The 451,422-nt window shown below is 48.5% G+C and overlaps 15 protein-coding genes, 1 long non-coding RNA gene and 1 other non-coding gene across 30 annotated transcripts; 11 read left to right on the forward strand and 6 right to left on the reverse strand.

Moving 5' to 3' along the window:
• Positions 1 to 5,148: 5,148 nt before the first annotated feature.
• On the forward strand, positions 5,149 to 5,235 carry TRNASTOP-UCA (transfer RNA opal suppressor (anticodon UCA)). The gene has a single exon. It is a non-coding gene; the product is annotated as a tRNA-Sec (tRNA).
• A 6,041-nt stretch (positions 5,236 to 11,276) lies between these two features.
• On the reverse strand, positions 11,277 to 17,872 carry TMED10 (transmembrane p24 trafficking protein 10). Its single transcript, XM_032965141.2, has 5 exons — positions 17,628 to 17,872; positions 15,352 to 15,472; positions 14,521 to 14,594; positions 13,837 to 13,963; positions 11,277 to 12,192 (listed from the first exon to the last, which is right to left on the reverse strand). The coding sequence occupies exons 1-5, from the start codon at positions 17,820 to 17,822 to the stop codon at positions 12,071 to 12,073; spliced, it is 639 nt and encodes a 212-aa protein (XP_032821032.1). The 5' UTR covers positions 17,823 to 17,872; the 3' UTR covers positions 11,277 to 12,070.
• Positions 17,873 to 18,619: 747 nt separating this feature from the next.
• On the forward strand, positions 18,620 to 23,498 carry MRPL33 (mitochondrial ribosomal protein L33). Its single transcript, XM_032965142.2, has 4 exons — positions 18,620 to 18,743; positions 19,727 to 19,745; positions 20,474 to 20,580; positions 22,429 to 23,498. The coding sequence occupies exons 1-4, from the start codon at positions 18,722 to 18,724 to the stop codon at positions 22,476 to 22,478; spliced, it is 198 nt and encodes a 65-aa protein (XP_032821033.1). The 5' UTR covers positions 18,620 to 18,721; the 3' UTR covers positions 22,479 to 23,498.
• LOC116948457 (uncharacterized) lies at positions 22,723 to 25,310 on the reverse strand. Its single transcript, XR_004403807.2, has 2 exons — positions 25,200 to 25,310; positions 22,723 to 24,722 (listed from the first exon to the last, which is right to left on the reverse strand). It is a non-coding gene; the product is annotated as an uncharacterized LOC116948457 (long non-coding RNA).
• Positions 25,311 to 64,023: 38,713 nt separating this feature from the next.
• LOC116948458 (uncharacterized) lies at positions 64,024 to 83,854 on the forward strand. The gene is made up of 4 exons (XM_032965143.2): positions 64,024 to 64,461; positions 71,520 to 71,822; positions 78,691 to 78,798; positions 82,072 to 83,854. The coding sequence occupies exons 1-4, from the start codon at positions 64,327 to 64,329 to the stop codon at positions 82,681 to 82,683; spliced, it is 1,158 nt and encodes a 385-aa protein (XP_032821034.2). The 5' UTR covers positions 64,024 to 64,326; the 3' UTR covers positions 82,684 to 83,854.
• A 144-nt stretch (positions 83,855 to 83,998) lies between these two features.
• On the forward strand, positions 83,999 to 95,386 carry LOC116948459 (jun dimerization protein 2-like). Its single transcript, XM_032965144.2, has 3 exons — positions 83,999 to 92,277; positions 92,984 to 93,091; positions 94,586 to 95,386. Exons 1-3 carry the CDS (start codon positions 92,200 to 92,202, stop codon positions 94,769 to 94,771), a joined length of 372 nt encoding a protein of 123 aa, XP_032821035.1. The 5' UTR covers positions 83,999 to 92,199; the 3' UTR covers positions 94,772 to 95,386.
• Positions 95,387 to 99,149: 3,763 nt separating this feature from the next.
• LOC116948258 (pecanex-like protein 1) lies at positions 99,150 to 159,570 on the reverse strand. Of its 3 annotated transcripts, none has more exons than XM_076071538.1 (38): positions 158,587 to 159,570; positions 156,747 to 157,045; positions 154,019 to 154,206; positions 143,309 to 143,613; positions 141,302 to 141,425; positions 141,056 to 141,098; positions 138,818 to 140,374; positions 137,579 to 137,971; positions 136,811 to 136,958; positions 135,850 to 136,139; positions 134,516 to 134,612; positions 133,592 to 133,730; positions 132,514 to 132,743; positions 131,604 to 131,757; positions 130,683 to 130,715; positions 128,773 to 128,947; positions 127,234 to 127,344; positions 126,650 to 126,741; positions 125,840 to 125,949; positions 124,582 to 124,687; positions 123,746 to 123,838; positions 123,077 to 123,227; positions 122,519 to 122,660; positions 121,499 to 121,676; positions 120,690 to 120,798; positions 118,857 to 118,986; positions 118,268 to 118,326; positions 117,067 to 117,282; positions 116,510 to 116,763; positions 115,820 to 116,050; positions 115,036 to 115,139; positions 114,671 to 114,818; positions 114,137 to 114,367; positions 113,258 to 113,532; positions 111,608 to 111,831; positions 110,762 to 111,426; positions 109,422 to 109,562; positions 99,150 to 108,084 (listed from the first exon to the last, which is right to left on the reverse strand). In XM_076071538.1, the coding sequence occupies exons 3-38, from the start codon at positions 154,169 to 154,171 to the stop codon at positions 107,944 to 107,946; spliced, it is 7,752 nt and encodes a 2,583-aa protein (XP_075927653.1). In that variant the 5' UTR covers positions 154,172 to 154,206; positions 156,747 to 157,045; positions 158,587 to 159,570; the 3' UTR covers positions 99,150 to 107,943. The 3 variants fall into 3 exon arrangements, with proteins under 3 accessions (XP_075927653.1, XP_075927651.1, XP_075927652.1); XM_076071536.1 differs by having other exon boundaries at positions 114,671 to 114,821; XM_076071537.1 differs by lacking the exon at positions 158,587 to 159,570 and having other exon boundaries at positions 114,671 to 114,821; positions 156,747 to 157,085.
• Positions 159,571 to 159,641: 71 nt separating this feature from the next.
• Positions 159,642 to 165,611, forward strand: LOC116948460 (small ribosomal subunit protein uS10m). 2 transcript variants are annotated; one of them, XM_032965145.2, is made up of 7 exons: positions 159,642 to 159,782; positions 160,668 to 160,717; positions 161,449 to 161,518; positions 161,747 to 161,886; positions 162,332 to 162,440; positions 163,182 to 163,271; positions 164,855 to 165,611. In XM_032965145.2, the coding sequence occupies exons 1-7, from the start codon at positions 159,663 to 159,665 to the stop codon at positions 164,945 to 164,947; spliced, it is 672 nt and encodes a 223-aa protein (XP_032821036.2). In that variant the 5' UTR covers positions 159,642 to 159,662; the 3' UTR covers positions 164,948 to 165,611. The 2 variants fall into 2 exon arrangements, with proteins under 2 accessions (XP_032821036.2, XP_032821037.2); XM_032965146.2 differs by having other exon boundaries at positions 159,654 to 159,782; positions 160,671 to 160,717.
• Positions 165,612 to 171,430: 5,819 nt separating this feature from the next.
• UTP25 (UTP25 small subunit processome component) lies at positions 171,431 to 186,252 on the forward strand. Of its 2 annotated transcripts, XR_012945898.1 has the most exons (14): positions 171,431 to 171,655; positions 174,828 to 174,867; positions 175,609 to 175,806; positions 176,359 to 176,803; positions 177,580 to 177,671; positions 178,667 to 178,811; positions 179,274 to 179,689; positions 180,683 to 180,914; positions 181,337 to 181,539; positions 182,176 to 182,358; positions 182,592 to 182,704; positions 182,851 to 183,096; positions 183,773 to 184,107; positions 185,397 to 186,252. XR_012945898.1 is itself a non-coding variant. In XM_032965147.2 (13 exons), exons 1-13 carry the CDS (start codon positions 171,549 to 171,551, stop codon positions 184,047 to 184,049), a joined length of 2,697 nt encoding a protein of 898 aa, XP_032821038.2. In that variant the 5' UTR covers positions 171,431 to 171,548; the 3' UTR covers positions 184,050 to 186,252. The 2 variants fall into 2 exon arrangements, 1 of the variants encoding a protein (XP_032821038.2); XM_032965147.2 differs by having other exon boundaries at positions 183,773 to 186,252.
• Positions 186,253 to 186,930: 678 nt separating this feature from the next.
• B3GAT3 (beta-1,3-glucuronyltransferase 3) lies at positions 186,931 to 198,394 on the reverse strand. Its single transcript, XM_032965148.2, has 5 exons — positions 198,116 to 198,394; positions 193,324 to 193,671; positions 192,058 to 192,266; positions 190,728 to 191,018; positions 186,931 to 189,117 (listed from the first exon to the last, which is right to left on the reverse strand). Exons 1-5 carry the CDS (start codon positions 198,198 to 198,200, stop codon positions 189,019 to 189,021), a joined length of 1,032 nt encoding a protein of 343 aa, XP_032821039.2. The 5' UTR covers positions 198,201 to 198,394; the 3' UTR covers positions 186,931 to 189,018.
• Positions 198,395 to 198,513: 119 nt separating this feature from the next.
• On the forward strand, positions 198,514 to 219,825 carry TMEM179B (transmembrane protein 179B). 2 transcript variants are annotated; one of them, XM_032965149.2, is made up of 6 exons: positions 198,514 to 199,274; positions 206,569 to 206,746; positions 210,529 to 210,719; positions 212,850 to 212,996; positions 213,140 to 213,218; positions 214,594 to 219,825. In XM_032965149.2, exons 2-6 carry the CDS (start codon positions 206,651 to 206,653, stop codon positions 214,759 to 214,761), a joined length of 681 nt encoding a protein of 226 aa, XP_032821040.1. In that variant the 5' UTR covers positions 198,514 to 199,274; positions 206,569 to 206,650; the 3' UTR covers positions 214,762 to 219,825. The 2 variants fall into 2 exon arrangements, with proteins under 2 accessions (XP_032821040.1, XP_032821042.1); XM_032965151.2 differs by lacking the exon at positions 198,514 to 199,274 and adding an exon at positions 205,110 to 205,459.
• A 3,648-nt stretch (positions 219,826 to 223,473) lies between these two features.
• CRIPT (CXXC repeat containing interactor of PDZ3 domain) lies at positions 223,474 to 228,703 on the reverse strand. Its single transcript, XM_032965152.2, has 5 exons — positions 228,511 to 228,703; positions 227,385 to 227,450; positions 225,920 to 225,974; positions 225,221 to 225,324; positions 223,474 to 224,278 (listed from the first exon to the last, which is right to left on the reverse strand). The coding sequence occupies exons 1-5, from the start codon at positions 228,524 to 228,526 to the stop codon at positions 224,214 to 224,216; spliced, it is 306 nt and encodes a 101-aa protein (XP_032821043.1). The 5' UTR covers positions 228,527 to 228,703; the 3' UTR covers positions 223,474 to 224,213.
• Positions 228,704 to 233,196: 4,493 nt separating this feature from the next.
• Positions 233,197 to 295,446, forward strand: LOC116948466 (polypeptide N-acetylgalactosaminyltransferase 16-like). 3 transcript variants are annotated; one of them, XM_032965153.2, is made up of 17 exons: positions 233,197 to 234,222; positions 246,635 to 246,910; positions 257,319 to 257,402; positions 261,782 to 261,945; positions 264,520 to 264,618; positions 266,600 to 266,667; positions 268,614 to 268,679; positions 269,377 to 269,498; positions 270,823 to 270,910; positions 276,463 to 276,547; positions 277,443 to 277,546; positions 279,062 to 279,188; positions 284,078 to 284,170; positions 286,114 to 286,197; positions 287,107 to 287,254; positions 289,266 to 289,391; positions 290,846 to 295,446. In XM_032965153.2, exons 2-17 carry the CDS (start codon positions 246,752 to 246,754, stop codon positions 290,984 to 290,986), a joined length of 1,758 nt encoding a protein of 585 aa, XP_032821044.2. In that variant the 5' UTR covers positions 233,197 to 234,222; positions 246,635 to 246,751; the 3' UTR covers positions 290,987 to 295,446. The 3 variants fall into 3 exon arrangements, with proteins under 3 accessions (XP_032821044.2, XP_032821045.2, XP_032821046.2); XM_032965154.2 differs by having other exon boundaries at positions 233,197 to 234,217; XM_032965155.2 differs by lacking the exon at positions 257,319 to 257,402.
• Positions 295,447 to 299,564: 4,118 nt separating this feature from the next.
• Positions 299,565 to 305,997, reverse strand: ERH (ERH mRNA splicing and mitosis factor). Of its 2 annotated transcripts, XM_032965161.2 has the most exons (5): positions 305,794 to 305,997; positions 303,293 to 303,349; positions 302,358 to 302,445; positions 300,796 to 300,916; positions 299,565 to 300,365 (listed from the first exon to the last, which is right to left on the reverse strand). In XM_032965161.2, exons 1-5 carry the CDS (start codon positions 305,980 to 305,982, stop codon positions 300,260 to 300,262), a joined length of 561 nt encoding a protein of 186 aa, XP_032821052.2. In that variant the 5' UTR covers positions 305,983 to 305,997; the 3' UTR covers positions 299,565 to 300,259. The 2 variants fall into 2 exon arrangements, with proteins under 2 accessions (XP_032821052.2, XP_032821053.2); XM_032965162.2 differs by lacking the exon at positions 303,293 to 303,349.
• Positions 305,998 to 306,149: 152 nt separating this feature from the next.
• Positions 306,150 to 327,158, forward strand: SLC39A9 (solute carrier family 39 member 9). 4 transcript variants are annotated; one of them, XM_076071541.1, is made up of 10 exons: positions 306,150 to 306,167; positions 306,217 to 306,269; positions 308,080 to 308,258; positions 311,333 to 311,481; positions 312,149 to 312,257; positions 313,082 to 313,330; positions 316,947 to 317,015; positions 318,312 to 318,397; positions 319,478 to 319,612; positions 320,768 to 327,158. In XM_076071541.1, the coding sequence occupies exons 4-10, from the start codon at positions 311,386 to 311,388 to the stop codon at positions 321,062 to 321,064; spliced, it is 1,041 nt and encodes a 346-aa protein (XP_075927656.1). In that variant the 5' UTR covers positions 306,150 to 306,167; positions 306,217 to 306,269; positions 308,080 to 308,258; positions 311,333 to 311,385; the 3' UTR covers positions 321,065 to 327,158. The 4 variants fall into 4 exon arrangements, with proteins under 4 accessions (XP_075927656.1, XP_032821048.2, XP_075927657.1 ...); XM_032965157.2 differs by having other exon boundaries at positions 306,167 to 306,269; XM_076071542.1 differs by lacking the exons at positions 306,150 to 306,167; positions 306,217 to 306,269 and adding an exon at positions 306,198 to 306,216.
• A 3,676-nt stretch (positions 327,159 to 330,834) lies between these two features.
• LOC116948469 (TNF receptor-associated factor 3-like) lies at positions 330,835 to 378,497 on the forward strand. 3 transcript variants are annotated; one of them, XM_032965163.2, is made up of 12 exons: positions 330,835 to 330,973; positions 367,077 to 367,204; positions 367,882 to 368,040; positions 369,104 to 369,155; positions 370,087 to 370,191; positions 371,198 to 371,362; positions 371,914 to 371,994; positions 373,655 to 373,729; positions 374,296 to 374,388; positions 375,322 to 375,462; positions 376,904 to 377,102; positions 377,860 to 378,497. In XM_032965163.2, the coding sequence occupies exons 2-12, from the start codon at positions 367,104 to 367,106 to the stop codon at positions 378,429 to 378,431; spliced, it is 1,743 nt and encodes a 580-aa protein (XP_032821054.1). In that variant the 5' UTR covers positions 330,835 to 330,973; positions 367,077 to 367,103; the 3' UTR covers positions 378,432 to 378,497. The 3 variants fall into 3 exon arrangements, with proteins under 3 accessions (XP_032821054.1, XP_032821055.1, XP_032821056.1); XM_032965164.2 differs by lacking the exon at positions 330,835 to 330,973 and adding an exon at positions 362,354 to 362,470; XM_032965165.2 differs by lacking the exon at positions 330,835 to 330,973 and adding an exon at positions 362,569 to 362,658.
• An 8,576-nt stretch (positions 378,498 to 387,073) lies between these two features.
• LOC116948470 (serine/threonine-protein phosphatase PP1-beta catalytic subunit-like) lies at positions 387,074 to 436,248 on the forward strand. Its single transcript, XM_032965166.2, has 8 exons — positions 387,074 to 388,266; positions 411,635 to 411,766; positions 412,170 to 412,400; positions 415,246 to 415,350; positions 417,492 to 417,563; positions 421,946 to 422,097; positions 428,309 to 428,443; positions 429,935 to 436,248. The coding sequence occupies exons 1-8, from the start codon at positions 388,215 to 388,217 to the stop codon at positions 430,037 to 430,039; spliced, it is 984 nt and encodes a 327-aa protein (XP_032821057.1). The 5' UTR covers positions 387,074 to 388,214; the 3' UTR covers positions 430,040 to 436,248.
• The last annotated feature ends 15,174 nt before the right edge of the window (positions 436,249 to 451,422 follow it).

Genomic DNA, 451,422 nt, shown 5'->3' on the forward strand with positions numbered 1-451,422 from the left:
CCTACAAGAGTCTCCAACACGTGGACCCGGACCCAAGCTCTGGTCTGGTCCGTTGTAGCGAGTTACGTTGTAATTAGTGGTTAACCTGGTGGTCACCACCATAGGTTGTAATTGTGTTGTCCCAGTGTTTGGTGTTAAATAAATGCGTTGTCTCCAAAGATTACGTCTGCGACTCAGTTGAACTCACTACATTTCCAATTAAACGGATTCAGTGGCGTTTCCCTGTTAACAGTGCCACCTCATGAGTGATTGCAATGCAATGCCCGGCGGTAGCTGTGGGAGATTTTCATATCTGCGCATGATCCGCCAACCCTTGTGCTCCAAAGGGTCAGGTCACAGGGCCTCATATCAGCCGCATCTGTCCGGGTGTCGATAAAAAATATATCTCCCAACTCGGCACACCATGTCGAGTAAGCCTCTCGTTGTGGATTTGGCTACTAGTCACGTGCTACCACTCCAGTCCTACAAGCGACTGGAAAAGTGAAAAAAATCCGCCATGGTATTATCGAAGTGGTTGTTAACGTAAAGTTAAGACTTTACCCCCGCCATGCAAATGTGGAATTTCCACGGCCACTACCGCCTGAAGTGAGATCCGCTCATATGAGATTACTTTTTTGGGGCACTCTCTGTTCCCGTGAACTTCCCCTCGATGATTTCGCCATTCATGTGGAGTACTCAGTCTACCACACTGCAGGTCACATTTCTCTTTTTGCCTCTTCTCTCGAACTGCTCAAAGCTCCTCCCATCACCGTCTCTTTTATCAGGTTCTTATAACCTTGCTCAATTCAATAAACGTCTTAACAGTTATTTATTCAAGCTTAAATAGTGTCGTGTGTTGCTGCTCGCTTCGAGTTGTTGGGCTTTTGGGCTCAGTATCCGTGATAAAAAAAACCCCACTGCGAATGATATATTTTTTTAAACATCAATGGGTGCTTCCTAAAACAGAGAGGATAACACCGTGACGCGCGTCCTGTCTAAATACAGCCCTCGCATCTGCGCATCGGAAATTTACGCGAACGTACGTCAGCCACGGAAGTATTTCACTTGAATTACATCCGAAATAGTTTTTTTTTGTGTGTTATTGTATGATTCGTCTTCCGCCTCCCTACCTCCCTAACTCTCTCCCCATGCATCCCGTTCTCCTCTCCCCGTCCATGTTTCTCTCTCCGTGTCGCTCCCTCCTCGCAATCTGCCCAGTGATGTCCGCTGCTACAACAGGCGCAATGTGTGAGATTGTGTGTGTGTGTGCAAGGGGGTATAGAGCTAGGCGGCGACACAAGTTCGATTCCCGCTCACGGCCAACACCAGTTACGATTATCTGAACCGGTCCTGAGCCTCCCCTAGGTCGACTCAGCCTCAAATGAGTACCTAGTGCGGTGTGTAAACATCGCCACTCGGGAGACAAAGGCGGTCGGGCGTGGTGTTCGCTAACATCACTTGTCCCAACAGTCTGTTAAGGCTATACGGGGGATCTTTGTGTATTTTTATAGAGCTGAATGGACTTGCCTATGACTGGCACCAGCGATGTCAAGATCGGCCTCTGTGGAGGAGGCTCGTGAAGGACGCTACTGGGCATTTGGAGGCAGTCACCCTCCAACAACAACGGAGGGCAGTGGAACGACGCTCACAACAACGAGCGCAGCGCCGGGCAGCTAAAACACAGCAGGCTGGCACAGTAGGGGGCACAGGGGGTGCATCTGCAGTCATCTCAGTCAGTCAACCCATGGCACCTGAGTCTGTCCCGTGACCTCCTTGCCAGCGAGCCTTCGACACCTCACGTGGCCTTAAAGTGCACCTAGCCTGGCACAAGCGCCGTGGTGACGTCGCCGTGTATGTCATTGGGTGTGACGTGGGTGCGAGATGGTGTTCGTGGGATTGCACAAACGGAGGCTTGTGAAGGACGCTGCTCCTGGGCAGTTGGAGGCAGTCGGCCTCCAACACCAACTGAGGGCAGATGAGCGACGCTCACAACAACGAGCCGAGCGCCGGGCGGATGAAATACAGCAAGTTGGCACAGTAGGGGGCACAGGTGGTGCATCTACCGGTCATCTCAGTCAGTCAACCCATGGCACCTGCTGGGTCTATCCCGAGACCTCCTGTCAGCGAGGCTTCGACACTTCACGTGGCCTCAAAGTGCACCTAGCCTGGCACAGGCGTCGAGGAGACGTCACCGTCACTTGGTGGCGAACGGCGGGTGTTGGTGTTGGTGAGATTGCATGTCCTGTATGTGGTGAGATCGAGTGGTTGTGAACATCTGTAGGACCGTAAATTGTAACGCATGGTCACCACAGCTCTGAAATTGACCATTGCACGGCGCTGAGGTCGACTCCCGTGCTATGGGTGGATAACGAATGTTGGAGAAACAGAGGGCGGACAATGAATGGGAGATGGAGGGGCGAGTTTAGCTCGCGGAGCTACGAGGAAAGTGGAATATGGTAATTTCAACTTGTAACGCGCACAGCATTTCGCTGGCTCGCCAAAACAGAGAGAGGGAAGAGGGAACGACTCATAGGCGCGAGGAAGAATCAATTAAGGAGTATTTACAAGTGGCCGGGGGTGGTGGTGGGGCGGGGGGGTACCAGAGCAACAACAACCGCGATTCGCCACTAAGTGGCGGTGACGTCACCACGACGCTTGTGCCAGGCCATGTGCAGCTTGAGGCCACGTGAAGTGTCGAACGCCCGCTGGCAGGAGGTCACGGGGCAGACCCAGGTGCCACGGGTCGACTGACTGAGATGACTGAGATGACTGGCTGATGCACCACCTGTGCCCCCTACTGTGCCAACCTGCTGTGCTTTAGCCACCCGGCGCCCCGCTCGTTGTTGTGAGCGTCGCTCCTCCGCCCTCCGTTGTTGTTGGAGGGCGACTGCCTCCAACTGCCCAGTAGCAGCGTCCTTCACGAGCCTCCTCCACAGAGGCCGATCTTGACACCGCTGGTACCGGTCATCGGCAAGTCCACTCAGCTCCACGTCCTCCTGCACCACATCACTCCAGAGCATCCCACAGCAAAACACGCGTGTGCGAGAGATCAAAAATAATTTCCTTTCCGGATTGAAGAGGTCCGTCGACATTTGACGAACCGCGTTACCCTGTCAAGTCAGGGCATGGTTTACTCCTCGACAGGGGCGGAGCCAGGATTTTGACTTTTTGGGGGGCTGACTTCAATATTCTGAGATATCCAGTGTATGTTTTCCAATGGGCGCCACAAATGAATAAAAAAAATATTGGATTTGAAAGCGGAGTTTATTAATAGGTCGGAGCCGCTGATGTGGCGAATAAGTTCGATAAGTTCGAAAGGCTGCCGCTCAAGCAGCCTGCAGGGCAGCACGATGTGGCAGCCTGCAGCATTTTGCAGCAGCCGGATATTCGGTGATCCCGATTACCGACTTTCCCAAAATTTCAGGGGGGGCTAAGCCCCCCCCAGCCCCCCCTGTGGCTCCGCCCCTGCTCCTCGACGCTCCACGGGGAGGGAGTTTCCACAGCAATTGTGTGATCCACCAATCCTCGCTGCCTTCACAGTTGCGGGATTACAGAGAGTGGGTAGAGAGACACCATCGCCTGCATTGCTCCATGGCGAAGTCCTGCTGGCCTTGGGATGATGAGCGGGGGAGGCTGCTGTTGCTCGTGCGCACGAGGGAATGTATCGATTACATCCCTGCTAACCCCTTATCAGTGCCTGCCTTATTACAGACCAGTTCAGAACGTATTGGTTACCCCGTGCCACTTATAAATCTCAACGTTCATCCGACAAAGTCCCATCACAAGGGAGAAACACAAACAAATAGACAATCACCATCACTGCACTCACCACTAGTACACTCACCACTAGTACACTCACTACTACATACCTGTCAACCCCTTATCAGGGTCTACCTTATTACAGAGCAATTCAGACCTCATTGGTTACCCCTTGCCCCTTATAAATCTCAACGTTCATCCAACAAAGTCCTATCACAAGGGAGAAACACAAATAAATAGACAAAAATTATGTTACTAAACGAAAACTGTTGTATGTATTAATGTAGATAATTGGTGTCAATGATGCTACTTATGCTGTCTGTGATTTTGCATTCTGATGCTGCTGCTTGCTTGATATGTGGATGGACACACTCACGTTGTAAATGTACAACAGTAAACACAGAAAATTACGAAGGGTTAAACAATACACTATTTTTCATTTGACCGTATGATTTTTTTTGCCCGTATTGAAACGGCTGTACGCCGTATGGGCCTGAAAACACAATTCCCCTGTACAAGAATACGGGTTAAACCGTATGGGTTGACAGATATGATCCGATGAATCCCATTGCTATCGATTCTGCATCGAATCGCACGTGTAAGAATCAATGGGGGTTTTTTTTCGAAAATAAAATACTAATAATCTGAATTCATGGAAAGGGGTAGCGAGCAGAATTGTACACATTAAACATTATACAATGCAAGAGATGGTTAAAACTAGACAACACGAAGCTATGCTTGAATCGAACAGTTGCATTCTGTTTTTGGAAGGGCGTACTGCATACATTTTCATCAGTCGTGTCGATTTTTGTCGTATAAAAAAAAGTGAATGAAAATATTGAATGACAGAACCCCTGTGAGAATAGGTTTTCCCCTTTTTTATGGCAACAAAACAGGTGTTAAGATGTTAAAACACCAAACTGAAACCTTTTACAAGGAATCGTTTGCATTCTGACCACAAGTATTGTGGATAATGCAGACATGATTCCTTGTTAAAGGTTTCAGTTTGGTGTTTTAACATCTTAACACCCGTTTTGTTGCCAGAAAAAAAGGGGAAATCCTATTCTCAGATTTTGGTACTGGCAAAGGGGTCCCATGATGAAAGAGAAACCCTGACAACAGAAGCGATCTGCAGTTCTCCCATTGGTCACACCCGCCCCATGACGCGCCACTGCAGAATATATTATGATAATTAATATTACGCTCGAATTCTTGCTCTTTGCTTAAAATGGACAAAGGCTGATATTCCCGGCATCAACTCTACTTAAAGGTCGCTCACAAATGTACGGCCTGTATGATCCCGAGCGTAAAACTAACACGCGAAACGCGACACGAAAGGCGAGTGCCCATCGCGTTAATGTTATGTCTCAGTGGGTGCTTTATAAGGCTATCGAGACGCTGTCGTCTGTTGCCCGGATGATCCTCGGTGGTCCGGGGTGCAGGCTTCAAACCTGTAGCTGTTTAGCGACAGAGTGGTTCAATTCCACCTTTCGGGCGAAAACTGCGTGGTGGAACAGCGAAGTTTATTGTTGTACGGCTCTCGTTATAAGCTATTGTGTAATTTTTTTTCCCCCTTTTAAGAAATTGTTATTCGTGAATGTGTTGAGTTGTCTTGTTAAGCGTGCAGCCACTATTCCGAATGCAGCAACTGGGCAAATGCGTTGATTCGTCCATCACCCTTTTCAATCCCAAATGGTCGTACCAAAAAAAAAAACCGCACGACGCTAAACGTTATTAAGAACATTTTGCCCGCTAAATGAACTAAAAATAACAATCGCCTCTTTAAGCCAAGCCAGTGGCTTCGCCGCAGCGACGTCATCCTTTAGGACCGACGGGAGGGTGCTGACGTCACGCTAGATTGAGGCGGATGTACTCTACGGTGAACTTCTTTCGCGCCGTACGTTGCCTACCGTGCTAATCCGGAGGTACAGGGGGAAAGGACAATAAGCTAAACAATTTATATAATAAAAAATATAAAACAATACAATTCTCACAACGTTTCGACTGCAACACAAGCAATCATCATCAGGTGTGAAAACCACAGCAAGAACATTTGAAAAACAGTGCCGGGTTTTTTTAAATGTTAGCACCACGGATAGCGACTTGACAGTTTGTTCAGATGGACGAGTCCATAAAGGCAATTCTGAGATTTAAAAAAAAAGCTGTTGAAATACATTTCTCTTTCATTCCTCCCTCCTTCAATCACTGAATCCTAATTAATTCTGTCGTACCTCAATCACGCATTGCTTCTCAGTCTTACCTCATTCAATCACTAAATCCTCTCATTCATTCTATTATAATTAAATCAATCATTCCCTCCAATATCACACCCAGGAGGCTCCCTGATCCTCTCCTATGAGACTTCCTGGCCCTGCCGTTGCTAGGGTCAAACTGTCAAATCGCTCTCCGTGGTGCTAACGTTAAAAAAACCCGACACTTTTCTCAAATTTTCTTGCTGTGGTTTTCACACCTGATGATGATTGCTTGTGTTGCAGTCGAAACGTCGTGAGAATTGTATTGTTTTATATTTTTAGTATTTTATTGTTTCCCTTCTACGTGACTTTACCGAAAGAACCGAGAATATGAATCCCTGCAATCACGAAAGCTTTAAATAAAAATTTAAACGATGTATGTTGAACTTCTTTTGCACCGTACGTAGACGGTAAAGCCACGTAGAAATAGATAAATTAAATAATAGAGTACGACGTTTCGATTGCAGCACAAGCAATCGTCATCAGGTAGAACTAAATTTGAGAGAGAGAAAACGCAGACACGGAGACACACAGACAGACACACAAGCAGAGAGAGACAACACAACATAGGGGCCATCCATAAATGACGTCACGCGATTTTGGACGATTTTTGACCCCCCCCTCCTTCGTCACACGGCGTCACAAAAAGTGAGACTCCCCCCCCTCAAATATGACGTCACAAAGCTCTGCCCCCCCCAAAAAAAACATGCTTCAAATCGCTCTAAACTATTGTCATTGTAGTGCGTATTTAATGTGGCGCTGCACTCTGATGTTGTAGGAGAAAACATCAAAAAGTCTAATAATAGGGTTTTTTTCCCTTTTTTCTGGCAACAAAACTGAAACCTTTTTTTACAAGTTTTCATGTTACTGCATTAACCACAATACCTGCAGTCAAAATGGTTAATGCAGACATGAATCCTTGTAAAAAGGTTTCAGTTTTGTTGCGAGAAAAAAGGGAGAAACCCCTATTATTACATTTTGGTACTGGCAAAGGAGGTCTAATGATGTAGATGCTCACCCCGAGCCCTCATTACTTTGATAGTGCAGTCAAAATGCAAACAAAAAACATACTATGCATTTTGATTTAAAGCTTTCGTGACTGCAGTAATTCATATTCTTAGTTTTTTCGGTAAAGTCACGTTGAAGAGAAACAACAAAATAATAAAATATATATAAAACAATAAAAAAATCTCACGACGTTTCGACCATAACTCAAACGGTCATCTTCAGGTGTGTTCAACGTGACTTTACCGAAAAAACTAAGAATATATACTATACATTGTCCTTGAAACTGATTGGTCCACACCAAGGGACGGCTTTCTTTTGAGCCTCGACCCAATTGGTGCTCGACCAGATGACGCCAAAAGGCGTCACACAGCTCAAAGACAATGCACTATCAAAGTAATGAGGGCTCGGGGTGAGCATCTACATCATTAGACCTCCTTTGCCAGTACCAAAATGTAATAATAGGGGTTTTCCGCTTTTTTCTCGCAACAAAACTGAAACCATTTTACAAGGATTCATGTCTGCATTAACCATTTTGACTGCAGGTATTGTGGTTAATGCAGACATTAATCCTTGTAAAAAAAAGGTTTCAGTTTTGTTGCCAGAAAAAAAACCCTATTATTACATTTTGGTACTGGCAAAGGAGGTCTAATGATGTAGATATTAAAAAGTCTATTTAATTAAGTAGAACGTGTTGTCTATTATTATTTAAAGTTGCGCATTTTGATTTGACGTCACATTTCTCAACCCCCCCCCCCATCGTCACAAATATCTGACCCCCCCTAGGTGCGTGACGTCATTTATGGACGGCCCCATAGACACACAGAGACCCAATGCCTCTGTGTCGTGGCCTTAAATAGAGAGATAGGGGAGGTGGCAGAGAGAGAGGTGTGAGTTTGCTGGAGCAGAGACATTAGCATGTCAATGAGAGGGCTGTGTGGAAATCCACCCCGCGGCGACAGGGGGAGAGAAAGACCCAGCAAGTCTGGTCAAGAATGGTACATTTAAGAAAGAGTTGTGTGGAAATCAAACTTAGCTCTACCTGATGACGATTGCTGGTGTTGCAATCGAAACGTCGTATTCTATTACTTAATTTATTTTCTTTCTCCGTGACTTTACCGAAAGAACCAAAGAGTAATTCCTGCAGTCACGAAAACTTGAAATCAAGTTTAAACAATGCATGTTGAATCTTGATTTGAAGATTTCGTGACTGTAGGAAAACTTTAAATCAAGTTTAAACAATGCATGTTGAATCTTGATTTGAAGCTTTCGTGACTGCGGGAATCCATACTCTTTGGTTCTTTCGGTAAAGTCACGTAGGTAGAAAATGAATGTTGCGGCATACTAAGCTCGTACATTATTGACATGCTAATCTCTCACAATACAATAGCCACTTCCACAGCCTCAGGGCAGACCATCTCTAGCCCCGCCCTCTTACCCTTGAGGCTGCACCCATCTCAGGCCTATATAAGACCTTGTTTCAGTAGTTTTCCTCTCTCTCACCTGAAGACGGTCGCTTGTGTTGCGATCGAAACGTCGTGATCTATTAAATTTCTATCTACGTGACTTTACCGAAAGAACCAAAGAGTTAATGCATTTTGAACTTCCGCGCCGTACATAGCCGGCCGTGCCAATCGGAGGTGCGGGGTGAAGAACAGCTAAACACAAACCAAATCAGTTCTAAGGAAATGCGTTTGTCAATCTAGACGACGTTTTAAAAGTGCATCGTTCCAGTGGCTTCCTGATCTCGGAAGGAAGAGCGTTCCAGACGGCCGCAGGAGCACATGTGAAAGCGCCGCGCGATGCTGTTGGTGAAAGGGGGGGTGACGTCACAAGGCGTACTGGCGGTTGATGACGTCACACCACACGTGTGAAGTGGACGACAGGCAGCGATGGACACCACGTGCATATTTTGCCATCCGTTTATCGCCGCGGGTTCCTGCTAGAGTACCTTTTTCGTAGAGTCAGAGGCCACGTGGGAGTGTTAATGCTAAATCTCTTGACACGTACTCTGCCCGATGAGAAACTCGCATGTCGATACCGGTACAGATGTTTGGTTGCAACGAATCAATGCAAAGGCGGCGTTCTTTCGTAAATTTTGAAAAAAACATATTGCAGGGACCTTGTGAATGCAGTGCTGAAAAGTCGTAACTTATAACCGGATCCATATTTGTTTTTGGGTTCGGCCACGTGGTAGCTTTATTTCAAAATTGTAATTTACCCTCCACCATCCGACAAGACCGTCACATTATCAAACATTTATAGGTGGTAATGCATTGATCAAATTGTGACCAATAAAGCTCTTCACCGGTGACTTGAGGACTGAATTCAACATCAGCATGCAACGACGTTTCGCCCAAACTGCTTTGAGCTTCATCAGGTATTAAACTCGAAAATCGAGTGCGCCGCTTCATCCGACTGTGCATGAGCATGGGTAATTCCTCTTCCTTTGCAATTTGGGCACTATTAAATAATTTGAAACTTCAACAAAGTCCACTCAATTCAATGGATTTATTCCGAGACAAGATCATTTCTGAGGCCGGTTTGCAGGACTTGCAAACCCGATAGAATGAATTAAGAGCCAGAAGCACTCTGGTAAGGATTTAAGGCAGCTGTAGTTTAGGCAGCAGCGTGAAATCCTCGATCCTAAAGAAAGGAGAATTAGCAGATACGTGCTCAAGCTTCAGAAGCCATAGACCTAGGGAAACGAAGCAGACGTTGCTCCGCGCGGACAATAGCGAAGTGCTGGGGAGGATCCAGGCAGAGTTGAAAGAGCACGGGGAAGGAAATCAGAGAAAATCTGTCCCAGCATAGGCCTTCTTCATTTGCAGAAGCAGAGATGGATGACTCAGGAAAAAAAGGGACGGCAAGACGTCATTCTCAATGGTCCATTGCTGATGTAGTGTCTTAAGTATACACGGCTTGAGCCGTTTTAAGATCGCAGTGAGGCAGAACACTTGAGGCACTGCTAAAGATATGACAGCAGGCTCAGATCTCACTCGGCACTCAAATCGGCCACAGATAAAGTACGCAATTCCAATTATGTACAGTTTAGCTCAACGCATGCGAAAGCAGCGTTGACGGGAAGATTTGAGTGGAGGGAAGCTCTGCAGAGGGGAGTTCAGCATCCGATCAGAGCTTGAATGAGCTTGGAGGTCGGCAGCTACGACCGGAGCATGTTTCTCCAACCTCCATAACACTCCCGAGGATTGCACCCACTCCTCTCGGCCCCAAACAACACACACCCGAATTGTGGAAACGCACCTCTACACAGAGCTACCACTTGCATTTGTGCAGAGGTTCCAGTTAGTGCAGAATGCAGCTGCCCGGATTATCCAGCGGGTTAGTCAATTTGCACACATTACGTCCATCACTTGCGCAGCTTGCACGGGCGACTGGTCTGCTTCCGCGTCCAATTCAAGGTTGCTCTCCTCACATGTAAAGCACCGACTGCATGGCTTGGCCGCTACATGCAAAACTGCATCTCCCTCCAATCCGCAGGCACGTACATTAAGCTGTATTCAAGATGATTGCTATTTCAAGATTAGCCATGCTAAGAGATACATAACGTGTGAAAGTGCGTAAGTCGGGCAATCGTATGTTGGGGTCTGCCTGTACTGAAAATGTTGACTTAACTGGCAATGCATCGAATTCATAATTGTAATTTTCCCATTTTGTAGCTACTTTACTTTGTTAAAAACGCCAGTTTCAGAGGACACAAATATAAACGCTTAAAACTATGGAATCTTTTTGCTAGTATGCAAAATTATTTTTAAATAGGTGTTTACCCTTTCTGGCAATGAAATAAGATGTTCAAACACCTTTTCCAAGGCATCAAGTCTGCATTAATCACACATACTTGTGGAAAACCATGCAAACATGCTCTGATAATAAATGCATTATCTTTGAAATTGATTGGCCTACACCAGACAGCCTTGTCTCACCAGTGTTCGAAGAGAAAACGCCTAAAGGCAAATTATACAAAGGCAATGCAAGTATCAGAACACTTATAGCTTGAATTGAGCCGTCAAATATATGCAACACCTTCCAAAGATTCGGTCAAACATTTGCAATGCCATTACATCTAAGCCGAAGTGCATGAGAGGGTGAACAATTATCAATACATGTTCACTTCTCATAACAGTAAAAGGCCTGAAATGAGCATCCAGGGTCATGCACATGGCATTATAAGTGTGCTGTAATTGGATGTGACTTGCAAGATGTGCACTATAAACACACCACTAATTCACACGAAACAAATAAAGACGCCAAACTACATGATCACTTGGAAGTATTTATCGTTTTCTCAAGTACATCTATCATTCACCCAGCCTGCATTGATGAAGCTACAAATGCAACTCTCATCCCCTTCATAGGAAAACATTCTTTTTTCCATGCAGCACTTTCAGAATGAAGATCACACCTGTGCCACAACTCTGGAAATAATCACTTATTTCTTATAAAATAACTCTGTACAAGCAACTTGTAAAAAGCTTAAACTTGTTATTTTTTTTGTTTCAGGGTTGCTTAATGAGATCTCAACCCAGCAGTCTAAAATGTATTCCATAAGCAACAAAATAGACGAGGGGTTCATTTAGAATTTTGGCTGCATTTTAATAATAAACATTTGCCTGGTGCAATCAAATTCCAATGAGTACAATTTTTGCACCGCTTTCCACAATTGTAGAACTTAAAATCTCGGAAGGAAAAAAAAACTTGGAAGGAAAAAAAACTGCTCTGTAGGCCCATAACCCTTGCACACGCAAAACAAAATGCAGTTCTAACACCAGACATGACAAAGTGGGCATACACTCGACGGGGTGTGCGCCACAATCTACCGCGGTACAAACACAAGCTGAAAGGTAAACAAGCTCAAACAAATACCCAGTGTTTTGCCAAATAAGCTAGGGAGACAAATCAAACCACCCATTTGAAAACCAAAAAGACGCATCTTCATCTGAGCACTTGCCCGAGTGAGACCACCGATATTACCCCCCTCCCGGTACAACTGGCACAAATAAATACAACAGGTGGCGGCGACGGGTGGTGGGACTTCGCCAAAACTGTCGGGGGCACTACTCGATGAGTTTCTTGGCCTTGAAGAAGCGGCGCAGGTAGAGCACTTGCCAAGTGGCGAGCCCCACCAAACAGCACATGGAGAAGAGGCTGAAGTACAGCACGCGAGAGTTGGTCGACTCTGCAGAGCAGAAAACCATACAACGCAAGACAGAAACCTTCATGCGAGACCCTCAACAACATAGCCACACATCCCTACCGCGTGGGTTGTTATGGTTGTGCTGTACAAGCCCTCCAATATGTTTTTTGGGTTGTCACAGCTTTCGGGTTGTTTGACACGGCGGCCAACTTTTAACTCCACGTGCAGGGATCACCATGCTGAACATGTGGTACTACCACGTGTCTGACAAAAAATAACTTTTACGTCACGATTACCACGTTTTATTCCTTTTTGTTTGACTTTTGGCAAAAATGTGACAAGCGTAACATCTGCGAAAGGGAATATATTAAAAGTATATTTTTTGGGGCTTTCATCAGAGTGTGAAGCAGATACTATATCTTCGTAACAAAACAGATCCATTTATCCAAAGTGGATGAAAGCATCCCGTATCCTGTGTTGTTTGAGCATACTTCAGCACACTGGTCATCGAATGGCCCAGGATCGGTTCTGATACAGGTGTTCCTTGATTTACGAAAGGGATGCGTTCTTCAAAAAACACATGTAAAACGAAATGTCGTAAATGTAAAAGGCTTTTCCCATTAATTTAAGTCTAAAAATGTAGGATAAGTTACGGACAGTCATTCGAACTCTCCCCCCCAACCTAAAACATACACCTGTATATCACTTTCCACAAGAAAACAAATTTATTAAGAGCATGAATATTAAAACAATCGAATAAAAATTAATTTTAAAAATAATTAACCTTTTGGAGGGAACGCACCCAAAGATCTGCATTTTGGAATGACTGGAAAGGTGATGTGGAGGCGTTACTGTTGCACTGTAGGGATACAATGGCACTGTAGGGATACAATGACACTGCAGGGATACAATGACACTGTAGGGATACAATGACACTGTAGGGATACAATGACACTGTAGGGATACAATGACACTGTAGGGATACAATGACACTGTAGGGATACAATGACACTGTCGTGGAAAGATGACGCAGCCTCCCGGGTGCTTCTTGTTTGATGATGTCGTGGCGCTTGCCATGCGAAATTTCGTGAATGCAGAAATTCGATTTCGCTCATTGAAAAGTGTCCAAAATGTGTTAATTGCGTTCATGCGAGATCTCATAAACCTGTATTACTCGCGAAATGATGTTGGCCATGGCCAGGAACTGAACCAAAGTACCTAAGATCGTCGCGCAGTGCCGCTAACCGCTACGTCACTGCTCTATTCCCCATCTCTGGAACAACTCTACATATGCTGTTTTATGTAAGTGTGCACATAAATCGAATAAGCATCTCTGAGACAAGTGGTAAACTTCAATCATCGCATCTACAATACCAGATTTATTAATCATATTCAAGTGTCTAATCTGTATACATGCATCTCTGTGCACAGAAATCAGACCATTCCACCAATTTCAGTGAACGAGTCATCATTTAAAAGCTTGTAACATGCAGTTTATGCAAATGAGTTAAACAAGATCTAGAACAATTAGTCGATGAACTAGTGGATTGTCATGCATATTTGCACAGACTATTTTTTGTCATCAAGTACTAGGTCCCCTTAAAAAGAGGCAGTCCGCCCAAACCATTGTTTGGGACGGGCATGATCTGGGAGACAAACCAGTGTACAGCAAAGATCTTCTCTCACCGTTTGTGTCCCTCATCTCCTCCTCACGAGCCTTCATGTAGGCAAAGTCGTTGACAATTGACTCGGACAGATCCTCTAGTCGCCGCAGCTCCACCTCCAGTGGTTTGAGCTTCTCCGCCTTGGCAATCTGAGCATAATCACCATCAGATAGCTCTTCAGGTCATTTACATCTCGAAGCCCATGCAAAATTGTTTTAGCAATTGAACCAAATGTCCAATATTAATAAACACATAATCCATTTACTGACCAAATGAACATTACATTTAATGAAATGAAAAAACGTTATTCACAATTCCACATCCAAGTGTCTACTCGTATATCGAAAGCATAAGAATTGTCTTTAATTGTTAAAATGGTGTAACCTACAAGACACTGCTGAGGAATAAAAGGGGAAACCACTTTAACGACCCTTGTCGAGTAAAGGTGCAAAGGCTTTAGAGTTAAGTGGGGTATTGTGATGTGGCTATGGGGGGGGGGGTGGAATGAGATGAAGGGAGCTTTAACCGCGGACCTGCCGTTGTGCAGAGAACTCGAGGTGCATTATTTTCTACCTAATATTGAACACATTTATGTTTAACTTCTTTTCGAACCGTACGTAGCCAACCGTGCTAATCGGGGGAAGGACAACGAACTAAACACAAAAAGCAGTTCTGAGCAGACGAGACAACTTTGGGGTGAACTTACATCCTCATAGTTCTTGGCCTCCACCCCATGTTTGGTGTTGAGTGTCACAAACTGATCAGGGACTCTTCCAATTCCTGGGAAACGTTAAGCGAAACACAAGATGTTATGACAGTGCAGTAGAGTTGTTCAGAGGCAACTGCAGAGATTAACATATCGATGCACTTGCTAGCTGCACTTCTTTTAGCCAGCGAGCTGGCCATTAAAGTTTTGACTCAAACACTAGCCATCAACACTTGGGTGAAGTGAGTTCAGCACCGACTCGTGTTCGATAAATATTAAACTCTTGGTTTTGACATTTATGGAGGTGGCTGGGTGACCCAAGAGGTCCAATTGTTGAGCTGGTTCTGTTGAGATTCTGAATTCAATTCCAGGTAACCTCCTGTCATTAAAGTGGACTTTCAAGTCTAATGAGTTGATGGTCTCAGCCTGGTCACCAATGAATGCGTAAAAAAAAACACACAGAATTTAGTTCTGCCCTTAATGTGTACATTTAAAAACATGAAAATTAAAAAAAATGTTCGTCATTAGATGAACAGTATTGCTTTTAACAAGGCTCGTGGGCAAGTCCTGCCCCCTACTTTGTGGGCCAGAGATCTCAATAGTAGCTCTGTGGTATCAATTTCTATGGGCCGTTCTCTACCAGGAAAGGTTGCGGTGCTCTGAGAGAGATAAAAAAACAAATACTGTGTTTCATGACATGGTGTCAATAGCACAATTGGCATAAAACTGGGGAAACATTACGAAAAACAAATATATAGTTTGCAGTTAATAGTAAACATATCCTACAAGAACAAAAAAGTTAATGTGGGACGAGACTTACAAATGTCTTACCCATTGGAAGCTTGCTCTCAAAGCAGATCTCAAACATGTCATAATCGTCAGTTGTAAAGGCAAACTTTCCCTTGGAAGCATCCTCTTTTGAGTAAAGAATGTGCCCTGAAGAGTCGGTGACCTGCCAATGGGAAAGTTAGAGACGTCACAATGAGCAGTAAATGAAAACAAAAGCATGTTTGTAACTCATCATGATGTAAGAACACTGTAGTGTACAAGACGTTTCTCAAACATCGGCCACTCTTAGCGCAACGTGAAATGGCCCCCAGGATTAACGATGTTGAAATGAATCTAAATTACAATCAATAACCATCCGGATAAGCAGTACCACTCGACTCGAGCGCTGGAGAATACACGTGTCGTTATTGACGCATGCTTCCCACCATTTCAGGGGCAAACCGCTCAACACTTTGCAACAATACACAGAGCAATTCCGCAAATGGACGAACTTGCGACATTTACAACATTAAAATCTTACGCATAGAATAAATAAACAAATTAACAAGGCGCATTAGGAAATGTTTCCCTAAACCTAACTCGTCAAACAACTTATCAACACCAGATGGGGGCACAGTGACATAATGGTCGGTAGTCAAGCCTCTGTTTCCTAAAACCACATTGTAGAGTTCCCATCTCTGACTGGAGTAACCTGTTCTTTACTTTGAAGGGCCGATCCCAAAAAAACGTGAGCTAATACACACGTTTAAACACCATTACAAAGGCAGTCTCTCGTGTGTCCTTCGGCACGTGTTACAGCCCTTCTGTCAATCCACTGCTGGATGATGACATCCACACGCAGGGTGGGTCATAGCGGTCATTTGACCATACTTCACCATGCTCGTCATTCCAAGTTCACGACTCCCACTGGTTCAAGCCCAGGCTTATGACTGCATCTGTATGGGCAATAATTTACTCCAATTTTTACGTATGTAAAGCATATTAATATGCGGTTGAACGCATTACAATTGTACTCGAACGCCAAGAACGTGAATCCATCACTTTTTGTAAACTATAAAGCGGATAAGCGGCGGGGCGCGCATCACAGCTTCCCATTGGTCAAAGCCGAGAGCGCATGATCTCTCCGGCCATTCACAGACGCTGGCGCGCGCCGCTGCGCTTATGCAGGCTGGGAAATCCAAAATGGGAGAGCCCCATCTCCATGTTTGACCTGACAAAGAGAGCAACACTCTTGTTTTGGGATCGCACCACACACGAAGGTGAATTTCATCATTTTAAACGTTTCAGAAAAAAGTTGGGCTTGGGATGGACACGTGGCGGCACTCAAGGAATGATGCCCGGTGGTCGAGATTAATGAACGACGGGGGAGTGGCAGCCGAGGAACGCGAAGTCCCAGAGACACGTCCAAAGCGGAGATTTGGGGATATGAAAGGAGCTCGTGTGCATGGTGTTATTATGTATTACATCGCAATATCGTACGTGACGGCTGCGGCTTGGAGGCGCATTAATCCAGCAGCGCATTTGACCATGGGGGCGGTGGCAGTGGATACTCCTAAAAACGTAATCCGAAGCAGACCTGGGACCAATGGCATCTGTAATGTTGCCACTCAATGAGTCACCATCGCAGTGTAAATGTAATGTTTGCTAATAACACTGCAACATAATAAGAATTGACTCCAGCTCTGATCAAGTGCACCACATGGAGGCTGCAATTGCCGCAATGTTACAATTACGGTCAAGTTAACTGTCCAGTTACTCCCGAAAACTCTTCAAATTCACGTCAAAAAAACTCTATTGAAGCCTACCTAGCTTCGTACTGTAAAATATTTCTATTCCATCAGTTAAGCTCAATCCAATCAATGCTGGATGAAGGCCTCCGCAAGCCGCCGCTGCCATGCGGTGATCCACCGAGCACCTGCACATTTCTTTCGCACCGTACGTAGCCAAGCTCGCCAATCGGTGGCGATTCCCACCGCTGCGTATTCTCTGTGGGGGGACTGCCCGTAATCTCGGGCGCGTTCCGTCTCTCCCTGGTCCCGATGGAGGCCTGTCCCTGGTCTCGATAGAGGCCTGTCCCTGGTCCCGATAGAGGCCTGTCCCTGGTCCCGATAGAGGCCTGTCCCTGGTTCCGATAGAGGTCTGTCCCTGGTCCCGATAGAGGCCTGTCCCTGGTCCCGATAGAGGCCTGTCCCTGGTCCCGATAGAGGCCTGCCCCTGGTCCCGATAAAGGCCTGTCCCTGGTCCCGATAGAGGCCTGCCCCCCCCCGCCCCAACCCACCCACCCACCTCCTCTCCAGCGCGCTCCTAACTCTCGTTACCTTCAAGTCGGCCTTGACGTTGGGCTGCTCCGAGACGTCATACTCGCCCGTGACGAGCACGTCCTTGTGGATCTCCTCCTTGAGGCACTTGCGCGAGTTGGCGGGCAGGTAGAATGAGATGGCGGCGACGTCCGCGAGCTCCACGCTCAGCACGAGCAGCAGCAGCAGCAGCGAGACCGCGCGCGGCGCCGCCATCGCTCGCCTCCTTCCCGAGCTGACGTGGCGCGCTCACGGCCCGCCGCTTCCTGCTACGTCACCCAATCGTTTTAACACAAACAATTTATATTTATTAAAAAAAATGTTTTTAATGTTTAAACGCGTGTAAGGGATGTGAGATTGGAGTCGTAGTTTTGTGAACAAACAAACAAAAAAAATCGACGTTTGTTAGATGTTAATTTTTTTTAAATGTGAAGTCGGTTTCACTTCCGGGGGAAGGGTGGGGTGGTCTTTAGGCCCCGCCCTGTCACCCCCAAACAGCCCCCCCCCACCACCCCGGGCAGCCACGTGCGGGGGGCGATTCAACCACCCCCACGATTCCATTTATTTGGTTCGATTTCCGCGCAAATAACGAAACTTAACAATTTACCTTTGGCTGTCTCCTTCGTATTGTCCGTCCAGTTTTGTTGTCGCATGCGTCCTTTCGCCCACGATGACAGAAAATACGCATATTCGTACTCGTCCAAAACGATAGTTTCACCCCCGCACGAATCGATTCACCGACTTCCACGGCCATTTGCATCGATTATTATTGAATCGACAGTGCGCGTGTGACCCTGCCGGAACGAGCCGCGGGGTTGTTCTCGTTCCCTCAATTAAGATTTGACTTTGGCCACTCAACCCATTGGCCGCTCAACCCTTTGGCCGCTCAACCCTTTGGCCACTCAACCCATTGGCCGCTCAACCCATTGGCCGCTCAACCCTTTGGCCACTCAACCCTTTGCTCACTCGACCCTTCATTCAGACTCAACGCGTCCGTAGACACCCCTTGCCCTTCGGCTGCGACTGTCGGCGGACCTCCCAAGTGTCTCGTCGCCTCGAGTTGTATAGAAGGAGGCGGTAGTAGTAGTAGAATAGCCCTCCCCCCGGCCAAGGACATGTTCATCACTACGGCCAACTGTGAGTTGTGGGTCGCGCTCCTCTCTCACGTGCTGCCCCGTGCGTTGTTCACTCCACTGCTGGATGAGGGCCTGGGGGTGGTCGTTGGGCCCCGTGCTTCACCGCGGCGGTCCGTGTGGCAGCGGTGAAGGAGGGCGGCATAGACGTGACGCTGGCAGAAAGAAGAATGTACAGGTTCAGTACAGTGTGTGTTAGCTTAACACGGAGCAAGGCTTTCGCGACCAATATGCACAATAGAAGGGTTTTTTGGGGGTTAAATCGCGTAAATATAAATGTGTCGTGTAACCCCGCCACCACCCGACACAGCCAATTATTAAGGTATGTCACGTAAACGGAACACGCCAATTCGTTACTAGTGCAGCACGCCGGTGTGTTGGAGAGTAAATCCACAATGTTTACAATTTGAGTCGGACGTTTCGCGAGTCCACCTCACTAATTGGCTGTCGGGTGGTGGCGGGTTTAGCGACACATTTATATTTTTACGCGATCTAAGCGCAAACACCTCTTATGGACAATGCATGTTGCTGCCCTGCCCTCCCGTGTCGCCCCGTGGTTCTCGCCCAACCGAAGGACTCCAAAGCGCAACCCTGGGGTCCTTCGATTCCCAGTTAGGAGGAAGAGGAGGAAGAGACAGGGTGACTTTGTAGCGGGCCCAGTTGAAATTCTTATGGATGGAAAGACAAGTACCTCACAATGGTGAAGGGGTCTCCGGCCGTTTGTTGTTGGGGGGCGGAATACCCCCGCGAGCTTGAACCAGCTACCCCACCGTGCCTCCCGCCGACGACCCGGACCACAATAGCCAGGACAATGGCAGATTTTACCTCTCTTAATTCTTACCCCTCTTAATTCTTACCCCTCTTAATTCTTACCCCTAAAACCGGTACTTTGGCAGGACCCCCTTGTTCACTCTTCAGGTTCGGTGCTCGCAGCGCTCGCCGCCCGCTAAATCTGCGCTGTGTTGTCTGTCTCTCTCTCTCTTGCAGTGGCGAAAGCAAAATCCAAGTGAGAGACGCCGCCTCTACCGTCACCAGCACCATCTCCGTGACCAACACCTCCGCCACTATATCCACCACCACTTCTATCTCCACCATCCCTACTGTGACCACCACCGCCACTGTAACCACGCCTACCGTCATTACCACCCCCGTGTCCAACACCTCCTCTGCCGCCGCCGCCGCCACCACCTTGTCCATCTCCAACGTGTCCACTACTTTCACCGTCTCCTTGCACGAACACCGCACACCATTGTCCGTTATCCGCTCACACTGAATGCACGCCACAGACATGTGGTACGAGCCTTATACATTGTGCACGTGGATAGACGAGGCTGGGGCTCGGCCCCAGTGGGTTCTTGTGGTGACATCAGATCTATACTGGACTGATCTGCCCACACTGGACATCTGTAAAAAGAGCTTCATAACTCGTCGGATTCCTCCAGTCTAAGTAAATATTCTGATTCAGACTTGATTATTCGAATGGGGCTCGCTTTGGAGTGTATGCCATGAGGGACCGCTAGGCAAGGGGGCTCAATTGGGGGCCATGCCAGGAGCAACCCGAGGGGTAAGTGCGAAGGGTGGATGCTACTACGTGCTGTCTAGGTGTGTGCTCCACACTTACGTTGATTGCAGTGTTCGTGAGCTCGATCGCAAGGCTGGGGGACAACCTGCTCATGGCCAGTGAGGAACTATTCGAGATTCAGTTGTATATGATTTAACCATGTGTGCTTGCAGGATGGTGCTGGTGCAGATGTTGAGCGCTGCCGGCACCGGCTACTGCTTCAATGCCAAGAGGAATCGTCTCTCTGAGAAGATGGTGATGCGCAAGAAAGACCCCGTCGGTAATTTCCGGCCCAGTTCACTCACACCGTGACTTAAACCCTGACCCATACCATGGCCCACACTGTGACTCACACCGTAACCCACACCATGACCCCCACCGTGACCCATATTGTGACCCATACTGCGACCCACACTGTGACTCACACCGCAACCCACACCACGACCCGCACCGTAACCCGCACCGTAACCCACACCATGACCCACACCATGATCCATACTGTGACCCGCATCACAACACCCACCATGACCCACACCTCCACTCACACCATAGCACACTTCCTCACAGGTTGACAAAGTTAAAGATCCCCCGTATAGCCTTGACAGACTGTAGGGGCAAGTGCTGTTAGCGAGCACCTATGAAGGCCGGAACGGTACACGAGGGGTGGGTGTCTCCCTAGTGGCAATGTTTACACACCGCACCAGGTACTCATTTGAGGCTGAGTCGACCTAGGGGAGGCCCGGGACCGGTTCAGATAATCTTCACCGGTGTTGGCTGTGAGCGGGAATCGAACCCGGGTCGCCAGGTTCATAGCGCAGCGCGCTAACCGCTACACTACCGCTCCCCATGTCACACACCGTGGTCTACACCACGACCCACAAGATGACCCACACCACCACACACAAGATGACATGTGACCCACAATACAACCTACATCATAACCCACACCACTTTCCCACTACATCCTACACTACAACCCACACTGTGACCAACACTATGACTCACCATGACCCACACCACAACCTGCACGACAACTCACACTTCCACATACACCGTGACCCACACTGAGAACCTCACTGTGACGCACTCTGTGACTCACACTGTAGCCCACACTGCGACCCACACCATGGCTCACATCGTGACCCACACTGTGATTTACTGGGCCAACAGCCTGGATAGAACCCTCCTAAAAAGCATATGGAGACTCTTTCAAGGCCTCCCAGCTAACTAACATACGGCTGTTAAAAAAACAATGGTATCCAAAGTGTCTGCTTCCTCTAACAAACCACAGGTAGTGATCATCCCAATTGGTGTCTCTGAGCCATTTGGTTAGAATACAACATTTCCATGGTGGGAGCCAGTTCATCCTAATCCCGACCGCTCTTCGCGGTAATTCGGGCCAAATGTGTTTATGTGGTGACCTCAAGACGCCCGTGTTGTGCAGTGATGCAGCGTTTGTGGCAGCGCTCTTTCGGCGCCCGGGGCTAATGCACCCCCAACCGTGCGGGCTTCCGTCGCCAATTCCGCGATTCCTCGAAAGTGCCTCCCCTCCCGCGCCCCCCCCCCCCCCCCCGGGTCGAGTGACCGCACACGCCGGGTTAACGCATTCGTAGCTATGCGCTCATTTACACCTCACCGCTAATGGGGCGGGACTTGGCCAATGGTTGTAATGTAATTAGCAGTCATTTGTGGCGAAGTCAACCGTGGTTGTCCTATGGAGAGACTCACCTCCGCCGTTGGAATGTACCATTTCTACCACTGGCTCAGGGCTGTAAGCAGAAGATGAGTGCCACCTCATTGCTTATTTTAAGTAACAAATCACTTTGAGGTTTTTCTTTTTATGTACGCACGCATTATATTAGAACGCACTCTCCGCTATTCTTTGACATACGGTTTTGTATTAGGCATCGGTCACACCGTTTGAGCGCATGATTGCTAATCTGGTTGTTGTTATTCTTAGAATGCCGAGCCTCCACCGGAGGTGGGGCTGAGTGGGGCTCGCTGAGTCACACTGCAGCTCACTTTACCTTGTAATTGCGTTGGGTGGACAGCGTTGATTTCTCTCCCCTTGCCCCCCCCCCCCACCTTTGCCCCCCCCCCCCCACGCCATCTCTCCACCCGCTTGAAGTCAATCAGCACGTCCTGTTTTTCGAGAAGAAGAAGATACGATCAATTTAGAAGAGGAGCGGAGTGGAGAATGTGACGGAAGCATTCAAATTCAAATGCACAGCCACCGTGCAAAACGTTACCCACCACAGAGATCACACACGTAACAACAGGCTGCAAGGCTACCCTTCTCATCCTTTTATACATTGAACGATAACATCGATCAGTTCACTGGTAGTATCCGTTCTTCTGTTAACGATACACGCGTTCAAACTTGATTATGTTGGTTCGTGTTTGGTGTATTTTTGGGTACCCATAAACCCTGCAGCCACGAGAGGACAGCACATTTACCACAACGGGGAGGAAGAAATAACATCGATGTGGCCTTTTGCCCAAGTTACGACGTGAATTTCCTTTAATCTACCCATGTACACATTCAACTGTTTCCCATTCCCACACCTCTCATTTACAATCGTCGCGGACATCTGCACAACCACCGAAATCAACGATGTGCTCCATTGATTTCATCATCATCATCAGCCATGATCGATTCACTGTTGGATGGATGTAGGCTTCCCCAATCCACCATCGCGTCTCATGGTCCAGGGAAGCATCTGCACACGAGTTGATTAGAACCCCTCCATCTGCTTGTAGGATGACCTGCATGGCTCGCACACCATCGTTAGTCTCAACCACCGACCAAAGATCACTTTGCATAAACGTGTCCTGTTCCAGCCGACGCCACCGCTCAATTCACAGTCAATATCACGTCTCTTGCGTTCTCTCGTGTATTTCTCTTGGTGTGTTAACAGTTAATCTTATCGTATCTGTGTTTATAACCGTGAGTTTTTGTGTCTTGTTTTAATGAGCCCAAGGTGGTGCAGCCCGAGTCAATGTACACCACACAGATCCGTTTATCAAGGAATATAGGCTTCACGTTATGAGGCTTGCACAGACCGAGTGGGAATTCAATATACCATTGTCTTAAGAGCTGTCATGACTCATAGGTAATGGGGTATAGCGACTTCCTGCCCACTGTACATAAACAGAGCTCACGCTTGTATATACAATAATAAACGTGACATTATTGCTGCTCGTGTTTTTTTTTTATATACGAGAATGTGATGCATGTACCGTATAGACGCGACTACAAGCACGCAGCAGCCGCTATTCACTAAGTGTCGGTGACCTCACCACTGCTTGTGCCAGGCTAGATGCACTTCCATGTCGCGTTAAGTGTCGACGTCTCGCTGTCGGAAGGGAACGGTAGACACCCAGGTGTTTTTCGGTTGACTGAGATGACAGACCCACCAGCTGTGCTCCACAATGTACCAACTTGCTGCGTCTTATCCGCCCGGCGCTCTGCTGTTGCTGGAGGGCGACTGCCTCAAACGTCCCAGTAGCGTGCGTCCTTTATGAACCTCCATCGAGGCCGATGTTGACATCGCTGGTTACCGGTCGTAGGCAAATGATGTATTTGCAAAGAAAATAAGATTAAGGATTAACAGTCCGAGCTGCCGGTCCAGCCCCAGTGCTCCTGACCAGATTTCTCCATATCTGACCTTATCCTCACCTTACCCCCTCATCATTCACCTGGCCCTTCCTCCCAGTGGGTGCGTCCTCTGGCGTCGTTGTGCCGGTGAGGCTGATGACCCGATCCCCCATCTCACCTGTTCGACGCTGTTCGATCAACATAACACATTGTTTAATCCCACGTCTTACTAGTCACATCCTGTACGCACCGAAGCCATTCAACAAACAGCGAGACCTCCCATCTTAATTCCCTTTCCCTCTCATCCGAAGTGTACGTTCCACTCCATCAGTCCTGCATCGCTAACAACTCTTTGACCATAGAGGCCACGTCATACCTGGCCCATGATGTTTAATTAAAACTACACACGTCGCGTGCACACACTAAACGGTACACAAACAATACAGCACACGCACTAAAAGCGCACAGAAGGACAAAGATCCCCCGTAAAGCACCACGCCCGGCCGCCCTTGTCTTTCTCGTGGCGATGCTTACAGATTTTGCCAGGTGCTCCTGTTGTGGCCTAGGAGAGGCCCAGGACAAACACATTACACACGCACGGCCGAGACGTTCTCGGGGAGAGACGTGTGTGTGTGTACGCACATAACCTTTTGCCGTGATGCGCTGAGAGGCGCTTGTCATCAGCAGGAAGCCGGCGAGCTGCGTGTTGTTATTACGCGAAAAATAATGCGGGGCTCTCTCCCGCTTTCACGTCTCTTATCCCCATCCTTGTTGCCTCTCCTCCCTTCTCGCTCGCCTCCATCTCTCTCGCCTCTCACAAGAATCTAGCATCACAAAGGCAGCAGTGAGGACACGCTTGGGCTCGTTTGGAGATACCGCATAGCCCAGGGGTGGGGAACCTTTTTTTTCTGCCAAGGGCCATTTGGATATTTATCAAATCATTCGCGGGCCATACAAAAGGATCAACTTAAAAATTAGCCTGTTATATTTGGTCAAACATTTAATTAACTCACCCCTAATGTTATGGCTGGAACTGCTTCTGTTTGGCGAGGCGTGTGATGATGTTAGCTGGTATTGATGTTGCTACTCGCAACTGCTTTTCCAGGTTTGCTCCTATATTTATTGAATTTCGAGTCTCGCCTGCTGTTGCCTTGGCAGGGCCACACCAAACGATTTCGCGGGCCTCATACGGCCCGCGGGCCGGACGTTCCCCACCCCCTGGTATAGAGGAACCAGACGTCAAATGGCTTCTGACAAACATCATCTTCGCAAGAGACAAAGGTTGCTTATTTGCATCGTACCTTTTTGTGTGACGTGGTGCCATGACCGAGCGGTAAGGCATTCTTCGCCACCGATTGCAGAGGTCCATCAGTGTGGTGAACGGGGAGGGTATTCTTCCTTGTACACACGGCGCTCCGTCTGCTGCACGTTAAAGACCCCCGTGATCGAAAAAAGATTGCATTGCGTGTCGTGGTCCAAATTGTCCACATTTAAAAAAAAGACTTGCAAATAACTTAATTGGGAAACAACCATCACCCCCGACTGTAAAAACGAGTTCAATACTGAGACTTGTTGATACTTACCTGGGCAAACAAGCGTAATGATGCTAAAATTATGTTGTCATTTATTTTCATTCAAATACAAATGAAGGTACACGCTTCACGCGCCTGATCATTTCTGAACACGACGCAACGCGGTGTCGTCACACGGGCGCCCCTGTGTATTGCAGATACACTTGGCAATGACATCGGCAGAGTACTGCTTCACTGACAATTATTGTTCAATCTGAGAGGACTACGTGCTGTAGTAGCCTGTGGCTCAAAAATATGGGTACTGACACAACATGGAACAAACGTTGAAAAACGCGTCAAGTGTCGTGGCAGGGACGCTTGCTTGGCAAATGCACTGAGCTAAAGAAAGAAACAGGTCAGACAAACGCAACTGAGAAACATCGTATTGATTCTTGATTTGAAGCTTTCGTGACTGCAGGAATCCATACCTTTTGGTTCTTTCGGGGCGCAACACAAGCGTCCGACGCTTGTGTTGCGCCCCGAAACGTCGTGATTTATTTTATTTTACACCTACGTGACTTTTGCCAAAAGAACCAAAGGAGTATCATATCGATTGTTTGGGTAGGGGGACCCTTCGCTTGGTTTAATGATGGCCTTGGCGGCCGAGACGACCGATGGAGTGGCAGCCGAAAGAGGTAACACGCCCAAGCAGGAGGTGCACCGCAGAGATGGAGTGATGGGTCGGTGCTGCAACCCTCAAAAACGCTAAGTTGCCACCTAGCAACATCAGCAAAGACGAACGTTTTGAATTATCTCAATTAAAAAAGAGGGATGATATTGTCGTTCTCTCAGCCGACAAAGGCAATGCCACTGTCATCATGGACAAAACAGAATATAACAACAAAATTCAAGAACTACTCAACGATGGCAGCTATACAAAAATAAAGAAAGAGATCCCACCAACAGCCTGGTCACCAAAACGAACAAAATTATCTCGGATTCAACAGCATTAATTGATGAGAACAAACAGTTCTTGTTGAAACCCTCTGCTGCCAGACCACCAAGATTATATGGCCTTCCAAAGATACACAAAGAAGATACACCCCTTCGTCCCATCGTCTCTACTATCAGCTCCCCCACCTACAAACTGGCACGTTTTCTGGCTGATATACTGCGACCTTTCACTGGAAAAACCACCTCTGCGGTACTAAATTCTACTCACCTGGTATCGACAATCAAAGACATTTCCCTGTCCCCAAACGACCTGCTTGTCAGTTTTGATGTGGTGTCCTTGTTCACCAAAGTCCCGGTACCTGACACCATCGCTATCATTGAAGACCTGGTTCATCAAGGACTGCATACTGATGTACCCCCCCTGGTGAGACATTGCTTAACCAACACATACTTCACCTGGAATGGAACTTTCTACAAACAAACTGAGGGCACCCCAATGGGCTCCCCCCTATCTCCGGTTGTAGCCAACGTATTCATGGAAAAATTTGAAACTGACGCCATCCAGACTGCCACTCTACGCCCGACCTTATGGAAGAGGTACGTTGATGACACCTTTGTCATCTGGCCACATGGCCAGCCTGCTCTAGACCAATTCCGCGACCACATCAATTCCATACACCCAGCCATCAGATTTACCATGGAGGTCGAAAAAGATGGCAAACTACCCTTTCTGGATGTCTTAATTAAAAGGAGACATGATGGTTCAATGAGCCACTCTGTCTACAGGAAAGCTACCCATACAGATGCTTACTTGAAACCGGATTCCCACCACCATCCATCCCAGAAGAACTGCCTCATCAAGACTCTATACCATAGAGCCCAATGCATTTCCGACCAGGAACACATTACCAGTGAACTCAAACACGTACACCAGGCTCTCAGGGCTAATGGCTACTCCGACTACACAATCCGCAAAGCCATCACTCCAGTCATGAAGAAGGATCCTCTTGTGGAGCCACTCAAAACCATCACCTTACCCTACATTGCAGGGGTCACTAAAAAGATCTCCAAAATCCTGAATAAACACAAGATCCAGGTCCGATTCAACACAGTACACAAAATCCGTGATTTAGTTCCATCTGTAAAAGATGCTCTTCCAGACATACAGTACCCGGGCGTTTACAAACTAAAGTGCCTCTGTGGTAGTAGCTACATTGGAGAAACCAAAAGACATATCTCGGATCGCATCCGCGAACATAAAGCAGACTTGAAACACGGTAAGACGAACTCCTCTGCCGTGGCAGATCACTGTTACAAATCAGTGGGCTCACATGACATTGACTTCTCCAAGACGGAGGTTCTTTGCAAACCAACTGGCTACCATGAGAGATTCGTTCATGAGGCCATTCACATATACAAGCACAGAGACAATTTCAACCGAGAAGATGGATTCAGGCTCAGTAACCACTGGAAAGATGTGTTAAATCATTTCTGTTCTTAATTAATTGTAATTTTACGATGACCTTCAGACCGCAGCTCTTTCGCCAGCATTGCCTCTTAATACCTCTCACACCACGGTTAATGGTATGGTTTACAACATGGAGTATACTAGGGCTTCGCAGCTGTCTCTCTCCCCCTCCTCTGTTCCGACCATGGACGAACTCGTCCGTCTGAATGGGGCCCGTAGCTATCCGTGGTACGGAAATTTGAGGGTAAGAATCCACCCATTTTTTCGCCATATAGCATTGTGATATATAACGACTTATGGTTGGTAGCTTAGCTGATTGGAGAATATAGAGTTTATTGATAACATGAAGGTAATTTATATTTTAGTTTTTATTGGTTCACTATATAGTACTGTGAATAGCTCAGATTTGTAGTCATTTCTGTGACCAGTCACTAGCAAATCACCCAGTTATTTCAATGCTAAATTCGCCTAGTTATTTCAATGCTAAATGCTCCTGTTTTGATTTGTACTAAGTGCCTCGGTGAATGTGTATGCTCTGACTTCAACGTAACTATTTCTGTAGCAGTTACAAGCGAATGCCTTAATTTAGCTATTTCAATGCTAAATTCTATGCTAATTCCTTTTAACAATGGGTGCCTCTGCGGATGTGTATGCTTTAACTTTTAACATAGCTATTTCTGTGACCAGTCACAAGCTAATCATTCAGCCTTTTCAATGCTAAATTTTATGCTAATTCCTTCGTCAAGGCTCTTTGTTCCTCTCACACAGCTTAAAAGCCGTGATCTGAACGTGGCTCTCTCACTCCAGCGCTGTCCTACCAGACAGTCTCGCTCCCTTCACCTGATGAAGGCCGCTTGTGTTGTGGCCGAAACGTCGTGAGAATATTATTGTGTTATTTTATTTTATCAATTTATTCTTTTATTCTCATTCTACGTGACTTTACCGAAAGAACCAAAGAAGATGAATCATTGCAGTCACGAAAGCTTTAAATCGAAATTTAACCGCCTCTACGGGGAGGGATTCCACACATCCTTAAGATCATTCAACAGACTTCGGGATAAGAAGGCTCAACTTATCGAGTCTCTCACCTTTCTGAAGAGATGCCGCGACTCTAAGGTAATACCAACCGCATTTACACTAACCTCTGCTGTTGCAACTTCTCTCAATGCAAAACGAATTCTAGCTAGAACTAGCTTCGCTCTTATCTCGGAAAAAATCAGACTTACACGCACCGAACTCGATCAGTTAGACAAGACACTCTACAAATCACACTTAAAATTGACAGCAACAATGTCTACATCGGATTGGGAACATGTAGACAATATGACTACCTCTTCGGCTGCCACTATGTCGAACAAATGTAGGGACAATTTGATTTCCAAATTCAATCACCTCTCCAGCAAAAAATCGGATCCACACACCGAAAAGATAGACGTCAACAAAGTCGTAATTAATCGCAGTAACAGTTCCATTTCTGATGGTCTGAAATCCGTTTTAGCTAAAGGTCTAAACTTTGCTGTCACACCGAGACACTTACCGGTTAATGATATCATTGCCCATGTCGACGTTGCACTCAAGGGCTTGAGTCACATCTCTGCAGACGTAGCAAGATCTGAAATCGCTGCAACCCTCAAAAACGCTAAGTTGCCACCTAGCAACATCAGCAAAGACGAACGTTTTGAATTATCTCAATTAAAAAAGAGGGATGATATTGTCGTTCTCTCAGCCGACAAAGGCAATGCCACTGTCATCATGGACAAAACAGAATATAACAACAAAATTCAAGAACTACTCAATGATGGCAGCTATACAAAAATAAAAAAAGAGATCCCACCAACAGCCTGGTCACCAAAACGAACAAAATTATCTCTGATTCAACAGCATTAATTGATGAGAACAAACAGTTCTTGTTGAAACCCTCTGCTGCCAGACCACCAAGATTATATGGCCTTCCAAAGATACACAAAGAAGATACACCCCTTCGTCCCATCGTCTCTACTATCAGCTCCCCCACCTACAAACTGGCACGTTTTCTGGCTGATATACTGCGACCTTTCACTGGAAAAACCACCTCTGCGGTACTAAATTCTACTCACCTGGTATCGACAATCAAAGACATTTCCCTGTCCCCAAACGACCTGCTTGTCAGTTTTGATGTGGTGTCCTTGTTCACCAAAGTCCCGGTACCTGACACCATCGCTATCATTGAAGACCTGGTTCATCAAGGACTGCATACTGATGTACCCCCCCTAGTGAGACATTGCTTAACCAACACATACTTCACCTGGAATGGAACTTTCTACAAACAAACTGAGGGCACCCCAATGGGCTCCCCCCTATCTCCGGTTGTAGCCAACGTATTCATGGAAAAATTTGAAACTGACGCCATCCAGACTGCCACTCTACGCCCGACCTTATGGAAGAGGTACGTTGATGACACCTTTGTCATCTGGCCACATGGCCAGCCTGCTCTAGACCAATTCCGCGACCACATCAATTCCATACACCCAGCCATCAGATTTACCATGGAGGTCGAAAAAGATGGCAAACTACCCTTTCTGGATGTCTTAATTAAAAGGAGACATGATGGTTCAATAAGCCACTCTGTCTACAGGAAAGCTACCCATACAGATGCTTACTTGAAACCGGATTCCCACCACCATCCATCCCAGAAGAACTGCCTCATCAAGACTCTATACCATAGAGCCCAATGCATTTCCGACCAGGAACACATTACCAGTGAACTCAAACACGTACACCAGGCTCTCAGGGCTAATGGCTACTCCGACTACACAATCCGCAAAGCCATCACTCCAGTCATGAAGAAGGATCCTCTTGTGGAGCCACTCAAAACCATCACCTTACCCTACATTGCAGGGGTCACTAAAAAGATCTCCAAAATCCTGAATAAACACAAGATCCAGGTCCGATTCAACACAGTACACAAAATCCGTGATTTAGTTCCATCTGTAAAAGATGCTCTTCCAGACATACAGTACCCGGGCGTTTACAAACTAAAGTGCCTCTGTGGTAGTAGCTACATTGGAGAAACCAAAAGACATATCTCGGATCGCATCCGCGAACATAAAGCAGACTTGAAACACGGTAAGACGAACTCCTCTGCCGTGGCAGATCACTGTTACAATTCAGTGGGCTCACATGACATTGACTTCTCCAAGACGGAGGTTCTTTGCAAACCAACTGACTACCATGAGAGATTCGTTCATGAGGCCATTCACATATACAAGCACAGAGACAATTTCAACCGAGAAGATGGATTCAGGCTCAGTAACCACTGGAAAGATGTGTTAAATCATTTCTGTTCTTAATTAATTGTAATTTTACGATGACCTTCAGACCGCAGCTCTTTCGCCAGCATTGCCTCTTAATACCTCTCACACCACGGTTAATGGTATGGTTTACAACATGGAGTATACTAGGGCTTCGCAGCTGTCTCTCTCCCCCTCCTCTGTTCCGACCATGGACGAACTCGTCCGTCTGAATGGGGCCCGTAGCTATCCGTGGTACGGAAATTTGAGGGTAAGAATCCACCCATTTTTTCGCCATATAGCATTGTGATATATAACGACTTATGGTTGGTAGCTTAGCTGATTGGAGAATATAGAGTTTATTGATAACATGAAGGTAATTTATATTTTAGTTTTTATTGGTTCACTATATAGTACTGTGAATAGCTCAGATTTGTAGTCATTTCTGTGACCAGTCACTAGCAAATCACCCAGTTATTTCAATGCTAAATTCGCCTAGTTATTTCAATGCTAAATGCTCCTGTTTTGATTTGTACTAAGTGCCTCGGTGAATGTGTATGCTCTGACTTCAACGTAACTATTTCTGTAGCAGTTACAAGCGAATGCCTTAATTTAGCTATTTCAATGCTAAATTCTATGCTAATTCCTTTTAACAATGGGTGCCTCTGCGGATGTGTATGCTTTAACTTTTAACATAGCTATTTCTGTGACCAGTCACAAGCTAATCATTCAGCCTTTTCAATGCTAAATTTTATGCTAATTCCTTCGTCAAGGCTCTTTGTTCCTCTCACACAGCTTAAAAGCCGTGATCTGAACGTGGCTCTCTCACTCCAGCGCTGTCCTACCAGACAGTCTCGCTCCCTTCACCTGATGAAGGCCGCTTGTGTTGTGGCCGAAACGTCGTGAGAATATTATTGTGTTATTTTATTTTATCAATTTATTCTTTTATTCTCATTCTACGTGACTTTACCGAAAGAACCAAAGAAGATGAATCATTGCAGTCACGAAAGCTTTAAATCGAAATTTAAGTGCCAGAAAGACTGTTGCGTCTCAGCAGCGTGAGAGATAGCGAAACTTGGGGAGACCTTTATTCAGCGGTGGATAGATCGTCGCTGATGGTGATGATGGTGACGATTCCTTTGCAGATCGAAAACACACGAGAAGATGCAGGATCAGACCCAGGCGAGGTTGCAAGTATTCCTCTTCTTTGGTTCTTTCGGTAAAGTCACGTAGAATGAGAATAAAATAATAAAATAAAACAATACAATTCTCACGACGTTTCGGCCACAACACAAGTGGCCTTCTTCAGGTGAAAAGAACAACCTGTCGGGACGACAGAGCAATGTGTTGTGGCCGACACGTCGTGAGAATTTTATTGTTTTATTTTATTCTCATTCTACGTGACTTTACCGAAACAACCAAAGAAGATGAATCCTTGCAGTCACGAAAGCTTTAAATCGAAAAATATTTCTCTGTTAAGTATTTCTCTGCTAACAGAGATAAATACTTGCATCCCACCCTCCCTCCCCCTCTGCTAGCAGATAAATACTTGGTCTTAAGATTCACCCCGATTTCAGAACTCTGCGCCGGAACTTGATAATCACTGTCGAATCAGCTGCCATGGGATGTCACGCGTATAGTGAGTTGGTGGTCTCACGTCGTTTAGCCCGGCTGGCTACGGGCGGCTGCGAAGAAAGGTTCAGCATGCATACATACAAAATGAGTGTGTCGGTGAATGCCTTCGGGCGCCTCGTGTGCCGCGCCGGCCTTCGTAGGTGCTCGCTAACGGCACTTTGCCCCAAAAGTCTGTTAGGGCTACACGGGGGACCTTTGTATTCTGTGTAAGTTGTTGGTACGCGTGAGAGTACGAGTCTGAATGAGTGGTGCCCGTGAGCGCGTGTGTTGAGTCACAGTGGCTATGACTCAACCGGTTCACGCACTGGAGGAAAGGGTGGGAGGACGAGTGGGAAGTCGAACGCGTTTGGGGCCGCTTCCCGGCTCTTCACGACAACAACAACGACAACAAAAACAACAAAAACAACAACAACAACCACCACCACGATGACAAAACAGCCGCTGTACTCGGAATTTCAAAGCGCGCTCGCCAGCGCTCGAAGTGCGCGCGCATGAATTGCAGGCGGCTGACGTCGCACGCAAGGAATCGCGCAATGCGGCTCGCGAGATTTTTTTTCTTTTTTAAACCACACAGCGACTAACGTTGCTGCCGCGTAAGGGGTCGTCCATAAATGACGTCACGCACCTAGGGGGGGTGGTGGGGTGGGGGTTGAGAAATGTGACGTCACATCAAAATGCGCAACTTGAAATGAATACAGACAACGCGTTCTTTATAATAATTATAAATAACGCGATCTAACCCAACAACCTTTATTATGAATAATATCGGTCGCGAAAAGCCTACGTGTTAAACTGACGACGCGTTCTACTGAATTAAATAGACTTTTTAACAAATGTTTTCTCCTGCAACATCAGAGTGCAGCGCCACATTAAATACGCACTACAATGACAATAGTTTAAAGCGATTTGAAGCAGGTTTTATATTTATTTTGGGGGGGGGGGGGGTGTGGAGGGGTAGGGGCAGAGCTTTGTGACCATCGATGGGAATGATTTTCTCTGGAGTCTTCGAGAGTATTTTCGGGAGAGCCGCTGCTGCTACGTCGCGGTGAATTCGCGTGCAGGTGGAAGAACCCAGAGAGCCCGGAGAACGCATGCACACGAGGGGATAACACGGAAAGCTCCCCACAGCAATCCATTGCTGTGCTGCCATCTGATGGTTACCTCACAGCGCATGTCTACACCACCCGGTCTCCTCAAGCAGTCTCCCATCCGAGTGGCAGCTTAGCGTCCAATAGCTGACGAGATCTGACGCATTCAGGGTGACTTGGTCATGATTCTCTGAATGTATTTGACCGCGGCTGATATCGTAAAGGCGTCTGACCTCTCGAACGTAGCAATGCGGCAGCCCTCTGTTTCCTTGACGGCCCTACGTCAGTGATGATTGAAATTCCACATTCCCATGTCTGGGGCCAGTTTTATGTATGTATGTATGTTGAACTTCGTTCGCAACGTATGTAGCCAACCGTGCTAATCGGAGGTGCAATGGGAAGGACAACAAACTAAACACAACAAGAAGTTCTTAAGAGATTTGTTTTCGACGTAGACGATTTAACAGTGCATAGCTCCAGTGGCTTTCTAATGTAGGAAGGAAGATAATTGCAATAATCGAGCCTTGTCTATGCTACACGCCACCGTGTTGGCTACGTCATGACTCAATAGTGGTCGAAATGTGCCGTAGAGCGCTGATAGGAAAATTGCACCTGACCATATTTTGCACGTGGTGATCAAACGACATATTATGGTCGAGTATGGTGGCCAGACTCTTTAGATGAGTAGAAAACTGACTCCTGGAGTCTGCGATCGCCACACCTGATCCCCCGATCCTCTCAAATGTTTTCGCCTGTGCCTCAGTGCCAATCAGCAGAACCTCCGATTGTCCTGGATTAAGCAGTATTTGCTTACGTGCAGACCAGAGGACTCCCTTTGGCTTCCTCTGGTCTAACACCGTTTGAGACGAGGCTCCAAAGAAAGCTGTCTCTGGTGTGGACCAATCAGTCTCAAAGTCCATGCAATATATTATCAGAGTATGTTTTTTGTTTGCATTCTGACCACAAGTATTGTGGTTAATGCAGACATGATTCTTTGTAAAAGGTTTCAGTTTGATGTTTTGACATCTTAACACCTGTTTCGTTGCCAGAAAAATAGGGAAAACCTATTCTCAGATTTCGACGGCGTCGACATTTCCACTGCTATACCAATACTGGCCACTGGGGGCGATCGTGCACTCACTTTTATTGCGCGGAGTACGGGCTGCGGGAGCATCTTCTCGATGCGAGTTTATTTAACTTGCAGAGAGCCCTCGAGAGGTGGCAAGGGACGAGTGTCACTTTGCAAGAGTGACCGGGGGGTTCACGTAAACGTCGAAAAACAGCAATAACGAAGTGCACTTTCCATGACCACAAACTCATACCGTGTCAACACACACAGTCAACCCCTGTTCTTGTGCAGGGAAATTTAGTTTTCCAGGTCTATACGGCGTACAGCCGTTTCAATCGGCGCAATAAATAAATACAATTGTGTCTGTTTAACATTCTGGCGAATTGCTTGATGATGCTGGATGTATTTACCAGCGAAACGTCGTACTCAAACTGTAAATGTGGATTAACTCTTCAACACACCGGTGGGCTGAAGTAGTGAATTATTTGTCTTTTGTCAACGTGACACTTTTTTGCTGATTGGCCGTGTCGGGTGGTGGAGGATTACGACACATTTATAAATAAACGCGATCTAACCCAAAAACCTTTATTATGAACAATTGTGTCTATTTGTTTGTGTTTCTCCCTTGTGATGGGACTTTGTAGGATGAAAGTTGACATTTATAAGGACACGGGGTGATCAATAAGGTCTGAATTGGTCTGTAATAAGGTAGGGCACTGATAAGGGGTTGACAGGTATCCAAACTTGTCACTGACTCAAGCTCAGTCCCGCTTAGCCTCCGGGATCCGACCAAATCGGACGCAATTCGAGTGGTTTGATCCGAGGCTGCTCGTGGTAAGACTGTACTACTGTGATGAAGTGTGATCCGGAACGAAAGCCTCGCTGAGTCTCAATACTCTTTTCCTGCTAACATTGAGATGCTTGGCAATGAACTCCAATGTGGGAGAAAGTCAGAGAACCCTGAGAAAATCCACGACGCTTTTCACGAGGGCCGTGACACTCATGCTTACGCACGCCTGCTTTCCCAAACCTATTTGCTTTACTGCCATCGCCATCTCCTGGCTGCCTCGCACCCCAGCACGTCTGGAAGTTTGACAAATCTCTTCGTAATCCACCAACCCTTGTTGAAGAGGCAGGGCTAGGACACCCGCCCCCACTCACCCCACCCCGCCATCCGTCTCCGCGAGGTTCAGAAAACATCGCTCACGTTCCACGCCAGATCGGATGACACATTTTGCATCCTGAATTTGCGTTGTGTAAGCCTTCTGTCATATCCAGTGGTAATGATACAGATCTACAGTACTTATATATCCCAGGGTTCTATACACGCGTGTTGGGCTTGGGGTTAGGGGTTAGTCATGGGGAAAAATTGTCATATTTAGCAAAATAAGGGAATGTTCGAGTTTAATGTAATTTCTGGAAAATGTCTTCAGTAAGACTAATTTGCTAGATATGTTTCTGAATGTCAATTTGAGAAAACATTCTGAATCTATTGAAAATACTGTATATCACTTACATGTGTTTGATTCAGATCCACCTTCAATAGTTGCCCTCGGTATACACATTCTGCTGTTTTGTATCTACCGTAGTTATATCTCGCCAATTGTTGTGTGAGTTTGGTTCAGTGACTGTCTTCTGAATGACGGCAGTTCTTCTGGTGTTTCAGAGTCCTCCATGCAGCAGTGCTTGAACAAGGTCAGTATGGAGTGCTTCAGTACAGCGGAACTTAATAATGTGCGATGAAGATGGGTCATTTCCCGAAACGTCGCTTATACTTATTTATTTTTAATTTTAAGGCCTTGTTATTGACGAATGTGTTGAGTTGTTTTTGTTACCACTGCCAACGCAGCATCACCAAATAATGTGATTAATCATCAAGGCAGCGTACTAATGTCAGTGATGAAGAGGATTTTCAATCAGTGCAGAAGCTGTCAGCCCTGACATAGTTCAGAAACAAGAATGGTTCACGAGACCCCTAGGCAGATGACCTTGAATTGGTGTATTACTTACTTACATGGTAAGACAAAAATAAGTTGTTGTTTAGTTACTTATTACATACTCTTTGGTTCTTTCGGTAAAGTCACGTAGGTAGAAATAAACTAAATCAAATCACGACGTTTCGATCGCAACACAAGCGATCTTCATCAGGTGGGACGACCACAGCAAGAAAACGCTGAAGTCGGCAGGAGAGCTGCCGTGGCAAGAGGTTAGAGAGGTCAGAGAGGGGGGAGGAGGCAAGGGGGGAGAGGGAGAGGGGGGAGTAGCAGTGATGTACAACCAATACTTATATTCTTAGTTCTTTCGGTAAAGTCACGTTGAAGGGAAACAACAAAATAATAATATATATATAAAAAACAATAAAAATTCTCACGACGTTTCGACCATAACACAAACGGTCGTCTTCAGGTGTGTTGGTTTGCATAAATTTATGGTCGAAACGTCGTGAGAATTTTGATTGTTTTATGTATATTTTATTATTTTGTTGTTTCCCTTCAACGTGACTTTACCGAAAGAACTAAGAATATGAATTACTGCAGTCACGAAAGCTTTAAATCAAAATTTAACCAATACTTAGTTTAGATTAATAGATGTACCCGCACTGACCAGCGTGGTGAACTGTGTTCAAGCAACCCCCCATGAACGAGACAGCGTGAGGCCTTCATCCAGCAGTGGATTGACAAAGGGATGGAAAATGCCGTTATTAGTCTATATTGGTATTGTTATCAGGAGTAGTAATAATAATTACATACGGTATATTTCCGTAATATGGCAAGGCATGACAAAGACCCTGCTTTCCCATGAATGCCTCACTGAGTCTCAGTACTCGCTCTCAAGAGGGTCAAGCCACGTGTTCGCAAATTACCAATTTGGCCTGTTCATTTGTCGCCATCGGGACGTTTGGCCAATACCAGTTACGTGGAATCGCTTGTTTTAGCGATGGGGGGAAACGGGAGCATCTGAAGAAACCCCACGCACGATGGGGGGGGGGGGGAACAGACAAACCTCCATACGGAAAAGCACCCGAGTCGGAAATCGAACCAAGAGTCGTCTTGCTGCGAGGCGAGAACATTGGCTCTGCGCTGCCACCATCCTGCCGCCCACTAATCTGTATATTTTACAGCTCTCTCATCTCTCTCTGCTTTATCTCTCTTTCGTCTGCGTGGGCCATATCTCCCCCCTCCCCCATACCACTCAAAGTGCCTTTCGCGGGTCACATCTGCGGGCTATTGTTGTTTGCTCGTGACGCTGGCTGTCACCGCGTGCTTCAACTCTGGCGGGTTTAACTGTAATGGTCACATGATTGTTCCTATGATTACTGTTGTTACATTGTTGTTGTTACATTGTTTTTTATAGCTTTATTTTGGTGATTCGAAAACATATGGTTAATCTAAATTGTCTTATGGTTGTTGTTGTTGGCTTGCACCACATTTGTGATTTTTGAACAAAGCGCTTTAATACGTTTTTTTTAATGTGTGTGGAATATTTGCTGGTTTATTCCAGGATGTTTCTGTTACGCGTTGTCGCTTTAAGATGTTCTCTGTGTTCAAATTGTGTTTGTTGCGGTTGCACCCGACTGAAGAGCCGCATGGCTCACAGGGCTCTACCTAATAAATGAAATGAAAACTTGAAACATGGGGGAGTCCATTGGTCAGGGCGCCGGAAACGTGAAGAAGCGGAGATAATATTGGCGGTTCCCAATTATTCACAGCGGCGCAAAATTCCACGCAGAAGCCGCGTTCCCATTATTGCAGTGGATGAAGATGTATTGATGTGATTTATATTTGTCTTTTTACAATTTTGATCGGTCATATTCGTCTCTTTTTGTTCTTTCTAAATTTGGAATGCAGCTGCACTGTGGGCAGCAAAGGGCAGAGCTGCCCAATCGTGTTCAGTTTCCCGCACAATTAGTCAGGAGAGCCAGGTCCTATTTTTAACCAAGTGAGACCGCGTTTACGCCCATTGGGCTTTTGGTTTGACAAAGAGGGGCCTGGGTGATTATCACTTGGGTTTAGTAACACTCACACAAGTGCGCTCACGCATTCTCCTTTCTTTGACGTGGTTTCTCATCACTTACCGGAGGCTTTGGATGTGAATGATTATCACTTTGTACAAGTGCAGCCCTTTGCGAATCCACCGCTGGATGAGGCCCTTCCCACGCCGTGTGGGTCGTGGGGGGTCATTTGACAGCGCCTCACCACTTTGGGCAGTGCGGGTTGGTGATGGTGGGGAGCATAGACGTGAGAGCATAGCACAGTACAATAATATAATTGTCTGCACTGTCATCTGCTGGCAACGTAGCTCCATGAACCCGGATGTGGTGGTGAGGGTTAGTGGATAACGAAGAGATCTTTGAAGCTCGCACACCCGTTGTGATGCAATGCAGCCAGTAGAGAGCAAGTGGGCCTGTGCATTCGTTTGTCTAGAGCTTTGATTGGCTATCCCCTCGTTATGCCTGCCGAGATTTATATGGGGAGGCTCAAATCCAAAGTGGATTGATGAAAGGGCTGTACATGTCCATACATGTACGACGTTTCGAGAAATGGCCCTTCCCCAGAGTAACGTAGCTGGTACACTCTAAGCCTCTAGAGCTTTGAGTGGCTATCCCCTCGTTATGCCTGCCGAGATTTATATGGGGAGGCTCAAATCCAAAAGTGTGTTGATGAAAGGGCCGTACATGTCCATACATGTACGACGTTTCGAGAAATGGCCCTTCCCCAGAGTAACGTAGCTGGTATACTCTAATGACATTTAGAGCACGGCGCAAGTCTCGCCCTGAGCATCATTTCAAGGCGCGAAAGTTTGTATCAACGTGCTGTGAAGGTTGAACGCGATCCTCTGTGTGTGTGTGTGCTGGTTTAAATTGTATAAATACTCTGTCTTACTTTGCACCCTGTGCCCCTCCAGCCTCCTTAGGGCACCAGTGGCTAATGTTTACGCATAGCCATGGTTTAATTGTTATCCTTTGTCACGCTGGGACAGAGAAACTTGTATGTCATGCGGCTGCTTTAGGGGATGGATTTAATTCTAGATTTGAAGCTTTCGTGATTGCAAGGATTCATTTTACGTAGGTAAAATCAAATAAAATCAAATAAAACAATTAAATCACGACGTTTCGGAGGCAACACAAGCTTCCGTTTTCAGGTGGAATAGTCACAGCAGAAAATCTGTGTTAAGTACCCAGCTCTGAGACGATCGGGTTTATATATAGGTTAAGGGGGGGGGGGGGGGAGGAGTCAGAAAGGGGCGTGGGTGGGTGGGTGGGAGGGCTGAGTCAAGCCGCCTTTTGTTAAGCTGCAGGGGGGTCGGGAAGAGGCTGTGTGTGCTGACGGGGGGTTGGGGAGGAGGCGATGGCGGGCGAGTAAGCCCCATTTTTGAAAACGAAAAGATCTAAAGTTTGGCATACCACCACTGAATATTGCTGTTCAATTAAAAGGCAGCTAACGTTTGACTTGATTTATAACATCTTTCCAATGGTTGCTTAATTTGAAACCATCCTCTCGGTTGAAGGTGTGTCTGTGTTTGTATATATGGATGGCCTCGTGGACAAATCTCTGATAATAACCGGTAGGTTTGCAGAGTACCTTGGTATCGGAGAAAACAATATCATGATAACCCACAGCGTTGTAACAGTGATCAGCCACGGCAGAAGAATTCGTTCTTCCGTGTTTCAAATTTGATTTGTGCTCGCGAATTCGGTCAGAGATATGTCGCTTCGTCTCCCCGATATAGCAGTCACCACAAGTACAACTCAATTTGTAAACACCGGGGTACAGTAAGTCAGGAATGACATCCTTTACGTATGGGATCAGATCACGGATTTTCTGTTCTGTGTTGAACCGGACCTGGATCTTGTGTTTGTTTAGAATTTTGGAAATATTTTTAGTAACGCCTGCTATGTATGGTAACGTGATGATTTTGATCGGAGTGTCAAGTGGTTGTTTCTGTATGGTGGGAGAAACAGCTTGGCGGATGGTACGGTCAGAGTAACCGTTCATCTTGAGGACCAGATGTACATGTTTTAATTCACTGGTCAGGTGGTGTTGGTCAGAAATGCAATGAGCCCTGTGGTATAACGTTTTGTTGAGAGAATTCTTCTGAGTCGGATGGTGGTGGGAATCAGGTTTCAAGTAGGAGTCTGTGTGGGTGGGCTTCCTGTAAACAGAATGTCCCAAAGAGCCATCAGACCTTCTCTCAAACAGAACATCCAAGAATGGCAGCTTGCCATCTTTCTCCACTTCCATGGTGAATTTGATGGAAGGGTGTCTGGAATTGATGTGGTCGAGGAAAAGGTTCAAAGCTGGGAGGCCATGTGGCCAAATGACGAAAGTGTCATCCACATATCTCTTCCACAGGGAAGGACTGAGGGTGGATGTCTGGATGGCGTCTGATTCAAATTTCTCCATGAAAACATTGGCTATCACTGGTGATAAAGGGGAACCCATAGGGGTACCCTCAATTTGTTTGAAGAAGGTGCCATTCCAAGTATGTATTAACTGGTATGTGTCTAGGTGTGACTGCAAAGTTTAGCCCTTTAGCTAAAACGGATTTCAGACCATCAGAAATAGAACTGTTACTGCGATTAATTACGACTTTGTTAACGTCTAGCTTTTTGGTGTGTGGGTCCGATTTCTTGTTGGAAAGGCGGTTGAATTTGGACACATACCAGTTAATGATATCATTGCCCATGTTGACGTGGCACTCAAAGGCCTGGATCACATCGCTGCAGACGTAACAAGATCTGAAATCGCTGCAACCCTCAAAAAGCTAAGATGCCACCTAGCTACATCAGCAAAGATGAGCGCTTTGAATTATCTCAATTAAAAAAGAGAGATGACATTTTCTTGGTTCTTTCGGTAAAGTCACGTAGAATGAGAATAAAACAAAACAAAATAAGACAATAAAATTCTCACGACGTTTCGGCCACAACACAAGTAGCCTTCTTCAGGTGAAGGAACAGAACTGTCGGGACGACAGCGCTTCCATTGAAGAAGGCTACTTGTGTTGTAGCCGAAACGTCGTGAGAATTTTATTTCATTATGTTTTATTTCTATTATTTTATTTCCATTCTACGTGACTTTACCGAAAGAACCAAGATGATGAATCCCTGCAGTCACGAAAGCTTTAAATCGAAATTTAAATACTCATTTTCATCACCTTTTAAACCATTGATGCACGGATAAAGGCGGCCGCCCCACGCCTTTCTAATTTGACCATACTTCCTCACGCTGTTCATTGCAGAATTGTGAAGGGAGTTGGGGAGTAGTGGGGGGGGGGGGGGGCAGCACCGGTCCCGTATGACTCGCTACTGATAGTTACTGGGGATCGAACTGAGGTCGCAGGTTCCACTGTGCCAACCCCCCTGCACTACCGCAATCATCATCAGGTGTGAAAACCACAGCAAGAACATTTGAAAAAAGTGGCGGGTTTTTTTTTTAAGTTAGCACCACGGAGAGCGATTTGAAAGTTTGTTCAGATGGACGAGTCCATCTATATTCGGAAAAGAGGAGGGGGGGGACGAAAATAATGGATGCGGTCTTCTTGTCCTTGTTTTTTCCTTAGCCAATCCCCATCCTTCCCCTCGAACGGATCCTCTCTGTTTTCAGCTTAATCCCGTTCAAATATTTTTCCTCCAATGCCTTTAAAAGTCTGCCTCCCGACCAATCACCGCAGAGGCCTCTTTCGACCAATCAGAGACTTTTGTTTATTTTAAAATAGCCGTTATTCTGAATATTGGCTTGGGGTCATTTTTAAGTCATTACATATACTGATATACATATATGGAAATTTGAAGACATAGTTGGTGCACGAGGAATTAAATAAAAGCTAAGGATGTAAAGTTATTTGCCATTTACAGAATCAATTACACGTGCGCAAAGAAGCAAAGAGTGGTGCGTGATTTAAATTATACCGTGCAACAGGTCAAGAAATGCACGTAACAACAGTGCATACGCAAGTTAGATACATCATATTGCCTACGAAGGAAGTTGGGCTTGAACGGGACGCACCATGGGGCAGGAGAGATGACAACCCATGGACTAGACTGACAATGGATTGGTCGCCAAATGAGAAAACGATCACGAGCCGGATGGGATCAGCTCATGTGCACGAGTCATTGTTGCATCCACCCATTGTGGCATCCCGACACCGTGAATAATTCTGATGGCGTGAAAATTCCTTCATCCAGCAGCGAGTAGACCATGGCACGTGATGAATAAAAATTGTGTGAAAGGGTGAATTCCCCGCTGTGAACGAGCCTTCTCACACTCAGCACACATGCCGGCGTGCCACACACGGCTCCCAAGGGGCTGAGTCACCATTAACTCCTCCGTCACCCCCCCTCCCCCGCCGGGCGTGATGAGTGGACGGACGTGAGTGAGATGGGTGTGAGGCGTCTCCCTCCCGCAACGTGTACTCGGTGTTCCACCTCGACTCGCTCTCGCAGACGCATAGCAGCACTCCCTCGTCAGCCATCACAACCGTAGACACCCACCCAGCCCCTCTGCCTAGAGACACCCACTCGTGGGACGTCACGGTGGCTAGATGTTAACTACCTCGCCTGGTTCGATCCCGACCTTGACGCCTGCTGTATATTAGGAGTTTGCGTCTCTCTCGTTATCATGGTGGCTAAGAGATGTTAACTACCTCGCTGAGTATACAGGAGGTTGTGGGTTCGATCCCGACCCTGACGCCTGCTGTATATTTGGAGTTTGCGTGTCTCTCTCTACCCGTGGTGGCGTGGATTTTTCTCTGGGTCCTCCACATTTAGAAACACGCGTTTAGAGTATTTCGCTGTAATACATTTCCACGCGATAAGCCACTTCGTCGAGGTATAATTTGTGGCCAGGTCGCTTCTGAAAAAGAGCTACACGGCTCAGTGGGCCCTACCTGGTAAAATAAAAAGTTTAAATAGTTTAATTCATACATTCATACACATGCAATCTCTCCTACCCATTCACCCACACGTATCCCATAGCCTCAACATGCCGAAACACTCGCCTACCCCGACATATCCACTCGTCCAGCCACTCAGAATCATAATGATAATCTTTATTTACCCTGGAGAAATCCGATGAGCTATGAAGCTCTTTTTCCTAGATGTACAGTATGGGTGGTTCAGAAAGTTACAACAACAAACGATATAAAAAAAAGGTTTAGGAAAGGTAAGCAAATGACGAAACACAAATACGTAAAATAAAGTACAGAATGTACAAATTGCAAAAGTATATCAATTCCTGCCGATTTTGCAACAATGCGTGCTTGGGAAAGTCAGCAACACAACAAAAAGCAGTCCCAGGCAACGCAACACACAGTCCCTCAAGAGATTGCACATTTAAAATAGAACTATGGATACGCGGGTAAAGATCAGAGTTACAAATCACATTCACAAATGTGACCGTATCCAGCGCTAATAATTTTGCTTGCGGGGTTTTTTTTTCAACAAAGTTCGGCAAAAGCTTTTACAGCCTCTTCCTCTCCTGCGCAGTCGTTCACCTTCTCACCCACACACGGACCAACACACCCACCCACAAAGACAAAGATCCCCCGTGTAGTCTTAACAGACTGTTGGGGCAAGTGCTGTTAGCGAGCACCTATGAAGGCCGAAACGGTACACGAGGGGGTGGGTGGCCAGCACCACGCCCGACCGCCTTTGTCTTTCCAATAGCGATGTTTACTACACACCGCACCAGGTACTCATGTGAGGCTGAGTCGACCTAGGGGAGGCCCAGGACCGGTTCAGATAATCGTCACCGGTGTTGGCCGTGAGCGGGAATCGAACTCGGGTCGCCAGGTTTGTAGCGCAGCGTAGCGCTAACCGCTACACCACCGCTCCTCACACAGACCCGAACATCCACCCACACACCAACCCACCCGCTCACCCACCCACTCACCCACTGACTCCAACACACTCTCCTACCCACTCACAAAAAAACCACGTGATTGAGCACTCATTTCTTTAGAACTGCTCTTTGTGTTGGGTTTGTTGGCCTCCCACCGCACCTCCGATTAGTACTGATTGCATTTTGACGATCCTAAGAGCAGGAATTGGAGTGGGTGGCAGGGCCTTTCCCGTTAGGGTGCTGACGCTTTTGAACGACCTTGTCGCCCCCATTAACATCTTCCCTCGTAAATATTCCGGGGCAAAAGATGGGTGCTGCATGTAGCCAAATGTGAATTTGTAAATTAGTTTCTTACCAATGTATCGATAGTTCAATTATAATGTACAATTTTATTGAGGGCCTCTGTGTTGTCTTGGCGTGGTTTGGGACTTTTTGCTGTTGTTTTGCTGCCGTTCTTGGGAATTGATGTGCTTGGTGCAATTTAAACTTGTATATTCGTGGTTCTTTCGGTAAAGTCACGGAGAAGGGAAATAATAAAATAATAAAAATTCTACAATAAAATTCTCACGACGTTTCGATTGCAACACAAGCAATCATCATCAGGTGTGAAAACCACAGCAAGAAAATTTCATTTTATTTTTTTAAGGGGGCGCCAAGGTGGTCTGATGTTATCTTCCTCGCCTGGTATGCAGGAGGTCGGGGGTTCGATCCGGACCTTGACGCCTGCTGTAAATTTGGAGTTTGCATGTGCCGTACTAGTAACGAATTGGCACGTTTTGTTTACGTGACAACTCTTACTAATTGGCTGTGTCGGGTGGTGGCGGGTTTAACGACACACATTTATATTTACGCGATATAACCCAATTATTTTTTTTTCATTATTAGGTCATATTGGTCGCGAAAGCCTCCTACGTCTTAAATTGAGTCAAAATGTAGTCCAATTGTAATTCTTCGAGAACGAATGGGAAGCGTTCGAACCGCGTGTAGTGTACGCAGTGGCGGGGCGGAGAGACATTCACGTAGCAGTGAATCGATCGTGGCTGGTGAAGATATAACAGTTTGATGATGGTGGTGGTGGTGGAGAAGGGGAGGAGGAGGGTGGAAGTGAATGTGGCGAGAAGTAATGAGTGCTTACGGTCAATAAAGGCGCGTGGCGGGCGCGGCGCGCGTGATTATAGATGGCGTTGCTATGGAGCGGAGGTGGATCATTTGTGTTGCTGTGTTTATGTGGTGGACACAAATGTCTCCTCGTTGCACTCGCTTCATCGGAACTGCCTTCTCTCGTCCATCTCAATTTGCAAATCAGAGCTCATCGGGCTGCTGAATGAAGGCTTTCCCGCTTAGAGTTATCTCGGTCGTCTGACTGTGCCTCACCAAGTTGGTCCGGGGCCTGTTGGGCCAAGGGGAAGACCTGATGGCCTGCTTTAGATATCACTCGCCACTGATGTTAGCCGACGCCGGGAATCAAAGTCAGGTGGTGCAGCGTGCTAACCGCTTCACCTCAGCCCTGGCATTGGTATATTTTGAGTCACTTCCAGGTTATTGCGACATTGGCATGAAAGCCACGCAATGGTAAAACCATGGGTCAAGACGGAAGCTTCTCCGGGTATAAATGCGCGTTCATTTATTCTGATTTGTAACAATTCACTATGAACCTGGACAACCGAGTTCAGTTCCCGGCTACGGCTCACCTCAGTGGCGAGTGATATCAGAACCGGTCTTTGCATGCTTCTCCCCCATTCACCAACCCGTATTGACCAGCGTGGTGAAGCATGGTCAAACAATTCCCATGTCTGACACAGCATGGGGAGAACTTCGTTCAGCGGTTGATTGAGGATTATTTTCGTTACGTTCGTTTCTCAGTCCGCTTGTCTTGGTGAGGGTTGCGGCGGCAGCAGCGTGTTGAGTAGTGGCGGTCCAGACCTCCCTTTCCCTGGCGAGAGACTCCAGCACTACATTACTATACACTACTATACATTACTATACACTACACTATGCACTACACTATACACGACACCACTATACACTACACTATACACGACTATACACGACTACACTATGCATTACACTATACACTACACTACTCTATACACTACCATACACTAATATACACTACACACTACTATACACTACACTACTATACACTACACTATACACTACACTATACACTATACACTACACTATACACTACACTATACACTACACTATACACTACACTATACACTACTACACTATACACTACACTATACACTACACTATACACTACACTATACACTACACTATACACTACTACACTACACTATACACTACACTATACACTACACTATACACTATACACTACACTATACACTACACTATACACTACACTATACACTACTACACTATACACTACACTATACACTACACTATACAGAGACTCTAGCTCTTCCTGAGGGATTCCCAGGCGTTCCCAGGCCAGCCGAGTGACGTCATCCTGCCAGCGTGACCTGGGCCGACCCCGGGATCTTCGCCCAGTGGGACGTCCTGCTGCAGCTGCTGCCCGGTAGAGTTCCAGGCGGAGTCTACCGGGGGGCATCCTTACCGGGTGCCTGAACCACCTCAACTGTGTGCAACAATGCGCGCCGTTACACCGAAACCTCACCACAACGCCAGGGGTCAGCTGATCGAGTTGAAAGGAGATGTGGAGATGGATTGATGGGGAGACAGGACGGAAAAAAAAACAGGCAGACAGGAAGACAGATGGAGAGAGAGAGAGAGAGATAAAGCCTTATCTGGGTTTATCCTGGGTACGCAGTCATCCTTAAATCTGAGCCTTAATATCGGGATTCGCCATATCTCACAACAGGTACCCACTAACCTCGTACCGCCTGTGACCAAATAATCCGGAATGCGCCCGATCTCATAAAATCTTGGAAAGCTGAGCAGAGTTTGAGCCTGGATAGTGCTTGGTTGGGCGACCGGCATGCACAACAGGTTGGTATAGGCTGCGAGGCTTTCTTGTGAGCAAAAGGACAGTGTGGGGGGGAAAATCCATTATTATAATATACTTGTGTAGTGAGTCACTTCTGAGACGCTAATAGTAGGAGGCAACACACGTTTATTCTACACCTTTGGACACTGTTCACACACGGGGTAACTATAACCGTGTCAGAACCGCCGGCACGCTGTCTGACCCACGACGCCGGAGGCGAAGACGTAGCACCTTGGGTTCCATTCCATCGACAGACAGCCCCTATCCAGCCTCGGGAGTTCCCTTTTATGCCCACCGGCGTGGCCTGGCTCCGCCCTCGGTCACGCCCCCTTCTGGAACCCACCAGAAAGTTCTGGGCCACCTTCCACGCATCCCCTGCCTGGCTCCGCCCTTGGCTACGCCCCCTCCTGGAACCCACCAGAAGGTTCTGGGCTATACCGCACGTGTCCCCTCGGTCACTTTTGCCCCACATCCTTTACCCCGACCTATCACGTGCTCCACCAGCCGACCGTGGTGCCACGTCCTCATATGCCCCCTTCTGCCAGCAGCCAGCGCCACGCACCCGAGTGACCCACTCCGCGGCAATGCTCTGCTGGCAGAACGGCTGCCACAGCCCGCTCTGCCGGCAGGTCGGCCGTCACGCCCACATTCCCTCTCTCTGTCAGTGACCAGCGCTGCGCGCCGTAGTGACCCATTCTATGTAACTACGCGTGTATGTTCTTTGGTTCTTTCGGTAAAGCGACGTAGAATGAGAATAAAATAATAAAATGAAATAAGACAATAAAATTCTCACGACGTGTCGGCCACAACACAAGTAGCCTTCTTCAGGTGAAAGAACAGAACTGTCGGGACGACAGTGCTCCAAGTCGTCCCGACACCTGATGAAGGCTACTTGTGTTGTGGCCGAAACGTCGTGATAATTTTGATGAATCCTTGCAGTCACGAAAGCTTTAAATCGAAATTTACGCGTGTATGCTCCAACGTCTGTTCTTCCTGCCTTTTCCAATCGGCAGTGACCAGCGTGGTGAAGTATGGTTAAATAATCATCACGACCCGCACGACATGGGGAAGACCTCACTGACAAAGGGCTGCACATGTACAACCCAACTCCGTCACTTTTCGCTCGAAGAGGTGTCGATTTGAAATGTTGAAATGGGATTTGGCATTTCTTGGGATTTAAAGCACGTGGACCCTCAGTGTCGTATCCACACGCGACACGGGCGGTTAGAGAGCAACCGTTTTAGACGGAAGCCATGCAGACCCAAGAGGGTAGTCATTGGCACAGGAAATTAATAAATGATAGCCGTGCACGATATTTCTACTCAACACATATGCATAAAACACACACACACACACGTACAGTCACAACAACAACAGCCACCATTAGCCACTAAGTGGTCTTAAGAGGTCATGGAGCGCGCCTTTGTCTGAAGCGGTTGCTTCCCCACGTTGCAGATTCAACCCGTTGCAGTCGACGTGCCCGAAGTACCACGGCCCTGAGACGGCTCGAACTAAAGATCACGGATGACCTCTGCAAGATCACGGATGACCTCTGCAAGATCACGGATGACCTCTGCAAGATCACCGATGACCTCTGCAAGATCACCGATGACCTCTGCAAGATCACGGATGACTTCTGCAAGATCACCGATGACCTCTGCAAAATCACGGACGACCTCTGCAAGATCACGGATGACCTCTGTAAGGTCACGGATGACCGGTGTGCCAGCGGCAAAGGTTGATCTCCATTTCCCAGCCACCTTCGACACCATCGACCATGAGATAGTCATCGGGCGACTACGGCCCAAGGTTGGGTGATTCCGGGGGGTACGGAACTGGAATGGAGATTGATTGAGTCATACCGACAATTCCCAGCGTTTAGCTTCCCCCCGCCCCCCGCCTCTATCCGGCCAAAGAGAAGCTGCTTGGGCATGCGGTGACTGCGCGCGCAGGCTCCGTGAGCCAGCCCAGCTCAGCCTGGCTCAGCCTAGCTCGCAGGAGAAGCTCACTGATGGAACGTGTCCAGTCAAAGTCACGGACGCGCCGTCTCATGCGCATTGCTCAAATACAGAGCCACACACGTACAAAAGCGACCACATAATAGACATACACTCGCGAACAAATATACAAAAGACAAAGATAACCCCGGAAAGCCTTTAACACACCGTGAGGGCAAGTGCTGTTAGCGAGCACCGACGAAGGCCAGCAACGCATTCGAGGGGGTGGGTGGCCAACACCATGCCCGGCCGCCTTTGTCTCCCCAGTGGCGATGTTTACACATCTCACCAGGTACTCATTTGAGGCTGAGTAGACCTAGGGGAAGCCCAGGAACGGTTCAGGTAATCGTCACCGGTGTTGGCCGTGAGCGGGAATCGAACCCGGCTTGCCAGGTTCATAGCGCAGCGTAGCGCTAACCTCTACACACGCGCGCGCACCTGTACACGTGCACTCACAGCATGCGCACTCTCAAATAGACACGAGCAAGCACGCGCACTCAACACTTAAACAGGCCGACGGGTTATTTAAAAAAAAACTCTGTAGCACCCTCGATAAGTGAGAAAAGAATGTGAATCACGCGCGGCCTTCGGACGCCCGCAGCGCCGATGCCTGGGGGCCGGCTTCCTAGGGTTAGCGCTGCGAAGGTGCGCGCCGCAAGGAATGAACCATCCCACATTCCTGAACGTCTCTCCTCCCCGTCGTCTTCCAACCCCCCCCCCCGCCCCCCCGACTTCGTCCTCAGCTTTAACAGAAAACCCATCGATGATCGTCACCCTCACACTCCTCCAGAACTCATCCGCCTGCGACCAAAACCACCTGGATCTCTTCAGATATCGCAAAGTTACGCAGCGTTGGAGTACTTGGATGGGAGACTGTCTGTGAATACCGGGGCCGTTGTATCCTTGAGGCTGCGAGGTCGTCGAGAGAAGGCGGTGGAGACAGTGTTTGCTTTGAATATATCTGTGCGGAGCTTTGAGTGTTGTCCTCTGTGGCATGCATGGTGGGGTTTCTCCCGGTAGTTTCCACCGACAAGGGAGCCCAATTATAAATGGCATTTGACCAAACATCCCAATGTGGCAGGAACCTCCTGAAAGACAACCTCGAGATGCAGTGAGGCTCTTCTCGATAAGGGCAATACAAATATAATCTCAAGGAGCTTACGCCTGGTTATAAGCAACATTTATATTTATTAAATATAGCAATCGTTATATCTACGGTACCTTTTGTTGCCAGTATCCAAAATGATAAAAAAATAAGAAGGCTAAATGGTAAAACCTATTCTTATTTTTCATAATTTTGGATACTGGAAAAAATGTGCCATAGCTATAACTGCTCGACCCAAGCTATCAATTGTTGTGATACGTGCATTGTCTTTGTACTGTTCGCCTTTTGGCGCTCTCTGGTCTAACATTGGTGTGACAAGGCCATCCACAAGGCTGTATGGTGGAGACCAATCGGATTGAAAGACAATGCTTATATATTATCAGAGCGTGTCTGCATGGTTTGCCACAAGTATGTGTGGTTAATGCAGACTTGATGAATTGCAAAAAGGTGTTTGAATTTGGTGTTTGAACATCTTAACACTTAAATTTTGATTTAAAGCTTTCGTGACTGCAGGGATTCATATTCTTGGTTATTTCGGTAAAGTCACGTAGAAGGGAAACAATAAAATAATACAAATATAAAAAACAATAAAATTCTCAGGACGTTTCGACTGCAACACAAGCAATCATCATCAGGTGTGAAAACCACAGCAAGAAAATTTGATGATGATTGCTTGTGTTGCAGTCGAAACGTCGTGAGAATTGTATTTTTTATATTTTTATTATTTTATTGTTTCCCTTCTACGTGACTTTACCGAAAGAACCAAGAATATCTTAACACTTGTTTAATTGCCAGAAAAGGTAAAAATTATTGTTATGTTTCATAATTGCCAGTCTTTAGAATATTTTATTTACATTGGAGGAATCCGATGAGCTGCAAAGTTATCTTTCACAGATGTCCGGTAGGGGCGGCTAGGAACGTTACAACAACAAACAGTACAATAAACAAACACGACAGCAGTGCAAAGTACAAGAAAGATCGCCCAAACACATACCAATTCAATGCGGAATCAAGATGTCAGCATCTCTCGTCGTCTCTAAATACAACCATCCACGTGGTTGTACGACACGGGCCGATGGAATGGCTCCATTGCCGTGGTAGACGTCCTTGCGGGCACGTTGCCTCCATCGGCTGCCTCTCCGCCGTGAACTTTCAACCACTTCTAGCCACGCGTTTTGCCCCCCCTCCCTCCTCACCTCCCCTTCACACGTTTTTCTGACTTGCCACAAGCATGCGTCTCTCCGTGAGAATTCGAAATATATTGCTTATCATATATCAGCATATAACATGGAATATTATGCTGTACAAAGGAAGACAATGCTTATGCAGAGTACGATGTATCTGCATCTTGTGTATAATGTTATATGACTGACTTGCGTCAGCACGCGCCTCTTAATGCTTATATATTGCTCATTATACACCAGCATATAACACGGATTATAATGCTGTATAAAGGAATAGAATGCTTATACATGTATTGCTCATTATACATCAGCATATAACACGGATTATAATGCTGTATAAAGGAATATAATGCTTATAAATATATTGCTCAATATACAGCAGCATATAACACGGATTATATTTTTGTGTATAGTATGATGTATTTGCATCTTAGATGTTATATTCCTATGTAAATGTACAGCTATTTTCATACCCACTGCTGAATGAGAGACTTCCCCATGCTGTGGGTTGTGGGGATTATTTGACCACACTTCACCACTTGGTTCAAATGTATTTATATATTTCGTTCAGCAATGTAAGCACATTCAACAGTGTAGTGTGCTCTTGAGGTCATTTCCCGCATGTTCTATACTTGTTACAAATGCCCAAAACCTCAAAAATAACAGATATCAGGGCTTTATCTATAAACATTCCAAACATCATCACTTTCTCTGCTGACACTTAACACACACACACACAAATAAAACGTGTAATTTCCCACCTGTGTCTTTTATTTCACGTACATACACATACATACGTGGCTTACATAACGGCGAACGCGCACTTTGTGTGTGTGTGTGTTTTTTGGGCTCTGCAAGGCGGACTTTCCTCTTCGGGTCGATTCATCCAGTTCCTGGAAATGGATCCCACACACCGCGACGCAGCACACCACCCCCCCCGCACCCCACAGGATTGCCGTGGGGTAAAACGCCGTGCGCTATTTCTGTTTTCCCTTTCTCGCTGCCGACGTTCGTTTTTGTAGCCCCCCCCCCCCACCCGCTCTCAAAATAGCGCCGCGCGGCTAAAGCCGCGGAGCGTGGAGGCGTCTCACGTGGAGCATTCCACGCCGCGAAATTACAAATCTCCCGAATAATTTTTTCTTTTTTCTCCCACCGAACGAACTCCGACTGGACTCGGAAAATTCCCCCTTCGAAAAACCGCGCCCTCTGCGCACACCCTCACACTCTCTCACTCTCTCTCTCTCGTCCGTCCGTCGCAGGTGATTCATGCTGCAGGCTACAACGCTTAAGTGTTGTCTGAACAGACGTTAACACTGTACACGCGTGCGGAGGGGCGTGAACACAAGTTGTCATCGCCACGTCTTACTTCTCCCACCGAACAATGCCGGGGTGGCTGGTAGACTGGAGCAGGGAGGTGGCACGCAACTAGTAGATGGCTGTCAACCCACGCGGGTGGCTCCGTGTTCTTGTACAGGCAGGGTTGAGTTTTTCAGGTCCATACGGCGTACAGCCGTTTCAATAGGGGCACAAAAAGACAATGCCTATTTGTTTGCCTTTCTCCCTTCCAGATGGGACTTTGCAGGATGAACGTTGACATTTATAAGGAGCACTGGGCTGACCAACAATTTGTCTGTAACGAGGTAGGCACTGATAAGGGGTTGACAGGCATGCTGGTGGCACCCACAGCCGCAGGGGGCTATACCTGGATGTGGTGCGCTTGACGCGTTTGGCCTAACAACCGAGCGGGAAGCCCCTTGATAGTTCAGCGGGCGCATCGCACGACCAGGAAGCCCATTCACCAGCATCGCCCAGCCCGGCCTGCGCCACAATGCCACCTATCCGTTGTATCGTTTCGACAGAGGGCACGATTGCAAACTAATCAGCGGATAAACGCGCCAACGTGACACTTGATATCAATGCAGAATAGCAATACAAAATGATTGCAGAAAACGTTAAAATATTACTTATTTTACAGTTAGTTACATTTTCAACTGCGGCGCAGAATATTATTCGATACAAATAACATCAATGCGCGCTAAGCAAAAACCAACAACAACCCATTTTGTTCCCATTTAAAACGGACTTGGAGGTACTCGTCTTTCAACACAATAAAGATATATTATCTGCTACTCCATGTACGAGGAGAATCGCGATCTCGAACTTTTTCCTCACCAAGCACTTACTTTAGAGACAGCATCGGAATGATACAACTGTCTCAAAATGAGCATTAACATCGCAATGTACAGAATGCGGGTATTACATTCTCGCGTAAGACAAAGATCTCCGTGTGGCCTACACATGCTATGAAAGATAAGAATAGGTTTTACCCTTTCCGGCAATAAAACAGGTGTTAGGATTTTTTTTATTTAAAGCTTTCGTGACTGCAGGGATTCATATTCTTGGTTCTTTCGGTAAAGTCACGTAGAAGGGAAACAATAAAATAATACAAATATAAAACAATACAATTCTCACGACGTTTCGACTGCAACACAAGCAATCATCATCAGGTGTGAAAACCACAGCAAGAAAATTTGAAAAAAGTGGCGGTTTTTTAACGTTAGCACCACGGAGAGCGATTTGACAGTTTGTTCAGATAGACGAGTCCATCTATGCTCGTGACTTTACCGAAAGAACCAATAATAGGTGTTAGGATGTTCAAACAACAAATATATACCTTCTGCAAGGAATCAAGTGCTCTTATACGTGCATTGGCTCTATACTGTTCACTGTTTGGCATTATCTGGTCTAAAACTGGCGAGGCAAGGCCATAAAGCAGGCTGTCTGGGTGCAGGCCAATCAGTTGCAAAGACAATGCATCACATATATAATCATCAGAGCATGTTTTGTTTGCATGTTCACCACAAGTATATACGCGTGGTTAATTCAGACTTGATTTCTTGCAAAATGATTCTATTTGGTGTTGGAACATATGAACGCCTCTTGTTTTATTTGCCAGAAAGGGTTACCCCTATTCATATTCTTCATACTTCTATACTGGCAAAAAGGTCCCATGATATCCTGCACATGCTGTTGGGGCAAGTGCTGTTGATGAACACCTATGAAGGCCGGTCACGGGTCACAAAGAGGTGGTGTATACTGCCCCACGTCATGCCGCCTTTGTCTCCCACAGTGCTGATATTTACGCGCAGCACTCGCTCATGTAGATTTTTTTTTTCTAAACCTGAGAATTTGTCTCGGTGGAATTCAGGAACGGGTCCTGACAAATCGCAACTGATGTTAGCCGTGGCCGGGTAATCGAACCCTGGCCGACGGGTTTCATCGATCGCAATGCACGCGCGAACCACCGCACAGAGCGCGCAGCGTCGGCGTTGACTCCGGGACGTCGACGGACAGGAGCGAGCACTGGGAGTGACGCGAGTCGCGGCCGTCGTCGACACGAGGTCTGGATACCGTAAACGAGGCTGCATTAATATTCAATGACTCGGCGCGCCGCTCTTAACGATCCGTCACGTTACCGAGACTCTCCCCCCCCCACGCCACCCCCCGCGCCCGTGCGAGTGCACCTCGTGAATAATTCACGCGAGACGTCGCGCGCGCGCGACACCCATCACCTGCGGGGCGACGAGAACGGCGCCGCGAACGGAGGACGCCGTGGATCGCAACGGAACGCAAAGAGGGTTCGGGTGGGGGGAGGGAGTGATGCCTGGGAGAGCGCCGTGGAAGTGTGGGTGTGAGGATTAGGGTCCAGTTAGCAGCGCGTGTTCAGTCCCTAAATACTCTCCCAGCACGTGGTGAGGAACGTCGAACATCGATGCCGAACAACCTGAAAACACACCGGACTGCCCCTGATGCGAACAAGATTCTTCTGACCGTGCGTTTGACGTTGCCATTTAGGAGCTGACTCGTATTGTGACCCATTCGGATTAACACAGATTGTATTAATCTGTATCTGTCAAAAATCCCGTGTTTTTAATAATTAACGTCCTTCATATCTATCGGACCAAATGTGGTATCAGACATGGATAATGGCAGAGAACTTTGAACGGAAGCTGAAGGGTGCACAGAGAGTTGTGTACGCTGGGAATTGCACTGAAAGGCAGTGCCACATCAACTAATAACACCCACACAATGTTACTTGTATTTTTGGGCATACAATCCAATATTGAACAATCACCTGCAAACATTGAGATTACACGTGGCAACAACATCGCCCTCTACCGCGAAAATGTGGCAGGACCCTCCTGGAAAAAAGTCTTGAGACACGGGGGGAAGGCGTTCCTGCGTTAACAAGCGTAATAATATAATAATCCAGTTGTAGCCAATGTTTTCATGGAAAAATTTGAGACAGCTGCCATCCAGGCATCCACTCTACGTCCGTCCTTGTGGCAGAGGTACATAGATGACACATCTATGTGTCACATGGCCGACCAGCTAAAAAACAATTCCTCAACCACAAATTCCATACACCCAGCCATCAAATTCACCATGGAGGTGGAAAAGGATGGCAAGTTACCATTCTTGGATGTTTTAATCGAAAAGAGACCAGATGGCTCAATGGGACACTGTCTACAGGAAAGCCACCCATACGGATGCTTACCTAAAACCTGACTCCCACCACCATCCATCCCAGAAGAATTCCCTCATCAAAACTCTACACCATAGAGCTCGATGTATTTCCGACCATCATCACCTAGCCAGTGAACTGGAACATGTACACCAAGCTCTCAAGATGAATGGATATTCAGACTACACGATTCGTAAAGCTGTCACCCCAACCGTTGGGAAAGAACAATCTGAGGACCCGATCAAAACCATCACCTTGCCATACATAGCAGGGGCCGCCAAAGATATTTCCAAAATCATGAACAAACACAAGATCCAGGTTCGATTTAACACAGTACATAAAATTCGTGATCTGATCCCATCTGTGAAGGATGTGATCCCTGACATGCAATACCCCGGCGTCTACAAACTAAGCTGTGTCTGCGACAGTAGTTACATTGGGGAAACTAAGCGACATGTCTCGGACCGTGTTCGTGAACATAAGGCAGATCTGAAACACGGTAGGACCAATACCTCGGCCGTGGCTGATCATTGTTTTAATGCGGTGGGCTCACACCGAATTGATTTCTCCAAGACGAAGGTACTTTGCAAACCCACTGGCTATCAACAAAGATTCGTTCATGAAGCCATCCATATTTATAGACAGAGACACAATTTCAACCGAGAAGATGGGTACAAACTGAGCAATCATTGGAAGGACGTTATTAACCAGTTTAAGTCATAACTGGCTGTGATGTTTCCATCCTACCTTCCGACGTTAGTTGTTATTTGCGGCTCCCTGATTTTACATGAACAGCTTAAATTTCTCAGCCACTTCGTGCGCCGGCATGGCTGTGGCTCTGGCTCTGCGATCTCACATTAACATGCTAATTTCTCTCACATTAACATAGCCACCTCTGTGCGCTCGTCGTGGAGGTCGTCCTCCGATCTTACATTAACATGCTAATTTCTCACATTAACATAACTAGCCCCGCCCACTGTGTTTATGGCCCGTGGGCTAAACCCGCTCCAAACCTTTAAAACCGTCTGCCTCAGAGGCTTTACTCTCTTTTTTACTCCTGATGACGACCGCTTGCATTGCGATCGAAACGTCATAGTTTTGTATTTTTTGTGATTTTCTTCGAACCTATCTACGTGACTTTAACGAAAGACCCAAAGATCGCGAATTCCTGCAGTCACGAAAGCTTTAAGCCGAGAAATAATACAAAGATGAACACGAATCAGGGAGGAAAATGCCAGAGAGGCACTGACATCGAGCTGAAAGCAAGTGGCCTTGGGCAGGAGGAAAGTGACGGCGATGAACGATGCCGGTGATGGGATTGGTGCAAGATGGACATGGAGAGAACGCGCCTGCGAGCACTGCCACTGCGGAGATGGAGCGATGATATCAGCCCATGTGCAGGAGCGGCATGGATGATGGACATTACCGGATCGTAAGGAATGGCGATGGTATAGAGAGGCCTTCATCCAACAGTGGAGAGACAAGAGTTGACAATGCAGTAAAACCCTGGATTGCGAGTAACTTGGTCCGCAAGGTCTTGCAATACGAGCAGTACGTATACGCTTTGTCTGCCGAGCGTCACGTGATCACAACTGATATACGAGTGCTTTGATATACGAGTGCTTTGGATTACAAACACGTTTCCGGAACGAATTATGCTCGCAATCCAAAGTTTTACTATAATTGAATGACGATTGATTGATAATCTTGAGGATCGGTAAAATGCTGAATATTGATGTAACTAGCTTTTTTGCCCGTCCAAGGACGGGTGTATATTGCAGTAAATCTGAAATATTCAATAGAAAAATTGTTCAGCTCGTGATGATTAATGAAGGGGAGTTGCCCCATGTGGAGTGACGTCACCCGCTAATGGTTATTGGGGAGGGGTGCGGCACGTGGAGTGACGTCACCCCCTCATGGTTATTGTGGAGGGGTGCGGCATGTGGAGTGACGTCACCCGCTCATGATTATTAATGAGGGGAGGGGTGCGACCTTCCTGTGCGTTAGTTTAAAAATCCACGCACTCATGAATATTAATGAGGGGGGGGGGGCTCATGTGGAGTGACGTCACGCGGGGGGGTGGAGCTCATGTGGAGTGACGTCACGCGCGGGACGGACAGACATTTCTGGGTGATTATAGTAGGTTATGAGTAGATTATGATGATGACGATGGTTGGGGATTGAGCGGTTTGACCATGATCACGATGGTCGATAGCTTGCTAATTTAACACATACTCTAATCCATAGGTTTCAGTTTCAGTTTCATTTATTTTGGTATAGCCCTGTGAGCCATTCGGCTCTTGAATCGGGTGCAACCGAACGAACAAAAACATGAACAAGAAAATATCTTAAAGTGACTATGCGCAAACAGAAAAAAAATCCAGGAGAAAACAGCAAAATCTTCCAGAAAAAGCGTCGTACACCAACGCTGTGTGCAAAAATCCCAGTGGGATGCAAGTCAAACAACAACAACAGCCACAAGACAACTTACAAACATGCCCAAACCAAAAAAAACGTTTTCGAGATCACCAAAATAAAGCCATAAAAGCAATGTAACAGCGATCATAGGAACTGTGACCGACATTTCACAATAAACGACATAAACAACACGTACCACCAAAACCCTGTAGCCGTAGCTGGCCGCATGAGTCACTCCACAACAGCAGGAGCATCAGTAGCAGTATCAAACATTTTCAATGCACCTTTAAAGATCGGCACACTAAATCACACTACGTACATACATCGACGCGTGAGAGCATACAGATGCTCGCAGTGCGGGCATCTATGCGCCCTCCTCAGTCATTCTATTAGCGGCGTTATCATTTTTACGCAACGCACGCACGCACGGTCGATCGCATCAGGACTCCTTGGCGTGCTGCATCCCGTGACGTCGACGCGCTCCGCATTATCTCCTGTTTGCGTTGTCAGCTTCGCTTCGGCGCTCATTCCTTCTCTCCTCTCCTTGAATAGCAATGAACCCGAACCCTAAGAAGCCCCATTGCTTCGAGTGGCACGAGTTGAATGGGCGGGTGACGCAATGTGACATGGTTGTTGTTGCTGCTGCTGATGCTGTTCCTCTCGCTTTTAATATCGTCAACAGCGCGGAGATGACAGACACTCGAGCAAGGAGGAGGGTGGTGTTGTTGTTGTTCTCGCCGTCTCTCTGTGACGGAGGCTGCGTACGCCCGCTGACGACGGTGACGACGACGACGATGCTGATGGTGGTGGCCGGCGATGGTGGCGCGTGCCGTGAGCCATGCGAGGTTGCATCAGAGGTGTGGAGGGGGGCCGTGCGCCCTTCCCCCAGCACCACCTCCACGCCCCCCTTTTAGCTGCTTCCTGCGAGAGCTCCGTGCCACGGGGCTCGTCGCGTCAAACAAAGGGACGGAGGTGCAGCCGCCACTGCTTGCGCAAGGGGTTATTCACTCGAGTAAACCACCGGAGGGGATTTGGTCTACTCTTCCACGCAGGCCAAAGAGATGGTTATTTACCCCACGTTTTAGCCCACGGCACGCGACCTGCCTGCCTGCCTATTGACCACATGCGGTGTGTAAGCCACGCTGTGTATTCGTTTATACTGCAGCGTGGACAAGAAGCAGGACACTCTCAGACGTCGTTGTGTCAACCGCCGCTTCGGAACATGGACTCGAACCGGCGACCTTTGGACCGTATGTATGTGCTGCCATGTTGAATTTCTTTCGCACCGTACGTAGCCCACCGTGCTTAACGGAGATGTGTGTGCGATGTATAGAACACCCACTTGTTTTGAACCACTGCTGGATGAAGCCCTCTCCACGACGCGTCGGGGGGGGGGGGGGGGGGGAGTATGCGTGGCCTCCACATTGATACACGTCCATAACAACACTAGAGACAACAATTACACGTGGCTATGGAAGCTCAATCGTGCAAGTATTGTACAGTATCGGTAAGCAACGAACAATGCAGCGCTTTTGTCAATCCACTGGCGGGTGAAGGCCTCCTCTCCGTTGTGTCGGCCATACTTCACCACGCTGGTCACTGGGGGTTGGTGAAGGGGAGCCCAATTGGTCACGAAGGTCTGCTGCGACTGGGAACCGACCCCTTACTGTGACGGATCAGAAACGTGGACATTGACAGATGACGTGGAAGAACATCCGAACGGTCCGCGAAGAAACACGAAGAGGTGGAATTGCACTGAGAGAGGAATACTTGAATTCGAGATCAAACCCACATATTGGCACATAATAACAACTGTAACACAACAACAACAACCGGCGTTTGTGCCACGCTGGGTGGACTTTGAGGCCACGTGAAGTGTCCAAGGCCCGCTAGGTAGGAGGTGGCGGACCCAGGTGCCATGGGTTGGACTGACTGAGATGCCTGGCAGATTCATCCGCTGTGCTCCCCACTGCGTCCACGCTCTGCGTTTCAGCCGCACCAAGTACTCATTTGAGGCTGAGTCGACCTAGGGGAGGCCCATGACCGGTTCAGATAATCGTCACTGGTTGCTGGGTTCATAGCGCAACGCGCTAAGCGCTTCACTACCGCTCCCCTGACTAACAAACCAAAGAAAGTTCCCCCGTGTAGCCTTAGACTGTAGGGGCAAGTGCTGTTAGCGAGCACCTACAAAGGCTGGCACGGCGCACGAAGGGGTGGGTGGCCAACACCACGCCCGACCGCCTTTGTTTCCCTCGTGGCGATATTTACACATCGCACCAGGTACTCATTTGAGGCTGAGTCGACACTGGGGAGGCCCAGGACCGATTCAGATATTCGTCACCGGCGTTGGCCGTGAGCGGGAATCGAACCCGGGTAGCGCGGCGCGCTGACCGCTACACTACCGCTCCCCACAACGAACACACACAACGCCGTATGACACACACATCCTGTGTAATACACGCACGTTCTCTCTGACCATCCCCACAAGCTCCACCCACCCCCCGCCTCTCTCTCCCTCCCCTGTCCCCTCCACGCCGCATTAGCACCCGACTCACACTCGCTTAACCGCACGACCCGCGCGAGCGAGCGCACGCACGCACGCACACATCGCGACGTGCAGCGCATGCGACGAACGGCGCTTTGCCATCCCTACCTAGGGGCTGTAAGAACCATGTGGACGTGACGTAGACGACGCATAAGAAGAAGGCTAAAAAACATATATACTCCCTTCGGCTTTGTAGGGCTGTTGGGGTAAGCGCTGTTTGCGAGCACGTGTTTCGGGTCGCGACCACGGACGACGGACGGGGAGCGGTGTGACCAACGCCACGCCCGGTCGTCGATTCTGTCGATTGCGGGATGTTCACACGCGGCATTTGAGGGCTGAGTGGACGCTAAGAGTTGCCCGGGACAGGTTGAGTTAAAACGTATCACTGGCGATATGTGGCCACAGCCGGGAATTGAACCCAGCAGGTTTGATTCGTGGCGCAGTGCGCTAACTACTGCGCCACCGCTCCGCCCGACACTGAACACTAAACACCATCAGCATATCATTAATCGGACAAAATGAGTCAACGACACGTGAGAATAATATGTATAAGCTATTTATGTATATCCAATACATCTAACTTGTAGCTTATATACTGTATTCATGGTGATGTGTTGGAGCAAAGGTGTAAGATGAGTATGATGACAGAACAGGACGAAGGGGAAGAACAATGATGACTGTGATGATGCTGACGGTCATTGAATCATAACGATAAAGACCGTAATGGTGATGGCGATAAAGAGGAGGATGAAGATGATGATGATGATGGTAGTGAAGTAAGAGGTCGGATCCTTGCGCTTGACAAGCAACACTCAAACTCCGGCGCGAGAGCCGCGCGTCTCTGCGAAGAACAACGCGGACCGGCGCACGCCGATCGACCAAACACGAAGCGTCCCTGTGTCCAGAGCAAAGACGCTCCCCCACCTCGCATCTCAGGAGTCGGTCGGCTCACGGAAGCGTCTCGCGGGCCCAGCCAACACGGCGAGCGACGGTTCAGTTCCAGACGCAAAGCCACGCGCACCCGCACGGAATATTTCAGATTTGTTCAGATTGTAGGCGCAGCGACGTAACGGGGATGGATGGGTGGAGGAGGAGGGGGGGGATGGCCCACTTGTATCCCTCGTGAAGAATCTGCGACGCGAAGAGGAACCGAGTGGCCGCCGCGGACACGACCGTCTTCTAAGGCGGGGAAGGGTGGCTTTGCGTCACGGCGAGGGAGAGGAGGAGAGCAGGGAGGATCCCAACAGCGCAGGGCTCCCACGGCACACGCGGTTTAGTTTCTCCCGCGCGAGAGTCGGAAAAGAGGGGCCGATTGAATTCGTTGGCGGATCTGACGCGGACCGAACTGTGGGGTCGCCGCTTGATGAAATTCGATGGATGAGACGAGCGGTGGTTTGTGTGGGTGTGCGTGTTCGTGTTTCGTGGTGTCAATGTCGATCGCATTAAAAGCGCACCGGGCATGAACAGCGCTCACTTTTTGGTTCTTTCGGTAAAGTCACGGAGAAAGAAAGTAAATTAAATAATAGAGTACGACGTTTCGATTGCAACACAAGCAACCGTCATCAGGTAGAACTAAATTTGAGAGAGAGAGACAAAACACAGACACGGAGGCACACAGACAGACACACGAGCAGAGAGAGACAACACAGACACACAGAGAGAGAGAGACACACAACAGAGACAGCACTCTTAATCTCGCCAACCCGCACCCACCGGCACGGTGAAGTATAGACAAACCCCCACTACACCGCGCGACGTAGGAAGGTCCTCGTGTAGCAGTGGAGGCTACACAAGTGCATGATGATTCCAGCAGACAGCTCTTCCCTAGTTTCCCGTTGTTTCACACTCAAATAACAACCCAGGTGATTTCAGGTGCGATCAAATTAAGGATAACGCTTCTCCAGCTTGTATTTGAATGAACATTTGGATAATTATTCAGGTCGCCATCAAAGCACCTTAATGTAACTTGGAATAATGAATGCATATTTTAGACACGAATAAGGAATGTATAATCTAGCCCTCAAATATTTAGCGCTGAAAACACACTTACCATAATTAGTGTAACAAAGGGTTATAAAAATACATATAACCAATCAAATACGCTTAAGAATAACACGAACTAGGGTGACATTGATTTCACGTTAAATTTGTTTCACCGCGAGAATTCCCCGTTTGTTTTTTTTAAATCAAGAATAACTGTCACCGTTCTTCGTCGCCGTAGACGGAAAGGGAATTCCACCATCTACGTCACCAAATCAAGGATATCCTCGTTTTTTTACGACGTGCACACTAATACCATGTATGGTCATAAGCCGACAACATCATAGGACTCAACCATTCGCGTAAGCGGTGGTCGCTCGTCGTCATGCACTCAAAATCCAAAAACGGCATCTGGACTCTTACGCACCAACAAAAATGCGCCAACACCACGATCACCGCATATGGCGGAATTTCAATTGCGACGGCACCTTTCTGGCCGCAGACATTGTCAAGATTCCCGTGGTCGTGCGGGCGACATGCGATTAGAAGGCACCGATGGGGCGACACCAACTCGCTCCGACACCCCCCGCGCGGAATTCCGGAACAGGGGGGTCACGCGCGTCACTCGGTAGGAATAGCGACTCGCCCCGCCTCGCCGCTCTATATATTTGTGCTCGCCACGTGTGACTCACCAACACCGGGACGAGAGTGAGGAGGCGCGGATAGAGAGGGTTTTTTTTGTATTAGAGAGGTGGTCGAGGCGTTCAGCCCAGCCACGCGAAGCCCGTCGGCCGCTCAGCTGATTGAGCCGGCCCGGCCAAATTCGGCCGGGCCAGCCATCCTCCAAGGGAAGACGGGACGTGCTGGACTATGTACCACGAGGAGGAGGAGGAGAGGGAGTCGGGCAGCAGCCAATCGTCAGCAACAGAAACGCCTATTCCTCCTCCTCTACCGACCTGGCTGGATCCCCTGTACCAGATGACAAGTTCTGCGAGCACTTGCCAGGTGAGTGAATTCATCTACCACGGGGTGTGAGGGTGGATTGATTGAGGATTGGACTCGCATGTAAGCGGAGTAATGCTGATGCTATTGGGTTTTCTCTCATATTATCACGGTTGGATACGTACGGTGCGAAAGAAGTCCAGCATATATACACATTAATATACATGTGTATATACACATATACGTTTAAACACACACCCAAATCAGCTTGGATATTACTTGTCACTGATAGATATGGTCGGAAATAGAATGAAAGGGGCTGGTATATATACCTATTCACACACGTTTATTCCATCACATAGGTACAACATACATATCTCCCAGGCTCATTCGTACGTACGGCAGACACACAGTTCCATTCATTCACACGTACAAAATACACACACGTGTTCATCATTCATACACACGTGTATACACATGCATGTACAAAGACAAAGATCCCCCGTATAGTTTTAACAGACTGTTGGGGCAAACTGTGTGAGCGAGTAGCACTTATGAAGGCCGGCACGATACACGAGGGGTGGGTGGCCAGAACGTCGCCCGACCGCCTTTATCTCCCCCACACACCGCACTAGGTTCACACACCGCACCAGGTACCCGGTACTTATTTGAGGCTGAGTCGACCGAAGGAAGATTCAGGACCGGTCCAAATGACCGTCACTGGTGTTGGTCGTGAACGGGAATCGAACTCGGGTGGCCAGGTTCGGAGCGCAGCGCGCTAACCGCTGCACTATCGCTCCCAAAAGACAATCTCACACACACACTCACGCACGTTACATTACACACGTTCGCATCCGCTGTGCATTCAAAGACATAATGTCTACGCACGCTCATTCATGCACGCACTCACACATTCATTAATGCCTACATCCATTTACGCACATGGTGTCTGGGCCTAACGTCCACTCACCGCACTCGGCACACACGCGTACCACGCGCATGGCTCTGGCTAAGGAACTCCCGGGGCAAGGCAGCGGAGACGCCTCGCAGCGGTCTCGCGACGCTGAGACTCCTCCATGTGGCCGCGTGCGCGCGCAAAGCGCGGCCGGGCCTGATTGATGAGTCAGTGGCCACGCTGTTGTGTTACTAAGAGTTGCGCTCTATGATTCATGCGTGACACACAGCGCCATCTCCTCGTCTCCCAGAGGAGCCGCTTATGGTGACTCGTGCAAGCGCGTGCATGTGTGTGTTGGTATATTACGCACGGAGACACAGAGGGGGACACCGAGAGGCACCGACTGAGCTACGCGGAGAAAGACACGGAGAGAGATACGGAGAACACAGAGAAAGGCAGACGGACGGAAAGACAGGGAGACACGACGAGGATTGAGACGACGGACGGAAGAGTGCGGCGAGCGACAATACGAGATGTTGACACCGCGAGACACAGAGTGGGCACGTAGATACGGGGGAGACTGAGAGACGGTGAGAGAGACACCCACACAAAGACAAAGGCACGTGGAGAGACTTAGATAATTGGTGGGGGTGGAGGGGGCGGCTAAAAATGTGGCGGTGTCGTGAATGTGCGCAGTGGTTGTTGCTCGCACTTGAAGGCAGCGCGAACACAATCCCGCTCGTAGCTAATGAATGCGATCTCGGGGTGCGAGAGGAGTGCGGATGTGTAAACATTGAGACGAACCGTCTCGTTTTAATTAGGGCCATTGCACGTGGAATCTTGCCGCGGGGTGTAAACATAGTGACCGCTGTGCACGCGTATGTGGAGCCGAAATAGCATAACTTAACGTTAATCAGGGTCACAAGGTCAACCCCATATTTGTATGCACAAGCACACGATCCGGGGGCCACAGTAATAGGTTGCAAGGTGTGGATGCAAGTGTGCACACGGAGGCAAAGAAGACGCTGGGTGTTCTCTGGGCTGGTGAATCGCGTCGAGATTCGTGAAACTGCCACGCTCGTAACCCCAAGATTATGTAAAAATACAAAGCTCCGCGTGCCGTCCGCTCTCCGACAAGCCAACCACATCGAGTACGCACCAGAAGATCACGCAAGGCACAACACCCGGCTCACGTGCGCGAGGGTGACCAAGGATAACAGTGGATGGATGACATCAAAGCACGGACGAGGCTCACGCTGGAACAGACAATGAGGATAGCAGAAGACAGAAGTCAGTGGGCCAAGGGTTGCCCGTGGTGCGACCAACGTTCGGATCGAGGACGGCTGAAGACGAGACATTCAATGCGTATTCAATTATTATCATTGACGATGATGACAATGATGACAATCGTCAATTCTTAGAAGCCGAGTAGGATGGTGCATGTTATCGATTACACAGGTGACCATTAAGGGCTCGCCAGGCACTGTAGGCTGCATTGGGGGTTGTGAGATGACCAGCAGATGGCAGCGCTTGTGAGTTCATTGTGAGGTTTACTCCGAGTTGCCTGGTTGCTTCCAAACGAAACTTTCTTTTTTATTTTACCATGTCAGATCAACTGAGCTATATCGCTCTTTTTCAAATGATAGCTCAACGAAGTGGCTTATGTGAAACTGTTAAAGAGGCCAACTATTCCAAACTCGTGATGTTGATTAAAAATGTGGAGGGGAAAACCGAAGGACCCGGAAATATATCCAGGCGACCACGAGGAGAGACACCGCAAACTCCAAATAAACAGCAGGCGTCGGGATCGAACCCACGGCCTCCTGTACACCAGGCGAGGTAGGTAACATCTCTTAGCCACCGTGATGATGATGAGAGAGAGAGAGACACCGCAAACTCCAAATACACAGCAGGCGTCGGGATCGAACCCACGACCTCCTGTACACCAGGCGAGGTAGGTAACATCTCTTAGCCACCATGATGATGATGAGAGAAAGAGAGAGACACCGCAAACTCCAAATACACAGCAGGCGTCGGGATCGAACCCACGACCTCCTGTACACCAGGCGAGGTAGGTAACATCTCTTAGCCACCGTGATGATGATGAGAGAGAGACACCGCAAACTCCAAATACACAGCAGGCGTCGAGATCGAACCCACGACCTTTTGTACACCAGGCGAGGTAGGTAACATCTCCTAGCCACCGTGATGATGATGAGAGAGAGAGACACCGCAAACTCCAAATACACAGCAGGCGTCGGAATCGAACCCACGACCTCCTGTACACCAGGCGAGGTAGGTAACATCTCCTAGCCACCGTTATGATGATGAGAGAGAGAGAGACACCGCAAACTCCAAATAAACAGCAGGCGTCGGAATCGAACCCACGACCTCCTGTACACCAGGCGAGGTAGGTAACATCTCCTAGCCACCGTTATGATGATGAGAGAGAGAGACACCGCAAACTCCAAATAAACAGCAGGCGTCGGAATCGAACCCACGACCTCCTGTACACCAGGCGAGGTAGGTAACATCTCCTAGCCACCGTTATGATGATGAGAGAGAGAGACACCGCAAACTCCAAATAAACAGCAGGCGTCGGAATCGAACCCACGACCTCCTGTACACCAGGCGAGGTAGGTAACATCTCCTAGCCATCGTGATGATGATGAGAGAGAAAGAGAGAGACACCGCAAACTCCAAACAAACAGCAGGCGTCGGGATCGAACCCACAACCTCCTGTACACCAGGCGAGGTAGTTAACATCTCCTAGCCACCGTGGCGCCTACAAACGAGAACCAACTCTTTGTTTCAAAACATGAGCTGGACAAACATCCTTCTTTGCGGGGCCGTCGTGATGACGTCTTACGAACTAGAGCGAGGCTTGGCTGTAAGTGCCGTGCTTGCAATTATCACCACTCTTTAGTGTGTTTAATAACAATGCACGGCCGATGTTGTCAACGCACTGATCACTGCATCAGCTCCCCCTCCCCCCCACACACCGTGTGGGCTATAGGGGGTGCCTAAGAACTTCACTGCTCAAGACAAGGCGGCCAAAAATCGAGGACCCCGTTCAAATGTTCGGTCGCCCAACCGAAATGAATTCCGTTACGGGTCGAACTGATCGGGGCCGGCTACACGGCGCGGTGCGCTAACCACCGCGCCACCGCTCCCTCCGCTCGTGATCACCTGTGCGGTCATATCGCGTGCGTTGCGAACCGACGTTGTGGCGCTGCGGTGCATTGGATGTGGTGGTGAAGTTGGTGGGTGGTGGTAGTGTTTGGTGGTGGTGGTTGATGCGAAAGACGAGCAGACACGGGGGGGTGGGTGGGGGGGAGTCGATCCCAGAGGAATCGATTCCCGCATTGCCGTGTCTCGGAACGGTTTGGAATCGATTCTGTTTTGATGGCGACACGGAGAGTCGACTCCATGCCCAACGCTTGATTCGAAATGTTGGGGATTTGAAATTTAAAAAGTCAACAAATTGTTGCTCAAAGAGATTGTTGTGCAGTAATCTGTAGTTGAGGTGGTTAGAACGTGAGTTATTTATTAGTTAGGTTTAAAAAGCATTGTTCTAGTTGTGGATTGCTATTATTCATTGATATGTTTTAAAGTTAATCTGTGTAAATTGTGATTATTTATTGCTGATTATGTGAATACTTATATTGTTATTTTTCAACATACTATTTACATGGTGGTATCCTAAAGTATAATAGACATTCAGCTATCACAAACTATTTAGATCCTTCAGTTAACGTTTATTCTGTTTCTGTATATATAGTATAGTAAAAACATTGTTTTAATTTAATCCCTGAACTCATTCGTGCTGTATTAATCCAGAAATAATTGCGTTGTAAAAAAAACAAATGAAAGGCTTTATAAGAACCAGTTTTTTGGGGGGGTGGGGGGAGGAGGGGGGTGGGGAATCTCCATCCGTAGATGACCCGGTGCACGGGCCGAACGGATGCACGTGAGATGTTTTTTTGTTGTTCAACGCCTCGGACGCAGAGTTGAGGTTCCGAATGGGAGCCAGTGGCTCAAAATATTCCGCCAGTCGCAGGAGCTTCAGAGGCACCGCTCCCTGGACATCCGTAGGGGGGGGTGGGTAGGGGCCGAGTTATCGAGGCCGGGAGGGCATTTAAGGTACTGAAGAAATCAGCGGCGGCGTCGGAGGCGCATATCTGGGAGCGGCCCAGACTAAGTGGCATTAGGTGGCCCCCAATGTGTGCGTAGGCTCAGGCTAAAGGAGGAGGAGGAGGGGGAATTTAAAAAAAAGCACGGGAAACAGAAAGCGTGGGGGGAAAGAAAAAAAGACGCGCGCCCAAACAGCACCGAGCGTTCGTGGACGCGGGGACGAAGATTACAGAGCCGGGGGACCAGCGAGGCTGGTCACGGCGGTGGGGCAGTGATGTTAAATGGAGCGGTCGAGAAGCGATGCAAGGTGTAAGCCGAGGGGGATATTAAAGAGTGAGCGGTTGATGGCTCTCGATTATTCCGCGTGCGCTTTAGCCGGGTTGCGGATTAACCGCGCACCTGAGATTTTTTTTTGACATAAATTAATAACTCGTGGATTTTCCCTTCATCTCAAAACAGTTGTACATTAGTCAGGAAATTTTCCTCTTCCTGATGACGAATGCTTGTGTCGCAGTTTTTTGTTTGTTTATTTTATTACTTTTGTAACCTATATACGTGACTTTACCGAAAGACACAAAGACTATAACTTCCTGCAGTCATGAAAGCTTTAAGTCAAGTTGTACATTGTAGATTTTTTACATTTGTATTACAAGTCACATGCTTCAACCGAACAAATATGTTGCTCCGCTTAATCCTAAATCCACGTGATCGTCTCTACAGTACAGTCGTTACCATATCTTTACAACGGCGGGCGGAGTTTGATGTTGATTGGCGTGGCTCTGCTATCCACTTAGTGGGTGGGAGGCTTCTGAACTTTTGTAATAAAACAAGATCAATACATTATTTACTACAATTTTAGTTTTGTTCATTAACAGACTCCATTTTCTTAGCTTGAACATACTTTATACCTATATGAGTGTTTTTTTGGCATAGAGATCTGCTGAAATTTTATATTTTTGGATTATCGGCGATTATGAATGATCCGTGGCAGTCCTGCCCGGCAATTGTGCGGATAATCGAGAGTCTACTGTATTGATATTATTAGAGAGTAGACACATTTACGGCGAATAATTTGTTCTGTGGAACACTGATACCGCCATTAGTCAATGCAGGATACTGTGATATTGACAACACTAGTTGTTGCACACACGTTATCACATGCATTTACATTCAAATAATATATTGGTTTTGATCTTCAGTTTTAGAGTCGTGAGATTGTCAATACGCTCAATGATAAAATAGGGAAATGCCTGAAGATCGTGTGCCCTGAATTGTGTCCGTGTTGTATTACAAATCACCAACGCTCAACTACGATATCCGCCTCTGAAAGGTGGATATCGTCCGTGCAGTGTGTGTACTGTTAGTATGTTGACCTTCTTTCGCACCATACGTAGCCAAGCGTGCTCATCAGAGGTGCATTGGCAAAACCTGGAGCGTGTAAAGTGGTGGCAGGTGAAACAATGCTTGAGCGACGGTGATCATGAAGGCGTGTGAAAAGCATAAACGTAAACTATTCAGAATATGGATTAATTAATCATACTTGATTTGGAGCTTTCGTGACTGCAGGAATTACTCTTTGGTTCTTTCGGTAAAGTCACGTAGAAAGAAAAATAAATAAATACATGTTAATGTTGCTGATCTTCCTTAGCAAGCAAATTGAGGAGTCACTTTATACAACCATAAGCAGCGACACCAGCATCATGAAAAAAATCCTCAACAGCATCTTCATGGCAGGTGACATGGGCCAGTGGTTTGTCACTCGTAATAGAGGTTAGAGATCCCTTGACTAGGCCATTGTGTGCTGATGTCATTGTCCACATTTACCACGTTTGATAAATTACTCAATTTGAGTTAAACATTACAAGTTACTCCCCCCCCCCCCCCCCCCCCGTTAGCAGCCCAGAACTTAGGCAATTGTGTCTTCCCAGACGAGGAAGATAGACCGAATGGCCTCTCCCCTCGTTCCTTTACTTCTTCTGATGATGAATAATCAATAATATTAATCACTCTAGCCATGTCATCGTGCTCCCACCCATGCTTCCCACCCTTCTCTCCCTCGCACCAATATAACATGGACATCCCTCCCATTCAGGGCTACAGCGTGGATGTGCCCAGCACAAGCCAGGGCTTGTTCGTCCCCACTGTGACGGCCATCACCACCAGCCAGGATCTCCAGTGGATGGTCCAGTCGACCGTGATCACCTCCTCTGCCTCATCGCACCAATACCCCGGCGTCCCACCTCCCGCTTATGTGGAACCGGATCCGGCCCCGCCTGGCCCCAGCTGGCAGGAGGAACAGGCCCAGCAGCCAGGCCCCAGCGGAATTCGACACCAGGGCCACCAGGTGGGGTTGGAGGCTCGCTCTCTGGGAGGACGGAGGCGCAGAGATGAAGACGTGAGTATTGTTTGCATGAGAGGGAGGACTGGACTGTTCTGTCGTCGAGTTGCGCGTTATCAATTCCGCTACAGCTGCCACGTTTCTCGGAGGTTCAAATTGGGCGCACGTCAAAGCTGGCAGGGCCATCCCTCCGTCAGACATCAATGAACGGCCCCGGCTTATTTAGATGTTAGCCTCGCCCACTTCCTTTAGGCTCCACCCACCCATCTGCTAGCCCCGCCCACTGTCCAGATAGCCCCGCCCACTGCCCAGTCCCTTGCTCGTATCATGAGCCAAGCTTGAGGTCAGAGGTGTTTTAAATCAAAGACAAAATCCTCATTTTCGAAACTGGGACTGTCCCGGTCAAACCTGCTCATTTGGTAGAATGCCGACCACTGAAAAGCACGCGGGCCCAGATTGAGATCCAGGAAAAGTGACTCAGCCCACTTGAAAACTGGGCTATGAGAGCTTCAACTGAGCTGCGCCATTCCACTTCAAGTGGTGCATGAGGCTCGCTTTTCACAAGGAGCTGCTCGCTCTTAGCCGGGCTGACCTTGTAAGATGTCGTAAGGTCAACACCATAATTGGCATCTCTCACTTATAACAACTTCAGGTCACGTATTTACTTCAAGTAACACAGATGGAGATTTAGAAAATGAATAGATTTTTTTTGATCATGGAATAGCATAGAGAACAATCATAAAGCTACGGGACTAGAAACGGTCTGTGCCAGGCCGCACTTATCTGACATCATTATTAATATGAACTGATTTAAAACTTTCTTCCTCGGCTGCACAGCTGTGCTTTTCATTCTCTCCAGTCCAGCGTCCAACCTGCGCGTGCATGCGTGTGCGTACGCACCGACTGTACGTGCGAGCGCGGTTACATTTCCATATCCGAGACAACTCTAAGCGCGACCACCAAAAATGCCAACCTGCGGCATGAGCTGCCGTGACTAATTTATGAGATGTAATGAATCGGCCACCGCATCCCACTCGACACCAGCGCGACCGCGACGTCCGTCGCGTCTCGCGACACCCAAACGCTTACTCGAGTTGAGTTACAGCTCAGCCACGAGACACAAAGCGGTGCCACCTCCACGCAAAATGAGACGGTTCGATTCTCGATTACCGCTGATCGGTACTTTTAGGTCCGTGTTTTTTTTTTGGGGGGGGAGTACGATGTCGTTACACAACAGCATTGAGAGATGTTTGTATGTTGACATACTTTTGCACTGTATGTAGCCAACTGCACTCATCGGAGGTGCAGTGGGAAGGACAACAAATTAAACATAAAAAGCAGTTCCAAACAATCGAGTTAGATTATTTAAAAGTGCACATAGCTCCAGTGGCTTCCTAATATCGGAAGGAAGAGCGTTCCAGACGGCTGCAGAGGCGCATCTGAAAGCGCCCCGCGATGCAGTGACCACCGTCTTTGTTCAATGGCTCGGCAAAGCCGCCGCTGCTGTTAGGATAACCGGAGATCGTGTGATGGTTTATTGCTCCTTGGCGACAGGGACGGAGCCAGGATTTTCAGCCCGGGGTGACATTCAACAAATGTTAATTTCAAGAATGATTAGAGAGTCAGGCTGTTGAACTAGACGCCGTCGGTTGGCGACACGCTCTGACAATGCAGTTGCACGGAGTCCGCCAGACCGAGTGTCGTACACTTATACGCAAGAATGTTTCAGATTTTCGATTTTTTATTTTTTTTCGGGGGTGACAATTGTCTACCCTGTCACCCCCGCCCCGCCCCTGGCTCCGCCCCTGCTTGGCGAGATCAGCGAGACATTGTGGATAATTTGTGGCAAGCACTTTGTGTGTAAAGAGTGTGACCTTAAAATGTATTTCGTTTGGTAACCAGTGCAGCTCGGCAAGTGCTGGACAGACATGATCGGAGCTTGCAGTACCCCGTCACGACACGTGCCAAAGAATTTAGTACATGCTGCAACTTGGTAATGGTTTCCTTTCTTCTTCCAGAAGTCCCGTAGAGCAGTGAGTTGCAATAATCGAGCCGCGTCAATGCGATGCTACGCGCCAACGTGTTGGCTACGTCATGACTCAGTTGTGGTCAAATGTGTCGTTGAACGCTGATAGGAAAATTGCAGGACCTGACTTTATCTTGCACGTGGTGATCAAACGACATAATCTGGTCGAGTATGACGCCGAGGCTCTTTAGATGAGTAGAATACTGACTCCTGGAGTCTGCGACCGCCACACCTGATCCCCCCATCCCCTCAAATGTTTTCACTTGAGCCTGAGTGCCAACCAGCAGAACCTCCGATTTTTCCTTTGGGATGTATTCATCCAGCAGTGGATCGATCATGGCTGATGATGGGGATGTGAAAAGGCAATACTCTGCCCAAGTCCGTAGCCCCAACAGCAAATGTAGAATAACCCCTACCCCCTCCAATGAAATTGCATGAACCATATTACGCGTAGCCCCGTAATCCCACAGCACATGTTATGCATGGTGGGTGCCCATACAAACATTAACCAGACTCGAACATGCTTCGCTCTCTAGATCTTTGTGAGATTGGGGCTCAATGCGGGGGAATGTTCTTGTCGGTCGGGGGTCGGCAGCCTGCGGCTCTTTAAAGGAACCGCTTCGTGACGTCAATTATTGAGGACCCCGCCGTTTCGAAATCACCACCACAGTGCATCGTGGCTCTTGAAACGCTGAGTTTCTTAAATGATTCGGAACAACAACAACAACAACAGAAAATTCCTCTTCTTGTTATTTCCGTTGCCCGCCGCTGCTGTAGGGCCCAGCAGGCGGGCACGCACGCCGTCGCCACGACTCGTGAGCACCGCCCCGCCAATTACCGAAAACAACAACAACAAAAATCCCCACGCCATTGGGCCTCATGCCCAGATGTAAGGAGGGACCCCCACCTGAAAAAAAAAATTGTCTTTCCTTCTCAGTTGCACTCATCCTGCTCAAATAAATGGCTATTATTGTGAATGCCGCTATTACACACAAAACGACGGCCCATTGCAGCACGAGTCACACAACTCACCCGATGATTTACCCGTCAGTGGTATTATATTAAACCGGCGGCCAAGATTACAACGCGGTGGTGGGGGGGCATGGGGGGGTGGGGGGCGAGCGGTGGAGGGCGACACGTGCGATCGAATGGGATGGGTGAGTCTCTCCATCGCGTCTCTCGGGACAGAGTCACGGCCCAGGAATGCACGCATCTCGTCCGATCGCCCGTCCGCAACGCTTTCATTCGGACGGCACGTTTCGGTGAGTGAGTGTGCGAGTGAGTCATCGTCACTTGAACCGCGGCGCTGGGCAGTAAGCAGCATCGTCAATGCACGGCCCCCGCGTGCTGCGGGAGGATGGTTCGTGATGGCCGGGGGCGGCGTCACTGAACGGGACGGGGTGGGGGGTGGTGGCGGCGGCGGCGGCGAGGGGGGCGTCTGGGTTCGGATCAGAGTTTTCGGCTGTGGTACGGTTGGAATTGTGGTGTTTGTGAGAAAAAAATAAGAGGAGGTTTTTAGCCTTCGTGGCAATAAAACAGGAGGTGTTAAGGTGTTCGAACGGCAAATAGAAAACTCTTTCGCAAGGAATCGAGTTACTGCACTAACCGCACACGGTGCTTTGTGGTGAACATGCAAACAAACACGCTCTGATAATATTTGATGCATCGTCTTTGAAACCGATTGGCCTACACCAGAGACAGCCTTCTCTAGGGCCAAGTCTCACCAGTGTCAGAACAGAGAACGCCAAAAGGCGAACAGTTTCAAAGACAATGCATCATTATCCGAACATGTTTTGTTTGCAACGTTCACCACAAGTACTGCGTGTGGTTAATGCAGACATGATTCCTTTGCAAAAGCTTGTTATTTCGTGTTTGAACATCTTAGCACCGACTTTATTGCCACAAAAGCTATTCCTACTTTTCATATTTTGACACCGGCAAAAAGGTCCCATGAATTGTAGTGTCGTGGGTTGGCGCACTGAGTCAGATATCAATTATGCCGAGTTCGATCCCGGCCCCGGCGAACAATAGTGATAACCGAACCGACCCTGCAGCTGTACCCCCTCCACCAACCTGGACCGGCTAGCGTGTGCAGGTGTAGCGAAGCCACTGTCGTGAAAGTCGCAGAGAGGACTTCATCTCGAAGTAGATTGACCGTCGGCATGCTGTGTGAAGCGCCCTGGCAAGGGCAACTATATAAATGCGAAACAGAATGGAACACAACCTGAGTGAGCAGTCGAGTCAATCGAGGTTCTCAAGGTGTAGAGAGATGGTCTCTGCAAGGTCATCAGCACAAATAATGGAAAAAAACACGTTCGTAATTTAGTTTTTATATACGCTTATAATTCGAGGCTCAACACATTTGGCAATCACCCTAAAAGTAATACACATGACAGGTACCGTTGTGGGGCTAGAAATAAGGGCTGGGAACCCAAGACGTTACACGATACGGGTGTTTTGTTTTGTATGCAAGCGACATCACCCGCTGAGATGAGACTGCGAGTGGCCGAAACTCTTCCACCAGGGCCACATGAACCACGGGCGGACCTGCGGGTGACGCCTGATCCACCTCCATACTACGGAGGAGCTTGGCTGCCGCAGTGAGAACCCCTTGCGAGTGCGGGGGCCATCTCGACCAAGGGCCCAGGACAACGTGAGCCGAGCGAAAGCAATCACGATGCAGGCTCGGAGTGGGGGAAGCTTGGCGGCTCCTGGACGCTGAGAGGCAGGGAGGCAAACCGAGTGGATTGGAGAACAAACAACAGTCTGAGTCAGTGCCGGATTTAATTATCCTAGTAGCGAAAGTAGCTGCATATGCAGCTACGGGCCCCGCACTTTCAAGGGCCCCACGCTAAATGCTTTCAAGCTATCAATTCCGGTTCAGTGATTCTGCACTTTCTCTATTACTGTAGTACTATACTGCCTTCAACTTTTACCAACGACTGGGTGTTTAAGGTTAGCGATTTGTCGTGTCATCTGGCTGTATAGCACAAGTAAAAAAATGGTGTTTTTAATATTTATGTGTTTTTTTACATTTAGGGCCCCCTTTATAACAGATGCTACAGGCCCCGCACTAGCTTAATCCGGCACTGGTTTGAGTCACCCTCTTAACTGTTAAGGAAAGTAAAGAAGCTTGGGATTGCGGACTCAGGCGCTGGCGGTGGCCGCTCAAGACCGACGACGGAGTGGCAACCCGTGACGATGGAAGACGCCCGACCGTGGCGATGGAGCAATGAAATTAGCTCGCGACCAGGAGCCAGATGGATTGTGGCATCGCGAGGTCACTATGAGATGCCAATGATTCGATAGGGGTTTAGGGGAGCGTATACAGCAGTGAATAATGATAAAGATATGATATCTCCTCCTTGATGTGGGCGGGGGGGGGGGGGGGCAAAGGAGACTAGATGACAGGGAAGGGTGGGAAATGGGGATAAAGGGGGGGGGGGGGGTGATCGGGTTTATTGTCTGGGCTGGGGGTGGGGCTGTGAGTTTAGACGCAGTCCCGGTTTAGCAGCGCTGTCTTCTGACTCATAGTTAATACAAATGGATCCCCCTCCTACGACACCGCTCTGCAATGCAGCATCACGGCATGCAAATTGCTCGGGACTGCAATAGCGCAATCGCGATCGTTCACGGCTTCTTTGTCTGTCAAAAGGGGCCTGCCTGGCCATACTTCACCACGATGGTCGGTCAGTGTGATTAGGCAACCTGTGGCTCATGCGCGGCACGCGGCTCTTTAAGGACTGCTTCGTGACGTTATTTGTTAAGCACCACCGTCTTGTATTCGCCACCACAGTGCATTGTGGCTCTTATAATATTGAGGGTTGTTTTTTTCTATATATATACCGAATTCATCAATGAAATTATCTTCTTGTTACTTTGGTTGGCGACCCCTGCCCGTGACCAACACAACAGGAGGCATTTATCCAACATTAACCTAAAATTGTAGCGACAACACACACCAGTGGCATCGCCTCAATGTGTTACATGCACTTTGTACTGATGATGATGATAATAATAATAATGCATTGCATCACGGCAAACCTAAGTCTCAACATTAACAGTAAGCACGGTTGGGGGGGGGGGCAGAGCTTTGTGACGTCATATTTCAGGGGGGGGGGTCTGACTTTTTGTGACGCCGTGTGACGAGAGGGAGGGGGGGGGTCAAAAATCGCGTGACGTCATTTATGGACGGCCCCTATGGTCCAGAATTTGTCAATTTCCTTGCGAGTTGACGAAATCCACAAGGCGCCATTGTTGCCCCTTCGTGTAAAGCTACTGCAGACGAGACCGGTCTGTGAAACGCAGGAATGGAGCGCGTGTATCGCATGTTGCGCTATAAGATTGGACGAAAACTAAACTAAATGTACCAGTTGTCGGATGCCATCCTCCCCCTCATTCCTGTGGGTTTCATGAATTGTCAACATCAGGTTACTATTCGATTCAATCATCGATATTTTATTGTTATCTTGTTTGTTCATTGGTCAAAACGAAATATTTGCATTTGATTTGCATAAACAACAATGAAGCGTTATCGCCAGTGTTTTAATCAAGAGATTGTGCCCAACTCCAAAGTCGCCATCACCACCTCAACATCACCACCACCCCAACATCACCATCACTGACACCCCAACATCACCATACCCCCAACATCACCATCACCATACCCCCAACATCACCTTCACCATCACCCCCCCCCCCCCCAACATCACCTCCACCTCAACACCACCATCACCACCACGCCAACATCACCAACATCACCACCACCCCAACATCACCATCACCACCACATTATCACCACATTCATGTTATCATCGCCACGCTCACATCGCCACCCCTTGGAAACTTTACCCGTCACCACCCCAACACGCTAACACATCACCGCCCCTTCTGTTGCAGCTCTCGCCGGAGGAGGCGGAAAGACGTCGAGTTCGCCGCGAGCGGAATAAACAGGCGGCCGCGCGCTGCCGAAACAGGCGGAGAGAATTGACGGAGAGACTACAGTCGGTGAGGAGACACAATCACGCCGACACACGCGCACACGAGCACGACAACCCACATTCGCCACCTGTGTAGCAGCGGTGTCACACCACAGTGCTTGTGCCAGGTTAGGTGCATCTTAAGCCCACGTGAAGTGTGGAAGGCTCGCTGACAGGAGGTCACGGGACAGACCCAGGTGCCATGGGTTTACTGACTGAGATGGCTGGCAGATGCATCAACTTTCTCTCATATTGTGCCATCGTTGTTGTGAGCATCGCTCCTCTGCCCTCCTCTGTTGTTGGAGAGCGACTGCTATCAACTGCCCAGTAGCTTCCTTCACAAGCCTCCTCCGCAGGGGCCGATCTTGACACCATTGGCAAGTCCACTCAGTTCCAGTGATTATCAGGAATTGTGTCCCTCCACTCTACACATCAGCGTTGGTGCCATCCTTCATATGCTTTCGGATTCTCAAGGCTTTCCGATTTCACTTAGTTTTCTCCCACGCCTCTGAGTGTCCTTAATAAGTTAAAATTGTGCATACATGTATTAGTGAATGTGTAACTGTGGCCGAGGAGAACCCGGAGCTTTTTTAACGGAGCGATAGGTAAGGCAGCTTCAACAGAAGATTGCACACCTGATGGAAAGGTAACGTCGCTCGTGTCTATGTACGTTTAGCTTCTTTCGCACCATACGTAGCCGTGCTTATCGGAGGTGCGGGGGGGGAAGGTCAACAAACCAAACACAAAAAGCAGTTCTAAGGAAATTCATTTTCAATTGAGATGCTTTAAAAGTGCACAGCTCCCAGCGGCTTCCTAATATCGGAAGGAAGAGAGCGTTCCAGACGGCCGCAGAAGCGCATCTGAAAGCGCCGCGCGGTGGCGGTGACCACCGTCTTTGTGTCGATTGCCAGCCACTCGACTGATTCGAAGTTAAACCTCCTGCCGCCACACCGGGAGATGGTCATTAGCACACCGTCCACGTATGAGAACTCCTCCACCCTTTCCATAACTGCCCTGTTTATCATGGAGAGCTGAGGGGGCGGAGTGTTTTGATGGCATGAAATACCCACGCATGAAACTGCATGACCAGGAGTCAGAGCCATTTCCTGTTCACCTCAAGCCAAGAGTGTTTGTTTAACCGAATAACAACACAAGAGACCATGATAACCCACACAACCGTATAAGTGACAGGGATGTCCTCTGACCCATGCACTGTTTAACATCTTTGACCACATTACAGGAACCTTTCCATGGCTGTACTAGAGAAATGCACATCTGGTACAAGTGTAGTGAAAGGCGATCCTCATGAAGACATTGCCTCGTGTGTACGGGAATTGAGAGGCGCTGTTGTGGCAAAGTGAATGCGGCACCACAACAGGGAAACTACAGACTACAGGGACTGCCGACTCGTGGCGCTGACTGTCACCACCGGCAGCACCCCCTGAGTGGATGCAGCCCCGGGCCTACAGCTCATGGGGTGTGACGCGGGGTGTGACGTGGAATGTGACGTGGGGTGTGACGTGGATTTATGACGTGGGGTGTGACATGGGGTGTGACGTTGATTTGTGACGTGGGGTGTAACGTAGGGTGTGACGTGGGTTGTGACGTGGATTTATGACGTGGGATGTGACGTGGGGTGTGACGTTGATTTGTGACGTGGGGTGTAATGTGGGGTGTGACGTGGATGTGACGTGAGGTGTCACGTGGGGTGTAACGTGCGGTGTGACGTGGGTGTGACGTGAGGTGTCACGTGGGGTGTGACGTGAGGTGTGACGTGGATGTGACGTGAGGTGTCACGTGGGGTGTGTGATGGGCGGACAACCGCGTGGCTGTCAGTTGAAGGGCGGCTCAAGGGAGTTGAAGGAAGTGAAGAGTGGGGTAAGCCTCGAGAAGAAGAGAGAGAGAGCGAGCGAGTGGCTGGGCTGTGGGAGCTCTACACAAAAGCTGTATTGTAATAATAATACTCGCCTTGTGTCCGTCCTAGGACGGAAGCTGTAATATTTACGTAAAGAGACGTCTGCGTAGAGTTATTTACTTTCGTAACTTTCAATAAAGAAACGTCAAATTTAAAACGAATTTGCGTTAAAAAAAATGTCTTGCTTATGATAGTAATGACGTCACGTACGGACGGATGTAAACACCGTGCTGCATAGATTTATTTTTTGCCCGTCACTTTCTGTAAATAAACGTCATATTTTGAAGCGACTTTGCGAAAAAAAATATCTTTCCACTCGACCTTCTTCCGCGTGAGTGTAAAAATCCACCCGCTCGTGATTATTTTATTATTAATGACGGGTGGGGGGGGGTGCGGCATGTGGAGTGACGTCACAAGCGTTACACACGTTTTTTGGGCTATTATAGTAGTAATAGGTGTCACAGTGACATCAGACACGCTACTCATTTAGACAAGTGTGGAATAGTATATTGTATTATTTTATCACGTCGTTTTACCCATCTGGGGTTCAAAAATACAATATCTTCTTCCCTTACTATTGACACAGTAAATTTCAGCGACGTTACACAGATACAATAAGAGGTTGATTTATACACGGATATCCCCCGTATAACATTAACGGACTGTTGGGGCAAGTGTTGTTAGCGAGCACCTATGAAGGCCGGCACGCCACACGAGGGGGTGAAGGGCCAGCACCACACCGGTCACCGTTTGTCTCCCCACTGCTAATGTTTACACATCGCAACCAGCTACTAATTATTTTAGGCTGAGCCGACCTCGGGGAAGCCCAGAACTTGTTCAGATAATCACCACTGGGGTAAGCTGTGGCCAGGGATAGAACCCAAGTGGCCGGTTTCGCAGCGCAGTGCGCTAACCACTGTGCCACCGCTCACCCAAACCCGCACACAATAACATCATAACACCCATCGTCTGATGGACGTCTTCCCCTCGATGTGCACTCTCTCTCTCTCCAGAGCCAATCTTGCTTCTCCTCTCCCTCCCCACCCCCAACCCCCCAAGTCTCCTCCTCCCTCCCTCCCTCCCATCTCAGAGCCGGTTTCAGTGGTGGCAATGATGACGACGATGACGATTATGAATGGCCACCTCTGCTGAACCTTCGCTGCGTGACGCTGCGGTGTCCATAACGATTGAATTCGCCGGCTCTTTCCCCCCCCACCAGCCCGATCATTATTGTCAGGGGCGGGTGGTCGGGGGGGACGGCGGGCGGGGGTCCCGGGAGGAGGGCGATGCAGGCTAACGCTGGAGCAGCAACGTTGCCTGCGCAGCGTTGCGCATCCCGTGCGTGCGCCCCGCCCGCGTCCATCAGCGTGCGTGCCCGGGTTGCAGGAGACGGACGAGCTGGAGGACCGGAGCACGGGTCTCCGTGCCGAGATCGAGACGCTCAGCAAGGAGAAGGAGCGACTGCAGCTCGTGCTGGCGGCGCACAAGGGCTCCTGCAAGATCGCCCACGAAGACGACGTGGAGGACTGTGCCCTCGCTGCGTCCGCGCACCTCGTGTGCGTGCCCCCGCCCTCCTCCTCCTCCTCCTCCAAGAGCGAGGGGGAACTCCAGCCTGGCTCGCAGCTGCAACAGCAGCAGCTGCAGCAGCAGCAGCAACAGCAGCTGCAGCAGCAGCAACAGCAGCAGCAGGAGTGCGCGGAGCCGTTGGCCGGAGCAAACATCTCAGGCAGCTACTACTTTGACTTCGAGCCCATCGCCGGGACCTCCTCGTCCGCGTCATCTGCCGCCACGGCCGCGGGCACCGCCACGTCCATGGGGGGTCCCTTCCCGTCCACGTCGGGGTACCATCCGTTCTTGCTACAGGGCGCGGGTTCGGGCCAGGGCGAGGGGAGCCAGGCGGGTGGCGCTGCGCCTCCGCCGCCGCAGCGCGCGCCCAGCAGCAGTAACGGGGAGCAGTCCTCGGATTCGCTCAGCTCGCCCACGCTTCTCGCCCTCTAGCGCTGGAGTTGGGGTGGAAGGGGCGCGCGCCGGGTTTGCCTTTGTTTTGCTCCTCGGTTACCCCGAGTCCCCGCAGCCGCGCTCCGACAAAAGCGATGACGACGACGACGATGGCGGTGATGGTGATGATGCCGGTGGTGGTGATGATGATGATGCGGTTTCGGAGAATGTTTATTTTTATCCGACCAATGCAACTCGCGGCAAAGCTTCGGCACGGGGTAATTTCTTTGCCAAATTTTTCGTAAAATTCCTTGGCAGCTCACGATCGAACGGACGTTTACGCTTCCTTCGTTGTGACGAGCATTGATCATTGCTTTATTACTATTTATTTTATATATACATGATTTTTAGATATACAAACAGTATATGTGTGCGCATTTGTAAATACAATGTGTGTGTAGTTGGCATTGGCCGCGCACACTCACACAGTCACTCCACTGCCTTAGAAATGCATGGGCATTTTGCTCGGCTATCTGCGGCCACTACGCCGTTGTGGTCATTAACGTCTTAGTATTTGTACTTAATATCGCACACACCTTGGGCATTAGCTACACACACACACACGCGCGCGCGCGGCGTTTTAATGCCTTTATGAATGAATGCACGAACCCCTGCGAGATTAGAGAGAGGAAGTCGCCTCTGCCAGAAATAATCTTGACGCGGCGAGGGTAAAGGTCGCAGGCTCGCAATTTCTCACTAGCACCACCGCTGACGGAGAGGGACTCCAACTAGGACCTCCAGTGTCGTTCGAGAGGGGGATTTTTTTTGTTTTTGCTCTACTCTTCCACATCGGACAGACGTCTTGGAAGCGGTGGGGCGTCACCCACACTTGACACACGATCAGCCTCTCGACTGTGACGTACACATTTCATGCCGTTGGGTGGACCCATAGGCAGGGGTCGTTGTTTTTTTTTGGTACGTCACGTCGCACTCGGGCATTCATTCATTCTGTCGGAGAGTTGTCGCAAAATTGGGGCCCTTTTGGATTTGAATACACGTGCAGGGATAGATATCTGGGATCTCTACGGATTTGAGCTAACTCGTGTGCGTACAGATTGCTCCGTGATGTGGCCTTTGGTGTTTTGGGAACAGATTCGCACAGACATCTCCATGAAACGACCGGAGTGCGTAGCCCTAAAGTTCGAACCATTTTTTCTGCCAATGGATATTTTTTTTTTTTAAATGTACCACGCTTTTGTCAATCTTCCGCAGGACGGAGGCCAAGCCACGCCACGCCGGTGTCAGGGGTTTGTACTCTACGATGGTGGCCGCTGCAGTGTCCGGTTCAGATATCGCTCGCAACTGATATGGCGAGCGATATCTGGAACCACGCCGTCGCTCCGGAGGTATTGGCGTGTTTTTCCGCACAAAATTGGGGCGGAAAAACGTTCAGAAAATGTGAATCATCCCTCTTTGTCTGCCTTTTTTTGCAAGACAATGAGCCCAATAGTTTATTAAACTGAACCAAAACGTAATTTACTGGTTTAAAACAGGCATTGCTTGACCAGCATTTCTTTCCTTATCGATGATCGTATTAAATTGTACGTGCGATGAAACGAGGTCAATTACGGCTGTCGTATTCCGTGCGATCCACGAACCCTGATTCCGAGTCTCAATGCACGGCAAGGGGCGTAATGATGAATCGATTATCACCCCCCCCCCCCACCCCCGCCGCCTCCTCCAGCAAATGACACACGCGTCGGGTAAGGGTGTTTTAACGAATAGATGTTTTAGATTCGTACACGGTGTAATCCCGTCACGTGACCCCGTCCAGCCGCCACGATTTCAGGGCGTCGAGGTGGCCGCGCGCATTCCACGCGCGTCAGTGACACGCGTGGGGTCACCCATGCGCCCGTCGGTTATTTAGGATCCATGCTTGAGACGTGCGAACGTTTCATTGGGACATAATACACGCGAATAGCATGATGATAGTCACAAGAAATATCAACTACAGCCAGGTCCTCGTTCAATGCGGTAGATGCGTTCCTGAAAAGCGCTGCGTCAAGCGAAAAACGAGTTAGGCGAAAACAATTTCCCCGTAAATAATTGCCACGATAAAGTTTGGCGACATGCGATGTGGACACACGATGTACGAACACACGGTGCGGAGATGGCTGTACAAATAACCGTTACTGTATCATTCCGCGTACTGTATCGTACCGCTCAGCCACGCAGCTCAAGAAAGGAGTTCGTCGTCGACAGCTCAGAAACAGCGCTATAACGGGGGTGCGTCCCACGTTATAACGGAGCGCGTTACGCGTTGCGCAAGAGGCATTCCCCAAATGGAAGAACCGCGCGTCACAGTGAGAACGCGGTTGCGTGCACACGCGTTGAGCGAGGACTTTGCCGCATTGAGTCGAGTAGCTTACGCTCATTCACGCACCTCCGGTTGGCACCGTTGGCTACGTACGGTGTTAAAGAAGTTCAACACGTAATGGTGATAAGTCGTCGAATGGCTGTAGTGAGGAGGTCCGGTTAATCGGAGTGCCCCTCATCCCCCCCACGCCTCCCCCCCCCCCCCCCCCCCACAACATATCAACTTAATCGCGTTTTGTCTATGCCGCGTTACAGGATTATTGAAAGTCTCGAAACATTCCTAAAACGGCACTGCCATTGCTGATGTTGTGACTACTGCTACACGCCGTATCGGCCGTGGGGTTCGTTTGAGCATACTTCACCACGCTGGATAATGCAGGTTGATGATTAAGTGACCGGTTCAGCCTTCACTCGCCACTGACGTTAGCCGTGACTGGGCATGGAGCTCTGGTCACCGGGTTCGTAGTCGAGCGGTTGTGCGGAACCAATGCTCCACCTTTCCCAACCTTTGTATTTGTTCTTGATCATGACTCGGACTTTATGCTGCGCGTATTGTGAACCCTTTTTTTATAATATATAAACACACAAATGTTATACCGGGACGCTGCCTACTCTGGAAATGTGCAAGCGATGTCGACGTTGACGACCCAGACGTCCATGCAGCTCTATGATCCCGATGAGATATGGAAGACATTTCATTGACGGTGTCTGCAAATTCACCGTCCTGTTTACATTCGGCACTCGAGTCGTCGCGGGTTTTATTTTTATTTTTCTGCATAACGAGGCCCGCTCGGTTGTTTATATGCAAAGGTGTCTTGTTTTTTTTTAAATGAAAAATCTATTTGTGAGGATAGCGATTCAATATTTATTGATCAACTGGCAACCGATGATATTCCCGTTGACGCGTGCGTCGATTTTTGAGGGCGAGTTTGTGGAAAGGCGAGCGCGTCGCGGTATTCCGGGGGGCGCCTTGTGAGGAGCCACAAACGTTGTTTTTGTATCTCCGTGACGAAATAAATGTTCACTGAAGCTCCGTCAGCCGATCAAGAAAAATGTAATCGTGTTGAACACGAAGGCTTTCGCGACCATAATACAGGTTTTTGTTGGGGGGGGGGGGGGGGGTTATATCGCGTATACTACATAAAGCTCGTGAATTATTGCTAAAAGAGGGAATGCAGCTTAGTAGAAGTGAACAAAGTGACATTTCTAAATCACCAATGTCCTTACACGTAAGAATGAGTAACAGTGTATCTACAGATTACTGGAATAGAATCGACACAATTACACAGCAATCGGCTGATAATGTATTTAACGAAGCTAACACTAACCGAATTTTTAAAAAAATTCCTAGGCTGACTAACAAACAACTCTCAACTAAAAAATGAAAATTTTAAAAAAATACGCGATCTAACCCAACAAAAACCTGTATCGTGATCAATAATATTGTGCGGGAAAGCTCACGAGGCCGCTGGTCAAACCTCTTTATTTTATCTGGTCTCCTTCTTGATCAGCGTCATTCAACATAAGTCGTCCAGAATGCCTCGAGGTCGACGGACTGGGGGTTCGCATTTGTTCCAGAGTAGACTCACGGACAAAAAGTGTTATTAATTAACGGTGTTATATGTTCGTGGAGAGAAACACTCGTCCAATAATTATTTGGTGATGCCACCCACAGTACGGCGTGATCCCCCCCCCACCCCCGGCTAAACTACAGTACATTGTTTCCATGGAGGAGGTAAACTCGACCAGAGTTGAAGGACAACTCGACATCTCAAGAAGGCGGTGGCGTTTGCACGATTCGCGGTGCTCTCGTTTCGCACGTGGTGGGATGGTGGCGGTGGGGGGGGTGGGGCAGGCCGTTTCCCAGCAATACGTCATTGCAAGTTAAGGCTTTTTCTCGTTAACGCCTGCGAAGTCAAATGTCAAGCTCTGGGTTGGCCGACAAAATTAAGTGGTCATTGTTTACACGAAAAGTGAAGTTGAGCGCGCCTGCCATCCCAACCAAGCCCGCAGTTTTGGGGGCCGCGTTCCACCTCGCTCGCCAGCCAGGGAATCCCAGGCCGGCACGCGGCGCCGCTGGGAAAGCGGCCCCCTCGGGAAATTCTGGCTGCGGGCCCACAGTGAGTGGGCAACTGAAGTTGGGAACAAAACAAAAATTAGTTACGGCGGAACCTCGAGTTCAAACTCGAGTTGCGCCTCGTGGGAACGCTTCCTGGAGAAGCAGCGGCCCCGTCCTACAGCCTTGTGCTGTTGGTCGTCTGAGTCTCTATACTCGTTGGTTCTTTCGGTAAAGTCACGTTGGTAGAAATTAAAATAAATCCCGACGCAAGCGTCCACCTGATGACGGACGCTTGTGTTGCGCCCGAAACGTCGCGATTTTTTTTTTATTTTTGTACCTACGTGACTTTACCGAAATAACCAAAGAGTGTGGATTCCTGCAGTCACGAAAGATTCGAATCAACGTCTGAATCTCATCGCTCCACTACGGAGTCCGTGAGAGTATGGGCATTGGTACGCGGGATGTATCGACTCGCTTAATGAATTTGACTTGACGTCTTTTTTTTTATTGGTTTGTGCTGGAGAATTCAGATTTTATATTAGCCGTTTGAGGATTAGTCGTTTGAGTAAAGATCGTATTTATTATAAACGTAGGGCAATCAATAATAAATGTTGTTCTGTGTGTCCAACGCACAGCCTTGCCTTCAGTGTTATCCTCCTGTCCAGGCAAGCAGCCTCTTTGTATGATAATTCTCGATGATGTCTTTGACGGTGGTTTACTGATCGTTACGTCAATCTGTTCGTGAGTACAACGCACCACGGATGTGTAAAGGTAGTGGAATTGCGCCACCTCGTGATTTTATTGCGCAATTGCAGGTCAAGTGCTGCTAGTCCCGGTAACATTCCCAGCTCAATAGACCCCCCCCCGCCCCCCCCCCATTGCCGAGTGGTGGAGAGCCTCTCAAAACACGTGCTGTGGGTTTTGGTGGGTGGGAGCTTTGACCTATAACTTCACGCTGGTCGCTGCGGGTTGATTAAGGCGGGAGGCATAGACGAAGAGGCATAGAAGTATAGCACAACTATGCATTTCGCTGCACTGCCTTTTATTTTGCCGACAATGAAGCAGCCTTTGACAACGCAGCAGTTTCGTACATGGTGTGCTGCAGGTCGAAAACCAACGATCACGATTTATCTCTCGTTTAAACAAAAAAAAAACCAGCAACAATAATCAGTGACTCAACTGAAGCGAGCATTCAAGCACGTGCCGACTTCACCCAACTCGTCAAGGCAATACCGTGAACCTCCACAACACGCTTTAAGTGCGTTTGCTCGCGCGTGTGAATTCCCGGTGAGATGTTCTTCGCACGCGTGCTGCCGATCAAATGTTCACGTCTCTCAACCGGGCAGCCTTCGGAGGTGGCTTCCGGCGCGATCGATTCCAGGTTCGGGGTGGGGTGGCGGTGAGCGTTTACTCAACCCGCGAACTCACAGCGCTGACGCCGCGTTGACAATTCGTCTAAGCCAGTGGCTTCTTAAGAAAGCACTGCTCTAAAGCCGTTCGCTGCTTCGCCCAGACCGATGCGAACGCGGCGGCGGCTGCAGCTGCACACACGTCCTCGAGCCGCAAAGTACTTTAACAAGAAGAGTAATAATTTAATAGAGAATAACGCACCAAACGAAGCGAGATATGTGAATATACGAACTACTGTGAGAGATTATATTTTGTGTACTTTTTTTTGTGGAAATAAATGAATTGATAAAGTGTCTTAGTGGGGTTTTTTTATTGTGACTTGCAACGTAATTATTGACTAGGGATGTTGCCATCCTTGCCATCGGGACCGACGTTGATTCACTTGGCCTCCTTCACAACCAAGGGATCGATCCACTCGCTGGATGCAGGCTTCCCCATAAAGTGTTGTCTTTTTATTCAATGCCATCCCAAGTTATTCCATTGGTGTCATGATATTAAGTATCAATTCGGAGCTCTCTGGAGCAGCGTAATCAACCCACCCCAACTCCCCCGTGTTGGAAAACTGTCCACGGAAGGGAATATCACAGAGCTACCTTTGAGATTCCGTCAAGTGATTTCTGGTTCGCGCAGCAGAGGGCAGCACTTCCCACCCACCACCGACCACGCTTCTGCGTTGCAGTAAAACAGATAAGTTACATTCTGAAAGCTGGAATCTAGCCAAAGTGAAGCACCAAGTTTAATATAATTGGCATTTGTAACGTTTCCATTCGTTTGTTTCCCAACCCACGCACCTCCGATTAGCACGGTTGAGTACGTACGGCGCGAAAGAAGTTCAACATACATACTTTCAGACCTTCCTTCAGCAAGCTTTAACCTCTGAGAATTCTGCCCAATGCACATATTTTACCTTCTTTTTTGGATTGCAATGTCCACGTCAAAGAAAATATAACTTTCTGAATTCAGAACGACAATTTAAACTATGAGAGAGAGGAAAAAACCTCACGTTACCAAGCCCAGCATCACCACTCAGCGATTAAATAAGTTCAATTGGGGAATCAACGAGTTTAACAACCTTAATGTTGGCTCGGGACACCCTAATGAACATCAGCCGTGATCAATCCATCGCTGCATGAAGGCCTCCGACGGTTGTTCGCCAGCTCTCGCGACCCCCCGACGAAATTATCCACAGGGCACTTACACACGAGCCAATCGCGTTGCTCCATCTCCACATCAGCGCACGTGCTCGCGACCGCTAACCATCCGCTGGCTGCCACTCCGTCATTACTCTTTGCCATGGGCCAAAGGCCATTCTCAAACGATCATTTGCTCAACGGTGAAAGGCCCCACGGGCATCCCAGTTCATCCAGGTAGGTGTCTACGAGTTAATCCAGGTAGGTGTCTACGAGTTAATCCAGGTAGGTGTCTACGAGTTAATCCAGGTAGTTGTCTACGAGTTAATCCAGGTAGGTGTCTACGAGTTAATCCAGGTAGGTGTCTACGAGTTAATTCAAGTAGGTGTCTACGAGTTAATTCAAGTAGGTGTCTACGAGTTAATCCAGGTAGGTGTCTACGAGTTAATCCAAGTAGGTGTCTACGAGTTAATCCAGATAGGCGTCTACGCACGCCGTGCTTCCTCGATGTTGATAGATGTCAATAAACCAATGCGGAACTTCCCTCTCGTGGTTCGCGAAGAAGTGAATCATAGCTCGGCAAGGGGACTTTCGGCTCAGGCAGGATACTCGGCAGCGGTGCGGGCTATAAATAGCCCACAACTCGTAACAACACGTACATGGCTAAGTTGTTGGGTTTTTTAATGTCAAATGACGTTAACGGTAAAATCGAAAACAAATTTTCAAGAGATTGGCCTTCACTAAAATTCTGCTCTACACGTGGCGAAATTTTGTGTTTTATAATTGTATTTTAGTTGTGGTTTCAGGCATTTTTTATAGTCCTTGCTTGAAAACCCGGCGACATAAGTTAGATTCCACCGGCCACGGCTAACATCAGTAGCATGTTATATTTTGAATGGGTCCTGGTCTCGCTTCACCATCCCGCGCCGACCAGTGTGGTGAAGTATGGCCAAACAATCACCCATTGCCGACGTGGCGTGGAGAGGGCTTTTATTATCAGCACAATGGGTTGACAAAGGGCTGTACAATGACGTATTTAGGTTCACGGACAATGCCGTTAATACCACCGCAGCTGGCCATTGCTTCAATGATATTCTGCCAGACTCTTTGTGTGCTCAACACCGGAACTTCAAGTTCGGCCGCAATTCTGCCCAATGCTATTGTCATATCTCAGTTGCCAAGTAGAACCCCCACCCCGCCCCCAGGGCAATGAATCGAACGACGCGACCAATAACCGAGTAGAGACGATCATGGCGCAGACCAAATGATGAGTTGCCTCTGTACTCTTTGGTTCTATTGGGTAAAGTCACGTAGGTAAAAAATAAAATCACAAAAATCACAAAAATATGGAACGCTTCAAGCAAATTTGTGAAGCGTTCCATATTTTTGTGATTTTTGTTATTTTATTTTTTACCTACGTGACTTTACCCAATACAACCAAAGAGTATGGATCCTAGCAGTCACGAAAGCTTTAAATCTAGAGTTGCCTCTGTCTTTCTCCGCGTCTCTCCCCGGGTCCAATGTGTCTCTCGATCCACGTCCCTCCGTCTCAGTCCCTGTTTCCGTCTCCGTGACTCTCTCGCTCTTCTCTGTATGAATTCATTGTTGCCCGTCCCTTACGCGACATCCCATTATAATATACTATATATTTTTGGGGGGGTAGATCGTTAAACCCGCCACCACCGACGCAGCCAATTAGCAATGGGGTTTGTCACGTGAACAGAACACGCCAGTTCGTTACGAGTACAGCACACCGCTGTGTTGGAGAGCAAAGTCACAACATTTGCAATCCGAGTACGACGTTTCGCCAGCAATTACAACCGGCACCATCAGGCGGACAGCCAAACACCACCCCCCCCTTCCCCCCACTAGAATTTCAACGAGTCGCAAAGTCGCGCCGCCCACGTATTTGATGCGACGGTCGTAATTGGCCCGCGCTCTTGCGACGATAGTTGACATCGCCGTTCGACGTCTCGTGCCCCTTCCAGAACGGCGTGCGCCCAACATCGCTGCGTTTGTCACGCGGAGCAGCCCGCCCATGACTCGCGTCGCCGCGCGAGCGCGCCGAGCGGCGAAGCGAGCGCGGAATCCGTGGGCAGGAGGAAGAGAGAGGGTGCCGATGGGGGAGAGGCGACGGGCAGGGAGGAGGTTGTAATTGTGGGAGATTGAAAGAAGAATGGATGGGGGGGGGGGGCAGAGAGAGAGGAAGAGAGAGGAAGGGAACGAGGAAAACGAGGGCAATTGAAAGAAATGCGGAGAGGCGAGAGGCAGGAACCTAGCGACTGAAAATGCTCCCTCAATCCCACAGTTTACGGTAAGAGGCACGGAAAAGACCTTTAAGCAACTCGACATTAAAACCAATCAGATATGGAGGCGATTGTGGCGGGAGGGCCGGAGGAAAAAAAACACGCGCGGTCGAACGTACCCGCGGGCATAACACTTCTACGTCAATGATATTTAGAAGGGGGTGGAGGGGAAAGTTAAGATCACGCGCAAAATAAGGGAGCGCATGGGGGACTACAAATGCGCGCGGGTTGTACCTCGCGGAATTTAATAAGGCTGGATCCCACGGCAGGCGAGTGACGGACGGCACCGACGACGATGATGATGATGATTGCTCCTCGTCACCTCGACCACAGCGGCTGTCAACGTTCCGCACCCGGGCGGGATGCGTCTGCGGTAAAGACGGACTAGCGAACGGACTCAAGGCGGACGGACGCGACAACAGACTTCGCGGATATGTTCAAAACGATAAGGGATTGCGTGACCTGGACGCCACGCCAAAGCGGAGTGGTAAACTAACTCGCGAGCGGACCGGACACGTGAACGGATGCGATCCGAGGGACAGATCCGACGGACGGACCCTCTGATGGACTGGCCCACGAACGGACCGACGTATGACGGAACTGCTAAGGTGACTGACAGGCGGACTGCTAAGGTGACAGGCGGCCTATAGCACCCGGCACCCGAGTGAAGACGGCTAATGTTGTCGTCATCACTTCTTCAAGCGTTATGGGTGCTTGGTCGTGCGAGGCCGCAACGTGGTCGTCCGTACTCTTCATGTAGTCTTTTCATAGTTCTGTATTATATGCCCGTGTATGGTCTCGTAAGGTGTGTTGTTTGCGGGGCGATGGCTCGAGGTGATGGTGCGTTGTTTTGGCCATGATGACATCTCGATCTTGAATGATTGGTAAGACGATGTGGCGAGCACAGGAATCTTGCACCGCGGTGGGACACGAGATGGCGGTGTCGGTGACCCAAACGCCAAGGATCAGAGGGAACAAATCCACCTCGCTCCTTCTGTTAAGCAAATTGAAATCTTGACACGAGGCGGATCGTGCCCTTTTCCTCTGCCCCATACCCCTGGATTTGCAACGATCAACAGAGCGCAGCGGAGGAGACGGAGCGGCGGAGGAGGCGCAGGGAGAGGAACAAAGTGGCCGCTGCCAAGTGTCGGAACAAGAAGAAAGAGCGGACAGAGTTCCTACTGCAGGTGAAGGAGACCCACGGCTCAAGTCTCATTCGTCATCGGCCATTCATCATCAGTTTCATCATCATCATAATAGGAATAATCACACCGTCACCATCCCTAGCATCAGCTACATCTATCATCATCATTAGCAGCAGCTCTCAATCAAAAACAATATCATTTACTCTTTGCTTAGTTCGGTAAAGTCACGTAGAAAATAAAATAATAATAGAAAACGACGTTTCGATTGCAACATAAGCAGCCGTCATCAGGTAATAATGAATGATAAAACACAGACACGGGAACAGCATAGGTAGACACACATGCAGAGAGAGAGAGAGAGACACACACAAAGACACACCGAGCGAGACACACACCAAGACAAATAGAAGGACAACGAATCTGTGCCGAGGCCTTAAATAGAGAGAGGGGGGGGGGGCTGAGAGAGAGGACTGTGGACAAACGAGGGGGCAAGGAGGGAGCGGTGTGGAATTCCGGACCACAGTGGCCGGACGAGAGACAATGGTTTAGAGCAAAGACAATCGAAAGTTTGAGAAAACAAATTTAGTAAAAAAAAATTAAGAAGAGTAATGCAATGCACACATAGAGGGTCGGTTAACACAGTTAACGCATAGCCTGGTTGATTAACGTTCTTCCAAAGATTGATCAATTTAGAAGTTCAGTGTGAGTTGTGAGTAAACCCTCCCCTGTAGAGGTGGTTCAAACTAGATTCGAAGCTTTCGTGACTGCAGGAATTAAACTTTGGTTCTTGCAGTCACGAAAGCTTCGAATGTAGTTTGAACCACCTCTACGGAGAGGTTTTACTCACAACTCACACTTAACTTCTAATTTACCAATCTTTGGGAGAACGGCAATCTACCAGGCTATGAGTTAACTGTGAGTTAGCCGACTCTCTGTGTTGCATTGCATTACACTTCTTAATTTTTACTAAATTTGTTGTCAAACTTCCAATTTCTCTCTATAAAGTTCTCCTTGCTCGTCTGTTCCACACTTAACTTCTAATTCCTGCAGTCACGAAAGCTTCGAATCTAATATTATTACTCCACGCGATAGCGGGAAAGCGGGCTGCAGGCAAGTGTCACATATATCAACACCTTATAACATCGATCAACGTAACCATCACTATTCTCCAAGGTAAGGATCCTTCTCCACCCCTCCGCCCCATCATCATAATCCCCACCACCATGAACAAAAGGCAAATTCCCCATCATCATCATCATCTTCACAAAGTTTGGCGACTTAGCAGCGTTGTTATGGTTGGCATGCGCACCTGGTGCAGGGAATGACATTTTGCCTCCTCTCCAATTCCCTTCCTCTTCTTAGCCCAGGCACCGTTAGCTGTGCAGTTGCACCGCCTGTACGCTTAAATAGCTATGCCACAAGGCTCGGCTCCCTCGCCCGCCCGCCGTGATCATCATTACTCGGCAAGACTCCTGATCCTCGTCTCTCTTCCCGTCTCACCACCTCACACCCCTCCCCTTGCCTCCCGCGCCGCAGGAGTCGGAGATCCTGGAGGTGCAGAACTCGCGACTGAAGTCGCTCATCGAGAAACTCCGCGGCGAGAGGCAGCGCCTGGAGCTGGCTCTGTCCCAGCACCGGAGCGCATGCAGGGCGCACGGAGACGCGGACGAGTCGGAGCAACAGCTCCTGCTCATGCAGCTCACGGAACAGCGAGGCCCTTGAGTCGCGGTCGGGTTAGAAGTGTGTGGGTCTGTCCCTCCTTCTTCACGGGGCCTCTCTCCACATCCATCGCTCTTCCCTCCCACCAATTACGCCTCCTCCCCACTCCCTTCCCCGACGTACAAGTACACAGCACCCACTCCTTAATTCCCCCACCCACCATCACCTCCCCCACCCACCATCGCCTCCCCCCCCCACCCCAGACAGGCAGTGAGCACCACCTGGGATGTTGTGATCAATGGCGAGGCGGGCAGGTGGTTAAATCATTCGTTAGAGAACAAAAGGAGAAGTCAAGTCAATGTATTCTTGGTGAGCGGGCGGGCTCTTTTCTATAAAAAAAATAAATTGTAAAAATAATTAGAAGCACGTGGTGGCTGTGAGTTAATTGTTGTATGCAAGCGTTTAGAGATGCGTCTTACAACCACCCTGCTTAATCTACCATAGCCCCAAGTGACTGTAACAAAACGCGAACCCTAACCCCACATCAGCCTCCCTATTCAAATCTACAAATCTTGCAATAAATGCAACACATTGGGGTGTGGGGTGTTTTGTAATTAGTGTATTGTAAGTCGTCCGTGTTAACCGTTGTAAATTAAAGTGTTGTATAAGCAAAGTGAACGTGCTTTTCAGTGAAATGTGCCTTACTCACGAGCTACAGAAGTGGGAGAAAATCACGAGGTGCACCATATTAATAAGACTTATTTAGATGTATAAGGTACCCTTAAACAATGGATGTTAGTGTGCCGTGCGTATAAAGGAGGAACTTTGGTGAGAGGTAACCGGGGGAGTTAAAGGCGAAAGAGACAAGATAGAGAAGTGGGGAGACAATGCCTCTTTGTAAGTAGGAAGGGGTTGTGGTTACGGTAAGGGTTTGGGGTTTGTCGAGTTGGTGTCGTGGTTAGCGCAACGCTACGCTACGAACCCGGCGACCCGGGTTTGATTCCCGATCACGGCCAACACCAGTGACGATTATCTGCTGGCCTGTATTCCATATACAAGTAGGGGTTAGGGTTTAAGGTTAGAATTTAGGGTTAGGGTATTAGGGTTAGGGTTTTAAGGTTATGTTTAGGGCTTTGGGATTTAGGGTTCGGCGTTAGGGCTTTAGGATTAAAGGTTAGGCTTTAAGGGTTAGGGTTGGGTTAGGCTTAGGGGTTAGGAGGTTAGTGGGTTAATGGTTAGGACTATTGGGTTGAGGTGGATATATGGGCACTACAGGATAGGGTTAGGTCTATAGGGTCACGGCTAAAGGGTTGAGATGGATTTGTGCACTATAGATTCGACACCAGGCACGTGATGCCCTCTTTTGAACAAACACACATCTACAGCTGCTGCATGGCAAGAGCCAACAGCCTCCACAAAGTCGCCTCTCCACATCATCAATGCAGGCGGTTCTATTTGTACCTATCCCTTCAGCCGCACAAGCCTCTGAGAGTACATCCCATCAGCAGCATTGATGCAAGACAAGCAACACCGTGGACAAGCTTCGTCGACACTTCAGCGTCTCATCAGCAGTCAGGCTCACTTGAACCAGCACTGGTGAAAACTGCCAGATGTTATTGGTAGGAACCACGTAGAAGGGAAACAATAAAATAATATTGTTTCCCTTCTACGTGACTTTACCGAAAGAACCAAGAATATAATATCTGCATTGTCTTTAGAACTATTTGCCTACACCAGAGACAGCGTTCTTTGTGGCCTTGTCTCACCACCGGTGTTAAGACCCAGAGAACGCCGGAAGGCTGTAGTTGTGTATTTGACCACAAGAGGGCATCACGTGACTGGTGTAGAATAAACCAAGGTCGTCTTAACGGTGGCTGACGTGCGGTTGTGTGTCGCGGTGAGTTCGTGAGACCACGCACAGAGCCGAGTTCTATAAGTGCTAGATTTTACTTGCCAATACAGGGGACGCCTCTACTTACGAACGAGTTATGTTCCGGAGGTCTGTTCGTAAGTCCAACTTGACTCCTGTCGATTTCAAACATGTTGTTACGGCATGTACACTAAACACGGGGGAATGGCTTTGCAAGTTGTATAATCTCCTGGAGATGTAGATGCCACTGGTTCTTCACGTTCTGCAGATGTAGATGCCACCACCGCCATCTGTTGCGCGGCCGTTGAACTTACGACTCTTGGTCTGAACAGGCAACTGGACATACGGACAGGTTTATTTGTATCTCTGAAAGTTTGGAATTCGAATGTTCGTAAGTAGAGGATTCCCTGTATCTAACACCAGCCACTCAAGTGCAGAGCATTGATAGCACAACCACTTGCCTCTATGCTGTAGAGATCCTCAATAGTATACACTTTTAAGTATTTGTCCCGTGAAGTTTTCTACTATGTGGCCAACTTCATTTTCTCCTGCTCAAGTTTTATATTAGCCTTCGTGTTTTTTTTTATTCCCTTCACTCTACTCTCTTATACCACAGGAACTTGAAGAGCTAGCCTTTGTAGCCCCAATACAGTCTACATAAACTCCTGGACTTCCTTGGCTTCCATGATGAGACACTCGATAGCCTCTCACAATTCTCTCATGGCACACAACCACATCCTTAATAAATGAAGTTAGTTCATCCTCTTAATCGGCATACGGGGCCGGGTGTAAGGCCGCAATGAGTTCCCTCCACTTCTTCCTGTCCTTGGAAACATGTTGAGCCTCGCCGCAAGAGAGGTTGTTCGCTGCCACCAGCTCGTCCTTCACAGTCTTGCACCACGTGGTCTTGGGTCCTCCCAGGTTTCCTTTTGCCCGGTGGCAATTTTTGGTATATGGTACTGGTCCATTCTGAGTACATGACCGAGCCATCTCAGTCGCCGTCTCTTGATGTCTCGTGTGATATTAGGACAACCAGTCTTCTTGTACAGTACGGTTAAGCAACGTCCTTGGTTAGCTTGGATTAATCCCCCACCTTGTCTGAAAACACTCAACTGATTCTCACCTCCCTGCTCCCCCACAGTTCACAAAACAAGGTCTGCACCGATCCCGGACGAGCCCCCGAGAAATGTTGTGCACAAATAAGCCAAGGTCGTATTATGGTGGCTGCTATGCAGCCTACGTGTCACGGTGAACTTGCAATGACATACACTGCCCAGAGACCCGAGTTCTATATGCCAACAGTAGCCACCACAAATATAGAACTCCGCCTAATGGCCGCAACTTAAGACTGTTGCCGCGAACCGCACCCAATGCGCACGAATTCCCAATGCCTTCCCGAGATTTAACACCGGAGAAAGTTTTGCACCTGTTGCCATCCCACCCAATCCTCTTGGTAAGTACTCGGGTCACGTGCAAACTGGCTCGCACGGACCATTTGCTCGTCCTGAGACTGACCACGCTCGCGTCACACATGATCACACCGTGCAGCACAAAGCATAACCGAGTTGGTGCTTGTGGTAAAACTGTCCTCGGCCAAGGGGTCACAATAAACGGACCAGAGACTTTGTGGACACTCCCCATGGTGCACTTCCACTCACGTCATAGCTCAGTTCATTCTTACGTAGGCCGTGTATTAATCCAAGACAATAATCCAAGTCTCGGGCAATGAAGACCGTGAAATCCTGGTACACCCGTAGCAGGATTTTGTGTAAAATACATCATTTAAATCGATGGTTAGGATAACGGTGATAGATCTTCACACAGGGGCTGTCAGTAGGGAATAGAACATTTAAAAGCATCGTTGACAATCGTGCATCTTAAACGTGTACCACCTAAGATGCCCTTAGCTTCGTGGAATGTGAAGCTCATGCAAGAGAAGTTGATGGGAGCCACCTTTCTCGTCATTTATGAAAGACCACTGTCTCGTATTCAGATGCATTGTGGCTCTTGGTTTTTTTTTGTTACTCACCGAATAAAAAAAAAAGTGGGTCTTCTTGTTATTTTGGTTTCCGACCTCTGCTCTAACCATTGCATTTTCTTTTTAGTGGCAATGAATATAATTAGCCGTCAGGGGTGTGCCAAAGCTCATCAGAAAAAAAGTAGAAATTACTGGGCGATACTGTGGTGGCAGTGGTGCAAATACAGAAGAAATAACCCAAGAGGCCTCATGGTTTCAAAGTGCAGCCTCCAACGAGTATTCACCATCTCTCTGGCAGATATGCTTATAAAGATGGGACATTTGCCCAAAACATAGCGGATTATACGTTTCATTTTAAGGCAGTGTCATTACCGAACATGTTGAGTTTTTCATAAGTACAATATTGCACTTTATCTACCCAACCATAAAAAATGTGCATTCAGAACCTTCTCATTGTGACCCAAGCACTGTGACCACAGCTTCAAGAGGTCAATAAAGACATCAGATAACGACTGCACAGGCAATCAAAGCGACAATTGTGTAATGTATGCGTGAATATGGGCGGTGTCTTCACTCAAACCCCACAAGGCAAATTGTTATAAATCTCTTTTTTATTGTCCTGCTTGTTTTGTTGCGTCAATCAATACACAATGTACGAGCATGGCATATAATGAACATTTTATAGCAACGTTTGCTTCACGTGTGCAGATTTCAGTTCCTCTTCTGTATTTAATTATACACCTACATTTGTATGTACACGGAGGTGGCTCTTGCGATCAAAGCGCACATTGCACGCACCGCTATCCGCGGCGCCTGGGGAACGTTACGGTGGACAATGGTCCACGTGTACGAATACAATGCAATGTGTATTCCTTAACGGTGCACCGAGCCTGGCGACAGCCACCGTGGCAAAATGACCGCCGTTTACTGGCAAAACAACAGCTATTGTAAATGATAGAATGGGTGACCACAGTCAGCACCACAGCATTGAGTTTTTAAATTACATGGCTAGAGTATGTTTGCTTTACAAACTTACCGAATGTATTCAATGTATGGCATACAGATGCGTGGGTGTGAAATTGGTTTGAGTTCCTGATTCTCATTCGTAAGGTTACAAAAGTTCACATCCCAATTTGAGGTTTAACTCAGCCCACCAATAATATAATCCCTTGGAACATTAAAATTAGCTACCACTCTTAAGCGGTACCTCTTTGGAAAGAGTCCTATATCCCCCAGCATAGAAAAGTGAAATTTCTACCATCGACTCGGAGCCACCAGCAGAGCGGCACCACATGCCCGTATGAGTGGGGAGTCTAATTTAGACTTTTACAATATTTGCATCTGGCTAAAAAAAAACATGCTTATGCATGCCTGTGAATCCCAGTTAGGTGTTAGGGAAGTTCGGCGAGAGTGGCCCACCAGAAAGAAACAACACATCGACAGCCAGCGAGATAAACACAAATAAGAGCATGGATATAAAAGTGTTCGCCCGTCACTTTTAAAGACCTCCTCGCTCAAACTCCACTACAATAGCTCAAGTTTCCACACCGACAGCTCAAGCCAGGCGAGCACACAGCCCCAAAATGGATCGTCACTCAGTAGCCAGGGAGTACGAGAACGGACATGAGTATTAGAGGCAGCCTGTGGTGAAAGATATATCCGCTGGATTCCCAATTCATATTTTCGTTTTTCATCGAGTGAAGGGGGGCGGGGGGGGGCCTCGGAAAACTGGCGACATTAAAACGTCCTTCCATCAATGTAAACCACACAAACGGGTAAGATGTGTTTACATATGCCAACTTAAAAAAAAACTCAACTCATCATAAATGAATGTGAAACAACAAAGGCGAATAAAGGAGACGTTTTATTCCTATACGTAGTCATTGCTCCTATTCGCGTTAGAAACGCAGTCGCCGCGAGGGTGGGGTGGGGTGGGGCCCACGGCATGTTCACGTTGAGGCCGGGCGCTCCGCGTTCCAACTCGACACGCGCGGCAGGCGTGGTGCTTAGCGCCGCCGTGTGCGCGATGGTTAGCAACAAAATAAAAACAGGCAGCGAAAAGTGAGCAAACGCATATAAACCATGGCTTGTGTCACACAGGCCAACCAACACTTCACCACCAGTCTGACATTAACACCACATAAACAGAAACATCATAGGCCAAACGTCCAGGGAATTACCCTTATTTCACAACAGCGGTGAACGTGGGCCGCTGACTTGACATTTTAGCCTGCTGTATATTTTTTTCTGAAACAAGGCACTGTTAATACGGTGGTGATGTGTTTAGGTCCGTGCTTGTAAATACACCACTGCCAATGAAGTCTTACGTTTTATTTTGCACTCATCACTTGTGGCTTACTCCGTGATGAAAGGAGGCATTGTGAAAGCCAACAGTAGCTGGAAGGTTGCTCCCCCACAGATATATTTGTGCTGTGTGGTGAACAGTAATAGCAATGATGCTACACCTAAGACCGGCAGAAAGTATACCCTAGTGTAGACGTGAGCTCTGCCAAGTCATTGAGGACATTAACAACATTGCCGTGTGAACACAGCAGTGGTTTACAAACCCCAGACATGGTTCCCTCTGCTCAGTAGTCCAACGATCTCTGTTTTCCACATCTGCCAATCTTCACGCACATTCGACCCGGCTGTCAAGTGATATGTGATTATGGTGTATATAGGTTCTATCTCTGGATAGGAAGACTGGGGGGGGGGGGGGGAGGGGGGAATGGGACGATTGAAAATGAAGACACCACCTGGAATGAGAATAACCGCATGATGCACATGCCAATACGTCTTGCTGATGAACGTGAGGCCATGACACACTGTATGCCATTTAATCCAATGAGCGCAGATTAAAGGTGGATTTATTTAAAAAGTGGTTTATCGCGTTCATTTGTTATAGAAATGTCAGCTAAATAATGCCGATTTATTTTGTATACACTCGGAACATTCTCTTGGTGTCCTTTAATAGAGGGGGGGGGGGGGGTGGAAATGTTGCTTCACTTAAAAAAAATAAGTCGCTTGTTTCATCAATAACGTTTAAACGCGACCTTTTCCCAATGCCATTTGTTTATGAACTAGGGGTAATTCAAACCCGTTCCATCGTCTCTGATTATCATCAGCAAGACATAGCCTCGAACGAATGCTACTGGGTGTCCTGATTTAAAGGGAACTGATGACCAACCACACAAGGGCCCAAGACTAAATGAAAGCTGTGGGGGAGAAATGCGAATATTTTTTTTGTTTTGTTATCGCTTTTGTGTTTTTTCTTTACTTTTTCACCCCTTGGCTAAATGAGAAGTACGCCAATGCATTTCTAACAATGCAATGTCACGTGCCCCAAAAAAGCCACGTCAATTTTAGCTGCCAACAGCGGCCTGAAATCAAACGATCTCAAATGTGCTGGGGCTCAGTAGTAACCCTGACAATAGGGCATTCGCCCCCAGGGCCTATCCAGCCACCATCATTTGGTGTCTTATTTCAGCAGGAGCCGAGCTACGAGAATGGGTGGCCGCGCTCGAGAAAAAAAAATCTTCGAATAAAACGGCACAATTTCCTGAACTGGTGTCTCCACGCGCGGGGAGGAGGAGGGCATATCAAAGCCTTTTTAACCGGTCACACAATCTGAAACATTGTCACTGCGTAGAAGGAACCCAGGTGCCGCGCATAAATAAATACGGAGAAAAAAAAACACATTCTACATTTTTACAACATTTCAAAGACCTGTCCCACAGGGTAAGAAAATAAAAAGAGTTAACAGACAACACCAAACATGGGAGGACGATCATTAACGAGATATGCACACAAGCCTCTGACCAATGCAAATGGAAAGGATAAGTGTGCTGTATCTCAAAGCGATGTATAAACTTTAACAGCGAACGCGACGGCAAAAATTAAACACGTTTTTTTTTAATTGGAACACGTTTTGATTGCAAATTGAATGTGAGCGTGAAATGCATGCACAGAGCACACACGTGTGTATGTACACACGTGTGTGCACAGGTGCACTTACACATGGGAACAAATGCAGATAAATAGGAACGCACACTCACATGTGTATGCAAACACATAAATCAAATATGCCTGCATGGAAACCACAGAAGGCATTACTGGTAAAACAATTATATACACACATAAAGAGGAACAAACCCATTACATTACGCATCTATTAACAAGCTTTCATTCAGCCAGTGCAGTAAGGCAGTTAAGTCTCAACTCATGCTCCAGACACTATGATCCAGTCCAGTTTTACATGCCAGCCAACCTCCTGTATGCTTTCATATGCTGGGCTACTTAAAATAGGTTGAGCGGAAACAGATTTGAAATCCGGGCCGGATAACAGTCCGTGAAGTCTCGAGTGCCAAGCGTTGTCTTTACACCGAAAATAACTCAAGACTCCCAGGACCAACATCCAGTCCCGTTTCTAATGGCAAGGTTCTCCATTGGCTGTATATACAATGTATACATATATACAATACATATATACTGTATATGTATACGCTACAGCGGTTGTTCTGATCAAAGGCGGTTGTTCGTAACAAATGCAACTACGCCAAGTAAACGTGATCTGTAAGCGCGGGCGCGTTTGTGCACAAATGTGCGTGCTCAGAACGAGGGGGAGATTTAGTTCCGAAAATGCAGCAAAAATCCGGTCCATTTCACTTAGACGAAGGGGGGTTAAACTCTTTGGAAAGGGATAGCTCGCTAGCCAATCAAAATTCTACATCAAATATTTACAAACATCCGCATGAACGAGCATGCCCCAGAGTGCGCGATTGGCGTGCACACTTAACTACGTAACCCGGTGCGGTTCGTATACTTGGAAGCGAAAAATGGACCGCAGTTTCGGCAGACGTCGTGCTATTCACAATACATCACAAACAGACCCAGGCACACACAGGAATCTCAAACGATAAGTGACCGAACAAGACTATGGTTAAGTAAACGTTTGGCTCATTGGCCTTCACTAAGTGAGGTATTTGTTTGTATGTGACGTAAGAGATTGAAGATCTCTTAAACCAATGACAGAACTTAAAGCTGGACTGGATTTAAAATTACTGGATTTAACACTACTGCAGATATAAATATATCGCAGCACGGTTACGTTTTCAAAGTTGCTTTTCCACCACGCTCTCATCATATATGCGCCATCGTATGCTATAGTCACGAACAGCATTCGTGTATGTTTTTACAGTATATAAGCTTGCGATAAATTGAATTTTTCACTTTTTAACCCTTACACAACACTCGGTCAAGATTATCCAAGTGACATATATACATGGAACAGGAGAGGAAACATAAATCTGAACGTTTCTTTTCATCAAAATTTTTTTAGCAACGCAAAAAGAACGGGTTATTAATTTAAATGTGTCCCCATTCACTCAGGCCCAATCACCCTTACTGGCCAACTTGCTGTGAGATAATTGGGCACAATATTTTTTTGAACGGTGGCACAGTGGTTAGTGCACTGCTCTCCGATCCTGGCGACCGAGTTGATGATGGCAAGTGATATCTGAACAGTGTCCTGGGCCTCCCTTTACCAGCGCACGCGGACCAGCGAGGTCAAGTATGGTCAAGCAACCTCCATGACCAAAAGTGTGGAGGGGCATTCCACCAGCGGTGCATTGACAAAGGGCTGAAAATGACTTATTACTTATTTTTGTACATCAAGATTAATATCAAGAGAAACAAAAGGGAATGCAAAACTATACAATATTAATTTCAGGATAAACAATTATGCAGCCAGCATAATGTAAAATATCATCTTGGCTTGTCGCTCACACACACACACACAGTTTGTACAATAAGCCAAGAGGGAAAACATGTTCCCAATGTACACATCAGCCAGAAACATATACCATGACATGACCTGTAACCGCTTGCAAAGGTTTCATTTAAATGCCCAGTTTAACCTGACTTTCTCACAAAAATCTGATACCCCCCCCCCCCTCGGAAATAAGTAATCAAGTGAAGCGGTCCACTTCAGGGCGGCGGGGGGTTTGTGTTCGGTGGTCGGTGGATGCATAGAAAGAACCCATCGCATCCTGACGACTCGCAGCGTTTCCACCAGAAAAAAATGGAAAGGGGGACACCACTCCTCCCGTCGGCCCATCATCTTCCCGGCTGCCATGTCTGCCAATCCGCTTGTGGTACAAAGGCAAACATTTTTATTCTCATCTATAAAAAAAAATAATGCCACAGGGAGGCCATTCCCCTTCTGTGTTACTGCTGCTGCCCTGGTGCCCGGAAAAGCACTTCCCCCGGCCCCGCTATAGCTGTCTGCACAACTCTCATCACCCACAAGGTTTTTTTGGGGTTAGATCACGTAAATGTGTAGTTAAACTCGCCGCCACCACCACCACCACCCGACACAGCCAATTAGTAAGATTTGTCAGGGAAAACAAAACGTGCCAATTCGTTGCTAGTTCAGCACACCGGTGTTGGAGAGTAAAACCCACAACATTTCAGGTACGACGTTCCGCCGGTAATTACAAGCAGCCTCATCAGACAAGAGCCCTTGTTCACAAACCAGGCGTGGGACTATTCTCCACCACGTTGCCCTCTGTCGTGTCATCATTCCAGCGTCGACTTCCCCCTCTGCCATCTCATACCATCCTATCCATAACTTCCCTCTCCAAAAAAGACCTCAACTAAAACAAATCTTATTTTCCTCGAATCATATGATGCGTGTGTTTTCCACGGACAGCCTCTTAGATGTGGACACATTTAGATGCTTTATAAACACATGCTCCATTTTACTGATGCGCTGGGAATGTCACGTATCCCCGTTTGGAAGCTCTACCCAGGAAAGTCTCATCGAGTCTCAAGAATACTTCAGGTAAGATCCAGTTTGAGATGGGCCAATCCATGAGTACAATATTTATTTAGCTTGCAGAGTGAAATTAAGACTACCCAAAGAATACTAATGCATATTATTGGTGTTGCACTCAAACCTCCGCAGCCTGGCCGAAACCTCACACAATACTGCTCCCTACAGGTACCACCTTGTTGCTTAGCAGACATGCGTCGAATATACACATTCATGGCGACAAGCTGCGAGATTAGGCGAGGCAGAACTCTCATGGCTGCGCGATCCACCTACCCATCTTGCAAGTAGCTTTTATACTTGTGCGTTATCGCCAAAACACTTCATCCAATGTCCTCTTGCCGAAATCGGGACTTAAGTTCACACTGCGGTAGAGGCGCGCGCTCCACCCCCGTCGCAGCCACCTGCCAGGCTCTTTCGGATCCACCCATAAGGGACATCTGTGAAAAAGAGCTTTACAGCTCATCGAATTCCTCCAGTCTAAATAAAGATTCCGCTGATTTCGAGCAAGCTCCTCTCAATCCCCCCCCCCGTCACCCCTTTCGCGCACGTCTCTTGCATTCACGACGCGAGACAAGCTCATCTGTGATCAGTCGAATCGGGTTGCGCCGTCAACCTCGCTGTCACCGAGTGAAAGTACCGGTAGAATTGTATTCGGAATAACACCTCGAATTGTGGATTTTTTTTGTCGTTGTTGACTCTCCAGTGACTAGATTCTACACGAGCACTGCCAACCGCTGTATGGATGCAGTAAGGTGCAGTAAGCATGGTGCACCTGGGGGCTCAAGGAGCTCAAGAGAAGCGTTTCGGCAAGTGACATTATTGCTTTTCCAAAGTGAAAACTGAAAATGAATATCCATTAACATGGTTTGAGGTTATTACATACCGAAGAAGCAAAGTTGCTTCATTGGCAGCTACCTGCCCAACCCAAGGGTAACACGGACAGGGTTACAGAAAGCTCACTGGCAGATCGCATGTTCGTGGATCTAAGTGAAGGAAGCCCGACTCTACCAAGTCCCCTGGCTGGCGTGGAAAAGCTGGCTCAACGAGCATTACATAAAGCCATTCACTTCTTATAACATTAACCCACCCACCCCCCCTTATTCCAGCCATCAAATGGATTTGTCCTTTTCAAAAATGATTCAACAAGCAGTTTCACAAAGTATTGGGAGATGCCGAGTTATAATGGTGTTAATTCCTTGGATGTATAATTCGCACATCTTAACACAAAAACCCCGATAGCTGACAAACGTGCCGTACATTTACATTAAATAAAAATCCCTTCCTTTGTTTTTGACCGGTAGATCTTTCATTCTCCAACTTAACCTTGCTTGGTACTGACTGTTGTCAAAACACTCAACTGAAGCCTGAAAACAAAAGTAGAGGTTACCCTCCTTCATAATATCTCACTTGAGGGTCCACCCGTCCCCGACAAAATGACTGAGAAATGAAATGTTTGGTCAAAATGCTGCAAGTGTCAAGTTCTCGCTTCACTGCAACGTCTCCTTAAACTATACCACAATTTCTCAGATATGCTTAAGGGCTGCAACAGATGTTATTTTGTGACCAACGGATATGTAAACAGCCTGCTGTAGGCCGACTTGTTGTTCATCATGCTTGTTTGAAAAACAGAAATAGCCCGGCCGATAATGCAGCAATGTTTTTTTTTAAGTTTTACATAAGCGTCGCGCTCAAGATATGAGGCCAGTGTGTAAACCCAGGGCTTAAAATGCCAAGCCCTGCCACCCTGGGGGCCACATTTTGCTGTCCCTAAAATATTTAAGGCTGCTTCGTAGTCATAACTTTTGAGACTGTGAACCAACAAGAAAAATAACCGATTTCTTCAAGCAAAAATACTCAAAATGTGAAGGTGCTGTGAAAATTCATATTCATAAACCCAGTTTCCTATTGAATCCCTCTTGGGTGCCTTATTTACAAATGCATTATTCATTTCTTTTTTTAATGGCGATTGGTACAGGAATTAAAAATATATATTAAACCTGTTTCTACACCGACATCTCAGGATGCAGCCAGTAGTTTGTAAAACATAAAAACGATTATATTGACAAATCACAAATCTGAAAGCACTGGGCGAGTATTTTTGAGACGCTGGACTGCGTCCAGAGCGCTGAGTCTCGGCGTCATTGTGGGAGGGGGTAGTGCTCACCAGGCGCCTGAAGTTCTGAGCTCTCAATGCCAACCACACCGCTCGATGATGATTCCAATCCGAAGGCAGGCAGCCCCACTCCCCCAGCGGAGATGACCGCAGCAGTCCGCGCACGGCTCGGCTTCCTCCCAACGATTCATCCCGCAAGTGGCTCAAAAGAGGTCTCAGCTGATAACCAAACACTTACCGAGGCTACCCATAATCCTCGACAGCCAGTGCATGGGTGGTGGCAAGCACGCAAGCGGTGGTGGGAGGGATGGGCCGGGGGGGGGAGGGGAGACAGTATTTCGCACAGAGCAGGGTGCGTCTCCCGAGGAGTTGATGGCGCGCTGATAGTGGCGGCGTAGCAGGGGGGAGAAGGACCGGTCGGAAGTCGGCATCCATCGTGGCGCTACGTGCTCTCGGCGAGCTCCGCGACCCCGCTCTCTAGGATGGGCACGTACTTATCGCTGATCTGCAGTAGCAGGATGGCGCGGTCCAGGTGCGAGCGACTCACGCGGTCGCGGCTGCACGGCACCCAGCGATGGATCACCTGCCCGTCGGAACGCAGCGCGCGGTGGCGGATGCAGGCAGGCAGCGAGGGAGGGAGAGGCGCGGGGAAGGGGCTCAGATTGCAGCGATTCGGGGAGGCGATGGCGGAAGTTTGGGGGGGGGGAGGGGAGGCGATGGGGCAGGATGGGCGACCACCAGCCGAGGGGAAAAGGGCAGGGTGCGGAGAGGTGGCGGATGAGGTCGTACGAAAGCGAGCAGCGCGATGGATGGGTGCAGCAAATTAAACAATGGAGTAGAGGAAGTGGTGAGGTGGCGTGTAGGCAGTCATTAAAGGTCAGTGTTGGACAGAAGTGTGTGGCCGTGAGCAAAGAGTTGAGAAAATTTCAGACGGGGCCAGGCAACGTGTTTATAAACATGTTAAAAGAAAAAATAATCAATCGGCGGTCGTGCAAAAGAAAGAGGCAGGTGTGATTTTTAAGGAAAAGCAGAGCGAGCAATCAAGCATGCACAGCAAAGCAGAGTGAAACAACACAGAAGTTCCCATTAGAAACAAACACAGGACAGATCCAAAGCCAGCCTATGAACCAAACCATGTCATTGTGTCGTTTAGTGGGATATCTCCCTCGTGTTGTCTCAATACATTGCTCGGGAAGGCAAACTATATTAGACAGCACATTATGAACAGAGGTTACGTGGACAATTAAGAGGGTTAGTGTCAGAACGTTAGGGAAGAGGTGAACTTTGGGTAAACCATTGGGTTAAGGGCACGGCTGCCATGAGGTAGTGTGGGAAGGAGTATTAGGGGTGCCAGAAATACGTTCGGTGGGGTAATACGAATAACTGTTTATGGTCCCTAAGAGTATTAAAAACAAACAGCTAACACTGCAGAGATCATGGGTTAGAATCTGGGTTTAACCACCCACGCTTATACCACGTTCTCTAAAGTACATACTGCACGAATACAAATAAAGGTTTTGGTTTTTCACGTAAATTTGGCTTATCACAGCTTTTACAACCAAAACAAAAATGAAAGTCCGATTGCCAAACAACAAACACTCCTTTACCCACACGTAAAAAGGGGTGAGACCACCAAGTATGGATTAGAGGGCAATGGAAGCGACGCTACACTTTTTAACGCCACCTCCGGAGGCCACTCTCTGACAATGTGACATCGGTGATCGCCGCGAGAGTTCCAAACAGAAACGACTTTTGCCAAATTTCCACCATGTCAATACCAGCCGGATCGGCACGCAATAACTGGGCATGAAAGGCGAGAGGGGGAGGGGGCTAGGGGGTGTCTCCCTCGCCCGCGTGGCGGGGAGGCTGCCGCGGCCTTGGTGGCGGTGGCGGCTGTGGTAGCAGCAGTGGCTGACGTACAGTGCCCTCCATGCCATCCTGGGGGCTCCAGTCGCGCCAAGCAGCCCGGCCAGCGCGCGCCCGCACCGAGTCGTCCGGCCACTGAAGCTCACGGCGCTTGGAGGCATGCACCGAGTCCAGCACCTGGCTCACATCCACAATCTGATGCACAGAGACAAAGAAACACCCCCCCCAACCCCACCATGGTCAATGTCGTGCCCATAGTTGCTATACGAGTTACGTGAACTTACTACAGTGAGGGAAAAAAAAAGCATTTGATCCCCTGCTGATTTTGTACGTTTTCCCACTGACAAAGAAATGATCAGTCTATAATTTTAATGGTAGGTTTATTTGAACAGTGAGAGACAGAATAACAACAACAAAAAATCCAGAAAAACGCATGTCAAAAATGTTATGAATTGATTTGCATTTTAATGAGGAAATTAAGTATTTGACTCCTCTGCAAAACATGACCTAGTACTTGGTGGCAAAACCCTCGTTGGCAATCACAGAGGTCAGACGTTTCTTGTAGTTGGCCACCAGGTCTGCACACATCTCAGGAGGGATTTTGTCCTACTCCTCTTTGCAGATCTTCTCGAAGTCATTAAGGTTTCGAGGCTGACGTTTAGCAACTCGAACTCCCTCCACAGATTTCCTATGGGATTAAGGTCTGGAGACTGGCTAGGCCACTCCAGGTCCTTAACGTGCTTCTTATGAGCCACTCCTTTGTTGCCTTGGCCGTGTGTTTTGGGTCATTGTCATGCTGGAATACCCAGCATGACAATGACCTCATTAAAATGCAAATCAATTTATAACATTTTTGACATGCGTTTTTCTGGATTTTTTTGTTGTTATTCTGTCTCTCACTGTTCAAATAAACCTACCATTAAAATTATAGACTGAGCATTTCTTTGTCAGTGGGAAAACGTACAAAATCAGCAGGGGATCAAATACTTTTTCCCTCACTGTACATGCAATATTTAAGAACGAAAAACCACTGTTTCTCACAAAGACAAATATTCCCCCGAATAGCCGTAACAGACTGTTGGGGCAAATGCTGTTCGCGAGCACCTATGAAGCCTGGCACGGCACAAGAGGGGACGTTGGATGGCCAGCACTACACCCGGCCGCCTTTGTCTCCCAACATCTCACCAGGTACTAATGTGAAGCTGGGTCGACCTAAAGGAGGCCCAGGACCGGTTCAGATAATCGTCACTGGTGATGGCCGTGAGTGGGAATCGAACTCCGGTCGCCAGATTCGTAGCGCGGCACGCTAACGAATGGGACACCTACCCCCCTTAGAAAACAACTGTTTCTCACGTGCACACACATAATTACCAAACCACCTTCTGTTCATTCACCTGAACTCTGGCACCAACGGTTTCCCTCCTAGGCGGTGTTCCGCCAAAACTCGCCAAGGCCAAACCTGCCGATCCGCCAGTCCCACCGCCACCACCAATACCACTGACCGCAGCCGCCGCAGACAAGGGCAGCCCCCCACACCCGCTGCCCGAGCCTGCGCTGGAGCCCGTGCCCGTGCTCGCGTTGGACTGCGAGTCGGCGTTGCTGCCGGCGTTGCCCGCGAGGCTAGCGCTGGCCTCGGGAGCCAGCAACCCCGCCGCGATGGTGGCCAGCGTGGACGTGCTGCGCTTGCCGAGCGGCAGGATCACGCTGCTGAGCGTCGAGCTGCTCGAAGACGCCAGGCTCGACCGGTTGGCTCCGCCGCCGCCGCCGCCTCCTCCGCCTCCTCCTCCTCCGCCGCCGCCGCCGCCGCCCACCATCTCGGGCGTGCACAGCGACGCGAGGCCGGCGCCCTCGGAGGCGTTGCGGAACGACGAGTGGCACCAGGAGCCCGGGACGACGCCCGAACGGAGCGACGAGGGCTGCCGGCCGCCGCCGCCAGCGCTGCCTGCTCCTCCGCCGGCGCCGTACCACAGCACGGACGTCTGGCTGCCCTGCGACACGCCCGCGCCTCGCTGGGGAGACGCGCGTACCAGCCCAGCCTGCAGGGATTGCCCCAGGGAACCTGCGCAGCACAGGCGGGTGACGGCAGTGGGTGAACACTCGGCAGCCGCGGCCGACGGGAGCCAGAGAAAAATCACGCGCGCGCGCGCGCACCCAAGAACAAAGAGCATGAGAATATTTTACCGAGGGTTCATTTTTGTGTGTGCAGTCATTAAAACGGATCACCAGCCCCTTACACACACCTGGCACGGGCTGCCCTATGACGGGCTGCATGGCGGCGTGGCTGCCGGTTGGAGGGGCGTTGACGCCAGCGTGCCCCCCCGCGTTCCCCTGGGAGGGGTTCCCCCCAGGATTTGGGCCCACGGCGCCGCCACCTCCCCCAATGGACGAGAGCCCCCCGACGCAGCAATCCGAGTCGTCCACGTTTCCGCCACTGTTGCACCCGGCGCCGCACCCCTTCCGCATCCTGCGCGCGGCACGAGCCGCGTAAAAAAAAACTTTACACCGAACCAAGAAGCAATCGGGTCGATGGCAGAATTGTCAAGGCTCTCTAAAATATGCAACAAAATCAATGCAACGGGCTTCCGATATACCGTTTGTGGTAACATCGACACGGTGTTTGGGGCAGGCTAGGTGCACTGAATCTAGGTGTACTGATGTGGCCTCGCTGGATGAGGTCATGCATGAGACCAGGATATTATGGGTAAGCACATAAGCGATAATGATAGATGTGCAAATATGTGCTTCCTACTCTGTAAATTCACTGTAATACGGAGTTAAGACTGATGGCCTTAATCTAAGTTGTCTTGTGGTTGTTGTTGTTGTTGTTTGACTTTGCATCCCACTGGGATTTTTGCACACAGCGTTGGTGTACGGTGCTTTTTCAGGAATATTTTGCTGTTTATTCCTGGATTTTCTGTTTGCACAGTTACATAGTCACTATAAGATGTTTTCTTGTTCATGTTTTTGTTTTTTGTTTGTTGCAGTTGCACCCGATTCAAGAGCCGAATGCCTCTCAGGGCTATTCCAAATAAATGAAACTGAAAACTGAAAATCACTGGTACCAATGTAAATAGTGATGTCATCACGGTGTTTGTGCCAGGCAATTATACGACACATGGGAGGAGGAATACTTGCTAAAGGTTCAAAAGACACCGATGGTTATAGGTTATCACACACACGCATTGATACATACTTCACATAGACACACACATAGCAAGACATTATTCTCTATTACAACCTATATAGTCTGTTGGGGCAAGTGCTTTTACTGTGCACTTATTAAGTGGGATAGTGTGGCCTCCACCATTCCTGGCTGTGTTTGCATCCCAAGTGCTGATGTTCGCACAATGAACAAAGTACTCAATCAAGACCAAGTCAACCCAGGATTATTTCGGATACCACTCGGCACAGATGTTGGCTGTGGTTGGGAATCAAACTCAGGTCATCAGGTTCAGAGTGCAGTGAGCTAACCACTGCGGCACAAATCCCCACGCGCAAACACGAATCTACGTGTACACACACACACACACGCGGGTATTCATTCACACTCTCACACCGCACACAAGACAAAGACCACCCGTATAGCCTCAACAGATTTTTGGGGCAAGTGTTGTTAGCAACACCTATGAAGGTTGGCACGGCCCACGAGGGGGTGGGTGGCCAGCATCACGCCTAGCCGCCTTTGTCTCCCCAGTGGTCATGTTTACACACGGCACTAGATAATGATTTGAGGTTCAGTCGACCTAGGGGAGGCCCAGGAACGGTTCAAATAATCGTCACTGGTGTTGGTGGCCGTGAGCGGGAATGGAACCCGGCTCGCCGAGTTCGTAGCGCAGCGCGCTCACCGCTACACTACATCTCCCCACGCACACAATCACACAATCACACACCTGTGCCAGGTGGCAGCCAAGAAGTGTCCGATGCTGCCGACGGTGATGGCACCTCCGGCGACGGAGCGGAGCTGCTGGTGCGTGCCGGCGTACGAGGTGGTGAGCGGGGACACGTAGATGGGGTATCCAATGGGCTGGTCGCACGACGAGTTGATCATGTTGCGCAGCGCTTGCTTGGCGTTCTGGATGCTGCCGCGCTCCGGGTTGCGGTTACGCAGGAACACGAGCTCCTGGAGCTGGCCGGCCCACAGGCCCCGCACGCACTCGCGGTTCACCTGCCGGGAATCGACGTCGCGAGCGCAGCGATTCAGAGATTTTGAAGAGTGATTCCTTACGCTCGTGAACAGCGGCGCAGTGTAGGTTGGCGTCACAGAAAAAATGCAGACCCCCCACCCTGTTCCGTCTGTATGGGATAAAGTGTTTCCCCCTCGCACACGTGGGTTTTCTCCGGGTGCTCTTGTTTCCCTCCACATGTAAACATTCATTAATTGGCCAACAAAACTTTAATATATAGAGGACTGCAGAGCTTAGGCGACTGTTGGCAACGGCTTCCTGCTTGTGTGTGGTTCCTCAAGTCTCATTCTCTCTACACGAGAGCGAGCAATTACTGTGCACGTTAAAATATAATTATCATTATTATAGGAATTGATGCGAGGTATTAAATTGGGTTCCATGCCCAATTTCCTCCCCCTTCATAGCCCAATGATCGGGTGCCCTCCAACCCATGTGCCACCAGTGCACTTGCACCACCTGCTTACGCGATAGCTATGTGCCACTGCTCTTGATAAATTCATGGGTTTCACGCGCGGTTATTTATGCCACCCGGTCCCACCTCAGACGGGCCCCCACCCCGCCAACCGCCCCCCGCCGCCGCCCCACCTTGATGACGCGGAAGCTCAGGTAGCGGCGATTGAGCATGATGACCTTGTAGTCGTCCGAGCCGTCGTCCAGCACGTGGCGCAGCGCCAGCAGCGAAGGGCGGTTGGAGAGCACGGCGTTCCGCCACGCGGGGTCGCCCTCGTGCGAGATGACGAGCTCGCGTTCGTGGTTCCAGATGGCGTCATACAGAACTGCCGGGTCCTCGTATTCGTCCGGGGACGTGAAGTGGTCCTGGCGAAGGAGAAAGCGTGGCGATCTAGCAACAGGGGGACGCGTGCCGTGACCAGGTGATCTCATGAGCGAGATGAGGAATCTTTTGAGGCTGGCGATTAAAAAGCCTTGGAACACATATTGACCAGGGATTCAAAAGAGGGGGGGGGCGCCTAGGTAGAAAAATTTGTTTCATTAAGGTGAGGTCAACCATTATACTTCCTGTCAGGCCACACACTTTTCAATCACCCCCAGTGAGAGTTTAACCAAGAAGCAGGTTCAAAGAATGGGGTTAGACCAGGAGACAGGCCTCGGTCTGCTGACCTGGTGTAACTTGAGTGACATGCGCACGCCCGGGGCCACCACTTTGCGCAAGAGTTCCATGTCGGCGAAGATCCACTCGTCCTTGGGCGACGTGATGCGGAAGTCGCCCTTGAAGAGGGCATGGAGCCCGTACAGGAAGGGCTCCAGGCTGCTGCACCCGCCCACACGCACTGCGGCATCAGTGCTGGGACACAAGCACTCGTGACAGTTGCAACCATCGCGTTGTAAAATGCAACGGCACTTATGCGAGTCTGGTCTACCGGTCTATTGTCTCAGAGGCCCCGTCAGTGCCCGGTCTGTCAGTCTATTGTCTAGACATCCCTCGTGGGACCAGTCAGTCAGTCGATTGTCCAGATAACCTTCACCTGGAGGACATGTGGTGGGAGGCGGTGCCCAAGGCTCGGCGTCCCAGCACGCAGAGGCCGAAGCAGAGAGTCACGAGGTTCGAGTCCTTGGCACTATCCACCGCCTGCTCTCCAGCCCACACAGCAACATTCATTCATTCACTCACTTACCCATTGATTTATTCATTCGTGTGTTTATAATTATTGGTTTTTATCAGAAGTCCCACAATCTTTTGGATGTAATGACTCATCCTCCATGCCAGGCTCAATAGATCGCCACGTGACAAGGATTTAGTGGTTACACTGAGCCTGGTTTCCATTGGTGGCCATCGACACGCTCCAGTCTATACCCTCGTTCATATTCTCCAGAATGCGAGAACGGTGCCTTCGGGGAGCACAAGTTTAGTTTTGAAGATTTCTGGCAGCGACAGGAACATGGAATTCGAGAGTGTAGGGAATTGAGTGGAGCTTGTGAACAGCCTCCATAACGAAATTGGGATCACCATTCATTTGTGAGCAGGACCTTTTTTTTTATCTCACATGCCATCTCCTGTATACTATAAGTCTCGTTTTGTACTATATTGTGTGTTGTCTAATTCACTGCACGTGAAAATTCTACATTCCTGTGATGGGACCAATATCCGCAGGGGACAAGTAGTATTGACCATGGAGGGCTGATGGGAAAAATTTAATCGAGATCGGGATTACATTTTTCAAGGCTTTTCCATTGATTAAATAAGTACTCCATCAGATCAGCACGGATGGTGAAAACGTCAACAAATGGGTGCACAGGTTGCAATCTCGCCTGCTCGCGCCGGCTAGCACAGTGCTGGATCCACTCGAGGTAGACGTTGCAGAAGCTCTGGCGCGAGACGCCCGACAGCAGATGGTCGTAGTCCTCGTCGATGTTGGGGTTGAAGGTCGGGTCGACGTCGGCGTAGCCACGCTCGCAGCACGGGCGGAGCCCCTCGCGCACCACCTCGCTCTCCAGCCACTCCTCCAGCCGCAGCGAGCTCACCACGTAGTAGATTATGCTCTGCACGCGGGACGCGGGTGACCCGTGCTTAGGAGGGGAGGGGGCAGCGGCCAATGGCGATCGCTTACAGAGAAACCATCTGTCAACACTTTCCAAGACGTCTGCAAATTGCAGGGGGGGTGGGGGTCGCGTTCACCTCCGAATCTCGGAACGCGCGACCAGTTCGCGTCAATTCTATTCGGAGACGCATAGCGCCGTTGTTTTTAAATAAGTGTCTTCACCACAGAGAATTGTAGCGGCACAACCGCACTCCACGGCAGCTGGCACCAAACTGTGCCACACTCCCTCGAGCATGGCCCCCTTTACTTCTGGAAAGGATTAACGCTTCCACAGCCACGCGGTTTTATTTGAGTGTTGCGCCCTCCTTGAAACCCACGAACCCCCCCCCCCCCCCCGGCAGGTACGCCACACACCTGTGCCCCCCCCCCACCCGCACCCGCTGCCCATTCGACGGCTCACCTTGACGTAGTACGTGAGCAGGATCTTCCGCAGGTCGAACACCTGCAGCATGGTGGCGGCGCTGTTGTCCGTGATGCTGTACCCCTCGAGGACGTACTTCACCACGGACACCTCCCAGGCGAGCCAGCGCTGCCCGAACGCGGCGTTGAAGGACAGAGCGTGCGGCAGGTGGCCGGGCTCACAGCAACAGCAGCCCTCGTCCTCCTCCACGCCCTCCGTGATCGCCTCTACCTCCCGCTGCTGACAATAGGTGCCTGAGGAAGCGCACGGTCCACTCCTCCGTTATGCGATCACAAGTTCGACGCCGCAAATCAAGACGCTTCGCAAAGCTTATGTAACATTTAAATGAGCGGTTGAAGACCGAGAGAGTTTCTACATTTATTCTATGTTCATAAAATCATCAACTAAACCTATTATCCAGGGAAATTTGGGAACTTCGACTCGCAACATTGGCGTCGTGAATCTTCGAATATTGCGAGCGCTTCTTTATCGCAAGCACACACGGTACACGTACGCGGACTTACGCGCGCACAGCACACGCAGCACGCACAACCGACCTCTGAACTCCAGGCCGCGCAGCTGAAAGGTGACGAGCCCATTGCCGATCTCGATGAGGTGGATGAAGGCGTTGAGGTAGTCTGACGCCAGGATGAAACAGTCGCCCGTCGTGTAGTTTCCCCAGCGGCCGAGGGTCAGGTCGCCACACAAGCTGTGCTGCAGTGAGCGCGTTAGGTGCTCGTAGAAGATGGAGTTGAGGTTGTTATCGTCCGCACCTGCGGTTTTATTTAAATGCGTAAATCGTCAGGATGTGGCACAGCGGGTGACAGATGGGTAGATATCAAATGATTGCCCCCCCCCCCTCCAAACCCCCAAGATCAATGAATAGTCTAGATTTGGTCACAATTCATGTTCGCATCTCCGATAAGCATGCTTGGCTAAGTACGGTGCGCAAAAGATGTTCAACATACATACTTTGATTGCACTGTCTGTTTCAAATGCTATACCTTGGTTGTTCTATCTCCTTCGGCCCAATAGCCAAAAGGTTGAATTTGCACTTACCTGACATTGACTGAAATAAAAAGCTATGCTATACACACACACACAAACATTTTGATGCATGCATCGTGACTGTGAAAATACATTTCAACCAATGAATTGCTACAATTGTTCCATATATTTACACCAACAAATGAAAGGGGGAGCATCACAACTATTGTGTGCGATACACCAACTCGCCCCTCGAGTGCTCGATTACAGGCGTGCGCACCGCCACCGATCAGCGCGGCTAAAATGCATGCAGTCACGGATGAACATCGATTGTGAGGGCCGTTTAAAACTGGTAGGCCTCGTGTGGCCGCGGGTCGTGTGAAATTAATTTGTGGACTGTATCCACCAGAGGTGGACCTACGAACTTCACAGGGCAGGGCGGTCCAGAAATTTCCAACTGTTATGATGTTCGCATTATATATGTTGAACTTCTTTCGCACTGTACTTAGACAATCGGAGGTTCGCGGGAAGGACAACAAACTAAACACAAAAAGCAGTACTAAAGAAATTAGTTTTCAAGTTATATTTAAAAGTGCATAGCTCCAGTGGCTTCCTAATAACGGAACTAAAAAAAACATGTGTTTCGTCTGGCAATTATCAATTTACACTCATTTTAGGATAACCAGGGGCAGGCGATCACCACCCCGCACGTGCGTGTGCCAGTGACAGGAAACGGCGGGGGCGGGGAGAATGGGCGGCTGTGCTGCTCACCGGGACTGCGGTCAAGCTGCGTGGCAAGCCGAGTGTTGGAGTGATCGACCCGCTTGGTGCTGTGGACAACAGACGGGGGGGGGGAAAGAGGGAGCTGCTCATAAGCCGATGTCGTGTCACAGGTCGTTAACATTACCAAGTCATTGCCAAAGGTTCCATTAACTACAGCGATTCAAGAAGCATGGATAGATTAACCCACGATGCACGTAAACGCGGTACTCACCCGATCGCGATTGCACAATCGCCGTATGGTAGTGTGCAATTACAATCTTAATTCAGTGGAACAGGGGGCAGGGCTGGTGCTGCCAATGACTTAGGGTAATGTTGGTGGTGGTGGTGGTGCTGGTGATGGTGCGATAGCGGTGGTGCTCGCGATGGTATTTGGCGGTCATGATAGCGGTGATGGTGTTGGCGGCGTTGACCATGGCGGGAGCGGTGGTATTTTGAGTATTGGCCGTGACGATGGTCTTCGTGGTGACGTTGGTGCTGGTGCTGGTTTGGTGGTAGAATTGACGCGAACTGCCCAAGTACCACACCGGACACGCTCCTGTGAAAGGGACAACTCAGGAGGCAGCGGGCAGTCGCTCACTTGTAGTCTCGCTCCCAGAAGCGCACGGGCCGCACGTATGACGTGAGGAAAATGGCACTGCCCAGGAACGGGTTCAATGGTGTTGAGAAGACAGCCGAGATGACGGCCTGCACAAACAGCATGGCCGAGTCTGCGGGCGCACGTTAAGGTTAAACAAAAAGAAACTCTCTTGAAACGTCAGCATCTCTCGCACGCCTCTTGGTGACAGGATTCCTCAACTCTGCGTTTATTGTGTATTTCGCAAGGTGGCTAAATATGTAACCTCACGTCAAGATCAAGAGGTCCCACCACAGTCGATATCGTTGGGACCACCATACCGAGATATTGCTTCCTTACTTCTGCTAGACCTCTCAAGATGTTGACGCCGGACCTCCGAAATCTAATTGGTCAACGACCTCTGGGTGTCGCTCCAAATGCCCATCTAGGTAACCTGTCCTCCCCTCCATCCCGCCATGTGCAATCACACATACTCACCCCCTTTTCCCAACTACAACATCTACCAGCTGTCAACTTCCAAGTTGCTTTATCCTATGTATATCTCATTAAGTGATAGTGTGGTGCCAGGGCCTCAGAGCACTCTGCAAGCGCCGTGACTCCCCCCTGGGCCCCACAATGAGCACACACACGCAGCGCACACACTTAGCAGTGTCCTGGCGGGGGATTGCCTGGTACAACGGGTCTTAATCCGAAAGGTCCCTAGGAGGAAAGTCCCACGGTTTCCCGGTGCCAGGAGATTGGCCGACCCTCGCAGGACAGGTCACATTGCGGTGCCCCCGAGTTGACTTAAAATTGTGTGGGCCCAAAAAGGTTCACCGGGCCAGCCGCAATGAGTCATGCACGACATTGGGGGGGAGGAGGGGGGCTGGGGTGGAACATTAAGCAAGCAGAGCAGACCATGAGGTCAGACCGAATACACGCTAGCAGGGTGTGTATTCTTCACCAGCCGGACGTCCTTCCGGATTAAACAGGATGAGCAAGACATTAATTAGTACGGGTGGATAGACAATAGGTCGCAGAAGTAACCGTCGCAGCGCTCCATGCAAGGAAAGGAAACCGAGCGAGAGTCACAGGTAGGCGCACGATTGGCCGCGCAGGATAACGTAACCCTGGATTTTTTAACGATAGCTGCGGTGTGCACGGGCGCTCGTTGAGGTAATCGCTTGCAGATGTGCGCGCGAGTGTGCCGCTGTACGCTGCGTTAGCGTTAGCTGTGGTGTACGCGGGTGTGTGGGTTAACGCCGTGCGGCTGTGCGCCAGCAGCACGAGTATGTCCCTCAGAGAGGGCGCTAGCGCGGGGGGCCCGATCACTCGGTCGGCGGGGGCCTGGCGGGAGCTGACGGACGCGGTGGAGGGAGCGGAAGGGGCGGACGTCACGCCCCACCTGCCTAGCGAGGGCGGTGGGGTGGACGTCGGCCCCCACAATAGTAATACAGAATTTCCCCCATGCATGTGCATGACAGGTAATCAGTTCCACAGGCACACTTTCATTTCTCGGGGACGTGAATTACATTCACAGCCCAGACAAGCAATAAGTTGACCTGAACACTACGATCATATTGAGTAATGCATTATAATTTTGCATCGATCTTGGATCTTAGGGATAGGTCCTTACCATTCATGTATGGCAGTTCACCAGCATTGATTCAAAATCTGAGTAATTTAGACTGGAGGAATCCGATGAGCCATGAAGCTCTTTTTCACAAATGTCCAGAATTTTCAAAGATGCCCGGTGTATTCTCACAGATGTCCACAGCATTGATTCAAGTGAGCCTGACTCTGAAGACGAAATTAGCCCAGAGGTTGAACGAACAGGCGAGAGGCCAGGAAGGATACGCGGCACGGCGAAGGGCTGGGCAAAGGCGTGGAAGGCGGAACCCCACGTGATCTGCCACGGCGCGATGTACGTGAACACGAAGCGCAGCTTGTGCCACAGGTCCCAGAGCTGGGGGCAGATAAACATTCGCCATCAGCTGCCACTCCGGAAAACCATAAACTCTCCTCCATCAACAATATCTCAAGTCATTCGCACATTCATTCAGATAAGGATGTTTGCCATGATGTAATGATTATGACACTGGACTTGCAATCCGGAGGTTGCTGGTTCAAACATTTTGGTTTGCACGCCACAGAGAAAGATCTTCCATATAGCCTGGACAGATTGTTGGGTCGAGTGCTGTTAGCGAGCACCTATGAAGGCCGGCATGGCACACGAGGGGGACACGGGTGGGGTTCGCAACGATCGCGTGAGGGCCAAACAAACTCTGCCCCTCCTCCCCTCCACGACCCCCCACTCCCCTCCCCACCCCCCGCTTCACAAAAACAACCAGTCCTAAGTATAAAAAAATGAATGTAGGAATTCGCTTTTTAAAAAGTTATTATACATTTGCGGGATGTAATGAGATTGGGGCTCCCGAGATCTCCCCAGACTGGGTGCATTGCCAGTGATTCAGTCATGGGCACGAAATTCAAAACAAGTCTAATAACAATACGGTGGAATCATCTTCTTGGTTCCTTCGGTAAAGTCACGTAGAATGGAAATAAAATAATAAAAATAAAATAATTCAATTCTCGAAATTTAATACGGTGGAACTCCGCTTGTACGCACGTCACTAGCGCGCCCACGCAACCGGACACTCACTCACCTTGCTGAACACGATGGAGAAGAAAAAGAAGTCAAGCAGGAAGGTCTCCGAGTACGCCGGGTAGTCGAAGCGGAAGAAGAGCACGGTGAAGATGAGCGTCACGTACTGGTAGGTGGGGCTGCTGAAGGAGAAGCGTAGCAGCTTCATGCCGGCCACCACCACCGCCAGCGCCCCCACACTGCGGTGGCGGGACGCAGGACGGACGGGGAAGCGGCACACACAGAGAGGAGCGAATGGGATTAACGGTTGGGCCGAGCTGGGTCGCAATGAATTGTCAGGGTGAGTGGCGTGACAATTCAATGCTGAATGGGGCGAGTGAAGTTTGGTTATTCACATGCTGGAGCGGGGCTGTGCCGCTGCCCTCGTAGGTCTAAAAGCACCTTATATAAGTGGGATAATAAGGTTTATGCTTATACTCTTTGGTTCTTTCGGTAAAGTCACGTAGGTGAAAAAATAAATACATATTAAATAATTATAGAAATAAATAAATCACGACGTTTCGATTGCAACACAAGCAACCATCATCAGGTGTGATAACCACGGCAAGGATTTTTTTTTTTACTGAAGTGGGAGAGAGACCAGGGTTATAGGGCAGTTAAATAGAATGAAGGTTTATGCTTTCCCAGAAACACAGCCGTAAGCTGAAAGTGTGGGTGAACAGCTGAAAGCCTGAGTGAAGATAGAGCTCTTGCATTGCTTCCGAAAGCCCAGTTTGGATTTGAACTGGTAGAAAATAATAAAGCAAAAGCAAAGTTCACTCGCTTCACGCAACCGACCACCGGACAGTAAAGCTCAGATTTGTCCATTTGTATTAATCCAAGCTGGACGTGGCTTCAATTAAAATCAGAGCAGCGGCAGTTGGCCAAAATTATAATGACGCCGTGTTTGTAATTCCTTCTCGGTGACACAATTACAATCGCAATCACGGCAAGGGTAAGAGTGTGACGTTCCACCGCACTTGCTGCAAATGTAAAAAGTGCCGTCGCAGGTTGAGCGGCGTTGTCTGTGAGGTTCACGCACTAAGGGCCCAGGCGGTCGGGGCTGGCGATCGTCTTCGCGTCGTTGGTCATGGCGCTCAGCACCACGGCCGGGTACAGGAAGTTCTTCTCCAGGAACTGCAGCCACACCTGTGACTTCTCAAACCACATGAGCTGCGCTGGTTCTGCAAACACAGAGTGCGGGGACACGGGTGGGGTTGGCGACGATCACGAGAGCGACAAACTAACGCTGACGCCCGCGCTTTACACAACCAGTGCTCGGTATTAAAAAAAAAATCGATGCAGGATGTGTTATTTATTTATTATTGTTGTCGTTATTATATATTTGAGGGATGTGATGAGATTGGACTTGCAAGATCTGATGAGACTGGGTGCATTCCCAATGATTCGGTCATAGGTGACAATTCACAACAAAAACGAATACACCAAATGCTCCCCTTATTATTCGCTGACGAGAGGCATTTCGGCAGATCGAAATATCCACGCATATGAACATTACCGGCGCTGAGCACGTTACCAAAAAGTCCGGCCGGGATCTGGGGAGGTGTAAACAAGACACTCCGAGCTACAGCCATCTTACCTCTGACTTCGAACTGGCTGTACTCGCGCGTCTTGAGCAGCGGGTGAGCGAAGCAGTACCAGGGCAGCTGCTTGCGCAGCTGGGGCAACACGTAGTGCACCAGGATGCCCACGCCGCCCGTCAACCCGTACAGCACCAGGCTCAGCACCGGCTGTCCGTACAGCACCGGGAAAAATCGCGCATACGCATGGATTGTGAAACGCTTTCCTACATGCGGGGGGTGGGTAGTTGGTTTGTCTTCAGAAAATTTGTATTACCAAGTACGGAAGCGGACGGGGGCACAAAGGGCGCATTTGCACATTCGTTAATAGTCATTAACAGTACTTCTTTGCTCTGCTTTCAGGCAACACTCTTTAGATCAAGTTGGTCAGTTTTTAAGAGCACAATATTCAACACTTTCATATATACAGATAACACTGTGTGTGGCTTCAAAGTAAAAATATATAATAGGAAACATTTCGGGTAATAGCTCTTCTTCACAGGACATATATGTGCCAGGACACACATATATATATCTCCTTATAAGACTATCATTCACGAATGTGATGTCCTTCACGCTCGCGCGCCACCACCGCCGACACAGAATCGATCGAATTGCTTGTTCAATTTTTTGCAAGAAGTTGACAAAGTCCCCTTGCCGGCAACGCAAATCAGTCCCGAAAAACGAACCTGAAGCGCCACGAAGACGGTGCTCACGTGCACGGCAAACGCCAGCACAGCCATGACGACGCACACGATGACATCCGACTGGAGGCGCTCGCTCTGCTCACGAGGGACACGCGTGGCCGGAGGGTAAGAGAAGCGGAGGAGGCAACGCGGCGGCACCAGGCGAGACAAACGGCAAACAGTCAACAACACAAGGGGACAACAAGGGGCAACAAAAGAGGCACGGGCTCCAACAAACGACGGACAATGTCTGAGAGACGCGTACAGCCGCATAGGATATAGAGCGGAGACACACGGCCAGCGGTGAGACACAGCACAGCATACAGCGGAGACAACACAGGCAGTGGTGAGACACAACACAGGATACAGCGGAGACAACACAGGCAGTGGTGAGACACAACACAGGATACAGCGGAGACAACACAGTCAGTGGTGAGACACAGCACAGGATACAGCGGAGACAACACAATCAGTGGGTGAGACACAGCACAGGATACAGCGGAGACAACACAGGCAGTGGTGAGACACAACACAGGATACAGCGGAGACAACACAGGCAGTAGTGAGACACAGCAGAGACCTGGGAACAGATGAGGGATGCTACAGGAGATACAGAATCAGAATATTTTAGATTGGAGGAATCCGATGAGCTATGAAGCTCTTTTTCACAAGTAACCCAGTAGGTTTCACAGGTGTCCAAACACATGCGCAGAAATTGATGAGCGACAACACAGGGCAAGGATGGGCAGTGGCAATGCCAGACTGTCAACTATGCACAATCACTGATGATCAATAGGATGATGATGATGTTAATGATGAAGTTGACGATGCAAACGCACCACAGACTGCTTGAGTTTGTCCGGAAGGGGGTCCTTCATCTCCTGCAGTGGTTCCTCGGGGTTGTCTGCTGGCTCTTCGGGCAAAAGCTTCGACTGAATGAGTGACCTGTGTGTGACGCCGCACGGCAACAAAACACTTGATTCATAACACGGTGAGAGCTTTAGAACTGGACAGACTAAACTAAACAAAAAACTGAACCAAACTATCCTTATTTCAATCTTGACTTGAATGCTTTCGTGACTGCAGGAATCCATACTCTTTGGTTCTTTCGGTAAAGTCACGAAGGTAGAAATAAAACAAAATAAATCAAGACGTTTCGTACGCAACACAAGTCATCGTCTTCCAGGTGATAATCGCGATAGCCGCGATGCCTGCTGCGAGCCGCACGATGTCCGCTGCCTTGTGAAGAGAAGCTGTTACCAGCAAGAGTTTATACACGTTTTGAGAACAAAGGTAGCCGAAGTAGTGTCAATGGGGTATTATAGTGTAAAGGTAATAAATAGGGTGGCATGTTAAAGGAAATTAACTTAGATTAGCATGTTGGATTATAGTGCAAAGTTAATGGTCGCAGCAGACATCGCGACTATCGAGATTGTCACCTGAAGACGGGCGCTTGTGTTGCGTCCGAAACGTCGTGATTTATTTTGTTTTATTTCTACCTACGTGACTTTACCGAAAGAACCAACGAGTATTCTTATTTTACCAGGTGAGGCCTACTGAGCTCTTTTTCAGAAGCGACCTGTCCACAAATGATAGCTCAACAAAGTGGCTTGTCATGTGGAAATGTATAGCAACCGAATACTCTAAACACACGTTTCTAAATGTGGAGGGAAGACCTGGAGAAAAAAGCTACACAACCATGGGCAGAACATGCAAACTCCAAAAATACACGTGTCAGGGTCAGGATCGAACTCACGACCTCCGGTATACCGGGCGAGGTAGTTAACATCTCCCCATCGCGGCGCCCAATAGCCGTGGGCATCATCGTAGAAGCAGGGTCAATGGTGAAAACAAAAGTAGCGGACGTGAGAACTGAATGCTTAAAGCGAAGTGAAACGCATCATTCGGCAGAACGATTTACTAGAACGTCTCTCGCACACGTTTATGTAGTACAACTCCCCTTATTGAAAACGCTGACACAAATTCGCTCAAAGTTGTGAACTGGGCTACCCTACCATTTGTGTCTGGCAGGTCCAGCATTAAACCTGCGACTTACGGACTGATGTCATGGAATGTCCAGGGCACTGGCATACGCACCAGAGGACAGTGGGGTCGCTGTTCTGCCGGCTCAGGTGGTATGAAAGGGCCACAAGAAGCCCGCAGAACACGGAGAACAGCACGGGGATGTGCTGCGAGTCCCACGTTTGCTGCAGGAAGCGCGCAGCACATGCAAAACACATCAACACCCACGCACACAACCCGTTATCCTACAGCACCTGCTGGGGGGAAAGTTGTCGGCGAACACCAACCAAGGCCGGCACAGACCGCAAGGTGGAGTGGCCAGCGCCACATTCAGCCGTGTTTGGGTCCTCTCGTGGCGTTGCTGTGTTCACAATATTCAATCGTTACGACGACTTGCTTGACTGCAACTGTAATGTGTATTTGCTAATTAACAAAGATACGGGCATATGGCGAGCAGCCCGAGAAACAGCCTTGGTAAAATATCTATGAAAAAAGCTGCTTATTTTTTTGTATGCGGAATTATTTTTCATTGTTGTGGAGCATTATGGATTCTAAATAATTTAAATGGCCTTTTGCTTAGTTTTTTAGCTGTATCTTCCTTTACCGGTGGCGAGATTTTAACTCTGGGTCCTTCGGTTTTTCCCTCCACATTTAGAAATAGGCGTTTAGAGAATTTGGCTGCTATACATTTCCAAATGATAAGCCACTTTGTTGAGCTATCATTTGTGATATCCAGGTCAGTTCTCGAAAAAAAAGCGCTATATAAACTCAGTGAATCTTTCTGGGTAAAATAAAAAAAAACAGCTTAGTAGTTTAGTTTATAGTTTAACGTATCGGTCCGTTCATTCACTTGCCACTCAGCCGACGCTGCGCGTGAGAGCTCACCGTCAGTGCCCCGTAGCAGAAGCCGTAGAGCAGCGCCACGCACAGCACGCTGCGCACGAAGCCGTAGACAGAGGCCAGCACACTGGTGGCAGCTGAAACAAAGATGGCGAGAAAAAGGTGGCGTTCGGTCGAACCGCACAGCCCCCCAAGGCAAAGTATAATGTGGATTTGTGTAGAAGAGCTTAAAAGCAACCAAAACTCAAGACGTGGTGCAAAAACAGTGGGCATATTTATTTCAGACCGGCAGTCACTCATACGCACACAAGAAGGTCTTGTGCATAGATTTGAACAGGGGCAGAGAATCGACTGCAGCAGAGAAAAATGAACACCCTCCCAATGAGTGAATTTTAACTGGGATCTTCTTGAAAGCCAAATGTTCTATAATTGTATTGGGTTGGCGGCTTGGATTGTTTTTTTTTTCCACGTGCTTCTGTTCTCTGCCTCTTCTCTCGTCACATCCACTGCCCTAATACCCCGGTGCGTTTTCTCCGCTTTCACGCCGCACCATGCCGAATTGCCCACGAAGAAACGGCACACCTCTCTTCGCCATGCTGCACCGTCCACAATGGCAACGCAAAACTCACCGTTGCCCCCGAACACGTGCATGTCCAGCTGCTCCAGCACGTACATGAGGAAGGTGTTGATCTGCGGCAGTAGGCCGAAGACGAACACCACGGGGAAGCACAGAGTGAACACTGCACGTTGGGCAGACACGCGAGGGAATAGAGGGGAGTGGGGAGGACACAAAGCAGTGAGGACTGGGAACCAGTCGACTACATTCAGCACAGTCACCCCAGCAGTGACGAAACAGCCAACACACAGGAGTAATTTTTAAGGCTGGCACTGCCGAGATCACATTTTACAAACAAGCTACTTCACTCTGGTAAACTAAGAGTTAAGTGTGAATAAAAGAATGCGAGTGGTATAAGCTGAAAATAAACAATAACCTTACAAACTATACCAAGATCCAATTACCACTTGTCTGTACGTACGTAAGTATGATCTTCTTTTGCACTGTACATAGGCAACCGCACTAAACAGAGACGTAGTTAAGACCAGGATCATCGTGCCTCTGGACGTCTAATTATGTCCTTCACAGTCTCACTTGCGATGATTCTTGTGTAAGATTACCAGAATTTGAACTTGTACCCTTCCCGCTTTGAGTCGGGCACTCTAACCACTGTATCTTACCCCCGGATGACGGACACACTACGCTACTATTATACTTAAGTCAGTGTGGGAGCTTGGTGGCTCAAGGGGCTCATACCATAACTTTTACATTCAATCCTGGGGTTGGAATTTGGATTTCAATCACCCATGATTAAACTGGGGTTTCAGATGTAGAGTATATTTCTTATCCCAATCAATCAAGAATAATAATAAGAATACAACCCATCATATAAAATTTAGATTTTCCATTAAGTTGGATTATTCCAGTTATCAAGATTAAATTAAGATTAAAAGTGCATTTATTCGCCAAGTCACAAACACTATTTTCAGAACATATGAAGAGGAACACTATCTAGTTTGGCTAATAAAGCTACTGAAGCAGCTTAAGTGCTTCTGTAATGTCATCTTCCTATAAACATCACTGTAAGAGGTTACAATGAAAATGCCTTCACGCTAATCATGTCAATAAAAGCACCACGACAACAAAAACAAGACAAGTCATGCATTTGTGTACATTCTGTAACACATTCCAACATGCGTTTGTTCTCAGCAGCACAGGATTATTTATCGATAACATTACCCTCCGAGTGGCAAAAGGAGAAGACTTGCGTGACAAGTGCCGCTGCAAGACGATGTCACGCATGATGACGTCACGCATGATGACGAGCACGACGTGTGACGTCATCACACTGGCCGAAAAGGATTACCCATTATCTTAGGTTTAGACAGCCCACATTTTCAATAACCCTTTCAATCAATTAGCAACACAACTTTAAACAAAAATTGCATGTACATTACGTAATCTTTACTGGATTGAACATGACCCCCCCCATGTTACAGTGAGATCGACCGACTGACAATCGGACGTAGAGACGGACAGATCGGATGCATCAACGCGTTGAACCTTCGTTGGAAAGCGCAAGCAAATGGACATCGCTTGCTCGGCTCCTCACCCATGATGAGGTCACGGGCAAAAATGAGCAAGCGGGGCACAGTGCAGGGCACGCCGTACAGCGTGAACGCCACGCGCAGGCTCAAGCTCTGGCTGCCCAGGTCCAGCAGCCACATGAGGCCACAGCAAAGACAGAAGTATGCCGGCCGGCTGTAGGCGATCACCCGGTTATGACCCTGCACGCACACACACACAAAGCGCAACAGCTAGATGTGTGCGGATGACCGGCTTTGGTAGCTGTAGTCCGTGCCGGAGACGAAGAAAGATAAGACTCAAAAGCGATGGTGGTGGCAAATAGCAGCGGCGATTGCCGTTGTAGTTTTAACCACAAAGCACACGATGGAACCGGAAACTGGGACTTGAATGTCCACAATGATTACCAGTTGAATGGCAACTGAATCTGGCCTGCAAATGTCACATAATTAAAAGATGCACTCCAAAAATCAAACAGCTCTTGCAGATGTGTTTTCAGACAAGTTTCAGATTTTCATTTTTTGTACGAATGTAATACGTCTCCGTGGTAAGTGATGCCAGGCGTTCCAGCGTGTGGCACCGTTTTTGGGTAAGTCACTTCTGGTTTTTGGGGAAATCAGAAACACACATTATTTTTGGACAATCCAAAATGTAATGTCTAGGCCTGATTTTTTTATATTTGGGGGATTCCGAATATTAGGGAGCACATACATAATATGTAACCAGGCTATTTGTCCAAGGTTGTATGACACTGGGGTATACCTCGATATACAGAACAGATGGGTTACTGAAAAGTTGCCAAATTCCGTATATTGAACCCTATATTCCCATTGACTTACATTGGAAATTGTAGATGCTTTCCTACAGAAAAAAATTGGCCCAAAGATGCAATAAAATCACACTTAAGATTGTAGCAAACTTTTTAAAGCACATTTAATGTAAATGTATAATTTTATAAAATTCGAATCCTCAAAATAAGCCCGTCAAATAAAAGTAGTGTACAGGACTTACATTCAAGGTAATTTATTTTCTCTTTTTGGACTTCTGCTAAAATACTTGCACTTACTGGCCTCTTTTCTAGACATCTTGACTTACTTTTATTGAAGTGAGAGCATTGAACGAAAGGTGAAATCCTGTGTAGTCCGGCGCCAGGAGTGATCAACACAAAGGACGGAACCAAAACGAGCCCAACTTGGATGGCACGGAGAGTGCGGAAAAACCAGCACAGTGTGAAAAGCGTGCCTCGCAAAGCACCTGGAGCAGCATGGAATACACGCTAGGACAATCCACAAACCGTGCATCGTTCGATTTACCCCACAAAAGCAATTGGAATTCAGAGATTCAAAAACTCCGTAAACGCAAATTTTACGTAACGTTTATCGAATTCGTTCCCTAATTTCCCAAGTTACCATCTTTTTGGTTCTTTCGGTAAAGTCACTCCATTCTACGTGACTTTACCGAAAGAACCAAGATGATTCCCTGCAGTCACGAAAGCTTTAAATCGAAATTTCCCAAGTTACGTTATAGCGATATTCGGTAGATTGAGTTGCCGTATAACGAGGGATGACTGTGGTTTGAAACGTAATTAGCGGAAAAAATACTTTAAAATCACGGTTAAGCATGCCTCCGTAGCACTCCGATTATGTGATTATTGCACTTAAAATAGATGCAATAAAAATGTACGATAGTGAAATAGTGAATTCACTAGACAGAGGGGAGGGAGAGGAAGACACAAATGGCTGTCAAAGACAACCAGCGTTTAAGTAGTCACAATCTTCAACCCGTGAAAGAGCCACCCTGAGGTTAGTAACTGTGGAATGTTTAGCATGCAAGGGACCACTGCTAACAGGACCAACCAAGATCCATAACCTTTCAAGGCGGCACACGTCAAATGATAATGTTTAACGAAAGTAAGGGGAGAGGACCACATTTACGTACGTGCATTGGTGATGCAGCGTCTGGTTGTACACTCTGTAATGCAAGAGAACAGGAATTAAAAAGGGGGAAAATAAACAGGCACCTATTAAAGGTTTATAATACATTTTCTACACAAATTATACATCGAACATTTGGATTTACGTTCAATTTACAGATTTACAATTTATCATTAACGTTTCTCAACGTTAAAAACACAAATTAATATTACCCAGAGCAATGCTGACCCAACTCCCCTGCTATGTCCTTTGCTGTGCGCACACTTGCCTCAACAGACAAAATAAACATTATCACAAAATACAAATCTGACGTTCGTGAGGAATGAGATCAAGCCTAGCGTACAGCCAGAACCTCGCCCGACCCCCTATGTCTCCCCAGTGTTGATGTCTGCACACCACACCAGGCGTTCATCCAACACCAAGGAGGCCCAAAATCAGTTCAAATATTGGTCACTTATGTTGGCCGCTATTGGGAATCAAACTTGGGTCCGCTGGGTTCGTAGCACATTGCACTGACCCACTACACCACCACTCCCTGCACACACAAACACACAGGTGCACAGAGACTATATACTATTTAAACTTTTTTTTCACAAGGTAAGGCCCACTGAGCTATGTAGCTCTTTTTCAGAAGCGACCTCGCCACAAATGATAGCTCAATAAAGTGGCTGATCATGTGGAAATTTATAGCAGCCAAATATTCAAAACGCATGTTGATTCTAAACGTGGAGGGGGAAAACCCACAAGACCCTGAGAAAAATCCACACGACCACGGGTAGAGAGAACATTCAAACTCCCAAATATGAAGGTGTCAGGGCCGGGATCGAGCCCACAACCTCCTCAATACCAGGCGAGGTAGTTAACGTCTCGCCAGCGAGACGAAGGGGGCAACGCAAGCGCACGCACGTTCTCAGGCGAGCGTCACCTTTATGAGCGAGTACTGGCAGCTGGCGATCACCAGGCAGAACTGCAGCACCCAGATGTCGTGGAAGAAGCCGGTCTTGAGCAGCACGAAGCCAAGGAACGCGACGAGCACGGCCAGCACCACGGCCAGGATGTTCTCACCCAACTGCCGGTTTCTGCGAGCGTGCGAACATACACACGTGCCACCAACGATCGGTCTCGTGAGCTACCTACACTAAGGTGCACCGATATTGGGTGAGAATAGAGAAGAGGGCATGGAGCACAATGGTTCTGCTTCAGTGATTTGTTTTTGAACAGTGTTTGAAGCTATCTAAGAGGTCAATGACGAATCAGTCATTCGTAAAATGTGTTTGGGTTAGCTGGGGAACTTTCTCCGTAACTTAAACTTTACGTGCAATGCTTTGAGGCCCCATGCAAATTGTGCTTGATAAAACGTAGCTCATCAAAACAATTATTATTTTGAAAACATTCATCCTGAATAACATTTGTTTAAATTAGCGTGAGCACTTTACTACACCACATACAGTTTTTGTCATAGCGGGCAATGTAACTAAATAATAAAATCCACTGTTGTACTGTACCGCTAAACCCAGCGGTCAGCAACCTGCGGCTCTTTAAGGACTGGTTCGTGATGTTATTCACGTGCACTGTGACTCTTGAAATAGTCTTTTACCGAATTCGAAAAAAGGTCCCTTCTTGTTATTGTGGTTGCTGACCCCCGTCTATGCCCGTGTGTTTTTGTCCCCCACCTTAACCAATATAGCACAAACTAGAGTGGCACAGGATAGTCGAAATTTCCCTTGTCCAGCAGCGGATTGACAACGGTGCCGTACGTGGCACAAGATCTCCCGGAGACGTTGCGCTGTTCTCTCGCAAGCGAGGCCTGGCCTCCATAGGCAGAAGAAACCCACCGATCGAGCAAGGCCAGCAGCGCCAGGCGGTCGTAGCGGATGGCCAGCCACGCTCCGGGGAAGAACTGCAGCTTGTACCGCTGCTTAACTCGCTTCTCCCCGGGCCGATCGCTGTCCGCCAGCGTCCCCGCGCCGATCCCGCCCCCGATGCCGCCGCGCCCGTCGTGCACCTCTGGCAAAGGCAGCTCCAACGCCGGACCCCGGAATCGCTGCTGCGCCCGGAACAAACGCTGCCGGGGCAGAGCAAGATCGGTGGAAGGAAGCAGGGAGAATGGGTTTAGGTGTCGTAGCGTAGTGACATTGGGAGGCGAGTGAAGGCAGACGAGTGGAGGGTGAGAATTTTATTTAGTCCCGGGGTCAGAGCAATTAATTTGGTTCCGCCTGAAGAAACATTTTCTGTTTTATGGCCAATAAATTCTGAAGGGATCGCCAATGCACACTGACCAGCATGAAGCATGATCAAATAACCCACACACCCCCACATGTTGTAGGGAAGGCCTTCATCCAGCAGCGAAATGACAAATGACTAGAAATGCACATGTAAACTACTAGAGTTGAGCATTTTTCTATCTTTAAGATGGTAATTAAACTAAAAACAAAACTATCTTATTTTACACAGCGTGCTGTGCATGGCACTGCTCTACGGCTTCTGTTACAGGGCACTGATAATGAGCACTCACGCGCAGCGTCGGCTGAGTGGCAAGCAAACGAATGGACCAATCCGATAAACTATAAACTAAACTACTAAACTACTTTTTATTTCACCAGATAAGGCCCACTGAGCTATCTAGCTCTTTTTCGAAAGCAACCCAGGCACAAATGATAGCTCATCGTAGTGGCTTAACACGTGGAAATTTATAGCAGCCAAATAGTCTAAATGCATGTTTCTAAATGTGAAGGGAAAAACTGGAGGACCCGGAGAAAAAACCACCACCACGGGGAGAGAGATAAGCAAACTCCAAATATACAGCAGGTTTCAGGGTCGGGATCAAACCCACGGCCTCCAGTATACCAGGCGAGGTAGTTAACATCTCGCCACCATACACTTCCATCGACACCCCCACCTCTTCGCTCGCACCTGCTCCAAGAAGACGGATTCACGGGGACGAGGCACCTCGATGGTCTCGTAGGGGTTGAGATCGCGGTCGCGAGATGCCGCTTCCTCCGTCTTGTCAAGGAAGCCGACCGAGGGCGCGTCAAAGTATGAGTGGCTATCCCTGTGCGAGAACGCGCAAATGTTGGCACAGTGGGGAGCAGTAGCAGTGGGTGCATGTCAGTCATCTCGGTGAGTTAATCCAAAACAGACCTGGTACTCTCCCGTAATCTATTACATTATTACGAGAGGGCAGCATCAACCGCAAGGTGATAGTCAAAACTTTCAGAGGTTTAAAGTCACTCACATGCAATACAGCGTTAATTCATTGGTCAATTTGGATAAGCATGAAAGTGACTGGGTGGTACAGGGCGAAGCCTAATGAAGATTCAGGTGACTCATGCAATGGCATTTCATCAAGGCTGCAGTTTAAAAATTAACCGCCATACATAAAATGGACTGGTAATGGCTTGCGAACCAAGACCCGATTACCCCTTTTCCACTGGCATATTCAAGCCAAGCCAGCACGGGACTAATTGTTGTGCCGAGCCAGAACCAAACCGCGATACGCTGACCTCACAAAACATCTGAATCCGACTGCGTGTGACGTCAGTCAGTACTCTGTGAGGACAATCCAGCGCATCTCTGATTAGCACGGTTGGCTACGTACGGTGCAAAAAAGTTCAACATACATAAAACACCGCGTCAAAAACACGCATCTCAGCAATTTCACTGCGTGTGATGTCAGCAGCACGGCTCAGCTCAGCTTCTGCAGTGGAAGAACAACCTGTATCCTTGTGATCTATGCCAGTCTAGCAAGACAGTCCTGGGCACGGCTCGGTTGTACAGTGGAAAAAAATCAGTCTTCGTGGTTACACGTGACACGTTGGGCGATGGAGAGGGCCTCACCAGCTCGAGTGCTTGGGGTTGATGGTGGCGTCCATGTTGGAGAGAAGCGTGGCACAGCCATCGCTCTGCTCCCCGAAGGTGTACGTCATCAGGTTCCCTGAGGCACGGACACAACGAAGCCGCCAGCAGGTTCAGCCTGCATTTCTCACTTCTCTATATGTAGAACTTCTTTCGAACCGTACGGAGCCAACTGTCTTAATCGGTTGGCTACGTTGCCTTCTGTGGTCTCCTAATAGTAATTCTCTCAGTATTCTACCAGTATGCTGACCTGCTAATACAGCATGATCGATGTATAGATATCTCACAGATTACCCTCTTACCTTATCCTAAACCAACTCCATATTTTACAGAGGAGAGTGTTAAAATAACCTAATTAAGTTTTGAATAATCCCTTGTTCAACGCGGTGCGTGCGTTCCTGAAAACTTCCGCGTTAAGCCACAACCGCTTTTGGCGAGGAATTACTTTAAAATCAGCCTGCAACCATTCCATGGTGGGATAAAGACATAAGATGAGGGTACACCACCACGTACTCTATCAGAAGCTCACCATGCACTACAAAATGTGAAAATAACTTCAAACTAAAGGCACCTTTACTATTTAAAATAAACCTGTGAGATTAAATACATTCAATCCAATTCAAATATTAACATTGAAAGTTCTCCTCTCCTGTCTTTCAAAGCTGAGCAAGTGAACAAGCAAAAAGTAAGAGCAAATGAGTAGGTTTGTACCCTGATACAAAGCTTTACGATGTGATGATAACTGTGATAACAATTCCCAAAAACTTTTAAATTATATTCCGCATTTCCAATTGAATGGTTGTGCTGTCGTACTTCCGGTACGAATAAAGACTACTGACAAGTTCTTCAACATAAGCCTGCTACGAGTCTTATAATAATTGCATATTTACAATGTGAACCATTTATAATGCACACCATGCAGTCATAGAAGCACAATGGTTAAATTGACTAAGAAAATGATGGTATATAATAGCCACCATCAACTACGCTACAAAACATTTTGAAAAGCACCAATTTCGTGAGTAACAGATATTTATTTATAACTTTTCATTATTGTGGTGGTTAGTTTCGTAAATATTTGGTCAGGAAATAATATATTTAATAACGTAAAACGAGCAACGGCAATGCGGACATTACGAGATTTTGCAAAACGGACGTCACGGTTACCACTAACTTTATCTCCGTACGAAATATCGCAGTGCCACCACATTTCGGGAACCTTTAAAATAACAGAGAAGCTGTGGGGGACGAGCAGCAGAACAATCGGCGGAACGAGCGGCAGAACGAGCGACGCTGTCTCTCTCCCTCTCTCTCACCATCCTCATCCTCGAAGCAGTGCACGGCGCCGGACGTGGTGTCATCGTGCGACGTGGCCACGTGCAGCGGCGGAGCGCCCGGAAGCTGGGCCTGCACGCACGACGAGGTGCTCGCTCCGCCGCTCCCCCCGGGGCCTCCGCCGCAGCTTCCGCCGGCGCCACCACCGCCGGCGCCGCCGCCCGAACCGCAGGGGCCACCGCTGCCCGGCACGGACGGCCCCAGGGAGAGCGGCAGGCTCTGCACGGGCTTGAACAGCGATGACGTGCGGCAGCGGGGACCGTCCGGCAGGCTGCGAGACGCAGTGCAGAGGGCAAAGGTGAGAGTGGCGCGAGGGCCAGGAACAGATGGGAGGAGTTCAAAGTAATACGCCAGCAAAGGCAAGTCGTGGAAATATCGCGCATATGCATGTGTAAGGCTTTCGAACAGGATTTTGTTTTCAGAAGTATTTGATTAAAAAAATCAAAGTCAACCGGTAGCTCTTTGGGCAAAACGTGGTATTATATATTTTTTTTGCATCCCACATCCCTTATGCAAATGTTTCAATCGACTCAACTACAATTGTTACGACTCAGATACGATTCTATTTAAAAACAAAATTGTGTCGTTTGCTCTTCTTTCATTTGTACTGTTTGTATCAAATTCTGTTTTGTTATTTTGTTTGTAGCAGCTGTTGCATTCGCATGTAGGTCACATTTTAAAGTGCATAAATCCCAAATAATCCATGCTTGGCAAGCACGATTTAACGCATACATCTATTTTAATCACGAACCACTGCAAGTACAAATTTTTTACCGCTGCTACGGTAAGATATTTGTCACGTATGTCCCCGGTCTCCTTTCCAAGATAGACGTGGGTTATCGGCGGCGCCCTCGCAAGGTTACAGAGTTCACGCTCTGCACACGCGACTTCGGGAAACTACGTTTGCAGGCGATGGCGCCTGGGGATCTCTCTCTCTCTCACCTGAGCGGCGAGCCCAGGATGGAGGGCGGCGGCGTGGGGTTGCTGCCGGCGTGGTGGCGCCGCCGCACGGTCTGCCTCCGCACCGCGCCGCGCGTCATGCTGCTGTGCCGCCGTGGCTTGCCTCCTTCCTCGCTCACCGATGACGGAACTGCCCAAACACCGCGCCGTTAAAGAGACTGCTCGGGGGAGGGGGGGGGGGATGCTTCTGGGTCTGGGATGGGGAGAGGCTGCACACCGCAATAGCGGTGGCTCCATCATCGGCGGTTTCCTCCACCGGATTGGGCACGTGCAGTCTCGTGCAGCATACCAGATGAACTGGTCTCATGCGGTGCCAAGCTGTGGTAAATCATCATGCCATGCTGCCTGCACATGATATCAAAGAATCCACCTGCACGAGTCCCTTGAGACTGGAAAGTCTGAGGTACCACTTGCAACCTCCATGTAGTAGAACCATGAGTGACCACTGCAACATGTCATATGGCCCATAGCCACTTGAAAATGGCCTTCAAACAGCATTAATCCATTACTCCAAGCTTTTAATGTAAATATACATATATATTCGAACTGGCAACACTGTTTTTAATTTTAGCACCCTCAATTCCCTTTTGTGCTTCAAGTAGCTCCGAGTCCGAGCGTGAGCAGTAACCAATAAAGTAATACACTCGCATACATACACACACAACAACCACACGCATGCCACTGATTGCACAAATGAAAACAAATCAAGGCACGCACACAGACACACACAAAATAGACACACACTCTCACCCCCACCAGCCGCCCCCTGCTCCTCGAGCTCCAGCCAATCCGAGTGGCTTCGCGTGACCAGGTCCCTCCACTCGGACGGCCCCGACGAGGTGGCGATCTGGCTCCTCGTCACCAGCTCGCGCCACTCCGCCTGGCTCCCGCTCCCTCCACCGCCGGAGCCGCCGCCGCCGCCGCCGCCCGTGTGCCCACGCGACATGAGCTCGAGCAGGCGGGCGCGTCCCAGCAGCGAGCGCTCGTCCAGCGCCTCTCCCTCCTTCTTCTCCAGCTCCGACTTGGACGAAGTGAGGGGACGCGACGACGACGAGGGGTCCTCGACCGCCGGGCCGGCAGTCGCCCCCGCGGCCGCAGAGTCTCCTGCCGAGACGTCCGCTGGGCCGCCACCAGCTGCGGCGCCTGTGCGTACCGATATAAGGATCGAGTTTTTACGATTCATCGATGACTATGGAACGCCTCGCACAACACACTGGTGTTTGAGACTGCTCTTTGGCTACGTCATCTGCAGAGGGCGGTGCGGGAATTTCCATTATTGCTCCAACCAACACGTCTACGCTCCCCACCTCCACCAACGCGCACCAATTCGGGAAGGTCAAATAACCCCCGAACGATCTGCACGGTGTGGGGAGGCCCCAACCTAGCCGTGCATTGAATTCTCGACTCTTAGTTATTAATAATTATTGGTGCGAGCGGCATGCACGTCCCCCCTCCCCAATGCTATGGCATCAGATAATCGGTGAACTTTTTATATTCAAAAATATCAAATTGCCATGTTCGCACTTCCCCGGGGCACTAAATTGTCCGATTCTGCACCATCAATCAAATTAGTTAATTTCGTTGTTGGTCGTGTACTAATAGTCACCGTCGAGTTTGATGAGTGTTGTTCACTCAGCCGGCCGAGGTGGCACCTTGGCAGGCTGGGGCTGGGCTGCTACCCCTGACCCCCCCTCCCGCCCCAGCCACAATCTCCCCCGCCGCTCTGCAGTAATATCTACGGCCTATAGTGGTAGCATCTAGCGACTGCATCGTAGTAATGGCTGCACGCAACGGGGTCGGGGGGACATCACACAGTGAAGAATTAACGTCAGCGCTTAGTGTATTTTTATAGCATTTGTAACGCTTAAGAAAATGTCCCCCTCGCTCCCACCGAAGGTGCTTGAGTGAGGGGGGGCATTTTATCGACTGCTTCAATAAAATTTAAATTTGCGGAAGAATGTTCTCGTTGCTAATTTCGCTGCCGCTCACCTCTCCCTCCGCCCGCCGCCCCGGCCCCCCCGGCATCCATGCTGAGCACGCGCGCGTGCGTCTTGGCGCTCGCCATGCTGGGCGTACGCCGGGGTGGGTGCGACACAGAGTGCGACGGCGGCCGCCTCAGCGGGGGCCTTGGCGTGCCGGTGCCGGCAGGCGGGGCCGCTCCGCTGCCGCCGCCGCCGCCGCCGCCGCCGCCGCTCCCCCCCGCCACTCCGCACACGCCGCGTTTCCCCCGCCCGTGCTTGTGTGAGGCGGCCGCCGCGGCCGCCGCCGCCGCCGCCGCCACCGCCTCGAGGAAAAGCCCCGAATCGGAGTCCGGCGATGGGCTGGAGTGCGTCGAGCTACTGTTGAAGCTGCTCTCTCGGAAGAAGCTGTTGGTCGAAGACGGCGAACTCAGCTCGCTCGAGTCGTCGTCGTCGTCGTCGTCGTCCCCGTTGTTTTTGTCGCGCACGCCGAACGGCGTGGGCACCGTCACGTACTCGCCGCCGCTGCCGTGAGCCCGGCTCGGAGCTGAGCCCGCGCTCGGGCGGTCCAGCTCAAAGCTACCGCTGCGTTTCCGCCTCGTCTTCCGCTTGCGACTTGCGCGCCGCAGGAAGCTCGACGACTTGGGCCGCACCGCCGGGTCCGCGCCCTCCCCCGCCGTTGCTACCCGTGCGCTCTCCGGCACGGGCCTGCCGCCCCTGCTTGCCGGGGACTCCACGAGGCTCGGTGCGACACTCTCCGCCGAGCTCGGGCACCCGTCCAGGTTCTCGGCGCCGGTCCTGCCACCCCGAGTCCGACCGCCGTTGCCCTCCTTGACGTCGGCCGCCTTCTGCGCCGCCAGCGCGTCTGCCGCTATGAGGTTGGAGTGCGGGTTCGCATTAGTTTCGCCGCCGTACGAAGGGAGCCGCTCCTTCTGCTTAGTCCTCGCGTCCGCCCTGGCGGACGACTTCTCGTCAGCCCTCGGATCGGGCGGCTGGCTCCGCGCGGACTTGCCGCGATCGTCCTCGGAAGCAGCGGCACACCGTGAGCCGCGAGGGTCATCGGCGGCCTCCACAAAGCGCAGGCGGCCCGAGCCGACCGAGCTGAGGCTGCGCAGGCTGTTCCGCGACTCCTCCTGCCGCAGGCGGGCTCCGTCCGGCAGCCGAGGACCGTCAACGCCACCGCTTCCCCCGCCGTCTTCGTCGTCGTCGTCAGGCGCGTTACCGGGCGAGTCGTCGACGGACACCGAGGCGGCGTCGCCGCGAGGGCTCCCGGGCTCGCGGCCGTCGGGCGACTCGAAGGCCCGCAGCGCCGGCATGTCGAGGAACTCGCTGAGCGACGCGCGAGGCGCCTGGCCGTCACGTCGGCGCGCGGGGGCCTCGCTCGCCTCGCTCGACCACGTCGGACGGCCGCCGTCGACGGCGGAGGACGCGGTCGCCGGCGCGTCGCCGCTCGCCACGCGTGGGCGCTTGCCCACGGACGCCAGCAGCGTCTGCGTCTCCGAGTCGAGGGAGCCCGAGCCGTGGCTCGAGGCGGGGGAGTCGCACGAGAGTAGCGGCGGCAAAGGCGGCTTCTCCCTCCCGAGCGCATCTGTGGGGGTTTTCATACCGCGAGCGGAGACGGTGAGACGCGCGCGCACGTCGCGGCGAGTGGGGCGGCGGTGCTTCAGCTAAGCAGGGAAATAATCAGCCGGCAAGGATTCACTGTTCCGACGTGCACACTGAACGATCACACGACGCAGCAAAAACATTTATTTTTAATACCACAAAAAAGTGTTCGAACGCTGATGTTCATGACAGTCCCTGCCATAGGAATATGCAATTTCCATTACTAGCTCAGGGGATGTAAGCAGAACGTTGCCATTGTCTCATGTTCATCTGTGTAAAATAACTCTTCAGCCCTTGTTTTCACTGTTAGAATGATTCAAGTTTTTGTGAATAAAACATGAGAAGCAATTCTAAAACTAGGGAGCTCTGAAAACCAGCTCCTGGCATTTCTCCCGTTACTCTCAAATGTCGTAGTTTCCTCTAGTGTAGCTCTTTTGAGTTTTGTGCATTTTTACAGAACCCTAAAGAGTCCTACATAAGCATTACTAACTTAAGCAGCTTGTGATAACACAGTTACTGATGACACCAGCCATAAAATCCTGAATTTTTTTACTTTAAACAATTAGTATTCATATCCTCGAAACTTGACACCAAGAGGCTATGTAGCTACTGTGCAGAGGAAATAGCAGATGCGGAAGATGTTGCGTCACGTCAGTGAACAAACCTTTGGCACTGCCAGTGGACTCGGGGACTGGGAGAATCTCAACCTGGTAAAAAAAAAAAGAGCGGGAACTTAATCAGTGGAACACATTACAGTAATTGCCGTGAACACATTCAAATAAAAATAAGCTGGCCTTTTAATAAACATACCAATGAGCCCGCTTATACATGCTATAGGTGCTGACGGGTGGCCACGTGACAAGACCAATTATTGCAAAGCAGCAGCGACGAGTCCTTTCGTTGAGCTCACCCGATGCAGGTCTCCCGCGCAGGAGTTGCGCGAGCTGCACGCTAGAGGCGGCGTTCCCTCCCTGTGTAGCTCCACCACCTCCACTTTGCCGCCACTGCCACTTGTGCTGCCCCCGCCAGGGTCACTGCCGACACGAACACGATCATTATTTAACTTCCTGTCAAGTCATTGGACACGATAAAGCTGACAAAACAATTATCTCTGATGCAGCAACCAGTGCACATTTCCACATGTGTTCCCCACCCATGACAACATCCTCTTCCCAAGAATAGTGCTTTCCACCCACATTCTCGTCCGAACTTCAAAGTGGCTCACCCATATCCTGCCATGTGTATGCCCACTCATGCATCTTTATATGTTTGGGTATACTGCTTTTATTTTGATTTAAAGCTTTCGTGACTGCAGTGATTCATATTCTTGGTTCTTTCGGTAAAGTCACGTAGAAGGGAAACAATAAAATAATACAAATATAAAACAAGAAAATTCTCACGACGTTTCGACTGCAACACAAGCAATCATCAACAGGTGTGAAAACCACAACAAGAAAATTTGAAAAAAGTGGCGGTTTTTTAACGTTAGCACCACGGATAGCGATTTGACAGTTTGTTCAGAGGGAAATACCCTTGATTGTCGATACCAAGTGAGTAGAATTTTGTACCGCAGAGGTGGTTTTTCCAGTGAAAGGCCGCAGGATTTCAGACAGAAAACGAGCCAGTTTGTAGGTACACCAAGCTCTTAAGGCTAATGGTTATTCCGACTACACAATCCGCAAAGCTATCACTCAAACCATGAATAGGACCCTCTTGAGGAGCCTTTCAAAACCATCACTTTACCCTACATTGCGGGGATCACAAAAAAATATCTCCAAAATCTTGAATAAACACGAGATCCAGGTCCAATTCAACACATTACATAAAATCCGTGATCTGGTTCTGTCTGTAAAAGATGTGATTCCGGACATACAGTACCCTAGCGTCTACAAACTAAGTTGCCTCTGTGGTAGTAGTTACATTGGAGAAACCAAACGACATGTCTCGGACCGCATTCGTGAACACAAAGCAGACCTGAAACACGGTAGGACCAACACCTCGGCCGTGGCAGATCACTGTTATAATTCAGTAGGTTCACATGACATTGACTTCTCAAAGACAGAGGTTCTTTGCAAGCTATCTGGCTACCATGAGAGATTCGTTCATGAGGGTATCCACATATACAAACACAGAGACAATTTCAACCGAGAAGATGGATTCTGGCTTAACAATCATTGGAAGGATTTGATAAACCATTTCGGGTCTTGATTGATCACGCTTAAGGTGGCTTTCAGACCGCATCCATTCTTTTTCGTCTCCCCCCTCCTCTTTTCCGAACATAGATGGACTCGTCCATCTGAACAAACTGTCAAATCGCTATCTGTGGTGCTAACGTTAAAAAACCGCCACTTTTTTCAAATTTTCTTGTTGTAGATTTCACACCTGATGATGATTGCTTGTGTTGCAGTCGAAACGTCGTGAGAATTTTATTGTTTTATATTTGTATTATTTTATTGTTTCCCTTCTACGTGACTTTACCGAAAGAACCAAGAATATATAGGTATACTGCTTATCACAACATTGAGAGACAGAAAAAGAAACACAAAGATCGGAAATAAATTATAAGAAAAGTGGGCTTGGGCAAGCCACGTCGCGAGAAGGGATGATGACCCATGATCAAGAATAATGATGGCAAGGCAGCCCAAGGATGGAAGAGTACGCATAACAGGGAGACAACAGCATGTGCAGGTGCACCGTGAATTATTACATCGCAGGACGTGATAAATGCCCACGGCATGGAAGAGACCTCCATCCAGCAGTGGAATGATCATGGTTGATGATGCTCATGACGACCATGATGCATAACGGTGATGCAGCATGCCGACCGCCCCTTGGCTACGGCATTGTGGTGCTACAGGGGAAATATGGGAGGGATGGAGGGAGGGATGGAGGGGGAGGGAGTGGGGTGTGCCTTCACCCGGGCCCTCCGCTGTACTCCTGCCTGGCACCGCTGCTTGGGCCGGGTCCCGCCGGCGTCTCGTCATCGTCGTGCAGCGCGCCGGGAGGCCGCGAGCGTAGGTCCAGCATCTCAATGCCTCCTCCTCCTCCTCCGACGCCGCCGCTGCCGCCAACGCCGCCGCCACCGCTGCAGCCGCTACGCTCCACCAACTCGCCACGGTCAAACATCATGTGCAGCCGGTAGTTGACGGACTTCAGCGAGGTGAAGAAGATGGCGATGACTCCGCAGTAGATCCCCACCGACACCATGTTTGGAGGCAGCACCTGGACAAAACAGCCAGCAGAAGTACAGCCAACTCTCGATTAACCAGGGTAATGGGATGAGGGAGGTGGGGGCGGGTGGACAATCTATATATATAAAAAAGTAAAAAATTGTCTGTTTGTGGGTTTGTGGGTTTGTGTGGTGTTCGCATGCTTGCAAACAATTTGCCTCTCCAACGGTGGGGTTTACGAAAAATAAAAATAGCCAGGTACCACGCCGTAAGCCCCGCGGTGAGCAAGCACTATTCCTTTTTCACATCCATCAACTTTAAATTCGTTTAATTAGCGATTTAATGCGATTTTTGTGTGCTTGCCGTTTATTTATTTCGCGTGCACGACCTTATCAACTCAAGCACCTTCGGTGGGAGTGAGGGGGACAATTTCTTAAGCGTTAAAACTGCTATAAAAATACACTAAACGCTGACGTTAATTCTTCACTGTGTGATGTCCCCCCGACCCCGATACGTGCAGCTATTACTACGATACAGTCGCTAGATGCTACCACTATAGGCTGTAGATATTACTGCAGAGCGGCGGGGGAGATCGTGGCTGGGGGGGGGGGGGTCAGGGGTAGCAGCCCAGCCCCAGCCTGCCAAGGTGCCACCTCGGCCAGCTGGACAATCTAGGTGAGGCCGGAGGCTCTGCACGGGACTAGGCCTCACCACGCCACTCTGTCAGGTGAGTACTTTGTGCTATACAGTAGATAAATAATGCTATAGTCAGCATGTACTACTGTAGTGATAGCAGGTACCACCACAGTCGGTATGCACTGCTGTAATCATAGCAGGTACCACCAGTCAGTATCCACTGCTGTAATCATGGCAGGTACCACCACAGTATGCACTGCTGTAATCATAGCAGGTACCACCACAGTATGCACTGCTGCAGTGAAAGCAGGTTCCACCACAGTATGCACTGCTGTAATCATAGCAGGTACCACCACAGTATGCACTGCTCTTATGATAGCAGATACCACCACAGTATGCACTGCTGTTAGATTTTTAAGAGTAGTTTTGAAATATTTTTAAGACCCGGGCAAAGCCGGGTACTTCCCGCTAGTCTGATATAAAACAAGAACACTGAAAATACGAAACATATCCACGTAAATATATGAAACATATCTATTGTTTACAGATGTAGAACGGATGTGAAGACGTGCAATGTGACATGTGTTTATATTGTTTCCTATGGTAATCAAGAATAATGGAGTGGCAACCAAGGAATGGAATGCAACCAAGAAGACGTCCACCGGGACAGCTGAAGCAATGTAATTTGGCCGTGCATAGGTGCAAGGTGGATTATTAAATCACAGAATGACGACGACTTGGGAAGACCTTCACCCAGCAGTACATTGACCATGGCAGGTAATGGTGATTAAAGTCATCAGTTTACTTGACCGCACGGTCACAACTGAGGAGCAGCGAGTCGTTAAACCAGGACAAGAGTGCGAACACGTTATTTATGTTTTCACAAGCACAATCAATCCGCAACCTGGATATAATGGGAGTCACCGGTGGTTGTTATTTCCAAGGCAACCACTAAGCATGTAAAAATTCAAACTCACTTGTCTGCTTCCATTAAATATTACAAATAGCTCTTTCCAACTGCACAACTGAGTTTCGCCAGGCTGACTTTAGCACAGCCCTGGTGCGGCTCAGTTTCACTCAAAAGGGGCCAGGTTGTTTTCCACTTCAGATGCTGTTTGAGTTGTACTGGCTGATGTCAAACAATGAATCTGTCATTAAGCCCTGATACTGGTCCTGCTTGGCCCCATGCCTGATTTCAGACGTTGTGTGTGGATTGTGTATTTTGGTTTAGATCCTGCACGGTACGGCAAATAGCCTGTGATAAACCACCCACACTGTGAGGGCTCTGCAATGGCTCAGCTTCGCATTTGGCAGTGGAAAAGGAGCATAACTGGGGCACATGAGAAGGTTTAAGAACACATTCATTTCATTTCTTGGTTGTTTTGTCTGGTTTGTTTGTAAATTTGGCTCATTTGTGCAGTCTATGCCATTTGTATCATCTGTACCATGCCATTTGCACTGTCTAGAGTATGAGGTTGTACCATCTCATTTGTACTGGATTCCCAATTTTCACTCTCTATAATGTAACGTTGTCTTGTTCTTCTTATTCGGGAATCCTCAGCTCCTCAGCTGAGGAACACCTGCGACAGACTCCTCACTGCCAGTTTGGCGTCTGTCAGCCACAATTGTAAATCCTCGATTGCCTGTGGTGCGAGGATCGATTTCATAGCATGTGGTCTCAAATAATGTAACAACGTCCACTGCAACGGTGACATTCGTAGTTAAGTAAACCCCACCTCCAGGGTTTCCGCCGTGAAGCCTAACACCACCAGTACCTTTTGGGCTGCAGGTATTACTGAGGCACCGGCAATACCAGGGGCCGGCAATCAAAATAACAAGACCTGCTATTTTTTGGGAAATTGGTAAAAAAAAATAACTCGATATTACAAGAGCCGCAAATGCCTCGTGAATACGAGACGCTCCATCATAAATAACGTCACGAAGCAGTGCTTCAAGAGCCGCAAGTTTCTGACCCCTGGGCGATACGATTAACAGGTAATGGCACAAGTCCAGCCTAGGTCCAAGAGTCCTCCATTTATACCTGATCGGCTGCCAAAACCGAGGTGAAATTGAGACAATTCTGTGCACGAGGCATCAGCAATATATGCCAATGCGACTTGCTGACGTTTTCAAATATTCTATATATAAATCGAGATGCAGGAATCGTAGTTTAAAAGCTCTCTGATCACCAATGCAGAGGATAAAAGTGAGCCTGCTCGAGCCCCATGCACTACTGTAGGTGTAGATAAGAGTGATAGGATGGGAGGGGGAGATTGAACAATGCCTTGCTGATCGAGGTCAAGAAGCATAAACCATCGTGCAAACTCTGGTCATCCACGCAGTCGCTTTTGGCTATTCGCACGCTTTCAGATGCGCTTCTGTGGCCGTCTGGAACATTCTGCCTTCCGATATTAGGAAGCCACTGGAGCTTTGCACTTTTAAATTATCTCGATTGAAAATTTATTTCTTTAGAACTGCTTGTTGTGTTTGTTATCCTTACCCCGCGCCTCCGATGAGCACGGTTGGCTAAGTATGGTCCGCAAATTCAACATACATACCAAGACTTCTCGTTACAGCCTAGTCAACACCCAGGAAAGTTGCCAACGGCATTAATGGCTGTGGAGGCTGCCAGGCTGTACAGAATTGATCGAATACCCACGTGTGCACAAAAGTGCAAGTCTGGACAAGGCAAAGAGAGGAAGGAGATTGCTCGTCATTCAGGACTAGCCAAGTTGCTCAGCAGCAGAGCGAGTGCATCGCCAACTGGAAGTTTGCAAGTTCAAATCCTAGTTTAGGGGTTAATTCAACCCATCTGGGGTTGATAAAATAAGTAACAACGTTGTGGGGAAGTCAACAGTGGTTGTCCTATGGATAGACTTGTAACCCCCATAACAAAATGCGATTTCTAACACTGCCTCCGGGCTATAAACAGGAGATGCGCACTGCCTAATTTGAGTAGGAAAACATTTTCCAGTGTGGAGAATGGATGATAACTGCAGATATGGCCACAGTAGATGCACATTGCCAAATTTCCATCGAAGATTGTGAACAAGAAAAGCACTACTGGATTTTGTTGTTGGATTGCATCTTCCTTTAAAGCAGGGGGTGGCAACCTGCGGATCTTTAAATACTGCAGTGCAGCTCTTGAAATTTGAAAAAAATGGCTATCTTGTTGTTTCGGTTGCCGACTCCTGACCATGGAAGTCCACTTCACCATGGAAGTTCAGATTGCCATGGAAGCCCAGTTCACCATGGGCAGGGGTTGGCAACCTGCGGCTGAGGAGTTGCATGCGGCTCATGAGGGACTGTTTCGTGATGTTATTTATTGAGAACCAACTTGTATTCACATGCATTGCGGCATTTGAAATATTTTAGTTTTTACTTTATTTTCCGAATTTGAAAAAATGGTTCTTCTTATTATTTTGGTTGCCAACCCCTGCTTTAGAGTATGGCTTCACTACTCTGGTCTGTATAACCGTGACAACCACATGTGCCCATTTACACCTAAATGATGGAGCGAACCTTTGAAACACGAGCAGTCTTCTCGGCGCTGCTCCCACGAGTATACGATCAAACAATGGGTATCGCGGGTAAATTAGCCACCCACACGTCCCACTGCAGCAGACACATTCAGTGCGGGTGGCAAGTAATACCTGTCTTTTTTTAAACAGATATGCAAAATCACAGCCTCCTCCTTTATTGCCGGCGGCACGCTCTGTATTTGCAGAGTACGTTCAATGTATATAAGTGCGCGCAGCACCGAGGGACTACAGGAGTTAAAGTCCAAGGATTAAATTTTACATCTTGGAAAAAATGTCCGAGAAACATCACCCTGACAATATTGCACATTGTTTGCGATGAGAGATGTTGGAACTTTTTTCACACGAAAGAATATAATGAAAAGGAACATTCGGCAACGTGTCCATTTGGCAAATTAGAATCTACCAATGGTTACTCTGGGACAGTGGTGAAAACTCCATGTTACCATGGCAGAGGTCACTAACTCCACAGGATGACTAATATACAAACCCAACCAGGAATTAAACTCACAACCTTTGTGACTGTGAGGCAAAGTGATCTAACCAAGGCCGGTGTGAAACACAGTGACATTAACAAGAGTGTATAAGGCCTTTAACAAGGAAGTAGGCTAACGAGCTGATAACTTACTTGATAAATTAATCATGTTACACGAGGCCACCAGTTTTAATTGTCGTACTAAACAATAAAACAGTGACATGATGACCTTGTTAAATCGCTAACAACTGCCCAATAATTAAGACACAAGCGGAGAGTTGAATAGAGAAACCCACAAATATTAATGAGAATCGAATGGCCAGTATCACTCATTGTCGACATTCCCATCACATTTAAGCGTCCAGTTTTTCACTTTCAATACTTATGAGTGGCCCACTAAGCCACTGCTGGCTGGCAGTGCGTGCCTGTAAGGATCGGTGTTTAAAACAGCTGCTAAGAGACAATACCTACTTGTCGATAATAAAAAGAACAGCCAATGGCTCTATTCCAATGGTGGCAGCATTGAATTGCAAACCAAGTCTAGATGGTCATACCCCCCGCCCCCTTAATGCTTTTTTTAAGGACTACAAAAACCTGCTAAATGCAAAGTCGCAATGATCACCACATCCCTGGGAATTGATTATACTAAAGTGTATATGTGCTGGCAGCTTTAATGCTGCAATGTAGAATATGGCGACACCAATGCATTACAAAACTGCACGTTTTGGCCTTATCATTGACACGCTGTCTGGTGACTAGCACAGACAGTTAGTGTGCGACCCTGAAATAGAAGGTTGCTAGTTCACAACTTAGTCAAAGGGCAATGCAACCTGTCATCCTTTTGGTATCGATGAAATGAGTGGTACTTGGTAGGAAGTCAACTGTAGGTGCCCTATGGATTGACTCACTCCTGCCATACAAGGAATTTCCGCCTTTACCTAATGGTTGTAAGTAGGAGATGAAGCATAACCTTGTGCACAACCTTGTGCTCATTTATGTATACATACAGTGCTCTTTACAATCCACAGATGGATGCAATTCTCTTCACACCATGCGGGTTGTTAGGTTTTTTTTACACCTCACCATGCTGGTCAATGTGAGTTGGTAAAGGCTGGTAGCGTAGACAAGACAGCACATAAATACGGTACAACAGATTTCTCTCCAGTGCCATCTATCGCCCATCGCAAAGCCTTCACTGTCGGCCAGTCAAGACCACTGCGATCACTGGCGAGATCACCAGAACTACCACAGCGATCACTCCCAGGATCATCGGAAACAAAAGCGCCAAAACCAGAATACCGGGACCACTACTCGAACCCACTATTGGGCCGACTGGGATTACCACCGAGACCGCAGAGATCACTAGGATCACTGCAGGGAACATCAGAACTACGACTAGAACCACTACTTGGATCACTGCGAGAATCACAGCGACCACCACTACCAAATGTATGTGTCCTAGTGTGGGGTTGTAATGACCATGCATTGTTATTATGGACACATGAGGCCCTTTGCAATTGGTTCTTCAAAGGGCAACACTTCCAGGTTATTCCTCATATACATGGCTGAGTGCAGATATTTGCACGGGTTATAGGAAGCCCTGCAGATTGATTCAGGGTGCGATTAATAGGAAGAGCGGACAATAGCAGACTGGCCAAACTGAGTTTACTTTTCAACCAGACTTTCTCACAGGAGGGTACTGCATTGGGGTGTTTGGGCAGTTACATTAATGAGATGTAAGGAAAGTGGAATACCCAGAAAACACTCATCCATGCGGGGATATGATTTATAAAGGTCCACACAGATTCATAAAATGAATTGCTGAAGTGCCATCGCCAGGCCACCTCACAATCCAAGCCTATAACAACTGCTATTCCCAGACAGTCTCCCATAAACACACTATCCAAGCTTACCCCTGCTTAAACTAGGTGCACATTACGACCTATCCTCAAGATTACCCCCGACCTGACAAAACTGTGTCAGGAAATAGCTCCCATCCTGGATAGCAGACCCAACAGGGCGAGCAATTGTGCCACGATTCCCCACGACTTTCTCTGAGACAGTTTTACATCGGGGTTGACTCAGAAAACATTGTCGCCAACAGAAAATCCAGTAATGCACGCTTAGTTTTTTTCTTCCAAGGTCATTCAGGATATGGTCAAAATTACCACCAAAATTACCACAATGGAAACACAAAGGTCAATATGCCGCGCATACAAAACAGTACGTAAACTGCAAAAAACACACGCGTGTGCATGCACTGTATCGCATGGCACACACACAGACCCTACACATGCTCCACCAAACGCGCAAATGCCCTATTCGCAAATCTTGCCACAAAGAGACCATCTCTTGCCATGCATCTCAGCACGTGTCGACAAAAGCCGCTGCACTGTGCAAAACCTGTCACCCCTCCAGAGAGCTTTATTTTGAGGAGCGGTGGGGGGGGAGATGAACAGGTGGTATTCTGGAAGATGCGGCTAATGTTCTGAAACTCCAATCAGATGTAATCCTTGCCACATCACAAAACCTGTAACAGATCCCCGACAGTAAACAATGCACACATCATATAATGGCAGGCGTACGCCAGATGCTACTCTGCAGATGAACTTAAATTTATACAACACCAGGATTTGAGTGAATATACTTGAGGCTCAACAAGCAACATTCCAATTATACGAGCATTCGACTCAGCTGGTTGCTCACCAAGTTCTGGTGAGCAACCAGCTAAGCTCATCATCCCTTTGGGGTTGATGAAATGAGCACCTCTTTCTGAGAAGTCAACAGTGCTTGTTCTGTGGTGAGATTGGTCTCTACCATGAGCAATGTGGAATTTTCACAACTGGCTCAGAAAATTATCAACACCCCAGATTCATTTGGAGTGTGAAGAAGCTGAGTCATTCGTTTGCAAAAATGAACTATAAAACCAAAATAGGTGATATTTAAAAATGTCATGAAGCTGCATATAAACGACGGCACCAACACAACACGAATGCTTATTTAACACGGTGCCACTGTGTTTGTGGTAAACTCCTCCACACTCAAATAGCATAAGCCACTCAAGCAGGAAAGCATTTGCATTAATAAAAATGGATCAACTGTGCTCACTTCAACACACGCACACCACGTACACAAAGGCAGCCCCACGAGCACCAAGCTGGCACCACAAACAAATGTGGGGATCACTGGGGAGGAAAAGGGTTCTCGATGCAACACTATTCCCAACCAATGCCCCACAGGGAGGCGCCTTTGAGTGACATTTACTCGCACTTAATGCCCAGCAGATTTGCCAAAGTTATTGAACCATCTGCAGACAATGCCATGGGGAGCCAATGTGGTGAGGATGGATACAGATGGGTGGTGGGGGGTTTAATTCCAATGTTCCCAGGATTGTGGATGGCATATGCAAAATAAAGCGGAAGATATTTTTTTCAAAACATTGTGGTCTTTATGCATCAGTAAAACAGGGCTTGCAGCTGTTTTAACCGAATTGATTCAATACACACCCATTAGAATGAGTTCTCAGTTCCAAGTGTTATGGTTTGTAGAACAAGATATTTTACAGTGATCTAACAAGTCTGCACCGTTCCCTTAACTTTATCCGTGGCGCCAGCACCAAGTGATCCAATCTTGCCAACAATGTCATGGGATCCTGTAAGTCCATACTGATCACCGGGGCTGCACATTTATTTTGAAAGTCACGTAGATTAAGCTTATTATCTCGTTGCTGAGGTTGGATTTTAACCAGTGAAGTTTGTATCAAGCAGCCAGCTAGCTATGTCACTAATGCACCCAACGACCCACTTAGTAACCACAAACACCATCAGTGAAATCATAATTAGCGGGAATGAGAAATATTCCCAATGTATTATTCCAAAAAGGTCCACTGTGTGCGAGTGATTTAAAGAGCAAAAAAAAAGCACTCTCATTTGCTAAATAGAATATGATGGTCATTTTCATTGCCAAAGAGATATCCATGTGCTGGGCAGGGATGAATCAAAGCAGAAAACTACAGCAAAGGTTTTACGGTGTTCAGGATTATATTATTCCCAATATTATGAGTGGCAATTTCAATGCCATTCACTCAATCTGGCTACACTTGGGAACCTGGCTTAAATTCTGTAATAAAAGTATTGATCAATGCTCTCTAGTGTTGAGTAAAAAGGCCAAATGAAGTGACACCAGAAGTAGCCCTGTGGTGTAATTTTCTATGATCATTTTCTGGAACCACGTCACAGTCCGCCAACTCAGAATATGTATTCACATTGACACGCATTAATCCTACTTTTAATTTATCCATAAAGCATTCCTGACTTTAAATACCCTTTTTTAAGATCTTGCTTGGCCATTTTCTGCTTGGATATATTTGCAAATATAAGGAACCACGTGACCAGAGGTACGCATGCTTGAGGAAATAACACTTAAAATAACTGTACGAATAATTTGATAACCTATTTGCTGTATAGACATTTATTTGATAGATAATATGACATGATTCCAATTTAATTAATAACAAATAATAATTTACAGCACTTTGTCAACCGACTGCTGGGTCAAGGGTTCCCCATACATTTTGGTCATGTGAGTTGTTTGACCAGGACCAGGGCTGGCTCAAACATCATTTGCTACTGATGCTAGCAGTGACCAGGAGTAACACTCAGGTGGACAGGTTAATGGTCAAGTGAGCTAACGAATGTGTCACCCTTTCCCCGCTCCATGACACAACTATGATGTCATAAGGGATTTTGAAAAAAATGCCTTAATGGTTATTTAAATCCCAGTCGTAGCAACTCCATAAAGACATGACCATTATGAGCCTTAGGCACTAGGCCATGAATAACAAGGCAACACTGCGACTTTGATCCAACAATTTAAAAACAACAATACAATTAAATTTTGATTTAAAGCTTTCGTGACTGCAGTGATTCATATTCTTGGTTCTTTCGGTAAAGTCACGTTGAAGGGAAACAATAAAATAATAAAATATATATAAAACAATAAAATTCTCACGTTTCGACTGCAACACAAGCAGTCATCATCAGGTGTGAAAACCAACAGCAATAACCTGATGATGACTGCTTGTGTTGCAGTCGAAACGTCGTGAGAATTTTATTTTTTATATATATTTTATTATTTTATTGTTCCTCTTCAACGTGACTTTACCGAAAGAACCAAGAATAACAGTACAATTGTAGTGGCATAAATGATGTCACTATAGTGTAGCGACAGTACCGAGTGAGTGGTACCGTATGTGCGGAACCTCTCTCTAGCACCAGAGGGAGTACACCATGGAAGAGGTTGGGTGAGGACATAACAGTCTGGGTGAACCCGAGGGGGCACGTGACCGGATGAGGTCGTAACGAGGACCAGAGAGGATGTGAGAGGGACACGTTATGTGGGCCCTGAATCGTCAAGAAAGATCTGGAAAAGGGGCGTGGTCAAGGGCGGGGCCTGGCCACGCCACAGCGGATAAAAGCCGAGTCCCGGCGGTGATCGTGGTGGTTCATCTCTGGGAAAAAATCCTCCGTCCTCGTGGGTCCTCGGTCTCCGGTCTTCGCGCATGTGGACCAGGCAGCGTGTTGGTTGTCCTGGTCCGATTTAGTAGTTATCCCATCCAGTATGTATATAGTTACTCGTGGTCACCACCCTTAGTCGTTATCCAGTTAAGTAGAGAGTTACCTGTTGGAACTAGTGAATAAACGTGTTGCCTGCAAGATCAAGTGTGCGCCTCAACTGAACCCACTACACAATTACAAGACCATGCATCCCAATGGATATGCTGTGAGCAGGCAATGCAGAGAACTCACCAGGTAGAGCGTGAAGGGGAAGCAGAGCAGGAAGAGCCACACGTAGAGGTGGAAAGCATTTGAGAATTTGCTCTGATGCGGGTCAAAGCACCAGCCCCCAGTCAGGGATGCCCAGAGGCCCTGGCGGAGAAACTGCAGCGCCTGGGAGCCCATGTCTTGTTCTTCTCTTCTTCAATCTCCTCTCAAATCTGATAGGAATATGGACAGTGTCACCATCACTTTCACTGCACATTTACTTTCATAACTTTAGTAAAACTATAAACTATTTTTTTATTTTACCAGGTAAAAGTGACCTGACCACAATTTACAGCTCAACAAAGTGGCTTATCGTGTGGACATTTATAGCAGCCAAATACTCTAACTACGTGTTTCTAAATGGGAAGGGAAAAATCTGAAAACATAAAAATCCACACGACCACGGGGAGAACATGCAAACTCCAAATATAGAGGCGTCAGGGTCAGGATCGAACCCACGACCTCCTTTATACCAGGCGAGGAAGTTAACATCTCTCCACCATATACAAACACATTGGCCACAATTTGACTCTTCAGTTTGGTGGCCTAAAAAAAGGCTGCCTATATCATAAATGCAGTATGGTGATGTGACATGACATGCAAGACATTAAGGGAGGATCGATCTTATGGTTACAATCACACCTCTTTAGATGACCTAGCGTGTATATTATTACCCTGATACAAACCTTTGCTCATTTTATTATGCGACAATCCACCAAGATGGTGCAATAATACATTTTGTGGACTGTTGCTATCCTGAGATGATCGAGCCCATGGTGGTGTTGTTTAAGGATGGCTCTTGACCATCACAGCAGGCAACCGAGCAGCGTTTGTTCAACATTCCACAATCAGTTCATGAGCCTCACGAAATAGAAGGCAATCCAGAGTTTCACAGTTTTAACAAATTTTGCTGGAATATACTGGTCCAGTGGTGCTTCGATGTTATTTTTTTAAGTTTGGGGTGGAAGTGTCTTGTTTACCAATTTTATATCACTTTTCTGATGTTGCGAGCCTCTATTAACTCTGCCATTTAAGATTTTGTTGTGTATTTCCCTATCTGTGCTTTAACTTAATCAGCGGTGTTTTCCTGCTTGCATCGATTAACGTGCTGTCATTTGAGGGTCATAAAAAGCTTCAGCACCTGTGCCACTGTCCTCTTTTTGCAATCACCTCTATATTTACAATCCACTGCCAGATGAGGACCCTTCCACACCATGCATGGCAAAAAGGAATGTGATCATACTTCACCACGCTGGTCAGTGCGGGCAGAATGAACGTCGAGGGGGGATTTGAATGACAATAGATTTCGCTACGTTGCCCTCTATTGTCCAAAACGCCTATTACGCCTGTATCTTGACCAGTAGCCACCAATCCAAACACTATCCAAGCAAGCTCAATCCTACTTAGCTTCCGAGATCTGACAAGATCGGACGCATTGCGGGTGATCTGGTCATAGGCAAGCACCTGTTAATGTGCTGTAATTTAAGGATGATGTCGAGTAGAACTACGATTCCAAAACTGTCTACTCTCTTAACCACTTCTCACTGTGGTGCAACGACCTATTATTGTACAGAACGCCAAGGCGACTTCTATGCCACTCCCTTATACCCCCAATTATTTTACAATCTGCGATCACCTATTACAGTACAGTGCTGTCCACTCTAGGTATTTTAATAATTGGTTTGACCCTTAATGGCAATAAAAAATGTGTTAAAATGTTAAAACACCAAACAGAAACCTTTTTTGCAAGGAATCAAGTCTGCATTAGCCACACGTGCTTGTGATGAACATGCTCTGATAATATATGCATTGTCTTTGAAACTGTTCGCCTTTTGGTATGATCTGGTCTGAGACTTGGCCCTAAAGAAGGCCGTCTATGGTGTAGGCCAATCGGTTTCAAAGACAATGCATCAAATATTATCAGAGCGTGTTTGTTTTCATGTTCACCACAAGCACCGTGTGTGGTTAACGCAGACTCGAATCATCGCAAAAGGGATCTATTTGGACACTGAACATCTTAATACCTGGTTGTTGTTTTTTTGCCAGCGAGGGTAAAACCAATTATCATATTTTGATGCTGGCAAGAAAGGTCCCATGGTCCAGGTATTTTGTTGCGAGGTCCCACTCGCCACATTCTTTCAACCTTCCACGGCTGCATGCAATCACTCCGGTATCGCCGTAATTCAAGACGCGGGTATTACGTTTCTCCGCATACACCCTCCGATGTACACGTATTTTGCGAGCACATACTAACGTACAGTGCCGTCGATAAGAGTTCGTCCGGTAGACCGCACGGCGATGTCAGTGTCTGGGCCGACTGGGGATTAATTTGTCTGCTGTGATGAAGACAGTGAGACGATGATAATCACGATGGTGACAGTGACTACGGTGGTGGTGGTAATGGTGACTATGGTCGTATCAACGACAATTCATAAAAGGCGGAGAGTAATGACGGTGATGATGGTGATAAACTCACGATGACAATTATGACGATGGCACCGATAGCCATCATCACGATCGTGATGATGATGATGGTGGTGACGATGATGTTAACCGAGATGATAAAACCCACGACGCGAACGCACGAACCAAACCACGCGTCCGCCAAACCCCACCACGGAAGCTCAACGCATTGTTGTTGTTGTCGTTCTCAGTTTGAGGCGACCTTAGAAGATGTTCCCAAGTCCCCTGTCTGCGAGCGAGAGACACTCACCCAAGCGACCGCCGAGGAGTGGTGGGGGGAGGGAGGAGGTTTACACCAACACACCTCCTGGGCCCTGAAGAAACCCACTCTCACTTGGCTGCCAATGCGGCCGCTGCCTGGCGGGTGCGACTCTCAAGCAGGGCGCGAGACGACGAATAGGAGGAGGAGAAGAAGGAAAGAGGAGAAGGAGGAGGAAGCGGAGCCCCCGAGTTAGAGGCGGGCTCCCGTTTCTTTGGCTCCTCCGGCCGCTATCGCCGCCGCCGCCGCCGCCATGGAGCAGAGCGATCGCCTCCCGTTCGCTTGTGGTGCTGGCGACGTCACGACGGTGGCCGGAGGGGGACAGAGCGGGGGGACGGGGGCGGGGGGAAGACGAGACTATGACGTACAACCGGGTTATACAAACGCGAACGGCCATGATGGTTAGTTCAAAGGGCCCCGTGCAATTGTTTGTGCTGTGGAGCCGCGGTTGAACTTAATGTGCGTCACTCGAAAGGGACGATTCCCGAAACGTCAGCTATTGTTTATGAGTTCCTCCCCCCCGCCACGGTTTTCCTGTGCTATGGACGAATGTGTTGATTTTTTTTTGTTATTTCATACCTTATTATTACCTTATTACAGACCAATTGAGACCTTATTGGTCACCCCGTGCCCTTATAAATCTAAAAGTTCATCCTACACAGTTCCATCACAAGAGAGAAACACAAACAAATCGACTAAAACAATGTTTTGCCCGTATTGAAGCGGCTGTACGCCGTATGGACTTAAAAACTCAATTTCCATGTATAAGAATACGGGTAACCCCTATGGGTTTACAGGTATGTTATTTGTGTTTGTGCCCCACTGCTAACGCAGCATAACCACCACCAAACATTGTGTGTGTGTGTTGTTTAGTTCAACTTGCTCATCGTATATGGGGCCGTCCATAAATGACGTCACGCGATTTTGAACGATTTTTGACCTCCCCCTTCGTCACACGGCCTCACAAAAAGTCAGACCCCCCCCCCCCTCAAATATGACGTCACAAAGCTCCCCCCCCCCCAAAAAACATGCTTCAAATCGCTTTAAACTATTGTCATTGCAGTACGTATTTAATGTGGCGCTGCACTCTGATGTTGTAGGAGAAAACATTTATTAAAAAGTCTATTTAATTAAGTAGAACGTGTTGTCTATATTTATTTAAAGTTGCGCATTTTGATGTGACGTCACATTTCTCGACCCCCCCCCCCTCGTCACACATCGTCACAAATGTCTGACCCCCCCCCCCAGGTGCGTGACGTCATTTATGGACGGCCCCTATGAGCCAAGGCCTTTGTTGAACGCGCAGTCCCGTTGGGGGATCGCCTGACACCATGGGTTTTCATCCGAAGGGCCCCTAGCGGGGATGTCCAACGGTTTCCCGGTGCCAGGAGATTGGCCGACCCCCCCCCCCCAGGCCAAATTACATTGCGGCCCCCCTAAAATTGGCTTAACATTGTATGGGCACGCAGAAGCTCACCGGGCTAACCGCAATTAGACGTTCACAGCACGGGGGAGGGTCCGGGAGCAGGGGGGGGGTGGAATATTATGAAACCAAAGAGTGTGGATTCCTGCAGTCACGAAAGCTTCAAATCAAGATTGAACGGCCTCTACGGGGAGGGGGTTTCCACACAACAGTTAGATCTTTTAACACAACTGCGAGATCAAGAAGGCTCACTTGATCGTGCCTCTCACCTTTCTGAAGAGATGCCGCGACACCAATTTCCGACAGCCTAAAATCGGTATTAGCTAAAGGGTTGAATTTCTTATGAACTCTTATTGCAGCAGCTCTTTCTCCTACGTCAGAATTTCTCCTGCTGTGTTTGTTTCTCACCTGATGACGGTTGCTTGTGTTGCGATCGAAACGTCGTGATCTATTAATTTTCTACCCACGTGACTTTACCGAAAGAACCAAAGAGTATGGATTCCTGCAGTCACGAAAGCTTCAAATCAAGACCAAATAGACACTTAACACAAGGCATCATGTCTGCATTAACCACACATACTTGTGATGGAACATTCAAAGATATGCGTTGATAATTATCAAATGTACGGTATTATAATAGAGTACAGTCTATGCATTGTCCTTATAACCGATTGGCCCACAAATTATATTATTAAAGCATATCTGTTCGCATGTTTTACCACAGGAATGTGTGGTTAATGCAGACTTGATGCCGTGCAATAGGCATCTCAGAATCAGAATATTTATCCTGGAGAAATCCGATGAGCTATGAAGCTCTTTTTTTACAGATGTCCAGTCGGGCGGGTCAGAACGTTATTTATATTTCCATTATTTTTCTGCTATAAATGTTCACATCATAAGCCACTTTGTTGAGCTATAATTTGTGGCCAGGTTGCTTCTGAAAAAACTAAGTTTTTTTTATACCTCAGTGGGCTTTGTCTGGTAGGACGGGTATGGTTTAGTTTAGTTTGCATCTTTTTAGGTCATGTGTTTGCCTTTCCTGTATGTTGCACTACTGTCGTGGGTTTTTTTTACTGTTTGTTGTTGTAACGATCTTACCCGCCCCTACTGGACATCTGTGAAAAAAGAGCTTTATAACTCATCGGATTCCTCCAGAATAAATACAGATTCTGATAACAAAGTACGCATAGGAAAGGTAATGTGTTTAAACATCTTAACCACCTGCCGTATTATTGCCGGAAACAATAAATCGTGTTTATTTACTGATCCTATCGTAAATGATAATTACTCTAACACGAGAGATTTTAAACGGACCCCGGCGCGTGTCGTTCGATTATTTAAAAAAAAAACGTGCTGGCGTTTTAGCGCATCTTCCTATTCCGGCAGACGCTCCCGCTCCCCGCTTTTATTCGACCTTCTACCTCTTCCGGAAGACGACCTGCCGTCGTCGCCGCCTCCCTCTGTGGAATCTGTCGACCACGCGCATGCGCAGCGCGCGCCGCGTGTCAGCTGGTGGTGGTGGTCGGTGGTGGTGTTGTTGGAGGTGGTTCGTAATGTCGAGCGCGGCGCTAGGTCGTGGAGTCGTGGCGCTGAGCCGGCTGCAGGTGAGGGATTGTCCGGTAGATGCTCCGTGACACGCGTCGGAGCCGGTCCACGTGCAAGCGATGCCTCAGAGGTCGTGACCCCGCACTGTACTGCCGCGTGTGTGTATACAGTACGTACACAGTACGTACTGTATACACACATGGGGGCGGGTGGCTCTGTCGATCCACAGCTGTGGATGAGGACCTCCTGACGCCGCGCGGGTCGTGGCAAGTGCCATAAACTTCTGTGAGGATAATTTGTCAGAAGGTTGCAGCTGAGCAAACTTTTAGTTGTACTATGCTCGCCGCCTTCCAAACAACGATGACGAACTTGGTGAAGTATGGTCACGTAACCCCCCACGGCCCGCAAGGCGTGGGAAGGCCCTCAAACAGTGGCTGGACCCCAAAACAAAAAAACGCCGTGCATGTGTTTATTGTGTATCGCATTGCTGTGCTGTGCGGGACATTGCCAATGCGATGTTCAGCTGACCCAATGTGCCCTGTTGGTGGTAGCCGTGGCTCGAGTTCACGGCGATGCAAATGCGCTGTTGATCCATAGTGTTTAACGGCGTCTCCATCCATCATCTCTCTGTCTCTCTGTGGTGCATAAAATGAGTAGTTCCGAGCCTCTGACGCGCCTCGTCGATTAGACGCACAAATTATGAACGCGTTATAAATATGTCTTATGATTAGTGTCACTTGGTGAGAATCCAACAATGGTTTTCTTACGGAATGGTTGCCTTACGGGATGTGACATTTCTGGATTAGGGCCATCAGAATAAATGTCTCACGCGTGCTTGAGTGGAGACCCTTTGACCTTTCAGCACGGCGTCATGCTGCGTCCAATTGTTCACTGTCTGCAAAGCTGATCGGCCGTGTGTGCGCGTGTGTCCTCCACGTGTGCAGCAGGTGGTGCGGACATGTGTGGCTCACACGGCGCTGTCTCCTGCACCTACGTGAGTTTCCCTAGGGAACCTACCTGTGGCCTTTCCTACTTCACGGGGGGTGGGTAGGGGGGGAGTGTTGTGCGTGCTCTCAACCACCCACTCATCCAAATAACCACTTGGCAGTGGGTGGGTGAGAGCCTGAGTAGGGAAGTAATTTGGTATCTGGGTGACTGGTTGAATAGTTGAGAGACTAAAATGGTCGGTGGGTTGGTGGTGGTTGGGTAGATGGTTTGGTGACATGTTGAGTTGGTGAGTAAACTGAGCAATTGATTTTGAAGGTGGGAATTTGAGTTGGTGACCAAGTAGTTAGTAGGACTGTGGCTCAGTGGTTGATTGGGGAAGCAGTTACGGAGTGAGTTAATGATTGGGTGGATGAGTGGGAGAATGGATAAGTAAGTCTAAGAGGAAATGAGTAAGTGGATGCTATTCTGATTAAATGGATACATTGCTAAGTACACATGTGAATGGATAGGTAGTTTTGTGAGTGATTTTAGTGATAAGGGTGAGTCAGCTGGTAAACGATTGAATATTTTGAGTGTGTGGTTTAGTAAGTGATTGAGTGAATGTAGTAGTCATTGAGCAGTTAAGTGGTTGAGTGAATGAGAGTGATTGAATGGTTGTGTGGTTGAGCAATGGAGTGACTGAATGCATAGGTGAGCGGTTGACTGAGGGAGTGGTTCAGTGGATCGGTGATCGGTTGGGTATTTGAGCGAGCAAGTTCTTTGTTTTCTTGTCTCTAGCTCCCAGGTATCGGCACCGCTGGGGTTCTCGTTGGGAGCAGCCCGCACTCTGTCTAGTGCAACATCCCTGGTAAGCCATACCATACACATCCACATGCATTTCTCGTCACATATACACACGCCTACCTACCAAAAAAATCCCCCGAATAGCAAATATAGCTGTTGGGGGCAAGTGCTATTAACGAGCACCTATTAAGACCCGCACACCACACGGGGAGATGGTGTGGCCAGCACCAGACCTAATTTATAATTAATGCATTGTTTTGGACGCATAATAAGTACGGTATCATTCTCGTAGGTGCACGTATCGGAGGAGCCGGACGTGCTGTACAAGCGGCTCATCGTGCGGGTCAAGGCTCACGAGCGCCCGCTGCTCGACAGCTACGAGTTCTTCATCACGCGCACGGCACAGTTCCTCAATATTCCGATCCACAGTGTGTACGTGGGGGCGGGGACACACTGACTGGACGCACTCACCATGCACTCTTCCACATCACCGCTTAACCCTGCACTCATCCACATCACCTATTATGCCTACTTAACTAACCTAAGCAAACACTAATTCCGTAACTTTTTGTCGTATAACCCCCTACTCACCTTTATGACATTCTCAACGACCAATTAATTCACTCATCCACTCTTCTACTAAAACACGAATGAAATAACTTATCCACTAATAACCGCTTACTCCCCCAATGTGCTAACACGGTCATTGATTAATTTGATCGCTCATCTGTTATTTCACTTAAATATTCAACCACTAGTCTACAACTCAAGTAGTGCGAATTACTGACTCAGTACTTAGTGTTGAATGCTGCTTTGATGTGCCTTGCTGCCACGGGCTGCAGCCGTTGACTGTTGCTACTGTTGCCGTGCACCACAGCTATGAGCCGCGCCGCAAGATCGAGCGCCTCACCGTACTCAAGTCCGTTCACATCTATAAGAAGCACCGCGTGCAGTACGAGATGCGCACGCATTTCCGCGTCATAGAGGTATGCAGGGCTCACAGCCGCGTGGCACAAGGGCAGAACATGGCGCTACACTACAGTGCTGTGTGTCCTCAAAATACCGGACAAATCACCAGTGGTGTGCCCCAATATATATCCTATTACTCCACAAACTTCATTCTTTCAACGAATAATGTCATTCTTAATTGGTGTTTTGGGATAGATCATGTCGGTATAATATAAATTAGAGCTACGCATTCTTCCACCACCCAACACATTCAAACAAATTGAACAGTGACTTGGACAAACGTGCCAATCGAGTTTGTTTTTCATCGTAACCGGTGGGAGGGTAAGCGCACGGGACTACGACGACGTGATATGGTTTTCAACAGCTCTGGGACGGGCACCGCATACGTATCGAGCAGGGAACCACCGGACTTGTCCAATGGAATGTCAGCAGCCATGATGTGACCACAGTCCATTACAGATGGAACAACTGTGCGGGCAAGCCGGCTCTTGTCCTTCCAGGATCGGAAATGTACAAATAATTGATATTCTCCAAATGAGTGAAAGCTGAAAACCTGTTTTCTTCCGCTGATGAAAGGATTCTCTTTGAATTTCATTGTTTTGGTGTTGACGCTGGTGGAAATTAAAATGATGGTGACATTGGTGATGATGGGAATACTGCTGATGTTAGGAATTGTAATGATGGTGATGATTGAATTGGTCTGTTGCTGGCGTAGTGATGGTTGCGTTATTTTAACCACACATTTCTTTTTTTTTCAGCTGAAGTACCTGACTGGTAGCACGGCTAATGTGTACCTGGAGTACATCCAGAGGAACCTGCCAGAGGGAGTGGCCATGGAGGTCACACGGGTCAGTCAGTGGACAACTCGCACACATGGTTAACCTCAGGAGAGAATTTATAGCCCCTGTGTTTGCAGGGAATGTAGACTCATGGGCTGAAAATACTGTCATATATACAAAAGCCTTAGGGAATCTCAAAATAACATCCTAGCAGGAACATCCTGAAAAATTATGAGACTTGGTAAGGTTGTTCTTCGCTCTGGGAGAAGTGAAATCTGTTACTATTATTATTAGTAGCATCACTGCGTTATAATTGTATACAATCTAAGCTAATGTTTTTGGCACTGGCCCTTTCGGATAAACGGGCATAATGTTGATTTATATAGTTGACAGCAGCATTTAAAAATGTGATGACTCACAACTATATTCATATTCTTAGTTTTTTCGGTAAAGTCACGTTGAAGAGAAACAACAAAATAACAAAATATATATAAAACAATAAAAAATTCTCACGACGTTTCGACCATAACTCAAACGGTCATCATCAGGTGTGTCGGTTTGCATAAATTTATTTTGAAAACGGCATATTTATTTATTTATATATATTAAAAAATATAACGTTTGCGTCATGCGCAACGATTGGCAGTTATGGTCGAAACGTCGTGAGAATTTTTTATTGTTTTATATATATATTTTGTTATTTTGTTGTTTCTCTTCAACGTGACTTTACCGAAAAAACTAAGAATATGAATTACTGCAGTCACGAAAGCTTTAAATCAAAATTTGACTCACAACTACTTAAATTTGTAAACACGGTTGCTTCATAAATTGTATTACATTTGTGGGAATTAAAAATCTTATGTGTTGGTGGAGGGATATTTAAACCTGGTGGATCACTGTTTTTATTTGCTCTGCCAAGGTGGGCAAATCTACGAGGCTAAGCTGGCCTGCCACCAACAAATGAACTTCATTTTAAAAAATGCATACCGAGTCGATGGTTAAATCCTGCTATACAAACGTCAAAGTACCTATGCTCAAACGAGCAGTGGGACAGCACGTGTCTCCTTTGGCAGCTATAAGCCAACTGTTGAAATTACAAATTACATTTCTTTTATTTCCGTGACAATAGTCATTCTCTCCACAGCACTACCGCTGTTGACTTCCAAAAGTGGTGCTCATTTTATCAATTGCAGAGAGATGATGGGCCAAGTCGACCTACTACCAAGATTTGTAATCGCGACCTTCTGATTACCATTTGAACGCTCTAACCGCTGAGCTACAGCCGTAAATGAAAATTAGTGCTATTCCATATCCCTGCTCTTACAACTCAAATTGTCTCCTTTGGCAGCTATAAGCCAACTGTTGAAATTACAAATTACATTTATTTTATTTCCGTGACAATAGTCATTCTCTCCACAGCACTACCGCTGTTGACTTCCAAAAGTGGTGCTCATTTTATCAATTGCAGAGAGATGATGGGCCAAGTCGACCTACTACCAAGATTTGTAATCGCGACCTTCTGATTACCATTTGAACGCTCTAACCGCTGAGCTACAGCCGTAAATGAAAATTAGTGCTATTCCATATCCCTGCTCTTACAACTCAAATTATTATAAAGTCCTCCTTTCTCGTTGTGTCACGTGTTTGTGCAGCACACGATTGAGCAGATCCCGGAACACATCGCCAACCCCGAGTGGAAAAAAGAAGCGCAGCAAGAGGGCGCCAAACCTGAACTCCCGTCGTGAAAACCCCCGACCCAGCAAAGTTCTCTCCCACCTCATCCCTCCTGCACACGAGAGGGGTCTTTTTACAAGAATCACTGACTGCTCAGTTTGCTAAAGCATGAGCCATTCACGCAGCGATTATATTATTGCGGAGAGATACGGGAAAACCAAGTACAGACTCTGCACACTATTTGATGTACTGAGAGTAAAATGTAATGCGTTACTTGTTACTGTTGTTGGATTACCACAGGTAGCAGTCATCCAACATTGTTACTTTGTGGTTAACACAAACCAAAAGTTGTATTCATATACTGGGTCAGAATTGCCTCTACCACCATTCCCCTGAGGTCAGTAAATACCCTTTTTGTGGGAATTATTGGTTGCCCTCCATACGGACTGGCTCCTACAATGGGAATGTGAAATTTCCCAATTTATCACCCACCTTAATCGCCCATAAAAACCCAATTTATCTGGCTGGTCATGTACAAAGCGCACACGCGGGTGGTTGGATGGCTACGGGGGTGCTCATAAAGTGGCCGTTGGAGAATTTGAAGTCCGCAATGTTGAAACTTCTATTAAAATCCCTGGCACATCCACCTTATGTTGTGGGTTCTGTGATGTAAAACTCAGTCGCACCTCTAAATATGCATTGTTTTCAGAAATACATTTATATTCAAAACTGCAATTTGACCTCGTACAGAGTGTTTCTTTAACTCGGAATAGACATGTTTAAAAAAAAACTTTCTAATGAGATTTTAGGTTTTTATTAATTATTGTTATTTTTAATGCACTAATGCAACGCATACATAATTGACTTTTCCAGAAGTATTTTATTGAAAGTAAAAAAACGGGAAGGTACAGCATATGGTCAGACGGAGTGGGATGGGGAACAGGAGGGGTAAAGTATAATGGAGTATATATGTTGAACTTCCTTCACACCGTACGTAGCCAACTGCTAATCGGAGGTACGGGAGTAAACTAGAGGTGTTTATGACCCTTGGAAATGCATTTCTTTGTGAGCTGCAGCTAACATGACAAGGATAAGAAACGAAGACGCTAAAACAAAATGAAATGTTCATAAAGAAAATTACACGAACGTGTGGATCAGTTAATTAAAACAAACTGTTAAATGGCTAAATGTAAAAATGGTATCAGGTGTAACACTTCTGACAGCTGTTTTTTGGGTAAAAATTAATGGTCCGCTGGCAAGAACTATGATAACATTTATAAGAACACCCAACAATTCGGTCATCAAATATTGAATTACTGGACCATTACGAGCGACTTATCCGTGGGAGTGGTGGGGTCCACAATCGTCCCTTTCCTGCCTTAGTGGTTTTCCTTGCAGATAAGTGGAGTCAAGTCGCCAATATTAGCATAACACCACGGATAGTAGGATTCTTGATATTGTTCCAGAACATGACCACGGTTAAGAGGAGTTTTGTATACAGGCAGTCCTCGACATGGGAACACCAGAGTTACGAGCAACCGCACTTCCATGAAATATATTTTTAACATCAGCTTTCAATCGCAAACTCGCACGTGCGAACTACACCGTGGACTCTTATGTTCAGAGGAGCGAACCTCTGCGAGATGTAATGAGTCGCAGCCTCCCGCTGGGCTTGAGTGGTTTTGTGCTTGCGTGCGCGTGCTTGCCCCCACTCACGACCTACACCAGTGACGATTATCTGCACCGGTCCTGGGCCACCCCTAAGTCGACTCAGCCGCAAATGAGTACCTGGTGTGGTGTGTCAATATTACCAAGGGGGAGACCCGCACGGCCAAACGTGGTATTGGCCACCCACCCCCTCGTGTACGGTGCCGGCCTTAATAGGCGCTGATCGCTAACAGCTATACGGGGGATATTTATCTTTGTGGAGACTCATTACGCCCATTGTTACAAGCAAGCCTGAATCAGTATTAAGTATCGCGTGCAAAAATACAATATTAATTATGGGTTTAACAATGCTTGTGTTTTGGGTTATTACGTGGGCTTTTGTTGAACGTGGACCCATATCTAATAGAGGGGTCCTTGCTTATAAACATCTGGCAGTTCACAATCATTGCTTCAAGCAAGCCTGACTAATGATGAGACACTTAATGTGGAAACGGTGCAAAGTTTTGGTTGTGTTGAACCAATGCTGTTGAAAATATGCACTCCCATGAGGCCGTGTGGTTGATGGAACGTGTAAGCTAAATGTGTTTAAGGGAATATTGTCTACGCTGACGCCAATGATTGTGTTATCGTCAGCTGTCTTTAGTCTTGAAATAATCTGATGAGCTATGAAGCTCTTTTTCACATGTCCAGTTGTAATGTTTCGTGTGGGCGAATCCACGTTACTCGACTACACGGAGTCACCAGCTGCTTCCTTGGGATTGAGAAATCCTTGTGACCTGGGTTCGAGTCAGTGTTGAACCACTGGCGTGCTATCTGCTGCCTTTTTATTTGAGAGGCGCGAGACGGCCGTGAGGTGTGAGTACATGGGATAGGTAAATTAAGGGTGAGACAAGTTTTTGGAGTGGGGTGAGAGAGGTGAGGGGTTAGAGGTGAGAGGGGAGAGACAGGTGAGGGGTTAGAGGTGAGAGGGGTGAGACAGGTGATGGGCTAGAGGGGTGAGACAGGTGAGGGAGAGGGGTGAGACAGGTGAGGAGTGAGACAGGTGAGGGAGAGGGGTTAGAGGGGAGAGACAGGTGAGGGGTTAGAGGTCAGAGGGAAGACAGGTGAGGGAGAGGGGAGAGACAGGTGAGGGGGTAGAGGTGAGAGGGGAGAGACAGGTGAGGGGTTAGAGGTGAGAGGGGTGAGACAGGTGCGGGAGAGGGGTTAGAGGGGTGAGACAGGTGAGGGAGAGGGGTTAGTGGGGAGAGACAGGTGAGGGGTTAGAGGTGAGAGGGGTGAGACAGGTGAGGGGCTAGAGGGATGAGACAGGTGAGGGAGAGGGGTTAGAGGGGTGAGACAGGTGAGGAGTGAGACAGGTGAGGGAGAGGGGTTAGAGGGGAGAGACAGGTGAGGAGTGAGACAGGTGAGGGAGAGGGGTTAGAGGGGAGAGACAGGTGAGGAGTGAGACAGGTGAGGGAGAGGGGTTAGGGGGGAGAGACAGGTGAGGGAGAGGGGAGAGACAGATGAGGGGTTAGAGGTGAGAGGGGAGAGACAGGTGAGGGAGAGGGGAGAGACAGGTGAGGAGTGAGACATGGTGAGGGAGAGGGGTTAGGGGGGAGAGACAGGTGAGGGAGAGGGGAGAGACAGGTGAGGGAGAGGGAAGAGACAGGTGAGGGAGAGAGGAGAGACAGGTGAAGGAGAGGGGTGAGACAGGTGAGGAGTGAGACAGGTGAGGGAGAGGGGTTAGAGGGGAGAGACAGGTGAGGGGTTAGAGGTGAGAGACAGGTGAGGAGTGAGACATGGTGAGGGAGAGGGCTTAGATGGGAGAGACAGGTGAGGGGGTGAGAGACATGAGCCAGGTTTTGAGGCTGGCGTGAGACAAGAGGCGGAGCAGGAGGATTCCTGTCGGAGTGCGGAAGACGTCGGGATGTGAACTCTAGTCCACCCTAAACCGCATCCTCTTCACAAACCACGGCAGATGTTGATCCCTGATGCCCAAATGGAAAATAGAAAATTTCCAGTCGTGTGCGACTGTGGTCATCCGGAAGAGACCATACAGCATATAACGATGCAATGCCCGATCCGTAACTACGAAGGAGACATCACAGGGATACAGCCTCATTACTCCGGTGGTGCCGCTATCTGGCTAAGACCACATGAATGTGAAACTGTAGTCGTTGCGCCTGCATCTACGTCACCCGTCCGAAGAAGAAGAAGAAGTAGTACATTAATTTATAGATTTTGCCACTCAAAATGTATTGCTACAGAAGGATACTGCATCGAAGACGGACCCAAAGAGTGACCAACGTAAAAGTCAGACGAAGTTTGCGCTAAGAAGAAGAAGATCTGATCGAGGCAGTGATGAGAATGAAACTGACACGATTTGGACACACGCGCAGGATGGAGGACAACAGGAAAATGAAAAGTGTGTACAATTTTAAGGAAGAGGAAAGGGAGGAAAGACCTGAACAGTGAATGACTTTGCGACTAAAGAGATTGGTGCCAGAAAAACGTGGCGCTAATCGAGCACATTGGCACAAGACTAGAGGGGGAAAGTGGAAACGAATGGCGGAATGTGCAGTGAGACACGTACGGGCCGATTTGCCCACAATGGATCGTGATGATGATATTGTTGTTGTTGCGTACCTGTGGACCCCTTATCGATGTCTAACTTATTACAGACCAATTCAGACGTTATTGATAACCTCGTGCCTCTATAAATCTCAAATATTCATCCAACACAGTCCCCATCACAAGGGAGAAACACAAAACAGACAAAAACACTTTTTTGCCCGAATTGAAACGGCGAGACGCCGTTTAGACACGAAAAATCAATTTGCCCGTACAAGAGTACAGGGTAAACAGGTATGAATTGACGGCTTATGCTGTTGTGACGACGCGAATTGATGATGATGCCGCTCAGTCTCCTATATGCAGGGTGGCCCGTAAGTCTGGAATCGTAAGGGAAATAAAGAATTCATATTTTTTTTGGTTTGTTTCTGCAGGCCCAAGATGTCTCTGAGTAAGGAAGAACGAGTCCAGATAATTCTACTCATCGGAGTCAGAGGGAGGTCTCAGTTGACTTTAACAGACTACATTCAGACCACGAGCATCCAAATTCAGTGTTTAACTACTTGCGGCAGCGCAATTATTTTCGCCAATTAAACCGCGTGCTCGTTGGAGTTGTATATCAGGAACAATGCTCTTGACACGTTGAGCACGTTCTGTGAATAAAAGCGTTGCTATTGCCTTTTATTGTATTATTTTCTCTATGATTCCAGACTTATGGGAGGGACAACCCTGCATATTAAACTAATATATATAAAATAAATCACGACGTTTCGGGCGCAACACAATAAAATAAAATGTTTCGCTCTGGATGACCGCTGCAAAGTATTATCTGTATTTTGATTTAGTGTGCTGACCTTAAAGGTGCATTGAAAAATTTGATACTCCGACTGATGCTCCTGTTGTTGTGGAGTAACTCATGCAGCAAGCTATGGCTCTAGGGTTTGGTGTTACATGTTATTTATGTAGTTTATACTGGTAGGAACCAAGTTATAAACTGAGTGTACCAGCCTGCAATAGATTAATGTGTCCGTCCGTCCGTCCCCTTTCAATACTTTAACGAAGTGAAATCTCGTGCTGTTGGGGTGTAAAAATAAAATTGCGCAAAATTCCAATGTTCCTACCAGCCCACCCTGCAGGGACCTGTTTGTTAAAAATTTGGTCACAGTCCCTATGATCACTGTTACATTGCATTTATGGCTTTATTTTGGTGCTTTCGAAAAGTTTTTTGGTTTGGCCATGTTTTTGTTTATTGTAGTACCGAGTTAGACTGATGGCCTTAATACTGGTAGGAACGAAGTTGTAAACTGAGTGTACCAGCCTGCAATAGATTAATGTGTCCGTCCGTCCGTCCCCTTTCAATACTTTAACGAAGTGAAATCTCGTGCTGTTGGGTGTAAAATCAGCAATAGACAGCGCAGAGACTTGTCCTACCAGCCCACCCTGCAGGGACCTGTTCTAAGTTGTCGTGTGGTTGATGTTGTTTGACTTTGCATCCCACTGGGATTTTTGCACACAGCGTTGGTGTACGGTGCTTTTTCAGGAATATTATGATGTTTTTCCTGGATTTTCTGTTTGCACAGTCACATAGTCACTTTAAGATGTTTTCTTGTTCGTGTTTTTGTTTTTTGTTTGTTGCGGTTGCACCCGATTCAAGAGCCGAATGGCTCACAGGGCTATACCTAATAAATGAAAAAAATGAACTATGGAGCGTCCATCATCAGGTGGGAAAGCGACGATGGACGCTTGTGTTGCGCCCGAAACGTGATTTATTTTATTTTATAACAACGTCACTTTACCGAAAGAACCAAAGAGTATGGATTCCTGCAGTCACGAAAGCTTCAAATCAAGATTATTATTATATATAAGCCTGCAATAGCAGTCCTGATAATTGTTTTTTTACCCTTTTATCTGGCAACAAAACTGACACCTTTTTACAAGGAGTTATTTTTGCATTGACCACAATACCTGCGGTCGGAACGCAAACAAAAAACAACTCTGATAATGTATGTGGCACTGTCCTTGAAATTGATTGGTCCACACCTGAGACAGCTTTCTTTAGAGCCTCGTCTCACATGGTGTTGGACCAGAAGACGCCAAAAGGCGCACAACTCAAAGACAATGCACCATCAGAGTATGAGAGCCCGGGGTAAAGCATTTACACCATTGGAAACCTCATTTGCCAGTAACAAAATATTATATTTGTTTTTTTTTACCCTTTTATCTGGCAACAAAACTGGGTAAAAAAAAACAATTATCATATTTTGTTACCGGCAAATGAGGTTTCCAATGGTGCAATAGCAGTCCTGTCCGACAGTTTTTTAAGAGGGGGCGCCCGACTCAAGGCGCGTTCACCACCACCACCACCACGTGTGCGACACGCGGCGCCGCACGTGTTTGTGTGTGTGTAGGGGGCGGGTGGTGTTTCATTCGTTCTCCCGGGGTTTTTCGTTCACCATGAAGCGCCGCCGTGGAATGAAGACGGCGGACATCGTCAAGTCGCTGTCCAAGCGGCAGCGCAAGCACCTCAAGCAGTTCGGCGAGGATCACCCGGTCACCGAGGGGTCAGTCGATCGAGCCGCTTCGGCGAGGCCGGCGGTGAAGCACCGACCTCGCCTAGCGCCTCCGGGCCGGGCTGCGGTGCGTCGAGTTGGGCGGCGTGGCCGTACCCTAGCACCCCCCCCCTCCTACCTCCTGTCCACACACTAACAGATACCAATTTAGTACAGCGCTCTAAAACTAAATATGTTTTTGTATGTTACCAGGTAACAGCCCACTGAGCTATATAGCTGTTTTTCAGAAGCGACCTTGCTATATCACAAGCGATCTCTCTCTCACTCTCCAGCGTCGTGTACGTGTAAATCACACGTCCCAAGTATTTGTTTAAGTCCGCAATGTGGACACATTGCGTTGGCTGGAGGAGTCGCGGGAATTGTTTACTGCTCAGTACGCTCCGGGCAGTAGGATGCATTGGTTCGCAACGTGGTGGTGGTGGTCCATTGTCTTGCTTCTTGGTGGCCGCAGTCACGCCGCGTGGGGTTGTCTTTAATTCTCCTCTTGTGGAGGAGATTAACGCCGTGCATAGCAATCGTGTGGTGGTGGTGGGGGGCGGGGGGGCGGTCGTCGTTTGTTGAGGTTTTTATTTGGAACGAGCTGTATTACCCGTCCTAGGACCGGTGAATGTTGCGGTACATCTGAAATATTCAATGGAAAAAAAGTTTTCAGCTCATTAATGAGGGGACGGGGTGGTTGTCCCACGTGGTGTGACGTCACCCGCTAATGGTTGTTGGGGAGGGGTGCGGCGTGTGGAGTGACGTCACCCGCTAATGGTTGTTGGGAAGGGGTGCGGCATGTGGGGTGACGTCACCCGCTAATGGTTATTGTGGAGGGCTGCGGCATGTGGAGTGACGTCACCCGCTCATGATTATTAATGAGGGGAGGGGTGCGGCAGGTGGAGTTCGCGACCTTCTTGTGCGTTCGTGTAAATTTCCACGTGGACATGAATATTAATGAAGGGGGGGGGGCTCTTTTGCAGTGACGTCACACACGGATGTAGCACTGTGCTGTGTAGATTTATTTTTTACTGTCACTTTCTGTAAAGAAACGTCGTCATATTTGAAGCGACTTTGCGTAATCAATTATTTAATTTGGCTCGACCTTCCTCTGCGGTCGTGTAAAAATTCACCCGGCCATGAATATTCATGAGGGGGGGGGCTCATGTGGAGTGACGTCACGCATGGGACGGACAGACACTTCTGTGTGATTCTAGTAGCTAATATCACAAGTGGTAAGCTCGACGAAGGGGGCTTAAATCGTCACGTGGAAATGTATTAGCAGCGCGATGTTGATTACAAATGTGGTGGAGAGGAAAAACCGGAGGACCACCGAGAAAAATCCACGGGGAGAGAGAGACAGACAGAGGGACACGCAAACTCCAAATATACGGCAGGCGTCATGGTCGGGATCGAACCCACGACCTCCTGTATACGAGGCGAGGGAGTTAACATCTCCTAGCCACCGTGGTTGCCCCTTAATTGTCGAGTCTCACGCATCTCGTACGCCGTCAGATTTAAGTGTTTTCTTTTACTCATAGCCTCAAGTGGAATTATATACGACCAGAGTTAAATATATTCTTGGTTCTTTCGGTAAAGTAACATAGAAGGGAAACAATAAAATAATAAAAATATAAAACAATAAAATTATCACGACGTTCCGACTGCAACACAAGCAATCATCATCAGGTGTGAAAACCACAGCAAGAAAATTTGTGACTTTACCGAATGAACCAAGAATATGAATCCCTGCGGTCACGAAAGCTTTAAATCAGAGTCAAATAGTTGATTTGAAGCTTTCGTGACTGCAAGAATCCATACTCTTTAGTTCTTTCGGTAAAGTCACGTAGGAAGAAAAAATAAAAGATCACAACGTTTCGATCGCAACACAAGCGACAAGGCGGTCGCATGTGTTGCGATGGAATACGTCTTGATATTTTATTTTTTCTACCTCCGTGACTTTACCGAAAGTACCAAAGAGTACCGTCAAGTAATTGGCTGCTATAGATTTGCACGTGATGAGCCACTTTACTGAGCTGTCATTTGTGGCCAGGTCGCTTCTGAAAAAGAGATCACACAGCTCAGTAGGCCTTACCTGGTAAAATAAAAATAGTACCGTATACTTTTAATGTCTGGGAAGCTAAGCAGGTTTGTATAGATAGAGGCTTGGATGGGTGACCAGCATATCTAACGTGTATTGTAGGCTATGGTAGCTGCGTACAGCGGAACGAGTAATTAAAATGCAGTACAAGTTGCGGGAAGACAAAGTACAGGTCCGCACCATTCTTGAGATTTACGAGCATGAAGCGAGTGTGTGTGTCGTGTAGTACAACAGCCCCGCTTTATAACGCCAGGGAAGGACAACAGACTAGGCACTACACTGTTCTGACGACGATTTGGGCAGTGGACCTTCGTAGCAAAGCGAGAGCTCATTTCTCATTGGTCCTGAGAGGTTATTTCTTAGGCTTCTGGGAGATTATTTTTTTAGATTCCTCAAGAAGGGACATTGCCGAAACGTTACCTTTCATAATTTCCTCCTCTTCGGGCAGTATTACTCACAAATGAACCTTATGGCGGGACCCCAGGGTCCCATAAGTCCCCAGCTCTCGCATAAACTGCGTTGCGACGTCATTTTATGGCTGTTGAAGGCGAACGATAGGGCAATCTATTCCTCTCGACGAGCTCTACACGATGCGCTAATCAAAGTTTAAAAGCTTTGTTTCTACTGCGCATTCGTCCCTGCTGCGCTCGGACGACATGACAGCAGAATGATCCGCGGCAGGTGGGTCGCGGCGTTTATGTGCGTGGTGGGATGGAGTCGCCAAAAATACTTTAATTATTTGTGATTTTGACTTCCGTTTATTCGGGAGCCCAGGGTCCCGACATAAGGTTCAAATGTGTAATTTTGGGGATTTTTTTGTTTCTAAGCATAACTGACAACACTGTACTGCACAACTAAAATGTGTTCACTTGGGTCAAATGTCTTTCATAGTGAATGATTGGCCCCGCCATAACAATGTGGAATTTCCACTACTCCAGTACTACTACGCAGGGTAGCCAACGGAGAATGATATGAGCACCACTCCTTTACTCGTGTGAACAGGAAGACCCCCGGATATGCCCAAACGAATGATTTCTCTGGTAAAGAATAACGTTTAACATCTGCTGTTTTTCTTCCCACAAGGGCTTCCAAGCGAGCGTTTTCTGATCCTGCCCCTAAAGTGGTGAGTAAGCTAGTCGGGGTTTATAAAATCCCCTTGCATGCGCCCGAATGCTGCTGGGTTTATAGGAAATGTGGAGCAGTGAGGATGTGATGAGAATCACGGCCATACACATGAGTGAATGGAGGGGTGGCATTGTCAGGCATGGATGCATGCAGCTTGCAGCTGGGTGTGTGTGTGTATTGGTATGAGTGTATGGCGGATAGGTTGACCGGGCCTTAAATCAGTACCTGGTGCAATGTGTAAACATTGCCACGAAGAAGACCATGTCGGCCGGGCATGGTGCTGGTCACCCACCCCTTCGTATGCTGTGTCGGCCTTCATAGGTGCTCGCTAACAGCACTTGCCCTAACAGTCTGTTGAGGTTATACGGGGATCTTTTTTTTGTATTGGCGGATCGGGTGGAGCGGTGGTGCAGTGGTTGGCAGATTGCGCTATAAGCCCGGTGACCTGAGTTCGATTCCCGCTCACGACCAATAATGGCAAATACCTAAACCGTTCCTGGGCCTTCCCTAGGTTGACTCAACCTTAAATGAGTACCTGGTGCGGTGTGTAAACATCATCACTCGGGATATAAAGGCAGCCAGGTGTGTTTCTGGCCACACCAACCCCTCGTGAGCCATGTTGGTCTTCATCGGTGTTCACATAGAACACCTGCCTCAGGCTACACGGGGGATCTTTGTTTCTGCTAACTCATGCCCTTGTAACCCCCCGTCCCCGATTAACCCGCGTGTCCGAATGAAGGAGACGCTTTTGGATGAGGGCGAGTCGAGCGCTTCGGACGAGGTGGACGAGGAGTTGGAGGCAGAAGCGGCGCCCTCGCACTACCAGCAGCTAGTCGGCTTGCTGGGTGGCAACGAAGCCGAGACCAGCGACGAGGAGGAGGAAGAAGAGGAGGAGGAGGAAGAAGAAGAGGAGGAGGAGAAGGGAGAGGGGGCAGTGGTGAGTGGTGATGAGGAGAGGCTCCAGGAGTTCATCATTCATTTGTCTTAGTATTTCTTATGGTGGGAAGCCACTAATTTCAGGGCTGGAAATATATATAGCGACAAATGTTTCTTTATCCCTGTCTCCTTCACAGTTATTCAATTGTTACTGCAACAATTATTATCACGATCGTATGGCTCAACTGTACCTGATCATAGCAATGTGAAATTTTCACCACTGCATGGGGTGGGAGTCTCCAACTGGAATCAACACCACCTCATACTTGTTTGACCAGGGAGACCCTTTAAGGTGGGATGTTATTTTGATTCATACATCCCTCCTCCACCTGACACAGACAACTAATAAAGTTGTGACGTGAATGAACGTGCCACATTTTTCCTGCTTCAGCAGCACCACCAGTAGTATGTTTCAGAACAGTCCACACACGTTTAACTATTGGGTACGGACGTTTTGATGTTTGTTAAAACGAGCATCATCAGGCAGTTTCCATAACTGTGCGAACGTCCTCCAGTTTTTCACCGTAAACAGTCACGCACACTGTCTCTGCAGGTCGACGATTCCGCTGAGGAGGAGGAAGATGAAGGGGAAGATGAAGAGGAGGACGATGTTCTCAGCACTGATGCAGAAGAGGGCAGCACGATTGCCAGCGGAGGCGACGGTAAAGGAAAAGGGGGCAGCACAGACTCGGACGCTAGCAGCACCGATGCAGAGGATGAAACCGTCGAGGCTAAACGGGGCAGCACGAAAACCAAAAATGGCGTCGCCAACTCAAAGGGGGGCGGCCGCAGCTTGAAGGCAGCGCAGCAGAAGGGGAAGAAGGTGGCACCGGGCGAGGAGCCGCCGGAGGCGGGGGCGGGCGACTTGGCGGGCTTCGAGGGCCAGTTTGTGGATCGCGTGCACGCCAAGGCCTTCAGCCTGGACACCGTCGTCCCAGTCCAGAGTGGCACGGAGGAGGAGAAGGTGGAAGGAGACGTGATGCAGGTGTCTTCAGATGGTGAGCGGAGGAGGCCGTTGCTTTAAACCGTGCGTGGGGGGGGGCTGGTGGGGGGCGGGGAAGGGGGCTCGGTGGAGAGGGGGTATGGCGCACATTGATAATTATTAAAGTGGCTTGATAAAGATGCTGGTATGCACAGAAAAACCATGCTACGTAACTATACTGCAAAAGGTATCCAAATGCTTGTATTGTACAAGACGCTTGATATGTTACATTATTTATTCTAGTGCATATAATCTACATCATATACTACATCATGGTATCCAGATGCTTTAAAATGTGCGTTAAACATAGTGATCACCTTACAGGTGTCCTGGTGTTACACCTCAATTTTTTGCTACGTACTTTCACATGCTCAGCACCTGGATAGTTTTTTTCTGCTGATATGTCATAGCGTTAGTTTTATTTCTCACAGCCCTAAGCCATTGAAGGAAATTGCACATTCCTATGACAAGGCAAAGAGATACTCTCCATAGGACTACTGCTGTCAGCTCCCGCAAAGTGGTAGTTATTTTATCGACCCCAGAGGAAAAACGGTGTTGGGCCGGGTTAATCCCTCAGCTGGTATTGGAAGCCGTAAACTTCCGATTGTCAGTTGAGCGCTGTAACCACGACTTGGACACACAGCAAGGTGGGGCCAGTAAGTTGATTTGCGGCAGCGAGTGTGCGGAGCCTGACGCTGTGCCGTGCTGTGCCACGCTGTGCCGTGCTGTGCCACGCTGTGCCGTGCTGTGCCACGCTGTGCCGTGCTGTGCCACGCTGTGCCGTGGCTTCAGATCCGTTCGTGCAGCACCTGGCGTACGAGCTGGAGCCGGGGGAGGTGAAGACGCTGCTCGACCGGAGCAACCGGAGTACGGAGATCGTGAAGGTTTGTGCAGCGACTGCGCTTGAAACGGACCGTCGTTTATTTGCACAAGTTGGGTGGAGCCTGTCAAGGGGTCGTGACATTGTTGGTGCTCGTGGCCCGGGAAATGGCATGGGTTGCTGCGGTGTTAGCACAGTGCGCGAAACCCGGAGCTACCGATCCGAACAGCGTGCTTCAACCACAACCACCACTGCGGTCATCACAGCCACCACCAACACTTTCCATTGCCGCCACTCTTTTCACCACTGCTATCACCACCACCACCTCCAACATATCAACCACCACAGTCAGTGGTGGTTCTCTGGATTCCTCCTGGGTTAGAGGCCAGGAATTACCCAGAGAAAGAAGTTGAGTCAACAGGAAGTGTGATGCATTCACAGGGAATCGCCCGAGTTTATTATTAAGGCGCAAGCATCTGATCGCAAATTAAAAATTCGGATAAATAAATAAGCAGACAATGCACATCCTTCGCATATCTGTCTCTTGGCGTGAAGTAATTTTACACCTCCCGTAACACGGCCTGGGATCCCATAATTTCAGCAGCATTGGTTCTACACAAGCAAACTGGACCAGGTTTAACGTTCAGTGTCTGGTCAGCAAAGTCAGGCTGGCTTGAACCAATGCTGAGTAACTGCTTATAGGGAAGGACCTCCTCTCAGTTGTTATGGGTCAAAGTTTGACGCAAAACTAAAACAAGATAGAAAATCAACGTGGAGGGGCAGATATGTGATGGGGGGTTATTTATTTATGTGTTACTTATATACTCCACCACTATGCTCATGATTATTGTGTTATGTATTATAAATATTGTGTTATGTATTATAAATATTATTGTTTTATGTATTATAAATATTATTGTGTTATGTATTAGAAATATTATTGTGTTATGTATTAGAAATATTATTGTGTTATGTATTAGAAATATTATTGTGTTATGTATTATAAATAGGGGATGAGTGGGTGTGTGTGTGTGTGTGCGCGTACGTGTGTTTCATCAGTGGCCATGCCTGGGGCAGCTGCACTGCTCGTGGAGCTTGGAGAAGCAGGCCGGGGCCCCCCCCCGCTTAGGAACGGCGGCTGCGCCACTCGCCCTGCACCCCCCCCTGGAGCGCACGTGGAGACACGTGAACGCGCAGGCACACGGTACGTGCGCAAGACAAATGTTCCCCCGTGTAGCCTTCAGCAGACTGTTAGGGTGGCAAGTGCTGTTGGCGAGCACCTATTACGGCCGGCACGGCACACAAAGGGGTGGGTGGCCAGCATCACGCCCGGGCCCGCCTTCGTCTCCCCGGTGGCGATGTTTACACACGCCACACAGGTGCTCGTTCGAGGCCGAGTCGACCAAGCGGCGGTCCAGGACCGGTACAGATCGTCGTCACTGGCGTTGATGGCTGTGAGCGGGAATCGAACTCGGGTCATCGAGCTTGTAGCGCAGTGCGCTAACCAACTACGCCTTGCGTACATTTGCGTACCAACACTAGAATTATCACGCACACACGGGCACTCGAGCGCTGCCACGTGCAGATAAGGGGCAGAATAGGAGGGCCAAAGATCCGCGATGGCAAATAACTCGGTCTCATTCTTCATCTGTTCTCTCCCCGGTAGGCGACGGAAAGCCGGTGAAGCCGGACTCTCCTGCGCCCTTCTTCACGCCGCTGCAGCAGGAGCTGTGGTCGCTGTTCACATCGTACCGCGACGTCTTCTACCCCGAGCGCTCGCCGCTGGGCTCCGGCGAGGACGTGCGCCGCCTCTACTGCCTGCACGTGCTCAACCACGTGCTCAAGGCCAACGGCCGCGTGCTAGCCAACAACGGCGTGCTGCAGCGGCGTGCCGAGCGGCGCCGCGACGCCGAGAGCAGCAGACGAGGCCGCGGGGGGCGCAAGCGGAGAGGCGGCGGAGCCAGAAGGGAAGTCACCGGAGAGGACGGTGGCGGACAAGTTCAGGATAAAGCGGAAGACACAAACGACGTCGATGATGATGATGATGATGAGTTCCGGGACCAGGGCCTCACCCGTCCGAAGGTGAAAGTGAACCCATGTTTCTTAAGGTTGAGAGCGTTTATGCATTAGCTCTGTCCCATCCTTCTGTCCGTAGTAAGGGCATAAGTCTCGTGAAGATGATCCAATTACGTACCAAACTTAAATGTGAAGTTTCGTCGCTATGTGGGACTTGCCCAACTGAAAAGCTGCCAAATTTATCAAAGGGTTGATATTCAAATGAGAAACATTTTCCAATGACCTCTTAGTGCCCACTGAACTTTCTAATGTATCCTGTTCTAGAAAAGTGGTCAAAGCTACATGTACAATTCTCAAGCTGACGTGAGGCCATATTAATTGAAAACCCAAAAATATTATGACCGTCAACTCGCTGCACTAGAAAACCCGGCTTATTCATGGGTGGTTGAAACCAGGACACTCAGGTCCTGACCTTTCACCTTGTGCATGACTCCATTCACCTTTACGGCCACATTGAACGTTCCATTTCTAAGTGACCACCATGTGTATGCGTGTCCGTGCCTATCCATGTGTGTACTTGTGTCTGTGTATATATATGTGTCTGCGAGTGTGTTTATGTATATTGGCATGCACACATGTCTGTGTATCCTTGTTTTTTGCGTGTATGTGTGCTTGTATGTGTGTGTGTGTGTTGGGGAGCGGTAGTGTAGCGGTTAGTGTACTGCGCTATGAACCTGGCGACCCGAGTTCGATTCCCATTCACGGCCAACACCAGTGAAAAATATCTGAACCGCTCATGGGGCCTCCCCTAGGTCGACTCAGCCTCAAATTAGTACCTGGTGTGGTGTGTAAACATCATCACTGGGGAGACAAAGGCGACCTGGCATGGTGTCGGCCACCCACCCCCTCGTGTGACGTGCCGGCCTTCATAGGTGCTCGCTATAACAGCACTTGCCCGAACAGTCTGTTGAGGATATATGGGTGAAATTTTAATCTTTGTCTTTGCTTTTCCGTCCTGTGTGTTTTTCCCGCACGCGTCCGAACCCCCGTCGCTTGCAGGTGCTGGTGGTGGTGCCGACGCGCGATGCGGCGTGGCGTGTGGTGACCACACTGGCGGCGCTGCTGGGTGGGGACGGCCGCGAGGGAGCGCCGCGCGTCGAGGTCAGCCACCGCGCTCGCTTCAACCGTGAGTTCGGCCGCGACCCCGGCGAGGAGCAGCCGCACAATCTGCGGCGGCCCGACGACTACCTCGCCATCTTCTCCGGCAACAACGACGACCACTTCCGGTTCGGTGCGTGGCCTCCGATGCTCGCGGCGATAAAATTATCGCGTCATACAAGCAAACAAATGCGCATCGCCATTTGAAGCGGAAAAAATTAACTATTTTTTTTTATTCTAGCAGATAAGGCCCACTAAGCTATATAGTTATTTTTCAGAAGCGACCAGGCCACAAATGATAGCTCAACGAAGTGGCTTACGTGGAAATTTATAGCAGCTAAATAAATGCGGAGGGAAAAACCGGAGGACACGGAGAAAAGTCCACGTGACCGCGGGGAGAGAGAACACGTAAACTCCAAATATGCAGCAGCAGGCGTCCGGGTCAGGATCGTACCCACCTCTTCCTGTATACCAGGTGAGGTAGTTAACAACTCGCTATCGTGGCAACCACAAATGTCCAAGTGACCAATGATCGTTTCACGCGCGCGCGCACAGGGATGGCTCTGCTGAAGCGAGGCGTGCGTCTCTACGCGCCGTTCTACGCGTCGGACGTGGTGGTGGCATCGCCCCTGGGCCTGCGCACGGTGCTGGGGGCGCCGGGGGAGGCGACGCGAGACTTCGACTTCCTCTCGTCCATCGAGCTGCTCGTGCTGGACCAAACCGACGTCTACCTCATGCAGAACTGGGAGCACGTCATGGTTGCGCACGCACCTATGCACGCACCCAAAAATGCACGTTAATCATTATTTAGTACAATTGGCATGAGCGTCATTCTTAGCTATCGTGAAGGTGCTGTGTTTCACAGACAGTCTGCAGTCATTTTACTTATCGGGGGCGATATTGCAATGTGTAATCCCATTTGAGTGGTTTGTGGGTAATTCAACGATTATGGAGGAGGCACGAAAACATGGCACAGAAATGTGGAATTGCCATCGCTGACTGAGAAGCTGCCTGAAGCCTCTGAATCACGGCTCGGCATTAATTTTATTTCGAGAGAGACATAGCGCCATTGTTTTCAATTGCATTGTACTCGGCGCAGAGAACCGTAGTGACATGAGGGCAACTCTACGATAGCTGGCGCCAAACTGTGCCACGCGCCCTCCTGCATTGCCCTGTGGGAGCCTCGGTACCAATGAAGTTATTTTAGCTTCGTTGCGATGATCTACACGTACGTCATCAGAATGGGAATCGGAAGAAAGACTGACGTACACGTACGTACGTCATCGGAACGGGAAAGGGTTAACTGCAACAGCGCGCGTACAGAACGGGGATAATGCGGCACCTCTTGCCTCCGCCGTGACCGTCGCCGTGCCCCCCACCCTCCACTGCGGCAGCACTTGGCGACGCACGTGAACCTGCAGCCGCTGGAGCCGCACGGCGTGGACTTCTCGCGCGTGCGGCCCTGGAGCCTCGACGGGCACTCGCGCCACTACCGCCAGACGCTGCTGCTGAGCGCGCTGCCCCACCCGCTGCTGCACGCTCTCGTGTCGCGGCACGCCAGCAACTACCGCGGCCAGGTGACACGGGCGCGCGGGCGCACGTGGACTCTTGGGGAAATGCGCACGAACACTCGGGGGTGTGCGGGGGGGGCGGCGGGGAGGGGGGGAGCATAACGATACATGGAGACACACACGAAACATGGACACGCTGGGGCATAGACGTGGTCACACGGGTAGATACATGCAGATACGAGCACGCAGACAATAGGAACTCGCACGTGACCACGCAGTCTATGTGTATGTGTGTGCAGGTGCAAGTGAGGAACGCTCCACTGCTGGGCTCCATCAGCCAGGTCGTGGTGCAGCTCCCGCACGTGTTTCAGCGAGTCGAGGCCGACAGCGCCACTGAGATTGCCAACGCCAGGCACGACACGCACATTTACACTTATCACACAGGTTTATTCACACGCACGCACGCACGCACGCGTACACACGTACATGGGTACGTGTGTACGCATTCGTCGAATCGCTGTGGCGCGGAGCAGAATTGTCACGTGCTACTATCCGCAGGTTCGCTTACTTCGTGGACCACGTGCTGCCCCAGTACCGCGACGCCGTCATGGCGCACACCATGGTGTTCGTGCCGTCGTACTTCGACTACGTGCGTCTGCGAAACCACCTGGCGCGCGAGGGCGTCCGCGCGGCACACGTGTGCGAGTACACGCCGCCCGTGCGCGTCGTGCGCGCCCGCAAGAGCTTCCTGCGCGGCGTGCGGCCCTTCCTGCTCTACACGGAGCGCTTCCACTTCTACAAGCGGTGGGGCGAAGCAACCGCACCCGCCCGCCACGCTCGGCGCGCAGAAAGCACCACGCCACACGTCAATTTACCCGTGCCTACCGCGACCAAACCGCCCGCAGTGAGCCCCGAGACTTTGTCGCATCTCGGAAGCTGAACACGCGTTTCAAACCAGGATGGTACTTGGATGGGCGACTCGACCATGCAATTCAATAGGCTTTAATAGGCCCGCTGGGGCTATGCTGTGACCAGCAGTGTGGCAATATATATTGTAGTATTCTACTATACACCCATGTCTGTGCTTCCTGCCTTCACCATTCCGCACTGACCGACGTGGTGACACGGTCAAATAACCCCCAAGACCTGCACAGGGTGACCCTCATCTAGCAGTGGACTGACGAAGGGCTGTGCGTGTGCACGTACACAATCTGCTGCGCTGCAATACCACTCGCATACCAGTGCACTGCACTGAACTACACTACGCAGCCACACGTATCTCTCCATCCATCTCTATGCACCAACATCCATGCACCTGTGTGTTAACGTCCGTCTTTTCATCCGCCCAATTGCCTTTCCACCAACGTGAGAATCCCTCGTCCATCCATTCGTGGGAACATCCATTCCGTCCGACAGTCCGACCGTCCACGCTAACGCGCGACGTCTCCCCCACCCCCACCCCACCCCCAAATCCCTGCAGCTACTCGATCCGTGGCGTGCGCCACCTCATCTTCTACGAGCTGCCCACGTACCCGCACTTCTACAGCGAGGTGTGCAACATGCTGCGCACGGCGTCGGCGGTCGCGGCCGACGCCGCGTGGACCTGCACGGTGCTCTACTCGCGCTACGAGGCGACGCGCCTGGCCGCCGTCGTCGGCACCACCCGCGCCGCTCACATGCTCGCCTCCTCCAAGAAGACGCACCTCTTCGTGACCGGCGACGATTCCTCCGCCGGTGTTGCCGCTGGGCAGGCCTGATGTGACGGCTTCCACGTTCAATATAAACGAAGAGCTTTTTATTTTACGAGATGAGGCCCTCTGAGCTTACGTAAGCTGAGAGGGGCCTGGCTGTCACAATTGATAGCTCAACAAAATGGCTTCTCCGCCACACGGAAATTTATAGCGGCCAAATGCTCATGCGTGCTTGTAAATGCGGAGGGAGAAACCGGCCAAGAGAGAGATGTCCCTTTCTGGACGTGGTCGGGAGGCTCGGCGTCTGTCACTGCTACGAAGATCTTGGGTTCAAGTCTAGGTTGAGGCTACCCATGATTTCAACCAGGTTTTCAAATTCACGGAAGCTCATGGTTTCATCCTGGTCACCATTTATTTTTTAATCCCATCGCGGTCAATGTGGTTTGCATTCAGTGTTCCAGATTCCAGCTCTGAGAATAGAATATTTCGATTTGATATTCATGCCCACAAGTGCCTCTTTAGCAGGACATGAGAAGGTCCACCTCTTATGAGGCGATTTGACGAGACTTAATTCAGAAAGCAGTTCCGTGATCCAATTTGCCATGGTCCGCATGCGTTAATTATACGATGGCGCTTGCAGCAAGAAATTCCAAATGTCATCAAATGACAATCATTAATTATTAAAATGATAACGCTCGTGGGTTGAACTTTAAAAGGACATTAAGAGGCGTGGGAGAATAGCGAAGTCTTCGGATTCCGACAGAAGGACAACACCAACGCTGATGTGTGGTCGAGTGAGGAATAGATCTAATTCCAGGTGACGAGCTGCGACAGAGAAACGACGTTCGCCTCGTCCGGTTCGAGAGACGGGGCGTCACATGGAGGCCACTCGGGGCAGATCGGAGGTAGCGAGATGGAACGTACGATGAGAAAGCGGAAGCTGAACCGTCCCATTGATATCGATGTCACAGTTGTCATAGTTAAAAAAAGAACAATGTTTTTAAAATTAAAATAATTCCAGATGGTCAACAATGTGTCAGGCTGGTTAAGCTGTACAAACTGTCAGTTACATCTATGCTGTCATTTCACTATGATCCATCCACTGCTACATAAAGGTCTCCCTTATGTTTTCACCGTTAAAAGCTGGCTGTGGGGTGAGAGATGCACAATGTATGACTGGTATTGGACGCAAACGTTTTTGAGGCCAAAACCGCGTTTTATTGGGAACGTCCTTAAGGCAGTGGGCAGAGAACACAAAATGGCTTGGGGTACCTTGGCTAAAGAGAAACGCACCCTCCTTAAAGTAGTGAGAAATTTCCGCTCGCAGCGTAAAGAGAATTCGCGCGCGCTCAGTGCAGAGAGGACTCGTGTTGTCTCACACCGGCACAGCCTTGGGCCTGAAAGACGCCCTGCCTCTGGGATAGACGCAGTGTCTCGTTCCGGACACGGTCTCTCCTCGGCGACCTCTCGGCTCCTCGACTCCTTGGCTGCCTCAAAATTTTGCTGCTTGACTCCGGTTGTTGGCTGTGCGCATTCTCCCAGCTTTGAGCGGCCACAGCACAATTAGTCTTTGTTAGCGGCAGTTATCCACCGTTCTTTAACAAAGACTGAACAAAATGTTGGGGCAAGTGCTGTTCGCGAGCACCTATGAAGGCCGGCATGGCTTACGAGGAGGTGGGTTGCCAACACCACGCTAGGCCGCCTTTGCCTCCCCATTTTAGGCCGAGTCGACCTAGGGGAGGCATATGACCAGTTGAGATAATTGTCACTGGTGTTGGCTATGAGCGGGAATTGAGCTCGGGTCGCCGAGTTGTAGCGCAGCGCGCTAACCGCTACACTACCGCTCCCACCTTTAACCACAACACATCTCAGTTCACAACCTTCTCAAGGTCAAAGTTGTTAATTATACAGCGGCTCCTAAAGTAGGCTTTGGAAAATGTTTTTATGTTGCATTATGCTCCTGCATCACACAATGCTGCGGAAACAGGAGTTGCATGCAAAAAGAGGTTTTCAGAAATCACCTAGTGTCTTGCGTGAAGTGGAGCGAGGTCCTCTGAACTGCAGACCAAAGCCTCACTTTTATATGGTTCTAGCCATGATTAATTTAGGAGCATCTGAAATCTATTATTCCTAGAATCATAACTGGAGATGGGCACTAACAATGCCAATTGTTTAATTGCCTTCAAATCCCCTATCCGTCCCCAAAAATCTTGTCAATGCACCGTTGTGGTCACAGCTCAATAAAATCGGTTTGTAATTTCCAGTTAAAGGTAGTTTCTTCTGTCGGTCTACTTTGTAAGAGCTTTTGTTTTTCATCCTGTCCCGGAACGGTCTCCACAGGCGAACCAGTGTCTGTCACGGTCCCACAATGCCACTGCTAGGCTGGGCTGCAACACACAGTGGCAACGCAAGTCGGCCCTGGACACAAAATGAACGGCCAAATAAATCAAAACTCGACGTAAAATGTAATGCGTATAAATCATATGAAAATCTATTTCAAAGTTAACCGGAAACCCTTAAAAGGAATAACATTAAGCGCTTTGATGAGACGTAACTTTTGAGAATAGAATCGGAAAACACTGGGAACATTGCTTTTTAGCTGATATTCATTCTGAGTGTCGCTGGCGATACATCAAGTTGGACGAATGTGTAATTGGTGGTGGGGGGGGTGTATATGATTGTTACTTGTGTTCGGAATGGTCTTCAGAGCTGAGATGTAAAAACAAATTGAGCAACGTGTTCTGATGCCTTGCAGATTAATCCCCCAATAACGATGCTTTGACAGTCCAAGAGAGAGAGATATGTGGCATTGATTCTGTTCAAGTATCCGAGGTAGTGCTCTCATGTCAATAAAAGAGACGGCCACTTTACAGATTATGAGCTCTGCCCAATGTTCATATAAATACCGGGACGTTGGCTCCAAAACGAACTGAATTGACAAAGCCACTCAACAATTAATTTATTCCTTAAATTAAAATTACAGCACGGTGCAGTATTTACAAATTGCAATCAGACCAGTACCACGGCCACGACACATACCTTTTGAATGGTATTCGTGACCCGACAGTGCAAACTGTTTAAACAACAAACTCGCCACCTTTGGGGGAAAGCATCAACGGCAACGCCTCTCGCGGTGCCGTCTTTAAAATTCCGCGTGGCTCGTCTCTACGTGAAAACTTCCACGGCTTGTCGGAAGACGAGTGTGAAAACTCTTGTTACAGAACGGTAGCCGTAAGGGAGCTGAGCAATTGGGCTCTCGTAGCCAAGTCCAAAGTGTCTCCCCTGTTCAAATGAGCGGCCCTGACACAGTGATGGAAGTTCCACATTCCCACTGCGAAGACCAATCGCCCTACAGGATAACCACCATTTTATTGATCCTGGAGCGACACTGGGTTGAGTTAATTCCCAGGAGTTAAACTTATAACCTGGTTCACGAGTGTTTTGACCATGGAAAATCCAACTGGGAGAAAGTCGGTGTTCAACTGGTGGGTTAATGCCCAGGTGGGGTTAAACTCAGCCCATCATCTCTCTGGGGTCATCACAATAAGTACGATGTGGAAAGTCTACCGTGGTTTTGTGGAGGAAGCGGTCCCTGGCATAGGATTGTGAAATTGTCATCAATGGCTCGAGGTCAACGACAGTAGCGCACTGCATCGTGTTAGCAGGTCTCACTGTTGGCTTTGATGGTCCCTCTTCATTTTGATCCCACCGAAACTCGCATAAGAGTGCAGTGTGAAGACGAACTAAACTAAACTTTATTATTTGACCAGGTAAGGCTCGCTGAGCTTTATAGCTCTTTTTTCAGAAGCGACCTGGCCGCAAGTGATAGCCCAACGAAGTGGCTTATCACGTGCAAATTTATAGTAGCAGCCAAATACTCTAAAACGCATGTTTCTAAATGTGGAAGGAAAAACCGGAGGACCCAGAGAATAATTCACGCAACCACGGGGAGAACATGCAAATTACAAATATACAGGCGTCAGGGTCAGGATCGAACCCACGACCTCCTGTGTACCAGGCAAGGAAGCCGTCGGCGCCAGAAGAACTGGCTGCGCATGAGACATCTTGTACACCGAGTGCAAACTTAAAGCATGTATCTCTTAATTCAGCATGGCCTGTATCTTAAACAAAAATTCAATAAGGTTTCTGCGAGTAATGTTGCATGCAGGAGGAAACCGCAGCGCTCGGTAAACAATCCACATTTACAAGAGAACAATACTCTGGTAAGTCGGAAGCCCACTTTCTGTACTGCCTCCTGGAGGCGCCACCTCATGGTCCTGCACTTCATGTCTCGCATGATCTTTGCATGGTCCACCAATCCCACCTCCAGGCATGTCACCACCCAGACCCACATACAAGGCATGAACGCAGGATGTGAACAATGCATTCTCGATGTCTGAAATACTGGCATCTGTTCCGCGCCACCCCTGTTGGTCATATATTTTGACAACTGTGGTCAACAGACAGGATTTCTGCTTTGTCTCGTACAGACAAGTGCAAGTGCTGAGGCTGACGCGGCAAATGGCAAAAAGGTGGTGGGGCCAACACCATGTCGTCACCCTCGTTTCGTCTGTTGACAGGTTACGGACTTCTTTAGATACAAATTTACAGCTGAGTTGACCTAGAGGAGTGTCAGTACAGGCTCCTGGCCATGTTGCACCAGTTGTGCAACATGGCCAGGAATCCACCAAGGTTGTCAGGATCATAGCGCGGTGTGCTAAACACTGTATAGCCTTTAACAGGCTGCTGAGGCAAGTGCTGTTAGCGAGCAGCTATAAGTATGGCACACGAGGGGCTGAGTGGTCAGCACTCGGCCACCTTTGTATCCCCAATGCTGACGTTTACACACCGCACCAGGTGCTTATTTAATCCTGAGCCAACCTCAGGGAGGCCCAGGACCAGTTTATATATGTCGGTGATCTTGGCCTTGAGCGGGAATCAAACTCGGCTCGCCGGGTTTGGAGCGCGGCGCGATACCCACCGCACCGCTGCTCCACGCACAGCCTATCTAGTCCGCAACAGCCCCCTGCGGACCTCACACTTCTATGGCTGGGTTGGACCCCTTGCCCTGTTTTGCCAACAGCTCCTCCTGCTTCATCTTGGGTCGCTCCGTGCGTGTGTGCCACACCAGCACCTGCCCACACACAAGACGCACAGACACCGCGTTGCTCCTGCGCGACCCCCTGACTGCTGCAACGGAGTGCGTGCATGTGCACGCACCCCCCCCCCATCTTGTAAGTGCACTTTTCTGCGTTGTAATACGTATACTTGTGCGAGTCCGAACACCTTTACACGGACGCGTTATGAAGCATCCCTGTTGGTGCGTACATTTCTTTAGAACTGCTTTTTGTGCTGAGTTTGTTCTCCTAACTTTATACCTCCGATTTAGCAGTTGGCTACGTACGGTGGTGCGAAAGAAGTTCAACATACATACACCAACACGCAGCATTTTTGTGTGCCTTTGTGAGTGCGGGGTTATGCCTGTATTAGTTTGTGCGTGTGTCAGTGCAAGGGTTGCGTATGTGTGTGTGCATGTGTCAGCGACAGTGCGTTGTGAGTGAGGGGTGTGTGACGGCGAGTGTGGCGTGTCTGTGTAGAAATGACTTGTACGATTGAGTTGCTTTATGCCTATGCAAGCATGTTGCTAATGCCTGTGTGACCTCGTGCTATTCCTCCCTGTCATCTCGTGTTATTATCCATGTGATCTGATGTGATTATACCCATGTGACCTGGTAGGAATATGCTTATGTAAGTGAAATATGCGCCATCAAGCGAGTGAGTGTGCGTGCCTGTACATGTGTGTGGATTGTGCCTGCCCAACCTTTGATGGTCATGCAATAGGGATCTGGTGGTTGTATCCCTGTGAGTGGCTGCCCATGTGGGTGTGTTGTCTGTGACCCTGTGAGTGTGTTGTCTGTGACCCTGTGAGTGTGTTGTCTGTGACCCTGTGAGTGGCTGCCCATGTCGGAGTGTTGTCTGTGACCCTGTGTGTTGTCTGTGACCCTGTGAGTGTGTTGTCTGTGACCCTGTGAGTGTGTTGTCTGTGACCCTGTGTGTTGTCTGTGACCCTGTGAGTGTGTTGTCTGTGACCCTGTGTGTTGTCTGTGACCCTGTGATTGTGTTGTCTGTGACCCTGTGAGTGTGTTGTCTGTGACCATGTGAGTGTGTTGTCTGTGCCCCTGTGAGTGTGTTGTCTGTGACCCTGTGAGTGGCTGCCCCTGTGAGTGTGTTGTCTGTGACCTTGTGAGTGTGTTGTCCGTGACCCTGTGAGTGTGTTGTCCGTGACCCTGTGAGTGTGTTGTCTGTGACCCTGTGAGTGGCTGCCCCTGTGAGTGTGTTGTCTGTGACCCTGTGAGTGTGTTGTCTGTGACCCTGTGAGTGGCTGCCCATGTGAGTGTGTTGTCTGTAACCCTGTGAGCGGCTGCCCATGTGAGTGTGTTGTCTGTGCCCCTGAGTGTCCTGCCCATGTGAATGTGTTGTCTGTAACCCTGTGAGCGGCTGCCCATGTGAGTGTGTTGTCTGTGACCCTGTGAGTGGCTGCCCATGTGAGTGTGTTGTCTGTGACCCTGTGAGTGTCCTGCCCATGTGAATGTGTTGTCTGTAACCCTGTGAGCGGCTGCCCATGTGAGTGTGTTGCCTGTGACCCTGTGAGTGGCTGCCCATGTGAGTGTCCTGCCCGTGTGGGTGTGTTGTCTGCACGATCTGGTTTTGCCGGTCTCTCCAGGTGGGCGCTGCGTCCTGCACCTCGGTGCAGTTTCTCGCGCGCGGCTCGAGCTGCTCGGCGGACGTGAGCGACACGAGCAGGCTCGACTCCAGGTCCCCGCGCGCCGCGTCCGGGTCGAAGGCGGCTTGCGGGTGCGACACGAGGAGGCTCAGGCTCACGGCGAACCCGGCCATGTCGATGGGGAACGGCCGCTCGGGCCGCCACGCCGTGTGGAACGACACGACGCGGCCCTCCACCACCACGGGGCCCTCGAAGCGCAGGCCGCCCACTAACCCGACCGGCCACACCGACACGCCGCGCGTCCAGCGCATCTGAGGGTGGTGTGGCGGAGGGGAGGAGCGAGCGGTGGTGTGGTGGTTAGCACGCCGCACTACAAACCCGACAACCCGAGTTTCGATTTAAATCTTTCGTGACTGCAGTAATTCATATTCTTAGCTCTTACGGTAAAGTCACGTTGAAGGGAAACAATAAAATAAGAAAATATATATAAAACAATATTGTTTTATATATATTTTATTGTTTCCCTTCAACGTGACTTTAAAACAATATTGTTTTATATATATTTTATTGTTTCCCTTCAACGTGACTTTACCGAAAGAGCTAAGAATATGAACCCGAGTTTCAATACCGCCCCTTGGCCTCCCCAAGGTTGTTTCAGTCTTAAATGAGTACCTGGTAGAGTTGTGTAAACATCAGCATTACCACTCATGGCTAACAGTGAATACCTGAACCTGTGCTTTGGGCCTCCCCGAAGTCAATTCGGCCTAAAATGGGTACCAGGTGCGGTTGTGTAAACATAAGCACCGAGCAGACAAAGGGAACCAGGCATGGTGATGGTCACACCACCCCCTCGTACACCAATTACAGGTGCTCGCTAACAACAGGAGACCCAACAGCCTAAGTAGACTATACGAGGGATCTTTGTGGAAGTGGGGAGCACAGTGATCTCACTGGGTCCGTTCTGTAACCAGCTTTCGAGCGTTCAACACTTCACGTGACCTCAAAGTACACCTAAGTTGGCACAAGTATGGTGGTGATGTCACCGCCACTTTAGTGCAAATGGCAGCTGGTGGATTGAAGGCTCGTTAGTGAAAGATCACGGGAACCCAGTCGTTATGCGTTAAGTAACCGAGATGACAGATACACCACCTGTCTTTCCCATTGTGCCACCTTGCTGCGTTTTAGTTGCATGGATCTCTGCTCGTTGTCCGTCTCGCTCCTCCTTTTTGATGTTACAAGGCAGCCGCCTCCGCTGCCTAGTAGCGTCCCGAACGAGCCTCCTCCACAGAGACCTACCTTGATACCACTGGCATGACGTGTGGACGCGCACAAATACACACACACACACACCTCCTCGAAGAGCTCCAGGCTATACGTATTGTCATCGTCGGCAAAGTAGACGACGGCACCGGTGTCGGCGGCGCGGTGCTCGCGAAGCCAACCGATGCCGCGATTGCGCTGCAGGATCCCCCGTGGCTTCAGCCAGCGCGGGTCCGAGTCCGCGAGCTTCATCCGCGAAGGAGTCACTGCGTGCAGCTGCGTGTGCTCGACTCCCGAGCCTGGTCGGGGTGGCGGAGGTGGGAGAAGACGACAAAAAACAAGAGCCATGGTGTCTTAAAAAAGCATCGCGCTATAATGTGCGTGCGTGCGTGCGTGCGTGCAAATCTGTGGTTGTTGTATCTTTGGGGTGGCGGGAGTGTCGTGGTTAGCGCGCTGCACTAAGAACATGGTGGCCCCGGGTTCAATTCAGTTCCCGTTAATATTTGTGATTGATTTATGAAGATGTGATGAAAGGCCAATTGCCTGTGATTATTCAAGTAAATTTCGTCTACTTTACGAGGCAGAGGAAGTTATTTGAGGGACCATAATTGGGGTATTTAATTTCTGTACGAAAAAATATAGTAAATAGGTCTGCTAATTTTATAATTTGACCAGTTGGAATCATACAACTGCGTAGGATTCTGTTGTTGGAGCTGTGTAGTTCTGCGATGTATTTTGAGTTGAACCGCGTGTTGTTCCACACGATGTCTGAAATTTTGCTCTCCGTGCCAGGAAGCTTCTTCAGGAACTGAAGCTGGAATAATATTTCATCCTGCACCAGACAGAACTGCAGATTTGAGAAAGAAAGTTGGACCGACTGCCAAAACTAAATTAGCCGACGCACTTCTCAAAACTATTTTTTATTTCACCAGGTAAAGCCCACTGAGCTATATAGCTCTTTTTCAGAGCGACCTGGCCCACAAATGATAGCGCAAGTGGCTTATCATGTGGACATTTTTGGCAGCCAAATACTCTAAATGCACGTATCTAAATGTGGAGGAAATAACCGGAGGACCCGGAAAAAATTCCACGCGACCACAGGAAGAACATGCAAACTCCAAATATACAGGCATCAGGGTTGGGATCGAACCCTCGATCTCCTGTATACCAGGCAAGGGAGTTAACATCTCGTCACCGTAATGCCCATCTCGCGACCATGCCTGCAACACAACTGGAGTCATCTGACAAAATTTTCGCCAAACTGCAATTGGCGGTGGCGTCTGCAGCAGCAGCAGCAGCAGCAGCGGTGTTTCGTCCCAGCAGTGGCGCTTCTCGCTGCAGCGCCCGCCGTCGTACCCTCCAGCAGACGCCGCACCAACGCCGACGGCTCCTCCGCATCCTCCACCAGTACCCAGTGGAGCGCGGGCACGAGCGCCAGCGTGTGCGCCAGGCGAGTCAGCTCAGCCTTCTGCACGAGGCGGGCGTACGTGGGGGTCACCACGTAGATCGTAGGCAGCGGCCGCTCGTCATCGTCGCCGCCGTCGTCGCCGCCGCCGCCGCCGCCGCCGCCGTCATCATCACGGCGCCCGGCGCCGATGCGGTCGCGAGCGCGCGCTGCCCTCCGCACGCGTCGCAGCTCGGAGAGGAGCTCCGACTCGCGCTGTTCGGCCGCCACCAGGTGCGTGCGGCAGTCGCACGATTGGCCTGCAAGAGAGAGCGGCGGGGGTGGGGGGGATGCGAGCGCGCGCGAGGGGCGCATAACGATTCGGCACCGGACGGCGAGACGAAATATCGTCCCTGCGTTCAGTCGCAATTTTTGAAATGCGCTCGGGAACGCTCCGCCCCGTTCGACGTTTTGCCTTCGTTGGCTACAGTGACATAATTTGCAGGGCGAACGTCAATTCGATCTTGGAGCAACTAAACCATTCAGCCTATCGATTCGTCTTAAATTCCAGCTAATTCAACCTGTCATTGTGACATCCTAGTCTGGTTTTTGCTCATTCTCAGCAGGAGAAATATACGTTTTAGCATATAGAATTTCCCTACGTGACTTTCTCTGGACTTTTGCCCTGCAGCAAATATGGTTTGATGCTTCCAGTTCAAACCCTTGCCACCTAAGACACATCTCGAGGATGCAGCGAGTGCACTGCCGTGAAGGCAAATAACTGTTTTGGGCAACCCTCGCTTTCCTTTAATGCACCATATTCTAGGAACTTAATTGATTCCAAATTGTTTGGAAGTTCTCCCTTCAGTTTCCGAATTTGAATTAATTTTAAGCTTTTTCAGGTAACCTCGGCACAATTTGTCTGGAACCCCTCCACAGACCTGTCCGCCAAGGGAGTCCCTACCAGGAGTACAAGACTCCAGGCAACATAGCTCTGAGGGACATTGGAACACACAAATCCCACCACCACGTTAAGGTTACGATTCCTTCGGTGGGGAATGTTATTTATTCAATATTTGGTTTCATTTCTTATATGGTTCTGATCGAAAATGTTCATTTTGTAATGACAATGCTTACTCGTAATTGGCTATTGGACATTTTTTAAATCCTATTGCTACTTACTCTTGCCTAAAGTCTCTTGTCAAATGGATATAATTATTGCCTACGGGCTCTTGCCTATAACAATATCAACTTATATAACGACTTTCATAAAACCTCAAGGCGCTTTACATCAATGACATCGGGGGTGGTGTTGGGTGAGAAGTGGCTCTGAATTGAAACAGACAATGCCTTCAGAAATGTCTTTTGGATCGAGGCGACGGCACGGAGATCACCGCCCATGGACCTGAGCTTCGTTCTGGGGATGCAGAGGCAATCCAAGCCCATCAATCTCGAACTTCTTGTTGGAACGTGGTGCGGTCTCAGTAGCAACTCCCCAATATGGAGGTGCCAGGCCACTCAAGGGCCTTGAATGTGAGGAGGGCCTTAGATTGTGAACGGAATTTAAGCAGCAAACAGTGAGTGAAGCGATGCAAGCATGAGGGGTTGGTATGTTCTGCATGAAGAGTTTGGGCAAGGACCCAAACAGCTGCATTCTGAACGGAGAGGAGTCGATAAAGTATCTTACTGGATGTTCCAGATAGAAAGGCGTTGCAGTAGTCTTTGGCTTTTACTATTTCCTATCACAGTGTTCTACATTGCAAGGCCCGCGGGCCAATGGCGGCCCCTGGTGGCCTTTCGTGCAGCCTCCAACAATACCCAAAGAGGGAAAACACCGCCCCATCATCATCATGCTGCTGTCAACCCCCCAATGGTTTAAAATGTGTAGCAGCCCTCACACTGATGATATCTTATCGGCAAAAGTGGCCCCCATCTGAAAATTAAGAACACTGGACTTTTTCGCTATGGCAATTGTCTATCGGCTTTCGTTCTTGCCTTACGACAATTGGCTATGATTATCGCAAAATGGTTATGCTCACTTGCTAAAAATATTGCGTATCGGCGACTGTCTACGGTAATTGCCGGCTGCCCATTGCTTATTGGCTATCTACCCATTGGACAACAACAGAAACATCAAAAAGCTTGTTGTTTGGAAAAATTAAACGATCCGGAGAGGGAGGAAGACCTAACAGAGAGAATCAATGGGCTTGACGACGATATAAGAGATTGGTGCAAGAAAGACGTGAGCACTACTTGAGAATATTGCATAGCTATCAACCCATACGGTTTAACTCCGTATTCTTTAACAGGGAAATTGAGTTTTCAGGTCCATACGGCATACAGACGTTTCAATACTGGCAAACATTTTTTTGTCTTTCACCCTTGTGATGGGACCGACTGTCGAGATGAACGTTGGAATTCATAAGGGGCACGGGATGAGCAATAAGGTCTGAATTGCTCTGCAATAGGGTAGGGCACTGATAAGGGGTTGACAGGTATGATTTTGGCACTACAAGGCAAGAGGAGGAAAGTGGAAACAGATGATGAAATGCGCAGTAGACACCTCCAGGGAAACCTAGCTGCCCACGTGCATTGTGATGCCCTTTTGACCCAGCGAGATCACTGGCAGATCCAACCGTCTGTGCTCTCCACTGCCACGACGATCCCTCGTTCAGTCTACAGAGGCTGTTGGGTCTCCTGCTGTTAGCAAGCACCTGATGATGACCCTTTTGACACACTGAGCTACTGTGATTGCCTATGACTTTATTGAGAGCGTATTGCCTATGGGGGGGGGGGGGGGGCTGCTATTTGCCTTCTTGGGGCTTTGCTGCTGCCGCTGCTGATGCCGGAGGAGGCTCGTGAAGGACGCTGCTGCTACTGGGCAATTGGAAGCAGTCGCTCTCCAGCAACGACGAAGGGTAGAGGAGCGACCCTCACAACAACGAGCGGAGCGCCAGGCGGGGGGTACAGCTGGTGGTGGTGCATCTACCGGTCATCTCAGCCAACCCCATGGCACCTGCAGGGTCTGTCCCGAGACCTCCTGCACCTAGCCTGGCACAGTAGGGGGGTACAGCTGGTGGTGGTACATCTACCGGTCATCTCAGTCAGCTAACCCCATGGCACCTGCAGGGTCTGTCCCGAGACCTCCTGCACCTAGCCTGGCACAGTAGGGGTACAGCTGGTGCATCTACCGGTCATCTCAGTCAGCTAACCCCATGGCACCTGCAGGGTCTGTCCCGAGACCTCCTGCACCTAGCCTGGCACAGTAGGGGTACAGCTGGTGGTGGTGCATCTACCGGTCATCTCAGCCGACCCATGGCACCTGCAGAGACTTCCTGCACCTAGCCTGGCACAGTAGGGGTACAGCTGGTGGTGGTGCATCTACCGGTCATCTCAGTCAGCTAACCCCATGGCACCTGCAGGGTCTGTCCCGAGACCTCCTGCACCTAGCCTGGCACAGTAGGGGTACAGCTGGTGGTGGTACATCTACCGGTCATCTCAAGTCAGCTAACCCCATGGCACCTGCAGGGTCTGTCCCGAGACCTCCTGCACCTAGCCTGGCACAGTAGGGGTACAGCTGGTGGTGGTGCATCTACCGGTCATCTCAGCCGACCCATGGCACCTGCAGAGACTTCCTGCACCTAGCCTGGCACAGTAGGGGTACAGCTGGTGGTGGTGCATCTACCACTCATCTCAGTCAGCTAACCCCATGGCACCTGCACCTAGCCTGGCACAGTAGGGGTACAGCTGGTGGTGGTGCATCTACCGGTCATCTCAGCCGACCCATGGCACCTGCAGAGACTTCCTGCACCTAGCCTGGCACAGTAGGGGTACAGCTGGTGGTGGTGCATCTACCACTCATCTCAGTCAGCTAACCCCATGGCACCTGCACCTAGCCTGGCACAGTAGGGGTACAGCTGGTGGTGGTGCATCTACCACTCATCTCAGTCAGCTAACCCCATGGCACCTGCACCTAGCCTGGCACAGTAGGGGTACAGCTGGTGGTGGTGCATCTACCACTCATCTCAGTCAACCCATGGCACCTGCAGGGTCCGTCCAGAGACCTCCTGCACCTAGCCTGGCACAGTAGGGGTACAGCTGGTAGTGGTGCATCTACCGGTCATCTCAGCCGACCCATGGCACCTGCAGAGACTTCCTGCACCTAGCCTGGCACAGTAGGGGTACAGCTGGTGGTGGTGCATCTACCGGTCATCTCAGTCAGCTAACCTCATGGCACCTGCAAAGTCTGTCCCGAGACCTCCTGCACCTAGCCTGGCACAGTAGGGGTTCAGCTGGTGGTGGTACATCTACCGGTCATCTCAGCCGACCCATGGCACCTGCAGGGTCTGTCCCGAGACCTCCTGCACCTAGCCTGGCACAGTAGGGGTTCAGCTGGTGGTAGTGCATCTACCGGTCATCTCAGTCAGCTAACCCCATGGCACCTGCTGGTTCTGTCCCGAGACCTCCTGCACCTAGCCTGGCACAGTAGGGGGTACAGCTGGTGGTGGTGCATCTACCACTCATCTCAGTCAGCTAACCCCATGGCACCTGCACCTAGCCTGGCACAGTAGGGGTACAGCTGGTGGTGATGCATCTACCGGTCATCTCAGTCAGCTAACCCCATGGCACCTGCAGGGTCTGTCCCGAGACCTCCTTGCCAGCGAGCCTTGGACACTTCGCGTGGCGGCCTCAAAGCGCACCTAGCCTGGCACGGGCGCCGTCACTTCGTGGCGAATGGCGTGGGGTGCATTCGGTGTCCGTTACCGAGCTGCGAGAGGGCGTAGAGTAGTCCGCCGCACGACGCCACGAAGTAGAGGAGGAAGAGGCTCTTGAAGCGGAGACGCGCCATTTGGGTTGCCCGCGACGTGAGGGGGGAGAAGGGGGGAGAGGGTGGGGGGGCACGCGGGTGGGGGGCACGCAGGTGGGGGGCACGCGGGCGAGGGGGGGCAGGCGTAGGGGCACGTTGGGGGGGAGTGCACGCGCGCGGGCCGCGATTTACCAATCGCGAAACGGCGGCGTGGCGGCACACGCGGCTACCCGTAGCGCGCCGATGTCGATTGCCTCCCTGTCTCCACGCGGCTCGATTCGAGGATCGATGCCTCGATTGGTGGCGTTTGTATTTTTGTCAATACGCAGGGGAGGGAGGGGGAGTGTCTGCGTGAGTTAATACAACAGTCGTGCGTCAGTGTAGTTGTGCGTGTGTACATTTGAGTGCTGCGGCCGTTGATGCATGTGAATAAGGCGAGTATTAGGAATCGTTGCTTTTAACGAATCGAGTATTGAATCGACGTGCTGATGTGTGGGCCGACTAGGCCACGCGTTGCGGCACTTCGCTGCATCGCAAACTTGGGGGCATTCAGAATATTGATTCAAATACTGCGCCAGGAATCCGATGAGCTGTAAAGCTCTTTTTCACAGATGTCCAGTAGTTTGTCCACCCGGCAGGCCCGTAAACAATTCCACTCATTCAATTAAAAAACCCGCAATTTGCTCATAATAATAATAAAAACCAACTCCTGACTCCCATTGATAAATTCGTCCTGGACGTCTACATTGACGTCGGGTCTTACGGTGGCCGCGACGGGACGCGACGCCCGCGGCGCGTGACGGTTTTTTTTATAAAATAAAAAAACACAAAACGCGTTTTATAAATACACCCCCACGAGTCACGCGCCGCGGTTGGAGGCCTTCCAAAGAGAATCGGAAACCCTCGCCCGTCCCAAACGCGTTCATTGCTCGGCCTCCGAGTTTCCCTGCAACCACGCGAATTGCCATCGCGATTATTTAAAACAAACGAACAAACAACAACAGCAGCAGCCGCGCTTCGTAACGACTCCAGCAGCAGCAGCAACAGATGTTGGACGGCGCTGCACTGTTTGCCTACGCCGTGTTGCTTCGTGTTGGTGGCGGTGGTGGTGGCTAGGTAAGGCGACGACGAGTTTGTACAAAGTCTTTTAAGTTGCAACATTCACCCCGTCGTAAATCAACAAACACGATGGTTGTGGTTGTGGGGGGGGGTGGCACGCACGACACGCCGAAACGATCGGTAACTTATATTCTTAGCTCTTTCGGTAAAGTCACGTTGAAGGGAAACAATACAATCATAAAATATATATCTATATATAAAACAATACAAAATTCTCACGACGTTTCGACCATAACGCAAACGGTCGTCATCTGGTGTTATGGTCGAAAGGTGAGAATTTTTTTTATTGTTTTGTATATTTTATTGTTTCCCTTCAACGTGACTTTACCGAAAGAGCTAAGAATATGAATTACTGCGATCGGTAACTTGTTTCGAGAGCACCGTTTAGGGGGTCGACAATTAAATAATGATTAATTGGTGTTGGGGGGGCAGAAGGGAACGCGTTTCGAGATGTAATCCGAGCCCCGTGTGCGCGGATCGGTCGCTTGGGGGGTGGCGTGAGGAGAGGCCTTCATCTAGCAGTGGATTGGCGAGGTTCTGGTGAGGAGAGAGGCCTTCATCTAGCAGTGGATTGGCGAAGTTCTGGTGAGGAGAGAGGCCTTCATCTAGCAGTGGATTGGCGAGGTTCTGGTGAGGAGAGAGGCCTTCATCTAGCAGTGGATTGGCGAAGTTCTGGTGAGGAGAGAGGCCTTCATCTAGCAGTGGATTGGCGAGGTTCTGGTGAGGAGAGAGGCCTTCATCTAGCAGTGGATTGGCGAAGTTCTGGTGAGGAGAGAGGCCTTCATCTAGCAGTGGATTGGCGAGGTTCTGGTGAGGAGAGAGGCCTTCATCTAGCAGTGGATTGGCGAAGTTCTGGTGAGGAGAGAGGCCTTCATCCAGCAGTGGATTGGCGAAGTTCTGGTGAGGAGAGAGGCCTTCATCTAGCAGTGGATTGGCGAAGTTCTGGTGAGAGAGGCCTTCATCTAGCAGTGGATTGGCGAGGTTCTGGTGAGGAGAGAGGCCTTAATCTAGCAGTGGATTGGCGAGGTTCTGGTGAGGAGAGAGGCCTTCATCTAGCAGTGGATTGGCGAAGTTCTGGTGAGGAGAGAGGCCTTCATCTAGCAGTGGATTGGCGAGGTTCTGGTGAGGAGAGAGGCCTTCATCTAGCAGTGGATTGGCGAAGTTCTGGTGAGGAGAGAGGCCTTCATCTAGCAGTGGATTGGCGAGGTTCTGGTGAGGAGAGAGGCCTTCATCTAGCAGTGGATTGGCGAAGTTCTGGTGAGGAGAGAGGCCTTCATCCGGCAGTGGATTGGCGAAGTTCTGGTGAGGAGAGAGGCCTTCATCTGGCAGTGGATTGGCGAAGTTCTGGTGAGGAGAGAGGCCTTCATCTAGCAGTGGATTGGCGAGGTTCTGGTGAGGAGAGAGGCCTTCATCTAGCAGTGGATTGGCGAGGTTCTGGTGAGGAGAGAGGCCTTCATCTAGCAGTGGATTGGCGAGGTTCTGGTGAGGAGAGAGGCCTTCATCTAGCAGTGGATTGGCGAGGTTCTGGTGAGGAGAGAGGCCTTCATCTAGCAGTGGATTGGCGAAGTTCTGGTGAGGAGAGAGGCCTTCATCTAGCAGTGGATTGGCGAAGTTCTGGTGAGGAGAGAGGCCTTCATCTAGCAGTGGATTGGCGAAGTTCTGGTGAGGAGAGAGGCCTTCATCTAGCAGTGGATTGGCGAAGTTCTGGTGAGGAGAGAGGCCTTCATCTAGCAGTGGATTGGCGAAGTTCTGGTGAGGAGAGAGGCCTTCATCTAGCAGTGGATTGGCGAAGTTCTGGTGAGGAGAGAGGCCTTCATCTAGCAGTGGATTGGCGAAGTTCTGGTGAGGAGAGAGGCCTTCATCTAGCAGTGGATTGGCGAAGTTCTGGTGAGGAGAGAGGCCTTCATCTAGCAGTGGATTGGCGAGGTTCTGGTGAGGAGAGAGGCCTTCATCTAGCAGTGGATTGGCGAAGTTCTGGTGAGGAGAGAGGCCTTCATCCAGCAGTGGATTGGCGAAGTTCTGGTGAGGAGAGAGGCCTTCATCTAGCAGTGGATTGGCGAAGTTCTGGTGAGAGAGGCCTTCATCTAGCAGTGGATTGGCGAGGTTCTGGTGAGGAGAGAGGCCTTCATCTAGCAGTGGATTGGCGAAGTTCTGGTGAGGAGAGAGGCCTTCATCTAGCAGTGGATTGGCGAGGTTCTGGTGAGGAGAGAGGCCTTCATCTAGCAGTGGATTGGCGAAGTTCTGGTGAGGAGAGAGGCCTTCATCTAGCAGTGGATTGGCGAGGTTCTGGTGAGGAGAGAGGCCTTCATCTAGCAGTGGATTGGCGAAGTTCTGGTGAGGAGAGAGGCCTTCATCCGGCAGTGGATTGGCGAAGTTCTGGTGAGGAGAGAGGCCTTCATCTGGCAGTGGATTGGCGAAGTTCTAGTGAGGAGAGAGGCCTTCATCTAGCAGTGGATTGACGAGGTTCTGGTGAGGAGAGAGGCCTTCATCTAGCAGTGGATTGGCGAGGTTCTGGTGAGGAGAGAGGCCTTCATCTAGCAGTGGATTGGCGAGGTTCTGGTGAGGAGAGAGGCCTTCATCTAGCAGTGGATTGGCGAGGTTCTGGTGAGGAGAGAGGCCTTCATCTAGCAGTGGATTGGCGAAGTTCTGGTGAGGAGAGAGGCCTTCATCTAGCAGTGGATTGGCGAGGTTCTGGTGAGGAGAGAGGCCTTCATCTAGCAGTGGATTGGCGAAGTTCTGGTGAGGAGAGAGGCCTTCATCTAGCAGTGGATTGGCGAGGTTCTGGTGAGGAGAGAGGCCTTCATCTAGCAGTGGATTGGCGAGGTTCTGGTGAGGAGAGAGGCATTCATCTAGCAGTGGATTGGCGAAGTTCTGGTGAGGAGAGAGGCCTTCATCTAGCAGTGGATTGGCGAAGTTCTGGCGAGGAGAGAGGCCTTCATCCAGCAGTGGATTGGCGAAGTTCTGGTGAGGAGAGAGGCCTTCATCCAGCAGTGGATTGGCGAAGTTCTGGTGAGGAGAGAGGCCTTCATCCAGCAGTGGATTGGCGAAGTTCTGGTGAGGAGAGAGGCATTCATCTAGCAGTGGATTGGCGAAGTTCTGGTGAGGAGAGAGGCCTTCATCTAGCAGTGAATTGGCGAAGTTCTGGTGAGGAGAGAGGCCTTCATCCAGCAGTGGATTGGCGAAGTTCTGGTGAGGAGAGAGGCCTTCATCTAGCAGTGGATTGGCGAAGTTCTGGTGAGGAGAGAGGCCTTCATCCAGCAGTGGATTGGCGAAGTTCTGGTGAGGAGAGAGGCCTTCATCCAGCAGTGGATTGGCGAAGTTCTGGTGAGAGAGGCCTTCATCCAGCAGTGGATTGGCGAAGTTCTGGTGAGGAGAGAGGCATTCATCTAGCAGTGGATTGGCGAAGTTCTGGTGAGGAGAGAGGCCTTCATCTAGCAGTGGATTGGCGAAGTTCTGGTGAGGAGAGAGGCCTTCATCTAGCAGTGGATTGGCGAAGTTCTGGTGAGGAGAGAGGTCTTCATCTAGCAGTGGATTGGCGAAGTTCTGGTGAGGAGAGAGGCATTCATCCAGCAGTGGATTGGCGAAGTTCTGGTGAGGAGAGAGGCCTTCATCCAGCAGTGGATTGGCGAAGTTCTGGTGAGGAGAGAGGCCTTCATCTAGCAGTGGATTGGCGAAGTTCTGGTGAGGAGAGAGGCCTTCATCCAGCAGTGGATTGGCGAAGTTCTGGTGAGGAGTAGGGGGAGAGGCCTTCATCCAGCAGTGGATTGGCGAAGTTCTGGTGAGGAGGAGGAGGGGGAGAGGCCTTCATCCAGCAGTGGATTGGCGAAGTTCTGGTGAGGAGAGAGGCCTTCATCCAGCAGTGGATTGGCGAAGTTCTGGTGAGGAGTAGGGGGAGAGGCCTTCATCCAGCAGTGGATTGGCGAAGTTCTGGTGAGGAGGAGGAGAGGCCTTCATCCAGCAGTGGATTGGCGAAGTTCTGGTGAGGAGGAGGGGGGGGAGAGGCCTTCATCCAGCAGTGGATTGGCGGCGCCCGACGACGAAGACAACCTACAACACACTGTGTGTGGAGGGTTATCGCAACAGCGTGGTGCGGAAGCGGCAGCGGTAGCTGCGGTAGTGGACACGGGTTGTTTGATTGTGCTAGAGGGAAATCGACGATGGGCCAAGAGGAGGAAGGAGGAGGAGGAAGGAGGAAGGGCTTCTTGAGCGTGGGCAGGGAGTCCGACGTGCCCTGTGTGGCTGCGGGGGGTATGGGAGGGAGGTCCCACACCTCGATGCAGCAGCATAGAAGTGTTACAGTCAACAGTATCAAAGTATGAAAAAAAATAAGAATGTTTTACTCTTTTGATTTAAAGCTTTCGTGACTGCAGGGATTCATATTCTTGGTTCTTTCGGTAAAGTCACGTAGAAGGGAAACAAAAAATAATAGAAATATAAAACAATTAAATTCTCACGACGTTTCGACAACACGTTCTACTTTATTAAATAGAGTTCTTAATAAATGTTTTCTCCTACAGCATCAGAGTGCGGCGCCACGTTAAATACGCACTAAAATGACAATAGTTTAAAGCGATTTGAAGCATGTTTTATTTTTAAAATGGAAATATATTTGAGGGGGGGGGGGGAATCAAAAATCGTCCAAAATCGCGTGACGTCATTTATGGACTTGCCCCCAACCACAAAACCACTCATGCAAGGTTTGCCGACATTGCATACGTACGTCTATGTAGACCGCTCTTTTGTTATTTATGATCCGCTTGTTGCGTATATGGCTACGAGGCATCGGACAACCTGCTGCTGACTCCGGAGCCTCATGTGGTCATTTTAAGGACCATGCCATCTCGAAACTCGCATGCCCGTTGCGACAACAAACATCTGGTCCAACACCAGTGGAGACTAGGCTCTAAGAAAAGCCGTCTCGGGTGTGGACCAATCAAATTCAAGGACAGTGCATATTATTATCAGAGTTTCTTTTTGTTTGCATTTTTGACTGCTTGTGTTGTGGTTATTGCAAACATAATCCCTTGGATAAAAGTGTCAGTTTTTGTGCCAGCTAAAAGGGTAAAAACCTATTACTATGTATATATATTCTTGGTTCTTTCGGTAAAGTCACGTAGAAGGGAACCAATGAAATAATAAAAATATAAACAATATGTATATATATTGGTGTGCGAAAAGTTGTTCAGGGGTTTGACGGGTGGCCTCAAGGTCCTGAGAGTTTGAGAAAAAAACCCTGAGGTGAAGGTTGATGCCACCCAAAGAGTTGAGATATGATCGCCGCAGCTGCACCAGCCAGTACCGGGGTTCTGTGCTCTGACAGATGAGTTAGAACAGGGGTCGGAAACCTGCGGGCTTTGTTAAGGGGACCACATTGCGGCTCTTGAAATATTGAGGGTTTTTTCTTTACCGAATTCGAAAGAAGTCTTCTCTTGTTATTTTGGTTGCCTATCCCTGACCGTAGGAGTCCCGTTTACCATGGGGGTCCCGTTTACCATGGGGGTCCTGTTTACCATGGGAGTCCAGTTTACCATGGGGGTCCCGTTTACCATGGGGGTCCCGTTTACCATGGGGGTCCCGTTTACCATGGGGGTCCCGTTTACCATGGGGGTCCCGTTTACCATGGGAGTCCAGTTTACCATGGGAGTCCTGTTTACCATGGGAGTCCAGTTTACCATGGGGGTCCCGTTTACCATGGGAGTCCAGTTTACCATGGGGGTCCCGTTTACCATGGGGGTCCCGTTTACCATGGTCCCGTTAACCATGGGGGTCCCGTTAACCATGGGAGTCCAGTTTACCATGGGGGTCCCGTTAACCATGGGAGTCCCGTTTACCATGGGAGTCCGGTTTACCTTTGGCAGGAGTCGGCAACCCGCAGCTCCGAAGCCGCATGCGGCTCTTTAAGGACTACTTCTTGACGTTTATAAAAGACCACCGTCTCGTATTTACCGCACAGTGCATTTTAGCTGTTGGCATTGTGAGTATTTTATTGTTTGTTATTTTGGTTGCTGACCCCTGAGTTAGAAGCTTCCTTAATCAAGAGAACATTTATTTAAAGTAGCGATCATTCTAGTGATATTACTGCGCTGACCGTATTACACGTATTTTTTTCTCTCAAGATATTTCAGCTGAAAAATCCCTCGAGATCGATGGACACATGCAATCGCAAAGACACATGGCAACACGTGTGTACACACATTCACACGCAAGTTATTTTCGTTGGGCGTCACAGTAAAATATTTTTGTTTGACAAATTAATCAAGGCATAGCTTGGGTATGTAGCTGAAAGAAATGCATTTGTTGTTGAGGGTATGAAAAGAGGAACCAGTGGTATCTTACGTTGCTTAAAAGCTTTAGTGATTGTTTTTTTTATTCCCTTGTAACAGCTTTAAATTACGAAAGAAGAGACATTGCTTGTGTGTTTTATGCTGCTGGCCACTGGTCTGATCTGGTTGGGTTGTGGGGTTATGTAGGAAAGGAATGCCTTTGGTTGGGTTGGGGAGGTTTACTTGCGATATCTTAACTTCCTCGCCTAGTATACAGGAGGTCGTGGGTTCGATCCCGACCCTGACGCCTGTATATTTGTAATTTGCGCGTTCTCCCCGTGGTCGCGTGGATTATTCTCTGGGTCCCTCCGGGTTTTCCCTCCACATTTAGAAACATGCGTTTTAGAGTATTTGGCTGCTACTAAAAATGGCCACTTCGTTCATCTATAATTTGTAATAAAGGGCGCTTATTAAAAAGCGCTGCTGTATATAGCTCAGTGGGCTTTACCTGGTAAAATAAAAATAGTAATATTTTGAGTGCGTGGTCCGGTCAGGTGACGTAAGATGGAGAAAGAAGACCTGGTCAGGTATTTGAGGACCCTTTCAGGTATGGCCAAGTCAAGTAAGATCAGGTTTCATTGAGTAATGGAGGACATAGAGTATTCGGTGCGGTGGTTGCGGTTTGGAGAATTTTAATTCACATTGTTAGAATCCATAATATTTACACTAGAAGAATCTGATGAGCTATAAAGCTGATTTTCATGGATGTCCAGTAGGGGCGGGTCAGAACGTTACAAAAACATACAATACAGAAACACGATAGGAGTGCAAAGTGTAGGAAAGGTCAACAAATTGCTTACAATTATACAAATAAAAATAGACAATTTTGTTTTATCTTACCAGGTAAAGCCCACTGAGGTGTTAACTTATTTTTCAGAAGCGACCTGGCCACAAATACTAGCTCAACAAAGTGGCTCATCATGTGGAAATGTATAGCAGCAACATAATCTTAATGCATGTTTCTGAAGGTGGACAGGTGCGGTTGGGCAGGAAAGTCCAGGACAAGCTCTGCTCTCCTTGGGAGAGAAGAGGAGAAGGAGGAACTGAGGGATGACGAACAACCTCTTCCTCGTGTTGGAGAACACTCTCTATGCCGCCGCCTTCCTCTCCGGCCTCATCGTGGCTACGGCCATGGCGATAACGAAGGTACGTGTGCACATGTCTGCGTGCGTATGCGTGTTTGCTGGTCACCCACCCCCTCGTGTGCCGTTCCGGCCTTCATAGGTGCTCCCTAACAGCACTTGCCCCAACAGTCTGTTAAAGCTACATGGGGGATATTTGTGGTAGTAGTGAGGAGCGGTAGTGTAGAGGTTAGCACGCTGTGCTACAAACCCGAATTTGATTCCTGCTCACAGCCAACATAGGTAACGATTATCTGAATCGGTCCTGGGCCTCTCCTAGGTTGACTCAAATGAGTACCTCGTGCGGTGTGTAAACATCTCCACTAGGGAGACAAAGGCTGCCAGGTGGCGTGGTGTTGACCACCCACCTCCCTTCGTGTGCCATTCCGACCTTCATCAGGACTCGCTAACAGTACTTGCCCCGACGGTCTGTTAAAGGCTATATGGGGTCTTTGTGGTAGTAGCGTCGTAGTTAGCGCACTGCACTATAAACCCGGCCCACTTCAGTTTGATTTACAGTCATAACTGATAATAGTGGTGATTATCTACAATGGAGGTAGCCACCTGGCATCTCCTGAGCCGCATGAGGCTCTTTAATCCACCACATGCGGCTCTATCGAAGTGGCATAATGTAGAAAATACTATCACAGTAGCAAAGAATAATGAATGTCTCCCGTGCTGTGCCGAAAACTGTCAATATACATACACTTATGGGTACTTTTTGGCTCTTGGTCTGTTACGGCTTTGCCAGCCCTGACCTACAACCAGTTCTGGCCCTTCCTTAGATTGAATCTACCTTAAACGAGTACCCGGTGCAGTGCAAACAAAATCGGCATTGGCAGAGACATAGGTGGTATGGTGGCGTTTTTGGCCATATTAAATCCCATGGCTTGAAAATCATCACCTGATAGACACATTTTAAGGTATGCATGATGCTGGCCACACATGTGTTCTGCTGACCTTAATAGGTACTCTCGAACAGGACTTTCCCTAGCAGTGTGAATTGCTCAGTGAGGAAACTGTGACTTGTTGCGCTTGTGTAACACAAAGCATCATAAATAGCTGTTTCCAGAATTTGGTATTTGAAGGCGTATTCAGTTTGACTGTGAATAAACCACCCAGAATGTGATTGATCTCGCCACCTCTCAGAAGCTAAGCAGAGTTGAACCTTGGTGCTTCTTGAATTGACGACCGCGATGCATAGAACAGGCATTGAACGCTGTTGCATTGTAATCCAAGGCAGTGCAGAAACATCCATTGTTGTGCTGAACTATGCTTGCAACGTCTTTGCTCCCCACCTCATCAACCCAGGGTAGGGAGCGCTTCATCCAACAGTGGATGAACACTCAAGGCTCCGCAGCAATGTATTAACAACCCTCCACTTGCCCTACTGCTCTCTCCTCTTCCCTTTTATTTCCCCTTCGATTGGTAGTCTTCCAACACATTCTAATCTCTGCACAATCCATCAAGCTCTGGATAACTGGCTTGCGCCAAGACCATATCTGATAGTTGAGATTTCGTTACCTTTTCCTTAAACTAAAACTTTTTCACAACCTGGTTTGGTTGTCATATTGTGGTACTTGCAACGGAGCAGTGGCACAATGGATAGTGCAGTGCACCATCTTCCCGGCGACCTGAATTTGAATTACAGTGACGGCTAACATCATTGGCGAGTGATATCTGAATCAATCCTCGGCCCCACTTTCTACCTGCATTGTTGCAATGTAGTGAACTATTGTCGAAAAACCTCCTTAACCCACATGACATGGTGAGGGCCGCATCCAGCATTAGTAAGGGCGCCCCGATGGCAAGATGTTAACTACCACACCTGGTTTACAGGAGGTCGTGGGTTCGATCCCGACCCTGACGCCTGTATAATTGGTGTTTGCATGTCTCTCGTGGTCGCATGGATTTTCCTCTGGGTTTTCCCTCCAGATTTAGAATCAACATGCGTTTATAGAGTACAGTAAAACCTTGGATTGTGAGCATAATTCGTTCTGGAAACGTGTTTGTAATCCAAAGCACTCGAATATCAAAGCACTCGTATATCAGTCGTGATCACGTGACGCTCGGCAGACAAAGCGCATACGTACTGCTTGTATTGCAAGACCTCGCTCGTTTATCAAATTAATATTTATTTTAAAAATGTGCTCGTCTTGCAAAACACTCGCAGACCAAGTTACTCGCAATCCAAGGTTTTACTGTATTTGGCTAATATACATTTCCGGACGATAAGCCACTTCGTTGGGCTATCATGTGTGGTCAACTCACTTCCTAAAAAGGGCTATATAGCTCAGTGGGCCTTACCTGGTAAAATAACAAAAATGTGTTTAGATTAACAAAGGGCTGAACATTATTTGCATTGTGGTACTAACCTAGCCGAGTGGCCCTATGGTACTCGATTCAAGTGGAAGGTGGTGAGTTCGGAAACCAGCCATGAATCGATATGAGCCCATTACCCCCCCCCCCCCCCACCAGGGGATTGAAAATGGTTACCACTTTGTGGGTACTGCACAGCATCGTATACATTTACCAAGGAATTGTGGAATTCCACCACTGGCGGCGGAGATGAGTACCACCGCAGCACCCGTTTCACCAGGGAGACATTTTGAAGTTGACTTGGTGACAGCAGTTTCCAGCTTTGTTACATTCAGCTGAGTTTTAAAATTAATAACACTTTCACAGGCCATTTGCACCCACATCCCCAAGCCGAACAGAGTCCCCATACACAGCAGCTGCAATGTGACCGACTGAGGCGGCCCTGTTTCAGGACAAGAGCTGTTTTGTGTTCACATGCACACAGCCTTGGCTCACATCACATATTTTTCAAGCCTGCGGCATGTAAGGTTTTTGGCGTAGTCGTTCTTCTCTGATGAATTTACTCTGCGTTAAAAATAAAAGTTGAGTCAACTCGGCTATGGCCGCGCAAAATCGGAAACTTGTGCACGTCCTGCACTTTTGGTAGAATTCGGAGCTCGCCACGAAAAGTCTTTGTTTTTGACCAAGCCATTCATCCTTCTGGGGTAGGTAAAAAAAGTATCCGTCAATATATTATAGACTGGACACTACCAAAAAAATAAAGTCGCTGAGGTGTGTTAATGCCTGTCTCACCAAAGGTACTTAGTCTCTATTTGGCCCTCTAAGGGAACTCCAGTCATCCTCGCAGCAGCTTTTGCTAGCCACTGCATCGTGCGCTTTCACATGTGCTTCCGCGACCGTCTGGAACGCTCTTCCGATATTAGAAAGCCACTGGAGCTATGTGCACTTTTAAACATAGATTTAAAACTCATTTCTTTAGAACTGCTTTTTGTGTTTAGTTTGTTGGTCTTCCCCCGCACCTCCCGATTGTCACGGTTGGATACGTAAGGTGCGAAAGAAGTTCAACATACGTACAACACTTCTGTGCTCGGCCCGGTCGACATCCAGGGAAGATGCATATGGCATTAATGGCCGGATGCTGTCAGGCTGTACAGAATTGAACAAATAGCCAAGATTGCCAAAAAGTGCAAGTCTCGACAAGCCAAAGTGAGGAAGGAGATTACTTGTCATTCATAGCCGGCCAGGTGGCTCAGCGGCAGAGCGAATGCATCGCAGTTGAAAGGTTGCGAGTTCAAATCCCCTCCTTTTACCCCCCCCCCATATACGGCTCAGTTGCATCCGGACGGTTCTCCGCGATCGTCGATTCCCGGATTTGCAAGCTGTCCGCCTGCAAATGAGGCTCGCCTTTGGTTAAAATAAAAGCAAACGAATTCCAAATCTTCAACATACGTATAAGGTTCCCCACCTGTGGCGCGCGCGCGCGTGCAGGGGGCGTTTTCTGGCGGGTGCGTGCTCTACGGGGAGGCGGAGGTGAAGGCGGGAGGCGTGGCGAGCGTCGCGCACTTTGGGCACGTGTCGGCCTGCACCTTCCCGCTGGCGGCGGGTGTCATGGGCGCCGTCTACGCCTTCTGCAGCATCCTCTACTGGCTGCACGCCGCCTGCACGGAGGACGCCCGCAGGTGCAGCCGCCTCACGCCGCCACCCTGCTGCTTACAGACCGCTGCGGCGAGCTGGCCTCACCGTCTCTTGTGTTGAACGCAAAGTGTCTTTTACCCCGGTTTATTTCCCAATCTCAAAATCGGTGTCTTATCACGAGAGAAAGTATACATTTGGAACTCTGCAGAGGAGTACATTTTGTTGAAGGTGATCCTGTGGAAGTTAATATCACAGAACTACTTCTGAGATTGAATTATCCACTAGTGGCACTGAAAATTTCCACGTATCATGCGATATCAATGTTTTGACGCATTGGAAGTCAAATTAATATTGTCGGAGTGAAGTGAAAAACCGAATTTAAGCGAAATATTTTTTCGTGTATGCAGTCATTGATGATTGCAAATAAACCTGGTTTCATTGCAGGCCGCCGCTTAAAGATGGATTCAAACATTAGTAGTGGTGCTAAACCAAGTGCTCCGACCCTTAAGCCACCCTGTGATCTCACACAGTGCATGTGTTACACTGCATACCTGCAGATGCTGCCACATTACAGTACTCGCTCTCTTGCGAGCGCAGCAGTACAGCGTACTCTGACATAATACCAACACGGGTAAATGTTTACAGGGCTTACACTGGGGGAGGGAGCGGTGTCTGATGTACTGCTGCAATTGTAGTAGCCAACGTAATGTGGCGGTGTCTGTTCGTATAACGATATGCAGGGGTGATAAGTGCCCCTCACACACTTTTTTAAGAGCAATTAAGTGACCTTTAATTATAACCTTTCCAGTGGTCCATTTTGACTAAACGCCTCTTTGACAATGGGTTTGCTACTTTGGTAGTGCCATTTATTTACGTATCTAGGATATACTAACTGAGATTCAAGACTAATTTCAGACGGTCGTTACAATGGGTATGATGTTCGGTCAGAACCTCCTGAATAACAATATATAATGATATATATTTAAACTTCATCTTCATTAGACCTCCTTTGCCAGTACCAACATGTAATAATAGGGGTTTTCCCCTTTTTTCTGGCAACAAAACTGAAACCTTTTTCACAAGGATTCATGTCTGCATTAACCACAATACCTGCAGTCAAAATGCAAACAAAAAACATACTATGATAATATATGCATTGTCCTTGAAACTGATTGGTCCACACCAAAGGACGGCTTTCTTTTGAGCCTCGACCCAATTGGTGCTCGACCAGATGACGCCAAAAGGCGTACAGCTCAAAGACAATGCACTATCAAAGTATTATTATATTTAAACTTATTGAAAAAAATCTTCTTGATAATGTTATGCTTGTGGGAGAAACTGGAGTGGTCGGACAAAAATCCCACGCATATGAGCAGATAATGCGTAGGATCGGGAACCCTCTTGCTGTACTTCCACCTCGTGGCTACCTCGTAGCCCTGCAGGTAGAGAGTCTCGCAGCGTGCAGTGATCTCCAATTGATCCTCCCTCCGACTCCGGGCTGGGTTACATGCATGCACCACGACGCCGGGACAAAGGCTGATTGTGTTTTGCGTTTCTTCTTCATGGTATGTTTAATCATAATCTTTATTAATCCTGGAGAAATATGATGAGCACGAAGCTATTTTTCCACAGATGTCCAGTGATCTGGGCAAACTGCACAGTTTATCATTGGCTAGATTCCAACTGGGAGAGTCGATGAAAGCTCATTCGCTGGCTCATGTATCAATGTGCCACTTGATAAATAGCCGGCCAGTAGCACTGTGGTCAGAGCGTTGAGCTCAGAATTCAGAGGTCGCGAGTTAAAATCCTAGTTAGAGGCGTTGGCGTGTCTAGGTTTATGTTGTTGTCATGCGTGCGTGTGCGTAGGCTGGCATGGGGAGCGGTAGTGTAGCAGTTTGCACATTGTGCTACGAACCCAGCGACCCGAGTTTGATTCCCGCTCACAGCCAACACCAGTGACGATTATCTGAACCGGTCCTAGGCTTCTTCTAGGTCGATTCAGCCTCAAATGAGTACCTGATGTGGTGTGTAAACATCGCCACTGGGGAGAAAAAGGCATCCGGGCGTGGTGTTGGCCACCCACCCCCTCGTGTGCCGGCCTTCATAGGTGCTCGATAACAGCACTTGCCCTTAAGTTGCATTAAAGGCTATATGGGAATTTTTTGTCTTTGTAGGCCGGCGTGGTGGGGTGGTGTGGCGAGCGTGGTGGCGGGGGTGTTGGCGCTGCTGTTGCTGGTGAGCGGCTGTGTGCTGCGTGTGGGGCTGGGCCGCTGGTGCGAGTCTCTCATCACCGCCTCCGCCAAGGTGCACCCGCTGCACAGGTAACGGCACCAGCACACACACACACACGCGCATGTGCGCACACATAACACGCACAACAAAGGCAAAACTCCCTGCAACTCCCCCCCCCCCCCACTCCATAGACTTTAACAGCCTGTTGGTACATGCACGTGTGTCCACACAGCTGCAGGGACGCACAGGCGTTGAACTGGACCGACAGCCACAATGGAGCACGGTTCTACGATAACGTCATCTCTGGGGAGGTGAGCTGGCTTGGCAGCTGTGAGTGTGTGTCTGTGCGCTGCGGTGACGCCACTTAGTACCGAATGGTGGCTGTTGTTTGTGTGACTGTACGTGTGTACGTATGCGGGCCTGACCTGTGACCTGCCAGTGAATCCTTTGACACCTCACGTGACCTCAAAGCACATCTAACTTGGCACAAGTGCCTTGGTGACGTCACCACCGCTTAGTGGCGAATGGCGGTGGTGGTGGTGTTGCGCACGAGTGCGTGTACCTGCTGTACACACAGGTGTTGTCTGTAATTCTGACGGTGCCTTTAGCTCGAGCTATACTGTTTGGTTATATACAAGTAACTAATGACACGACTGATAATTATCGGATCGATTCCTCGACGAATCCGTTAACAGGAAAATAATTGTGGGCAAAAGAGTCACCTCTGTACCCGCGTGTACCGCTGACCGTGAAGTGTTTTGCAAGGCTTGGCGATGTCATCGGCATCATCAGTTTTATTACGCTGGGCGTGGCTAGTAAGGGGGTTGATTACAATTTTCAGTCCATTTTTTGGCTTCACTAACTGTCCCAACTCGCGATACAATGTACACGCTAATAATAGGGTTTTTCCCCTTTTTTTCTGGCAACAAAACTGAAACCTTTTTACAATGATTCATGTCTGCATTAACCACAATACCTGCAGTCAAAATGCAAACAAAAAAACATACTATGATAATATATGATGCATTGTCCTTGAAACTGATTGGTCCACACCAAGGGACGGCTTTCTTTTGAGCCTCGACCCAATTGGTGCTCGACCAGATGACGCCAAAAGGCATATATTATCATAGTATGTTTTTTTTGCATTTTGGCTGCAGGTATTGTGGTTAATGCAGACATAAATCCTCGTAAAAAAAGGTTTCAGTTTTGTTGCCAGAAAAAAAAGGGGAAAAACCCCTATTATTACATTTTGGTACTGGCAAAGGAGGTCTAATGATGTACACGCTGTTTTTGCATGTGTGGACCTGCTGGTTTAATTGACATATGAGGTGTGGTGTGTACTTATATGGATGTATGTTGAACTTCTTTTGCACCGTACGTAGCCAACTGTCCTAATCGGAGTGTGCGTGGCATATTGTGTAACGTGCACACTTCACATCGGTGTGCATGGCTATGCTCACGTAACGTGAACAGAAGTGTGTTGTGTCTGCCCCATACAGCTATATTTGTTGGATCTGCTTCTTTGTGTGAGTGATGTGTATGTGCATGCCGTATGGTGCTGTCTCTCGGACGGCGGTATGCGTGGACCTGCCGGTTATCACGGTTGGATGAGTACGGTGTGAAAGAAGTTCTACATACATACATACATAAATGAACCCACAAGTGTCTTGTATTCGTCTCTAATAGACTGCGGTGTGGGTGGACCTGCTGGTGTGGGTGGGGTGCGTGGTGCTTCTGGCCGTGCGGGGCCGCGTGCACGGGGAGCCACCCTTCTCCTCACTGCCCGCGCCAGCGTCATGGAACGACAGCTCCGTCGGGGAGCACACCCCCATCCTCAACCCCACCGTCACGTGATCCCCACCGCCCACTGCCAACCGACCACCGTCAAGCCAGCAAAGCCAGTTGCTGCCCTAACCCCATTGCATTGGGAGGGCACAGCAAAATACCATAAGTGAAATGCAAACAAAATTAAAAGGGGGAGGGGGGGGGGGCTGATTGCAGTGGTGGCCCAGGGGGGGGGGGGGCGGACATAAATATGAAAAAAACCCAACATAAAATGTATTTTCTCTGGTAAATATCAATGAAATACCACACAACTGTCAGGCTCGCAAGGGGGGGGGGGGTGTGCTCCCCACTAGCTGGTTGAAGCGTCAGAGGTGGGGCTGGGGTTTGAGTTATGGGTCAGGGATTGGGTAGAGGCTTTTTTTTCCCGTGAGGGATAGGGTTTGCTGGGCGAAGTGGCACACGCCTCTAATGCACTGCTTTCGGAGATAAGCGGTCGGTGGATCATATGGATTATGTGAAACTTGCAAACCAGAGGAGTCGCAAGGTGACCACAAAATTGCAGGACAGCAAAAGGAGTTCTGAGTCCATCTGTGTGGACGTTTGATTGATTGCTGTTCTCTCATTAATTGTGGCTTTTCTCATCAGTCCTCTGGGTTCCTACCACATGCAAAGCTCTTGATGAGATTGACCAACCATTCCAGGCAGAATCCCACTGGAAAAAGAGCCTTAAGATTCGGTTGGTTTTGTGATTATTCAAACTAGCATCTGCACTTGCTACACCACGAAGGATGTTCGCTAGATGTACCATTTGGATGAAGTAAAATGGATGATGAAACTTATTGTAATTATCGCAGGCATCATATTACGCGTATCTTCTCTTATGCAACAAATTGTTAGAAATCAAGATATTCATTGCATCGCGGTGAAGTGGTGGTGCAGTGGTTTGCGCCACAGTGCTACAAACCCGGCCATCTGATTTTGGTTCCCAGCCCGCGGCTGTCATCAATGGAGAGTGATATTCAAACCGGTCCCTGCCTTCCCCATCCCGCACTGCCCTTCGTGGTGAGGTATTGCCAACCTCCATAACCGACGTAGCGTGGGCAAACCCTAATCGGGCAGTGGATTCACAAAAAGGGCCGAATATATATTATGTTGCGTAACAATGTACATATGATATTACGTCATCGCATCGGAATATTATATTAATACAGCCTGCCTTGGCGTGTCGACGCCGTTTCACGAGCCACTACCACCGCCGTACTGCCCCAGAGGTGGGAGCCGCGTTCTGGAGGAGTTGCTTCCTAAATAGGTCGCTTAGGTTGTCGTGGTGTTGCACGCTTTGCGCGGCTCAGCCTGCTTGGATGCTCGTGGGCAGTATTCACATGCCTAATGAGGCTCTCCTGGACACATGCAGTCCGTCGCGCTAACGGGTTAGGACTTGGATCTGGTTGGCGAGTGTGGTTAGGTTTAGGGATAGTGCTCGGAAATAGATGGCTAGTTAGTGCTTTGGGTCGAGTGCTGTCTGGTTGGCTACAGAGTGGTCAGGTTAGTGTTTGGGTAGTTTGTTAGAATTTTAGGGTTATGATAAGAGAGAGTGCATAGTGCGAATAAGGTTAGGGCTAGTGTCTTGGAGAGTCCGTTAGGATTCACGTTTAAGTTTATTTTGTTTCATCAGGTGAGATCTCAATAGACCAGATCGGTCTCAATTGCAATTAGATCGATTAGGGGTAGAGACTGTGCTTGGTTGGATAGTGAACTCCACCTCTTCACGTGGTTGTTCATCTAGCCCCCTTTCCAAACACGGCCTTGATAGTGTTTATTCTCTTTTTGCTGGTGTTCACAGTACTGGCAAGTGAACGTTTTCAAAACCACTGCATTGTGCCCACCGCCCGCTCATTCACTTTCAGTCAGACTAAATCCGAAGCAATCGGCCAGCCGACTTTATATATCAGTGCCCAGACATGGAAACAATCACTTTCTCTTTGCTGCTGCAGCTGGTGGCACTGTGCTCACGGCACTGGAAGATTGAAGGTTCACATCGGGGTCAAATCTTCATAATCGCTGTTGGGCCGGTTAAAACAAGTCACGTCTTTTTTGGGAGTTTGACAGCACTCGTCCTATTCAGAGCTGGTCCCCTGCCAAGTTAACATGGAATTTCCACCTTGGCGCAGGGCCGTCAACAGACCAGTATCACCCCGTGGCTTGTCTAAGTAGGGAGAAACTTTCACTTTTGCCTGACTTTGATGTCATTATAGAATCAACATTTGGAACACTCCATACCACTCCTGCGTAGTTTTTAATTTTTCGACAATTTAAGGTCGACAAGCCCACTGCGATTGTTCCGCGACTTCTTTTGTGAATGCCGTTTTGGCTCCAGTGAGGTCGCATGGTTGGCCACCACTCTAGTGGGTCACAGTGAGCGTTCACTTCGATTCACTTTTGGAGAAGCAGTTGGTGCGGAGGTTTAACGCCACTTTTCTTACGGCACCGCCTTGGCATTGCTGTGCCTCGTTCTTTCTCCGCTTTGCTGGTTGGCCCCTCCACGCGGCTCGCTCGCTCAGTCGCTTTGTGCGTTGCATCGATGCTTTCTTGCTTCGGGGGACTTGTCTTTTTTGGCGGGTGCCATGTTTTTCTCAAGATGGCACCCGCCACATCTACCTGCTGATCCTCGTACACATAACGGCCCATCACTTGCTAACACCTCACCTGACCTGTACGCTTTATTAACACGCTACATGCACATTACACCTTCTGCCCACGAAACAGATGATCCGCAGTTCTTACCAACGTCACACGTACTCCTTACACATTGCACGCGCTCCTTACACACTGCGACGACAACAACAGTAACAACCGTTTCAAATTATATAGCGTCTAAATGCAACCGCATCTGAAGACGCTCTACAAAGTCACAAAGCTACGTAAAGGGTAGAGTGAGGTGGTGGGGGTGATGGGTGGATAGACGGTTAGGGGCAGCCGGGGAAGCACTGATGAGTCACAGGACATCCTCTACTGGGTCGGGCCCATCCACAAACGAACCCCAGGGTATCTATGGGGGGGCCAGGGCCCATGACGTGCAACCCCTCGTCAATATGGATGCCACGGTGGCGATATGTTAACTCCCTCACCTGGTATGCAGGAAGTCGTGGGTTCGATCCCGACCCTGACGCCTGCTGTATATTTGGAGTTTGCGTGTCTCTCTCTGCCTGTGGTCGTGTGGATTTTTTTTGTCCGGGTCCTTCGGGTTTTTCCCTCCTACATTGGAAACATGCTTTTAGAGTATTTGGCTGCTATAAATTTCCACGTGAAAAAAACACTTTTAGATATCATCTGAAAAAGAGTTGTATAGCTCAGTGGGCCTTATCTGGTAAAATAACAAATATTTTAGTTTATATTCATTTCTAACATTACCTGCACAGATTGCCAACACATCGCATGTACTTCCCACCAGTATACTACATTTTTCCATACCAATATCTTCATTTTTAATGTTGGGTAACTTGCCTTGGTTAATATTTAATAATAATAATAGTAATATAGTGATAACTATACAGTGACTTATGCAAAAATCTAATTTCAACGCACTTTATTTTATTTCTAAATGCGGTGTAGCACTTACGTGATTTGTAATTGGTAATATTTGACAGCCATTATGTAATAATTATATGAACAAACGTGGTCATAATTAAATATCTAGAAATATCAAACCTCTCAACCACATGGTTTTCCTTGGACTCAGCAGTGCACGTGTATGTGCTGCAGAAATGTATGGCTGCTGGCACATGTAGCGAGTTGTGAGCCTTACCTTGTTTTACAGAAGTTCTCTGGTCTGTCTTATTGGGCAGTGTAATAAAATGTAAGCTACTTGGAAGTTCTGATAGAGTGTATCAAGAGAGCATTGTAGAAGTGGCAGGAGAAGGAGGTTCTGGTAAGTCGGACGTGTATGCAGGACGCATGAGGACTGGTTACCGAGGCAATGGTTGGTCAGCAAAGGAGAAAAAAAACCCAAAAACCAGATGGTGTTGTTGATGGCACTCTTCAGAGCAAACCTTGGACATCAGGTGTTCAACCGTGTAACAGTTAAGGGTTCTCGCTGATGGAAAGAAGTGATACGATGCGGTGTCGCCAACATCATTGCCCGTCACTTTCTAACACCTTTTAAGATGATGCCTTGGGCCCACGCCTCTCACCGCACCATATTGAGTATAAGCTGTTCAAATTCAATTTAGGGTATTGACCCTTAGCCTTTTACATAAATATGCCATAACCTCTTGCACTCTTTGAGTACTGCAATAATTAATAAAACGGTGATGTCCAATTGTTTACTATTATAGTTCTCGGCTGCAAAGGAATCAACATTTGCTATAATTCAGAATTGAAATTGTTTTTGTAGTAGATGCTAATTTCACTGATTCATATTTAATTGCATGAAAGATCCCTTACTATCCTTCGTAAAACCTACTTATTTCGCAAATTTCAATGCAATGGAAATTTGCAGGATTTGAACGCAAGATTGGCCAGTGTTGCAGAGCAATGGGAGCGACAACTGGACTTTTGTAAGCCCATGAATCTCCCCATACAAGTAAGGTCAGAATCAGTGCCAACCACAATGCAAGAGGTAAATAATAGGCGAACATGCGTGCCGGAATTTATTAGTAATTTACTACGTTACTAACCAATTGAATGTAACGCCACATTTTCAAAGCAATGTCATTCGATTACATGATCGCTGCTGACCTTAAAAAACAGGTTGCTGAAACCTCAGAAACAGTACGATGCTCTGATCGTAGCTTGTGTGGGGTGACCATTAGCTGCTACCGTTCTCATATTAATCAAATCTGCTCACACCATAATTTCAGTGGTTCGAAATGTATATACCAATTGTAAACAAAGTGATAAATCAGTTCATGCGGAGGAGTAATCTGATGACATCCTGAAAATGTAGTTAAACAGGATCGCAGCATTACTCTGATCTTACAATACTGCTTTACTGTCCAATCCTGTTCACGCATCTCGATAGTTTTGAATCTGCAAGTACAAATTTAAATTACTATTGTTATTATTTATGTGCACACATTGCTTACCTGGCAGAGTACGCGGTTGATGAAAATTAAAGGCGAGAACGAATGTAAAGTTGCTTGGGGTTTTATTTTTTAAATCACTTTTGCACACAGGCATTGGTGGATACATAATGGTGCCCAGGTTTTACACGGCACGTTCATGCATTTCTTCGCTTTCATCCACTGACCAACGATACGTAAATATTTGTTTTGGTGTAGTTTTTTTTTCTGAAGTCTCGCTACATGGGCAGCTGAGGGAAATCCATTGTTGTGATGTCTCTCTGCTCCCAAGTCTTGTGCCCCCCCCCCCCACCTTTGGCCAGTACTCTGACCAGCGTAAAGTACTATATGGTCAAATAACCCCGCGTGACTCTCGCGGATTACGGAGGCCCTAATCCACCAGTGGATAGACCAAGTGATGTGCATGATGAAATCCAGCCCCAGGTAGCACTGTGGTTACAGATTTAGGTGCACAATTGAGAGGACTGCATTTTCAAATCACAGAGGTCAACTCTGTGATTGACTCGTTTAAATGAAAGCCCACTTTGTCGGAAATAGCGGTGGTCAGCACGTGGGGAAATTTGACCTGGAGAGTCCGGGAATTGGCATCTGCGTTTGGGAGGCAGGAGTTAATTTGAACCGAGATCTGGTGGCATCATATTGAACTTCAACACATTCCTGCGGAGGGAGCTGGTAGGAACGTTGGGTTGCTCGGTCAATGGCCAGGGTCAACGGCGGCGTGGTGTATTCTGCAAATATGCCCGACTGTGAGGGCGGGCACAAGCTGGCGTGAGTAGGTTAATTAAACGTTGAGTATATAAGGGCACCACGGGGTGACCAGCCCCTCCCCACCCAGCCCCACCCCCCACCCAGCCCCTCCCCACAGCCCCTCCCCACCCTCCCCTCTCCACCCAGCCCCACCCCTCCCATTTTTGGATGCACGACGGACGGACGGACACAATAATCCCCTGTGGGCTGGTGGTGTAACCAGGAGGTTCCTACCAGTATAACACTTTACTGCACATTTAATGATAGACCGAGGGCTGACTCAGAAACAAAACCGGATTCAGTCGTGTGGTAAAGGTGGTGGCGACCCTGGTGTTACCTTGGTGCTTGTTCTTAACCCCTGGAGGCCCAGACCCACAAATCCTCAACACTATCATGAGCGTCGTCCATACGTTTCCTTGTTTTCAGTAAGGATGATCCTGAAAAAGACTCGAGGCTTCAATTACCGTATACCTCGGCACAACCAACAGTAGTGGTGGTCGTATTTCGATTGGAGAAACTGGAGCGGACTGTGAGCGATGGATGTTTTCGTTGACCACAGAATCTGCCACTGGGCTTTAGTCCACATTCCCGAGCGAGTGCGGGCTTGAGGAGGGCTTTAAACACACCACCAATAACTTGTCAGCCACACATTATCCCGCAAAGGACCATGTCACTCACCCAGAAGCTCTCTATTGTTTTAGGTCTTGCAGTATCGTAGTCCTGCCAGGTGGCTGTGGCTGAAGACAATCGGAAGGTCTCGATGTAAAGATGTAAAATGCAAGGTAGTGGTGAACTTGGCTCATGATGATTGTTTTCTCACTGGGGCTACAGTGGTTGTCCTACGGAGAGCCTGACCCCTGCCATAGGAATGTGGAATTGTATACACTGCATCAAGGCCACAAAGAGAGATGGGCATCTCTCCATTTACTCGTTTGAGCAACCAGGAGTGCAGACTACAACAAACTTGATTTGAAGCTTTCGTGACTGCAGGAATCCATACTCTTTGGTTCTTTCGGTAAAGCCACGTAGGTAGAAAAATTCAATGAAAATTTTTATTTTATTTTTCTACCTACGGGACTTTACCGAAAGAACCAAAGAGTACAGACTACAACAATTTACTCTCTTTTATGCTTTTGTTAATGAAGAATACTTGAAATGGATTCTACAATACAACTCAGGCTGACATTAAAAGTGACATGCGGTGAACCATCTGAACATGCAGGAGGGAGTGCGGTTTTGTGTTGGGTAAAAGAAGCCTCTTGAAGTGACACCTTTTGAAGTACTCTTACGGTGTCATCTTCTGGGTCCTATGTCTGGCATGAGGCTCCACGTGTCTTGTAGATCAATACATTGTCTGCACTTCTCCTGCCGGGTAATGTGTTACAAGTGGGATATTAAACAATAAAGTCATTAAGAGCACTCGACTCGCAATGGGAAGGTCACATTCAAATTCCAAGTCGGTGGTTGACCTTGCTCGAACCCATTCAGGGTCGATCATCATGAGTAGCACGCGCAACTGTGAAATGTCAATACAGTAGTTTCAGTTGAATACGTTTAACCAGGTGAAAACTCCAAAAGACAATGGTGGCCTCACGTACAGAAGTGATATGTGCTTCTATTGGTTGACTGAACCCGACCGAGTGAATATTGACATTTCACCAGTGGCTCGGGACTGCCAATGCAAATGAGCACTAACTCCAATGCCTATGAGACACGAGTAGGGTAATGCTTGAATATCTAACCAATAGTTTAAAAAAGCATTTTATAGAATTACACCTTGGTCTTGGAAAGTTGAGTACAAAAGTATACAGGGTTCCCTTGCTTTGTGCGGTAGTAGATGCTTTACAAAAAAGGGCGCGACAAAGCAAAACCGCACAAGAGCCAGCTGCCTGCCCAGTAACGCGCACACAGCACACCACACGCACAGCACGCACACAGCCCGCACACAGCACACACAGAGCACACACAGCGCACACACAACGCACACACACAGCACACACATAGCGCACACACAGCACACACACAGCACGCACACAGCACACACAGAGCACACACAACGCACACACACAGCGCACACACAGCACACACACAGCGCACACACAGCACACACAATGTTGTCCCACGTCCGACCGCATCGCGAGTGAATTCAAACCGCATATATCGCATTGTGTAGAAAAAAGGTGAGCCGCATATATATACTCGAAATCGCGGAAAAACTGGATCCGTATAAAGCGAGGTTAAACCTGTACTGCTTTCTTTTAATCTGCTAGGAGGGCATGCAATGTTTCTGTGGCCCAGCCTCCCAAGTTCCTGCTCTGGGTGCGAATTATGGGATGGGTATTAACTTGCGGCCCTCTACCACAAGATACCGCCACGTAGCACTCACCGCTCATGAATCTTGTAAAAAAAATTGTATCCCAGTAGCCTTCGGGGCTCAGAGCTCAGACCCTTTGTTAGATTGTAGGGTCATACAGGGTTAGTGCGCTCAGAAATGAGCACATTTGCAGTCGTCGAAGTCTTATTAATGTAATAATTGTTTATACATCCAAGTGGCACTGATGAGTACTCGACTGTTCCTGGGAGTATGCATAGGAAAATAACCCCCTCAAAAATGGCAAAGCTGCTAGGTTTGGGGGGAAAAAGTTACAACGTAGTATATCTTTTATACTCTTGGATGACCAGGGAATACACGGTTATTGACTGGTCTTCAGGAGCCAAATGTCACACTGATTTGACCACTCGTGTAATACATGTGATGTAATTGATGTCCTAGAATGTTTAGAGATCAAAAAATTGGGCCCCGTAAATTATAATCCAGAGGTTTGTTGATTTCACTCATAAGACAGGGTCAGCCAAAAGCAATGTTGCACTTGAGATGATTAAATTAGCAACCAAAAATCCTTCAAACATCCACGTGGGCAACGATGAGTGGATAAAGCAGTCATGCGTACTGTACATTCAAAATGTTTAATCACAAAGTATAATACAATGTGGTTAGTCTAAGACTGGACGTTGGGTTTCATGTGCACGTAAAAAGACATCGCTAGATCTTGAAATTTAATGTCAGAGCTTGGATGGATGCCTCTGTTGGAATTTAACAAAAAAGAAAAACACAGCAACAGTTGTATACAGGTATTACTATTATATCGCTGTCTCCCATAACAAGACAACACAGTCTAATCTTGAACCAAACCAAGAAAATTAATTGGAGCATTGGGATGGTGAACCCTGTCTAAAAACTGTGCAATTCTATACAATGCAAGGTTGTTATGGTTATCTTGCAAGTAGCAATATGTAATGTTAGGAAAGTGATGGTAGTGTTATGTGTGTGGCATGTTGCGTGTGATAGTTATTCATGGTGTTCAGTGTGTGCTGCTGCGTGATATTTAATCGACGTATGTCGATTAAACATGTTTGGTGGTACAAGATTTTTTTGGTGCTGATGGTGTTTGATGAGTAACTAAACTAATTCCTAATTATGAACAGCAAAATCTACAGCCTAAGTCTTACAGATATACACAAGGCAAGGCAATCTTACATGTAATGCACCATGTCAACAAAAAAGGCATGATGAACCTTGATATGGCAAGTGTCATTGTGGTGGTATTGGTGCTTTAGTGTGGTTGTGTTGGTGCATCAGTGGTGGTATTGGTGTATCTGCTGATCTGGTGGGAGCCCATTGAGACACAAGCTTCACACTGACGACTGCTTGTAGTTGGTGGTGTCCAAGATCTTTTTGCCGCACATGGCACAGATTCCTAAAACCAGAAAGAAAGAAAGAAAAAACACATTGAGACGATTCATGTAACCATCTCATGAAATAAGGAGAGAGGGACTTTACTGGTCTGGTGGTGCAAGGGCCTCAATGGCCATGTCAGAGACGAGCTTCCACCGCCGAGACCCAAGGTCCAATCTGGGCTATAGCTACCTGTGATTAAACCAGGATGCCAAGTCTAACAGGATCATAGTCTCAGTGTGGTCACTAAAGAATGCCTCAAAACATCCATGTTTGGTTTGTAACGTAAATTGCCTCTATGCAGCTATGATGGGCACCAGATGCTAGTGGCCTCTACAATGGGATTAAGGCTGTCGGTGAAGATTTGGCACCACCCAATCAATGCTTATTTCAGCTGACAGAAGCTTAGACTTCACTTGATGTCCAAGGCTGCATCGAGAGGGGGCAAAGTCCATTTGAAAAATTGTAACAATGCAAGTTGTAACAATGCAAGTTGTTACAATTTTTACAAAGGTAAACAGACACAACAATGCACATAGGCAAATGTACTTAGGCAAATGTACTTACACACAGGCTCAAACACAGGTACAGAAACACCGTTGTGTATACAACCAAAACAACCACCATTCGCCACTAAGTGACGCTGACGTCACCACGGAGCTTATGCCAGGCTGTGCATTTTAAGACCACTTGAGGTGTCGAACGCCCACTGGCAGGAAGTCATGGGACAGACCCAGTTGCCATGGATTAACTAAGATGACTGGCCGATGCACCATCTGTGGCCCGATAGTGCCAACTTGCTGTATTTTATCACCCGGCGCTCCGCTCGCGTTTTCTAAAATAAAAAGCACACACGTACACACGTGTGACCACACACACATACAAGCTGGTGCACATATACGCACACAGACAAGTTCTTTAAAACACACACACGGATATGCACATACACACCGCACACACTCACCTTTCTTGTAGGCACAGCCCTGGCAGTAGTTGGAGCCCACTTGGTGTACGGAGCTCTTGCAAATGCGGCAGTTGCTGAAGCGGTTTTTGCCGTAGGGACTGAAGCTGAAGAAGGGGAGGGGGCAGTTCAAAGGGTTTTAGTGAGTGGATACCCGAGTCGCAGCCAAGCATTCCACCGACAATAAACACAACCACATATACACTGATACATCATGTATACACACAAAGACCCCCCCCCCGCCCCGCCGCCGTATAGCCTTGGGGAAAGTCCAGTTAGCCAAAAGCTATGAAGATCGCCATGACACACAAGGGTATGGTATTTCCAGCATTATTCAAGGTCGCCTTTGTCTCCCCGGTGTTGAAGTAAATAGATCACACCAGGTACTCGAATCTAAGTCAACTTAGTGGAGGCCAACGGCAGGTTCAGATGCCTCTTTGTCACTGATGTTAATGTGCATCACGGCCGGGAATTGAACCTGGGGTGGCTGGTATCTTAGTGCAGTCAGTGAATCCACATTATTACCACTACTCCCAACACGCACAGACACACAGACCAAACCAAAGGGACGGACGTACACACAAGTACACAATAACACACAGGTACACAATAACACACAGGTACACAATAACACACAGGTACACAATAACACACAGGTACACAATAACACACAGGTACACAATAACACACAGCCACACTCACCGTGCCCGCTTGGATGTCAGTGCCTTATTCTCGTTGAGTTGCCGGCCACCACCCTCTGTGGTGAATAAGTGATGGGAGTTGGTAAACATGACAGGCATATAAGTTAACATTATACTGCAACAGTAGTGCTCTGACTACACAGCCACCCCACTGAGGATTTCAGTTCAAATCCTGGTCAAGGGCCTGTTCGGCCTGCTGTCATTAACCTTCTGGGGTCGATAAAATGACACCGTTGAGTAGAGTGGGTCGGTGGTGGCTATGCACGTGGCCTGTAATCCAGGACTGTGGAAGCAGCGACGGTTGGAGGATCGCATTACACTGGCATGTCCAGAGAAGGCATGACAGCAAGTGGACTAATCACCATCTGTTTCCATCTGTGCGGGGATAAAGTGTTGCCCCCCCTCGCATGCACGTGGATTTTCTCCAGGTGCTCCGGTTTCCTCCCACTTGTAAAAGCACTCAGTAATTGTCTGAAGACATGGCAAAAATAACCCAATACAGGATCCTCCTGAAAAAGAGTCAAATTACTCAATGTGGCTTTCCGGGATAAGTGATATTAACGCACAAACATTTTTTACCAGGTAAGGCGCACAGAGCTATGTAGCTCTATTTTCAGAAGCGACCTGACCACAAATGATAGCTCAACGAAGTAGCTTATCACGTGGAAATATGTAACAGCCAAATACTCTAAACGCATGTTGATTCTAAATGTGGAGGGGAAAACCGGAGGACCCGGAGAAAAATCCGCACGACCACGGGGAGAGAGACACGCAAACTCTAAGAAATACAGGAGTCAGTTTCAGGCGTCGGGGACGACCTCTTGTATACCTGGTGAAGGTGATAACATCTTGCCACCGTGTAATCATACATGGAACATGTGAATTATAGACAGAAAAATCCACAACAGTGACCATAGAATTGGTTCTCACAACATCCTTGGATGTCGCATGACACCACCATACTACTGTGTAACGCACACAGCCTTGTTTTAGACCGCCAACTCAAGACAAGATTGTGGCCATTGAATTTCGACAGCAGCAATCCTTATGATCGGGGGCGGCGGGGGAGATCATCGGGAGAGTATCGCCACCATTGCCTACTGCTGTCTTATACCTCAGAGGGCTTCATGAGCACAGCTGGCTACGTGCAGTGCGAAAGAAGTTCAACGTACATACACGAGGAGAATCCCTGGACCCTGATAACCCTGTGGACAGTTTGGCGACAATAAACCAATTCTAATTATTTCTGCAAATGATGGTTTATGGTGTAATGTGCAATATCTATTTGCGTATTATTCTTCTGCACCGTCTATTCCCATGTGGATCTTTCCTGTGTGCAATGTATGGAATCCCTTTTGGTGTGAATTGTGTGTAGTTGTGTACTGGCTATTCCAATTTGTGTATCGTCCCAATACCACCGTATTCCCGTGTGTTTTGTGAATTCCCATTGTACTCGGACGTCTCACCCGTCGTATTTCGTGCTCCATCCTTCCACGTGTCTGGGCAGATCACTTTTCCGAGCTTCTTCTCACCTGTGGAGGCAACACTCATGAACAACATACCCACACGTGTCAAGCATGCACACACACACAGTACAAACATAACTACACAACACATGAACGTGAACAACATACCCACACGTGTCAAGCACACGCACAGTACAAACATAACGACACAAAACATGAACGTGAACAACATACCCACACGTGTCAAGCATGCACACATACACAGTACAAACATAACTACACAACACACGAACATGAACAACATACCCACACGTGTCAAGCATGCACACATACACAGTACAAACATAACAACACAACACACGAACGTGAACAACATACCCACACGTGTCAAACACACACACACAGTACAAACATAACTACACAACACACGTACATGAACAACATACCCACACGTGTCAAGCATGCACACACACACACGTATACCGTACAAATACAACTATACACGCGACACGTACACACAATACACGAACCTATACAACACACATAGAACATACAGTATCTACATACACCACGCTGCGTACACACACACACAGACATATATACAACGTACAACGTGAATTGAAAGTGCAGACAAAACACATACACAGTACAAGCATGCGTAGATACACTAGTATATATATTTTTAAAGTACTATACACAAATACCTGTACCAAAAACAGCATCACGACACGTGTACACAGCACACCGTCCACGCACGGACGGTCCGAAACGCACAGGCCCGCAGAACTGGCACAACAATCGCCGTGGTCGCCACTACCTCACCCGGCGCCCGTGCCAGGCTAGGTGCACCTTCAACCCAGCAACACGCACGCGCTCCCCTACGACACGTTGCAGATGACACTGCGCGCAGCTTATACAACGGGGCTTCGGCAAGCTTACTGACCGAAGGAGGTTATTATTCACGCGAGTTGTGGCGTAGCTTTAAGCATCCTAATGTGTGTGGCCCCTTAAAAGCGAGCCGCCCGAAGTGTAAGCGCTGTGGTGCTCGAAGGCATCACTAGGCCGCGACCCGGGGGCCTAGTGATGCCCGAGATAGGAAACAGATAATAAAATAAAACACACTTACACGTCTTACAAACCATCCCCGCGAGCACACGCCGCGGGCAGGAGATCGGCAGCTTACACAAAGACAACAACAACAACGCCTCAAGAGTAAACGTCTTATTGTTTCACGAGAATAAACAGCGAGGCGAGCGAGCGAGAAAATTTACTACGAGGCCCCGTTTCCGTAAACGCGACGTCACGTGACACTAGGCCCCCTTGTCCCCCCCTCCCCCTTTCCTCGCCCCTCCCTCCCTCCTCCACCCCTTCTCCCCCCTCCCTCCCCCTTCTCCCCCCTCCCCCTTCTCCCCCCTCCCTCCCCCTTCTCCCCCCTGCCTCCCTCCCCTTTCTCCCCCCTCCCTCCCCCTTCTCCCCCCGCCTCCTCCACCCCTTCTCCCTCCCCCTTTCCCCCCCTCCCTCCCCCTTCTCCCCCCGCCTCCTCCACCCCTTCTCCCCCCTCCCTCCCCCTTCTCCCCCCTCCCCCTTCTCCCCCCTCCCTCCCTCCCCCTTCTCCCCCCTCCCTCCCCCTTCTCCCCCTCCCCCTGCCTCCTCCACCCCTTCTCCCCCCTCCCTCCCCCTTCTCCCCCCTCCATCCCTCCCCCTTCTCCCCCCTCCTCCACCCTTTCTCCCCCCTCCCTCCCCCTTCTCCCCCCTCCTCCACCCCTTCTCCCCCCTCCCTCCCCCTTCTCCTCCCTCCCCATTAAAACCCTCCACCACCCGACACAGCCAACTAGTAAGGGTTGTCACGTTAACAGAACGTGGCCAATTCGTCACTAGTACAGCACTAGTGTGTAGTGTATAGTGTAGTGTATAGTGTAGTATACTAGTACAGCACTAACCGGTGTGTTGGAGAGCCAAGCCACAACATTTACAATCTGAATACGACGTTTCGCCAGTAATTACAACTAGCTTCATCAGGCGACAGCCAGATTTGTGGAGAAGTCTTCCTGTTTCATTCCTTATATAGAGTTGTAGATGTGGTGACCACGCTTCTGTGCTCTTGCACAATGATGGGGGGGAGATGACTGAGTCTGCGTACATGATGCATGTGCATTATGCGAGCCCTTTGAACTTGTCCTTCCTGTCTAATGTGTTTATTAAAATAGCCCCACCAACGGTAATCCCTATTGAAGTACGCTGCCCTTTGTAGGCATTCATTTAAATAATTTATTATTTGATGATTCGCCTCCACGCAGCACTAAGGCGGTAGCTATCCGAACGGTTAAAGTCTATTTGATTTATTTCAATTTCGATAGATTATCTCATTAGTCTTGGCCAGTAGTAGCTGGTTTTGTACAAAACTTCAACATGATCAAAATCAATTGAGTGTCCTCTCATGGACATTATCAAAATCAATTGAGTGTCCTCTCTGTGAATGATATTGATCGCGAAAGCCTACGTGTTAAACAGATGTACTGCTGTTCACATACAGTACTGCTCTTTGTCAGTCCACTGCTGGATGAGGGCCTTCACCACGCTGTGCGGGTCGTGGGGGTTATGCGACCATACTTCACCGCACTGGTCAATGCGGGTTGGTGAAGGCGGCGGGCGTCAACGCGGACACATGGCGGCACAGTACAACGATGTAACCATTCTACTGAACTGCCCTCTGCTTTCCACAAAGGTAGCTCCCGCAGCAGCCTATGACACCTGTTGTGCATGGTGGTCACCCATTCTGGCGCTTATCCTGCAAGCTCACACCTGCCTCGATTCCGAGATCCGATCAGATCGGGCACATTCTGGGTGATTTGGATTTTCAAATCACTGCGCCCTAGAATTCGGTTTAATCTCTGGTTGATTTCGAAAACGTATTTTTTTGGGTTTGGCCATGACTTTTTTTTTGTTGTAGTACGGAGTTAGAATGATGGCTTTAATCTAAGTTGTCTTGTGGTTGTTGTTGTTTGACTTGCATCCCACTGGGATTTTTGCACACAGCGTTGGTGTACGGTGCTTTTTATGGAAGATTTTTGCTGTTTTTTTTCCTGGATTTTCTGTTTGCGCATAGTCACTTTAAGATATTTTCTTGTTCATGTTTTTGTTTTTTGTTTGTTGCGGTTGCACCCGATTCAAGAGCCGAATGGCACACAGGGCTGTACCAAATAAATTAAATGAAAATGAAATGAAATTGTTGAAACCAGATTAAAACCCAGGTTTTCAGCAGGCTGATTCAATGCTCTGACACAACTATGATGTAATAATAATACTTTCATTTTGGATATCGTCATTCATGCCAACAGCATCGCGCAACGCTATACATTAATTTACGACTATAATGAGCCAAGAATGTCTGTGTCTCGCGCGTGACGTCACTCCACGTCGGCCAGCCCCCCTCATTAATATTCATGAACAGGTAACGTCCTCCAAATGGACCCCCCCCCCGCCCCTCATTAATAATCCTGAGCGGGTGACGTTACTCCTCATGTAGCACCCCCCTATTTTAATAATCATGAAGAGGTGACGTATTCCAAATGGACACCACACCATTAATGTTAATTAGCGGGTGACGTCACTCCACATGGGGGGGGGGGGGCCTCCTCCCCCCTTGTCAGCGTCAACTCACAACCCTCACTACAAAGGTAGAACCCCCACGTCACGTGATCTCCGTCACGCTGTTGAGACATCGAAGTAAAAAGGACGCCACGATGAACAAGGGATGATCATTTTTAAAGGAAATAAGTCTGTGTCACCACGCACTTACAAATTGCACGCGAATTGGTGCAATGAATATCACGTCGCGGTCTGCTTTTCGCCTGCAAGTTTCAGATTTACTGAAATACATCCGTCCATTGGACGGGCAAATGGCTAATTATATACATAAGGACCAAATCCCATATACGTGGTTGGCTATCCACGGTGCGAAAGAAGTCCAACACACACACATTACCAAACAAACGAGAACCCGACTACCAAGCAAAATAAAACAAATGAATATACGAATTAGGAAATCACGTACAACAAAAAAATGAAGTTATCACAACAAAGAAATTCGTCCTTAAGGTCTACAACTGCAACATCCCAGACCACAACCCCAACTCCCCAACCAAGCCAGGATACCTTCACAGGAGGGGCAGTCGTGGAGTGCCAACATGTTACTCCTCATTTGTATCAATCGGTCCAGAGACAGACATTACGAACGTTATTGAAACAGAGAGGCACCACTACTGACTGGGATGGAATCCATAATTTCAGCCTTTCTGGCCCAATGCCTCAGATGTGGGCCATTATGGTGGCGAATTTAATCGCGTCGTATTAGTCGGTGTAACTGGGGGGGGGGGTTAGTTATTGTGGCATCATCAAACACAATCAACTTAAGTCATCACCTTTTAATGGAAGCATTTCACTGGAGAATTGTGGGAATCATGGCACCGGAAGGCATGCACATTTTCACGACAGTTTTGGGCTCATTTTGCCTGTTTAACATTCAACAAGCACGAGTTCAAGGTCAAAACTGAACTCAATATCAATAATCTGACGATAATTAACAAAAAACATCCACGGTGGCGAGATGTTAACTACCTCGCCTGGTATACAGGAGATCGTGGATTCAATCCCGACCCTGACACCTGTATATTTAGAGTTTGCATGCCGCTCTCTCTCCCCGTGGTCGCGTGGACATTCCCAAGGTCCTCTGGGTTTTCCCTCCACATTTAGAATCAACATCCGTTAAGAGTATTTGGCTGCAATACATTTCCACGTGATAAGCCACTTCGTTAAGCTATCATTTGTGATAGCCAGGTCGCTTCTGGCAAAGAGCTACATAGCTCAGTGGGCCTTATATAAAAAACAATGTAGATCACTAAGGATGTATTAAAGAATTGATTTCATATATTGTGATTCATTGATATGTTAAATAAGCTTATTATTATTAAAAATGTTGTCGACAATGAAACGTACAGCCCTATATAAAATCAAACAAATAGCATGCCATACGTGGATGTGTGAATGTGTCTATGGTTAGCAGTGGCTACAGTGGTTGGAATCTGCCTTGAGTTGGATTTCCAACTCACGGCTCACATCAGTGGCGAGTGATATCTGAACCGGTCCTGAGCCTCCCTGTAGGTCCACTCAGCCTTAAGTGAGTACCTGGTGCGGTGCGTAGTAAACATCGCCAACGGGGGAGACAAAGGTGGCCGGGCATGGTGTTGGCCACCCACCCTCTCGTGTGACGTGACAGCCTTCAAGAGGCGCTCGCTATCGCACCTGCCTCTACAATCTATGAAGGCTATACGGGGGATCTTCGTCTTTTTTTGTAAATGTGTGTGTGTGCATATGTACTGTATGTAATTGTTTATGCACGTATGTGTTGTATACTTACGTGTGTATTACAGTATTGGGTAGGTATACGTGTTAGTGTGGGTATGCATGTGAATGCATGTGTATCGATATATAGGGGGTGCGGTGGAGCAGTGGTTAGCGCACTGCGCTCCAAACCCCGCCGAACCCAGCAACGTCAATGAACCGGTCCTGGGTCTGCGCTAGGTAGACTCAGCCTTAAACGTGTGTAAAAAAAACACCACCAGCACCCGGGGGGGGGAGACAAAGGCGGCCGGGCGTTGCGTTGGCCAACCCACCCCTTCCGTGTGCCATACAGCACGTGCCCCCCACCCACCCCACCAGCCTGTTAGGATTACACGGGGGATCCTCGTCTTGTGTGTGTGCACATATGTATGGTTATGTGCGCGTGCGTGGGTATGCGCGTGCGTGCGTGCGCGTGCGTGCGCGTGCGCAGACCAAGCAGCAAAGCGGGGGAGAGAGACAGAGCGGGCACGCGCGCGCACTAAGCCCAACAAGAGACCGTCATTATTGAGCGAGCCGAGTTAAGAGAAGCGGGGAGAGATCATCATTCATTCATTCATAGCCACATATTCAAACAGGAGGGGACACAGCGACCAGAGTGAAAGTGGGGGAGACAGCACAGACAGAGAGAGAGAGAGCTTGAACCCTACGGCAAGGGAGAGAGAGAGAACGTCAGCGAGCAAGGGGGAATCGCATGTTTATCCAGGCAGGAAAGAGAGGGCATTAAAGCACGCAGAGCAGAGAGAAGAGGGGGGGGGTGAGGCGTAGGCACAGAGGCTGGGGGAGAGAAGCAGAGAGACAGAGAGCGGGAGCTTTTTATGTTCTGGTAGTGGGGGGGCATCCCGAGATTATTAACGCACGGGGTGGGGGGGGGGACATTCGCGTACAGATAGAGAGAGACGGCAGAGTCGGATGATAGAGAGAGAGAGAGCACATTCCATATTACAGGGCAGTCGGGGTGAGTGGAGACTGCAGAGGCAGCGGGTGGGAGGGTTGGGTAGAGAGAGAGAGCCTTGAGTTTAAATCCGGCGGATAGACAACATTGAAGTGGAGGAGAGAGAGAGAGAGACAGGAGAGACATTAACGGGGAGATTGATCGTTAATTTTGCCGTGTCTAGCTAGGGCAGCGGCGGTGAATCGGACAGTGAATGAATATTAAGGGTATGTGGGAGGCGAGAAGAGAGAGCGATCGATACGCACGGACCGCTGGTCACACAGAGGAGGGGTGGAGAGAGTGAATAGCGGGGTAAAGAGAGCAGATGAGAGAGGAGAGGAGGGCAAGGGTGGCTACTACATATGCGGAGGTGAAGAGGAGTCGTTGACGTTCGAGGAGGAGGGAGATCGAGCCAGGTGAGAGGCGTCTGGCGCTGTGAGCGACTCCACGAGGAGCCGCCGACCTCGTCCGAGCGGGGTGCGAGTCCGGGATAGCGCTCACGGTGAGGTGTGTAACGTGTGTTTGTGTGTGTAACGTGTGTGTGTGTGTAACGTGTGTGTGTGTGTGACGTGTGTGTAACGTGTGTGTGTGTAACGTGCGTGTAACGTGTGTGTGTGTGTGTAACGTGTGTGTGTGTAACGTGTGTGTGTAACGTGTGTGTGTAACGTGTGTGTGTAACGTGTTTGTGTGTGTGTAACGTGTGTGTAACGTGTGTGTGTGTAACGTGTGTGTGTAACGTGTGTGTGTGTAACGTACGTGTGTGTGTATATATAACGTGTGTGTATCGTGTGTGTATATAACGTGTGTGTGTGTATATATAACGTGTGTGTGTATATATAACGTGTGTGTGTATATATAACGTGTGTGTATAACGTGTGTGTTTGTAACGTTAGTGTGTGTGTAACGTGTGTGTGTGTAACGTGTGTGTGTGTTTACCGTGTGTGTGTGTGTAACGTGTGTGTGTGTTTACCGTGTGTGTGTGTGTAACGTACGTGTGTGTGTGTATATAACGTGTGTATATAACGTGTGTGTATATAACGTGTGTGTATATAACGTGTGTGTGTATAACGTGTGTGTATATAACGTGTGTGTGTAACGTGAGTGTGTTTGTAACGTGTGTGTGTAACGTGTGTGTTTAACGTGTGTGTGTGTACATAACGTGTGTGTGTGTATATATAACGTGTGTGTGTGTATATAACGTGTGTGTGTGTGTAACGTGGGTATGTGTGTAACGTGTGTGTGTGTAACGTACGTGTGTGTGTAACGTATGTGTGTGTATAACGTGTGTGTGTGTGTGTAACGTGTATGTGTGTAACGTGTGTGTATAACGTGTGTGTGACGTGTATGTGTGTGTAACGTGTGTGTGTAACGTGTGTGTGTATATATAACGTGTATATAACGTGTGTGTGTGTAACGTGTGTGTGTGTATAACGTGTGTGTAACGTGTGTGTGTGTGTAACGTGTGTATAACGTGTGTGTGTAACGTGTGTGTGTGTGTAACGTGTGTGTGTATATAACGTGTGTGTGTAACGTGTGTATGTGTAACGTGTGTGTGTGTAACGTGTGTGTGTGACGTGTGTGTGTAACGTGTGTGTGTGACGTGTGTGTAACGTGTGTGTGTAACGTGTGTGTGTGTGTAACGTGTGTGTGTGACGTGTGTGTGTGTAACGTGTGTGTGTAACGTGTGTGTGTAACGTGTGTGTATGTGTAACGTGTGTGTTTGTAACGTGTGTGTAACGTGTGTGTGTTTGTAACGTGTGTGTGTAACGTGTGTGTGTGTGTAACGTGTGTGTGTGACGTGGGTGTGTGTAACGTGTGTGTGTGTGTAACGTGTGTGTGTGTAACGTGTGTGTGTGTGACGTGTGTGTGTAACGTGTGTGTGTGTGTAACGTGTGTGTTTGTAACGTGTGTGTTTGTAACGTGTGTGTTTGTAACGTGTGTGTGTATAACGTGTGTGTGTAACGTGTGTGTGTGTAACGTTGTGTGTGTGTAACGTGTGTGTGTAACGTGTGTGTGACGTGTGTGTGTGACGTGTGTGTGTGTAACGTGTGTGTGTATATATAACGTGTGTGTGTGTGTAACGTGTGTGTGTAACGTGTGTGTGTAACGTGTGTGTGTGTGACGTGTGTGTGTAACGTGTGTGTGTGTGTAACGTGTGTGTGTGTGTGTAACGTGTGTGTGTGTGTAACGTGTGTGTGTAACGTGTGTGTGTGACGTGTGTGTGTGTAACGTGTGTGTGTGTAACGTGTGTGTGTGTGTGTATAACGTGTGTGTGTGTAACGTGTGTGTGTTTGTAACGTGTGTGTGTAACGTGTGTGTGTGTAACGTGTGTGTGTAACGCATGTGTGTGTATATATAACGTGTGTGTGTAACGCATGTGTGTAACGTGTGTGTGTGTGACGTGTATGTGTGTGTAACGTGTGTGTGTAACGTGTGTATGTGTGTAACGTGTGTGTGTAACGTGTGTGTGTAACGTGTGTGTAACGTGTGTGTGTAACGTGTGTGTTTAACGTATGTGTGTACATAACGTGTGTGTATATAACGTGTGTGTGTATATAACGTGTGCGTGTAACGTGTGTGTGTAACGTGTGTGTGTAACGTGTGTGTGTGTTTAACGTGTGTGTGTTTAACGTGTGTGTGTGTAACGTGTGTGTGTGTAACGTGTGTGTGTATAACGTGTGTGTGTGACGTGTATGTGTGTGTAACGTGTGTGTGTAACGTGTGTGTGTATATAACGTGTGTGTGTAACGTGTGTGTGTATAACGTGTGTGTGTGACGTGTATGTGTGTGTAACGTGTGTGTGTAACGTGTGTGTGTATATATAACGTGTGTGTGTGACGTGTGTGTGTAACGTGTGTGTATAACGTGTGTGTGTATAACGTGTGTGTGTAACGTGTGTGTGTAACGTGTGTATAACGTGTGTGTGTGTAACGTGTGTGTGTATATATAACGTGTGTGTGTGTAACGTGTGTGTATGTGTAACGTGTGTGTGTGTAACGTGTGTGTGTAACGTGTGTGTGACGTGTGTGTAACGTGTGTGTGTGTAACGTGTGTGTGTGTGACGTGTGTGTGTAACGTGTGTGTGTGACGTGTGTGTGTAACGTGTGTGTGTGTAACGTGTGTGTATGTGTAACGTGTGTGTTTGTAACGTGTGTGTAACGTGTGTGTTTGTAACGTGTGTGTTTGTAACGTGTGTGTGTAACGTGTGTGTGTGTAACGTGTGTGTGTGTGTAACGTGTGTGTGTAACGTGTGTGTGTGTGACGTGTGTGTGTAACATGTGTGTGTAACGTGTGTATGTTTGTAACGTGTGTGTGTGTGTAACGTGTGTGTATAACGTGTGTGTGTAACGTGTGTGTGCGTAACGTTGTGTGTGTGTAACGTGTGTGTGTGTAACGTGTGTGTGACGTGTGTGTGTAACGTGTGTGACGTGTGTGTAACGTGTGTGTGTAACGTGTGTGTGTGTGTGACGTGTGTGTGTGTGACGTGTGTGTGTGTAACGTGTGTGTGTGTAACGTGTGTGTGTAACGTGTGTGTGTGTGTAACGTGTGTGTGTGTAACGTGCGTTTGTAACGTGTGTGTTTGTAACGTGTGTGTGTAACGTGTGTGTGTAACGTGTGTGTGTGTAACGTGTGTGTGTAACGTGTGTGTAATGTGTGTGTATATATAACGTGTGTGTGTGTATATATAACGTGTGTGTGTAACGTGTGTGTGTATAACGTGTGTATAACGTGTGTGTAACGTGTGTGTGTAACGTGTGTATAACGTGTGTGTGTGTAACGTGTGTATAACGTGTGTGTAACGTGTGTGTGTATATAACGTGTGTGTGTGTAACGTGTGTGTGTAACGTGTGTGTGTGTGTAACGTGTGTGTGTAACGTGTGTGTGTAACGTGTGTGTGTGTGTGACGTGTGTGTGTGTGACGTGTGTGTGTGTAACGTGTGTGTGTGTAACGTGTGTGTGTAACGTGTGTGTGTGTGTAACGTGTGTGTGTGTAACGTGCGTTTGTAACGTGTGTGTAACGTGTGTGTTTGTAACGTGTGTGTGTAACGTGTGTGTGTAACGTGTGTGTGTGTAACGTGTGTGTGTAACGTGTGTGTAATGTGTGTGTATATATAACGTGTGTGTGTGTATATATAACGTGTGTGTGTAACGTGTGTGTGTATAACGTGTGTATAACGTGTGTGTAACGTGTGTGTGTAACGTGTGTATAACGTGTGTGTGTGTAACGTGTGTATAACGTGTGTGTAACGTGTGTGTGTATATAACGTGTGTGTGTGTAACGTGTGTGTGTAACGTGTGTGTGTGTGTAACGTGTGTGTGTAACGTGTGTGTGTAACGTGTGTGTGTGTGTAACGTGTGTATATAACGTGTGTGTGTGTAACGTGTGTGTGTAACGTGTGTGTGACGTGTGTAATTGTGTGACGTGTGTGTGTAACGTGTGTGTGTGACGTGTGTGTGTGTGTGTAACGTGTGTGTAACGTGCGTAACGTGTGTGTGACGTGTGTGTATAACGTGTGTGTTTAACGTGTGTGTAACGTGTGTGTGACGTGTGTATGTGTGTGTAACGTGTGTGTATCGCACACACACAGACACACATTACACACACAGACACACACACACGTTACACACACACACTAACGTGTAGATGTACCACCACCAACTAACGTGTGTGTGTGTATGTGTAACGTGTGTGTGTGTGAACGTGTGTGTTTGACGTGTGTGCGTCTGTGTGTGTGTAACGTGTGTGTCTGTGTACGTGTGTTTGTGCGGTTGGGGGGGGCGCTTATTTCGGTGTTTCCACCGTGGCACAGGAGGGGGGGGGGGGTACAGCTGGTGGTGGTGCATCTACCGGTCATCTCAGCCAACCGCATGGCACCTGCAGGGTCTGTCCCGAGACCTCCTGCACCTAGCCTGGCACAGTAGGGGGGTACAGCTGGTGGTGGTGCATCTACCGGTCATCTCAGTCAGCCAACCCCATGGCACCTGCAGGGTCTGTCCCGAGACCTCCTGCACCTAGCCTGGCACAGTAGGGGGGTACAGCTGGTGGTGGTGCATCTACCGGTCATCTCAGTCAGCCAACCGCATGGCACCTGCAGGGTCTGTCCCGTGACCTCCTGTCAGCGAGCCTTCGACACTTCGCGTGGCCTCAAAGTGCACCTAGCCTGGCACAGGCATCGTGGAGACGTCACCGTTACTTGGTGGCGAATGGCGGGTGTTGGTGATGGGGGGGGGGGAGCGGTGGTGTCGTGGTTAGCGCTACGAACCTGGCGGTCCGAGTTCGATTACCGCTCAGGGCCAACACCAGTGTGACGATTATCTGAACCGGTTCTGGGCCCTCGCCTAGGTCGACTCGGCCTCAAATGACTACCCGGTGCGGTGTGTAGTAAAACATCGCCACCGGGGAGACAAAGGCGGTCGGGCGTGGTGCCGTTCCGGCCTTCATAGGTGCTGCTCGCTAACAGCACTTTCTGGTTCTATTGGGTAAAGTCACGTAGGTAAAAAATAAAATAACAAAAAATCACGACGTTTCGGCCACAACACAAGCGGCCTTCATCAGGTGAAGGGACGAGACTGTCTGGAGGACAGCGCTGGAGTGAAAAAAGCCACGCTCAGATCACGACCTTTAAGCTGTGTGAGAAGAAACAAAGCGCCTTGACATTTATTTTATTTTTTACCTACGTGACTTTACCCAATAGAACCAAAGAGTATGGATCCTAGCCGTCACGAAAGCTTTCAATCTAGAACAGCACTTTCCCCAACAGTCTGTTGAGGCTACACGGGGGACCTTTGCCTAACAGGGTCACGTGGAACACACGTGTCCGTGAAAGTGTGCCCGTCCCTGGCATGGCCCTGCGCCTCGGGCACCCTCCGTCGAGTCTTGAGAACGCTAAAGGTGCATCAATGAGTCTGGCTCTGTGAGTCCCAGTCGCTCGTCTGTGTGTGTTACGTGTGTTACGTCCTCTGTCTAATGTCTGTATTCCGTCTGTCTGTCGTACGTAATGATGATGATCATTAGCAGCAGCAGCAGTAGCCATGGTCAGTCTATACATGCGTGCAAGTGCACGTGTGTGTGTGTGCGATGTTGTTGGGCGAACACGATGTGGGGAGCGGTGGCGCAGCGGTTAGCGCACTGCGCTGCGAACCCCGGCGTCCCCGAGTTCGAATCCCCGGCGACGGACAACATCAGTGGCGAGTGATATCTGGGGAGACAAAGGCGGCCGGCCATATCGCCCACCCCCTCGTGTACCGTTCCAGCCTTCATAGGTGCTCGCTAACACCACTTGCCCCAACAGTCTGTTAAGGCTATACGGGGTGGATCTTTGTATAGATATATACACTGCGCGTGTGCATTCATGTATATAATATACACGTGCGTCTCTTCAATGGTATACGTGTGGGGATGTACTCTGCGTGTATGTGTGGATGAGTGTACGCATTGATGTTGCGTATTGTGGGGAGCGGTGGTGCAGCGGTTAGCGCTATGCTGCGCTACGAACCCGGCGACCCGAGTTCGATTCCCGCTCACGGCCAACACCGCTGGCGATTATCTGAACCGGTCCTGGGCCTCCAACGAGGTCTGCTCAGCCTTAATTAAGTAGCCCAGCGCGGTGTGTAAAACGAATATTTCCACAAAGGAAGACAAAGGCGGCCGGGCGTGGTGCTGACACACCGGACTTACATGGGCGCTACACGCTAACAGCACCTGCCCCAAAAATCTTCCGGTGCGTATCTTTGTTTCGTCGTTGTATATTTTAACGCAGTGAACGAAGCGCACGTGGCAAGTCGTTAATGTTGCCATCGTGTGTCTGTAGAAACCTCGGCGATCAATTCCGAACGCTCACGATCCTCCTCCCCTTATGGTGTGCCTTACACCATAAGGTGTGCTTAAGGCACACGACCCCACGTAAATTTACTACCGCCAAGGACTTGACAATAGCGCGCATGCGTTCATATGCACACGTACAGCATTGCATGCGTATACGTTGGGGGGCTTTTATTGGTTTGTTATGAGCGTACTGTTGGATGTGCGTACTATTTGAATGGATAGTGATGATTTATTACGTTACGAATGCTTGGCGACTAGCTGCGTGGCAGGCGCAAGGATTTGATTGTCGGCACTTTAAGCAACAGTGACCAGGGCTGGGTGGTTTTATTTGCGTCCCACAGAGCGTGAAGGAGAAACGTGGAATGTCGATTAAATTTGGTAACTGACGGCCGCGAGTGATGCAAAAACCACAACCGACCGAATTTGAGGAAATTTGGCCCGCCAGCACCCGACACAGCCAAACTAGTAAGGGTTGTCACGTAAAGAGAACGTGGCCAATTCGTCACTAGTACAGCACTGACCGGTGTGTAACGACACATTAATTTATTTACGCGATGTAACCCAAACACATTCTCCTGCGGAGGGAGCTGGTAGGAACGTTGGGTTGCTCGGTCAATGGCCAGGGTCAACGGCGGCACCACGTGGTGTGTTCCGCAAATATGCCCGACTGTGAGGGCGGGCACAAGCCGGCGTGAGTAAGTTAAACGTTGAGTTTTATAAGGGCACCACGGGGTGACCAGCCCCTCCCCACCCAGCCCCACCCCCCACCCAGCCCCACCCTCCCCACCCAGCCCCGCCCCACCAGCCCCACCCAGCCCCTCCCCACCCTCCCCACCCTCCCCTCCCCACCCAGCCCCTCCCTCCCCACTCCCCACCCAGCCACTTCCCACCCTCCCCACCCAGCCCCTCCCCATCCTCCCCACACTCCCCACCCTCCGCACCCTCCCACCCTCCCCTCCCCACCCAGCCCCGCCCTCCCCACCCAGCCACTCCCCACCCAGCCCCTCCCCACCCTCCCCTCCCCACCCAGCCCCACCCCTCCCATTTTTGGATGCACGACGGACGGACACAATAATCCCCTGTGTGCTGGTGGTGTAACCAGGAGGTTCCTACCAGTAAAACCTCTATTACGGATGATATTGGTCGCGAAAGCCTACGTGTTGAACAGTAGTAATGTCATTGACTCTTTCAGAAACAAAAAATCTCGCTCCGAACAAGTAACTGTGATAACACCGGCTGTGGCGACTCACCCCGTAATCCGGTGCTTTTTCGGTCACGCAGCAGTGTGTGTAGCTACTGAGTGTACAGGCGGTGCAACTTCACCGGCACCCAGGCGCCCAGGCTATGAAGAGAGGAGTGGACATTGGGACAGGGGGCCCACATTACATTGCTTGGACAAGGGCCCATGCCACGCTACGCCAGTACACCAGTGTCACGCAGATTTGTGAAACTTGCGAACCTGTTGGGTTTGCGAGGTAGCCACGAGGTAGCAGTGCAGTCTGTTCTCCAATAACGCTGCGTGTTGTTTTCATGGCGCGAATTGGATAGAAAGCGATTGAGCGAACAGAACTCCGTCGCACGAGAAGGACTAAGCAGTCGTACGGCTGCCTCGGCGTAGCATCACACAAAGCGGGATGCTGCTGGATGCTTCTATAGATGCTACCCGCATGCCTCGGTCTTTTTTCGGTCTGCGTACACATCCAATGTATCGTCGCCGAGTGTGCTTTAGCCTATTTTATATGTTACTAGCGGTAAGTACCCAGCGTTGCCCGGGCGAATAAGACAGACACACATCGACTTACACACAGACATCGACCCACACACATAGAAACACATCGACTTACACACACACACATATGGACTCACACACAGACATCGACTTTAGACACACAGACATGGAATTACACACACACATCGACTCACACACATAGACTTACATGCACATATCCACTCACACACACACATACATAGATTCACACACAAATTGACCTAGATTTAAAGCTTTCGTGACTGCTAGGACCCATACTCTTTGGTTCTATTGGGTAAAGTCACGTAGGTGAAAATAAAATAACAAAAAATCACGACGTTTCGGCCACAACACAAGCGGCCTTCATGAAGGCCTTCACACACACATATCGACGCACACACACACACATGGGCTCTCACACACATAAACACATTACCGTACACACATGGACTGACACACATAGACTCACACACAAGCACACACATCGACTCATACACGCACATGGAGCCACACACACATGGACTGACACACACACATGGACTTACGCACACACACACATATACGTACACACACACATGCACTCACACGCACACATGGACATACACACACGCAAATAAATGGACTTACACTGACTGACATGGAGCCACGCACACACAGCGACTAACACACACACGCATTGACTGACACACACATATCGACTCACACACACAAACGCATCGACTCTCACACAGACACATCTACTCACACGCACATTGACTCACACACACAGACACATCGACTTACACACACACATCACCGCAGACATGCACATCGACTCACACGCACACATGGACGTAGACACACGCATTATTATTGTTAAAATAAGTAACTTAATTTTCAATTAGTAGTTGTCTACACACACACACCACGCACACACATTGACTAACACACACATCGACTTACGCACATACACATCGACGGTATGCACTGCGATCACTACAGCAGTGCATACCGACTGTGGTGGTGCCTGCTTTCACTACAGCAGTGCATGCCGACTGTGGTGGTACCTGCTATGATAACAGCAGTGCATGCTGTGGTGGTACCTGCTTTTACTACAGCAGTGCAAACCGACTGTGGTGGTTCCTGGTATCACTACAGCGGTGCCTACTGACTGTGGTGTAACCTGCTATGACTACAGCAGTGCATACTGACTGTGGTGGTGCCTGGTATCACTACAGCAGTGCATGCTGTGGTGGTACCTGCTTTAACTACAGCAGTGCAAACCGACTGTGGTGGTTCCTGGTATCACTACAGCAGTGCCTACTGACTGTGGTGTACCCTGCTATGACTACAGCAGTGCATACTGACTGTGGTGGTGCCTGGTATCACTACAGCAGTGCATGCTGTGGTGGTACCTGCTTTTACTACAGCAGTGCATACCAACGTTGGTGGTACCTGCTTTCACTACAGCTGTGCATACTGACTGTGGTGGTACCTGCTATGATAACAGCAGTGCATGCTGTGGGGGTACCTGCTTTCGCTACAGCAGTGCGTACTAAATGTGGTGGTACCTGCTATTATTACAGCAGTGCATATTGTGGTGGTACTTGCTATCACTACAGCAGTGCATACTGACTGTGGTGGTACCTGCTATCACTACAGCAGTGCATGCCGACTGTGGTGGTACCTGCTATCACCACAGCAGTGCATGCCGACTGTGGTGGTACGTGCTTTCACTACAGCTGTGCATACTGACTGTGGTGGTAACTGCTATGATAACAGCAGTGCATGCTGTGGTGGTACCTGCTTTCGAAACAGCAGTGCACACTTACTGTGGTGGTACTTGCTATGGTTACAGCAGTGCATAGCGACAGTGGTGGTACCTACTATGATTACAGCAGTGCATACTGACTGTGGTGGTATGTGCTATCACAACAGTTAGTACATGCTGACTCTATAGCAGTATATATCGACTCTATAGCACAAACCACGAACCTGACAGTGGCGTGGTGAGGCCTAGTCTCGTGCAGAGCCCCCGGCCTTGCCTAGATTGCCCAGCCAGCAGGCTGGGGGCTGGGCCGCGACCCCCCCTTTTATAGTATGGAATACTATATAAGCACTATATTAATATGTACGGACTCTATAGTAGTAAATGTACGCATCGGGGTGGGGGGGGGAGAAGAGGACATCACACAGTGAAGAATGTATCTCAGCGTTGTGTGTGTTTTTGTAGCATTTTTTACGCGAAATATAATTTCACCCTCACCCCCACGAACGCGTGTGACTTGGCATGGTCCGTCCCCCCCACCAAAAATGTGTGAGTTGGTGTGGTCGAGCGTGCATATAAAATAATGAAATAAAGAAAAATCGCACTAAATCGCTAATTTAACTAATTTAAAGGTGATGGGACGTGAAAAAGGATTAGCGCTTGCCAACCGCGGGTCTTACGGCGTGGTACCTGGCTAATTTTTTTTTTACGTAAACCCCACGGTTTGAGAGCAAAATTCCTCGCAAGCGCGTGAACACAAACAGATAGACAGACGTAGAATTACGTTTAAAGGTAAGATTTATTATTACAACCAGATTTTTCCAAACCGCGGTGTTCTTCAGGAACACGAAACTACCGCATTATAGAAAAGACTTTACTGAAAGTGGAAATGTACATCCATCTGTGTGGACCTTTGTGAGCCATCCCAATGTACGCATGCAATCTAGCGCTGGAGGCGTGAGGGGTTGGTGGATCTCACAAATTCTGTGAAACTCCCTTCCTGTGGGCGTCACGATGCCATGCCCTGGCTCGCCAGAAGAAGGCAGTACAGCAAGTGAAAATCATCGCCATCTGTTTCCATCCGCACGGGGATTCGGTGTTGCCCCTCTCACGCGCGTAAACTTTCTCCGCGAGCTCCCAGTTTCCTCCCACGTGAGTATTGAGCACTGAATAATTAATTGGCTGAAAACAGCTTACAATGGAAGCCCAATGCAGGACCCTCCTCCGGAAAAAGAGTCACATGGCTCAGGATGGGCTCTCCTGGATAAATAACTCAAATAAGTAAATTTTATCCACGAACTGCCGGGTTCTTCCACCGTACAACATGCTCCTTTCAAAGGGAATTGACCAAACCGAAGGCACTGTAATGCAGTGCCTTCCTGAAAATTTTGCAGAAACTCAGCAAAGCTTTTCATGGATTTATTTGTAAAATGTACGTCACGAGGTTTGTGTTTCCAGCTGTTGGATTCATTTTCTCTTTGAGGAGTTTTTTTTTAAGGTGGCTGGGTGGCTCGAGGGGGGTGGGCAATAGCAGTTGGGTTGGCACCTTGGAGATGATTGATTATAATCTAGGCACCCACCGATGGTTAAACCACTTTTCCTCATGAAGCGAGTTCATGGAATTAGACCAGTAACCAATATACAAAATAAGTAATGATATTTTAAAATACTTTTTTTTAAAACACGCTTTAATGAAATGTACCGTACTAGTAATGGCAGAACTCCACGACTCCAGGAAGTGGCCCCAAAGCTTGCCACAACGTAAGGGGACCGTGGGCAATTACAGCCAACGTGAGTTGAGCGTGGACAATTAGACCCTAGCCGAAACATAACATATACAAAAATAATGTTTAAAAAATATATTTACATTTTTTAATGATAGAATAAAGTATTGTCATCAGTACGACATACGTATACCAAGTTTGGAGTCGATTGGACATTGTGAAGTGGGTTAAAATTGAGTTTACAAGATTTGCGGATACAACAGACAGAGTGAGTTAAATAAAAGCGTGTAAAAACATGTTACGATTAGATTTAAGCATTTAATTCGATTCGCATATAATGAACACTTTGTACGGCATGCAAAACGTGTGCTTGCGGTGTCCATAAAGAAGTTCATGGAAGTGACTTCAGGAGTAGTTTACGTGATGTCCTAATCCAGGGAACTTCCCTTTCTCTGCAAGAATTCCAAATTAAAATGTCGTATCAAGACACGATGGTGATAGCGCAATTGTAATACGATGTGCTGTGTTAGCTTTGGGTTTGGGCTAAGTTGGCTTGCAGCGAGGTCAGGTTAAAGCCGGGTTGGGTTAAGGCCAAGACTTTGGTTTAACCATTTGGGTAAGACGAGGAGCATGCGTGTATGCTGAACTTCTTTTTACACCGCAACGCAGCCAACGGTGCTGATCGGAGGTGCATGCAACCACAAGCATCTGGAGCAGCAGGGAGAGTGAGGAAGTCGCGAGCGCTTAGAATTTTGGGAAAGCAACTTTTAAAAAAGGAGCTTTTTTTGCGTCGCGTAATTATTACTTTCGTCAAAAAAATCGACGTGAAACCGTTGCGTGGACTTGGCCTAGCTGCCGTGTTGTTTTATTTGCAGGTGCCACAATGCCCATCCTGGCCGGCTGAGGAAGGGCTTGGGGGCGGGGGGGTCACCTCTGTGACGTGGGCAGGGGGTTGGCGGTGAGGGGAGGCTCGAGGCTGCGTGAGTGGAGTGATGGGTGCCATGAGACGTGCACGCTGCTGGCGGGCCCTTGTAGCCGGCCTCATCGTGTCGGCCTGCCTGGGCGCCCTCCTCTACTCTCTGCGGGGCGCACGACCTCCCTGGATGCTCCCGGCACAGCTGCGGTGGCTGACGACCCCAGCACACGAGCAGGTATTGACGGCACTTTACAGGTCGGTGGGGGGGTGGCTGCAGGGGGCTAACCTATCCTGTGATAAGGGAGGGTTGTGTACGGAGCAGGAGCGGGGGGGGGGGGGCGCCGGGCGGCTTTTGGAGGGGGGCTGTGGACTGGAGCCGAGATGATGCCGCACCTCCGATTAGCACGGTTGGCTACGTACGGTGAGAAAGACGTTCAACATACATTTAGGCTGTACGCCTTTTGGCGTCCTCTGGTCTAACACCGTTTGAGACGGGGCTCATAGGCTCAGAAGAAAGCTGTCTCTGGTGTGGACCAATCAGTTTCAAGGACAATGCCACAGATATTATCAGAGTACGTTTTTTGTTTGCATTCTGACCACAAGTATTGTGGTTAATGAGGACGTGATTCCTTGTAAAAGGTTTCAGTTTGGTGTTTTAACATCTTAACACCTGTTTTGTTGCCAAAAAAAAAACCTAGGGAAAAACCCTATTATCATATTTTGGTACTGGCAAAGGAGATCCCATGATAGACATTGTTTCCTTTGTTTTCCTTCCCCTGCACTTCCGATTACCACGGTTGGCTCTGTACGGTGCAAAAGACGTTCAACGTAGGTGTTAAGTAGGGAACGATAAGCACGTTCATCTCCATGGAGGCGCCGTAGCCGAGGGGGTCATGACCCCAGAACGCTTCGTTTAACACGTCGGGGATCTGCGATTGAATTACTTCAGTAATCTGTGATAGATTGCATTTTGAATGCGCTGTAGGTTTTATTTTGGCTGTGAATGGTATGTATTCGTCATCAATCATAATCAATTCACCACGCTATTGCTATCTCTCCCGGTCTTGCCAGATTGGGTTTAGGCTAGATCGGGTTAATACTAGGGGAAGTTTAAGCCTGGTTGGGTTTAGACTAGCTCAGGTTAATACTAGGGGAAGTTTAAGCCTGGTTGGGTTTAGACTAGCTCAGGTTTATACTAGGGGAGGTTTAAGCTCCATTGGGTTTTGCCTATATCAGGTTTATAAGGGAAAGGTTTAAGCTCCATTGGGTTTAGGCTAAATGGGGTTTTCAGCATCTGGGTGGAGTGAGAAGATCCAGGATGTCACGTGTGGGTGGTGACGAGCACGACAGCTCATATTGGCGACCCACAAATGTCCGGCGTGTGGCTGCCGTGCAGATGGAGAGCGGTCCCCTGGTGAGCCGTACCGTTCTTCGCGTGTGTGCGCTTCATCATGTCCGTAGTAACTACATTTGTTTTTGTTTTACCAGGTAAGGCCCACTGAGCCACACAGTTCTTGTTCAGAAGTGACCTGGTCACAAATGATAGCCCAGCGTAGTGGCTTATCACGTGGAAATGTTCCGCGGCCGAATGCTCTAAACACGTGACTCTAAATGTGGAGGGGAAACCTGGAGGACCCGGAGCAAAGTCCACGTGACCACGGAGCGAGAGACACGCAAACTCCAATATACAGCAGGCGTCAGGGTCGGAATCGAACCCACGACCTTCTGCATACCAGGCGAGGTAGTTAACATCTTGCCACCGTGGCACCCAGAACATGGGAGCAAGCAGGAGTTGCCTCTGTCTAGGCACACAAAAGCTTATGTTGCTAGTTGTAACCACAAGCGGGTTTAATCTTAGCAACAAAATACATTCCTAAAATAACTGTTCATCGTTAGTTCTTCATTTGGCTAGATGGCGCACTGCTTAGACCATCATAAGGTTGTAACGATCATCACGACATGGTCGATAGTTGAGTACCGATGTCTGAGAAGTCATATGGACAGACTAGCCCCCACCATCACAATGGATAACATCCACCACGAACTTCAGAACCGCCAACAGATTGTCAACACCTTAAGTGGACACCTGCTCAACCACATTATACCGACTTCGGACGCTTGTATAATTCCCTAGCCTGTTTGTATGTATGTATGTTGAACTTCTTTCACACCGTACGTAGTTTTACTGATATCAATAAACGATGACCCATTCCCACTTCAACAGCTCCACCTTTGAGACAAATCACTCCCCCAGTGCTAACATGCATTAAAATCCCACTGGCCAAATAGACGCAGACAAAGCGCAGCTATTATTACGCATATGGAGAAGCAATAACGGCGAGTGAGGCTGAGACTGCAAAGGCTGTAGCCGCGATGCATGGGCAGGGAATGTGCTGAGAGGTGGAGAATGAGAGGGGCAGATGCATGCCCGGCGCTGCAGGGTTCAGAAATTAACCACACGTGTACACACGAAAGGCGGGTCACAGGCAAGGCTCAACCCGACAGCACCGCACAGGAAATTGACACCACCCCACACATGCACGGGCAGTCTGCATACCAGGCAGACGGACAGATGACTTGCCACACGCGCACCACACACATACACAAGGCAAAGATCCCCTGTATAGCCTTAACAGGCTTTTTGGGGCAAGTGCTGTTGGCGAGCACATATTAAGGGCGGCACAACACACCAGGGGGTGGGTGACCAGCACCACACCCGGCTGCCTTTGTCTGCCAAGTGGTAATGTTTACACACTGCACCAGGTACTCAGTTGAGATTGAGTCGACCTAAGGAACGCTCAGGACCGGTTCAGATAATTAGGTCGATAATCACCGGTGTTGACCGTGAGCAGGAATCGAACTCGGGTCGCCGGGTTCGTAGCGCAGCGCGCTAACCGGTGCGCCACCGCACCCCACATATACACACACGTACGCTCATGTGCAAGACAAAGATCCCTCATTTTTGCTTATAGGCCACAGGGGCAAGTGTTGTTAGTGAGCACCTACTCTGGGGTGGGGTGGCCCGCTACCAAACGCAGCTGGCTTTGTATCCCCATTACTGATGTTTAGACAGTGCACCAGTTCCTAATTTAATTCTGAATCGAACTAGGGGGCGTCCCAGGACAGGCCCCGATACCGCTCGCCGCCGATATTATCCGTTACCGGTAATTGAATTCCAGTCGCCGGGATCTTGAGCATTACGCCAAGCCACTGCACCACTGCTCCTCACACACATGCATGCGCTAAGCGGCGGCGATGTCACAGGTCTTGTCCTAGGCTGGTGTACCCATAGACCACGTGACGTGTCGAATGCTTGCTGGCAGGAGGTCACGGGACAGACTCAGGCGTTATGTACTTTGTTTTTTTTCGGTAAAGTCACGTTGGTAAAATAGAATAAATGAAAACAACTAAATTAAATCACGACGTTTCGGAGGCAACACCAAGCTTCCGTCTTCAGGTGGAAACCGTCACAGCAAAATTGCTGTGTCAAGTGAAGAGCTCTGAGAGACCCGAGATTATATACAGGTTAAAGGGGGGGCGAGGAGCCAGGAAGGACCGGGGGGGGGGGTGGCTAAGTTAAGCCGCCTTTTGTTATGCTGCAGGGGGTTAGGGGGACGGAGAAGGGGATGGCGAGCAGTTGTCGAAAATGAGAGAAACCAACTGGAAGAAATGGAAATGGCTGTACAATTATAAGGTAGCTAAAGTTTGACTTGGTTGATGACATCTTTCCAATGATTGCTTCATTTAAAACCATCCGCTCGGCTGAAGTTGTGCCTATGTTTGTATATCTGGATGGCTTCATGGACAAATCTTTGGTACTACCAAAGATTTGTCCATGAAGTTGTGTCTATGTTTGTATATCTGGATGGCTTCATGGAAAAATCTTTGGTACTACTTTGGTACTACCAGAGATTTGTCCATGAAGCCATCCAGATATACAAACATAGACACAACTTCAACCGAGAGGATGGTTTTAAATTAAGCAATCATTGGAAAGATGTCATCAACCAAGTCAAACTTTAGCTACCTTATAATTGTACAGCCATTTCCATTTCTTCCAGTTGGTTTCTCTCATTTTCGACAACCGCTCGCCATCGCCTCTCCATCCCCCTAACCCCCTGCAGCATAACAAAAGGCGGCTTAACTTAGCCCCCCCCCCACGGCCCTTCCTGGCTCCTCCCCCCACCCCCCCTTAACCTATATATAATCTCGGGTGTCTCAGAGCTCTTCACTTGATACAGCTATTTTGCTGTGACTGTTCCACCTGAAGACGGAAGCTTGTGTTGCCTCCGAAACGTCGTGATTTAATTTAGTAGCTTTCATTTATTTTATTTTACCTACGTGACTTTACTGACAAAAAAAAACCAAAGAGTATGAATCCTTGCGGTCACGACAGCTTCAAATCTAGAATCAGGTGTTATGTGTTTACTGAGATAGCTGACAGAAGCACCTCACTGTCTTTTAGCTCGCCAGAGCTCTGCTTGCTGTTGTTGAGCCGAGCCCCTACGCCTTGCCCCCATCTGCCCATGAGCCTCCGCTACAGATGCCAGTTTTGTCACCGCTGGATTTAGTGGTCGGCAAATCCAATCCGCTCAACATTTTTCAGCACCACACTAACCCGTCTCTTTTTGAGCTCGTACCGCACCCATTTAACACCTTTTATCTGATCAAACAGCAACTACTTTGGGCATGCAATGGCTGGGCATGCAGGCACATGCACTTACACATTAAAGACAAAGATATACACGTATGTTGAACTTCTTTCGCACCGTACGTAGTACGTAGCCAACCGTGCTAATCGGAGGTGCGGGGGGGGAAGGACAACAAACTGAACACAAAAAGCAGTTCCAAAGAAATTCGTTTTTTTTTTTAAGATCTCCTGTACCACTGTATAACCATGAAGGGGATGAGTGTCTGTCGGTGGGGCTGGTGTGGCACCTGTCGGGGGGGGGGGGGGGTGAGTGTAAACCACCGTACCGTGCCCCACCACTTTATTTTTCTCATCGATGATGTTTACACGGCACACCAGGCACTCGTTTAATAAGTCAATCCAGGGGGAGGAGGCCAACGGGAAGTTCAGGTGCCAATTTGTCAATCGATGTGCGTGGCCAGGAGTCGAGCAGAGATTGCAAGCGCAGTACACAACCTGCTGCACTGTCAGCCCGTACAGGCACGCACACAGCACACACGGTGGCTAAGGCCCACTGAGCTATACAGCTCTTATTCAGAAGCGACCTGGCTATCACAAATGATCGCTCAACAAAGTGGCTTATCACGTGGACATTTACAGCAGCCAAATACTCTTAAACACGCACGTTGATGCCAAATGTGGAGGGGAATAGCGGAGGACACTACCTCCGCCCCACTGCACGCTCATCAGCGGTACTCGGTTGTGCCGCCCTTCGCTACGAGTCGCCCCACGGCATCACGATCGGAAAGGTCGCACGTGCAAATCCACCCGTGAGGGCTGTAAGCAGCGTATCAATTTCATCATCATCTTCATCGTCGTTTCTGAAGCTTCAAGAAACTTGCGTGACACATGATTAGGAGCGAGTCCACCATGCTCGTCTCGTGGATTTGCTTGCCCTCGCCACGGGAATGTGGAGTTTGCACCAAAGTGCTCGGTCGCCTCCGATGGAGGTGAGCGTCGCCCCCCTCTCTGTTTGAGCAAAAGGTGGCAGCACTGTGACTTGGTGAGGAATTTGCCAAAAATTCTCAACGCAGGAACCCCTCCTGAAAAATAGAGTCTTGAGACTCGGTGAGGTTTTTTTTTCTTCCCCCCCCCCCCCCCCCCCCAGATATCAAACCTCTCGAGAACCTCACAGGGGTAATGACCACAATACGCAACGACCCGACACCATTTTACCAGTGGCAGTACCTATTTTATTGACCGAGGTGACGACGATGATGATGTTGATTGGCTTAAGACGACCGCTGACCAAGGTTACGATTTCGTAACGTTACGATTCTGAGCCGGGTTCTCTGACCGTACACAGCGGCACCCTGCCAGGTAATGGTATCTAATTAACACTAACACTCGGGAGCAACGTTCCCTCTCTTTATAAATAAGAAAACCCAGCGAGGGTTCGTGTTGTGTTTCGCTGCCGAGAGGTTGCTAATAATTTATAAAGCGGCTTGCATTACCCAGTGCTGACTAAAGCGATATCCAGTTTCCTTTACGAAGGGAGTGTGACGCGATACTCGGAACAGTCAGGTGAGACGGGGACAGTCTGGAGGAACAGGCATATATAGGCCATTGTGGGTATATTGAACAAAGTTTTTTTTTATTATTCTTACATTTACAGGCAGGCATCAGCGAGAGAGATATATATTAGGCGTTGATGAAAAAATTGGGTTTTTTGTAAACAGATATGACATTCGTTAAATAGATAACCAGGCAATGCGTGTCCTTCATGTGTCTGTTTGTGCACATAAACAAACTAATTATTTATATTCTTGGTTCTTTCGGTAAAGTCACGTAGAAGGGAAACAATAAAATAATAAAAATGTAAAACAATACAATTCTCACGACGTTTCGACTGCAACACAAGCAATCATCATCAGGTGTGAAAACCACAACAAGAAAATTTGAAAAAAGTGTCGTTTTTTTACGTTAGCACCACGGAGAGCGATTTGACGAGAATTTTATTGTTTTATATTTTTTATTATTGTATTGTTTCCCTTCTACGTGGTGACTTTACCGAAAGAACCAAGAATATGAATCCCTGCAGTCACGAAAGCTTTAAATCAAAACTAATTATTTATCACACCACCCATCAGCCGCATGGCCTCCTGGGACTTCATTATTTCAGCAGCAGCATCTCTGGACAAGCGCGCTCTAGGCCGGTTTTGACGTGCATTGGTAGCGATATGATCCTAGATCAATCACAGGAAATGCTGGTGAAGCTAGCACCATCGCTTTCTGGGACCACTATCCACCAGCTGTTGCGACAATTAACAACTTGACCTTCAAAGATCGCTCTTTCTTTCAGTCTCGTTGCCACAGTCTGGCTTCAGGCCATCCGCCTTGTTGCTGACCTGCAGGTGCCACACTCCCAGTGCCGGGTTTGGGAACCAGCCCTCCTCCACCCTGCACACCGTGTCCCAACCCCATCGCAGCCTCCTCCACGATTACTTCGACAACACTTTGCTACTACATTTGCTCCGCATTTCCGAAGTTTGCATAATTTCACCATTGAAATCAAAGGCCTGAAGCTTCAATCGTAGCAAAATATGGTTGAAGATACATTTTACAGTATCGACAAAGGTAAAAATGATAACGCTTAGGCCGATAAGCCAATTGACATTTTGGACCAATCTTTCCCACGGAATGTGTGCGAAGCAGACAAAGAACCGTGGGACTGTTTTCATTTTCTCTGTCACTTCAGCTGGGCCCAGGAAACAATTGAATGCCTGTGTGTCACTCGGCAAGATCTCTGAATGAATACCGTGAAGCCGTTCGGGCACATTGAAACGAGGGGAAATTCAGTGCATTGACAGTGGAGGAAAACTCAGGCACACAGGAATAGGGTGATGTGTAACGGAGGGGAACAGAGCGGACGCAGAGTGACACTGAGAAAATGGGTTCGATTTTGGAAATTGAAGGCGCATTGATAAAGTAAGTGAATAGTTTTGTGAACTTTCACATGAGAGACATGGTGCTTCAGCAGACGAGAGTGATGAGCCATTGAGGCAGAAGCGAGACAATGAAACGAGGAAGACATTAGCACAGCAAAGAATGCACCGTGAGGATTGAGAAGAGAAATGCAACACGGTGGCGCATTGACATGATACATTAGGCATACACAGAGAGGGAGACATTAAGAGGAAGATTGCCCTGTAATAACGAGTGAGGTGATGCATTGGCGAGATAGGCGGGCGAGTCAGGTGAACTTTTGAAAAGGAAGCAAAGAGAGAGACGGCATTGAGAATCAAATTGAGAGATAACGTTGTGCATGTTGAGGGGAGAGAGACACATGAGGGACTGTAGTCAGTGTTGGGTGAAACCCATTTCAAGTAATTTGTTGTATCAACAAATTACAAAGTAAATTACAAGTAATTTGTTCCTGCAAGTGTCGGGTTCGGGGTTCATCGCCGCCCAAAAGGCGAAACTGAAGAAACAGAGAGGGGCAGTGAAGGGAGGGAACCAAGTTGTAATGGATGAGCGACAAGCGGATTCCAGAAACGTGGAGGAGCAAGGCGGAAAGACTTTTTTTACCAAAAGAGAGTTTGAGCAAATGGAGCTTTTGTAGGAATAAGGAGGCAGTTCTGAGGCCATGGCCGGGGGTTAGAGGAACTAAGTGGGTCTTTACATAATTGGCAAATTTGTTTTAAGAGGACTTTTAATATGAGTACAGCCCCTGGGGGGTAGCTGGAGAGACCAAGAAATGCTCGACTAAACATTGCATCGCGAGGTAAATGGTAGTCATCTAAACATTATATAGGAATAGGTTTTACCCTTTTAACTGGCACAAAAACTGACACCTTTATTCAAGGCATCATGTTTGCAATAACCACAACACAAGCAGTCAAAATGCAAACAAAAAAGGACAGTGCATATTATTATCAGAGTTGTCTTTTTTGGTTGCATTTTGACTGCTTGTGTTGTGGTTATTGCAAACATGATGCCTTGAATAAAGGTGTCAGTTTTTGTGCCAGTTAAAAGGGTAAAACCTATTCCTATATCTTGTTACTGGCAAAGGAGGTCTCATAATGTAAATGCTCACCCCGAGCCCTCAATACTCTGATAGTGTGCTGTTTTTGAGTTGTACGCCTTTTGGCGTCTTCTGGTCCAACACCAGTGGAGACTAGGCTCTAAGAAAAGCCGTCTCGGGTGTGAACCAATCAAATTCAAGGACAGTGCATATTATTATCAGAGTTGTCTTTTTGTTTGCATTTTGACTGCTTGTGTTGTGGTTATTGCAAACATGATGCCTTGAATAAAGGTGTCAGTTTTTGTGCCAGTTAAAAGGGTAAAACCTATTCCTATATCTTGTTACTGGCAAAGGAGGTCTCATAATGTACAAGTCTAAACATTGTTTAACACGTAGGCTTTCGCGACCAATATCCATAAAAAAGGTTTGTTGGGTTAAAAGATCGAGCAAATATAAATGTGTCGATAAACCCGCTAACCGCCCGACACAGCAAATTCATAAAGTTTGTCACGTAAACGAAACGTACCAATAAGTTACTACTTCAGCACGTGGATTTACTCGCCATATTTACGCAATCGAACCCACAACAAAAACACCTTTATTATGAAAATTGTATCACCAAGTCAGGGGCCTTCCATAAATGACGTCACGCACCTAGGGAGGGGGGGTCAGACATTTGTGACGATGTGTGACGAGGGGGGGGGGGTTTGAGAAATGTGATGTCACATCGAAATGCGCAACTTTAAATAAATATAGACAACACGTTCTACTTAATTAAATAGACTTTTTAATAAATGTTTTCTCCTACAACATCAGAGTGCAGCGCCACATTAAATACGCACTACAGTGACAATAGTTGAAAGCGATTTGAAGCAGGTTTTAATAGTTTAAAGCGATTTGAAGCAGGTTTTATACTTTTTAGAGGGGGGGGGGCAGAGCTTTGTGACGTCATATTTGAGGGGGGTCTCACTTTTTGTGACGCCGTGTGACGAGGGGGGGGGGCGGTGTAAAAAAATCGTCCAAAATCGCGTGACGTCATTTATGGACGGCCCCTAAACATAAAGAAGCTAAAGCACTATCACCGTTTAGGTGATCACTAATGTACAACGCTTTTTACCCTTTTAAACTCCGGGGCTAGGGCACCAGTGTCAAACCGGGGTGGTTTTCAACTATACTCGACACGGTAGCGCTCGTTGGGGAGGCGAGGCGAAGGCACTCCCGGTGTGTAGCCAGGCAAGTGGGAGGCTGACCACGAGGCATAAGGCCTCACAGCAGGGGTGGAGGGGGGGGGGTTCACCCAGTTCCACAGTTTCCCCACCCAGGCAGTCACTCCTGGATTATCCCAAAAACGTTCCGGGTTCCATTTCAGACATTCTTTGGCGAGGCTGGGAGCTCCCAGTTCACTCCCAGCCTTTATTTGACACTTGCCAACCTCCTCCCGCCCACGATGGCCTCTCTCCACCTCCGAAGGTTGCAGACAACCCATGGCCCCTTCCAGAAAATCGCTTCGGCCACCAGGAGACAGCAAATGGCTTCTGCCATCAGAGGCGCCACGGTGGCTAGGAGATGTTAACTACCTCGCCTGGTACGCAGGAGGTCGTGGGTTTGATTCCATCCCTGACGACGCCTGCCGCTGTATATTTGGAGTTTGCGTTGTCTCTCTCCCCCGTGGTCGCGTGGATTCTTCTCCGGGTCCTCAGGTTTTTCCCTCCACTTTGAGAAACACGCATTTACAGCATGTGGCTGCTATAAATGTCCACGTGAAAAGCCACTGCATTGACCTTTTATTTGTAGCCAACGTCGCATCTGAAAAAAATAGATATATATAGCTCAGTGGGCCCTACCTGGTCAAATAAACCGAGTTGATTTCAGTTTAGACTCGACCAAAGGGATCCTACTTCTGGATGCTACGGATCGACACCGATATTTGTTGACATTTTCTACGTCCTTCGTTCATTCAAAAACAAAAATCTCTGCCGACTCTTCCAGGAGAGTCCCCACACCTCCGACGGTCTTGACCATGGGGCCGGAGGATGCGGGGACTGGACAGGCAGGGCGCCGCATTGTATCCAGGTAACACTTATCTCCACGTTTGTTGCACAATTTTAGACGTACTGCTAGATATTAAAAGGTACGAACTGATCGTTTTAGCGTCGCTGTTAAATTTTAAATATTTTGTGGAAATTATTCCAGGGGTTCTTCCATAAATTGCGTCACGCACCTTGGAGGGGGGGGTCAGACATTTGTGACGATGTGTGACGAGGGGGGCGGGGGTTGAGAAATGTGATGTCACATCAAAATGAGCAAATTTAAATAAATATAGGCAACACGTTCTACTTAATTAAATAGACTTTTTAATAAATGTTTTCTCCTACAACATCAGAGTGCAGCGCCACATTAAATACGCACTACAATGACAATAGTTTAAAGCGATTTGAAGCATGTTTTATATTTTTTTGGGGGGGGGGCAGAGCTTTGTGACGTCATATTTGAGGGGGGGGGGTCTGACTTTTTGTGACGCCGTGTGACGAGGGGGGATCAAAAATTGTCCAAAATCTCGTGACGTCATATATGGACGCCCCCCCTCCCCCAACAAAGAAATTGCGAGTGGGTGATTGTCGGAGGAAAGTGTCGAGTCCAGCAGCTTGGTTTGCGAGTGATGACAGCAAACAGAATGGCACAGTGGTGAACACTCATGCCTGACGATAAGAAGGACCTGGGTTCGATTCCCCAGCTCTGGTGCCTGTCCTTCCCTACTGGCCCACATCACCCCCTCGTGTACTGTGTTGACCCTAATATGCACTCTATGCACTTAGCATGTACTCCTTATTAAGCAGCACTTGCCCCAACACTCCGTGTGGAAAAACAGAGGGCCTTCGTCTTTGAGTGTTTGCGTGTCTCTGTGTATGTGTGCACATGTATAGGTGCTCGCTAACAGCACTTGTTCCTAAAGTCTGTTAAGGCCATACGGGGGAAATCTTTGTCAGTTGTGCACATGCATTCCGTGCGTACACGTGCTCCACATGTGGAGGGAGCGGTTAGTCCAGTGATTGGCGCAGTGCCATTAGTTCAATGCCTGCTCATGACAAGCATCTGAACTGTTCCTGGGGCTCCCGTAGGTTAACTTGGCACCACGGTGACTAGGAGATGTTAACATCCTCGCCTGCCACACAGGAGGTCGTCAGTTCGATCCCGGCCCTGACGCCTGCTGCTGTATAATTTGGAGTTTGCGGTGTCTCTCTCCGCGTGGAATTTATTCCGGGCACTCCAGTTTTCCCCTCCACGTGTATAATCACGCGCGTAGAGTACTTGGCTGCTAGACATTTCTTCGTGAGACGCCACACAGTTGAGCAGTCATTTGTCGCCAGGTCACTCGGGTTTTTCCCCTCCAAATTTATAATGAACATGCGTTTTAGAGTATTTGGCTGCTGTACATTTCCACATGATAAGCCACTTTGTTGAGCTATCATTTGTGGGCAGGTCACATCTGAAAAAGAGCTATTTAGCTCAGTGGGCCTTACCTGGTAAAATAGTTCAAGTTCGTTTTAAATAAGTGCGTCGGGTAAATGTCAATACTGGGGAGACGAAGGCAGCCGGGCGTGGTGCCGACCACCCCACCCTCTGCCATGCCAGCCTTCGTAGATGCTCGCGAGCAGCACTTGTCCCCACAGCCTGTGTGTGCCGCACGGGTGATCTTTATCTTAGCGTCCAAATATGTGTTTCTCCATATCATCTCAAGTTTCCCACCGAACGAATGTGCAGCTGCTTGCGCCTCCGCGTTGTGCACAAATGTGGCGGCCGGGAGTGTGAACGCTCACGAATAGTCTCTGCACCTTTGGAAGTCTGTGGATCCCTTGACTGCAGTCTGAACGTCTCGTCAATTAAAATATAGGCCGTGTGTGTGAGCCAACTAGTTCTCACGAGTGCCTGACCGTTGTATGTTTTTTTTCTTATGGCAAAGGGATGAGATCCGTGCTGTGCAGGCCACGTGAGGGGGGGAGCTATCAAAGGGGTTTGTGGGAAGAATTCCTGCAGTTAAGAGACAGGGTGACAGTTGATGTCCAGTTTTCTGTCTCCGTGGCTCTTACGCTTTTAATGTGGAGGGCGCGTGAACGCGGCTCTGCCAGCCTTGGCCGGTTTACGAGGGGGCAATCGATATTGTCTGCAGCCTGGTAGAAGAAGTGGTGCTACAGCAGAGAGGGCAAGTGTACAGTTGTAAGGATATGGCTCTTGAGATACCACATTTAACATCTTAATAGATATGATCGATAGATTATATATCAGCAATATTTGCAGAGCGATGTAATTGTCGAGTTTGCTTGGAGTTAATGGGGGAATCTAAAATAAAACCTCCTGAGAAATCGGGACAAGCCTCTTACTCACCAGACCTGGCTTCCAGTGCCTTCCACATGTCTCCTCAGTTAAAGACTCTACTTTCCCAGAAAGATATCTTCCAGTGACAATGAAGCAATGTGTGCTGTGAGCGAGTGTTTTTTTTTACGAGAGAGACCGAGAATTCATCTGGATAGAGATTAAAGCCTTGGGACATCAATGGACTGAAGTGGATTTTAAAGCAAGTGAACCGTGTATCACGTGTATGAGAACAACTCCCCGGGATCTACGAGCGGAGGTTGTGATGAGCCTTCTCATTCTCAGGCATGGGGATATTGTGGACGAAGTGAATGCGCCCGCCTCTTTCCGTCACTGGCATTGAACACCGCCTCCTTCACGGTTTCCGGGGAGGTGTGGACTCGGTATCGGTCCATAATAGCAGCTCCGTAAAGCAGTCATTAAATTGATCCCATTTACCCTTGGCGTCAGGGGAAGGGAGGAGTGCAGGGGGTGATGTCAACCCCAGCTGGAAGCGATGATCATATTCTCACTCATAAAATGAACATCTCGCTGAAGGTTGGCTGTTGCGGGTTTGAATGCGTTCCAACGTGGGTGTCTGTATCCACAATGGAAGGACAGCAATGGAGTTCACCGATGACAAGCTCCAGATCCGCCCCACAGTAGAATCCGGCGTCAAGGACATTGCCTCATATTTGCCGCCCCACCACTACGTAGACCAGCAAGATGTTCGGACTTGGATCTGGCAAAGTGTGTAGATTCAACGATGTTGATGACAAGCCCATGCGTGGACCGTGCAAAACTGTAGCCACCCCCTTATTGTTCAGCCGATCCTGGCCCATGCCTTCCCATCCTTCGTAAGTGCTCGTGTCGTGACCCACTCAGACATTAAAGTCGCCATAATTTAAATGACTCTCTCTCTCGAGGGCCCACTTTAGTCAATGCCTGGGAGAGGTCATAGAAGGCATCTGGCTCATCAGCCTTGCCGGCGTCCCTGCACCGATATAAGTGACAACCTATTAAAATTCATACAAACGTACGCTTACGCGCATGCAATTACACACATACATACACGCGCAAAGACAAAGATCTCCCGTGTAGCCTTAACAGACTGTTGGGGCAAGTGCTGTAAAGGCCGGCAAGGGACACGAGGGGTGGGTGACCAGCACCGTGCCTGGCCGCCTTTGTCTCCCCAGTGGCGCTGTTTACACACCGCACCAGGTACTAATTTTATGCTGAGTCGCCCTAGCGGAGGCCCAGGACTGATTCAGATTCTGGTGTCAGCGGCCACGAGCGGGAATTTAACTTGGGTGGCCGGGTTCACAGCGCAACGCTGAACTACCGCTCCCCATTGCGTACACACACGCACGCGCACACACGCACGCACGCAGCTTGTCCTGTGAGAGTGCCGAGTCAGCGCTCCGTTGCGATGGCACTGGGGAGGTGTTTGTGGTGGGGGGAGCAGGCGGGGTGCTTTCTGAGAGGCTCCGCAAGGCGATGGCTGTGGGGCCCCACTCCGCTAAGAGCCCTCCACGCTCTTTTATAACGAGTCGCCGAGGGCCGTTGGGGGTGCCGCCCGAGGTCTCCCCGTATTCATTAATGGGCTTCACCTGCCACGTGGAAGAGAGCCCTTTTTTTTGAGCCCGAGGAACACTTTGGTAGCTTTGCGTGGGGCAAAGCTACCAAAGCAGCGCAGTGGCGCACCGCTCTTGCATCTGCAGGCACAACGCAACGCGCGGGTGCCATTGGTCTGCAACAAAAAAAAATGACCAAATGTATAAACACCCCTACGACGTAGGTATACGGACCGCACGATAAACCCGGCGATCTGAGTTCGATTCCAGGACACGGCTGGCCAACGGTGGAGAATATCTAAACCGGTCCTGTGCCTCCCTAGATCAACTCGGCCTTAAAAAGGCTGCCTGGTGCGGTGTGAACATCGGCACTGGAGAGACAAAGGCGGCCGGGCGCGGTGCTAGCCACTGCATTACCTTCGTGCGCCGTGCTGGCCTTTACAGGCGCTCGCTTACGATGCTTGCCCAAAGAATCTGTTAAAGCTATGGGGGGGGGGGGGGGGGCATCTTTGTGCATGTGAATGCCAGGAGCCCCCAGGTGTCGATGGCTTTGACGAGCAGGCGTACCTGGACGGGGGACGCTGGCGGGAGGGCGTGGATGGGGACGACCCCTACCGCAGGTTCGCCTTCAACCAGCGCGCCAGCGACGGCCTGTCCAGCACCCGCGCCCTGCGCGACGCACGCCACTACCGGTAGGACGCCCACCAGCCATACAACACGCATACAACACGCATACAACACGCATACAACACCCATACAACATGCATACAACACGCATACAACACTCATACAACACCTGTACAACACGCATACAACACCTGTACAACACCCATACAACACCCATACATCATGCATACAACACCCATACAACATGCATACAACACCCATACAACACCCATACAACACGCATACAACACGCATACAACATGCATACAACACGCATACAACACGCATACAACACGCAATCAACACGCATACAACACCCATACAACACGCATACAACACGCAATCAACACGCATACAACATCCACACAACACGCAATCAACACGCATACAACACGCATACAACACGCATACAACACGCATACAACACCCATACAACACGCATACAACACGCATACAACATGCATACAACATCCACACAACATGCACACAACACCCATACAACACGCATACAACACCCATACAACACGCATACAACACACATACAACACGCATACAACACGCATACAACACCCATACAACACGCATACAACACGCGTACAACACGCGTACAACACGCATACAACACGCGTACAACACGCGTACAACACCCATACAACACGCGTACAACACGCGTACAACACGCGTACAACACGCATACAACACTCATGCAACACGCATACAACACCCATACAACACTCATACAACACCCATACAACACCCATACAACACGCATACAACACGCATACAACACGCATACAACACCCGTACAACACGCGTACAACACCCATACAACACGCATACAACACCCGTACAACACGCGTACAACACGCGTACAACACGCGTACAACACCCATACAACACGCATACAACACCCATACAACACGCATACAACACACATACAACACCCATACAACACCCATACAACACGCATACAACACCCATACAACACTCATACAACACGCATACAACACCCATACAGCACGCATACAACACCCATACAACACGCATACAACACCCATACAACACCCATACAACACGCATACAACACGCATACAACACCCGTACAACACCCATACAACACCCATACAACACCCATACAACACGCATACAACACGCATACAACACCCATAAAACACGCATACAACACCCATACAACACCCATACAACACCCATACAACACGCATACAACATGCATACAACACCTGTACAACACCCATACAACACCCGTACAACATGCATACAACACGCATACAACACGCGTACAACACGCATACAACACCCATACAACACGCATACAACACCCATACAACACCCATACAACACGCGTACAACACCTGTACAACATGCATGCAACACCCATACAACACTCATACAACACCCGTACAACACCCATACAACACCCATACAACACCCATACAACACCTGTACAACACCCATACAACACGCATACAACACCCATACAACACGCATACAACACCCATACAACACGCGTACAACACCTGTACAACACCCGTACAACACCCATACAACACCCATACAACACCCATACAAACATGCATACAACACCCATACAACACACGTACAACACACATACAACACGCGTACAACACGCATACAACACCATTACAACACGCATTCAACACGCATACAACACGCGTACAACACGCATACAACACGCCTACAACACCTGTACAACACCTGTACAACACCCATACAACACGCGTACAACACCTGTACAACACCCATACAACATGCATACAACACGCATACAACACGCATACAACACCCAAACCCATACAACACCCAAACCTATACAACACCCATAACCATATAACACCCAAACCTATACAACACTTATACTCATACAACACCCATACAACAACAGCAACCTTATAACATCATTATCCATATGTCTATACCCATACAACACCATACCCATATAACCGCCACAACGATACAACAACCATAACCATACAACACCCAAACCAATACAACAACTAATTTAGGCCATTTCCAGGAGCGACAATTGCTATGGAATAATCTGCACCACTCTGCTGCACCTATAGAATCGCTCGCAGCACATACTGTCTACAGGTAGCACAACCAACAACAATCCACCACCACAACTCCTGCCAACCCCATACAGCACCCATGCAACAATAACTGTACAACCATAGAACACACACACACACGTGTCGCTTGCATGTAATCTCTGCGTGTGGGTTTTTGTGCGTGTTCATGCATGCGGTCGAGTGGTGGCAAAACGATTAGCACAAACCCAGTGAACCGAGTTCCTTTCCCAGCCACGGCTTATGTCGGCAGCGATTATCCGAACCGGTGCTGGGCCTCCCCTAGGGTCGACCCATCCTTGCACAGCATGATGCCAGGCGCGGTTTGTAAACGTCAACGCTGGGGAGACAAAGGCTGCAGGGTGTGATGCTGACCACCCACCTGCCTCCCATGCTCGCCACACTCGCCTTCATAGGTCGTTTGCCGTAACAGCACTCTCCCCACCAATCTGTGCAGCCTACGTGGAGGGATCTTTGTCTTTGTGCGTGTAGATGCTCAACCATCCACTATGACCAGGACCTCCCCTCCACCAGCATCATCATCACGTTCCACAACGAAGCACGCTCAGCTCTGCTCCGGACCCTGCGCAGGTAAAGTAAAATAAAACCCTGGTTCCCCAAGTTGCTCCGCAGTCAATTTCTTAATAAGCTATAGAAACCAATTTTTTTTTATTTTATTTTACCAGGTAAGGCCCACTGAGCTGTGTATCTCTTTTCAGAAGCGACCTGGCTATCGCAAATGATAGCTCACTGAGGGTGGCTTATCATCGTGTGGAAATTTCTAAGCAGCCCATTAAATATAAACGCATGTTGATTCTAAATGTGTGGGGGAAACAACCGGAGTACCTGGATCCAAATTAACGCGACCACGGGGAGAACATGCAAACTCCAAATATACATGTGCCGGGATCGAACCCACGACCTCCCATATACTGGGCGAGGTAGTTAACATCTCACCACCATGGCAACATGTTAATCCACTGCAGAGAGCATATTACTTTAGTCAGGTCCAATCTCTAATTTCAGGTCATCGCTAGATTACAGTTGCTGAGACAATTACTTAGACAGCAGCAGAGAATACGCCCGGTTGGGGTTACTTTTTAGGCCAATTGCTTTCTGAACGTGAGTACGTTTTTTTTCTCTCGAAGAGAATTTAGAGCGACGGGAATCATGGAGTCAGCAGCTTGGCAACGAGAACAGTCCAGACGGTGGAGGGCAGCCAATGAGAGACAGACCCACTCCCCCACCGAGTGAACGCTGACGCGGTCGTGTCAACCAAGGCCTCGGTTACTTTTCATGGGGGGGGGGGGTGCAGAGAGAGAGATGAGAGGGGGGGCGGGGTAGGCTGGGGCGAGTCCGTGGAGCACTTTAAAGACGGCAGGTGATGTTGAAGCCTGCTTGAGATGCTGAGCGCTTAGGCAATTTCCCCCCCTCGCAGCTCACCACCTCCCGACGATTCCCTGAATTGTCACGATTCGCGGTCACGATTAGATTTACGTGAATGGAGGTTGAACTTCTTTTGCACCCTACGTGGCCAACCGTGCTAAACGGAGGTGCGAAATATGTATGATTGTGTTTACTGTCTCGTGTGCATTGTTGATCCTTGTTATAGTGTGCCATCGGTCTAAAGGCACAAGAGCGATGAGAGTTGCGCGTGAGGATCCTTGATCACTTACAACTCTGATTTCATGGTGGCAGCCAGGGAGGATGTATAATTTGTATAGGTAGATTTTTTTTATTTTTTAATGTAAACAATTTCGATTTAAAGCTTTCGTGACTGCAATTGATAAAATAAAATAACACAATAATGAGAATATTGTGTTATTTTATTTGATCAATTTATTATTTTATTCTCATTCTACGTGACTTTACCGAAAGAACCAAAGAAGATGAATTGACGTGCAATTCGTCGCACGCATGCGTGAGCGCAACGGCCGGGGGATTAGTGGGGATGGAGCGTTGCAAGCCCCATAGAATGTGTGAAGCCAGTAGGGTCTGGGAATCGGAGCTCTGAATCAATATTTGCCAATCAAATGTCGATTCGATATTAAATATTGATTAGATGTGTTTTTGATCGGCTACCAATCAAATATCGAATTGATTACAAGGTCCTGCTATTGACCTACAAGACTGTCAATGGGTTAGCACCCACATTACTTCCAGGAACTGATACACTTCAATACACCACCAGCAAGAACCTTGAGATTTCTGATCTCCTTCGTATTCCGAGGTCAAGGCTCCGTTCCCGGGGTGATCAGGCTTTTGCCAGTGCAGCTCCGCAGTCTACGGAACGCGTTGGCCTCTGATAATTAGAAGGCAAACATAATATTTACTGCTTTTTAAATATGCCCTGAAAACTCACTTCTTTAAAATAGCCTTTTTCCCCCATGCAGTTTTGGCCATTTACGCTGCTGGCTCCGTCTTATTACCCTACTTTCCATACACGGCGTATTGGGATCCACGGGTGAAATGCACCTTTCAAATGTAAATTACTGTCATTATCGCAGCCTGCGAGCCATTGTCCCCGAGTGACGCCGCGCCTCTGATTTCTTTGCCCTGACCGTGTTGCCAGCGTTCTGGGACGCACGCCGCTCGACCTCATCCAGGAGATCATCCTCGTGGACGACTTTAGTGACGATCGTGAGTCACTCCTCTCCGCCCTCTCCCCCCCCCCCAAACACGCGCATGTGTGTAAGCGTGCGTTTGTGTGGGTGGGGAGCGGTAGTGTAGAGGTTAGCGCGCTGCACTACAAACCCGGTGACCCAAGTTCGATTCCCGCTCACGGCCAAAACCAGTGACGATTATCTGAACCGGTCCTGGGCCTCCCCTAGGTCGACTCAGCCTCAAATGAGTACCTGGTGCGTTGTGTAAACATCGTCACTAGCGAGACAAAGGCGGCCAGGTGTGGTGTTGGCGACCCGCCCCCTCGTGTGCTGTTCCGGCCTTCATAGGTGCTCGCTAACAGCACTTACCCCACCAGACTGTTCAGGCTATACGGGGGGGGGGGTCTTTGTCTTTTGTGCAATACGGCAGCAGCACCACCACCACATTGTTTCACTCTCAGTCCCTCCCTATTCACCGCATCACCGATTAGCACGGTTGGTTACGTATGGTGCAAAATAAGTTCAACATACAAACATTCAATCATGCGGGGCCCCCGTCTCTCACCAACCACCGCTGCCATCCACCAACTACCGGGCCGCATGTCTCCCTACTCCAAACACGTGTCGGGGCAGTGCTCATCTCTGTTGGTGGCCCTGAGCCAAGTGTAGATATTCCACATTCCAATGACAAGGTTAGTCTCCAATATAGGATGAACGCGGACGGCCTCCGACAAAGTAGGCTTCATTTTATTGTCGGCTCCGGCGAGAGTCGATAATAAACGCTGCTAAACTCTGGAACGCTGCATATTGTAATGCTATTTCATTACAATATGCAGCTCTGTTAAATTCAATGTCAACCACCTACTGCTCGTCGACCGCTTATCACATCCGAGACGTCGCATTTCGCGTAAACGAGCTCGAACTTTTCCGCTGGCCGCTCGATCGCTCCAAACGCGACCGGCAAGATGGGGAACGCATCCTTCGTCAGCGTCGTTCAATAAGACGCACTCGCCCATGCCGCCGCGTCGACAGACTTACGGGAACATCGCTAAATCGTCTGTCGTGGAAAAAGCCACCGCGTGTGACGTAAGTGTAGTGGATTCAACTGAGTCGCGAGTCGTACTCTTTGGAGGCAACACATCTTTATCAACACCAACACATGAACGCAAAGGGGTTACTGCCCCTTTGCCAGATAACCTGTGGTGGTGGACCACCAGGCTAACTACGCTAGTTACTGGGAGTAGCTACAACGGACAGGACCCTGGCTTGGGTCCTCGTCCACATGTTGGTGACTTCTTCTTGGACCTAGAACGTAGATCGTAGATCTTCAGATGACACCAGCAACGCCGAGAGCCCCGGTCCCTGTGGGGACCCGGTTTATATACCCCCGGGTCGTGGCTGGCCCCGCCCTTGGCCACGACCACCTTCGAGAAACCTCTTGTCGTTTCTCGACGCTTCCCATAGGATCTCACCCTGACACGTAACCACCCCCAAGCCCCCACCTGGGGCCCCTGTGTAGATCTTACTCGTCACGTGCCTTCCAGGGTCAACCAGAGTGCCATGGCCTGGGGTAACTTCATCCCATGGCTGACACTCTCACACACCCTCCTGTAGGAGTCAGCACTGCACGCTACGTGTGGTGCCACTGAGCGCTATGACCCAGCGCTCACTGAGCCCCCTCTAGGGCTGGTACTACACCCACCCACGGGGTGTCCGCAATGACAATGCATCGCACGCCATGCCTCGCTAGGGCCGGCACCACACAGTGACATCCGTGATGTCACTACATAAGTAATGGATAGTAATGTAAAGTAATGTAATGTCCCACCATTTACTATCACCATCTTCTGATAACCACAACCACCCCCTCTATACCACCACCACCCTCCGCACTCGACTGCTTGCTATTGCCACAAAGTTTACTTTTACCTCTTTGAAGGATGTGTGCCGTGCTTGTCTCTTTTCCTATGTGCCGACCGGAAGCCGCGGACTGTGAGCTGCTGAGTTCGCTGCCCAAGGTGGTGTGTCTACGGAACTCGCAGAGGGAGGGTACGTGTACACGCGTTTGCGCGCGCGTGTGCGCGCGAATGTGCACGTGTGGAGCGATGGCCCGTATGCATGTATGTTGAACTTCTTGCTCACCGTTCTTAACCAACCGGGCTAATCGGAGGCCCAGTAGTTATCACACTGCCCTACGATCCCGACCGCCCAAAGTTCGATTTCCGCTCACGGCCAACAACAGTGATGAATATCTGAACCAGTTCCCGGCCACCACTAGGTCGACTCACCCTTAAATTAATACCTGGAGCACAAATGAGCACAGATGTAAACACCCCCACGTGCGCCGTGACGGCCTTCCTAGGTTGTTCGCTCACGGCACTTTTCCCCAACAGCCGGCGAAGGCTGCATGAAGGAATCTTTGTATTTGTCTGTGCGTGTTCGCGTACAGGGGAGCGATAGTGTAGCGGTTAGCGCGCTATGCTATGAACCCGGCGACCCGAGTTCGATTCCTGTTCACAGCCAACATCGGTGACGATTATCTGAATCGGTACCTGGGCTTCCTTTCAAATGAGTACCTGGTGCGGTGTGTAAAGATCTCCACTAGGGAGACAAAGGTGGCCAGACGTGGTGCTGGCCACCCACCCCCATCGTGCGCTGTGCCGGCCTTCATAGGTGCTCGCTAACAGCACTCGCCCCGACAGTCTGTTCAAGCCATTACAGGGGATCTTTGTCTTTATGCTTACAGGGTTGATCCGGTCTCGTGTGCGAGGTGCGGACGCTGCTCACGCGCCCGTGCTCACGTTTCTCGACAGCCACTGCGAGGCCAACACGGCCTGGCTGCAGCCTCTCCTGCAGCGCCTTCACAGAGTAGGCATTCGTACACACACGCACTTATTTTCGCACTTTAACCTAGCCAACCGTGCTAATCGGAGGTGCGGTTCAAGCGCAAAAAAACATTCCCCGACATCGTGTCCCCTGTATAGCAACCTCGACTGTTGAGCCAAATGCTGTTAGCTGCTAGCGAGTGCCAATGAAGGCCCGTATGGTATGCACACACGCACACTATCTCATTTTATATTTATGGAGCTCCTTAGCTTAAGGCGCTTTCCATAGTTTAAAAAGCGGTCACAACAACAGAGTGATTTAGATGGCAGGGGGTAAGGGCCGAGTGACCGTTAACAGAGGGCACGCAGGGGGTCACGAAAGGGCTTACAGGGGAGGGACGGGAAGGGGTGGAGGGGCGAGGGGAGGGAAGAGGAAGGGAATGGGCAATGGAGAAGATGTGATCTCCGTGTCATTAGGATTACACATTGCAATTATCGTCCCATACAGACAACACTTGACAACACCCGTCTGAAAAAGTTACGAGGATTTTACTGGGTAAACAAGTGTAATAAAATAGAAGTAATACACGCATTACAACACACGCAATGTCAAAGATTTCTCCTCTAGCCTTCTCTAACAGACTGTTGGGGCAAGTGCTGATAGCGAGTACCTATGAAGGCCAACACGGCACACTACGACGGGGTGGGTGGCCAGCACCATGCCTGGCCACCTTTGTCTCCCCAGTGACGATGTTTGCATATCGCATTAGGTACTCATTTACGGCTTAGTTGATCTAGGGGAGGCCCAGGACCAGTTTAAATATTCGCCACTGTTAGTGATCTTGAGCTGGAATTGACCTCGAGTCACTGGGTTAGTAGCGCAGTGCACTCACCAGAATGCTACTCACCACACATATATAGCCACATTATTGCATAAACACATTTATGTATGTACATTGAACTTCTTTCGCAAGGTACGCAGCCTACTGTGCTAATCGGAGGTGTGGGAGAAGGACAACAAACTTAACACAGAAGGCAGTTCTAAAGAAATGAGTTTTCAATCTAGACGATTTAAAAGTGCATAGCTGCAGTGGCTTCCTCATATCAAAAGGAAGAGCATTCCAGACAGCCGCAGAAGTGCATCTGAAATCACGCGATGCACTGACCGTTTTTATAACGACATACGCTCAAAACATGTGCAAAGTCAAACAGACATATACACAAGTGTGTGACACGTGTGGTACTTATGGTGTCCTGACACGGCCATTATGACCCCTCCCACCTCCACCAAGGCCTTCATGCACTGTGGTTGTGTGAAGCGAAAGCGCGTGGCCTGGCTGTGACGCTCTGGCCCCTCTTGTTCCCAGGAACCCACCAGGGTGGTGAGCCCCATCATAGACGTCATCAGCATGGACACCTTCAACTATGTCCCAGCCTCATCCGACCTGCGTGGCGGTGAGGGGGCTCTGATTGTTGGTATTGGTGGTGAGGGGGTTCTGATTGTTGGTATTGGTGGTGGTGAGGGGGCTCTGTTTGTTGGTATTGGTGGTGGTGAGGGGGCTCTGATTGTTGGTATTGGTGGTGGTGAGGGGGCTCTGTTTGTTGGTATTGGTGGTGGTGAGAGGGCTCTGTTTGTTGGTATTGGTGGTGAGGGGGTTCTGATTGTTGGTATTGATGGTGGTGAGGGGGCTCTGTTTGTTGGTATTGGTGGTGGTGAGGGGGCTCTGATTGTTGGTATTGGTGGTGGTGAGGGGTCTCTGTTTGTTGGTATTGGTGGTGGTGAGGGGGCACTATATGATGGTATTGGTGGTGGGGCTCTGATTGTTGGTATTGGTGGTGGTGAGGGTGCTCTGTTTGTTGGTATTGGTGGTGGTGGGGGGTCTCTGATTGTTGGTATTGGTGGTGGTGAGGGGGCTCTGTTTGTTGGTATTGGTGGTGGTGAGGGGGTTCTGATTGTTGGTATTGGTGGTGGTGAGGGGTCTCTGTTTGTTGGTATTGGTGGTGGTGAGGGGGCACTATATGATGGTATTGGTGGTGGGGCTCTGATTGTTGGTATTGGTGGTGGTGAGGGGTCTCTGTTTGTTGGTATTGGTGGTGAGGGGGTTCTGATTGTTGGTATTGGTGGTGGTGAGGGGGCTCTGTTTGTTGGTATTGGTGGTGGTGAGGGGGTTCTGATTGTTGGTATTGGTGGTGGTGAGGGGGCTGTGTTTGTTGGTATTGATGGTGGTGAGGGGTCTCTGTTTGTTGGTATTGGTGGTGGTGAGAGGGCTCTGATTGTTGGTATTGGTGGTGGTGAGGGGGCTGTGTTTGTTGGTATTGGTGGTGAGGGGGCTGTGTTTGTTGGTATTGGTGGTGGTGAGGGGGCTCTGTTTGTTGGTATTGGTGGTGGTGAGGGGTCTCTGATTGTTGGTATTGGTGGTGAGGGGTCTCTGATTGTTGGTATTGGTGGTGGTGAGGGGGCTCTGATTGTTGGTATTGGTGGTGGTGAGGGGGCTCTGATTGTTGGTATTGGTGGTGGTGAGGGGGCTCTGATTGTTGGTATTGGTGGTGGTGAGGGGGCTCTGATTGTTGGTATTGGTGGTGGTGAGGGGGCTGTGTTTGTTGGTATTGGTGGTGAGGGGGCTGTGTTTGTTGGTATTGGTGGTGGTGAGGGGGCTCTGTTTGTTGGTATTGGTGGTGGTGAGGGGTCTCTGATTGTTGGTATTGGTGGTGGTGAGGGGGCTCTGATTGTTGGTATTGGTGGTGGTGAGGGGGCTCTGATTGTTGGTATTGGTGGTGGTGAGGGGACTCTGATTGTTGGTATTGGTGGTGGTGGGGGGTCTCTGATTGTTGGTATTGGTGGTGGTGAGGGGGCTGTGTTTGTTGGTATTGGTGGTGGTGAGGGGGCTGTGTTTGTTGGTATTGGTGGTGGTGAGGGGGCTGTGTTTGTTGGTATTGGTGGTGGTGAGGGGTCTCTGATTGTTGGTATTGGTGGTGGTGAGGGGGCTCTGATTGTTGGTATTGGTGGTGGTGAGGGTGCTCTGTTTGTTGGTATTGGTGGTGGTGAGGGGGCTGTGTTTGTTGGTATTGGTGGTGGTGAGGGGGTTCTGATTGTTGGTATTGGTGGTGGTGAGGGGGCTCTGATTGTTGGTATTGGTGGTGGTGAGGGGGCTGTGTTTGTTGGTATTGATGGTGGTGAGGGGTCTCTGTTTGTTGGTATTGGTGGTGGTGAGAGGGCTCTGATTGTTGGTATTGGTGGTGGTGAGGGGGCTGTGTTTGTTGGTATTGGTGGTGAGGGGGCTGTGTTTGTTGGTATTGGTGGTGGTGAGGGGGCTCTGTTTGTTGGTATTGGTGGTGGTGAGGGGTCTCTGATTGTTGGTATTGGTGGTGAGGGGTCTCTGATTGTTGGTATTGGTGGTGGTGAGGGGGCTCTGATTGTTGGTATTGGTGGTGGTGAGGGGGCTCTGATTGTTGGTATTGGTGGTGGTGAGGGGGCTCTGATTGTTGGTATTGGTGGTGGTGAGGGGGCTCTGATTGTTGGTATTGGTGGTGGTGAGGGGGCTGTGTTTGTTGGTATTGGTGGTGAGGGGGCTGTGTTTGTTGGTATTGGTGGTGGTGAGGGGGCTCTGTTTGTTGGTATTGGTGGTGGTGAGGGGTCTCTGATTGTTGGTATTGGTGGTGGTGAGGGGGCTCTGATTGTTGGTATTGGTGGTGGTGAGGGGGCTCTGATTGTTGGTATTGGTGGTGGTGAGGGGACTCTGATTGTTGGTATTGGTGGTGGTGGGGGGTCTCTGATTGTTGGTATTGGTGGTGGTGAGGGGGCTGTGTTTGTTGGTATTGGTGGTGGTGAGGGGGCTGTGTTTGTTGGTATTGGTGGTGGTGAGGGGGCTGTGTTTGTTGGTATTGGTGGTGGTGAGGGGTCTCTGATTGTTGGTATTGGTGGTGGTGAGGGGGCTCTGATTGTTGGTATTGGTGGTGGTGAGGGTGCTCTGTTTGTTGGTATTGGTGGTGGTGAGGGGGCTGTGTTTGTTGGTATTGGTGGTGGTGAGGGGGCTCTGTTGGTATTGGTGGTGGTGAGGGGGTTCTGATTGTTGGTATTGGTGGTGGTGAGGGGGCTCTGATTGTTGGTATTGGTGGCGGTGAGGGGGCTCTGATTGTTGGTATTGGTGGTGGTGAGGGGGCTCTGTTTGTTGGTATTGGTGGTGGTGAGAGGGCTCTGTTTGTTGGTATTGGTGGTGGTGAGAGGGCTCTGTTTGTTGGTATTGGTGGTGGTGAGGGGTCTCTGATTGTTGGTATTGGTGGTGGTGAGGGGTCTGTGATTGTTGGTATTGGTGGTGGTGAGGGGGCTCTGTTTGTTGGTATTGGTGGTGGTGAGAGGGCTCTGTTTGTTGGTATTGGTGGTGGTGAGAGGGCTCTGTTTGTTGGTATTGGTGGTGGTGAGGGGGCTCTGATTGTTGGTATTGGTGGTGGTGAGGGGCTCTGATTGTTGGTATTGGTGGTGGTGAGGGGGCTCTGATTGTTGGTATTGGTGGTGGTGAGGGGGCTCTGATTGTTGGTATTGGTGGTGGTGAGGGGGCTCTGATTGTTGGTATTGGTGGTGAGGGGGCTCTGATTGTTGGTATTGGTGGTGGTGAGGGGGCTCTGATTGTTGGTATTGGTGGTGGTGAGGGGTCTCTGATTGTTGGTATTGGTGGTGGTGAGGGGTTCTGTTTGTTGGTATTGGTGGTGGTGAGGGGGCTCTGATTGTTGGTATTGGTGGTGAGGGGGCTCTGATTGTTGGTATTGGTGGTGGTGAGGGGGCTCTGTTTGTTGGTATTGGTGGTGGTGAGGGGGCTCTGTTTGTTGGTATTGGTGGTGGTGAGGGGGCTGTGTTTGTTGGTATTGGTGGTGGTGAGGGGTCTCTGATTGTTGGTATTGGTGGTGGTGAGGGGGCTCTGATTGTTGGTATTGGTGGTGAGGGGTCTCTGATTGTTGGTATTGGTGGTGGTGAGGGGGCTCTGTTGGTATTGGTGGTGGTGAGAGGGCTCTGTTTGTTGGTATTGGTGGTGGTGAGAGGGCTGTGTTTGTTGGTATTGGTGGTGAGGGGGTTCTGATTGTTGGTATTGGTGGTGGTGAGGGGGCTCTGATTGTTGGTATTGGTGGTGGTGAGGGGGCTCTGTTTGTTGGTATTGGTGGTGAGGGGGCTCTGATTGTTGGTATTGGTGGTGGTGAGGGGCTCTGTTTGTTGGTATTGGTGGTGGTGAGGGGGCACTGATTGTTGGTATTGGTGGTGAGGGGGCTCTGTTTGTTGGTATTGATGGTGGTGAGGGGGCTCTGTTTGTTGGTATTGGTGGTGAGGGGTCTCTGTTTGTTGGTATTGGTGGTGGTGAGGGGGCTCTGTTGGTATTGGTGGTGGTGAGGTGGCTCTGTTTGTTGGTATTGGTGGTGGTGAGGGGGCTCTGATTGTTGGTATTGGTGGTGAGGGGGCTCTGTTTGTTGGTATTGATGGTGGTGAGGGGGCTCTGTTTGTTGGTATTGGTGGTGAGGGGTCTCTGTTTGTTGGTATTGGTGGTGGTGAGGGGGCTCTGTTGGTATTGGTGGTGGTGAGGTGGCTCTGTTTGTTGGTATTGGTGGTGGTGAGGGGGCTCTGATTGTTGGTATTGGTGGTGGTGAGGGGGCTCTGATTGTTGGTATTGGTGGCGGTGAGGGTGCTCTGATTGTTGGTATTGGTGGTGGTGAGGTGGCTCTGTTTGTTGGTATTGGTGGTGGTGAGGGGGCTCTGATTGTTGGTATTGGTGGTGGTGAGGGGGCTCTGATTGTTGGTATTGGTGGTGGTGAGGGTGCTCTGTTTGATCGTATTGGTGGCGGTGAAGATGCGCGGTATAAACAAAACAAAAAGCGAAATATTTCGCAATAATTATTCATTTTGACCGCTATTCGCAAACCCCGGTCGGACAATCTTGCGGGTTGGTGCGGTCAAAATCAGTTCTCGTGATGTCGAAGCAGTCGGAAGACGAACGTTCACACGAGCGGCTGAACACAAAGAAGCCGCACAGTCTGTTGCCGTACAGCAGCACCCGGCCTGATGACGATTGGCTGCTCCGTGTTGGTCGGACGGTCCCTCTGTTCATTTCCGGAATCGTTTCTTGGTGGACGGTGGCATCAACAGATAACGACTCGTGGTGTCACCACCGACACGTTCGAATGGCAAAGCAGCTGCTGAATCTAAGGGCAACTTCTGATGGAGAGTCCTGCAGCTCGCTCAAGGGCAACACAGCGACATCGTCAGACTGCAGCACAACAATACACAGTGGTGTTGCGTGTCATGCTGCACCGGTGTGCCGCCAACACGTCAATTTAACATTGGGGCTTTTACCATTCGTGGGTTCAATTACGTTCTGTACCCTCGCAATGCACACCGAGTCATGCACAGAGCGAAGGATGTGTTTGCGATGTACGCAAAATATATACGGTAACTGAGCTGCCGTGGTATACGTACGTATGTACGTTGAACTTCTTTCGCACCCTACATCCCCAACCGTGCTGATACGGAGGTGTGGGAAATTCTCAAATCGCCCTGCTTCTCATCTATCCAGCTAACCCCATGGCTGGTGGATCCAGAGTTTCTTGGGATTTGTGGCCGTAGTTTAAGATTGTCATCCATTGTGGGAGAAGGTGCGGGGCGGGGGGGGGGGTGTGCTGTTTGACCATACTTCACCACGATGGTCAACGTCTCATTAATTAAAACAAAAATGTGTATAAACAAGCAGACACTGTACCACCTTCAAATATCTGCCCCTCTACATAAAAAACAAGTAAATATTATTTTCAGTGTGCATGATTTCAGTCGCATTGGTTCAACAAACGCAAAATCTGGACCGGTTTTGACTTCTCATCGTCTCATCGGCAGAGGAAGGCTTGGTTGAACCACCAGATGCCTATGAGCAAGCACCCTTTCTGTTAGATATGGGTCCTAGTTCAACACAAAACCGTGTAATACATAATAATGATTGTGTATTGTTACGTTTGTGTATGCTTCGCGTGTTCAGGGTTCGACTGGAGCCTGCACTTTAAATGGGAGCACCTTTCTCCAGAGCAGTCTGCCAAGAGGGAGGACCCCACACAGCCCATACGGTCCGTGTGTGTCCGTGTGTCTGTGTGCGTGTGTCCATGTGTATGCACATGTGTGTGCATATACCTGTTCATGTGCGTTTTCACATACATGTGCGTTTTCACATACGTGTGCACACATGTCCACACCAATGTGCACATGTGTGTGTGCGCGCGTACACGGAGCAGTGTAGTTGCGCCTTTTGGCGTCATCTGGTCGAACACCGTATGAGACTAGGCTCTAAGAAAAGCTGTCTCTGGTGTGGACCAATCACTTTCAAGGACAATGCATAAATTATCGGAGTATTGTTTTTTGTTTGCATTTGACTGCAAGTATTGTGGTTTATGTTAACATGATTCCTCGCAAAAGGTGTCAGTTTTGTTGCCAGAAAAAAGGGGAAAAAACCCTGTTAGTATATTTTGGTACTGGCGAAGGAGGCCTCATGGTGTAGTGGTTATCGTCCTGCACTACGAACCTGGCGACCCGACTTCAGTTCCCACTCATGACCAATATTAGCGGTGCATATTTGAACCGGTCCTGGGGCTCCCCTAGGTCGACTCAGTCTTTATTAAGCACATGGTGAGGTGTGCAAATGTCAGCCCTGGAGAAAGGTGGCCAGGCGAGGCCGCTGGCCACACCACCCCCTCCGTGTGCCATGGCGGCCTGAATAGGTGCTCGCTAACAGCACTGACACCGACAGCCTGTTAAAAGCTATACTGGGGGATCTTTGTCTTTGTACATGTCGGTTGGTGGTTGTTGTTGTTGTTGTTTTTGTTGTGTGCCTCTTTGTCGGTGTCAAAGAGCACCTAGCAAGCGCCGTGGTGACATCGCCGCCACTTAGTGGCGAACGGCGGTTATTATTGTCGTGTCCGATGGCTGTTGTTTATTGTGTTATGCGTCTGCGCGCGTGTGTTTCAGGACGCCTGTGATTGCCGGGGGGTTGTTCGCCATCCACCGCTCCTGGTTTGAGGAACTGGGAAAATACGACACAGCCATGGACATCTGGGGTGGAGAGAACCTGGGTAGGGGTTCACGCGTACATGTGCGTGTAGGTGTATCCGGGCGTGCGTACGTGCGTGAGCTTGCAGGCTCCTGCGACTGCAGGCGTTCGTTTCGGCCGTATGTACACCCGTCGCTCTGGTTGTGGCTACCAGTCCTGTGCCACGTACTCCAGGCTACCACAGACCCAGATAATATCTGGGGAGAAGTTAAGTTAATCCCCGTGTGTGTTGCAAATGTGTACGTGTTTATGTTTGTGACTGTCCGTGCGTGCGTGTACATGTGTGTGCGTGTGCGATAGTGCGGTGGTTAGGGCACTGCGCTACAAACCCGGTGACCCGAGTTCCATTCCCGCTCACGGCCAACACCAATGATGATTATCTGAACTGGTCCTGAACCTTCCCTAGGTCGGCTCAGCCTCAAATGAGTACCTGGTCCAGTGTGTAATCATCGCCACTGGGGAGACAAAGACGGCCGGGCGTGGTGCTGGCCACCTACCCCCCTCATGTGCCGTGCCGGCCTTCATAGGTGCTCGCTAACAGCATTTTCCCCAACAGTCTGTTGAGACTTTACGGGGGACCTTTGCCTTTTGTGTGCGTGCACACATCTCTCACATGCGTGTGGATCAGCGGTCAGCGCGCCGCGCTACGAACCCGGCGACCAGAGTTCGATTCCCGCTCACGGCCAACACCGGTGACGAATATGTGAACAGGTCTGTGGCTTCCCAGCGGTCCACTCAGCCTGCAAAGAGTACCTGGTGCGATGTGTAAAACATCAACATTGGGGAGACAAAGACTGACGGTCACGGGTGCTGACCACCCACCCCCTCGTGTGCTGTGCCGGCCTTCACTTGCCCTAACAGTCTGCTAAGGCTTTACATACGTAATAGATTTTTGGGTTCGGCTAAAAAACCCTCCTCCAGCAGTACAGCCAAACAAATTAAATGATCACGTGCACAGACATTTGTCATTTTTTTTGGTACAGCTCACCAGTAAATTGTAGAACAATTCCCCACATCCAAATATGGCAAATGGATGGGACATTTCGCTTGGAACTGCGTCAAGCGTCTCGAGCTGGAGACCAGGAAGTGGCGACGACTGTGGATATCGGGAGGGTTTTCACGAGAAAGATATTGCCCCAGACCATTCCAGTGGCCTCATCCAAAAATGTTAATGGCGCATCACGACACCGCACCGTGCGCGCGTGTGTCTTCACCGCGCGCGTGTCTTCACCGCGCTCGTGTCTTCACCGCGCGCGTGTCTTCACCGCTCGTGTCTTCACCGCTCGTGTCTTCACCGCGCGTGTCTTCACCGCTCGTGTCTTCACCGCTCGTGTCTTCACCGCGCTCGTGTCTTCACCGCGCTCGTGTCTTCACCGCTCGTGTCTTCACCGCTCGTGTCTTCACCGCTCGTGTCTTCACCGCGCGCGTGTCTTCACCGCTCGTGTCTTCACCGCTCGTGTCTTCACCGCTCGTGTCTTCACCGCGCGCGTGTCTTCACCGCTCGTGTCTTCACCGCTCGTGTCTTCACCGCGCGCAGAGATCTCCTTCCGCGTGTGGCAGTGCGGCGGGTCGCTGGAGATCATCCCGTGCAGCCGCGTGGGCCACGTCTTCCGCAAGCGCCACCCCTACACGTTCCCCGAGGGCAACGCCAACACCTACATCAAGTGAGCGGGCGGGCGAGCGGCCACGTAGCCTGGCGCCTCTCGGAGCGCTCGCCTACCCGAGCCCCTCGTTCAACTCGCGAAGCGAAGGGTTCGATTCCCCAGCCCCTGCTTCTGGAGTCGCTTGACTAGGCCTCTCGCCAAGACCCTGGGTACGGTGGTGGTGGTGGTGGCAGTAGCGGCGGTGGCGCGCGACTGCGATCCGGCGCTTTGAAGGCAAGGGTACGCAGGCATCTCCACTGCTGCCCCCACAGCTTGGGATTCCCTCCCACCCGGTTGATTCCTGCCACTCTCTTCCAGTCCAGATTTAAGTCCCGTGCCACCGATTTAACTACTTCCGCACGATGTCACGCTTCCACCTCCGTTCCAATAATCACCCGATTTATGCCCACATCACTTTGCACAATTAATTACCATGAAATATTGTGCAGCTTTAGTTTCCTTCAATCTTCTTGTAGAGATGACGGAGGCAAATGAGATCTCCTCTGCCTGTTTCCAAATCTCGTGCCAGCTTCACGGCTGCCGTTTCTCGTCGCCGCCCTGTGCTGGAGATCGTCCTTCACAGCGTCAATCTTGCGGATCATTGCTCTTCCTCCTGTTGCTTGTTCTGTGTGCTTGGGTATGCGGCACCGTGGTGGCGATACGTTAACAACCTCGCCTGGTATACAGGAAGGTCGTGGGTTCGATCATGACCCTGACGCCTGCTGTAGATTTGGAGTTTGCGTGTATCTCTGTCCCCGTGGTTCGGTGAATTTTTGCGTGGGTCCTTCGGTTTTTCCCTCCACATTTAGAATAAATTTTACGAGTTTAGAGTACAGTGAAACCTTAGATTGCGAGCATCATTCGTTCCGGAAACGTGCTCGTGATCCAAAGCGAATTTCCCCATAAGAAATAATGGAAACTCGGATGATTCGTTCCACAACCCAAAAATACTGTATTCATATAAAAATGATTAATACAAAATACCTTTTTATATTTGTATTATTTAAATTTAATATAAAGTAATTAAATTTATTAATTACATTTAATCGTGGCTGGTGTGAGGGAGACGAGAGAGAGGAGGAGGGTTATTGTGTAGGACGACCTTCACTTGCAGTACAGTTACTAAAAAACAGTCACTACACTTGGACACAAAATAAAAAAAATGCTTTACGCACACACACGTGGTCACAACACTATACTTTAGTAAACAGTATACACGTGGTCACAACACTATAGTACTGTAGTAAACAGTATACACGTGGTCACAACACTATACTTTAGTAAACAGTATACACGTGGTCACAACACTATAGTACTGTAGTAAACAGTATACACGTGGTCACAACACTATAGTACTATAGTAAACAGTATACACGTGGTCACAACACTATAGTACTGTAGTAAACAGTACACACGTGGTCACAACACTATAGTACTGTAGTAAACAGTATACACGTGGTAACAACACTATAGTACTGTAGTAAACAGTATACACGTGGTCACAACACAATAGTACTATAGTAAACAGTACACACGTGGTCACAACACTATAGTACTGTAGTAAACAGAACACACGTGGTCACAACACTATAGTACTGTAGTAAACAGTATACACGTGGTCACAACACTATAGTAAATAGTATACACGTGGTCACAACACTATAGTACTAGAGTAAACAGTACACACGTGGTCACAACACTATAATACTATAGTAAACAGTATACACGTGGTCACAACACTATACTTTAGTAAACAGTATACACGTGGTCACAACACTATAGTACTGTAGTAAACAGTATACACGTGGTCACAACACTATAGTACTATAGTAAACAGTATACACGTGGTCACAACACTATAGTACTGTAGTAAACAGTATACACGTGGTCACAACACTATAGTACTGTAGTAAACAGTATACACGTGGTAACAACACTATAGTACTGTAGTAAGCAGTATACACGTGGTCACAACACTATAGTACTGTAGTAAACAGTATAGACGTGGTCACAACACTATAGTACTGTAGTAAACAGTATACACGTGGTCACAACACTATAGTACTGTAGTAAACAGTATACACGTGGTCACAACACTATAGTACTGTAGTAAACAGTACACACGTGGTCACAACACTATACTGTAGTAAACAGTATACACGTGGTCACAACACTATAGTACCATAGTAAACAGTATACACGTGGTCACAACACTATAGTACTGTAGTAAACAGTATACACGTGGTCACAACACTATAGTACTGTAGTAAACAGTATACACGTGGTCACAACACTATACTGTAGTAAACAGTATACACGTGGTCACAACACTATAGTACTATAGTAAACAGTACACACGTAGTCACAACACTATAGTACCATAATAAACAGTACACACGTGGTCACAACACTATAGTACTGTAGTAAACAGTATACACGTGGTCACAACACTATAGTACTGTAGTAAACAGTATACACGTCGTCACAACACTATAGTACTGTAGTAAACAGTATACACGTGGTCACAACACTATAGAAAACAGTATACACGTGGTCCCAACACTATAGTACTGTAGTAAACAGTATACACGTGGTCACAACACTATAGTACTGTAGTAAACAGTATATACACGTGGTCACAACACTATAGTACTATAGTAAACAGTAAACACGTGGTCACAACACTATAGTACTGTAGTAAACAGTATACACGTGGTCACAACACTATAGTACTATAGTAAACAGTATACACGTGGTCACAAGACTATAGTACTATAGTAAACAGTATACACGTGGTCACAACACTATAGTACTATAGTAAACAGTATACACGTGGTCACAACACTATAGTACTATAGTAAACAGTATACACGTGGTCACAACACTATAGTACTATAGTAAACAGTATACACGTGGTCACAACACTATAGTACTATAGTAAACAGTATACACGTGGTCACAACACTATAGTACTGTAGTAAACAGTATACACGTGGTCACAACACTATAGTACTGTAGTAAACAGTACACACGTGGTCACAACACTATAGTACTGTAGTAAACAGTATACACGTGGTCACAACACTATAGTACTGTAGTAAACAGTATACACGTGGTCATAACACTATAGTACTGTAGTAAACAGTATACACGTGGTCACAACACTATAGTACTATAGTAAACAGTATACACGTGGTCACAACACTATAGTACTTTAGTAAACAGTATACACGTGGTCACAACACTATAGTAAACAGTATACACGTGGTCACAACACTATAGTACTATAGTAAACAGTATACACGTGGTCACAACACTATAGTACTATAGTAAACAGTATACACGTGGTCACAACACTATAGTACTGTAGTAAACAGTATACACGTGGTCACAACACTATAGTACTATAGTAAACAGTATACACGTGGTCACAACACTATAGTAAACAGTATACACGTGGTCACAACACTATAGTACTGTAGTAAACAGTACACACGTGGTCACAACACTATAGTACTGTAGTAAAGAGTATACACGTGGTCACAAGACTATACTGTAGTAAACAGTACACACGTGGTCACAATACTATAGTACTATAGTAAACAGTATACACGTGGTCACAACACTATAGTACTGTAGTAAACAGTATACACGTGGTCACAACACTATAGTACTGTAGTAAACAGTATACACGTGGTCACAACACTATAGTACTGTAGTAAACAGTATACACGTGGTCACAACACTATAGTACTGTAGTAAACAGTAAACACGTGGTCACAACACTATAGTACTGTAGTAAACAGTATACACGTGGTCACAACACTATAGTACTGTAGTAAACAGTACACACGTGGTCACAACACTATAGTACTATAGTAAACAGTATACACGTGGTCACAACACTATAGTACTGTAGTGAACAGTATACGCTCGCACGGATGTTGACTATACGAGTGAGGCACGCCGACTGAGACCGAGCATGGGAGATGATTACCCACAATCCCGCAGCGAGAGAGAGAAGAACCATTGGCTCAGTTGTGATCACGTGACACTCGGCAGACAAAGCGATTACCCACAATCCCCCAGCGAGAGAGAAGAACCATTGGCTCAGTTATGATCATGTGACGCTCGGCAGACAAAGCGTATTACTGTACACGTGCTGCTCGTATTGCAAGACGTCGCTCGTTTATCAAATTAATATTTATTTAAAAATTTTAGCTCGTCTTGCAAAACACTCGCAGACCAAGTTACTCGCAATCCAAGGTTTCACTGTACTTGGCTGCTATACAATTCCATGTGTTAAGGCACTTCGTTGAGCAATCATTTGTGATAAGCTAGGTTGCTTCTGAAAAAAATAGCGATACACTATAGCTCAGTGGGCCTTACCTGGGTGATCTCTAGCAGTCGCCTCACCTCTCGTCACAGTCGTTCTCCTCTTTGCCTCTGGTCCAGCTACATTTGTGTTTGTTCATCATCTTGACACCATTAGACAACTTGGTACATGCACAACACCAGTGTGGGAGTTTTGGGAAGGCCAAACGGCTTGCGTTGCGGTGTGTCATACTACCACCAACACCACCGCTGCCACTCTATCTGCCCGACTACGTGCTCTCTTAGTCTATTTGTAATGTTTGTTCACCTGTGTTCATCTCTCCGTTATGCTGGTTTGCTGTGACCGTCGGCTGGAGACGCAAAACTCCGCTTAGCACAGTTTTGCGAAGCTCCGAAATGCGCGGTTTTCCCGGACAATGTCTGCAGGCGCAGCAGTGGATCCATAGTGACCCAGCCAGTTTCGAACCACGGGAGTAATAATTATTATTTGCAATTTAGTTTTTATTATTGTCATGGTGGGCTCTCTCCACCCCCCTCTCCCCCATACGTGCGCATCCCCCTGCCGCCTTCCACAGGAACACGCGGCGCACGGCCGAGGTGTGGATGGACGAGTTCAAGAAGTTCTACTACGAGGCTCGCCCCGCCGCAAAGTACAAGCCGTACGGCGAGTAAGTATGCCACGCCACAGCCCGTCGCACCGTAGGGCCGTCCGCTCTGCTGCCCACACCCCCCGACACCCCCTCGTCACTGCTTGCGCCGGGGTCACCCGCAAGCAGGGAGAGCCGCCAACGTTGCTCGCGGCTCTCCCTGCTTGCTGTGTTGAGCACGGCAGCAGCGGCGGTGGTGGTGGTGTCCCCTGGTGGTGGTGTCCCCTGGTGGTGGTGTCCCCTGGTGGTGGTGTCCCCTGGTGGTGGTGTCCCCTGGTGGTGGTGTCCCCTGGTGGTGGTGTCAGCCGTCGGAGAAAGCGCCGCTTTCACGTGGTGGTGGTGGGGAGGATCTCTTTTCAGATCTCAGAAGCCAAGCGGGAATTCAGCCTGATCAGTGGTGGGTGACCACCTCGTGTTACGTGGCTGTTGTAGGCTGCTGCTGTTGCGGCTGTGTTATCAGCAGAGGGCGGTGCAGCCGACATTCATTGTTGTGCTGTACTATTTCACTCCGATGTCTACGTGGCCCTCTGCCTTTTTGACAACCTCGCACTGACGAACGCGGCGACGAAGGGTCAAGTTAGCCCACACGCATCCACGCGGTAGTCACCTGACAGTGGGTTGGCACGAATGCCTGGACAGACACTTGCACGTGACGGGGTGGTATTTCCCATTGATGTGTTGGGTTCGAATCCGGGATTCAGTCGCCTGTGATTGAATTTCGGCTCTCAAGTGTAGCGAGTTCACGGTCCAATACTTAACACAGATGGCAGAATCGCCTAACTTCACCACACGCCTTGTAGGAGCGAGCCTTTGAGTGGCAGTGAACCGATGATTATGCCGATTAGATGTAATAATGTCTGATATGGCTGTTGTTCACGATCTCCCTGATTCACCGAGCCTGGGGCAGTGCTCATGTCGGGTTGGCCATCCCTGAACCAGCGGTGGGAAATGTCCTCATTCCCACGACGGGGGGGAGGGGGGGAAAGTCTTATCCATAAGACCACCACTGTTGACTTCCCACAAAGCGTGGAGCTCATTCTGTCGGAGAGACGATTGAGCCAGCGCTCTCCTCCCTCAAAAACCTGGGAAGCTTTCTCGCTTCCCCATCCCCCTGTGAATGGGAACGGCCGCACCAGCCGTGCGCTCCAACGCGAGATCCTGCGCAGCCTCCATCGTCCGTTAAAGAGAGTTAAACTGTATACATACAGAAACTTCTTTTACCAGGTAACGCCCCACTGAGCTTTGTAGCTCTTTTTCAGAAGCGGCCTGGCTATCACAAATTATTATAGCTCAAGGAAGTGGCCTATCGTGGCGGGGAAATTTATTATCGCAGCCAAATACTCGAAACACATGATGTTGATTCTAAATGTGGAGGGGAAAAACTGGAGGACCCGGAGAAAAGTCCACACAACCACAGGGAGAGAGACACCGCAAACTCCAAATATACAGCAGGTGTCTGGGTGCGTGGCAGTTAATATCCCACCACAGTGACGCCCAGTTACAGACGTGCATTTAAATCCTAGTCCAGTCAGAGTTTCACTCGGCTCATCATTCCTCTGGGCGAGGTCCATAAAATACGTACCACTTTGTGGGAAAACAACAGTTGGACGCCTTATGTGTAGAGATCCATCCCTGCCATAGGAGTATGGAATGTCTACCATTGGCCAAGGGCTATATAGAGCAGCCGTAAACACTGCCCTGGGCCATTCAAGCACCTCCCGATTACCACGGTTGGCAACGTACAGTGCGAAAGTAGTTCAACGTACATTAAGCAGAAACCACTTCGACTTGCTTCCACTAATTAACAAAGTGAACGTGGCCAGTAACATTGATTTGATCTCGTCGTAACTTCGCTTTGGCTGCACCCTCCACTCTCGCTCTCCGTGTCTCTCTCCCTCCCGCCGCTGATGCTGCCGCTGCGTTGGCATCTCCGTTGTGAACCGCCGCCAACCGCCGGGCCACAGCATCCAGGGCCGTGTGGACCTGCGCACGCGTCTGCAGTGCAAGCCCTTCCGCTGGTACCTGGACAATGTTTATCCAGAGCTCAAGTAAGCACCGTCCCCCCCCCCCCCCGCTCATATAAACTTTCACCCGCCCCCCGCTGTCGTAGAGTCCCAACTAAGCTGGGGCAGTGGGCCCAATACTCTCTCCCCTAAGTACGTATATTGAACTTCTTTCGCACCGTACGTAGCCAACTGTGCTAAACGGAGGTGTGGGTGAAGGACATCAAACTAAACACAAAAATCAGCTTTAAAGAAATTAGGTTTCAACCTAGATGACTTGAAAGTGCATAGCTCCAGTGGCTAGGTGCATGCTAGGTCCACTTTGATGCCGCGTGAAGTGCCAAAGGCTCGCTGGCAGAAATATTTCAGAATCGTTGTTTATTCTGGAGAAATCCGACGAGCTGTGAAGCTTTTTTTCACAGATGTCCAGTCACGTCGAGAAGATCACGGAACAGACCCAGGTGACATGGGTTGACTGGCTGAGATAACCGGCAGATGTACCAATACGCACGCCTCACGTACTCGCACACGAACGCCGCACATACGCGACGGCCCGTGACCAGATCACCCAAAATGCTTCTGGTCTCGTACATGTCTGGCCGCTAAGCAGGTAATGAGCCTGGAATGTGTTTGGATGGGTGACCGCCACACACAAACAGGTCCCCGTAGGGCTTTGCGGGGCGATGTGATGGGCAGCAGAGAAGGCAGTGCTGCAAAAATCCAGCGTTGTGCTGTAATTGTTTCCTCTGTAATTACAGATTACTGCGTTAATAATGAAAGGGTGGTACAGGAGGCCATCATCAAGCAGTGAATTGATTAAAGAGCTCTTCTGATACAAGGCGCTGCTCACCACATGAGCCCCTCTCGTGCCATACCCACGTTAATTGGTGCTCGCGAACAGCACGTTCCCCAACAGTCTGTAATGTGAAGTGCACGTGGCGTCTCCACCTCCAGGACTCCCGTGGAGGTGCAGGCGGTGACCGGGGTGCTACGTCAGGGTGACCGTTGCCTGGAAACCGTCGCCACGACGATGGCAGAGAGACAGCCTGCCGTGGCAATGGGCCACTGCATCGGGCAGAAGGACGTCTCGGCTGTCACACAGGTTCCTCCACGCTTCATTGGATCGTGGGCAATTGGCCCGTCGTCTGAAAAAAAAACCTGCACTTGTCTGCCCCGTTCACCTCGACCTGTTTAAAATGCGACCCACATGCCTGCACACAAACTGACCCTCTTTGCCCAACTCTGTACCGGCCCACATGCCAAACTGCCTACATAGCTAACTGCCTGTCTTCCTGGCTATCTGCCTACATACACGGTGGCGAGATGTTAGCTACCTGGCCTGGTACACAGGTCGTGGGTTTCATCCCAACCCTGACGCGTGTATATTTGGAGTCTGCATGTTCTCCCCGTGGTCGTGTGGATTTTTTTCTCTGGGTCCTCCGGTTTATGCCCTCCACACGTAGAAACACGCGTTTTAGAGTATTTGGCTGCAATAAATTTCCATCTGATAAGCCGCTTCGTTGAGCTATCATTTGTGGCCAGGTCACTTCTGAAATAGAGCTCTACAGCTCAATGGGCCTTACCTGGTCAAATGTAATGTTTTGTATAGTGTACATCTAACTGCTTGCTTGGCTAACTGCCTGCAAGCCCACCAGGCATCCCTATGCTCTCTTGTGCAATGGTTCCAAACCTGTGGTCAGCCGTGGGAATTTGTCTGTGGAACTGCTGCAGATTCTGCGGACATTTTTGTTTTTAAATATTTTAATAAAACAAAAAATATCGCTGCACAGCGGTCCCCAAATATCGACCGCAGGTCCAAGAATGTTGGGAACCGCCATTGCGGCGCATCGACACATCTCAGCACACGAGCCACCTGTTCTCGTGTATGTGTGCATACGTGTTCTCGTATGCCTGGACGTCGCCGTGTGTGCATGTTTCGTGTACTGTGCGTGGTGTGCACGCTTGTGTGCACGTGCATACCCGTATTTGTGTGCCATTGTGCGTGCCTGCACGTGCGCACGTTGGTGTGCATGTTGGGTGAGCGGCGGCACAGCGGTGAGCGCACTTGCGCTACGAACCTCGAACCTAGCCGTCTGAGTTTGATTCCCTGACACAGAACGTCAGTGGCGAGTGACATCAGAACCGGTCCTCGGCCTCCCCTCGTTCGACTCAGCCATAAATGAGCACCCGGTGTGGTATTGCAGTGTACTAATTCAGAGACACGAGTAGGAGGCACTCTCTCTTGTGTATTCCGGCCTTCACAGCCATAGGGGATAACTACATACGGGGTCGGGACAGCCAACATGCTGCCAGACCCACAGCTCGAAGAGGCGAAGATCACAACGACGACGGCAGCACGACGAGTTCCACTCCAGATGGCGGCAGCCCCGACTGTGAGTCGGAGCTCGCCTTTTATCCTCCCCAGCGTGGCCAGGCTCCGCCCTCGGCCACGCACCCTTCTGGATCCCCCAGAAGGCTCCGGGCTTCGCCCAAGGGTCCAACTGGTAGAACGGGCTGCTACCCCCAATCCCATTGTCTACCAGTCCCCAGCGCTACGCGCTCCAGTGACTCATTCTACGTCACTACACGTGTCTGTAACACTTCAGCACTGGGCAAAGGTGGCTGGGCATGGTGCTGGCCCAACCCCCGACCTTGCCCCAACTATACGTGGAATGTTTGTGTTTGTCTGTGTGCTTGTATGTTTGTTTACAGTGTTATGCACGTTTATGTTTTTGCATGTGTCTTTGCATATTTACACGTGACTGCGTGCGCTTGCGTGTGCGATGGGGAGTGGTGGTGCAGTGGTTAGCGCAATGCGCGATGAACCCGGCGACCCGAATTCGATTACTGCTAACGGCCAACACCAGTGACGATTTTCTGAACCGGTCCTGGTCCTCCCCTAGATCGACTCAGCCTCAAATGAGTGCCTGGTGCGGTGCGTAAGCATCGCTACTGGGGGGCAAAGGCGGTCGGGCGTAGTGCTGGCCATCCACGCCTTCGTGTACCTTTCCGGCCTTCGTAGGCGCTCGCTAACAGCACTTGCCCCAACAGTCTGTTTAAAGGCTGCACGTGGGAACTTTGTCTTTGTGCTGTCGTCTCCTCCTCCTCCCCAGGAGTGGACCCTGACCCCATCGCACCTGGTCCGCCAGCAGCAGCGCTGCTTGGCGCTCGTGTCTCCAGCCCCGGGTGGCCCCGTCTCTCTCACCCTCCTGCCCTGCAACCGTGGCGATGGCAAGCAGGTAGGCAAGGGGAGGACACGGGACGGACGCACACACAGAGAGAGAGAGACACGGGGATACGCGGGGACACACGGGGAGACACAGAACTGCTTTTTGCGTTGAGTTTGTTGTCCATCCCCCGCACCACTGATCAGCACATATGTGGGCAAGCACGTGGGAAGGCACACATGGGGACACATGAGGAGGTATTGGGAGACGCGGGGAGACACGGGGGTCACGAGAGAGCAATGGGACAACCAGGGACATGTGGGAATGCTTCGGCAGACACTTGGAATGTCCAGGGATATTTGGGAACACGTGGAGACACAGATGGATACGTGCGAATGCGCATCGGCATGCGAGGTTACACCGGAAGGTACGCAGGGGGACACACGGGGATGCAAAAGGAGGCAGGTAGGGATGCCCAGGAACACTGTTTTGAAATCTATTTAATTTGATATCGACCTCGGTTTGTGCAGTTTCGATAGATTTTTTTTGGCTTTTGCTGTAATATTCATTTACTTGTTTTTCCTCTGAATTATATTTGCTTTTTAGTCATCTGAGACACTTGCAAATGAGACTCTCTCTCTCTTGAGCTCTCACCCTTTGTTAAACAAAATTAAATTAAGACAATACTTGAAACTAAACTCTTCTTTGGTTCTTTTGGTAAAGTCACGTAGAATGAGAATAAAATAATAAAATAACACAATAAAATTCTTACTTTAACATCTATTTCTGTGACCAGTCACAAGCGAATCCCTTAGCTATTTCAATGCTAAATTACTAGTTGCCTCTGTGGATGTGTAGGTTTTGACTTTAACATAGCCATTTCCGTGACCAGTCACAAGCTAATCCCTCAGCTATTGATATGTAAACCCCTTTGTCAAGGTGCCTCACTTCTCCCAACCTGCTTAAAAGTCGCTACGAATCTTAACATCGTTCATTGAAGCTCTGTCGTCCCGACAGTTCTGTACCTTTCACCTGAAGACGGCCGCTTGCGTTGTGGCCGAAACGTCGTGAGAATTTTATTGTGTTATTTTATTATTTTATTCTCATTCTACGTGACTTTACCGAAAGAACCAAAGAAGATGAATCCTTGCAGTCACGAAAGCTTCAAATCGAAAACTAAACTGTTTATTTTACCAGGTAAGGCCCACTGAGCTATATAGCTCTTTTTCAGATGTGACCTGCCCACAAATGATAGCTCAACAAAGTGGCTTATCATGTGGAAATGTACAACAGCCAAATACTCTAAAACGCATGTTCATTATAAATTTGGAGGGGAAAAACCCGAGGACTCGGAGAAAAATCCACGTGACCACGGGGTGGGAGACACACCAACTCCAAATATACACGCATCGTCAGGGTCAGGATTGAACCCACAACCTCTTGTATACCAGGCGAGGTAGTTAACATCTCGCCACCGTGGCGCCCCTGTTTGGCTGACGAAGGATCCGTTGTCTTGTTGTGCTCAGCGCTGGCATCGCCGGGGACGGCTGATTCGTCACATGGCCTCCCGCCTCTGCCTGGACGCCACGGGGACGGACGTCTCCGTGGCCACGTGCCAGCACGACTCCTCTGCTCAGCAGTGGGAGCTGCAGCCCAGCGAGCGATAGAGGCGGCCTGGCCTACAGGATGGCCACTGCTCCTACAGGCTGCTTCCTTCAACACCTCTGGCTCTTCACTCTGACTCCCCCCTGCCCCCTGAACTCTGACCGTTCGATACCTCAATCCTTGACCTGTTAATCTCACCGCTCACCTCTCGTGTCAGCCCCGAATCCTCACCTCCTGACACCTCACACCCAGACCTCCCACCTCTCGACTCCATACCCCTACAGCTCTCCTTCCTTGGTGTCCGATCTCTAGATGCCTCACTCCTTGCCTGTCACCTCTTGATACTTCATTCCCTGACCTGTCACTTCTTTACTCCTCACTCGCTGACCTCGCACCCGCTAACCTTCTGAACCTTTAATCTTGTAAATTTTTCTATGACCCCTCTCACCCTGGATAATTGACCTCTGACCTTTATTCTGGAATCCTCCTCCATCTAACCCCCCCCACCCCCGAGTTTCTCTCCGACGATTGTTCCTTTCACCGTTCCCCTGCTCATTTCACCGATTTCCAGCGACAACCCCGAATCACCACCCCCCCCCCCCCCACTTTTACCCTGACCCCTCACCTCCGATTCCTCACATTGCATCATCACCCCCCCCCTCCCCGAGACCCAGAACATTTTATAAATAACTTTTTAGTATTATTGTTTACTTGTTCGCAATAGCGGTCGAGCCGTTTCGTCGTCCGTCGGTGGCTCCCGTCAGGAGACGCGGCCAAGCGCCCGGTGCGTGGTGGCGTCCGGCGTATTTCAGCCGCTTGGGGGGGGGGACACGGAGCTTTGGCCGATTTTTAGCGAGACGCCGGTTTTTACGTTTCCGCGTTCTTACTCGGCCTCCAAACTCGGACGAGACTGACCGAGCGAGAGGCACGTTACCCCCGCTCAAGTCGACTCGGAAGCCGAGTCGCTGCAACTCTCTCTCTGGCCAGGCGAGCGCGGGATGAGACCCGTCACCATGGTGGGGGGAGGGGGGGGGCCCAAAGCGAATGGCGACGGTTTCCGCGTTCCCGTCGCGGGAGCCAGTTTATTGTCACGACCACCACTGCGTTGATGGCCCACAAACAGCAAGTACTCACATTGTATTGTGGGTTGGCGTAACATTACGGGATTATCGGTACTGTCTTCTGTAACCTGATTGCGAAAGCGGGTTATTCTCGAACATCGTGTACAGGTAGTCCTCTACTTACGATGCAGATGCATTACGACGACCCCATCGTAAGTCAAAAATATCGTAAGATGAAGATGGCCTTAGCTTACCCAGGAGTCTTAAAGAATGGTGATAATTTATCAAAACAGAGCAATTTACAGTACCGTACTGTATAAACTGTTTTTATTAATTACAATACTGTATTGCACAGTAAAATGTAAAGTAAAAAAAACAAGGTAAATTCTTCACTAAAATTGGGCTTTGAAACACAAAAAACACAGAAAAAAATACATGCGCTAACACCGAGACAACTTAACTCCGTCGACCGCTGGTGAGAGTGAGGCATCACCACACAAGGCGGGAGACGCGTACATCCCGGCAGCGTCCCAACGTACAGGGATCGTACCTCGTACGCTGCTGCGTTTGCCTGCCGCGCAAAATTTTAAATATTTTACAATTTTGTCGTATCGCTATCGCCATCGTGAGATCGAAATATCGTAAGTCGGACACTATCTGTATAATGACATTGGGTGGTTAGCGTGTTTGTGAAGAGGGTATTGGGACAGTGTTTGGTCCGCATTCCTTGGCTGCTAAAACCTGTACTGGAAACATCTCGGGCACAGAATAAATCTGCTAATTCTGATGCTTATAGTAAAAATGCACCTTATGAGGGTACCCTGTAAGAGCTGGCAACTTCCAGAGGTTGTTCCTGAACGAGATGATGCAACAGCGAAGCCAAAGTGGTAACCCTGCTCATACAAGCACCGGGGCCGGTGTTCGTCTCAACCGGTGGACCTAAAGCAGTGGTGGACGATCCACATTCATACGGCAGACGGTCAGAACATTCGTAAAACAAACCTACTGATTCTGCCACAGCGGCGCTTCCCTTGGAGGCGCTGCAGAGGTCGTGGCTGGGACGACTTACAAACCAGGATTTGAACGCGTGAGCTTCTGACCGCGAAGTTGGGCACTCCAGCGCCGTTCGGCCGGACGACGCCGTCTGTCTGTGAATGTGAAATGTACGAGGGTTTACCCCCCCTTTGCATCCGGAGTAAAAATCCACTCTGGTGCGTATCTCTTCTCCAGCCAGTCCTGGTGAAATAACAAAAGGATTTGCTCCGTGCCCAGACACAAAGAGCACAACGGGGCTGAAATCGGTGGTTTCAATGAAATAATCTTTATACCGTCAGTATATTATGGTACGACCGTCGGTGTATCATGCTGCTTCTGCTCGCCAACTATTGCTGTGTCCAATGGAAGAATAGACGAGACGCGATTCCTTCCGTGGCGAGTTGGTTTCACGCCAACGAAAAACGTGCGGTGGCGTGTTGCGCCCGTTATCACTTTTGTTTTCCGTTTTGTCAAGTTGCGCGTGACAAAGAAAAAAAAACTGGAAGAATTAAATGTGACGTCCCGCGGCAAAATTGCTCGCGATTTTTCAGATGTCGCGCTGTACATAGATGGTAGCGTACGTTGAAGTTCGCGTGCGGGTTTTCAAAGACGATAAGAACGGAAACTTTACTCGTAGGCTCATTTTACGACACTCCAATTTTACCGACGCCAGTGATGGGAAAGGAAGAAAACCCTCCTCCAGTTTTATACCAACAGCACAATTTTATACAGACACCAGTTTCGTGGCATTGCAATAGAATTGCGATGTGATGACGATGTTGATGACGTCGTCGCCAACACTTTAATAATAGCGGGCGCAAGAAAAATGAGGGACATTCCCTCGAACAGGTGGTGGCTTCGTGGCACCGAGGAATCGCAATAACTTTTGGCAAAGCGCTGAGCCAGCTGATGCAGTTCTCGGGTTCAAATGCGTCTAATTCCGCCCCCGTGATTAAATTGAGCTCTTAAGTGTAACGAGTTTAACACGCAAGCTTTTCGCGACCAATAATACCCATAAGAGGTTTTTGGGTTATAAAGTGTGAATGTAAATGCGTCGTTAAAGCCGCCACCACCACCAGGACTCTATTGTGGAAGTAATTGGCTGTGTCGGGTGGTGGCGGGTTGAACGACACATATGTACGCGTTCTAACCCAAAAACCTCTATTGGGGGAGTTGGTAGTCTCGCCAATGCCTGCGCAAAAACGCCATCGGGCAGAATACGTTTGATTCGTCGATTGGCTCAGCACACTTCTGACGGCTGATATTTATTTGCGAGATGACGATTGACAGGCTCTGAACCGCTCTGTGCACAGAGCGTTAGCGGTTGAGAGGCTTCACCGAAGCGACTCCCAAGCGTAGTTTCCATGGTGTCGCTATTTGTCCCCGTGTGCACAATTTGGCCATAATTGTCGTACACCAATCGCCAAACTTCGGGCCATCACCTTGGACATCATTGTTTACATAGCAGAGCCCAGTCACCGTTGACTTAGCTTCATAATACCCACGGCTCATTGAGGGGAGTGGCTCTCTCGCGTGCACGTGCTCGTGCTGGAGACGGGACAGACGGACGGACGCATCCCGACTGCTCAGCTCAGTCCGTGAGCATGCCGATGCTGGTACGACGACTACGTACAGCCCCAGATTCCCGTCAGCATTACCCACCCCCCCCCCAGGCTACTGAGTGATCCGAGTGCAGGGGGGGGGGGGGGGCTCCCCACCCATTCTACGCGGCCGTTTGGGAACAAAAAACTGTCGAGACGAATTTGGTGCAAAATGACTTCAAACGGCATTTTGGTAAATGCATTTTTGTGTTCAATGAAATCACGGATGAATCGGGAGGCCAGTGTTTCGCGAACCGAGAGGGCAGAGCCTCTCCTGAACCCGGGGTCAATTGGTCCAATTCACGTGCAAGTGAATGGTCCCCCTTTTTCCTTCCAATTTTTCGCAGAGTTAAGTCTCCAATTGGAAAGGTGGAGCAAAAATCACCCGAGGATTTTGTTGTTTTTTTTCCCTTTCGTGAAGATGAGATTTTTGCTCCCATCTTTACTGAACCCACAGCAGAACCGTCTCTACCGCAGTAGAATGGAGGGTTGTCCACCCCGACTGACATGGCCGCAGTGGAGAGCAGTCGGCCTCTACTTCACCGACAACATAAGCAGCTCTCGCGTGTCTGCTGCTATGTGAAGCGATTTGAACTCCTCATTAGCAATCCCAAAGGCTTTTTGTTACACAGGTTGTAAAGGTTGAAATAGAATCCACCAAAGTTATCCAGTGGCATACGCAGACTTGTGTGCGCGTGCAGACACCAGCTACGAGGCATTCGTCACGTGGTCGGATGTACAAGGGCTGTGATGATCGTGGGTAATGTTGCGCCGCGGCGTGTGACGAAGATTAAACGACCTCTTGATTGTGGTGTACGTGACGAAGCTTTGGCAAGAATCTGGGTTTTTTTTTCGTGTTACGGATGGCCGTGCTTGCGGGGGTACCGTCACAGGTCACGTGTTCGTCACAGCCATCGCCGCCATCCAGTAATTTTCTCCCAATTTCCATTCACACACTTTTGCAATTGTTGCACATTGTTCCGTGCATTCTTTTAATTGGCATTTTCATTAGTTTTTGTTCAATCGATTTTTTTTCAGGTTAATGTTAAGATTGTAAAAATGTTTGCGTTTGTTACCTTCCACCCACCTAACAAATCCTAATTTGAGTCTCCTAAAGTAAAAAAAAATATATACTAAAATCTTTCTACCTCCAAAAATTATTCACATTCTAGAATTCTGAAATCCTGGATCTGCACAAATATCTCGTCTCATCTTTAAAAAAAAATGGTAGCTGGCGCAGAATTACCGACCCACTTGCTTGACCTATATTCACCGTACAAAATATATTGGATCGCATCATCCGTTGCCACGTCAGAGCTGCTCCATTGTGGAATCATCTCCCAGACTCGAGAATGTCTCTAGTCTGAGATTAAAGTTCATTAAAAGCGTTGCAACGCCACCAACAACCCACACTTCGCCTTCCATGCTATTCCACCGCCGTGGTGAGATGTTAACTACCTCGCGCGTCTCTCTCTCTCTTCCCCGTGGTCGTGTGGATTTTTGTCCGGGTCCTCCGGTTTTTCCCTCCACATTTAGAATCAACGTCACGCATTTAGAGTATGTGGCTGATATAAATTTCCCCACGATAAGCCACTTCGTTATCGTTTGTGGGCAGGTCGCTTCTGAAAAAGAGCTAGATAGCTCAATGGGCCTTGCCTGGTAAAATAGCTTAGTTTATTCCCCATTGCTATCCCCCGCCTCCCCTCATTACCCTTCCGACTGCCAGGAGCGACTCTTAACGGGTTTGCGTGCAAACTCCGGGGATCCTCGCAGTGGCTTTTGGCTAATAATCGAATAAAGGCAGTCACTGCATCGCGCGCTTTCAGAAGCACCTCTGCGACCGTCTGGACTGCTCTTCCTTCCGATATCAGGAAGCCACCAGAGCTCACTTTTAAATCTAAATTGAAAACGCATTTCTTGAGAGCAGATTTTTGTCTTTAGTTTGTTGGCCTTCCCCTCCCCCTCACCTCTTGATAAGCGCGGTTGACCACGTACGGTGCAAATTAACTTCTACAGTACATAGTGCGGGCAGATGTTCATTACACCGCACCAGGTGCTTGATTAAGGCTTCGTAAACCTAGGACAAACTCAAAGCCAGACCAAGCAAAGCATAGTGTAGGATTAAGGTTGAGGTCAAACAGATTTCTTGATGTTATCTTTTCTGAAATTTAACCAATTATCCAGGTCATCAGATAACTTCACTGAGCTGCCCTTGAAAGAGCTTCGCTCAATGGGCTTTACTTGGGAAATACATTTCTAATTCTATTGCTGGAATGATCAGTGGATAATCTTCATAGGTTTGATGTTGGAGAGAAAAAAACGATTGTACATTTGACTTGACACCGAGTGGACTATACAAACATGGGATTAGCAGTATTGACTTGGCACAGATAAGCAATTCTTGAAGACCTCGACATCACCCATCATGAAAGAGCTGTTACTCATCTGGCGAGAGCTACCAAAGCCGCTTGGTGTTCTTTTCCCTGCCAAAGCCTCCCAACTTGGAACAATTGTTACTGCTGCCATGCAAAACAGAAACTCTGGAACAATATGGGGAGGAGCACCCTCCAATTAGCACGGTTAGCTACGTACGGTACGAAAGAAGTTCAACCATACATTCCCCACCTTGCTGTGCTCGTTACAATCGAAGAGCGAAGCAGTCCGGGTGACTGAAGATACACCAATGCACTCCCGTAAAACTTAATATGCTCAAAGAATGCATAATTTTCATAAAATCTGCTTTATTATGAAGGGGGTTTCAAACTTTCCATTTTAATTAAATTTTTGCCAGCAACACATTTGTTGTTGGGCTCATTTGGGTGGACAGCCTTCACCGGTGCCCTCAACAATTTGTATTTCACAAAAAGACAGAATTTAAGCCAAGACTTTGACAGTAACCGCAGAAACTATGCGGCTTAGAATTTAAACAAAAGTTTGATGCGTCGCACCGTTCTTCCTGCAACACGTGTGGCTGAGAAAAACAAAGTTAAAACAATGGGCCACTCTTAAAACGGTAGAGTAGTAATTAAAAATAAACTTGGGAAAAACCATTAACACTAATTGCAGGCTTGCGTGCTCCCACGTGAACCATCGTCTCACCCCCCCACCTCTCATGTATTCGACAAGGTGGTGGTGCTTACAAGATTGCTGCTTAACCACTGCCTCAACACAATAGGTGGGGTAACAAACATGAGACCACCCCCCTCCCCAAATAATAAACCGGAAAGCAATCACTCCTGTTGTTCCTAACATTATCCACCACAAACCCCAGTGACGGATGAACACGCCTGTCCAAAAACGCAAAGCGATCTTAAGAGCGTGGTGGCTTTATTTAACGCTGTAAATCCCAACCGTCACACCACTCTCACGACCGTGCCGGATCTAACAGGAGGGTCCTGGATTCAAGAGCAACGTTTTAACACAACTTGCCGACATTCCACCAAAACCGAGATCGAAAACCAATTTCAATGAATGTGTCAAGTGGACATCCTCAAGGTCCATCTGCCCCCCCCACCCCCGGACAATGGCCATCGGACCTATGGGTTGCAAGAGAAGAATACACGAGATGCAGCGAGAGAACCCAAGTGTGGGTGGGGTGTAACGCAACTCGGTGTTAAACCCAAATTGTGTGCACTCCAATCGGATGCCAGTGACACACCGTGAACAGAATCGCCATACTGCAATGTCAGGCTTAGATCGGTGAAAGCCAATTCCGTGTAAAAAAAAAATCCTCACTGGAATCTGACCGGATGTTAAAATCAAGTCCAGTTGCAAGTTGATAGTAAGTACGGCCTTATGGGACCTGTATATTAAAGACAAACCTGAGGATTCGACTCCGGGACAGGTGCCGCATGAACTTTGTGTAAAAACCGTAGACGCTTTGCAAGGCCAAACTGCCACGTATTTTTCCAGTTGCAAGTTGATAGTAAGTACGGCCTTATGGGACCTGTATATTAAAGACAAACCTGAGGATTCGACTCCGGGACAGGTGCCGCATGAACTTTGTGTAAAAACCGTAGACGCTTTGCAAGGCCAAACTGCCACGTATTTTTGTATTAACACTTCGTTTGCTTGAAAGCGACAGCTCAATGGAAATGGCTTTGGTGCCAGATATACGCTGCACGCAACTCCTGCCAATGCCTATAACCTTTCTAGAAAGGAACCCACACAAAAAGTCGCCACCCCTACTAGGTGAGTATGAAAGCATCCCCCCCCTAAGGGCCCAGTGGTAACCCCCCCATCCCATATATACAGAGCTACACTACACCCCATTAGTCAAAAGGATGTCTACGCAACAGTGTCAAGAGTTTGCACGCACATCCGGTTTTGTGTGCGTGCGCATGTACGTGTTACTTACGTGTTATTTACGTGTTATTTACGTGTTATTTACGTGTTATTTACGTGCGTGTTTAAGTGGGGTTAAGAACTCATTTACGGCACTTGTGCCGTGATGCAAACCTACGCCGGACGCCCAGTGGAGGTTGGCAAGCCTTTTAGGGAAAAAAAAACCATGGCGATGAAATCGGCGCGCAAGTTGAACGCCCGCGAGCGGAAGCCAATTGTAAACAAGCTCTTCTCCCTATGCCACGTGACATAACAACCGAGACACGTGGAATATAGTTGGTACCAACAAGCCAGACCCATTCAATCACAATACATGCTGAACCACCCAGTGGGTGGAACCGCAAGTTAAAATGCCGAGCCCAGTTAAATCAGATTGCATGTTAAACCTACATCTATGTAATCTGACTGCATATTCTGACAGCCTTTGCCGAACATTATTTTTGAATACATTCAAGTACTCAAAATGTCATGTTAGTCGTTTTGCATTTTTTAAAAGCCAAATTTGTGCGAGCATGTTAATATTGTACATCACAAACAAGCACACCCACTCGCATACACAGCAAAGTAATCACCCATTCAGCCATGTAGGCTGTTGGAAGTCATGTTAGCGAACGTTTATTAAGGTGGGCAGAGTGTAAGAGAGTCGATGGTGTGACCAGCACCCTTACCCAACAGTTTCCTCCACAGTGTGAATGTCCACACACGACACTAGGTAGGAGCTTAAGGCTGCGTTGATCTAGGGGAGGTGCACAAAGGGATCCGATACGACTCGCCACTGATGTAATCCGTGGTCTGGAATCAAACTTCAATCACTGGGATCATTGCACAAGAAGTAAAACTCCTGCCCCATTGCTCTCTGCACACAAACTTGCATGCACTCAAGATTACAAATCATAACATCGTTTGAAACCAGATTTCATCAGCTGTATATTAATAGCACCTCTGAATGTACTTTATAAGTAAAAATTGTAATATAAAGAGTGACATCCAGTGCTTTTAACACATTTACCTAATAGCTGCATGGGTATTTACACACAACCAGATTCCACAGACCTTAGCTTAACATAAAGATTTCATTGAGCCTGACGGTAACCGGCTTTACTATCGATCGTTATTCCACACACGCAGCCTTCACTAGAATCTCAGTTGCATGGCGCCACGCTGATGACACGAGATTGCATTTTTTTCTGGGTCATGTGCCGTCTGTTTGCACCACAGTGCTGGCCCTGCTAAGACCAACTGCTCCCCATCCAACCCCCCCCCCCCCAAATTCCCCCCTTTCCCACAAAGCCCTTCACTTGGCGGACGCCTGCTGTGCCTGTCTTCGCAGCAGAATGTAGATCTTCTCCTTGATCCAGTCCTTGTTGTACGGCTGGTAAGTCTGTGTGTCGGCACGATAGCTGTCCACAGAAAGTGCATACATTCATGCTCGCGCAGACACATAAGACGCAAAGATCTCCCCACAACTTTATAGACTGTTTTGGGCAAGGGCTGTCGGCGAGTGTCGACTCGGACTGTGTAAGGGCGCACGGAGGTGGGTGGCCAACACCACGCTCGAACACCTTTGTCTCCCCCACTACTCATATTTACACAAAACACCAGGTACTCATTTCAGGCTGAGTCAACCTACGCTCCCCACATGCAACAAGACAAAGATCACCCATATATCCACAAGAGATTGTTGTGGCAAGTGCTGTCAGTGAGCACCTAAGAAAGGCCGGAACAGCACACATACACAGACACATAATCACACTCAACATGTCCACACACGGAGGGGGGGGAGAAGCATGCTCGGGAGAGGGAGGGGGTAGGCAGATATGAAAGACTCACACGAGGCAGCTCAGGTCAGCCAGGTCATCTATGAAGTCAAACAGTTGGCTGATGTCGTAGGTGATGGAGGGGCTGTTGGGGTTCATGCGCTTCAGGTGCTCCTCGTAGATCTTGCACACTCCTGTATGGCACACCCCACAAACCCCAACATGTTACACGCGGACGTGCCTGTGTATAACGTGCCACTGTACGACACGATAAGCAAAGCTGAATCGGTTGGCGCGCCACGGTGGCGAGATGTCAACTACCTCGCCTGGTGTACAGGAGATCGTGGGTTCGATCCCGACCCTGATGCCTGTATACTTGGAGTTTGCGCGTTCATCCCGTGATCGCGTGGCGTTTTCTCTGGGTCCTTCGGTTTTTCACAACCACATTTAGAAACATGTGTTTAGAGTATTTGGCTGCTATAAATTTCCACATAAGCAACTTCGTTGGGCTATGATTTGTGGCCAGGTAGCTTCTGAAAATGGAGCTACATAGCTCAGTTGGCCTTACCTTATAAAATATAGTTTAGTTTGAGTTTCTTAGCTAGTGCCGCTTAATTCCACAACTACAAAAGTACTTGTTGCACACTTGCAAATGGTGATTCAGTAGGTATTCAATAAATGTCCACCCCTGTCTACCATCACCAATCACCTCTACCTCTTGCTCCTTCTCTTAAGCTCAGCACCAAACGCTTTGTCCTAGACACGTAAGCATTCATTCGAAGCGATTCGTAGCCTCGCAATACACGAAATGAACTGTACGCATAACAATTACTTTTGATTTGTGCTAATATTATTCTACATTTGCCTTCAGGATAATGGTCAGAATGAGATGGAGCAGACAGACAATACAGCACGAAGTAAACCGTACAAACGAAGTAAACCGTACAAACGAGAGCAGATACAAAGGATGCAGTACCAATAAGTGAGTGTAATAATAAGGCAGAACAAGGGGTACATGTCGGCAGAATTCGATAAGACAGGGAGGGGGACAGTGGAAACAAGGCAAGTATTGTAAATAAGGCATGCATCATCTTGGACTGTATACAAGATGATAACAATGCAGATGAAGCGTAATCAAGAATATAAGAGTAAAATCACACAGTACAAAACAGATGGACATTAAGACAAGAGAGAATAGACGTTATAAACAAGGCAGACATTCCAAAAGGAAACATAAAACACACTGGGCAATATATATTCTTGGTTCTTTCGGTAAAGTCACGTAGAAGGGAAACAATAAAATAATAATAAAAATATAAAACAATAAAATGATCTCCATATCTCACGATAATTATGACCCTGAATTGCGTAAACTCGTCAAATCACACGCTTTTCCGCGGCCGTCTAGAACGCTCTTCCTTCCGATACTATGCAGCCACTGGAGCTATGCACTTGCAAATAAACTGGATTGAAAAACCAATTTCTTCAGAACTGCGTTTTTGTATGCAGTTTGTTGTCCTTCGCCCGCACCTCCGATTAGCACGGTTGGCTACGTACGGTGCCAAAGAAGTTCAACGTACACACAAATCAAAAGCTCGAACCCGTTAAGGGCCTCCCGGGCCCCACCCGCCGCACCTTCCATGCACTCGTTGACCGACTCATAGTCCGCGTAGGTGCGCCCCTCCGGTCGCTTCGTCGGCTGCACCAGCAGAATTGTGTGAGACTGTGGAGGGTCGGGGGTGGGAGGGGAAAGAACGCAATTAAAGGATGCAGTCCAAAAAAACAATTGTCGCAGTGAGTGGTAAACACCCGTTGGTCTCACAATTAAGACCTGGGTTCGATTCCTGACTCAGGCATTTTTCTGTGCGGAGTTTGTGCGAGTTTCCTCCAGGTTCTCTAGTTTTCCTCCCATAGGTAGCACAAATGTAACCGGTGTCAGCCAAAGATCACAATGTCGAAAAATCTAACCTGCAAATTACCAAATCGAAATTGCACTTAGGAACATTGCACCCTGCTGCAAGAAAATTGCAGGATCCTCCGGAAAAAGTCTGGAGAAAGTGAGGGTTTCCTGAGTAAATAAAGATATAAGGTTAAATATTACACGATGCAATAATGAGATCCATGGGAATGCAGCGGTTGAAAATTGCTTTGATAAATGTAAACATTTTTAGATTTGCCTCTTGAACCCTGGCTCCTCCTGACTACGGTAAAACGTGCCACCATTATCGTGAACTCGCGAGAAGTGGCTCTGGGCATGCACCGCGGGCGGCATCGTGAAGTGGCCGAGATCGGCCTCGTTGCCGCATATCAACTCCGGCGGGGCTGCGATTTTTACGAGAATGCGTTCAGCCCCGAGAGTCACGGTAACTTTTAATTTATTTTTGATATATGCATCTAAAATTGTATTGAGCGGCCCATGAGACAAGCTTAATTTTGTATATACAAAATAGAAGCCGCTTTTTATTCTGAATTTCAGTTGTCTGGGGGAGGCTCAGAGGAGCTCAACATTGCTCCACACATTGTGACCCAACACCACCTGAGACCTAGCTTCCAATCCGGGTGTCAGTTACCTGTCCATAAACTGGGTTTTCACGTGCAGTTGATGGTCTCAGCGCAGTCACCGAAGACTGCACAAGAAAACCATCATGTTAAATTTGGTGTGTCACTTTAATCGGCTTTCCCACCCCCCCCCCCACCCCGAAACCACACGCGTTACATCCCGAAAACAACATCACAGCCGTACAGCACATACTTCCGTAGTAGTAAGTAGGATAAACCGGCACATGTGGTGGTGGTGCGCATTACTCTAGAAGTGTGGTAAGGCATTATCAAGTCCTCGGAGACACCTTTATCTGCGGAGCTTCGTGGTGCGTATTACATGGCAGTAGAACAAATCGTTTCCTGAATGTCTTCCTCACACATAGGGTTTTCCAGCTACAGTAGTCCGGTACTGTAGGTCTGCAACAATCGATGTCAAAACGCCTACACTGTTATAGACGCGATTTGGTGGTTGTTTGCTATTGCACAGCAAACAGCACCTGTTCATACATCAACTGTCTCCAATTTCCAATTGCTTTTAAGACAAACTTTCAAATACACAATGAGACTCACTTTGCTGCAGAAGGGCAACTGCCCAAAATTTTTGCTCTATATTACATTTTTATTTAAAGCTTTCGTGACTGCAGGGATTCATATTCTTGGTTCCTTCGGTAAAGTCACCACGTAGAAGAAAAACAACAAAATAATAAAAATATAAAACAAAAAAATTCTCACAACGTTTCGACTGCAACACAAGCAATCATCATCAGGTGTGAAAACCACAGCAAGAAAATTTGAAAAAAAGTGGCGTTTTTTGTTTAACGTTAGCGCCACACACATTACGTGTGTCAGGACCTTCCAAACAAAAAAACAGTCTTGAGACAGGGTTAAGGACTTCCCAGCCCAAGTGAAAGTGTCTCCTATGTGGGCCTAAGCCAGGGGTGGGCACATTTTTTGACTCGCGGGCCACAATGGGTTCTAAAATTTGACAGAGGGGCCGGGCCAGGAACAGATGGATGGAGTGTTTGTGTGAACTAATATAAATGACATGTAAAAAAATCATTACATGAAAGGATTTGGCCTTTAACAGGTAGCAAAGCATTTCTTTGCAAGGCAATTTAACAAATTGCACGAACATGAACAATACAAAACATGTCGAAACTCCCGGTCAAAGTGCGCCATCTAATGGGGAAATGGGGGCATTACAGGAGAAAGGTAACATTTTATTTAATATTTGGACAAGTTCGGCGGGCCGGATTAAAAAGCGCAACGGGCCGTGTACGGCCCGGGGGCCGTACTTTGCCCATGTCTGGCCTAAGCCAGGGGTGGAAATTCCTCATTCTTACGGCCATGGGGATGACCGTCGATGCGAATTACAAGCCGGGGGAGGGGGGGGGGGTGCAATACAACAATACTGAGATATCCAATTTCATTCTTGGCCTCCAAATCAACGGAAAGTTTCCCACAACTCTCCGTATGGACGAGTCCAGGTCGACGCTGACTCCCCCCCCCAGTAACGAAGGCAGCGAATGGGCAGGGTGCCAACATTCGAACGGCACGGCGGCCTGAGCGAAGTGGTTACACATTTGCCGCCCTCTCGTTTACCAGTAAAAAAAATATGCAAGTTTAAACAAAGGTAAGTGCGCAACCCTTGCAACTGCTCGCTGGAGCAGTCGAAAGAGCCTCCGCGAGAGGATGCGGAGGGGGGGAGGGTTCTCTAAGAGGGTAATTTGGTCTACTCTTCCAAGCTTACCCAGACGTGTTGGAAGCGGGTGTGAAACCCGCGCGTTTAAATCGTTTGCTGCCGATCGAATGTAACTTGCTGGGTGGATAGAGGCCGGCAGATGTACCTCTTTACTAAACGCGTCCGCTACTTAACCTGCCGTGTCGCGAGATTCATCTCTCGATTTCGCGAGCCCGGTGCGTCAACCGTTTCACCAATGTGGCAGCAGCCCTTCATTTCTCGTTTAAAACGGAAACTTATTTCCGTTCGACGCTAGCCAGGTCTATACGCGTGGCAAATCGGTTACCGGTAACGCTACAAAAAAATACCAACGCCTCAAATATCAATAAAAAATATATTAATCGGTGGCGCGAGTAGTTCGCGTAACCCGAGCTACGAACCCAGCCGGGTTCGATTCCCGACCCGCGACATCGGCCTTCACTGCTCCCCCAGCCCACAACGCTCATGACGGTGAAGCAAGTCCAAACACAACCCCCCACGGGCGACACGGCAAGACCCCCTTCATACAGCAGTGGACTGACTGTTCAATTAAAACCCTTATCCTTTAACCCACAGACGTCGAAGCGCGTTCAATCTCCCTCCCTCCCTTCCCTCCTCAACAAAAACAGCGGCCATGTTCACGCGGGTCGCCACCACGACCACCGCCGGGGCCTCGAAGACAAAACCCCGCCACTTTGTACCCCACACAAAACCTCCCTTGATCGGCGAGCGCGTGGGACCGAGACGCGGGGTGGGCGTGGGCACTTTGCTGCCCTGGAGGGAGAGGCGAGCAGAGGGAGAGCGGCTCACCATGACGAGGTGAGCGAGGCGGGGTGGCCTTGTGCGGTTGCGAGGAGAGGAGGAAATTTTTTTCTCTCTCTCTTCCCAACTTCTAGAAATGGAGGCGCGACCCTGGAAGACGAAGCGCGTGGGGACCGGAAGCACGAGGGGGGGAGGGGAGGTAACCCGGAAGTTATCGCGTGTGGGGACCGGAAACATGTTGCGGAGGGGTAAGGGGGGTGGGAGTAAGGGGGTGGAGGGAGGGGTGGGGAAGGGGGCGGGGGGCAACCCGGAAGTTATCGCGCGTGGGAACCGGAAGCACAGGGGGGAGGGTGGAAAAGGCGGTTAAGAGCGGGGGGGGGGGCAACCCGGAAGTTATCGCGCGTGGAGACCGGAAGCACAGGGTGAAGGAGGCAACCCGGAAGTTATCGCGTGTGGAGACCGGAAGCACAGGTGAAGGAGGGAGGCAACCCGGAAGTTATCCTCTTGGGTACCGGAAGCACGTGGTAGGGCGCTTTGTGTGGGTACACGTGGGCGAAACCCAACACATTCAGCCTGTCACAGTGTAAAGCTCGGGTTGTCTCACGTCTTACTGTTTCGTTCCTTATATAGAGGCGTAGATGTCAGTTTAACACGTATGCTTTCGCGACCAATATCATCCATAGAGGCTTTTGGGTTAGATCGCGTAAATAGGTGTAGATGTCTACACATCTACGCCTATATATAAGAAACAGTAAGACTCCACAAATCTGGTTGTCGCCTGATGAAGCTAGTTGTAATTACTGGCGAAACGTCGTACTCAGATTGTAAATATTGTGGCTTGGCTCTCCAATACACCGGTGTGCTGTACTAGTGACGAACTGACCACGTTCTGTTTACGTGACAACCCTTACTAGTTGGCTGTGTCGGATGGTGGTTTTAACGACACATTTACGCGATCTAACCAAAAACCTATATTATGGATATTGTTCGCGAAACCCTACAGTTTAAACAGTCGTTTAAACTGTAGGCTTTCGCAAACTTTACATTTCAAATACACACGGCTTGCTGATTATTTGAGATGACTACGCAAATACGCATTCACATGTGTGCCATTCCACATACAAAATCAAAATACAGTATATACATTTGCCAAATGGCGCTCTGGGCGTGCATAAATTCAATAGCATTGAATCAAAACGAGAAAACTGGACCGGTTTCGACAGTCACAATCTCATTCGTACTTCGGCCTGTTTGAATTAATGTTGGTGAACTGCCATGTTTATGTTGTACCTATTATTTTAGATGTGGGTCTTGGATGCACAACTATATGCATTAATACACAACGGTAATCATTTGTGGATAATATTGGTTATTTTGTGCTATCCAGTCCGGTTCCTGGTAAGATAAGTTTTATTTGGATATTTTAAAATTTGCCTTTCCTGTACTTTGCACTCCTGTCGTGTTTTTGTATTGTAACTTGTCCCGCCCCGACTGGAACATCTGTGAAAAAGAGCTTTATAGCTAATCGGATTTCTCCAGTTCAGTATATAAATACATATTCTGACATTCCACGTACAGTTTAACACGTAGGCTTTCGCGACCAATATCCATAATAGTTTTTTTTGGGTGAAATCACGTAAATATGTGTCGTTAAAACCCGCCACCACCCAACACAGCCAACTAGTAAGGGTTGTCACGTAAACAGAACATGCCAATTCGTCACTAGTACAGCACTAACCGGTGTGTTGGAGAGCCAAGCCACAACATTTACAATCTGAGTACGACGTTTCGCCAGTAATTACAACTAGCTTCATCAGGCGACAGCCAGATTTGTGACGTACAGTACAGTCATATTCTTGGTTCTTTCGGTAAAGTCACGTAGAAGGGAAACAATAAAAATATAAAACAATAAACCACGTGCCTTTACCGAAAGAACCAATAATATGAATCCCTGCAGTCACGAAAGCTTTAAATCAAAATTTACAGTACAGTCGTTTCGCGGATGACGTCGCACGTTACGGGGACGTCATCGCACCGCGTGTGCCAAAAAAGTCTGTGATCGAAGGTTGCGATGACGTCACGGAAAACCGCGACGTGTCCTCGGCCATCTTGGTGAAGGCGTAGCCGACGGAGCCTGGCTATGGATGACGTCATCCAACAGTGGCGACACGCAGAGGGGCGATGCCGGGGGGTGGGGGTTGCGTTTCCTTCACCAAGATGGCCGCCGCGAGCATCACGTGAGCCACGTACGAGGGGTGAAGGGGGTGGGGTTGCTCAGCGGTTGCCGTGATGATGATGAAGGAGGAGGTGGTGGTGGTGACTGTGGACGTGTAGTGTTGACCCGGGATCCAACCGTGACTTGGTTGCTGCTGAAGAACGACGGCGACGACGAGGAGGAGGAGGAACAACAACAACAAGGGAGTGGCAAGGATTGATAAAGGCGCAAGGGGGAGTGCAGCAGGCATGGCGAGCAGCGAGTGAAGACGGAGCCGGGTTCGTGGGCGACGCGGATTGTGAGTTCCCCGTGCGTTGGTGTGAGTGTGTCCTTGCGATGTTGGCACGGTGTGTGGTGGGGGGGTTACAGGTGGCGGTGCATCTACCGATCATCTCAGTCGGCCAACCCATTTTGCACCTGCTGGGTCTGTCCCGTGATCTCTTGTAATCGAGCCCTCGAACCACTTCGCGCGGGCAGCCTCAAAGTGGTGCACCTAGCCTGGCACAGGCGCCGTCGCCGTAAGTTAGTGGCGAATGGCGGGTGTTGCTATTGACGCGATATGTGGTGTGGTCGCAAGCCGTCCGACCGCCGAATCACGCATCGGCGCTACGGAGGCGAGGGTTGGTGGATCACACACGGACGTTTTGCGAAATTCCCTTCCCGTGGGCATTGAGGAGTGTGTGTGGGGGGGAGCCACACATTTTCCCCTGGCTCGCCAGCAGAATGCAGCAACAGCGGAAGGTGGACTGACATCAGCTGCCCCTTCTGATATGGGATAGAGCGTTGTCCCTTCGCGTGCGTAGGGGTTTCTCCGGGTGCTCAGGTTTCCTCCAACGTGAAGACATCCGAGTACTTCGACAACTTCAGAGCAATTATTATTGACGCCCGCTCGCCGCCTGGCGGTCTTCCAGCTTGCCTGCGTGTTCCGCAGCGATCGTGAGATGCAGTTTGCATGAACGACGCTAGACCAAACTAACCTTTAAATAAATATATATTTTTTTAGATTTTGTTTGTGTAGTACGGTGGTGATGTTGCGGTAACATTGGCGTGGGTTGTGTTTTCGTGTGGTTTACGTTGGTGCGGTTGGATTGAGTGTTTCACGAGTGTGGTTGTGGTTCGTGTGGTTGGGTTTCGTGTGGTTGTGTTGGTGTGGTTGGGTTTCGTGTGGTTGTGTTGGTGGGGTTGTGTTGGTGTGGTTGTGTTGGTGCGGTTGTGTGGTTGTGTTGGTGCGGTTGGGTTTCGTGTGGTTGTATTGGTGCGGTTGTGGTTGTGTGGTTGTTAGTGCGGTTGTGCTTCGTGTGGTTGTGTTGGTACGGTTAGTTTCGTGTGGTTGTATTGGTGTGGTTGGGTTTCGTGTGGTTGTATTGGTGTGGTTGTGTTTCGTGTGGTTGTATTGGTGTGGTTGGGTTTCGTGTGGTTGTATTGGTGTGGTTGTGTTTCGTGTGGTTGTATTGGTGTGGTTGGGTTTCGTGTGGTTGTATTGGTGCGGTTGTGGTTGTGTGGTTGTTAGTGCGGTTGTGCTTCGTGTGGTTGTGTTGGTGCGGTTAGTTTCGTGTGGTTGTATTGGTGCGGTTGTTGTTTGTGTGGTTGTGTTGGTGTGGTTGGGTTTCGTGTGGTTGTGTTGGTGCGGTTGTGGTTGTGTTGGTGTGGTTGTGTTGGTGCGGTTGTGGTTTGTGTGGTTGTATTAGTGTGGTTGTGGTTTGTGTGGTTGTGTTGGTGCGGTTGTGGTTTGTGTGGTTGTGTTGGTGCGGTTGGGCTTCGTGTGGTTGTATTGGTATGGTTGGGTTTCGTGTGGTTGTGTTGGTGTGGTTGTGTTTCGTGTGGTTGTATTGGTGCGGTTGTGTTTCGTGTGGTTGTATTGGTGTGGTTGGGTTTCGTGTGGTTGTTGGTCCGGTTGTGGTTTGTGTGGTTGTATTGGTGCGGTTGTGGTTGTGTTGGTGTGGTTGAATTTCGTGTGGTTGTGTTGGTGCGGTTGGGTTTCGTGTGGTTGTATTGGTGTGGTTGGGTTTCGTGTGGTTGTATTGGTGTGGTTGTGGTTTGTGTGGTTGTGTTGGTGCGGTTGTGGTTTGTGTGGTTGTGTTGGTGCGGTTGGGTTTCGTGTGGTTGTGTTGGAGCGGTTGTGGTTGTATTGGTGTGGTTGTGTTTCGTGTGGTTGGTGCGGTTGGGTTTCGTGTGGTTGTGTTGGAGCGGTTGTGGTTCGTGTGGTTGTGTTGGTGCTTCTCACAGTGCGCTTTGATCAGCACGTATTTGTCCGAGAGTGCGTGGTTCCGATGGGTTTGGTGCGGTTCGCTTCGGTTCCTGTCGGTCGGCTTCATTCTTGTCGTGGCCGCCTTGCCGGGAATGGTTCGGTGCGGTTAGGATCACTCTGCTGAGATTGTGTTCAGGGTCTCTTTCCCGACGTGGTGTGAGGCTCAGAGAGGGCTGAGACTTCTTAGGTAACACTACTGCCTCTGGCACCTGACCCCTAATCTTTTAACCCCTCATCCCCAAACCATGAACTATAACACAACCATAAACCTAACGCCTAACTGCTAAATTCTAACCCTTGCCCCTTAACTCTAAATCCTAAGACCTAACCCCTAACAGTAAACCCTAACTCAAAACTCTTAATCCTTACCCCAAAACTCCAAACTATAAACCCCTGACCCTAAACCCCCTCGTTTTAAACCGTAACCGCTAAACTTAACAGCAAACCCCTTAAACCTTACAGTACATTCTAACCCATAACCCTACACCGTAATCCTAGATTATAACCCTTAAATTCTAAACCCCAACTATAAAGAGGCCGAGAGAGGTTAGTGCTTTATCGTGGTAGGGAAGTATGTCCTTTGGCGCTTTAGCTTGTATACTGTGGGAGTGGTTCTGAGTAGTAGAATGGTGTGTGCGTATGCTCCATTGAGTAATGTGACGTGTGATATAGTAGTATACTGTGTGTGTGCTATAGTGGAGTGTACTTGTTATTGTGGAGTGCGGTATGGAGTCCACTCCATTAATGTAGTGCGGTGCGTGCTGGAGTAATGTGGTCTGTGCTTGTAATTGGGGAGTTTGGTGCAGTGCTCTCTGTGCTTGAATACAATGTTGTGTCCTTGTGTAGGATGGAGTGGCAGAGTGGTTTTGTTGAGGTATGTGCTTCATCCACGCGTGGAGTATCCTTGTTGCAGTGCAGTGTGTGTCATTAACGTGACTATTATGCTGTACATGCTTGTGCAGTACACAGTGATGCAGTGGGTGGTGTGGCGTTTGTGAATGTGCAGGTTAGCATAGTGTGATTATAGAGTTCCTTGCGCCGTCCAGTGCAGCATGATGTTGTTTGGTGTGTAATATGCTTGACTGCAGTGCGGCTTGTGCTGTGCGGTGTGGTGTGGTGGGTAGAGCAGTAAGGTGTGCAGTGCGTAGACGTGGTGCTGCTGCTGCTGTGAGTCATCATGGATGAGCTGGCGGGTGTCTCCCTACTGTCCCTGGCCATGCTGGTTGGGTGCTACGTGGCTGGGAGCATTCCCCTCGCTATCAGCCTGTCTGAGGTGTGTCTCGCACGCATACATTTACAGTCATAAATAATACACAACAATTTTATCATCATCAGCCATGATCAGTTCGCTGCAGGATGATAGCCTCAGCAAACCGTCACCATCTGTCACAATCCTGCATTATAATCCACAGAGCACCTGCACACAAGCTTATTGAATTGCTCCATCTCTGCTGTGCACGTCCTAGCAGGCGCGTTTCCTTCTTTGGCTGCCGCTCTATAATTGTTTTTTTCCAGCGAGGGGTCCTGTTTAAGCCTCCTTTTTTAATATTGTATCTTATTTGTTCACTGATCCATTTGTTCCACTTTTAATGTCTGTCAATGTAAATTCATATAGGTGTAAAAGAGTTGATGCTGGGAAGCATAACAATCTTGGTGGCAACTAAGATAGGGAAAGTTGCAGATGTGGGAGATGTTGCGAAGATGGTAATAGGAGATCATGCCGAGCTAAAACCATCAACGGCAATCCTAAATACTTGCTCCCACCAAAGGAATGTGGAATTTCCACCATTGGCTCGGTGCCACCAATGGAGAGAATTACATTTTCATATTTATTTCAGCAGAAATATATTTTCACTCGACCCTTATCCAAAAGCTACTTTTTAGTCGGTGCTCACTAAGCATGGCTGAACGTGCGGTGTCTGCAATGTATTCGCCCGCAGGAGAAACTGAAGCTGGTGACACTGTTGGGAGCAGGTCTTCTGTGCGGCACGGCGCTCGCCGTCATCATTCCCGAAGGCGTGCATGCTTTGTACGAGGATGCGCTACACGGTATCTACCAACACGATGGGCCCGTTAAGTGGTCCACACCGTCTGGGCAAGGGCTAAAGTGCCGTTAGCAGGGGCTGTGTTTTCTCATGGAATGTTTTCCGGATTGCTGGTAAACTAGAGTAGTTCTGGAGGTTGGGGTGTAGAGGAGAAACTAGGCCTCTTAATTAGTTGGTGTTGACTGGTGTGGAATATTTTTGTTCGAGTCGCTAACCCAACTGAAATTAAGCCCCGGGTGATGGTGAACACCTCGCAGGACTGGGGCAGGCACACAACATGGTGGTGTGAACAGAGCCATGCCTGCCGAGCTGCTTTTGTCTCCCCATTCGCTAATCATTGACCCAGATCGCCAAGGTTGTAGTGCAGTGCACAAACCACTCCACCAATACCTGCCATTTGCCACTCGGTGACGGTGAAGTCACCACGGCGCCTATGCCAAGCCAGGTGCACATTGAGGCCACGTGAACCATACCGCACCACCACTCGTGATGCACAAATACAGATACCGTTAACGCTATGCTAACGCACTCGCACGTGCGTGGCACGCCTGTCGAGCGCGCTTGCCTGCGCGTAGCACTCCCGCCTATCACACTCGCGGGTGTGTAACACACCTGCCAAGCGGACTCGCAGGTGCGCAGCGTACCTGTCTAACGCACTTGCCTGCGCGTAGCACTCCCGCCTAACACACTCGCGGGTGTGTAACACACCTGTCAAGCGGACTCGCAGGTGCGCAGCCTACCTGTCTCGCGCACCCGCAGTTCTTGGACTCACCACCAGTGTCTTTTTATCCCCATTGCGCCCCCCGTCCCCCCCTCTCGCGCTACGAGACGCCCACTCACACGTCACGCAGGCTGCCAAGGAGCGCTCGCACGAGGCCGCGGCGGGAGCCGCGGGACCTGCGGCGGCGGCGGCGGCGGCGGCGGCGGCGGCCGAGGCGCACGCGGAGGGGCACGCGGAGGGGCACGCGGATGGACACGCGGAGCTGCACGCCTACATCGGCGTGTCCCTCGTTCTCGGCTTCGTCTTCATGCTGCTCATCGATCAGATCGGCAGCTCGCACATGCACACGCAGGACGGTACGTGTACGCGCGCACCGCATCCTCAAATAACACCGGCGACGGGGTGCCAAAGGGTTAAAAGTCCATGATGAATCGACCGACAATTGTCATGGACCGATTAGTTTCGCGGTCGATTTACTTGGTGCCTTTTTAAAAATGGTGACCTCGGTTCAACGCTGGCTGAAATTTCATGAAATGCTGTCAATAAAGATGTGAAATTAAACCCGCCCTCCCCCCCCTCCACCTACCCCTTTTACCCTTTACATTTGATCTTCATCTCTTTCCTTCCCTTCCCACTTGCAGTTCCTACTACGTGAGTGGGGCAGTGAGTCCAATTTTCTACCCTTCCCAGAACCCAGGAGCACTGAGTTTGGACTTCGTTCCTCAGAAATTTTGTACCCCTCTCCCTCCCCCCACTCCCTTATTACAGTTTGTGCCTTTTACCGGGCTCTGGTCATGTAAATATGAAAACAAAAAAATTAATTGCGACCGGTACCCCCCCCCCTCCCCCTGCGAGCTACGGCCATGATGCCGAAGTCCTGCCCATCGCCTCCCCTACGATGCAAAAATGTCAAAACGCCGTCAACACTTAAACTACATGTAATATCCCTTTAAAAAGTAATATCAAGCTGGAATATGAATACAAATCGGTCGCGTACACTTTCCTCCACAACCCAAGCAACTAATCCAACCACCAAAAACCAAACACAAGAGCATGGGGTTGAGGAGATCTTATTCATTTGCAGCGCCACACCTCTGGAATAATCTCCCCGGAGCAATATGCACACTCAGTTTCATCACTACGGTCAAGTCCACAACTTAAAACTCTTTGCGATTGTATACAAATCACAAAGACAACTTGCTTTTATTTTTTTTATTTTTTTTAAACAACTGTAGACTTCAATCCATGACTCACGTTCCTCGTATAATTCCCTACTATAAAATTACACTTTGGCCCTGGAGGCTTCTCGCGAATCATACTTTCTTTCCCTAATTTCCTCCCTATCTCCACACCCTGCTCTACTCTTCAACACCATCAACTCTCTGCTCCATCCGTCTTCGACTGCACCTGCGACTTCCTCTTCCGCCCCCACTCCTGTCGTCCTCTTCAACTACTTCATGACCAAGATCGCCCGCATCCGCTCCTCCATGATCACTGCGAAACCTCCTGATATCCTTGCACCAATTGACCCCTCCACGCTCTAACATACTACATATTTTGATTTAAAGCTTTCGTGACTGCAGGGATTCATATTCTTGGTTCCTTCGGTAAAGTCATGTAGAAGGGAAACAAAATAATAAAAATATAAAACAATAAAATTCTCACGACGTTTCGACTGCAACACAAGCAGTCATCATCAGGTGTGAAAACCACAGCAAGAAAATTTGAAAAAAGTGGTTTTCACACCTGATGATTGTTTATGTTGCAGTCGAAACGTCGTGAGAATTTTGTTTTATATTTTTATTATTTTGTTTCCCTGCTACGTGACTTTACCGAAAGAACCAAGAATATGCTACATATTCCTTAGATGCGTTCCTCGCCGTTTCCGTTCTGGAGCTGTCTACCATCATCTCCAAAACCCGCCTCACCTTTTCCTCCCTCGACCCCCTTTCGTCCATTCTCCCCACGATTATTCCATTTCTCCTGGCTCTCTCTAACTCTTCCCTCTCCTTCGGCATCTTCCCCAACTCTTATAAAAGCGCCATCGTTGTACAAAAAAACCTTCTCTCGATCCTCTGTCCCTGCAACACTATCACCCTATTTCCTTGCTTTCTTATTTCTCCAAACTCCTTGAACGCTTAGTGCACAACCCGCCTCTCATCCTACATCTCTTCCCACTCGCTGTATCTCCTCCACCAGTCTCAGTTCCACCCTCTCCATTCCACTGAAATCGCCCTCCTTCACACCCACAACCACCTGGCCAACTCGGGTGACTCCTGTCTATCCTCCGTCCTTATCTCTCTCGATCTGTCTTATGCCTTCGACACCCTCGACCACTCTCCAAACTCGGCATCTCTGACACCCCCCTTTCTTGGATCCGTTCCTACCTGACTTCCCGTTCATCGACAGTCTCTTTCAACCGCTGCTCTTCCTCCACCACCCCTCTCACGGTTAGTGTTCCCCAGGGCTCGGTACTTGATCCCCTTCTGTTCGCCGAATACACATCTCCCCTAGAGTCTATTATTTCTTCCTTCGATATCTGCTATCACCTCTGCCAATGACACTAATAAAAATTTCTCCTTCAAAACATTCACCCCCCGACCTTTCCCTCCACATCTCATCCTGCCTGACAGCCAAACTCTACCGCCCTAACTCTCGGATTTACCTGCGATTCCACTCTCTCCTTCACTTCCCACATTGCCAGCACCACTTGCACATGCCGTTAACATCTGTACAACATTAGGAAAATCCGCCTGCTCATCACTACCACTGCTGCCAAACTCCTTGTATGCTCCCCTTGTCTTCACTCGTCTGTGTTACTGCAACTCACTCCTGGTCGCTTTCTGTGCTTATGCCTTTATCCCTCTCCAACACATCCAAAACGCAGCTGCATGCGCTGTACTCAACCTTCCATGCACATCTCACTGCTCTCCTCTCCTTCAACAACTCCACTGGCATCCTGTCTATCACCGCTGTCTTTTTAAATTCCTCACGCTAGTATTCAAAGCTTTGCACGGTCTTGCCTATCTTCTCTCATTTCTTTATGTCCCTTCACGCCCCCTTCGATCTCAATATTCCCGTTTTCTCACTGTTCCATCACCAGTCTCGCTTTCGTTCTTTCTCTCTTCTTGCCCCGTTGTGCTGGAACAAACTCCCACTCCACATCAGACTCTCACACTCGCTTTCCATCTTTCGCTCGGCCCTCGGCTCCTTTCTCTTCTCTATTGATGTTTCCCTTCCACTGCCTCCACCGCTATCGTTTCCTTCGCCCACCTCTAACCTACTCCCAGCCCGCCGGTCATTTTCTTCCGACGACCCTAATTCCTGACCCGGTTCCGACGTCTCGCTTCCCATGTGCACCGAACCACATCTCTCCCCCAGCCCTACACTGTGCTCCTCCATCAGCTCAACTATCCGGTGGCCACCTCTGCCCCTACCACCCTTCACCTACCCTCATTCATGCCCATTTCACCACTTCACGCACGTGCCCCATAACCCACTGCCTCTAATCCACGTTTCACCCAGCAGACACGCTCAGTCACCATCACATTCCAACTGATTCTTGCGTGTGTATGCCCCGCGTGTTTGTGCGTGTATGCATGGTTGTGTTTGGTCTGTCTGAGGGGGAGCGGTCGTGCAGCGGTTAGCGCGTTGTGCTACGAACCAGACCACCCGAGTTCGATTCCTGCTCACAGCCAACACCAGTGATGATTATCTGAACGGGTCATGGGCCTCCCCTAGGTCGACTTAGCCTCAAATGAGTACCTGGTGTGGTGTGTAAACATCACCGCTGAGAAGACAAAGGCGGCCGGGCGTGGTCTTCTCCACCCACCCCCTCATGTGCCGTGCCAGCCTTCATAGGTGTTCGCTCATAGCATTTGCCCCAACAGTCTGTTCAGGCTATACAGGGGATCTTTGTTTGTGTGGTCCGTGTACGTAACGTGTATGTGCTATGTGTGTGTATGCGTGCAGACACAGAAGCGGGCCGAGCTGCAAACTCTAAGATGACGACGACACTGGGCTTGGTGGTTCATGCTGCAGGTAGGAAGATCAGAGCCTCTGTCTCTACATCTCTCTCTTGGTCCACGTGTTCACCTGCCTGTCCTTTCTGTCTGTGACTGTCCATTGTTTGTGTCTGTCTATCTGTGCGTCCTGTGCTGCCCAGCCACCGCATGCCCAAACAGCTTTGTTTGGCCAGATAGAGGGTTATAAACGGGCATGGCACAGGCTAGAGAAGAGATGGAGTGATGTGTTATGAGAGGATATGGAGCTGAGTGGACTTGCTAATAACTTGTACGACGGTGTCAAGATCGACCTCTGTGGAGGAGGCTCGTGAAGGACGCTACTGTGCAGTTGGAGGCAGACGCCCTCCAGCAACAATGGAGGGCAGAGCAGCGACGCTCGCAACAACGAGCGGAGCGTCGGCCGGTTAAAACACAGCATGTTGGCACAGTAGGGGGCACAGGTGGTGCATCGGCCAGTTATCTCGGTCAGTCAACCCATGGCACCTGGGTCTGTCCCGTGACCTCCTGCCAGCGGGAGTTCAACACTTCACATGGCCTTAAAGTGCAAATAGCCTGCGACAAGCGCCGTGGTGACATCACTGCCACTTCGTGGCAAATGGGGATTGTTGTTGTCCTGTCTCTATACCTGTTCATATGTTATCTCGTCTGTCCTTCTGTCCTGTCTGCCTATGTCTTTCTGCCCTTTCTTTCCTTCTGTATTTCCATTTATCCTTCACTTTGTTTGTGTGTCTACCTATTAATTTGTTCTTTCCTCTGTTTGTCCTTCTGTCTCCCCGCCTTTCAGTCTGTCATTGGCTTTGTAAGTGTCTGCGGCTATGCATGTGCTCACATTAAAAACAAAGCCATTGTTGAACACAGGTCACCTTCATTAAAGAGTCTCGCTGTCCCAAACTCTCAGTGGACTCCGACCTGGCTTAGAGGAACTGCTTCATGTCGACGAACACGCCCAATAGCCTGCATTAATACACACTCTCAGTGATGTATTGTCAAACAACTCCGACAACACGTGTGGTTGGGGGAGGCCCTCATCCGATAACACCTTAATATATATCGAGGACCGCAGATCTTGGGCAGTTGCTGGCGCCGGCTCATCGCGTGGCTTCCTTCCTGTTTGTCTGTGGTTCCTCCTCGTCCCACCGAGTCGTTCTCTCTCTCTCCATACGAGAGCAAGCGAAGACTGTGCAGCCGGAGCGTTCCAAGTTGAAATTCATCCAGTAGCGGATTGAACAAAGGCCGGCACACGTGCCGCACCCGTACGAGACTGTGAACGGTGTTTGCGCGTCTCTCCATCTCCCTGCGTCCCCCACGCCAGCGGACGGGGTTGCATTGGGTGCCGCTGCCTCCACGTCCCGCACGGCCATTCAGCTCATTGTGTTCGTGGCCATCATGTTGCACAAGGTGAGTTCTCCCTAGCAATGAAACTATCCTTGCCACCTGAGTTATCACCTGGTTAAACAAACGTTAATTTTATTGGCTAGGCCATAACAGTGAGTGTTTAATGGATTGGGGAGGAATGCAGCTGTTCTGGCCTCACGAACTCCTCGTGTGCCAGGCTAGCCTTTCCCCAGCGGTCTCTGTGTAAGGATACACAGGGGACCTTGGTCTTTCTACATCATGTATACTTTTGATTTAAAGCTTTCGTGACTGCAGGGATTCATAGTCTTGGTTCTTTCGGTAAAGTCACGTAGAAGGGAAACAATAAAATCATAAAAATATATTTTTTTTATTATTGTATTGTTTCCCTTCTACATGACTTCATTTATACTTGTTTTATTATTTGACTACGAGGCTTTTTTCTCAAAGGATACATGGGGCGTATAAGAGCACGTACAAAAATAAAATCCAAAAATTTCACGAGAAGAAAATTTAGCGGAGCTTCGTAAATAAAGCACAAAGCAAAGTAACAACGCATTAGCGGACGTTAAAAATGTGATGGTGGATCTATGAAGATGGCGGTAGAGTTAAGGTGGCGATGATGATGATGTATTAACGAAGAGAAGTGCTGGTGACGATCCACCGCTGAAGATGGGCGTAATGAGCTCGGATTGCGTGCAGGAGTGAGATCGGTCGCAGTGCTCGTGAGCGATGGCGACGGCATTGGGGAAACCTTCATCCAGCAATGGATAAAACAAGACTGCGTGTGTGTGTGTGTGTTGTGGGGAGTGGTAGTGTAACTTTTAGTGTGCTGCGCTACGAACCCGGCGACGCGAGTTGGATTCCTGCTCACGGCCAACACCAGTGGCGATTACCTTAACCGGTCCTAGGCCTCCCCTAGATCGACTCGGCCTCCTAATGAGTACCCGGTACGGTGTGTAACATCGCGACACAGAAGATAAAGGCAGCTGGGCGTGGTCCCGGCCACCCACCCCCTTGTGTGTCATTCCTGGCCTTCATAGGCGTTACTCGCTAAGGGTACTTGCCCCAACGGTCTGTTAAAGGCTATACGGGGGATCTTTGTCTTTGTGCGTGTGTCTGGAGGCGCCGGCCGCGTTCGGCCTCGTCTCGTTCCTGATGCACGCGGGACTGGAGCGGAACCGCATCCGGCGCCACCTACTCGTCTTCTCACTCGCCGCCCCTATCCTCGCCATCGTCACCTTCCTCGTCCTCAGCCAGGTCCGGTTCACGGCCTGCCGTTTCCACGCGGCAGTGCCCAGACGTGGGAGACTCTAGACTGCGGCTCCCGCGCGATGACACGCGACGCATTGTTGGAAGGTTGCACATTTGTTCAAATCGGGCTCCCCCATGGCACGTTGAGGAAATTGAAAGCAATCATAATTTTTATCACGTCGGCTTTCGCGACCAATATCATCAATAATAGAGGTTGTTTGGGTTAGATCGCGTAAATGTATAAATGTGTCGTTAAAACCCGCCACCACCCGACACGGCCAACTAGTAAGGGTTGTCACGTAAACAGAACGTGGCCAATTCGTCACTCGTACAGCACTAACCGGTGTGTTGGAGAGCCAAGCCACAACATTTTAATGACACATTTATATATTTACGCCATCTAACCCAAAAACCTCTAATGGATGATATTGGTCACGAAAAGCCTACGTGTTCAACTGACTGTACTCAGATTGTAAATGGTGTGGCTTAGCTCTCCAACACACCGGTGTGCTGTACTAGTGACGAGTTTGCGGCTGAGTTCAATTCCCAGCGATGGCTAACATAAGTGGCGAGCGATATCCGAAACGGTTGGCAACCAAAATAACAAGAAGAGCCATTTTTTAGAATTCGGTAAACAAAAAATCTGAAATCTTAAAGAGTCGCCAATGCACGTGATCACAAGACGGTCCTCAAATAACGTCACGAAAGCAGTCTATTATACTATCTTTATGTTACCAGGTAAGGTCCACTGAGCTATATAGCTCTTTTCAGACATGACCTGGCCACAAATGATAGCTCAACGAAGTGGCTTGTCATGTGGACACTTATAACAGCCGAATACTCTAAACGCACGTTGATTATAAATGTGGAGGGAAAAACCGCAGGACACGGAGAAAACTCCACTCCACCATGGGGTAGCTTAGGAGAACATGCAAACTCCAAATATACATCAGGCGTCGTCAGGGTCGGGATCGAACCCACGACCTCCTGCATAAATCTCGCCACCATGGTGCATGCGGCTCCGTAGCCACAGGTTTGCTGACCTCTGTCCGAGGTCAACTGAGCCCTAAATAAGTACCTAGTGGGGGGCAGGGGTGGCTTGTTGTGTTGTTGGGCTTGGCGAGGGTGGAGGTGAAACCGCCACCCTTCTTTCGCACACAGAGCGGCAAGGAGTCCGCGTCCACCGTGGATGCCACGGGGGTGGCCATGCTCTTCTCGGCGGGAACGTTCCTCTACGTGGCCACGGTGCACGTTCTGCCGGAGGTGGGCGGCGCCGGCCACAGCCACCGCTCGGACGGGGGGGGGTCGGCTCCCGGGGGGGGCCCGGGGGCGGCGGGAGCGACCGGGGGAGCGGGAGGGGGCCCCGCGGCCGGGCCGGCGCTGAGCAAGGTGGAGCTGGCGGTGCTGGTGAGCGGCTGCCTCCTGCCGCTCGTTCTGTCGCTGGGACATCAGCACTGAGCAACGACGGGTCGTGCGTGTGCGTGTGCGTGGGTGTGTGCGTGTATGCAGTAAGTGTGTGGGTATGTAAGTGTGTGGATATGCACGTGTGTCTGTTTTAGTACGTGTTTCGATGTGTGTGTGTGTGTTTGTCTTTGTTGTTGTACTACTACATGTGTATGTGTGTGTTTAGGCATGTTTGTGTGTGTGGGGAGTGGTAACGTAACGGTTAGCGTGTTGCGCTACGAATCCGGCGACTCGAGTTTGATTCCGGCCAACACCAGTGACGATTATCTGAACTGGTACTGGGCGTCCCCGAAGGTCTACTCAACCTCAAATGAGTACCTGATGTGTAAACATCACCACTTGGGAGACAAAGGTGGCTAGGCATGGTGCTCGCCACACAACCCACTCATGTGCTGTGCCCACCTTCATAGGTGCTCGCTAACAGTACTTGTCTCAATAGCATGTGTAGGCTTCATGAGGCATCTTTAAATAACTTTGTTTATTACATGTATGTGTGCAGGTGTGTGCGGTACCCATTTGTACATGTACGCAGCACGTGTATGCGTGTTAAATACATGTGTCTGTATGTACTTTGTATGCGTGTGTGTATCCGATATTTGTGTGTGCGCCACGTGTATGCGTGTGTGTGAAATGCATGTGTAATATGCACTGCACGTGTGTGTGGGTGCACGTGTACTATGTACATATGTATACTGCATGCGCGTGTACGTGTCTATATCCTAGCGTGCGTGCATGTGTGTGATCTACGTTCTCATGTGTGCATGCACGCACTTGTGCACTTGCGCACAAGTGCGTGCGTTCGTACACGTGCGCTCGCGTACATACATGCATTCTTGCGTGCGTACGTACATAACGTGTGTGTACATACAACCGTTACACGAGTAGGAACTTGCGCATTTCTATTTAAAAAAAAATCGGCACTCCCCTTTGGCCCCACAAATTAATCCGGGAGTTTATCCACAGCGTCCCGAGTGTTTTAAGTGAAACGAAACACGAAATGATGGGGATATTTTTTTTTTTAGATGCCAACTTTATTATTGTTGTCATATTTAATTGTTGTTATTACGTCAGCTGGAAATGATAAACCCTAGCCTTAACCAATAACTAACGAGGAACATCAAGTATCCAGTATGACCGCCACACACGGGTTTTTCTGTCATTATGAATCATCAGTTAGGTAGAGCCATAGGGATGTACTTGTGCAATTTTCGGAAGACGCCGTTGTGATAAGCCACCGCTTAACACGAGCATTTAGGTGGCACTGATCTCCGTCTGTGATTCCGAGCCAGCAGTGGTAATTCCACGTTTCCACCGCAAGGGGCAAAGTCTCGCCATGGGATGACTTCTCGTTTTATCTACCCATAGTGGATGATGATGGACTGTGTCGACATGCGACCCTGATTTGAACTCGCGTGCTTGAGCATCGCGTCACGCCGAGTGGCTTCCAAGACCTCAGGATTTGACACGGAACAAGCTTATGGGGAATAATTTTTTTGCACTGCTATTCATCAACCTTCATTGTGAATGGAATGCGATGAGCGTGATGCCGTGGATTAATTCGTTACAATTTCCTTTTTTTTACGTCCTTTACCCCGGTTTTAGTTAACAGGGTTCTGTGAAGACTTATAACCGGCCAGTTTTACAAGAAGAAAAATATACATTATTAGAAGTGTTTTCGTCAAAAAAAAAAATTAAATAATTTCTAGTGGTTGGTTATTTTTGTTTTGCAGAAATAATTATTAAGGAAGCCACAACGCAATGACAGAACAGCTCTTATCTTGTACGTATATGCAAATATGCTGTGTCGCGGGCTGTCTGACGCAATCAAGAGGCTAAATGACAAAATAAAGATTTTGGAGTTATGGACAAGCGCGTCATCACATCACTTGTCACCTCCAGTACACCATCGCACGCAGTGAAGTGTGGACATTAACAACATTTCACATCGTTGTTGGACATCCCAGACCATGAGCCCGGCGCAATGTTGATCTTCTTAAGCACCGTACGTAGCCAACCGTGCTAATCGGATGTGCAGGGAAAGGACGACAAAAATGCCGGTATTTGCGATGCGGATTTCGCCGCACTCGCCGAATAATCCTCCCTACGTTTTCAAAGCCTTTGTTTTTGACTCATCCCAGCAAACGCTTTGCCGTGAGCATTGGCTGTCTGGTGCAGGCTTCCACGTAACCCGCATTCGCACTGGAATGGAGAGAGAGGGAAAAAAAAACTGGCGGCACGAATATATTTGAAGTTGGATGAACCCTCGATAGTACTAGACTTGGGGTTTTAGGGAGCTCATGTAAGGGCTGTTTTTGTGGCTAGAGGTAGAATTATTGGTACGTTTATACATATGGTTAGTGTGAGTGCATAGGGCGATTCTGGTTAAAGGTAGGATTAGGGTTGGGGGATAGGGAAAGTGTGTGGGATTAGCTGCACGATATTATTAGTGCCATTATTAGAGAGGGTGAGGATAGAGCTTTTGACAAGGTTAGGGATAGGGTCATTTTAAAGATGGTATTAGGGGTAGGGCTATCGTTAGAGTAAGAGTAGGCTTAATTGGAGGATTCATCTGTGATGGTTAGGAATATGGTCAGTTTTTAGAAATAAAGTTTGATCTGTTGGGTAAGCGTTGATTTGATAATAAGGATAAGAGTTGGGACAGGGTTGAAGGTGTGTTGTGTTAAGCTCGATCTAAGAAGGCTAACAACGTTTCACACTACTAATGTGTGAGTGTGTTATGTTACCGTGTGTACGTGGTTTTGTTCGTGTGTGTGTGTATGTATGTGGTTTTGTTCGTGTGTGTGCGTGTTATGTTACCGTGTGTATGTATGTATGTACATGGTTTTGTGTCCGTGTGTATGCACATTGGTTTTTGTCCACGTGGTGGTCGGTTTGCTCAGAGAATTCATTGGCTTCTTACAGGACCACCGGTCTAAACGAAACGAGGCGGTCTTCATGACGTGTCAAGATGCCTAACACTTGGGTGTCTCCATCTCTTGGCCACGCTCCATCCGCGCGGTTGAAACGGTTCGCGGGGGACATTAAGTTTGGTGTGCGCCGACACAAGCAGTGTGGTCTTGGTGATGTCCCAACGGCGATGTGGAGAAGTGCAACTTGGCGTACGACGCCTCGTTGCCCACATCCACAACTTCCCCTGCCAGCCGCCACCTGTGCCAGCCGCTCGCGTGAGCTTGGGAACGGTGGGGTTTTGGTAGTTAATTGCCCAGCGGAGTAATTTTGTATATAGAGTTACTATATAAAATGTACGTTTTATACTTTTTTGTTTTAATGTACAGCCTTGTTGGTACAAGGTGTGTGTCATGGTTATCGTTTTGGCGGGTGATTGTGGGAATTGTGATATGGCGGAGCTTCCGCGGGGGTTTTATTTTTAGTGCTGGTGTCGGTTGTGCAGAGTGTTTTAATGTTGGGGAGGCATGTGTAAGAAGCAGGCGTAAGTAATCCCATGCATTCGGATGTCATTACTTAGCAGAATCACCAGATTTACTTTTGTGTTTGTAAATTCGGAGGTTATTGCGTGTGAGCAGTTTGGCATAACGTGAGGGCAGGTCATGTGACCCCTGCATCTCAGATGTAGGGACTTGTTGTAAATCCTGGTTCGCGATGCGATTCATTAAGCGGTGCTATGATTGTGGGGGAATGTAGCGGCTTCTAGCACCCGCAGGGGTTACATGAACCCATTGCATACAACGGATGAAATGCATTTCTCACACAATTCATGTATCGTGAGCTAAATGATTTGTATTAATTGACGCATCGTTACGTCTACACAGATCATGCGACACAGATTTACATTGTTTATGGATATTCTGTGCTTAAATCGGGCTGTTGTGTTAATTTTAAAAGCAATCATGCCATTAATCAGATTAAAATAAATTGAAAGTACCAAGCAGTGAATTACTTTGTTACTTCTCGAAACAAAGTGCTCTCATTTGTAACCGGAGACTTGTGTCATCTTCAGAAGTTACCCAACCAGCGCTGGCTATGCTCATGGAAGGGGTGGCCTGGTCCAAACGTCTCCGAGTCCTTGTGTCTAGTGCACATCTCGCCGCAGTGGCTAGGAGATGTTAACTACCTCGCCTGGTATACAGGAGGTTGTGGGTTCGATCCAGACCTCGACGCCTGCTGTATATTTGGAGTTTGCATGTTCTCCCCGTGGTCACGTGGATTTTTCTCCGGGGCATCCAGTTTTTCCCCTCCACATCAACATCACGCGTTTAAGAGTATTTGGCTGCTATAAATTCCCGCATGATAAGCCACTTCGTTGAGCTATCAATTTTGGCAAGGTCGCTTCTGAATAAGCGCTATATAGCTCAGTGGGCCTTACCGGGTAAAATATAAAAAAAATTGTTTAGTTTTTTTGTTTTGTGTGTTATGTCTAACATGGCCTCATGCAGGCTCGCTCCACCAGGTGGCGCCCAGGTTAGGGCCTTTGACTCGCAATCGGAGGGACACAACTTCAAATCGCAGTCAGGAATCAACTTGGCCGATCCTCATTGAGCTGTCATGGTTGTTTTTATTTTAAAGGTGCTATCTAATGTTGGGAAGTCCACAGCGGTTGTCCCATGGTTAGACCGGCCTCCACCATCGGAATGAGGAATCTCCGCTCCTGGCTCAGGGCTGCCATTGGAGATGAGCGCCGGCCCCACGCTCATTTGAGCAGATACTCGGTGTCATTTTAAAAAATCCATTCCCAACACACTGAGGTTGGTGGATCGCACAGAGATGGAGCTGCCATGGTGTGCACGTGAAAATCTGGCTATTGTCAGATGTTTGCACGTGGTTGAGTCCACGTGAGAACACCTGCTTAAAACACAACAGCTTTGTGGATCGTACAACAGCAGGGAAATACGTCATTGAGGAATCGTTTTGGTGTCTTAAATCGGATTTTATCGGTTATTGTAAATTCATTGCGTTGGCGTTAATCCTTCCGACCGCTGCTTTAAAAAAACATTTTACGTTCGCTTTGGATGGATGCCTTGGTGTGGCTGTTTAACCCCCCCCCCCACCTCCCTTTGTCCATGCCTCATCATCACATTCTGTAGTTTGTGTCCTAATCATGTTGCGGCCGTGCCCTCCGCGCCTCTCGTGGCAGGCCAGTGAGACATCGCACCATCGGTAGGGGGGACGCCCCCAGAAGATGATGTTATTACTATAGCACTCTTTCTTTCGTATGGCCTTTGAAGAGTGGCTGGCCAAACATAATAACTGTACGTTTAGTCTGAGAATATATTCGATGGCATCGGGAGTCGCTTGATGTACGGCCTGCGTCGGTGTGTAATGGGGCGAGTGGTCGGTTATGTGATGAACAATTTTGCGTTTCACCACATGCACAATACTGCTGAGGCCTCTTCAGTGGTGTCTTAGCCACACGTGGAGGAGTAATCTTCAGTTATCTGCAAAGAATGTTGTTTGCTTATCAAACTGGGATTGATTTGATTAACAATACAGCCACAATTGAAGTCCATCTCTCCTCGCCATCGCTATAGGAATGTGGAATTTCCACCACTCTTGGCTGTCAACAGAGATGCGTGCCACCCAACAATTGTATGAGCAGGTGAACACATTTAATCAGTGTCCAAACAGTTTAACATATACCACTTGTTTTTTCGTTACGATCTTTATCGTTATTAAGAGTATTTAAATTTATCAAGGGGGGGGGGATTTAGTTGTTAAATATAAAATGTTACTTTCCACACAGTGGAGGTTATGTCTGCTCTAATGAATACCTAGATGGTGCTCATCTCTGTTGGTGGCCCTGAGCCAGCGTTATGAATCCCACATTTATATGGGAAGAGGCACTTTCATCCCTCTGGACCACCACTGTTGGCTTCCCCACAAAACAGTCGCGTCTTTCTTTACCCGACTCGAGAGACGATGGGCTTTGTTCACCCCTGTCTGGAATTTGAGCTTCTGACCATTCAGTCACCCGATTGAACACGCCAAAAAGCGTTCCTTTAAATCTCTCAATAAGCTGTTGATGACGGGCCAGCGCCTTGTACATTTGGTAAGGTCTTGGTGTATTAATTATAATACAAATGAATAAAAATAGACTTTGGACAATTGTAAATGTTTTCATGTTTGTGTATCAGAATTCGGTGTATCGTCACTATCGTTTCGACACGAGTCCCGTCATTAGGAGAAGAAATATCCTGGAATTTCCAGTCAACATGCCAACAATTCCGTGATGTTGCTTCTACGGAGAACTAACTGCCCTGGAAGAAGACGTGAAATGTTTTCTTTCAGCAGGCGTGGCTATGATATGATTCACTCACACCACACTAGAGGGCATCTCATTGATGCCCATGGAGTGCAGTACTTGCAAGTGTGATGTCGCTATGTTCAAACAACATCATTGGGAGTCTGTTTGCTTGGACAGCTGGAGTACAAATTAATTCTGATACTGCCCGAGTTTTTTTTTTTTCTCCATTCTATTTCATCTCATTCTCCGAGTTCGGTTCTTAACCATAATGCACTAGTGGCAACTGGTATCTAAACCTAGCTTATGCATCTTTTCCTAGGTCTACTCAGCCTACACTGAGTTGTACCCTGACGTGGCATGGTGGCAGTATTGGCACCGTGGGGAGACCAAGGTGGGTGTATGTGGCATTGACCACAACCCCTCTTCATGTGGCCTTAATACGACTTCGGTGCACACTAACAGCACTTTCACAACAGTCTCTGTGGCAAAGCAGGTGATCTTTGCCTGTGTTAATGAGTTATTTTAATTAAAAGCGTCATTGAGTCTCAAGCTTCCTTTCCAGGAGTGTCCAGCATTGTCAGGTTTTGGCCGATTCTTTATTGAGTGTTTCGTATGCGAGGGAAATCCACCAGAGTAATCGGATACAATCCACACGATAATGAATGCACGTCATGTACATTCCTTAGATTTACTAAGCAGTATATAATACGCACCCCCATTGGTTATAAATAGCGATTTGCTTGGATGTTTACAGATTAATTTTTTTTTCTAGCACAGTCTGTGGGAAATCCCTGAGTCTTGCAACGCGGCTTTTAGACGTGCATTTCCTGTTTTTGAAAAAAAAAGGAAAGACATTTTATCTTCTCGTTGCCAAACCGCCCTGCACAGGTGAACATGCTCACCTGTCAACTACATGTTGCGTAAGAAACAAACAAAACAAGAACTTAGGGCAACAAGGTGTTGTTGCAACCTCATGGCTCTCGATGTGAACAAGTCCCGGCCCCCCCCCCCAAAAAAAGTGGCTTCTCCAAAGCCATAAGAAGGGCGTCGCAACTCCTCACACGCAAAAGCGCTTGTCCACGCATGAACCACACACAACCACCTCGCTGATCCTCGTGAAAGGGAGCATAAACCTCCACGGGAACTCCGGCCATCATCGCATTAGAAGCAGAAGCAGCGGCGGCTGGGGCTTGACCGTCGGAGCAAAGACGGCGGTCACAGCGTCGCGCGTTTTCACATGCTCTTTCGCGGCCGTCTGGAACGCCCTTGCTTCCGACGTCAGATTGCGAAACTTTAGAACTGCCTTTTGTGTTTGGATTGTTGTCCCACCCTCCGCCGCACTTCCGATTAGCGCGGTTGGCTACGTATGGTGCGAAAGAAGTTCATGCATACACGCATAACCTCCATCAACCACACTGAATTTACGCGTTCATCGTCAGACATGGTCAATCCACTGCCAGATGAAGGCCCCTCCCCAAGCTTTTTGCCATCTCCGATAGTCCTGCGATGTAGAAATCCACCCAGCAGCTACGCACGAGCTGATTCCATCGTTCCATCTCCGTGTTGGACGTACTCTCTCTGGGCGGGTTTCCACCTCCTTTGGCTTCAACTCCATGCCCTTGGTGGCAATTACACGAGTGGTGGAAATCTCACATTCCCAAATGCGACCACTGCTCACTTCCCACAAAGTGATTGTCATTCGTTGTGTCTGTTTTGGAGGGATTTTTCAGTTTCATTTCATTTTCATTTATTTGGTACAGCCCTGTCAGCCATTCGGCTCTTGAATCGGGTGCAACCGCAACAAACAAAAAACAAAAACATGAACAAGAAAACATCTTAAAGTGACTATGTGACTGTGCAAACAGAAAATCCAGGAAAATACAGCAAAATATTCCAGGAAAAGCACCGTACACCAACGCTGTGTGCAAAAATCCTAGTGGGATGCAAGTCAAACAACAACAATCACAAGACAACTTAGATTAAGGCCATCAGTCTAACTCCGTACTACAACAAACAAACATGGCCAAACCAAAATTTTTTTTTTAGAAACCAAAATATGATGATCATTGTAGGAGGGTGCAAACAATAGCACAACAATCAGCGTTCCTGTCGATAATATAAGTAAGAACATAGCGAGGTTGACACTATATTCTTAGTTCTTTCGGTAAAATAAAATATATATTATTATTATTTTATTGTTTCCCTTCAACGTGACTTTACCGAAAGAACTAAGAATATGAATTACTGCAGTCACGAAAGCTTTAAATCAAAATTTAGGTTGACACTGTCTCATTCACATCTGTCTCTCCAAGTATTCTTGACACAACTCATCGGCTCACGGCCTTCTGGAGAGTAGTGCATAGTTTTCAACAACATTGATTCAATAGAAGCAAGCTGTGGACCGGTTTTGACAAACAGGGTCTCATCAGCAGCCGGGCTCTATGATGCAGAGACACACTGTGTTGGTCTATCGCAGCGTTCTTCATTGCAAGGCCCGCGGGCCACTGGTGGCCCCTGGTGGCCTTCAGTGCGGCCCCTGACTACGCAAAGAATTAAAACACCGCCCCATCATCATCATCATAGTCATCGTGCTGGTGTCAACGCCTCCACTGGTGTCAAATGTGTGGCGGCCTTCACAGTGATGTCTCATCGGCGAATTGTCCCTACCTCCCTCTGGAAATTAGTGAAGAACACTGATTGGTACTCTATCATGGTTGGTACTAGTTGGTACACTGATTGGTTGGTACTCTATCATGAGACACTCGTTGCAGAGGTTCACGGTTCGATTCCAGCGACCGCCCTGAATAATACCGCAGGTGTTTAACTAGAACATTACTACCGCAGTCTGCTTCACAGTGAATGTTGGGGGGGGGGGGGGGGGTAGGAATAACCCCGTGATGTCATTCGCAAGAGTCGAGCATTGTGTGTCGGATTCAGGGGTCCAAACCTGCCACGTCAAAAAAAATGTAAACCCCACATTACTTAATTGGGCCTTTACACGGTCGTTTTCATGCCAGGTGCGGTCGCATTGTGCCCTCAACAACAGCTGCCACCCGGGGGTGGGGTCGTGACCTTTCAAACGTCTGAGTCGAGAACATCGAGAGACGATCAATTCCCCCGGTGGGCGGGGTCACGAAGTGAGCGAGTGACGTTACAGAGGGGGAGTGGGCGGGGATACCTTAGGGGTGGGCGGGGGTGGGTTACAACAATCGTGGACGGAGTTACCAATGAGTGGGCGGGGCTACAAGAAGAGCGGGCGGGGTTACAATAAATGGGCGGGGTTACAAAAAATGGGCGGGCTTCTATAGTAATACACGGGGGGGTGGTTACACGGGGAGTGGGCGGGGTTAAGAGTTCAATGAGCGAGGGTCACGTGGGGGAGGGCGAGGGTCGAGTTTGGGGTTTTCCCGCCCACGCGAACCGTTGGGAATTCCCAGGGACCCGCGTCACGAGCCAGCGGGCCAATGACGCCGCGCCGCGGGCGTCACGTGGGCTCCTCGCGTGACGTTCAAACTGGGGCGAGAGAAGAGCGGCGCTCCTCCATGGTTGTCGTTATCGTTCATTATCGCCGCTATCGCCGTCGTTCTCCGTTACCGCGAAGTGGTTTTACGTGGCTCGCGAGCGGAGCCGGCGACCGCGCGCATTCGATGTCGAGAAACTGCGTTAATTCGGGGAGCGAACGGGTGAGTACAGTGAGAGGCCGGGGTACAGTGCAACGAGTACAGTGCAGCGGGCACAGTTCGCGATTAAACCGGGCGCGGGTACAATGGGGGCGCGCGCAGTGTGTACAGTGCGCGGTTTTACAGTGCGCGTGCACGGTGTGTACAGTGCGGTTTGCACAGTGTGCACGCGCTGTTTACAGTACGCGGTGTGCAGTGCGCGGTGTTTACAGTGTGTACAGTGCGCGGTGTTTACAGTGCGCGGTGTTTACAGTGCGCGTGCACGGTGTGTACAGTGCGGTTTGCACAGTGTGCACGCGCTGTTTACAGTACGCGGTGTGCAGTGCGCGGTGTTTACAGTGTGTACAGTGCGCGGTGTTTACAGCGCGCGCGGTATGTACAGTGCGCGCGGTGTGTACAGTGTGCGCGGTGTGTACAGTGTGCGCGGTGTTTACAGTGTGCGCGGTGTTTACAGTGTGCGCGGTTTGCACAGTGCGCGGTTTGCACAGTGCGCGCGCACTGTTTACAGTGCGACCGGGATGCGGGTACCGGTGGAGTTGTAGACCTGTGGGGCGCATCTCGAGTGGAGTGTTGTTATTGTAGCGTGCGGTCGATAAGTGTGGATACAGTCGGCGAGCGTCTGGCGGGCGTGGTGTGTACAGTGCGTGTACAGTGGTTTCCAGCGTGGCGCGTATAGTGCATTGCGCGTGAACAGCTGACGGTGCGCGATGGATGGGGCGCGCATTCGCTGCGCGATGTGCGGACGGCTGGGTGATGTGCGACCGCGCTGCGTTCAGTATGCGCGGTGCGAGTGGTGCAGTGTGTAACGGTGTTCATCTGCAGGGTGCAGTGTGTATTGGTGTTAATCTGCAGGGTGCAGTGTGTAACGGTGTTCATCTGCAGGGTGCAGTGTGTATTGGTGTTAATCTGCAGGGTGCAGTGTGTAACGGTGTTCATCTGCAGGGTGCAGTGTGTATTGGTGTTAATCTGCAGGGTGCAGTGTGTAACAATGTTCATCTGCAGGGTGCAGTGTGTAACGGTGTTCATCTGCAGGGTGCAGTGTGTATTGGTGTTAATCTGCAGGGTGCAGTGTGTAACGGTGTTCATGTGCAGGGTGCAGTGTGTATTGGTGTTAATCTGCAGGGTGCAGTGGGCGCGGTGAGCAGAGCGGCGTCGCATGCCCCTGTGGGGTTACTCGCCGGTCACGCGCGGTGCCCTTTGTTATTGTGGTCATTTGTCGTCGGACTCGATAATTTAATTCGGTTACCGACGCTTGTGTTTGGATGACTTATTTATTCTGGGACGTTCTGTACCTGCTGCTGATGAGCGAACGGACATCCCTGAGCTGTGTGTGGTTAAGCTCTAATTGCACTTTTTTTTTACATATGAACCTTATGGCGGGAGCCCCGGGGTCCCATCGGCCCCCGGCTCTCGCACGAACTGCGTTGCGACGTAATTTTGTCTGTCGAAGGCGAACGATACCGGCAATCTGTTCCTCTCGACGAGCTCTCCACGATGCGTGAATCAAAGTTGTGTTTATTCTGCGCATTCGTCCTCACTGCTGCGCTTGGACACGACATGATAACAGAATGATCCGCGCCAGGTGGGTCGCGGCTTTTGTGGGCCAATTCTTTTTTTTTACAATTTTGACTTCCGTTTATTCGGGACCCCGGGTTCCCGCCATGAGGTTTTTTATTCATAAAAAAAACTAATTTTAGCAGGTATGGCTCACTGAGCTATAACGTTATTTTTCAGAAGCGACCTGGCCACAAATGATAGCGCCGCGAAGTGGCTTATCGTGTGGAACTTAAAAGCAGCCAAATACTCTCAATGCGTGTTTATGGTAAATGTGGAGGGAAAAATTGGTGTCCCCGGAGAAAGAATCCACTCAACCACGGCGAGGGAGAACACGCAAACGCCAAATATACAGCAGGCGTGAGGGTCTGGATCTAACCTACGGCCCCCTGTATATCAAGCGAAGTAGTTAAAATATCACCCCAGCAAAAGACTTCCGGTTTCAATGGGCTCCTACTTGGCCATGATGGTGTATTACATCAGTTATATCCTTGTTGTGCTCTAATAACATGTGTTAGCTCCATTTGTGCCAGAGGAACAATTTAAATATCTGGGAATGTTCACCGGATGTTCGATTACAATCTCCTGTCCCCGACTACAACTTCTCTTATTTGGAACTGGGTGAGCCATTAACGATCCGCTGACGTAATTGGCGGAGAAATAACGCCTTGTACCGATGCTATATGGCTGTTACATTTCCCAAATGTGTAAACGGGAAGTGAGTGACGCCCGCGTTTGTATGGAAATTCTTTGGTGACGGATTTTAACAAAACCCCGAGTCAAAATGAAAGTACTGTATATTGCATTCTTGGTTCTTTCAGTAAAGTTACGTAGAAGGGAAACAATAAAATAACAAACTCCGGGATAAGAAGGCTCAGCTGATCGAGTCTCTCATCTTTATGAAGAGATGCCGTGACTGGGGTAATACCAATCACATTTACACTGACCTCTGCTGCTGTAACTTCTTCTAATTCGAAACGAATTCTTTCCAGAACTAGCTTAGCTCTTATCTCAGAGAAAATCAGACTTATACGCACCGAACTAGATCAGTTAGACAAGACACTCTACAAATCACACTTATCACTGACGGCAACAATGTCCACATCGGATTGGGAACATGTAGACAATATGACTGCCTCTTCAGCTGCCACTATGTCGACCAAATGTAAGGACAACCTGATTTCCAAATTTAACCTCCTCTCCAACAAAAGACCAGACCCACACACCAAAAAGCTAGACGTTAACAAAGTCATAAATAATCGCAGTAACAGTTCTATTTCCGATGGTATGAAATCCGTTTTAGCTAAAGGGCTAAAATTTGCAGTCACACCTAACCACATACCAGTTAATTATATCATTGCCCAAGTAGACGTGGCTCTCACATCGCTGCAGACGTAGCAAGATCTGAAATCGCTGCAACCCTCAAAAACGCTAAGATGCCAGCTAGCAACCTCAGCAAAGATGAGCGTTTTGAATTATTTAAATTAAAAAAGAGGGATGACATTGTCATCCTCTCAGCCGACAAGGGCAATGCCACTATCATCATGGATAAAATAGAATATAACAACAACATTCAAGAATTACTCAACGATGGCAGCTATACAAAAATAAAAAGAAATCCCACCAACAGCCTTGTCATACAAACCAACAAAATCATTTCTGATTCAACCGCATTAATTAATCAAACCAAACAGTTCTCTTTGAAACCTTCTGCTGCCAGGCCACCAAGATTATACGGCTTACCAAAAATACATAAGATACACCCCTTCGTCCCATCGTCTCTACTATCAACTCCCCCACCTACAAACTGGCTCGTTTTCTGTCAGAAATCTTGTGGCCTTTCACTGGAAAAACTACCTCTGCGATACAGAATTCTACTCGCCTGGTATCGACAATCACGGGTATTTCCCTTGTCCCCAGACGACCTGCTTGTCAGTTTTTATGTAGTTTCCTTATTCACCAAAGTTCCTGTACCTGACACCATCACAATCATTGAAGGCTTGGTTCATCAAGGACTAAACACCGAGGTACCCCCCCTGGTGAGACACTGCTTAACCAATACATACTTCACTTGGAATGTAACTTTCTACAAATAAACTGAGGGCACCCCAATGGGCTCCCCCCTATCTCCGGTTGTAGCCAACATTTTCATGGAGAAATTTGAGACTGACGCCATCCAGACTGCCACTCTGCGCCCAACCTTATGGAAGAGGTACGTGGATGACACTTTTGTCATCCGGCCATATGGCTGGCCTGCTCTAGACCAATTCCTCGACCACATCAATTCCATACACCCAGCCATCAGATTTACCATGGTAGTCGAAAAAGATGTAAAGCTACCTTTTTTGGATGGCCTAATAAAAAAGAGACCTGATGGTTCAATGAGCCACTCTGTCTACAGGAAAGCTACCCATACGGATGCTTACCTGAATCCGGATTCCCACCACCATTCATCCCAGAAGAATTCCCTCATCAAAACTCTGCACCATAGAGCCCAGTGCATATCCGACAAGGAACACATAGCCAGTGAACTCAAGCACGTACACCAAGCACTTAAGGCTAATGGTTACTGCGACTACACAATCCGCAAAGCTATCACTCCAACCATGAAGAAGGACCCTCTTGAGGAGCCTTTCAAAACCATCACTTTACCCTACATTGCAGGGATCACAAAAAAATATCTCCAAAATCTTGAATCGGATCCAGGTCCGATTCAACACATTACATAAAATCCGTGATCTGGTCAGCCCAGTCATGAATGGTTCCAATGGGGCCTCTGTTTCCCCAAAAAGTAGAAAACGCTCCACGTCACATTTTTCGATTTAAAGCTTTCGTGACTGCAAGGATTCATCTTCTTTGGTTCTTTCGGTAAAGTCACGTAGAATGAGAATGAAGGCCGCTTGTGTTGTGGCCGAAACGTCGTGAGAATATTATTGTGTTATTTTATTTTATCAATTCATTATTTTATTCTCATTCTACGTGACTTACCGAAAGAACCAAAGAAGATGGCTCCACGTCACGTTCTACTAAGAGCGGTTCTTCTATGTGTCATTCACTTGCACAATTAAAGCCACTTGAGCTGGGATAGGCAAAGTGAAGTGAAAATAACAAAGGTGTACACACTTTGAAGACCATTACTTGAGAATCCGGTAAAACATCAATTGAGGTTGGCTGAAACGCAGATTTTGACCCCTGGTTCTCAGCCGTGCCCGCTCAAGGTCTCAGACAAAGCCATTCTGAGCTTTGTAATCCACCCAGCTCCCTCATTACTGCAACATACTGGAGAGGCGACCTCATTGGCTACTCACAAATTAAACCATTGTGTTTTCACAGTGCATGAGTGTGTGCTATGTGTTGAGAGGTATACACACTTTACACTCTTAAACAGAGTTGTAACAATGGACCGGTTTGCAAACTAATACATTTTCATATGTTCAGATACACGACCAATCGCGTATGTCAGTCAACGCTTTTTTTATTCGTTTATGTTGTGTGCCATGAGTTCATGTGGACCCAGCAAGTCACTCGTGGCCACTCCTTTTCCCACAGAGTTACGTAACGAATCAAATCTCGCACCGTCTTCGTAACCCTGAGTCGTGACAATTTTCTTGATGTTTGCGAGTGGGTTTCTCTGTCATGGCTATATGGGTGTTTCCTGTGACCCACTGGTGTTTTATATATATATGCCCAATCTCGCCTATTCTCACGCACAGCGAGCAATGTCGAACTTGGTTGTCACGTGGATGGGCAGTTGCCGTGAATAACAAGTGTTATAGGCAGCGAGGCTACATGATGGACAGCAGAGGGCAGTTGGAGCAGAAAAACCTTTTCGATGCCAACTGTCTTCACCGGTTTAACATGTATGTTTTCGCGACCAATATCCAAAATACAGGGGTTTTTTTTGGGTTAGGTCGCGTAAATATATAAATGCTTCAGGCACCTGATGAAGCTAGTTGTAATAACTGGTGAAACGTCTTACTCAGATTGTAAATGTCGTGGCTTGGCTCTCCAACACACCGGTGTGCTGTACGAGTGACGAATTGGCATGTCTTCACCGACTGACATTATGTAATGAGCTTGCAATGACCCCTGTATCCGTTATTCGCCACTACATTTACCACAGGGTTGAAGAATTTACCCTTGCACCACATTGTGACCATGAATGTTGAAGATTAGTCATACCCCTGTAAAGGACGTGAATCGTAATAACACTAACATTAACAGTGTCATGCACCCGTTCGTGTTTGCATAATGCGTAATGAAAAGTTATATAAAACATGTTAAACAAACTCTTTTATGTGTTTGGTTAACTACCTATTCTGTACAACCTTAGCATGTCAATATGGCAGCTTGTGTACAGATTAATTTATCAGCGGTACATGACGTGCCTTTTGACTGTTCAGATAAAGGGGCATCTGTTATCTCTAAACGACACGCAGTATTTCAGATAGGTCACATTTGCCTCTATTCAAATCTGGCATGAGTGAGCAAGCTTAGTGGAAGAATGCCTTGAAAGATTTTTTGTTATTATTTTAAGCCATGTTTTAACACAAGTTGGTTTCAGCCTAGTCACCAATGACTGTTTAACTGTCATGTGACAAACATTACTTCCTCTGGCAGGGTAGGTAAGAAAGGACTGCCCTCTATTATGCGGACCAGAGGTCATGTGAAAGGATCTCAGAGGAGGCTCTGATATCTACTTCTGTGGGCTGCTATCTAACACAAAGAATTGCACTGCTCAGCGAGCGGTGCAAATGGATGCTTCTTCACGTGACGCTGACGCCACAATGTGGATACAATTTTAGTAAAAGATAAATATATTTCTTAAAATGTGAAGTCACCGTCAGATGTCGATTGCTTAGTACTGTACTGGAATCACATTGCGTACAAAGTGGACTTATTTTCGAGGAAGTTCGCTACACTTCACCTGACCGAAATATCTAAGTGGGTAATTTTTAGTTTTCTTCTTACGCCAGCAGATTCTTACACCACACTCCCAAACAGTCAAGGTTCTACTGGCCGAGACGTAAGTCACTACTCGGAACAACCGGGCAGCTCTGTCGTTCGAGAACTTGACTCGCACGCGGAGGAGGTTTGCGAGGTGACATCTCACTTGGGAGTTGGCTCACTCGAGTCTCATCAACTCTCTGGGGTCCCTAGCAGATAGTCTTATCTTGTGAGATGTGTTATGGCCACTGCAAAGGGAATGTCGTTCACGGTGGCGAATTGTAAACTACCTCTCCTGCTATGCAGAAGTTTGTGGGTTCGGTCCCGACCCTGACGCCTGTATATTTGGAGTCTGCGTCTCTCTCCCCGTGGTCGTGTGTATATTTCTCCGGGTCCTTTGTTTTTCCCCTGCACATTAAGAATCAACATGCGTTTAGAGTATTTGGCTGCTATAAATTTCCGTGTGATATGCCACTTAGTTGAGCTATAATTTGTGATAGCCAGGTCACTTCTGAAAAAAGAGCTATATAGCTCAGTGGGCCTTACCTGGTAAAATAAAACTAGTTTAGTTCCATGTTAGAATGTTGAATGTTCATCCAATGGCTCAGGAGGACTGCCAGTAGAGAGGTTAGTACTGCCCCTTGCTCAGTTTAGCGGGGAGACGTTTTCTAACAATTGTGATACAGTGCTTGTGATTGTTAAGAAAAGCCTGAGCAAATCCCCAGACGTGTACAGAAGGGTCCTACATTGAGATGTGTAATAAAAAAAAGTGTTCTAGAGTTTCTTGGAATAAAATTGATGTTTAAAAAAAAATTTGTGTTTAGTTTGTCCTTCCCCCACAACTCCACATAGCAAGGTTGGCTACGTACGGTGCGAAAGAAGTACAGCGTACCTGCATACATGTGTGACCATCTCCCTGTTTAAAACCACCTTTGGGGTGTGAGGAGATAACACTCAGCAGGTCCACCCAAGCCTGTGTCTCTGAACCTACTCATTCTCTATGCTGCCGTTTCTCGGCTACCTCACGGGGCCCAGCGGGTTCATGGAGTTTTACGAACCCTGAGTGAGCAACCAGCTCTCGACTTCCAACGTGCCGGGATCTCGGACGCAAGCCAATACCATTTTTATTCCTGGCTCCAGCTGGCAGTGACATATTTGTCAATCTTTGTAGTTTATGGCTTGTGCGTGTTTTGAGAGTCTCCCACCGAACCTGCTTTAGAATCCCGACGCTTGAATTAAGTCCCCGTTTGGTAAAATTTCAGAGTGCGCGCGTCAGTTAACGTGTGCCGTAGGTGTTGCGCCATTACCCCGCATTTTGTTAAGGAGCAACGCCTCGCCACCGCCACGATTGAGAAATTCCTCAATTGTGGCATTGGCAGGGGGGGCGGGGCGGGGCGGCAGCTTGAGTTTGCCGGGACTTTGAACGCCAAGTTCATTGAGATCAGATAATCCAGCCTTCAAAACGGGTCACGTAGGCATACGGGTTGAGAGCTAGGCTCTCTTATTTGTCGAGTAATCGATTTCTCCACCGATTTATCGGATCGATAACTCGACTCATCGTATAACACAAAACGAGTTTGGGGCGTGGGGGGGAAGGTCTCGCCTTTGTTCCCACGTGTGTGCCGCTGGACGGGAGGTGATGGGTAAGGGGGCTTGGTAATATCGGAATCGTCAGCTGGATGTGATTTAGTAGGCGGTTGACCACCTTCAGCAGGAAGGATTTGAGGGGGCCGGTCACAATTTTATAAAGTGGGCCTGAGTGATCGACCACGATATTTTTTTTGTCGGAGTGTTTTGGAGTTGATTAATTGGCTGTCCCTCATCCCTACGTGTAAATGATTCCTCCCCGCTGTGATCAGGTGAATTTCGTGATTTAGCTTATGGTTACAGCTAAAGAGTTGTACGTTCCTGTGCCCCCATTCACCAACACGTACACACACTGACCAGAGTGGTGAAGTATGTTCACACAACCCCTATGACTGACACGATGTGGGGAGGAAATTCATCCAGCAGTGGAGTGACAAAGGGCTTTAAACAGTTGATTTCAATGTATTATCCCATTTACATTGTCTTTCATATGTTATTGTCCGTCTCATTTCGTTTTGTCATCATTGTGTATCTCGTCTGTGCTGTTTGTCTCATCTTTACTGTTGGCAGTCTGAAATTTGTACCGTCTGCTTTTCCCTACCGTCTTGTTTGGGCACCGCAGTGGGGAGATGTTAACGACCTCGTCTGGTATACAGGAGGTCATGGGTTCGATCCCGATGCCTGTATTTGGAGTTTGCATGTGTCCCCCTGTGGTTGTGTGGATTTTTCTCCGAGTCCTCCGGTTTTTCCCTCCACATTTAGAATCAACGTCACGCGTTAAGAGTATTTGGCTGATATAAATGTCCACATGGTAAGCCACTTCGTTGAGCTATCATTTGCGCCCAGGTCGCTGCTAAAAAAAAGAGCTATACAATATAGCTCAGTGGGCCTTACCTGGTGATGTATATTTTAGTTAAAAAAATAGATACATAATATTTATGTATCGTTTCTCCCATTTCATATTGTCTGTACACTCCCTGTACCGTCAGTCTCTATTTGTTTTCTTTCATTCTCATTCCAGCCAACAGCATCGAGCATAAAAAAAAAGTTCAAAGTACCATCGGAAAAAACCCACGAGAAGCAAATGAGGCGTACGTGTACGTGTAAACGATCAACGTCAATCTGTAACCTGTTACTTGGCACCTCGTCAAAAGCCTGCTGAGACGTTCGGGCTTGGGTACAGAAGCAGCTTCAGCTGGGTTCAGCACGTTCCTACTTGCCATGAAAAGAGCTCGGGTCGCGTTTGGGAATATATGTCACCCTGCCCTCCTCGGCCACGTGTAGCGATAATGGAAAATACGTGCCGGTGTAATTCCCCTTCGGAAAGACTTGCCGACTCTCAGAAGCATCTTTTGGAAGTCTTGCATTGGAATGTTTGCCCAGTTCCTTTGCAAGGAGTGTTTTGTGTGCGTTTGGAGCTGGCGATGCAGTGCCTAGTGAACCGTGCGATGAACCAGGCGGAAACGAATTCAATTATACTCACGGCTAACATCAGTGGTGAGTCACATCCAAATCGGTCTTGCCGACACCCTCCAGCCTGTAATGATCAGAGTGGTGAAGTATTGTGAACCAACCCCCAGACTAAAACTGTGAGGACAGGCTATCGTCCAGCAGTGGATTGACAGCTTTTGCCCTTTAGGACACTAAAACAAAATATAATTTGCATATGCAAGGAAACCCGAGTAAGGTACGTGGGTTCACGAACCCACGTACCTTACTGTGTACCTCCTGGCAGGTTGTGGATTTTCACTTTTTTTTGCTTATGATCCAAAAAATGCACATTTTGGCCCAGAGCCTCGGTCTGTGTTTGTTGGATTAAAGGCCACCACAAAATTCTGCCTCATTTGCATGAGAGTTGCCCGCTGCCTGTTAATGAAGCAATATGCTTAATGACTCACGAATCATCATGAGTGTGTTCCTTGGGGGTTGTTATTTTTTTTCAAATTGTGCACATGGTGTGGTTCCTCCTAAGACGGTGGTCTTCGTATTCCCCATCACAGCAGCAGCAATGGGGGGGGGGGGGGGGCGGGGGGGGGGCGGTAGCGCTTCTGCGTTTATGGCCTTGAGCAAGCGGTGGAATTTCCACATTTCTTCATAGGTCAAGCTGCAGAGGTATAATTGGGCTAAATTGACCTCTGACTTGCATTTTAATTTATGATCCTCGCGACTGTGAGTTGCTAGTTGCGTCATATAAGCTCATTACATCTGCCCCCAGTCGTGGTTAGCCTATGGAGAGACTTGATTCCAGCCGTAAAAGTGTGGATTTTCTCCGTGTAACTTTAATATAATCCCAATGAAGCCCAAAGCACAATTCCAGTTAATTATAAACTCTCTTCGTTTTGTTATAGATATCTTGCAACGTGCTTGTATATACATGCACGCACGCATTAATACACGTATGGATCCAATTCCAACAACAGCCACCGTTCGTCATTAAGTGGCGGCGACATCACCAAGGTGCTTGTGCCAGACTAGGTGCACTTAAAGGCCACGTGAAATGTTGAAGCCACGCTGGTCGATCATGGGATAGACCCAGGTGATATAGGTTCAATGAGATGACTGGCAGATACACTTCATGTGCTCCCTGCTGTGCCATTTGTTGCGTGTTTTATCCAACTGTGGCTCTGCTTGTTATTGTAAATATTTCCACTGTCTCCTTTTTCTCTGTCATATTTCCCCTTCCACTTCAATCCCTTGTGACCTTTAGAGGCGCCACGGTGGCGAGATGTTAACTACCTCGCCTGGTATACAGGAGGTCATGGGTTCGATCCTGACACTTGACGCCTACTGGAGTTTGCGTGTCTTTCTCCCCATAGTCGCGTGGATTTTTCTCAAGGTCCTCCGTTTTTTTGCTCCACATTTATAAACATGCGTTGAGAGTATTTGGCTGCTATAAATTTCCACATGATGAACCACTTCGTTGAGCTATCACTTGTGATAACCAGGTCACTGCTGAAAAAGAGCTACATAGCACAGTGGGCCTTACTTGGTAAAATAAACCCTCCTCTCCTCTAAGTCAGCCTTGAGACGCTTCACGATTCCCAAGTTGTATGATCCCGATTGAGTAATTTGTGGTTTATTTTGGAATTTGGCTTATTTGTTCCCTGACGTTAGCACACAACGGCACGACATCTTGCAAACGACGTCACGGGATATTTTAACGTCCACCGTGAAGCAGATGGCATGCAGTAGGATTGTCACGGTTAGAACACTCGCAGTATTAACCAGGGCAGCCGCTGGATTCAAACCACGAACCACTGTAACAAACGGCGAATGCGCTACCACTGTGCCGTGTCGCCGCCCCAAAGGGTGGTTTGCAGAATCCCTCTTAACAGCTACGGTCAAGCAGGGAAACGGACTCCTTCATTCTGCGTGCTCGGGGCAGGCGGAGGGTTAGGGTAGGAACGTGCCGAGTTTATCATCGCATGTCGTCGAATCATCGTTGGTGACAGCGGTTGCCAACAAAACCTAATGCTGCGACAAGGCGCAAAGTCCTTCCTGCATCATCACTCCTTTGCCGGCGCCTATGCTGATGGGAATTTCCCCCATCTACAACTACTGTACCAACAAACAAGGCAGCCTGTGCAGGCCGATGTGTAACAGCTTTTCCTCTAATCTCACCTTATTTGACTCGATTATGTGTAATGATTCCAGCTGAAAATGGAAAATTCTAAGTAAATTGTGAGTACGCGTTTAATCGCGTCCCTTCAACTCGGTGAAAAAAAGGATCGTTTTGGATCTTTTATGCCGTTGGTCCAGATGGAATGTTATAATTTAACAGAGTCCTGTTTATGTTTCGTGACCTATGAGTGTAGCGCTGCGGTCAGAGCGATCGACTCGCATTTGAATCGTCACATGTTTTGAGCCTCGTTTAGGATCAACACACCAACCTGTCTTCATCAGAACTCATGAGGGGTTTAATCGTTAAATACCTCTTGGTGGTAGGTAAACAGTGGTCGCACTTTGGAGAGACTGGCCCCTCACCATTGGAATATGGAATGTTTACCGCTGGCATAAACCATCACACGAACTCTGGTCATCCTCGCAGCGGCTTTTTGCTAGCTATGAAACAAAGACGGGTCCGCTGCATCGCGTGCTTTCAAATTATCTTTTGTGGCTGTCTGGAACGCTCTTCTTTTCGATATTAGGAAGCCATTGGAGCTATGCACTTTTAAATAATCTAGATTGACAAACTCATTTCTTGAACTGCTTTTTGGATTTAGTTTAACATGTAGGTTTTCGTGACCAATATCATCTATAATAGAGGTTTTTGGGTTAGATCGTGTAAATATATAAATGTGTCGTTCTAACCCACCACCACCCAACACAATTCGTCACTAGTACAACACACACTAGTGACGAATTGGCATGTTCTGTCTATGTGACAACCCTTACTAAGTTGGCTGTGTCGGGTGGTGGCGGGTTTTAACAACACATTTTTTATTTTTGTATTTAGTTTGTTGTCCTTCCCCTGCACCTCCGATGACCACGGTTGGCTACGTACGGTGCGAAAGAAGTTCGACATACAGTACACAAAACGGACGTAAATGTTATCCCTCGCTTGTTTCAATATGGAGGTGCTTCGGCTTTTTGAGTTTTACTGGCACCTCGCAAAAGACCTGGCAATAAATGGCGCGTTGCGTTTGTGAGATGTTAACTAAATCGCCTGCTCTTCAGGAAGTCATGGGTTTTATCCTGACCCTGATGCCTGTATATTTGGAGTTTGCACGTTCCATCCCCCCCCCCCCCCCAGTCCTCCGGTTTATCCCTCCACATTTAGAATTAACATGTATTTAAGAGTATTTGACTGTTGTAAATTTCCACATGACAAGCCACTTCGTTGAGCATATAACGTGGGTGGCACATGGCCTACGAGCCGGTCTGGGGCCAGCCTAGCTCGACCTAGCCTTAAATGGGCACGAAGCGAGCCATGTTAACATCAGCACTGGTGAGACGAAGGCAGCCAGGAGTGGTGCTAGCCATGCCTGCTCGCCCATAGAACGTTTTGCGGGTGCCGCGGTGCCAGGTTAACTCCCTCGCCCGGTATACAAGAGGTTGTGGGTTAAATCTCGACCCTGACGCCTGTGTATTCGGAGTTTGCATGTTCTCGCCGTGGTCGCGTGGATTTTTTGTATGCGGGTCCTCCGGCTTTCCCCTCCACGTTAATAATCGACGTGCGTTTAGATTACTGTATTTGGCTGCTTTGAATTTCCACGTGATAAGCCACTTCCTTGGGTTATCAGATGTGGCCAGGTCGCATCTGAAAAAAAGCTGTGTGGCTGAGTAGGCCTCTTACCTGGTGAAATAAAAATAGTTTCGTTTCGTTTTTAACAAGTGTAAAAACCTCAATCGGATGTCCACCCACTTGTCCCACAAGGACAATTAATGACACTCGCGGTTTGCGTGTCAACATTGTTCATAGATTGTCACGAGCCTTGGGGGCTGTTGCTCATCTGCAGTGGGTGGTGGCCTCATGGCCACTGGTTGAAATTTCATATTCTAAAATCTGCAAATACAATGGTGACAGTCATTATATCCGTCCAGGCGGCGCTCAAGGGCGTGACGCTCAGAATGACGATTTAAAATCACAGTCGGAGTTTGACTCGCCCCAGCATCTTCTTCACTCCCATGTTACCTTTTCCTTCATCGCTTATTGACAGCTTCTTGGAAAAATCGAGTGATTTATTTTATTTTATTTTGATATAAAGCTTTCGCGACTGCAGGGATTCATATTCTTGGTTCTTTCGGTAAAGTCACCACATAGAAGGGAAACAATAAAATAATAAAAATATAAAACAATAATAAAAAATATTAAACAATATATTTCTATTATTTTGTTTCCCTTCTACGTGACTTTACCGAAAGAACCAAGAATATGATTTTTTGTTTGTTTTCTCACGTCTACGGGGGATGGAGGGGAGGTACTTGTATGGGCGCCACGTTGGCGATATGTTAACTACCTCCCCTAGTATCCAATCGGTCGTGGGTTTGATCTTGACCCTGACACCTGCTGTATATTTGGACTTTGCGTGTCTCTCTTTCCCCGTGGTTGCGTGGATTTTCAACGGGGTCCTCCGGTTTTTTCCCCTTCACATTTAGAATGAATGTGCTTTGAGAGTACTGTGTTTGGCTACTGCTACGGATTCCCACGTGGTAAGCCACTTAGTTGAATGATCATTTGTGGCCAGGTCGCTTCTGAAAAAGAGCTCCGTAGCTCAGTCGACCTTACCTGGTAAAATTAAAAATTGTTTAGTTTAATAGCTTAGTTTAGTGTGCGAGCCCTAGGACTCATGTACTACGATCCCAGTGGTCTGGGTTAGATTAGCTCGGCGGCGATAGATTAGCTCGGCGGCGGATCATGTCTGAACCTGTTTTGAGCCTCGCATAGGTTGACTCAGATTTAAGTAAGTATCTGGTGCCGTTCGTAATCAACAGAACTTGTGGTAGCAAAGGCGACTGACTGGGAGTGGTGCATGTCACACCACCCACTCATGTATCAGGATGGACTTCTTTGAGGCTCGCTAACAGCTACTACCGTTTGTATGGCTCCACGCAGGGGATTTTTCTCCTGTTCATGTGTGTGCACGGGGAAAAAAAGCCATGATCCACCCTACAGCCTTTAACAAACTTGTTGGGGCAAGTGCTGTTAGCGAGCGCCTATGAAGGCCGGCACGGCACACGAGAGTGTGGGGTGGCCACCACAACGCCCGGCCGCCTTTGTCTCCCCAGTGCTAATGTTTGCATACCGTACCAGATATTCGATTGAGGCCAAATATTCTTCACTGATATTGGCTGTCGTGAGCAGGAATCGAACTCGGGCCGTCGGATTTTTGTAGCCCAATGGGTTAACCGCGACACACACTCCCACTCCTCTGTGTGCATAGGCACACACATATGAACACCGCCACTTAGTGGAGCGTGCGGCTGTTGTTGTTTGTAAGCGTGTGTATTTGGAGACTCCCACTTGCCTCCTTTGTTCCGTCTAATCTCTCTTCCTCCTACCGTCCACCCTGGGGCAAGGGATTTCCTTGCATTTGCCTAAGTAAACCCTACAGGCTCTTCTGCCGAAAGACTGATTACCTTTTGACTCCAGGCACCCTTCTCTTCCTCCAACCAGAAAGGAATTCCCCAACAAAAAAGTACTATAATTGATGTTTCATTATATATATTTTTTAACCCATGACACCCACACTGGGTCCAAAATACTCTTTAAGAAGGATCCTGCCACACTGGCGTTGTCTTGCCAAAACCAGTTACACGGCATATTTTATTTATGGTTGCTGCAGTGGCGTGATGTTAACTACTTCGTCTGCTATACAGGATCCTGACCCTGATGCCTCTATATTTGGAGTTTTTCACTCTCGAGTTTTGCCTCCACTTTTAGAAACACGCGTTTAGAGTTTTTGGCTGCTGTACATTTCCACGTGATAAGCCACTTTGTTGAGCTATCATTTGTGATATCCGTGTAACTTCTGGGCCTTACCTGGTTAAAAAAATAGTTAAATCGTCAAAAGTAAACCGGAGCACCCAGAGAAAGCCATGCAGAAACAGATGGAGATCGTACAAACTCGACGCGGAAAGGGCGCCAGAGGAATCGGTCTCGGGCCTATCGTTTTACTTGAAGTTTAATAAGTAATGTGAACTTATTTTGAGCCGGACGTGGTGACCCATCATTTTTTAAAGTGAGGGGTCGGTGGGTTGCGGGGAGTTTTTTTTGTGAAAATCCCAAAACCCGCTGAGCTTACCCAGCTGGTTAAAGAAGTGTGTCAGTACGGCGAAGCTGCGTCTCTGCGTGAACCCCGTCGGTGCCATCTGCGCGGGCCTTTGCGTGTAAGACAGCTCGTTCCAAAGGGACTGCCGAACATTGCAATTCAGGGACCCCTCCTGACGATTAGAATTCTGCCTTTCATAAACTTTATAAGTAATGAAATGTGACGACCGCATTCGCGATAGTAATTATTATGATTGTGAAGGAAAGCCTCGGAGAGCGAGTCCCGAGTTTGGGCAGAAGGGTCCTCCTGCATTTGGATGTGTAAAAAGCTAAAAGTATTTTAGAGTTTCTTGGACTTAAATGGATGTTTTTTTTATTGTGTTTAGTTTGTACATTGCAAAGGAAGTTGAAGATACATAGCTATTCTGATGTGAGCCGTGAACTGGAATCTAATTTCGCTGGGTTTGTAACAAAATGTGCAACCCAAAGTTCCCATCCATCGGGCTGGTTTGGGCTGACAGATGACAACGCTGTGCTATTACTAGGCTGCAGCTGCTTTAGCTGATCCTATGTTGACCCAGACTAATTGCATCGCCATTTCCACCCTTTTCATTATGTGCGTGAAAACACTTTGAAATTTTAATTTTGGGGTAAAGAGCCATGCCTATTCAGTCCATACTCTTTGGTTGTTTCGGTAAAGTCACGTAGATAGAAAATAAATTAAATAGAATACGACGTTTCGATTGCAACACAAGCAGTCGTCATCAGGTAGAACAAAATTTGAGAGAGAGACAAAACACAGACATGGAGACACACAGACAGACACACAAGCAGAGAGAGACAACACAGAGAGACACAACACAGACCCAATGCCTCTGTGTCGTGGCTTTAAATAGAGAGATAGGGGAGGTGGCAGAGAGAGAGGTGTGGGTCTGCTGGAGCAGAGACATTAGCATGTCAATGAGAGAGCTGTGTGGAAATCCACCCCGCGGTGGCAGGGGGAGAGAAAGACCCAGCAAGTCTGGTATTGAGAGAACAAACTTAGCAAATTTTTGGAAATGCAATGCAATGCAGAGAGTCGGCTAACACACACTTAACGCATAGCCTGTTTGATTACGTTCTCCAAAGATTGCTAAATTAGAGCTGTGTGGAAATCCACCCTGCGGCGGCAGTGGGAGAGAAAGACCCAGCAAGACTGGTAAATATTTAGAGAGAGTTGTGTGGAAATCCACCCCGAAGCTGCCGGGGGAGAGAAAGAGCGAATGGACCTATGAGAGCCTGGTAAATTTTGAGAGAGAGAGAAATAGGCAGTTTGAGAGAACAAACTTGGCACGTATCGGTGGTTGGGACGCCAACGGGAGGCGGTCGGGGCAGAAAGCGTTTGCACATTTACGAGTTGCCCTTCTTGTACTGGGTTGGGGTGCCTAAGTGAGAATCTTTATTTCGACTGCAGGGGGAATGCGATGAGCCGTGGAGCTCTTTTTTGACGGATGTCCAGTAGGGGCGCGTTCCAGGATTTTAACTTTAGTTGCAAAGTGTAACGTTTTAATATAACCATAAATAGTAGATCAACCGGTCCCTATTCAGAAACCGTAATCTTGATAATCCTACTTCGTTTATTTAGAACTGCTTTTTGTGTTTAGTTTGTTGTCCTTCCCCCGCACCTCCGATTATCGCGGTTGGCTACGTACACTGCGAAATAAGTTCAACATACATCCTTGATTTCAGTAATCGAATTACGCTCAGCTATTGACCATCCATATACGGTACCCAGAGAACGCACTGCGAGTGCAGATACTTCTTTCGGAGTCCCAGGAGGAGCCCTGCATTGGCATGCTTAAACGTGCATACACGTGAGCCACCTACTTGCTGCACTGTCGCGTCTCCTGGCCAACTCGCAGCCGGCTTGGCACCCGATCGCGTGAAGAGCACTTGCCCCAACAGTCTGTTAAGGCTACACGGGGGGTCTTTGTCTTTGTGTGCGTGCTTATGCGGGGAGCGGTGGTGTAGCGGTCAGCGCGCCGCGCTACGAACCCGGCGACCCGAGTTCGATTCCCGCTCACGGCCAACACCGGTGACGGTTATCTGAACTGGTACCTGGGCCTCCCCTAGGTCGACTCGGCTTCAAATGAGTACCTCGTGCTGTGTGTAAACATCGCCACTGGGAGAGACAAAGGCGGCCGGGCGTGGTGCTGGCCCACCCCCTCGTGTGCCGTGCCAGCTTTCATAAGTGCTGCTCGCTAACAGCACTTGCCCTAACAGTCTGTTAAGGCTACACGGGGGATCTTTGTCTTTGTGTGCGCCACCACACCCGGCCTACACATGGGGGTTGCTTAATCGCTGCCCTTTAGTTTCGTATCCCCAAGGTGTGGGTACAGCCCAGGTTATGGGAACGTGACCGGTTAGAATGTTTTTGTGAATGGAAACTCTCGTCAAAGTCATACGTACATCTGTGTGTGTGGAGGGGGGAGTGGTGACGCTTGCGCTACGAACCCGGCCACCGAGTTCGATTCCAGCTCACGGCCACCAACACCAGTGACGATTATCTGAACCGGTTTTGGGCCTTCCGTAGGTCGATTCGGCCTCAAATGAGTACCTGTTGCGATGCGTAAATGTCACCATTGGTGGAGACAGGCGGCCGGGCGTGGTGCTGGCCATCCACCCCCTCGTGTGCCCTGACGGCCTTTACAGGCGCTCGCTAACAACACTTGCCCCAACAGTCTGTTTAGGCTGCACGGGGGATCTTTGTTGTGTCATGCGCCAGTGTCCGTCTGTCCGTCACGCTCCGCATCAAAATGCTTCCCTGGCAGAGGACATTAACGTAAAATTTCCGCCCTTCCCAATGAACAACAACAACATCTTGTCCCGAAGAATAAGAAGAAAAGTGTTCCTTTCCAATCCAGTGGGGAGCTGAAATATTCTGGTCGTGTGACCCCGGTTTTATTGAGTTCACCTGGACCCCCCTCCCCCTATTGATTTACATTTAAAGCCGATGTTTAGGCATGACGTCATCGTTTCCTTAGCCTCTGTGTCTATGTTGTGTCTCTCTGTGTCTCTGTGTTGTCTCTCTCTGCTTGTGTGTCTCCGTGTCTGTGTTTTGTCTCTCTCACAAATTTAGTTCTACCTCATGACGACTGCTTGTGTTGCAATCGAAACGTCGTATTCTATTATTTAATTTATTTTCTTTCCACGTGACTTTACCGAAAGAACCAAAGAGCCACGCTCGTGGATTTCGACGTAGTGACGTCACTTCGTAGGGCTGAACGGCGACGTAGTGACGTCACTTTGTAGGGCTGAACGGCGACGTGGTGGCCTCACTTTATAGAGCTGGACGGCGACGTGGTGATGTCACTATAGGGCTTAACGGCCACGTGGTGACGTCACTTTTGTCGAACTGAACGGCGCAACGTGATGTCACTTTCTAGGTTTGAACGGCGACGTGGTGACGTCACTTTTTACGGATGAACGCCGACGAGGTGACATCACTTTGTAAGGATGGACCGCGACGCGGTGACGTCGCTTCGTAGAGCTGAAGGGCGACGCGTTGACGTCATCCCCGTTGTAATGCCGACTCCGGCAATGCGTACTGGTGGCAAGGTCACGGCGCACGTCTGCTCTGAGCTGCTTTTGGCGTTCGTTCTCTGGTGCGACACTGGCGGTGAGACGAGGCCTTGAACAAGGCTGCTGTCTCTGGTGCAGGCCAATCAGTTTCAAAGACAATGCATGATATTTGATCCGAGCACGGTTTTCTTTGCATGTTCACCAAAAGTACCATGTGGTTAATGCAGACTTGATTCCTTGTGAGAAGGTTTTGCTACTTTGGTGTTTGAACGCCTTAATAATCGGTTTTTATTGCCAGAAAGGGTAAAAGCTATTCTTATATTTTCACGCTCTGAGCTGTTTGCTAATGAGAAGTCGGAAAGGTGCAGTCGGCCCAGAATTAGCCTGTTTCAATAAATGTCGCTGGGTAAGGATGATACAAAAGGCACATTTGATCGATGGATTAAAATAAAATGTTTTTGTCTATGTGGAGAGACGTACTCTTGGCCATTCATTTATCAACATACGGGGGAGAGATCCGTGTGTAGAAACCTCATGGAAATAATAGGGAGATATTATAGAGCAAACTTTTCAATTCAAAGCTTAAGCATTGTCTTAAAAATGGAAGTATGTAAGTTGAATTTTTTTCACACCGTACGTAGCCAACCGTGCTAATCCGAGGTACGGGAAGATCTAACAGAGAATGGCTTAACGACAAAGATTGGTGCCAGAAAGATGTGGCACTCCTCGAGCATATTGGCACAAGGCGGAGGAAAGTGGAGACAAATGACGTGGGGAGTGGACACCTACCGCCTATCTGCCCATGGCTCGTGATGATGATGGTGATGCATCGTCTCCCACCAATCTAAATACAGTCATTCAATCGTTTTGCGCCCTTTCGTTTCGAGCCGGAAGTTTTCACAGGATTCAATCACCTGTCGGGAAAGAATGGGGTGATACGGGTGGGACATTTGCAAAGGATCAGCTTCTACCGTCCACTCGCGATCGCTCCGGATAATCTCAAGTGGCGATCAACCGTGGTGGAATCTGGCGAGGAAACGAAGAGCCGCGTGGCGATGCGATGTCAGCGTGTGAGAGGTGGTGGTGGGGTTACACTGTCAAGTGTCCGATGCGAGTTATTATAACGCCCGCACGGAGGATACTTGACAGGGTTTTTCTCCGCGGCCCACGCACACTCTCACTGGGGGAGGCATCCCTAGGCTCGCGGCCACATTTAAACGTCGCTGCAGGCAGGAGGGGAGGAGAGGCTCCTGTTTAATCGCTGCTGTGACCATCGCATTTCCGCCCCCCCGGCACTCCACCTCAGGTCATGGTGGTCCCTCGCACGTACAAAGACAAGCATCTCCCCGTATTGCCTTAGCAGACTGTTGGGGCAAGTGCTGTTAGCGAGCAGCAGCGCCTGTGAAGGCCAGCACGGCATACAAGGGGCTTGGTTGGTCAGCACGGCCGCCTTTGTCTCCCCGGTGGCGATGTTTACACACTGCACCAGGTACTCATTTGACGCCGAGTCGACCTACAGGAGGCCCTGAACCGGTTCAGATTATCGTCACCGGTATTAGCTGTGAGCGGAATTCGAACTGGGGTCGCCGGGTTCATCGCGCAATGCGATAGGTTTCCGCCTACACCCAGCCACCGACGGAAAAGTTCATGGAAACTTTGCCGGGCGTGTACCTATGGTATATGAACCCGCAGTTTTGCACAGTATACTATCGGCATAACTTTAGTGTTGTATACCTATAGCATACCTATTGCATACAACACTGTTGGTATGTCGGGAGTCATCCCGAGGGTTCGGTGAATCGGGGCGATTGCCCCGGGCCCCGCGCTTTGGGGGCCCCGCGTTTCAGCGTCATGGTGTCAGATGCAATATTTTTTTTCAGAAGCGACGAGGCCATAAAATGATAGCTCAGCGAAATGGCTTATCAAGTGGAAATTTAAAGCAGCAGCCAAATACGCTTAAACGCATGTGTCTAAATGTGGAGGGGAAAATACCGGATGACCCGGAGAAAAATCCACGCGACCACGGGGAGAGAAACACGCAAACTCCAAATATACAACAGGCGTCAGGGTCGAGATCGAACCCACAACATTCTGTATACACGGCGAGGTAGTTAACATCTCCTAGCCACCATGATAACGAGAGAGAGACACGCAAACTCCAAATATACAGCAGGTGTCAGGGTCGGGATCGAACCCATGACCTGTATACCCTCCTAGCCACCGGGACGTTGGGAGGCCCACAGTGTGATTTGCCCCATTCCCCGCACCTCCCTATCGACGGCTGTGGTTTTATACCTCGAGTACACCACTAACCCCAGTGTGGTATGTTATGGTTATCGCTATACGATAGATTAGTCATATACTATAGCTATACCTATCATTGTATACTCAACTATGTGTTGTATACTATTGGTAGTTATATGATAGATATACTATACTTATCATTGTCTACTCAACTATGTGTTGTATACTATTGGTAGTTATATGATAGATATACTATACTTATCATTGTATACTATAGATATCCCTGTACAATATATAGGAATACTGTGACTATGTAGAATCAGAATATTTATTTATCTTGGAGAAATCCGATGAACTATGAAGCTCTTTCACATATCTCCAGTCGGGGGGGGGGGGGGGGGGGCTGGTCAGCAAGTTAAAATTCCAACGAACCACCATATGCCACTAAGTGGCGGGGACATCACCATGGCGTCTGTGCCAGGGTAGGTGCACTTTAAGGCCACGTGAAGTGTCGAAACGCCCGCTGGCAGGAGGTCGCGGCACAGACTGCAACGTCGGACCGTCCTTTTGCGAGGGGAATTATAATACAATGCAATTTGGCCTTCATGTAATAATCACGCATTTACAACGCTTGCTTACCCGTGCCCTGCCGAGGTCTTGCGGTAGGGGGATATTGATTTGCTGCGTGTAATAAAGTTGGAGTAATTAGCAGCGTCATTTTTCAACTTTGACGTAAAAAAAATGTGGAATCTGACGCCACCACGGCACACATTGTCCGAGCTCTTGCAAAATTATGTAATGGGGGATCGGCGGTGGCCACCAGGGGCGGAGCCAGGATTTTGACTTGGGGGGGGGGCTGCCTTCAATATTCTGAGATATCCAGTGTGTTTATGTTTCCCAATGGGCGCCACAAGTGTATAAAACAAATTTTATTGAATTTGAACGCGGAGTTTATAAATAGGTCGGAGCCGCTGATGTGGCTGATAAGTTCGATGAGTTCGAAAGGCTGCCGCTCAAGCAGCCTGCAGGGCAGCACAAGGTGGCAGCCTGCAGGGCAGCACAAGGTGGCAGCCTGCAGGGCAGCACAAGGTGGCAGCCTGCAGGGCAGCACCTGTGGCAGCCTGCAGGGCAGCAGCACGAGGTGGCAGCCTGCAGGGCAGCAGCACGAGGTGGCAGCCTGCAGCATTTTGCAACAGCCGGTTATCCCGATTACTTTCCCAAAATTTCAGGGGGGGCTAAGCCCCCCCAGCCCCCTCCCCAGCCCCCCCTGTGGCTCCGCCCCTGGTGGCCACGGTGAAGCAGACGGGCTCGTGTTCTTAGCTTAATAAACCCCGTGGTAATAGCCTAAGTACTGTATCCTTAAAACTCAAGTAACAAAACATCGAATTGAATACCTGAAAACTCCGATGTTGGTGTACAGTCAACGATATGAACCCCTTACGATTTAATTGCTGAAAGAAATGAAAGCGACAGGATAATTTGACTTTTTCTAATCAAAAGTTGGGCTGGCAATGCAAGGAAAGATGATCACTGATGATGAGGATTGTATATTGTTATGTGTTTAGGACAACATTTAAAGTAATTTCGAATTTGGGGCTTACTGCCCGATGAGTGAATCTTTCAAAATGATGGTTCTTAGTTTTTGGACCCTCCCCAAGTGAAACTTTTTCTTTTTTCAACGATTTTACTTGACTTGATTCCTCTGTCGTGGTCAAATCTTGTGATCAAAATTTCGTCCACTTTCCGTTGTCCAATCAATTCCACATTTTGCACACGTACTCAGATCCGGTGACAATGCATGCCTGTATCATAATCGGCATCAATCAATTAATTCGCTACTTTAAAGCAATTGACATTTTGTATGGACGCTTTATTATTTATATATATATTTGTGTGTAGGTCAAAAACGCCGCGGTGCCTAAAACTGTGGATTCGGCTCGCACAAAACGCAGGCGCCGCGTGTCTCAGGCGACACTGACGAACTTCTCATAGACCGCGAGTTTAAACGAAGTTGTCAATAAAACCGTTGTTTTTAAAAAAAAAATCATTTTTAAACGAGTTCATTTGGATTTTTCTCATTGCTTATGCGGGCGTGACGTTTGAAACATCGCTATCCTTGTGCGATTACTTCGTGCATAAAACCCCGCAGCTCGTTTCACGTTTCTTTCACTGTCACGCATTTGCTGTTTCTGTTGCTCCCACAGGGCTACCGGTCGTAGTTTACCAATCGTCAACATCCCTTTTTTTCCTCCCCTTTGTACATGAATTGAATTTTGGGTTACGCCACGTGTAATCTCCTGCCCTTTTTTTGTTAATTGCTAATTTCTGCTTTTCTAACAATCACTCGTTTACCGATTTTTTTTTCTCGCATTACTTTAATGACTTTAACCGTCTTGGGTGTTACTCTATCTTTTGTTCGGTCGGGATATGTTTTTTTTTAATCCTCTTTCACATCTATGTTTTTTTCTCATCGCGCTCTTTGTGGTCTCGGGGAAGCGGCGTTCCCCGTTCCTTGCTCCACTGTGCCGCCGCCACCACTTCTGAAAAAGAACCAAATAGCTCGGTGGCCTTTATCCGGTAAGCTAATAAATAGTTTAGTTGTATTTGTACATTTTTCAAAAGTGATTTTTGTTTACCTTTCCTGATGCCGTGCACTCGTGTATTGCGTTTTTATGTTTGTTTTTGTAAAGTTCTGACCCCGTGCCGCTACTGGACATCTGTGAAAAGAGCTTTATAGCTCATCGGATTCCTCGAGTATAAAATGAAGATTCTGATAGTCGTGCACAGTCATTACAGTGCTCGTTATGTTGTTTGTGGTTGTTGATCTTTCATCATTTGACTTCTCCTGAGGATTTGAAACTTCTGCTTTAGAATGGGTCTAAATTCCCCCCTCTCCGACCCAGCTCTGTCAAGTTAACTGCCTTTGTTTAACATGTATGCTTTTGCGACCCATATTATTCACAATCAAAGGCAAAATCGCTCAATGAAGCTGGTTGTAATTGCCGGTGAAGTGTCGTACAGAAATTGTAAATGTTGTGGGTTTATTCTCCAAAACACCACGGTGTGCTGACGTAGTAACTAAAATGGGTACGTGACAAATCTTACTGATTAGCTGTGTCACGTGGTGGTGAGGTAACTATATATTTACGCGATCTAACCCCCCCCCAAAAAAAATCCATTATCATTAACTGCCTCCTTCGTGAATGTCAAGCAACTTATTCATATGGTGGTCACCGATACACTCAGGCTCGGTGACCTTTGAACCCCATACGGTGAAGAGGGTCCCTCCAGTGATTCTTTAAACGCTCAGTCACAACATTCTCAGTTGCAGGTGGGGGCTCCACCACCGCCTCCCGTGAGGGTAGTACTCATTTTATTGACCATAGGAAGGGATGATTGGCCCAGTCATATACCCTTGGCTGAGATGTGAATAAATTATGAGTGGCATTCTCTATTTTTTTCAAAATGTGCTCGCATCACTTCCCTAAACAACACGGTATTTCCTTTAAAATATGTAAATTAAAATAACCTTAAAAGGCATTGATTATCTCGTGTTTTCTCATGTTCAACCTTTGCCCGTGTGGGGTGTGCCACCTCTTGTGGCCTGTGCCACCTCTTGTCGTGGCCATGCACCTGTGTGGTTGCTACCTCGGTTGAACCACGATACCTCGATCTTGTCAAGCGGCGTGAAACCATCAAACTAACTCCGGCCACCCTTGCAGCGGCGGCTTCTGGCTAGTGATCGAACAAACACGGTGGTCGCCAGATTGCCGCGCTCTCAGATGCGCTTCTGTGGCCGTCTGGAACGCTCTTCCTTCCAATATTTGGAAGCTACAGGAGCTATTTATTTCGAAATCTCGATTGAATTAAAAAAAAAAATCGGAACTGCTTGTTTTGTTTAGTGTGTGTTGTCCTTCCCCAGCACTTCTGATTAGCACGGTTGGCTATGTACGGTGTGAAAGAAGTTCAAAATACATACAAATATGTAACATAAACTACTAAATAATGTTTATTTTACCAGGTAAGGCGCACTAAGGTTTATATCTCTTTTTTTCAGAAGAAACCTGGCCACAAATAATAGCTCAACGAAGTGGCTTATCATACAGTGAGGGAAAAAAGTATTTGATCCCCTGCTGATTTTGTGCGTTTGCCCACTGACAAAGAAATGATCAGTCTATAATTTTAATGGTAGGTTTATTTGAATAGTGAGAGACAGAATGACAACAAAAAAATCCAGAAAATGCATGTCAAAAATGTTATAAATTGATTTGCATTATAATGAGGGAAATAAGTATTTGACCCCCTCTCAATTAGAAAGATTTCTGGTTCCCAGGTGTCTTTTATACAGGTAACAAGCTGAGATTAGGAGCACTCTTAAAGGGAGTATAAAAGACACCTGTCCACAAGCAATCAATCAATTAGATTCCAAACTCTCCACCATGGCCATGACCAAAGAGCTCTCCAAGGATGTCAGGGACAAGATTGTAGACCTACACAAGGCTGGAATGGGCTACAAGACCATTGCCAAGCAGCTTGGTGAGAAGGTGACAACAGTTGGTGCGATTATTCGTAAATGGAAGAAACACAAAAGAACTGTCAATCTCCCTCGGCCTGGGGCTCCATGCAAGATCTCACCTCGTGGAGTTGAAATGATCATGAGAACGGTGAGGAATCAGCCCAGAACTACACGGGAGGATCTTGTCAATGATCTCAAGGCAGCTGGGACCATAGTCACCAAGAAAACAATTGGTAACACACTACGCCGTGAAGGAAAGAAATCCTGCAGTGCCCGCAAGGTCCCCCTGCTCAAGAAAGCACATTTCCATGCCCGTCTGAAGTTTGCCAATGAACATCTGAATGATTCTGAGGACAACTGCGTGAAAGTGTTGTGGTCAGATGAGACCAAAATGGGGCTCTTTGGCATCAACTCAACTCACCGTGTTTGGAGGAGGAGGAGGAATGCTGCCTATGACCCCAAGAACACCATTCCCACCGTCAAACATGGAGGTGGAAACATTATGCTTTGGGGGTGTTTTTCTGCTAAGGGGACAGGACAACTTCACCGCATCAAAGGGACAATGGACAGGGCATGTACCATCAAATCTTGGGTGAGAACCTCCTTCCCTCAGCCAGGACATTGAAAATGGGTCGTGGATGGGTATTCCAGCATGACAATGACCCAAAACACGGCCAAGGCAACAAAGGAGTGGCTCAAGAAGAAGCACATTAAGGTCCTGGAGTGGCCTAGCCAGTCTCCAGACCTAAATCCCATAGAAAATATGTGGAGGGAGCTGAAGGTTCGAGTTGCCAAACGTCAGCCTCGAAACCTTAATGACTTGGAGAAGATCTGCAAAGAGGAGTGGGACAAATCCCTCCTGAGATGTGTGCAAACCTGGTGGCCAACTACAAGAAACGTCTGACCTCTGTGATTGCCAACAAGGGTTTGCCACCAAGTACTAAGTCATGTTTTGCAGAGGGGTCAAATACTTATTTCCCTCATTAAAATGCAAATCAATTTATAACATTTTTGACATGCGTTTTTCTGGATTTTGTTGTTATTCTGTCTCTCACTGTTCAAATAACCCTACCATTAAAATCATAGATTGATCATTTCTTTGTCAGTGGGCAAACGTACAAAATCAGCAGGGGATCAAATACTTTTTTCCGTCACTCTAAATGTGGAGGGAAAAACCGGAGGACCCGTAGAATAATCCACGCAACCACGGGCAGAACACACAAACTCCAAATATACAGCAGGCATCAGAGTTTGGATCGAACCCAGGACTTCCTGTATACCAGGCAAAGTAATTAACATCTCGCCACCGTGGCGCCGATTACATACAAAATACGAGTGGCAGTAGGGAAACTCGCGCCTTGCGGATCGCCGAGCCAGTGATCGATCGCTCTGTGTCCGCACCGTGTCACCCGCCACCTGATGCCACTCATTCCGAACTGAAATGTGAGGACACGTTGCAGGAGTTCACGGTTCAAGTTCAGCGGCTGCCCGGATTAACACTGCAAAGTGTATTCACCGTAATAAATAATAATAAGCACCATCTGCTTCACAGTGGATGTTAAAAATCCCATGACAAAACTTAGAAGAGTAGGCCATTGTCTGCTTGCGTCACAGTTAAAATTCTCAAATTAGGAAAATTACCGGGAAATTACTGATTTTGGGTTCTAGAGTGCAGGAATCCCTTCCCTCTCGCGGCCTTAGCTTTCGCGGTTTTACTGTTTCGCACCAAATTTGTTGAGGTGCAGTTCGCCGATCGCATCCCTGTGGCTCGACCATTCGCGATTGACCGCGAGATTCCTGTACCCTTCATAACTGCACTGCCCGCGATGACGACGCTGCCGCGTAAGAAGACACGCGGCGCCGTCTCGTCTCCATCTCGTCTCGCAAGCGTCGTTCCATCGCGGGTCTCGGATCACGCGGCGTCGTTCCCAGCCTCCAGTGAGGAGGAGGAGGCGTTGAGGTTCAGCTGTGCACGATTTTTTCTTCCTGTAGTGTATGTAGCCGGTCTCAAGTAGCTCCTGCAATGAGTAAAGATTAGCTGTTGGGGTTGCTAGTCATTAGTAGCTCGGTGTATGATCTTCATTTAACGTTACATTTCTTTGGGTTATGCACTGGTTTGGACCTTCCTTGGCTTGGCGATTCATGAAGTAATGGGTCTAGGGTCACCACATGACTAGACGCTACCTCTTTCAGAATAAATATTTTAGTTTCGTCTGGAGTGATAAGTGGCGCTCTGGGGAGTGTACGCTGAGAATCATTCATGGGACCAACTCAGGCGAAAAATTTCCTCTGACGTGAGTCTGAAAAGGTTTTTGCAAGTTAGGTTCGATGATGCAGTGGAAAGGTAATAAGCTAAAACTAAACTATTTTTTTATTTTACCAGGTAAGGCCCACTGAGCTATGTAGCTCTCTTTCATAAGTGACCTGGCCACAAATGATAGATCAACGAAGTGGCCTATCATGTGGAAATGCATAGCAGCTAAATACTCTGAATGCATGTTTCTAAATGTGAAGGGAATGAAGCAGTGGAGATAACATAGAATGAAGCAGAGAAGAGTGAATGAAGCAGTGGAGAGTGAATGAAGCAGAGAAGAGTGAATGAAGCAGAGAAGAGTGAATGAAGCAGAGAAGAGTGAATGAAGCAGTGGCGAGAGCTAGAATGAAGTTCCTCTGATTAGCACGGTTGGCTATGTACGGTGTGAAAGAAATACATCAAACAGGAAGTACTCTACTTACGAACAAGTTAGGTTCCAGAGATCTGTTCCGAAGTCGATTTGTTCATACGTCCAACTTTCCTCCTGTCGATTTCAAATATGTTGTACGGCGTGTACACTGAACGTGGGGAATGGCTTTAAAAGTTGAATAATCTCCTGTAGATGTAGATGCCACTGGTTCACGTTCTGCAGACGTAGATGCCACCACCACCATCTATTGCGTGGGGGGTTGAAGTTACGACTCTCGGCCCGAACAAGAAAACTGGACATACGGACCAGGTTGTTTCCTATCTCTGAAAGTTCGTAAGTCGAATGTTCGTAAGTCGAATGTTCGTAAGTCGATGAGTCCCTGTACGTAAGAAGCAGGGGGAGGAGAGCTAGAACAATGCCGCCGATGCTTTGATGAAAGTCAATCTTGACACAAACCGCACGTGGATAAAGTCACTGGTCCAATAATATATGATTCTATTAGGCAAGTTACATTCCAGCATTACTCTAAAGGCATGATCAATGTTTCGTTGTAAATTCTCGGGGATCAGCACAGGCAGAATGGTTAAACCGACGGCGCGGATGCACACGAGATGAGAGAACAAGAGTCGAGGGGGTAATGCACCGGAAAGATCGTACGAACGGTGCAAGAGTGTACAGATGACTGACGAGTACGGTAGAGAGAGAGAGAGGAGGGGTGGAGCCCGTGTACTGCACGGGAGAAACATCGCACGCATCGCAAGCCGGCACGATGACGACAGTGCAGGAACGCACGAAGCACGCGCTGAGGCTGTTGAACTTTTAAACTTTTTTTCGTACCGCACGTAGCCAACCATGCTAATCGGAAGTGTGGGGGAAGGACAACAAAATTAAAACGCAAAAAGCAGTTCTGAAGAAATTGTTTTTTTTTTTCAATCTAGCTAAATTAAAAGTGCATAGCTCTGGTGGCTTCCTGATATCGGAAGGAAGAGCGTTCCAGACGGCCACAGAAGCGCATCTGTACATTGGCTACACCGTACGTGTAGCCAACTTTGCTAATCGGACTTTTACCGAAAGAACCAAGAAGTAGCAGAAAAGTTGTACAGGGTGCTTCAAAAAGAATGTTAACACTTAGATGGGACTATCGTGTTTAATGGAAAAAGAACGGATAACGCACTGTAACATGATAGCAAATATATGTGAATAGCTTCGAAAAGTCAAATATTGCCTCAATTTGTTCGCCATCGTTGTCGACACGTGGCCTGGAATCTTATCCAGGTGGTCTCCGGAGCCCGAAGGCAGCAGCACATGTCACGTGGTATTGTTGCAAAGTCTCTGAAGTGTTCACATTTGTTTTTAAAGCACCTTGGAGTCATACCGCAGTACGGCCACCCTACGTCTGTCTCATGGGAATAGTTTCTTGAGCTTCGTGTTGGTCATCGTCCTGCGCTCAAACCTGGAATGTGTGGCCCGCCCGAGCCGATTCGCACTGCAGGGAATTATTAACGAGTTGTAATATTTTCAATTCCTCACGTGATAAGATGCTATTTGGTTTTTTTGTTCAGATGCCGTTTGTCGTGCTCATGTCATGCCGAGTGGAGTGGTGTTGCAGCGGTTAGCGTGCTGCGCTTCAAACCCGGTGACCCGAGATCAATTGCCGCTCACGGCTACCAACACTTGGTGGCGATTATCTGAATCGGTCACCTGGGGCCTCCCCTAGGTCGACTCAGCCTCAAACCTGGTGCGGTGTGTAAACATCGCCGCTAGGGAGACAAAGGCGGCGGGCGTGGTGCTGGCCTTGTGTGCCATTCCGGCCTTCATCGGTGCTAATCGCAAACAGCACTTGCCCCAGAAGTCTTAAGGCTACACGGGGGGATCTTTGTCTTTTTTGTCTGCCAAGTGAGACTCTACCCTGGCCTCTTGGAGTTCGCCTGTTTACACAAAACGAACTCGTAACGAGAAACTTGCCGGCCGAGTTGCAGTGAAAGCAAATTTTTTTCTGATTGTTCAATACAAATAATATTTTTGCAATTAAATTTAAGGGGCATTTGTCATTTGTTTCGTGATATTGATGTCAATGACTCGAAGTGCATTACTATATAATCGTAAAAATAACCATTTAAACATAAAAAACCCCAACCCATTGGCTATGAAATGTAACAAATATTTGAAATTGAAATATTGAATTGAACCGACACCCCGGGCGAATAGCTCTGAACTTCGTGGAGAGGTGGTGGGTGACAGGGAGGTGATGGGGAGGGGGGAGGTGTGGGTGATGGGGGTGATTGGCAGAGGGGGGGGGATGATGGTGGTGATGGGCTGGAGGGGGTGATGGGGAGGGGGTGAGTGATGGGGATGGGGAGGGGGTGGGTGATGCGGGGTGATGGGGATGGGGTGAGTGATGGGGGAGCGATGTGATAATGGGGAGGGGTGGGTGATGGAGGAGGGGAGGTGACAGCGAGTCGAGGCAATGTTAGTGGTGAGGGAGGAGCTCAGAGTGGGTGGCGCTAAGCTCTGACAGCCATGGGATTTTCCCGGTGCTACAAATAGCTCCGGTTGGGCCACTCGTATTGCCGCTGGTGCTCGGTATTTCCACTATTGCACAGGCAGTAAAATGAAAGTACTGGCGGAATCCGACACTCGCGAACAACGAGCAACAGGCAGCCGGCGAGAGAGCACGGAGGAGACCCCAATCAGAGGTGCGCGCGTGCGTGTGTACAGGTGTGTCGATTCGGGCTTCATGGAGTACCTGGTGTGGTGTTTAAAACACCTGCACTGGGAAGACAAAGGCTGTCTGCCAGGCGTGGTGCCTACCGCACCGCTCCCTCGTGTGCCGTGCCGGCCTTCATAGGCGCTTGCTTACAGCACTTGCCCCAACAACAGTCTGGTAAGGCTATACGGGGGGGGGGATCTTTTGTCTTTGTATCCCGTGATCTGTCGGCGAACCTTTTTCACCCTCTTCGAGGTCTCAACGTGCACCTAGCCTGGCATCAGAGCCGTGGTGACATAACCGCCACTAAGTGGTGAACGCCGACTGTTGTATTCTGGAGGCAGATGGGGTTAGGTGCCAATGTGTGGAGGTGTGCGTGAAGGTGTGCGTGTGTGAAGACGTTTGTGTGTGTGTGTAGGGGAGTGGTGGCGCAGTGGTTAGAACACCCGCAGTACGAACCTGGCGGCCCAAGTTCAATTTTGCGAACCACTCCGAACGTCGGTGGTGAGTGATTTCTGAACTGGTTCTGGGTTTCCGCGACCCCAAATCGGCCGTAATTGATACCTGAACATCGGCATTGGAGAGACAAACGTGGGCTGATGTGGTGTTGCCCACACTACCCTCTCATGAATTTACCTTGCTCGCCTAATAGGTGCTCCAGAAATGGAATCTATAAGGCTAAACGGGCAATTGTGTGTTTTGTGTAGGATTGTTCCAATGTATATTTTATTACTACCAGAAATGGCATCGAAATATCAGGTTTGCCGTACGCGCAGAAGTGTCCAGCAATAAACGACAATATAATTCGAGTTTTAACTTTTTTGAAACTGGTGTCGTGGTCTGTGCACTGCGGCTTGCGATCCAGAGGTCGCCGGTTTGATTCCATCTCCCTGTACGGCCGTCCCTGTCCCAACCCCCCCATCCCCCCACCTCAAGCGGTGTAAATTGATGAACCACAGTGGTTCGCTCCGCAAGTCGCCACGGTGGCTAGGAGATGTTAACTACCTCGCCCGGTACGCAGGAGGTCGTGAGTTTGATCCCGACCCTTAACGCCTGCTGTATGTTTGGAGTTTGCGCGTCTCTCCCTCGTGGATGTGTGGATTTTTCTCTGGGTCCTCCAGTTTTTCCTCCGGAATATTTTTTTGCTGATTTTACATTTCCACACGTTGATAAGCCACTCCATTGAGCTGTCATTTGTTATAGCCAGGTCGCTTCTGGAAAAAAAAGAGCTACACTTAGCTCAGAAAGGGCCATACCTGGTGAAATAAAAACAATATTTGAGTTTAGTTTTAGGTCACGGTGTGTGGGCGGCATAGTGAGGTTCGGCTATTCAAGCCTATTGGTGGCTGCGGATGTGTGGACCAAATTCAGCAGCCTGTAGAAGCCCCCGCAAGTGGTATTGGTCCTCCTGCCAGCAGTGGCGGTGAGCGGGGCAATTGCAGGGCCGCACCCTTTAACCCCTTCGCCGCTGAGAAACGAGCCACGGAATTTGCCGTGCGGTGGTGACTCGGCTCCGTCTCCCACCTAGCGCCGCTGAACAACTCTTGGCCTCTCCTCTGTTGGTTGTCACGTGGTGGTCCGGGTCGACTTTCACCACTAGGGAGACAAAGGTGGCCAGCCATGTGTGCTGCTGCTGCTGCTGTTCATCGTGTGTCGCCTTGTGTTTTCATAACCTTAATAGCTGCTCCAGAACAGTCCTTACCTTAGCCATTATAAACCATAAATCTTTGTGTAACTACCGTGTGCACGTTGTGTCTTTGCGTGTGTGTGTGTGTACAGTGGGAGTGTAGTGGTTAGTACACTGCGCTACGAACCCAGTGGCCTGGGTTAGATTCCCGCTCACGGCCACCAACACCGGTGACGATTGTCTGAACCGGTCCCAGGCCTCCCCTACCGAGGTCCACTCAGCCACAGATGAGCGCTTGGTGTACGGTGCGTTAGCATCGCTACTGAGGAGACGAAAGAGGCCGGGTGTGGAGCTGACCATCCACCCCCTCGTGTGCCGTGCCGGCTGTCGTAGGTGCTCGCTAAAAGCACTTGCCCCAAAAGTCTGCCGAGGCTATACGGGGGATCTTTGTCTCTGTATTAGTTGTGGGTTTTGCCCGCTTTTATTAGCTTTAGCATCACACTCCAATGGACTTGGTTCACCGATTATGATGCTGGTATATTTGAAGTGTTTTAGCGTGAGAGCCGGAATGCAATGTTAGAACTGTAGTCCGGCCCCCCCCCTCGTGAGTCGATTTAGGAAAAGACGAAGTTGAGCATTGCGAGGGAATTGTTGAGTCTCGTCCACGTGGCTGTCTTCACGTCGGTGGGTAGGGTTGGGGTGGGGGCGTGGTCCGGGGAGGGGGCGTGGTCGGGGGCGGGGCGTGGTCGGGGGCGGGTTCTGCCAACGTGTAACGGTTTTGGCTGAGCCGAGTGCTGCACCTCCGCTGTTTGTGGGCGCCACGGTGGCTAGGGGATGTTAACTACCTCGCCTGGTATACAGGAGGAGCGTGGGTTCAACCCCTGAGCCTGACGCCCGCTGTATATTTGGAGTCTACGTGTCTCTCTCTCTCTCCCCGTGGTCGCGTGGATTTTTGTCCGGTTCCTCCGGTTTTTCCCTCCGCATTTAGAATTAACGTGTGTTTAGACTTTAGAGTATACGGACTCGAATGCCACCCACGTGATGAGCCACTTTTGTCCGTTTATGCCTTGGTGCGTTCGCCCAGGGCCTCGCGTTCCCATCGTAGCTCCCGACGCACGGCTCCGCGGCTTTCGCCCCGCGTCGCAGACATTCGCCCACATGAACCTGGATATCGCGGCTAGGGGCTCGGCCCAAACGCACCGACGCCATCGTTGATACGGACTCGAATGTCACCCGCGAATCGCAGACGCAGCCCCTCGGTCGCGATCGCGTAACTCCTCTCCGCGAAGCAAACACGACAAGCGGTTGCTTCTCATTCACGCTTCGAGAGCCCAAAGGCGTTAACGGCACATGGTGCGTAAGCGGCGATTGCACAACGCGGCCCCAATGTCAGAGGCAGACACGCACCGCCAGGGCGGTCCCCGGTTGCCTGGGCGCGCAGCATTCGGCAGCCGTCGACGGGGAGACCGCCGGCTCTCCTGGACCACCGGGAGCATGCAGCTGTAGCCCAGTGGGTTCTGTGTGTACGCACCGTACGTAAGTGGGCCGTGCTAATCGGAAAGGACAACAGACTAAACACAGAAAGCCGTTCTAAAGAAATGAGTTGTCAATGTAGATGACTTAAAAATGCATAGCTCCTGGCAGCTTTCTAATATCGGACAGGAAGAACGTTCCAGACGGCCGCAGAAGCGCATATGAAAGCGCGCGATGCGGTGTGCGAGTCCGTGGGTCTCTTTGTGATGAGTTTATGGCTTTTTGTACGAGTCTATGGGTATCTGTGTAAGTACGTATGTTGAACTTCTTTCCGCGCCGTATGTAGTCGACCGTGACAGTAAGAGCATTCCAGACGGCCGCAGAAGTGCATCTGAAAGGGCGCGATGCGGTGACAGCCCTGTGGGGAATTTGGCCTCAATACGCCGGCTCGGTAGCAACCAACCTATCAAGGGCTCGCCATCGGAAGAAATGGCATAGGCCGTGAACGGGACTGGGGATGGGTTTTTTAAACGCAATGGAAATCTTTATTGCTAAACGTAAGCAACCCTGTGAAGCATATCAAGCACCTAATACTTATGCAAGTGAATAACGCATTAATTAGGATACGTTTTATCTTACCCTAAACGCTATGAAATGAAATAAATAAATATCAGAAAGTGCCATGCGTAGTGTGTGCAGCAAACTCCACCTGTGGTGGTTCTGTAGAGTGCTCAACAGCCCTGGCGATCCCGGCATGTTTGACGCCATCCATAAAGTCGATTGCACCCGGTACACGCAGCCGATTGTGCGCTAAACTGTACTGCATGCGTTGAGCATGACACAGAGAGACAAACTGCATGGCAAATCATTGTGCGAGAGCCAATACTGGTCCTGTTGTCTCAGCTATGCGGGAGACTGGCCAGAATTATTTTATTATTGGACCAACATCAGTCTAGAAAAATGTTTTTCTTCCTGTCATATTGGCCTTCTAGGCTCGTGTTAACTAGAAGGCATTTGTTGAAGCAGGCAAACGCTGGGCTGGTTTTTGACCCTGTGGTGCTCGTCGGCAGAGTCTTGACAAAACCATTCGTGAGTTTTGTGTTGGAATAGACGCTCGTAGGCCTGGAAGGCCAATCGTCTAAAATGTTTGATCTTAAGTAAATGTGTAGCTTTGGAAAGAGAGCTTATATTCATTTCACATGTTACTTTATAAGCAGTCTCATGGTGATGCTACTAACACAGGGTGGTGCGCCGCTAGCTGCGAGAATTCTAAATGGAGATGTTTTTTTCATTTTGTCTCGTGACAAGTACGGCACAATTGAAATATAAACGGCAACATTTTACAGAGGTGACATCTGTACTTGAATGAATGAGCTGGCTTTCTCCACCGTGCACACGCGGGCCCACCGGCCACTGTGAGGGCAGCTTCATCTCTTGCCCACGCGGCCGCACCAGCCAGGTTCCTCTATTCACCAAGCGTCGTTGTGTTGTGCAGTGGACGCGCCGGCGGCTGTAAGACCGCATGGCTGCACTGCTGCCAGGAGTCGGGCCTTCAACCCAGGCCTCGTCACTGCACACACTCGTTAAGGACGGCGCCCCGATCTCCTCCTACCTCCCAGCCAGGTGAGCAGCCACGTCGCCTCTCGCTCCACTCGCTCCAAACGTCTCGCACCTCAACCCACTCAACCCTCTCAACCCTCTCAACCCACTCACCACTCAACCCTCTCAACCCTCAACCCACTCACCACTCAACCCTCTCAACCCTCTCAACCCACTCACCTCTCAACCCTCTCAACCCTCAACCCGCTTCCACCCTCAACCCTCTCTCATCGCAACCCTCACTTTATACCGCTTTCCCCTCCCACCTCACCCCTCCCACCTCACCCCTCCCACCTCACCCCTCCCACCTCACCCCTCCCACCTCACCCGACTCGCCTCTTAACCCTCTCCACTCTCAACCCTCAACCCTCTCAACCCTCACACGGCAACCCTCACCAACTCGCTGGTAGCGAGCAGGTCACGAAACCTCATTTTGCTTACTTTGTAGATTTCCGTGTGCGAGTGCTAACACGTCAAAAAAGAACTTAAGACAAACACCCTAACATTTTATATTCTTGACGATAGAAGCCACTTAGACCAGGGCGGGTGGGGGGGGGGGGGGACCTTCATCCAGCAGCAGGAGTGACCCGTGGCCGATGACGGCGAACGATTGCACACGTGTGCGCACGTGCGAGACGCGTGCGGGGGACGCGTGCGGACATGTGCTGGACATGTGTGTGGACGCGTGTCGGCGTGCACAGCGTGGGAGGGGAGGCGCCCACGTGCGGCTACCGGGAACACTTTGTGCACCCGCCCGAGGACAAGTACCGCTGTGAGCTGTGCCGCCTGCCCCTGCGCGACCCCCGGCAGACCGAGTGCGGCCACCGCTTCTGCGAGCCCTGCATCCGGCCCGTGCTCAGGTGAGTGCTGGCGACCATGACGACGTCGATGTGTGGTAGGCACGTGTGTCCGTTGAACTTATTTCGCACCGTACGTAGCTGGCCGTGCTAATCGGAGGTGCTGGGGGAAGGGCAGCAAACTAAACACAAAGCAGTTCCAAAGAAATTAGTTTTCAATCGAGATTGTTTTTCAGTGCACAGCTCCAGTGGCTTCCTAATATCAGATGGAAGAGCGTTCCAGACGGCCGCAGAAGCGCATCTGAAAGCGCGCGCGATGCGGTGTGCGAGTCCGTGGGTCTCTGTGATGAGTCTGTGGGTCTCTCTGTAAACACGTATATGTTTAACTTCTTTCACACCATACGTAGGGGAAGGACAACAAAATAAAACACAATGATTGCAGGGATTTATTTCAACTGGGCCTGTCCGGAAAATGTTGCCACATCCGGCACACCACGTCCAGCAAACCTCTCGAAGTGTCTGTATCTGCCTGCGATCCAGAAAATATGCCATGAGAAGTGAAGCCCTGTGTGAGTGTATATGTGAAATTAATGGTGTTGGGTGAACGATCGGTAGTGTGTGTGTGTGTGTTTGTTGGATTGGTGGCCTGTGTGTGGGGGGGAATGGTAGTGTCATTGTTAGTGCACTTCGCTATGAACCCACTGACCCGAACAGCACTTTCCCCTTCAGTCTGCATAGACTACACGGGCGATCTTTGTCTTTGTGTAAATGATGGACGGTGTGTGTGTGTGTGTGTTCATTTTGGGTGATGTGTGTTCAGTTGGGAGTGTGTATCAAGAGCCGTGTGTGCCTCCAGCTGCATGTGAGTGTGTACGCTCGTAGAGTGGTCGCCGCCGCGACTTTAATGGTGCGTGTTAAGCGGTGAGCGCTGAATGCGGATGTCTGTTCGCCGATTCGTAAAAAAAAATGTTTGGAAACGACGTCGCGTTGACGCCACGATAGCGTGCCCGCCGTGACCATAGCTGCTAAGTACTGCACGTTAACCTTCGTGCGAGTCGCGTGCTGTGATTGGGCAACCCCCTGACGTAAACTGCCGTTGTGCATGGGGTTGGTTATTTCTCCACAGTAAAGCAACACCGGCATGCCCAGTCGACAATGAACTCCTTCAGCCGGACAAGGTGAGCACACTCGAGCACGTGCACACTCACGTTCACCTGCTCTCACTCCTTTTTAACACGTAGGCTCACTGCTACTGATTCACACGCACACAAAGACAAATACCCCCCGCCATGTAGCCTTAATGGAAAATTGGGGAAAGTGCTGTTAACGAATGCGGTAGGGGGGGGTTGTGCATGATCAGCCTAGCGCCTTTTTATTCCCGGTGCTGATGTTTAAGCACTGCCCTAGTTACTCATTTCAGGCTGAAGTCCACCTAGAGGAGTTTCAGGACCAGTTCGGATATTTGCCACGAACGTTTGCCATGGACGGGAATCGAACTCCGGATTTGGAGCACGGTGCACTAATGACCGTTACGCCATCGCTAACACTTACATTCGTTCAAAAACAGACTGTCATACACCTGCCAAAGCTTCGACGTTTGCAAATGTGCACGCGTCACAAACAACTAACTGTTAGACGCGCGTTTTATCATACTTGTCACGAGCTTATTGTTACGCGTGGCCTAGATGCTACGAGATGCTACAACAGTGCGCGGGTGATGTGGCCCAGCATTAGAGCGTTGGCCGCTTGGTGCAAGCGTTCACGGTTTCGAATCTGACAGGCCGCCCTGGTTAATACTGCGTGTGTGTAATAACCGTAAAAGATCCCGTGAATTAATTTGAAATGAGCAGCCCATTCTGTGCCAGTGTCACGGTCCATGCTTTTGGTCCGAAGTGAAAAGATTTCCTGCAATTGGTTCAATTGCTGGGAAAACTGCTGCAGATTACGTCTCTGAAACGGCTCCTCTGTGGGAGCTTTGCGCGCGCCAAGAATGGTGCTTAATTTCAAACGTACTCCATTATTATTGCACTTGCTATTGTTGCGTATGGCATGTGTGTATGGCGTACACGCTGTGCCGTGACCTGACGTGCGACACACACACACACACAGGTGTTCCGGGACAACTGCTGTCGCCGAGAAATCCTCGCCCTCCGCGTTCACTGCCGGAATGACACCGCCGGCTGCAAGCAGATCGTTGAGCTCGGCAAGCTACAGGTACGCGCTGACGTGCGTCGTGTGCGTGAACGCGCTTGTGCATTCCTGTGCGCAAGCGCGTTCACGTGTGTGTGTGTGTGTGCTTGACTCTGAGGAGCGGTAGTGTTGCGGTTAGTACGCTGCGCACTACACACCTGGCGACCACAGTTCGATTCCCGCTCAAGGCCACCAACACCGGTGACGGTTATCTGAACCGGTACCCGGGCATCCGCTAGGTCGACTCGGCCTCAAATGAGTACCTGGTGCGGTGGATAAAAACATTGCCACTGGGGAGACAAAGGCGGTCGGGCGTGGTGCTGGCCACCCATCCCCTCGTGTGCCGTGCCGGCCTTTTATAGGTGCTCGCAAACAGCACTTGCCCCAACAGTCTGTTAAAGGCTTAACAGGGGATCTTTGTTTTCCTGTGTATGTACGGAGGGCGGAAGAGCGACGCTGATGACATCGAGTAGAGTGCCAGGTGGCGGAGGCACGGCAGGTTTACACAGTGTGGAGCACAGGTGGTACATCTGCCGGTCATATAAGTCGGTTAACCCATAACACGTGGCTCTGTCCTGTGATCTCATGCAAGCGAGGTGCACATAACCTGGTATATAAGCTGCGGTGACGCCACCGCCACTTGGTCGGAAACGGCGTTTGTTGCCGTTACCGTGGTTAGCTCAATCAATCGATCAATTGGCTCACTGCTCTTCCAACACGGCAACCCGAATTCGATTCCCGCTCGCGGATAATATCGGGTGACGAATATCTGAACGGGTCCTGGCCCTCCGCTTGGCCGACTCCGCTTGAAGCGACTTCCTTGTGCAGTTGGTGTGTGCGAGCATCGGCACTGGGGAGATGAAAGGCATCCCGGCGAGCCGCTGGCCCCTCACAGGTGCTTCCCGCTGTTCCTCACCGTCGCTCGCTCACAGCCCTGAGCCCAGCGGTCGGTGAAGGCTGTCGGAAAGATCTTTGCGTTTATCTTTCGCGTGCCTGTGCGTGATCAACGTGGGCGTGCGTGCGCACGCAGGAGCACATGGCGGTGTGTGTGCACGAGGCCGTGAACTGCCCGCACGCCGGCTGCACGGAGCGGCTGCTGCGGGGCGAGCTGGTGAACCACGTGGCCTTGGGATGTCACTTCCGTACCGAATCCTGCCGCTACTGTAATCAGCAGGTGCCCCTCGCCGAGAAGAGGGTACGTGCACGCACGCACGCACGCACACACACGCACACGCACGCGCTCGCTCGCGGACGTACGCACGCACTCGTGCATGCATCCGCGGGGATGACAACAACAACAGCAGCAGCAGCCGCCATTCGCGCCTATGTGGCGGTGACGGAACCACAGCGCTTGTGCCACAGGTACGCACAGGTGTGTGTAAATACACACGAACAGCATAAATCAACACAAGGGGTACACAGGGACATGCATGAGTGACAAAGACCCTCGACAGACTTTTGGGGCAAGTGCTGTTAGCGAGCACCTATGAAGGCTGCCACAGTATACGAGGGGGTGGATGGCCGAGCAGCGATGTTTACACACCGCACCAGGTACCCAAAACCGGTTCAGATAATCGTCACCAGTATTGGCCGTGAGCAGGTGGGAGCGTCGTTCGGGAGTGCCGGATACCGGCGCGCTCGACAGCACCGCGGTGATGTGGCAGAGTGACCGGGGGGGGGGGGGGGTGGGGGACGGCCTACGCGAAGACCAAGGTCTCTTGTTCACGCCGTGTTCTCTCTCCATAGAAACACTACGAGACGCGCTGCCCCCGGTACCCCATCCCGTGCCCCAACAAGTGCGAGGAGCAGAGCATCGCGCGTGAGGAGGTGAGACTCTCGCAAGGGGACTTCGCATGAGCCTCGTGTGGACACGGTCGCACACTCGCTCACTTTTACACACACGTGGGTACGGTCGCTCACACGCACGCTCACACGCACACAGGTACAATCGCTCACATCCACACACACACAGGTACAATCGCTCACATCCACACACACAGGTACAATCGCTCACATCCACACACACACAAGTACAATTGCTCACATCCACACACACAGGTACAATCGCTCACATCCACACACACACAAGTACAATCGCTCACATCCACACACACAGGTACAATCGCTCACATCCACACACACAAGTACAATCGCTCACATCCACACACACAGGTACAATCGCTCACATCCACACACATAAAAGACAAAGATCCCCCCTGTGCTGTTAGCAAGCACCTATGAAGGCTGGCACGGCAGACAACAAGGGGGTGTGTGACCAACAGCACGCTTGGCGCCTTTGTTTCCCCAGTGTTGATGATTACACACTGCACCAGGTATTAAATTTAATGGTGAGTCGGCTTAGGAAGATCCCCAGGACCGGTTCAGATATTCGCTACTGTTATTGGTCGTGAGCGGGAATCGAACTCTGGTTGCTGAGTTTCTTAGCGTAGTGCGCTATGACCAAGCATTAACAGTCATATGAATACAAGTTGATCAAGATACAAAGACAAAGATCCCCCGTATAGCCTAAACAGACTGTTGGGGGCAAGTGCTGTTAGCGAGCACCTATGAAGGCCGACACGGTACACGAGGGGGTGGGTGACCAGCACCACGCCTGACCGCCTTTGTTTCCCCAGTGGCATTGATTTTACACAACGAACCAGGTACTCATTTGAGGTTGAGTCGACCTAGGGAAGGCCCAGGACCGGTTCAGATAATTGTTACTGGTGTTGGCCATGAGCGGGAATCAAACTCGGGTCGCAGGGCTCGTAAAGCAGCGCGCTAACTGCTACACTACCGCTCGCACACCATATGCCCGCTCATCCACACACAGTCGTGTGTACTTGCTTACACTCAGAAGCACGCTCGCTCACACAAAGACAAATACACGCACGCTCGCACACACAAAGACAAATACACGCACGCTCGCACACACAAAGACAAATACACGCACGCTCGCACACACAAAGACAAATACACGCACGCTCGCACACACAAAGACAAATACACGCACGCTCGCTCGCACAAAGACAAATACACGCACGCACGCTCGCACACACAAAGACAAATACACGCACGCTCGCACACACAAAGACAAATACACGCACGCTCTCACACACTGTTACAGTTTGGCACCACGACGGTTTGGAGGTATTTGTAAAAGTGCGACTGGGCACCTGGTGAAATCACGCTGTGCCAGCAGTGGATGACCAGGGGAGTGATGCACAGGACACTCGTGGGCAGAGCGTCAGGTGGCTAAACCGCAGTGAGTTGGCACAGCGGGGAGTGCGGTTTCGGTGCGTCCGGCCGTCACCCGCGTCAATTTAACCATTACCTCTGGCTCTGTCCAATAACCTGGCAATGCGCTATCGCCAATAGAGCACCAAGCCTGCCACCAGCGCTGTAGTGATGTCACTCCACGTACTGGCAAATGGCAGCAGCTCATGTTTGTGTGTTGTTTGTGTGTTTGTGTGCGCACGTTCTTCAGCTTGTGTCTCACTTGGGCATCTGTCCGTACAAGCAAGCGGAATGTTTCTTCAGTCAATTCGGTTGCAAATACAAGGTATGGCTTCTCACGAACATTGTTACCGTCACAAGTCATTTTACATCCGCCACTGGGTGGAGGCTATCCCATACCATCGCCAGCCTTCACCTTCCTTCAATGCTACAATCCATTTCGCTCTTGCAGATGAACAGAGGATATCGCTTCATCTCCGTGGTTGCAGTCCTTTCAGACATATCCTCTCCTTTAGCTGCCATTCTGTATGTTGTCCATCGGCCATCTTCCAAGCAAACTTTCTTTGGCTGCTGTAAATCTCCACGTGATGAGCCGCTTCATTGAGCTATCATTTGTGGCCAGTCGCTTCTGAAAAAGAGCTCTATTGCTCAGTGGGCCTTACCCGGTAAAATAAAATAAAAATGTTGGTATATTTTTTTTTTAACGTATGTTAAGCGTCGGTACGTTTCTTTAATTATGCAAGGTCATAAGGAACGTGTGGCAAACTGACGATGGGAGGGGATTCCAAAGTTGAGCCGTGCGGGAGAAACGAAAGCGTTCTTGACCGCCCCGTGTTGCCCACGAGCGCAATGCCCCCTCCTCCGCTGAATGTCGGCCGTCGTGTCTCGCAGGGCACACTCCAGGGCCTCAAGGAGCACGAGTCAGGTGCCACCCAGCAGCACCTGTCCCTCGTGACGGCACGCAGCGCCAACCTGGAGCTCAAGGTACGGGTGCCTTCCCTCCTCTTTCTCATGTATGTATGTTGTCTGCCGTACCGTATGTTGAACTTCTTTCGCACCGTGCATAGCCAACCGTGCCAGTGGGATGTGCAGGGGAAGGACAACAAACTTAAACACATGATGACGGTGGTGGTAATGATGATGGCTGACAAGAAACTAGACACAAAAAGCAGTTTTAAAGAAATTAGTTTTCAATATAGATGATTTAAAAGTGCGCAGCTTCAGTGGCTTCCTAATATCAGATGGAAGAGCATTCCAGACGGCCGCAGAAGCGCATCTGAAAGCGCGCGCGATGCAGTGTGCGAGTCCGTGGGTCTCTGTGCGATGAGTCTATGGGTTTCTGTGTGAGTCTATGGGTCTCTCTGTATGTACGTACGTTGAACTTCTTTCACACCATACGTAGCCAATCTAGATTATTTAAAGGTGCAAAGCTCCAGTGGCTTTGGGCTTTTAAAGTGTCTGTCTCACCGTCGTGTTCTCGTAAGTTGACGCGGCAAAGCGTTAACATCGCCCTATGCTGGAGAATGACCTCCGGAAGGGGTTATCACAGAGCTAATTGTGAGGTCAATTCAGTTTTGCCTCCTGTCCAACGCGGGCCCACTGTAGCGAGATTTATCGATTTTTCTTAATAATCGGATAACACGTCACTTGTGTCTCAACAATAAAACCAAATAACTTGTGAGTCCATCGGCTTATTTCACCTTCTGGATTAATTGTGCGTTACGCACACGGTTTAAACGTGGGTCTGGAAGTTGAGAAATCCCATGAGGTTACGTGCTGATGATGATGATCCCCCCGGGGAAGTCCGATTTAATCAGCTGACACTTTCCGCCCACCTCCCTGCACCTCCTCCTCCTCTTTCCCCCCTCTCCCTCCCACCGCGTGTCCCTCCGTGCACCTCCTCCTCCTCCTCGCCAGGTGTCCATGTTGCAGTCTCAGCTGGCGGAGAGGGCCAACAGTGCGGATCTGCTGGGGACTCGCGTGCGGGAGCTGGAGAAGGAGCTCATCTCCGTGGGGCAGACGGCCAGCAAGAACGAGTCACGCCTCGGGCACACGCAGGTGAGCGGGCGTGCACGCAGACGTGTGTGTGTGTGTACGTTGACGTGTGTGTGTACGTTGACGTGTGTGTGTGTGTACGTTGACGTGTGTGTGTACGTTGACGTGTGTGTGTGTGTACGCAGACGTGTGTGTGTGTGTGTACGCAGACGTGTGTGTGTGTGTGTACGTTGACGTGTGTGTGTACGTTGACGTGTGTGTGTGTGTGTACGCAGACGTGTGTGTGTGTGTGTGTACGCAGACGTGTGTGTGTGTATGCAGACGTGTGTGTGTGTGCGCAGACGTGTGTGTGTGTGTGTGTACGTTGACGTGTGTGTGTGTACGCAGACGTGTGTGTGTACGCAGACGTGTGTGTGTGTGTGTACGTTGACGTGTGTGTGTGTGTGTACGCAGACGTGTGTGTGTGTACGCAGACGTGTGTGCGTGCGCGCAGACGTGTGTGCGTGTACGCAGACGTGTGTGTGTGTACGCAGACGTGTGTGTGTGTACGCAGACGTGTGTGTGTGTGCGCAGACGTGTGTGTGTGTGTGTACGCAGACGTGTGTGTGTGTACGCAGACGTGTGTGTGTGTACGCAGACGTGTGTGTGTGTACGCAGACGTGTGTGTGTGTGCGCATACGTGTGTGTGTGTACGCAGACGTGTGTGTGTGTGTGTACGCAGACGTGTGTGTGTGTGTACGCAGACGTGTGTGTGTGTACGCAGACGTGTGTGTGTGTGTGTACGCAGACGTGTGTGTGTGTGCGCATACGTGTGTGTGTGTACGCAGACGTGTGTGTGTGTACGCAGACGTGTGTGTGTGTGTGCGCAGACGTGTGTGTGTGTGTGTACGCAGACGTGTGTGTGTGTACGCAGACGTGTGTGTGTGTGTACGCAGACGTGTGTGTGTGTACGCAGACGTGTGTGTGTGTGCGCATACGTGTGTGTGTGTGTGTACGCATACGTGTGTGTGTGTGTGTACGCAGACGTGTGTGTGTGTGTACGCAGACGTGTGCGCGTGCGCGCAGACGTGCGCGTGCGCAGGCTCGTTTTTGTGCGTGGAGGGCGGTGGAGCGACGCTCGCAGCAACGTCGCTCAAACAGCGGATGAGAAACGACAGGGGGCTCAAACGCAACTCGAAAACCCAGAATCTCAGCGGTTCCAGCTCCGTGGCTATTTACCCACGAGCCACCCACCCACCCCACCAACTCCCGAGACTCGTACTTTAAATAAATAACGCCTTCCCTCCACAATGCCCACACACTGCCCTGCGAAAAACCTGGTGACCCCCCCCCATGAGTTTCCCCTGCATTTGACCTCAACGTTTGGCAGGCATGTGACTTTCGTCCCTCACCCTCTCCCCCCCATCCCTTTCGCGTGCTGTGTGGCGTGCTGTGTGGCGTGCTGTGTGGCGTGCTGTGTGGCGTGCTGTGTGGCGTGCTGTGTGGCGTGCTGTGTGGCGTGCAGCGCATGCTCGCCGTGCAGACAGAGCGGCTGCTGCGCCTGCAGGAGTCGATGCAGGGCACGACGCGGCGCGCCGACCACGACGCCCTGCGCGGCGACCTCGACGGCACCGCCGCCACGCTGCACGAGCTGGGCACGCGCGTTGCCGCCATCGAGGAGTCGGGGGGCAGCGTCACGCACTCGTCCACACCCACGCGTCTCGGTGAGGGCGGCACCACCCACTCAGCCACTCGCCACTACCCTCAGCCACTCGCCACTACCCTCACCTACTCGCCACTACCCTCACCTACTCGCCACTACCCTCACCTACTCGCCACTACCCTCACCTACTCGCCACTACCCTCAGCCACTCACCACTAGCCGCACCTACTCGCCACTACCCTCACCTACTCACCACTACCCTCACCTACTCACCACTACCCGCACCCACTCACCACTACCCTCACCTACTCACCACTCACTTCAGCTGAAGTCCTTCGGTGACAATGGTATCGAGAGACATATTTGAACGGAGCACTGTGCGTAGGTAACAAGTGAAATCAGAATCCACGTATCTGTCCACCGCGTATATGTACATTTTTGCACGTAACTTACCGTGGAACCCCCCTCGCGTGCGTGCGTGCACGTGCGTGTGTGTGCGTGTGTGTGTGTGTGCGTGTGTGTGCGTGTGTGTGCGTGTGTGCGTGTGCGTGCGTGTGTGTGTGTGTGCGTGTGTGTGTGTGTGCGTGCGTGTGTGTGTGTGCGTGTGCGTGCGTGTGTGTGTGTGTGTGCGTGTGTGTGTGTGTGCGTGTGTGTGCGTGTGTGCGTGTGCGTGCGTGTGTGTGTGTGTGTGCGTGTGTGTGTGTGTGCGTGTGCGTGCGTGTGTGTGTGTGTGTGCGTGTGCGTGTGCGTGCGTGTGTATCTACCGGTATCATCACTCAACGCCGCGCTCCCTCGCCACCGCCGCCGCCACCACGCAGCCGCCCTGGACTCGGCGCTGAGCCGTCACGATACCCAGCTGTTCGCGCACGACACTCGCCTCGCCGAGATGGACCTGCGCTTCCAGGTGCTCGAGACGGCGAGCTACAACGGCAAGCTGGTGTGGAAGATCCGCGACTACGCGCGGCGCAAGCAGGACGCGGTGAGCGGCCGCACGCTCTCGCTCTACAGCCAGCCCTTCTACACGTCGCCCTTCGGCTACCGCATGTGCGCGCGCGCCTACCTCAACGGCGACGGCGTCGGCCGCGGCACGCACCTGTCGCTCTTCTTCGTGGTGATGCGCGGCGAGTACGACGCGCTGCTGCCGTGGCCGTTCCGCCAGCGCGTCACGCTCACGCTGCTCGACCAGGGCGCGGCCAGGCGCCAGCTGTCCGACACGTTCAAGCCGGACCCGGCGAGCAGCAGCTTCCGACGGCCGACGTCCGACATGAACATCGCGTCGGGCTGCCCGCTGTTCGTGTCGCACGTAGCCCTGGAGAGCGCCTCCTACCTGCAGGACGACACCATCTTCATCAAGGTGGTGGTGGACACGGGCGAACTCGGGGACCCGTAGGCGGGGTGGTCTGTGGGGGGGCCGGGGGGGATTTGGAGGCCCCCCCCCCCCCCCCCCCGCCTTCTCCCCACCACCGAAGAGCTTCACGTGGGATCGCACGGAGACGTCCGGAGTCTTGAGGCAGACGGCCTGGCCCCCCTTTTAAGTGACGGGGACGTCCCCCCAGCCTGTGGAGCGTGAACGATATTCACGAAGTCGTAGGCTGGTGCTTTAGGCAGTGGGCCTCCTCCAGAGGAGAGATATTTGATTTGTAGTTGAGAGGTTGATTTTACTACAACTGCTGTGGTGGGGCCTTGAGGAAACTGTCAAAATTCTGAGAAAGTTGAATCGACGATGAGCAGATTTACGTTCAGGAAAACCAAGGTGTGCTTAATCCTGATGAAGAGAAAACATCGGCCGATTATAAATGTTTTTCCCTGGGGGAGTGTTAACGATGTGTGTGGTGATAAAAAAATGTTGCATTTGTGACCGTGCACTACGACCCAAATAGCCGCTTGACATTGAGTTCATCTGACAACTCACCCCTAGGAAACAGGCGAATTCTTAACTTGATCTGGTGCTTTCGTGACTGCAGGAATTACTCTTTGGTTTTTTCGGTGTTTTTATTCGCTGATGTGATCAAGGGCGAGTGAGTGTCCTTGCGACCCAGGTAGCCCCTGTGAGGGGGTCACAGTGCACGAATTGCAATTAAAAGGTTATTAGTTCAAACACACGGCCAGGGTCCACCCGGTAATTCTTTCCTGCAAGGTAGATAAAAATAGGTACCGCTTTGTAGGAAAGGGGATGTTTATTTACCCGATGCGTTAACTTGCTAACCTCGGCAACAATATTGAAGCTACACCACTGGCTGAGGGATATAAAATGAGATGAGCCATACCTCGTGCTCGCTTCAACTTGACACAACTTTGACCGTTTCCAAGGCCCCTCAAAGTGCAATACATCGATCTTCCAAGACTTAAAATTCCCTCCCGGAAGAACCTTTTTTGTCTCACTCCTAAAATCGCTTGCTCACAGCTCAAGTCGCTTCATCATCACTCGAAAAAACGCTTTTCCTCCTGGAGTGTTTCTCTCTATCTGTGGAGGAGACACGTGGAAGACAATGGAGAGACAGGTCCAGTGAGCGTGTGGGTTTTCTACAGAATGATCCAGATTTCTCCATAATTTTTCTCCAGATTTCTATGAAATTTGTCAAATTATTTGCTTTAATTCCATTATTAACACTCAAAACGAGATGATTTCAACACCTGTAAAACGTGTATTTTATTGCTATGCAATTTTGTAAACATTCACCCTTTGTTGCAGCTCCACTCGTTATATATGTAAGTTCGTTCATCACTTCCTGTCAACGGCCACGTTGGACATGGCTGTTGAGTGGCTTCGCACTGTAGACATGGCCCAATTTGACACGTTGGCTTTCGCGACCAATACCATCCATAATACAGGTTTTTTTCGGTTAGATGTGATCACATTTACCCCTCTATTTAAGGAACGAAACAGGAGGACTTCTCCACAAATCTGGCTGTCTGCCTGATGAAACTAGTTGTAATTAATGTGCAAAATGTCATATTGTAAATGTTGTGGCTTTGCTCAACACACCAGTGTGCTGTAGTAGTAACGAATTGGCATGACAAACCTTACTAATTGTCTGTATTAGGTGGTGGCGGGTTTAACGACACATTTATATATTTACGCGATCTAATCCCAAAAAAAACCTCTTACGGATGGTCCAATTTCACTCTCGTAAACTGACACCTGTGCCCCTCTGGCCAAATGCAGTTGCACTGCCTCCACGCCCAATAGCTACGCCACACTCACCCCGCCGTCGCATCCCCCCCCCCCCCTCTTCTTGACCAACCTAACCCAGCTGCAAACTCGGCTGCTCTAACCCTGCTCAGCTGGCGCCAGCGAGCGTCACAATCAGGTCACAGGTTTAAATCCCAGCTGGGCGTCAGTGCGTCGTCCGTTCGCGATAAAAACTGAAACACCACCCACCCACGCCCCCCCCCCCCCCCCCCACAACTTCATGGGGAAGAGTCAATAGCAACGTTTGTACGAAGAGACTTTCCCCGTCATCATAAGAATGTTGAAGTTTTACGGAAAACACCGGCTCGCGGCTGCCAAGGGTGATTCATGTCGCCAGAGACCCGTTTTGAGCCAACACCTGAACATTTTATTCCATTCAGGGAATGGACGTTGTGGTGTTAATAGTTTGTGTTTGGGTGTTTTTATTCCAGCCTTCAAATGGCTCGTTTTTTTCCGACAAAAGCTATGGGTCTTTTGACATGACATTTGTTTTGTAAGGTGGTGGTGATGATGATGACGTCTTCACGGCATGTTGCGGTTATTCGTACAATGCTGCGTGACGTTGTGTTTGAACCGGCTACTGCTCGACTAGGAGGTGAACAATTGTTATCTCTTGGTGACCCAGCTGCTCTTGATGTTTTTTTTTTTAAACGCAGATATAAATAAATCTAAGTAATTTTTATACTTTGTTCCGTACGTTATTGCGACCTTTAATGACCTTGAAAATATTTTTTTAATAAGTTGTATTTATTTAATTGTAACTGTGTACATTTGTCTACATTTGTGCTTGTTTCACCGACGATATCACGAATATCTTACAGACACAGAAAAGCATTTCCAGATCTCCCTCCACAGGAGCGAGAAGCTTATGTCAATGCAGCGAACGGCCGGAAGCGAAACTGCGGGCGTTCATCGGGCATCCATCGACGGTGTATCTTACCCCAAACCATAAGCACTATGTTGCACTTTGCTTAGCTGCGAGAGTGGGATGGTTGTTCGCTCGGCACCATTCTGCCGAAGAAAGTGTCGGTAAATGGGCTTCGGTGAATTGACTATTGTATCAGGGTCGACTCAGCCCATCATTCCCTTCAGGGTTGATTTAAAAAAAAAACAGTCCCAATTTATTGACAGTCTCCAAGTGTAGTTTTCCTGTGGATGACTTTACTTCTCGCGGGAATGTTGGATCGCCACCACCGGCTCAGAATACACTGTAACCTTCGACTTGACGTTGGTCACTCGAGTGAGACCGAACAATTGAAACTGGGCGCTCTTTCTGAAACCCTGATGTCAAGGCTCTTTGTATTTTCGAACAGTCAACGTTCAGCGTCGGCTTGTCGGCCACAGCATCACGAAGTCTCTACACGTAACCACCATTCTCTACCTCTCGTCTCCGGGTCTCATCTCTCTCTCTCTCTCGTTCATCTAATTTCTCTATCGCCAATCTCTTGTCTTACCTACAGCTGTGTCATCTGTATCTATTGTTAATATCTCATCTCACCCATCTGTATATCTGTGTCTCGGCGAACCGTATAGCACAGCGGGCCACTGCAAGGTCCTGATTGTGAGCCAGATTGTGAGCCCGGTGAAAGTACCCTGCCTCATATCACTGGCTTTAGCTCCTAGCTAATCTCATTGTACAAGAGGCTTACTGGCCAGGCCTTCTGGATTGGGTGACTGGTGAGTGTGCAGGAGAATGTGGTATTTCGCACGGCACGCTCGACATTGCCAACGTGTCTCTCACTGGTTATCAGCGAACTCTTGTCCGTCGGCTTCAGTGCGTTTGTGTCATTTAAGCCCAGAGGAAGCGGAGGATTGGTCCTGTAAATGTATGACTTTATTTATCAATTCGGTTGGAAGGTTTGTTTTTGGTTCATTAATTTGTTTTTAATTGGTCGATGAAACAAAACCATCACGGCCGCAACGTGGAGCAGGAGTGTCAAATATTGAACACGCGGCAGCTATTTATGGGATGGTGACGTGTGCAGAATTGTCTCCGATATGAAAGTAGGGTAACTTAAAATACAGCAGCTACAAGTGACTATTAAAACGATGTTTTACATCCGTTTGCAATGTGTGCATGTGTTGCATAACGTTTACAGTTATACATTTAACTTGCGACTCGTCGTCGTAAGAATTTAGAAGAAATGCATTAATCACTGACTGTTGACAATAAAATCTACGTGTAGTTTGTTTTGTCCGGGAATGCCTTCCTGAGTCTCAAGATTGCTTTTCTAATCAGGGTCCCGCATTGGTACGTTTTGGCCAATTTTCGATTTACACGAGTGTTCTTTTATGCACGTCGGAAGAAAGCGAAGTAGCTTGCAGAACCCCCATGCACGTTGAAGGGATGACATCTTGAAGCTCCACACACACTGCCACATTACAGCCAACTTGATTGGGAGTTTCATAAACTCCCTGTGATCCACCAAACCCTCGACTCCCAAAATCGCTGGACCATAGGCGTGCACCACTACAGCCGATTGGAAATTTGAAACAAATGAACTCGTTCTCATTATGATAGCCTCCCTTGCATGCCTGTTGTCCAGCAGTTTGGTGATTGTGGGTTGGTAGATCACACATGGATGGGGCTGAAGCTAACAATGGCCATGTCAGAGATACTATCTTGTGAGCTGAGACCACTCAGACCTGGGTTTGAATCATGATTAAACTGGGTCTCCAAGTGGAAGTATTTTATGATCACTGCCTGCTCAGCCATCGGTGAATAAACACATCAACATAACATTGCCGTGTCATTTAATTCGGCATAACCCGGATATGTGGATCTAAATAATCGATTTCCTGTGCAACATCGGTGTCCGGGCATATACAGTAGAGGAAGGCCACCTCGTGCAGATGAGAGCCGTGCTGAACTGAAATAAAATACGGCGAACCAGAAAAAGGGAATCGACAAAATATCTGAGCCAGGACCCTCTGGGAATTGAGACGTAAATAAATAATTATATAGCCAATTACATAACCTAACACGCTACACGTATGGCTGATTAACCCCTGCACATCAGCCATTGTCTTTAATTGCAAGTATTTTTCAAGGTCGACCTGATTTTTTTTGGCTTTCAGTAACTGAAAAAGAATGTTAGATCACTGGCATTTGATTGGAGGCAACAATGTGGCTCTAAAAGGAAAAATATACAATAGCCGTGTTGGCAACGCCCCTTGTATGTTGAACTTCTTTTGCACCGTACATGGCCAACCGTGCTAATCGGAAGTGCAGGGGGAATGATAACAAACGAAACACAAAAAGCAGTTCTAAAGAAATGAGTTTTCAATCTAGATTTGAAAGTTGAGGATGATGTCCTATGAAGGACCATTGCCTGAAACGTCTTATTTCCCTTTTAAGGCAACGTTATTGACGAATGAGGTTTTTTTTTAGTTCAGAATATGTATTTATATTGGAGGAATCCGATGAACTATAAAGCTCTTTTTCGCAGACGTCCAGTTATTTGTGCTTGTGGAACCCCTGCCAACGCAGCAGTGTCACCAAACAGTTTGACACGTGATGGAGTGGTATTGGCAGCATCTGGCAAACGCCGGTGTTAAGTGGCATCACAGCTGTTTTCAGCAGCCCTGTGTGCGCACGTCCAAGCTACGTACATGGGACTGCTCCGATTAGCACGGTTGACTACGTACGGTGCGAAAGAAGTTCAACATGGTGGCAGTGAACGGCGTGTGCAATAAATACCCCTTGGTTCTTTCGGTAAAGCCACGTGGGTATAAAAATAAAACAAATGAAGTCGCGACGTATTGGGGCGCAACACAAGCGTCCGTCATCAGGTGGGACAACCGCGCTTGTGTTGCGCCCGAAACGTCGTGAATTAATTTATTTTATACCCACGTGACTTTACCGAAAGAACCACAGAGTGTGGATCCCTGCAGTCACGGAAACTTCAAATCTCGATTATGTAATGCGGTGAGAGCAACGGACAAGGAAGCTTGTGGGTGATTGACGAATGTCAATCCCATCTGGAAGTGTCTACAACTCTCAGCTGTGCTGTTCTCTCACACGTGCGCTCGTCATCTTGTGCGTGAGGTGCAAGATCGCGTGTCCCTAGCTCAAGGCGCAGCCCTGCAATTTCTCACCGCCACTGCTCTGCAGGAACGGCCCTCCTCCACCAGAGACACCTGGAGATCTCCTCTAGCCTCTAGCGCAGTGTTCTTCACGAATTTCCAGAGGGAGATGGGCGGCCACTTTCGTCCGTGTCAGTGAGGGCCACCGCACATTTGACACCAGTGCAGGTGTTGACAGCAGCACGATGATGATGTTGATGGGGCGGTGTTTTCACTCTTTGTGTAGTGTCGAGGGCCGCACTAAAGGCCACCAGGGGCCGCCAGTGGCCCGCGGGCCCGGCAATGAAGAACGCCGCTCTCGAGAGTATTCTGACCTCTTATCGTACTTATACAGCGCCTTACTCCAGGGACTTTGGGCAGCAGTTATAAAATTGCGCACAAAGTAACAGTGGTCGAGATCAAGAGTGCGGTGGGGTTCTTATTGAAGGTGGTGGTGGAGTTATGGTGACAGGAGAAGAGGCGGAGGAGGGATTGGGGGGTAGGCATGGTCGTAGCTATGGGGTTTGGGGGGGGGGTCTAGCCAGATCCAGTGTCTTTGAAGAGGTGGAAGTACCAAACTTTACCCCACCCGGTGTCGTAGTCACCACATGACCAGGAATGTGAGGCAATCGCTCAGGTGGAGCCCCACAATGTTTGATTTGCCTCGCACGGTGGCACCCTCGAGGCTGTTACAGATCGCGACCTCCTCGTGCCCAATCCAGGGAGTGTCTATGTGAGAGAGTGTGACAGTATGTGAGAGAGAGGGGAGTGTGACAGGGAGTGTCTATGTGAGAGAGTGTGACAGTATGTGAGAGAGAGGGGAGTGTGACAGGGAGTGTCTATGTGAGAGAGTGTTACAGTATGTGAGAGAGAGGGGAGTGTGACAGGGAGTGTCTATGTGACAGAGTGTGACAGTCTGTGAGAGAGAGAGGGAGTGTGACAGGGAGTGTCTATGTGAGAGAGTGTGACAGTATGTGAGAGAGAGGGGAGTGTGACAGGGAGTGTCTATGTGACAGAGTGTGACAGTATGTGAGAGAGAGGGGAGTGTGACAGGGAGTGTCTATGTGACAGAGTGTGACAGTATGTGAGAGAGAGGGGAGTGTGACAGGGAGTCTCTATGTGACAGAGTGTGACAGTATGTGAGAGAGAGGGGAGTGTGACAGGGAGTGTCTATGTGAGAGAGTGTTACAGTATGTGAGAGAGAGGGGAGTGTGACAGGGAGTGTCTATGTGACAGAGTGTGACAGTCTGTGAGAGAGAGAGGGAGTGTGACAGGGAGTGTCTATGTGAGAGAGTGTGACAGTATGTGAGAGAGAGGGGAGTGTGACAGGGAGTGTCTATGTGACAGAGTGTGACAGTATGTGAGAGAGAGGGGAGTGTGACAGGGAGTGTCTATGTGACAGAGTGTGACAGTATGTGAGAGAGAGGGGAGTGTGACAGGGAGTCTCTATGTGACAGAGTGTGACAGTATGTGAGAGAGAGGGGAGTGTGACAGGGAGTGTCTATGTGACAGAGTGTGACAGTATGTGAGAGAGAGGGGAGTGTGACAGGGAGTGTCTATGTGACAGAGTGTGACAGTATGTGAGAGAGAGGGGAGTGTGACAGGGAGTGTCTATGTGACAGAGTGTGACAGTATGTGAGAGAGAGGGGAGTGTGACAGGGAGTGTCTATGTGACAGTGTGACAGTATGTGAGAGAGAGGGGAGTGTGACAGGGAGTGTCTATGTGATAGTGTGACAGTATGTGAGAGTATCTATGAGTGAGAGAGTGAGTGTCTATGAGTGAGAGAGTGTCTATGAGTGAGAGAGTGTCTATGAGAGTGAGAGAGAGTGTCTATGAGTGAGAGAGAGTGTCTATGAGAGTGAGAGAGAGTGTCTATGAGAGTGTGAGAGAGAGTGTGTATCTATGAGTGAGTGAGTGAGAGTGTCTATGAGAGAGAGTGTCTATGAGTGAGAGAGAGTGTCTATGAGAGAGAGAGTGTCTATGAGAGAGAGAGAGAGTGTGTCTATGAGAGAGAGAGTGTCTTTGAGAGAGAGAGTGTCTATGAGAGAGTGAGAGAGTGTCTATGAGAGTGAGAGAGAGTGTCTATGAGAGTGAGAGAGAGTGACTATGAGAGAGAGTGTCTATGAGTGAGAGAGTGTCTATGAGTGAGAGAGTGTCTATGAGAGTGAGAGAGAGTGTATCTATGAGAGAGAGAGTATCTATGAGAGAGTGTCTATGAGAGTGAGAGAGTGAGAGATAGAGTGTCTATGAGAGGGAGAGAGGGAGAGAGAGAGTGTATCTATGAGAGAGAGAGGGAGAGAGTGAGAGAGAGTGCATCTATGAGAGAGTGAGAGAGTGTCAATGAGAGTGAGAGAGAGTGTATATGAGAGAGTGTATATGAGAGAGTGAGAGAGAGAGTGTATCTGTGAGAGAGTGTCAATGAGAGTGAGAGAGAGTGTATATGAGAGAGTGTATATGAGAGAGTGAGAGAGAGTGTATCTGTGAGAGAGTGAGAGAGTGTCAATGAGAGTGAGAGAGAGTGTATATGAGAGAGTGTATATGAGAGTGAGAGCGTGTCAATGAGAGTGAGAGAGAGTGTATATGAGAGTGAGAGAGTGTCAATGAGAGTGAGAGAGAGTGTATATGAGAGTGAGAGTGTATCTATGAGAGAGAGAGAGGGAGAGAGTGAGAGAGAGTGTATCTATGAGAGAGTGAGAGAGTGTCTATGAGAGTGAGAGAGAGTGTATATGAGTGAGAGAGAGGGAGGGAGAGGGGGGGGCTGCTGTAAATCGCCGCCTCCTCTCCGTGACTCACGCCGCCTGCGGGGAGACGTGGGAGGGAGGGAGGGAGAGAGACACGGACACATTCACTCCCATAGAGACACAGAGACACGGAGACACAGAGAGACATTCACTCCCATAGAGACACAGAGACACGGACACATTCACTCCCATAGAGACACAGAGACACGGAGACACAGAGAGACATTCACTCCCATAGAGACACAGAGACACGGAGACATTCACTCCCATAGAGACACGGAGACACAGAGAGACATTCACTCCCATAGAGACACAGAGACACGGAGACATTCACTCCCATAGAGACACAGAGACACAGAGAGACATTCACTCCCAGAGAGAGACACGGAGACAGACAGGGAGAGTGAGAGACACGGAGACAGGGAGAGTGAGAGACACGGAGACAGACAGGGAGAGACAGAGACACGGAGACAGACAGGGAGAGACAGAGACACGGAGACAGACAGGGAGAGTGAGAGACACGGAGACAGGGAGAGACAGAGACACGGAGACAGGTGAGGCGGGCCACAGAGACACCCCGGACAGGTGAAGGAGACACGGGACATTAGCTCCCACCCCCCCTTGTCTCGAGGCGTCCCCGGAGGAGAGACAAGAAGACGAGGGACAGGAGACAGGGGAGACACAAGGAGACACAAGGAGACAAGGGAGACACAAGGAGACAAGAGAGACACAAGGAGACAAGGGAGACACAAGGAGACACAAGGAGACAAGGGAGACACGAGAGAGACAAGGAGACAAGAGAGACACAAGGAGACAAGGGAGACACGAGAGAGACAAGGAGACAAGAGAGACACAAGGAGACAAGGGAGACGCAAGGAGACAAGAGAGACGCAAGGAGACAAGGGAGACACAAGGAGACAAGGGAGACACAAGGAGACAAGGGAGACACGAGAGAGACAAGGGAGACACGAGAGAGACAAGGGAGACACGAGAGAGACAAGGGAGACACGAGAGAGACAAGGGAGACACAAGGAGACAAGGGAGACGCAAGGAGACAAGGGAGACACAAGGAGACAAGGGAGACACAAGGAGACAAGGGAGACACAAGGAGACAAGGGAGACACAAGGAGACAAGGGAGACACGAGAGAGACAAGGGAGACACGAGAGAGACCATGGCCGACGTGGAGGTGCATGTGGACAGCCTCATCTCCCGCCTGCTGGAGGGTACGACACGTGGAGATATACACAGATACATACACACAGATACACACACAGAGATACATACACACAGATACACACACAGAGACACATACACACAGAGATACATACACACAGAGATACATACACACAGAGATACACGCACACAGATACATACACACAGATACACACAGACACACACAGATACATACACACAGATACACACACACAGAGATACATACACACAGATACATACACACAGACACACACAGATACATACACACAGATACACACACAGAGATACACACACAGATACATACAGAGATACACACACACAGATACATACACACAGATACATACACACAGATACACACAGAGATACATACACACACAGATACACACACAGATACACACACAGAGATACACACACACAGGTACACACACAGAGATACACACACACAGATACATACATACACACACAGATACACACAGAGATACATACACACAGATACACACACAGATACACACACACACAGATACACACACACAGATACACACACACACAGATACACACACACACAGATACACACACACAGATACACACACACAGAGATACACACACAGATACATACATACACACAGAGATACACACACAGATACATACACACACAGATACGCACACACAGATACATACACACACAGATACACACAGAGATACATACACACACAGATACACACACACAGATACACACACACAGATACACACATACAGATACACACACAGAGATACACACACACAGATACATACATACACAGAGATACACACACAGATACATACACACACAGATACGCACACACAGATACATACACACACACAGATACACACACAGAGATACATACACACAGAGACACACCACACACAGATACATACACACAGATACACACACACAGATACATACACACAGAGACACACACACACACATACAGACACACACAGAGAGATACGCACAGAGATACATACACACAGAGAGACAACGTAGACACAACGTGGACACGCGGAGACAACACGGAGACAGGAACAGGGAGACAACACGGAGACAGGGACAGGGAGACAACACGGAGACAGCGACAGGGAGACAACACGGAGACAGGGACAGGGAGACAACACGGAGACAGGGAGACAACACGGAGACAACACGGAGACAGGGACAGGGAGACAACACGGAGACAGGGACAGGGAGACAACACGGAGACAGGGACAGGGAGACAACACGGAGACAGGGACAGGGAGACAACACGGAGACAGGGAGACAACACGGAGACAGGGACAGGGAGACAACACGGAGACAGGGACACAACACGGAGACAGGAACAGGGAGACAACACGGAGACAGGGACAGGGAGACAACACGGAGACAGGGACAGGGAGACAACACGGAGACAGGGACAGGGAGACAACACGGAGACAGGGACAGGGAGACAACACGGAGACAGGGACAGGGAGACAACACGGAGACAGGGACACAACACGGAGACAGGAACAGGGAGACAACACGGAGACAGGGACAGGGAGACAACACGGAGACAGGGACAGGGAGACAACACGGAGACAGGAACAGGGAGACAACACGGAGACAGGGACAGGGAGACAACACGGAGACAGGGACAGGGAGACAACACGGAGACAGGGACAGGGAGACAACACGAAGACAGGGACAGGGAAACAACACGGAGACAGGGACAGGGAGACAACACAGAGACAGGGACAGGGAGACAACACGGAGACAGGAACAGGGGCACAACACGGAGACAGGGACAGGGAGACAACACGGAGACAGGGACAGGGACACAACACGGAGACAGGGAGACAACACGGAGACAGGAACAGGGGCACAACACGGAGACAGGGACAGGGAGACAACACGGAGACAGGAACAGGGAGACAACACGGAGACAGGGACAGGGAGACAACACGGAGACAGGGACAGGGAGACAACACGGAGACAGGAACAGGGAGACAACACGGAGACAGGAACAGGGAGACAACACGGAGACAGGGACAGGGAGACAACACGGAGACAGGGACAGGGAGACAACACGGAGACAGGGACAGGGAGACAACACGGAGACAGGGACAGGGAGACAACACGGAGACAGGGACAGGGAGACAACACGGAGACAGGGACAGGGAGACAACACGGAGACAGGGACAGGGAGACAACACGGAGACAGGGACAGGGAGACAACACGGAGACAGGGACAGGGAGACAACACGGAGACAGGGACAGGGGCACAACACGGAGACAGGGACAGGGAGACAACACGGAGACAGGAACAGGTAGACAACACGGAGACAGGGACAGGGAGACAACACGGAGACAGGGACAGGGAGACAACACGGAGACAGGGACAGGGAGACAACACGGAGACAGGGACAGGGGCACAACATCGGCGCATGGAAACGGAGACAACACGGAGAACAATACAGAGACAACGTAGACATAAAACAGATGCACAAAGACGCACGGAGACACAACACGTGGACGCGGCAACACACGGAGACAACTTAGAGAGACACGACAGATACACACTGCGATACCACACATCGGAGACACCACAGAGACACCACAGAGACACAGAGACAGAGACACAGAGAGAGACAGAGACACAAAGACACAGAGAGACACCACAGAGACACCACAGAGAGACAGAGACACCACAGAGACAGAGACACAGAGACAGAGAGACAGAGACAGAGACACCACAGAGATACAGTGACAGAGAGACAGAGACACCACAGAGACAGAGACACAGAGAGAGACAGAGACACAAAGACACAGAGAGACACCACAGAGACAGAGACATAGAGACAGTGACACAGAGAGACAGAGACACAGAGAGACAGAGACACCACAGAGACACAGAGACACCACAGAGACACCACAGAGAGACAGAGACACCACAGAGACAGAGACACCACAGAGACAGAGACAACACAGAGACAGAGACACCACAGAGACACAGAGACAGAGACACAGAGAGACAGAGACACCACAGAGACACAGAGACAGAGAGACAGAGACACAGAGAGACAGAGACAGAGACACCACAGAGATACAGTGACAGAGAGACAGAGACACCACAGAGACAGAGACACAGAGAGAGACAGAGACACAAAGACACAGAGAGACACCACAGAGACAGAGAGACAGAGACACAGAGACAGTGACACAGAGAGACAGAGACACAGACAGAGACACCACAGAGACAGAGACACAGAGACACCACAGAGACACCACAGAGAGACAGAGACACCACAGAGACAGAGACACCACAGAGACAGAGACAACACAGAGACAACACAGAGACAGAGACACCACAGAGACACAGAGACAGAGAGACAGAGAGACACTACAGAGACACAGACAGAGAGACAGAGCGGCTGTGTGCATGGAGGGAGACGCGGGCCCAGTGTGTGTGGACCACCCAGCGCTGTGTGATTATACTGTTGTTATTGTTGTTGTTGTTACCACCACCAGCAACACTACTACCAACACTGTGGTATTATTAGTGTGTGGCTGTGTAACAGTGTTAGTGGTGCTGTTGTTGTTTATTCTGCTGCAGAGTGTGTAGCTGCGAGTTCTCTACCGCGTTACCGACGGGCGCTGTGTTGTTGTTGTTATTGTTGTTGTTGTACGTGAATGTTTGTCCTGTAATAAAGTGTGTGGTGTAATATGCACTGCGTGTAACGTTGAGGGGTGTGTGTGTACTGTTGTCAGAGATGCAGTCCGTCATGTGCTGCTGCTGCTGCTGTATATTATTATGCACTGAACTCTAAGTCATACGATCATAATGTGTTACATTCTATTACACTATGTAACACACGTTTTTTTTGTTCCTGGGTAGTAAGTGTTATTTCTTAATTGCTTATGCCCAATAAGTATAGAAAATGGCTGTTATTCCCCAAATTATGCTTCTGTGACCAGGACAGTGATATTTTGAAATGTAACAATTTTCAATAAAGCCAGAAGAAAAAACATATGAATCAAAATTAACATGTATTTATACCAAAGTAATACAAAAATGACTACAAAATATTTAGAAGTGAAAAGTTTTTCGAGATTTACGATTATACTGTAAATAACTTTAACAAATCAGCCCCCAAATGTAGTTTCCCATCATGTTCTCGTGATACTGCCCTTGGTAGTGGCGTTCAAAGTCTCAGTATATCCTGGTGGAAGTGCTCGCCTTGCTCCTCCGAGTACGCTCCCATGTTCTCCTTGAATTTATCAAGATGAGCATCAAGGATATGGACTTTGAGGGACAGCCCATAGTGCCGTAGTTCTTCACCAGGGTCTCAGACAGCTCCACATAGACATTATGAGACCTCCTTTGCCAGTAACAAGATATAGGAATAGGTTTTACCCTTTTAACTGGCACAAAAACTGACACCTTTATTCAAAGCATCATGTTTGCAATAACCACAACACAAGCAGTCAAAATGCAAACAAAAAAGACAACTCTGATAATAATATGCACTGTCCTTGAATTTGTTTGGCCCACACCCGAGACGGCTTTTCTTAGAGCCTAGTCTCCATTGGCGTCTTCTGGTCCAACACCAAATATATATATTGTTTTATATATATTTTGTTATTTTGTTGTTTCTCTTCAACGTGACTTTACCGAAAAAACTAAGAATATGAATTTTACATTTTTTTACAAATGTACATCTTACCTTCCAGAGTTGTTTTGCATTGCTCGCAGGTGAAATAAGGTGCCCAGGGTTTGTCTTGATCCCCGACAGGCATGCCGAAATATGCCTTGTAGGCCTCACACATCTTAGTAGATGCTTCCACAGAGTACTTTTTCACTCTTGCCTTGATAAATTGGCCACAGACAAAGCAAAATGCGTCTGCCGGATGCTTGCAGCCTCTTGATGCCATCTCATAAAAATGCAGATATGTATCCACTTTGGCAGCTGGAACTAAACTGAACTAGTGGGCTTAAGGCCCCTGTATTTATACTACTATTTATATTACTTGAAAGTTCTAGAATATTTTTAAAGTTACTCTAAGTTTACTCAGCACTGAATCTATCTGTAATGTTCTGGAAAATAGGTACATTTCAAAATATCACTGTCCTGGTCCAGAAAGAAAAGTTTGTGGGAAATAATAAACCATTTTCTGTACTTTTTAGGCATAAGCAATTAGGAAATAACACTTACTACCCAGGAACAAACAAAATAAAAATGTGTTACACACTATTATCATTAGACATCACTGCTGATGTAAACATTTATATGTGAAAGCACTATTGTCCCTTGCGTTGGTGTGTACCACGGTACAATACAGTAATGCAGTACAGTACTGTGATTACTACTTATTTGTGTTTATAACAATGATTCTGGTGTGTTGTTCGAGTTAATACTATGTTACCCTTAAGGTTCATACTATAACGTTCGTGTCCAAACCGTGTACTAATAGTGGCGTTGCAATAGAGTACACAGCACGTGTTATTACTGTCGCAATGTACCACACTATACAGTCGAATAACTGTACTACAGTTCTACCTACACTCTCAAATGTACAATATTAATACGCTGCACTGTGTGATGGAATGCCGTTCTGTAATAAACATTGTTAAAGCACATTCACATAAGTTCACGCATAAGCCCAATACGACATGCATACCTATCAACCCCTTATCAGTGCCTAACTTATTACAGACCAATTCAGAACTTATTGGTCACCTCGTGCCCCTTATAAATCTCAACGTTCATCCTACAAAGTCCCATTACAAGGGAGAAACACAAACAAATAGACAATCACCACCACTGCACTCACCACTAGTACACTCACCACTAGTACACTCACCACTCCATACCTGTCAACCCCTTATCAGTGCCTAACTTATTACAGACAAATGTATAACTTATTGGTCACCCCGTGCCCCTTATAAATCTCAACGTTCATCCCACAATGTCCCATCACAAGGGAAAACCACAAATAGACAATTTGCCCGTATTGAAACGGCTGTACACCGTATGGACCTGAAAACCCAATTTCCCTGTACAAGAATACGGGTTAAACCGTACAGGTTGACAGCTGTGTATATGTTATTACATTTACCTTCGCATATCACTCAATTGCACCTTCATTTGCATTTAAATACAACTATTCTACAGGCCACGAACAAACTAAATCTGCAATACAGTCTACAGGAAAATCATTTTTTGCTGTGCTGTACTTCTATGCTTCCGCGTCCACCCCCTTATTTCACAAACCAGCACTGGTCATCGTGGTGAAGTATGGTCAAATAACCCCCATGATGTACGCCGACTAGCTCGGCGTGGCGAGGTGCTCATCCAGCCCTGGATTTAGAAAAAAAAAGGTGTTTGCACGTGTGCAGGAGAGTTCGCGTTTCTGTACTGGATGACAGTGTGTCAGGCATGTGCAGAATAAAGTGTGAATTGTTCAACATTGCTGTGCATGTCACTGAGATTTACACGCTTTACAATGCTGCATCGCGCTATATTGTAACACGTCTATGCAATGTGCAATGTATGAAAGTACTGAACTGTATTACTGTTGAACATCTGTGACTCTACTGGACGTATGTGAGCAGAAAAAAAGAGCTTTATAGCTCATCGGATTCATCCAGTATGCATACGTATTCTGATTCTGCACCACATTATTACAGCACTATACGATACAGCATAATGTGATGCACTTCGTGTGTCGATGCGAGAACCAGTTGGGTTACGTTCGTGTGTGACAGAGGGTGGCAACTCAGTCATCGAGGCAGAAGGTGATGAGGATGATCTTGAGCCTGGACTTTCATTGGGGGCAGGGAGAGTTCCAGACATTGCGAGCAGCATCGGATAATCAGTGACCTCCCACTAAGCGAAGGTTAACTGGGGGGGGGGGGGGTTATGTGGTAAATATATTTTGCCAGGTAAGGCCCACTGAGCTATATAGCTCTTTTTCAGAAGCGACCCGGCCACAAATGATAGCCCAACGAAGTGGCTTGTCGTCGCGTGGACATTTACAGCAGCCAATTACTCTAAAACGCGTGATGTTAATTCTAAATGTGGAGGGGGAAAAACCGGGGAGAGAGAGAGAGAGAGACACTCAAACTATACAGCAGGGGTCGGGATCGAACCCACGACCTCCTGTATACCAGGCGAGGTAGTTAACATCTCCTAGCCACCGTGATGATGATGAGAGAGAGACACGCAAACTCCAAATATACAGCAGGTGTCAGGGTTTGGATCGAAACCCACAACATTCTGTACACCAGGCGAGGTAGTTAACATCTCCTAGCCACCGTGACGATGATGAGAGAGAGACACGCAAACTCCAAATATACAGCAGGTGTCAGGGTCAGGATCGAACCCACGACCTCCTGTATACCAGGCGAGGTAGTTAACATCTCATAGACACCACGGCGCACTATTATGCTTTATGACTGCTGTGCTGTGTTAGCCTGTTGCTACCTTACATGAGCATTAATGCAGGGGTGTGTTGCATATAGCGTGTATATATAAAGTATATATGTAACGCATTTCATCAGGCTGAGGCTCCCTGTGCCTGTAGTTACAGGGTAAGACAATTTTATGTAAAGCACTCTTTTTAATCCCAACCCGTGAAGCCCTAACCTCGAAATGCTAACAACGAAACTAAAACCTCTAACCCCTGAACCTGACCCCTAAACCCGAACCCCAAATCCCAACCCCATAACCCTACCCATAAAACCTAACCCCAAATACCAAAACATAACCTATAACCACATGCCCTAAACTCTCACTCATAACCCTAAAACCTACCCTAATCTTAACCCCTTAAGCCTAACCTCTAAATAATAATTACTGTTTCTGTATCCTAACTCGGACCCCCTAACCCTGCACACAAAGTAAAGCAGTGACGTTTACAAATACAGTCTTTCGTCAAGCCAAAAACCCACGGGGCCTCTGATTAAACTCATTTCTTTAAGAACTGCTTTTTGTGTTTAGGAAGTTGGCCTAACCCCAGCACCTTCGATTAGCAAGATTTATGGCTATGTACGGTGGGAAAAATGAGTTTCTACATACAATGGACGAAAATCAGATCGACGATTGTATTCCAAAAATATATATTTGTGGACAGCAGTCACTGTTGTTATGATCTCCGAGACAATGTGTGAGTGTCTTATTATGCAGCCGTTGCTGTATGCTGCTAATGCGTGTTGCAGGACACAAGCGCTGCTTAATGCGTGACACTGTGAGCGATGCACATAATTGTAATGCAGTGCACACATGAATGAATTACTTATCGACAGTGCTCCTTGTTGTGCACACACACACACTGTGGCAGGGTAACATGTGCGTGAATCATTGCGTTTGTCATTGTACGTGAACTGCATGTGAAGTGTGATTGCCCTGTGCCTGTGTGCGTGCAGGCTTGCAGAGCACACGTGTGTATGCGTGTGTGTCTGTTACTGGTTGTTTATGTGCAGCCAATGCAGCATATGTGTGTGTTATTTTCATACAGTGCAGTACTATGTGCACGCTGATAATCTTGCCTGTGTGTGTGCGCATTGCACATTGGTACACCGTCCTGTATATAATGTGTACGTTTAACTTATTTCACACATCGTACGTAGCCAACCGTGCTAATGCGAGATGCGGGTGAAGGACAACAAGCTGAACGCAATACATTTTTTTAAAAAAAAAACTGGACTGTGACTATATGTATGCACCTGGGACATTCATCCTGAATGTGCCTGATCTCATTCAGATCACGAAAGCTAAGCATGTTTTTTTAGGCCTGGATTGGTAACCTGCATTGCATAACAAGGTGTGACACGTCGCAGGGCCACGTGGTTGGCAGTGCATCTAAATTCATAGTTGTACTGCACCACTAAGCCATACTCCCGGGTTTATGCTGCCCGCCTTCACTAACCTCTACTGACTAGCGTGGTGAAGTATGGTCAAATGTATCCCCATGTCCCGCATGGCCTGGTGAAGGTCCTCAACCAGCAGTGGATTGACAAAGGACTGTACGTGTGCATTTAGATTCCTTAATCTATTTGTATGGAGCTGAGAATATCGTCCTCTCAATGCATATCAGTTTTTTCTTCCTGGACATCTGTCAAAATACTGGACATCTGTGAAAATACTTTACATCTGTGAAAACAGAGCTTTATAGCTCATCAGATTCCTCCAGTACAAATAAATATTCAGATTTTCATGCACTCTGATTTCCTCCCAGATGCTAAACATTAATGGCATCGACAAGTAAAAACATTCCAATGGAGGAACCTTCATTGACCCGTTGAACCTTTCATTTGTAAATGCTGGTCACGACTGTCTTAGCATTGTACTCCTTTATAAACACACACTCATACTGCGGCGTCTCTGTCGTGTTATTGATTATGCCATATACACAGTGCAAACAGTGTGATATTTCTAATGTTGCGTTCACAGTGACATTTACAAACACAACGACGCACGTGTATTCGTGTTAACTCCCACGTGCATGCGGCATTGCTGTGCAAACTTCATCAACTTGAGCCATTGTTCTTTTTGTCCACCGCTGGATGAAAGTCACCGCACGCCGTCACCATTCCTCACGGTCCTGCAATTGAGACGATCCCTCTCTATAAAGGCCTTGACGAAGCTTGCTTGTTGTTCATGATTGCTGCTGTAACCACGGTCTCTGTATGTATTGTAGAGAGAGAGAACAGCCCGTTCTATGGGCAAATCCTATATGTGTCACAACGATCCCCTCCCTGAACCTCACCTGACACCAGATACCTAGTGGGGGTTGTCTGGTGTCAGTATCAGGTTATAGTGGTGAGTGTCAAGCTGATTTGTGTCAGGTGAGGGTCAGGTGAAGCGCCATGTCATTGCTTCCATAGGACGTCCTGCTTGCTCGTCTTTGTGGCGTTGTGTACTGTCTGTGTGCAAAAATTATACAGTACAGTACGTTAAACTAAACAAATGTTGTATTCTACTAGGTAAGGCCCACTGAGCTATATAGCCGTTTTTTTTCAGAAGCGACCTCGCCACAAATTATAGCCCAACGAAGTGGCTTATCATCATGTGGAAATTTATAGCATGTTCATTTCTAAATGCGGTGGGAAAAATCGGAGGACCCGGAGAAAAATCGACGCCACCATGGGGACAGAGTCACGCAAACTCCAGATATACAGGCGTCAGAGTTGGGATCGAACCCACGATCTCCCGCATACCAGGCAGGGAAGTTAACATCTCGCTACTATAGTGCCCCAAATCTCAATTGTTTTTTTTGTTCAAGTAGTATCGGATGCCGACCGTTGACTTTCCACTACAATGTGGCAGTTACCAGTGCAGTGCTATGGATAGACTGGCCACAGCCATGAACATGTGGAATTTCCAGCACTGCTTTCGGCCAATCCGTGGAGATGGGATGAGATGAGTTCTGTTGTTTTTTGCTCACTCGAGCATGAAGACACTTTGGCTTTTGACGTGAAATGCGTAACAAGACAAGGCAACCCTCGAGACACACATACATTAACACAAACACGCAGTGAATTCTGGGAATACGATGCGGCTATTTGTATCCTAAACTGGGAGTTTAATTTGAGCTTGTTTTTCAAATTCCATTGGACCACGTGGTTGCAGTTTGCAGAGTGTTGGAAGAAGATGCCCAGTGTCTGGAAGGGGACCTGAAGTGCTCCCTGGCCTGTCTGGGGTCTCAGGTGTCTGGGGGAGAGGCAGGGGGGGGGGGGGCAGCAGTCCTACTTCTTCCAGTCTCTCTGAGCTTTCTACAAAGTGCAACATCTCCATCGAGATCATAAATACCTCCCTCAACACGTGTATCCCCTTCTGGGTCCTCTGAAGGGGATAATTTAACAAAAAAATAACTCAACAAGGTCAATGCCTTACAAGTGACGTTTTGGGTAATGGCCCTTCTTCAGAGCACATTAATAGCACCCAAACTTTTCAATACAGGACCTTCCTGAGAATAGTCTTGAGACTTAGTGAGGCTTTCCTCGGTAAATAGCATTATTATTACGACACCATTGTCACGAACACCATTCACATAAACATTACCAATAATGCAATATAATTTCCATCAATAACGCCTACATCGTAAACACCAATACCATCAGCACCACCAATATCATCAACATTCGTAATGCCAACAACACCAAAAACAACACTCGTAACACTTGAGATGTGGTCACATTTAGATGTGTGTGCGTATGTTGAACCTCTTTTGCACCGTACGAAGCCAACCGTACTAATCGGAGGTGCGGGGGAAGGACAGTAAACATCTATGTTTAAAAACATTGTTTTAACACCATCTCCATCAAGACTACTATTGTGGTCTTGATCACCACCTCCACGAACACCTCAAACACCAACCTCACCAACACTAACGGCGTAGGCCCATCACTTTCACAGCGAACAAGGGTTGACTTGTGGCGTCCTTGAGACTGTAAGAGAGATTCCTTGAAAGGAGGTGTTAATTTTTCGATTTAAAGCTTTCGTGACATTTCAGTGATTCATATTCTTGGTTCTTTCGGTAAAGTCACGTAGAAGGGAAATAATAAAATAATACAAATAAAACATAATAAAATTAAATTCTCACGACGTTTCGGCCACAACGCAAGCAGCCATCCTCAGGTGAAGAAACACAGAGGCTGTCTCTTCTGTTTCTTCACCGCTCTGTACTTCACCTGAAGACGGCTGCTTGCGTTGTGGCCGAAACGTCGTGAAAATTGTATTATATAATGTTTTATTTGTATTATTTCATTATTTCCCTTCTACGTGACTTTACCGAAAGAACCAAGAAGATGTGTTAATTGTTTATCTAGATATATGATGTGTTCATTGTTTATCAAGATATATGATGTGTTCATTGTTTATCAAGATATATGATGTGTTAATTGTTTATCTAGATATAAGATGTGTTAATTGTTTATCTAGATATAAGATGTGTTAATTGTTTATCAACATTTATGATGTGTTAATTGTTTATCTAGATATATGATGTGTTAATTGTTTATCTAGGTATATGATGTGTTAATTGTTTATCTAGGTATATGATGTGTTAACTGTTTATCAAGATGTATGATGTGTTAACTGTTTATCAAGATTTATGATAGTGACGAGACTGTAAGAGTTGTACTTCTGTACCTCCGCTTAGAATTTGGCAGAAGGAAGGAAGCGATGGTGTTGACATTTATATTGTTTATAACGCAATACTCATTCACATCACTGTAGAGAATAACAAATAAGCAAGCAATACACTTCCCCTACGTATCTGCTCCTCCACTTACAAAAAAACTATAATTTTCTCCACATTCCATCAGCCATACAGTCTTCTGGGAATGCATAACCTCAGCAGCTTTGCTTCAACACTGGCGGTAAACTCTGGGCCAGTTTTCGACACAGTGTCTCATTAGCAGAGTCACGCTTGCTTCAAGCAATGCTGGTGAACTGCAAGATGTTTATGGGCAAGAAGCCTCTGTGTTACATATGGGCCCTAGTTGGACAACAATATTATATAACACTACGCAACACTCTGTGGGGAATGTAAGAAGCAGCATAAATGCGGTGACGATACGGCTCGCCAATATATATTTGCTGTTACACGTCCCAAAAAAAAAAATCAAAAGCATCTAATTCTGTACGGTATTATAGCGTTAGTACAGCTTGGTACTCGGGCTCCGAAAACAAGCAAGATTTTGCGGTGGCGTTTGCAAGTGTGATGCCCCCCCCCCATCCACCTCCCACTCTCGTGGGAATGTGTCATCCTCATCGCAAGCGTTCATAATTTATGCTCTGCCCGTCAGCCCCCACACAATGCGTGTTGGCGTTCGCTGGGTGAAAGAGACGAGCGGCCGTGTGGCACTGTAATCTTTGCCCCCCGCCGGATGCAGCATAACATCCAAAGAAATAATCGATGCATTTGATGCTTAGACAAGCAGAACTGGGGTAGTGGTGCTCATTTCCAACGTTGGGAGCTCTGGAAATTCCATATTCCCATGGCAGGGAGCAGTCTACATACATTACTACTGCATGGAGCGGAAGCCATAGACCACGGAGTGGTGACACGCATTTTATCTACCCTGGAGGGATAACGATCTTACGTATGGCTGATGTAGATGCAGAGCAACGACTACAATATGCAGATTCAGGTGGTCAGGCCAGATAACCGCATCAGGAACAGTGGAGTTTATCGCTGCGATGTCTCCTTCCTATTTGTGGATCGGTCATTGTGTCATTATATACGTCGCACACTACTACACATTTTCCATTTGGGCATCAGGTATACGCATCTGCTGCTGCCATGGTTTGTGCAGCGGATGCAGTTTAGGGTGGACCATGAGCTCCGTGGAAGATCAAACCCAGGGTCTTCTGCGTTGAGCCTTACGGATAATGATGGGCCAGGCTGACCCTAAAATGTCATCGCAACTCAACTGTGAGATGAACGCTGTATTCAGAGTGCCACTTGGAAATATTATTTATATGGGTTCAGTCTTTTGACAATCCACTGCTGGATGAGGGCCTTCCCACGCCATGTGGGTTGCAGAGGCTGGTTGGCCGTACTTCACCACGCCGGTCAGCACGGGTTGGTGTAGGTGGGGAGGCAGTGCTCACGTTTGCAGACCTACACAGCAGTGATATTAGTCATGGCCTGGAATTGAAATCGGGTCCCTGGGTTCATAGCAACGGATGCTAACCACCGTGTCACCATTTCACTCTGGCTGTACGTGTATGTCCGTGTGTGTGTGTGTATATATTGGTGTTTATGTCATTAAGAGGAAAGGTTTATTGAGACGTTTGACCCGTATCCTTCCTTTACTCTGAAGTGACTCTAAAAATAACTTATTATTTTTCAGAAATCTGTTAAAAGTCCATTGGAGTAGCAGCAGAAGCTTAACAACTTACAGTGTATATAAAGTGTATGTATGTATGTATACATCCACTTACTTTTGTCAGAACCACTGCTGGATGAGGGCCTACCCACGCTGCACGGATAGTTGGTGATCACATGTTGATGAAAAAATATATGCATGTTTTTTTTCCGCAAGTACGTGTGGTTAATGCAGACGATGCCTTGCAAAATGTTTCTATTTGGTGTTTGATCATCTTAGCACCTCCTGTTTTATTGCCAGAAAGGGTAAAACATGTTCTTATTTTTCATCATATTGCTACTGGGAAAAAGCGCCCATAGACAGTGTATATGTTGTTACAGATTCTATTTAGCATGATTTTGCATTTCTTACATGGCCATTTACATGACATTGTAAAGTGGATGTGTTTGTAATGTGTTTGTATGCAGACCTCCACGCCTACAGCACCTCCTACTCCCACTGCTACACAGTAGTGACCTAATACTACCTTGACAAATGTCTCATTGGACCTACAATGACCTTTCCGGGGCTTACAGGACCGTAAAATTGGTTGGTTGACCTTGGGGATTTTTTAGTTTCAATCCACTCGTATACAGCACACTACAGTATGCGGAGTCACACTGAGAAGATTGACAAAGGAGCACACACGCATCAAGAAAGCATCATAAAGACAATTAAGCAAATTCACTACACTTGGAAAAGAGAGAGCGCTAGGCCCACCGCCGTAGAGATGGAATCATGAGATCAGTTCACGTGCAGGAGTGAAGGTTCAGTTTCATTTATTTGGTATAGCCCTGTGAGCCATTCGGCTCTTGACTCGGGTGCAACCGCAACAAACAAAAAACAAAAACACGAACAAGAAAACATCTTAAAGTGATTTAAAGCTTTCGTGACTGCAAGGAATCATCTTATTTGGTTCTTTCGGTAAAGTCTCGTATAATGAGAATAAAAGAATAAATTATTATTTTATTAATTTACTATTTTATTCTCATTCTACGTGACTTTACCGAAAGAACCAAAGAAGATCTTAATAGTGCATATTATTATCAGAGTTGTCTTTTTGTTTGCGTTTTGACTGCTTGTGTTGTGGTTTTTGCAGACATGATGCCTTGAATAAAGGTGTCAGTTTTTTGTGCCAGTTAAAAGGGTAAAACCTATTACTAAGATCTTAAAGTGACTATGCACAAACAGAAAAATCAAAGCGCAAACAGAAGGTGGATGCTAACGGCTTGGAGAGGCCCTCATCCAGCAGTAAATAGACAATGATTTATGACGGTGACTTGGGGTTCCGTCTGAATACTCTTGGTTTGCTTTGCGGATTGTTGCCGAGGGCTTCTTGCTCACATCGTTGGGCAACCCAGCAGCAGTTAATGTAACGGGTCCGGCTCTGCTGATGAGACTCAGAAAGTTGAACCGATTTAAAATGTGTGTGTTGCTTTACACATTTCCACGTACAGTGCTCTGCCTTCCCTTGGACGATCTATAACCTGCACACTCAGAAATGAAATGAGCTTCGGCTCGATATAGGATGCAGCCGTGAAACACTTGAGCGCTCACGTCAGTGGCCGGGTGTCTCTCTAACCGATGTAAATCTGCCCACCAAAAAAAAATGTGACTTGTTGATTCCCACCCCCCCCCCCCCATTCATGGGATCAGCAAGTCATATTTTTGACGGGAAAACATTGTGCCAGAAGGCCAAAGATGTCATTTTATTTTGCACTTTGTTGACCCCTACTAACTGCACATCAAATAATTGGTCACATTGTAGCGCCGGACACTCGTGGCAAACCTGCTGACCTTTTTACTGGATAACGAGGGATTAATATTAGGTTTTTTTTTAGGGTTACACACGCTCCCTGTGATTAATGTGGAATTAACATTCTCCAACGATTACATTTCAAAGCCCGTAACATCGCACCTCCCCGTTCACGGGCGGGAGATGCACACAGGCACACCCACACAGCGTGTGCGTGTGCATTTGAAACGTGAGAAGGTCTTTAATTCATTTTTATTTTTGGTGAACGTTAAATTTAGACACCCGGTGTGTGTGTGTGTGTGCGTGTTTTAAATGACGTTGCTTGGGAATGACGTTGCCTGGACATGCGGCGTGGCCCTGCTGAGGTTTCTATCCCCTGCAGTGACGCACGTTGTGCGAGCTACAGCTGGAGCCGTCTGATTATTTCAGTAATCGATAGCTGGGGGGGACGGGGAGGGAAATCCACGTTGCCTGTTTTCTCATATGTGCCGTTGGACGGGAGGCGACGGGTAGGATGTGGTGATGTCGTCAGCATCATATAATAATACAAATAAAAATATAGATTAGTTTGAGATAGCGGCGTTCACGGAAAATGCATCTCACAATCGCCGAGGAAGCACAGGCGAGATGGAAGGCTGCAAAGCAGCGAGCCGTTACCAACAGCTGCTCTTCAGCTCTCGGTATATAAGGATGTTTTCAGCCAATTAGTGAATACACAGAATCAGAATCTTCAGAGATACATGTGGGGGAGGGGGGGAAACCGGGGCACCTGGAGAAAACCAACGCTTGTGCAGGGAAAACACTATAAACACTATCCCATAAGAAGGGACAGATGATATTAGTCCGCAACTTGCTGTACTGCATTTTGCTGGCAAGCCAGGGTCTTTTCTCCCTCGATGCTGTCATGCTGGCCGTGGCTCGTGAGGATTTACCACCTCCAGGAGGCGGCTGTGGTGGCAGCCGCCACCTTGATCCGCAGTGGCTAGGAGATGTTAACTATCTCGCCTGGTATGCAAGAGGTCGTGGGTTTGATCCTGACCCTGACGCCTGTTGTATATTTTGAGTTTGCATGTTTTCCCCATGGTCGTGTGGGTCTTTCTCCGGGCCCTCTGGTTTTTCCCTCCACATTTGGAAACATGCATTTAGGGCATTTGGCTGACATACATTTCCACGTGATAAGCCACTTCATTGGGTTATACGGTAATTTGTGGCCAGTTCGTCTCTGAAAAAGAGCCATACAGCTCAGTGGGTCTTACCTGGTAAAATAAAACAAAGTTTAGTTTAAAGTAGCCCGAGTGATCAACCACAACAAAATTGACCCGAATTGACTCATCCCAGATTATAGGGTGAAGGTTCGATTCCAGTTAAGAGGCACACTTCTCCAAGACAGAGGTTCTCTGCAAGCCATCCGGCTACCATGAGAGATTCGTTCATGAGGCTATCCACATATACAAACACAGAGACAATTTCAACCGAGAAGATGGATTCTAGTTTAGTAACCATTGGAAAGACGTTATAAACCATTTCGGTTCTTGATTGATTGTATTTTACGGTGACTCTCAGACCGCAGTCCATTCGCTGGCACTGCCTATTAGTACCTATCACACGACGGTCAATAGTATAGTTTATAGCATTTGTATAATAATAAATAGTATAACAGTGTGATGTTGAACATACTCTTTGGTTCTATTCGGTAAAGTCACGTGACTTTACCGAATAGAACCAAAGAGTATGGATTCTTGCAGTCACGAAAGCTTCAAATCTAGAAATCTTTAACATAATTCATAAGGCAATATATAGTACCGTAATTGTATAGTGAATATACAGCAGTGTGGTATACAGTAGGGTTAATAGAATAATACTTAGTGTAATACTACAAGTCTAATATTTGATAGTCTAAAGTATAGGGTAGTGTATAGTAACGCATTGTATAATCCAAGGGTGGGATTTGTCTATGGATACGATATTATACAATGTAGTTTAGATTGGAAGGTATAATATTGTAATGTATAGTACTCCAGTTTATAACATAGTTATAATGCAACACAGGGCAGAGCAGCGCACCTTGGCTGTTTCCTCCTCTCCCCCCTCCTCCGTTCCAAACATAGATGGACTCATCCGTCTGAACACAAGCTCGTCGTTCTCCGTGGTGTTATTGTTGATATGCAAACTACTGCAAATCCCTCACACCAACATTATGCTAGTCCCCCAGTTACATGCTAATTTATATGTAAACTGCTCTCCCCCCTCCCCTCGTCCGTCTGAACATAGCTCGTCGCTCTCCGTGGTGCTAATCCCTCATACTAACATCATGCTAATCCCCCAGTTACATGCTAAGTTATATGTAAACTCCTTTGTCAAGGCGCTCTGTTCCTCCCACACAGCTTAAAAGACGCGGTCCATGCTTGGCAGTGTTCACTCAAGCACTGTCTTCTGGACAGTCCTGTTTCTTCACCTGAGGAAGGCTACTTGTGTTGTGGCCGAAACGTCGTGAGAATTTTATTCTGTTATTATTATTTTTATTATTTTATTCCCATTCTACGTGACTTTACCGAAAGAACCCAGAAGATGAAGAGGCACACGGTAGTTTCTGTGGGGGCGCTATCGCTAATCCGGCACTGAGGCAGAGCACTCGGCTCTCACTCAGAATCACGCAAGGTTTAAATCCGATCGGGGGAAACCCATCATCGAAACAAGTGCTGCTTTGTGGAGATTCAGCAGTGGCTGTGCTGTCAATATCTGGATGACCTCGATAAGCAGGTGAGAGCGATAAAGAGAATGTGGAAATTCTGTGTGTGGCTCTGGGCTTGCCCAGTGTGGATTAGCGGCTCTGATGCATCTCAGATGAGAAGTCAAGCGAAGGCAAAGTCAAATAACAGCGAAGCCTCAGGTAACTGGAATAATGTGAGTGGAAGAGCCCTGCTCTGGCCAGCTGAAAGGTCCAGCCAACCGCCATTACAACAACAGCGACCATGGATATATGAATATGTGTGTAGTGTACTTGTGTGTTCTGTACAGACCAAGCCATAGCAAATACCGAATGTGTGTGTGTGTGCTGTGGGGATGCGGTAGCGTAGCGGTTAGCGCACCACACTACGAACCCGTAGACGCGAGTTCAATTCTCGCTCACGGCCAACATTATTGAAGGTTATCTGAACTGGTCCTGGGCCCTCATCTAGGTGGACTCAGCCTCAAACGAGTACCTGGTGCTTTGTGTAAACGTCGCCACTGGGGAGACAAAGGCGGCCGGGTGTGGTGCTGGCCACCCACCCCCTCGTGTGCCGTGCCGGCCTTCATAGGTGCTCACTAACAGCACTTGTTCCTACAGTCTGTTAAAGCTATACAGGGGATCTTTGTGTGTTCTGTATAGATCAGCGTGTGTGTGTGTGTGCTGTCAGCTATACAGTATGCAGAATCTGGCTAGCCGAGGTTTACCTGTATCTCCATACAAAGTGGGCTCTCTGCTGGGTGGTGGACATGAAAGAATTAGTGATATCATAGATCACTAAGAAATAGCCCATTCTAGCCTCTTGTGTTCCAAGGTTGTATCTTAAAAACTAAGATTTCCATCACTGGTAATTTTTTTAACAATGGAACGCTTCATAAAATGTAACCTGCCCTTTCTACCCTCAAAGTCACACTTTACCAGAGCAGTAATCAGTATCAGTGGATTCTCACCTGATTACAAATACTATAACAAAGCAACCACACACAGGTCACCACAAAGATTTAAAAAAAACGGCGGACAGACTCTTACCCGCACCCCGCAGTCAGGTCGCGGAAAACCGTTCCATTTTACACGAATAGATATTTTTGTTCCCTATTAAAGTTCATCAGAACTCCCCAAAAAAAATGTGCTGCGATCGACGAATCCCCGTAGTCTGCGGGCTATCGGTGCTTCACGACTGTCCCCTGCGATCCGCCGGCACGCTGCCGGAGGATTTAGAACACTTCGTGGACCGCAAAAAAAACCTCACCACCTGTCAAAGGTTGTGGGGGTCAACCCAGAGCTGCAGAGTGGAGCTGCAGAGAAACGTGGAGGTAATGTTTTTATTTAATTTTGCATTTTTTTCTTGTTTTATGCTTTGCATCAGCACAGACTGGCTGTTGCTGCTTTGATTTGTTCAGTATAAATAATTTAGCGGTTTTATTTGTAGGGCTTGAATATGAACGATTAGAACGGTTGGCTACGTACGGTGCGAAAGAAGTTCAACTGTACGTACATGCAAACAAAAATAATCGTTGAACATAGCTAGAGCCTTTCTAGATTTGAAGCTTTCGTGACTGCAAGGATCCATACTCTTTGGTTCTATTCGGTAAAGTCACGTTTTATTTTTTACCTACGTGACTTTACCAAATAGAACCAAAGAGTATAGCTAGAGCCCTCATATGGCAGACTTTGGTCTCAGATATCCTCACAGCCGCTCGTCACACGCCTCGCTTCTGTTCTCTGAAAAGTTTTTTTTTCGCAGACTAATCTCTCGGCTCTTTCCCCCTGTAATCGGCGGTACCGCAATTGGCACGGACGTCCTTCTTGTGGATTGTTTTGGTGAAACTTCCGCGGTGCGCCGCGGGATTATCCTCCCCTATCAATGCGGATTATGAGACCTCTGCTTTATATGGGTATGAAGAGTCACCGGGGATGCGCTGAAGCTATACCTGTTAGTCGTGTTTATCCATATAAGCGTCTGCATTATCCGTGGGTAACTGTATTGGTTTGAGAATGCATTTTCAAGGATAGGCCTGGAGAAACTATAAAACTATAAACTATTTTTTTATTTTACCAGGTAAGGCCCACTGAGCTATATAGCTCTTTTTTCAGAAGCGACCAGGCCACAAAAGATAGCTCAATAAACTGGGCCATCGAAATGTGGAGGGAAAAAACTGGAGGACCCGGAGAAAAATTGACTCGACGATGGGGAGAGAGGCACACAAACTCCAAATATACAGCAGCAGGCTTCTGCAGTCGGGATGGAACCCACGACCTCGTGCATGCCAGACAAGGCGGATGACATCTCGCCACCGTGGCGCCCCTATACGATTTGCTAATGGTGTTCCCTGCACGAGGAGAACTTCACTGGAACATAGAGTTCTTGGGAAAGTGCTGATTGCACACATGTTATTCGGTTACTGTGACGCGATTTTTTTAATTGACGATTTGCCCAAATGTCCAGCAGCACTGTGACACTCTTGGTAGTTGCCGTACAGCCTCATGAGGCTTATTCTCTCACTGATCATTCTCATTACATCTGAAGCTGGTGCACATTTGCCAGATTGCTCTAACGTTTAAAGTCAAAGCGATTTCCCTTTCGCCTAAGCGTTGTGGAGGCGGTGCTCATTTCCCGTTTACAGCCCTGCACCAGTGGTTGATTTTTTACATTGCTACAACAGGGAGAAGTGTATCAACGGCACACACAAAACCACTATTTACGTCTCCACAAAGTGGTGTTAATTTTTTATTTTACTATTGATCTCGAAGAGATGATTGGGCGGGTTAACCCCCCGCTCAAAATTGGAACTCGCAGCCTTGCGATTGGGTTCCTCTCACGCTACCGCTGAGCCAGCTGGCCGGCTCTTTTTTAAAGTCCGTTGGTTCTGCTTTTGAACACCAGTGACTGGATCCGGCTTCAGTGTAAACACTTTGCCCTCGTTTCGGCAACGTACGTGGCATCGTCCGCTCTCCAAACAATTCTACACAACCCGAAATAATGTTTTACCTTAAACTTGTAAACTCGCCGACGGGTTGTTGAGGCCCTTTCTGCCATGCTAGGAAGAGGCGGAAGCTGATTTATAGCTTGTACCAAGTCGACCGTAGAAAACGTTCCTAAACCCAGCTGGCTCGTGCGCTTTGGGGTGCCCTCTAAATGTGTCCATGTTTGCCGTAATTCTGTTGGACCACCGGCATTTACCTAGCAGTGGATCGATCATGGCTGATGGTGATGATGATGATCATCATAATGAGGACAAAGGCAATATTTATGGCATATGCATAATGTCTGAATACTGTTTATATTTTTAATTACCTATTCTATTATTGCGTATGACGGCAATATGTTCAGGAGATAAATGCCAGTGTCGAGATCTGTTAGCCACGAGAGGGTTTCAGGAAACTATTAAACTAAATAAAATTAAATAAATATTAAAATAAATACAATTCAAGGTAAGGCCTACTTAGCTATATAGCTCTTTTTCAGTTCAGAAGCGACCTGGCCACAAATTATATTTCAAACAAAGTGGCTTATCATGTCGACATGAATGCATGTTTCTAAATGTGGAGGGAAAAACCGGAGGACCCGAGGAAAAATCCACACGACCACGGAGAGATCATGCAAACTTCAAATATACAGGTGTCAGGGTCAGCGTCAGGATCGAACCCACAACCTCATGTATACCAGGCAAGGTAGTTAACATTCCTCTTTGGTTCTTCCGGTAAAGTTACGTGACTTTACCGAAATAACCAAAGAGTAATTCCTGCAGTCACGAAAACTTCGAATCTAGTTTTAACATCTGTTATACTTTTTCCATTCCTCCGTTGAAGGAGCCGCAGACGACAGTGGTTTACTGAACGTTCCGAAGATTCGGGTTGCTTGGCCACAATTCCACGACTGTGGCTTCTCTTTCATTTTACACATACGAGGGAGAATGCTGACGATTTACCATCATCAACAGTGGATCATCAGCGCAAGAGAATGGGAAATGCAAATAAGTCAAGGCAGGGGTCGCACAATCCCGATCCTGAAGAATCACATTGCCCTCCGGTCTTCGTTACAACCGAGCTCCTAATTACTACATTTAACCCATATTTGAATTATTAGTTTCACTCTTTTAAGCTGTTCTCCATAGAACCTGCAGCATTGTTGCGGACATCGCGAATTGGACTTGGTCGCAACTGACTTAAAGTGTTTTTAAGGACCCGTTCACAGTGGAGACGTACTGCATGGGAGGGGCGGTATAAATGATGATGACGATTATGATAATTGCGCATTGTTGCATTGTGATATGGTGCAAGGTGATGGTGGTGACGGCGGCTTGGGGACAATTTCATCCAGCAGTGGATTGACTGACTGATTATCATAACAGTAATGATGATGAAGACGATGATAATCTCTCAGCTCATTGCAGATCTAGCCACCCGGCCAGCTTCATGATGTGTCTCATCTCACTGATGATGATGTGATGATGATGGTCAATTACCAGTTACAACACACGTTGTAACTGGTAGCAGCACTAACAAACAAAACCTGCAAATTACTCAACTGGGATTACTCATTGCTGTGCGTTATTTGTTTTGATTTTGTCACGTTGGTGACCCAGGTTCCTCATGCAAATGAGACTCGTCCTGGTCTCTTGAATGCTCACGTGGTTTAACAAAATCACCTTAAAAACAATGCTTTTTTATTTTTTTTTACCAGGTAAAGGCCCACTGAGCTACGTAACTTTTTTTCCGAAGCGACCCGGCTATCATAAATGATAGCTCAACGAAGTGGTTTATCACGTGGGAATTGATAGCAGCAGCCAAATACTCTGAACGCGTGACGTTGATTCTAAATGTGGAGGGAAAAACCGCAGGACCCGGAGAAAAATCCACGTGACCACGTGGAGAGAGACACCGCAAACTCCAAATATGTAAGCGTCAGGGTCGGGATGAAACCCACGACCTCCTGCATACCATGCGAGGTAGTTATTACATCTCACCACTTGATCGACCCCTCTTTGTGCCTCACCTCCCCCCCCACCCCTCAATGTACGCAGTGAGGGGCAGTCGACCGGGCAAGACGGTGCACATGTCGGAGGCAGAGGTGCGGGCGCTGTGCATCAAGTCTCGTGAGATCTTCCTCTCTCAGCCCATTCTGCTCGAGCTGGAAGCGCCGCTAAAGATATGCGGTGAGTTCCACGGCGGGCCAGGGGCATCAAAAAGCTGTGCCAACTTCTTTTTTTCACCGGCAGATGGGTGGCAAGCCAGGCCCTGCTGCAGCTGATGGTGACCGTATTGGTGGGTGCCACGGTGGTGAGACGTTAACGACCTCGCCTGGTGTACGGGAGCTGCTGTGTTTTACAAACATGAAGCGCACGCCCACAAAGACAAAGATCCACCGTGTAGCCTCTTTTCAGACTCTTGGGGCGAGCGCTGTTAGCGAGCACCTATGAAGGCCGGCATGGCACACGAGGGGGTGGGTTTGCCAGCACTAACCACTCCACTACCGCTCCCCCCACACACACAACCCACGTAGCGCGCTTCGACTTTTGAACGCACGCCCGTACGTATGTGTTGCGCTCGCTTGTGCAGGCGACATCCACGGACAGTACTACGACCTCCTGCGCCTGTTCGAGTACGGCGGATTCCCTCCCGAGAGCAACTACCTCTTCCTGGGCGACTACGTGGACCGTGGCAAGCAGTCGCTGGAGACCATCTGCCTGCTACTCGCTTACAAGATCAAGTACCCCGAGAACTTCTTCCTGCTGCGCGGGAACCACGAGTGCGCGAGCATCAACCGCATCTACGGCTTCTACGACGAGTGTGAGCGGTCGCGTGCATGCGCACGTGCGTGCGTGTGTCCACGTGCGTGCGTGTGTCCACGTGCGCGTGTGTGTGTGGGGAGCGGTAGTGTAGCGGTTAGCGCTGCGCTGCGCTATGAACCTGGCGACCCGGGTTCGATTCCCGTCACCAGTGACGATTATCTGAACCGGTCCCGGGCCTCCCCTAGGTCGACTCAGCCTCAAATGAGTAACTGGTGCGGTGTGTAAACATTGCCACTAGGGAGACAAAGGCGGTCGGGCGTGGTGCTGGCCACCCACCCCCTCGTGTACCGTTCCGGCCTTCATAGGTGCTCGCTAACAGCACTTGCCCCTACAGTCTGTTAAGGCTACACGGGGGATCTTTGTCTTTGTGTGTGTACGTCTGCCCCGAAGTATCAAGCTTATTTTGTTTAACCGGGTGAGGACAGGAGAGTCTCATTTGCAAGTGAGCTGGGTCACCGAAATGGCAATAGGATAAAAACAATTACGTAAAAATTACGTTCAAACGGGCAGAACAATGAAACAAATAGAATTCGGATCAAAAACAACTGTTTGCACCAAATCAAAACGGTGGACATACGTGATCAATATAGAAGATCATCGATTGTCCGGCTGCTTTGGGGGAAGGGGTACTGGATTTTCAAAAATGCCGGATAATCACTTCATCATCATGATCATTATTTAAAATAGATTATGTTTGCACATTGTTGCATAACGTTATGTTGAAGGTGATGCGTATGTGTTTCAAATTTGAAATTTGTTTACGATCTGAAATTGGCATAAATAAACATACAAATAGACATAAATAAATAAATACTTTCAAAAAGTTACTGTATTGACTGCACCATACTTACCACGCCAATCTCGAAGACTCCGCATGGGGTGATGTATATAATGCATTATTTTCATTGATAAGTCGTGTATGTAGTGTATAATGCACTGTATATACTATTTTACATAGAAATCAAGCTTACCTACTTTTTTTGGCATGCACACAGTACCGATCGCCGGATCGGCCTGGGACCGCCGAATTGGCCTGAGACCGCCGGATAATGTTTTGAAGCCGGATAATCGATGATCAACTATGTTTAATAAAATAACATTTTGGCCGCAAACATTGTCTCTTGCAGATTAATGGAAAAAAAAGATATTCATGATAAAATTAAGTTACATAAACATGAATATATATTTAGCTGTGGTTATTGCACTTGCATGCAATTTGTGTGTGTGCTTGTGTGTGTGCTTGTGTGTATCGATGCGCGAGGAGCGGTAGTGTCGTGGTTAACGCACTGCACTAGGATCCCAGAGACCCAAGTTTGATTCCTGTTCACTGCCAACACCAGTGACGATTATCTAAACCCGTCCTGGGCCTCCCCAAGGTCGACTCAGCCTAAAATAAGTACCTGGTGCAAAAACATCGCCACTGGGGAGACAAAGGTGGCCTGGCATGGTCTTGACCACCCACCCTCTCGTGTGCCGTTCCAGCTTTCACAGGTGCTCACTAACAGCACTTTTCCCAAAAGTCTGTTCACACTATACGGGGGACCTTTGGATGTGTGCTTGTGTCTGCGTTTGCTTGTGTCTTTGCTTTTGAGTTTGCCTGTATGTTTTTGTGTGTGTCAATGTGTCTGTGTATTCGTTTGTGTGGGTGAGTGTGTATGTGCATGGGGAGCGGTCCTGACCCTCCCTTAGGCTGACACAGCCTCAAATGAGTAACCGGTGATGTGTGTAAAAATCGTCACTCGAGAAATAAAGGCGGCTGGGTGTGGTGCTGGCCACCCATCCCCTCGTTTGCTGTGCCAGCCTTCATAGGTGCTCGCTAATTAGCATTTGAATCGATTGGCGGTAGCCCGGGTCACCGCAAAATATTGGTGGGCCGGGCATAGTTTAAGGTTTTTTTCTGGGAGCATCGCTGGTACTACCACCCTGTCGTGCCGGAGGGCGACGCTGGGAGCGATGATGACAACGACGATGTCGATCCCGCCAGCCCGACCGTGACCGCCGGCCGTACCAAGCGAGCGCCTGCTGCGCCATTGCCTCCAAGTGGTCTCGCTCCCAAAGACAAGGGGGTGGCCGCCCCCGTAAGAAGCAGAACGTGCTGGGGAATGACCGGACCAGCATCCCGATGTACTTTCAAAACAAGCAATAAGCAGCCGTTGCCACGCACAAATCCCCAGCAGCCCCCCTTTTTTATGGGTGTTTTGCGTGCTTTTTTTTATTCCATATTTGTCGTTGCGTATCAGGCTCAGTGACATCTACCGTCTTCATAGGCCTTCTGGTTTCGGAGTTATGGAGGTTTTGGCACCCACAGGTCACGATGGTGACCCAGGTCACCGCCAATCGATTCACTTGTCCCAAAAGCCTCTTCAGGCTATGCAGGGGATCTTATCTTTGGGAAGCGGTAGTGTCGTGGTTAACGCTAAGAATCCAGCGGAGTTTTATTCCCGCTCACGGCCAACATCAGTGGGAAATATCTAAACCGGTCATGGAGCTTCCCCTAGGTTTACTAAGCCTTAAATGAGTATAGAGTGGTGTCAATATCAACCCTTCAGAGAGAAAGGCAGCCAGGTGTGTGGTCCTGGCAACACCTCACTCTCATGTACCATACCCGCATGAATAGGTGTTTGCCAACAGCAAATCCCCCTGCATTCTGTAAGTCTAAATGGGGGATTTTTGTGTGTGTGTATATATAGTGGTGAGCTGTGTACATTGACATAATACGCGAGCGTGGTGTGCGTGAGCTCAAGCGCATCTCTTTTGCAGGTTCTGGCCTTGTAATCCCTCTGCTTTTTTTGTTGAAACCACCGCCTCCCTCCCTCCCTCGCCACCACCACCACCACCAACAGGCAAGCGCCGTTTTAACATCAAGCTCTGGAAGACGTTCACGGACTGCTTCAACTGCCTGCCTATCGCTGCCATCATTGACGAAAAGATTTTCTGCTGCCATGGCGGTGAGTTCCTGCACTGTGCCATCGCGGTTGCACGAGGTGTGTCAGGGGTCGAAGAGGTCACTGTGGTCCGCATCGTACCTCGCCCATCGCTTCCTTCTCTCTGCTAGATCACACGCAACTGTTGTAAGTGAACATCGAAGCTCCGGTATCTGCTTTCCAGCCTCCTCACCACTGACTGCGGTGAGGAGCGCCGCGGTGGTGAGATGTTAACTACCTCGCCCGGTATGCAGGAGGGCGTGGGTTCGATCACGGCCCTGAAGCCTGCTGCTGTATATTTGGAGTTTGCATGTCTTTCTTTCTCTCTCCCCGTGGTCGCGTGGATATTTCTCCGGGTCCTCCGGTTTCTTCCCTCCACATTTAGAATGAACAACACGTGTTCAGAGTATGAACAACACGTGTTCAGAGTATGAACAACACGTGTTTAGAGAGTATTTGGCTGCTATAAATTTCCACACGGTAAGCCCCTTCTTTGAGCTATCATTTGTAAACATTATTTAATAGATTTTAGAAGACTGGTGGTGATGGTTATACATTCAACAGGTCCTTCAACGGGCCACTCTTAAAGTTTCTGTATCCAGAGCTGGTGTAAGGTCTTCTCTTTAACTTAGCCAAGTCAAGTAAAAAAAATGCTTAAACACGTGGTGCCTTTCTGCCACAAACCTTCCACTCAAAGTGCCATCACATCAATACCCATGAACATAGACATTTATGTACAGCGAGAGAGAAAGCCAATATACTCTTTACAGCTGTTTATAATATAACAATGGAGGCATGTTGTGGATGTGAGTTATTTATTGTATGCAAGTGTAAAGAGATCTGTTTTGAGTTGTGACTTCAATGTCGTGATGGAGTGGATTATGTTTATAATCACATCCTGCACAGACTGCTCTTACACCATCTCAGCGTCATCCTTTATGATAAAGTTGAATTCACAGCACAGCTGCCAATGCTCGACCTCCAGAAGCATGTTTACAGCTGTGTGCGTGATGAACCAGTAACACACCGCGCATGAAGAAAACGCCTTGTATAAACTAACACTAAAGTATTTTTATTTTTACCGGGGAAGGCTCACTGAGCTATGCAGCTCTCTTTTCAGAAGTGACCTGGGTGCAAATGGCAGCTCAGCAAAGTGGCTTATCACGCTGAAATAATTTACAGCAGCCAAATGCTCCGAACGCATGTTACTAAATGTGTGGAGGGACAAACTGGAGTACCCGGAGAAAAATCCACGCGACCGCGGGGAGAGCATGCACATTCCAAATGTACAGGTGGCAGGGTTAGGATCGATCCCACATGACCTCCTGTAAACATTACTCTTAGTGGCACCACTAAGAGTGATGTTTAAGGCCTCCACTTGGTGGTACTGCCAGCCCTGACATGTACAGGTACAGCCCCTCGTCAATCCGCTGCTGGATGAGGACCTCACCACACCATGCGGGTCACGGGTGTTATTTAACCATCCTTCACTGTGCTGGTCAGTGCGGGTTGGTGAAGGTGGAGAGCATATAAGTACAGTGCAACAATGGATTTTGCTGTACTGCGCTTGGGTGCCCACAATGCAGCCCCACAGCTCCATGACGAACTGTGCATGACGGTCACCCATCCAAGCACTATCCAGGCTCAAACTCTGCTTAGCTTCTGAGATGCGACAGGATCGGGTGCATGCCGGGTGATTTTGTCACCGTAATCCATCCGTAATTGTCTTAAGTGGCCCCGAGCGTTAGTATGTCGACTGATTGCTACTTTCCTTTGTGCTTGAGCAGCCTGTCTTTGACCATGAGCGTGTTTGCGTGTGGGTGCTCCGGCCCGGGTTTCGCTGAGATTATTTACACGATTTTGCTGCTATAAATGTACACGTGATGATCCACTTTGTTGAGCTATCATTTCTGGCCGTGTCGCTTCTGAAAAAGAAGTGAATACCTCAGTGTGCTTGGCCTGGTAGGATGGGGATGGGTTTTGTTTTAGTTTAATGTTTTTGGGTGATTTGTTTGCCTTTTCTGTACTTTGCACGACTGTTGTGTTGTTGTTTGTTGTTGTAGCGTTCTTGCCCCATGCACCTTACTGGACACCTGTGAAAAAGAGCTTTATTGCTCATCGGATTCCTCGAGTATAAATAAATATTCTGATTCTGCTGCATGCAGGCCTCTCACCGGACCTGCAGTCAATGGAGCAGATCCGCCGTATCATGAGACCCACGGATGTCCCCGACACCGGTAACCGCCACTCACCGCCACTCACCGCCACTCACCGCCAACCACGTGACCCAGCACCGTTGTTGAGAACCCAGGTTAAGTTCCTGGTCCACGCTCTTTATCATCATCATCTTTGTCGTCGTGGTCATCCGACAGTGTGCGACCATTGTTTTCTTTGGGTATGGATCTCTCATTAGTCCACTCGGTCTCAAGCTGAGCATCTACCGTTGCAGATGTGTGAATGCCGGTGTTAAAGAGGGATTATTGATGCTGTTGTGTACAAGGATGATGTGGATGGATTCAAGTTACAAGACAGGTTTTGGGGATGCGGAGTGAGACCACAATGACAAGTGGTGGAGGAAAGTTTTCTATGCAACTCCGCACGCGCTTGGCCAGATTCTTGTTTTTTTGTATCAGAACACCTCCTAGTGTCACACCTGCTCAGGTGTATCACGTTCGGGTGTGCCAATAGTTGGTGTTACCAGTCAGTGCCACTTGGGAATTGTGGCACACAACGTGGCGCCACTAGGAGGTGAGACGAGCATGTGTGACACTAGGAGATAACACCGAAGTGTGACACTCAGACGTGTGCCATTAGAAGGTGACACTAGGATGTGTGACACTTAGATGTGTGGCACGAGGAGGTGCCACTAGGAGGTGTGACACTGGGATGTATGACACAAAGAGGTGACACTAGGATGTGTGACACTAGGATGTGTGACACGAGGAGGTGCCACTAGGAGGTGTGATACTGGGATGTATGACACAAAGATGTGACACTGGGATGTGCGACACTAGGATGTGTGACACTAGGATGTGTGACACTGGGATGTGTGACACTAAGATGTGTGGCACGAGGAGGTGCCACTAGGAGGTGTGATACTGGGATGTATGACACAAAGATGTGACACTGGGATGTGTGACACTAGGATGTGTGACACTAGGATGTGTGACACTGGGATGTGTGACACTAGGATGTGTGGCACGAGGAGGTGCCACTAGGAGGTGTGAGACACTGGGATGTGTGACACTGGGATGTGTGACACTGGGATGTGTGACACTGGGATGTGTGACACTAGGATGTGTGACACTGGGATGTGTGACACTGGGATGTGTGACACTGGGATGTGTGACACTGGGATGTGTGACACTAGGATGTGTGACACTGGGATGTGTGACACTAGGATGTGTGACACTGGGATGTGTGACACTGGCATGTGTGACACTGGGATGTGTGACACTAGGATGTGTGACACTGGGATGTGTGACACTAGGATGTGTGACACTAGGATGTGTGGCACTAGGTTGTGTGACACTGGGATGTGTGACACTAGGATGTGTGACACTGGGATGTGTGACACTGGGATGTGTGACACCGGGATGTGTGACACTGGGATGTGTGACACTGGGATGTGTGACACTGGCATGTGTGACACTGGGATGTGTGACACTAGGATGTGTGACACTGGGATGTGTGACACTAGGATGTGTGACACTAGGATGTGTGACACTGGCATGTGTGACACTGGGATGTGTGACACTGGGATGTGTGACACTGGCATGTGTGACACTAGGATGTGTGGCACTAGGTTGTGTGACACTGGGATGTGTGACACTAGGATGTGTGACACTGGGATGTGTGACACTGGGATGTGTGACACCGGGATGTGTGACACTGGGATGTGTGACACTAGGATGTGTGACACTAGGATGTGTGACACTGGGATGTGTGACACTAGGATGTGTGACACTAGGATGTGTGACACTAGGATGTGTGACACTGGGATGTGTGACACTGGGATGTGTGACACTAGGATGTGTGACACTAGGATGTGTGACACTGGGATGTGTGACACTGGGATGTGTGACACTGGGATGTGTGACACCGGGATGTGTGACACCGGGATGTGTGACACCAGGATGTGTGACACTAGGATGTGTGACACTGGGATGTGTGACACTAGCATGTGTGACACTGAGGTGTGCTAGAAGGGGTCTGTGTGTTGAGACTGCGAGAGCCGGCCGGTACGTTTACGTAAACCACAGCAACTCGAACCGCACAACGTGCCAATCTGGCAACGTAATTATGGGGCAATTACACACACTGAAGGTATTTTTTTACGACTTGCGTCATTTTAATTTTGTATTTAATTTATTTACCTCTTTTTGAGGTTCGTGCTACTAAATTGATATTTTATATATTTATTTTAACGTATAAATAGCTCCTGGAGAGGAATGTCGTATCGATTTACCCCAGCGTATCTCTTTGCGAAAGGAGACGCGTTAACACAACGGCTTGGTATCGCTGCGATCATCGCTTAATAAGTCAACATTTTACTTCCGGCTCAAATTAGCATTTGAGACGGTGCTCACCTTCCCGTTTAAAACCATGAACCAGTGGTGGAAATTCCACATTCCTATGGCAGGGGTGAGCCTATCTATTAGGACAACTGCTGTTGAACTCGGGGGATTTGTAGCTGCGTGATGGGTGCTCTGCCCGTAGTGCCGTCTCGAATCAGAATATTTATAACTGGAGGAATCCGATGTGCTATGAAGCTCTTTTTCACAGATGTCCAGTAGAGGGGTCGGTCAGAACGTTGCAACAACAAACAAATAACATAAATAATATAAAAAAACACGATAGTAGTGTGCGAAGTACGAGAAAAGGTAAACGAATCGCTTTAAAAATAAACTTTTTTTTATCTGTCTCGGTCATCGGTGTCTCGGCCCTCCCGGTGACTCGCCGTTTTTGTCTCGCGTGTCCGCAAGCGCCGCCACGTCTCCGAATCCAGCTCTCGTGCCCCAGGGTTCACATCCACAACGCAGTCCCTCCAATAAGGCCGCCCGTACAAGGCTGGCCGCCCGCTGTAAACAGACGCTGTGGAAATTCTGCGGAAGATCGCCCCCTTACCAAAGCGCTCTTTAGTTCACGCGTCGTCAAGAAATAGATCACAAACCGACTCACTGGAAGGTGCGACGTTTAGCTTGTTGTCTTTTGCGGACGTGGGGTCTTTATTTTGTTACCATCAGCAAAGGGGGTGTTGTGCTTGCTACGCTGCTCCCACGTGTGCTGTGCCAACCTCAGTAGATGCCCACTGCCAGCGCACGCCGCCTCTGCTCTGTAATGGGGGTAAACAGGGCGTCTTTGTTTCTACTTTTCCCTCTCCCCCCCCCCCCCCGATATTTTAAATGGGGAAAAAAAACTTGATTCGTTCGTATAAAACTGCTATCGCTGAGTGGCACAAAGAGCTCAGGGGTGTCCGGCAGGTGGTGGGGTGGGGGGTGGCCTGAGAACCGTGTGGGCCATCTGTTTACCCACGTGGAATTTGGCGTATGTGAAATCCCTGCCGCGGACACTGAACGCAGACGGACACAAAAGACGACGGAGATTTTTTTTTAGTTCGCGTTTATCTCTGGGACGTGCGTCAGCGGGGGTCTTCTTACCGGGCACTTGAGTGGTTCACTCATCCCAGAAACCGGAAAGTACCAGCCCTGCATCTGTTGCGCATCTTTCAGCGATCGTGTCTCGGGAATCTGCTTGTGTCTCAAACGACTGTCCCCAACACCTGCGTGTGCCTGGGTTCGAATCACGGGGCTGAGTGTCTTAACGGTTCTGGCAGAGCACCATGCCAATGTCTCCGAATGTGCTGATTTCCATGCCAAGGCAGTCGGCCAGCATAAGAGTAAAAAAAAAGAGTAATAAACTCTTAACCCAATGCACATGGGGACCCTTGTTGATTATTCAGTATTTATTCACAGGCCTTGTCAATCCACTAGCTGGGTAAAGGCGTGCCCAAGTCACGTTAGTCATGGGGTTTGTATGACTATACTTCACAGCACTTTTTGTCAGTGGAGATCGGTGAAGGCAGGAACAGTTGGCTATCGTTAGCCATTGCCCGGAAATCAAACTCGGGCGACCAGCTTCACAATGCAACGCTTGCACCACTGGACCATCAATTAATCGTGTTTGTTGTTACAACGATGAAAACTCAAAGGTGCCTCTGGTTAAACGCGTATAGGAGCGGCACTAATCTCCATTGGGTAGCCCTAAGCCAGCGGTGGAAACTCCACATTCCTCTGGTAGGTGCCCAGTCTGTCTCAGGCCAGGACACACAGAGAGATCTCACGCACATGCCTCTTCGTCAATGTGCTGCGAGGCATTCGTTTCACGTTGCGTATTTAGCGCCGCCGTAACACGGCGCCAAAATCCCCGTGCGCGTTCTAAATTTATCCCGCACGGTGTCCATACCTACCGCGAGCCCGCGAGCCCTTCCTCCCCGTGCAAGGCTTTCGGGCGTGCACACACGGCGTGCGAACCGCTGGGCCCGGCATCGGCGCAGCGAGGCCTTACACAGTGGTGGCACTCTCTGTGCTCGCCCCACCCCCCCCCCCCCCTTTGCCAGGGCTGCTGTGCGATCTGCTGTGGTCGGACCCTGACAAGGACGTGCAGGGCTGGGGCGAGAACGACCGTGGCGTCTCCTTCACCTTCGGCGCCGACGTCGTCAGCAAATTCCTCAACCGCCACGACCTGGACCTCATCTGCCGCGCTCACCAGGTGTGAGACACGTGCGGTGACGCGCTGTGACGCGCGCTGTGACGCGCGTTGTGACGCGCGCTGTGGCACAAAGGCGAGCGGGCGTGGTGCTGGCCACCAACCCCCTCGTGTGCCACAGTGCCGGCCTTCGCAGGTGTTACTCGCTCACAGCACTTGCCCCAACAGTCTGTTGAAGCTATAGGGGGATCTTTGTCTGTAGGACATTCATTCACCCTGCCCATGTTTGGCCTAGGCTACCAGATTTTTTCTGCATTCCCAGTTTCGAAGCAAACATTGCATCGAAAACCGTGACTTTTTTTTTTATAATTGTGCAAGCACTGTGATTATAATCTGTGAAAATCAGGATGCGGCGGAATGGTTTTAGAAATCGGCAGACGACGATTGACGTCGGTAGGGTTGGAGAATCTGGAGTGGTGATGGGTGCAGTGACTTGCAGAGCAACATTACACGCAGCGATACTCACAGCAATGCACACAGCTCTACACGTAGCTTTACACACAGCAATGCACGAAAGCGATACACAGCATGATACATCACTATACACACAGCTTTACGCACGTACATGCAACAACACACATAGCGGTATTCACAGCAATGCACGTAATTGGAGGAACCGTAGGTATTTATTACAACTACAGTGAGGGAACAAAAGTATTTGATCCCCTGCTGATTTTGTACGTTTGCCCACTGACAAAGAAATTATCAGTCTATAATTTTAATGGTAGGTTTATTTGAACAGTTGAGAGACAGAATAACAACAACAAAATCCAGAAAAACGCATGTCAAAAATGTTATAAATCTATTTGCATTTTAATGAGGGAATAAGTATTTAACCCCTCTGCAAAACATGACTTAGTACTTGGTGGCAAAAGCCTTGTTGGCAATCACAGAGGTCAGACGTTTCTTGTAGTTGGCCACCAGGTTTGCACACATCTCAGGAGGGATTTTGTCTCACTCCTCTTTGCAGGTCTTCTCCAAGTCATTAAGGTTTCGAGGCTGACGTTTGGCAACTCGAACCTTCAGCTCCCTCCACAGATTTTCTATGGGATTAAGGTCTGGAGACTGGCTAGGCCACTCCAGGACCTTAATGTGCTTCTTCTTGAGCCACTCCTTTGTTGCCTTGGCCGTGTGTTTTGGGTCATTGTCATGCTGGAATAGCCATCCACGACCCATTTTCAATGCCCTGGCTGAGGGAAGGAGGTTCTTACCCAAGATTTGACGGTACATGGCCCTGTTCATCGTCCCTTTGATGCGGTGAAGTTGTCCTGTCCCCTTAGCAGAAAAACACCCCCAAAGCATAATGTTTCCACCTCAATGTTTGACGGTGGGGATGGTGTTTTTGGGGTCATAGGCAGCATTCCTCCTCCTCCAAACACGGCGAGTTGAGTTGATGCCAAAGAGCTCCATTTTGGTCTCATCTGACCACAACACTTTCACCCAGTTGTCCTCTGAATCATTCAGATGTTCATTGGCAAACTTCATATCGGCATGTATATGTGCTTTCTTGAGCAGGGGGACTTTGCGGGCGCTGCAGGATTTCAGTCCTTCACGGCGTAGTGTGTTACCAATTGTTTTCTTGGTGACTATGGTCCCAGCTGCCTTGAGATCATTGACAAGATCCTCCCATGTAGTTCTGGGCTGATTCCTCACCGTTCTAATGATCATTGCAACTCCACGAGGTGAGATCTTGCATGGAGCCCCAGGCCGAGAGAGATTGACAGTTCTTTTGTGTTTCTTCCATTTGCAAATAATCGCACCAACTGTTGTCACCTTCTCACCAAGCTGCTTGGCAATGGTCTTGTAGCCCATTCCAGCATTGTGTAGGTCTACAATCTTGTCCCTGACATCCTTGGAGAGCTCTTTGGTCTTGGCCATGGTGGAGAGTTTGGAATCTGATTGATTGATTGCTTCTGTGGACAGGTGTCTTTTATACAGGTAACAAGCTGAGATTAGGAGCACTCCCTTTAAGAGTGTGCTCCTAATCTCAGCTCGTTACCTGTATAAAAGACACCTGGTAGCCAGAAATCTTTCTGATTGAGAGGGGGTCAAATACTTATTTCCCTCATTAAAATGCAAATCAATTTATAACATTTTTGACATGCATTTTTCTGGATTTTTTTTGTTATTCTGTCTCTCACTTTCCAAATAAACCTACCATTAAAATTATAGACTAATCATTTCTTTGTCAGTGGGCAAACGTACAAAATCAGCAGGGGATCAAATACTTTTTTCCCTCACTGTATATAACTCTGTACTAGTTATTTAATCATTAATACAATACAATTATTGCTTTATTTTAATTACTTAAAAACAAAGAAATGGATCTACACAAAAACACAGCCTCTGTATGTACGTTGAACTTCTTTCGCACCGTACATAGCCAACTGTGCTAATCGGGGGTGTGGAGGAAGAACGACAACCAACAGTGATGCAACTACAAACACTGTCCTCTATAGTTGTAATGATAGTCAAATAGGACCTCCGGCCGCTCAGTGGAACGTTTCTCTTTCTCACTCCCCCAATTAGCATCCCCGTAGGATTACCACGCACGCCTTATTTTGGCTCCGGCTACCATACTCAATGGCATAAACATCACAGTGGCGAGATGTTTAATACCTCGCCTGGTATACAGGAGGTCGTGGTGTTCGATCCCAACCCTGACACCAGTATATTTGGAATTTGAATGTTCTCCCCGTGGTCGCGTGGATTTTTCTCCGGGTCCCCCGGATTTTCCCACCACAATTAGAATCATGCATTTTGAAGTATTTGGCTGCTATAAATTTCCACTCGACAAGCCACCAGGTTGACAAGCCACTAGGTCATTTGTGACCAAGTCGCTTGTGAATAATAGATACATAGCTCAGTGGGCCTTACCTGATAATGAAAAAAATATATTTTAGTTTTCAATTTAGTTTCAATGCGCTCATGAATGGTGACTTCACTGGCTGCTCCCGGAGGCACTGTGGCTCTTGGCTCTCTTCCCCTTTCGTAAATTGCCAAATTCCAGCTGAGCTGGCTGGGTGGAATTTGCGCTGTCATTCCTAGCCCTCTCGCTGGGTAGTATACTCGCATGTTTGAGCGTATCCCCTACATGGTAATTTTCTCTGCTGGATGCTATGGAGATGTCTGATTTGATAAACTCCACTCCCAATGACTCTGAATCTTGCAGATGCCCTCTGCAAGATTTATCTTCTGACCGAGGCATGACCTTTCACATAGCCTAGCCTCACTGTTTCTGAAACAGATCCAAACACATCATTTGATGGCTGGGAAAGGTCCAAGCATGACTCCACTTGTTGTTCATGGTATCTACCTTGAACAAAAATTCAGGCGCCAGTGACAGAATTGCACCTTCAACTGTCGGGTGACCCCAACAATTAATCCTATTGTTTTTATCGCCTTGTTGGAGGCACATCTTTTGGTAGAAGACCCAGACTGAATGGCCAAATATTGAAAGCCTCTACTCACATCGATGTTAAGTTGACATCTTCTGATCCAGATCAGGACCTGGGATCTAAAAGCGTCAATGAGGTTATTTGTGTGCCTTGACCGCTGACTGAATGAATACATTTAAACCGGCTGCCTTAAAGAGATCCAGCCAACATCAGAATATCCGCTGTCATAATTGTTTCGTATATTTATTAACTGTAGCTACTTTATCTGTAAACACAGTGATATATATACACACACAGTGACAAATACAAAGATCCCCACCATATAGCCTTTAAAATTCTTCTGCGGAAAGTGCTGTTAGCGAGCACTTGTGAAGGCCGGCAGGGCACACGAAGGGTGGTGGGTGGCCAGCACCATGCCCAGCCGTCTTTGTTTCCCCAGTGCTGATGTTGCACATCGCACCAGGTACTCACTATTCGACCGTAGGGGTCACGTAATCACACTGCGACATACAAGGACAAAGCTCCCCCGTGTAGCCTTAACAGACTGTTGGGACAAGTGCTGCTAGCGAGCACCTACGAAGGCCGGAATGGCACGCGTGCCGGGTACATGCGCCAGCCATGTTGCACATCGCACCAGGTACTCTTTTAAGACTGAGTACGACAGTAGGGGAGGCCCGGCACCGGTTCGTATAATCGTCACTGGTGTTGGACACGAGCGGGAATTGAATTTGGGTCGCCAGGCTCGGAGCGAAGCGCGCTAACCGCTACACCACCGCTCCACCCAACCAATACCCGCCAATCGCCACTAAGTGACGGTGACGTCACCACGGTGCCTGTGCCGTACCAGGTGCACTTTGAAGCCACGTGAAGCGTCGAATGCTCGCTGACAGGTCACGAGACCCAGGTGCCATGGGTTGGCTGACCGAGATGATTGGCAGATGCACCAGCTCCACCCACAGTGACACGCACGCACGCACGCATGTCTTTTAAAGAACCGTATTTAATATCTCCTAAAACAATGAAGAGTTTATTACAAAGTTCGCATGGATTCTAAAATTCATTGACAACAATGGCATTGCTTGTTTTAGATTCTAAATACAAGGTGATAGTTTTTAATTCTGCAGAGGAGTTAATTGGGAAATCCTATTTCTCCATCTATACTATTCACGTCTGATTTAGAGTCTGTGTTTGGCAACCTAAATCGGGGAGTCATATGGGATCAACAGTGATAATAATAAGTTACATTTTTAAGGCACATTTCATTTGTAGATCCCAATGCACCTAAATAAATCTCATCCAGTTCAGATATCAGATTATTTTATTTTATTTTACGAATCAAAGTATGACATTAAATGAGATATCAGATTTAGATGAACACGGTAATACTATTTCAGGAGTTTAAAATATTTTTAAGAACAAAACTAAAATAATGATCGATTTTTTTTTAAGGAAAAAAATCTTGAAAGAGTCGATGCAAAAAAATATTTTAATTGTCCTTATACGAATTCAGGACAAGTAGTTTCATTCGGCAAAAAAACAATCACAAGTGTTGAGAAAATTTGTGTTAATTGAAAAGGTTCATAAATGGAAAACGAGCAGCGTGTGTCTTTATCAGACCCGTTGACTCTTGTTTGTTACCACTCATGACCACCGGGGGGCCAATCCTGCCCCTAACTCAAGAACGAGAAAGTTACGGGTTTTTTTAAGGAGCCATGGACAGGAGGATTTTGAAATTAACGAGAATGGCCAAAATTAGACCACGGTCACGGATGTAATTTAGAACGTGGCAAACAAAAACTTGAATTCACTTGGCCAAAACACCGAACTCGGTGACATGGCGGATGGGCAAAATTAACAAACCGAATCATGCCGATTGAGAGAAGGAGATGTGGACAAAAAATGAGACTGGATGATACTATCGTAGAAAAAAGTTTTGCTGGCTGGCTGCCTGGCGTGTGGGCAGGTAACTGCGCAGTGGTGACATCGCCACGCACCTCTGCATGGTAATGACGCCACCCGCACCTCGCAGCGTTGGACCGGGGTTCGTGGGGCGTGCTCATGTCATGCCTCCCTCCCCCCCCCCCCCACAATCTACCCCTCCACCCCGGCCAAGGATCCCGCACAAATGCGTGGGCAGTGCTCGTGAGATTAGAATAACAATCGGTAGCACTGGATGTAGGTGGCAAGAGATTGTTAAGACATTCGGAGGAGGCCTTTGCCCTGCAGTGGGATGTTAATAACTAAGCAATACATCTATATAACAGCATAGCAAATCGCATACATAGACACATAGCTCGACACATAGCAATGCACATAGCTGTATGCACAGCAGTGCACACAGCTGCATGGAGCAATGCTCACAATCACAGAGCAGTGCACACAGCTGTATGCACAGCAGTGCACACAGCTGCACATGAAAATGCAGAGAGCTACATGGAGCAATGCACACTGCTGCACAGGCCAATGCACACAGTTGCACCAAGAAATGCACACAACTGCACGTATCAATGCACACAGCTGCACATATCAATGCACACAACTGTACAGACCAATGCACACAGCTGCATATATCAATGCACACAACTGTACAGACCAATGCACACAGCTGCATGTATCAATGCACACAACTGTACAGACCAATGCACACAGCTGCATGTATCAATGCACACAACTGTACAGACCAATGCACACAGCTGCATGTATCAATGCACATAGCGGCACGACTCTTGACGGCTGCAGCATGCCGGATGTCGCATGTATGGTCGTGACTCGGTGTGGTCGTGTCTCTCGCCTCTTGCCCCACCCCGCGGGCGCAGGTGGTGGAGGACGGCTATGAGTTCTTCGCTAAGCGCCAACTCGTCACGCTCTTCTCCGCGCCCAACTACTGCGGGGAGTTCGACAACGCCGGGGCAATGATGAGCGTCGACGAAACGCTCATGTGCTCCTTCCAGGTGGGCGCCACGGTGGCTAGGAGATGTTAACTACCTCGCCTGGTGTACAGGAGGTCGTGGGTTCGATCCCGACCCTGGTGCCTGCTGCTGTATATTTGGAGTTTACATGTCTCTCTCTCTCTGATCATCATCACAATGGCTAGGAGATGTTAACTACCTCGCCTGGTGTACAGGAGGTCGTGGGTTCGATCCCGACCCTGGTGCCTGCTGCTGTATATTTGGAGTTTACATATCTCTCTCTCTCTGATCATCATGACGGTGGCTAGGAGATGTTAACTACCTCGCCTGCTATACAGGAGGTCGTGGGTTCGATCCCGACCCTGGCGCCTGCTGCTGTATATTTGGAGTTTACATGTGTCTCTCTCACTGTGGTCGCTTGGATTTTTCTCCGGGTCCTGGGGTTTTTCCCTCCACATTTATAAACAACGTCACGCGTTTGGAGTACTTGGCTGCCATACATTTCCACGTGATAAGCCACTCCGTTGAACTATCTGAAAAAGAGCTATATAGGTTAGTGGGCCTTACCTGGTAAAATAAAAAGTTGTTGTAGGTACCGCGCCCCTCGCTCACCATCGCTCCCTAGTCACCGCCATCTCCCTGCGTCCCCCATCTCCCTGTCTCCTATTCATTCATTGAATGCTACAGATGATAGACAATTCCACAAATGCCTGTTATCTGAGGTCCTAATGTGTGCCACCAGTCGATCCGCAGAATCGCATGTAATCCGCAGACAGATTCTGCCTATTATCTGTGTTTATCTGCAATTAATAAGAGTCATCACGAACGTGGCGAAAAATTCATCCTATTTCGCCGTTCAAACATTATCAGCCATTATCAGCCTACTGCTGCTGGATGAAGGCCTCCCCTTGTCATTGCCATCTCCCTTGGTTTTGCAATGTTATCAGTCAATCCAGGACCACGATGGCTATGAGATGTTAACTACCTCGTCTGGTATACAGGAGGTCGTGGGTTTGATCCCAACCCTCACGCCTGCTGTATATTTGGAGTTTGCGTGTCTCTCTCTCCCTCTCACTCCGTGGTTGCGTGGATTTTTCTCCGGGCCCTCCGTTTGGCTTCTGTAAATTTCCACTTGATAAGCCACTTAGTTGAGCTATCATTTGTGGCCAGATCGCTTCTGAAAAGGAACGTAACCTGGTAAAATAAAAAAAATATTTTTGTTTAGTACCTGCGCGCACGAGCTGATGGCATTGCTTCATCTCCGCGGTTGACATTCTCTCGGACGCACTCTCTCCCTTAGCTGCTACTACGTCGTTCATCTTGGCCGCTGGCCGTCGTCCCTTCTAGCCACGCGTCCTGGCTCGGGACCGGTTCCTCTTCTTAACGGTCAATTCGACATCTCTAACCTGCGCCCCTCTGTCTGTCGTGGTTTTTTTTCCCCAGCCCAGTGGGCCCTTACATGTGGCATTAAATGAAGGTGCCGTAATTCTGCATCGCTGTGTTGTGTTTCCTGTCGTCGTTTGCAATATTCAGATCCTGAAGCCGGCGGAGAAAAAGCCTAAGTACCAGTACGGCGGCCTGAACGCCAACCGCCCAGTGACCCCGCAACGTGCGGGCACACTCCCCAAAAAACGCTAGCTCTCAGCCACACCGACCACAACAACAACAACAACCACTACAGCACGGAGAATAACAGCGCCGACTACAGTGAGTCTTAAGGGAGCTGCATTAGCATCGATGGTGTCAACAACATCATCATCATAATCATCGCCGTGATTTATACAACTCCCATCAGGTCGCGAAAGATCTTACACAGCACGAGGGCATGTAACGATTCACTCTGCACGCAAATGATTCAAATGTGTTCTTTTGCTCACGATGCGTGCATGAAATATCACGTCTTAAGAATCAATCATTTACGATTTTATGCTTCACAAGCCAAGCAAGGCATTTCTATTGAAGTCGGCAGTCAACCTTCGATCAGTGGAAGGACGCTTGCTCTCCTCTGCGGCTCTCTCTGGTCAGGATCGTCCTTCCCCACCCCCCCAGCCCACTGTGCTGTCGACCTCCTGCCACAGCTCAAGTCCAAGCTCAAGACCTTCCGTTTTTTTTCCCATCTGCCGATGACTGACCACCCCTACACACTAAACTTGCCCACCGCTTCCGTACAGCGTCTTGAGGTGCAGGTGCATTTGGATGATATTTAAATACAAATTCTGTTGCATTGCAAAATGCACGACAATTTAAATGAACGAGACGGAACAAAATGAATGGGGCGATACAAACAGGACAGAAATAAAACGATTGATTCGTCACTTGCATCGCGATTCGTTCTAATTGCTGGTGGGTGAATTGTTACATGCCTGCTCATGGCCCACAATGCACAGCTCAATAACAGCAGCAGCAGCAGCAACAGCAATGACGAGAGAAACCAGTGACTGCACTCGGAGATGTTACCATTGGCTCAAGGCCGTCAGCATGGTATCAAGAGGACACTTGCACACACACACACACGTGAACATGACCACATACACATGCATGCACACATGCACGAACGCTGTCGCACGCGTGCATGCGTTCATACGCGCACACTCGCACGCCTACGTATGCGCTGTTACACGTGCAGGCGAGCACGTGCGCATCCCGTTGACAAAAATAGCGGTGTGATACACACCCGCGTGCATGATGGTGCACACATTGCATATACGTGTACCCCCATGCACCCATAAATATACACCGCAAAGCCACGTACAAAACAAAGACAAAGATATCCTGTAGCCTTTTAATGTACTGTTGGGGAAGGTGCTGTAGCGAGCACCTTTGAAGCCCAACATGGCACACGACCGGGTAGGTGGCGAGCACCATGCCCAGTCATCTGTGTTTCCCCAGTGCTGATGTTGCACTCCGCGCAAGGTACTCTTTTAGGACTGAGTCAGCCTAGGGGAGGCCCAGGACCAGTTCAGATACCCCAGCCCCAATGTTGGCCATGATGGGGAATCAAACATGGGTCACCGGGTTTGTAGCGTAGTACGATAACATCCGCACTCCCGCTCCCCACGTACACAGCCATACACGCGCAAACTTATGCACGTACACAAATGACAATACGCATAAGTCACAAATACATTACAGTTATACACATACACTTTGACTCGCCCAACCACACACACACACACCTAGCCATACACACACCCGTAAACTCTTGTGAGCAAATGGCTCAAATAAGTGTAACGTGGGATTTTGTGATAAGTTTGCAAAGTATATGTATAGTTGAGAAGTTTTATTTTGAATGTTTCAGACTAAATTTGTATTTCTCCCCGTTCTAGTTTCCCAGGTCGGTGGTCGTGCCCGTGTGCTTTCCTTCAGTGGTTGTTGAGAACATCTGAACGTTATATTTTGTTCAAGCCTGCTGCTTGCCTGCTACAAAACCACCCCGTTGGCACGCAGACACCCACACCCATGGAGCATACACACAGGCATGTACATTAACACACACGCGTGTACGATAGGCCCCCTAACCTCTACACGGCGTGTAGTGTTTTGCAGCATAGGAGTTCCGACACAATCCTTTTTCCAAAGACAGCTCTTGTCCTCCGCCGGCGGACGCTCATCAGGTCTATTGCTGCTGCAGTTCCTTTCGTCTTTCCTGCTGCTTCGACCGTTTCGTTTGTCGAGGAACGAATCTGCTGGGAGCGGTGGCCTCTTGTCGCCGCACCGATTGGGGGGGGGGGGGGGGTTGCTATTTGTCCGGTCGCAACACCTGGCCCCCCCCTCATTCACTCGCTGTTGGGCAACACCTGCCCCCCCTCATTCACTCACGTTGGGCAACACCTGGCCCCCCTCATTCACTCGCTGTTGGGCAACACCTGCCCCCCCTCATTCACTCACGTTGGGCAACACCTGCCCCCCCTCATTCACTCGCGTTGGGCAACACCTGGCCCCCCCTCATTCACTCGCGTTGGGCAACACCTGGCCCCCCCCCTCATTCACTCGCGTTGGGCAACACCTGCCCCCCCTCATTCACTCGCTGTTGGGCAACACCTGCCCCCCCTCATTCACTTGCGTTGGGCAACACCTGCCCCCCCCTCATTCACTCGCGTTGGGCAACACCTGCCCCCCCTCATTCACTCGCTGTTGGGCAACACCTGCCCCCCCTCATTCACTTGCGTTGGGCAACACCTGCCCCCCCCTCATTCACTCGCGTTGGGCAACACCTGGCCCCCCTCATTCACTCGCGTTGGGCAACACCTGGCCCCCCCTCATTCACTCGCGTTGGGCAACACCTGCCCCCCCTCATTCACTCGCTGTTGGGCAACACCTGCCCCCCCTCATTCACTTGCGTTGGGCAACACCTGCCCCCCCCTCATTCACTTGCGTTGGGCAACACCTGCCCCCCCCTCATTCACTCGCGTTGGGCAACACCTGGCCCCCCTCATTCACTCGCGTTGGGCGACACCTGCCCCCCCCTCATTCACTCGCGTTGGGCAACACCTGCACCTTGTAGATTCCACTCTGCGCTCGAGCAGCGGTGATGACATCTTCACGCACCACGACGGTGTCCTCATTGGTGTGACAGCCTGTGCCGTGAGCTCACCTGCTGAGCTTTGTGGCAGCGCTTGTCCTGCAATGGTGGCTTGGACACGTGGTTGGTGGTTTTTGCCTGCAGTAGGTGGCACATCAAGTTGACCTGTCCGTACAGCGCTCTGGTTTTACTCACAAGTACTCATCGGAAAACTGGCCAAATGTCCTAGGCCTTGAGACTCGCTGAGGCTTAACTGGATAAACACATGCATTTGTAATAGCAATACTTATATGTTGGTTTTGCTTGGCAATTGCAGGATTGCAAGTTGTTGCTCAACATATGCAATGCTTTGTCTTGGCCTGACATAGAAGGATTGATGCTACAACTAAGGGCAACTGCTCATTTAAAAGTACAGTGCATGTACATTGTAGCGATTACCGCATTTCGGAGCATTCGATTAACTTTGTTATTTGTTTCTACAAGTCCCGTATATATATTAAACTGAAACAAATATAATTCTAAAAGAATCCAGGGAAATCTAGAAACATCTGAGAAAACCTCGGCGTAATCCGCGTGGAGAAACTCGCCAAATGTGTCCCTCCCAAGTTTCCACTGCTGAATAACACTATGTAACACAATCTTTTGTTCCTGGGTAGTAAGTGTTATTTCGTAATTGCTTATACCTAAAAAGTATAGAAAATGGCTATTATTCCCCACAAACTTTGCTTTTGTGACCAGGACAGTGATATTTTGAAATGTACCAATTTTCAATGAGAAAACGGGCGAATTTGTGTCTTTTCGTTCACATAAAGTCAGAAAAAACAACATTAATCAAAATTAACATGTATTTATACTAAAGTAATACAAAATGACTACGAAAGATGAATTTACCAAGGCGCACTACCCAGGAACGAAAAAAATGGTTTTGTTAGACAGTGTGATCTATGTTAGGAAAGCGATTTCTATCGTGGCGATGAAGCCATACAACATCTCTCCACGGTGGCGAGATGTTGACTACCTCACCTGGTATGCACGGGTCATGGGTTCAATCCCGACCCTGACACCTGTATATTAGGAGTTCGCATGTTCTCCCCACGTGGTCACGTCGATTTTTCTCCGGGTCCTCCGGTTTTTCCCCTACACATTTGGAATCAACGTCACGCGTTTGGAGTATTTGGCTGCAATGCATTTCCACGTGATAAGCCACTTCGTTGAGCTATTATTTGTGGCCAGGTCGCTTCTGGGCCTTACCTGGTGAAATGAAAAAAATTACACGAAAAGTTTTTCAAGGCAAGGATCAAAGCGTTGGGTCATTGGTGACGGACCAAGTGCTTTGCACTTCAAGGGGACCATGTAGAGGAAGAACGTGGTGTCGCCAGGTTAAGTCGTTCTATGCCAGGCCACGCACCTTGTCTTGAGCCCTCATTGAATAGCAACTTGGTATCTCTTATTGAGTAATGTCTGATGTTTATATGGTAACCCTTGTGTGGGACAGGTGCCACATCGTGACGCAGTGAAATACTGGGTGATCGTGAAGTCCATCCTTGATTTTGGTTGCATGTATTTGGGGGGGGGGGTGGAAAGCCAGCGTTTAGATGTTACTTGGGTTAATGAAATTGCTTGTTATGGGGGGTGAATTCTGCTTAACTCCTCTAATATGTGAAAAATGTGGGCAACAGGATAACCTTAGCACCTCTCTGGGAGACCTCTGAATTGCCACGGATTGCAGGATGAAATTGCCACCACTTTGGGTAACTTCTCTTATCCATGAAAATATATAGTTTATAGGACAAACTTTGCACTTTGTGGCCACTTATTGGCAATGAGCTGCTGATTAACTCCAGTTGGAACCAATCCTTGAGCGCCTCTGCATGACTTATTTATTAATAAAGTGAATAATAGGAAACAAATCCATCCGTATGAGGTTCCCCCCCCTCCCCCCCCACATATTTTGGTGATACTGCATTGGCAGTGGTGCAAAGCACGAATAACAACCAACAACTCCCAAGAAAAAACTAAAAACGTGTTGAGAATTATTTTCGGATCAGTTGGGGCCGTGTGTTTATTGGAGTTGGTGCGGGTAATAGAACTGCATACGAGAGGTCTCCCACGGTACTTTAAGCGCAAGAGGGGCATTTACGATCACCCTGTATGCGTTGCGTTAATGGTTTTGGGGTGAGCGACGTTGCTTGGCAGAGGTGCCACCGCTCCAAACAGGCCCACATCACTCGCCGTTGAATGTTTCTTCTACGTGCACTATGAAATCTAATGCTGCATGCTTATATGCGATTAGAAATGTAGAATGTGCAACGTTTCAAAGGACTTAAATACCCCTTGGGATTGTTGTGTGTGTGATTATACGTGTGTGTGTGTGTGTGCATACAAATGTGTACATAGCTCTTCATCCCTCCAGCTGTACAATACCTTTAGTCATGTTCTAGAAAGTGTGTCCCGATATTTCTGGAGATACTCTGGTTTGACGCTGTCACCTGGCGTAAGGGAAGTTTTAGTTTTGAGTTACGGCGCCCATTGAACTTTTTTTGCACAATCCACAAATAGTTAATTTCTTCGATTTTAGCCATGGCCATAAGCTAGCCACATGGCGATTCGAATTCTGCGAAAATCCCAGCCTATCATACATTTCATAGATATTAAAACAACACATGAAGGCATCACCGTTTACAAAATATACAAAACAGACTATTTGGTAAATAAAGAAAATGTAATAAAGTAATAACCTGCCCTTCATCCTGCACGTGTCCCCATCCATCACAACCTTCAACTTTATTATTACATCCGCAGTGCTTTCCAGCCGCCTGTTATTCCAAACTTTCAAGTTGCTTACCTTATCCTGCAACGAAATTCCGAGCACACTCTTTTGGCCTCTTCAATAACACATGGCGTACGCAGGTGTGGTTCGTTGGTTTTTATTGGTGGCAGTGATTTTTTTTGCTTACGTTTTTCGGGTCTCAATTGGGCACGATTGACAGGTTAAAAACTGCCATGCTAAAAAACAGAAATATTCCATTACAGGAGTCAACCGAGGCTCGGTCATTGCTGTTCAACAGCCTCGCAATTTGCTGCAGTGAACAGTAGAGGCCTAACGTGTGCTTAGAACCGCAAATACAGATGTTTATGCTTAACCATAATGTCTCTATAGTTGGTTAGAGATACCCAGTATATGTGTGCTAATGAGAGTAGCATATTTTCGTTCTTTCGGTTGTGTGATTTTACCTTAACATTTAAAATAAATGATAATTCTGTTCGTGTTATATATATAAATGTGGTTACTTTAGCCGTAGTAAAGTACAAATAAAAACAGTGATGGTGCGTTTGTATGATATTTGTATGTGGGAATTGTGACGTGTGCAGTGGGAATTGTGACGTGTGCAGTGGGAATTGTGACGTGTGCAGTGGGAATTGTGACGTGTCTAGTGGGAATTGTGACGTGTGCAGTGGGAATTGTGACGTTTTCAGTGGGAATTGTGACGTGTGCAGTGGGAATTGTGACGTGTGCAGTGTGGATGACGCGTGCTCTGCTCGATACATTCACAGACACGCATTGATCACCACCGCTGGTGTCTGAACCCACGGGTTTGGTTGCATAAATCCTCTTAGAGGCCCTTCCCCGTCGTCTGTAACCGAGAGCTCAGATCATTGAAAGCTATGTAGCATTTGAGCTTGGACAGTGCTTGTAGCGGTGGCCACCTCGTATGAAATGGGTGGGTATTATAGGCTGCTGCTTGGAAATGTCATTGGCCACACGCATCCCCGTCTCGACTCACTTGCCTGTCTCTGCGCCCTCAACTGGCTACCCATCGCAGCAGGGTCACATACAAGATCGCCTGCCTCTGCCACCATACCTGCACATCTGCCTGTCCGCCGTACCTTTCTTCATTACTGACGACTTGCAGCTCAGCACATGGCAGATGCCTGCGCAGCGAGACTCACGACCTCCTCTTGATACCAAGATCCAGGACGGTCACGTCTATGCGCCGCTTCTCGGCTGCAGCTCCAACAGTCTGGAACGCCATCCCTCTGCACATTCGCAGCATCACCTCAATCGCCTCCTTCAAGAGACACTTTACAAACTCACCTCCATAACCACGCTTTCGAGCAACTCTGAGCTTAGCTCTGCGCCTCTGAGTTGCGGCCGGTACGTCCACAAATTTGAGCGCATTTTAAATTGCATTATTATTATCAATGTGTACAGAAAATGGCAGTGCCGCAAACTCGTATTGACTCTCCAGAGTCCGTGGTTAACACCAAGCACTGATCTATCCGGGTGGATTTCAAACGGTTCCGTGATCCACCACACAAATTTAAGACCAACAATGACCCATATTTAAACCTGTAATGCCCAAGCATGTTTAAATGAGACTACTTTATGTAACTGGATTCCATATCTTGTGCAAAATACCTATCTCCTGCCACAATACACCTCTGTACGTAACAATTACCGTGGATAAAATATACACTGGCTATAATTTTATACGAGTCTTGAAACCTCGTAAAGAAAAGTCCATTAAAAAAAATCCGTAGCATTCTTTAACGTAAAGTCAAGTAATAAGCGTCTCTTTTGGTATTCCTAAAAAAAATTGGTAGAAAAAAAGTATGCGGATGCAAAAATATATTTTATTTAAACCTCATGGGCGCATTATTTTTCACATTCCGTTCATCACTTTGCTCATCTCAGACTCTGCCATGTGCATGACCCACTCGGCCCGCCAGGGGCTGTGGGTCAAGTAGCCCGCATGCCCGGACACCGCGTGTCCAAGTAGCTTCTGTTTGGCGGCAGGGGGCGAAACGAGCGCGGCACAGAAAATAGATGGACTGATGCGATGTGGGGATGACTGGACTTGCAGATGAGTGGCACCAGCGGTGTCAAGTTCGGCCTCTGTGGAAGAGACTTGTGAAGGATGCTCTTGGCCATTTGGAGGCGGTCGCCCTCGAGCAAGAACTGAGGGCGGAGGAGTGCGCTCACAACAATGAGCGGTGCACGAGGCAACTAAAACGCAGCAAGTTGACACAGTAGGGGGCCCAGCTTGGTGCCCCTGCCAGACAACCCATGGCACCCTTGACCTCCTGTCAGTGAGCCTTCGGCATTTCACGTGACCTCAACGTGGCCCTATCCCCAAAGCACACGTGCTGTGGTGATGCCATCGCCACTTGGTGGCGAACGGCGGCTATTGTCTCGGGCTCAACCACGTGCGCGTTCAACTAGGCCCGAGGGCAGGCTCGACCACGTGCGTGTTCAACTAGGCCCGAGGGCAGGCTCGACCACGTGCGTGTTCAACTAGGCCCGAGGGCAGGCTCGACCACGTGCGCGCTACCAGCTAGGCCCAACACTCAGGTTGGGGCCATGTGGGCATTGGACTCGGGGGGGGGGGGTTATGGTGAGGACAATGAGGTGGATTATGGAGGGGGAGCTGAGCTGTTAATTTCCTTTTCTCAGTGAATATTCGCGGGTAGACTGGAGTGGATGGCACGTGCCCAGGAATGCGCGTGTGTGCTGTAGCCAGAGCGAGGGTTATACTGGATGTGGCATGCCGGGTGAGGAAATATTTAATAGGACGCTAACCCAGCTGAAACTAAACCCCTGGGGCTGGATCCAGGGGTGCGCAACCAAAATGACACGAATTCGGTAAACAAAAAATTACCCTCAACATTGCAAGAGCCGCAATGCACTGTGGTGGTGGTGAATACGAGACAGTGATGGTCCTTAACAAATAAGGGGCCGTCCATAAGTGACGTCACGCACCTGGGGGGGGGGGGGGGTCCGACATTTATGACGATATGTGACGAGGGAGGGGGGGGTGAGAAATGTGACGTCACATGAAAATGCGCAACTTTAAATAAATATAGACAACACGTTCTACTTAATTAAATATACTTTTAAATACATGTTTTCTCCTACAACATCAGAGTGCAGCGCCACATTAAATACGCACTACAATGACAATAGTTTAAAGCGATTTGAAGCATGTTTTATATTTGTTTGGGGGGGGGGAGAGCTTTGTGACGTCATATTTGAGGGGGGGGGGGTCTGACTTTTTGTGACGCCGTGTGACGAGGGGGGGTCGGGTCAAAAATTGTCCAAAATCGCGTGACGTCATTTATGGAGGGCCCCTAACGTCACGAATCAGTCCTTCAAGAGTCGCATGTTGCCGACCCCTTGGGCGAGGTAAAGAAACCAGCAGGGTGGGGGCACGCCGGCAGGCAAATCAGCTTCTGGGTGGCCCTGCTTTGTGTTCTGGGTCTCCATGTCAGTCACCACGAGATGTTCACGCCTCGGTGGTTATGGACAGAACCGGGGAAGTGGCGTACACTTATGTGCATACCTGTCAAACCCTTACCAGTGTTTATCTTATTACAGACCAGTATCGGACCTTACTGGTCACCCCGTGCCCCTTATACATCTCAACGTTCATCCGGCAATGTCCCATCACAAGGGAGAAACACACCAAAATTCGACAACTAATTTTTATTTTTTTGCCCGCATTGAAACGGATGTACACTGTATAGACTTGAAAACTAAAATTTCCAAGTACAAGAGCATGGGGTACATTAAACCGTACAGGCTGCCAGCTATGTGTTGTGGATCATGGAGGAATGCGCGTGTGTGTGTGTCATGTTGTGAGTGCACCATGTTTTATTATTTGTGGCAGGTAGACTTTCCTGTGGCTGTTGTAATTTGTCAACACAAAGTGTTGCGTCCACCGCTGCCTTGGAGATTATCAAAGTGTCTGGCAAATTTTATTTTCAACGCAGTGGTTCTCAACATTTGTGGGCTACTGCCAAACCCCTTATTGAAATTGGTTTTAACCGAGTAACCCCCTTCCTTGCCTGGCCCAACATGGTTCTTGATAAATAAATATGAATAATGAACATCGATATTCGAAGCCGATTGTCCATTTTGTGAGGTATATCCTAACTAGCTAAGTAACTGCAAGATAATTAAAAACACATTCCTGCGGAGGGAGCTGGTAGGAAAGTTTGGGTTGCTCGGTCAGTGGGCAGCGTCAACGGCGGCACCACCACGTGGTGTATTCCGCAAATATACCCGACTGTGAGGGCGGGCACAAGCCGGCGTGAGTAGGTTAAACGTTGAGTTTTATAAGGGCACCACGGGGTGACCAGCCCCTCCCCACCCAGCCCCACCCCTCCCACCCCCCACCCAGCCCCACCCTCCCCATCCAGCCCCTCCCCACCCTCCCCTCCCCACCCAGCCCCTCCCCACCCTCCCCTCCCCACCCAGCCCCACCCCTCCCATTTTTGGATGCACGACGGACGGACGGACACAATAATCCCCTGTGGGCTGGTGGTGTAACCAGGAGGTTCCTACCAGTAAAAAAATGTAACAACTGCATGCACGACGTCATTTGTTCGCGTTCGCTGGTTAACTCTTGGAAACTGACATTGTTTACTCTGAGCTTAGAAAGGTATTTTATATCATTCTAGGTTTACCTTATAGATACAAAATATATATCGTGGTTATTACACGCTTTTATTTAACTCACTCTGTCTGTTGTATCCTCAAATCTTGTAACTCAATTTTAACCCACTTCCCAATGTGCTATCGACTGCAAACTTGGTATACTTAGAAGAGGCAGCTTGAGTGAGTCCTGGTTAATCGTGCACCTGGTGCAGCCTGAGTGAGGCCTAGTTAATCGTGCACGTCGCGCAGCCTGAGTGAGGCCTAGTTAATCGTGCACGTGGCACGGCCTGAGTGAGGCCTAGGTAGTACTGCACATGACACAGCCTGAGTGAGGCCGAGTAAATCGTGCACCTGGCGCAGCCTGAGTGAGGTCTGGCTGATCGTGCACCTGGCGCAGCCTGAGTGAGTCCTAGTTAATCATACACGTGGCGCAGCCTGAGGACTAGTTAATCGCGCACGTGACACTGCCTGAGTGAGGCCTAACTAATCGTGCACCTGGCGCAGCCTGAGTGAGGCCTAGTAAATCATGCACAAGGCGCAGCCTGAGTGAGGCTTAGTTGGTCATACACATGGCACGGCCTGAGTGAGGCCTGGTTGTGCACATGACACTGCCTGGGTGAGGCCTGGCGGATCGTGCACCTGGCGCAGCCTGAGAGAGGCCTGGTTAATCATGCACAAGGCGCAGCCTGAGTGAGGCCTGGTTGATCGCGCCCATGGCGCAGCCTGAGTGAGGCCTAGTTCATAGTTCATAGTTAGTTCATAGTTCATTTATTTGGTATAGCCCTGTGAGCCATTCGGCTCTTGAATCGGGTGCAACCGCAACAAACAAAAAACATGAACAAGAAAACATCTTAAAGTGATTATGTGACTGTGCAAACAGAAAATACAGGAAAAAAATATCAAAATATTCCTGAAATAGCACCGTACACCAACGCTGTGTGCAAAAATCCCAGTGGGATGCAAGTCAAATAACAACAACAACCACAAGACAACTAAGATATTAAGGCCATCAGTCTAACTCCGTACTACAATAAACAAAAACATGGCCAAAACAAAAAAAAACTTTTCGAAATCACCAAAATAAAAGCCATAAATCCAATGTAACAGTGATCATAGGGACTGTGACCGAATTTTTAACAATAAACTACATAAATAAATTATAACACCAAAATCTAGAGCCATATTTTAGGCCACTGAATAGCAGTGGCTGCTAGGGTTGTACAACTCCTCTAGAGCAGTTTTTAGTGAAGATCTAGTTAATAGTGCGACGGACCACAAGCTGTGTTCCTGCCAAGGCGGCATTGCCACGGACCCCAAGCTGTGCTCCTGCCAAGGCAACATTGCCACGGACCCCAAGCTGTGTTCCTGCCAAGGCAACATTGCCACGGACTCCAAGCTGTGTTCCTGCCAAGGCAACATTGCTACGGACTCCAAACTGTGTTCCTGCCAAGGCAACATTGCCACGGACCCCAAGCTGTGTTCCTGCCAAGGCAACATTGTGACGGACCCCAAGCTATGTTGCTGGAAAACTTCACGGAGATCGTCAAGACGGCCAAGGGTTGTGAATGAAGAGACCCCTGTGTGGGCTTCAGTGGGGCCGTCTGGTCGGGCAGCAGAGATACGAGAGGCCAAGAAACGACATTCCAGTCGTGGGATGAGCTCAAGGAGGGCTAGCTCGAGCACCATCCTGCGGCGGGGAAAGGAGGCGGTGCAAGCGGTTCAGCCGAGCAGACAACAGACAAAAATCTGCTGTCCCTGTCTGGGGGGGCGCTGTTCAGCCCTAGCACGTGGGCGAGAAGCCGTGCATGTGTGACGAGTGCGGCAAGACGTTTTCTCGCGCTCGGCCTACAAGTATATATATTTTTTTCTTTTCCGCTTGTGTGTAAATCTGTGCTTACCCCGGATATTTTAGAGATGACAATTCTCCTGCTGTGTATCCTACTGCTGTCCCTCCCGGCCATATCTAGTGCCACACTCAACTCTACAAACAGCTACCCTCGTTACTTTGCGTCCATACTTGTTGCTCGATTTGCCACTACACCTGCTAATGAAACAGCTCATAGACACTTTTACACTCCATCATTGTATCCTTTTAAACCCTATCTTTGTCCCATTACTTCACCAGGACTCCTTCCAAACTTCATTCTGCTCTTAAAAATAACACCATCTGCGAGCTACTGCTATTCGTCCAAGGTTCGCCGCTCTTCATCCTTTCACAGAAAATACTTGTGCAAACTATTAATTCTACTTTTCTTTTTTCTGGGTGGTATTGAGCTTCATCCTGGCCCAAATGAAAATAACTCGTATAATTCTGTAGATTTTTCTGGCAGGAAAGGTGTTGGTGTTCTACATGTCAACATCAGAGGGCTTGTGATTAAATTAAGTCAACTAAAACTAGAAGTGGCAAATCTTGACCCGGACATTTTTTGCCTAACAGAAACATTTCTCACTCCTGCCGTCAATGACTTACAGATTGCGATTGACAACTACAACCTTTTTCGGCTTGACCGAGGATCTAAATGAGGTGGAATTGCCATCTATGTTCGTAATACTATTGCATGTTCACTAGCTCACTCCTTGTTTAAAAAATGTTGCTTTGAAGGTCTGGCTCTCAGAATAACTCTCCCAAATAATCAGCAGATATTGGTAGTGTGCTGCTATCGACTGCCTAGTGGGAAGGATGTTGAAGCTGCATCTGCACTGAGAGAGCTTTTTGGGGGCCTCCCTTAAGGTGAAATAGTTTTAGTGGGTGATCTAAATTGGAATTGGCTAAACCCGCCGGCCGTGGCCACAAATTTTGCAGATTAATTTAATCTGTTTCAATTAACAAATGTCCCCACAAGACCCAACCTAAAAAATCCGGGACAGTCATCTCTGCTTGACGTCCTATTGACAAATGCCCCTTACAATTTCACACTGACAGGTGTTCTGGGTAATAACCTTAGTGATCACTCCTTCATTTTTGGGGTGAGATCATCAGCCAGACCCAAAGCCCCCCCCTAAATTGGTTGAGCAGCACTCTATGAGACACTTCAGCATTCAGGCATTTGCTAATGATGTGCTTCACTCGGATATTGACAAGGTCTGTGATATCTCCAACCTGACTACGGCTTGGGAGACCTTCAGGTACACGTTTCTCCAAATTATTAACAAACATGCTCCATTGGTTAGATTTAAAACTAAAGGCAACCGTCCACCATGGTTTGATCCTTTGATTACAAAGCTCATGAAAACTAGGGAAAAGGCTTGGGCATGTGCTCAGAAAAGTAATTTGGTCAATGACTGGCTAGAATACAGGATTTTAAGGAATAGATGCGTCAAAAAAATACGGCATGCAAAAAATGCTTACTTTTCCTCCACTCTCCTGGAATCACATGGAAATGCCAGGGTTTTCTGGAAAACAATCAAATGTATCGAAAAGGCATCCAAAACAGACAATCTGCCCGTTGAGCTTAACCGAAATGGGGAATATTTTTCAGATCCCAAAAAAATAGTTGACAATTTTAACCTTCATTTTTCTGAATCTGGTAATCTTTTTGATAATGTATTGGGAGTCACCCCTGCTCATGCAAATTCCTACACCCCTGTCCAAACATTAAACGAATTTAGTTTCCAGATAATCCACGAAAGTAATGTTCTGAAACAACTGTCCTACCTCAAAGGGTCTTCCTCTACCGGAGCAGATAGTATTCCCGTCTTTGCTCTACTAACTGTTGGTCACCTATTATACAAACCTATAGCCCATATTTTCAACCTGTCCATCAAAGAAGCATCAGTTCCTCTAGAATGGAAACATTCCTATGTCCGTCCACTTCACAAAGGGGGCCCTAAAGATGATCCAAATAACTAGCGACCTATCTCAATTTTGTCCCCGTTGATGAAAATTTTTGAAAAATTATTGACCTACCAAATTAGCAGTTTCCTGTCCACTAACAATCCACTACATCTAAAACAATCTGGGTTCTGAAAAAAATACAGCACCACATCTACTGCATTAGACTCTCTGAATCACATTTACAGTAGCCTTGATAATAAGCAGTACTGTGCCTGTCTTTTTCTAGACCTGTCCAAAGCTTTTGATACAGTAGACCACAACACCCTGCTTAGTAAACTAAGTTGCCTCGGTTTTTCCAAAAACGCAGTAAAATGGTTACAAAATTACCTCTTTTCTCGCACCCAAACTGTATTCACAGATGGTTGGAGGTCAAACAGTGTTAAGATAACAAAAGGGGTTCCACAGGGTTCCATCCTCGGCCCCCTCTTGTTCTCTCTTTATGTCAATGACTTGGACACTGACCTGGATCATTCCAGGGTAAATCTTTTTGCAGATGACACGATACTGATTACTGCTGGCCGTTCTCTGGATGACTTGATTGCTAAGGTTCAGGGTGATTTCAACAAACTACAACATCAGCTAGTTGCTTTTAAACTAGTCGTGAATACCTCCAAAACCAAGGTGCTATGCTTCTCACCAGGACTAAAGCAGAAAGTTACTTTTCCCAAATTACATTCCTTTAATAATGATCAAATAGAGCAAGTCAAGATTTATAAGTATCTTGGGGTCATCCTGGATTCAAAACTGAATTTTGAAGATCACATTGATTATATTGGTAAAAAGACAAAAATAAAAATTCGTTTTCTGTATCGACACAAGCACTGCTTCCCCCCAATGTTCCGTTTGGAATTGATAAATGCTACCATACTGCCGCTACTTGACAACTGTGACATCGTGTATAAAGCAGCCCCAAGTACTGTACTGAAGAAGCTTGATTCCACCTATCACTCGGCCTTAAGATTTACATTGAACTGCCCATATAGGACTCACCACTGTGATCTCTACATTGGGTCAAACTTAACATCTCTTAATGTTCGACGGCTTGTGCACAATATCTTATTTATTCACGATGTACTTACAAAAAAATCCGCAGACTACCTGCTGGATCTCCTCTCTGTTTCAAAGAACAAACTTGACCTCAGGTCTTTGCTCATTTACCAGCTTCACATTCCCTATTGCCGTACAAAAACTGGAGGAAGGGCCTTTGCTATTGATGCCCCCAGGGTCTGGAATGCTATTGCCAATAAACTGCAACTGAAATCGCTACCAATGAGATCTTCTGTCAAAACTGCTCTAGAGGAGTTGTACACCCCTAGCTGCCACTGCTATTCATTGGCGTAAAATTAAATAAAATGTTTAGCTCCGGATGACGCTGCAAAGTATTATCTGTATTTTGATTTAGTGTGCTGATCTTAAAGGTGCATTGAAAAATTTGATACTCCGACTGATGCTTCTGTTGTGGAGTAACTCATGCAGCCAGCAATGGCTCTAGGATTTGGTGTTACATGTTATTTATGTAGTTTATTGTAAAAATTCGGTCACAGTCCCTGTGATCACTGTTACGTTGCAATTATGGCTTTATTTTTTGGTGATTTCGAAAAGTTTTTTGGTTTGGACATGTTTGTGTTTGTTGTAGTACGGAGTTAGACTGACGGCCTTAATCTATGTTTTCTTGTGGTTGTTGTTGTTGTTTGATTTGCATCCCACTGGGATTTTTTTGCACACAGCGTTGGTGTACGGTACTTTTTTCAGGAATATTTTGCTGTTTTTTCATGGATTTTCTGTTTGCACAGTCACATTAAGATGTTTTCTTGTTCGTGTTTTGTTTTTTTTGTTTGTTGTGGTTGCACCCGTTTCAAGAGCCGAATGGCTCACAGGGCTATACCAAAATAAATAAACTGAAAAAAAACTGAATGTTATACTGGTGACAATACTATATTCTATCATAAAAATATTTTTTTACATTTTTTATATATTATGTTTCGGCTTGGGTCGAATTGTCCACGCTCAACTCACGTTGGCTGTAAATCACCACGGGTCCCCCTTACGTTATGGCAAACTTCGGGGCCACTTCCTGGAGTCGTGGAGTTCTTCCATTACTTGTACGGTACATTTAATTAAAAGCGTGTTTTAAAAAAAGTAAAAAAAATTACTTATTTTACATTTGCAGACTCACATGTGATAAGTATTCACCAATGACTCTCGTGTATGATCTAATTGCAGCACGTTTATAAATCACGTCACGTTATCCCCTGGGACGTTGCCACGTTAGCCCCTGGGGTTCCGCGTACCCACCGCCCCTACCCCGGTTGAGAACCCATAACCTGTGAACCCATAACCTGTGAACCTATAACCTGTGAACCCATAACCTGTCAACCCACAACCTGTGAACCTACAGGGTTTACCCCGTGTTCTTGTGCAGGCAAATCGAGTTTTCAGGTCCACACGGCGTACAGCCGTTTCAATACGGGAACATTTTTGTTCCTCTTATTTCTTTGTGTTTCTCCCTTGTGATGGGCCTTTGTAGGATGAACTTTGAGATTTAGAAGGGCACGAGGTGACCAATAGGGGCCGTCCATAAATGACGTCACGCACCTGGGGGGGGGGGGGTCAGACATTTGTAACGATGTGTGACGGGGGGGGGTGAGAAATGTGACGTCACATCAAAATGCGCAACTTTAAATAAATATAGAATTGTTATAACACTCCTACAACATCACACGCTGTGTGACGAGGGGGGGGGGGGGGTCCAAAATCGTCCAAAATCGCGTGACGTCATTTATGGACGGCCCCATAATGTCTGAATTTGTCCGTAATAAGGTAGGGCACTGATAAGAGGTTGACAGGTATGAGAACCACTGATTTAGTTAACATGTCCTGCCCAACCCCACTTGCGTTCCTCAACAGCCGACGTGATGGCTTCAACTTGCGTGTCACGTGCCCTCCCTTAATGCTATTTTAGAACGATAGTGGGAAAATGTTTCTCCAGTTTAGAAGATGGAAGAAACAAAGGCGCGTGTGTATATATATCAGTGGAGAAGACATTCACCATCTCGGGTTAGCCGCTGACACGGTAATACCATCCGATGGAAATGTTTCCCGGGTGGAAAATGAAAACATTTAAACTGTACCGCACTTATTCTTGGTTCTTTCGGTAAAGTCTCGTAGAAGGGAAACAATAAAAGAATAAAAAAAATATAAAGCAATAAAATTCTCACGACGTTTCGACTGCAACACAATTTTATTGTTTGATATTTTTATTCTTTTATTGTTTCCCTTCTACGTGACTTTACCGAAAGAACCACGAATATGAATCCCTGCAGTCACGAAAGCTTTAAATCCAAATTTATAACCGCACTTGTGAATATGAATGGCACTGTACTTGTTGGAAATTCCACATGACTATGGGTGGGGAGCAGACTGTCCACAGGAGGAACAAGATACACCTGGACAGCACGTGTTTGTGTACAAACGTGGGTGACCACACACACACACAATTGAGTGTTTGTGTTGTCATGGCAGCATGTTGACACATCGCTGGGGCACTTTCATCCAACCCGGAAGAAGCTCGCTTTCTTATGGAAACATCTACGATGACGGATTGTACAAGTCGCTAATTCGTGCTGGGAAATCAATGTTAGTGTTAAATATTGACTTGAAGCTTTCGTAACTGCAGGAATTCATATTCTTTGGGTCTTTCGGTAACGTCACGTAGATAGGTTCAAATAAAAATAGCAAAAAAACGACGACGTTTCGATCGCAACACAAGCGGTCCTCATCCTGATGACTCTTGCAAATTGGACGCATCCCCGGTCACTGAAATCCTCACCTGGTTGGTTAAAGTAAATAAACTTGAAACTGGTCATTTTAAACCAATGTTATCCACCTATGTCAGTCAATCTCCCTGCCGTCGACCTACTCTGATGAAGGGCCATTGCCAGAAATATGAGCACACAGTATATGCTCTTTGGTTCTTTGGGTAGAGTCACGTAGGTAGAACTGCTGGATTATTTTTTTTATAATATCCCAGCAGTGCTGGAATATTTTTTATAATATTTTATATATATTTTTATAATATTTTTTAATATTTTATTTTATTTTATATTTTTTTAATATTCCAGCAGTGCAACTGCTGAAATATTTTTTCCGCCCGAGGACGACCACTTGTGTTGCGATCGAAACGTCGTCATATATATTTTTTTATACCTACGTGTCTTTACCGAAAAAAACAAAGAGTATGGATTCCTACAGTCACAGAAGCTTCAAATCAAGATCGCACAGTATATGTTTTTCCATTGATTAATGTGGCGAGTGTTTTTGAGTTGTGCTTATGAACTTAAGTGCGCTTAAGTAAGTAATGGGATTTGGCAGCCTGTGTTGATGTGTGCTAGGATACAACTCCACTGACGAATATCTGAACCGTTCCTGGTAACTCTCTGAGGTCGACTCAGCCTCAAATGAGTACCCGGGTGCTGTGCGTAAAACATCGTCTTCATAGGTGCTCACTGACAGCACTTGTCCCAACAGTATTCAGGCTTTTTGGGGGATCTTCGTCTTTGTAGGTTATATGAACACTTTCAAACACTCTGAAATTGACAGGTATACATGTGGTTCAATGAATGAGGTACAGTACATTTCGATTTAAAGCTTTCGTGACTGCAGGGATTAATATTTTTGGTTCTTTCGGTAAAGTCACGTAGAAGGGAGACATTCTTTTCGTCTCCCCCCTCCTCTTTTCCGAACATAGATGGACTCGTCCATCTGAAAAACTGCCAAATCGCTCTCCGTGGTGCTAACGTAAAAAAAAAACGCCACTTTTTTTTCAAATTTTCTTGCTGTGGTTTTCACACCTGATGATGATTGCTTGTGTTGCAATCGAAACGTCGTGAGAATTGTATTGTTTTATATTTTTATTATTTTATTGTTTCCCTTCTACGTGACTTTACCGAAAGAACCAAGAATATGTGGTACAGTACTTTAATGAGCATCAGCTTCAGTTTATACAGCGTAGAGAAACGACCACGTTTAAAGACATAACAGAGGTGAAGAGACTACGATATATCACGTACGGTGCGAAAGAAGTTCGACATACAACATACATGCACGTTAGGGCAGGGTTTCGAGCAGAGAAACATGGGAGAGAGGAGTAATAATGCGACACAGCAGCACAGCCCAGGATGAAGTCAAGTTTATTTTATTTGTAATTACTCTGCGGCGCCTGTCTGGTATAGATCTACCTATACATCCAAGGCGCCATTAACGGTACATCACGAAGATAACACAAAGAAGAATACACGCAGCAAAGAAATAATTCTAGAAAGTATAAAAACTGATGGGGTTTTTTTTAATCCATAAAAAACAATCACGAAACAATTAAGTTCTTGGAAAAATTGCCCACCGTCACCACCGCATGGGATGTGTGGTTGTAGAGTTCATTTAAGTAGATGAGGTGGGAGTTTAAAGATGTGATTTTGGTTGTAATTTGAAGCTACCGGGGCTTAGGAGCACCAAAAACAACAAATTGCGATGAGCCCCAGGGACAGCCGAGGCTATCAGCCAAGGTAGCAGTACTAGATTTAAAGCTTTCGTGACTGCTAGGATCCATACTCTTTGGTTCTATTGGGTAAAGTCACGTAGGTGAAAATAACGCTGTAGGGGATCACGATATAATTTTCTCCGATACCAAGGTTCTTTGCAAACCCACCGGCTTTTATCACAGATTTGTTCATGAAGCAATTCAGATCTACAAACACAGACACAATTTCAACCGAGAAGATGGTTTCAAATTAAGCAACTATTGGAAAGATGTTCTAAATCGAACTAAACATTAAACTAATTTCAATGGTACAGTATATTTTTCAAGTAGTGGTACCCCAAACTTTCGCAGCTCTTATAAATTCCCTTTTCACACCATCAATAGGTAAACTCCCCCTCCCCCCTCCCCCGCGCCAAACGGCAAGTCCACCGGCACGTACACCACCTCTTTTCTAAAATCGGCCAATCAAATGCTATTTTTTATGCTAATTTCTTTTTCAGAACACCTTGTTTGCTCGCACACAGTTTAAAGGTCCGCTGTCTGAGCGTGGTTGTGTTTCGCTAAATTCTCCTGTTTGATTAGTACTAGGTGCCTCGGTGAATGTATATGCTCTGACTTTAACATAGCTATTTCTGTGACAAGCTAATCACTCAGCTATTTCAATGCTAAATTCAAAGCTAATTTCTTTGTCAAGGCGCTTTGTTTTCTTCTCACACAGCTTAAAGGTCGTGATCTAAGCGTGGCTTTTCTCACTCCAGCGCTGTCCGCCAGACAGTCTCGTCCCTTCACCTGATGAAGGCCGCTTGTGTTGTGGCCGAAACGTCGTGATTTTTTGTTATTTTATTTTCACCTACGTGACTTTACCCAATAGAACCAAAGAGTAAGGTAGCAGTAATTTGTGAATAGTTTGACATGCTCGTTTCCACTTTTTCAGGAGGGTCTTAAAAGTTTTCGTAGTAGGGGGCGATGTAGAGGGTGCTCCAGATGTCTTGTGCCCCCCATTTTATTCTCTAAAACGTAATATATTTTTTATAAAGGTAAGGTCAATTAATTGGGTGGTCACAAGACATCTGGGCCACTCTGTATAGTACAGCACAGGGAGCTGCGATTGCGAGATGTTAACTCCCTCGTCTGGTGTACAGGAGGTCGTGGGTTCGATCCCGACCCATGTTATATATTTTGAGTTTGCGTGGCTGTCTCCCCATGGTCGTGTGGATTTTTCTCCGGGTCCTCCTGGTTTTTTCTCCACATTTATAAGCATGCATTTAGGGTATTTGGTTGCAATACATTTCCACATGATAAGCCAATTTGTTGAGCTATCATTTATGGCCAGGTCGCTTTTGTAAAATAGCTATATAGCTCAGTGGGCCCTACCTGGTAAAATAAAAATAGTTTAATAGTAGTTTTCATTCTAATTCAGTAATTTGCAAGTATTTTTCTTCTTTAAATTGGGCAAATTGACGCCGGCTTACAATGGCCTACTCTTGTGAAACACGTCACTGGATATAAGTCCACTGTGCAGCAGACGACGCTTATTGTTGTACTGTACGGTTAATGCACCCAAAGTGTTAACCAACGAGTCCCAGGGCAGTGTCTGGGTGCACCAAGGGCCCCTTTGCCTGAAGAGAACGAACCCTCATACATTGAGTTTCCATACTCTTTGGTTCTTTCGGTAAAGTCACGTAGGTAG

The sequence above is a fragment of the Petromyzon marinus genome, chromosome 33 (genome assembly GCF_048934315.1).
Source record: "Petromyzon marinus isolate PM22_M1 ecotype Great Lakes invasive population chromosome 33, UKy_Petmar_22M1.pri1.0, whole genome shotgun sequence".
In the NCBI taxonomy this organism is placed as follows: Eukaryota; Metazoa; Chordata; class Hyperoartia; order Petromyzontiformes; family Petromyzontidae; genus Petromyzon; species Petromyzon marinus.

Coding starts and splice junctions, on each gene's coding strand:
- TMED10 (XM_032965141.2), bottom strand. CDS start 17,822: ATGGCGGCGCCGCGCGCGGTCTCGCTGCTGCTGCTGCTGCTCGTGCTG. Junction 13,964..14,520: donor AGGCCAAGAACTATGAGGAT/GTAAGTTCACCC, acceptor GATTATGCTCAG/ATTGCCAAGGCGGAGAAGCT. Junction 12,193..13,836: donor GGAGATGAGGGACACAAACG/GTGAGAGAAGAT, acceptor TCTGCTCTGCAG/AGTCGACCAACTCTCGCGTG.
- MRPL33 (XM_032965142.2), top strand. CDS start 18,722: ATGTTCATCACTACGGCCAACT. Junction 20,581..22,428: donor GCGCAAGAAAGACCCCGTCG/GTAATTTCCGGC, acceptor ACCCGCTTGAAG/TCAATCAGCACGTCCTGTTT.
- LOC116948458 (XM_032965143.2), top strand. CDS start 64,327: ATGTACCACGAGGAGGAGGAGGAGAGGGAGTCGGGCAGCAGCCAATCG. Junction 64,462..71,519: donor GTTCTGCGAGCACTTGCCAG/GTGAGTGAATTC, acceptor CCTCCCATTCAG/GGCTACAGCGTGGATGTGCC. Junction 78,799..82,071: donor TGACGGAGAGACTACAGTCG/GTGAGGAGACAC, acceptor CCCGGGTTGCAG/GAGACGGACGAGCTGGAGGA.
- LOC116948459 (XM_032965144.2), top strand. CDS start 92,200: ATGATGATGATGATTGCTCCTCGTCACCTCGACCACAGCGGCTGTCAA. Junction 92,278..92,983: donor CCGGGCGGGATGCGTCTGCG/GTAAAGACGGAC, acceptor AACGATCAACAG/AGCGCAGCGGAGGAGACGGA. Junction 93,092..94,585: donor GGACAGAGTTCCTACTGCAG/GTGAAGGAGACC, acceptor CCCGCGCCGCAG/GAGTCGGAGATCCTGGAGGT.
- LOC116948258 (XM_076071536.1), bottom strand. CDS start 154,171: ATGGGCTCCCAGGCGCTGCAGTTTCTCCGCCAGGGCCTCTGGGCATCC. Junction 140,375..141,055: donor GTCCACTGGCAGTGCCAAAG/GTTTGTTCACTG, acceptor AAACCCCCACAG/ATGCGCTCGGGAGGGAGAAG. Junction 123,228..123,745: donor CCGTCTTCGTGGCGCTTCAG/GTTCGTTTTTCG, acceptor CTGTACGGACAG/CCGGTGCTGAGCCTGGTGCT.
- LOC116948460 (XM_032965145.2), top strand. CDS start 159,663: ATGCGCAGCGCGCGCCGCGTGTCAGCTGGTGGTGGTGGTCGGTGGTGG. Junction 159,783..160,667: donor TGGCGCTGAGCCGGCTGCAG/GTGAGGGATTGT, acceptor CCACGTGTGCAG/CAGGTGGTGCGGACATGTGT. Junction 163,272..164,854: donor TGGCCATGGAGGTCACACGG/GTCAGTCAGTGG, acceptor GTGTTTGTGCAG/CACACGATTGAGCAGATCCC.
- UTP25 (XM_032965147.2), top strand. CDS start 171,549: ATGAAGCGCCGCCGTGGAATGAAGACGGCGGACATCGTCAAGTCGCTG. Junction 180,915..181,336: donor CGACGACCACTTCCGGTTCG/GTGCGTGGCCTC, acceptor GCGCGCGCACAG/GGATGGCTCTGCTGAAGCGA. Junction 181,540..182,175: donor AGAACTGGGAGCACGTCATG/GTTGCGCACGCA, acceptor CCACTGCGGCAG/CACTTGGCGACGCACGTGAA.
- B3GAT3 (XM_032965148.2), bottom strand. CDS start 198,200: ATGGCGCGTCTCCGCTTCAAGAGCCTCTTCCTCCTCTACTTCGTGGCG. Junction 192,267..193,323: donor GGTGCGGCGTCTGCTGGAGG/GTACGACGGCGG, acceptor CACCCCGACCAG/GCTCGGGAGTCGAGCACACG. Junction 189,118..190,727: donor GCGCGAGAAACTGCACCGAG/GTGCAGGACGCA, acceptor GTGTGTGGGCAG/GTGCTGGTGTGGCACACACG.
- TMEM179B (XM_032965149.2), top strand. CDS start 206,651: ATGACGAACAACCTCTTCCTCGTGTTGGAGAACACTCTCTATGCCGCC. Junction 210,720..212,849: donor TGCACGGAGGACGCCCGCAG/GTGCAGCCGCCT, acceptor TTGTCTTTGTAG/GCCGGCGTGGTGGGGTGGTG. Junction 213,219..214,593: donor ATAACGTCATCTCTGGGGAG/GTGAGCTGGCTT, acceptor CGTCTCTAATAG/ACTGCGGTGTGGGTGGACCT.
- CRIPT (XM_032965152.2), bottom strand. Junction 225,975..227,384: donor TGGAGCACGAAATACGACGG/GTGAGACGTCCG, acceptor TATTCACCACAG/AGGGTGGTGGCCGGCAACTC. Junction 224,279..225,220: donor GGGCTGTGCCTACAAGAAAG/GTGAGTGTGTGC, acceptor TTCTGGTTTTAG/GAATCTGTGCCATGTGCGGC.
- LOC116948466 (XM_032965153.2), top strand. CDS start 246,752: ATGGGTGCCATGAGACGTGCACGCTGCTGGCGGGCCCTTGTAGCCGGC. Junction 279,189..284,077: donor AACGCCAACACCTACATCAA/GTGAGCGGGCGG, acceptor CGCCTTCCACAG/GAACACGCGGCGCACGGCCG. Junction 287,255..289,265: donor ACGTCTCGGCTGTCACACAG/GTTCCTCCACGC, acceptor CCTCCTCCCCAG/GAGTGGACCCTGACCCCATC.
- ERH (XM_032965161.2), bottom strand. CDS start 305,982: ATGTTTCCGGTCCCCACACGCGATAACTTCCGGGTTACCTCCCCTCCC. Junction 300,917..302,357: donor GGTCAACGAGTGCATGGAAG/GTGCGGCGGGTG, acceptor TGTGCCATACAG/GAGTGTGCAAGATCTACGAG. Junction 300,366..300,795: donor GCTGACCTGAGCTGCCTCGT/GTGAGTCTTTCA, acceptor TTCTGTGGACAG/CTATCGTGCCGACACACAGA.
- SLC39A9 (XM_076071541.1), top strand. CDS start 311,386: ATGGATGAGCTGGCGGGTGTCTCCCTACTGTCCCTGGCCATGCTGGTT. Junction 312,258..313,081: donor GTACGAGGATGCGCTACACG/GTATCTACCAAC, acceptor TCGCGCTACGAG/ACGCCCACTCACACGTCACG. Junction 313,331..316,946: donor GCACATGCACACGCAGGACG/GTACGTGTACGC, acceptor GTATGCGTGCAG/ACACAGAAGCGGGCCGAGCT.
- LOC116948469 (XM_032965163.2), top strand. CDS start 367,104: ATGGCTGCACTGCTGCCAGGAGTCGGGCCTTCAACCCAGGCCTCGTCA. Junction 367,205..367,881: donor TCCTCCTACCTCCCAGCCAG/GTGAGCAGCCAC, acceptor CGGCGTGCACAG/CGTGGGAGGGGAGGCGCCCA. Junction 369,156..370,086: donor AACTCCTTCAGCCGGACAAG/GTGAGCACACTC, acceptor ACACACACACAG/GTGTTCCGGGACAACTGCTG.
- LOC116948470 (XM_032965166.2), top strand. CDS start 388,215: ATGGCCGACGTGGAGGTGCATGTGGACAGCCTCATCTCCCGCCTGCTG. Junction 411,767..412,169: donor AGCGCCGCTAAAGATATGCG/GTGAGTTCCACG, acceptor TCGCTTGTGCAG/GCGACATCCACGGACAGTAC. Junction 422,098..428,308: donor TCATCTGCCGCGCTCACCAG/GTGTGAGACACG, acceptor CCGCGGGCGCAG/GTGGTGGAGGACGGCTATGA.